The sequence below is a fragment of the Aphelocoma coerulescens genome, chromosome 2 (genome assembly GCF_041296385.1).
Source record: "Aphelocoma coerulescens isolate FSJ_1873_10779 chromosome 2, UR_Acoe_1.0, whole genome shotgun sequence".
NCBI lineage: Eukaryota > Metazoa > Chordata > Aves > Passeriformes > Corvidae > Aphelocoma > Aphelocoma coerulescens.
Genome location: NC_091015.1, coordinates 489,833 through 1,033,021, shown reverse-complemented (window position 1 = coordinate 1,033,021; position 543,189 = coordinate 489,833). Strand labels below are relative to the sequence as shown.

The window sequence follows — 543,189 nt, the reverse complement described above, 5'->3', positions numbered from 1 at the left end:
CACTCCGATCAGCCCCTTCCCCGTGACTGACAGCTGTCAATCACTGCGGGGGCTGCCGGCCGGCGGGGGCCGCTGTGGCGGCGGCGGAAGCGGAGGAGGAAGAGGAAGCGGCGCTTCTTGGCGGCAAGGAAAGGCGGCGGCGAGGGGAGGGCAGGAGCGGCGGCGGAGCGGCGGCGGGCAGGGGCCGGTCCGAGCGGAGAGCTCCAGCTCCGGTGCGGGAGGGACGGGAAGGACCGGGCCGGTCCCGGTGTGCGGCGGCCGAAGCGGGGCTCTCCTGCCCCGCTGTCGCCCTTCCCCAGCCCGGAGCCGCAGCCTCTCCCTGCGCTCCGTCTCTCCCGGTGCGGGGATGGAGCTGGCGGGCGGCAGCACCATCTCGCTGTGGACGGTGGTGGCGGCCGTGCAGGCGCTGGAGCGCAGCGTGGCCGCACACGCGTCCCGCCTCTTCAGCCTGGAGCACCGCGCCGGGAACAGCGAGAAGAAGCACCTGGACTGCGAGAAGATGGTCGGGGAGTTCGGGAACCAGCTGGAAAGCAAGTGCGCGGCGCTGGGCACCCTCGTCCAGGAGTACGGGCGGCTCCAGCGGCGCCTGGAGAACATGGAGAACCTGCTGAAGAACAGGAATCTCTGGATCCTGCGGCTGCCCCCAGGGGTGGAGGTCCCCAAGGTAACGGATGGGTCTTTAAGAGGTCTGGGGGAAACGTGGACAGAGCAGAGGCTCCTCTGCTCCTCACCTCTTCCGGCAGCTTTCCGCCATGGAAATAATTTCACAAACTCTGCCAAGATTTCTTCTGTCGCCTGTCGTGCGAAGGCACGAAGCAGGAAGTGATTTCTCCTGTGTGTTGTTATATTCAGCTGGTTTTCCCTACAAAAGGAGGGGTTGACACGCTTTTACCAACAGGAAGCTTTTCCCCACTCTGAGCTCCCCAATGGGATCAGGCTCCACGCAGGGAGAATATTGTGGAATTCACAATTCATCTCCCAAAGTTTAGCAAAGATCCAGACTGTTACTCTTAGTGTCCAGAGGATGCCCCAAGGCAGGAATTTTCTTTCCCTGATGCCTGGTAGCAGGGATAAACAGAGAGGAGGATTCTCTGTGTTCCAGGAGCAGTGCTGAGTGTGTCACTTTTGGGATTGCAGGCCCCAGCTGTGGCATTGGAAAACAATGCCACTGGCTTTTCCACTCAGGAGTGGGAGAACCTGGAGGAGTGGCAGAGGGAGCTGTATGGAAAGGTGCTGACAGGGAAGAAAGAAGCCCTGGTCCTTCTGGGTGAGTGCTGCTGCTGGGTTCGGTTATCAGCACTTCCAGACTGGCTCTGGTTGGGGAATCTTTCCCATACTTGGGAAGCAGATTTGTGGGAACACGGTTGAGGCCGAGGCTGGTGTTCGAGGACTCTGCGTGCTGCCCAACCATGTGTTGCAGCTGATGGAGCTGGTTTGGGGAGCGCAGCTGGGTGTGTTCCTCCCTGTGGATGCAGCACGGAAACATTCCTATCCCTGTTCCTTGTCAGACGATGTCATCTCTGAACCTGCCCTCCTGTCCCGGCTCCAAGGAGGAGAAGCGCCCTGCAGTGAAGAGGAGCCAGCTCCTGGAGAGATCCCAGCAGAACCAGGTGCAGGCAAGGGATGACTTAAAGGTTAATCCTGGGGGTGAGGGTCGAGTGGTGCTGTCACCAGACAGAGGGTGTCACAAGGTGATGGTCCTGGTTTGCTCAGAGGGAACTTCTTGGATCTCAAAAGGAGCAGGTTCAGGGGGAGTAACAGAAGGTGAGAAAAAATGTAACAGGTTGGATTTTTAGTATTACAAGTCAGGAAGAAATTCGTGGCTGTGAGGGTGGGGATGCCCTGGCACAGGTTGCCCTGTGGCTGCCCCTGGATCCCTGGCAGTGTCCAAGGCCAGGCTGGACATTGGGGCTTGGAGCAGCCTGGGACAGTGGGAGGTGTCCCTGACCATGGCAGAGGGTGAAGCTGGATTATCCTGAAGATCCTTTCCTCCTGGCATTCTGTGATCTGATTCCATGATTTCTGTCATTGGCAGAGGCTCTGCTGTTTGAACTCGATGTGAGCAGCTGGGACAGCAGAGAAGTGCAGGAAAACCAGGAGGGAAGAGCAGGGCTGGCTGAACCTGGCCATGGTGAGTGTTGTGGAAGGGCCTGGGCTCAAGGGTGTGGAGGACCCTCTGGAACTGGGGGGTTCAGGGGGAACCACTTCCCTACAGGACAGAACAGAGCTCCCAGAAGCAGGAATGGGAGGTGCTGGAGAGGTTGTGTGTGGCAAGACAGTGGGTGGGTGGGCACAAACTTCCCGGGGCAGCAAGGGAGGAGTCCAGTGGTGCTGCAATAACCAGGAAAGGAGTTTCCTCTTTCCCAGTAAAGGAGTTTCCACTTTTCCTCAGCAGACTGCAGCATTCCAGAGCCGAGCTCTGCGGTCACCGTGAAGCAGGAAGAGGAGGAAGAGCCCTATGCAAAGGAGCAGGGAGCGATGGAGGGCATGGAGTTTTCCGAGCTTGGTGTGGGTGAGTTCCAAGTGATTCCACAGCATCCTGTGCTGCTGGAGATGTGGGAATCCCTGACATTGCTGCTGTGGGACAGTGTGTGCTGAGATGTGGGGGCTGAGGGAGGCAGGCGGGGCAGTGGGGAGAGAGCAGGAGCCATGCTGAGGTGGGAAGTGGGCAGGAAGCCTCAGGACAGTTTAATTGTTGGGAAGGTTAGAGCGCTGGGAAGATGAGGCGCTGCAGGTGAGGAGACTGGCATACCTGAAATGAATCCCTCAGAATACGAGGAATCATTAAGCTGAGAACAATTCTCAAGGCCTTCTCCATAGATGATGTTATGCCTCAGTATCTGGGGAGCTGGGTGAAGTTCTGGAATGTGGCAGTCGGGGACACTGTCCAGAGTGGAGAGGTGGAGAGCTTCGGTATTGGGAAAGAAGGAATGTGGCCTGGGAAAGGGATGGCAGAGAGGGGGACACAGCACAGGGCTGTGCCTGGTGTGCACAGCAGGAGCTGAAGGAATCCAGGAAGGAGCCTCAGCCAAGCAGGGCAGACTCGGCTATCACAGAATGTTGGAATGGTTTGGGTTGGAAGTGACCTTAAGGATCATCCCGTTCCACCCCCTGCCATGGGCAGGGACACCTTCTACTATCCCAGGCTGCTCCAAGCCCCAATGTCCAGCCTGGCCTTGGGCACTGCCAGGGATCCAGGGGCAGCCACAGCTGCTCTGGGCACCCTGTGCCAGGGCCTGCCCACCCTCCCAGGGAAGGATTTCTGTCGTGTGTGTGAGTCCAGAGGGCTCCACTCCTTTGTGGGTGCTGTCTTGTGTCCTCCACAAGGACCTCCTTCCCTTCCTGCTCAGTGTCCTGGCAAGCACTTTGGATCTGTCCATTAAGTGGATAAACTTAAACCAGTGGGTTTCTGTGGATTCTGGTTAAACTGCTCCTATAATTTTTTTAACTTATTCTTTGAGGCTTCAGGGCAGGGAACTTGTTTCTATCTATTTGAAAAATGCTGATTAAATTTGCAGCAGTAAAGACTTGATTTTTAATAAAAATGACATTAAGCCTGTGAAAGTCTAAATGCTTTTTTCAGTCTTTTTTATTTTTCAAACCATTTTACCTGCTGTAAATGGCAGTTTCTAGTATTGTACCATATGGATGGAGAAACAGAAGTCGACCTAAAATAAAAAAAAAACCAGGGGGTTCAATTGTTTTTAATTTTTTTTTCAGTACTGTGGTGGAACCTGAGCAGGAAAATGGTTCTCCATGTGTGTATCTGAAATTCACACCGGCCTGAAGTGTAAAAATGTCTAAAAATAGGGTGTAAATAAACTCACAATACAATTCTTGCCCAGATCACATCTATCTTTCTGCCAGCAAAACATTTTCAGTGTTGTGGTCGTGATGGGTTGAGTCCAGGAAGAGAAGAAATGTTTAGTTTCTGGTTTGTTTTCTGGGGGTTTTTATTTCTTGGTGCATTTCACTTGTGTTTTGACAGCAGCTGTTTGTTCTGGAACATGAGTTCAGGGGGGTTGTTGCCCTCCAGAGTCCTCATCAGTGCTGTCACAAGAGTGGTAGAATATTGCAAGTTATAGAGAGATTTAGATCCAAATACAGAGGGTGAAGAGGAGGGAATTTGAAAATAAATGGAATGAACAAATCAAAACAGCTAAACAATAATGACCTTATTATTATTTAGGTCACACAGAAATGGGCTTCCCACAGAAAAGCTTATCCTTACTGGTTCAGCATAAAATTTGGGTTTTCAGTCAAAATACTCACTTGTGAAGAGCATTTTTAGCCTGCTCTTATCCAAGAATGCATGGGTTCTGTGGACCAGTGCATGATTTGAATGGAGTCATTCCCTCCTGAGGAAGTCCATGAAATCAACAGTTCATTTTGCATCAAAATTTCATGGAGAGATCCTTTTGACTTGATGGTGTCATGGCAGCATCTCACAGTGGAACTGTTGGGGTTCCTGCTGCATTTCATCTCCTCGTGGATTTAATTGTTGGATATGGAAACCGACTTCCAGTCACAATCTGCTTGGTCAGATCTCACTCAGCAACAAATGGGTTTAGAACTCTCCCTAACATTTTGGCCAATTTGCTGCTTTGGTACAGGAAGAAGGAAAACAAAACTCTGTTTTTTTTGGTCCAGTTAGAACTTGGTTCGTTTTAGATTTGTTTTTTTGGTTTTTTTTTAATGTTCTAAGTGCCCTAAATTGCAGGATAATGTTGAGGCAAAGGCTTCCTGCTGGCAGAGGGCTGGGTTAGGTGGGATATTGGGAAGGAATTCCTGGCTGGGAGGGTGGGCAGGCCCTGGCACAGGATGCCCAGAGCTGCTGTGGCTGCCCCTGGATCCCTGGAAGTGTCCAAAGAAAAGCTGGACAGGGCTGGGAGCAGCCTGGGACAGTGGGAGGTGTCCCTGCCCATGGCAGGGGGTGGCAATGGATGGGCTTTAAGGTCCCTTCCCACCCAAATCTTTCTGGGATTTACAAGAGCAGGATGTATTCTGGGATAAAGAGGCAAAGTTGTGGCCCCGTAAAGCAGTGGAGGGACATTTGCGATTCCCTTGTGACCAGAATATCCTGAGTTCTATTTGGGATCATCTCAGCAGCGCTCCTGGATTATTCTACAGACAACCTGAGGTGCCCTTTCTGGCCTGTTTCTGTATTTTACATGCTCCATGTTTCATCACTTTTTGAAGCTGCCTTTGATACCAGAGATGACGCAGTATTTTACAGTCAGTCATGGTTTTTCTGTTCCAGACCAGCTCTCCTGAATTTCAGAGAAAAATACATGTATTTGTAACAAATCTCAGAGCTATTTTGGGATTTGTGTTGTTTGAATTGCAAAAATAGAACCCTGAATTCAAGACAAAATGTGAAGTGACACAGAAAGGCTCTGCTTTTCCAGGACTGAGAGGAAGACTAGAGATTGTCCCTGTGCACAGGCAGGCTGATGCTCTGGAATCACAGAATCATGGAATTGCTGAAGTTGGAAAAGGCCTCTGAGTATCAAGTCCAACCATTTCCCAGCACCGCCAAGGCCACCACTGCCCCATGTCCCCAAGTGCCACATCCACAGGGCTTTTAAATCCCTCCAGCAATGGGGACTCCACTCCTGCCCTGGGCAGCTGTGCCACAGCTGGGAAGCCCTTTCCAGGAAGGAATTTTCCCAATATCCAACCTAAATGGATAGGGACCACAATCCCTCACAACTCTGAAAGAATCCACAAGTGCCTTATGGCGCCGAGAGGATCCTTGGTCTCTTGTGGCTCTGAGGGTACTGCAGTCCCTCATAGTTCTGAGAGGATCCCTGATCCTTCACTGCTTTGAGGGGACCCTCTTCCCTCTTGTCTCTGAGAGGATCCTCAATCCCTCACAGCTCTAAGAGGATCCCCAAGCCCCTCACAGCTCGGATGGGACCCTGATTCCTCACAGCTCTAAGTGGGCGTCTGACACCTCACGGCTCTGAGAGGATCCCTGATCGCTCATGGCTCTGTGTGGAACCCATTCCCTCACTGCTCTGAGGGAATTGGCCCTCATGGCTCTGAGAGGATCCTGCTCCCTCACGGCTCTGGATGAACCCCAATCCCTCACAGCTCTGAGGGGGATTCTGTTCCCTCATGGCTCTGGGTGAACCCCAATCCCTCACAGCTCTGAGGGGGATCCTGCTCCCTCATGGCTCTGGGTGAACCCCGATCCCTCACAGCTCTGAGGGGGATTCTGTTCCCTCATGGCTCTAGGTGAACCCCGATCCCTCACAGCTCTGAGGAGGATCCTGTTCCCTCATGGCTCCCGGTGAACCCCGATCCCTCACAGCTCTGAGGGGGATTCTGTTCCCTCATGGCTCCCGGTGAACCCCAATCCCTCACAGCTCTGAGGGGGATCCTGCTCCCTCATGGCTCCCGGTGAACCCCAATCCCTCACAGCTCTGAGGGGGATCCTGCTCCCTCACGGCTCTGGGTGGAACCCATCCCTCACAGCTCTGAGGGGGATTCTGTTCCCTCATGGCTGCCGGTGAACCCCAATCGCTCACAGCTCTGAGGGGGATTCTGTTCCCTCACGGCTCTGGATGAACCCCAATCCCTCACAGCTCTGAGGGGGATTCTGTTCCCTCATGGCTCTGGGTGAACCCCGATCCCTCACAGCTCTGAGGGGGGTCCTGTTCCCTCATGGCTCTGGGTCAACCCCAATCCCTCACTGCTCTGAGGGGGATCCTGCTCCCTCACGGCTCTGGGTGGAACCCATCCCTCACAGCTCTGAGGGGGATTCTGTTCCCTCATGGCTCTGGGTGAACCCCAATCCCTCACAGCTCTGAGGGGGATTCTGTTCCCTCATGGCTCTGGATGAACCCCAATCCCTCACAGCTCTGAGGGGGATCCTGTTCCTCACGGCTCTGGGTGAACCCCGATCCCTCACAGCTCTGAGGGGGATTCTGTTCCCTCATGGCTCTGGATGAAGCCCAATCCCTCACAGCTCTGAGGGGGATTCTGTTCCCTCACGGCTCTGGGTGAACCCCAATCCCTCACAGCTCTGAGGGGGATTCTGTTCCCTCATGGCTCTGGATGAACCCCAATCCCTCACAGCTCTGAGGGGGATTCTGTTCCCTCATGGTTCTGGGTGAACCCCAATCCCTCACAGCTCTGAGGGGGATTCTGTTCCCTCATGGCTCTGGATGAACCCCAATCCCTCACAGCTCTGAGGGGGATTCTGTTCCCTCATGGCTCTGGGTGGAACCCATCCCTCACAGCTCTGAGGGGGATTCTGTTCCCTCATGGCTCTGTGTGGAACCCCAATCCCTCACAGCTCTGAGGGGGATTCTGTCCCTCATGGCTCTGGGTGGAACCCATCCCTCACAGCTCTGAGGGGGATTCTGTTCCCTCACGGCTCTGGGTGAACCCCAATCCCTCACAGCTCTGAGGGGGATTCTGTTCCCTCATGGCTCTGGATGAACCCCAATCCCTCACAGCTCTGAGGGGGATTCTGTTCCCTCATGGCTCTGGGTGAACCCCAATCCCTCACAGCTCTGAGGGGGATTCTGTTCCCTCGTGGAGCGGTGCAGGTCAAGGTGTGGGTGCACGTGCAGCTGGGACGTGGTAAGGGCGGGCGGTGAGGGAGCCCCGCGGTGCTCCCCCAGCTGCCCCTCACCCTCTGCTCCCCACAGGGCTGGACACCGCTGGACACAATGCTCAGGCCCTGGCAGAGGGTGGGAACCAGCCGAGTGCCCAGAGCTGTGAGGACCGGGACAGGAAAAGGAATCCCGCAGAGACCGGCACCGGTGAGTGGCGTAGAGGCTTGGTTTTGGGGACACCTGGTTTTTGCACCTGCCAGGTTTTGGGGACATCTGGGGTGTGGGTGGTGTTTTAGCCGGGAGCAAAGGAGGCTCAGGGGGGACCTTGTGGCTCTGCACAAGTCCCTGACAGGAGGGGGCAGCCGGGGGGGTCGGGCTCTGCTCCCAGGGAACAGGGACAGGAGGAGAGGGAACGGCCTCAGGCTGGGCCAGGGCAGGGTCAGGTTGGATATTGGGAGCATTCCTTCCCCAGAAGGGCTGTCCAGCCCTGGCACAGCTGCCCAGGGCAGGAGTGGAGTCCCCATTGCTGGAGGGATTTAAAAGCCATTGTGGATGTGGCACTTGGGGACATGGGGCAGGGGTGGCCTTGGCGGTGCTGGGGAATGGTTGGACTGAATGACCTTAAAGGGCTTTCCATGGCAATTCCATGATTCTGTGACCAGCCTCTGTCCAAAGCGCTTGCTGTGCTGAGTGTGGTCTTCCAAATGCAGCTGTCAGGCATTCCATCCCCAGCAGCCTTTCCAGGATGCTCCATCACACTCTTCTTTTCCCTCTCTTGGGGAATCCATCGGTCCCTTTGGCCAGGTCTGTGCTGTAAAGGTGCAGAGCACAGGTCCATCCGCTTTTCTTTATTTATTCCACAGACTTTTGTTTTCTTTTTTCAATAAGTTTCATGACTTACTCTCTAAGAACTCACGAGTGTTTCACTGGTTGGTGAGAAGTGGTGTGTGACTGAGAGGGATTGAAAAGGAAACAACAGAACTCCAGCAGTGCCAAGAGAGAAACGAAACTCAAGGACAAGAATTCAAGTGGCTCTGGCCTCTCCTGGGGCCATGGAGAACATGTTTTCACTTGCATGAAAGTGTTGTGTGTTTCTCAGGCTCAAATATCTGCTAAGGGTTTTGTAACCAACATTTCAGGTCTGTTCAAGAGGCCTTGGTCAGCAGGAACTAGAACTGGAGTGAGGTTTTCACTGGAGTGTGAGCTAGAACAGAGCAGATCTGCCTGGGCTGGGCTGACAATTGGAATTAATTTTGTATGGTATTAAAATAACACTGGTTCCTGTTAACAGAAGACAGCATAATCCCAATTAAGCAAGAGTTGTGCACTGCAGGTTGGAAGGAGGAGGAGGCTGCAGAAGCTCCTGGAGAGCCCTGCCCAGGTGAGTAACTGCATAGCTTGGAGGGAAACTGAAGATGAGGGATTAAATTCCAGGTTGTGTGGGGTTTTTTTTCCCCACCTCTGCTCATATATTCCAAATCTGTTAGAAGTTTTGAGCAGACTTGCCAGCAGCCCCAACAGGCTGACAGGCAAGGGCTGGTGTTGCCCTTTCCCTTCTCAAGGACATTTTGGAGCTTTCAGATGCATGGCTGGTTCTTGTCCAAGTGTGGATTAGGAGATGTTTCATCCTCCCCTAAATTCCTTCAGGTTGCCCTTTCCCTCCTCCCTTCCCTTCTGGGGTTTTCCTGGGCAAGGATGAGCACACAGACTCCTCTGAAAGGCGGCAGAGCCCAGGGCCCTGTTCTTTGCCCTTTCACTTGGAACCTCTTTGTTTTACAAATCAGCTGCTCTGCTTTGCAGATTTTCCTCCCTCTTTACAAAGGGTAGCAATGCTGCCTGTTGGCTCCACCGGAACTTGGCTTACTGTCTTTGCAGCCAGCTGGGATTTTTAGACCTTTCCAACAGGTTTCCTTAAGAAACTGGGCTTAGGGGAGCTGGGCTTGGGGATACAACCTCCAAACAAGGCCCAAACCAGAGCAGGTTTTCAGCCTTGTGAAATCCTGAGCTTAGGCAGGTATGATCCACTTCTCCTGGATTTTCTCCCTTAGCAGAGCGAGGATTTTACGATCCTGAGGCATCCAGTCAGACCAGGAAAGGCAGCGAGGTGGATGCCAGGGAGCTGTCAGGCACAGAGGGCGAGGACCTTCCGAGAGATCCTGGCACAGGTGAGGATCTGCCAAAAACTCCACTGCAGGAATCACCCCTTAATGGCTCTTCATGTTGTGTCTTCCCTGATGCTTTGGTGCCGTTGTGCATTCCCAAATTATCCATGCTTTGTGCCTTCCCCCGGTGTTTCTCAGCTGTGTAAATTCTCCCCAATGAACAGGATTTCAGACTTATGCAACGGATATTTCATCGTGGATTAAACAAGAGGAGGAGCCACCCTGCCCTGCACAACAGGACCTGGAGAAAGAGGAAATCTCTACAATTCCAAGTACAGGTCAGTAATGGATTTCAGCTGGGATTTCAGGGACAGTAAATCTAGTTTAGAGTATTTTTTAATACTGTATGAAATGTCACAACCTTACGATGTAAACCATGAGAAAACTGGGACAAACCTCAGTCTGCTGGTTAATATTTGGTGACAAAAATTTCAGGTTCTGTCAGCTGAAGAGACTCCTTCCCCCTTGAGCCAGCCAAAAGCTGTCAGAGGCGCTGGCTTGGGCTTGTGTTGAGGCAAGCCCAGAGGTGTGCTCAGGCTGCATGGATTGAGTCTGTGCTGCTTTTACCTGGATAAAAACCTGGCTGAGGGCTGGGCCCACAGAGTGCTGGGCAAGGGAGTGACACCAGCTGGTGGCCAGTGACCAGTGGTGTCCCAAGGGCTCAGTACTGGGGCCATTCTGTTTAATGTCTTTATCAACGATGTGGATGAGGGGATGGAGGGCACCCTCAGTCCTTTTTATGGACAGGATTCCCTGCCCTGAAGACAAGTTCCTCACTTCCCATGCAGTCAGTTCTTCCAGGCCTTTCTGTAAATGGCTTGGAGGCTTTGGGGATTTTTGGTGGTCTTGATCCCCTCCTATAATCCATTCCCACTTCTTACCCTCATTCCTGCCTTTGTGCTGTGTTGTGCTTGTCTTCAGGAGCTACAACAAGGATGTTTGTCCCAGAAATTGCTGCCCTATCTCCACATGGCCCCCCCTTCTCCAGCCAAATCTTGTTCTTTCTCATGTCATGTTAATCAACAGTCCTTGGTTGGCTCCATGGCCATCTAGTTATCAGTGTTTGGGACACACACATTCCTTTATTTTCTGGGAATCAGGAGCTCAGTGGGTCCCACTTTGGACCACAGTTTATAGAGTCACAAGAGAGTGGGCTTTAATCACAGTGATTTTCCGTCCTGGCTGCAGTTCAAGTCAGTGACTTTCTTTGAAAGTTCAATAACAAAAATATTATTCCACTTGGGTTGTTATTCAGGCAAGAAGAATAAGTTTCCAAGGCTGTTCATTAAAAAACAGATGCTCATTAGACAACTCCAGTTCCTGGGAGCAGAGAGTGCTTCTGATAGGCTTAGGAGGGGAGGTTTAGGTTGGATATCAGGAAAAGGTTCTTCTCCCAGGGGGTGGTGGGGCACTGAACAGATATTAAAAAATGCAGTTTAAAAAAGTCCTATTTCCCTGGAGATATTGTTTCAGTGGACGCTGGTACTTGTTCCCCCCCTCCCTATTAATGATGTGGCTGTAGGCTGGGAGGGACATTCCTAAGGGGACTCCTGAATTAAAAATCTCTGAAATCTCTCTGTTTCAGATGAAAATTTGAAGAGGGACCATCAAGCAGACTGCTTTGAGAACAAGACCTGTGACTTAGAGATACCAGGAAGGCCAGGAGAGGGGTTTCCCAAAGATGCCAGCCATGGAGTGCCATGGGACAGTCCGTGGAATTCAGAAGTGATGGAAACAACCACCACCGTGAATGGGAATGGCCTTGGAGGGGATGCTCAGTACGAGTTCTTTAGTGCTCAGGAAAGGAGCCTTGAAAAGCAACCCTGCGTGTACAAGTGTGAGAGAAACTCCCCACAGCAGGGCCAGCCTCAGGGAGAAGGGGAGATGTTTCCAGGCCCCACGTGTCAGAGGGTGTTCCCTCTGCTGCACCCACACCCGGGAGAGAAGGGAACAGGACCGGGAGAGAAAGGAAGGGGCCCTGGAGGTGCTCCTGCCTCCTGCGAGGGGCCGGGGCCCCGTTCCGAGTGTGGAGAGGCTCCCCCGGGCACAGGCAGGCCCCGTGACCAGGACAGCCTGGGCACAGAGGAAGCTGCTGAAAACGAGGAGAGCTTCCCCACGGACACATCGGGAGCCAGCCCCTGCTGGGATCCACCCCCGGCCCGGGGCAGCCCTGCCCAGCAGCAGAGCCAGGGCCGGGGCAAGTCCTACATTTGCAGCGACTGTGGGAAAAACTTTGTTTGCCACTCCTGGCTCGTTAGGCACCAGACAAGTCACACGGGAGAGAGGCCCTACAAGTGCTCCAAGTGTGACAAAACCTACAGGAGGAAGGATTACCTCCTGAACCACCAGCGCCGGCACACGGGAGAGAGGCTTTTCCAGTGTCCTCTCTGCAGCAAAAGGTTTGTGCTCAAGAGGAGCCTGCTGAAGCATCAGGAAGGTCACATGCAGGACACACACGTGCCGCTGGTCAGCTGGCCCTGCGGGGAACATCAGGGGCTCCGTGATGCATTCCATATAGGACATCCCCCACGGCCCCCTCGGGGTCCCCTCGCTGGGCCAGGGCAGCTCTGTGCCAGACCCTGAGGGCAGGAGAAAGCTGTGGAACAGCCATCCCGAGCCCCTCCCAGGAAAAGGGAGGTGGCTGGGGGTTGTTTTCCGTGTTAGACAGCATTCACCAGTGCCTGTGGATTTGGGGAGGTGTTGGAGGTACTGCTGGCTGTGAATCCATGTGGGAGAGAAACCGCGTTGACATGGAACAGTTTGTGATGTTTGTTACAAAGAAGAATTGTCTGAATAGAGAGAAATTATCTGAAATGTTATCCCGGGAGTCCGGAGTCCTTGGACTGGGCTGGGAACAAGTGAGTTAAAGGTATTAATTGTCCACTAAATGGTGTCAGGAAACACCCGCTTGGATGAAATACTTTGGGAAAGGAAGTGTTGCCCCTGTGGCTGTATGAGGAAGCCTCTTTCTTCAGTGGCCAACAGAAAGAAGGCTGCCGAGCCTGGGAGGCAGCTCATTCCCACTGTTAAATCCTGGGGCTCCTTGTTGCTGAGCTGCAAGGGAGAATTCCTGGAGGGTGAGATCCTTACTGGGAGTTGTAAAATGGCCGGGGAGCCTGGAATATGGTTTCAATTTTGCATAGCCTTAAAGTTGTGTTGCATTTATTTTCCCACATTGTTAACGGTCTTCTGTTTTTGTTCAATTTTCCAAACCCCGTGAAAGCGGAACATGGAGATGCTGCAGAAACCTGGGAAACATGGAGTTAACGAGCTGCTGTGTCCCAAACACTGATAACAGGATCTGCTGGAGGGAGAGGGGGCCATGTGGAGGTAGGGCAGCTCTGCTCCTCCAGACTCCTTGTGTCCCGCTCCCAAGAGGAAAGAAGCTCCCAAGGTTTGTAGATGCCCGTGGGCAAAACGGAGCGACAGGTGTCAGAGGGGTCCAAAAAAGCTCACAAAGTTCTATTAGAAAATTCCACACTCAGTGTGGGAATTGGTATTTTTGCCCTTATCTTCTGGTATTAAGAGAAATAGCAGAGTAAAAGAAAAGAGGGAAGAGAGAGAGGGAGATCAGAGAGGCGAAGGGGAGGAGATCGCCAGTCCTGGCTCTGGCATCGATCCAGCTGACACAGTGTCCAGGATCCCAGAGGTGCCCCTGTGAATGCTGTATCACCCTTTTATAGCCAAGTTTTCCACACCCTGGGGCCACTTTTTTCACTTTTGATGCAAGCAAGTGAGCAGACACAGTCCATCCCTCTGGATCCTCCTAGAAACGGGTCAGGGGGTCTTTGGTGGTTTTGATCCCCCCCAAACTGATCAACCTTTGTTGGACACTCCATGCCCTGTGCTGTTCCACGTTGTGCTTATCTCCAGGAGCCAGCATGAGGGCGTTTGTCCCAGAAAAGAGCTGCCCCAGCTCCGTGTGCTCCCTTCTCCAGCCACATCCTGTCCTTTCCCGTTCCGTGTCTCACACAGCAGTCCTTAGCTGGCTCCACAGCTGTGGCTGAGACACACACACACACCCTTATCTCCTGGCCTTCTACAGAATCCAAAGTGATAAACCTCGGCCTGAAAAATTATCAGCTTGGGACTCTACTGGCTTCAGCAGAATGCAGGGAAAGAGTTATTGGAGAATTTAGATAAGAAAAAGCGTGGTAGAGAGAAACAAGACTCCAGAGAGGAAATAGAAGGGAGGAAAAGAGCTGTCAGTGAAAACTGAGCAGCTGCAGAGAGAGTTACAGGAAGAAAAGCCCCAAAATTGGAAAAATCAGAGGGGCTGAAAATATCGGAGGGTCCCCCTCTGCAGGCACACCCTTTGTTCCAGTTTGTCCCTTGTTAGCGGGATTGGGACACAGCAGCACATTAACTCCTTGGTGCCCGGGATGCCACACCCCAGGGCACTGCCCGCACGGTGTTGGGACCCACAGCTTTTATTTGAGCCAACTCAGCTGGAACTCCAGAAATTCCCTTTCCTGCCGCAGCAGGAATTTGCCATTGTGGTACTTTAATAATTTTTAAATCAAGGAGTGCAGGCACTGCATGGAGTCAGTGCACCGTAGCCTCTGGAATTTTTTTGGGGTTAAGGTTGGCAGATTCCTGGTTCTCACCCAGGAGCCATAAATTAACCTGAGCAGTTTGACACAGGAGCATTGGCTCCAGGGATTTTAACTCTTTGCCCTCCGGGTCCTACCTGAGCATCCTGCTATGTTAATACTGCATATTGTGCTCCCGTGTCTATTAAAAATTGTATTAATTGTTGGCAAGAACCAGCTGGAATGTGAATGTCCAGGCTATTATTTTGGCTGCGTGGATAAGATTCCACTTGCTGGATGTCTGGCTATTAAGGAAATTTCCCCGTCTGCCCATCCAGGAGTCACAGCTGAGCATCACCTGAGCTGGGACCGGCGCCCGTGAGCCGGTGGGTCCCTGTTTGATCCCACACTCACACAGGTCTCCTCACAGACTGCATCCCAGATTTCCCATAGCAGAGCCTCGGGCACAATAATTTAATCTTCATACAGCAACAGCATAACAGCTCCCGGTGGTGCTTCCAGAGAGAGATCCCAAACAAAGCAATTCCACCCTCCTCCCCGGGCTTTTCTCCCCTCACAGTCTAAACTGAAAATCTGGGATGATCGGCTCCTGCTGTGCCCCTGCGTGTCCCTCGCTGCGCCCTTTGTTATGGAAAGCTCGGGCAGTTCCCGGCCCCTGGCCTCGGGCTCCTGATTGTTTCCCTCCGCTGTGCCCAGGGTGCTCCTGCAAATCAACCCCCTGGGTCGGATCAAACGGGATCGTTTTTTATGAGCCATTTCCCGCTCCACCCCCAGAGGTCCAGGAGATTCAGAGGTGTTGGAGGAGATAAAGAAAGACTTTTCCCCGGTTCTCGGGATCAACCCAAGTTTCCATCCCGTTCTTCAGGGGACACAACGGGTTTTCTAATCTGTGCGATTGTAGCAGCCAGGGCTCCAAGGAGTTAAGGCGCTGCTGTGTCCCAAACGCTGATAAGGAGCAGGATGGAACAGGATGCGACTGGAGAGGGAGCGCGGCAGATAGGGCAGCGCTGCTCCGGAGGCCAACTCCCCCTCGGGCCGCGGGGACACAACAAACACAGGACAAGGCCAGCGGGGAAGGAGCACGGAGATGAGCAGAGAGGGATCAAGAGCACCACAAGCCTTCAAAGCCCTCCGACCCAATTCCAGAAAGGTCCGGGAGCAGGATTGCGCACACTCCCTCATTTGCATGGGAAGTGGGAAACCTGATCCCGGGGCGGGGAAAATTTACCCATAAGAAGGTGCTCCCACAGCATCCTCGGGACCCTGCACATCCTGCAGACCCGGATCGGCGCTGGAGCCAGGACTGGTGATGTTTCCTGACCTCTCCCTCTTCCCTCCTTTCTTTTTAATTTACTAAGAGAACAGAAGGGGCTAACTCACCCCAATTTCCATGTCGAGTCTGTAATTTACTAATCAAACTTCGTAGCTCTTTTGGGACCCTCTGGTGTTTGGACCCCGGGCATCTCCGTGCCTGAGGAACTTCGCTCCCCTGTGGAGCGGGACAGGGCAGCTGCTCCTTAAACATCCTCCTTCCGAGACCTTTCGCTCGTGTTTGGGGTCTCTCACGGGGCTGAGTCGGACGTGTGGCCTTGTAAGGACACAATTTACTCCTTTTACTAGTAAGAGTCTGGATTTGTCACCTGTCACCTTGTTGGGGGCGTCGTGGGCAAAAAAAAAAAAAAATAGAGAAACAGGTGTCTGAGTCAAGGAAGAGCCTGTTTGGGGTCAGAGCTCCTTCACTTTTCCTTAAAGGAAACTTCCTTAAAGGGCCTTTTTTTGCCTGCGTGTTTCTGCTTAAGTTTTGTCAGGATGTTTGATTCGTTGGCTGGAAATTTCAGGGGTTTTAATTAAAACTATCAAATGCCACGGGTCGTTCTGCAGCAGGAAGAGAGGAGCGAGGCTGAAGCCAGAGGAGGAACTCAGCGGCTGCCTCCCCCAAACCCAAGATTTCAAGGCATCTTTGCGTTGGGAGGAAACGGGCGCGGAGGAGGGGAGCGGCGGGGAGGCGGGGGCCGGTCCCGGGGTCCGCCTGCGCTCCAGGCGGGGGAGGTTCCCTCCGCTCCCCGGGCCCGCACTCCGAGACGGCGAATCCCCCGTCCCACCGGTGCTCGGAGAGGGGTCCAGGGGCTCCGGTCCCGTCCCGCGGCCGGTGTTCGGTGAGGAGTCCCCAGGGCTACAGCCCCGTCCTGCTGCCGGCGCTCGGTGAAAGATCTCTGGGCTTCGGCCCCATCCCGCGGCCGGCGCTCGGTGAGGGGGTGCAGGGCCTCCGTCCCGCGGCCGGTGCTCGGTGCGGGTTCCCGGGGCTCCTTCCCCGTCCCGCGGCCGGTGCTCGGTGCGGGTTCCCGGGGCTCCTTCCCCGTCCCGCGGCCGGTGCTCGGTGCGGGTTCCCGGGGCTCCTTCCCCGTCCCGCGGCCGGTGCTCGGTGCGGGTTCCCGGGGCTCCTTCCCCGTCCCGCGGCCGGTGCTCGGTGCGGGTTGCCGGGGCTCCTTCCCCGTCCCGCGGCCGGTGCTCGGTGCGGGTTGCCGGGGCTCCTTCCCCGTCCCGCGGCCGGTGCTCGGTGCGGGTTGCCGGGGCTCCTTCCCCGTCCCGCGGCCGGTGCTCGGTGCGGGTTCCCGGGGCTCCTTCCCCGTCCCGCGGCCGGTGCTCGGTGCGGGTTGCCGGGGCTCCTTCCCCGTCCCGCGGCCGGTGCTCGGTGAGGGTTCCCGGGGCTCCTTCCCCGTCCCGCGGCCGGTGCTCGGTGCGGGTTGCCGGGGCTCCTTCCCCGTCCCGCGGCCGGTGCTCGGTGCGGGTTGCCGGGGCTCCTTCCCCGTCCCGCGGCCGGTGCTCGGTGCGGGTTCCCGGGGCTCCTTCCCCGTCCCGCGGCCGGTGCTCGGTGCGGGTTCCCGCGGTTCCGACCCCGCCGCCGTTGCCAGGACAACGAGAGGACGCCGCTCCCCATCCCCTCCTCCCTTCCCTCCTCATCCAATCAGCGCCCTGCTTTCCCGCGCGCTGACCAATGGGGATGAGCGCCCTTGCCCGCCCCCTCCTCGTGGAGCCCGCCGCGCGCCGGGGGGTGGGCGGAGCCGGGGGCGGCGGGCCAATAGCGAGGAGGGAGTGGTTAGGGCTGGCTCTCGATTGGCTGCTGCTGCCCGGCACCGCCTCTGATTGGCTGCTGCGGCTTGGCGCGGCCGAGGGGGAGGAAGATGGCGGCGCAGCGTGGCGGTGAACGCCGCGGGTCCCGCGTGGCTTCCCGGGGCGCAGAGCCGGGTCCGGCCCCGCTACAGCCCTGCTGCGCCTTCCCGAGGGCCCCGGCCCCGCTACAGCCCTGCTGCGCCTTCCCGAGGGCCCCGGTCCCGCTACAGCCCTGCTGCGCCTTCCCGAGGGCCCCGGTCCCGCTACAGCCCTGCTGCGCCTTCCCGAGGGCCCCGGCCCCGCAGCACGGGGAGGGGAGCGCCGGTACCCGCTTCCCCATAGCTGTGGGACGGGGAGAGAGGCACAGACACCCCCGGCATGTGCAGGGCGTGAAAGCAGCGCTGGGCTGGAATGGTTTGTGTTGAAAGGGACCTTAAGGATCATCCAGTGCCACCCCTGCCACGGGCAGGGACACTTCCCACTGTCCCAGGCTGTTCCAAGCCCCAGTGTCCAGCCTGGCCTTGGGCACTGCCAGGGATCCAGGGGCAGCCCCAGCTGCTCTGGGCACCCTGTGCCAGGGCCTGCCCACCCTCCCAGGGAACAATTCCTTCCCAATATCCCATCTCTGATTCAGTTTAAAGCCATTCCCTGTGTCCTGTCCCTCCATGCCTTGTCCCCAGTCCCTCTCCAGCTCTCCTGGAGCCCCTTCAGGCCCTGGAAGGGCCTCTGAGGCCTCCCTGGAGCCTTCTCTTCCCCAGCTCTCTCAGCCTGGCTCCAGAGCAGAGGGGCTCCAGCCCTCGGAGCAGCCCCGTGGCCTCTTCTGGACTCACTTGAACATGTCCCTGCCCTTCCTGTGCTGGGGCCCTATGGACACCTGGCCCCAAGGAGCTGATGTGCTGCTGTGTCCCAAACTCCCATAACAAGCACGTTAGAACGGGATGTGGTTGGAGAAGGGAGGCACACAGGTGAGGCAGCACCTTCCTGGGGCCTCTTCCTTGTTCTGCTCCATGGAGATAAGGGCAGTGGGAAAAATCATTGTGGGAATGGGGTCTGGAAGTGGGCACAGAGTGTCACCAAGCACTGATCCAGGAGAGGTGGATCAAGACGCCCAAAGCCCCTTTCCAGAAAGCTCTGGGAGAAGGGACTGATCGTCCTCACTCATTTACATGAAAAGGGAGAAACCTGATTCCAGGGTGGGGAGAACTGACCTGTGAAAAGGTGCCCTCAGGACTGGATCAGTGCTGGAGTCAGGATTGGTGATCTCCTTCCCTCTCCCATCTGATCTCCCTCTCTCTCTTCCCTCTTTTCTTTTATCCTTTTATTTCCCTTACTACCAGAAGAAAAGGGCAAAAATACCAATTTCCCTGCTGAGTGCTTAATTTACTAATCCAGCTCTGTGAGCTTTCTTTGGACCCTCTGATCCTTGTTCATTTTTGACCACGGGCATCTGCAAACCTTGGGATCTTCCTCCTCTTCGGAGCAGGATGCAGCAGGATCCCTGGATGGTTTATTCCCTGTTCCAAAGATCTCCTCACTGACTGAAAACTGACACCCCTGAGACTCTCCTCTGGTATGATGGAGGAGCTCTTGGCACACCCCGAACTTCCATTTTTTGGGGATTATTTGCTGTGTGCTGGATAACCTTTGGAGCTCAGGATCCCTCATGGATACACAAATGAACGAAGCTCGTGTCTGTGTGCACAGCAGGGGTAAATGAAACGTAAATCTGCATATTCAGGGGGCATTACACTGATTTTAAAGCTTTTTTTTTTCCTTTTCAGATGTGGATTTGAAGCAGCTGGGAAAGACCTGTGGGAAGTTCAGCCCCGCATTTCACTCGGTCACCTCAGCTCTTCCTCTTTGCCAAAACCATGGGGTTTTTCGGAGAAACTTAGGCCTGTTTGGGACTGAGGTTGATTGGGAACTCCCTAAACGTTCCTCCCAGTGTGCTTTTTGGCGTTTTTCCCCCGCTCCTGGTGCTTGACAATGGTTTATTGTGCGGCCCTGAACTGCCAGAACGGCACGAACGGAGCCTACAAGAACAGCTCCGTCACTTTTTATGGATTCCCCCTACAAAACGAACCCCTCTTGAGGCAGTGGATCCAAAACATGGGCCGGGACATGGAGACCCCCTCCAAATACCAGCGCCTGTGCTCGGAGCATTTCGAGGAGAGCTCCTTCGAGACGGATCCTTTGAAAAGCCACAAGAACCGGCGCCTGCTGAAGGAAGCTGTTCCCAACAAATTCATCCTGGGGGAAGATGGGAGCTGGCTCGTGGGCACCCCCCAGGGTTTCTGCGGCGTGGGGAGGAACAAAACCCGAAAACGGATCTGGAATCCCAAGAGCTGGAGGGTAATTGAGGGGTTGGAGAGTGGGAATAAATGAGATTAAAGGGAGATTTGCCTGTAAAGCCTTGGGAGCAGCTTGGAAAAATATCCCTTCGAGGGTTTGATTAATAATAATAATATTGTTATTCCCTAATAATAAGCTTTCATTACGAGGGAGGAGCTTTTCCAGCCAGCCTGACAGATCATGGCACTGCCCCAGGGTTTATTTAAAACACTGAATTATTTTCTTTCTCATTGAAGGAAGAGCCATATTCCCTGGGGGGGCTGGGCATGGATGCTGACCATGGATATCTTTTTTTATGACTAATTTCTGACCCAGTTGTTGGAACAAATAATTGTTCTGGCTGAGTCACATCATTTCAGAGCCTTTTCTCTCCTTCTGGATTAACAGTAGAAGGTTCTTATGTAAAATCCTTCATTAATATGCTGCTTACACATAGCACAGACATCGCTGGGAGCAGCTGGGAGGTGCCACGTGTTTAAACTGTTGGGATAAGAGGGTTTTCAGGAATTCACAGCTCCCCTGACTGTGGCACATTTTGCTTTTTAGGCCCCTGGGATGTTTCCTCAGTGGCCACGACTGGAGGATTGGCAGAATGAATTTTATAAGCAACTGCTAAAGGAGAAATACGGATCTTTGATCACACTGGGAAAAGGTCAGTGTTCCCTCTCCAAAGGGGCACGTGCTGGGCCTGGCCTGGCTCTTGTCTCTCCTCAAATCCCTGGATTTTTAGACAATTCATCTTTAAGTGCTTGTGAATCTTTGTGAGGGACAAGAAGCTCCACAATTTTCCTTTAAGAGGTTGTAGGAGAGTTTAGGATCCCAGGGAATGCACCTGCCAACAGAAACAAGGAACAAGGAGTGGAAAAGGTTGGGACCCAGGAGCTGCAGTGGCACACGGGATCATTAATCCTGTACCCTCATTAATTACAGTGAAGTTGTGTTTTCCTCATCCCTACACCCTGATGTATGTTTGGCTTCAGGGTTCCATGAAGAGAATTGAACTATTTTGATGCAGAAATAGTTGAATTTCTCAAGTGATGCCCAGAAAATGAAGGAATCTCATTAATTAGCTTTAAATGCCCAACTATATGTTTGCTTGAAGTTACTGATATTTTAAATCTGAATCTGTGAGTCCTCCCTGGCTCCTCAGCATTCATTCCTTGCATTGATTCCTAGAAGAACCTACTGCTGAAACTGGGGGCATTGCACAAGGGGAATTAGCTGGGGAAAAGATGGGACTGAGCCATAAAACCCAGCACCAGGTGGCTGAATTTGGGGTTAAGGCTCAAATCTGAGACCTTCCACTTTCCAACATTTAATTTTCAACCTTCTGGGTGTAATTCCTGGGATATTTTATAAAAGTTGGGACACAAATCCAGTTCACCTGCCTCCCAGCCATCCTTTCAGACACTGGGGCAGCTGCGTTTGCTGTTCCCTCCTCGTTGGATCTTTTCCTGGAATAACAGAGATGCTCTTTAGAGAGTGGGTGACGCAGGGATTTGCTGGAAAACCATCAGAGGGAAATATTAACAACCATCATTCCCATGTTCCTTCTGTTCCTTGTTCAGACCATCCTGTTCCCAAAAGCCACGTCCCGGCAGGAGGAGCGGTGCAGGTCAAGGAGCTGCAGGATTTGGTGGGAAGGAAAATTCCTGCCAGCCTCAGCACAGGTGTGTGGGAATTCACTGGCAGCATCTTGAGCTTGGTAGGATTGGAGGGAGGGGGGATCCCAGCTCATCCCTGTTATTTTTTTACCCAGAACTTGGGGGTTTTGTCCGGATGCAGTGAATCCGGAATTGTTCTTTGGAGATCTGTGTTCTGTTACATCAGACACGGGACACATTTGGAATCTCCTTGTTCCAGGCCACGGTGGTGCCACGACCAGCTCCCGCCTGCAGGATGCAGGAGGCACCCAGCCGCACGGATCACCCTTGGGAGCATCCCAAGCCCCGCGCTGCCCCAGCTCGGAGCGGGGGGAAGCGTCGGGGAGCGGCCACGACCCAGCGGCGCAGCCCGTGGCAATGAGGAGCGGTAACAGCGTCCTGGCGGGGCGGGAGCTGGACGAGTTCCGGCGGTTCCTGCTGTGCCACCAGGGCCGGCCCGAGGAGGCGGCGGTGCCGTGGTTCATCTGCACGCAGTGCGGGAAGAGCTTTGCCCGCCACGCGTACCTGCTGCGGCACCAGCGCACCCACAGCGGGCAGCGGCCCCACGCCTGCGCCGAGTGCGGCCGCAGGTTCCTGGCGAAGCCCACCCTCAACAGCCACCTCAGGACGCATTTCCACATCATCCGGGTGCCAAAAGCCTTCCCGGGGTAGATCTTTCCAGCTGTCAAGATCCCTGCTCTGTCCAGAGGTGTGGGGGGTTTACGGTCCTGTGTGGATTAGAGGGAAGCTTTGGGATAAGGCAGTTGTCCTAAACGGAGTCAAGTCCTGATTGGATTTGGTGCTGGGCTAATGGTCATTGATTAGGAGCTGATTTTAATTAGTGGTTGAATAATTCCTGTCATTCTTACCATGCTCCATCCAGCATCGAGGAGTTGGATAGAGCAGCATTGGCTGTACCAAAAAGGGGCATTAAAAAAACCTGGTGCACCAACGTGCTGGAGAACATCCAGAGTAGCACAGAGAAACCCTGGAAGTTTTCAGGGATGAAAAATGGAGAATTGGGAATGGGATTGTCTCCTGGTAATTGATGTTTGAAGCAACCGATTCCGGGCTTTATTTCCCCCCTTCAGCTGCTCTCCCATGACTGTACCTGCAGAACAAACTCTATTTTTGGGTTCTATTTTTGTACTGACCCCCATCTATTTCTTGTGGGGCGAGATGCTGCTTTGGTGTCTGAAATTCTGGGGAAAAAAAAACCCCATGGATCTATTCTTCCTGTGTGTGCAGTGTGCCGGTGATGTTCCTCTGGGGAGTGGAAACGCGATGGGGAGAAGGTGAGAGGAGAGGAGGGAGAGCCTGTGGAGGCAGCACATGCAGATTTTGTGTTTTCTCCCCACGTGCTGGTGGTTTTCAGCATTTTTGATTATTCCAGTTGAGTGCCAAGAGGGAAAATGTGTTGCCTCCAGTTGGAGGGGTGTCCTCAGTCACAGGCTCCAGCTGGAAGGAAGTCTCCAGGCTCAGCAGCCCCTGAGGAGCAGGAGAGAACCAGCTGGTGCTGTGCTGGAGTTCCAGGAGTTCTGAGCAGGACTGGGAAAATACACTTGGCCCCAAAGCATCCTGCCCATCCCAAGTACAGGAATAATGTCCCAAAACCCTTTTGCCATGGGCTTCTCATTGTTTCCTTCTCATAAGTGAAGTCCTGGGATTGGCTTTGCTTTTATTCCTCATGGAATCCCAGGCTGGCTTGGATTGGAAAGGATGTTAAGGATCATCCCATTCCAAACCCCCTGCCATGGGCAGGGACAACTCCCACTGTCCCAGGCTGCTCCAAGCCCCAATGTCCAGCCTGGCCTTGGTCACTGCCAGGGATCCAGGGGCAGCCACAGCTGCTCTGGGAATTCCAGCCCAGCCCCTCCCCACCCTCCCAGCCAGCAATTCCCAATTCCCAATCTCACATCCATTGCTGCCCTCTGGCAGTGGGAAGACATTCCCTGGGTCCTGTCCCTCCATGCCTTGTCCCCAGTCCCTCTCCAGGTTGGGATGCTCCAATGTGGGATGTGGTTTCACAGCCTGGACATCCTGCACTGCTCCCAGCCTTTGGAGAGCTCCAGCAGGAGGGAATGTGTCCTGGACTGGGATGCAACTCCATTCCCGCAGAGGGGATGGTTCCTCTGTCTCCTGACCGCTGGATCCCATGGGATGCTCCAGGCCCCAGCACCCCTCACTCCTGAGGGGCAGAGCTGCTGTGCCAGACCCAGCTTTAACTCCCACTGCCACAAAGAGCGGGATCCTCAGCAGGTGCTGTCCTGGGGGATCAAAGCTTCTCCCAGGAGGACCTGACATTCCCAGGGCAATACCACGTGCATGGTAAGAGATGTTGGGAGAACGTTGGGAATAAACCAGGCAAACCCTGTCTGAGCTGGCAGATGAGATCTCAGTGGCTGAGGGAGCTGGGAAAGGGGCTCAGGCTGGAGCAAAGGAGGCTCCGGGGGGACCTTGTGGCTCTGCACAAGTCCCTGACAGGAGGGGGCAGCCGGGGGGGTCGGGCTCTGCTCCCAGGGAACAGGGATGGGAAAATTGGAAAAGTACGCATATTTAGATTGGATATTGGAGAAAATGTCTCCATGAAAAAGGCTCTGCCATGGGGCAGGGCCTTGGGGGCTTGGGTGTCCCAGCTGGGCTGCAGGGGACAGGGAGCGATGACATCCTGGAGGGAAATGGCTGCTCGGGCTCCCGTGATGCTGCTCAGCCCGTTAACCCTTCTTGTCCCACTGCCCTCCCTTCCCCCGGGGCTGGGGTCATCCCAGTCCGTGTCCAGCCCAGGGGAGCCCCCACCGTGGTCCATCCATAAGATCCTGGAGCACCAAGGCACCGGAGGAGCTTTTCCCGGGATAGTCCCAGGAAGGTGGGACCAGAACACTTTTCCCTGGCACGAGCCCCAGCCCCTGGCCCTGTTAGAGTGAAGGGTTCCAGGGTTGGGATGAGCACACGAGCTGGTGCCAAACCCAGAATGTCCCCCCCACGAGAGTCTTCTGGCCAGGACGGGGGTCCTGGTGTGGGTGGTCACGTCCTCGGCCCCCACGGCTCATGGCCCTCGGTGCCACCAGGCGTGCCCCGGGGGGGAAGGGGTGTCCCAGCACAGCAGAGCTGCGGCCCTGGCTGTGGCACGGCCGTGGTGCCCAGCTGAGCGGGGTACCCCGGGGGCTTTGGGCTCTGGGCACCCCCAGGGCTCGGGGCTGGTGCTGATCCTGGAGCCAGGGTTGGTGGTGATAGCGGGGCTGGTGCTGACCCCAGCGTCAGTGCCAGCACCGGGGGTGATGCTGGTGCTGGGCCTCGGTGCCGGTGCCAGTGCTGATGTCAGTGCCGGTGCTGACACCGGTGCCCGTGCCAGCACCGATGCCCGCGCTGGTGCCAGCGCCAATGTCACTTATGCTCGTGTCACCATCGGTGCTGATGCCGCTGCAGAGACCGGTGCTGGGCACAGAGCCGATACCGATTCCCATGGTGGTGCCAGTGCCGCGGCTGGTGCCGGGGTCTCGGTGCTAGGGGTGGACGTGGCAGCGCCGGTGGCAGTGCCGGTGCACCGGTGCCACTGAGGGTGCCACTGCCGGTACCCGCGGCCGTGGTGGAGCCACTGCCGGTGCCAGCGGACCGTGGCGGTGCCGGTGCCGGTGGCAGAGCCGGTGTGGGTGCCGGTGCCGGTGGCGGGGCCGCTCCCGGCAGGCGGTGGCGGCACCGGGGCCGCGCCGGTGGCGGAGCCGCTCCCGGTGCCGGTAGGCGGCAGTGCTCCGCGCTCCCGCCGCTCCCCGCCCGCTGCCGCCCAGCCCGGAGGAGGCGGATGCGATTCCCCGGCTGCCCGTGGCTGCTCGGCGGGGCGGCGGGGCCCGGCCCGTGCGCAGGCACCGACAGCGGCCCCGGCCCCGCTCCCGGCCCCGCTCCCGGCCCCGGCCCGGCCCCGCTCCGCGCTCGCCGCCGCCGCCGCCCGGCCCCAGCCCCAGCCCCGGCCGCCGGGGCCCGGCCCAGCTCCGCGGGGCCATGGCCGAGTGGGCGCCCGCCCAGGTAAGCGCGGCCCGGGGCACCGGCACCGAGCACCGGCCGCAGGCGGAGCCGCCCCGCCCGCCCCGCTCCCGCTCCCGCCGCCGCCCGGCCCGGCCCGCGGCCCCGGCCGGGACCCTCCGGCACTCCCAGCCCGCGGGGCCCCCGCCACCTCCGGGGACCAGAGCCGCGGTGGCCCCGGTGCCCCGGGATGTGGCTGAGCACCCCTGCCCCGGGATGTCCGTGCGTCCCCGGGATGCGCCGGGCACCGCTGACCTGGGATGTCCACGTGCCCTCGGGATGCCCCGGGATGTCCCCAGGGACCCGACCCGCCACGGCCCCAGCGCTCCCGGGATGCCCCGGGTCCCGCTGACCCGGGATGGCCGTGTGTCCCCAGGCAGCTCTGCGCCGGGATATCCCCGTGTCCCCAGGATGCCCCAGGGTGCCCCGGGATGCTCTGAGCAGGCTTCAGCCCGGGGATGCCCCAGGCACCTCTGTCCTGGCATGTCCCTGTCCGTCCCCAAGGTGTCCCTGGACACCCCTGGTCCACAGTTGCCCTGGCTGCTCCCTGCCCACCCAAACCCATCCTCCTCCTGAGTGGATTCCAGCCTGGGCAGGCCCAGGAATGGCTCCCAAGGGATTAGGGTGACAAGTTGGGAGGGGGTCATCATGGTGACCTGCTGAGGCTGGTGTTCCATGGGGACAGTGATGGGCACTGCCCCCACGGCCACCCTGGCCTGTCACTCACTGTCCCCTCAGGCCGATGGGCATCAAACTCAGGGGTCCCCTGCAGTTCTGGGGCTGCTGGTGGCCAAAAGCCCTGGAACTGGGGAACAGAGGCTCCAGGGGGTCACTGTGGGCCTCCTCCCACTCATGCCCTCCCCGTGGCCCAGGTGCAGGAGTGGAACATGGAGGCCCCTCACCTGATGCCGCTGCAGCCGCCGCTGCTGCCGGAGCGGGCGCACGTGCGGGAGGCGCAGCTGCACTCCGCCGAGGCCTCGCTCTGGACCGTGGTGGCCACGGTGCAGGCCATGGAGAGGAAGATCGACCTCCTGGCCACCCGCCTGCTCAGCCTGGAGGGCCGCTCCGGCACGGCCGAGAAGAAGCTCCTGGACTGCGAGAAGACGGCCATGGAATTTGGGAACCAGATGGAGAGCAAGTGGGCCGTGCTGGGCACCCTCATCCAGGAGTACGGGCTGCTCCAGCGGCGCCTGGAGAACGTGGAGAACCTCCTGAAGAACAGGAACTTCTGGGTGCTGCGGCTGCCCCCTGGCCCCCGGGGCGAGGTCCCCAAGGTAGAGGGTCCCAGGGGGCTGCAGGACAGTGGGGGGACCCTCGGTTTCCCTGAGGAGTGGGCACCACTGAGCCGGGGGGTCTTGTCCCCACAGGTGCCAGTGACATTTGTTGACATCGCCGTCTACTTCTCAGCGGAGGAGTGGAAGAACCTGGAGGAGTGGCAGAAGGAGCTGTACAACAACCTGGTGAAGGAGAACTATGAGGCTTTGCTATCCCTGGGTAAATGTCCCTTTTCCCATTTCCTGGCAGGAGGCAGCGATGGCTGCATCTCCCCGGAGGGTGCCCTGGTCCCCTGCCAGTGGTCAGCAGTGGCACTCGCTGTGTCCTGGGACCACCATTCCAGAGGGAATGCTCCATGGCTCGTGCTGTGTGTGGGGACAGGGTGACACGCTGTGCCATGCCAGTGCTGCCACGGTGTTGCCCAGGGGTCTGGAGAGGGTCCTTGTCCCCCAGAACCCAGGAACTGAGTGTCCACACTACACGGACCTCCAGCATGGAGCTGCCATGGGATTTAGGCGCGTTCTCTGCCAGGAGGGACGCCAGGGCCTGGCAGCCTGGTGTGTCGCCAGTGTGTCCCCCCAAGCCTGGGTGACTGGCCCTGGTGACATCAGCCTGTGTCCCCTGCAGATGGGGCCCTCTCCAGGAGCGAGGCGCAGCCCCGCAGCGAGCGCGGGGATGGACCCTGTGTCCCCGAGCAGCGGGAGCTGGAGCAGAGGGAGCTGCCGCCAGACGCCTGCGCGGGTGAGGCACCGCGGGAGGACCCATCCCCACTGCCCCCACCTCGTGTTCCCTCAGGGATGCCCCTCCTCCTTCCCCAACAGTCCCATCCCTACTGGGCCCAGTTCTCCAGCTGGGACTGGGAACTGCCATGAGTGGCCCCAGAAAATCCATGACTGTTGTGACATGGATATCCATCCCTGGGAGATCCACGTGTCCCCTGCTGCCACCACGTTGTGTCAGAGCCCATGGGCTGTGTCAGTCACCCAGCCCCATTGCCACCTGTCCCCAATGGGCTGTGCCACAGCCATCTGTTCCCAAGGGTTGTGCCTGTCCCCAAGGGCTGTCTCAGGGTCACCCATTCCAATGGGCTGTCCTATAGTCACCCATCCCCATGGCTGTCACCTATTCACATGGGCCACCTCAGGGTCCCCCATGCCCAAGGGCTGTCCTATGGTCACCCATCCCCACATGTCCCTGGGGGTGTTGGAAGTCCATAACTGCTGTTACATGGGGCTGTCCCCTGTGGCCAGAGTCCAGGGGTCACACACCGCGGGGTGTGGTGGCTGTGGGTCGCACCATGTGGCTCCTTCCTGGCCTGGCCAAGTCTCTCCTTGTGAACAGAGTCGCTGATCTCCACCTCTGACATCCTGTCCCGGATCAAGCAGGAGGTGGCCTTCGTGGGGGAGCAGCAGTTCCCGGAGGAGCGGGGGATGCCACCAGACCCCTGTGCAGGTGAGCCGGGGGCTGAGCCTGCACCCACTGGAGCCATTCCCTCCCCTGCCTCCCGGAGCAGGTTGTGGCCCCGCGTGGCTGAGTCCCTGTCCCCATCCCTGTCCCTCCCTGCAGGCGCGGACGCCCTGATCACTGCGCACGACTTCTTGTCGTGGATCAAGCAGGAGGAGGAGCCCTGTGTCCGGGAGCCCTGGGAGCTGCCCGAGAGGGAGATGCTGCCCCCGGGTCCTGGTCCTGGTGAGCGATCCCCACCATGGGGCTGGGGGTGGGGGGGGAGCACCCACCCAGGACGAGCTGTGACTTGGGGACAGCCCCAGTGTTCCCGGTGGGCACTGACCAGTCTCTCTGTCCCCTGCAGCCAGCGAGGGGCTGCTGGTGAAGACGGAGGAGCGGTGCCCCCACGCCGAGCCCCCCGAGGAGGTGGGTTTGCCGGGCAGCTCCGGGGAGCTGCTCTTCCCCGGCACGGGCTTCGGGACCCCCGAGGGACAGGCGGCGGTGCCCGCGGCAGTGGCTCTGCCGGCGCAGCACAGACTGGGCAAAGCTCCGGGCCCCGAGCCGGGCCCGGGGGCCGATGCCGGGGGCGTCCCCGCGGCGCCGCCGGGCCCCGCCGAGGAGCGGCCGCACGGCTGCGCCGAGTGCGGCAAGAGCTTCAGCGGCAAGAAGAGCCTGCGGATCCACCAGCGCAGCCACGCGGCCGAGCGGCCCTACCCGTGCGCCGAGTGCGGCAAGAGCTTCAATTGCCACTCGGGGCTGGTGCGGCACCAGATGATCCACCGCGGCGAGCGGCCCTACAAGTGCTCCGAGTGCGGGAAGTGCTACAGCCGCAAGGAACACCTGCAGAACCACCAGCGGCTGCACACCGGGGAGCGCCCCTTCGCCTGCGCCCAGTGCGGCAAGAGCTTCATCCGCAAGCAGAACCTGCTCAAGCACCAGCGCATCCACACCGGGGAGCGCCCGTACCAGTGCCCCGCCTGCGGCCGCAGCTTCCGCTACAAGGAGTCGCTCAAGGATCACCAGCGGGTCCACGGCGCCGAGGCGGGGCCGCCGCCGCTGCCGCCGCCCGGGATCCTGCCCCCCGGGGACTAGGGGCCGCCCCGCCGCGGACTGGCACCCCCCGGGACGGGGACAGCCACCGGCCACGCAGCTTCCGACCAAATCTTGGTGCCCGGCCGGGGCGGGGGGGCACGCGGGGAGCCCCGGGGGGGGGACGCGAGCCCCCAGGTCCCCCGCCACGGACGGACACTTCGCCCCCAGCGCTCCCCCCACGGACAGTGTCGCCGCACGGGGTGGGGGGCAGCCCCCCGCCGTGTCCCCCCGCGCCACCCCCCGCCTGCCGCTCTCTCCCCTCGCCCCCGCTGCTTATTTTTACTGCCCCCCCCCGCGCCGTCCCGCTGTACAGTGCTTGGGGTGTAGTTTTGTATGGACGAAGCGATATGGAATAAAGTCGTGCTGGGCTGCAGAGCCTTCAGCACCCCCGCCGCGGCTCCCCCCTGGTCTGTGGCCGCACTCCTGCCCCGTCCCCGGGGTCCTGCGCCGCGGGAAGGCAGCGGCAGCAGGATGGGGGAAGGGGGAATGTGGTGGTGGGACACGGGGTAGTGGGAATGGCAGCACTGTGGATCTGGGGGTGTGGGGGCTCAGGAGGTCCCTGTGTCACCAGCTGTGGTGGCCTCATGCTGCTGGGGCTGTGTGGAGACCCTCATTCCTGCCCATGTCACCGACCCATCCCTGCGTCCTTCCTGCCTCCTGCCCCATGCCCAAGCCCCTCCTACCCCTGATTTGGGGATAGGAGTTATTTCACCCAATTTTCTCTCCACAGCCGTGTGAATCCAGAGCCCTTCCTCAGGCACCCCGGGGTCCCCAAGCTGGGTGTCACCATCCTCCTGGCAGGCCACAACCAGAGCTGGGTGACGCTGCAAATGCCACAGCTCCTGCTGCCCCACTGTCCCCTCCCTGGGGGCTGCACCCTCCTGCCCCACGCCACGCAGGGTGAAGGAGCTGCCACTGAGCAGGATGTGGCAGTCAAGGAGCCCTGGGGGCTGGAAGAGCAGACACAGCACAGAGGTTTCAGCAGTGCTGTCACCCTGATGTGGGCTGGAGATGGAGGGGGGGACACAGGGGGTGCAGTTCTGGGGTGCTCTGGGAACACTGCACATGCTGTGGGGACACCAAACATGCCCTGGGGACCTCGGACATTCCCTGGGGACCCTACACACTGTCCAGGGGCCTTGCATGATGCCAGGGACCCTGCACACTGCTGGGGACACTGCACCTTGCCTGGGGACCCCAAATGCTGCTGGGGACCTTGGACACTTCCTGGGAATCCTGCACACAGCCCAAGGAGCCTTGCATGATGCCAGGGACCCTCCACGCTCCCTGGGGACACTGGACACTGCTGGAGACCTTGGACACTCCCTCAGGACACTACACACTCTTGGAACCTATCAGGCTGCCTGGGCCCTGCACATTCCTGGGGACCCTCTGGCCTCCCTGGGGACACTGCCTGGGGACCCCAAACGCTCCTGGGCAGGGGACCCTGCACGCTCCCCGCAGGCTGTACACGCTGTCACCCCTCTCCAGATCCACAGAACTGCTGGTTCCAAGCCTGGACTGCACAGCTCCTGTTCCCCAGCCCCGATCCCGGGGTGCTGGGCTGCCCCACAGGAATGGGGTGAAGCTCGTTTGTCCCATGGCCTTGTCCCCATTCAGGGCTGCAGAGCCATGGGTCAAACGACCCCCCTGGCCCAGCTCCCACCCCCACACAGAGATCACACACAAAACCATCATTTCTGGGTTTTTTTGGAGGCGTTTTTTTTTTTAACAGAAGTTTTATGGTTATATGCAAATTAGGTCATTAAATGATTTGCATAAAATGTTCGCACGTCAGCGACTAAGTGTTCCTAACTCCCACCCCCCGACAGGTAGTAAATCCTACTGGACTAGCGCCGTCACGCCGCGCTGTCACACGTGTCCCCCGCGGGCACAGCGGCGTCGCCTCGGGGCCCTCCCGCGCCTCCCACGCGCGGGGACGGGCGGGCACCTGCCCGGAGCGCTGCGAGCCCGCGGCAGCCGGGGCAGCGCCGGCCGCCCGCGTCCCCCGTCCCTTCCCGCGGGGATCCGGGTGCCGCCCGCGTCACCGCACACCGTCCCCCCGGGGCGGCCGCGGGCACTCGTGTCCTTGGCGGGGCGGCTCCCGCCCGTCCCTAGCTGTTGGTGAGGAAGAGGCGTCTGTGTCGGGAAGCGGAGCCGCGCGGCCGCCCGCGGCGCCGGCCCCGGCCGCGGTTGCCGAAGGGGCTCCGGCTGGGCACGGCGGTGTCTGCCCAGGCGGCGCTCCCGGCCGGCGGCTCGGGGAAGCTGGGCTCGGCTTTGGGCTGCTCGAGGAGCGGGCTGGGGTCGCGGCGGGGCTCGGGGGGCGGCGGGGCCGGGCTCTGGCGGGCGGCGGCGCGCTCCTGGCGCAGGTAGCGCAGCTCGTCGCGGATGTCCGTGAGGACGCCGAGCAGGCGGAACTGCAGCTCCCGGTCGCGCGCCCGCTCCTCGCGCTGGGTGGCCCGTTCCTCCTGCCACATGGCCAGCTCCTGGTGGTACAGCTGGTCCCACTGCTCCTCCAGGTCGAGCAGGTGATGGATGCTAGTCCTCCAGCTCTCGCGGCGGTCCTCGCGCAGGCGGGAGCAGCCCAGCCCGCGGGCGGGGCCGGGGGCGGCCGGGGCGTCTCCCGGCGGGGAGGCGGAGGAGGGCAGCGATTCCTCGGTCAGGGCGCCGTGCAGCGGGGAGCGGGCCGGGGGCTCCTCCTCCGCCGGGGCCTTCTCCCAGGTGGGCCCCATCAGTACCCTGGGCAAGGCGCCCATCTCCGGGCCCGGGCCCCCCGCCTGCTCCTCGGGATGCGCCGAGTCGAGCCCGCGGCCCAGGGCGGGCAGGTCGGACACGCCCTCGTGCCCCCAGTCCGAGTGAGCGTCCGCGGGGTTGAGGGAGTCCTCGGGCAGCGAGGTGACGGAGCCCTGGGAGCTGCACCGGCGGATCAGCATGGCCTGGCGGGACAGTTTCATGTCCTCCTCCGCTGACATGGGGGCCTCGGGCCCCGGCTGCATCCCCGCGGCCCCGCCGTGGCCCCTCTCCACCTCCCGGCCTTCCCGTTCCTCCTCCTCTGACATGGAGGCGTAGGAGACCAGGGACTCGTTTCGCAGGGATGGGGAGATGGCCGACACGTCTGGAGTGCGCAGCTCCGGTCCCGACTCGGCTGGGAGAGAACAGAAACCTCTGGTGAGCCACAGCACTGCCCTGGGCCCAGGCCCTCCCTGGCACATGGATCCCAGTGGATCTCCATCCTGACCCAGTGGATCTCCATCCTGACTCCACTTCCAGCAGATCCCCATCCAGAACCCCACTGCCAGCGGATTTTCAACCAAACCCCGCTCCCAGCAGGTCTCCATCCAAACCCTGCTGCAGAGGATCTCCATCCAGATCCCACACTTCCCAGCAGATATCCATCCTGCTCCAGCTGATCTCTGTCCCACCCCGCTCCCGGCAGCCGCAGCCGGTGCCCGTTCCCGCCGTACCGGAGCCGCCCTGCCCCTCTCCTCGGCCGTACTCGCAGACGCCGGCGGGGTCGGGGCTCTGTCCCGGCAGGCGCGGCGCGGCCGAGCCCTCCACGTCGGGCAGGGCCGAGGGCTGCCCGTTGGTGTCGATGTAGATGCTGGGGTGGTTCACGCCGGGCTGCAGGTGCATGAAGGGCTGCTTGGACGCGCCGGGGAAGAACAGATCTGCGGGACACAGAGGACGTGGCCTCAGCTGATGGGGACACGGTGGCCCCGAGGTACAGACGCTCCCGCAAGGCCATCCCGAGGCAGCCTCACCTGCCCCAGCACCATCCCAAACCCCCAGGGGGCTGACACCGCCTAGTGCCAGAGAACCATGGGATCAGGGAATATCCTGAGCTGGGAGGACCCACAGGGATCATGGATCCAACCCCTGGCCCTGCACAGACACCCCGACAATCCCACCCTGGGCATCCCTGGCAGCGCTGCCCAAACGCTCCTGGAGCTCTGGCAGCCTCGGGGCCGGGACCATTCCCTGGGGAGCCTGGGCAGTGCCCAGCACCCTCTGGGGGAAGAACCTTTCCCTGCTCTCCAGCCTGACCCTTTCCTGGCACAGCTTCATGCCATTACACAGGATTTCTTCCTTCAGCCTAGAGCCCTCTGTTTGGGACACGACCGGCACCTGGATCAGAGACACCCGAGTCTGGGCCACATGGACTGAGCCCCACGATGCCCCCAGCAAAACCAGAGGGCAACTCTGGCATCAAACAGTATCAAATTAAAGAAAAGAAGAAAGAAGAACAAAATAGACCCGCTCCTACAAAGCTTGAGGTGTTCCTACCAATCCTGTTGATTTGGCACAGTTTTCCCAGAGAAGCTGTGGCTGCCCCTGGATCCCTGGCAGTGTCCAAGGCCAGGCTGGACGGGGCTTGGAGCAGCCTGGGATAGCAGAAGGTGTCCCTGCCCATGGCACAGGGTGGAACTGGATGAGCTTTAAGGTCCCTTCCAAGTCAAACCACTCTGGGATTTCTACAGTTCACTGATCCCAGGTTATTTCCACAGAGGATTTCTAATCCCAGCACACACAGTTTCCTACCCCGGTGGCTGGTACTTGGGTACCACAGGACCGTGGCTCTGGCGGATGCTATAATCCCAACACAAACCCCAAAGTCTCTTCCCACAATCCAGAGCAGCCAGCTCAGAACACCAGCGTGGCCGGACATCCCTCGGGGAGCGCAGCGGGGCCACCAACGCTCCAACCATCCTCTGCCCGCAGAACCGCCACCACTGACCTGGGTCCAGGATGATCTCGGGCTCCGAGTCGTGGCTGGCCTGCAGGAAGGTGGAAGCCACCATCTTCTCCAGGGGCGTGAGGCGCGGCTTGTGGAGCGGCCCCCCGGCGCGGTTCATGGGCAGGTGCTTCTTGGAGGTGATTTTCTTCTTGACGTCCAGCCGCAGGTCGCGCCACTTGTGCTTGAGGTCGTCGATGGAGCGCTCGGTGTAGCCCAGGAAGTTGACGCGGCTTTGGATTTGGGTCCAGAGCTGCTTCCGCCGCACGGGGTGAGCCCGCAGGGCCTCGGACCCGTACAGGGCGCTGAAATGCCGGACCACATTCCAGACCAGCGTCTCGGTCTCGTCATTGGAGAAGTTGGCCTTCCTCTTCCGGCCAGACGCTGGCATCGCCTGCGAGGCTGCGGCAGAGGTGGAAGGGGCACAATTGAACCTCGGTCCCCACTCCTCTCTGTCAGCTCCTGGGGGGAACATGGGGCTGCGGGAGCCCGAGGGAGCCGCGGAGGAGGGAGCCGAAGCAAGAGCCCCGGAGGCATCCATGGCAGGGGAGGCTTGGGCCAGGGAGGATCTAAAGAGCCGCTTCGGCACAGCACGCGGCACGGGCGCACCGCATCGCCTCGCCCGGCTCGAGAGCACCTGGGAGGGGAGAAAAGGAAAGGGCAGCGGCGGGTGGTGGCAGCGCGGGGGCACGGCGAGGGCCCCCCGGCTCTCTGCAGCCAGAGGCACCCGGGAGCCCCCAGCCAGCTGCCACGGGGGCCGCGGACAGGGACGTGGCCGTGCTGCGCGTCAGGACCACGGTGAGGGGTTGTGGTGAGAGCCTCGGGCACAGCACCTGCTGTGGGGCCACAGCACTTCCCCAGAGGGTGCCGAGGAGCACCTTGGGGCACGCTGAGGGTGATGGGGGCACCTCAAGGCCACAGCGAGGGTCTCATGGCAATGCCGGCCACGATGGGGAAAGTCTTGGGCATGGTGAGCACTTCAGGTTCCCAGCCAGGACCTCAGGGTCACAGCACTGACCAAGACCTGAAGGACAGGTCTAGGGGCCTTGGTCGTGGTGAGCACCTCAAGGCCATGACGAAGACCTCAGCCAAGAAGCAGGCCTTGGCAAGGGTCTTGGCCATTGTAAGAACATCAAGAGCCCAATGAGCACCTCAAGTTCCCACTGAGAACCTTGGGGTCATGGTGAAACCCATGGCCACAGTGAGAGCCCCAAGGCCACAGCAAAGGCATCACGGAAGGCCTTGGCCATGGTGAGCAGCTCAAGCTCCCAGTGAGCACTCTGGCACCAGGGCAATGACCAGGGCCATGGCAAGTGCTGCAAGGCCATAATGAAGACCCTGGCAAAGGCCTTGGCCATGATGAACACCTGAAGAGCCCAGTGAGGACCTCAGGGCCACAGAAGAGACCTCGACTATGGTGAACACCCCAAGCTCCCAGTGAGGACCTTGTGGACACAGCAAAGACCTCGGCCATGGTGCACACCCGAAACTCCTGGTGAGCACGCTGGGGCCATGGCAAAGACCTCGGCCAGAGCAAACACCGTGGCCATGGCAAAGACCCCAAGCTCCTCGTGAGGAACTTGGGACCACATCAAAATCCTTGACCGTAGCAAGCGCTCCAAGGCCACGATGAAGCCCTCGGCCATGGTGCACACCTGGACCAGGTGCGCACACCTCAAGCTCCCACAAGCACCACGAGACCACAGCAAAGACCACGGTGCCCACCCCAACCTCCCATGGTGCCCTCAACCCCCACCAACCCGCAGGAGCACCGCACCAGCCTCGAGCAGACCCCGCAGCCCCGAGGTGCCCCTGACGCCCCTACCGTGCCCCGAGCCCCCTCCCCATCCTCCGGGCCCCCCGGCAGCGCCCACACCCGCGGCCTCGGGGCGCCCGCCGCGGGGCCCGGGGGGCTGCGCGCTGCCCCCCCTTGGCTTTGTTCGCGCTTCTCTGACCGGGGACAAAGCGGCCGGGCCGGGGCCTGCCCCGCGAACCGCCCCCCATTCGGGATCCCCCTGCGGGGGGGTGCGCGGGGCAGACACCGGCCGCGGCCCCGCGGCTCCCCCCCGCCCCGCCGGCCCCCCCCCCCGGCCCCGGGGCGGCGCTTACCTGTGCCGGGACGGGCGTGCGGGGCGCGGGGGGCGCGGCGCGGGGCCCCGGCGGCGGCGGGAGGGGGGGCTCAGGTCCGGCGGCGGGTAATGGCTCCCGCCTCGGCGGAACTCGCCTTCATTTCCTCCGAGCGCCGGCGCGGGCCCTGCGCGACACCGCCGCCCGCGGGCCCCCCCTGGCGGCACCGCCGCGCACGGGCGGGGGCGGGACCCGCACGGGACAGCCCCGCGGGAGGGACAGCGGGAGGGGACACCGGGAGGGACAGCGGGAGGGGACAGCGGGAGGGGACACCGGGAGGGGACAGCGGTACGGGACAGCGGGAGGGACAGCGGGAGGGGACACCGGGAGGGGACAGCGGGAGGGGACACCGGGAGGGGACAGCCCACCGGTACGGGACAGCCCACCGGTACGGGACAGCCCCGCGGGAGGGGACAGCGGGAGGGGACAGCGGGAGGGGACACCGGGAGGGGACAGCCCACCGGTACGGGACAGCCCACCGGTACGGGACAGCCCCGCGGGAGGGGACAGCGGGAGGGGACACCGGGAGGGACAGCGGGAGGGGACACCGGGAGGGGACAGCGGGAGGGGACAGCGGGAGGGGACACCGGGAGGGGACAGCGGGAGGGGACATCCCACCGGTACGGGACAGCCCACCGGTACGGGACAGCCCCGCGGGAGGGACAGCGGGAGGGACAGCGGGAGGGGACAGCGGGAGGGACAGCGGGAGGGACAGCGGGAGGGGACACCGGGAGGGACAGCGGGAGGGGACAGCCCACCGGTACGGGACAGCCCCGCGGGAGGGGACAGCGGGAGGGGACACCGGGAGGGACAGCGGGAGGGGACACCGGGAGGGGACAGCCCACCGGTACGGGACAGCCCCGCGGGAGGGGACATCCTACCGGGAGGGGACACCGGGAGGGGACATCCCACCGGTACGGGACAGCCCACCGGGATGGGACATCCCACCGGTGCGGGACAGCCCACCGGGAGGGGACAGCCCAATGGGAGGGGACATCCTACCGACACGGGACATCCCCGCGGGAGGGGACACCGGGAGGGGACATCCTACCGGTGCGGGACAGCCCACCGGGACGGGACAGCCCTGCATTCCACCCCGAGGGGACGGCGGGTACCCACTGCGGATGTATCCCCGTGGGGATCTCCCCGGGGTGAGGCATCCCTGTATCTCACTCCCGGTGGGTACCCCCGTGGGGCTGTGTCCCCGCGGGGATCCCCCCATGCCCCCCATCCCTGCACCCCCCTGATGATGCACCCCATGGGGGTCCCACCCCCGTGCACCCCACGTACCCCCGTGACGGTGTATCCCCGTGGGGCTCCCCCTATGCATCGAGTCCCCGCATCCCCCCACTTTCCCACCCGTGGCTGTGCATCCCTGTGGGGGTCCCCCCTGCCGCACCCCGTAACTGCATTCCCTGTAACTGCACCCCCTCTCCCCTGGGTACCTCATGCCCACCCGTGACCCTTTATCCGTGTGGGGATTCCCCTGTGGACTCCATCCCTGTACCCCCTGGGCCTCTGTCCCTGCCTGGTGGCCTGCTGGCCCCCAGCTGCCTGTGACTGTGGACATGCAGAGGGTCATCCCTGTACTCCGTCCCACCCCAGGAACCCCAGTGTGGGGGACAAGGTGCACAGTGTACAGGGGGGCTGTGCAGGGGACCCCAGGGTGCCCGTGGGTGCCACCAAGGCTGGCCCAGTCCCCACAGGGGGGTCAGCCAGATCCTCACTGCCCACAGGTGCTGCCATGGGCCTGGTACCCGGGTGGGGATGGCACAGCTCGGGGTGGCTGTGGGGGCCATGGTGTGCCCAGGACAAGGCGAGGGGAGGGGAAGGGGGAAGTCTAGGGTGGCCCCACTGCTCCCGGCAACCCTGGGGAGCTCTGCCCCACCACTCACAGCGGACGTGACAGTAAAATAAAACCACCCGTGCTTCCCTTTGCTGAATACCAACTTTTTAATGCCTGTAACAATTCTCCAAGCAACACTTGGTGACAGCAGCCAGTGCCACCTGGTTCCCCCACGGGAAGAAGCTGCTGTCCCTGGCACGGGGACACCCCAGCACCACCCACATCCCCCCATGGCAGTCACAACTACCCCACTCAGGGCAAATCCCCACCGGCAGCAGCTCCACACCGTTTCCTGCTGGCAGCAGCAGCCACCCTCTGGGAGAAGGTTCTGGCAGCAGGTTTGTGTCCCCAGCACTGCCACTGCCCCACGGGTGACACCCAGAGCGTGGCGGCTCCTCAGCCCCCACACACGGTGATCCCATGGGGCCATACAGACCACAGCAAACCCCACGGCACAACTGCAGGGGACAGTGGCCAGGCCGGTCCGGTGACGGCCCCAGGGAGCACCGGTCCCTCTCACGGGCACGAGCGGGTCCGGGCACACACCAGCCGCCCGGTCACTGCTTGGGAAGGGTGTCCCCGAGGAGGGCTCGCCCCGCGCCGGCTGACACCATGTGCACCGCGTCCTCCAGCTCGTAGAAGGCCTGGAAGAGGTCCGGCGAGGTGGCCTGGCACTCCAGGTACCGCCGCAGCGTGGCCAGGCTCCTCCAGACCTCCCGCTCCGAGGGGCAGGGCGGCACGGCCGCCAGCTCGCCCGCGTCCTCGCCCTCCGCCATCCCCTCGTCCCCATCCGCCCCCGCCGGGTCCCCGTCGCGCTCCAGCTGCTCCCGGCTGAGCAGGCCGGGTGCCGAAGTGAGGGACACGGCCTCGGCGCTGGCATCGGGGGTGAGGCCGGCGGCGCGGAAGCAGCTGGCGATGAGCCCCGGCTGAACGTCGCCCCAGGCTTGTGCCAGCATGTGCAGCACATCCAGCAGGCTGGGCTGCCCCGCGCCGCGCTCCGCCGGCAGCCACCGCAGCAGCCGGCGCCGGTAGTGGCCCTTGAGGTCGCTGGCGATGCCGCGGTCCAGGGGCTGGGCCAGGGCGGTGGCCGGCGGGACGAAGACCATCCTGACGTTGGACAGCTGGAGGTAGGGGTGCGCCTCGTGCTTGGCCAGCAGGAGGAGGACGCTCTTGCCCTGCCGCCGCACCCCCTCGTTGAACTCCCGCAGCCACTCGGCGAACAGCGGGGCGGTCAGGCCGGCCAGGCTGCCGGCGCGGTAGCTCCACGGCATCTGCTCCAGGTTGACGCCCCGCAGGCAGCGTGGCCGGGGGCTGTCCCCCACCGCCCGCAGCGGCACCTTCTCCGAGCCGCTGGCGTTGGCGCAGAGCAGCAGCGTCAGCCGCTCGCCGCTGCTCTCGCCCTTGCCGGGGCCGCCGGCCGGGAGCAGCACCGCGGTCTCCCCGCAGGCGAAGATCTCGGCGGGCGCGTAGCTGCGGAGGAGGCCGGGCAGCACCGCGCCGGCCCAGTGCTCCGCCGTGGGCTGCTCCGCGTCCCCTTTCTCCGCCGGCGGCTTCTTGCCGGAGAGGCCGTGGCGAGCGCCCAGGCGAGCCAGCCAGCCGCCGCAGGGCTCGGGGTCGGGCCGGGCCAGCGCCCCGGCCAGGTGCCTGGCCCTGAGCTGCAGCAGCGGGCGGCTCACGGGCAGGTCGGCGGCGCGGGCCCCCTCCACCCAGCGCAGCAGCGCGGCCTCCAGCGCCGCGTCCTTCCCCTCCCGCTTGCGCTTCCGCTCGGGGTCGCCGTTGCGGTGCCACTCGCTCAGGATGCGCTCCTTGTTCTTGATGATGCGGCAGATCTGGGGCTGCGACACCCCGAAGCGCTTGGCCAGCTCGCTCTGCGACACCTTGGGGCCCTCCAGCATCTCCAGCACCCGCACCTTCTCGGTCAGCGACAGCTCCTTCCGCTCCTTGCGCGGCGCTGCCGTCGCTCCCTCCGCCGAGCCCGGGGAGCGCCCGGTGCAGGGGGCCGGGCGGTGGGGGCTGCCCGTGGCCCCCAGCCCCGCCGGCTCGGCGAGGCCTCTCCCGCAGCGGCCGCAGGCGTATCCGAGCTCCGTGCCACGGCCCAGCCGGTGCCGCACCAGGTCCGGCTTCTGCCCGACGCTTCGGCCGCACTCGGCACAATCCAGCGGCGGCTCCCCGGGCCGGCAGCGGCGGCTCTCGAAGGCGGGGGGTGCGGCGATGAACCCCCCGTTACCGGCACCGGGATTCGGCTCCGGCTCGAGGACGCCGCAGTAGCTGCAGCCCCGTTCCCGCAGCGGGACGAGGAAGTCGGCGGGGCCGGTGTGGCGGGACGGGGGGGAGTGGGGCGGTGGGGACACCCCGTCCTCGCTCTTCACCTCCTTCCCCTGCCAGTCCCCTGCGGAGACAGGAGCGCGTTGGGGAGCGGACCCCTCACCGGGAATCCCGCGGGACCAAGGCCCCGGCTCGGCAGGATCCGGCCCATTGCCCGAGCCCTGTTCCTGGTCCCACCTGGCCACGATCCCGCCCGTCCCCGTGTCCCGCTCACCCTGGGAGGGGCCGGCGGGCGCCGCGTGTGGCCGGGGGCTCTGGTGCTCCCCGCAACGCCCCGCTGCCGCCGCCACCCCCTCATCCCCTCGCTCCACCTCGGCCAGGATGTCGGGTTTGGTGATGGCGTAACCTGTCACAGAGACAAGAGGAGGGACAGCCAGTGATGCCACTGGCGATGCCACTGGAGATGCCACCAGTGATGGCATCGGTCACAACAGGCCAGGGCTGGCTGCCCGTGGTGATGGGGACAGGCAGCCGGTGTGGTCCCGTGGTGACCCCAGAGCCATCCCGTGACCTTCCGCTCCCGGCACCAACCCGGTGAGTGCCGGCCTCGCTCATGGCCAGGCCACGACCGGCAACGCCAGGACCGGTGCCGCGACGGTCCCGGTGCCTCACCCAAATCGACGGGATGCTGGCGATCCTCCTTCATGGCACCGGCACCGTCCCGGTCCTCGGGAAACGCGGCGGCAGCTGCTGCCGGTGCTGCTCCCGCCGAGGCCTCACCAGCGCGAGGGATGGCGGTGATTGAGTGATGCCGCACCGGGGTGACGGCGCGCGGCCGGGCGGCGGGACGCGGCGTCAGCGGTGCCCGTGGGGCCGGTGGCGGGGCCGCCGAGCCCCGGTGGGCCGCGGTGCCCTGGCCACACCTGTCTCCGTCCCCTCCCGCCCGCTCGGTCCCGCCCGGCGCCGCCGCCGCCGCCGCCGCCGCCCCGCGCGTCCCCGCTGCCGGCGGCGGGAGCGCGCGTGACGCCAGGCCCCGCCCCCTCGGCGCTCCGCCCCCCGATTGGCCGCGCCGCCGCCCAATGGGCGCGCGGTCCGCCCGCCGGCGGGGGTCGCTGTGGCGCCGGGCGCCGCCGCCGCCGCTCCCAGCGCGCCCCGCGCCCTCGGCATGGCCGCTCCGCCCCGCCGCTGCTGAGCCGCCGCCGCCGCCCGGCCCCGCCGCCGCCCGCCCGCGCCGCCGCCCCGCACCGCCCGCGCCGCCCCCCGCGCCATGGCCGACTGGGCCCCCGCTCAGGTAAGCCCCGCCGCCGCCCCCCGCCGCCCCCGCCGGCCGCCGCCCCCCCGGCCCGACCCCGCGTCCCGCCCCCCCCCCCCCCCACCCCTCCCCGCGGGCTGCGGGCGCGTTCCCGCGCTCACCGCCGCGCTCCCGGCGCGTTCCCCCCCCGCAGGAGCTGGAGTGCATGATGGAGCCCCAGGAGCTGGGCCTGGAGCAGCCGCTGCCCGCCCCCGAGCAGGGCCCCGGCGGCGAGGCCGAGCTGCCGGCCGCCGAGATCTCGCTCACGCTGGTCACCGAGATCCAGGCCGTGGACAGGAAGGTGGACACCCAGGCCGCCCAGCTGATGAACCTGGAGGGCAGGATGAGGATGGCGGAGACTAAGCTGATCGGCTGCGAGAAGACGGCGGTGGAGTTCGGGAACCAGCTGGAGAGCAAGTGGACGGCGCTGGGCACCCTCATCCAGGAGTACGGACAGCTGCAGAAGCGCCTGGAGAACATGGAGAACCTGCTGAAGAACAGGAACTTCTGGATCCTGCGGCTGCCCCCGGGGGCGAAAGGGGAAGTCCCCAAGGTAACGGTTCGCTGCTCCCCGCTGCAAAACGGGGCTGTTCTGCACGTATGCTGGGCTCACAGCCCCATATCCTGAGCTCACAGCCCCATATCCTGTGCACTGACAGCCCCATCTCTTGTGCCCTGACAGCCCCATATCCTGTGCACTGACATCCCCATCTCTTGTGCCCTGACAGCCCCATATCCTGCACTGACATCCCCATCTCTTGTGCCCTGACAGCCCCATGTCCTGCACTGACGTCCCCATCTCTTGTGCCCTGACAGCCCCATATCCTGTGCACTGACATCCCCATCTCTTGTGCCCTGACAGCCCCACATCCTGTGCACTGACAGCCCCATGTCCTGCACTCACAGCCCCATCCCTGCACTCACAGCCCCATCCCTGCACTCACAGCCCCATCCCTGCACTCACAGCCCCATGTCCTGCACTCACAGCCCCGTTTTGAGGCAGCTGCAGTGCTGAGAGCAGTTCATGGCTTCCCCACAGCACTGTCTTCCCTTCAGCACCCAGAAGCACCAGCACAGGTCCCACTGTGTTAATTATGCACCACTTGTGCACGTGTGATCTGGGAGGGATGTCACAAATTCCTGTGTTTGGATCACCTGGAATTGTGTGGCTCAGCCCCCTGTAACTGGGAGGGCTTGGGAACATGCCCACTGCTTGTTCAGAGGTGATGAGCAGCAAAACTGTGTCAAAAAGGAGGTGAAAAGGAGTCTGTGCCAGGCGCTCTGCACGGGGCAGCGCCTGTGACAGGAGGAGGCTGAGCAGGGGGAGGGGACAGGGGAAATCCCTGTCACGTCCCTTGAGGGCTGAGGCACTGCCTGGGACTGTCCTGCACGATACTTGGGGCGTTGGAGCAAGAAAATTGAATGAGAAAACATCCCCAGGTGCTTCTTTAAATGAGAAACAAACCCCGTGGTGCTGCTCCTTGCAGGTCCCCGTGGCCTTCAACGACGCCTCGTTTAACTTCTCTGAGGAGGAGTGGAAGAGCCTCAACGAGTGGCAGAAGGAGCTCTACAGGCACATCATGAAAGGCAACTACGAGGCCGTCATCTCCATGGGTAACGATGGGCCAGGGTTTGCCCTCAGCCTCCTGGCACGGAGTTTTCCCGGGAACTGGTGGATGGATGGAGGCAGCGCGGTGTGCTGCGGGATCAGGGAGGGGGTGGTGTGCTCTGGGAAGGCGTTACACAGCCCTGGCAGTGAGTTCAGCCCTCACAGCCACATGCAGGGTGGAAGGATGTCATGAGTGTCCACCGCAGGGACAGTGGATCCCCGATGGTCCCTGCGGCCCGGCGAGCGCCGGGATTGTGAGGAGGAGGAGGGGAAGTGAGAGGACCCTCAATCCAAGCAAAGCTGGGGAAGAGGGAAGTTCCTTTGTCCCGCCAAGGTCCACCGATCCACTGCGCTGGGTGCATCAGCCCGCTGGCTGCTTGGGGCAGCAGAGGGTGCCCCGTGCCCTGCCTCTGAGGTTCCTTCCAGCCCTTTCCATGGGGCCTTCCATGAGGGAGAAGTGACATTTGCCTGGGCGCTCTGTCCAACCCCGGGGAGCGAGTCCTGCTCGAGGTGCTGCGGGATCTGCTGGGGCAGAGATGGGGACAAGCAGCGGGTGAGGGCGAGCTCTGCCTCCTGCTTTCCCCTCAGCAGCTCAGGGCAGTGCATTCCCAGCCAAAGGAACGTGCTCCGCTCGCTCCTGCCAGTCCTGGCCGTGGGAATTCCCTCTGGGGAACACGCTGCCTTCACAACATGTTCCAGAAGTGACCTTGCCTTGGCTGGACAGTGGGTGGGAGTGCAGACGCCGTCCCTGGTAGCCAGACACTCCCCTGTGCCGAGTCCAGGCTCATCCGCCTCCCCGCCATCCAGCTCTGCCCAGTCCAGGCCTTTTCTGCTTTTTTTTCCCCCCTTTATTTCTTTGAACAGAGGTTTCCTGCAGTCCCTGTGTGCCAGGGCAAAAGGTGAAGGGTAACCACAGCCCCCATTCTCCTGTTTCCAAACCGATCCCATGTCCTGCTCCTGAGGCACGGGAATGCAGCGGTCCTGCTGGAGGGGATCTGGGGATCCGAGCCTGGAGCTTAGAGAAATGTATCTGTGCTTCATCCCAAGGTTTCCCTTGAGAAACGAGGTTTAGGGGTTTGGCTCCGGTGTAAGGCAAACGGATCCACCGGAGCAGAGGTGGAATTTAACGCCCAGGGCCTCCCACGTGTCTGGAAGTGAAGGTTTCCGCTCTCCACCCGAGGAGAGATGGTGATTGTCCCCTTTCCCCCACCAAAATCCGCGAGCAGCCCGTGAATCGGACGAGTAGGACGGAGCGGTCCTGGCTGGAGGGAACCGCACGGGGAGGGCAGTGCTGGCAGCTCTGGTGCTGCCCCCGAGCTGAAGTCCCCATTGTAATGGATCCGCGGACCTTAGCGGAGAGGAGAAGACAGGAGAGCCTGCAGGTAAGCGCAGATGCCTTTTCTTACTGTCCTCCTCACGCTGCAGGCTGGGAGGTGCTCCTCACCTGAGCAGAGTGTGCTCCTGCATCCAGGGCCCACACAAGGTGAGCGGGGCAGATGGGTGAGAGCAGCTTCCTAAGCCTCTCTCGTTCGTTTCCCAGTGAAGGAAGGTTGGTGGGCGAAGGCTGGAGAGTCGCTCTCCCACCAGGGCAGGGGAAACATCCTCCTCCTCTTTTTACATGCAGACGCTGCCATTTCCAAGCCTGAGCTGCTGACTCGGATCGAGCAGGGAGAGGATCCCAACGCTGAGGATCAGGAGGACTCGGAGGGAGGGGAGACCCCCACAGACCCCAGCACTGGTGAGCCACAGGATTCCTGGGACTCGGTGGGGAGGTGGAGGCAGATGTGGGGCAGGCTGTTCAGTTCTGTCAGCTCTGTGCTCAGGTACAGGGGGGCTTCACTTTCCTGCTTGTCTCCCACCTGATTCATCCATCTCTCCTGGAATCCTCTAAAGCAGCTGGAAGGTTGGAGTGTAACTCCTGCTCTTTTCTCTTGCACAGAGTTTTTCTTCCCTGGGCCCGATGACAGCTCATGGGGGAAATACGAAGAGACTCTGGCTGAAAGCCACGAAGGCTCTGAGGAAGAGGAGAGTGTGGAGGTCCCTGGTACATGTGAGTGCACTGAGCTGCTTTGGGAAGTGTCCCTTGCCTGGATGTGCTTTTGGCTTCCGAGCCTCATTCCCAGGAGCAGCTCAGCTCTTCTGGATGGTGCTTTGCCAGAATTTCAGATAGTTGCTTTGAGTCACGGTTTATACCATGGCAGATCCTTCAGCCTCAGGCACTGTACAAGCCCATGAGGAAAAGAAGTTTTATTCCCTTTTTCCTCTGTGTTTTTTTTTGCTTTTATCCTAAACCATGCGTTCTTAAAGACCTGTCCTGCTTCACCTCCTGCTGAGGGACCCACATTTTTCCTCTGGCTACCTATCTATAGGTAGATTATATATATAATATTATATTGCAATATAATTGAAGGCAGGAAGTTGCTGGAGTGTGTCCAGAGAAGGGAACAGAGCTGGGAAGGGGCTGGAGCCCCAGGAGCAGCTGAGGGAGCTGGGAAAGGGGCTCAGGCTGGAGCAAAGGAGGCTCAGGGGGGACCTTGTGGCTCTGCACAAGTCCCTGACAGGAGGGGGCAGCCGGGGGGGTCGGGCTCTGCTGCCAGGGAACAGGGACAGGAGGAGAGGGAACGGCCTCAGGTTGTGCCAGGGCAGGTTCAGGTTGGAAGTAGTGACAACTTCTTCCCCAAAAGGGGCTGTTACACATTGGAACTGCCCAGGGCAGTGGTGGAGTCCCCATCCCTGGAGGGATTTTAAAGCCCTGTGGACGTGACACTTGGGGACATGGTCAGTGGTGGCCTTGGCAGTGCTGGGGCTCGCTCTCCGAGGCCTTTTTCAACCTCAGTGATTCTGAGATTCCAAGTCAAACCCCTCTGGCCTCGCCTGTATCTCAGGACAGAGTAGGTGCTCCCAGCTGGACTCGCAGCCCCGTCAGTGCCAGGCTCTGAGCTGGGTGTGCGCAGCAGAGACCACCTGTGTCCCGAGGGAATTGTGGTGTAAATAACAACCCAGTTCTTCCTCCCCAAATGACACGAGTGTCTCTGCTCTGCCAGACGAACAGCCGTGCGACGAGGAAGGCTCTGAGAGCCTGGAGCTTTCCAGGTCGTTGACAGGAAAGTGGGAAGAAGTTTTCTCCAGCCCAGAGGAGGAGATGCAGTCGAGCAGCAAGAGCCAGAGCGGGTCGGCCCCGCCGCAGCGAACGGCGACGGGCAACGGGCTGAGGCGCTCCGTGCGCCGCGGGAGAGACTTGGCCAGGAAGGATCCCGAGGAGGCGGCGGCGGACAAGGGGCCCTACATCTGCTGCGAGTGCGGGGAGAGCTTCCTGGACAAGCAGCTCTTCGCCACCCACCAGAAGGCACACGCCAGCGAGGAGGCCTGCACGTCCCTGGAGCACAGCGAGGGCTTCCGGCAGAAATCCAAAGCGAAGGGCCAGGGCCCCTCCCGCTCCAAAGCGTCCAAGCGCCCCGACGGAGAGAAGAGCTCGGGATTCAAGTACGGCTTCGTCAGGCACCAGGTGAACAACATGGTGGAGAGGCCCTACACCTGCTCCCAGTGCAAGGAGAGCTTCAGCCTGGAAGTGAGTCTGATCCTGCACCAGAAGCTGCACACGGGGAAGGGCGACGGGCCGCTGACGTGCACCTACTGCGGGAAGGACTTCCGAGACCTCTCCAAAGCCATCCGCCACCAGCGCATCCACACCGGGGAGAGGCCCTACCAGTGCACCGAGTGCGGGAAGAGCTTCATCCGGCGGGACCACCTGCTCAAGCACTGGCGGGTGCACACCGGGGAGACCCCCTACCAGTGCCCCGTCTGCGGGAAGCACTTCCGCTACAAGGAGTCCCTGAATTGCCACCAGAAAATCCACTCCCGCAACCCGCGGCCCGGGGAGGATTCCCAGCACAACCTGGGCTCGGCGGGCACCCAAACCGACCATTTCTGCGTGAAAAAAGAGACTAAGCAGTAGCCATGGTGGGGCCGGGGCAGGAGGGCTCGCGGTGACCGTGACGGTCTGGCAGGTGGACGTGCAGCATGATGGCAGGTGACTTGTATCGCAGCTAATCCATGTGGTCATGCTACGAAGCCCGCTTTGGTGAAGCATCCAAGGAATTCCTCTTAAAGACTCTGCTCGGCCGGCCCAGGCAGGTCTGGGACCCCGCGGGGTTCCGTGGCACTTCCACCGCGGCGCAGGCCCCGTGCTCGCTGTTCCCTACGCAGGGTTGGATTCTGCCCGTAGAGAATAATCCCGAGCGATTCTCTGGGGTCCGTATATAGCAGGTGTTCCCCCACCTATCTTTGTGCATATTCAGGAGTGACAAGCTTTCGCTTTCTTTTTTCCACTCGTTTCACTGCAAGGCTGGAAGCGCGAGGAGGGAGGGAGGGAAGGAAGGTGCCATTCCCAGCCGGCCGCCCGCTCCCGCTGCGTTGCCGTGTCCCGAAAGGCTGCGAGGCCAGGACTGGGATGAAGGGAAGAGAAGTGAGGCAGAGAGGTGGTCAGGGCACGACGCGGGATTTGTGGAAGGCGGAAAAGCGGAGAGGAGAGCGTGGCAAAGAGCGGGGTGAGATGAAGCAGGTGCAGGAGAAGGGGCTGAGGACATTGGAGCAGGAGGAGTCGGGAAGGGCAGCGTTTGGAGGCGTGCTGGGGTCACTCGCACGAGGAGGACACGTCTCCGTTCTTCTGAAGGGTGTCACTGGCACCAGCCGGGCTGTGGTTCCCCTCTGGCGCGAGGGAACGGCGCTGCTGGGCCGACACACGGACTCCTGGCAATGAAGGTGATTTTATTATTATTTTTTAACTGGGTTTGGTCTCACTCAGGTAAGTCAGACGAGTGAAAGCAGCTTCTCCTAACCCCTGTAAAGAGCTGTTTGGTTTTTAGTTAACCTAGAAGTAGTCTATTATTATTAATTATTATTATTATTAATTATTATGATGATAATACTACAAGGAAAGGTGTGACACTATATTTCACAGTTGCTCTAAAACACTTCCATGTATGCGATAACCGCCCAGAGTTCTCCAGCTGTTTGTGTAAATATTGGATGACTTCTGGAGCTGTTGGTGTTGTTCTGAGGTGGCTGTACGTGGTGTCTCTTCGCTCTGTATCGTCAGCTGCTGGTTCGTGACCGTGTTTTGTAACAACTTTTGTAAAGTCTGTCAATACAGTGTTTCCATTCTGAATTCCGTGTACTGGTACCTGCAGCTCCCTCGTCCTGCTCCTGGCTGTCACTCCGGAGCTTTTCCAAGTAATTGTGGAGCAGGTGAACAGCACAAGCCAAGCTGAGCATCTGGAGAGCCAGGCCTGGCAAACGAGGCTGCTCTGGGATGCTGCATCTGGCACTTGGGATTTGTGTTTTTGACTTTGCTCCTATGGCTGGAAGCAGATTTTGGGTTTGTGCTCTGGGAGTCAGCCTGTGCCACAGACTAACAGGGCTGTGGATGGCTGAGGAGTCCCTGGATCTGTGGTGGGATGGAGCCGGGATATCCCATGTCCAGGATGAGGGAGAAACGCTGGTGGCTCTGGCCATGGAGCTGGGACCATGGAATCATGGAACAGCCTGGGTTGGAAGGGACCTCAAAGGGTGCCCAGCTGGTGCCACACACTGGGGGCACTTCCCTTCCAGGCTCCCCCTCAGCCCAGTATTCCCCAGGCTCTTCCCTGCCTGAGCCCAGGACACAGAGACAGTTCCCTCTCCCCACCAGAGACCTCCAGCAAGGGCCAGGGGTTGTTCCAGCTTGGGACCTGGTGTGGGAGGTGGAGAGGGCAGCCCATAGGTCAGAACCACCATGGGCATGTGGCACTTGGAGCCCAGAGAGACCGGGGAGTGCCGGAGCCCCTCAGCCATCCCAATCCATGCTGGGTGCCTGGGGAGACAGAGCAAGTGACCCCGGGTGAATGTCCCCACACTCTGAGTGACCCCGGGTGAATGTGCCCACACTCTGAGTGAGTGACCCCGGGTGAATGTGCCCACACTCTGAGTGAGTGACCCCAGGGGAATCCCCCCACGCTCTGAGTGACCCCAGGGGAATCCTCCCACGCTCTGAGTGACCCCGGGTGAATGCCCTCACGCTCTGGGACCACTCTGTGGGATGGGGCTGCCCCATGCGGGCACGGAGATGCTGGAGATGGTGGGGAGGAGGAGGGGGAGGGAAAAGAGCTCAGGGAAGGAGCATCCTGTGGGATCCAGGCTGGGAAGGGCGGGTGATGGCAGTGGTGAGGCCGAGCACGGCTCTGAGCGCACCGTGAGGCCCCGCGAGGGTCCCGCTCTGGTCACACGCGTGCTCTGTGTGCTCTGTGTGCTCTGCGTGCTCTGTGTGCTCTGGAGCCCAGGGCACAGGCGCACGGCACTCCATGGACACGGCTGTGTCCCGATCCTGCTCAGTCCGCTCCTGGGAATAAATACACCTGGTGATCACACCCATCTCCATAGGGACGGCGTGGGGCCTCCCGCAGCCAGGGTCAGGCACTCCCTGTGCCAGGAGCTGCCCTGCAGCCCAGTGTCCCCAGCTGCACTGGGATGTACAAACCCCAGGGAGGGACCCCCCTCCATCCCAGAGCTGCTCCTGGCATCCCCTGCCAATGGGTCAGCCCTGGACAGAGGCTGTGGATCCCTGGGACAGCCCCGGAGGGGCCTGGACAGGAGGTCCCTAACTGGGGGTCCCCACCTGCTGTCACACCCCTGTACCCCCCAAGCTGGGGTGACCCATCCCACTTGTCCTCTCCCTTTTCCCATAAACCAAAGGGTTTCCTGCCCTTCCCTGTGTTCGGTGACTTCCCCCCCAAAGCGTGGTGGGGCTTTGCCAGAGCAGGCAGGGATGGGACTGGGGAGATGAGATGGGGATGGGATGGAATGGGGTGGGACCGGATGGATGAGCTAGAACCGGGAGGGATGGGATGGAACAGGATGGGATGGCACAGGGCAGATGGGATACAGTAGGATACAGTGGGGCAGGATGAATGGAATGAGATGGGATGGAACTGGATGAGACATGGACGGAATGGGATGTGATGGGACAAGATGTGGGATGGAGAGGGTGGGACTGCATGGGACAAGACTGGACACACAGCATGGAATGGGATGGGAGAGGATGGGATCGGATGGGATCAGACAGTGTGGATGGAGTGGGATGGGCTGGGGCATGAAGAGACAGCATGGATGGGGTGAGACAGGAGGGCACGGATGGGACAGGGCGTGGTGGGAGAGACAGAATGGAGCAGGACAAGACTGGAAAGGACATGACAGGATGGACTGGGAGGAGGTGGGAAAGAACAGGAATGGATGATGTGAGACAGGAGGGGGCAGCGGGAGGGGACGGGACGGGACGGGACGGGACGGGACGGGACGGGACGGGATGGGATGGGATGGGATGCTGGGGTCGGGTCCGGCGGGGAGGCCGTGGGCGGGGAGGGCTCGCTCTGTTTCCACGGCGCCGCCGCCTCCGGCCGCCATTTCCGAGCCCGTGGGGATGGGCGGGAGGGACCCGACGGGCGGAGCCGGGGAAGGCGGCCCCGGGGCCTCCCCAGGGACCCCTCGGTCCCCCTCAGTCCCCCCTCGTTCCCCGCTGCAAGCCCAGCGCCTCGGGCAATGCCCCGAGTGCCACCGGTACCCCCGCCCGCCCAGCTCCCCCGTGCCCCCAATGTCCCCACCCCCGTCAGTTCCCCGGTCTCTCGGTTCCCCCAGTCCCCCCCGGTCCCCGCAGTGCCCCCCTGTCCCCGCAGTGCCCCCCGGTCCCCGCAGTGCCCCCCTGTCCCCGCAGTCCCCCCCGGTCCCCGCAGTGCCCCCCGGTCCCCGCAGTCCCCCCCGGTCCCCGCAGTCCCCCCCGGTCCCCGCTGCGGGCGGTGCTGTGGGGGGGCCCCGACGGGGCGGGGCGCTGATGCCGTCGGCCCGCCAGGGGGCGCTGTGCGGCGCGCGCCGCCCCGCTCCGCCCCGGCCGGCGCGCGGTCCGGCGGCTGCAGCGCCCCCTGGCGGCGCGGCGGGGCAGCGGCGCGGCCGGAGCGCCGGACCCGGACCCGGACCCGGAGCCACGCTCGGTGTCGGAGCCGCCGCCGCCCCCGCCCCGCCGCCTCCGCCCGCCAGGCCCGCGCCGCCCCCGCCCCGCCCCCGCCGCGCCGCGCCCCCGCCCCGCCGCGCCGCCCCGCGCCCAGCCCGATGCCCGGCGGCGGGCGGAGGTGAAGCAGCGAGCGGGCGCTGGATCCTCCCGGCCGCAGCCCCCGGGGCCCCGGGCACGGAACAAAGGGCCATGGCCGAGGGGGCCCCCGCTCAGGTAAAGGGCGCCCGCCGGCCGCGGGGCCGGGCCCGGCGCGCACCGCCCGCCCGCGGCTCGCGGGCCGCACGTCGGGGCTCCCGGGCCGCGCCGTCGGGGCCGCGGCGGGCGGGGGGGGGGAGGGGAGGGCGGCGGGCGGCGGGCGCTGTCAGCGCGCGGGGCCGCGGCCGCCCCCCCGGGGGGACGGGCGGGGACGGGACGGGCGGCCCCGGGGGGGCGGCGGGGCCGCGCCGAGCCCGCCCGGGCCTCCGCGGCCGGCGGCGCCCGCGCTGCCGTCGGGGCCGGGCCTGCCCGGCCGCCGCGCCCCCCCCCGCCCCGCCGCCGGGCCCTGCGGCCCCTTGGGACGGACCCGCCGCCGCCCCCCACCCCCCGTGTCACCGCCCGGTCCCCATGGCGACGGGGCGCCCGCAGCCCCCCGGGTGTCCCCTCGCCGTGCCCATGGCAACGGGGCTCGGCCGGCCCGTGTCACCGCGCGCCCCCCCCGCCCCCACCGTGTCCCCTCCCGGCCCCGCGCTGTCACCTCCCCCCGCCCCCGCCGCCGCGGGTCCTGCCCGTCCCGTGGGACCGGCACGGGGCCGGTGTAAGCGGCTTAGCGGGGACACGGGGACGTCCCCGCCGCCCCGGGGAGCGCTGGGCCCTGCAGCGGCCCCCCCGCGGGGTCCGCATGGCCCCGGGGGAGTCCCCATCGCCCCGGGGGCCCCTGTCACGCCGGGGGGGGGGGGATCCGTATCGCCCCGGGAGGGTCCCATCCCCCCGGGGGGACCCCCCGCCCTGACCCCGCGCCCTTGTGTCCGCAGGCGCCGGAGCCGGTGCGGCCGCCGCGCTGCCCCTCGCCCCTCCGGCCAGCGGCCGGCCCCGAGCGCACCTCGGAGCGGGAGACGCAGACGGCAGAGCTGTCCCTGACCGTGGTGGCGGCCGTACAGGCGGTGGAGCGGAAGGTGGATTCCCACTCCACCCGCCTGCTCGACCTGGAGGGTCGGACGGGGATGGCGGAGAAGAAGCTGATCGACTGTGAGAAGACAGCGGTGGAGCTGGGGAACCAGCTGGAGAGCAAGTGTGCAGCGCTGGGCACCCTCATCCAGGAGTACGGGCTGCTCCAGAGGCGCCTGGAGAACATGGAGAACCTCCTGAAGAACAGGAACTTCTGGATCCTGCGGCTGCCCCCGGGCAGGAAGGGGGAAGTCCCCAAGGTAACGGTGTCCTGGGGGTCCGGGAGCCGGGCACTGCACCCAAAATGCTCCCGGAGGGCAGGACAGGACCGGGGTGGGTGAGTGGGGACAGCCCCAGCACAGGGGGAGTCTCTCACCATTGCAGCTGCCCATCGCAGCTTCCCAGCTCATCCCTGCCTGGGAATAAAATACGGTGGGACACCGGCCTGGGAGGACATCCTGGTACTCAGGCCAGAGGTTTCAGTTCTGCTCCACTGCGCTGCAAAGCCCCGGGGCCACTGACTCTTTTTTTGTTCATTTCTTTTTGACACCATTTGAAAAAACCCTGCAGATTTTGTGGTTCTTTTGTTTTGACCACCTTGGTGCTGCAGAGTCTCCCAGGCCGGGGAAGGAGCAAGTGGGAGCTGCTGCTGCAAGGAAGGGGGAAGCTTTGGGATTCAGGAAGGCAGATGAGCTCCCTGGGTTTAGCTGAGCTCCAGAAAGAGCCCACCATCAATATTCAGTTCCTACTTGAATTTCACAACCTTCCCGCTAAAAGAACGTGTGCGAGTGAGACCGTGTAGGACATGGGAATGACGCCGGAGAGAGCAGAGAGGGTCAGGAAAAGGGGGGTTCAGACCCCGACACCCCATCAGCGTGGTTGGGGGGCAGAACCGGAGTGCTGCGTTCCCCTCTGAAGAGCTCCACTCCAGCACGGCACTGTTGGCACATCCTGAATTTATCCTTGGGAATTATTCCTTGGCTAACGAGCTAGGGAGCTGCAGCCAGTGGGCACAGAGTAACCAGGGGTAATGGGGAGCCCTGTGGGCCTGGGTAGAGTTTTCCCTGGAGTTCTGGGGTAATTGAATCCGGGGGTTACGTCAGCTCATCAATAGGGATGAGTCCAGCCCAGCTCCTGGGTTTTCTCTCCCTTACCGTCCCCCAAGCCTGATCACCCTGCAGAGAGCAGGAGCTCAGGGTCCTTTGGGATAATCCCAGCCTGGATTCATGGCTAGGAACCATCCGTTTGGTTGAGTCCTTTATTCCCATAGAAATACCTGCCCAGGAGTTGTTTTAAATGTAAAAAGCAGCTTGTTGATGGCCTTGAAGGAGCTGAAGCTTGGCCGTGCCCAGGCTCCTGCCTGAACCCGCTGTTGGAATTGCAGGTGCCGGTGACCTTTGATGATGTGTCCGTCTATTTCAATGACAAGGAATGGGAGAAGCTGGAGGAGTGGCAGAAGGAGCTGTACAAGAATGTGATGAAGGGGAACTACGAGTCTCTGATCTCCCTGGGTAAATATGGGGTGTCCTCGCTCTGCCGAGGGACAGGGGGCTCCTTCTGGCTTCTCCTTGGAGATCCCCTTGGGCAAGGCCCAAATGTCCCATTTTAAAGACTTAAAAACACAGGAGGATGTTTTTAGCCTGGGTTCATTCCAGCTCATGCTGTGGTGGTGTTCTGGCTGCGTGGGGGGTGCCCTGTGGGCAGGTGGGCTGGAGACCTCCCAGACCTCTTCCAGCCACAGTTGTGCAGTCAAAATCCAGCTCCTTCCCCATGGCTGGTGGGAGGGCTTCCCTCGGGCCTGCAGTGGGTATCAGCCCATGCACCCCTTTAGAGGATTTTGCAAAGGAAAGAATTGTCTGATGTCATCCATGCTTTGGGGCATTTCCTATGGAGGTTCAGGAGGAATCCCAGCTCTGCTGGGAGCTGGTGAAATGCTTTTGGCTTTGCAGTGGGCACAATTTGTCTTAAGAAGTTCTAAAACCCAACCAGAAAAACACAAAAGGGATTTGGTTTCTTCTCTAAGGTAGTTCCTCTGTGTGTGGCACCTCAGCTCCTGCCTCCCTGAATTCCCTCTGCCAGCAGCACCCGTGGATGTTCCTGAGCGTCCTCACGTGTTCCCCGGCGCTGGGAAGAGCTGGAAGCCAGTATTCGATTCCCGGCGCAGTAACCCCTCTCTCCACCCCTCTGTCTCTCAACAGACTATGCAATTTCCAAACCTGGTGTTTTGTCTCAGATCGAGCAAGGGGAGGAATCGCGGGGCAGGAATGAGCAGGACCTGGAGGAGAGTGAGATCATTACTGATGCCACTGCAGGTGAGGCGGTGCCTTGGCACCAGGGCAGCCCTGGGTTGTGTTCCCAGGAGCTGCTCATCCCAAGGCTGAAGCAGGTGTTGCTGGGGCCATGGCTGATGGGGTTTATCAGGACAAACCTTGCCTAGGAATGGGATAAATTTGGCTGATGGGAGGTTTGGTGTCCAGGTACAGCTCAACATAGAAACCAGGGCAAGCAGAGCCTGGAGAGTTGGGCACTGGGAGCCCTTCCCAGCCGGGGAAGCATCTGCAACCAGACCAGGTCCTCAGGGAGCTGGTGTGCCCGGCAAGGAAGGAGAATCGGGTCCCGTTGGGAGAGCCCATCCATCCAGAAAATCCTCTCCACCCTCTCTTTGCGTGGATGGTGCCTGGAGCATCCTCCTGGGCAGGGAAGCGTGGTCCCATCCTGTGCTGAGGGGCAAGGCTGGGCTGGGAATGAGGCACCAGTGACCCCGAGTGCCAGAGCGACTCCTGCTGTGGCACGAGGGGGCTAATAAGGAGATAAGGAGATGGCCTGGAAGAGATGCTGTCATCTCCACTGGTCATCCCTGATCCCAGGCTGTGGATGTGGGGTCACTCCAACACCCTACCTGTGCTCTCCATCACAAGGATCTTGAAATTAAGTTAAGGCCAATGGGAAGAGGAAGATCACGGGCCCATGGAGCTGCAGCTGGGGAATGTGGGGTGGCCGAGGGCTGCTGAGCTGTGCCACCAAGGCCCCAGGCTGGGTGGAGCGAGTTCCCTGTGCCTGCGGAGGGTCCTGGGCTGGAGCTGGGAGCGTGGCAGGGATGGGAGAAGGGCAGGGGCTGTAGGGAGAGCAGAAGAGGCCGAGGAGATGAAACCCCTCTGTGGGATCAGCAGCCCGAGCCAGCGGGGATTGCTGGGAGCAGTTCCTTCATCCTGGGAGTGATGGCGGGCGGGAATCTCTCGTTGCTGCAGCTGGAATAAGGGTTGTGATCAAAACGGAGGAGCTGCTTCCTGAAGACAGTCCTGAGAACCCCGAGCTGCACGGGATGTCGGGGCAGTCCGAGGGGAGCTTCCAGAGCCCGGACGAGGAGGCGGCCTGCGAGAGCCCCTACGGCTCCGTGTCCCCGCCGAGGGACCTCCCGGGAACCAGCCTGGGGGACTCGTCCGAGTACGGAGCCGACTTCAACGAGATCCAGAGGGTCATCGTCCACCACGGGAGCTGCACCGGTGAGACACTCTGGACACGGGAGGCCTGGGGGGCTGTGGTGGGTTAGGAACAGGTGGGCAAAGGGTTGGATGGGCAGGAGGAGTTAAATCCCCCAGAAACCAGCACCAGAAGGAAAGTTTCTGGCCGCAGCAGCTTCCAAGAGTGGCTCTGGCCAGGCCTTGGGCTTGCAGGAGGAGGCAGCATGTCCCTGGTGGGCACAGAACGTGGTTTCTGAGGGCTCTGGAGCGGAGTGAGCACTGGCCCAGCCCTCTGTGTGTTACCCACCGAGACCAAGGGAAGATGTGCCTCAGGCAGTGTTCTGTGAGAGCCCCAGTGAGCCCTGCTCCCAAAATCCCGCTGTGGCAGAGGGCAGGACGTTGGTGTGAGGTGTGGAGGAGTGGATGATTGCACGCCGGACACTGCTGGAGGAATGCGGGAGGTCCTGCAGGTTGCCAAGTGTGGGAGTTGCTCGGGACAGCTCCACAGGACAGGGAAGAATGGCTGGAGCTCTGTGGTGTGTGAGCTGCCAGGAGGGAAGGGGAAGGATGAGGTGATTTAGTGGAGAGATGCGATGATGGCACCACCGAGTGTTTCATGTGCAGAATTCTGCCAGTGGAGTGACAGATGCAGGCCAAGTCCTGCAGATGTGCTGTGAGGGTGGGAATGGGAGAGCAGGGAGATCAGAGGTTGGGAATGGTGGGTTCCCTCCTCCTGACGGCTTTGTGGTGTAACACAAACCAAGACGCACAGGGTTGGGCTCTTGAGGGCCTCAACTCCGTCTTGTGGGTCCTGTGGTCTGCTCATGGCTTTGTGAGGGAAACCAGCCAAGCCACCAGTGGGGCTGGAGCTGATCCTTGTTCGAGAGCCGCTGCCTCTGGCAAGGCGCGGGGCTCAGCTGGTGGGGCTGGGCAGGAGCTGCGGCGGTGCTGGCCGGGATGGGGGATTGAGCCCCCAGGTCCATAGAGGGGAGCAGGGAGAAGGACCTGGGTTTTCCCTCCCTCAGAGGGAAGAGGGCCACGGCTTTGACACAGTCACTCCAATCGGTTTCCTTTTCTTGGGAAAGTGTATCTGCTCTTCCCAGGAGACTATTTAGGCCTGGCTGGAAGTCCAGTGTGGGGTGACATGAGGGACACCCTGTGGGCCTTTCCTTGGGCTGTGCTGGCTGTGCATGTCCTGCTGTGTGTCCCTGGGATGGCTGCTCTCACCAAACAAAATCACTGGCTCACTTCCTGCCTTGGTGACACAAAGGCGAACCTGGCCTGCTGCCATCCATCCCACTGCCATTCCATCCCACTGCTGGGTGCTCTGGGAAGGAGGTGGGTCTCTCCCCTCATGGCAAGGCTGAGGGAAGGGGACAGTCCCAGGCTGGCTGTGCTGTCCCCGGAGCAGAGCCAGCAGCCCAGTGCTGTGTTTGTGTCGAGTGGTGCCATGTGGGGAGTGTTGTTGTAGCCCAGTGAAACAGCAGCAGATGGAGCTGCTCTGAAATCGCTCGGCCACCCAAGCCCTGGCGAGCCCATGGCACTGTTATTCCCCACATCCTGCAGCACCGTGAAGCTGCCAAACCTATTGGCAGTTGGTTGGAGTGCACCCTCCGGGGGAGCCTGACCGGGGTGGTTTGCCTGAGCTCCGTGTTCAGGGGGCACGTGGCCCATCCCAGCGCTCCGGGCTCCGGCTGCAGCCAGCTCATGTCCAGGTGGTCGGGCAGAGCGGGCAGCTGCAGGAGCCCATACAGGTGTTTCTGTAGCACCCAGGGGTATAAGAAGCCACCCTGTCCTACCCAATAACCTTGACACTGTTTGGTTTTCCCCCACAGAGGATGGGATTGTGATCAAGACAGAGGAGGAGGAGGAGGAGGAGGATGACCCCGACACGCTGGAGCCGTGTGCCATGTTCTCAGGCCGGAGCGAGCCGCCGGCGTTCCCCAGCCACGAGGCCGGGCTGGGCTGCGAGGCGCAGTGCAGCTCCAAGGCGCAGCCCCGCGGCCTGGCCGCCCGCGTGAGGAAGCCGTCGGCCTGCGAGAGGGACTCCGGGGACATGAAGCCGGCCAGCGGCCAGCAGCGGAACCGGACGCGGGAGAGACCCTACATCTGCCCCGAGTGCGGGAAGAGCTTCATGCTGAAGATCAACTTCATGATCCACCAGCGCAACCACCTCAAGGAAGGGCCCTACGAGTGCCACGAGTGCGACCTCAGCTTCCGCAACAAGCAGCAGTTCCTGCTGCACCAGCGCAGCCACACGCGCCGCGGCGTGGGGGTCCCGCGGCGCCCCGAGCACGGCCTCAAGCCCCCGTCGCGGCCCCCGCCCCCGGGGAAGCCCTACAAGTGCTCCGAGTGCGAGAGCAGCTTCAGCCACAAGTCGAGCCTCAGCAAACACCAGATCACCCACGTCGGGGAGCGGCCCTTCACCTGCGGCGAGTGCCGGAGGAGCTTCCGCCTGCAGATCAGCCTCCTCATGCACCAGAGGATCCACGCCGGCAAGAACGAGATGGCCTTCCTGTGCCCCCAGTGCGGCAAGAACTTCACCCGGCCCTCCCACCTGCTGCGGCACCAGCGGACTCACACCGGCGAGCGGCCCTACCAGTGCAGCCAGTGCGAGAAGACCTTCAGCGAGAAGTCCAAGCTCACCAACCATTACCGCATCCACACGCGGGAGCGCCCGCACGCCTGCGCCGTCTGCGGGAAGGGCTTCATCCGCAAGCACCACCTCCTGGAGCACCAGCGCATCCACACGGGCGAGCGGCCCTACCACTGCACCGAGTGCGGCAAGAACTTCACGCAGAAGCATCACCTCCTGGAGCACCAGCGGGCGCACACCGGCGAGCGGCCCTACCCCTGCACCGAGTGCACCAAGTGCTTCCGCTACAAGCAGTCGCTCAAGTACCACCTGAGGACGCACATGGGAGAGTGAGGGGCTGCCCAGGCTTCCTCTCCCTCCTCTCCCTCCCTCCCTCCATCCCTCCCTTCCTCCTTGTCCTCCTTCTCCTCCACTCATCTCTCCCACCCTCCCTCCATCCATCTCCCCCCACCCCGGCTCAGGGCATGGACATCAAGGAAGCTTTGTGTGGTAGCGCCGCTGGTCTGGTGGAGACTCGGCTGATTGGAAATAAATTAATGAATTAAAGCAAGCAACGCGCGGCAAAATTAAAAGATTATATATATATAAAATTAACAGAAGCAGCTGATTTAGGGGGAATCCTCACCAACAAGCAAACAAACCACCAACAAAAGAAACCTGTACACAGGGTGTTTTGCCAGAGTAGGACTCGTAACTGCTTTTTAAATCTACTGTTTGGTTTTTTTTAATAAATGTGGAGGAACTTTTTATTTGATAAGCAACCTTAGGATGGGCAAGATTTTATTTTTGGTTTTGTTGTTTTTTGTTTTTTTTTTTTGTTAACTGCTCTGTAGGCTGATTCTGGCACAGTCACTTTTTGTCCAGGAGCTCTGCGGAGGCGCTGCCTCGTCTGGGCTGGATGCGACAGGAGGAGCTCCGGCCAGGGGGAGGTGAGTAATTAACAGATGCAGCTGATGAGGAAGTTGTGCGTGTGTCTAGATTGGAAGCGCTGATAGGTGCCTGCCCGGCTCGTGGGGCTGTGATGCACTCCTGAATTATACAATAGAATAAAACTCTAGTTGCAGTAAAAGACCCTTTTTCTGGTAGGACCCCTCCTCAAGGCTCCTCCAAACACCCTTTCTTAGCACTCGATCCTCCCACCAAGGGCCTGGCCCTGCCACCACCGAGGGCATCGGGGTGCTGTGGGTCTGGCCATGGGGTGCTGTGGGGTCACCACAGACTGAGAGTGAGACCTTGTGTTTAACTGCTCTGCTGTCCTTGAGCTGCTGCCGGTGGCATCGACCGCGTTCCTCAATGCAGGAGCAGCGGGATTCCTGCCCAGGGGAGGAGCAGCTCCAGGCTGGCTGCAAGGAAAGACCTCCCTGCTCCTGGGCACCTGCTGCCAGGGTGGGTGGGACACGGTCTATCTCCTTGCTGTTGGTTTGAGCTCCTGTTTGTACCAGCTCGGTTCCTGGGGATCCCAGCTTGTCCTGGCTGCAGCTCCTGAGGCTGGGCTGTGGCTGGGTGAGATCCATGCAAAGAGCTGGGCTGGGGCTGGGGTGGTGGCATCAGCTCCCCAGAGGACGCCGGGCTCCTTCCCGGTGCTGTCAGATCTCATGTTGGACAGTGGCATCAATAAACGGAGCAATGATGGGAGAAGTTGTCAGGACCTGTTAATGCCTTTGCAGAACCAAAGTCCTCATCCAGGACTTTCCTGGTGTATGAACCCCTCCTAAGTTGGAATTTACAGCCTTTTCCGTGCTAGAAAGTGCCAGAGAGCAGCACAGCCATGTGGAGCTGCTGAGAGCAATCAGCTGGTCACCACTGTGGGTAGGAGCATTTTGGGGCTGCCAGGGCAGGCTCCTGCCAAGGTTCCTGCCTTCCCACTGCTGGGGTGGTGCCTACAACTCCCTGGAAGCAGTTTGGGGTTTCAGCTCAGGGCCTGCAGCCTGACAGGAGTTGCCACTTCCATCCCTGGACGTTGGCCAGGCTGGACGAGGCTTTGAGCAGCCCGGTCTAGTGGAAGGTGTTCCTGCCCTTCCAAGGGGGTGGAACAAGATGAGCTTTGAGGTCCCTTCCCACCCAGACCATTCTGGGATTCCATGAAAAGTGCTGTGGCAGGGCTGATGTCCTGGGAGGGAGGTGTGGGGGAGGACAGGAGGGCCTGGCTGCAGCCCTGTGTCCCTCAGCAGCCTCCCTGCATCTCCCTCACCAGGACTAAATGCAATTATGGGGAAAAGGGAAATGAAAAGCAGAACTGATTCTGGTTCTCAGCAGCTCACGTTCGTCACACTGGCAGCAACACGGACCCGGCAGCATCCTTTTTTCTTCCTAAAAATGGATGAATTCAGCTTTTTATTGGCAAAAAAAAAGCTGAGGCGCCTGTACTAGGCTGGCTGCCCCTCTGCAGTGCCAGGACCTTGGTGTGGCCAAGCTGGAACTGCCTGTGCTCTGCTCTGTGTCACTGGGCCCCACACAGCAACTCCTGCCCCTCATGCTGCTCCTCGCCCGCCACACACGGATGTAACAGCCTCGGTCACCGGACACTGCCAGGATTTAACAACATCCTGGTGACCTTCAGCAGCTCAAATGTCACCAATCTGTCTGCAGAGACAGCTCCCGTGCCAGTGGGACAACACGGCCATCGTGGCCCTGAGTGCAGGATTGGCAGCCACACTGAAAACCACAGTGGTGGCAATTAACAGCATTGTCCCATGGTGGGGCCCACTGACTCGACAGCTGCTGTCCCTGCAGTTTGGGGCGGTGACGCTCACCCAGCCTTCCCTGGCCTGGGGTGCTGGAGGACCCGGACACAGATGTGCCCAGAAAGCAGCTCCAGGAACAGGGGACGAGCAGGAGCCACCGCTGTCCCCACTTGGGTGTGAGACGGGCAGTGTACCTCAGGCAGCACCACAGAGGCTCCAGATGAATGGGGACATCAGGCTGTCACCCCGGGGTGCCGCAGGGACAGTGGGCAGGGGGCTGGAAGCACCATCATGACCTGTCACAGACCGGGGTCTGGGACCCACCGGGGCAGGGAAGCGGGCAGTGGGGTGGCAGGGACGCTCGGCAGGGCACAGCCATTGCAGGGCAGTAACTGCCAGGAGAGGGATTTGTTCAACTGCTTTATTGTGTCGGGGGTGGATGGTGCCCCTCAAAACACTCCTTGGGCCCCAGCTGGCAGCCCATGAGGGTGGAGGAGAAGCAGAACCAACGACTGAATATGGGGCCTTGATTTTGGGCACCCAGCACCCTGCGGGGCTGAGTCGCAGCAGCACAGAAGGGACAATGCGGACCCGCAGCAGGCGGAGAAGCGCGAGGCAGCTCGAGGGGCGCTGCTTCCTTAAGCACCGCTGCTGCTCTCCGGGTGTTGCGGAGCTGGGGAAGGAGACACTGGGAGCGGCACCGGCAGCCATGGGGTGCGGGGATGGAGGCTGGAGCCCTCCTGCCCCGGAGCAGCCCGGGGACTGGGCTGGCATCAGGCGAGCAGGCCGGGGCCGGCAGCGCAGGGAGGCAGCACAGGATTACCCTCGGCTCCCGCACGGCGCAGCTGCCGCCCTGACACAATCCCTTAAAACTGCATTAACCCGGCCCGGGTGGCCGGGAAGCGGCTCCGGCGAGCGAGAGGCCTCGGGAAGGATCGCAGTGCAAGGCCTCGGGAAGGGATTCCCGCTCGGCAGCTCCGACCCGCCGCCACGGCCGAGCCAGGGCGAAGCTCCCGGACGCGTTCCAGGTTATTAATGATTAAATTAATTTAAGCATCCCGAGCATCCGCGGGCGCTGGCAGCACCGTGCTGGAGCGTGCCGGCGGCGCCCCGGGGGAAGGCTGAGATGAAGGCTCGCACTCGCCCCAGCCCTCCCCTTCTGCGGCCGCTGCTCCGTCCCCGCTCGCGTGGGCTGCCCACGGCCACGCGTGTGCAGGCACGGGCACACGCAGCGCACGCAGCGGGCCCCGTGCCCGTGTGCCCCCCGGTGTTTTCCTGCTCCTTCCTCCCCGGCTTGCACACACACACTTGGACAAGGACACGCATGTGTGTATTGTGAGATCCAGGCACAGGAACATACACAGGGAGAGAGACAGGGACGCTCCCACGCACGCACACACACAAACACGTGTGTAATGACATGGATGCACACACACAGGCACACACACACACACGTGTGTTGTGACATGGATGCACACACAGGGACACACAATGTGCACAGAGGCACACACCCCTGTATACAGATACCAACACACAGAGACATAATAAACAACCACATACGCGTATGGAGACACACACACACAGGTCCCCATATAATGCGCACACACACACACATGCAGGCACGTGTACAAAACCATTCACACCTGCATGTCTATACACCACATACACACAGACATACAGTCACAGACACTGACAGACCACCCTCGGCCCATTCCCGGCCCCGCAGCCCCGCCCGTTCCCGTCGCGCCCCGCCCCATCCCGTCCGTCGCGGCCATGGCTCGAGAGGTGCTGGGTCTGGGCAAGCAGCTGGCGGCCGAGGCCACCTGCCCGCTGTGCCTGGATGTGTTCACGCAGCCCGTGCTCACGGCGTGCGGGCACAGCTTCTGCGGGCAGTGCCTGGCGGGCGTGCTGGGGGACCCGCCGCGCCGCGCCGCCTGCCCGCAGTGCCGCGCCGCGGTGGAGCCGGGCTCGCTGCGCCCCAACCGCTCGCTGGGCGCCATGGCGGGGCTGGCCCGGGCCCTGGAGGAGGTGGCGGCGCGGCCGCTGTGCCCCGAGCACGGCGAGCTCCTGGCGCTCTTCTGCGAGCCCTGCGCCGCCCCGCTCTGCGCGCTCTGCCGGGACGGGCCCGGGCACCGCCAGCACCGTGTCCGCCCCGCCGACGAGGCCGCACGGGAGCTCCGGGTACGGGGCGGCGCCGCGACAGGGGCTGGGGAGGGGCTGGGTGCCTTTGCTGCCCGGGGCGGGGGGGTGGCCGAGGGGCACAGGTTAGCGTCTCCTCCGGGCTCAGGGTGGGATCCCCTCCACGCGTGGGCTGGGGCCCCTCGGTGCGTGGGTCCAGGTCCCTTCCAGGGACAGGCAGGGGTCCCCTCTGGGCACAGGTTAGTGTCCTGTCCGGGCACACAGCTGGCGTCCCTTCAAGGACAGTCTGGGGTCTGCTCTGGGTGTGAGTTTGGGGCTCCTCTAGGTGTGGATCTGGGTCCCCTCCATGCATGGGTGGGTCTCCTCTGAGCACGCTCTGGGGTTCATTCAGGGCACCTGTCTGGTTCCCCTCCACACACAGGTTAGGGTGGGTCCCTGTCCAGCCACGGATTTGGGGCCTCCCCCGGCTGCTGGCTGGGGTCCCTGTGTGGGTACCAGTTTGGGATGCCCATGTGTCTGTGGGCTCCTGTATCGGACCCCGCTGGGGCTGCTGGTTCTCCCATCGCCTGGCCCCAGCCCACCCAGGAGCCCAGGTCCCTCTCACTGCTCACCCCTCTGTGTCCCCATATGGTCCCTTGTGTCCTACATGTCCCCAGCCAGGGTTTCTCCCCCACTGTGTGGGCTGGGGTCCTGGCTCACTGCAACGCAGGAGATGACTCGGAGCATGAGGAGTTTTTTAATACTCCAGCAAATGTATGGAGCGTGTCTGAGTCACTGCTACTATCACTGCTAACCTATTCCCAGAAATCCCACTTCCAATGCCAAAAGTTGTTTTTTCTAATTAAAAAAAAAAAACAACAAACCCCAAACCACAAACTCCAGGGTTTCCACAGGAAGTTATTCCAGAAATATTTCTGGCCACAAGAGCTGTGGATGGGGATCTCCCCAGCCTGACTGAAGTGAGTTTGGAGAGGTGGGTGCTGTCTCTGAGCTCAAAACCCACTCCCAGGTGCGCAGGGGTCACCCCCAGTGACTCCCCAGACTGGGATTGTCCCCACACAGGCTGTTCGGTGAAGTCATCTCCCTCCTGCAAATGTCACTCCAAAATTACCAAAAATGCCTTTTTTAATCCCTGCCCCAGGAGACACTCCAGAGCAACCTGCTTTTTCTACAAAAAGAGAAGGAAAAATTGAAGCCCAAAGGAGACCAGAAAACTGATGACCTACTGGTGAGTGTTCCTCTTCATGCCCCACACTGGTCACCCACCTGGCTCCCCGGGCATCTATGTCCCATCTTCCCCTCTCCCCCTATATATTTATCTCCTATTGCATGACAATGTTCTTTCCTCTCTCTCTGTGTCCATCCCACATGGCCTCCTTGGGCCCATCAACATCCAGACTTGCCATCCATCTCTCCATTCTTCCTGCTTTTCCTGTACAAAACCTCTGGTCCCCTTCTGTGTGGTCCTTGTCCCCTCTCTGCAGCAGCCGTGTCCCTGCGGAGGCAGCCGCAGGCTGGGCGGGCTCAGGGCCTCCGTGCGGTGCCTTGCAGGTGACGGTGGTCTCAGAGGCGCAGCGTGTGCGCAACACCTTTGAGGAGCTGCAGCAGTTCCTGAAGGAGCAGGAGAAGATCTTCCTGGCCCAGCTCGAGCGGATGTCCCAGGAGCTTCTTGAGAAGAGCCATGAGTACAGCTCCAGGGTTTCAGAGAGGGAGTCGCTGCTGGACACGGTGATTGCGCAGATCGAGGAGAAACGGGACCAGCCGGTGGTCGAGTTCCTCAAGGTGAGGCTGCATCACCCGCTGGGCGCTGTGACCCCTGGCGAGGCTGGGAGCACCCGCGTGGCACCCTCACATCCCGGTGCAGCCCGGGGGCCAGGCTGTGACACCGCAGTGTGCCTGCTGTGGGTCAGGGCCCTGAGGGAAGGGAGGGTTGGGGTGAGGTGTGGGGTGACCCCCAGCCCCCTTAACCTGCTTCACCACAGCTGGGCAGCCACCGTAGCTCCCTGCCCCGGGCACCGCTGTCCTTCTCAGCAGTGCCAGAGCTCACCTGTGTTTTCTCTCTTCCAGGATGTTGGCAAAATCCTGAGCAGGTATGAAACAGGCTTGGTGTCACTCTCCTCCTGCGCAGCTCTTTTGGGCAGAGGTTTGGCAGTGCTGCAGGAGCCGGGAGGGAGGTGGTTTGCCCTGCTGAGTATTTGGGATTTCATGTGATGTTAGCAGGAACCAGAGGCCATTGCACCCCTCTTAAAGATGGGCTTCCTATGCTGATAGCTGGGACACTGCTCCCCTGGGTTCTCTGGCTGCAGGGATTTCCCTGTTTCCCTCCTGGCCCTGGCTGATGGCTGGGCTCAGAGCTCCTCTCACTGTTGCTCCCCTCAGCTGCGAGGCAGCCAAGGCCCCAATCCCAGAGCCGGTTTCCCCAGAGCTGCAGAGGAGCGTTGAGAGCCTGTCTGAGATGAGCCAGCTGATGGTGGACATGGTGGCCAAATTCAAAGGTAAAGCTCTGCTGGATCCACGCTGTGCTTCCCCTGGGCTTGGGAAATCCTCATTGCCTGCTGCCTCTGCCAGGGGCTCGGGAGCAAAACGCCTGCTCCAGATGGGAACCATCCCTGAGATGGGCTTTGCTGGAGCCTGGGGCTCCACGTCTGGCTCGCTGTCTTGATGGGGAGCAGGAGAGACACTCATGCATCTTCCTTTCCTTCTTCCAGTGAGCCTGCAGAGCCAGATAGACAGTGAAAAGGGTAAGTTTCTGGAGCTGATGGGCACAAGAGAGGGGGAAAACCTTTCCAGGATGAGTTTCCTCATGTCCTTGGTGCAGAGATAGGCTCACACCACATCTAAGCCTGGCGTCTGTCTAGCCCTGAGTCCTGTTGTTTTGACTAGGCCTGCTATAAAAATCCACATCTGTCCCCGTGCCAGGCAGCACCAGGGACACTGTCCTGCGACACCTGCCGAGGGCCAGGAGAGCACGAGGCCGTGTCAGGCTGTGCCCAGTTAAGCAGAGGTGCTGTACATGTTTTTAGCTGGCATTTTAGGCATGATCTGAAGTGCTTTTGCAGGTGCTTGGGGCCCACATGATGCAGCATCGCTGGGCTGAGGTCTGGCTGGCACCACTTGTGCTGAGGCTGCTCTCTGCACTCTCAGTTTTTGGGATGTTTTTGAGCACAGGACAGTCGTGCCTCAGTTTCCCCCCTGCAGTCCCCGGAGAAGTGGGTTTAGCAGAGGGTCTGGGGTGGGGACACTGCACAGTGACACCTGTGTGGCCTTGTGGGATGGCCACGGGATGGCAGCAGAACATCCCACATGGACGGGCAGCTCCGGCTGTGGCACAGGCTGCCCGGTTGCTCGGCAGAGCAGGGTTCTGAGCTGGTTTTCCCTTGGATGAGCACTTGTCACATGAGCAGGGACTGGCCTGGCACCACTCCTGCCTTGCAGCAGTGCCTCCTCACACCCACGGGGACATACTGCTCCCCACAGCCAGTGATGCCCAGCAGATCTGGAAGCAGATTTAGCAAAGCCCATCGTGTCTGTCCCCTGCATGTGGGGACGCTGGCTGGCACAGTCCTGCTTCAGGGAGCATCTTTTCACCCTCGGGTCCCAGCGTGGGGGACCGTAAGGGTCCTGTGTCCTGTGCCACCTGAGGGGGCTGCAGGAGTGCCCGCTGTGCTCCCAGGACATGTCCCAGCCCCATGGTGCAGGGGATGAGGTGCTGGTTCTCTTCTCAGTGGGCACAGACTGATGTTTCTGTCATCCATTAGAGACGGTGACGCTGGACCCGGAGACGGCGAGTCCTCACCTGACCCTTTCGGAGGATTACAAAACCATCCGGCTCGGAGGTGGGAAAGAAAACCTCCCTGATACCTCCAAGAGATTCACAGGCAGCCCCAGTGTCCTGGGCTCCCGGGGGTTCACGTCTGGGAGGCATTACTGGGAACTGGAGGTCGGGAAAGGGAACAGCTGGGCCGCAGGGGTGGCCCTGGAGTCCGTGCAGAGGAAGGAGTCGCTCAGCCTGGCCATGGGGAAGATCTGGGCTCTGCGGCTGGACTGGGACAACCAGTACAGAGCACTCCGCATGCCGCCTGTCCTGCTGGAAGTGAGGGAAGAGCTCCACAGAATCAGGGTCCACCTGGACTATGAAGCGGGGCGAGTGACCTTCTACAACGCAGAGAGCATGACGCAGATTTTGCAGTTTGAGGCCACCTTCACTGAGAAAGTCTTCCCATATTTTTGGCTCTGGTCACGAGAAACCCACATCCAGCTGTGTGACTGATAGGGTCAGATGGCTCCCAGGCCCCTGCCTGTGCCCTTGGCTAGCTGAGCAGGGAAGAGGTGTGGGAGAGACACGGCATCACGCTGCAAGCTCACTGCAGCTCTGCCTGGGCTGGATCCGCTGTGCACTTTGCTGCGTCTCCTCTCACTAAGTCCTTTAGAGCATTAAAGAAGTGCTGTCCTGCCTGGGGGTATCTGTGTGCCAGTATCCTGGCCAGATCGCAAGGTGACAGTGTCCTACCTCCCTGTGGGCACTGAAGCCATGGGATAATGGGGAGGGAGGAAGGAAGAGGCTCTGATTTGTCCATGGCAGCCTTTGGCAGCTCTTCATGGCTTGTTGGCATCTGTGCTGTGCTGGAGGACGCAGCCACCCCGCACACAGGAAGTCAGGGTGGAGCACGAGCTAATAACACTGGTGGTAACTGCTCAAAAAGCATGTAAAAAGGCAAATGTTCAGGGAGAGTGGGAGTGAGGGTGCACCTGGAAGAGCAGCAGGAGCTGGGGGTGTGATGGGGATCGCTGAGATCTGGGGTGGTCAGGGAAGGAGCAAACACCACAGCAAACACCACAGTGTCTAATCCGGGAACCGGGAGCATCGTGTGACTGGTGGGTGGCAGGGCCCGGGCAGAGGGACATGGGGCGTGTGTTGTTTGGTCCTGGAGATCCCCTGGATCCAAAGAGATCAGCTGGAGACAGCAGCCTCCAGAACCGCTGGAGAGACCCGGCAGAGGATCTGCCAGGGACTGGAGAGCACGGATCTGCAAACCCTGAGCTGAGGAGAAACTGCGTGTCCTAAAGAGTTTATGTGGAGTACAAGTGGGGGACAGTCAAGTCTCCCTTCTGCTCATCGCTCCATGAACCCCATCCTGGTGTCGCAGGGATGTGCACAGCCTTATTTCCCTAGCCGCTCACCAAAAGCCTCATAAAGTGGCTTTTGTTCTCATAGAGAGCTCATTTGATGAGAAATGATATGAGAAGGGCTCTTTGAGGAGAAAGGATGTGGGAAGGGTTTGGCTCAGCGAGGCCGTGTTATTTGCTGAGTTTGTGCCTTTCTTCCTTCATCTTCCCCATTTTCCCCTCACGCCCAGGCTAAAGGGAGACCGCCGGAAACATGGCGGCAAAGCGGCGCCGGCGTGAGGCGGGAACTACATTTCCCAGCACGCAACGTAGACAGCGATAAGGCGGTGCGCCTGCTAGGGACACTGGGAAATGTAGTTCCCCGCGCTGGCGCGCATCCCCCCCACGCCGATTTCCTCGCTTTCCTATTGGTCCGGAGCGCCGCCGGTGGGCGGGGCCTCGCCGCCGCGCCGCCGTTCCTACTGGCCGGGGCGCGCGCGGTGGGAGGGGAGGTTTGAAAAAAAACAACCCGCCCCCCGCGGGACGCCGCGCGCTGATTGGCTGAGCCGCGGTTTGGCGCCAGCTTCGGAGCGGGGGACGGCAACCGGCTGGGGTCAAAAGGCTGCGGCGGCCGCGCTGACGGCACAGACGGGACGGGACGGCTGAGCTTCCAAGTCCCCATTCCCACTCCGATGGATCCCACCCCGAGCGCTTCCCACCGCCGCCGCCTCCTGCTTCTCTCGCCGGCGACCCCCGCCTCGCCCGCCGTGGTTAAGGCGCTCTTTCAGGATGAGCTCTCGCCTGTCTCCGATCTCCGCCTCACCATGGAGCAGCTGGGGCGCGGGTGAGTCGGGGCGCGGGGCCCTGCGAGCGCTGCGCCCGGGCACCCCCCTTTTTCTTGCCTCTGTCGTGACCTCCCCCTCACCCCCCCCAAAAAAAAAAAAAAGCGAGGTTTGGAGGGCTTATCCCCCGCTGTTTCTTCCCGTACTACGGGAGCCTCTTCCTCCTCTCCGCCGCCCCCATACGAGCTCTCCAGGGCCTTTCGTCCCCTCTCCAGGGCGTTTTGCCTCCTCTCCAAGGCGTTTGCTTCCCCCTCCCAGACCCGAAGCGAGGCCTAGGGAGGCTCCCCCATTTATAAAAGACCCCAAGGCCTCCAGGAGTCGTTTTCCTTCCGTTCCATCCACCCCCATAATTTCCTCCCGCTCAATGAAGCCTTATGGCATTCCCACCTCCACCAAAAAAAAAACCCCAAACCCCTGGGATGTCTTTATCCCCCCCTCCCAAGCCCCAAAGCCCCAGGGATATCGTTTAACCCCCCCTTTCCCAGACCTCCCGGAATGCCTTTACCCCCTCCTCGCCCGTCTCAGGAGCTCGCTCCCTTCCCTGTCCCCCCCTCCTTCCCGAAGCAAGGCCTCGGGGTGCTCACCTACCCTCACCCTCCAAAAAACAGTGAGGCCTCGTGGATCCCTCCTTTTCCCGTCCCCCCACCCCCCAGTGGAGGCCTTGCGGGTCTCTCCGTCCCCTTCTCCCGCCAGGAATGAGGCACTGAGGGCTCACCCTGCTTTCTCTCCTTCCAGGCACCCTCCCCACACCTAAACCCGAGGCCCGCAGTGCCTCTTCTCCCAGCCCTTCCCCCAAAAAACGAGGCCTCCCGGAGCTGCTTCTCCCCACCCCCGCCCACGAGGCCTCGAGGAGTTTTATCCCCCCCACCTTGCAAACTTCCATGACTCCCTTAGGGTCCCTCACCCCTTTCCTGATGCCTCCCTCCTGCCCCTATCCCGCATGGATCCATGCTCTGGGACAGCTTCCCCCTCCCCTGGTTTTGTTCTGGGCATCCACCTCCCTCCTGAGCCCTTCCCTGGGCTTCCCTCTCTCCCCCAAGTACCTTTGTGTCCCTTCCATGTCCTTCCTGCCTGCCTTGTTCCATCCCAGCCCTGTTCCTGCACCCTCATCCTCTCTTTTCTGTCTCCCATGTGCTGCAGTCTCTGGGCCCTGCAGCTGCTCTCCTGTTCCCATAACCTCAGCCACAGCTGCTCCATTTTCCTGGTCTCTTAACTCCTCTAATCCCATTATTCCCGCAGTTTCTCCCGTGTGTGGCTCCTGTTTTGTCCTGGCCCACTCAGGTCTCGATGACCCTCCTGGGTTTTGTTTGTTGATTTTTCTGTCATTCTCATTTCTGCAATCACCTGCTTTATGATCCTTCCCTCCTTCAGATTCCTGGGATTCCTGCAAACCACTGGCAGTCTCCCCCATGTAAATTATTCAGCCCTTTGATTTCCTAGTCCTGGCTACATTTTTTTTTTAATTACCACGTGCTGGAACCTCACTCAAGTAGCTTTTCCCTTATATATGTGAGGCTAAATATGATTTTCTTCTCTCTCAGTGCTGAGGTTTAGCAGATAAAACAAAAGTTGGGAGGCAACTATCAAAATGGGTTTGAGTTAGAAATTTGGCAATTTTTTCTATGCAAAACCTGAATCGAGGGAGTGGCTGCCCAAGAGAGGGTTGCAGTTCCAAGGAGGATAACTGGGCTCTGATAGAAATCCAGGTGATGATCACCTGTGCTGGACCTAACCTGCAGTGTTGTATTTCCTGCTTTTAAAGCAAATCCCAAATTCCTTTTCCAGGCAGCATGAAAACCTGGAGCAAGATGTGGGAACCAAGAATGGATTACACAGATCGGCATCTTCGGAGTCCACAGACTCAGGTAGCGCTTCCTCAGCTAATAAGTGATGATTAAGAGCTGCAAAGCAATGCACTTTTACATGGCTCCCACTGCAAGCAGCTCCCAGGGTTTGGAGAGAGAACTGTCCCTGCCTGAGGTCCCTGCAGCCCCCCCCTCATTCCCGTGCTCTTGGAAGGAGGGAGGCAGTTGGAAAATCCCTCAGGAAGCCTCTGCAGCTCATGGTTTGGGCTGTGGGTGGGTTGGTTTGGTTTTTTTTTTTTGCTTTAATTGTCCTGGAGACTGTGAGCAGTAGGGAGGGAAAACTGGTTCTGCCCCTCGGGGGACTCCAACAGAGCCTTTTCCCCTTTTTCCCCCTTTTCCCTGTTGTGGTTTGTGCTCTGGGCTGGCGTTGGTGGGAGCAGTTCTGGGGTGTCCTGCTCTGGGCATGGCAGGCAGCAGGGACAGCTGGAGGTGAATCAGGCTGTCCCAGGATCCCTGGGGAACTGGACTGCCACCATTCCCTGCTCTGGGCTGCTTTGTGGATGCTGCTGTGGAAAACAGGGAGGGGATGGGATCTCCTGGAGCTCCTGTCCTTTGGAGGGTGAGGAGGGAGAGTCCTCGCTGTGTTTTCTCTCTTTAAACCCAGACTGTGCCAGTGAGTGGCTTTGTGCTGTGCTTTCCTGTTACCCAGAGCTGGCTGATGATCTGAAACCCCTCAGTTCTCTGATTTTCTGGTTTTCACATGAGATGTTTTATCAGTGAAAATGAAATAAACTCTGACTCCATGAATTGTAGATTGCCCCTGGTGCTTCATTGCCCCAGCTCAGGGAAATCACTGTTTCCACCTGAATTTGTGCCCCATTTTGAGGGCACTTTCAGCCTAAAAAAAGAACTTTATGAAGTGCTAAAACACGAGTACGGCTCACAAACCACAGAGCAGGACAGAGCCACCAGCCTTGCTAAATCCTCACTTTCTGTGGCTCCTCAGGAATCTGTGTTGGAGTGGCTTTGGATGTGTCAGTGCTGAAATGCTGTGGGGCTGTAAAGCTTTGCTTGGTCTGTGCTTCTGAAGCACTTCCTGTTAATTCCAGTACATCCAGAAGGGCCTTTTGACCGCTTATTTTTTGGAATGAGCCCAAAATTTCTTCGTAGGAAGAGGTGTAACTAAAGCCATGCCTTAAAAAAAAAAAAAGCCCTAAAGGACTAAATAGTTTATTAAGGGGTGTGTGAGAGGATAAACAGAGTGTTCCATGCTGAGTGCCAGCACTCTGTTCCATGTGACAGCCCAGGCAGGGCTTGGGGGGTGTTCTTAATTATCCCTGTTTTTCCCCAAGCACTGGCACTTGATGATCCCCACAGTGGGGAGTGTCTGTAACTCTTATTTATTTATTCTACACCGAGGTGAGGCTGCAGATGGGACTTTCCACGGGAGTTTCTGTGGAAATCTGCTGCAGTGTCTGATAAGCCCTGGATACAAATCAGTGGGAAATCTGTGTCTCCTCTGCAGGTTTGGCTTTGGATTCTCCCGGCCCCACGACCTCACACGACACCATGGAGGACACGTGAGTAACCCTGTGTTAAACCTGGCTTGTGGCATCGTTACCAGACCTGGGCTAATGAGGCCTGGTGAGGGTTTTGCTGTGCTGGCACACGTGCAGCTTCCCTGCTGCAGCTCTCCATGTGCTCCACAGCTGGAATGCTGGGATGGCCCTGCTGTGCCCAGGGCACTGAAGTGCTGGCTCTGAGCGAGGGTGTTGTGCCAACCACATGGCACTGGCACCTTCCTGCAGTCTGGGGCTGCACCGAGGTGTATCTAAATTGCATTTTTTAACACTTAGTTTATGCTTGTCTGTGCCTTAAGAACCACAGAATCATTTAATTTGGGAAAGACCTCTAAGATCTTCCAAGTCCAACCTTTGATTTTTGCTTTTAGGTTTGAGAAAGCAATCAAATCCAGCAGGCTGAAGTAAGTATAATTCTCCTTTAAATTCTTCCCCAGTGTCTGTTTTAGATTATGGAGTTGGGAGGTGGTTTCTGTTCATGTCACTGCCTTTTAAAGCAAAATGTTGAAATAAATTTTGTTTCTTTCTTGTTGTAGCCTTCGAATACCTTTCAGAAGAATCCATTCCCTGCCAGTAAGTGAGAGTGGTATTGATGTTTTATACATTAGTTAAAGGATTTAGCATGGGTTTAGTTGAATGCATTTAGTTGAATACTTGTTAATTTTCTGGCTTCAAGAGCAGCTGCTGGGGTTCTTCATGTCAAAATTGCAGCTTGTAAATTCCAAATCTCACTTAATTTAGTGTGAAATTTCCGTGATGTGGCTCCATCACTGGTGCCCTGAAGCATTTTGGTCCCTGTACCAAGATGCCAGCAGGGGACTCCTGCACAGGGTGTGCACAAATTTGTAGTCAGAGACTTTGCAGTCTTTATTAACCCCTTTAGTGCTTAACACGTGCTTGTGCAAGGACTGATGCACAGTCCTGAACTGTCCCTCCTGTGTTGTAGCAAAGCCTGCTGGGCTCCAGCCCTGCTCTGAAGAGAAACCACTCTGACTCTCTGGACATGGATGCTTTCCAGCCTTTGGAACAGGATGAAAATAAGGAAAATGTAAGTGTTGTTTCCTGCTGCCTGTGATGATCCCGTGGGAGGGGAGGAACAGCTGGATTAGCACACCCTGCACAGGGAATGTGGTGGGAAAGGCTTCAGTTGCTCCCTGCCAGGCTGCACCTCAGGCACAACCACCTTTCCATCAGTTTTTCTGGAGGGAACTTGCAGCTCTGATGAGAGTGGCTGCAAGCTGTTGGGAGGTTCATAAAAATTGGGAAGACTTTGCCCAGTTCTGCCTTCGTGCCACTGACCCTGATTCCTTTTTGGCTGTGGCAAAGGACAGTGTATTCCCTCTGCTTGCTCTAGGCAGCTGCAAGAGCTGCCTCCAGAAGGTGTTAGGGGAGATCACCCCTTCTCTTCCCACTGCTGCCATGGGGAGCCCTGGTTCCTCATGGAATCCATGTTCTGGGCCTGCCCTGGCTGCTGGGAATCCCGTGGGGAATGGGGTGTCAGGAAACAGCCTTGACTGCCTCCAAGTAATGATTTAGTCTGCAGAGAAGTTGACTGACAGAAATAGAAAAGCCCTTGAGCCTGTAGGTGATGCCAAGAGCATAAATGCTGGATTATGTTAAATGAAACACTCCTGTAACATCTTTAATTTGAAAACATTCACATTCAGACTACTCCTGTTGGCAGGAGGGAGCTTAAATCCAAAATGTCAGGCAGCTTAAAAAAACATGAAAAAGATAAAAGGATCCAAGCAACTTAACACAGTTTGTAATTTCGGTAAAATGATCATTTTTGTGCATTTTATTTCAGGAATCATTTGAGTTTAAGAAGCCAACCAAACCAGCTTCTCGTTGCTTCCGCGATGGAAGGGGTGTTCCTGGAGCAAGGCAGAATTCATCTCCAGCTCAGGTACTTGGTTCTTTTCAACTAATTCTCACCTAATTCTCTGGGTTCAAAAAAACTTTATCAGGGCTGTGCTGTTGCTCAGGTGCCAAACAGAAAAACTTATCTGCAGATAAGAAAATTGGTCTCACCTTTGGCTCATGAGGTGGCATTGAGCCCATGAGAAATTTGAAACATTGTTTTGGGAAAGATGAGTCAGCACAGAGCTGAGGTTGTGCTCAGCAACTGAAGGAAGTGTGGACATTGATGTGGGATTGAAACAATCAGTAAAGTTGATACTTAATGTTCAGGCAGATGCATTTGGAACAATGAACCCAACTGTGTAAATGCAGCTGGATTTTGTGTCCAGATGTGACATCAAGGGAGAAAATCTACCTTGTTTGTACCCTGCTGTTTAGAAAAACCGACTGAAAAATCATTGTACAGAAACAGAGCTGGGAGGGCCAGGTCTTGTCCCTGCTCCCTGGATCCAGCAGGGACCTTTCATGCTGCTGCCTCCTGCCTGTCTGTGCTCAGCACCTGCAGCTCAGGGTTGGGAATAACCACGGTGTTCCTGTAGTGCAGAGAGCCGTGGCAGCCCCTCTGGGGCTACAGCATCCTGCAGGGAACAGGGGGATTGTTGTTAAAACTCCCTCTGTCTTCTCTCAGCTGCCCATGGGTGAAACAGCCTCGGGGGAACAGGAAAACTACAGGGCAGCCTTCCTGCAGCAGCACTCCCTGCCCTCCTCGGAGAGCGAGGATGACGATGGGTTCCTGGAGCTGCTGGATGACCAGGACTTGAAGGTATGTGCAGAGGGAATAGGATGGAGAGCCCCAAATCAGCTCTGCTTGATGTGTCTGGTGTGCTCTGGCTGCAGTCAGGGTGCTCAAACTGCAGCAAGCTGAGTTTTTGGGAATCACAGAATCCCAGAGTGGTCTGGGTTGGAAGGGACCTTAAAGCTCATCGAACCCCCTGCCATGGGCAGGGACACCTCCCACAAGGAGATTAGTTCTCATCTTTTTCCACTCACTGGGGTGTCTGTGTCTTGTAATTGCTCTTCCCTGGTGCAGCCAGTGGGATTTGTTTGGGGTGTGAACAAGTGAATTATTTTTAGTTTGAGAACTGAGGGAATTACTTGAACAGTTGGCATTTTTCTTTAGAAACTGGCTGAAAAAGTCAGAGGTGGTGATTGCTTTGAGCCACTTAAATACAGGACTGTTTCCAAGTGAATTTGAAATGTTTAAAGCCCTGGAGGCTCATCTTTGTTAATCAATCAATGATTTGATAAACTCACCTTCTCCAACATGGCTCGGCTCAGCTCCGTTATTTCCTTAAGAATTGGACTGATAATGGAGTTAAATCCCTGAAACTGCTCTGACAGCTGAATCCAGCTGGGGTGTTTGCCTGAGCCACGCAGGAGCTGTACTTGCAGTTCTCCCGTGGTGAGATGGATGAGAATGAGCTTCCTTCTCTTCCCAGAATGATGAGGAGATGCCCTCAGACGTGTCCAGTCTCTGGACGGCGCCGCTGGTCATGAGGAGAGCGGACAGTCGGGTGAGTGTCCCCACGCAGGGACAGGGACTGCCCTGGCAGCTGGGACCAGTGATCCCACTGTCTCCTGCATCCCTGAGAACAACAAAACAAGCCCTGGCATAACCCCCTGCAGAATTCCCTTATCTCTGGGGCAGCTCACCTGGGAGATTTGGTCAGTGTGGAACAATTGGTGTTTATAGGCATAAAATTTCTTATTGCACTTCATAAATGTGAGAAGATCTTGAATTGCCTTATCAGAATCTTGATATATCTGGAATTCACTCTGCCCAGACTCACCTGGAATGCTGTAACCTGATCCTCTGATAACAGGCTGGGAAAGGAGTCCAGACTCCAGCAGAAAGCTCCTTAATCTGCTGATAAATTGGCTGCTAATTGGTGTAGAGCACTTTGCTGCCTCTTTATCTTGCTTATGGTGCTCCAAGCTCCCCCAGTAACAAGTGTTACTGGAAGTGTAAAGCCTGGATAATTCAGATTAACAGCCCCATGTTGCTGTGCAGTGGTGGTGCCTTAAATGAGGCCAAGTTTGGAATAATCTGAAAGCCTGAGTTGTGTTTATTTTCTTCTGTAAATCTTTGCTGGACAACTCAACTCCTCTCCTCCCTCGTAGGCCAAGCGCTGCCGCTTGTTTGGCTCTTCATCCATGTCAAGCATTGCAGGAAGAACCACCCAGAAAAGGATGGAGAGATCTCAGGAGAATTCTCCAGGGAAAAGCAAGAAGAGAAAAAGCCTGCCTGGAACTTCCGAGGACTCCACGGTTGGTGGCTCAGCATCCAGACTGTGACAGGGAATTGATGAGGGGAGGTGCAGGGTTGGGGTCTGGTTTGTGAAGGTTGGTGGGAGCTTTTCCAGGTGGATTGTTGGGGCAGGGCAGCAGTTGCACAATCCTGAACCTGCTGGAAGCTGAGGAGCCACTTCGGGGCTTGGGAGTACGCTCCGAGCTGTCAGCTGTGGGAAGCAGGGAATGGGATGTGTCTGCCCTTGGTGCTCATGGATCTCTGACCTATGTCCTGCAGAGTCTGAAGCTGGTGAGGACCCAGCCCTCCACAGCAGAGATCGAGAGCATTTTGGACAGTGACCAGAGAGACCTTATCGGGGACTTCTCCAAGGTAATTCCAGAGATTCCATGGCCAAGTGCTGAATGAAGTGTTTCAAGGGCCTCTCTTGGTAGGGATGTCTCAAAGCAGCCCAGAAAAACACTTCTATTTACAGAGGCTTTTCTGTTCCCTCCTAAACCTGCCTTGCTTCTTTGGACTTGGTCTTGGAGGTCTTTTCCAACCTTAACAATTCTCTGACCTTCAACCAACCAGGGGAGGCTGTTGGTGAGAACGGGATGTCCCAGGCTAGACACAAAGTAATCCATTTGTGGTTAAAGCCCTATAAAATCCCTCTAGTGTAGGAGCCAGAAATTAAATTCTATGCCTGATTTTAGAATTTTTGGGAGTTCTAACTCCTGCAGAGGTTCTGGTCAGCAGAATATCTGTTAGAGAGCAAACTGCTGGATGCTGTGCTGTCACCCACATGACTCTCAGCTGGAATTTTCTCAATCCTGTCTCTTCCAGAGTTACTTATTTGACACTGTCGATGGGAAACATCAAGATTTAAAATACATCGACTCAGAAATGGTGAGTGCTCCAAGGAGAGCCAGAAAAATTCTTTACTGGAGGTTGGGGAACAATATGAAAATGGCTTGAAACAATTGAACTCTGGTTTTTGTGGGTTTTTTCTCAGATGGTGTCTGTGCTGACTGGGAAGTTCGAGAGCTTCATCAAGCAGTGTGTGATAATTGACTGTAGATACCCCTATGAGTACGAGGGGGGACACATCAAGGTATGTTGGCCCCACAAGGGCAGTGCAGGGTGGTCTGAAGCTGCAGCCTGGGGTCACTTGGCACCCGGTGGGGCTGATTTCTATCCAAGGCCCTGTGGATATGTTATTCCTTCCAGGGCCTAGAGGGGCTCCAGGAGAGCTGCAGAGGGACTGGGGACAAGGCCTGGAGGGACAGGACCCAGGGAATGGCTTCCCACTGCCAGAGGGCAGGGCTGGATGGGAGATTGGGAAGGAATTGTTCCCTGGGAGGCTGGGCAGGTCCTGGCACAGGGTGCCCAGAGCAGCTGTGGCTGCCCCTGGATCCCTGGCAGTGCCCAAGGCCAGGCTGGATGGGGCTAGGAGCAGCCTGGGACAGTGGGAGGTGTCCCTGCCCATGGCAGAGGGTGGCATTGGATAGGCTTTGAGGTCCCTTCCCGAATCATTCCAGGATTCTGTGACTGATCCTGAATGTTGCTGCCTGAGCAAAGGCCCTCCCAAATACAGGGGATGGGGGGAGGGAGATCCAGGCAGCTACAGCCTCCAGGTGCTGAACTGCAGGAGGTCCAGGTCACCCAGAGCCTGTTCCAGACTGTCCGTGGTGTCCTGGTGGGGTTTGGAGCCGTGTTGGGAGAGGGTTCCAGAGCTCCTCCAGCAAACCCAGATGAGGAATTGGCTCCCAGGGAAGTGGGATGAGTTTGTGGCTGTTCCCTTCCACTCACTGCTTGGACTCTGCCCCTCCAGGGTGCCATAAACCTCCACATGGAAGAGGAGGTGGAAAATTTCCTGCTGAAGAAGCCGATTCAGCCGTCGGAGAACAAGCGGGTCATCGTGGTGTTCCACTGCGAGTTCTCCTCGGAGCGGGGCCCTCGCATGTGAGTCCTCTCCCTGCATCCGGCGTTCCTGCAGCGCTGCAGCTCAGTGGGGCTGCCTCCAGTTGCCGTGGTGGTTGTCACCTCTGGCAGGGTTTGGCACAGCCCGGGCTGTGAGTGGCTGTGCTGGGCCTGGGCTGGAGCACTGGAATGTTCCGAGGGGAAAGGAAAAGCCTGTGAACTGTGAGGCTCCTCAGCCTCTCCCTGACAGGCAGCTCCAGCTCCTCCATCGAGGGATGGGGGGTTTGGGGGGCAGGTTTGGGAGTTACTAGTTGAATGTGGGATTTAAGATGGGATTTTCCCTGCTGCAGGTGCCGGTTTGTGAGGGAGCAGGACAGGCTGAGCAATGAGTACCCCAACCTGCACTACCCAGAGCTCTACGTGCTCAAGGGGGGCTACAAGGATTTCTTCTCGAGGTGCCAGGTGAGTAACGTGGATTCTCCATCCCTGGAAGAGTCCAAGGCCAGGTGGGACAGGGCTTGGAGTACCCTGGGATAGTGGAAGGTGTCCCTGCCCATGGCAGGGGGTGGAACAAGATCTTTCAGGTCCCTTTCCAACCCAAACCTTTCTATGGTCTCTTTCACACTCAAAAGGAGTGTGAAACAATAGATAAATAATATTAATTTATTCCTATTCAAACTTCTCTTTGGGGCAGAGTGATTTGGCTGGGGGGCTTTTCCTCCTCCCTCTCTCAGTGGGCTGTTCCTTGTCTTGGAGCTGTCTTCCTGCCATAGCTGAAGGGCTTTTCCACTTGTCTCAAGAGTAAAACAGAAGTGGTTTCTGCCCCTTTAGATCAAACTGTCAGTCACAGAAGGGATTTCAGGCTGCTTGGAGCAGGGGAGAGGATAAGGCTTGACAGTAATAAATGGAAACCTGAGGTCTTGTACAGTCCTAACCCAGCAAAATTGAAAACCTGAGCTTGGAGATTGCAGCCTTTAATTGAGACAAGGAAACTAAAACCCACCTCCAGCTCCCCCCAGCACTTCAGGGGTGGGATTTCTCCTGTCACTTGGCTCCTGCTCCTGCAGCATTTCCGTGGTCCCAGCACTCCTGGGATCTGTCCTGCTGCTCTGACACAAACAGGCCTCAGGCCCCCACACTTGAAATTACCCCTTAGCCTTCCTTTTCAGGGAGATGGGAGATACTTGGCCTGTCCATGGCCAGCTGGGTGGGGCTGTCAGCTCCTTCCCTGTGGGATGTTGGCTCTCCCAGCGCTCAGAGCTGATGGCAGCCAGTGCTGCCCGGGGTTCTGGCCCTCCCTGCGATCTGCGGGCTCCCCTGGGCTGAGGCACAGCCGGGCTTTGGGTTGCCCTGAGGAGAGGCCCCGAGGCCTCAAGGTGGCAGCACGGGACAGCCAACGGCGGCTCCCTGCGAGCCGGGACCTGTCCCGAGGCACAGGGATGGATCATGGAATGCTCGGAGCTGGAGGGGACCCGCAGTGATCACTGTTCCCAACGTGGATGGAATCCACGAGCTTGGCGTGCTCAGCACCCTGCTCCGACCAGCTGAGCTGGAACATCCTTCCAGTCTGTTCCATTCCAAGCTGAACTCTAAACCAACCCAGCCTGTGCATTGCCTGCCAGGAAATTTGGGATGAGAGCCCTGTACACAAAGCCCTTGTTTTGCTGGCTGTAACCTGAACATCCCCAGGCTTTGTGTGTCTGCCACAGAGCTCCCACGTGGAGCAGGGTCTGTCCCTGTTTGTTCCAGGGGCTGCTGGCGGTGGCACCACCACCCTGGTGACTCTGAGGTGACCCCAGCTCCTCTTCCCACAGAGCTTCTGCGAGCCCCAGAGCTACCGCCCGATGCACCACAAGGACTTCAAGGAGGACCTGAAGAGGTTCCGCACCAAGAGCCGGACCTGGGCTGGGGAGAAGAGCAAGAGGGAGATGTACAGTCGGCTCAAGAAGCTCTGAGGGCTGCAGGGACCCACAAGGACTGCCCAGCCTGGGGGCTGTGGTGGGAGAGCCACGTGTTCCTGTGCTCCCGCTCCCCTGGGCCGTTTCCCCCCCCGGGATCACCTGGACCTTGGCCCTGCGAGCTGGACGCCGGCTGGGAGCTGCCCCTTGGGATTCTTTTGGTTACGTTGCTTCATGAAAATGTTGTGGCTTCTTGTGTTGTGGGACACCCCCAAAGCACCCAGGGAGGGTGGGGACAGCCTCGTGGGGCTGTACTCGGTGGTGTCAGCACTGCCAGGGAATGTTAGTGCCTGTTGATTTTTAAATGCTTAATTTTATTTAAATACAGTCAAGTGAAGCCAATGCCGCTGCGGTTGGATCATCTGGATTGTACTTAAACCTTGTTTCTGCTCCAGGGCTGCCTGCTGGGGGGGTGTTGGGGGTCATTATTTTTCTCAGCTGCGGTTTTGGTTCTGTGTAGCATCGTGGGGAAGGAAAATGGGAAATATCCCGTGATGGCTCAAGATTCCCACCTGGCCGAGCGCTGCGGGAAGCCTTGGGAGCCCATCTAAAGGGAAACTGCTTATTGTTCATAAACATCATGTTCACCTCGTTTACTTACTCCAGGCTGGTTTATTTCATAGTCTCTTTTTGTTGGTTCTGGAGGGGTTGGTGTTTCAATGGAGGCAGAGTTTTTGGGAGCTGAGGGGTTCAGCAGTTGGGTGACCCCAGGATGCTCAGCAGTGTCACTGCTGCCTCCGAGGCTGTGAGTTGTTCTCCTTATCCTGAAACATTCCCAGAGCAGAGCCTGGCTGTGAGGGGTCCTGGGAAGCTGCTCTCACACTGCTGCTCTGGGGGTGGCTTTGGCCACTTCTCTGTCTGCTGGGAAAGGCAGGAAGTGGAATTGATCCATGAGGGAAGTGGAACTTCCTTGGCAGTGTTGGATCCCCCAGCTGAGGAAGTTCTGCAGTGCCAGGCCCCCAAACTGCTTTGCTGCTGGTTTTGGGGTCACTTCAGTCCCAACTCTTAAATCCATCTTCCTCACACACCAACTTCCAGCTGTAACTGGTGCTCCTGGGAAGTTCCTGGCTCAGTGTGTTGTATCCATGACAAAAAATACTGAAATGGAGGTGCCTTATGTGGAGTTTTAACTTGATTCTTTTTGAAACCTATTTCTTAAAACCTGCTGTTAATCCTTTTGCTCCCAAGAGGATTAAACTTGGAATTCTTATTGTTTAAAAAAAATTGGAATTTGCTGTTTTCCCTCCAAGCTGAACCCCTTGAAGGGGGGGGAGATGATGAAATGTTAAATCAGAGGTGGTGGTTACAAATTTCCCCCATTGCCTTGGGAAGGGGATGTGGGGTGGGAGGAGGCCACGTGCCAGAGAGGTGGGGAAAGTCACGGGCAGTGTCCTGAGTGCCCCAAACTGCCCTTGGGTCCAGCCCAAGGGCTAAAGCACCAGCTTGGCACCACAAGGGCCAGGCAGGATCTCTCAGTCCCACTCTGTGATCCGGTGGTTGCTCTGTGGAAATGTTTTAACTCCTCCTCCGTGTCCAGAAAAAGCAGATGGAGACTGGCCTGGGTCAGGACCCTCCTTCCCAAGGTTACTCAGCTGGAGCAAAACCATTGCAGCAATGCCTGGTTCACAGCTGCACTTCCCCTAACTCTGCTCGTTGTCCCAAGCTCCCAGGTGCTCGGGGAGCTGGGTGTGGGGGGCGGTGTGGCTGTGTCCCAGCAGTGCCAGGGAGGAGCCCTGCCCAGGGCCTGGGAATGTCTGTAACCCCAGAGGGGTGCAAATGGGACCCCCTGTCACACCCACCTGGTTCTGGGTGTTGGGAGTCCTGGGGAGGGAGAGGGGTCTAAGCAGGATCCAAACCCTTATCATCTCAAAACTTAGAGTGCTCTGGGCAAAGGGAATGAAGTCCTAACACTCCAAGCTCTTGGCTCTACCTCTCCTTGCAGCAGGACACGGATGAGCCGCTCGGTGTCACTGGTGGCAGAAGAACCCCAGGCTGGTGCTCGCTGCTTTTCATGTTCTGCCTTTGCTCTTTGCTTCCAGGATAAACTTCCAGAGCAGCTGTGGCTGCCCCTGGATCCCTGCAAGTGCCCAAGGCCAGGCTGGGCAGGGCTTGGAGCAGCCTGGGACAGTGGAAGGTGTCCCTGCCCATGGCAGGGTGGGGGCTGGATGAGCTTTAAGGTTCCTTGAACCCAAACCATTCTGGGCTTCCATGATCCTGCAGCCACCGGAGTGTCAGTGCTGTGTTCCCATCACTCCACCAATGCTGTGGACAGTCACAGCTGGCTTTTGGCTGAGGATCCTGCTCTGTGCTGGAGTTGTTCCCAGGGGGACACCTGAGAGGGCTGTTGTGGGGAGGATGTGAGGAGCAGGTGGCCAACAATGGGGTCAGATTTAAAAGCTTCCCTGGAAATACAACAGTGCGACTCCAAAGCCACAGGAGGCTGGAGCAGAGAGCGGGGTGGGGTTTCTTTCCCCCCTTCCATCCATCTGTCACCCTTAAAACTCATGTTGAAAGCAGCTTAAACCTTCATCAGCCTTGTCCCACAGCTCCTGAACGCCGCAGAGCTCGGTATTTCCTCCCATACTGCCTCACCTTTGTGGCCTAAAGGACTCTCATGCTCTGTCCTTGGGGCTAATAAAGGCCAGCTGCAAAGGGCCACCTGGCCTGCTGTGCCAACAGCTCCTGGATCCCTTGGAACCCCTTGGGAACGGGCAGTGAGTGTTGGACATCCCTCCAGTGCTGCCTCAGTGGTGTTCAGGCTCCCTTAGGAAGAGGGAAAAGGTGATTTTAGCCACAACCAGGCAATTCCCCGATTTTAAATCCTTTTGCAGCTTTTCAAACAAACCTTCTCTCTTTGCCTTTCTGCCTCCTCTGTTTTCTTTGTGCAGCAGCTTTTCCCAGGCCTCTTGCAGCCTGTTCCCCCATCCCTGCTCCTTTCCTGCACACAGCCAGCCCCTGTGAATCCCAAACTTGGAATTTTCTGCAGTTATTTGTCCAGTGAAGGTGCTCCACCTGAGGCTCTGCCGGGCCAGGAGGAATTATCCCAGCTGGAGGCAGGAGCACAGAGTGAGAACCAGGAAAGGGCAAAGCAGGATCTCTGCAGGGCCTGAGTGCTGCTGCTTTGGGCTGAGGCAGAGGTTCAAATCCTCAGGTAAAATTCACTAAAACTCCCCAACAAACCAAGCTCCTGCAACTTTGCAAGCAGGGCCGCTGGAGGTGTGTGGCTGTGGCTGGGAGAGCCCCCTCTGCCCAAAGCTGAGGGGTTTGGCAGGGAGAAGACACACAAGGAATCTCCTTGGATGAAATCTTGGCTGTACCTTGGTGAGTCAATGTTTTCTGAAAGGGACTCACGTGGCTTTGCTGGGCAGAAGCTGCTTTGTTAAGAAAATCATTGGCTTCTTGTCCTGGCAGTGGCTTTTAGTGCCAAGTGTGACTAAGCTGGGCCCTGGAGAGCTGCTGCATGGGCAGCAGTGCCCCAAAATTCCTGGAGATGTTGGTACCAGATTGGCCTAGGCTGCCAGCTGGGTTTCCATGGGACTGGGACTGGGTGGTGACTGCTCCCATAAGGATGTTCCTGGGGCTCCGTCACAACCCCGTGCCCCATAATCCATCTCCTGTGTGGGGTGATCCTGCTGTGCCACGGCTGATCCCTCGCCCAAAGCCCTGAGCTCCCTTTGGGCACAGCTGCACCCTGCCACTGCACAGGAGCCGGGGAGGGCGAGGGGACAGTCCCAGCTCCCCAGGGATCCTCAGGAAGGCCCTGCCGGGAGCAAGGAGCAGAGGCTGCCAGGCGGGGCGGAAGGTCCTTGTTAGAGGTCACCAAATCCAGGCAAAGCTGGAAAGGAAGCTAATCTCCTGCTGTCGAGCCAAGCTCCAGGCGTGCTGCAGGAGGCTCCGGGCGGGTGCCAGCCCCGGGCCTGGCAGTGGCTCCAGCGTGGCCCTGTCCCAGTGCCCGTGGGGAGGCCTGTGCTGAGCCTCGGGGTCCCTCCGTGCTCCAAGGGGCCGGGGCAGGAGCTGCTGCCTCTGGAGGCTGCTCTGGGCTGAGGGATCCAACTGCTCGAAGGCAGTGGCACGGGGGTTCTGGGGGTGGCACAGAGCGTCTGCTCAGCATTAAGGAATGATGGGTCCCCCCCACGGTGCCCTGTTCTCCTTCCTGAGGGGACCAGGCTCTGTTCAGCCCCTGCCTCCAGATCCAGTGGTGCCATCAGGTCTGTCACTGCCTCCAACCCTGCACTGCCAGCACTGGTCCCTGGGCAGGGGCTGCACTGACAGGGTTTTCCTCACCCAAAATACTTCCCTTGGGGGGGCAAAGCGCAGGTGGGTGTAGGGGGAGGCAGCCCTGGAGGCCCCTCCATGTCCCATGCAGGCTTTGCCCCTCAGCTTCATCTCCTGCCACGGCACCATTCTCAGGGGTGTTTGAAGGCCCTCAGGCACCCTTGGAGCAGGGATGTCACTGAGATATCCAACCAGTGGGGGTCTGTCTTTGGGGTTTATCTGCTCTGGGGGCACAGCCGGGCAGTGCTGGCCCAGGGCTGTGTGTGCTGCTCGCCCCTGCTGCAGACACGGCCCTGGCTGTTGCTGTTGGATGAACTCTCCCTGCTTGCTGGGGCTCAAGGCTCAAGCAAGGAGCTGTAAAAAGGGAGAACAACATCAAAAGCAGAAAGTGGAAGGGGGCCAAGAGGAACGTGGCCAAGTGCCCTTTCCTTCTTTCTCTTTCTCTCCGTGTGGGAAGTCCCCCAGCCTGTGGCACATCCCTGTGCCAGACACAGCCACGGCTCTGCCACCACGGGGCCACGCGACGGGAACGGCCCTGATGGTGGCTCAGGGGCCCGGGGAGGGCAGGGAACGGGGGCAGGCCAAGCTGGGGAGAGGGGCCCAGGGGAGGAGGTCCTGATGGAGCCCGGATGGAACTGTGCTGGAGGTCCCACTCCACTCTGGGGTTGTCCACATGGGGCGGCTTCTGCCATCGCCTTTGGCGGCACGGGAAGGTGGGACCCTGGTGGGAGGTGCTTGGTAGTGGAGGGGCTCTGTGGCTGGATCCTGGGAGTCCCCACTGGAGGAATGAAGCAGGGTGGGGAAGGAGATGGCAGCTGCTCTGTGGGGAGGAGATCAGTGGGTGCAAACACCCCACAGGCAACCCCTGTCAGGTGCCACAGGAAGGCACAACCCCAGCTCTGTGGTGCTCATCCCTGTGACCTCCTCGTCAGGATTCCTGCCCCAGGCAGCTCAGGAAACCCCACAAGGGAACCCCGGAGCTGGCGGTGGGTCAGGAAGCGTGGCTGGCACCTGGGGTCACCTGGCAGCTGCCCCATGGGGTGACCCACGTGGTGTCAGGGCTCTGTGACACCCAGCAAGGACCAGTGGAGGCTCCCCAAGGAGCTGCGGCCCCTTTTTGGGCACAGGCTCCCTGTACCAGGAGGTGGCCATGCCCTGGCCTGTCCGGAGGGTCTCGTGCCCTGGGAGAGGGCAGAGGAGGTGCCGGGTTTTGGGCCGTGCCCTGGGAACAGCCCCGGGCAGCCGCAGTCCCGGGTGGGTGACACTGCCAACGCCGCAATTAGCAGGTGCCAGCGCTGCTGGGGTTTGTCCCTGGTTCAGCCCTGGCTCAGCCCTGCTTCCTCCTCCCACCATCCTCCTCCTCCTGGGGCTGGGCAGTCCCAGAGGCACAGCTGGGCCCACGCAGGTTCCTGACTGCCACCACCCACTGCAGCCCTTGGCCTACAGGCTGAGGAGCTGAGCTGTGCTTTGGGAAGCAGCATGACAAGGGATTCAAACCCACTGAACCAGTTCGGCGAGCGCCGAGGTCCATGGGGGAATGTTGTGCTCATGGGAACTCTCCCAGCATCACCACGGTCCTAGGAAATGTGGGGTCTGCCCTGGCAGAGCGAGCACAGGTGAATTTGGGGCTGTGTTTGGGGCTCTCCTGGGTGGAGAGCCGGTGTTTTATGTGTGGAGGGGATGAGTTTGGTCCTGTGGGAGCAGGAGCGGGAGTGGTGCCACAACTCTGCACTGGGAACAACTGGTGACATCCCCACCAGCCCCACCGATCCGCAGCCCCTCAGCTGCTCCTCTCCCCTCCATCCAGTGTGGTTGGAACTGGGTGAGAAGTTTGAGCATCCATGTGTTGGAGCAAGTCCAGAGGAGGCCACCAAGGTAATCAGAGGGATGGAGCAGCTCTGCTGCAAGGAAAGGCTGGGAGAATTGGGGTTGTTCAGCCTGGAAAAGAGAAGCTTTGGAGTGACATAATCGTGGCCTTCCAGTGCCTGAAGGAGCTACAAGAAAGATGGGGAGGGATTTTGGACAAGGGCCTGGAGTGACAGGATAAGGGGGAATGGCCTTCTCCAGGCCGGACACCCCAGCTCTCCCCACCTCTCTCCATAGGAGAGCTGCTCTCCTCGCCTCCAGCATGTCCCGCTGGGAAGCGGCAGGACCTGCTCCTCCCTCGGCCAGGGAGGCAGAGCTCACCCCAGAGCTCACCGGGGCAGAGCCATCCCTCAGGGCACCGCCTGGCACTGCCAGAGTCGTCCCTGGGCAGCAGAGCGAGCTGCCAGCCCGGCTGTGCTCCGGGGTACGTGCGCACACACACCCCCCCACGCTGCAGCTGTGCACAGATGTCTTTGGATCCCGCTGAGGGTGTTTATTCCCATTCCCAGCTGCTCCCAGCTGACCCTTGGGCTGGCTGTGGTGCTGGTGGGACCGGTGGAGTTGTTCACAGTGTGGTTTTTGTCAGGAGCTGTGATCCAGCGGCCGGGGGCTTGGGGTGCCAGGGCTCTCTGCACTCCCTGCTCCTCAGCACAGCCCTCACTCTGCAGCCAGGGCCTGTTCCCAGGGGATTTCACCCCAAATTCACATCAGGCGAGATCTGATCCATCATTTCAACCCAGCTCCCGTGCCGTGCCAGCCAGCCCTGCCGTGGGGCTGGGAGGCGAGGAGGGACCGCTCTCAGCTACGCTCGGCAAGGAGACAGGGAAGCGGGATATTCCCTGGAAGAGCAGCAGCTGTTTGCACAGCGAACGTGTGTCCGTGGCCTAGGAGACCGTCTCCTGCCTGGAGAGCTGACAGTGCGAATAAAGACGTCGGGAGCCCGCAGACAAAGGCACGATTGTTGTGGCCGGGGCTCGGGAGGAGCGAGGCTGCTCCCAGTGTCCCTGGGCGCTGCCAAACAGCAGCTGGAGCCCGTGGAAAACAACTCGGCGATGCCGAAATGAAAACTCTCGGCACCGGGAAGGCCCCGGCAGCCGGGCACGTCCCATGCCCCCGCACAGGGACAGCAGGCCTGGGACGGGCAGAGGGAGGAGCCGGCGTTGGCTCCGGGCTGCTGAAGGGACTCATCCAGCAGGGCCTCCTCACAGGAAAACGCTCCGGGAATTCCCGCGTGGGTTTTGCTGGATGCCGGCAGAGCTGCTGGCCCCGGGCTGTGCCGGGGAGCAGCCACACGTCACCGAGGGCTGTATCCCCCTGTCCCCATCCTGTCTGTGCCAGCCGGGCCAGCCCAAGCATCCCATGCTCCTGGGATCCCGGGTGGGAGCTGCGGGATGCTCAGGGCTGCCCTTTGTGTGATCCATCCCGCCCGTGGCAGGGAGAGGGGGCCGAGGGACAGGGTGGGCATTCACAGCCCCTTTCCCTGCGGGATTGCTCCGGCTCCGATGGGCTGAGGCCACCTGGCAGCTCCGGATCCCTCTGGATCACAGGCCCCGCGTACCTCTGTGTGGCAGTCTGGGAGCACCCCGGGGTTCAGGTGAGTCACGGAGCCGTGGTCATCCTGTCTGTGAGTGTCACTCACCCCTCACACCATCACACACTCACCCTTCACACCATCACACTCACCCCTCACACACTCACCCCTCACACACTCACCCCTCACACACTCACCCATCACACCCTCACACACTCACCCCTCACACACTCACCCCTCACACCCTCACACACTCACCCATCACACCCTCACACACTCACCCCTCACACACCATCACACACTCACCCCTCACACACTCACCTCCTCACACCCTCACACACTCACCCATCACACCCTCACACACTCACCCCTCACACACCATCACACACTCACCCCTCACACACTCACCTCCTCACACCCTCACACACTCACCCATCACACCCTCACACACTCACCCCTCACACCCTCACACACTCACCCTTCACACCATCACACTCACCCCTCACACACTCACCCATCACACCCTCACACACTCACCCCTCACACCCTCACACACTCACCCCTCACACCATCACACTCACCCCTCACACCCTCACACACTCACCCATCACACCCTCACACACTCACCCCTCACACCCTCACACACTCACCCTTCACACCATCACACTCACCCCTCACACACTCACCCATCACACCCTCACACACTCACCCCTCACACCCTCACACACTCACCCCTCACACCATCACACTCACCCCTCACACCCTCACACACTCACCCCTCACACCATCACACTCACCCCTCACACCCTCACACACTCACCCCTCACACCATCACACTCACCCATCACACCCTCACACACTCACCCCTCACACCCTCACACACTCACCCCTCACACCATCACACTCACCCCTCACACCCTCACACACTCACCCCTCACACCATCACACTCACCCCTCACACCCTCACACACTCACCCATCACACCATCACACACTCACCCCTCACACCATCACACACTCACCCTTCACACCATCACACACTCACCCCTCACACACTCACCCCTCACACCCTCACACCCTCACACCCTCACACGCTCACCCCTCACTGCTCCGCAGAGCATCTCCCGGCAGCTCTGCCCCTGCTCCAGCGGGAGCAGCGCGGCCGCGGAGCTGCCCCGAGCCCGGCTGAGCACAGCAGGGAATTTGCAGCAGCCCGGCCATTTCCCACGCATGAGGCAGGAGCCGGAGCCAGGAGCTCCTGTGCCGCCCCGTTTCTCCCGGGCTGGCTGCACGAGTCCCGTTTGTCAGGGCCGGGGCTGGAGCCGAGCCTGGGCGCTGTCCCAGGGCTGCTCCTCTCCGGGGGGAACGGGCCGGGCAGGAAGCAGCGGCTGCTGCACACATTCACACCCTCCTGCTGCCAGGGGATGCAACAGGAGAGCCCGAGGAAAACACGAAGCGTTTTGTTAACAGCCCTTGAAGCAGCTTCCTCTCCCACCCCGCTTTGGGCTGGAACCAAGGAGGAGCTTCCCTGCCTTGCTGAACACTGATGGCAAAACTGGGGCTCGGATGCTTTTTCTTCCTCCTGGAAGTGATGAGGAGATCCCTGCCAGGCCTTTTCTCCTCCCTCACCACAGGACAGCCAGAACAGTCTTTTCTTTCTGTGGGATGATGTTGCTATTGACAAAAGTATGTAGACACCCACCCACTCATAAATAACTCGGTTATTGCCAAGCAGAGCGGGGCTTTGCCGTAATTCCCCACGGATCTGTGCTGTGGTGAGCGTTGTTCCTCTCTCCAGCAGACCAGGCCCATCCGGAGCTGCCTCTGCAGCAGATCCCAGGGCAGCCCAGCTTTCCTGGGGCTGGGTTTCAGTGGAGTCACGGGGTTGGGATGCTGGGAGCAGCCAGTCCAAGACAACATTTTGATCAGCCCAGGAGGAGAAGCTGTTCCAGCAGAAAAGAACAAAACAGTTCAGCACGTCACGGCCCAGCTGCGTGTGCAGGGACGTTCAGTCTGCAACACTTCAAGGAGCCCAGGAGACACGAGGATTTCCCATCTTCTCACCCCACCACAATCAGTGCCCTGAGGCACTTCCCTGTTTCATCAGACTTCCTGCGAGAAGAAATTCAATATTCAAATAACAGCAGCCAAGATTTGTACCAGTGGGATTATTTCAGCACTGGTACGTGATCCTTTGTGGGATTTATCTGCCAGCATGGGCAAACTGGGCAGAAGGTGCTTTTTGGCAAACCCTGAGCATTTCTCCCACAAGTAAATCATGGAATATCCTGAGTTGGAAGGGACCCACAAGGACCATCGAGTCCAGCTCCTGACTGAGGGATGCTCAAGGTGGGGACAGGTGGTGCAGGGATGAAAGCCCTGGTCTTTTTAGAAGTGTGGGGTTTGGCAGCATCCTGAATCCCTTCCTTTCCCCCCCGGTGTTCCTCCAGCCCCACAGCTCCCTTGGCACGCAGGACTGCGCCAGCGGGGAGCAGGACCTGCCACAGGCACCCACAGGTGACAGGGAGCAACATCACCTACTCATTTTCACACCCACGGCAGGGGGTGGGAGGAGATGAGTTTTGAGATCCCTTCTGACCCACACCGTTCTGGGACTCCATGAGGAAACAATAGCAGCCATCCCTCCTGCACGTGGTTATAGAGATGTATACGCACAAAATGGCTATTTTATGCTGTCTCTTTGTTGAGCAGCTTTAACTGCTGCAGAATTAATGGCCTGTAAAGATTAGAACCAGACGGAACCGCTGCGAGGCTCAGCTGAAGCAGCTCCCCCCGGGGGCTGTGGTGAAGCTCTGCACAACATCACGGTGCCATCTCGGCTGTTTGATTCCATTTCCTCCGCCGGCCTGGCGGGAAAGAAAATGTTGGTTTTTTCTTTAAATGAACATCAGTGTTTGAAAATATGCTGCTTGTTTTCTCGGTGCATTTTCAGTGATAAATTAATAGCAGCAAAACAGCCAAGCCCCCCATCCATGCCTTTTTTGCTGTTGAGCAGTCGGTCGTGGATGCTCCAACCCTCCCTAAGAGCAGCCCTTCCTTTTCTTGGGCTATTCTTGCAGTTTGGGCCTGATTTTCCTCTCTGAACACAGCCTGTCTGTTGTCAGCTGCCAGAGGACAGATTATCTCCCTGCTCTCCGTGCCGGAGCCTCCTGGCTGGGAAGCCCTGAGGGATTACCACGGGATAATTTGGTAATAAATAGCCATATTTGTAATATTTGGTTACAAATCACATCCTAATGTGCTTTAATAATGGGGTGTGTTTATCATGCAGACACAGAATTTCTCTTTCATCACAAACCCTCCAAGATTTCTTCCAACCTATCTTTTAATCTAATCCTAGAGAAACTTTGGACACAATCCTTACTCCTTACTTTCATCCTGTTGCCAAATTCTGTTGTTGGTTCTCTTCTCCCAGACCAAGGCCCGACTCGGCGGCAGCACATGGAGAGTTTGGTGCAGGACCTTGTCAGCAGAACCATCAGCAAAGGAAAAAATTATATCTTTTGCCTGCAAGGCACCATGCCTGCAGTGGAAGGAGAGGATTGGGAAGCTGCAGGGACTCCTGTGGTCCCGATTCCTGGGATCCCCCCAGCTCCAGCCCTTCCTGTCAGCTCCGGTGCTCCATGGAAGACCTGGGGGTGTTAGTGCTGGAATTTCAGTTTCTAAACAAGTAAGAGAAGTTTCTTTCAGAGTTTGTTTGTTTGTTTTATCAATCTCCTACTTCATGGTGAAGGTTTAAAGCTGGTGAAGAAGAGCAGGGAACGCTCCTCTGGCCCAGCCAAAAGATAAAAAAAGAGTCACCTCTGCTAAAATACCTGAGTGTGTTTGGGGAGGCAGCGAGTCTGGGCTTTAGTTAACACAGGGCAGTGCAGCCGCAATTACACTCACGGCTTTTTGCAGTGAAGAGGGAAATCAGGGGCACTGCTGCCCTTCTGTCCCCTTTCCCTTGAGCCCATGGCTTTGGTCACATCCCAGAGTTCCTGGAAGAGCCTGCCCAGCAGTTCTCCAAACAGGCCCCTTTCCCTCTGCTTCAGTGTCTTTTCATCTCCTCTCCTGTCTCTGTGCAGCTCCTCTGGAGAAGTCAGGGCTGTCCCACCGTGGCTGCTGGAGGCAGGGCAGGAATCCAGTGTCACTGCAGGGATCAGCTGGGTGGGAGCCCTGGAGGTGCCACAGGGACACACAGAGGGACACACAGAGGGACACAGAGCTCACACCCGTGGGGATGGACACAGCTCTGCCCTGAGGGACACACGGAGCAGCAGAGAGGAGAATCCCAGTGCTCCGTGTGCTCCGTGGCTGATCCTGAGGGAGGGGATTCTGCCCCTCTGCCCCACTCAGGTGATTCCCCACCTGCAGAGCTGCCCCAGCCCCGGGGCCAACAGCACCAGGACCTGGAGCTGCTGGAGAGAGCCCAGAGGAGGCCCCGGAGCTGTTCCAGGGCTGGAGCCCCTCTGCTCTGGAGCCAGGCTGGGACAGCTGGGAATGTTCCCCTGGAGAAGGGAAGGACACAGGGAGAGCTCAGAGCCCCTGGCAGGGCCTAAAGGGGCTCCAGGAGAGCTGCAGAGGGACTGGGGACAAGGCATGGAGGGACAGGACACAGGGAATGGCTTCCCACTGCCAGAGGGCAGGGATGGATGGGATGTTGGGAAGGAATTCCTGGCTGGGGGGCTGGGCAGGCCCTGGCACAGGGTGGCCAGAGCAGCTGTGGCTGCCCCTGGATCCCTGGCAGTGCCCAAGGCCAGGCTGGACATTGGGGCTTGGAGCAGCCTGGGACAGTGGGAGGTATCCCTGCCCATGGCAGGGGTGGCACTGGATGATCCTTAAGGTCCAAACCATTCTGGGGAGGAGAGGCTGGGAGCAGCAGTGCTGTGAGGCTGCAGAGCTCAGAGTCTCAAGCCCTGGTGGGACCCACCAAGCACAGGCTCCTTCCAGCTGCTTTCCCCATCCCGCTTTTACAAGAGCCCTGTCCCCATTTGAGAACCTTTGCACAGTTCCCCCGATTTAACAAGCTCTGTTGCAAACCCACACTCATTCATTAATGCTCAGGCTGTTCTTATTCCATCCCCTTTAATAACTCTCTCTCACCAGTGCTTATTTGGGATGACTGTGGGAAGGTTTTGAAACCAGATATAGGCTTGGCAAAACACTCATTATGGCTGTGGCTCATCTGCTCAACCCAGAAATTGCATCTTCCCCCAGTGCCCCAAATCTGCTTCCATTTGCTGAAGCAGCAATTTGACATTGAAGTCATTTGGTTCTTCTCAGCGGTTTCACATTTGACTTCTCAGGTTTCCTAAGGAATTTGTTGCAGACTAATGTTTAATCATGCTCTGGTAGGGTGACAGCTTGAGTTTAGCAAAAATGCTGCTAATGTTCAGATCTGGAATAATTTATTTCCAAAGCAGATGCTTTCCCAAAGGAATGGATTTATTTAGAGACTAATTTTAGGGAAATGCTCGGGCTGGTTACAACCAGCACTACTCTGTCAGCATGTAAAGCTCTGTGCAGCGTGTTCCTGACACTTGTGACAAACTGATTATCCCTAATTCTCTCTTCCAAAGACTCCGTGGCCGAGGAGAGGAGACAACAGCCACAGGAGCCTGTTCTCAGAGGGAGGAGAATTAATTCACTGACTTTGAAAACTGCTCTGAGGCCAACTCTGAATGAAGTCATCCATTAACAAAAAATGGGAGCGATGTCCACATGGGACACGACTTCAGTCAGATTTCCTTTCCAAAACTCCCTCTGCAGTGAGAGATTAAAAGGTTCTCTGCTGCCTGAAATCAATCAGTGAAGGTTCCCAAGTGCTCTCCTAGTGGGATCTGGACGCTGTCCTGGCCTCATCCAGGTTCAGTTGGGGTTTATAGAAGCCACAAGCACAGTCTGCAGGGTTTTCAGCTCGGATTTTAGCTGAAACCTTTTATCAGTGATTCAGTAATGATATGGGCCTGGGAGAACTGCACACAGCAAAGGCTCCTCCCATGGGAAGGAGAAATCCAGCAGCTCTTCCATGGACCGTGGATACTCCTCTTGGAAGGAATGGCCTGAAGGTCACCCTCAGGGATGTGCTGAGACACCTTAAATACCTTCTCCCATCTGTCTGGGCACTAAATGACCTCACAGCTTCCCAAACTCCCTATTGCCTCTACAGGTTCTCCTGTTACCTCAATTCAGGTTCAATCCACCCCATGGACCCTCAGAGAGCCTGTAGCTCCCTGTTCTTGAGCAAGCCCAGAACCTGGGCCAGATGAGGACCAGAGGATTTGCTCTTGAGCAGAGACCGCACCGGGTGTTTCACTATGATGTGCAACAACCTCTGGGGATTGGTTTTAGTTTGGGAAAGAATCCTTGAGTCATTCAGGCTCCCCAGCCACCATCTCCCCCACTTTCACGTGGCATCTTGATGTCCTGAGGGTTTGCTTGTCTGTCGCCAACGCCTTCATCTCTGCCTGACATGAGTTAATTGCCACAGAGCTCTCTGATCTTCACGACTTCTCCTGTCATCTTCCCCACTGCTTCTCCAGGAGCCTTTTCCCAAGCTTGCTCTGCCTGCACAATTCCCTGTTCAATGACTGATGCTGGCACTGAACACCTCTATTTATAGATGTCTTCAGCACTTATTTCTTTATCACCTACTTTGCGTGGCATTTCATGCCCTTCATTTTCCCAGCTGCCACAAACCTTCTTCAAATCGAATAATTTGGCAATAGTTTGGACAAGGGGGCTTTGATTCCTTCAGAGTTTGTTTTCTTCTCCTTAAAAGCAGTTTTTAATGCAGATACCACTCCACAGCTGAGTGCTGCTATTAGGGATTCATTCAGTTTACCAAAAACTTGAAAATAGCTGAATTGGGCTGTTTGGTTGCCTGGATCCTTGGCTGCTGGATGCTTCCAATTATAATCAATTCACAGAGGTGGGGGCCTAAATTTTCCTTAATTCCTGTCTGTCTGCTGCCCTGCTGTTTTCTGTGATAAATCCTCTTGGCTGCAAAAATGACAATGCCAAGATAATATCTAAGATCAGTTGCCAAGAGCCTCCTTTGCTGGGCCCTAAGACCTGCCTGCTCTCCCTGAAGCCTGTTTCATCTCTCAAAAGGCTGGAAAGCGGCTGTCTCTCAGTCTTTTTGCTTCTGCCACCGCTCAGACTTTCTAGTTTTCTGCCTTTTTTGAATTTCATAGCCTGCCAAGATTTTTTTCTCCTTGGATTATCATTATTTTCCATGCTTTGTATGAACGAGTTGTATTCCTATTCCAAGCAACTGCAGCACATTCACTCCTCCCTCCACCCCCTTCCTTAAAGTCGCTCATTTTTGGGAGATGAATAAGAATTTAAATGGGAGCTCTCCCCCATAGTACTGAGAGCTGCCGTCGTTTCCCCCAGCTCTCGTGTCTTTTTAAAGAGCAGAAAGAGATGTAGAAAAATCCTGGCAGTTTGTGGCCTTTGAGCACAGGCTTTGGACATTATCAGCATTTCTTTCCTGCCTTCGACGATGGGATTTCGCAATCAGGTCTCCAGGTCTGTTGTGGAGTCCCAAGGGAAGGAATCGCCTTCTAGAGCCTGTGTTTACGTGGTCTCTTCCAGAAAGCTCGGCTCTAACAACATGGTGATTAAATCAGATGACAGATTGAGTTTCATCCTTCGTCATTTTCAGGCAACTTTTAATTCCACCCTCTGGTTCAGCTCTAACTGGAGCAGCTCTGCTGCAGCTGTGCCATGAGCCTGTGCTGCACTTTCACTGTGCTCCTCGGGACAGTTTCTGTAGTCACAGCCTCATCCCAGCTCTACCTTCCTTCTTGTCCTACTCCAGCTTTGGATGTGAGACAGCTCCTCGGAGTTGACCTCTCTGCCCCAGCCTCAGGGGTGAGCTGATTCACTCTGCTCTGCTTTGGCAGCCAGGGCTTGGGAGCAGAGGCAGGAAACTTTTTCAGTTGCAGCCTGAAAACCCTCCCGGTGAGGGGATGTGTGAATGGTGTGGAAGGTTCACGTTCCAGGGCTGCGAAGCCAGGTGGGATTTGTTACCCGGTCCCAGGAGCTGCCAGTCCAGCCCAGCATGAGCAGCTGGGACTGAGGGGCTGCCAGGGACAGGAACCAGCTCTGGTTCCTCAAGCGAGTCCAGAGGAGGCCACAGAGCTGCTCCGAGGGCTGGGCCCCTCTGCCCACGGCAGGGGTGGAACGGGATGATCCTTAAGGTCCCTTCCCAGCCAAACCAGGAATTCTCTACTCAAGCAGGGCTCAGCTCTGCCCTCGCTGCTAAGGTGACACTGCCTTTAATCCACACAGAGACCTTGCTTCTAGCCTGAAAAGGTGTTTTTCATGCAATTTTCCTGTGCATCCCATATTTAAAGCTGCAGCATCTGCATGAAAGCCACACACCCTTCATTTGCATGCCTGAACTGCTGAGTGTGCAGTGGCTGCACAGCTCAGGACGAGCATCACGCGTGTCCTTCCCAGCCCACATGTCCTTCACAGGGTGCATGCAAATGGCCTGGCTGCCCAAACTGCAAATAAACAGCAGGAAATGCCCTGGGAATTCTTCAGGCAGCCAAAGTGCCCTCAGCCATCTCCATGAGCAGGGAAACTTCATGAGAGTCAGGTTTCTAAAGTGGCATTTCCAAAACCAAACTTGGGCACTACTGTACATGGAGTGTCCTGACTTCTGCCCAGGCTGGGGGCAAGAGGAACAAGGTGTTAGAGATTTAAGGCAAGGAAGATGAAGAGTAATGGAAGTATTGGAACACAGATGAGTGATGCAGGAAATGTATGGAGATGGTACAGTCTTTCCCAAGGCAATTCCCACAGCACACTGCAAGGACGTTGGAGATTCGGGAGAGTTCACCAAAAGCAGGGGGGCACCTGAAGAGAGAGGAGCACGTGGTGAGACACTGAGGGATCAGGCACCTCAGGAGAGGTCAGAAATGATGTGATGGAGCCACAGCAAAATCTGAATGGCCAAGAGAAAATGCAGCAGAAAGCCTCCATTCTTTTTTCTGTTCTAACACAAAACCAGAGGAATTAGAAGGCAGGAACATTACCCTCTGTAAGGTGCAGCCACATGAAAATGCTGCCCCTGCCTTAGGAAGGCTCAGAAAGGGAGTGGACTGCTGGGTCCCAGGATTGCCCAGAATAGTCCTAAGGAGTGGTATGGAAAGTGTGTGCTCTGAAAAATCCTGTCCCAGAGCTCCAAGCAGCCCAAGAGGAGACTCAGCACAAGGAGATCACCCCCGTTTGGCCTGGCCTTGCCTGTGCCTGGCACAGCCCCCCGGCACAGCTGTCCCCAGACACAAGGTCCCACACCAGATGTGGCCCTTGGTTGCCTTTCACAATTCCCTCGTTTTGTCCCAGCAGTGACAGCAGGTCTCACTGCAGAGGCCTGGAAATCCTCTGGACACCGTGTCCTTCGTCTCAGCACCCTCGGGCCTCTCCTCCTAACCTGCAGGTGAGTGGTCAGAACTCTCCCCTCTGCTGCTCTCTGCACTTCATCTTGTATCTGCTCACCTGAGGAAGGAACAGTAAATGAAACCAGCCAAGGCCCTGGTCCCTGACACATTCTCCTTGTCAGTGAAGGGTATGACTTGCACAAAACTTCTTGCAGACCCTCAGGCCTGATGGAGAGGGCTCTTTGCAGATGGCTTTCCCCCAGAACAGTCGACTTCTGTCTCATCAGGCAGCTTTTGTCAGTCCCGGTTACATGCTCCGTCTAGTTCGGGCTGGGAGCTCCTCAGGGCCCAAAGACCTCTCACCCTCTCCTGTGCCCCAAGTGTCCTGTGCACCAGCAGCAGGACAGAAATAGCAAATCACCATCAAAGTGATCAGGAGGAATTTGGGAGCTGTGTGTTTCACACAGCAAGGAAGAAAACATCCATGGCTGCACCAGGGAGAGCTGCACCGAGTGGGGAGTGTCACAATCCCCTCTGTCCCCCACTTGGGAGTTTGAGGAGAATAATTTGATTGAAAGGCAAATCCTTTAATCTGCAGATATAAATCAGCAGAGTGGCAGAATTGCTTAGGATGGAACACATCATATAGGGCATGTCCTGTATGTCTTTTCCCTTTAAACAGCCACGGGCCCTCCAGCTGTTAACCTATTTATAAAAGGTAACTTAAGGCTACGCGCAAACTCCTGAGGACATTTCATTCTGTCATTACAGCACAGACTCAATTTTTCTGCCTCAGAATAATTTGGCTCGGTTTATGAAGACCCAGGCTAGAGGAGAGATCATCTCTGATACTAAAAGCCCTCTCCAGAGGAACAGGATGAAGCCCTCCAGGAGGTCAGGCTGCCCCGTGCTTCCCAGGACAAGGCTCTGCTTGGAGAAAGAACAATGCAAATATCAGCTACTGCATCCTGACAAAGCCTCTGCAGGTTCTCCTCTTCCCACACGAGAGATCCCAAGCTCTGTGTGGAAAGTGTCCCAGGTCACTCACAGCAGGACCTGTGGTGCAGGACAGCAGCAGGAGCTGTGTTTTCTGGGACCCACAGAGCTCTTGGCAATGGAACTCAGTGCCCCAGCCCCAGTGCAGCCCCACAGCCAGCTTCCTCCTCCTCCTCTTCTTCCTCCTTCTCCTTCTCCTTCTCCTTCTCCTCCTCCTCCTTCTCCTCCTCCTCCTTCTCCTTCTCCTCCTCCTCCTCCTCCTCCTCCTCCTTCTCCTTCTCCTTCTCCTTCTCCTTCTCCTTCTCCTTCTCCTTCTCCTTCTCCTTCTCCTTCTCCTTCTCCTTCTCCTTCTCCTTCTCCTTCTCCTTCTCCTTCTCCTTCTCCTTCTCCTTCTCCTTCTCCTTCTCCTTCTCCTTCTCCTTCTCCTTCTCCTTCTCCTTCTCCTTCTCCTTCTCCTTCTCCTTCTCCTCCTCCATGGCCCCACACCAGGTTACAGCTGACAGAGAGATCCCAGATCAGGAGATCACGGGGTGTGCCAGCTGCAAGGCAAATCCCATGACCAGTCAGAGAGCCTTGACAGGTCTCTGTGATGGCAGGGATCCCTGGCCGAAATTCCATGCCTTCCATTGTGTTGGAGTCAGCTTTGATGAGCAGAACAGCCCTGGCTGGCTGGCAAATGTCTGCCAGTGACCCACAATGCTTTTGTTGTCTCCAGAGCAGCGTCCTGCCTCGCTGAGTAGTTACCTTCTTGCATCCCTGATCCATGATAGGGGAGCGATGAGAGGTTTGCTTTGTACGAGTATTCAAATTCTCCAAGCTGCTTACAGACATTCACTTTCAAATGTGAATGAACCGAAATTTCCTGAAAACGAGAGCCTGCTGGGTGCTGCTCCAAGTGTGGAGGCAATTCCCTGCTCCACTCAAACCCTTTCCAGATCTGCTTCATGAGTTCTTCTTCTCGATGGAGTTCGGGTTCATCACTTACTGCCTGCACTGCTGGGCACCCGTTTTTGGACGTGAGCCCTGCACGGGCTCTGCTGCTCGTCCGGAATGAGTGAGGGATGCGAGGAGTGACAGCCCGGCCCCCGGCAGCGCCGCGTCCCCGCGGAGCCCAGACAGACCCGCAGCGCTGCCCCTGTCGGGCACCTTCCTTCGGCCATCGCATCCCGTGCTTTGAGCAGGGAATGACAAACCCTTGCCAGACGGGCAGGAAAGCTGCCCGGTTCATTACCGCTTATCTCCAGCACTTGTGCTGTCAGTGCCCTGGATCGGCTGTGTCACCCAGCGCCCTGCATTTGCACCGGCTCCCATCAAAGCGGTGGCAAACGAGCGTTCCCCAGGCTGAGCTTTCCCTTTCCAGCTCTCCCGGTGCCCACAGGTGACTCACCCAGCACGGGTCAGGCCCACGCTGAGAGCAGCCCCAGTGCTGGCTGCCCTACCTGCCCTGCTGGGCTAATGGCGCTGGCCAGGAGTGACTCCTTAGGGAGATGAGCCGGGCCCTTTCCCTTTTCCCCAGCCACTTTCACTGTCTGGCTCGATGAAAGGGCAGAGCCATTGCCTAAACACCTTCTCTAAACACCTTCTGTCCTGCCACCAACCCCACCAAACAAAATGCCCCCCCTTTGCTGGGACAAGGACAGACACACCTGTGGCGTCTCACAGATTTTGTCTGCCTTGCACTGAGGACATTGGATCATGCTGCCCTCCCTTCCAGGCCACATGGAGATGGAGAGGACTCCGAGTCTGGAAAAGCAAGTGGAGAAATAGGTTATGTTCTTTAGAGGGACAAACAAAGGTAAAGGAGATGGTTTGAATTTTTGCACAGGTGAAGTGTGTGGGGAGGCAGCAAATGGAGCGCGGCCTGAGGTTGCTCCCAGGAAGCAGAGAATAGACTTCAGATTTTAAACTAAACCAAGAAAGTTTCATATTAAACAGTGCCCTGCGAAGCCATGCTAAGCTTGGGTAGAACAGTAAGGTAGAAATGAGTTTTTCTGGGCAAGGTTGGAAAGCACAGAAGCAGCTTAGAGGACACATCTATCAGTGGTTCACCTAGGAACAGGCCCAGCTGGGATTTAATTGATGATTTTTTTCATTGAAGATCTTTATATTGATGATTTTTGAGGAGTTACAGGAATTCACCTGTGTGGAGGATAGAGGTGCAGCTCATATTATATAATGCCCTTCCTTCCTTCCTTCCTTGGAACCAGATGAGCTCTAAGGTCCCTTCCCAGCTATTCTATGATTTACTTGGTTTCATGGAAGGAAAACCCACAGCTGTGGGGCTGTTGGGAGCCCAACCTCCCAGGGTGACACCACCAGGCTTGGGGAGCTCGGAAGTCCCTTGTGCAATTCCATAGGGACGCTCAGGTTACAGTGGACAGTTGCCTGCTGCTATTTATAGTTTACAGTGGACACACCTGTGGCATTAAAGGGCTCTACCTGCTCTGCTTTATGATTTCAGGTGTGCCTAGCTGGGATTTGGGCGAGGTGTCAGAGCTGCTGTGTGACAGGGAGAAGCCTGGGCACACCGTGTCCTTAATCCACCAAAGGTTTGCTCCTGTGTGATCGCTGTGCAGGGAAGGCCTGGCTTTGGGTTCTCAGGTTTTTTCTTTTGGGGAACAAATTCCAGACTCGGAATTTAGAAGAAATGACCCTAAACCTCATTTTTGAAGCCAAAAGCAGGTCAGCCCAGTGGTCAGACATGCACTGATGGAACTCACTACTTTTTATTGTATGATTGTGTTGTAACCCCCTGCTTTTTGTTATATTACATGTCTGTTCCACAGACACAGGAATCACTGTCCTGCTCTAGGACCAGGGTGCCCCCTGTCTCAGAGACAGGCAGCAGAAAGGCTCCAGAGGGGAAGAGAGGTGGATTTCCTAAGGAGAGAGAGGGATCATTAAGCCTCTGATGATCAGCGTAGGCTGGGACAGCCCTGAAATTCAAACCACTGCCTGACCCTCCCAAAGAAAGCCATTAGGATGCTATTTTATCTTGGAACTTAAAAATAGCACATGGTACAAGCAGTTGTTATGGCTCTGCCTTTCATCAGGACACGGGATTTCCCCCTCCCAGCTCCAGCCCTGGAAAGGTACCCAGGCTTGGGAGGCTGGGAGAGGGGTGGGCAGAAGGTGCAGCTTAACCCCACCTGGATGGGGTGTGCCCCCTTCCACACCTCATGCCAAGGGTGTTTCCTCCCTCCAGTGCCCAGACATGAGGCACACCTATTTTTGTTTTAATTTAGTCACCATGCTTTGATTTTCTTATCTGGCAGGCCAGCGTGTCCCATATTTTCATGATTTAGTAGCTCTGCAGCTCCCTCTGGGCAGATGGGTGACACAGAGCCCTCGGGGACATGCAGGAGCCTTGCTGTCAGCAGACAGGGGATGGTGTTCCTCCCTCCCTTCCTCCCTCCTGCCCGGGTTAACTCCAGAGTACGCTGTGATGGTTTATCCATGAAGGATGGGGCTGAACGTTCCTCCTGCGTGGTTGCTGTCACTGTGCCAATCCAGTGTCACCTCGCTCTCGTCTCAGGGAGTTTCAGCCACGGGGAATGGTTTCACTGAGGGAAGCCATTGAGGTTACAGGGACGGTGGATGAGGGAACAGTGACCAGTGTCACCCGCCTGGACTTTTGCAAAGTGTTTGACTCTGTCCCACACGACATCCTCGTCTCCAAACTGGAGAGACAGGGATTTCCTGGATGGAGCACTTGGTGGATAAGGAGGGGCCTGGATGGTCACACTCGGAGTAGTGGTCACTGGCTGGATGTCTGAGTGCAGACCAGTGATGAGAGGGATGCTCAGGGGTTGGGGAGTTCCAGTGCCTAAAGGGGCTCCAAGAGAGCTGGAAAGGGACTTTGGACAAGGGATGGAGGGACAGGACACAGGGAATGGCTTTAAACTGAAGGAGGGTAGCTTTAGAATGGTTATTAGGAAGAAACTCTTGGCTGTGAGGATGCCGAGACCCTGGCACAGGGTGCCCAGAGCAGCTGTGGCTGCCCCTGGATCCCTGGCAGTGCCCAAGGCCAGGCTGGACATTGGGGCTGGGAGCAGCCTGGGACAGTGGGAGGTGTCCCTGCCATGGCAGGGGTGGCACCGGATGATCCTTAGGGTCCCTTCCAACCCAAGCCAGTCTGCAATTCTGTGACTCTGCAGCTGTGCCTGCTGTAAAAACATGGCCTTTCACCCCTCACCGTCCTGCTATGTACACTTCATCCCTTTATCCTGTTTTCCTGCTCTCCTCCTGCCCTCCTGCATGCGCAGAGGGTTGCATTTCTGGGCCAGAAGGGCCACGGAGGATTATGAGCAGCAGCACGAGTGGTCCCTGCTGTTCGGCCACCTGGAGGGGCGGCTGGGAGCTCCATCTGTCCCTGGGCACTGCTTTATCCCAGGACTCCTTCCAGCTCCTCCACATCCTCGACTTCTGTGCAATACAGGCACGCAGACGCTCCCAGGCTTTCCTCTCCCCCTTTAAATACTGTCCTTTCCTGCCCCACCACACCCTTCCCAACGCATGGGATCCCCTTCATCCCCTCAGCCGCGTCCCCTCAGCCGCGCCCCCCGCGCCGCCCCTCGGCCCCGCCCCCGCCGCTGGCCCCGCCCCGCGCCCCGCCCCGCGCCGCACCCAACCGCGCTGCCCGTTCACCGCAGCGCCGCCCCCGCCCCGCGCGGCCGCGCGCCGCCCGCGCTCGCGCTGATTGGCCGGCGCCGGGCGCGGCGCGGCGCTGATTGGCCGGACGGCGCGGGCCCCGCCCCCCGCAGCCAGCAGGGTAGTGCGCTCGGCGCGCGGCCAGCGCGGCTCCGCTCCCCGCTCCTCCTCCCGCCGGGCCCGCAGGGGACAGCGACACTCGCCAGGCGCCTCCGTCCCGGCGCTGCCCCGCGCCCCCGCCGCTCGGTAAGGCCGCGGGGAGGGGGCTGCGGCCGGGGACGGGGCGCGGGGACACCGCGCTGCGGGCGCGGCGCCCTCCGACGCGGCGGAGGGGCGGCCCGGGCCGAGCGGGGGCTCCGGCCTCGCCGGTGTCCGGGGGACCGGGGCGGGCCGGGGCGGGGGTGGCAGGGGCTGCGGGGCGCGGGAGCCGCGGAGGGAGGGCCCGCAGCATCCCCGAGCATCTCCCGGGGGAGCCGGCGGAGGGAGCGGGCGCTGCCGGGGCGCGGCTTTGTTGCTCGGGGGCAGGGGCTGGGGTGGGTCCGGGGCTCTGGGAGGCCCCCCGGGATTTCCCGGCGTTGCTCCCGCAGGGTCCCTTTGGATCCGACTCCCCCGGGCGCGGGGAACCGCGGGTTTCGCTCAAAGGCGACGCAGCGGTTCCGCACTTCTCCTTGGGACTTCTCGAAACTTTTTGTGCCGTGTTTTCCCCCCGTCCTTCCCCGCTCTGCTCCCGTTGGATCCCTCGTATTCCCGGCTTTATAAGGATGGCTGCGGGCTCGCAGCGGGGCACGGGGTGAGGGATGAGCATGGGCAGAGCCGCGGCTCGGAGCGCTGGGTGTGGCGAGCCAGGGATGCGCCAGGCTCCAGGCCTCTGCTCAGTCATCGCAGACGCAGCCGAGCCATAAATTCGGAGCGGGCCCGGTTTCGGGATGAGCAAACTTCTCTTACATGGCACGGCCGCGTTATAAGGTACAAGAATTAAGCAAATGTTCGCCACGGCGTGATGCAGGGTTGCTGTTAATACGTCTAAATTCAAGGTGGTGAAGTTTTTGGTTCTGCAGATGCTGTTCTGCTGCCAAAAGCTGCTTCTAAGTGTATCCTGGTAGTATGAGTGTTGTAAGCTTTCCCTCTCTTAGAGGGGTGTGTTAAAAGCCTGATCTGTGAACATCCAAAACCTGAATTTAGATGTTTAGTTCTCTTTTCTTTAGGTGGTTCTTGATCTCTCTTACTTGGTTGCTCCCTCTCTCATTTCCTTCCCCTGATTCCTGGATGGATTTAGCAGATTAACTCATTGATTTTAGAGTTTTTAAAAAAGTTTTTATTTAATTTTAAAGCTGGAATCATCTATTCAGGGAGCCATGTTCTTCCCAGCTTACAGTTCCAGCCGAAAGGCTTCTTGAATAATACAATAGCCATGCAAGTCCTGCTCAGCGTTTCAGTGTGGAGTAACAAGCCTTGCTTGGGGCCTCTTTCTGCTCTGCATGTGATGCTGCTGTAGCTTCATTTTGTAAACTGAAGGGACAGGACTGCGCTGGAGTTTTACAACTCTAAAGCTTCTTTTCTCCTCTGCCAGGGCCTGGTGTCCCATCTGGTATGTTTTGCTGGTACTGTATCTATAAGGTACTGTTGCAGCTTGATTAACCTCTCCTTTATTTGAGAAAGAGAAATTGTAACTCGAAATTATTCAGGTTGACAGTACAATTATGATTAAGGTGATATTGGCTGGACAGACCTGTCTGTTAAATTTACTTTATGGGTTTTTGTTTGGTTTTTTTTGTGAGAACCGATGGAATTTCTGATTGTCCTTCCAGACGCATTTTGGAGGATTCATGGGCTCTTTTAAAGTTTTTAGTTTTTTATTCTTTTGTGCCTTCTTGCATCAGAAGAGGTCGGCTTTTTCAGTTTGAAAAAGAGCTTAACTTACTTGCTATTGCAACAGCAGCAATATCCTGTGTCTTTTGTTTTGTTTGGTAATGATTACATGTTAGTGGCAAATAATAAGCTTGAAGGCAGAATAGCTGATCTGTTTGTGACTGTGATTGTTGACTCTGAAGCTGAAGGCCGTGGATATTATTAAATCTGTTTCTATGTGTCTCTGCAGAAATGACATCAGGGAAAGATCAGATAATACAAAGAAGTGTCAGTGGTTCGAAGATGCCAGCCCGGGGAGTTCAGCTAGAGCCCAGTGTTGCCATGGGTACAGTTTGTGGGTCACCCCCGGTCCCCCCTGAGCCCTCAGCTGATATTAGGAGAGGATTATGTCACTCCTGTCCTTAAAGAACAAACGGGGAGGCTGTTGGAGGACGCTTATGGCAGCGGATCCTCTCTGGGGCTTTACTGGCTAACTTTATCAGCTTGTTCCTCCAAAGCCAGGGCTGTGGCAAGCACTGTCCCTGTGCTGGCCACTGATCCCAGGCAGGCTCCAGGGAGTGTGGGCACCGTGGGACACCACGGCTCCGCTCTGCGAGCTGCAGGACCTCACCCTGGCAGGATATCTGGAGATCTGCTTTAACAAGTTGCCTAATTTGTCTGTGGGGAGCTTTGAAGGTTGTGAATGCTGTGGTAAATGATCAGTGCAGCCCTGTTTGGGTGAGCACTGGAGTGGCCAGGGGGTGAATAATCACACCCCAGGCTCCCAGACACTGCTGGAACCAACCCGGAGTTACTCTGGGAGCAGGGTGTGCTGGTAAGTGTCATTTACAGGTGGAAGTACTAATTCTGAAGCATTTGGGTTCAGTGCACTCGTTTGTTCCTTCCCAGGGACACCAGGCAGTTCAAGGCAAGGTTTTAAATAGCAGAGTGCTGCCTAAACTGTTCTGTGATGATATTAAACACCCCCATGCCTCCAGCAGCCTGAGCAACAATGAGAGCAGAAGCCAGTTGGGTTTTTGGAGGGGCAGAAGGTGAGGCTGAGTGGAGGCTGGGGCAGGACTGGATTTCCAGCCTTAAGCTCGTTATGTGAAGTCTGATGAGTGCTCAGTTGAAACAAATGACTTACGTATTCCTGCTGGTAAAAGGGCTGACACAGCTGTAATTTCAGCGAATGGAGCTGTAATTATATTTGAGGTCCCAACCCCTGTAGTATTTTAGTGGTTGCTTCTCTTCCCTAGAAATAAATGGATCTGAGCCATTAAATCAGATCTGAGTTCTTGCAGAGTTCAGGTCTGGTTTACACCCACTGCTGTTAGCATGTTCTTGCTCTTGTGTACCTCAGGCTTAAACTCACCTGCTGTTTGCTGAACCAGTAATGTCTCCAGAGAGAACTCAGTACTTGGACTGCATTTGTGTCTTGATGTGCAAGCTTCCAAATTCTGACCTACACCAAGCTTATGACTAAGGGAAACCACTGGTCAGACAGGATTTAAAGTCTGTCAGGATGAATTCAAGCTACTTGCAATTCAAATGAAAGTGATGGTTACTTGAAAGCGAAATAATGTGTGACTATACCTTGGTTTGGTCCAGAAAAACCCCAAATAATTTATTTTGCTAGGCCAGACATAGATTGGAAGATAAAATTCCAGTCTCCTCCGCTGAGAATGAAGAGTTCAAGGCGTGTTACTCATCGTGTTGTTGCGAGTCAGATTGCAGACAACAAAATTATAATTTGTGTAGGTACTTGTGGAGTTTCAAAGGCAAATTGAAGAAGCTGATACTGCTCTGAAAGGCAGAGTTATTTCCTGGAACTCCTGGTTTGTGCTTCCTGTCCCAAATACAACAGATGAATCTCTTGCTTAGTCAAATGTCTGTGTCCACAGCTTCCTTGTGCTTTAACAGCAATTGAAGTGATTATTTCTGTGCTTTCTTTTTTTCCTCCTTGAAGGCAAATGAAATTATAGTCAGCTGTAGATCAGAGAAACCAGGGGTCTGTGATTACAGCACATGGGAGGGTGGCAGAGAGCTCGAGCCTTGCGCCGGAGCCACCAGCGCCGCGTCATCTCCATAGAGCTCCTCTCCAGAAGAGAGGGTGGATGTCCTTTGGAGCAGGTTCTTGGGAGATGATGGAAAAGCTGGGCTGAGCAGAGCAGGTAGGACCCCTGCATCCTGGGGAGGGATTTCTCCTCCTACAGCTCAGAAACCAATTCCATGGCTTAGTGTTCCGCACATGGGAGGGAATTTCTCGTGGGAAGAAAAGGTCAGTGAAATCACTTGCTGTAGATGTTATGCAGATTTTAACTTGGTAATGAGAAGAATGAAATACTTGTGGCTCACACTAGTGCTCCTGGGGAGGCTTCTTAATATGATGTTAGAAATTATTAAATTTATTTAAAATTATTGGGAAATTTGACCCTGAAGGATTATGAACAGACATTGGTGCGATACTCTAGTGCTATTCAAAATTACGTCAGGATAGTGCTGAGGATTTGTCCCAGACAAGATCAGTCTTGGACTCCTCTGAGTAAGTTACTCATTTTTGTATGTTGCCATAAGAGCCCATATTTTGGAATGCTGGAGAACAAATCTTTTTGCAGTTGTTGCTGTAGAAAACACGGGAGACACTATGTTCATGGGAAGTGTAGGTTACTCCCTGGAGAAAAACGGTGTGTATGTAAGTGATGGTGTATTCCAACTCCACAGTGCACACTGCTCCCTGGAACTGTCTGCTGGAAGGTGGGAGGGCAGTGGGTTATTTATTCTGTTCTCCCCTGGAGACAGGGAGGGAAGGGGCTGACTTCTTTCCTTGCTCCTAGAAAAGGCAGCTCCTTGCTGCTCTTTTTAATCCTTACCTTATTTTACTCCCTACCTCTTAGAATTTTTCTTGGGGACAGTGGCAGCTGCTGAATTGGTAGTTCCTCTGGGGAGTAGCAAGATACCAACATTGAGATAAAGCTCACAGTGTCCCTGTGATTTGAACAAAACTAGCAAACAAAAACAATAGTTGTAGTTGCATTATCGAGGGAGGTTTGTGTAACGCAATAGGCCCTGGATTAGCTTTCCTTTGCCAAGGTTGGATTTCCAGCCTCTTGGAGCTGTAACTCTCCTTGTACAGAGAGTTTAGCGTAGACAAACACCGTGCTGGAGTCTGTACCCTGCCCAAAAGGAGTGTGTTGGCAGGGTGGAAGAGTGGCTGTGTGGGTGGGAGGAAGGTTAAGTATCAGGTGTATCCCTGAGTGGGTGACGTGACACACACGGTGTAGCTGCAGATTAAAGTGGGATGAGCAGTGCCCCGGCTGCGTGCTGGCTATCAGGCTACTCCGAGGAGCTGCAGGAGGCTTCTGGGAGAAGTATGCAGTTAATCACATCCATTAGCATGATTAAAATCCTGATTAGCCGGTGTCACTCACTCCCATTTTCCACATACACTTCGCCCCTTTTCACCCGAGGTATTTGCAAGTACGAGCAGCAGCGAGGCCGGGCACGGCGCAGGCTCCAGCCACGGGATGGGCTCGTGAATGGATCCCAGGATTCCGGGCTTTGTGTTGTTTCAGAGTTCCTCAGAACTCACAGCCCAGCTGCTGTCTGAACAGAACATCTGAAAAATCAGCCCCTTACAGCTGGAGGAACCTCAGCAGGACTGTGGGGAATCCAGTGGAGCATGGAGTAGGCTCGTCTTGCTCGTCAGTCAGGTGCTCAGGGCTTGCTCGTGTTCTGTATCTGGTGTGTCATAACGCTTGAATTTTAACATCTCCATCCCTGGGTGCTGAGGAGCTCCTCGTGCTGGCTGGCACCTTGGGGCAGCAAGGCTCCTCTGGCCTCCAACAGCCAGGGCTAAATGGGCTGGAGAACAAGTCCAGGGATGGGATGATTGGGAAAGACAAGGCTGAAACTGAGGTTAGGGGAACTGCAGATCAGCTGGCTGGACTTTGACAAGAAGTGGAAAAAAAGGCAAAAAATGAGGTAATTGTGCAAATTCCTGTGTGCAAAACCTCTCTTCTTAAAAAACTTCACTGGCTGGGGAGATACTGTACATATTAAAAGTGGATCTTTTTGGAAAAGCAAACATCTCTGAGCATTAGGTCATACACTCCCAACACATTCCCGCCTGGGAGTGAGTCACTATTCCTTTTGTAAAATTGTATTAGAGCTACATCATCCCCAAAAGCTGTTTTTCAGCTGAATTTAGGGTGTTGACACTTGCTCTAAACAAAGTAAAACTATGGGAGCATTTATCAGACCAGTTTCAAAGTGTGTTTACATACTCTGGAGTTGCGACTCCCGGAGTGCTGGAGCTCAATTCATTCTTGTGAGTGGAAACCCTCATCTCTCGCACTGAGGATTGGAGCAAATATCTTCACATAACTTAACTGATGTTTGTGAAGTGCTTAAAATCCTCTGGAAGGGGCAGAGAAACATCTAGGTGCTTTTACCTGGTCTTATTTTTCCTTCCTCCCACTTGTTTCTTGCAGGGACTGTGCTGTGTCGGCTCTCTGCTGTAGATACTCCGGCAGTTTGTCCCTCCAGGAGCTGATCCCTGAGCGTTTGTTTCCATATTATGACTTTATCTTCTCTAACAAAACTCGTTTGAGGTTCCAGCCCTCCTCTGCTTCATGCTTTTCTGTCAGGTTGTTGTGCCAGAAGTTCAGTGCAGTGAAATGGGGCAGCGAGAAATGGGTCAGTGCTCAGGTGGGATTTCTACAACTGATTTTAGAAGCTGCACTGATTCTGTTAAAGAGGAAGTAGAAACAACTGCTTAGAGGAGGGGATGCCAAGCACTCATCACACTGGCTTTGTTGGGAAGAATGTGATGGCGAAATGCTGTCAGTGGGATGAGTAAGAGCTTGGGGTGAAAGATCCTTGTCAGACTTTCATTGGAAAGGCTTAGGCTGCCAGGCACACCAGGATCCCAGAATGACTGGAGTTGGAAGGAGATCTCCCAGTCCAACCCCTGCCCGGGCAGGGGCACCTGGAGCAGGTGACACAGGAACGTGTCCAGGGGGGTTTGGGATCCCTCTGGAGAGGGAGACTCCAGGCCCCCCTGGGCAGCTGTTCCAGGGCTCTGCCTCCCCTCCATGGAAAGAGGCTCTTCCTCCTGCTGAGCTGGAACTTGTTGTGTTTTGGTTTGTGGCCACTGCTCCTTGTCCTGTCACTGAGCAGAGTCTGGGACCATCCTCTGGCAGCCCTGGGGGAGATTTGTGTGGATTGATGGGATCCCCTCTGAGCCTTCCCTTGTGCAGACTGACCAGGCCCAGCTCCTGCAGTCTCTGCTCATCTGGGAAATGCTCCAGAGCCCGAATAAAAGTTCAGTGTTGCTGTGTTTGCTGCTAACACCATTTCAGTTCATCAGAAAGGGAACCTGGGTGCAGACAGCAGTGAGGATAGGGCAGGAATTAGGCACTTGGAGCTGCTGTGAACAGGATGCAAACAGAAATCTGAAAGTTGTGCTTCACTGACAGTTTTTCTGTAATCCCCTCTGGAAAGCACTGGGCATTTTTAAGCACCTGACTCTTAGTAGTTCAGATTTGCCAGGGTTTCAGGCACACTGAGGGGAAGAGCTCGACTGTGGTAAAAGGTTTTCCCTGGGTTAGGCTGAAGGTCCTCGTGGCCTGGAAGGTGCCTTGGCAGTGACATCTGCTCGGGAAGTTCACGTGTGCCATTCCGCAGGGGTAAGTGCAGCTTGATCCACACTTGAGGAGAAAATCAGCAGTGATGTGAAATCAGTAATGATGCTGGATATGAAATGCTGTTGGAAATGCTGGGGAAAACCCAGTTGTAAACAGTAACTTTAAAAACTTTTAAAATGTGATTGTTGGTGCTGTTTGTAGCAGTTCCAAGTGCTTAATTCCTGCCTGTACCCTCATTGCTCTCTGCACCCAGGTTCTCTTTCTGGTGCGCTGAAGTGGTGTTAGCACCAAACACAACCATTTTTGAGTTTGGAAAGTTGCTTTTTCCAAGAATCCCAGAATGATTTCTGTTTGGAGGGGCCTTAAAGCCCATCCAGTGCTACCCCCTGCCATGGGCAGGGACACCTCCCACTGTCCCAGGGTGCTCCAAGCCCCATCCAGCCTGGCCTTGGACACTACCAGGGATGGGGGATTTTGGTGTTGTTGTTGAGGTGTATTCCTCTTTGTGGTTTTTTGCGTTTAACCTCTCAATTGCAGCCATTTTTCTGTTGCAGCTTTATTAAGTGCAGTGCCCTGTTAAAAGATGCTCCTTTGCTTATCTGCAATGGTTTTAAGGAATCTCAGAAGTTTTTCTGCTGTCCATGGATACTTTCACTGCTGTTAATTAGGTAATTGGAATCTTCCAAACTGGGATAGCAAAGACAAAAATCCCCAAGCAGCTCCAGCAGAGGCTCTGAATGAAGACAGGGGAGGCAAAGAATGAGACAAAGAACTGAGTCACCCTCCCTTCCTTCCTTTGGACTCTTGTGGTGGGAGTGAATCGTTTCTGTTTTTAGTCATAAATCAGAGCAATTAAAAAACGGTTCTGGATGCTAATGGCTGGATCATTCAAACTTCTAACTTAGCAGGAGCTGTGGATTTAAGTGATTTAAATAAGCAGCAGTAAAGTAAATGTACTGTGTGATGGCCTGTTGCTGGATTCCCACCGGGACGTTATGGATGCACGGCCTCAGAAGTGCTGCTTTGATTGTAACTCTGAGTGCAGCCCCCAGCCCTGGATCCAGCACGGGAAGGAGCTGGAGCTGCTGGAGAGAGCCCAGAGGAGGCTCCAGGGGGATCTGAGGGATGGAGCAGCTCTGCTGGGAGGAAAGGCTGGGAGAGCTGGGAATGTTCAGCCTGGAGAGGAGAAGCTCTGGGGTGACCTCAGTGTGGCCTTGCAGGGCCTGAAGGAGCTGCAGGAAACCTGGAGAGAGACTTTGGACAAGGCCTGGAGGGACAGGACCCAGGGAATGGCTTCCCACTGCCAGAGGGCAGCGATGGATGGGATGTTGGGAAGGAATTGTTCCCTGGCAGGGTGGGCAGGCCCTGGCACAGGGTGCCCAGAGCAGCTGGGGCTGTCCCTGGATCCCTGGCAGTGCCCAAGGCCAGGCTGGACATTGGGGCTTGGAGCAGCCTGGGAGAGTGGGAGGTGTCCCTGCCCATGGCAGGGGTGGCACTGGATGGGCTTTAAGGTTCTTTCCACCCAAACCATCCCAGGGCTCTGGATTCTGGGAATGTTTGGCCAGCTCTGCAGTTGGTCTGGGTGATTTGAGTGTTGGCTCCTGCCCAGGTTTGCAGGATGTGACTCCCGAAGTGGAAGTTGGTTCCGCCTCCACCGGCACAGCGACAGGACACACCCACCAGGATGTCACTGAGGCTGGAATCCTGCACTAAATCCTGTTGGGATGACGTGCTGTGGGGCTGGCACACAACGTGTGCGTGTCAGGTGGTCCTGTGACACCACGGTGATGGGGACTGGAGGATGCTGTGGGTGGCTCCAGCTATATTTTATATCACAAATTTGCATTTATATATGAAACTACAGTGTCTGTAATCTGCAGGGTTAATTTTTCCAGGATATCTTCATGCTTAAAGCATACATTCTGTTTTTCCTTAGGCTGCATTTTAACCCATTTAAGCATTTACAACATGAGAATTAAAGGATATTTCCATCTTGTGAAGGGCTGGATTTTCTTTAACTGGGTTTTTTTTTCAGGAAAAATGTACTTTTTTTTTTTTTTTTGCATTGGGATTTGGACAGAGCATGTAGGGCAATAGGATCAAGTGTCACATTGGGGATTACATATTTGTCCTGAAGTGACCCTCTTAGGAGCTTGCATGGGTGTAATTGGTGAATGACTGGATTTATAGGGATGTATATCTGCATTAGCACTGGTTTGATGTGACTCGAGCTGATTTGCTTTTGGTCCAAACTATTTTCAGCTTGGGGAATTGACTTTTAAGGAGAGATGCTATAATTTGCCTAAACCTGGCATTTTTAGGCTTGTATTTTCCCTTTAAAGCAATGGTGGTTTTACCAGGATTTAACAGCTCCACATATGAATGTGGAGCAGTTATGCACAGCATTGTCTGGTGGCTGAACCCCAAATTTATCCCAAAAGCTGCACATCTATTTGAGACCTCTGGGTGTTAATGGTGTGGAAAAAACCTTTATCATATCAACTTTCCAAGATTCTTTTGTTGCATCAGTCACTGTCTTTTTCTTAAAACTGCAATTACTCTTTCACTCGTGGTGTTCTGTATTATTTTGGTGTGTTCTGTCCCTTTGCTGGCAGCTCCTGTGGGATTTCCCTCTCCTGGAAGGAATTAACATGAATTTGAAGGCGCTGGGGAACATAAAGGAAACTCCTTGCACCTCCAAGCTTAGTTTTCTGCAGCGAGGGTTTTGAACGTGCCAAATTAGCAGTAATTGCTGGTCTTGCTGACAGACTTTCCCTGTGGGCACATCCTCGTGTGCTTGTGTCTGAGCAGAGCCTGGCACCCTGGTTCTGCCTGCAGACTGGGATTGCAGCAGGAAGGGTTTTCCGTGTGATTCTGGTGGGCAGTGAGAGCCCTGGGATCCCTTCAGGTGGTGATGGATGAGTGAATGGCTGTGATTCACAAAGGCCTTTAGTTCTACAGCATTCATTTGCATTTTTTCCTTAATTACCCTGAGCTGTGTTTGTCCCACAGGTTTCCCTCTGCTCCCCTTCTCCTGCTGCTCTGCTCTCTCTCCAAAGCTCCCAGCTGCTGTTTTTTCTCCCTTATTTCTGTTTTCCCAAATCCTGTTTAAGGCCATCTGAGTGTATTCAGTGTAGGGTGAGTTTCTTTTTTTTTTTACTGCAAAGACCTTTTAAAAGGGCTGTTGGAGGGGTGAGTGGAGCACAGAATTTAACACGCTGCTCCCAAAAATCCTTACTGGCTGGCATCAGCTGATGTTGTCTTGTTTAAACATACCACAGACTTGATGTTTTTTCCCCTTGAGGTTTGACTTCCTGTGATAAAAAGAGATTCCCTTTTAAAGCAGAGCTCCGTGGTTATATAATGAGAGAAGGAAATACTCCAGAAGTGACACTGGGAGAATACTGCCCGTTAGACAGGAGAATAGAAAATTCGCTCAGGAGGGCACTGGTAACTCGAGTCCTCCTGGGAAAGTGAGAGGAACACATTTAAGGAATTAAGTAAGGGAGTGACCAGGGCAGAGCAGTGGAAGGAAGGTTATGGTGAGGACAGAGCTGTCCAGTGCATGTCTAGGATTCCCCTCACAGGGTTTAACTCTTTCCAAACTGCTTTTCCTCTCTTCCATAAGCTGCTGTGTTGTTCCCAAGCACCAGAAGTCTCCAAATCTGACCCTCCAAGAGCTCTGCTGGTTTTTGCTGTTGGATTTGAAGCCATGAGTAGAAGTTATTTTTGAATTTGTGCATGTGGCTTTTTGTGTCCCCAGCAATGCCAGACCAGGGAATTCCTTCCTTCCTTCCTTCCTGGAATCCTTCCTTCCTTCCTCACTTTCTGTTCCCCTTTACCAGGGTTGCAAACTTACCAAGGACTGTGCAGGAGTCAGAGTGGGAATTGGCTTTTTATGCTGTTGGTAGGGCAAAATGGAAGTTTCTAAGGCAGTTTGCTGTTCCTCAGCATGGGTTTTTGGGAGGCAGGGATACAAACTCCCAGGGAAGCTGGCTGGATTCTGGCAGGGAGTCACTGAACTCGCTGAGCCTTCGTAGCTCCTGCCCTTGGAGTTCAAACTCGGTGCTGCATACACCCCACACTCCCTACAGACACTGCTCCTGCAAGTCTGAGGTCCCTGTGGATTTAAAAAGGAATATTGATTTCCCTGGTCTGGGATATGCCTATGGAAACCTGGAAAATGCCCATGCTTCATCAAAATTAAGCTGGTTCTCTTTCTAGTCCGGGGTATGTTCATTTTTTTCTAGTATGTAATTTATCTGCAGAATAATTTTTCAGCAGCCAGATATGCTGACTGTGCCTGTTATGTTTCCCCAGTGAAATTCCCTGGCAAGCCTCGCTTCTTCCAAGATCATTTTGAGGTGCTGATGTAATCAAACGGTTGAATGTGAACTCAACAAGAAATTATGTAGTGCAAAGTTTGCTCTTAAAATACATATGGAATTAAAGTGCATTTGTTATTTTTGTGTATTTTTAGTGTAGGTATTTGTGCTATTCAGTAGCTTTGCTCTTGCTCATTTTTTAATTAAGAGATGTCAGTTTATGCCTGCGGAGGGGGGAAGCAGGACCGGTGGTTACAGATCCTTAACACCTCATCAAAATTTCAGTGGGAGTTATTTTTTCACCTCTATTTGAATAATTAAACATTGTGCTGAACTAACTTTGCAAATGTGTGGGGGGAGCACAAGGAGTAATGAAAATAGTTAATCTAAATTGAAATGCATTAGAGCATCCTGGTTGTACAGGTGTAACACCCTGCTTTATTCTAAATAGTTGTATTACTTAAACTTCACAACTTACAAGCTAAGGAGTAAAATATAAACAGAGATTGGGAACTGATCCTCTGAAAGACAGAACTGAAACAGGGGGGCTCTGGTGATGAATATCTTGTTTAACACAGAGATCACCTTGAGTAGTATAATTTTCTGTACTGAATTTTTAACCCTTGCTTCAAAGCAAGGGCACTTCCAAAGTGCCTTGGGGGACCTGTGTTTTGTCCTTAAGTTAGTTTAGTTTTCAAATGAAAGATTGTAGAATCTCATTATTTATGAAACAGAAGCTCTGGATTAAGCTCAGATGTTCCTTTATTAGAGAATTCCAACTACAAAGGGAGGCTGGGTATCCACCAGCTGCACTCGCTGACTGATAACAGGCTTTTCAAAGTAGTTTTCTTTCAGCAATCCTGTTAATGCTTTAAATTCGAGCCTAAATTTTTTTGTGGGATTAGAGGTAGGAAGAAAAATAAAGTTGGATCAGAGGAATAAATGCAAATAATTCAGCATGAACAGCAGAGCAGGAGGGTGAGGTGAGTAAATTATTTTGATATGTGTTTGAAAGTCAGCAGGACAGTATTGCACTCCCCACTTTACAGCATATTAAATAACATCAAAATGTAAGAACTGTGAGACCACATCAGGCAAAAGGTTCAGGTACATGGGCTTGTGCAGAGCAGCTTTGATTTCTATTTTGTCCTTTTTTCATCTCCTTGGCTTTTACTCTCCGGCGGTGGGGAAGTGCAGGCTGTGTCCCCGTGGCTCCTTGTTTGTGCTCCTTCGAGGGTCCTGGGGACTCTGTGGGGTTCAGTTCACAGAATCCACACTGGGTTGGGTGGGAGGGACCTTCAGGATCATCCAGTTCCACCCCTGCCCTCTCCTGGAGCCCCTTTAGGCCCTGCAAGGGGCTCTGAGCTCTCCCTGTGTCCTTCCCTTCTCCAGGGGAACATTCCCAGCTGTCCCAGCCTGGCTCCAGAGCAGAGGGGCTCCAGCCCTGGAGCAGCTCCGGGGCCTCCTCTGGGCTCTCTCCAGCAGCTCCAGGTCCTGGTGCTGTTGGCCCTGGGGCTGGGGCAGCTCTGCAGGTGGGGAATCACCTCAGAGGGGCCGAGGGACAGAATCCCCCATTTCCTGCTGCCCACGCTGGGGCTCAGCCCAGGCACGGTGGGGTCTGGCAAGGGAACGTTCAGCTTCTCATCCCCCTACACCCCTCGATCTTCCCCAGGGCTGCTCTCCATCTGTTCATCCCCAGCCTGGGATTGTCCCATCTCAGGTGCAGGACCTTGCCCTTGGCCTTGTTGAACCTCCTGAGGTTGGCACAGTCCCACCTCTTCAGCCTGGCCAGGCCCCTGTGGATGCCCCATCCCTGCCCTGGGGCGTGGGACAGCACCCAGAGCTCGGTGTCACCAGCAAACTGCCCAGGGTGCCCCAGTACCAGGTGTGTAATTTGGCTTTTTCAGAGTCTCTCCATCTCCTCTGCAGCAGAAAATGCCTTTCCCTCCTCAAAGCCAAGAGCTCTGTGCACAGGTTAGCGCTGGGGGTGTCGAGGAAATAAGCCAGCTCCAAAGTCTCAATATTGGTAAATAAAGATTATCTGTGGCTGCCACTGTCACCTTTGTCCTCTCAGCACAAGGTTTCACACTTGCAGCTTGCAGGTCACCCTAAACACTCCTCTCCCTGCTTACCTCTTGTGAGAGTTTTTCTGTTAATCTCTCACAGTACAGGGGCTGTGATTTCTAGATGAAATGCTTTATATTGTACTTCTCAAAAGCATAATACCAAAAAAGGGGGTTGTGTGTTGGGAGGAGCATTTTCATCTACTAAACAGGGATGTGGGCTGTATTTTATGGAATTGACTGAAATCTTATGATTTTTAATCTGGAAATTGCTTGTGGATTGTTCTCTTTCAGCAAGTTTTTACTAAATTCTGTAACTCTACTAATTTATTTTTTTAATACATTTTTGAAAAAAGAAAAATTGTGTTTTAAGATGTTCACCGGGTGGGCCAGATTCAAGGCAGGCTTTTGCTCTCACATGTCCTTTGTGTAAATTCTGGGTTAATTAAGTGACTCATTCATTCAGTCTGGCTGGAGCTGCACAGGCCAAGGAGGCTCCGGCAGCACATGATGGGGTGAAGGAAAAAACAAACCCAGCACAGGGTGAAACTCTCTGAGGCGTCTGAGCTTCCTTCTGGAAAGTGAATAGGGAATAGGCAGCCTGTGCCTCGGTGGAGATCTGCAGGATCAGGCATTTCACAGGACATAACCAGAGGTTCTTTGATTCCTGAGCACTCCAGGGCTCCTGGTTTGTGTTGTCTTGATTTCTGAGGCCTGGCTGTTAATGGATGTCCCTGTGTTGTGGTTTCAGTTCTGTGCTGTACAATGGCAAAGCTGAGTTCTGCACTGTTTAAACTGAACAGGGCAGGGATGGATGGGGTAGTGGGAAGGAATTCCTGGCTGTGAGGGTGGGCAGGCCCTGGCACAGGGTGCCCAGAGCAGCTGTGGCTGCCCCTGGATCCCTGGCAGTGCCCAAGGCCAGGCTGGACAGGCCTTGGAGCAGCCTGGGACAGTGGGAGGTGTCCCTGCCCATGGCAGGGGTGGGAGTGGGATGATCCTTAGGATCCCTTCCAACCCAAAACGGTCTGGAATGACTTTTGTTTTATTCCAGCAAGTTTCTTGCATGGAACAGAGAAGCAGTTCCTGAAACACAAGTCAAAACCTGGAATGCCTGGTTAGGAGGGGATGGACAGACCTGAAAGTAGAACCTGCAAGTATTTCTTCTTTCAAACACCAAAGAGGGGGAAAAAAAAAACCAAACCCAAAGAAAAAGCCTCTCCCTGAGCTCTCTAGAATTCATCCCATCATGATTCTAATAATTTAAGTTAAAATTTTTTAAATGTCTTATAAATATTCCAAATCTAAAGAGGTAGGAATGTAAGAGAGGGGAAGTACTGAACACTTTCTGAATAATAAAGTGGATCTTTCTGTAAAACATCTTTACTAATTAATCCAAAAACGAAGCAAACAGAAGTACAGCAGCTTGTAACAAAAAGCTTTTTGATGGAGTTTGCTGCTGGGAATGAGCTCATCCCGGTGCCCAGCTGGGCACTGGGCAGGGCTGGAGCTGTTTGCTGAACCCAAGGGGGCTGCGTGGGCTGTGGGGTCGTGCTGGGGGGAGCTGGGAGTGTGGGGCCATTCTGAGCTTTCCCTCCTGCTGCCACAGGTGGGGTCAGCAAGAATTTGGATTGTGGATTTGCTGTACTTACTTTTCCTGCAATTACCTTGATTTTTAGGTACATCAGGAGGGCTGGAGAGGGACTCTGTACCAAGGACATGGAGCGCCAGGACAAGGGGGAATGGCTTTAAACTGAAGGAGGGTAGATTTGAATTGGTATTAGGAAAAAATTCCTGGCTGTGAGGGTGGGCAGGCCCTGGCACAGGGTGCCCAGAGCAGCTGTGGCTGCCCCTGGATCCCTGGCAGTGCCCAAGGCCAGGCTGGACATTGGGGCTTGGAGCAGCCTGGGGTAGTGGAAGGTGTCCGTGCCCATGGCAGGGGTGGCACTGGCTGGGCTGTAAGGTCCCTTCCAGCCCAAACCTCTCTAATGAAAAGTTGTTACAGGATGAAGAAATGTGGTCCCCATGCTCATTGAGAAACATCACTTTGGTCCTCGGGCGGAGCCAAGCAAGGTTGAAATTAAAATGATTTAACAGTGATCCTTGGCTTCATAATTCTAAGTTATTCCCTTTAAAACATAGTACAGTGAATCGATGTGCCTTCTGTGCTTTCTACCTGTTTCTGCTTTTAAAATTATGAAATTGTTGCTTTAAAATAAGCAGTTGATTGGAAAAACTACTTGTAGTAAGGGCAACCCTGAATATTCAACTTGTGCAATGCTTGTGGGGGTTGACACTCGGATCTTGCTGAGTGGGAATTCAGTGATGTGCCAGAAACACAGAGTTTGCTTCATTCTAAGTCAGCTTTAAACACCAGAAGTTGTATTATGCATTGTTCTTTCAGTTTCTCACCCTGATAAGCTGCTTTGTTGTCCTTGGAGGCACTGGGAGCCTCATGCTGGTTCCAGTTTAAATTGCAATATCTGCGTGTAGGGGAGGCCAGAAGGTTTGGAGTCTGCAGAAACTCCAATACAAATGTTTTATTTCTGCCAACTAAAGAAGTGCTGAGAACTGTAAAAATAACGGAATTACATGTGAGGCAATGTGTTAGACTTGTCTCCCTTGTCCCTGGAATTTGTCTTTGAAACTATGGGAGAGTTAATTAGAGTTTGAGTTGTAACAGCTCCTACACGTGAACGCAGCAGGAGCGACTGAATTCATCGTGGTGGGGGTGACTCAGAAATCCCCAATTCCTGAGCTTTGGCACAGTTTTTGTTCCGTCAGTACTGTCAGATGTGGTGCACAGGCCAGTGTCACTGAATTCCCACCTCCTGGGGTGTATTCCCACCTCCTGGGTGTATTCTTGGAGTAGTGAATGCAGTACTGGGAGTGGAGCCTGTCAGTGCAGGGCTGCACAGGGACAGGGCAGCAGTGAAAGGGCTTTGCTGGGTCTTGGAATCCCAGAATGGTTTGGGCTGGAAGGGACCTCAAAGCCCATCCAGTGCCACCCCTGCCATGGGCAGGGACACCTCCCACTGTCCCAGGCTGCTCCAAGCCCCAATGTCCAGCCTGGCCTTGGGCACTGCCAGGGATCCAGGGACAGCCCCATCTGCTCTGGGCACCCTGTGCCAGGGCCTGCCCATCCTCATACCCAGGAATTCCCAATTCCTAATCTCCCATCCATCCCTGCCCTCTGGCACTGGGAAGCCATTCCCTGTGTCCTGTCCCTCCAGGCCTTGTCCCCAGTCCCTCTGCAGCTCTCCTGGAGCCCCTTTAGGCCCTGCCAGGGGCTCTGAGCTCTCCCTGTGTCCTTCCCTTCTCCAGGGGAACATTCCCAGCTGTCCCAGCCTGGCTCCAGAGCAGAGGGGCTCCAGCCCTGGAGCAGCTCCGGGGCCTCCTCTGGGCTCTCTGCAGCAGCTCCAGGTCCTGGTGCTGTTGGCCCCGGGGCTGGGGCAGCTCTGCAGGGGGGTCTCACACATCTCCCCACACCATGGCTTCAGCACTCCCGGTTTTCTTTGGATCTGGCTGAATGATCAGTAGCAGGAATGCAATTGTGTCTCGGCCAGGAGCAAGTGAAAGTGTGGATGGACATACGAACAGCTGGGCTTTGCTTTTTTTTTTTTCTTTTTTCTTAATAAGTCTGAGCTGAACAGTTTTTAAGTCCAGATTAAAAGCTGGATTGTAGAATTATTTTTTAATTGGTCTTTGCAGTAAGAACCTGTGCATTAAACCACAGAACTTTCTGAATTCCAAATGCTGTGAGAAATAGAAATCAGGTGGATTAAGTATAGTGCTGAAAATTCATTTTATGGATATGTGTGAAGCATTTTCATTCAGTCATAATTCAGTGTTTATTATTAATGCAGCTTTTGATTTCTGAAGGCGTTATTTGAGCTTTTTATGCAGTCATTCTGCACTGATTTATTTGGTTGTGGTGTGAAGTAACACATGTTGTACTGGTTCCAATCTTGATGAGGAAACTGCTGCTGATCTTGCTGCGTTTTCAGAGCAGGAATTGCTTTCCTTGATAAGCACAGAACAAGGATCAGAGAAAACACTTCCAGCAGCTCCCTTGGCTTAGGCTGTCATTGCTCTGATAACACAGACAGGGTGAGAGCTGCTCCTCTGCTCTCCCAGAACAGGAGGGTCTGTGGGGATGGAATCTTCGAAGATGCAGAGTCTCTCCCTTCTTTATGTTCCCTGTAGTTCTTATCCAGCTCATTGTTTGTTTACTGTGACTGAACCTTCAAAAATGCAGCAAAGTAAAAGTGCTCAACTCTCAAGGGGGACCTTCTCTCCACAAAAACTTGAGAGGAGCTTGTAGTGAACAAGGGGCAGGACAAGACGGAACGGCCTCAGGCTGTGCCAGGGAAGGATTGGGTTGGACATCAGGAGCAATTTCCCCATGGAAAGGGTGGCCAGGTCTTGCCAGGGGCTGCCCAGGGAGGTTTGGAGTGCCCATCCCTGGAGGTGTCCAAGGAATGACTGGAGGTGGCACTCAGGGCTCTGGGCTGGGGACAAGGTGGGCATCGGCCACAGCCTGGACTCCACGGCCTTGGAGATCTTTCCCAACCTTAATGATCCTGTGATTCTCATGCCCTCCACACCTCTGGCTGGCTCTGCCATGACTGCAACCACAGAGAGGTTTAAAAACCTGTAATTAAATGATGTTTAGCAGCACCCTGCAGGTTTAGGGCAGGGTGGAGGGACGGTGGATGGCAGTGCCAGCCCCTGGTGCTCTGCAGGGTGTGTTTGGGGCCTGTGTGTGTCCAACACCCCGTTCCCTGTATTGTGTCTCAGATCTTGCAGCAATGTGCTCCTGGGTTCTGGTTTAACACAGCTGTCTGCACCTTGTTGTAACCTGTCAGCAGCTGATGGTGGGTACTCAGACTGCAGCCCAGTTTTTCACGCTGAATTGAACAAATCTGTTTTTCCAGGCAGTTGCATAACGGGAAGTGTCTGCTCATCTTCTGTTCCACTTATTTTTTGTTGGCTTTGGAAACTTTTTTCTTTAGAAGCCTTAATTACTCTACTACAGTTGTAAATAAACGTCTGAAGGATTTATCAGGTAATTTCAGGGCCAGCCACCGTGTCCTTGAATTTGCTAAGGAGGGACACTGCTTGAAAAACCCTAAAAGCCACAGTTTTGACGCAGAATATGAATGTGTTCCAGCTCAGTCCAAGAATTTATCCACAAAATGGCTTTCAGCCTTGCTCTGACTGGTTGGTTTTCCAACCCACCTTTAACAAAGGGACACTTACCCCTTAAAATGGACTTTTTTTTTTTTTTTTTTGCTGGTGGCTTTGTTTTTCAATCTGAGTCTGAAAAGCTTGGGTAAGGTGAGTTTCTTTATGCCTTGGAAATGTGATCTGTGAGCTAAGAGGCAAAGAACTAAATGTTAATGACCTTAACCCTATCTGGCTGCACTGCTCTGACCCTTATCTCCCATCTCCCCTTTCCCCAGGTACAGGTATCACTTTCTGCTTGTACCTCCCAGAACAAATCCGCTCGGAGATGCTCCGATTTTAGCTGGAAATCTGAAATAATGGGAAAATGTTGGTTTTATTTGGTTCTCCTGCACCCTGTAGTGCCCAAATTCTTGATTCTGGGGTGTAGAGAGGTTGGTTGTGCTGGGGATCACTCAGAGCTGACCTAACAAAGCTCTGCCTAAGCCGAGGTGCACGTTCTGTTGGGTACTGTCCCCTCACAGGGGAGGTCAAAGGCTTCTCCTTGAGACTTCTCCTGAATCTGCCAGGAGAATTTGGAATGTTCTATAAGTGACTTCTGCCTGGCTGGGATCACAGTGAGGTCCTGACAAAGTCAGTGTGTAATCAGGAGTTTAATGTTTTAGTAGTTTTGGTGTCTCAGGGCACAGATACTGCTTAATTCTTGCTAATCTGGTCTTTTCCATGTAAAACTTTCAAGTAACAAATTCTCTGAAAACTTCTGGAATATGCTCACATTCTGACTGGATTTGGTTTGAATTGATTCTAACACTTACGTCGTCTCTGCACTGATTTTGAGTGTCATTAACTCCCGTGGTAGAGGATGCCCTCTAGTCTAGAAGCCGATGAAAAAGACAGAGAGGGACTTCAGCAGCTAAAAGCCTGGAATGACAGGACAAGGGGACATGGTTCAAACTGAGAGAGAGTAGGTTTGGATGAGATATTGGGAAGGAATTCCTGGCTGTGAGGGTGGGGAGGCCCTGGCACAGCTTCTCTGGGCAGCCTGTGCCCCTTGAACCCATCCCCCCCATGTCCTGTCGTTCCAGGCTCTTACCCAAAGTCCCTTTCAGGGGATCTGTGATATTTGTAATCTGTAGCTTCTGTATTTTGGTATGGGCTAAAGAAGTGTTGCAGAAGGGAATTATCCCTTCTGTGTGCTGGTTTTGATCCAGGAGCTCTGCTCACGGAGGAAAAGCAGATTCCTTCTCCGCTGGGCTGTGAGCAGTGGTGTGTGTGCCTTGTCCTGGGGATGTGTTTGCTCACCTGTGGCTGATGAGGGCTGTGGGGTGTTTCTGATCCCCCCTCTGGCTGTTCTGTTCTGACACCGCTCCTGCTATCGGGAGCCTCCGATTTCCATAGCAGCAAACACCAGGCACTGCCACCGACCAGGAATGCTGTGAGCAGAGGGGATGGGTATGGGTGAAGGAGGGTGGAATTCCCTGCAGGGCAGCCTCTGTGTGCGGGAGCAGATCCCACAAACAGCAAGCAGGACGAGCCTTTACTGTCTGTAAAGAGCAACCAGTTCATGAAAATCATCACTGAGCAAAGGAGATGCTGGCTTTGCTGTGGACTGGGTTTCTCACCTTTGATGGGACTGATTTTTGGAGATGTGGGTAATGCCTGGATCACGTTCCTTATGTGTTCCTGCACATCTGAAATACTTCCCCTGAAATACACAGCTTATCAAATCTGTCACACTGCTCTGCTTAGATACTGTTCTGTGTTTAGAGCACATCTGGGCATGAGAGTTGGGTTTATAGGAATCTATGTAAATGATCTTTTTCATGGAAATATTGATATATATATTAACCAAATAACATGTATTTTCAGAACTTCTAACCCAGTGTCCTGGTCATGCTGCTAACCCATATTCTGTTGAACTTTGGTATTTTTTTTCCTTTTTTTCTTCCAAAGCATCCATGCAGAATCTACTGCCATAATAATAAGTTTCCAACCTGAAAAGCCAAGAATTAAATAAATCCAGAATCTCTGTTGTAAAGGTACTTTTAGGACAGGGCTGGGGCGGTTGCAAGTTGGGGTGAAGCAGCACAGGTCAGTGGCTCTACCACGTTGGAGTCCCTGTAAAATGCTCCATTCACATGCACCAAGCAAAGCTCAGCTCCAGGAACACCTGCATGGATCCTTTCCCATGAAATCCTAGGGGCATGCTAGGTGGGTTTTTCAGTGCTCAGTGAGGCCCATTAACTGTCCCTGGGTTGTGACCTGCAGATCCCTGCCCACCCACACGTCCCCATGGGATAATCCCCTCCCTCCTCCAGGACAGGGATACAGGGGGAGGTTGTGACCTGGTGTAGGTGAGGAGATATTAATGGGCAGCTCGGGCCCTTCAGTTATGAAACCTGGCAGGCATCAACCTTGAAAATGTAAGGGGATTTCAGTCTCATGAATTTTCACGCTTTCTTACAATAATAAAATGTCAGAGACGGTTGGGAGTTCTCCAGGAGCTGTTTGGCTTTGAAGCTGTTGTTGTGGCAGCCTGCAAGGTCCCAAGGAGATGGGAAATCCAAACTTCTCTCCTGTTTGCCTACAGCAGGGCCTGAGCTGACACTGCAGACAACATTCCTTAATCTGCTGTAACTTGGTAAAATCGCTCTTGGGGGCAGCAATTTCCTTCTTGGTTTTCCTTTTCCAAAGTTGAGGAAAGATGTTTTGTAGTTCCAGTGAGATTAGGGAGTTCTCCGTTCTGGGGTACATGGGTATATTTGATTACAGAATCATGCAATGGTTTGGGTTGGAAGGGATCCTAAGGATCATCCCATTCCAATCCCCCTGGATGGGCAGGGACACCTCCCCCTGTCCCAGGCTGCTCCCAGCCCCAATGTCCAGCCTGGCCTTGGGCACTGCCAGGGATCCAGGGGCAGCCACAGCTGCTCTGGACACTCTGTGCCAGGGCCTGCCCACCCTCCCAGCCTGGAATTCCTTCTCAATATCCAATATAAATCTCTCCTCTTTGAGTTTAAAAGCGTCACCCCTTGTTCTATCACCGTCTTCCATCTCTGCCTTTCGTCTAAGCCCCCTTTAGGCACAGGCAGGACACTCCTTCATGTTATGTTTTTGGATGTACATAACACTGCTGGCCATTCCACTGACCCTTTGATCTGCACAGCAAGGGTTTGGCATGGGTGAGAGTGGAATAAAACAAAAGGGCTCTTCTGGAAGCATCTCCAGCCTTGCCAGAGGAGCTGTGGGGGAGCAGCCGTGTTCTGCTCCTGCTGCTCTGGGTGTGGTGGGCATGCAGTGAGTAACAGAAGGATCCTTCTTGTTTGACATGTTGGACAACCTGTTACACCTTGGCTGAGAGACTTTGTAGAAGACTTTTGTAAACCAGCAGAAATGTTGATTTTTAAAAAGGCCCTGAGTGATAGGGCCCTGTTTGTTCCAGTCGTGGGCTGGGGAGGTGTTCCTGGTGGTTTGCTCTTGTGTAGTGGCAGCTGAGCTGGACTGCTGGAGCTCCCAGGAAACTGAGGTGATGTGAATATGAGAAAAACCTAAGTAAGAGCTGCTCACAGTCTGGTGTCTCCAGCTACCCTCGTGCTACTGAGTTAAGTGATGATTGGTGACTTCTGGTAGTGCTGGGATGTTTTATTTGAGATTTCCTCTTGCAGCCTTTGACCTGGGGCAAAAATCCTCTCCCAGACACTGATGGGTGCTGTTCCAGAGCTGCCATGGACCAGGGCCATTCTTAGATCCATTTGCATGTAGCAACCCTGGTGTAGAGAGCAGGATTTTATATGTGGGAACGCTCCTGGTCACTGTAAACTGTGACATTGCAGCTCCTGGTGAGGAGCTCCTTCCCATTCCTTCCTGATGCAGGAAGGCATCTCAGGAAGGCCATCATTCGGCTTAGCAGCCTCTCATTAGCGGACAAGTGACATTTGGATAATGAAAGCTGCTTCTTCTCCTTGTTGCCATCAAAGAGTTCATTAATGTTCCCCCCAGCTAGGGCAGGACAGGCACTGGAGGAGCTCCAGCCCTGAATGATGATTTCATAGTTCAAGACTTGACTCTGTTCTTAGTGCTCCTTGTATAATGTGTGTGCGACTGAGTCTTTATGAATGTCAAATCATTAAAAAAGCTGTTTCTGGCCTATACTATCCCAAAAGATGCAGGTTGGATAACGCTGGCAGAGGGTGGGTGTGGGGATGTGCTTTGACAAATAAAGCAGATGACAGGAGTACAGTGGATATGTATTGATTAGACAGAACAGTAGGAAGAATTCCTGAATTCTTAAACCCTCTATTTTTAGATGTAATTCGTCTGGGCTGAAGGCTTTCTGTTCCCTGAATTGTTCCAAAAATAAATATTTCAGAAGAGGATTAAACTTGAATGTGAAAGACAGTGTTTTTTATGCATCAGTGTTCATGGAAGGAGCTGGTCAGAAATCACTATTCTCCTTAAATTTGCATGCTCTGAATCCAAATTAGAGCTGCTTTCACCAAAACTACTCATCCACACGGGAGGCTCGAGGTGCTGGTGAGAATGCAACTGTGAGAGCTAATTTTAGCTAATTCAGTCCTGGGAGCAGCAGAGTCCTTCAGCTGTGAAAAGAGACACTTCGCTCTTGCTTAAATCACTTTCTTTTTTTATTGAGCTTCTGCTGAACAGGGACAGGCTTCGCTGATTCTCACCAAGGGCAATTTCTGCCTTGGGTTTTGGTGCCGGGTTTCTTTTTGGTGTGAATCTGGATGTTAGGATTTTGTTTTGTTTTGACACTTGAGAAAGATCTTTGAATCTTTCTACGCATCGCTTGTGTCGAAGTCCTTCATCTCGGCCTTCTCTGGGTGTTTGCAGGCTCCTGTCACGGGGTACTTTGTGTGTGACATGGACTCTCCCACCCTTCCCGTGTTCCTCTCTTGGGCACTAACAAACCAGAGGGCTCTGGCTTCTGGAACTTTCCTTCCCAGGTGAGTGCAGCCCTTGCTGCACTGCCCAGCCTTCCAGAACCCTTCAAGAAGGTCCTTGGCTGGTCCTTGACACTGGCACTATGGCAACCCATGAGTCACTCCTCCAACTTCCCAGAGTCATTGCATGTTGTTTCTCTTTTTCAAATTGCTCCTGACATCCCAAAATCCGTGGTGCTATAAAAACAGCCCCGCTTGTGCAGCTGCTTATTTCCTGTCTGATTTTATGAACCTCACTGGGTTTTAACTTTGTCAGCCTGAATCGCTGCCGAAGACTCTTACTTTAAAGTCTGTCCTCTCTAATAAGGATGAAATGTGGATGTTGCCAAAGAGTGTCTGCTTGCTTTGCAGTGGGAGACCTTCATTCTTCTCTGTGCTACCTGGGACTGGGGAGGATCATCTCCTTCTCCAAGCAGTAGGACTTGCGTGACTGCCATGGAGCTCTGCCTTGCTGTTCATGAATATTTCCCTAGAAAATTATTCACTCTTCAAGTGCAGTGGAATTACATCCTGTGTTTTGAAGACTCTTTAAATTATTAGTCTAACTTAACTTCTCTTGGGAGAAGCTCTACTCAAAAGCCTGGAATTAAATGTAAAAGCAGTCTCTTTCAAATCCCAGAATCAATTGGGTTGGAAAAGATCTCCAAGGCCATCGAGTGCAACCTGTGCCTGACCCCTACTGTGTTACCAGCCCAGAGCACTGAGTGCCACATCCAAGCCTTCCTTGGACACCTCCAGGGATGGGGACTCCAAACCTCCCTGGCAGTTGCAATGTCTGAGCACCCTTTCCATGGGGAAATTCCTGCTGGTGTCCACCCTGAGCCTGCCCTGGCCCAGCCTGAGGCCTTTCCCTCTCCTCCTGTCCCTGTTCCCTGGGAGCAGAGCCCGACCCCCCCGGCTGCCCCCTCCTGTCAGGGACTTGTGCAGAGCCACAAGGTCCCCCCGGAGCCTCCTTTGCTCCAGGCTGAGTCCCTTTCCCAGCTCCCTCAGCCATTTCTCCTAGGATTTACTGTCAGCTTTATCCGAGATGCCTCATACCAGTGTGGGAACAGGAGTTTGATGCTGAACAAAAATTCATTGAAGTATTTGGCAGTGGTGTCCATGAAGGAAAAAAGTCCGTCATGTATTTGTGAATAATCCCTTGGTTTAGGGTCTTGGTGAGTTCAGGAACAGGCAAGGAGACAACATAGGGGGTTGTGGCCATAAAGGCAATTTTCCTTCTCCTGGAAGGTGTCCCTGCCCGTGGCAGGGATTGCAATGAGATCTTAAAGGTCCTTTCCACCCCAAACCATTCCATAGTTCTGAGATTCCTTGTCAGGTTGTTGTAGGTATTGCTGTTAGCGGTATTCCTCTGGGAAGAGCCAGGGATGAAATCTGAGCTGCCCAGTCTGGACTTCATGGCCACTGCGTATATTTAGCTCAGGGTTCACCAGCCTTTGCCTTTGGAGCCTACATCCGACACCCTGGGACTGCTTTGCATGTGGAATGTTGGAGCCAGGATGGGCAACGCCCCTCTTGGCTTCTCCTGTCGAGTGATATCCATGCCCTGTATGTGTTGGAGACGGGAGCTATTTAAAGGGAGCTGTTTATCCAGAGCTTTGGAAACCAAGTCTGAAGGGTGAGAGAACAGGAAACTCAAAGGTTGAGGGGCTTTCTCTTGCAGGGCACAGGAAACAGTCGTGAATTTGGGATGCTTGTTTAGGGAATTTGAGGGAGCTGATAAGGGCTTCTGATATGGGGAATGGCACATTCTTCCTGTTACAAACTCGGTGCCACTGAAGTGCATTCCACCTTGCTGGAATAAGAGGGATAATCCAGAGCATTTTTCTGCTCCCTGTCTCTGGCATTGTGAACAGAGGCTGGAACAATCACTGCTCACACAGAAAGTCCTGGATCTTTGGAACTGGAGACTGTCCAGTGATGATCATTTTGCGGGGTGCATGTGGGGAATCTCTCCCTTTCGTCCTTTTTGGGTGGCTTACCAGCATGAGCTCTGTGCTCTCCTCCAGGAGTTCACTCCATCCTCCAAAGGGCTGCCACTGGAAACTGGTAGAGACAAAGTGATACTAAAAGTAGTAAGTAGGTGCTACTAAAAGTAGTAAGAACCTTCAAAATTACAGAAACCTGAGGGGAATTGTTGATGTTTGCCCTGAAATATGGATATGATTTTGGCACTCCTTGGAGTATGACTGTAGTATGACAGATGGGGTGTGTTTGGTGAACTCTCAGGTGAGAGACTGGGTGGTAACCTGGCAGTAGTCAGTGTGGTAATGGGGTACAGGGGATTCACTTTTTCTGGGAGGGGAATCTCTGAAGCTGGAGAAGCCGTTGGAATGTTCTGTACTAACAGGACGAGGAGCTTGGGAAGCAGAGGAGCTGAGGAACAAGAACTACTGGTGCAGGATGTGGAACTGGATCTTACAGGGACAGCAAACATGAACAGTCTGCAGGCCAGGCAGTGCCTGTTCTCTGATAGAGCAGGCAGGATCAGCTGGGGAGTGGTGTAAGTGAGATCTCTGCTTTTCCTCCTGGTGCTGCTTTTCCATGTCACTTGTGGGAAAACAGTGTTGGGGAGGGAAGGAAGTTGGGAGCTTAGAATCGGGGTCACAATGCGTGGACAAGTATCTCTACACATTAAAATCGTTCTCAGAAGTATTTCTTCAAAATGGAGAACAGTCCTGGTTAAACACGGGTCACGAGTTGGGATTTGCTGGATATATGGTGTTTTTCCTGCTGTTCAGCAAGGCTTCTGGAACAGTCGGAGTCTCCCTCAATTTATCGTGTGAGGGGATGGGGTGAAGTATCTCAGATTAATTAAAGACCCCACACGTAAGAAACCTTTGCAGCCACACCTTCAATTTCAGCAAATCTTTCGATTTGGGGTAAGAAGCACAGATGTTTAACATTTCTGCTTGCCAGTGAGAACATGCCCTAACTTAAAGAGCAGCAATTTTACAACGGGGGCAGTTAAAACCCCCACAGTACAGGAATTCTGCCCTTCAAGGGTAATTTAGAGAGCAACCAGAGGTGGAGCTTTACCAAAGGAAAAGTTGGTTTGCTCAGACCAAGAACCTGTGGTAGATTTGGTCTCAGTTACCAGGCTGACTCAGCACTGCCCCATTTGAACTGGAGCAGCACTAAAAAAGGAGCTCCTGCTTCTCATTTTCATCAGTTCTGTCTGAAAAGAGAGGGCTGAGGGTTGTTTTTCTTAACAAATCAGGTAAAGTTTTAGTGGTTTCTGTGCAAAGAGATTGGAATGTCACGTGTGAGAGTGGATCACAGCAAGAGCTGTGGGATGGACTTCAAGGGAGCAGCCAGTCGGGCTGTGCCTTGGGCCGTGATGCCTTGGGAAGTGATGTGGGTGTTCTTCAGTGGGAAGGAGCTGCAGAGAAGGACCCTGATGTCCCAGTTTCTCAGGGTGGTTCACCTGCAAGTGCCGATGTGGAGAAGGGAGCTGTGGGTTTGTGGTGTGTGCTAGCAGAGTTTCCTCCGTGGGGAAGGGCAGCGTCAGTGTTACCACACAAGCAGGAGCTGACACTGGGCACCTCGTGCAGCTAAATCCTGCACAGGATATTCCTCCATTCCTTAAGTAGTGTGGTAACTCCCCTTCCCAGCCCTTCTGAAGGCAGCAGGGCTCTTCTGGAAGGTTTTTCTCACTCCTGAGTGCTTCATCGCTTTACTAAAGCTAAAATGACACTTTTCACCAGGCTATTTCCTCATTCAGCTAAAAGCTCTGGCATTTTACTTCCCTGGAACACGAAATGCCCATCTGTGGGGAGAGGAACATGGATTAGTGTTTCTGTCTGACTGCTGAGCAGGTACTGAGGTGGTGTTTTCCTGTGGGATTGGCTGGATGACTTGCAGTGGTGGAGAACAAGCTGGACATTTATTTCTCCATATGGATTGAAATACTTTAACTCTGTGGCTCAGTTTATATTCTCTTCTGTAAGGGGGGCTGTAAGGAGTAATTATTGGGATAGAATCTTTTTTTTTAACAGCTGTGTCTGCATCACAATGAAGAAACATTATCAACAGAATGTAAAATATTGGGTAGAAAAATTTGGTACACGACACCCAGGTCAGGAGATGGTTCCCAGGTAAAGCTGGTGGGAGCAGCTGCACTGGAATCATGGCAAACGTAGGGAAAGCAGCTGGAGCAGATAAAGGTGGGCTCGTGACTCGAATGTGGCTGTCACAGGTGGCTGGGCAGGTGTGACAGGGACTGACAGGGGCCCTGTGAGCTCTTAAGCCATTCATTGAGCACCTGAAATGCCACTTAGGGCAGGGATGTCCTGATCAGCCTGGATTAATTCAGCTTTAATGCTGTGTTTGGGGCAACCTATTAGGGTGTGTAACGAGGGAAAAGTCACTCACAGTTTTCATGGAATATCCTAAACGGCTTGAGCAAGTGTTGATGGGAAACAGCAATCACAGGATGGTTGGAATGTGAGGGGACCTCTGGAGCCCATCCAGTCCAACCCCTGCCCGGGCAGGGGCACCTGGAGCAGGTGACACAGGAACGTGTCCAGGGGGGTTTGGGATCCCTCTGGAGAGGGAGACTCCAGGCCCCCCTGGGCAGCTGTTCCAGGGCTCTGCCCCCCCTCCATGGAAAGAGGCTCTTCCTCCTGCTGAGCTGGAACTTGTTGTGTTTTGGTTTGTGGCCACTGCTCCTTGTCCTGTCACTGGCACCACTGAGCAGAGTCTGGCACTGATCTTATTCCTGCTGAGGGCACTGAGGAAAGCTGCCTGGATCACTGGAGGGGGACTGCAGCAAAATCTCCCGAGTTTTGCTTAATTCTGAGTGACACCACTCATGTCCCAGCATCCCTAATTCCCTGCCATCCCAGGACTCTGTGATCACACGCTTCCTTCTGCTTTGTGTCTTGCAGATAAGCAGTTTGTGAGGACTGAAGTACCTGCCCAGGGAACACCTGCTCGTGAGGTAGGAACTGATTTTCTAATGACCCAACACTAAATCTCTAATTCAAAAGCAGAGGTTGGCTACAGCTGCGTGCACACCAAAGCAGCCATGCTGGGAATCGCAGCGACCATCCAGAGATCTGAAATGGGCGTTCTGCCTCTGGGAACTTCTGTGGAGCAGACATGTGTGGAATGCACTCACCTTTCCATTCTGTTCTGTTAAACCTTCTCATCGCTGCTCTTTTTACACCCTTCCAGTTAGAGTCCTTCCAGATAGAATCAGAAAGGTTTGGCTGGGAAGGGACCTTAAAGTCCATCCAGTGCCCCCCCTGCCATGGGCAGGGACACCTCCCACTGTCCCAGGCTGCTCCAAGCCCCAATGTCCAGCCTGGCCTTGGGCACTGCCAGGGATCCAGGGGCAGCCACAGCTGCTCTGGCAATTCCAGCCCAGCCCCTCCCCACCCTCCCAGCCAGCAATTCCCAATTCCCAATCTCCCATCCATTGCTGCCCTCTGGCACTGGGAAGCCATTCCCTGTGTCCTGTCCCTCCATGCCTTGTCCCCAGTCCCTCTCCAGCTCTCCTGGAGCCCCTTTAGGCCCTGCCAGGGGCTCAGAGCTCTCCCTGTGTCCTTCCCTTCTCCAGGGGAACATTCCCAGCTGTCCCAGCCTGGCTCCAGAGCAGAGGGGCTCCAGCCTTTCAGGTATTTATTAAAGTTTCAAATATTCCTGGGGTTCTGTTTGGGATAACAGAGGGCTGGTGTGGAACTCAAGGCTTGTCCTTTCTGGCCACCTGGACCTTCTTTCCTTGGCTTTTCTGTTGCAAATGCTCACATCTTGTTTAACTTGGTCACTCAAATCTTCTTTTTATCAGAGTAAGAGGACTACAAAAGATTAGAATGGGTAAACTAGGCCAAGAAAAACAAGTCTGATTTGATTTGTTAGGAATTGGGAGCAGCGGATCATCCAGGTTTTTTATCCTGGCTGTCGTTTGGGATGCAGTTGGGATGTTTGAGGTGCTGGTGCTCACATAATGTGGTTTGGGGAAGGAATTACGATTTATTCCTGATATTTGTATGGACTCAGAGACCCAGGTATCTTCTGCAGAGCAGTCTGGGATTGTTCTCAAATGCTGGTTATGTCTTTGAGTCCTGAGAGGAATGTCTGCTGTTTTCCTCAGGGTTTGATCCATCCATCTGCCTTTTCCTTTAAAAAAGTCCTGAGCTGCTACTGGCAGTGCTGATACATCCAGTGACCCTTGGCTGTGAGGAGTGCAGAGGAGTCACATGGATTTAGCTCATAACACCTTGTTTTATATCACCAGCTCTATGCACTGTGATCTCCTGGAACTGACAGGAGCCTCACATGTCTCCTAGAACTTAGTTATGGGATAAAACTGTTCCTCAGGTGCCTTTTTGCTCAGCATCCTTAGATGGCAGATGCAGAGATAAGGTCGTAGGTGCAGAGTCCTTTATTGTCAGGGGGCTGACGCTCCTGTCAGGGTGGGACTGGAAGAGGCTCCTGTGTCCCTGTTCAGGGGTGGGACTGGAAGAGGCTCCCTGTTCATGAAGGGGCTGGAAGATGCTCCACTGCTGCAGGGGCTGGGCCCAGGCTCCCTGGGGCATTCCCAGCTCCTGCTGTCAGTCCTGGGGCTGTGGCCGCCAGCCAGACCATCTTAAGTCGTTGTCTCAAAGCCACTTGAAGAGAAGCCAAGGAAGATGGCTTATCTCCCCTGGGTGGGCTGGAGGGGGGGGGCTGTGCCCAGAGTGCCCCACGTGCTTGTGCCCGTGGCCTCAGTGGACCTGCAGAGGTCACGGGAGGTGGGGGTGTCACCTCCTCCTCAGGGAGAAGCCGGATGGGGAAGGTGATGGAGGAATGGGAGAGCTCTGTGTTTTCCTTCCTTCACCTGCCAGTCTTGAGTGGGTTTTAATTTTCCTCTTTTCTGCCTCTCTTGGCTTGGACCAGTGTGGTCTGAAGGTCTGCCAGGCTCCTGGGATGTCTGGACTTGACCTCAGACTTCATGGAATATCTGCAGTTGGAAGGGACCCTTAGGGATCATCGAGTCCAATTCCCTGCTCCTTGCAGGACCACCTAAAACTAAATCCCATAACTGAGAGCATTCTCCAGGCACCCCTTGAACTCTGACAGGTCGTGTTGTACCTCCCAGCTTGTGTAAGGGGGTGACTTTGCCGTTAGGATTTCCCTCCTTGCGTTTCTCCATTGTCCAAAACTGGGAGTTCCGGTGGAAGCTGCCTCCTGGAGTCCCAGGGATCCATGTACCGCTCCACATTTGTTGTTCGTGGTTTCAGGACATGGAAACCAACCAGGTGTTTCCCACAGGCTGCACTGAGCAATTAAATTGCTTCCTGGAGTAATTTATCCGGGAATATTTAATCCATGCTCATTGAGTGCGTGGATGAATAAAGGCAGCTTCCTCCCCAACATCCTCTGGGAAGCTGGGAGAGCAGGCAGGAGGGAGGAGGCCTTGCTGGGAGCTGGGCACTGGCTGGTCCTGGTTGGATGAGCTGGCTGAGGAATGTCCTGGGTTCTTTACAAACCTGAACCTGTTATCTTGGATTGTCCCTCAGGAATACCTGAGTTCTTCCTGCTTATTCCATTGTGAGCTCCTCCGGCCGAGCACAGGGGAATGTTTGGTCACCCCTCTTAAACTGCAGACACTGACCATGATTGTGGCACCTGGATCTTCACTGGGTTATTGTTGGTGCCACGTGTACAGGGGGGGAAAAGACCCTTCTGAAAACGTTACCTGCTGGATGAATTTCTCCTTTGTTGTGTAGCGGCTCTGACTGGGAAGAAACACGCACAAACCCACATCTTTAGGGTCAGTTTTATTGGGTGGGAGGCCCTGGCAGAGGGTGCCCAGAGAAGCTGGGGCTGCCTCTGGATCCCTGGCAGTGCCCAAGGCCAGATGGGTCAGGGCTTGGAGCAGCCTGGGACAGTGGGAGGTGTCCCTGCCCGTGGAATGGGGTGGAACGGGATGGGCTTTGAGGTCCCTTGCAACCCAAACCATTCAGGGATTTGAGGATTCTGAGTCACTTTAGCACTTAAGGTTTTATTTTCTTCAAGTGATGTAGGATGAACCCTTAATTAAAATCAAAAAAGGTGGTTGGGTTTTTTTTTTTTCAGTGCTATGCTGAATATTTATTTATTTATTTAATCTCCTCTTTTTCCCATTTGGAAGGGAATTGCTGTGTCCAAGTGCACCTCAGTGTGGCACTGGATGCTGCAGCCCTACCTTTGATAAGAAAGTGAATCATTCTCTAAAGAAACCACCAGACCGTGCCTGATAACACTGCAGGGACACCTGGAATGTCTTTTATTGCTCTTTTCTTTCATGAAATCTCAGCTTTTGTTTTCTAAGCTAAGCTTGTTTTCCAGCACCCTTGAATGTGTTTATCAGGAGCACGGAAATGTAAATACAATGGTGGTTGGGCTGCAGCAGCTCCTCCCTTCCTCCCCCTGCCTTCCTGCATGCACTTGGGGAGGGGGAAGCTGTTCTGCTGCCTTAATTCATTGCAGAAAGGACTGTTCTTCCCCCTGCTGCCACCCCACCAGATCTCAGAGAGAGCAAAGAGAGACAAGTCTCTCCTTGAGACCAAGAGCTGACACAAGGCCTCGTGCTGGGGCTCCTCTTGGCATTTTCCCAAGCTCCTGCCTAACAGCACATCCCACTTTTTAACCAGATAAGCCACACAGGCACCATTCTCCTTGAACTAAGACTGCATTCTTCTGCTTGCAACATTTGAGCACGTTTCCTAGAAGAAAAACTAAAAGAATTGGAGCCTTCACCGACCTGAGTCTCACAGCCTTAAGTTTGCAGCTGTTTCTGAGAGTTGCTGTCCAAGTGTGGTTGTGCTGGGTGTAGCTGGTCACTAGGAGCTAATGTTGGTTGATCTCTCAGCCAGCAGGAATTTTGTCCTTAAAACCAGGTCAGGATAACAGAAGGGCTCCCATGTAGAATTTGTTCTTTTGCCTCGCTGGGGGGGAATTGGGCTCAGCTGTTGGATGTGAGCAGTCACTTGGCCTCGCTCTGTGCCCGTCATCTGCTTTTTTCACTGAGTCTGTCATGAACTTTGCATGGCAGGAACAACTTTCAGGGCAGAGTTATTTCTCTTCAGTTAGCCAGGCCTTTCTTGCCTAACCTGCCACGGTAAATGCCAGCAGTGTGCCTGCACCACACTTAGGCTGTTCCCTTGTCACTGCTGAGGAGTTCAGTGATGCTCTTCCGGCCCTGGGCCAGCTGTGGGGCTGAACCAGCTAAAGAAAAATCCCCGGGATCCTCTCTAAGAATAAACATCACGTGAGAGCAGGAGTGTCCCCCTGCCTGGGGAGAATTAACGGGTTGTGCTGGGAGGGAATAACAGCAGCAGCTTAAGGGCTGGGCTGGCATCCCTGTGGCTAAGGGGATAAGCTGCAAGGCCACAGGAGGGTCTGGCCTGGACCTTCAGCGTTCCTCATGCTGAGGATGACACTGTGCTTTCAGAGCGTGCTGGCTTTATCAACCAAGAACCTGATGCGTCCCCTGTTGAAGGAGGTGGGAACGTTCCTGCTGAACCTGTGGTCCAGCAGAGTTCCCTCCAGATGAAATCCTGCTGAATGTGCCATTGACAGGCATTTCTCTGTTTTCAGGCACTTCTCTGTAGCTGTACCTTTGATGTCCCTCCCCTGGGTAGCACGGGAGGTGCTGGACTGCTGCACAAGTGTGGTGATGCTGCCTCGTGGGCCCTGGTCTGGCTCGGGCACCGAGGGATGCTGAGCTAATTCATCTTCCCAGGAATTCCCTCGCTGAGGGAGAAGGTCCCTCTCTGCACTAGCACTGGAGCTGTGAATTGCCCCCTGGTCCCTCAGAGCATCCTGAGTTCTGCCCTGGGGAGCTTTGGGGTGACTCACTGGGCCTTCCCCCACCTCACACCCCGTTCTGAAGCTCAGTTCTCATTCTCCTCGTCCTTGGGAGCTGTTCCATTAGCACCAGGAGTGCCCCTCTCCCGTGGATCACAGGCAGGCAGTTTTTGCTTCCCAAGCTTCCAACAAATCCTTTCCTGAGCTGTTGTAGGCGAAAGGTTCAGCTCTGCCTGCAGAGGGGCCCGAGTGTGCTCAGCACTTTTAAAGCTAAAGGCTTCTACCTTGGTTTAAAAGGATTTCAGCTTTTGCCTTTCTCACGTGTGTGTAGGCACAATATCCCTACTTAGAGGTAATTCCTATTAACGTGGAATGTGTTTAATCTCCGTTACATCTATTGTGGAGTTGCCCTGGCATGAACAAAATCCATACATTGAATTGCTGAAGGTGGTGCAAAAAGGCCCTTTCTAAGCGTGTTCCAGTGGCACACCAGTGTGTAAAGGCAGACTGGGATATCCCAGAGCTGTCCTTAACAGGGTAAGGAACAGGGGCGATCCCAGAGGTGTCCTTAACAGGGTGAGGAGAGTAAGGAACAGGGATATCCCAGAGCTGTCCTTAATTAAGGAACAGGGATGTCCCAGAGCTGTCCTTAATTAAGGAACAGGGATATCCCAAAGCTGTTCTTAACAGAGTCAGGAACAGGCTCCACAGCTTGGAGCCTTCCGGGTGTTTTCTGCTCCCACCCTAAATGTGCTTAGGGACTTCAGTTCTCCATGAATTTCTGAGCACCCAAGTAGCCTCCTCAGAAAAAGAGGGAGTTTTGTTCCTGGCCTGAAAACCCCTGTGGACCAAGTGGGGAGGTGCTCGTGCATGGTATGTGGAACGTGTCTGTTCCATTTCCAGGTTCCTCTGGGGGCATTTCTGGGAGTTTGCAAAAGCCACGATCCTCTGAGGCACCTGATGAGTCCATAAAGTCCCTCACTCACTGTATCCAAGATCTTGGAGAATTTTCAAATAGCTAAAACTCATTTCTTGGTATAGAAACGCTTTGTTTCATTCTTCCAAAGCTTTTTGACCTTCCAGCAGTGTTTGAAAGCTTTAAAACATTGTTTTCTCTTGACAAATCCCCTTGAAAAAGCATTGCCAGGTTTGCTGTGCCACCCCTCTGGAACACCAGGCTGGTGCTGCGTTGTCATGAATGAAAACGATTCTCCACTCGACTTTCTCACGTGGAAGCTTCCAGCCCTGTGTCCTGATGGGCAGGTTCTGGCGCTCTGGAATTATGTTGTCAAGAGAAGGGCTTATTTTAATTAAAAGTGAAGTAGCTGCTGTACTACAGTCACAGACACAACTGGAATTATTCCATGCAGGGGAAGGAGTGGGGCCTGTGTGGAAGTGGAGTGGCTGGAAGCAGAGGTGGTGTGTCCTGGCTGCCAGAGGAGCTGCCTTCTCTTTTCATGGCTGTGGCTGCTGCTCCCCGTGACCTGGGATGGTTTCTGTTCCTTGCCCAGATTTTATCTTGTTTTTTAGTGCACTGGTGCAGGTGCTGATTCAGGGCACTCAGAGTCAGTTTGCTTGCAGAGGATGGCATCCAGCCTGTCCTGTGGGCATCACAGTCATGGAATCATTGAGGTTGGAAAAGACCTTCAAGACTGAGTGCAGCCTGTGCCTGATCCCCAACTTAATTTCAGAATTCATCCTCTCTGGCCTTGCTTTCCCTCCTACGCTCTCAGATGTGTACATACACATATTTATATATTATTATATATACATAAAGGCAAAACTTTGAGTTGATGAAGGCACTGAGGGCCTGCACAGTGGTACTCAAACTATAATTAGGCTGGACTAAACCTCTGCATTTTTTTCTCTCATCATGACTTGAACTCATTCTCATCTCTGGTTTTGTCCTTCCAGTGTTTGTGCTGCACAGTTTTCATCCCATCTTAGAAACCAACACCCAAATTCTCACGTGAGAACAAAATCTATTGTTCTGGGAGACATGTACATAAGACAAACATGGAACAGGATGAATTTAGGGGAGCTGGCACGAGGGCTGAGGGACTGAGGTGAGCTTTTGTAGTGAAACGTCTCCCATTTTGTGCACTTGTGTCATTTCCAGGCTGTGGCAGTGAGGTGATGTTGCAGGAAGAAGAACGAAAAGAGGAGGTAAAGATGAGAAGTGTTGGGCGATGCACTCTGTCAGTGATGTGCCATCCTTCCCTTGCTTCCAGGAGGAGAAGGATCTCTCTGGGCAGAGCCAGGCAGCCCTTGTGTTGTGGCTTTGCTCTGGGAGGGAGGTGGGATCCAGGCTCCTCCCTGGGCCGGGTGCTATTAAAGGAAAGCAGCTGACGGGAGCAGCTGCTTGGGCTGGGGCTCAGCCCAGCATCCTCCAGAGAAAGTGCTTTGCAAACAGCCCTTTCCTACCCTGCCCCCACTTCTCCTTCCCTGTGCCAGGAGAAAAGAGGAGACTCTTTCCCCATGATTGATGAAACTCTCCTTATTTGGTGCTGCCTCTCCGGGGAAGCAGCGCACGAAATCCCCTCTGCTGCGAGGCAGTGGAGGCCAGCAGCCAAGCTGGGCTCTGGGGAGCTGGGTTTTCAAAGCTGTTAAAGAATAGGCCATTTTGGAGCTAAAACTTTGGGCAGAAGGTGGGCAGAGTCTCTTTATTTCTTAGATAAATATTTATTATTTTTGGAGTCCTTTTTAGGTCTCTTACTTCACCGCTTGTAGGCCTGTGCACACCTCAACGCTTGAAAGTCCCTCACAGTTATTATCTATGAACTCATCTTCCATGTGGCTGTTTTGAAGGCCAGCCAAGAGCATTAATCCCCACCTTCTAGAGTCCCTAATCCCTGCTGGGGCTTAGAGGAAAGTTATTCTTGTCCTCCCAGTGAAGCTGCTCTGGCAGAGCATCTCTCTCTGTAACTTAAGGCAAGTTTATTAATGTGACTTTTTATCAGCTTGGAAAGGGTACAGCTCTGGATGGAGCAATCCAACTTGGACAGTCTTACCCAGTCCTGCTGAGTGCTTAATGGCACCGAAATTGCCCAAAGGGAGGGAATCGGTGCAGGAGGTTGGTGTGCTCTTATCTCATCTCAGGCATAATTACCAGCAGTAAAACGCTCTTTGCAGGCACGAGTACGGATCTTTTTTGGGAATGGGTGCAGCTGAAGTGGAGTCAGGGCTGGAAATGGGCTGCTGGGGTGACTCTTTGCAGTTGTATCACTCTTCCTCTCCTCAGCCTGACATTCCTAAAGCCTCCCAGCTCTGGTTTTTGTCCAGTTGTGGCTGTGCTGGCGTCCGGCCCTCTCCCTGCGTGAGCCTCCCCCTTTCCAGCATCCCTCCTTACTCAAAGTCTGCTTTGGTTCCAGGAGCGCTTCTCTGAACGCTCCAGGCTGCTTCAGGTGGGCTTCCTTCTGTTTGTTGTCCTTCCAGGGATTGGGACAGGAGGGGAGTTTGAACAAGTTTATTTTCAGCTCCCTCTGTCAGTTTGGTGGCTTTGGGCAGCTCTGATGATCAGTCTGGTGTCACTGGAGGGTTTGGGAGCTGGCTCAGGGCCCTGTCATGGAGCTGTGCTGCCTCTCTGGTGCTGCCTCTCCAGCCCTCCCTTCCACAGGGAAATTGCAAAACACCCCTCAGGCTTTTGGACAAGTGCAGAGCAATCGCAGCAGCGTAATTCCCAGGAATGCAGTAGGGTTGCTCTCTTGGGTATCTGGAGTTTCTGTCTCGAGTTGTATGGGCAGAGCCTGGCTCTCCAAAGCCTGAGAGCAGCAGGAGTTGCCGTGGAGTGCCCTGATCAAACAGGCTCGTGCTTCGTGCCGGGAGCTCCCAGCAGCTCCTTCTGGAGCCCGTGCTTGGTGTTACCCCCTGAGGAAAGACAGGTTCTGCAGAGCTGACATCCTCACCCTGAGCTGAGGGGAACCTCAAGGAAGGCCAGAAGGGAACTGATGGAAAACCTACAGGTGAGAGTCTGAAATGAGAGTTTGCAGAGTTCTCAGTGCAGCTGAACACAGGGCTGAACTGAGATCAAACAGGGGGATCTGTGCCATGGAAATGCCGAGTTCCAGAGGCCTGGCTGGGAGCTGCTGGGAGGCTGGGCAGGCCCTGGCACAGGGTGGCCAGAGCAGCTGTGGCTGCCCCTGGATCCCTGGCAGTGCCCAAGGCCAGGCTGGACATTGGGGCTGGGAGCAGCCTGGGACAGTGGGAGGTGTCCCTGCCCACGGCAGGGGTGACACTGGATGATCCTTAAGGTCCCTCCAACCCAAAGCATCCTGGGATACCATTCTATGATACCAGGTGCCTGCACACGTATATGTGTATTTAGACACGCTCAAACAGGAATTCTCCCTGGTTCTCTTGCATTTGGATATTCCTTCTGCCTTGATCTTTGACAGAGATCTGGCTCCAGCTAATTACTTTTATTTTGCATAAGTGCAGAATGTAGACTTTATTTTCAAACTGCTTATACTGAGTTGAAAAGATGTTAATAAGGGACATGTTACATTCACGTTACCTGCCACTGGAATTCCTCGAAGTCCTGAAGTACCAGTATTTATTTCTCTGTTCCCTTTCCTCTGCCAATGACAGCCCTGGCCGCAGTGAACCCATTGTGTAGGGATCTGGAGCCTTCCATAGTACCTGGGAATGATGGCATTGGTTCTCTCCAGGCAGCTGTGCTGTGGGAGAGGGAAATGTTTAATGCAGCCTGATGGAATGTGCAGGGCAGTTCCCACCTGTGCAGGTGATTCCTCACCGGAATCCCGGCTGCGTGGGGCCGTGCTGCGGGTGTTTGGAAGGGAATGCTCTGTGGGATGCATTGACAGCAAGATGGGAAGCAGCAGATGGCAGAGCCTTTGGCTGCTGGCGGGTTTTGGCCTGTGCTGGGATCGCCAGAGACCTCTCTCTGGTGAGGCCTGTGGTGAGATCGATTCCGGTGCGGAATTACAGCCAAGGTAAATGCTGGAGTGCCCCAGCTCCCTCAAGGACCAGGCTCCCTGTAAAGCGTGTTCTGGCTGGGGCACAGGTTGTGTTTGGAGCGAGCAGTGCAGAGCCTTGAGCTCCTCTTTGAAGAGCTCATTGTAGGGGCAGGTGCAAAGCTGAGAGGCTGCGTGGGGCATCGATCCGTCCCCGCTGGCGTAAGGCTGAATTCCTTGGAAAACATCCTCCTGGGGCAGGACCTCTGCCCTGGAGCAGCCATGTCACTGTGGGGTTGTTCAGCTGTAAATGGGCATTGTCCCTTCAGGGTTTGGGGTTGCCATAGTTCCTACCACAGTCTTGCAGCTCCAGTGCAGCTTTATGGGTGTTGGGAGCTTTTCCTTCGTGCAGTGCAGGGATTGTGTGACATTCCTTGGATGCACTCTGCAGATTCACAGAATCTTGAAGGTGGAAAAAGACCCCTGAGATCATCGAGTCTAACCTTTGACTGACACCCCCATATCAGCTGTAGCCTTGAGTCATGCTGGTTGCTGTTGCCTCCCCTGGATGCCCTTCTGATCCTGCACTTCCCTTTGAAGTCCCTGTATGTTAAAGGAAAAAATGTTCCTTTTTTTTTTTTTGAATCAAGTACAGATAATTTTAGTGTTAGTGAATATGAAAAGCAGGTGGGAACTGCTGTAGTAAAGCTGGGAAATGCTGGCCTGGCAGCCTTCAGGCCACCTTCAGTTATGGCTTTTGAGCTGACAGTGAGCAGGAGCTCCACACGTGGAGAGAGGAGCTTGTTTTACAACTTGCCTCTGGCTGCTGTGGGATTTCTGCCTGGTTATCCTTGGAGACTTTATCATTCCATGAAGTGTGAGCTCTCCAAGCCACGAGTGGCTGCAAGGCAGGAAGAAAATAGAAGTTGCCTCAAATCTCCAGAAATTGAGAGGATCTTTTTAACATTCCCAACGAGGCAGGAATGCTGGGAGACTGTCTGCTGCCTGGCTCTGCTAATTCACGTGGCTTCTGAATAATTGATGATGGGGAAGGCATGGCTCGTTGGCTTTATCAGTGCTTTCCTAAGGGAAATGCAGCTGATGAAAATGTTTCTGATTATGGAGCAGAAATCATCATTAAGGACTTGGATGCAGCAAGTTGGGTTTATTTGCAGTACTAATAACAGCAAAAATAATGCTTGAAGCAGAGAAATGGCTCATTCCCCAAGGAATGAAACCCTGCAAATTGATGGACACTCTTGGACATCCTGAATAAACCCCAGGATTGTGGAAAGGCTTACAAGACATCATTAAGTGGACAAATTGCACTTCAAGCAATCGACTTTGAAACGTTAAAGTTTTAACTCAGAAGAGCTGAAGTATGACCTGTGAAAAAGAACTGGCCCTGGCCAGCCAGAGCTCGGTTTGTCCCAGTGACCTTCCCTGTCACATTTCCACGGCCTCACTGTGGCTGTTCCCATTCTGCTCCGGCAGTTGCTCCTGGTTTATTGCAGATCTGGCATTCCCGTGGCAGGGAATTCAGCCCCCCAGCCCCAGCATCTCCTGCACGCTCCCTGGAGGAGCCTCAGGTTTCCCCACTCCTGGAAGGCCAGGTGGGAGCAGCAGGCAGAGCCAGAGGCTGAGGGAGAGGTTCTTCCTGAGCCGAGATGTGGAAGGAGGAGATGGGAGAGGAAGTGGCTGGGAGCAGACAGTGGGAGGAGGAAGCAATCAGGGCTGAAGCTCTGCCTCGACTTTGGGATCGTGTTGAAACTTCATTAAACCCATCTGAAGTGAGAACATAAAACTTCCTGTTTATTGTCTGCTGTATGGCCATAAAGGGATTGTGGAAGGCACTGGGATCTGCATGAAGCCTTCAGGGCTATTTCATGGTTGGAATCCTGGAATCCCAGCCTGGTTTGGGCTGGAAAGAACCTTAAGGATCATCCAGTGCCACCCCTGCCATGGGCAGGGACACCTCCCACTGTCCCAGGCTGCTCCAAGCCCCAATGTCCAGCCTGGCCTTGGGCACTGCCAGGGATCCAGGGGCAGCCACAGCTGCTCTGGCAATTCCAGCCCAGCCCCTCCCCACCCTCCCAGCCAGCAATTCCCAATTCCCAATCTCCCATCCATCGCTGCCCTCTGGCACTGGGAAGCCATTCCCTGTGTCCTGTCCCTCCAGGCCTTGTCCCCAGTCCCTCTGCAGCTCTCCTGGAGCCCCTTTAGGCCCTGCAAGGGGGAATCTGGGATTCCCGAGTGGAAATAGCTGTGCTGTCCTTGTGTTCCCTCGTGGAGGCAATAGTAGGAACTGTTTCCCCGTCACTTGTGTGTTTCTGGCTGGTTTTGTGTAGGAGCTTGGAGCCTCTGCGGCTGGCTGAATTTATTCTGAGTAATTAAAGTGAGCCAGAAGGCTTGGGGAGTTTGTGCTGAGGAGGGAAACAACTCCACAAGTGCTTTGTCTGTTTCAGGAGTCCAAGCTTAAAATCACCAAATGCCTCAAACCTGCCCCCCTTGCACCCAAACCCACTCTCTTTGTCCCCAGATCTGCCTCCTCTGGTCCTGCCTTGTCCCTTGTCCCTCACACAGGAGGGCAGCAATCACTTATGCCCTGTAAATAACAGCTGGAAAAATCTCTTGCTGTGTTTATGGATTGTCTGAAGGAGAATGGTGGCTCTGTGACTCTCCCTGAAATCCTGATTTGCTGGAAGTCCAAACATGCACTAGAAATCAGGAATATTTGGTGTGCTGCCTCCCTGTCTGCTCTCCCAGGAGCTCTGAGGAAGCTGCCAGCTCACTCTGGTTTCAGCAGCACCTCCAAGTTGAAATTTGGTGTTTGATTCTGCTGTGGAAATATCTGGAATCTCCTAATTAACCCTGGTTTGATGGTGCCATGGGGTACTTGGGCTGCTCCAACAGGTCTGGAGCATCCCAAAGAACCAGAGACTTTGCCGGGGGCAGAGGGTGGCACCTGCACTTCAGGGAGTCCTTGGGGAATTGATTCCCAAATTCTGGAATCCAGGACACCCATTCTGAGGCTGCTTTTTCCAGCACTTGAGCTGAGAGTGATTGTAAGTGTTGGAAAGATTTTATTAAAGATCTCTCACCCTCCATCTCTTTGCCTCTAAGAAGCTTCTGGTGATTTGTGGGATTTTCCTGTGACTCCAGAAACAGCCACACAGCAGAGCTCTTGCTGTGTTTAAAACAATAAATAAGTGAATCCCATGGGTTTAGACTGTGCCAAAAAAATTTTAAAAATTCAGTTGGGTCATAGATTTTTGTGCCCAGCTGTGGATTGTAAGGAACGTCAGCGACTCGAGTGGTCGCTGTGTCCTCTCCTCTGGAAGGATGGATGCAGAAACCCTTTCCACAGATTCCAGGACTCTGGGAAGGAGGATGACTTAGCAGATCTCTGCTCTCCTGTTTCCTCACGCCTCAGCAGCCACAGCCGAGTGCTCCCAACAGCTCCAGCTAAGAAAAGCAACCTGACTTACCCAGGAGAAATGGGAATTATGACCAAGCTGTCCCTGTTTCTTCCAGCCAGGCATTTCATTCGGGATGGAGTTAGGAGCTAATTTTAAAGGGGCAAGTGGATCTGATGGAATAGTGGCCGTGCTTCTCATAAATCTGGGCATCAGAGTCTCTTTTAAACCAGCAAAAGCGAGGAAGTGTTACTTCACTGTTCCTCCTGCTTGGGAGAGATTTCTCTTCCCTCTCTGGCAGGAAGGTTGCTGGGCCAGAGGCCGAGTCCAGCCTGTTTGGAGCAGGATGGAGCCATGGATTCCTGCCAGGAGCCTGGCAGGGCTCTGGAGCGGGCTGGAATGCTGTGTCACTGTCACTGCAGGGCTGGAACTGGTACCTGGGGGTGCTCCTCTGGGAAAAGCCATCATTCCCTCTGCCAGAAATCCCAGGGAAGTATAGCAGTGTCCCCCACTGAGTATGATTCTGTTTGGACAGTTTGCAGGCTTTCAAGGTTGGGGTTTTTTTGGCAGCATCCCTGTGCCCACTTTCCTCTTCCTCAGCCTTCAGACAAGACACACAAAATCTGGGTCAGACTGATTATAACTTGAAATTCCAAGCCTGTGCGTGCCCGGAGGCAGGAACACAACTGAGCAGTCAGGGGAGCTGCAAAATGGAAGCACAAAGTTGAGGAAATAAATTCCACTCTTCCCTGGATGGGGAGCTGGAGGCTGTGACTCATGCAGGTTTTGATTTGCCTCCCTTTGCAGAGGGTGGTGAGTGGGATGATGGCTCTGGGAAGTTGTTCCAGGGGCTCACTTAAAGTAAAACCTGGGCAAGGAAGTTGCTGAAGAGAAGTTCTTGACACCCTGTGAAGTTGTTGATGCCCCTGGATCCATGGAAGTGTCCAAGGCCAGGTTGGATGGGGCTTGGAGCAGCCTGGGATAGTGGAAGGTGTCCCTGCCATGGCAGGGGTGGCACTGGATGGGCTTTAAGGTCCTTCCAACCCAAACCATTCTGGGACACTGCCAGGGATGGGGCAGCCTTGACTAAAAACCAGTGAATAGTTGGAACTCTTTGGAGCAAGACACCAGGATCGGGGTCTGTGATGTGGTGAGGGATTGAAATAACCCTGCTGAATCTTGCAGATTAGCTGAGAGATGGATTTTATTTATCCCCACAACCAGGTTACTCACTGAGTACACAGAGATTCTGAGTGTGGAGAAGAACAGATGGGGCAAACCCTGAGTGTAACAGATCAGCTGTGCCTGGAACAGGAGGGATCTAAACAATCCTCCTGTGTAAAAATAATGTGTGAGTTAAAGGAACATGATTGATTTGCTTTGGGATAATTTGAAGATTTCCTGGAATGTGTAGCTACAGGAAACCCCTTCTCCTTGTCTGTAGTGCAGCTGTCACTGTGGCACTGGCAGGGCTGTTCCGTGCTCCTTCACACCTTTCCTGGGAGCAAACTCCTCCCTTGGTGTTGCCAGGGAGGGCTGGGCTGTCCTCCGAGGCTCTTCCTGGATACAAACCTGGAGTCAGGTTGGTGTCACCCGTGGCTGCTCCACTCCCTCTGCTGATTTAACAGCCCCAAGGATCTCAGCAGCTCTTCCACTGCTGAAGAATTATTCAGAATCCCTGAGGCTGGAAAAGCCCTCCCAGCCCATGGAGTCCAGGCTGTGCCCGATGCCCACCTTGTCCCCAGCCCAGAGCTCTGAGTGCCACAGCCAGGAATTCCTTGGGCACCTCCAGGGATGGGCACTCCAAACCTCCCTGGGCAGTTCCAGTGCCTGCCTAGCCTTTCCAGGAAGGGATTTCAGTGCATTTTTAAACCTCTGCCTTCAGAAGCCTCAGTCACTCCTCAGTTTTTCCCTCTCATCCCCAGGTTAATGGCAGAATTCCTCTTCCCTGTGCTCTGTTAATGTCTGATTTCCAGAGCTGTGGAGGCAGGGGATTAAGGTGCATCTTGCTGAGGGTTCTTTAATGCTTCCCAGCCAGCCTCTTCCATATGAATGGAAACGGGGTAGGAAGGATCTGTCTCTCTAAGCTGCTCACCACATGAATATGCTCTGGGATTTGCTTTCTACCCTTGGGCACAATCCCTGCAATATCCTCATTTTCCTTTTGCTTTGGTTAGCAGACAAGCCCTGGGAATCTGGGAATTGGTGCAGTTTGGCTGCTGTAACCCTGGAGATGGAAAGGCAGGAATTCCCAGGGCTGTTGTGGCTGTGCTTGGAGCCCACCTGGGCTGAGGAGGGATCCCTGCAGTTTGTGCCAGGTGCTCCTGCGTGTCTGAGACACCAGTGCTGTATTGGAAATGGCTTTTCTTAGTTACCCTGGTTTATTTTTATGCATCGTTTCTACATTCCCTATTTAGCTAAATATGGACAAGGAGGTGTCCTGCTGATAAGGCTGCATAACCTCATTATTATTTTTCCCCAGAAAGTAGATCACTTCCGTGTCCTAGTTCCTATGTAGGCCTGAAGGAGCAGCACTGTCAGTGCCACGAAGCCCCCAAATGCCATGTATTTTATGGCAGCTGTTCCACGGAGTGCAGCCGACTCCATGTCGGGCTCTGCTCCCAGGAAACAGGGACAGGACAAGAGGAAACAGCTTCCAGCTGTGCCAGGGGAGGGCCAGGTTGGATATTGGGAACATTCCTTCCCCAGAAGGGCTGTCCGGCCCTGGCACAGCTGCCCAGGGCAGGGGTGGAGTCCCCATTGCTGGAGGGATTTAGAAGCCATTGTGGATGTGGCACTGGGGACATGGGGCAGGGGTGGCCTTGGCAGTGCTGGGGGATGGTTGGACTCGATGGACTTAAGGACCTTTTCCCCCTCAGGCACTCTGTGCTCATGATGCAGCTTGTTGGGAAATTTAAATTCTGTTTTTCTTCTGATGCTAAATGACATTTTCAGAAGAAAATGATTAAATGTTCGTTGCTCCACACTGAGACTCACTGACCTAAAGCCATCAGTTCACTTGTGAGCTGAAAGCAAAGGAGGGTGTGGCTGAAAACTTGGCTCTTTCTGAGCCCCATTTGTTCCTTGGAGGAGACTGGCCAGGGCAGGGATAAAACTTCTGTAAGTGCCTTCCCTGGCTGGTGCTTCCCACAGGGTAATGCTGCCAGCTGTGTGCACATCTGGGTGGTGTTTTGTCTTAAAATAGTCAGGAACTCTGAAAGAAACCTTTTTGATAGGATTCTTTCACTTAAGTATAGAAAGGTTTTTTTACTAACCATAATTCATTCAACTGTGACCCTGCACAGGGGGTGAAGAGCTCCAAACTTTTCACCTCTGGATTTCCAAGTGGTGATTCAGGGCCTTTATCTAAACCGACAAGAGCTGCAGTTGCTGCCTGAAGTGTGGTCTGCCTGCAAGCCTGACCTTTTATTGTTCAAAGAATAAAAAAAGAGGAGCTTGAACTGAATTAGTTTCCATAATATACCATTGCCTGGAAGGACAGAAACACCACTATCAGTGGGATAGCATTGTTCCTAAGGAATGTGAGGCTGGAGCCTGTAGGTATGTGGTGGCCCTGTAGTGCTGACACAGAATTTCCTGGAGTTCAAGGAGTAGGAGCCTTTGTTTTTTGGGAACAAGAGGATCTGTGTTCTGCCACCCCATGGAAGGCAGCGAGCCTGGGCTGCTGCACAGTGGCCACTTGGGTTGCCCCTCATGACCCAGCACACACAAGTGTCCCTTGTGTTCCTCGGGCCGTGGCTGCAGCTCTGTGTCAGCAGCTCCTGATTTTCCTAAGGAGAGGCCGGAGCCCCTCTGCTCTGGATCAGGCTGGGAGAGCTGGGAATGTTCCCCTGGAGAAGGGAAGGCTCCAGGGAGAGCTCAGAGCCCCTTGCAGGGCCTAAAGGGGCTCCAGGAGAGCTGGAGAGGGACTGGGGACAAGGACTTTCTGTACATTCCAGCAGTTTTTGTTGGCTCTTGTTCCTAAGAATTCCTTGAAAAGGCTGAAACATGAAAAAGTAAAGACTTGGTGCTGTGTGTGTGTGGTGCCAGCCTGAAGGCTGGAGATGAGTCAGTTCAGGTGCATTTTCAGTTTGGTGCCAGGAATTAAATTGAACACAGGGAGGGATAGCTGGTGATTACCTCTCTGCTGTTTCTAGTTCGTAGCTGTGGATGTAATGCCTATGTCTGCACTTTGCTATATTTTTTTTCACATAAACATTATTAAAACGTCGCTTTCCCTCCCAAATCCCAGGGCTGGAGGGCGTTTGCTGGGGTTAGCAAGGTTTGCTGAGGACATGACCATGCTGCAGGACCCTCTGGGAGGGATCAGGAGCAGCACTGAAGTATACATCAGAGATTATGTAAAATCCTAATCTCCATAGGGGAGGCTGGGTGGAGTCAAGCCCAGCACTAAATTCTCTTGCGTCATTTATCTTTGTGCTGCTGAGGGGTGTAATTAACTCCAGATCTGGGGCAGGGCAGGAGTCAGTGTCACACCATGGTTATCCTGGCCAGGTGCTGGGAGTAATTTTTTACATTTTTTATTTAAGGTTCTGATAAAAGATCCCACAAAATGTAACGTGCACGAGCTAAACCCGCTTTAGATGATCCCGGTTTATTTCTGTTCTGGTGGGGGGGTTCAGAAACATCTGGGAATTACTGAGCACTAAACAAACATTTCTTGTGGTGTGAAGGCACGGGGGACACGCAGTGGTCAGCACCAAAGTGAGTGACAGAAGAGACCTCTGATGAAACGTGTCTTTGTCTCCCTGGGCGCGGGTTGCAGGTGCCGAGGTGCTCAGGCATGGCTGACCTGGACCACAACCTCAGCCTGGCCGATGCTCTCACAGAGCCGCCCCACGACATCGAGGAGGAGGTGAAAAGGGACTTCATTGCCACGCTGGAGGCCGAGAAGTTCGATGATGTGGTTGGAGAGACAGTAGATAAGACAGACTATGTGCCACTGCTGGATGACGACAGCGATGCGAAACCTGGGAGCCAGGAGCCCAAAGGCAAAGGCCACGCGGATGGAATTCCCGTGGAGCGTAAGTGTCCCAAGCACCGGGCCAAAAACTGGCACTGAAACATCGGGGAACGCCTGTGCTCCCTGTGACACTGCTGAGACAGGGCCTTCTCTGCTGCTGCCTCAGCCTGAAGCGTTTATTTCCAAGGCCAGGGTTGAGATCAAGCCCTGTTTGTTGCTTTTTGCCCTCGGTCCTTCAGCCTGTGAGATAACCTCTCCCTGCTGGGCCCCAGGAGAGGCTGTGCTTTACATTCGTATTTTGGGTTGGGTGGTTTTGGTTTTGACCAAATTCTGTGGCTGCCATGCTCCACAAACAGTGTCCCAAACCAGCAGAGCTGTGCAAGGAGCCACCACTCTGGGGGATGGCAAATCCAAGGAACGAAGATGGATGACGAGCTGCTGCTGGTGAGGTCAGCAGATGGGAACCTTCATCATCTGCCTGGGAGCTTCACTCCCAAATGTCTGACAGCTAAATCCCATGTTTCTGACCCAAAGCCTTATTTACTTGGGTTCCTTGCTGCCTGGGTGTGCTGGTTGTGTGCATGGGTACCAAAACATGCTGCTGTCCCTGCTGGTGATGAACACTTTCCAGCCCAGCTGATGTTTAGAATCATGAAATCATTAAAGTTGGAAAAGATCTTTGAGATCATCAGATCCAGCAGCTCCCCCAGCACTGCCAAGGCCACCACTGACCATGTCCCCAAGTGCCACATCCACAATGGCTTTGAAATCCCTCCAGCAATGGGGACTCCACCCCTGCCCTGGGCAGCCTGTGCCAGGTCCAGACAACCCTTTCCAGGAGGAATGCTCCCAATACCCAACCTGAGCCTCCCCTGGCCCAGCCTGAGGCCATTCCCTCTCCTCCTGTCCCTGTTCCCTGGGAGCAGAGCCCGACCCCCCCGGCTGCCCCCTCCTGTCAGGGACTTGTGCAGAGCCACAAGGTCCCCCCTGAGCCTCCTTTGCTCCAGCCTGAGCCCCTTTCCCAGCTCCCTCAGGAATTCTCCAGCCCCTTCCCAGCTCCGTTCCCTGCCCTGGACACGCTCCAGCCCCTCCATGTCTGTCCTGGACCTGGGGACCCCAGAACTGCCCCAGCAATTTGAGGTGGAACCTCACCAATTTATTTGTGTTAAGAACTTAATCAAGAATTCCTTAGGAAAAGGAGAGTTTTAAACAGATGCTTTCCTCTGTGAGAGGGAGCAGAGTAAGATTTGGGGTCATCCAACAGGTTTCTTTCCCAGTGAGCAATTTCAATTATTGCTCCCTTTGCCTGTGTGCTGTTCCCTCCCTGCCCAAGTGGGAATTGTCACCTGGGACCAGGAGTGCCTTGATGATTTTATTTATTTTGTGGCCTTGATCTGTGCTGGGTAGAAGAGGAGAACCTTTGGTAACCCAGTGGCTTCCTTCAGAAGAAGTTTTCTTTTTTTGCCTTGATCCTGCTGCTCATCAGTGTTCAGGAAGGTGGGATTTGATTCCTGAGAATAAATAGAACCTGCAGGACCACAGCATGGGGAATTCTGGTCTGTTTAGGGCATTTATTTGCTTTGTTTAGCATTGCATCGGGTGCCTTGTAGTACAGAAAATGTAACTTGGAATTTTCCATGCTGACACAGTTATTACATGGTACCAGATGAGCAGGAAGGATGGGAATGGGCAAAGAGATTATTAGAAAACTTGGAACTTTGGGCAGTTCAGATGTGTGTTATTTATTTCATTATAGGTGGTTGATATTTTAGCATTGCAGAAGTGGCTGAAGCAGGGAAACACAAGGAGTTGTTAACACCTTGTACATGATTTGAGCATCTTTTATTAAAGCAAGCCTTTGTTGTAGAAGCTGCAGATCCTAAACCATCTCAGCACCAGGATTTCTCAGTGCTAAAATCATGACACAATATTGGTTTGAAGTCCCTAAAGTGTGTCCTCCCAGCTGTGTATCCCTGGACATTGCCATCCCAACCCATTGTTTCACATACCTCAGGGATCTTGGAGTGGGGGTAACGAGGCCTTTTGGGTTTGCTCAGTAATTAAAACTCTGAGAGAAAGGCTGGGTCCTGTGTGCAGAGCTCAGGCAGAAATACTGGGGGGGGAAGAAGTGAAATTTTGGGAGGAATTCCTTCCTGGAAGGGGTTGTTAAACATTGGCAGGGGCTGCCCAGGGAGGTTTGGAGTGCCCATCCCTGGAGGTGTCCCAGGAAGGCCTGGATGTGACACTCAGTGCTCTGGGCTGGGGACAAGGTGGGGATGGGGCACAGGGTGGACTCGATGGGCTGGGAGGGCTTTTCCAGCCTCAGTAATTCAGGGATTCTGGGATCTCTTGGCTTTTCCAGCCCCCTCCTCTCCCCTCTCTGCACACCCCATCACTGGGCTGCTTGAGCAGAACTCATTTCCCTCCTACTTGGCAAGGGGGGATGCAGTTTCTTACTCTTGCTTTGGAGATCGGTTTTTCCCTTTTTTGGGAGAGCTGGAGAGCAGTCAGGAGCATTATCTGAATCTTTGGCAAGATGCAAACGAGACCCTGCGTGAAGAAAAGGAGACGTTGCCCTGAGTGGAGCTGTTCAGCTTTCCCACCTTGTGCCAGCAGGGAAGGACTGAAGCCTAAGCAGGGTCAGTTTAACAGACCAGGCTTAGGATTTGATCCTGGAATGTCTGCATTTCTTTTACCTGTTTTTCCCTGAAGTGCTGGGGATACCTGTTTCTTCCAGGAGATTTATTTAATATTTATAACTGTTTAAAATGATGGTTAAGCTGAATGTGCTGTATTTATTGAGGCTCCAGAATAAACGAGCCCTGGGTGAGATGAACAGGGTCCGAAGGGGGTTTTGGTGTTGTAGTTCCATGTCTGAGTGTAACACCAAGTTTTTGGGGAGCAGCAGCAAGAGTTCCACGTCCCTGGCTCCAAACAGCCTGCTTTTCCTGAGGGAGAGGAGCAGCCTGAGAGCTCTGGCTTTTCAGCCTCCACTTGTTCATTTCTTTATCTCAAAAGGCACAAATGTGTTCTGACATCACAGTCTGTGCTCCTGAGACTGTCTTTCCCCAGTCAGAAGAGGTTTAATCCTCCATCCTGTCAGGCTTTAGCTGCTCCAGCTCTGCTCCAGGGTTTTCTTTCACTTTTTTCCTAAACCCAGGAGCCAGATTAGGTGAGTTTAACGTTGAGCTGGGCCCCCAGTGTGGGGCTGGGTGAGTACAGAGGGGTGGAGAAGAGGAGGGACATGTGATGAGCAGTCATTTGGTCACCTACAAATCTGCCCTAGAATAAAGCTTTAATAATGGTTAACTTATAAAATACCAGGGAGAAAGGGGTTTACTCTTCCTCACACCTGGCTAGACATGGCAATTTGGCAAATTCTGGGATAATCCTCTTATGACCTTGTGGTCCTTACATAACACCAAGGGATCGCTTGGGGTGTGCTGCCTGCTCCCAGCTGGCTTTCCTTAGCATTTCCAAGGCTTTCAGGATACTCTGGAGCTTCCAGGCCAAGTCCTGGAGGCTGCAGTTCTGTTCAGGTGCTCGTGTGATGGGTAGGCAGGTGCGAAGGAAGGGATTTGGGGTGGGAGCACGTTCCAAGGGAAAGGAAAACACTGGGGTTTGATGAGTTGCAGCAGAGCCCCTGGGGAATGTTCTAGTGGAAGTGAGGACCAGTATTGTCTCTGCAGTGATGGTTACTGGTGAGGAACTGTGGACACAGACCAAAGGGCAGGTCTGTGCCTATGGGACATGGCCTCATGCTCAGTCCCTGTGTTTTGCATTCCCACACTGTTCACAAGCTCCTTGGTGAGTGTTAACCTTAAATACAGGTTTTTTTGGGGGAATTGTCCTGGTATGGGCTGGGATGGAGTTAATTTTCTCCGTGGTGGCTGGGACAGTGCTGTGTTTGGGTGTGAGAGTGGTGTTGGTACCACATGGGTGGTTTGGTTGTTCCTGAGCCCTGCCTGCTCTGGATCAAGGGCTTTTTGATTTCCCAGGGTCAGCCAGGGAGCTCAGGTGTCAGGAGGGTGAGGGCATGGCCAGGAGAGCTGAGCCCACCTGGCCAGAGGGATATCCCACAGCAAAGAACATCATGCCCAGGATAAACTGGGGAGAGCGGGCCAGGAGCTGCCAGTCACAGCTGGGGGACGGGCTGGACACTGGTCAGTGCCTGGGGACCCAGGGACTGGGCATCACTGGTTCCTCTTGGGTTTTATTCATAGAATCACAGACTTGTTGAGGTTGGAAAAGGCCTCTGAGTCCATCGAGTCCGACCATCCCCCAGCACTGCCAAGGCCACCCCTGACCATGTCCCCCACATCCACAGGGCTGTTAAATCCCTCAGCAATGGGCACTCCACCCCTGCCCTGGGCAGCTGTGCCAGGGCTGGACAGCCCTTTCCAGGAGGAATGTTCCCAATACCCACCCTGACCCTGCCCTGGCCCAGCCTGAGGCCGTTCCCTCTCCTCCTGTCCCTGTTCCCTGGGAGCAGAGCCCGACCCCCCCGGCTGCCCCCTCCTGTCAGGGACTTGTGCAGAGCCACAAGGTCCCCCCTGAGCCTCCTTTGCTCCAGGCTAAACAATTCCCCTCTCTCTTTCATTACTACAATTCTGTTATTTTCTTTTGTTTCCTTTATTAAGCTGTCCGTGAGCCCCGGGCTTTATTCCCCTGCATTCCCCTCCCCACGGGGCTGGGCAGCGAGCGGTGGCTCTGTGGGGCCTCATCCCCATGGGATTAAAGCTTGCAGGACTGGAACCCTGCCCAGCCGGGAGGGATGGGCTCGGTTTAATTGAATCAGTCCCGGCAGCGGCTCTGGGGCCCTTGGGAGCAGAGGTGTCACCACGAGGTGGCTCTGCTGGCACTGCGGACGCTGCTGGACGCTGCTGGACGCTGCTGGACGCTGCTGCCCTCCCTCCCTGCAGCTCCAGAGCTGAAACCTGAGCCCGAACCACGTTTCCTTTTGGTTTTCCCTCCCTTCCCACACGAGGAATGAGTGCCTTTCTTGCAGCAGGATTTGCTTTAGCCAGAGGGAATTTAGACGCTTTGTCACGTATGGAAGTGGAGAGGGAGAATGTTCCACGTACCCCAGAGTTTCAGAGGGATCGAAGATAAATCAGCAGATGATGATATTTGCATTTTTGTCTCAGATGAGACATTAAACTTTTCACTCTCAAAGTCTGTCCAGCCCCATTCCTGCCCCACAGTTGTTACATCAGAGAATCCCAGACTGGTTTGGGTTGGAAGGAAAGTCCATCCAGTGCCAGCCCTGCCATGGGCAGGGACACCTCCCACTGTTCCAGGCTGCTCCAATTCCCATCCAGCCTGGTCTTGGGCACTGCCAGGGATCCAGGAGCAGCCCCAGCTGCTCTGGGAATTCCAGCCCAGCCTCTCCCCACCCTCCCAGCCAGCAATTCCCAATTCCCAATCTCCCATCCATCCCTGCCCTCTGGCACTGGGAAGCCATTCCCTGGGTCCTGTCCCTCCAGGCCTTGTCCCCAGTCCCTCTCCAGCTCTCCTGGAGCCCCTTTAGGCCCTGCCAGGGGCTCGGAGCTCTCCCTGTGTCCTTCCCTTCTCCAGGGGAACATTCCCAGCTGTCCCAGCCTGGCTCCAGAGCAGAGGGGCTCCAGCCCTGGAGCAGCTCTGGGGCCTCTTCTGGGCTCTCTGCAGCAGCTCCAGGTCCTGGTGCTGTTGGCCTCGGGGCTGGGGCAGCTCTGCAGGTGATTTTGAGGCAGAGTATTTAAATGAATGAACTGAAGGAGATAAGGGTCCTTGTTTAAGAGTCACCAGCTAGTTCAGACTCTGTCCATCAGCGGTTTTGGTCCCGTTTTCCTCTCGAATGTCAGCGTTTGACAACGTGTGATTCCCAGCGTGTGATAAAACCTGCACGGGCACTCCTGCTCCCCACCACCCACCCCAGCCCGCTGCCCAGAGCCCTCTCTGCCCTCAGGTATGCCATCCCTGTGCCAGAGCAGGCTGCAGGTGCCGTGGTGGGGACGTGCTGGCCGTGGTGGTGTCCCCTGCACGCTGTCCAGTCCCTCTGGGATTAGGGGGTTATGTTGGCACTGCCCATTTGCTCCAGATTATCGGTTTAGCGAGTGCTGCCTTAAATTTGTTTATATAAAAACAATCCTTTGATCCACAAGCCAGATGCAAATACTATCTTGTGATTCTGCTGAGGATTAGGTAGTTACAACATCTTGACATGGTTTTGGGTTTATGCAATTTAGAATATGAGGGGAGCAGCTGTGGCCCTGGGCAGGTTGCTGGGTGCTTCCACACTGGGGCTGCAGCAAACCGAACTAAGATTGATTTGCTCCAAAGGCACTGACCTTCAGAGACTTAAAAATAACAACCACTCGTGCTGGCTGGGATTGGTGTGATTTGACCTGATTTTTCTGGAAGCTTGTCTTCCCAAAAAGCTAAAACTGTAACGGGAACCATTTCACCTGCTCTCCGTCCTTCCCAGGAAGGGCCCAAGGAGAGCCATGGCATTTCTGATCCTTCTGCTCCTTTGGAGAGGTTCAGCCACTTTTGTGGTCGAGTCCTGGTTTAATGCATCAATAATGGTGGTGGCATCAGAGTCACAGAGGCTGGAAAAGCCCTCCCAGCCCATTGAGTCCACCCTGTGCCCAATCCCCACCTTGTCCCCAGCCCAGAGCACTGAGTGCCACCTCCAGGTGCTCCCCAGACACCTCCAGGGATGGGCACTCCAAACCCCCCTGGGCAGCCCCTGGCAAGGCCTGACCACCATTTCCAGGAAGGAATTCCTCCTGATGTCCAGAACATCAGGACCAGGCTCTGAAACATCCCAGCAGCTCTATTGCCTGTGCAAGGTGTAAGGAGCAGCTCTGAAAGAAATGAAAGCAGGATGTGATCGTGGAGGGAATCTTGGGGCTGTCCTCTGCAGGGCCAGGAGTTGGACCTGGATGATCCTTGTGGGTTCCTTCCCACTCAGGAGAGTCCATGATTCTATAGGACTTGAGAAAACTTGTAGCTCCTGCAGCTGGGCTGAGCTCCCTCACTGGTAATCTGGGGGGTTCATCAGGGCCTGTGCAGCTCCTGCATGGAATTCCTCAGGGATCTCATTGCAAGACCTCTCGTTACTCCTTGTGTACCTTTGGGCAGCTGTGACTCAGTGTTGTATAAACCACCCTGACCCCGATTTCTCCCTGCCTGACCTGCTCAGAGAATCCCGGGGCTGCCAGGACCTCCCCCAGTTTCTGCTTCAGACCATTCCCCTGTCCCAGCAGACACCAGCCCTTGTGAAGCCTGGCAGTGGGAGCTGGTGTGTGGGACTGCTGAGGAGCAGGCCCGGGGATCCCTGTAGCGTCTCCAGCTCCTCCAGGAGGATGTAGGTGTGTGTTTGTCTGTAAACTGGAAAGTTCACGTGGAATTCTTGTAAAACACCAGGATGAGCCACTGATGTAGCTGGAAAGACTTTTCCTTTTGCTTCGCTGAGGGCTGGATTCAGCCCTGAAGTGCTGTGTCTGAAGGACCCTGGCAACGTGGCTCTGTTATAAAACCGGGGCTGAGGAAGGGCCAGCAGAGCTCCAGGTGACTGAGTGTGTGTCTCTTCGGGAGAGACTTTTATTATTTATAAAATGAGCATTTCCTCACTGTCAGCAGAACAGAGGGCCCGGGGAGGAGCTGCTGTCAGAGCTGGTGCTGCTTGTTCTGCTTCACTAGAACTGCTCAGGGTCATAAAGTCACAGAATCCAGACTGGTTTGGGTTGGAAGGAACCTTAAGGCTCATCCAGTGCCACCCCTGCCATGGGCAGGGACACCTCCCACTGTCCCAGGGTGCTCCAAGCCCCAATGTCCAGCCTGGCCTTGGGCACTGCCAGGGATCCAGGGGCAGCCACAGCTGCTCTGGGCACCCTGTGCCAGGGCCTGCCCACCCTCATTGTAAAAAACTTCTTCTTTTATCTGATCTAAATGGACCCTCCTGCAGTTTCTGTTCCGCCTTGTCCAGTGCTTCCAAGTTTCCCAAGTTCAGTGTGTAAATCCTGGTGCTAGTTAAAATTTCAGATGACAGTGTCAGAACGAGAAGGACAAACCTTACAGTGATGAGGATCTTCTGTGCTGGTTTTTGGAATTGGTGATCTTCCACCCTGACCACCCTCCTGTAAATCTCCCCTGATCCCTGTTTTAGCAATATGTTGTGTTTCAGGAGGAATTCCTTCCTGGAAAGGGTGGCCAGGCCTTGGCAAGGGCTGCCCGGGGAGGTTTGGAGTGCCCATCCCTGGAGGTCTCCAAGGAATGACTGGAGGTGGCACTCAGTGCTCTGGGCTGGGGACAAGGTGGGGATCAGGCACAGCCTGGACTTGATAATCCCAGAGGGCTTTCCCAACCTCAGGTATCCTGGGATTCTGTGAGTGTGCTCTCAAGGCTGGAAGTGATCATTCTTTTGTTAGTTTTAGGATCACCACCTGGGTTACAAGGTGGGAATTGCTCAAAGCTTGGAGCTCTTTTCCAACCTCAGTGATTCTACGATTTCACAGTATTGTTTTTAAGGTCTGGATTAAGATTAATTCCATCCAGTATTAACCCTTCCTTTTGATTTCTTGCAGATTCTTCAGCTTCTGGGCCGATGGTGGTGGAGAACGGAGACCACGGACTGCAGGACCATCGCACAGGTACGTCCTGCGTGCCAGGGAGCACAGCCTGCCTGCCCTGTTTGTTCCTGAGCAGCAAAGCTGCACCGGGGCCAAATGCATCTGCTTTGGAGTCCTCACTCCTCCCAGGGGGTTGGGGTTGGGTTTAATGAGCTTTTCAAAGAATTTGCAACAGAAAAGAGCTTCATTTTTTTCGGAGTTTAAACGTCTTCTTTGGATAAAACCTTGTTCTGAAGATGTCCTGTTCTTTATCCATGGTCAGTGCTGGGAAGGCAGCTGATAAAAATGGCTTTGTAGAGAGTCCATAATATCCACGGGTGAACTGTCCCCTGTCCTGTGACTTCCCCTGCTCCCTGAGACCCACAGTGGTGTTTTCCCACATCCCCCATCCTTTGGAGCAGTTTTTATTCACTGCCATGACCCGGCTGTGTCCTTCCACCCCAACCTCCCCTTCCATGGACATGTCCCCACACCTGCTCCAGCAGTGGCACAGGTGACATCGAGCCTTTGGAACCTTTTTCCATAGCATCAGGATAGTTCTGACTGCCAGAAGCTCGTGATGGAACTGGATCAATGTTTCAGACTTGTGCAGAACCTGGAAAAGAACTGACCTTTCTAATCAGGCTGAAGTGCTGAGGTTGGTGTTCTCTTAGTCCCAGCTGAAGGTGAACGCTGCTTCCCTTCCCCTTGAGGCTTTCTGACAGGGAACTGGGGTTCCTACCAAATTCCAGCCCATCTGTTCCCTTTTGTCGGGAGGACTTCGGCTGTGGGACCTCTCTTTTCTTGAGGATGGAGTATTCCAGAGTCAGTTCTCATGGGTAAGAACTCTTTATTTGGTCTCCCATGTGATGATCTCCAGCTCCAGATCATTGCTAAGGTTGTCTGGATGCCCCCAGGGTTATCATCCCTCCTAATCCGTAGGTGTAGCCCCAAGTTAAAAACCAGTTCAGGGAATAATGATGAACATTTGGGAGATGGGGATGAATTAAAACACCTCTTTGCTATAATTCTCTTTAGGATTTTAGAGTTTAGTTTAGAGAGTGAGTGAGTTTCATGTTCTTGGTGAGGATGGGAATAGAAAAATTGATCTTTGTGCTTCATTTGCCGTTGGAAATCCGGTCAAAAGGAAGTTGTGCATCTTTTCTAATTTAGTATAAACTAAGAACACTTCTGAATCTTCCTAAGGATATTTCCTCCCTCTTTTTTAATACTTATAACTAAAGGAGATAGAAATACAGTCAGATTTATGGTCTGAATAATTAAAGGCATCTGGATTTTTGTATTGAACTTCTTGCTTGTGTTTTAAAAAGTCTTTGTTATTTGCTTCACTCTTGCTTTGTGGAGGTTTAACTCTTCACACTAAATGTTAACAACTTTGATCAAAGATACTTTTATGTGTCTGGGGCTTTTTAATTTATTAATACGTTCCCTCTTTGTGAGGTAGAGTTGATTTTTTTTCTCTTGTTCAAATCTGTCTAAAAGTGACATCAAAGTGGCAGAGCAGTGTGTCAGGATGAGGAGCCGTGGCCATCAAGTTAATTAGGTTTGCCAGAGTAACAGAAGATTTATATGGCACAGCTCCTTCATGGCCTCTTTCCCCTACCCCCTTCTTTGTGGAATACTTGCAGTATCCCTGGTTCTCCATGGGAGAGAAGGGAGAAATGCTGAATTTCCATCAGGCACTGGAGAGGTTTCAGAACTGTGGGAGCACCTGGACCAGGGGATGTCCTTGAGCAGTGCCTGGTTCCACATGTAAGAGGTGCTGCTGCCTAAAGCCCGGATCTCTGGCTCCAAACCACCTCCAGTTTTGGGGTATTTGTTTTCAGCAGGATCCCTTCCCTGTGTCTGAAAGCTGAAATGGTTCTTAGGGATGTGGAATGTGAGCCCAGTGCAGAGAAACAGAGCAGCCAAGAGAGGACTGAGGAAGGTGATGCTCAAGCAAACCAGCTCTGTACTACAAAAACCAGTGTTAAAAGCTACAGAGAGAGCTTTAAAAAGCAGAGTTGGGTTTAAGGTGATTCTGAAGCAGACTCCAAGGAAAAGGGGTAGTTCAGCTGTTTGCAAATCCAAATGTGGATCTCTCCGGGCTGGAGCACAGGAAGCGCTGCTGAATGGTTTTCTTCACTCATCAGATAAAACAAGGTGATGACTGATCTTGTTTTATTACATGCAGCATTATCTGCAGCCGTGTGGGGTGTGTCTGCAGAGGTCAGGATTAGTCAGGCCTGAGCTCCTGGCACTCCTTGGCAGCCTGTGCAGCGGTGCCCGCTCCCAGACACCCTCAGTGCAGCAGATGGCAGCGACCCAAACCTCTCCAGCTTGGGGATGAGCCCCCCATCAATTGTTGGGTTATTGTCATTCTGGCAGGGCTGTGTTCAAAGTGCTGCTGCAGGGCTGTGTTTAGGCCAGGATTTCGGGCAGGGAGACCCCGGCAGCTCCTGCGAGGGGCTCAGTCCTTGGCAGCGCTGAGCCCGACGTGGCCGCTGCTGCCTGGCCCTGTGGGGTTTGTTTTTGGGAGCTGGAGAGCTGCAGAGGGGAGCTCTGGCTTCGGGTGCTTGGCACATCCCCTGGAAGGCTCGCTGCTAATCCTGTTCTTCCTTAAAAGGATAAATGGAGCGGCTGGAGCAGCGTTCCTGGGGATGCACAGCCGGTGCAGCTCCGTGAGCCAGCGGGGGAACAGGGAATTCAGTGGTGCTTTGCAGTCCCTGCTGGGAGGAGATGCTGGGGAGGCAACTCACTGCTCACCTCCATGAGGCCAAGGTTAGGGAGGGCTTAGTCAAACCAGCAGTGGGTTTAAAACCAAAAATACATGCGTAATTTTCAGTTTGCAACTCCTTATTGCAGGATATTTGCCTAGAGTTCAAAGGAAATATATATATTTAAAAATGAAACCCAACCAAATTTCTGGAAAGAAGTCCATCAAGGATGATCACATGGTTTGATCTGGATGCCTCTTGCCCAAGATGCTGTTCATGCTCTTGCTGGCAGGCGAGAAGTTCCCTGGGGATGTATCCCTGCTGGTGCTCATACTTCCCCTAGCTGGGCTTTCCCTCCAGCCAGCCTGCTGGGAATTCTGTCACCCAACACTGGGTCACAGAAATACTTTGTTTTCAGTGCAAATTGTGCTTGTGAGCTGCATCCTGAGGTGCTGCTCCCCTGTGCCTGTCACCGACAGTGACGTGGCCCAGCCCGCTGTGGCACGTGGCTGCCCGTGGTGACTGGTGACAGATCTGCAGACACTCCTAAAGCAGAGCTCCTGTGTGTGTCTGTGACCTGGCTTGTGGCAAATCTCCTGGCTGCACTAATGGAGTGTTGCTTGTTGTGCAGTGCTGCCTCGATGGTGATGTTTACTAATGACTTGCGCTCTCTTGCCCCCTTCCCCATCCCCTTTCCCTCTCCTACTTCTTTTCCTCTCTTCTATTTTCTCCTCCTAGAAGCCTAGACTGTCTCCTAACACTGGGGCTGCCACTGACACGAGACCAGTGTCCTTTTCTACCTGCCATTACACTTCTAAAATCTGCAGCATTTTACAGAGCTCTTGCTTTACCTCCTTGGACTTGGCTGTAGAAGAAGCCAAAGGTGGCTCCATCCTGCTCCTCCTCCCTGTGCTCTGCAGTGCTTGTTGAAACCTTCCTCTCTCTGTGTAAGCACAAAAGTGCACCCTGGTTCTGAACTGCACTGTGCCACTGGTTTGGAATCACGACCACAGCTCCATTTTCTGTTTGATCACCTTTAAATTTAATTTCTCTCCGTTTTCATGGTGCTCAGTAAGAGAAGGTTTGAAATTTCCAGTTGTGCTTCCATAGTGGATGGGTCCACCATGACTGCAGCTCCCTTCCCCTTCTCCCCATGCTCACCACAGCCTTTTAGAGTACCTGCCTTGATCCTTGCTGCTTTGAAAGCCTCTCACGTGAGGTTCTGATCTGTAATAATGCTCTTTTCTTCCAAATGGGTGGGTTCAGATAATTTCAGCACTTTGTAGACTTGAGAAACAGATTAAGGAAAAGCAGGGTTTCTGAGGTACAGGTGGATCATCTCTGGTGTCTGAGGGGTGGATTTTGGGGTCCAAGCACTTGCCATAACTGGGAGTGTGAAGGAAAACAGCCAGCCCCAAATTCCAAAATTCCTAACCCGAAGCCTTAGGAGTGGCTTTGCTGTCATACTCCTTCCCAAAAACCTTGGAAGTAAGAAAGGAGATTGCCTTTTTTTAACTTTGCACCTCTGGCTTCCTTTGGGGAATGACAGCCTTGGATGGAACTTTCCCTGCCATGAGAAATAATCTGTCCTTGCTAAAACTGAGGCAAGCAAAAGGACTGAGTTGTGAAACTGTACTGAAATAATCCTGACAATTTCCAGCAACACCAGAAGGGCCAGGCCTGTTTTAGCCTAAAACAGCTGCAGGGGCATGTCTGGTGGGAGTCCCGCTGGCTCCCCAGAAGTGCAGAGCTTTCCAAAGGCAAACGTGCTCATTTCTCCATCAACGGACGGAACAAAACGTGAAGGGAGGAAATAATTAGAGAGACAATGCAGTATTTTACCTGAGACAGGCTCAGCCTGGGCTTTGGGAGATGAGGGGATGTTCTGGGTGAGGAGAATTGTGTTGTGTAGCTCAGGGTACTTGGCCTGCAGCACCTGATGGAAAGGATTTAGTTAAACCCAAATCCGGTCTGAGGTTGAACTGCCCAAAACAGACCTACTGAGACCTTCACTTGCCTAAAAATGGGATTTCCTTGTTGTGAGGGGAGTAGGTGGCAGCTGCCCAGCCCTGGTACCCACTGCCAGGGCCCTGCTGCACTCAGCACTGATGGGAGGCGTATCCCACCTGGAATGCCACCAGAGGGGCTGCTTTGGGCATCTCCCTCAGACAGACCCATCCAGCCTTGCTTTGTTCTTTATTCCCAAGCGAGGCCTCGCATGCTCCCCACGCGGGGTGGCGGTGCCAGCGCTGAGTCACGGCCTGGGCACTGATGTGCAGCAGGGCCTGGCGCTTCTCTCGCCCGGTTTGGTGCCAGTTTTACCCCTCTGTGCCCCGCCTGAGGCCTCCTTAGGAGCTGACGTCCTTGTGGTGCCAGTTCCCAGCAAGTTATCCTGGTGGCTTCTCCCAAATCCCGGGTCCATGGTGGTTGTTTCTGGGAAAACTCCGTCTCCTGGAGGCTCCCAGCTCCCCAGGCTGGGCTCTCCCTTCCCAGTGCCATGTGCCAGCCTGGCTGAGCCCCCGTGCAAGGCACAGCATCATTCAGGCTGGGAAGGACCTCTGAGATCGAGTCCAGCCTGTGAATCATTCATGTTGTGCTTTCCTTTGGGTTTTTGGTGTCTGTGGCCATAAAAGGAGATTCTTGCATTCTTGGCTTTCTTTTCCAAGACCTTTTCCTAGCTATTTTTTTAATAATGTGATTTTGAAGCAAGGCAGCATCACTTTGGCTTGGCTCCTCAATTGTTCTTTCTCACCTTTTGCCTTAAGTGGGCTTAACTCTTGTGCCCTAGAAATAGAGAATAATTAATATAGGACTGAGTGGTGTTTTCAGATTGAATTCTAGAAGGTTTCAGGTTACCCGAATATGAGACTTTGCCCACTCCCACAGATGCTTTATTTTATTTTATACTGAAATGCAACAATGCTTTGAAGTCAGGCTAGAGGGACTTGTAGCCAAAGTGAGGTGGGCAGAGGAGTTTAGGAACAGCTGCCCATCCTGAGAGCTGCAGTCAGTGGGATGGGGCTGGATGGGCTCAGCAGAGCCTCGGGCAGAGCAGGGCCAGCCCCTCCAGCCCCAGTGTGCTGCAAACATGGATCACTCATCCCATTGCACGCCCATATTGTCACCCCATGTCTGTGTCCCTGTTTATTTGAAGTGCCATGGCTGCACTGGTGTGAAGGTGAGCTGTAGGCAGAGGGGGAGCTGGTTTTTTGTGGGGCTGAGGTTGTTGTTCCTACAGGACTGATCCCGAGCTCTGGGATGTGCCGGGGTGGGAGCGGGAGGTGCCTGTCCTGGGGTGGATCCAGGGGGATGTAGGGAATGGGGGGGTCTGTGCAGAGTGTTGGTTCTTCTGTCCCTCCTGGAAAACATCCATGTGTCCCGCTGAGAGCTCAGTGCAGGGTGTGTGTGTCCCTGTGCAGTCCCATGAGCAGGGAGCCACCAGGAGTGTTGCTCTGCTCAGGTTTCCTGTTACCCACCCTTTCCTCCAGCCCTTGGAGCTGATGCTGTGCCTTTACTGTGCTCTAACATCCCTGTGCTTCCACGCCTGTCTGTTGTCACTCCTGATGCTGAATTATCAATTCCAATGCTCTGTACGATGTGAAGCTGTAACTGCTGTGGAATAAATCTCCCTAATAAACGTCTCAAACTAACCCCTCCCGAGTTGTTCTGTGCTGAGAATCTCTGGGATCCTGCTGCCTGTGCAGGGCTGATTCCTGCAGGGAGTGTGCTGGAGCAGCTGCTCCGGTGGCAGCGCTGGAAGGGGGAAATGGCTGGAGTTGGAATCCTTTGCTGCCTGGACAGCGGCTGGAAAACCTGTCCCTCAAGGACAAGGATGTTGGGCAAAGTGTTTGACTCTGTCCCACATGACATCCTCATCTCCAAACTGGAGAGACAGGGATTTTCTGGATGGAGCACTTGGTGGATAAGGAAGGGGCTGGATGGTCACACTCAGAGTCGTGGTCACTGGCTGGATGTCCGAGTGCAGACTGGTGACCAGTGGGGTGCTCAGGGTCAGGGGTGGGACCAGCACTGTCCAGCTTCACTGTCAGGGACAGGGGCAGTGGCACTGGGGCACCCTGGGCAGTTTGCTGGTGACACCGAGCTCTGGGTGCTGTCCCACGCCCCAGGGCAGGGATGGGGCATCCACAGGGGCCTGGCCAGGCTGGAGAGGTGGGACTGTGCCAACCTCAGGAGGTTCAACAAGGCCAAGGGCAAGGTCCTGCACCTGAGATGGGACAATCCCAAGCACAAACAGGCTGGGGATGAACAGATGGAGAGCAGCCCTGAGGAGAAGGATTTGGGGGAGAAAAACATCAAAAATCCCAACAAAACCATCCCAAAATCTGTATATTCTGTGTAGCAGTTTGTAAATGGGACACTTAGAGGTGTGCTCTTCTAATTAAAGCTTTTCTGCCAGCTTTCCTCTTTCACCTGCCTATGTGTTTCCCTCTTGGTGCAAGTTTTTATTTACAGAGGCTTTTATCCTTCCTGGGCTTCAGGCAGAGCTTTTTAGGCTCCTCAGATGGGGCAGCATCCAGCCGTGCTCACCGGGGAGTTCACGTTTCCCGTGGCTCCAGTCTAAAAACAGCAGCCAAGTGAATAATTCAGCAGCTTTGCCGAGTTCCTCCGTGACTCAGATTCAGGGTGTGTCTCCCTGAGTTTTGGGGTGGTTGTTTTTGGGGGAAGGTGGATGGGGAAGGTGATGTGACAGCCAGGGGGTCTCTGTCCTTGGCCCCAGTGAGGACCCTGGGGGGGACAGAGACCCCCTCCCTTCCAGGGAATGTGGAGCTTCCTCATCTCCTGGAGGGTGAGTGGGGGATGAGGGTTTTTTTCTGCAGGTCCTCGTGCTCTTTCAGATGAGGAATTTGTGGCTTCCTACAGCTCAGCAGCTGCACAATCTCAGCTCCTGAGCTGTTCAAAGAGTGTAAAGAAACTTCCCAGGTGTTGAAGTGCTGATAAACACTGGGAATGTAACAGACAGGGTCCCCAGAGCAGCTGTGGCTGCCCCTGGATCTCTGGCAGTGCCCAAGGCCAGGCTGGATGGGGGTTGGAACACTCTGGGATGGTGGGAGGAGTCCCTGCCCATGGCAGGGGGTGACACTGGGTGATCCTTCAGGTCTCTTCCCACCCAACCCATTCCATTAATTCCTGATTCCTCGTTCCTGCTACCTGAGGGAGAGGCAGTGTGAACCAGCTGAGCCCTGGGCTGGCTGGCTGGGAGCACTAGTGCCATCCCAAAGTTCCTCCTGCTGTGCCGTGAACTCTCTCTGCTGCCTTCCCATATGGTGAAGGACACACTCAGGGAGCTTTTCTGCTGGGCCCGAGTCCTGTTTGTGTCAGAGCAGCTTAGGCTGTTGTGTAAGGAGCTGCTGCTGGAGGAAAGCGAGTGTGGCAGCCCCACTGCAGGGAATTCTCCGTGTCCCCGGGGACAACGGGACTGCCCTGCAGCTCCTGCCAGGCTCAGGATGGAATGGGAAGTTTGGATGGCCGGGTTGGACAGGGCTTGCAGCACCTGGGATAGTGGGAGGTGTCCTCGCCCATGGCAGGGGTGGATCCTTAACATTCTTTCCAACCCAAACCATCCTGGAATTCTGTGATCTTGGTGGTGTTGTGGTGTGGGGAAACAGAGCTCTGGGATGAGGGATGGAGAAGCTAGGAGGTAGGATGCAGTTTTTTCAGGAAGCTGGCACTGCGCTGTCCCGGTGTCACCGTGGGTCCCACAGGGCTGCCCGGCAGGATGGACAGTGAGAGCTGGAACTGCCCAGCTCTGGGAGTGCACTGGGAACTCCTCTGATGCCTACAGGGAAAAGCAGGGACCTTTTCTGCATGCAAAATGCTGTTTTCGTGCTGTGTCTCTCTCGGATGGTGCTTCCCCACCAACCTGCTGCTTGGCTTTTCACTTTTTTGTTTCAGACTTCGCTTCAGAAGTGGGATGTCCCTGGCTTGGCTCACTGAATAGGAAATTAAAAGGATTATAATGAAGTCATACATATGTCGAGAAGTCTATTAAAAGCTTAGCAGGGAGGCTTAGTGAGGTTTAAAAACTGGGAATACAAACCCTTTCTGTTTTGCAGCGTGCTCAGGAGTTGTTCTAGCAAGGATCTGACAGCTGGGTGAATTAATGGGGTCCTCCAAGGCTTGAATTTCCTGAGAAAGTAGCTGGGACTTAAAATATTCAAGCCATGAACTTTGGAGCTTGTACCTTGGATTTAATATGTTGTTAGTGCACTTAAACCTCCTGCTTTGGGGAGGTGCTGCAGAACTGTGCAGGCTGAGACCTCCTGGAAAATGTGAACCCTTTTCTGTGCCCAGCCTTTGAGCTCGTCAGCCTTTACACAAAATCAACCTGTCATTTCTCAGAACTGTGCTTCTGCAGAACTGCAATGTTTCTGGGCACATAATGAGGCAGCCTTTTTAAACTCCGGGTGTTCTCAGGAGGTTTTGAGGCAGGAGGAAGAGTGACAGAGTCTGAGTGCTGCAGACAAGCGGGACTAACTGACCCTCCCCGCTCGTCACCCAGAGCCCTGCTGTTATCCTGCACTTACATTACCCAATTTGCCTTTAATTTGTGTCTCTGGAACTTAACTGCAGCTTAAAAAGATATTTTTTTCCCCCCCTTCTTCAGTGCTTAAAACAACATCATGTTTATTCCCTTGCTTATTCCAGTAGCTATGCTGAGTCTTTGCAGTGATCCTTCAGATTAAACGTAGGGAATTTCAATGAGAGGCTTGCCAAAGGAAAATAAACAGCAGCACTGTAAAAGACACAAAAAATTAAGCTTAACCTAAACACTTTATCATCACCTTTTTGCTAGGTGGGGTTCATTGTTTGGCTTCACAATAGGAGTTAATCTCTGACACTCTGATCACTTGAGTAAATATTTGCCTTGGAGGGCCAAGCTCCAGGGATCAGCTCCTGGGCTGACAGCACAAAGCAGCAGGGAATGAACTCTGCAGTGGTTCAGTCATCTCCCATCTGCAGGGGTGGGGAGGAGGGTTTGGGAGCTGCTGGATCCCATTCCCAGCGGGAGCTCCATCGGAACCGCTCCGCAGCAGGACCCTCGGCAAGGTGGGGTTGTGCCTGGAATGCTGCTCCAGGCTGGGCTCTCCCTTTTCAACTTTCCTTCCCCACCTTTTATTCCTCTTCTAAACCTGGGGTTCTGCTTGTAAGAACGGATTTAGTGGGGGTTTATCCTGCTTACAAAACCTTCGGGAAGAGTCGTGTGCTGGGATGGCAGAGTGGCTTTGAGAGGTCGTGTGACACGGGCTAAATCTGAACCTGGGGACAGGAAACTTCCCTAATCCTGGCTCTGCCTGTGGCTCCCTCGGAGGCCTGAGCTCTTTAATCTTCTTCCAGTTCAGTCCCATCACTGCAAATAGGGTAAGGCTGATTATATTGTGCATTTTATCTTTTCTAGCTGCACCCCAGCTGTTGTTATCGAGCGTTCTCGTTGCGGGGTGGGTTGGTACCGGGGTAATCTTGGATTATTGGGACCTTGTTTTGGAAAGAAAATATTTTATAGTTAAGGAACATATTGGGTACAGTGAGGCTGCTGAGGAGCTCTTTGGTGGTTGGGACTGAGAGCAAATCTACACCTTGGAGCAAGGGCAGCTTTTGAGTGGCTGAGCAAAGGGAAACTCTGTAATGCTGAGCGAGGCTGTGGTGCCTCCTCGTTAAACCCCACAGAACTGCTCTCCCTGGAAAGGGTCTGAACAAATTCAGCTCTCTTAGTCCTGCATGAGCAGGTCCCTGAAATACAAATTATAGATATTCTCAGCAGCAATCTCCCCTTTGGGCTGCTATTTTGGCACAATTTCTGCAGCTGATTTCCAGCTCTGACCCATGAAATACCAAGTACACCTTGTGTGGAGTTGGTGTGTCTGAAACATTCCAGATTTTGGCAAGTGTGGCATAAAAACTTCCTGAATTCCTGCTGAAACAGTATCAGAACAGGAAAGCTTTGCTGTTTTCTGGAGTTTTAAGACTGAAATAATGTGTGAGGGATGCTCAGGATCTCATCCTCTCCCAGCCCAGGGAGCTGTGCCTGGTCCCTTTGGAACAGTCTCCTCTCCCGTGGGATAACACCGCAAGCCAGGCTCACCCTGCCCTTGGAAATGGTGGGAAATGCCGTGTTGGAGGGTTTTTCTAAGAGCTTCTCTTTTCCATTTGGTGGGTAAGGGCTCACCTCAGTATGGCAGAGCTGGTCCCTCCTCACCTGCAGCTGCTCGTTCCTGCTGCACCGGTCGAGGTGGGATCGCGATTTCTGTGTGATGAAGCTTTTCCCATAAACCTGTCCCTTGATTTTAGCAGCAGTGGAAGGCAAAAGAAGCTCCTTCCTGGAGGTGACCAGGCAGGATCCCTTTTTCTCTTGGCATTAATCAATGCCTGCTAAGTGGTGCAGGATTAACAGCTCCCTTGGGAGCAGTTCTGGAACTTTAGGGCTGTGGATGTTTCTGTGGACAACTGATGCTGGAGGCACCTCTGGAATTAGAAGTGACTTGGCAAGGCACAGAAGTGACAGGAGACTGCAGGACATGAGCAAAACACAGTTCACCACCCCCCAAAAAATATCTGGGAGGGATGTTTGATTTTGTTCTGTCACGTAACTTATGATGCTGTTTAACCTTCTTCCTTTCACTGAGAGCACGCTGCATCTGACTGAATCGTGGAGTTGTTGAGGTTGGAAGAGAGCTCCAAGGTTACTGAGTCCCAGCTGTGCCCAATGCCCACCTTGTCCCTAGCACTGAGTGCCATGTCCAGCCCTTCCTTGGACACCTCCAGGGACGGGCACTCCAAACCTCCCTGGGCAGCCCCTGCCAAGGCCTGAGCACCCTTTCCATGGGGAAATTCCTGCTGGTGTCCAACCTGGCCCAGCCTGAGGCCATTCCCTCTCCTCCTGTCCCTGTTCCCTGGGAGCAGAGCCCAACCCCCCCGGCTGCCCCCTCCTGTCAGGGAGTTGTGGGGCTGTAGGAGTTTGATCTGTCTCTTCTCAAAGAGAATTTCCTGTGGTTCTCTGTGACAAGTTCAAGCTGTGCAGGGCCAGGAGTTGGCCTTTGATGACCCCTTCCAACTCGGGATATTCTGTGATTCTGTGAAGTTGTGTTTTCCATGCCCTCAGGTTGGTCTGGCTTCCTGAAAAACCAGACTCTGGCCAAACTCACTGTCTTTCCTTGATCTTCGTGAACTGCTGGGGATTCAGCAGTGGCTTGGCTTTCAGAGGGTTGGGAGTTCCCTCAGAGATGACTGAAGGACTGAAAAACAACATTTCATTCTTCTGGAGTCCGTTTTTACCTGTGCACATCAAGGCTTGTTGTGTTAGATGGCTGTTTCCCAGCTCCAGGGGGAAGACTGGGATTTAATGGTGCTCATGGTGAGTTTGTGGAAAGGCTGGGGGGAGAACTCAGGTTTCCTGAGCCAACCATTAAAATTGTTGCTTCCCAACCCAGCAGGGGCAGTGGGAGCAGCAGGGCTGGGGTGGCTCAGGCTGTAATGGCTCTGTGACATTCCCTGTTAATGGGATTTGGCACAGGAGAAGGGATGGAGGTGTCTGGCTCTTGATAGGATGCCACAAGTTCTGCCTTAATTGGGGCCCAGCTTTTTGTGCTTCCAAATCTCCCATCCCGGTGCCGGGCTGGGGAATGAAATCTGCCAAGAGAAATCATCCAATGGGAATATCCTGGGTTGGAAGGGAAAGCCAGGGATCATCGAACTCCAGGGTGGTTCTGATCACTGGGCAGCAGCCTCTGATCTGTACCTCCAGCACGTGCAGGTAACAGAAGCTGGGCTGCTCCCTTGGGTCCTGAGATGTGCAGGCAGAATATTTTCTCTGAGAAAAGAAACTTTTAGCTTAATTTCATCCGAAGTTTTTGATTTCTAAGATTAAAAATGAAAGCATTAAGCAAGGGTTATTTTGGCTTCCCGATCTTCACACTCTAATAACTGGTTATGTTCCTCCAGGAAGAGAATTCCCTTTTGACATTGCCTTGCCACTTGTCACTTAGCCAACTCTTTATTTACCTTTGTGTCATTTCCTTGTGTCTCCACTTTCCCTAACATTTCCCCTGGCTACAGATAAAAATACTTTGCTTTCAGCTTCGTCAAGCCTTCCATGGTTTGTCTGGAAAATCTGTGATGTTCCATCTCCTACATTAACACTCTCCTGTTTCCCAGTGATGCAAACAACTTCTCTTTCAAAATGTCACTCATGGGTAGTTTTGCAAGATTTTGGGGCCTCTATGTCTCAGTCTTCCGACCAAAATTACTGACTCTGCTTAAAAAAAAAAAAAAAAAAGGAAAATCTGCAATTTTATGTGTATCACTGGAAGTTTCAGGTAGTTTAGTGCAGTTCTGTATTCTACCAGAGACAATCTCAGATTCAATATGAATGGGAACCTAATAATCATGGAAAGATCCAAATTAGAGTTGCCCCATTTTGTAGCTGAGAGTTGAGGAAGATGAGATTTCCCTGGGCAGACTTTTGGCTAAGAACACATTAAAAAAAAAAAAAAAAATATATATATATATATATAAATGTAAATGAGCTATTGAGTGGTTTCAACTGGCAGTTGTGTTTCTTGTGGTGATTTTAGAATTGCTGGTCACAGGGGTCACATCCATTTTTTACCTCCTTAGTCTTTTGCTGCTTTTCTGTCTCGGGAGTGTCTCCAGTCCTGCCAAAGTCAGGAGGTTTCAGCATTGAACCTCTGTGAACTGAAGACAGCCAGAGCAAGAGCAGGTTCAGCAATGCCTGAAGGGACTCCAGGAGAGCTGCAGAGGGACTGGGGACAAGGCATGGAGGGACAGGACACAGGGAATGGCTTCCCAGTGCCAGAGGGCAGGGATGGATGGGAGATTGGGAATTGGGAATTGCTGGCTGGGAGGGTGGGGAGGGGCTGGGCTGGAATTGCCAGAGCAGCTGGGGCTGCCCCTGGATCCCTGGCAGTGCCCAAGACCAGGCTGGACATTGGGGCTTGGAGCAGCCTGGGACAGTGGGAGGTGTCCCTGCCATGGCAGGGGTGGCACTGGGTGATCGTTAAGGTCCCTTCCCACCCAAACCATTCCAGGGTTTTCTTCTCAATGCTCATCTTTTTGGTGGTGAATTCCAAATTGAAGCCATACCCCCAAAGGGACCTGGAGGGTGGGGATTGAGGATTTTGTCCCTTGCTGGTGTACTTTGGAGTCACCCACAGCTGACCTGTGACCAGACCCTCTCCCAGCACTGTTGGTGGCACCTTCTCATCCGTGCCTGGGGCGCAGGGCAGAGTCTGGCTGGCTCTGAAGGTCGCACTTGGTATGCTCTGCTGTGCTTTTCCCAACCCCAGCCCGAGCCAGGGGACTCGTCTGGGCTGGCTGAGCCGTGCCCTGCAGGGTGTTCAGTGCTGGGGCCGCACAGGCCGGCAACGTCTCCCAGAACCCTGGAAACGTCCGCTCGCGTCAGCGTCAAACGGCGGCACCGCCGCGCCTCTGCCGCCGCTCCCGGCCCCGGCCCCGCTCTGTCAGCTCCATCTGGGTGAGACAGTTCAGCATCCGAGCACGGATCTGAGGAACAGCCAGTTCCACCAACCACCAACAGTGGTTTGTTTGCCTTGTTCCCCGTGTCCGTGGTGGCTGGGTGGGAGCTCCCTCGGAGCAGCCCTGCTTTGGGGTGAGCTGCTCCCTCAGATACCAGGTTCGGTCTCTCAGGGCTCGACCACAGGAATAAAAGCATTTTATTTGTTAGATTTCCAGAGGAAAATCAAATTGGCAGGTTTTATTTCAAAACATCAGAAACGCCTTAGTGAGGAATTAAAGAATTCCTAGAAAACTGGCTGCCTCTCTGCAGGGCTGTAAATTAGAATGATTTCAAAAGAGCACAGACAGCGTGTCATCTTCCTCCTTCTCAAGCAGAAGCTGCCTGAATAAACAGTAATAGAATTGTAGATTCTTCTGGTATTATGTAAATGCCTTCATGCTTTGATGTCCCTTGTGTCATTAGTTTGACACTAGCTGGAATTAATGGCCATAAAACTCTATTACAAACGTGGCAGAGAGATTTCTCCTGACTGCTTCTGATTCCTCCTGCGAGCTCCTCGCTGCCTCTGCCACGGGATTGGGAAAGCTGAAAGTAGGTCAGGGTGATGTGTGTGAACATGGGCTGCTGGAATCGCAGCCACAAACAAACAGCACTCGAGTGCTGAAGGGAAATTTGCTATTTTAAGCCCTTATTTCCATTATCACCATCTCATTCTGCACAACAAACATGTGGGGGGGGGCTTTGTGGCCGTGCACCCACAGGTGGGATCCAGGAAGGAGGAGAAAAAATACATATGAGTATATACAGATCTATATATGTGTGTGTATTTGTGTGTTTCAAGGGTGACAGTAAATATTGTCACTTCTGAATGGCTCCTCTCCGTCTCACGTGAAGCAGAGTGGAAGTGCCAAAGCGTGCAGGTCAAAAGAAATGAAGCATTTTACATCCAAGCAGCAATCAAATGCTGGGATTCCGGGCTGGAATTGCCGATGCCGTGTGGTGGAACATGGGGCAGGATTACAGGGATGTTATCCAGAGCTCCCACACTCCTTGCATATTTATAATTCCTTCAGAGGGGCTTCCTCACTGACAGCTCTTGGGGCAAGTGTTGGCTCCCAAGCTGAACTAGGGAGTTGGGATGTTCTGAACTAAAGAGAAGGGTTAATCATGGAGCTGCTGCATGGTTTCCCTTAGGACAGCTGGGTGAGGAAAGGGGGGAAACAAGGAATAGGATAGAACTGGCTGGTTTTAGGCAATAAAAATATGAGCAGGAGGGAGAAAAGGGCAATAAATTTAAATTCATCTTGGCAGTCAGGGATGGCAGGAGTTAAATCTGTCGGGAAGGTGAAGTGCTACAATACTAATGGAGGGAAGTGATTTGTGTGGATAGGAAAGACATTCACAGACCATTTCCAAGGAGGCTGTGTCCAATGCTTTTAGGAGTCTGGAAGAAAAGGAGGAAATTAATAAAAATGGAAGCAAGGACTTAGAGCTGGAGAGATTTAAGAACTCCCCAGATTATGTGCACAGTGATTTACAAGCACCGAAGTGCAGGAGCCAAAAGAAAAGGATTTCTCATTTACTGGAGATAAGAGAAGGTTGGAAAAAGGAGGAAAAGTGTGAAATGGAGGGGGAGATGGTGCACAAGAGGCTGCAGGGTTCAGCCCCTTGCCTGCTTTAGTTCTGGTGTCTATCATTTGATAACGGCTGGAGCACAGGCTCCATCCAGGCCAGGGATCAGCACCTGGAACCCAGGGGAGCTCCAGGATGGGGATGGGTGTTCCCAGGTGATGGAGAGGGCAGGCACCACTCTGGGCCAGGGGAGTGAAGCATTATTCATTTGTAACCTATTTCATTAAAAGATGCTAGAACAAGTAATGACACAACCAGGAAGAAGCAGCTGGAGTGATAGCAGTCTGAGGAGGCAGCGGACGAGGTGTAGCTACAGCGTGGTGGAGTGAGGAGGTTTTCTTCATGTATTTTATTTGCCGTAAGTTTTGAGAAGAGTCAGAGCTTTGTGCCCTCCTCAGTCAGAGAAAACAGCTCTTGAAAAGTGCAGTTAGTGGATCGAGTGAGCTGGTGTGTGGACCTTGTTCTCCTTCGTGGTTCTGTAAACAGTGACTCTCAAAGGAGCACACTCAGAGCTCGTGATCCCCAGCAGAGACTGTAAGTGCTGCTTTCACTTATTTTTGTTTTCTTCTCTGGCCCTGATTGCATTTAAAAAAAAAAAAAAAAAAGAGTTCAGCTCTTGGATGTTGTCAGGGGAGGATTTGGGGCTGCAGCAGCTCGGAGCAGCCGTGGCTCAGCGCGGGGAGCGTCGGCCGTGTCCTGCCGGAGTGATGGCTGTGGGAGCTGGGCACTGGTGCTGCTCCAGCTGCTCCTGGGAGGGCCTGGCTGGGCAGCTCTGCCCAGCCTCTGCCAGGATGAGGGAAACGGTCTGGAGACGTGGGGAACATGTGGTATCTGCCTGACCCTTGGAAAGACAGCTCAGATATCAGCCCATGGAGAGAACAGAGCTGGGCTGTCCAGTGTGGGCAGGGCGTGAGGAGAAATCCTGGGCTGCCTTAGGATCTGAAGATAAAGGAGCACTTTGTGTTCAGCTGAAGAGAAATCTGCAGGTTTATTTTTTATGGTAGTTTGGGTACATGTGTTTGGGTCTCAGAAGGATAAAGCTTAGGGAAGGTTTGAGTTCTTCAACAGGAGGTACCAGATCATCAGCAGTGGGAAGTAGGGGACATTTTCATTTGGGAATTTTGCTGACTTTTTATACCTCAAGCATTTTTTTTTAATCCACTCTGTGGCTCTTGGATTTCCTGGGAGCAGGAGGCACTTTGCAAGTCCCAGTCCTGTGTGCAGACTGGCAGCAGATGGTGGTTTGGCTGCTCTTCTGTGTTTGTGGTGTCCTGAACCCTCTGCAGGTGTTGGCATCAGCCCAGGCTGCAGCTCAGGATTCCCTGAACTGTGTCTGGTACCAGCCCAGAATCTTGGCTGAACTGGAGGCTATTCCTGGGCCTCTTACTGAGCAAGAGTAGAATCACAGAATCATGGCATGGTTTGGGTTGGAGGGACGTTAAAATCCATCTGGTTCCACCCCTGCCATGGGCAGGGACACCTTCCACTATCCCAGGTTGCTCCAAGCCTTGTCCAGCCTGGCCTTGGACGCTTCTAGGGATTGGAATCCACAACCTGTCTGAGCAACCTGTGCCAGTCCTCTGCTCCTCATCCCCAGGGAGTCACTGCTCGCCTGGGAGGTACCAGAGCACGTTCTGCAGCTCACAGCTCCATTACAGCTGCTCCTGCTCATGCAGGTCCTGCCCACCTTCCAAACTCTTGGGTTCCTTCTCTGACTCTGGTGTGTGTCAGGTAATGTTTGCTCATCCTTCCCTCCTCTCCAGAGGCTATGGGGAGATCTGTGTCCCTGTCCCAGAGACTACTTCCATTTTCCTGGGGGAAGGGAACTTCCAGACCTGCCTTCCTTGAAAGCCCCTCCAGGGTGGCAATTCCTGTCTCCCTGTATCCCTGTTTGAAGGGTTTGAGCACCAAGCTCAGCAGTGACCTTTGCTGAACGAGCCCTTACGCTGGTTCCTTTCTGCTGCCTCTGCTCTTCTCCAGGGCTGCTGCTCTGCAGTGTCCTGCACTTCTCCTGACCCTGGATTAAAGTGGAGCACGGGCAGACTCCTCAGCGTGAGCGAGTGCCACGGCTGAGATCTGCTCCAGCCTCTGCCCCACGGAGGAGCTCATAATGCAGCATTTGAACTGGAGCATTCCCTGAATCAGGATAAAGCTGTTTAAATTTGGCAGCAGCCCTTTCAGGGGACATAGCCGTTCCCAGCTCGGAACGCGGGCTGACAGCGCCGCGGGTCACAGCTGCCTCTGCAAACTGCACTGTCACTGTGGGCCAGCACAGGGGACACACTGTCCCTCTCTGGGGTGGCACTGGGCATGGGGGGGCTGTAATTCCCCCCAGAACTCTTCGGGGTTCCTTCCAGGCTGCTGTGGGAGTCAGGAGCCTTCTGTAGGGCATTAAAGCAGCACAGCTCGGTGGGAGATGTCGTGGACGTGCAGGTGATCCTTATTTTACACCAAGGTTTTGTCCCTTGGGATCTCTGTCACGTCACTCCCAGCCCTGTGTGTTCCTGGCTGTGAGATCTCCGTGCTCAGGAGCTGTGGCCAGGCTGGACAGCGAGGAGGAGAGGCTCCAGCTGGTGCTCACAGCTCAGCCTGGAGCAAAGGAGGCTCAGGGGGGACCTTGTGGCTCTGCACAAGTCCCTGACAGGAGGGGGCAGCCGGGGGGGTCGGGCTCTGCTCCCAGGGAACAGGGACAGGAGGAGAGGGAACAGCCTCAGGCTGGGCCAGGGGAGGCTCAGGGTGGACACCAGCAGGAATTTCCCCATGGAAGGGGTGGTCAGGCCTTGGCAGGGGCTGCCCAGGGAGGTTTGGAGTGCCCATCCCTGGAGGTGTCCAAGGAACACCTGGAGGTGGCACTCAGTGCTCTGGGCTGGGGACAAGGTGGGGATTGGGCGCATCCCTGGATTCCATGGCCTTGGAGGGCTTTTCCAGCCTGGATGATTCCAAGATTTTGGGATCCCTGGGGCTCTCCCCTGTTCCAGAACAATGGAGTTTGGACAGGCCTCATGTGCCCACTGCTCACTCTGAGTCTTTTGCCTCAGAACTGATCTTATTTTGACTTCATGCATTTCAGGCAAGGCAGCGGGGCACGGTGTCCACAGACCTTCCCGTGGGTCCTTCTCCTCAGTTCTGAGGTGGGATGCAAGGCCAGGGAGTGGGGAGGGATTCAGCTGGCTCAGTCCTGGTGTTGCTGCTCTGGGGTTTCCCTGCCTGCAGATGTTCCTGTATCACCTGCACTTCACACTGGGCCTGCTGGACAGGTTTGGGGAGTTTTGCCTGGCTGTGGATTGAAATATTCCCTGCCAAGGATGTGCAGAAGGCTCGTGGCTTTAGGAAACAGGAGAACTGCAGTAGTTGTACCACTTGGCTGAGAAAAACCAAGCAAAAAGCCCAAGCAGGGACACCTCCCACTGTCCCAGGCTGCTCCAAGCCCCAGTGTCCAGCCTGGCCTTGGGCACTGCCAGGGATCCAGGGGCAGCCCCAGCTGCTCTGGGCACCCTGTGCCAGGGCCTGCCCACCCTCCTAGGGAACAATTCCTTCCCAACATCCCATCCATCGCTGCCCTCTGGCACTGGGAAGCCATTCCCTGGCTCCTGTCCCTCCGTGCCTTGTCCCCAGTCCCTCTCCAGCTCCCAGCGCTGTGGACATAAGTCTTTAGTGAATCTTCTGTTTAAAAATAGAGCTTCAGGTGCCTCTGTTATTAAAAGATGAGGGGTCTGTCGAGGGTGGTTCTGGATGGGAGTCTGGCGAGGTGGGAGCTGTGCTGTCCCATGGTCTGGGACGCTGAGGGATAAATCCGAGCTGTGCTGAGGATTACTCACTTCTGGAGCAGCTGACATTCCCAGCGGGGAGCAGGAGCAGCAGAACAAACATGGAGCAATCAGAGCAGAGGGTGGGAGGTGGGAGCTCTGTGCACCTCCGCGGTTCCGCCTCCCAGCTGATGACAGAGCACTCGCTGCCGGAAAATTCCCTCTGGGAAGGAGAAGTAAGGAAGGGAAAATGCTGGACAAGAAACTGTATCAACTGCATTTTTTTTTTAACAAGGGGAAGGATGAACCTTGTGTTGAACTTTCGAGTTACTGACTTTGCATCTCTGAAGTTTGGAGATACGGGTTCTGACAGTCGTACGCACGGAGCCCTTTTAGCATTCGGGATTATGTAACCACATGGGATTTCAGAGGGAGAGCAGTGAAACCCTTCTGGAACTGTCAGCACCCTCTGAAGTGCCCTGCAGTTTCTTGAGGGCCTTTAATAGATTCCTGATCTCCTTCTTCCCATCCAACTCAGTGGTGGAATTTAATTTGCTTCTCATTGCAGGGACTTTGGAGTGCCGGTACAAGGGGAATGGCTTCCCAGTGCCAGAGGGCAGGGATGGATGGGAGATTGGGAAGGAATTGTTCCCTGGAAGGGCAGGGAGGTCCTGGCACAGGGTGCCCAGAGCAGCTGTGGCTGCCCCTGGATCCCTGGCAGTGCCCAAGGCCAGGCTGGACATTGGGGCTTGGAGCAGCCTGGGACAGTGGGAGGTTGGAATGAAATGATCTTGAAGGTCCCTTCCAGCCCAAACCATTCTGACATTCTATGAAGTTGAAGTATTTTGTGTAACCTCAGCCAGATTTGGGCTCAGCACTGGCCCCTGGGAGTTAAACTTTGCAGACCCTGAGGTATCTCCTTCTCCAAAACTGAATCTGAAGAGCCTGTGAAGGCTCAGGAGGCTGGAAGGAACCTCTGACATCCTAAGCACGACACCTTTGCCCAGAGCAGGGAAAGCAGACTCTGCTCATGCTCTGCTCAGCTGGGTTTGGAGCTATCCCCAGGGCTGGACACCCCACAGCCTCTCTGGCCAACCTGCCCAGTGTCCAGTCCCCTCAGATTTCAGTTTTCAATAAAATGGAGTTGCTGTATTTTAGTTTGACAAGAGGGAAGGGAGGGGGTAACCAGCTTTGACAGCTCTGCTCTGGGTGAACTGTCCTCCGTCAGGGCTGCCAGCTTAGTGCTTTAGATACTCTTTAAATGCAAAAACTTCTTGGAATCTTGAGCTCTTATCCTCTTGGATAAAAATGTGCAACCTCCCTTTGGGTGGCTGGGTGACATCTTCTTCCATGTAGTTCCTGTCTGTGCTTATCCCTTAGATTTGGGGATTAGTGAAGCTTGTCTGCAAAACTCACTCACAGGGATTTTCAGACCCTTCACTCTGAACTGAACTAGACAATATTTCATTTTACAAGATGATGAGACTGATGATAAAGTATTGAGGGGATATATTTAAGATACTCCCTGTTTGCTCCAAAGCCAGCAGGCACAAAGGGAGCCTGAGCATCTTGGGGGAGGTACCCTGTGACCTTTCAGGTGAGGGTTTTGCCTCCCTTACCCTAAATAATGTCTGGAAATAATGTCCCGAGCAAGGGAAGGAGACCCTGGAATGTCTTGGCTACCTGTCAGGATTTTTACCTGATGCTCCAGGTAGGTCTCATCCTGTACAACACCACTGAGCAGCAGATTGAAGGAGTGTGTGCCTAAAAATGAGACGGGACATGCAGGCAAAGGTCCCATGAACCCCTCGGATAGGAATCAGAAGTTGCTCCTGGTAGTAACTGTCCTGAGCACAGGCAGTTCCTCACACAGGCACCAAGAGCTCCCAAAACAAGTCTAAATCTCGTGTAGAATCCTTAAAGCGTCCAGTCTGGAGAAGAGAAGGCTCCAGGGAGAGCTCAGAGCCCCTGGCAGGGCCTAAAGGGGCTCCAGGAGAGCTGCAGAGGGACTGGGGACAAGGCCTGGAGGGACAGGACCCAGGGAATGGCTTCCCAGTGCCAGAGGGCAGGGATGGATGGGAGATTGGGAATTGGGAATTGCTGGCTGGGAGGGTGGGGAGGGGCTGGGCTGGAATTGCCAGAGCAGCTGTGGCTGCCCCTGGATCCCTGGCAGTGCCCAAGGCCAGGCTGGATGGGGATTGGAGCAGCCTGGGACAGTGGAAGGTGTCCCTGCCCATGGCAGGGCTGGCACTGGGTGAGCTTTAAGGTCCCTTCCCACCCAAACCATTCCCTGACTCTGATTCTGAAGCTCCTTTTTAAGGCTGCAGAGGGGGATGTGTGTGGGGGGGACTTCCATTCCCTTGGAGACGGATGGGAGTTTCCTGGCATGATTGGTAAAGCTTCTGCTCTTTGTGGTGATTCCAGCGAGGCCAGCGCTGCCTCCGTGAGAGCTGCACCCACCCCAGGGATGATTTGGGCACATTCCCTGTGTGATCCCCTGCAGGAATGGAGCTCCCAAGCCTCCCTTTCCCCATTTTCCCTGCTGGGAGCTGGCAGGGCCCTCTCCTGGCTGCTCACTCCTTAATTTTGAAGATACTTAACCCCGAGCTGGAGGTCCTGGCCACTGACCTCCCAAGATTAGCATCTCCTGCAGTGAAAAGGCTTTAGCACATAATCCTCTCCTCGGAGAGCCCTGCCTGGACATTCCCCGTGGGATGTCCTGCGTGACAGCGGCTCCAGGAGCTTGTCCTGCCCCAGGTCCGAGCCCAGCAGCCACCCACGGTGGGGAGGTGGCCAGAAGGGCACTTTTGGCTGGGTTAGCTGTGAATTGGTTGATGTGACCGGGCTGACCTTTGCAGAGAGATGATCAAACAAACAATTCGACACCGTCAGCAGCCCTGCTAAATGTTCCACCCTCGTGCTGCCCTGGGATCAGTGCAGGGAAGGTGCTACTTGCATGGGATCCTTATTTTTACTTTTAGAAGCAAGTTTGCGTTGTAAGTACGTTGTTAATGGTCTTTTTTTCCTTTAAGCAAGACTTTGTAAGCTCTAATCCTACACTGGTTTATATTATCAGGGCTCGTAACCGGATTTTCAGCTATCAGCCAGCTTTAATACTTGCTAAAATTGCTTTACAGGTCTGTGGGATCTGTCAGATTTGCATTTTGTGTGCAGTGCATTATCTGCTGCCGATGCACATCCGCAGGCACTGGCAGCATTGGGCCGTGGAAGAGTTTCGCTTCTTCTTTTTGCTGCTTTTGTGTCTTTGGTTGGTAGGTCAGAGGCAGAACGTGTGTTTGGGGAGGTTGGGTTTGGAACTGAAGCATCCTCTTTTCCCAGTCCTTGGGACCCTGTTCTGAGATCACGTTTTGTGTTCCTGGCTTGATAAGGGGAAACTGAGTATTGGGATGGGGTGGGGACGACAAGCTGGAAGTGTCCACTTCATGGCAAACAACTTGGAAAACACTTTGGGAATAGCAGAGGGGCTTTTGCTGATGGTGACTGGGATCCAGAAATCTTTGTTGTCCTGGCTCTGGTAGGGGTAGCTCGGTCCTGGCTGGCCCAGGGAACAGGTGCCTGATCCAGGCTTGGCCCTGCTCCAGCCTCTCCCTGCTCCAGAGCTGCCTGGATCCCTCCTTGCACCGGGATTCCTGCTGGGAAGCAGTGGCTGGTTTGGGTTTTTAATTTGCATCTGTTGTGAAAATATTGTGTGAAGAATATTCCAGTCTTGGGTTTAGATTTCGAAGGATTTGGCAGAGGCAGCTCCCAACTGCTCCTGATGCAGCTTCCAGCCAGCTCTGGGGCTTTGCTGGAGCTCAGCGCTTGCAAACAGAGTTTTGCTCAACTTGGTTTCATCTGATGTCACATGGAAATATTTCCCATTACAATTCCTTTTGTCTCCTGCTGCTCCCTCCTTCTCCAGCCCCGGGTGGGGTTCCCCTCTGTATTTAAAGGCATGAACACAACCTGGCTACTGAAAAACCCCCAGAGTGGAGGGGTTTCTTCTGATTTACCTTTCTGTCTCGGTTTGAAAGACAGGTGTCTGCTAAGGAAGGCAGAAGCCTCCCTTGGAGTGGCAGATATAACCCCTTTCCCTCTGAGTTATTATAATTTTGAAATCAAGGGTCTTTAGGCAAAGATGTGGGAAAATAGGAATAACAGTTCTTTACTATATATATATATATATATATATATATAACTAGTCAAACAAAACAACAACAACTATGGCAGTAACAGCAAACACAAACCCAGTCCCAGCCTTCTCGGCTGTCAGGCTATTTCCCCTCGGGTGCAGTTCCGCTTGCAGCCGACAGGGATCGCTGGCGGCTCCCGGTGAGCAGGGCAGGTGCGATGGTTCCCCCGCGGCTGCAGGGGGCGCTCCGGAGCGAGCTCGGGGAACACGCGGCTGCTCTGGCGCCCTGGGATCCCGGGGAAGGGTGGAACAAAGGAGCTTCACAAACCGGTGGGCAGCTGGTCCCGGTTCCCGGAAACAGCAGGCTGGACTGGTAGGCTGGAGCGGCAGGCACAAACACAAATCCCGGGTGGCAGACGAGATGTATCCAAAAGGGGAACCCCCCGGGGCTCCAGGCAGGCAGGGCAAGCACGGCTACAGCGTAGCGAAGGCTCGAAGCAGCAGCGGGGTGGGCGGCCACAGCCCCAGCCTCCAGCAGGGCAGGGAAAGCAGCCCTGGGATCCCCGGTGTTGTTCCCAGCAGAAAGGAAAGACGCCGAAAACGGGAACCAGCAGCTCCTCTCTCCGCGGCTTCTCCCTCCAGACGCTGAGAGCGAACTGAACTGCCCGCCAGGTGAAAACAAAAGCCTGGCCGGGCCCTTTTGTCTTTTCTTAAGTATGGCTATCTCCTCTCAAGTATGGCCATTTATCTCCTAGCAACATGCTATGGGAAAAAATTCCTTTAACAGAAAAAAAACTAGGACTAAACTAAAACCCCAACATTATCCACCCCGAATTTTTTTCCATACTAACATGTTACATGAAACTTAACTTTTTAACCATATAAATACAAGCATCACCTAAGTTATATACATATGTACATGCTGATACTGATACAAGTACAGAGCCATGGGTAGTTCACCCTAAAACAAGGTCCCCTTGAGGTATGCATCGGGTCTCTCCATCCCTTTGCATCACCCACCAGGTACAACCTGGTCCCTGAGCAAAAACAACCCCACGGATGGGTTTGTCTTTGCTCAAGGCAGACTTTACCCAAACAGTTTTTCCAAGCATACCTCTCATGTGCACCACTGGAACCTTATCCCCATCTGTTGTTTGTAGGGGTTCGGATTGGGCAGGGCCAGCTCGGCTGGTGGAGCCTCGGGTGTTAACTAACCAGGTGGCTTTTGCTAAATGCACCTCCCAGTTTTTGAAACTCCCCCCACCCAGTGCCTTCAAGGTGGTTTTAAGCAGTCCATTACACCGCTCAACCTTCCCAGCTGCTGGTGCATGGTAAGGGATGTGGTACACCCACTCAATGCCATGTTCTCTAGCCCAGGTGTTTATAAGGCTGTTCTTGAAGTGAGTCCCATTGTCAGATTCAATCCTCTCAGGGGTACCATGCCTCCAAAGGACTTGCTTTTCAAGGCCCAGGATGGTGTTACGGGCAGTAGCGTGAGGCACAGGGTAGGTCTCCAGCCATCCTGTGGTGGCTTCTACCATTGTGAGCACATGGCGCTTGCCTTGGCGGGTTTGAGGCAGTGTGATGTAATCAACCTGCCAGGCCTCCCCATACTTGTATTTGGACCACCGCCCACCATACCACAGGGGCTTCACCCGCTTGGCCTGCTTGATCGCAGCGCATGTCTCACAGTCATGGATGACCTGGGAGATACTGTCCATGGTCAGATCCACCCCTCGGTCTCGTGCCCACTTATAGGTGGCATCTCTGCCCTGATGGCCTGAGGCATCATGGGCCCATCGAGCTAGGAACAACTCTCCTTTATGTTGCCAATCCAGGTCTATCTGGGACACCTCTATTTTCGCAGCCTGATCTACCTGCTTGTTATTACGATGTTCTTCATTAGCCCGGCTCTTGGGAATGTGAGCATCTACATGACGGACCTTCACAGATAGCTTCTCTACTCGAGCGGCAATGTCTTTCCACTCCTCAGCAGCCCAGATTGGTTTTCCTCTGCGCTGCCATTTTGCCTTATTCCACCTTTCCAGCCAACCCCACAGAGCATTGGCTACCATCCATGAATCAGTGTAAAGGTAGAGCTTTGGCCACTTCTCTCTTTCAGCAATGTCCAGAGCTAATTGAACGGCTTTGAGTTCAGCAAATTGGCTCGATCCACCTTCTCCTTCCGTAGCCTGTGCAACTTGTCGTGTGGGGCTCCATACAGCGGCTTTCCATTTCCGGCTAGCGCCTACAATTCGGCAGGAACCATCAGTGAAGAGGGCATATTGTCTTTCACTCTCTGGTAGCTCGTTATACGGTGGGGCTTCTTCGGCACGCGTCACCTGCTCCTCTTCTTCTTCAGAAGATAACCCAAAAGTCTCACCTTCTGGCCAGTTCGTAATTATTTCCAAGATCCCAGGGCGACTTGGGTTTCCAATTCGGGCGCGCTGCGTGATGAGGGCGATCCATTTGCTCCAAGTAGCATCGGTGGCGTGATGCGTGGAGGGAACCTTTCCTTTGAACATCCACCCCAGCACCGGTAGTCGAGGTGCCAGGAGGAGTTGTGCCTCAGTTCCAATTACCTCTGAGGCAGCTTGGACTCCTTCATAAGCTGCCAAGATTTCTTTCTCTGTGGGAGTGTAGTTGGCTTCGGACCCTCTGTAGCTTCGGCTCCAGAATCCCAGCGGTCGGCCCCGAGTCTCACCAGGCACCTTCTGCCAGAGGCTCCAGGACAGACCATTGTTCCCGGCTGCAGAGTAGAGCACGTTCTTCACCTCTGGTCCTGTCCTGACTGGGCCAAGGGCTACGGCGTGAGCGATTTCCTGCTTGATCTGGGCAAAGGCTTGCTGTTGTTCTGGGCCCCAGTGGAAATCGTTCTTCTTGCGGGTAACCAGGTAGAGGGGGCTCACAATCTGGCTGTACTCAGGAATGTGCATCCTCCAGAAACCTATGGCGCCTAGGAAAGCTTGTGTTTCCTTCTTGTTGGTTGGTGGAGACATCGCAGTGATCTTATTGATGACCTCAGTGGGAATCTGACGCCGTCCATCTTGCCACTTCACTCCCAGGAACTGGATCTCTCGGGCAGGCCCCTTGACTTTGCTCTTCTTGATGGCGAAACCAGCTTTTAGGAGAATTTGGATTATTCTCTCTCCTTTCTCAAACACTTCTGTTGCGGTGTTCCCCCACACAATGATGTCATCAATGTACTGCAGATGTTCTGGGGCCTCACCCTTTTCCAGTGCAGCCTGGATCAGTCCATGGCAGATGGTGGGACTGTGCTTCCACCCCTGGGGCAGTCGGTTCCAGGTGTACTGCACACCCCTCCAGGTGAAAGCAAACTGGGGCCTGCACTCTGCTGCCAGAGGAATGGAGAAAAATGCATTGGCAATGTCAATAGTGGCATACCACTTTGCTGCTTTGGACTCCAGCTCATACTGGAGCTCCAACATGTCCGGCACAGCAGCGCTCAGTGGTGGAGTCACTTCATTCAAGCCACGATAGTCCACAGTCAATCTCCATTCCCCATCAGACTTGCGCACAGGCCAAATGGGGCTGTTGAAGGGTGAGTGGGTCTTGCTGACCACCCCTTGGCTCTCCAGCTCACGAATCATCTTGTGGATGGGAATCACAGCGTCTCGATTTGTCCGATACTGCCGGCGGTGCACTGTTGAGGTGGCAATTGGCACTCGTTGCTCTTCCACTTTCAGGAGCCCAACTGCAGAAGGATTCTCAGACAGTCCGGACAGGGTGTTCAACTGCCTAATGCCCTCTGCCTCCACAGCAGCAATCCCAAACGCCCACCTGAGTCCCTTTGGGTCTTTGTAATAACCATTCCGGAGGAAGTCTATGCCCAGAATACATGGGGCCTCTGGACCGGTCACAATTGGATGCTTTTGCCACTCCTTCCCAGTCAGGCTCACCTCAGCTTCCAAAAGGGTCAACTGCTGTGATCCCCCAGTCACCCCAGCAATGGATACAGGTTCTGCCCCCACATGTCCCGATGGCATTAAAGTACACTGTGCCCCAGTATCAACCAATGCATCATATTTTTGTGGCTCTGATGTGCCAGGCCATCGGATCCACACCGTCCAGAAAACCCGGTTCTCCCGTGCCTCTTCCTGGCTAGAGGCAGGGCCCCTCTAGCCCTGGTTATCATTCTTTCCCTGGGCATACATACTAGAGGTACCTTCGAGGGGATCTGACATATCATCCTCCTGTCTGTAATACCTGGCAGCTCGGTCACGGGAGGCTGAGGCTACTTTCACCTTAGCGGAACCCCCTCGGTTAGTGCCTCCCTCCTTGAGTTCACGCACCCGCGCTGCCAGGACAGAAGTGGGTTTCCCATCCCACCTTCTCATGTCTTCCCCATGCTCACACAGGAAAAACCAGAGCTCAGCTCGTGGGGTGTACCCTCTCTCTCTAGCAGGGGGACGACGGGCTCTGACCTGGGGGCCTGTGACTCGCACTGGTGCCACACTGACCTTCCTCATCTCCTCCCTTATCTCCTTTATCTCCTCTTTGAGGTCCTGGACCACAGCAGAGACATGAGTTTTCAGTGGACCATTGACCATGCTATCATAATTCCTGAGCTTGTTGGCAACAGAGCCCACTGTTTCTCGGTTATTGTCAGCATCAATGGTTGCAATGAAGGTGGTGTATTGCGATGGCCCTAGCCTTGCCAGGTTCCACATCATCTGTCCTGTGCACCTGACCTTATCGGGGTCATTACCGTGCTGTCCATCCCTCCCAAAGAGTACCTCTAATACTGCCACTTCTCTTAGCTGTTGGATCCCTTCCTCAAGTGTCTTCCACTGCATTCTATGATGGTACTCCTGCATTCTCTCTTTGTGAATGAACCTTTCTCTCACACTCATTAAGAGCCGGTCCCAGAGAGAAAGGGGTCCTGGCTCCCTCACAAATATCTGGTTCACACCTGGGTCCTGGGTCAACGATCCCAGATACCTTGCCTCACCACTATCCAGTTGCACACTTGTGCCCATGAGGTCCCAAACCCGAAGCAGCCAGGTGGTATAAGGCTCACGCCCCCTTCGCACAATGTCGTCTCGCATACCACGGAGACTGTCGTACGACAGGGACTCAATGATGATTTCTGGCTCTGGCTCCCCTGCTGGTTGTGAGGGCCCTGGTTCCCCATCATCATTAACTGGTCGTACTGATTTGGTCTTACACTTCCTCCTTTGCACAGGGGCGACTGCTGCTGGCTGTACTTGTCCTTGGGGTTCAGCTGAAACCTGGGCGGTTGTAACATCCGTGGGTTCCACTGCTGCACCGTCAGACTCACCCTTTTTGGGGCAGGGAGAGGTTTTTTCACTAGCTGAGGGGGTGTATTCCCTTAGCAATTGGCATATCCCCTGGTGCACCTGGCCCATCTCCTGGCGCATCTCCTGCATCCCTTTCGCCAGTACCCCCACCCATTTCGGGTAGTCCATTTCTGAGGTGGGCTGTTGGGCGGTATCTGGCTGTGGGGCAGGGTCTCTAGTGTCTGGGGCTGTGTCAGGCTCTGGGGCTGAATCAGGCTCTGGGGTAGGATCTCTAGTGTCTGGGGCCGTGTCAGGTTCCGGGGCAGGATCAGGCTCTGGGGTAGGAACTCTACTCTCTGGGGCCATGTCAGGTTCTGGGGCAGGGTCAGGCTCTGGGGCAGGATCTCTAGTCTCTGGGGCTGGTGTCTGGGTAGTTATCCAAGCCAATCTCAACTTATCCTTGAATGCTAAATAGAGTAGGCCTACCAGCAGCAGGTGGTTAGTATTCAGAAGGAATCTAAACCCTTCAAAAATTGATGGGGTGGGTCCAAATAACTGGTTGAGGGGTTGGGGGAAAACTTCCCCTGGTGTCATTTCCTCACAGAAGGTACCATTGTTAACATAACCCCAAAAACATGCGCTCAGTGTGTGATAGCCATTTATCCACGTGCCCACATTCCGGAGGAAGTTAAAAACCCATGAATTCCTCACCTTCTCGACCCACAGCACAAGCTGGATAACAGCAATGGTAGCCTTAGTGAGAGGACCCATATTCAAGTAGGGAGCTGCAAAGGGGAAGAATATAGCCACGGCCACATGCCACCCGAACCAGGGCAAAGTAGACCACATAGTGCTGCCTACCAAGGTTCCTATATCCAACACACCGAATTAAGTTATCCAGGAACTGTTATTCCTTTTTCACCTCTCTCTCTTAATGCCCTCAGGCCCCACGTTGGGCGCCAAGATCTGTCTCGGTTTGAAAGACAGGTGTCTGCTAAGGAAGGCAGAAGCCTCCCTTGGAGTGGCAGATATAACCCCTTTCCCTCTGAGTTATTATAATTTTGAAATCAAGGGTCTTTAGGCAAAGATGTGGGAAAATAGGAATAACAGTTCTTTACTATATATATATATATATATATATATATAACTAGTCAAACAAAACAACAACAACTATGGCAGTAACAGCAAACACAAACCCAGTCCCAGCCTTCTCGGCTGTCAGGCTATTTCCCCTCGGGTGCAGTTCCGCTTGCAGCCGACAGGGATCGCTGGCGGCTCCCGGTGAGCAGGGCAGGTGCGATGGTTCCCCCGCGGCTGCAGGGGGCGCTCCGGAGCGAGCTCGGGGAACACGCGGCTGCTCTGGCGCCCTGGGATCCCGGGGAAGGGTGGAACAAAGGAGCTTCACAAACCGGTGGGCAGCTGGTCCCGGTTCCCGGAAACAGCAGGCTGGACTGGTAGGCTGGAGCGGCAGGCACAAACACAAATCCCGGGTGGCAGACGAGATGTATCCAAAAGGGGAACCCCCCGGGGCTCCAGGCAGGCAGGGCAAGCACGGCTACAGCGTAGCGAAGGCTCGAAGCAGCAGCGGGGTGGGCGGCCACAGCCCCAGCCTCCAGCAGGGCAGGGAAAGCAGCCCTGGGATCCCCGGTGTTGTTCCCAGCAGAAAGGAAAGACGCCGAAAACGGGAACCAGCAGCTCCTCTCTCCGCGGCTTCTCCCTCCAGACGCTGAGAGCGAACTGAACTGCCCGCCAGGTGAAAACAAAAGCCTGGCCGGGCCCTTTTGTCTTTTCTTAAGTATGGCTATCTCCTCTCAAGTATGGCCATTTATCTCCTAGCAACATGCTATGGGAAAAAATTCCTTTAACAGAAAAAAAACTAGGACTAAACTAAAACCCCAACACTTTCTGACCCTAATTTTATGTCCTTTCCTGTGAAATCTGTAATCATGCCAATATGCCAAGGTGTTTTTAGTGCTAACAAATAGATTTGTTTCAGATATTTAGAGTTCAAGCAGTGGGTCCAGCTCTCCATCAGCCTCAGTGTGGGTCCAACCAGCACTCAGTTAATGTCATAATATCATAATATCATAGTATCATCTTTGAAGAAGTTATTGAATGTTTTTAACTGCTCCCAGGCTCTTCCTCACATTGTCAAGGACTTTTAGTGTCCTCTGGGTTTTTTTTGCTTTAGATAGTTTTAAAGACACGCAAATGACAGGCTCCTGTCTAGAGGAATTTAGGAAGGAATCTAATTAAATCTCTTGCTGTTCTGTACCACAAGTAATGGTAAATAATAATAATGTCTCTTGACACATTGCAGTGGCACTTTATCTCCAAAGCACTTTGCAAATCTAAATAAAATATTACCAAAATTACATTATATTACCAAATAAAATATTCATAAAACATTTTCTCCTTTAATTTTCTCCTTTTAGCTGCTCCATGCTCAGGCAGCGTTGGCCCAGGCTGGCTTTTCCACGGGACACACGGGGGGTTGTTGCCTCCCCGTGTCCCCCTTCCTTTGTCACAGGGCAGGCAGAGCTGGTGTCACCCTGGCCTGGGAACCTCTGTCTGCTCCTGCTGAAGTCAGCCATGGCAAACGGAGTCATTTAGCAGAATAAAAGCTAAAAGCCACTGGCAGAAAAGCGGCGTCCCCGTGCCAAACCGCGCTGCTTTGGGGGCTGCAGGGCTGCTCAGGAGGGGGAGCAGCTCCAGACGTGCTCAGGACTCGATGTGTTCAAGGGCAGGGCTGCAGTGCCTGCTCGGGGTCGTGTTTACGTGGGAGCCAAGGCGTGGAGGATCTTGTGTTTACTGGAATTAGCCTTTGATTCCCAGCCTCTGGCCTTCGAGTGCGTGTAAGCGTAAGAAATGCATTGGATTTGGATTTACTTGGATCAGCACCTTTACAGGCTCTGTTGTACAGCTGTGAGCTCCTGCTGGAGCCCAGCGTTGCTCTGGTGGAACTGGGTGGGTTCTTGCTGCGGGACACCCAGGTCCGGACGCTGGGACAGGGGCGGGCAGAGGCCGTGGCCCCCGCTCCTGCCCAGGGTGGCACTGGGGACACGGTGCCAGCACCGCTGTGGCCCCGAGCACGGGGCCCTTCCCTCCGTGGGACCCTCACAGGGACCTAAAAAACCCCGGAAAGCTCCTGCCTTTCCCGGGCTGAGCTGGGAGCGGCCTGCTGAGGGGATCTCTGGGAATGGCCGGGAATGGGGACACACGGAGGGAGGGTCACACACAGTGTCACTCACAGTGTCACACACACACAGTGTCACACACACAGTGTCACACACACACACACACACAGAGTGTCACACACACACACAGAATGTTACACACACACAGTGACACACACACAGTGTCACACACACACACACACACACACACAGTGACACACACACAGTGTCACACACACACACAGTGTCACACACGCACACACAGTGTCACACACACACAGTGTCACACAGACACACACAGTGTCACACACACACACACAGTGTCACACACACACACACAGTGACACACACACACAGTGTCACACACACACACACAGTGTCACACACACACACACAGTGTCACACACGCACACACAGTGACACACACACACACAGTGTCACACAGACACACACAGTGTCACACACACACACAGTGTCACACACACACACACACAGTGTCACACACACACACAGTGTCACACACACACACACACAGTGTCACACACACACACACACACACAGTGTCACACACACACACACAGTGTTACACACACACTGTTACACACACACAGTGACACACACACACAGTGTCACACACACACACAGTGTCACACACACACACACAGTGTCACACACACACACACAGTGTCACACACAGTGTCACACACACACACACACACACAGTGTCACACACAGTGTCACACACACAGTGTCACTCACACACACACAGTGTCACACAGTGTCACACACACACACACAGTGTTACACACACACACAGAGTGTTACACACACACACAGTGACACACACACACACAGAGTCACACACACACACACACACACAGTGTCACACACAGTGTCACACACACACAGAGTGTCACTCACACACACACAGTGTCACACAGTGTCACACACACACACACACACACACACAGTGTCACACACACACAGTGTCACACACACACACACACACAGTGTCACACACACACAGTGTCACACACACAGTGTCACACACACAGTGTCACACACACACACACACAGTGTCACACACAGTGTCACACACAGTGTCACACACACACAGTGTCACACACACACACACACACACAGTGTCACTCACACAGTGTCACACGGCCCTGAGCTCACAGGGGCCACACCCCGGGGCCACAGTGGCGTTTGGAGCTCCAGGGCCTGTCTGGAAGTAATATTCAGATTTGTTATCTTAATCATTGCTCATATTCATTTTTATTCATATGTATTTATGTGTTTATATACATATATATTTATATTCATATTCACATGTTGGTGTGTATATAAATTAAAAATATATAGAATAATACATAATTTATAATTTACATATATTTATAAATATATAAAAATTATATAATGTATAAAAATATGATATAAACCACATGAAAATATATAAACTATACAGTATGAAATATATATTACAATATATGTTAGATAATATAACGTGCATGAAAACATAAAATATAAAGTATAGATAATATAGATAATATATATGCTATGTAATATATGCTATATACTTATATATTACATTTATTTATAACATATATAATACAAATTTTGCAATATATTATTATGGAATATATTATCATTTCACTTATTGTTTAAATTATAATTAAATTAATGTGATTAATGATATGATGAATTAGAAGTAATATTTAAAATTCACCCCTAGTCAGAGGCTTGGACATGTTTCAAGCTCCAAGGAATCCCCCCTGCTCTTCTAAACCCAAATTCTGAGCGATTGTTGAACCCACTGATGATTTGTACTGGTGGCTGTTCCTTGTTTAATGATGTAAAACAAACCCCAAACCCCACAAAAGCCATTTTTCCTCTCATTCTTTCTCAATCACTTTATTATTATTATTATTAGAGTTTTTGGAGTTGGATCTCTGCCCGCCTTGCTGTGAGCTCCCAGCCTGCCGGGCACCTCCAGGCTGCTGCTTTTACAGACCAGGGTCATGTTTTTAATGAATTCTTCCCTTCTGCTCCCTCTGTGCCTTACCATTGGGGTTGTTTTTATTAACTGCAGTTTTGCACTGAATTAAGGGTTGTAGTCAGGGGTATTTTGTGATGAATTTCCTCTCCCGAGCTCCAGGCTTGCAGGTGTTGCAGCCTAAGTGAAGGTAAAAATACTGAAAGCACGAAGAGATGTATTGGCAGGAGAGCAGAGAATGTTGTACTGGGGTGAGAGAAGGAGTCACTGTAAATATTTCTGTGTTTCTTTCCAGAGGAAACTGGAACCAGTTTAAAACTCTAATGTTGTCCACAGAAGAGCTGACAAATTCAGTCCTTCTTAAAATGAAAATAAAGCTAAAAGTCATTAGTCTGGGTATTATTTTTGAGCCTTTCCACTGAGTTTGTCCTGTTTAAAGCTTCAGGACCTATGGTTTTGTTTCTTTTGTACAACTGGAGCACTTCCATGTGAGTCCTTTCTTGCTCTTACACGTGCATCAGGACACAGAAATCCCCATTATTCTGTGGCTTGTATTTGAAGAGCTGGATCAAACCAGCAAAAAATGAATATTATGGTCTGGTTTGGCTGCCAGTCCTTCTTACCTGGGGATGTCACATCCCAGTGTCACATGGTGCAGCGATCCATTTAAAATATTTTAACGTTTGGCTTTTGACTGGGTGGTTTTCTTCTCCCGTGTCAGTATTCCCAGGAGAAATCATGGATGAGGAGATGTCCTACAAAGAGTTCCTGGATCGCAACGACTCCTGGACAGCAGAGGAGAGGGACCTGTGCTTCAAACCCATGGACATGGCTGGTAGGATGGCTCAGGGGCCTGGAGCATCCCTGATTTCAGCAGCTGGGGAACCTCCTGGATTCCTGGCTGGAGTTCATTCTCATCCATTCTTGGCTCCATCGCTGTGGGGGCTTCTGCTCCCCTGCCTTTGACACCCCTGGGTTCTCTGGGCTCGGGGCCGGGCCCAGCCCTGCTCAGTGGCTTCATTTGGGATCTGGGTGGGGGTGTGGAGTGAACCCTCTGTGAACCATGGCCAGCACTGAGCTGGGTGGGATGTGGATCTGCTGGAGGGCAGGAAGGCTCCACAGGGGGATCTGGACAGGCTGGATCCGTGGGCTGAGGCCAGCAGGGTGAGGTCAGGCTGGCCAAGAGCCCGGTCCTGCCCTCAGTGCTCTGTAACCTCATGGAGTGCTCCAGGCTGGGGCAGAGGGGCTGGAAACCTGGGAAAGGCCCTGGGGGTGCTGTGCCAGTGGCTGGACACGAGCCCAGCTGTGCCCAGGTGGGCAAGAGGCCGATGGCCCCTGGGCTGTGCCAGCCCCAGTGTGGGCAGAGCCCCAGGGCAGGGACTGTCCCCTGTGCTGGCCCTGCTGAGGGACCCCCTGGAATCCTGGGGGCAGCTCTGGGCCCCTCCTGACAGGAGAGACCCTGAGGGCTGGAGCGTGTCCAGGGCAGGGAACGGAGCTGGGAAGGGGCTGGAGCCCCAGGAGCGGCTGAGGGAGCTGGGAAAGGGGCTCAGCCTGGAGCAAAGGAGGCTCAGGGGGGACCTTGTGGCTCTGCACAAGTCCCTGACAGGAGGGGGCAGCCGGGGGGGTCGGGCTCTGCTCCCAGGGAACAGGGACAGGAGGAGAGGGAATGGCCTCAGGCTGGGCCAGGGCAGGCTCAGGGTGGATTTTGGGAACATTTCTTCACTGAAAGAGTGGTTAAGTGTTGGAAGGGGCTGCCCAGGGCAGGGGTGGAGTCCCTGTCCCTGGTAGTGTCCAAAACCCAAGCAGACACAGCATTTTGTGATGTCTTTTGGGGGTATTTGGTCAAAGGTTGGAGCTGATGATCTTGGAGGTCTTTTCCAACCGCAATAATTCTGGGATTCTACACCAGGAGCAGTTTGGGGGACTCCCACAGCTGAGCTGCTGTGAGAACTGTGGGTCTCATGCAAACCTCCCCATACCCATCCCTCTGGACTGCAGCGTCCCCAGGCTCCGGGCAGTGCCCATCCCTCTGTCACACCCTGCCCTGCAGTGCAGCTCAGGCTGTCCCCGCAGCCTCTGCAGCTGCTGATGCTCCTGAAAATGAGCTGGACCTTGTGGAACCCAACCCCACAAACTGATACACTTTCACCCAGCAGCTTCCCCTCAATTTGCTCACATTTTTCCCCTCTTTCTTTGAAATGAAATTGCTTGCTGGCTCCAGGAGCACGGGAAATGGGTGTCCTGCCCAGCTTATCCCAGGCAATCAACCTGGAAAGATACAGGATGGAATTTCTCTTTTTAATATATTTTTGAGTACTGTAGGCCTGCTTAGTGCATGATTTTCTTCCTGTCTGAATCTCTGTAAGAGATTCTGTGAAGAACTGATACATTTTTACAAGGGTAGGGAATGATTCAGGGAAGAACTGGAAGAGCCACAGGTTTGTTGGGTTTTCCCTCCTGTTGCCATGTGGGTGCAGGAATGGGACATTGATGTCATTGTGCTCAAGAGCCAGATGTCAAATTCATTAATTAGGAACAATTTACATACCTGACTCATCACCCAGTGTTCTTTTGGCCTGAATAATGTGAATTTTTTTGTTTATTTGCTGCATGAAACCACATTTCTTTAGGTTTCATGTCTTTGGAGTGTCTTGCACACCTGTACAGGCTCCACATAAAGTTCAGGATCAAAGTGTTCCCTGTGTTGATATAAATGAGATTGCTTAGAGTTCCCATAATGGAGCAGAGGGATCAGAGGGCACAGAGCAGCTTTAAGGACTTGTCAATGGGAGAAAAATGGGAACATCAGACTCTCAGAGGAGTCTGTGGGTTTATTCAATATTTAAATAATTTCCATCCACTCTTTGGAAAACGGGAGGATGATTTCCCTCCCAAGGAGAGGATTCTCTGGCCAGTGGTGTAAAGGATCCCCTGACCACCATCCCTGTAACAATCCTTGTTCCTTGGGGAGACACAGGAGAAATTCCAGCCCTCCCACTTCTCTCCTTTTCCCTCTGGAGCAGAGATGGGGTTTGCCCAGAGATCTGTTGCCCATTTTTTCCCCATCATCCAACTGCTGGGCAAGGAGGGAACATCAGCAGGATCTCTTTTAGTTTTAAACTTGTTTCGGTCATGATCTTTTTTTTCTTTTCCCCTTGTTTTTGGGGTTGGTTTTTTAATTGGGAAGAAGGCAGTTGTTCAGGCCTGGCAATACTGTTCTAAACAGCTTGAAATCGAAGTACTCTGCTCGTTGCTCCGAGGCAAGATGTTGTCTTGGCATCTCAAATAACCTGACAGGTTTATGAAGGAATTCACTCAACTCACCTGATCTTGACATCCCAGCACACTGTGGGCATGGGAGCACCTCAGGCTGGGCTGTCAGCCCTGCAGGGAGCACATCTGGCATGAAAATGAGCCACAGCCCTCAATCAAATCCCTCTGAACTGGGTTTAACTGGAGGAAATCCGAGTGTCTGGAAATAGGGTGTTCACCTGGAGAAGGCTCCAGGGAGAGCTCAGAGCCCCTTGCAGGGCCTAAAGGGGCTCCAGGAGAGCTGCAGAGGGACTGGGGACAAGGCCTGGAGGGACAGGACCCAGGGAATGGCTTCCCAGTGCCAGAGGGCAGGGATGGCAGGGACCTTAAAGCTCATCCCATTCCACCCCTGCCACGGGCAGGGACATCTTCCACTATCCCAGGTTGTTCCAAGCCCCATCCAGCCTGGCCTTGGACACTGCCAGGGATGGGACAGTCTGCCTGGGACACTGGGAAATGTTTTAGTTTCCCAGTAACTTGGTTAAAACACCAGTCCATCACCCCGGTTCATACTGGGATGCAGTTCCTGGCTGCGAGAGCTCGGAGGTCCCACACCTTTCCCTGCTCTGGGCTGAGCTGAGCCCTTGTCCTGACTCAGGTTCCCGGGATGTGTCCATCAGGGCAGAAGCAGATGATTCCTCCTGGAGGGGAGGGCACAGTTTCTCCAGGATCAGGCGTGATGCCCTTTCCCCAGGAATCAGCCTGAGCAGCTGAGTGTTACTGTTGGGTGTAAATTCTCATTGGGAAGGTGTTTGCTCCTGGTAAATGATCCCAAAAGCAGCTTTTCCTCGGAAGTGCAGCCTTGGGATCTGGTGCATCTTCATCCTCTTGTTTCAATAACGTTCTTGTCCCCTGTGTGGTGACACTGCCTGGTTGTGTCCCTGCCAGACCCCTTCAGCATCCACAGAGGGGAGAACCTGCCGGATTTGTCCTTCCCTACGGACATGAAGAACGTGCCGCTGTTCCCGGGCCACGCCGATGCTTCCAGGGACATCCTTGGTGAGCTCCTGCTGCACATCCCTGCCCAGCTGGCAGCTGGGGAGTTTCCTCTCTTGCCTTTCATGTACTGGAAATTAAGGTTGTACATTCACAAGGCTTTTTTCCTGCTCTTGTTGTCATGGCTAAAACCCGGATACTCAGGAACTGTTTCCACAAAGTGCTCTTCAGGATTTGAAATCTTGGATTATTGTATTAATATTGGATTATTCAGGGATTGCCAGCAGGAATTCATGGGAGCAGAAGCAGAAGGCCAAAGGAAATGATTTGCCTGTGTTTACTCTCTTACACCTTGTCAGGAAGTTCTGTAAAATACAGAATCGCTGCTTTGTGAGGCAGAGCTAACATTTGATGCAGATTTATCTCAGCTGCTGCTGAGCAGAACAGTCCAAGTGTGGTAGGACTTGAAATTTAGGAGAGGAGTCATTAGGGCTGGTGATTAACAAAAGGTTTTTTATTTCCTTAGCTCCACATGGATCCATGATGGGACCTGAACAGCCTTTCCTGGGGTCCCTGTATTCCCCTGCAGAGGCTCTGGACCCATCAGCCTTCATTGGCCTGGAGTCAGGCACAGAATTCCTGCCAGGAAAAGCAGGTGAGAAGCAAATGTTTTCTCTTACTGGCCAGGTTTGGAGGGTTTGAAGCTGGAAAATCCCAGTTTATGAGTTCTAAAGAATCTTGGTGGGGAGTTGATACATAAAACGAGTCAAGATTAGAAAGTTTCCTGTTGGCATTGACAGCTCTTGGTTCAGGGGGAATGTTCTGGTGTGAGGCCCTGGCACAGGGTGCCCAGAGCAGCTGTGGTTGCCCCTGGATCCCTGGCAGTGCCCAAGGTGGGACGGGGCTGGGAGCAGCCTGGGGTAGCAGAAGATGTCCCTGCCCATGAGATGAGCTTTAAGATCCCTTCCAACCCAGACAAGTCTGGAATTACATTAGGAGATCACAGGATGGTTGAGGTTGGAAGGGAATTTTCCCAAACCCCCTGCTCAGGCAGGGCCACCCAGAGCCACTTGCCACAGGAGAACTGAGGAAAGAAACTCCACTTTTGGGTCCTGGGGTCAGTGCAGGGTATAACTCTTGTCTGATGGGAGCTTTCACTCCCAATAATTGTGGAAGACCAGGATGTTCTGGTGCCTCTTAGAGGGAACTGAAAAGTTCCCTGAGGATGAACTCCCAAACCAGCAGAGTCAGGACCTTCCAGTGGGGAAGTGAAAGCCCTGTGGGGTCAGGCTGGACTCAGTGTGTTTGTTTCCCACAGCACCTGAAGAATACTGGATGGGAGCTCAGCAGGATATGAAGGGACCAGATACCTCTTTCTTTGTTGAGCCACCAGGTAAAAACAGTTTTGGGTTGATCTGCAGGAAGTGTTGGTAGAGAGCTCCTGAGCAGCAGAACCAGCTCCTCTCCTCGTCTGCCTCCTCAAGGGACACGAGGCTGTGACAGAGCCACTGGGACCTGAGCAAGGACAGCACTGTTTCTGCTGCTCACACCAGTTCAGAATGGAAATCTTTGAGGGGTGGGAATGGCTTCAAACTGAAAAAGAGTTGGGCTAGATGGGATATTGGGAAGGAATTCCTCCCTGTGAGAGTAGCACAGGGTGCCCAGAGCAGCTGTGGCTGCCCCTGGATCCCTGGCAGTGCCCAAGGCCAGGCTGGACACTGGGGCTGGGAGCAGCCTGGGACAGTGGGAGGTGTCCCTGCCCATGGCAGGGGTGGCACTGGGTGATCCTTAAGGTCCCTTCCCACCCAAACCTTTCTGGGATTTTACAATTATCTTTAGATTCTGGTCACAGTTAAATCTTTGAAGCTCCACTGGGACGTTATCCCATTGGGAATTAATGTGTATTATAAAACATGGGATCTTTATTTCTATGAAGAAGCTGAGAACAGTTTAACCCTGCTCCAGGCTAGAAAATGTTTCTGGAGCTGGGGGTGGGACTGGGAGGGTTTGTAACACAACACTCCCCAACTTTGCCACTTCTCCTGGGATTCAGGAGTTTTCCTGGGTGCTGCACACATGACTTCCCTGAGAGTGGGCAATAAAAGCTGATTCTCTCTGAGCTGCTGGGGAAGCTGAGGGGGAGTTCCCTCCCCAGGGTGGCTGAGGTGATGCCTTAAGAGGCCTCCTAGACACAGAGACTGGAGAGGAGTAAAAGAATAAAATAGGTATTTATTTGAAAGGCCTTCAAAGGTACCCCTTGGGAGCCATAGGCTACTGCCAAAAATGGACCCCGAGATGGACAGCAGGTCACGAGTCCTTCACACCTTTATAGGTTTGGTTCGTTTGCATAGCAGGGTTCATTCTCCAATTAAAGCTTCAGTTGAATTATGTCATTTCCCCTCCCATGGCCCCCCTTAGAGGCTCTTTGGATTCTACTTTTTGGGCCTGGGACAGTCTGGGTGACCTTGGAGAGCAGGCCCGGAGAGGCTTTGTTGTGTCTGCCCAGCAGAAATGAGCAGGAATTAGCAAGTGACAAGAAACCTCAGAGTCACACTCTAAGCAGTACAGAATCAGGCAAATACAAAAGTTAAAACCCAGGCATCAGAGACACCACCTCGGGAGTGTCCCCCACATGCCAGCAGCTCCAGGGAGGTGTGCCCAGGCCTTTCCAGGTGCTCATTCCAGCCCTCTCTGTTCCCAGTGCCCCCTGCAGCCACAGAAGCCATAAGGACGAGCCTGCCCGAGAGCCCGACGGCCGCAGCGCCTGGAAACGCTCCTGCTGCAGCCACAGCATTGCCAGCAGAGGCTGCAGCCACTGAGGGACCAAAGGGGGCAGCCCCAGGTAAATCCCTGCAGCCTGAAGGGGGGTGGGAAACACGGAATTGCCTCTCCTGAGGGAAGCACAGCAAGGTGTCAACAGATCCTGCTGTGCCTGCAGGTGTGGGGCGCCTGAGGGAGAAGCAGCAAATCTGCTCAGGTGTGTCCCAGTCCAGGAGCTGATTCCATGAATCTTCACTGTCTCCAAGTTTTAGCTCCAGGAAAATCCTAAGGATGTGGTTACAGCATAGAGCCAGGGAATGGTTTAGGCTGGAAAAACCCTCTGAGATCACCGAGTCCAGCCCTTCCCCAGCAGTGCCAAGGCCACCCCTGACCCATGGCCCCAAGTGTCAGATCTGTACACAAGTACCTTTGAACCTGTCCTTTTGAAAGACTCTATTTAAAAAAAAAAAACATTTTTAACATATTTATACCCAGACTCCTAGTGCCAGTCATTGTCCAGTTTCCTCAGGCTTTATCCCACTCATTTCCATAATTCTCCAAGGACCATCCATACTGCTTTTAATATCTATTTATTTACAGTCTTATTCATGTGTAAAATCACAATCTTTACGTTTTCTTTTGGAGAAGACCATGAAATCATCACTTAAAAAACCCACAACAAAGTCAGACCCAAATGAGGACTGGTGCATGATGCATCCTTTTGGTTTAGGTTCACTAAAATATTTGTTTTATCTAAATGGATCCTTAAGTACCATTTTAAAAGGGACCTTTGCCATTTTCCTATTTCTTTCTGACTTCAGTTTAAGTCCCTAATTTAGATTTAATACATTTTCCATTGGTTGGGGAGGATATTTTTAGATGTGACTCAAAAAATCAGTAGAAATGTTATTTTTTGGTCATCAGCAATAGATGGGAGATGTTCAGGGCACTGTGCTGCAGGACACAGAGGGTGGGCAGAGCTTGGGGCTGTCGAGATGAGGAGCTGCAGAAGAGAAATCCAGTGCTCCTGGCACTGATAATTTGGAAAAGCTTGCCTCTGGACAGCTGAAACATTAAACAAAACCTGACTGAATAAAACCTCCTTGAAGGGGATTTTAGGCAAATAGGAGCTTAAAAGCAGAGGTTTGATTGTGCTGTGAAGTGACAAATGTTGGTTTGGAACTACCAGCTCAGTGTTAGGAGATAACGTGTGAAAAATGAACTAGGCCAGTTTGAAGGAATAGAGGGAATTTGGAATTTGTGGGAGGATTTTTGTGTCAGGAGTGCCAGAGCTCCAGCTCGAGCACCAAAGGCCCCCCACCAGCACAAACCATGTTTACAGTGAAGTGTGTGGCTTTGCAGTGTGTCAGGACTTTCCCTGCTCATGGAAAACCTGCTGGGCTCGCTTGCACAGGTGATTCTGCATTTTCTGTGTCCTGCAGTAGAGGGAAAAACAGATTTCCCAGGGAAGCTGAGGCTGCCCCATCCCTGGAAGTGTCCCAGGCCAGGATGGAGCAACCTGGGATAGTGGGAGGTGTCCCTGCCCCTGACAAGGGAGTGCAGCTGGAACTGGGACATCTTTAAGGTCCCTTCCAACCCAAACCATGCTGGGACTCCGTGAAAGCCGCTCGCTGTGATTCCTGTCTGGGTTCTGCTGGAATGTGCTCCTGGCAGCCAATCCAGCAGCTCTGGCCCTTTGCCAGCTGTGTGGCATCAGGGGGGTTTTGGACAGAAACAATCCATCCTTGGCTGCTGTGGGCTGGGAGCAGATGGGAGCCCTGCTGCAGTGAGGGATGCAAACAGGGCACGTGGGGCTGCAGGAGGAAAAGCTCTTGGATGCATCCAGGAGTGACCCAAGGACTGGAACAACGGGAGTGCACTGCTGGCAGCAGGGAGGAAGTGGTGCTGAGAGACAAGAGGAGACACAGGGAGTGAACCCTGTGTCCTCCCCAGCCATAAACCAGCAGCTCAGGTGTTTCTGTTGTGTTTTTCCCTGATTTGTGTGCCTGTGTTCCCGGGCAGGTGCAGCCTCTGTTCCCGCCCCCGACGCCGCGTCCCTTCCCACAGAAAAGGCCGGGGCTGTCCACGCCGGAGACACCAAACCTCCCCAAGCTCCAGAGGCTGGAGTTGCTCCTTCAGCAGCAGCCAACCCTTTCCAGGCCACAGATGTGGGGTTTTCTCCTGCACCTGAAGCCAGCCCTCCCAAAGGCATCAATGACGTGTCCGCCCCGGGGACAGAGCTCGGCTTTGCCCCGGCAGCAGATGCTGGATCCCACCACGGGGTGGATTTGGGGTTTGCTCCAGCAGCAGATATGGAATCCCACCATGCCATGGATTTGGGGTTTGCTCCAGCAGGAGATATGGAATCCCAGCAGACCATAGATTTAGGGTTTGCTCCAGCAGCAGATATGGAATCCCACCAGACCATGGATTTGGGGTTTGCTCCAGCAGCAGATATGGAATCCCACCATGCCATGGATTTGGGGTTTGCTCCAGCAGCAGATATGGAATCCCACCATGCCACGGGTTTGGGGTTTGCCCCAGCAGCAGATATGGAATCCCACCATGCCATGGATTTGGGGTTCGCCCCAGCAGCAGATACAGAACCTCACCACACATTGGATTTGGGATTTGCTCCAGCAGTGGATGACAAAGCTCAGCACATTATGGGCTCTGGGTTTGGCCCAGCAGCAGATGCAGAGTTTGCCCCAGCACCAGAAGTCAACCATCACCATGCTCTGGATTCTGAGTTTGCTCCTGCGGCTCCAGCCAAGCCTCTGCCTGCTGTGGATCCTGGGAATGTGTCAGTGGAAGCTCAGCCTGTCCCTGCAGCTGCCCCCAGGATTGCTGTGTCTGAGGAGCTGCTGTCGTCCGAGGCTGCCCTTCAGCAAGACAAGTCCCCTGCAGGTGAGTGTGCCCAAATCCCAGAATCCCACTCACGGATAATTCAGGTTGTAAAAGGCCTCTGAGGTCATGGAGCCCAGCGTTGATTGGCTTTGGGTGAAGCACCTTGAGGAGAGCTCAGCTCTGCTCTCAGGACACATAGGAAATGCTTCACGGGGATTCTTCACTTACAGAACATAAAACTGGAGTTTTTTCATGATTTTTAAATTTTCATTGGGCATTCTTAGCAGTGCTGAGTGGTTTAAGGACAGCCATGGAGATGTGTTGGCTCATCCTGCTGGTGCTTGGCTTTGTGTCACCACCACCCTCAGCTCCCACTGGAACCTCCCAAATTCTGTAGGACACAGTGTTTGCCAACAGAGGTTCTTGAAAACAATTCCTGAAGAGACTAAAAGGCTTAGTTGATGATTTTGGGACCTTTCTTTTGGGGGGCTGTAGGTGTTGGAGTGCTGGGAAGGGCGTTTGGTTTTCCATGTGGAGGTTTGCTGTGCCGTGTGGATTTCTCCAGGGACTCCATCCCTCTGGAGAGAAAACTGCCCTCCAAAATTATATCCATTTTATATTTATATTACTAAAATGCAGCAAATAGTCCTGGGCAGAGGCAGGGTGGGTTGGCTGTGGATGGGGTTGGAGTGAGATTTTTTTCTTCTAATACTGTTCAGGTTAATGATGGGGATAAATTTCAAGAAAGAAGTTTTAACCAAAAAAAAACCCCACTAGAATGTAGTGACTGAGAGGCTCAGGTGGGTGAATGAAAGAGGAAGTGCAAGACAATACAGGAAGGTAGAAAAATCCTAAAAATCACGTTTCGAAAATGAGGAAACCCTTTAGTTCCTTGCGGAAGATCAAAACTGGTGAGGGAGTGATTTTTATCTTATTTCATCTGACCTAAATTTAAAACCAGGAATTTTTGCTCTTTACATTGCATTTGCAGAAGCAACAGCAAAGGTGGAAGCAGAATCCAAAGTCCCAGAAGTTTGTGTGGATCACTCAGAGAAGATGAAGGACAGGAAACCTCCCCCCAGCCCCCCGGACGAGCACCTTCCTGGGAAAACCAACCACCACCTGGAGCCAGCAGGTGGGAGATGCAGCCCTGAGCAGAGCTGGGCTCGTCCTGCCCCACACAGGCACTGCCCTGCTGCCCTCAGCAGAGGAGAGGCACCAAATTGGAATCCCAAGCAGGTTTTTAGTGTGTGCTGACACGGGGCTGTCATTCACAGAACTTGTCCTTTTCTTCCTCATGCACAGTTGTTGTACCAATGTCTGTCATCATTTTCCTTTCTATTTAAAATTTAAATAAAATTAATTACAGAGAGAGCTGCTCTCCCATGTAATTATGCCTTACAAATTAAAACTGGGTATAATTATGCAGAGTGAGGAATGTTTTGGTGTCTGTGTGAATGTATTGTAAGGTATAGATGAATACAAGATGATCAGCATTAGCCAGGGACTCCAGGCTGATAATGGAGTTCATTCTGGGTTTGAATTCCCAGTGGGAAGCTGGGATAATCTGAATTGGGTTGATTATAAAGAGGGAAAAAACCCAAACAAACCCTCACCCTGTGCTTAAGTCCTGAAACAGCCCCTGCTTCGTGTTCTACCCCACCTTGGCATGTGCAAAACATAACAGAGCTGCTGAAATGGGATTGTGAGGAGATGACACAGCCATGTCTCATAAACTGCATTCCTGTTAAACACAAAATTAAGCCCTTTCCAAGGGCTGGGGTTTGCTTGCAGCCTGCCTGTACTCCTGAGACCTGAAGCTTTCTGTTCCTGTGTTTCATGTTCCAGCTGAAGCAAAAGGAGCACTAGAAAATAAAGACCTTCCAGAAAAATCTGCTTCTGCTGAGGATGGTGAGACACAAAAGGAGGAGGCTGAGCACAACCACGTCCCATGTGTGGAACCTCAGGAAGGGAAAACCCCGCAGGAGCCCACAGGTAGGACATAAATCATTATACAAAATTCCATTTCCTCGTGGAAATCTCCTCTGGGAACTCTTGACCTTCTGCTCCTGGCTGTGGGGCCACCTGGGCAAGCAGAAATGTCTTTGTGTGGCTCTCAGAGTTCCTGGTGCTGGGCTCAGCCTTCCCCTCGGATCCCTGCCCTCTCCAAGGCTCCTTTCTCTCCATATTCAAACTAAAAGCCCAAATCCGTGTGCTCTGAGTGCTTTATCCCTGGGACTGGCTCACAGCTGTGCTGGAGGATTGCAGAGCTCCTCCTCTCTCTGCCATCAGCACTGCCTTTTATTTTGGTATTAAAAAGGACCATTAATTCTTATGAGGATATTCCCAGTGAGGCTCTCCTTCCCAGTCGAGCTGTGTCATTGCCAAAGGAAGATGTGATTTCCTCCTGCTCCACTGACCCAGCCTCCAGAGGAGCTGGTGCTGCTCACACTTGGTGTGGAGGAGGATTTGTGGGCCAGGGCTAAGTGACAAATGGCTGCTCCTCTCCTCAAACTCAGCTGAGGGATCCCCAGGGACACAGCAGGTGACCTTGGGACAGAGGTTCTGCCTCCCACTGCTTCCACCCTGGGTGCTGGGGAAACTTGGCTCTCCTGCCCCCATCTCTCTTCCCATCTTCCCACTAAACTTCTGTTTTCCCACTCTGGAAGGATGCCAGCTAGAGATATAAAAAGGCTCTCTCTGATCTTGTCTTGCTGAGACAAAATGGATCCTTAATGCATTTTTAAAAAGCAATGGCATGTCCTTACAAGAACTGGTGCTTTTTGGTGGGGTAAGAGCCTGTGTCAGACTTGTGTTTCTGTAGCACTGATGTGTGCATTTGGGGTAGATTACACAGGTGTTGGGGTAAATACCTACCCCAGCCCTCCTGGGGTGTCTCTGGTGTGGCGCCAGTGCTGGGAAATGCTGCACATCTAACCATGGCCTGTTTGAGAGGGCTGCTATCACATACAGATATATTTATTATTTCTTTTATCAAGCAAATAGTGGCCTTGATGTTTGAGCAGGCTTCCTGTATTCCAGGTCTTCCCACTGCACAAGTCAGGCAAGCTCCCAAATCCAGGGACCGCGGGTTTGGCAGAGCAAAACCTGCCCCAGTGCCTCTCACAGATGTGCCAGAGGAGCATCCTGTAGGTCTCCCACAGCAGAAGAGTCCTGAGCCCAAAGCAGATCCCTGTTCCACAGTGGAGCTTGGCTGTGGTGCTGGAACATCCCCTCGCTTTAGGGTTCCACACAGAAAGGCCACCAGTGTCCCCACGGAGCCTGTGGAGAGCTGCAGAGATCCCCCCCGGGAGAACTGGGATTTGGAAGGTGCCATTGTGAAGAAAAAGAAAAAGAAACCAAAACAAAGGAGAAACCAGCTGCCGAGAGGGCTGGAGTTCTGGGATGAGAAGGGAACAGCCTCCAGAGCTGCCAGGAACGCTCCCTTTGGGCTGGAGTGGCAGAGCCCCGACCTGTGCCCCGCAACGCCCGCAGCTCGCGGGGAGCAGCCGCTGGCCCCAGGAGGCAGAGCTCTGGATGTGCCAACGGATGCTAAAGTAACAACGGGGAGTCATATCCTGGATGAGCAAAATGCCTTCCCTTTGCCAGCCCCAGGACAGCAGGCCCCAAAATCCGGTGTGTTGGATGCCAAACGCAGGGAGGAAGTGAAGGCAGAGGGAATGAGAGATGGCAGCTGGATGCTGGAATCTAAGGGCAAAACCAAAGAGGTTCCCTCGCAGCAGCTGGGGGAATCTGCTACAGCAAAGGGACCCACCAAGCCCACGGAGAGAGATTTTCCCAATAAAAATGAGAAGAGGGAGGATAAGGAGTCAAAAGGTGCTGACCTGACGGTCAATCTGAGCAAAACAGAAACTCCCTTAGAGACCAAACCTTTGGAATTGCCCCTTTCCCATAAAAATAAGGAGCCTAAAACCCCATCTCCAGGGTGGGAATCAGCCAGTGACTCTGTCCATCAGCCTTCCCTGGAAGCAGCAGCCAAGAAAAACTGGGAAAAGAGCAAAGGGCTTGAAAAGGAATCCCCCAAACAGCCTCACCTGGAGGCTGCAGCCATGGAGGACAAGCTCCCTGTGGAGCCAAAGGCAGCTGGAGAAACTAAAACAGGGTCAGAGGGAGGACTGAAGACCCCAACAGATGCTCCTGGAGCTCCTGTTGCAGCCTTAGTTCCACCAAAACCTGGGGAGGTTCCAGCTGTGCAGGACAGAAGGGCCGAGGCTGTTCCCGATGCTCCCAAACATCCCAGCCCTGGCGAGGCAGGGGGCACGGGGATGGCAGCAGATTGCCCAGATCCAAACAAAGGGAAAGGATTCACTGCTTCAGAGCAGCAGGCTGGAAAAGATCCCAGCTTTACACCCGGGATGGACAGGCCTAAAAAAAAGCGCAGTGAAGGGAAAGGCAAAAGAATTAAAAGCTTCTCGGAGCAGATGATGCTCTCAGAGGATGGAGGCAGATTCACTGATGGAGGGAGGACGGATGAGGCTGGAAAAGAAGCAGCTTATCTCGAAAATGGCCGGGGTGTTGCTGCCAGAGGACACCCATCAGCCAGCACTGCACAGGCCTGGCCTGCAGACAAGCCCAAAAAAAGAGGCAGCGATGGAAGGAGCAAAAAAGGGGAAAGAAGCTTTTTCCAGCAGCCTTTCCTTGAGAATAAGATGGATGCAGGGAGTTTTCCTGAGGTAGTTGATAAGGCGAAGGAGGGCAGTGATAAGGGCAGAGAGGAGGGCTGTGGACCTGCTGGGGGCTTGCAGGAAAATGCAGCTAAAACGCAAAGGCCAGTTGAGCTGGGAATGGAGAAACCGAAAGAAAATGTTGGGAAAGGTGAAATAGCTGACTTGGGAGCTTTAGACCAAGCTTTGCTGCTGGAGAAGAGCAGAGAGGAAGCCAAAAATCCTGCTCTGGCTGCCACCATCAGCCCAACAAAACAGGTGGAGCTGGCTGGGAAGGGCAGAGAGGCCGGAGGTGCTGCCGGCGAATCCGCCGGGCTCAGCTCGGATGTGACAGCGCTGGCAGAGAAACCCAGGAAGAGGAGCAGTGATGGGAGAAGGAAACAGCCTGAGAAAAGTCCCTCCGGGCAGGCAGCTGTCCTGGGTGCTGGGGGGGAAAGCAGCCAGGAGCAGGTGGCTGGAAGCAGGAAGGAAATGAGCTTGGATGAGGAGAAGGGGTCTGGTTTGCAAAGAGAGAGTCTGGCAGAGGAGCTGGGGAAGCCCGAAATCCAGAGTGGCACTGGAAGCTTCTCTGAGCAGCCAAATCTTTCAGGCCATAAAACAGAGACTTCCGAGCCAGAAATAGGCAGTGCTAAAGAAACTTGGCCCATGAGTAAAGGGAAGGAAGCAGATAAATGCCAACCTCCCCCAGAGCACAGGGCAGGGATGCACAGTCCCACCAGGGAACTGGGGGTGGACAAGCCCAAGAGTAAAAGCAGAGATGGGAAGGGCAAAAAGGCTGAGCACAGTCCTGAGCTGGGGCCAGGTGATATCCCTGCAGTGGGACAAGTTCAACAAATGCAGTCTGAGAAGGACAAAGAGAATTGCAGGACTCCAGCAGCACTGCTGGGTCACCTGCCTGATCCTGCCAAGGCACAGGCTCCTGCTGTGCCTCTGGAGCCAGGGAAATCACAGAGGGGTGGTGAAGAGAAGCACAGAAAGGGAGAGCCTGACCCACAGCAGCTTTTTCTGCTGGAGCATAAAGCAGGAGCAGGGGTGTTCCCTCCTCCTGGCCTGGAGATTGGGGACAAACCTGAGGCAGGAGGTGCCAGTCCTTGCAGCAGGAATAAAAGTCCTATTCCAGAGCACCCAGCAGTGTCAGATCCCAGCCTGGCCCCAGTCACTGAGAGATCTAAAAAGAGGGGTTATGATGGAAGCAGTAAAAAGGCTAAAAATGCCTCCAGGCATTCTGTTCCTCTAGAGGCGAAACCAGACAGGAGCGAAGCACAGCCTCCCGTGGGATCTGGGCTGGAATGTGGGCTGGAAGACACAGATTTTGTAGATGAAAACAGAAATATTAAAAACTTTCCCATTGGCCCTCAAAGGCTTTGGAATAATAAAGGAAGTGACTTCAAATCCGTGGCTCAGACCACAGCAGGTGGCCCTGGTGACGTGGGTGATACTCCCTGCAGCCTCCCAAAGCAGAGGGATGGTGGTGCAGGGACTGAGGGCCTTCCACCACCTCCTCCTCCTCTGGAAGCAGTGGTAGAGAAAAGCAGCAAAGAGCCTGGACCTGGTGCTAAGAAGGAGATGCAGACCCAGAAATCTCATGAGCAGCCCATCAATCTGGGACACAAAGAACCTGGCAAAGAGGTCTCACAGAAAGATGGAAGAAGCAGAGAGGCTGCTTCCCAGGATGGTCAGTCCAAGGACAAAAGTCACCTTTCCCCCGTGGCAAAGGTGGATGATAAAGAAATAAAACCCACCGATAAAAAGCACAACACGGCCAAGGCTCCCCCAGAGCTTCCTCACGAGGTGCCAGATCCAAAACACAGAGCAGCCTCTGGAGCTGCTGAAGGGACGGGGGGACCAGAGGCCGCCGTGTCCTGTGCACAGAAGGGCACAGGGGGCATTTCCCCAGCCCCTGCAGCCGTGTCCCAGGCAGTGCCAGGAGCTGGCATGGACAGGGAAGCTGGAGAGGCTGAGCTGGGCGGGGGCACGAGGAGCAAGCAGAGCTCACCCCAAGAGGGGGGCACTGAGCCTGAGGCTGCTGGGTCACATGGCACAGCTGCCCAAACTACCCAAAAACGGCCCAAAGAGAACAAAAAAGATCCCTCTCAGCCTGCAGAGGAGGGCCCTGCTTGTGCTGGCCAGGCTCTCCTGAAGGATGCTCCTCAAGGTGGGGAGGCTCTCCTGAGGGACACTCCGGTGTCAAAGTCTGAGGCAGATAAACCTCAAGGCACAGCCAAAGAAAAGGATTCTCAAGCCAAAACCAAAGAAAAGGATTCTCAAGACACAAATAAAGAAGGAGAAACTCAAGAAACAACTAAAGAAAAGGGAACTCAAGAAATAACTAAAGAAAAGGAATCTCAAGACACAGCCAAAGAAAAGGAATCCCAAGACACCAGTAAAGGAGAGGAATCTCAGGACACAACTAAAGAAAAGGAGTCCCAAGAAATAACTAAAGAAAAGGAGTCCCAAGACACAGCCAAAGAAAAGGAATCCCAAGCCCCAAGTAAAGAAACAGAAGAGGAATGTGAACAGAAAGCTGTGAAAGAGGCAAAGAAAGACAGAGTGAAGGCAGCAGAGCAGCTCAAGGGCTACATGAGACCCACCAAGGCCCGAGGGGTGCCAGCCCTGGTGGCCAGGCCTGCCCCGGCCAGAGCCGTCCCCCGGCAGCCGAGAGCGGCCGCAGCGCCGCGGCCCCGGCCGGACAGAGGTGTGTGAGTGTGCCCAGGGAGCCCAGCAGCAAAGCCGGGCTGCTGAGCGTCCCTGCCTTGGCATGAGCCCGAGTGGTCATCCCAGCGTGGCATGAGGGGTGTGTGCTGCTCGGACGGGGCTGCTGGGGCTGCTTGCCTGGCTCACAGTGCTAATTGCCAAAGCTGGGAGCGCTGGCAGCTCGCTCCGAGTTCCAGAGCTCTGCACGGGCTTTTAACCCATCCAGATTGAGTTGTACAAATATTGTGGAGTATTGGAGTGACTTTTGGGTGTGAAGCTGCATTGGCTTCTTGTCACCTGAGCCTTGCCCTGTGCTGTGACAGTGGTCCCCGTGACCCTGCTCAGGGATGGAGGATTCCAGCGGCAGGGAATGTTCTGGGGCACTGTTGTTTGCAGGGTTTGGGTTCATCCCACCTCACACCAACTGCATCCCCTTTTCCTCCTGCAGTTGGTTTGGCTTAAGTCTCCACAAAACGTGTTTCCTTCTGGAATCAAAACCTTTTCCAAAGCAGCTCTAACAAAACAATGGTGGGACTGATGTAAATGTTGAGACTTTATTCCTCTGTGGAGACTTTGGATGGGCTGGTCAGCATCCAGGGCTGGGCACCGTGGCTGTCCTCCAGGGAACGAGGTCCCTGTGCTCATAGGAAATGAGCTGGAATTCATCCCATAGAACTGAATCAAGTTCTTAGAAATTTTGAAATGTGGCTAGAGATGAAATTACAAATATTCTTGTACTTGTGCTCATTCTAAAGCTCCCTCAGAAAGAGCTGACATCTCTGTGAACCCCACTCTGCCGAGATGGGCCAGGAAGTTTATCCCTGCCCTCAGGTGCTCTCCATTTTTGCCTTGTCATCAGGCATGAAAGTTTGTTCCTGTTCTGCGGAGTTTCTTGCTGCCAGTTTGCATGATGCAGCCACTAACTCACCAGACCCCGAGCTCCAGAGTGCCTTAACATGCTGCTCAGGTTTTTGAGAGGTTTTGTAATTTTAATGAGTGTTGCATAACCTGAAGTAGTTCTATTTTAGTGGAAGTGGTGTTCTCTGCATGAACTTGTGCCTGCAGAAGTGATGCTCTTTGGTGCATGATGCAACAGAACAAAGGGAAAGCTGAAGGCAGCATCTTTTACAAAACCAACATTTCTTCAAAGCCTTTCCATTGTCTGCCAGGAGTTTTTGAAAGAAAAGCTCCTCCTGAATATCTTGCACAGGTAACCGTGCACGGATTGGAGGAGTCCTGGCTCAGAGTAGCACTGCAGCCTGTGAGTAAGTTGGCACATACGTCACACCTGGAAGTTGTCCTGACGTGAGTTTTCTCAGGGCTTTGATAACATTCCATTGCTTCCATCCTTTCAACACTGTGGTAGATTCAACAGTTGGTTTGTTGGGGTTTTTAAGAGGAGCTCAGCAGGACCAGCTCTGATCCCCCCAAGCGTGCTGGGCACTGCCCAGGCTCCCCAGGGAATGGGCACAGCTCCAACCCTGCCAGAGCTCCAGGAGCATTTGGACAGTGCTCTCAGGCACAGGGTGGGGTTGTTGGGGTGTCTGTGCAGGGCCAGGGCTTGGATCCTCGTGGGTCCCTCCCAGCTCAGGAGCTTCCATGGTTCCATGACTGAACTTGTTTTGGAACTGTTGGTGCCGTGTTCCCACAGCAGTTTAAGGTGCTTTGCCATCCCAGAATCCCAGGATCATTAAGGTTGGAGTCCTGTGCCCAATCCCCACCTTGTCCCCAGAGCACTGAGTGCCCGGCTAGGCCTTCCTGGGACACCTCCAGGGCTGGGGACTCCAAACCTCCCTGGGCAGCCCCTTCCCAGACATCCAGATCCGTGACCAAGGCTTTTATATCCCTTTCCATCCGTGCCTGGCCCTTCATGGAACAGCTGTTCCACGAGCTGCAAACACCCACAAAGCCTGGCTGAATCTCTCAGTTGGCACAAGTGGTGTGGAAGTGCCTGGGGCGGATCGGAGGCCAGAGCAGGGAATTCGCGCATCAGTCGCACCCAGCTGAGCTCAGGGATCGGTGAAGGGAAAGGTGCTGAGATCCCTGGCTGTGGTGAATGTGCTTGTTTACTGACAGGGAATGAGGGAATTGTTCAGCTTGGAGAAGTCCAGCCATTAACCCCAGCACTGCCAAGGCACCACTGAACCACGTTCCCCAGTGCCACATCCACACAATCTTCGACCATTGCCAGGGCTGCTGATTGCAGCACGTCCCTGGGCAGAGCCGCAGGGATCCAGGAGATCACTGTAGAAGTCCAGACGTCACATGGACTGTGTGTCCCCTCCATGTGCCTCTTTGTGCTCCTGTTATGTCACAGTTGGATGCTCAGGGGTTTTGGATTTTTAGCTGTTGCTACACCTTGGCCAGCAGCTCACCCGTGACTGTCAGGCAGGACTGGGAGGCTCATACCCCACACCCGATATCCAACAGGATCCTGGAATGGCTTGGGTTGGGAGGGACCTTAAGGATCATCCAGTGCCACCCCTGCCATGGCAGGGACACCTCCCACTGTCCCAGGCTGCTCCCAGCCCCAATGTCCAGCCTGGCCTTGGACACTGCCAGGGATCCAGGGGCAGCCACAGCTGCTCTGGGCACCCTGTGCCAGGGCCTGCCCACCCTCCCAGCCAGCAATTCCCAATTCCCAATCTCCCATCCATCCCTGCCCTCTGGCACTGGGAAGCCATTCCCTGTGTCCTGTCCCTTCCAGACCTTGTCCCCAGTCCCTTTCCATCTTTCTTGTTTCCTTCCCCTGGTGGGCAGGCAGTGATTTACTCCCAGATTAAGGCATTTTGGAGGATCTCCTGCTAAAGTTCAGTGATGAAATCTCTTTAGCCAGGCTCCCATGTCCTACACTGTGTGTTCCAGGATAACAGGATGCTTCCCTAAAAACATCAGCTCCTGTCTGTGCTGCTAAAATAGGTCCCAGCGTTGTGATACAGCTCCCTTGGGAGTCATGGCAACTGCGATGCTGCAGATTCCTCTCTCTGACGGAAGTTGGACCCATCTCCTGTAAATTGGGCCTTGCACACTTCCGTAATTTTATTTTTTTCTATTTTTGACTGTGCAGCTTAAGGAACGTTGGCTATAAGGCTGATCATGCAATTTCAATTTCATCCCTTATCCCTCCTTCGGGTTTATTTCAGCTTCTCATTGTTGTTGTTGCCGTTGGAAGAACTGCCCCAGCATCTCCTGGAAAATTATTTTATACCTTTTAATGTCAGGAGGCAGCTGAGCTGATAACAGAAACAGAAAGGCATTATCAGCCTTTACAGTGTGACTGAACCTTTGTGTTGCCTCTTGCGTGAATTAAAACTCAAACTGGGAATTAGAGATGACAAGCAGGGTCCTAAATTCTGTACTTCCAAGGGGGTGCCTTGGCTGGGTGCTGGGGAATGGGTGAGGGGGGAAATGATGGAAGGTTTTTACTCAGCCAGGGTTGGGCTGCTGGATTCCAACGTGCTGCCGGCGTCCCCCTTCCCTCTGCTCCTTAGGCTCTGTTTCAAAGGGACACTCGTAAAAGATATTTTTGTCTTCAATCTGTCCTTGAAGAATAGTCAATTTAAGAAAAAGAAATTAATTTGTTTCAGTGTTTGGGGGCTGTATCCTCTTATGGAATTTGATTTGCATAAGCTGTTCAGCCCAGGGCCAGCTCAGATCCCTGACGCTGCGGGCAGGGAGCTCATTGCACAACCACCCTGTGGTGCAGACAGTCTGCTCCTGAATTATGCCCCACATGGGGGGCTGGGGGGCCTGCTGGAGTGGTCATCTCATGCCTGGATCCCTCTTTCCTTCCCATCCATCCCCATCCCTGTGGCTGCCTCCTGTCCCCAGCCTGTGCCAGGCTGTCGTGCTGCCCATTGCCACAGTCACCCTGTGGGATGCAGGGCAGATTTCTCAACAGTCTGTGTGCCACCCAAATACATTTAAAAGCAAGAAATGCCCATCCCTGTTTAATGACAGGATTTGCTTTGCTTTTACAGCCACAATGAAGCTCTTGCTGTAAATATTCTCTTTTCCTGCCTGGTTTCCATTATTCTAAGTGGGTCTAGCATTTGCACAGTAACCTTTCATTCATATCATGTTTGTAGTTCTCCTGTGGGACCCCAAACTGTAATTGGGTTTGTCTGACAAGAGTTCATCAGCTGATTAACGTTGTGTTAATCAGGGCAGAGGCTGAAGGATGTGCAAGTGCAGCCAGTCATCCTGAGATCATCAGCACAGATGCAGTCGTGGTGGAGGAACTCATAATAACAGAGGGGCTCTAATAATGCTTTTGAAATGCTCAGTGTCATCATATTGCAGCTTGCTCATTAATTAAAGACCTGTTAATTATCCCAGTGGGGTGTGTGAGGGAACTGAACCCCACACGGTGTCACCAGCCAGTTCCTGCCAGTGTTACATGGATTTGTGAGGAGACCTTGGCCATGAGCTGCCTTCCCTGCCCCTGGCCCTGGTGTGAGTTTGGTTCAGCTTGAACAGAAGGTTTTGTGGAGGTGTTGGTTCTGTCCCTGGCTAAGAGCTGAGCTGAGCTTACAGGGTGTTTTTGCAGAGGTGCAGCTCTGCAGTGCTGGGTGCTCAGGGGCCTCTGATCCAGCAGGATCACAGAATCCCTGAGTGGTTTGGGTTGGAAGGGAACTGAATGCTCATCCAGTGCCACCCCTGCCATGGGCAGGGACACCTCCCACTGTCCCAGGCTGCTCCCATCCCCAATGTCCAGCCTGGCCTTGGGCACTGCCAGGGATCCAGGGGCAGCCACAGCTGCTCTGGGCACCCTGTGCCAGGGCCTGCCCACCCTCCCAGCCAGGAATTCCTTCCCAACATCCCATCTAAGTCCCCCCTCCTTGTCCTCTCCCATCCCATAGCTCGTGTATTTTTTCAAGGATTACCCAAACCAGCTGTATCCCAGTGCAGATGCCCCTGTTTTTCCCCAGCTGGTTTCCCACCCCGTTCCACCAGCTCCTGGTTTCTCTCCAGCTGGATGCTGCCGTGCCCATCCCCTCTCCCCCTTGGAGCTGGCACCCGCCATCCTTGGCCACGGCTTCCTGAGGTTGATTTCCTTCCTTTATTTTATATATCCTTGACACTCAGATTTTCAAGAAAAGCTGGGAGTGAAACAAATCCACTTCTGGCTGCAGATTCTGCCAGGCTGAGACTGCTGACCACATTTCCGTAGTGGTGCTGTTTAACTTGCAGGGGAAATCTGAATTCCAAGCCTCTTTTCTTGGCTGATGTTGCCAGTCTGTGGCTTGTGCATCATTCAGTGAACTTTGTGTTGCCTCTTCTCGGTTTCCACTATCAAATACCTCCACAATAAGCAAATACTGAGTTGGAAACACTCTGTGTTTGATGTTTGGTTTTGGCTGATCTCTGATTTTTGATGTAAATTCTAAAGCAGTATTTGATCTGTAAACGACCCGTCCTATAAAACATGAGGCTGTGTTTAAGGTTTGTACAACTCCACACCTTTGCCATGTTAAGCTGATGGTCAGAGTCCTAAATATTGCAGTTTTATCCTTTGGCCTGGCTTCTTGCAGCCTGTGGGAAGAAGTGAAGCGTGAGTTGAGCAGGGGTGTCAGGCTGGTTCCACAGGCTGAGCAGCACAGCCCGTGTGTGTGTGTGTGTGTGTGTGAGCACACGGGGCAGGGGCTGTGTAAATCAGTTTCCTGGACACACAGAGCGTGTCCTCGTGGCTCTGGTTGCTCTGATTGCTGTTCTTGGTAATAACTCTTAATTAGAGACCACACCAACGACACTGGCATGGAGGAGCTCATCATCCTGGAAAGTGATGTTGCCTTAGAAACCAGTGCAAGAGGCTGCATAGAAATGATTGTGTTAGATTAAAGCAAAAAAAACCCAGAGCATTAACAGGGATAAGTAATAGCTTCGGGAGTGAAGCAAAAATAGAAGCACTAGGCTGATTCATCTGCTGAGGCTGGGAGGCTGCAGATTGGGTACCAGAGCTGACGTGGGATGTAGTGATCTCCGCCCGCTCCGGGGACTGGCACAGCCCAGTTCCACCTGGAACAGCCCAGGGAGGGCACAGGCATCCCTTGGGGATGGCTGCCCTTGGAAAAGGATCAAAAAAGCATCCCAGTAGATCCTAATGGCTGCAGAGGTGGTTGGTGCTGGGACTGAGACCTGTGCTGGGTGTGCTCAGCATCCCGGACAGGCTCATTTCTGTCAGCTCTTCCTGCAAGGAAGGACTGGATGAAATGAGGATGAAAGGATGTGAACAGGCAAAATAGACCCTTCCTCCTTGTGACCAGGCTGCTCTCACCTCTGGGAGGGAATGGGGAGCTTCAGGCAGTGGGGGAAGCTCCACATCCAGAAGCTGGACCGGGGCCTGATTTACAGGATCTTGTAATGCTGTCGCTGCTCCTGCCTGACGTGAAAGGTGGTGGAGAGCCCAAAGGAGTGGGAAACCCCAGATTTGGTACCTGAAGAGTGTGAAATCTTCCTCCAAGTTGAACTGAGGGTGAAAGCAGTGGTTGGGGCTCCTTTGAGAGTGTTTGAGTCCCCCTTCCAACCCAGCTCCGCTCCAGTGAGACCCTCCCTTGTCTGAGTTACCTCTCAAAATCTGCCCAAGTCTGTATTCTGAACATCCTTCTACCCTTTCTGGCTCATTCATCTTTGTTGACCAGTTTGCCTTTTCTTCAGAGAATTTAAGGTTTATAAGAATGTAAAGGATCAACAGGGACCAAAGCTCTGGTGGGAGAGCTGCTGGCCATGGCTTGCGAGGGGCCATTGCTGGCCTTGCACAACCACCGTGGCACAGCTTCAGAGGCAGAATATTCATAAATGGAAATGAAAAGAAATGAACTGGGTAGAAGATAGAGGCCAGGGCACTGGAACTGGGAAGGGATCTGGGAGCAGCATGCTGTGGGCAGGAGGAAGCTGTTGGAAAGCTCTCAGTGTATGAACTCTGCATTACCTCCATTAATGTCCTGAGAGATTAAATGCTGGATGACTTTGGAGATTTTTCATAGCTAAGCATTCTCCTGCTTCTGAGTATCCCAGGTATTGACTGTGGTTCATTTCCTGCATTAGAAGATGTTATTTAATAAAGCAGCAGCGGGGGCTGTACACTGACATGGAGTCAGGAGTTTCTTTCCAGTGATGCAAATCCCTTCCATGATCCCGGGCTCTGAAGTACCAGCCCCGAAATCAAAGAGGGTTTTCTCTTCTGTTAGAAATGGTAAATGTTTGCTTTAAAAAAAAAAAATCAAATAAAAAGCTCCTAGGTGGTTTCAGAGAGCTTTACAGGGCTGTCCTCGCTCCGAGGGAAGTGCTTTAAGGGATCTCTGATGGATTGAGATTTCCTGTATAAAAATCTTGGTTTGGACTGAGTGAGCAATGGAGGAATAACAGTAATTACACAGGATTAGAGGAACTCAAGGCCTGCCAGATTGGGGAGCACAGTCAGTACTTTCAGAGTGAGCAAGTGCTTGCAAACATTAGTCCTACATCAGTGAGGAGGGAGAGCACGAGCCGTGAGCTGAGAGCCCGTTTCCCACAGCAAGACACCTCGGAATATTTTAGAGCAGTGAAAAATTGTTAAGGCTCTTTGAGAAGTGAAGGTTGTGGGTGGAACTATTCTGGTTAATTAGAGGCTGTCAGGAAAGATTCATATAACTTACAGTTCCTTAGTCATTGTTTTTAAATATAGCAGTGCCTTAAATCCCAAGCTTAAATACAAGCAGATAAATGTGTGGATTGTAGCATTTCTCACAGCAGGTTCAATTCAGGGGGCGTTGTGGAACTTGCAGGCTCTGGGTATAAAAATACATTTCTCTCAGTTCAGCTCGAGCAGGGGAGGCCTTTTCCATGAGCTCTGAGGACATTTTCTCCAGGGTGGAGTGTGTCACTATCTGGGATGGTTGGTGTGCTGCGACCCTGGTTCAGAGAGCAAAATCTGCCTCAGTCAAGGATTAAGCTGCACCAGACACTTAAGAATAAAAGCTGAATCTGCAGTTTGGTGCTAATGCAGCCTCTGAGAAACCTCCAGCCCAGTTTAACCAGGGAATTGGTGTCCAAATCAGGACTCCCAGTTGGAGAAGCTCTGTGGGGGTCCTGGAGCAGAGGTGACTGAGTAGGGCACGTCAGAGGTGGGTGAGGCTGGGTTGGGCTGGATCAACACAAAGTGTGCAGTGCTGGTGTGAATGAAGTGTGGCAGAAAAAACCCACCTGCAACCGGGAAAACAAGCAATGCAGTTCATATTTTTGGGAACTGGGGCACAGGTTTGGCTTGGCTGGGGAATTCTGTGGACCCCAAGAGGCAGCTGTTTCAAAGCATAGATATATGGGATAAAAATTAGCTAAAAATATTGTAAGATATGTTCATGTTCAAAAAAATATAATTAAAATGGATTTTGCAGTATTTGAGACTCCAGGACGTTTCCAAACATGTCCCATCCCGTCCTTTTCATCTTTGTCCTCTTGCTTACGGGAGCGATCCGGTTTGTGAATTGTGAAATCTTCATTACAGCAGGACTTGTGATCACTGTTGACTCCAGAAGAATATATTAAAATTCACAGAAAACAAAGCCCTTGTGCTGAAAGAGCTCATTCTGCAGTGTGCTTTCGGGGCTGGGCTGGGGGGGGCCGTGTTTTGGTTTTGTTTGCGGGGGGAATTGCTGACCTCGGTTCCTTCGTGTTCCTGGAATGGCTCATCAGCAGGAATTGATACTGATAAAAGCATCGATCACAGCCGAGCTTGGCAGAGCAAAAGGAGAGGGCGAAATCCCCCCAAATGTGTCGGGACCCCCCAAAGGCTGCTCACAGCAAAACCCTTCCCCTGAGCTGATTAAAACCCACGCCAGCCTCAGCCCAGGGCCCGGCGTTCGCGCTGCCCAAAGTGAATTCCTGAGGATTTTCCACAAAAGGATGCAACCTGCCGGTTTCTTTTGAACTAGTGGCTGGCTGCAGTAAGTGAAGGCGACGGCGCAGGGGGTGGGGAGGACGGGGTTTGTCACGAATACCGGGGGCACGCTGTGTCGTCACGGCAGCGAGCCCGGCGCGCCGAGCGCTGCAGCCGCCGAGGCAGCCGAGCCGCCGCGATGTCCCTCTCCAACCAGCAGCCAGCCCCGCTCTCCGAGTACAGCCCGCTGGGCAAGGGCAAGAGCCCCGAGAGCTTCCCGGCAGCCTTCCACCGCATGGAGTCCCCGAAAGACTTCGGCAAAACCGAATTCGAGTGGCAGAGGACCGAGGGGAAGCTTAATGAGATTGGCTTGAACGTGAACTCGGGGGGACCGATTAAGGACGGGCTCGTTAAGAACGCCGGTTTCACGGATGAGGACAAGCTCTGCTTCTTTGAGGGAAAACTAGACAAAGAGCTAAAAATAGCTCAGAAAGACAAAAGAGAAATTGAGGTGCCGGGCAAGAAATACCAGGCGGCTGCAGGTCACCTTGAGAGCTGGTCCTTGATTTCGGAAACCTTTCCTTCTGCAGAAGGGAACTTCGCGAACCCTAAAGCGACCGATTTTCGCGTGGGACAGGCAGCAGCCGAAAAACCCGGTCCTGGTCTGGGTAAAAATGAAGCCATCACCGACCACGAGAAAGCCGTGGGTAAAGCTGGGATGGAGACCAAATGCCAGCCAGAGCCAAAGCTGCCCCATCTATCCGTGTCGGAGAGCGATCCCAGCAAATATATGAAGGAGCAGGAAATCAGTGTCTGGAACCCCAATTTCCACCCTATCCTGCCGGACGATTCGGGGTCTAAAGAAGCGGCCGTGAAAAAAGATGGAGCCCCCGGCTATTGTGTCCTCGGGGTGGTTAATGACAACTACGGGCAGAGCGGGCTCTCTTCCCCCACTCCCGCACCCAAAGCAGCCCCTCCGACCACCACCGTGGAGCTGGCCCAGGATGAGTCCAAAAGCAGTGACCTGAGCGAGAGCCCCGAGATGGAGGAGGAGATGGAAGAGCAGCTGGGCTGTGAGGGCAGTTTGCTGGCCAGGGCTGCCCACCAGAGGAAGGCGATGAGGCGTGCGATGTCAGAGTGCTCTCACTTGTCGGTGCCCCTAACCCTTAACCTGGCCGATAAATACCCTGAGCCGGTGCTTAGAGAAGACGTCGCCACTGGGCTGCTCTCTCCTAATAGCAGCCTGACCCAGAGCCGCAGCCCCACGGCCGGCAAGCCGAGCGCCCCGATGAAGAGGTCACTGACGGTGGCCGAGGAGCAGGCGGCCGTGGCCGGCCCCGCAGCCCCGCCGAGCCCGGCCGTGCCCGGCGCGCAGCCCCCGGCCCCGCACGAGGAGCCGGCGGCCAAGAAGCGGGAGGAGTGGAACGGCAGCAACTCGCTCAAGAAAGAGCTGGGCAGCCCGAGCGCGTTCCACAGCAAGCTGGAGCAGATCCCCGAGCTCGGCAGCCAGGACAAAGAGCGGCAGGAGGCGGCGGGCAAGAGGGACAAGAGGAACGGCACCGATGGAGCGGCGGGGCTCGGTGCTCCCAAAAGCAAAGGCGCCGAGCTGGAAGCCGGCAAAACGGCTCCTCTGGAAAGAAAAGAAATCGAGGTCAGCAGTGTGCAGAGCTCTCCGTCTCCCAAGCAAGGAGATTTACCACGTGATGGTATGTTACTAATTTTTACCTCCCTGGGCAGTGAGCGGACAGGAGCCGGGAAGTGCCGAGTGACTTCAGAGAGCCCGGAGGCGCAGGGCGGGCGGAGGGTGCACCTGGGAGACCGGCACCGGCCGTACTCGGCAGTCAGAACAAAGGACGGGCTTTTACACAGATAAAAATGGAGGGAAAATGGGAAAAATTAATTGCCTGGCTGGTTGCACAGCATCTGGTGCAGCGGCAGCTGTTAATGGCTTGTTGGGATGCTGCTCTTGAGCAGTGGATTTTCAAATCCGTGGCATCCACAGGGGTCCACACCGATCTCCCCCTGGGTACCCTCCTGCCACACCTCCCCCGAGCAGAGGTACCCCCTGATCACGAGCTGTATTGTGAGAGCAGGGTGATATCAAAGTTAAAACCTTTTAGCCCATGCCAGAAAAATCTGCAGATTGTGCTTTTCCCGTAAGCTTCTGGCACCTTTTGCTGTTTCTGTTCGAGGGGCAGCACTAGAGTGATGGGTGGAATGATTTATGGAGTTAAGCTCTTCCCGGTGCTGAAATTCAAAGTGGAATTTCCCCGTCACTTTCTGGAAGCTCTTTCCCAAACCCCCCGTTTGAATGGAGCCGTTCCCATTCCAAGGGTCAATAGCAGCTTGTTGTATTCTGTGGGGTTTGTTGTTTCAATAGTGCTGTGGTGTATGAGGTCACTCTTCCCGGATTTAAAATCTGTGAGAAGAGTAGTTAATCTTTGTTCTCCTGCCTGGAACAACATCTCTGTGTCCCCCTTGCCAGCCCCAGCCAGCAATAAACCTGCTTTTTTGCCCGGATTTTGGATGCGAGGACGGTGTTTGTGCTTTGTCTGTCACCCGCATTAACGAGAGGAGAGAAAATGTGTCAGGGGATAAAGACAAAAGATTTGCATGAGAATTTTTGCATCCTTTTGTAGCCAGCTGGTTTGTCAGACCCTCCGAGGACTGATGTAAAATGGGAACTGTCACGTTGTCGTGGGAGGTGGGGGTAAGACACAGGTGTGCAGGGGGGTGAGCTCCTTGGCTAGAGCCCCAAAACACTTGGGGTGAGCTGAGCCCTCTGAGCGGGGCAGGGCAGCCCGGAGGGGCTGTGCTCGCAGAGCCATGGATTTGTTCTCCTCCGGGTTTGTGGTGCGTGAGTGACACCCCATGGTCACTCGGGTGGCTCTCGCTGCCCGCGCCGGGCTCTGGTCATCGCCCTTCAGCCAGTGGTCACTCATCACTGCTGTGCCTAATTAGAGTTCTGCTTTCTCTAATTATTTCTCTAAGGTTCTTCAGTTTCCAGTCTCATGTTTGGGTAGCTGTGGAACAAGGTTTGGGCAGTACAAACTCGCCTCTGTGCTCTGCCAATGTGTCTCAGCTTTTCAGTGAACCACAGAATCCCAGGATGGGCTGGGTTGGAGGAACCTTAAAGCTCATCCCATTCCACCTCCTGCCATGGGCAGGGACACTTTCTCCTATCCCAGGTTGCTTCAAGCCCTGTCCAGCCTGGCCTGGGACATTCCCAGGGATCCAGGGGTGTTGAGGATGGGGAGATTCTTCCCTTTCCGTCCTCTCAGTGTTCCCTGGTTCCTCATGGTCGACTCGAGGGACAGATTTTGAGGAGCTCGGGCAGCCGTGACTGAAGTGGTGGCAGAGGTGGTGGCAGCACGTCAGGAGTGCAGCCCTGGCTCCTTGGAGCCTGAGCAGAGCTGTCAGCTCCTGGCAGGCAGGTGGGGGCCACCGGCTCCCCTGTGGTGGTCACAGGGAGGTCCTGGCTGGAGCCAGGGTTGGACAGGACACCTGGGGGTGTTCCCTTGGGCTCAGGTCAGACCCTCTTGTTCCGTGTTCACCTGCGCTCGATTTTGTACCTAAACATTAGAGGGTCATCAGTCGTCATGGGAACTGAAACATGGCAGGAGTAAAGAGCTGTTGGCAGCAGATGTGGAACAGAAAAAACCCAAAATGACTGTATTTGTGCACACCTTTCATGTCAGGGCGTTCTCGGGGTGGTGGGGTTTGCCATCACCTTTCCTGTCACAGATTTTTGGGGGTTTGCTGACATCTTTCATAGCCATAGGGGTTTCGTGGTGGTATGGGGCTGATGACACTGTTCTTGTCCCAGGTTTTTTGGGGTTTGATGACACCTTTCATGTCACAGAGTTTCAGGGGATTGCTGACACTTTCCATGTCCCATTTTTTTTGGGTGGTGGGATTTGCCGACGCCTGCCCTGACACCGAGATTTAACTACAACAAGACAAATCAGCAACAAGGTTCATGTTTTGGGTAACTGGGAAGCCCAGTTTGGCTTGGCTGGTGAATTCTGTCCAGCTCAAGGGGCAGTTGTTTGAAAGCACAGCTCTGTGGAATCTTTAAATCAGACAAACATTTAAAACCTCATCTGAAGTGGATTGACATGTTTTCCCCAGAGGGGCTGAGCATCAGTGATGGAAAGGTCACTGAGATGGGACTGCTCCGAGTGTTCTGGCTGGGTTATGTTTTGCAGATGGTTTATTCACATTGCCAAGGGTTTTTTAGCATTTGGTTTAAAATTGTGGTCACAATCTTTATTTTAAAAGCTTGTTTGTCATCCTTTTAACCACGGGTCTGGGTGAGCTGATAGAGAGACAACTGAGCTGGCAGAGCTCTCACAGGCATGAATATCATAGAATTTTAACTTATTTTCTACTCTTTGTAATTTTTACTCTTTTAATCTCTGGATTTATCCTCTCCTGCAGTAAATGCAACTAAATGTTTTCTATATGTGCAGTTCAGAGGATTTTCAGAATGCAAGAGAAACCAGACAGGAATTCCTCAGATGTCTCTGAAAAGCTTTCAAACTTTCTGTGCTGAGGATTTTTCCCTCTCCCCTGTTAACCAGCAGAGAGGTGGTTATAGTAAAAATGTCTCCCCCAGGCAGGCAATGCTGGCTGGAAGGTGGAGCTGATGCTGAATCCATCCTTTGCCTTTCATTCACGGCCCAGTCCCCTATCCTGAGATCCTTGTCAGCCTCCTCTGCCTCATCCTGGCACTCACCTTGCAGGTCTCCATCCAGTCACGAGGCAAAGTGGCCAATGGATCCATTTTATCTGACAGAAGGAGGTTTTTCCTGCTTTTTGTTAATCCCTCTCTTTTTCTGCCTGTTCTGTCTGTTCACCCTGACCTCGGCGCACACATCTGGGGTAACAAATTTTGCCACTTGCACCTTTTTTCATCCTAAAAATACTTTAAACAATTGTGCAGCCTGATTCCAATCATTTGTATGGTATTTCCACCTAAAGCAGACTTCCTTGGTTCTGCCCACCCAGGGCTGTGGGATTTTTTGCTAAATATCTGCTCCTCTTGCGTTCTTTTAAGGCGACATAGAATTGTACATAAACCCTTTCTTCCTTGCAGACAGGTGGGTGTTGGTGTGATCACAGAATCCCAGGATGGTTTGACTGGAAGGGACCTTAAAGCCCATCTGGTGATGGCACATTTAGTTTAATTTTAGTTTTATTTCCTTTAACAACCGCCCCGAAGGCGCTCCCGGTCAAGCCCCTCGCGTGCCCACGGTGGGTATTTTAAGGCAGGAGATCCTGGCTGCAGATTAGTCCTGATCAGAGCTGAGCCCCAGGACCTGCCCAGCTCCCTCAGGAATCCGATCTCCCTGAACAAGTGGCTGTGTTGTTGTTCCCAGCACCAAGGACAGGTTTGACCCCGTTCACGGTTGAGTGTTGTGTGATTTGCTGGCATTTGTGTGTGCCCAGTGTCACCTCCAGAGGTGTCACTGCCATAAGTGATGTCCTTCACCACTGCTGCCTTCACCTTCCTCCTTCTCTCGCTTCCTTGGCATCTCCCTGGAACGTTCTCTGCTCTGAAGCACCAGGAATTCCAGGCTGGGTCTGTCACACCCAACTCCAGCTCAGTGTTTGCATCAGGAAACCATCCTGGGTTTCCAACTCAGATTTCTTCATAATCCGTAAGCAAAGTCCAGCATAACTTCCAGCTCTCCTGAAGGATTTTTTTTTCCAGTAGAACGCTGTGGTTTAGATGAGAACAGAATGCAAGACAACAGTGAGGGTGTGAGAGCCCCAGCCTCAGGCTTGCACTGATTAAAGTTGGTGATGGGGTTGGGAATGTCAGCCCAGCTCCCTGTAAGGAACCAGCACTGCAGTGCTGGTGCTGGGGGCTCACAGGTCCTCACCACAGGAAGCTGTGTTTGTAGTAGGGAAGAAAAGACTGAAATGATTGCAGCTGCTCTGTGCCTGGTTGGAATTGGGGGAGACTGAGCAACCTGACCTGAGAGTCGTTGGCTCATTAGTGACACCTTTGTGCTTAAGTGTTCCAAGGCAGGATTGTCTGTATTTTGCATTTTGAACAGTGTGGAACAGCAGTTTTATGCCTTCAGACACTGAAAACCTGGAAAGGGACTTTGGACAAAGGCCTGGAGGGACAGGACACAGGGAATGGCTTCCCAGTGCCAGAGGGCAGGGATGGATGGCAGATTGGGAATTCCTGGCTGTGAGGGTGGGCAGGCCCTGGCACAGGGTGCCCAGAGCAGCTGTGGCTGCCCCTGGATCCCTGGCAGTGCCCAAGGCCAGGCTGGACATTGGGGCTTGGAGCAGCCTGGGACAGTGGGAGGTGTCCCTGCCATGGCAGGGGTGGCACTGGAGCTTTAAGGCCCCTCCCAACCCAAACCAGCCTTGGAATCTCTGAATCCATTAAATACCCTGGGTGTCCCCTGGCCCAAGCACTGCCCAAGCTCGAGTGGCCACCTGGAGATTCTCTGAGGTTTCACCAACATTCAGCTTTAGGGCCAGGCTGAAACAGGAATTTGGGCCCTGTTTGTTCCCTGCCCCTCACTGGATATCCTGCCCAAGGAGCTCCAGTTCAGTTGTGGTTTTGCTGGTGGGATCACTTTGATCACACAGGGGAGGTGGTACTCGGAGCAGCTGCTTAGTTCCAGTTCATGCCCTGTTGGATAGACGTGGGAAGTGCTTTAGGTTGTTCTAGAAGAACAAGTTGATTTAGGATTTCCCTTGCTGGGGTAAAAATAGAGTCTTAACAATCCTGGAGCCTTAGGTTTACAAATGCAGGCAAAGAGGACATCTGGTTTCTTCTCAGTTCTTGATAATGAGGGAAAATGTACACGATGATTGAGTTGCATTTGGTGCCAAATAAAATGCTGAGCCCTCTGTATTTGGGTCAAGCAGGAGATGTTGATTTAGCCTTTTCTGGAGAGGAGGAAGCAGCTCAGGGTTGTATTTCTGCCCAAGTGAAGATTTGTTGTATTTGTAAATACTTTTTTATAAGAGCCTTACACAAAAAGGCTTTGTTTGGGGGTGGGTTTGGGGATGCAGCCACTCCTTCGGGGTGCTGATGGATGAGGAAGGAGCTGGTGCCTCTCCATGGTTTTGGGCAGGTTTTGTTCCAGGGGTTGTTTACGTTTGAGAGGGACAGTCAAGGCAAGGCTGGTCATTGCCTTATTGCTTAATCTATTTTCTTAATGGATTTTCAGCTGATGACTCTAATCCCGATGAGAATTATGGAGCTGTTTCATTGAATGATGTTTTAGTTCAGCTTAGCCTGCTAAATATCCCTCGCTGGGGATCTGGGGATGATGCCTGGCCTGGTTCACGTTGGGATGCAGCTGCAGCTCCCTGTGGAGCCAAGGCTGGGGGCAAGGCAGGTGACACAGGGAGCTGTCACACAGAGCCAGCGCCTCTTCCAGAGGGACAGCTGGGAGGGGACAGCATTTAGGTGGTACAGGCTCAGGGATCCGTGGAAATGCTCGTTTTTTAGAGGGAGAAAGGAATGATAAAGTCATGGAATATCCTGAGCTGGGAGGGACCCACAGGATCATTGATCCAACCCCTGGCCCTGCACAGACACCCCAACAACCCCACCCTGTGCACCCCTGGCAGCGCTGTCCAAACACTCCTGGAGCTCTGGCAGCCTTGGGAATGTGCCCATTCCCTGGGGAGCCTGGGCAGTGCCCAGCACCCTCTGGATGGGACACAAAGTGCAGCACTCCCAAAAAGCAGTGCAGGGTTACAGATCCTTCCTTTGCCCACCACGGTGCCAGAAAACAGGAACACTTCCCAAGATCCGTTCTGCCAGGGTCTTCCTTTTGATATGGAGGATGGATTTTTGGGAATGCTTGCTCTTGCCTAAGCTGCTGGTTGGTGTTTGAGGCTTTACTTCTGAGTCCTGTGGTTTATAAAAGAACAGTGCAGTAACACAGTTTAACTTTGAAAAGATTCTGCTGGGTACACTTCTGTAAGTGCTTTTTCCTCATTTTACTTCTTCAGGGAACACAGACAGCAAAGCTTTTCAGATTTCGTGCCTGTTTGGGTTTTTCACACACAGTTGCAGCTTTTGTGAGAGCTGTTACACAAAACTGAAGGGCTCTGGGAGGCCACAGGTTTGTGTTTGCTCCCTCCTGGGTTCAGCTCAGCATCACCTCACACGAGCTGGGACTCCGGTGCACTGGATTTGTAGGGTGTAGGTGGCATAAGGATGCTTTTGTCTGGCTTTCCTCCAGCAAGTGGAGTTGTAGGAATTAGGAAAGAGAGAGAACAAAAATAGAAAGAACTGTCAATGTATAAATCCTTATGTTTGAAAGAGGGAAAGGTCAGGTTAAGATATGTGGAAAAAAGTCCTGGCTGTGAGGGTGGGCAGGCCCTGGCACGGGGTACCCCTGGATCCCTGACGGTGCCCAAGGCCAGGCTGGACACTGGGGCTTGGAGCAGCCTGGGGCACTGGGAGGTGTCCCTGCCCATGGCAGGAGGCTGATGATCCTTGAGGTCTCTCCATCCCAAACCATTCTGGGATTCCATGACTCCGTGATTCCATGTGCTTGGCTTTGAGTACAGTGTGTCAATCCACACCTCATCCTCCAAAGGCTCTCTAGAATGAGAGGTGTGATAAATAAAACATCGTAGTGGAGGAGCTCGTACAGGCAGTGGCCAAATGAGACTCCTTAGCCTGGAAGAAGGAACATGCAGAGGGAGGTGGTTGTGGTTGCTGTCTGAAAAGTCATCAGTGACAGGGGAGTTGTGAACAAGAGGAGACAGTTCTGTTTTTCCAGGATAAGAATATGGGTCAGCAAACGAAAATAGCAGCAGCAGCTGAAAGCAAACCATGCTGGGTGACTTGTGAGAGATTGCAGCAAAGCTGTAAAACAGCTTCTGCCAGGAATTTGGGAGCTGTGAGATTTTAGCTTTTTTTTACCAGGATGGTAATCAGATATTGGAGGAGAAGCCCCCAGATGTGGAATCTCCATCTCTGGCGATGCTCAGAATAAGATTGAATATACCCTGAGCAGTCTGGTGCAATTGGAGGGGGGGATTGGGGTAAATGACCTCCCCTCATTGCTTCCACCCTGCATTGTCCTGTTACTCCAGTGGGAAATGACTGCGTGTGCTGGAGAGCTGTTGGACAGGCAGGTGGTTTCCAGACTGGAATTCACAAGATGGGCAGAGAGATGTTTTTTTTGAGGAGTGGGTGGAACGGGTTTTTTCTCCTTCTGGTTAAGAATTCTATTTATAGTTGCCCATAATCAGGATTTGGCTTCAGGAGAGCAGTGGAGGAGTGGTGGGCATGGTGGGCACCCCCTCTCTGCAGCTGCGACAGGAGTCACTTAGGCTGGACTGGTTTAACCCCGGCCCAAAGCCTCGTGGAGGCAGAGGGGGCTGTTCCAGGGCCGTTGTCCCTCCCAGGTGTGAGTCTGTGCATGGAGACTTCAGAGTCTCTTTCGGCTCCCTCCTGCCTGTGACTGCTCAGTGTTCCTGTGTCACCTGAGGGATGTCCCTGCAGCTGGGCTGCTGAGGTCACAGGGGTCCAGAATGGCTTGGATTGGAGGATCATTCAATTCCAGCCCTCTGCCATGGGCAGGGACACCTCCCACTGTCCCAGGCTGCTCCCAGCCCCAATGTCCAGCCTGGCCTTGGGCACTGCCAGGGATCCAGGGGCAGCCCCAGCTGCTCTGGGCACCCTGTGCCAGGGCCTGCCCACCCTCCCAGGGAACAATTCCTTCCCAATATCCCATCCAGCCCTGCCCTCTGGCAGGGGGAAGCCATGCCCACTTCTTCCCCAGAAGGGCTGTCCAGCCCTGGCACAGCTGCCCAGGGCAGGGATGGAGGCCCCATTGCTGGAGGGATTTAAAAGCCATTGTGGATGTGGCACTGGGGACATGGGGCAGGGGTGGCCTCAGCAGTGCTGGGGGATGGTTGGACTCCATGGTCTGAGAGGGCTTTCCCAACCTCAGCAGTCCCTGGACTGACTTGCAGGATGTGCTCAGAGGCTCCTGGGGATGTTGTTCTGCTGAGCTGTGTTAGAACTGTGCAGGAGCCTTTGGAGAGAGGCTCAGTGTCCAAGCAGGGAAGTTTTAAGGAAATAAGGCACAGACTGTTCAGTGTTGAGCCTTGGGGGCACTTTTGGCCTTCACACAGCTGGTAAAGGAGCTGTTCTACTCTCTGTTCTTTTTGGGGAAAAAAAAGACTCTTAAAGCCATTGCCTCACCCACTTGGACTGTGTTGTGTCAGGTTCCATCTCTTCTAAAGGTACCCTCAGCTGCTGGTAGGAGCCACCAGGAGAGTGGCAGCGAGTAGAGAAGTGAGAGTTGAAGGATAAAACACGCTGAGTCTCCTCAGGCCCCAGAGTTCCCGTTCCAGGTGGCTGCCAACACCCCAGGTCGGGCTGAGCGTCCCTGCAGGAGCCGTCCCCGCTCCGTGGCTGCCCCACGCGCTCCGTGTGCGTCACCGACCCAGGCTTGGCTCCGGGAGCCACAAATCCCTCATTAGTGGGGTTTGGTGGCTCACTCTGCTGGAACAAGGCAAACCTACGAGTTACATTTCCATCCTTTCTCAGATGTCCAGGGAGACTGTTGTTCCCTCTAGCACAGGAGCTGAATCTTGCTTTTCTGGGTGTAGTTCTGGCACGGATTATCTCGTTATCACTATTTATTCAGAAAAATCACCACTGCTGATTTATTCTGAGTCTTGTTCCCTCCCACTCCAGTTCCATCCAAACCCCACATGCTGTTGTTCGCTGGGTCCTTCATCCAGCCATGGCAAGTACCCGGTTTCTGGTGGCAAATTTATTTTAAAATTGGGCTTTTTAACTTGTTGGCTTCAGTGGGGCTTTGCCAAACATAGATTTGGTGCTTTGGGCTCTGTGGGTGGTCCTGGCTGAGTGTTCTACAGCTCAGGGTTGGGTTGGCCAAGCTCACACTGCACCGAGCGCTCCGGCACGGATGGATCCACGTGGGATAAATCCGGGGTGTGCCACCTACAGCTGGCATGGGCCTTGGGCTGCTCAGCTCCCTCCTCACAGGAGCCTGGGAGAGCTGGGTGTAGGCTGGGAATGTGGCCTGGGAAGTGTTTGGAGCTGGCCATGGAGTGCAGCCAGCGCGGGGCTCCAGCAGCAAGAGGGTCAGACACTGGCGTGGGGCTTTTCCAGGGAATGCTGCTGAGTTTGAGCCCATGGAGCGTCTCTGGAAGACTCTTGGTGCTGCTGTTACAGAAGACAAAAGACCACTTAGGAGTTTGCTCCTTCCTCACTGGTGCCTATAAAACCCCAAACAAAATCCTGGAGTTTGTGGGTTTGGGGGTTATTGTGGAGTCATTTGTTGTCACTGGTGCACTTAAATACAGAATTCCAGGCTGGTTTGGGTTGGGAGGGACCTTAAAGCCCATCCAGTGCCACCCCTGCCATGGGCAGGGACACCTCCCACTGTCCCAGGTGCTCCAAGCCCCAATGTCCAGCCTGGCCTTGGGCACTGCCAGGGATCCAGGGGCAGCCCCAGCTGCTCTGGGCACCCTGTGCCAGGGCCTCACCAGTGATAGGAATAATTTCTTGCAGTGTTGCTCTTGGAGAATGTTGAGACATCCTGAAAAGTGTGGTTTTCGCCATTAAAAAGGTGTTTAGTGAGTCAGGAATGGTGAGGAAAGGGGATGAGGATGGATGCACTGAGCAGCGCGCTGCCATCGCAGCGAGGAGCAGTGGAGAGAACATTCTGATGGCAGGGCTATGCCTTGGAGATATCAGTGGAAGATGCCAGATGGGAATGTCCTCCCCTGTGTCCTTGAAGCCCCTTTCCCTCGGGAGTGATTCCGTTCTGGTGCTGACTCAGCTGGGCCGGATGAGCCGCACGAGGAGCCGGAGGAGCAGCTCGGGGCACAGCAGCCCTGGACACAGCTCCAACAAAATGCCTTTGAAATATCTTTCAGGGGGTTGTTGCTGTGCTTGGGGGAGCAAGCAAACTGAAAAGTCTCTTAAATAATTCTTGCAGCCTAATGAACAAATTTGATTAAGGTTTGGCAGCTTTTCCTAATATTCCTTGTAACTAGGAAATGGTCCCAGTTCTCCGCTCTCAGAACACCCTCGTAATTAAACCATGAATGAGAGCAAATGTCCTGAGGAGCACAGGACAAATGAATATTAAACCCCAAACCTATCCTTCTGTAATCCCTGGGGGATGGTACAGGGTTGTGTATCCTGGAATGTCAGAGGCTGTGAGAGGTGGAGCCTGAATTACGGCCCCTCGAGTAGGGAAGTTCTCTACCCAGCTCCCCTGGATGATGATGACAACAACATTATTATTATTATTATTATTATTATTATTATTATTATTATTATTATTACTAGTATTATTATTATTGTTGTTGTTGTTATTATTATTATTATTATTATTATTATTATATACATTCATTAAATTAATAAAATCCTGGAATGGTTTGGGTTGGAAGGGACCTTAAGGATCACCCAGTGCCACCCCTGCCATGGGCAGGGACACCTCCCACTGTCCCAGGCTGCTCCAAGCCCCAGTGTCCAGCCTGGCCTTGGGCACTGCCAGGGATCCAGGGGCAGCCACAGCTGCTCTGGGCACCCTGTGCCAGGGCCTGCCCACCCTCCCAGGGAACGATTCCTTCCCAATCTCCCATCCATCCCTGCCCTCTGGCAGTGGGAAGCCATTCCCTGTGTCCCGTCCTGGTTTTTATTCACCTTCTATTAAGCAACATGAAATACCATGACATTCATGTTGTCATTGGTTCAGAAACATGGAAGGTGTTAGAGTTCAAATCCTGAACCTTTGGAAGTTGAGGGATTTGAGGAGCATTCCCTGATTCAGGGAATTCATGCTGTGGATGCTGCAATCCCTCATCAGCCAGAGGTTTAATGTTGGTGCTGAATTAGCTGAAATAATTAATGACAGCAGCTTCCACCAGATGGGAAGTCACCTTGATGTCGGGGATATTTGAGACTGGTTGGATTCCAAATGAAGCCATTCCCAGGAGCGGAGGGAAGGGAATGGGCAGGAGGTTGTTATTCAGGAGTGGGACTGCTGACAAGAGCTGCTCCTGCTGGCATTGCTGTGGATGGAACGGGCAGGTGAAACAAGGGGGAAGATACAGGTTCATTGAGATGCAGGGGAGGAATCAGGTAGAGAGGAGCCAGTGCAGATCAGCTGCTACAAAAACAGGTTTTCCAGGTGAACAGGACCAATTCCTAAGAATTTTGCATTAAAACAGGTGTTCAACCTCTACATTTTGCTGTTTTTCTTCACAAGCCTCTTTTATGTGCCCAGGATGCTCAGCCCAGTGCTGCAAAACTGGAAAGCCAGATGGGTAGGAAGGGGTTAAGCCAGTGCAGGGAAACAAAGGCTGATCCTGAACTTATCCTGGAGTCAGAACATAAATAACAACACCCATTCTCTGGTGGGAGGGAGGCACGGGTTCATTTGATTTTCCTGGTTTGTACCAGGACTGAACCATCCTCTGAGACGCTCCTGTCAAGTCTGACAAGCAGGAAGACAGGGAAATAAATAGTGATTTCCAAAAGATGTGGAGAACAGGCTGTTTACTGCTGGAATTGTTACCCTGGCCTTGTCACGATCTGTTGTGTGGTTATGAAAAGCAGCGTCCAACACGGATAATGCTGGATCTGAATCCCCAGAGGACAGGGGAGATGCAGGAATTTGTGCTGGGCTGCTGGCACCAGATCCTGCTGAAATCCGAATGCCACAGGAATTGCAGCGGAAGGGAGCCCAGGGCCCTGCGGTTGTGCAGCTGCTCCGTGGGGAAGGAGGGGTTGGAAGTGATTTATAGGGATAAAAGCTGCTCCTGGCTTGTCCTATGGTGCTGAGCAGCACTGAGGGTGCTGTGGGATTTCAGGGATTTGGGGAGAAAATGTGGGAAAGCTGCTATTAAGTGAACATTTTGTTGGGTTGGAGGGCAGTGCTGGTGCTGCTGTGGCTGGACACTGCGTTGGACTCTGGGTTTCAAAGGATGCGAGGAGGTGGTGCTGCTCTCCTGCCTTTGGAGAGGAGCCTGTGTGTGTTCAGTGTCCCCACCCAGTGTCACAGCTCGGGTGGCAGTGACCAAAATGAACAATCACAGGGAGAACTGGCCCTTCCTGGAACTGAATCTGAGCTTTGTGCTGTGACACAGCTCCAGAGAGGGGTCGGTGTGATCCCACTGCCAGAACGGGATCTCCGTGTTCTGCCCTCATGGGAATCTTGGAATGGTTTGGATGGAAAGAGGCATTAAGGACCATCCTACCCCACCCCTGCCACGGGCAGGGACACCTCCCACTGTCCCAGGCTGCTCCCAGCCCCAATGTCCAGCCTGGCCTTGGGCACTGCCAGGGATCCAGGGGCAGCCACAGCTGCTCTGGGAATTCCAGCCCAGCCCCTCCCCACCCTCCCAGCCAGTAATTCCCAATTCCCAATCTCCCATCCGTCCCTGCCCTCTGGCACTGGGAAGCCATTCCCTGTGTCCTGTCCCTCCAGGCCTTGTCCCCAGTCCCTCTGCAGCTCTCCTGGAGCCCCTTTGGGCCCTGCCAGGGGCTCTGAGCTCTCCCTGTGTCCTTCCCTTCTCCAGGGGAACATTCCCAGCTGTCCCAGCCTGGCTCCAGAGCAGAGGGGCTCCAGCCCTGGAGCAGCTCCGGGGCCTCCTCTGGGCTCTCTGCAGCAGCTCCAGGTCCTGGTATTGTTGGCCCCCGGGCTGGGACCTGTGGCCTGTGTGACCTTTCCCATTGCCCCCTTTGGCTGCTGGGAATCCTCCCTGCTCACACAGGATTCCAGCTGGGGATGTGGGCAGAAGAAAGGCTGAGCAGGAACAGCTGTAACAATAGGGATAGTTGGGAAGAGAACCCCACTCCAAGATAAGTGTAAAACCTGGAAGAGGTCAGAACTTCACCATTAACATTCCAACAATTTATTTTAACTTGAAAGATGGGAAGATTTGCTATTTAAATTAAACCTTCATCTGCTGTCTGGCTTTTCCCACTGGGATAAAATGAGAAATTGGAATCTAACAGCATCTGGATGAACCTGTCCTGTTACAGGGAAAATCTTTCTTCCTGCAGGTATTCTGGGTTTAGGGAATTTCCCACTAATACCAACCTGTGCTGTCTCAGTTCTGTCTCCTGCTGCTGCTGTGTTGAATAACAGTAAACTAAAAACTAGATATTAAAAAAAAAAAGCTTAAACTCACAAATCTCCCTTCCTTCCCTCCAGCCAAACCAGAGGAGCCCAAAGCAGCCGAGGCCGTGACTGGGAACGACATCACAGCTCCTCCCAACAAGGAGCTCCCTCCCAGCCCGGAGAAGAAGACCAAGGTAGGAGCTGTTCCCTGTCTGCCATCTCTGCTTCCATGGGTTTTATTTGCCAGCTTTCCTGCTTCCCCAGCTGTGCCAGCCCAAATTCTGTTTTCTGAGCTGCCACTCATGAGCCCTTTCCCCAGAGCAAACCCATCCAGTTCCAGAGCTGTGGCCAGGGGGACTGGAAGCGCCCTTGAGAAAAGTGTGGAAACTTTATTTCACTGAATTCCCCGGTTGGTGTTGGTGGTGTAGCAGTAGTAAACGTGTAGTAAACGTGTAGCAAACGTGTAGTAACGCCCGTGCTCACCGGTACTCTGTGTTCACAGCACATTTCTGTGCACTGCACAGCCCTGCTCCGGCCTGGCTCCTCTGGCTTGGGAGCTTTGCTTTCAGGAGCTTCCAGCACGCAGCAGATTCCCCCCAAGTGTCCCCAGGAGGGCTGGGGGGGCCGGGGGCTCTCTCCCCTCGAGGCCCTGCCCGTGTGACCGCGGGAGCTGATCCGATGAGGATTTGGAGCTCGCAATCCCCGTGTGCCCGTAATTGGAAAGCCACGGCCTGTGGATTGCACGTAGCTCTGGATGCCAGGAGCACCCAGTGACTAATCCAGCTTTAGCAGCCATTCCTTCTGCTGCTTTCGACGCTGCTGGAATAAATCCCGTTGGTTTGGAATTGAATGGTAGAACCCCCCCGGCCCCAGAGGCTGCTGCATTTCGGTCTTTGTTACGCTCAGAAAACAGAAAGATTATTATTATTATTATTATTATTATTATTATTATTATTATTATTATTATTATTAGTTTCCTTTAAAATATCACTTTTCTGTTGTTGCAGCTCAATGTTTTGGTTTACAATGCGCTATTTTTTGTTGTATTTCTTTGGTTTTATCCTGGATTTTGCTTTTTGGCCCACCCCTAAAGCCTGCTGCATCCACCTCCTCTCCAAAGCCGGCAGCAGCGAAAGCCAAGCCCTCGGCCACCACCAGCCCCAAGCGGCCGAGCTCGGCCACCCCGGGCACAAACAAAAAGCCCACGAGCCCAACTGCAGGTCCTGCTCCTGGCACCACTGCCAAACGCCCCGGCAGCAGCAGCAGCACCCGTCCCTCCACCTTAACTCCAAAAGAGACTAAACCAAAGGTAAGAACCGCCCGGCTCTGGGGGAGCGCCCAGGGCTCACGCACAGGGAGATTCCCAGCTCTCACCCACGAGGCAGAACGTCATTCCTCTGCTGGGGTGAGATCAGGAATGGGATGTGCTGGGAGCTGCAGGGCTCTTGGGAGCAGCTTCCATTAAACCAGGGATGGCATCGGGTCCCTGGCACTGAATTGTGTCACCACAGAGGAGAATAAACCTGAGTGTGTTGCTGAGATTGTCCTAATGAATCAGGGATCCCAGATTGGCTTGGGTTGGGAGGGACCTTAAAGCCCATCCCATCCCACCCCCTGCCATGGGCAGGGACACCTCCCACTGTCCCAGGCTGCTCCAAGCCCCAGTGTCCAGCCTGGCCTTGGGCACTGCCAGGGATCCAGGGGCAGCCCCAGCTGCTCTGGGCACCCTGTGCCAGGGCCTGCCCACCCTCCCAGGGAACAATTCCTTCTGTATACAGCTCCTAAATCCAGGCAAGAACATGGGAATCCTGATTGGAGACCTCTGATATTAATATTGAAGAAGAACAAATCCATGTGAATGCTCTGTATCTCCCACCAGTGGTCATTTTATGGTGTCTGGTCACTGCAGAACTGTACAGAGAGAACTGACAGCACTTAGAAAATGTTGGAGATTTGTAATTCCCCTAAAGAGAGTATTCATGGGCAGTGTTGCATGTTCCAGATGAGCAGGGAATCCCCATGTGTGAAGAACAGGAGGTGTCCCTTGAATGTTCCCTATGTTAACCTGTGATCTTACAGAGTAGAAGAATTCAACTTTAAAAGGGAATGTCAAAATCTATTTTACTGGTGGCTAAACAGCACCATTCCTGCTGTATTAAGCTCAAATTACTGTATTTGAGTGTCTTTTAGGACTAACTAAAAATAAGAGAAGGCAAATGAGAGCCCAGGTGTAAATCTGTGCTTTTCTCTGAGCTGGTGACTTTGGTTTGGCTCAAGTTTTTGGATCATTCTGAATCCCTTTTTGATAAAATCAGATTTGTCCCCATGCATTAACTCAGTATTTCCATACTTCAGAGATCAGGCAGTTGACAAGTAAGTGCCTTGCCAGGGACAGCAGGAAAGTGTTTTCCAAGTGAGGGATGAGCCACAGATACCCAATTCTCATGTCCCCAGTGTTGAAACAGATTCCAGCTTAGGGAGCATTCCTGCTCCTGGAGGATGGGAATGTCTCCCAGGAGCATTGCTGGGGGACTGATGGTTCCATTTTCTCCAGAAATCAAAACCTCCTTCCCAGCTGGAGAGGCCTCCACACATCAAAGCTGAGCCAGCCCTGGGTGGGACCTGCTCCTCCGCAGGGTCCGTGCTCCATGTCCTGCCCTCCACTCCATCGCTCGCTTCTGCACGTCTTCATTATATTTTAATTGCATTATATCCTTTCAGCAGTGCCAGGCTTAATTAAGTGTTTAAAAATTTCAGCAATTTCTGTTCATTTCAGCCTTTTTTGGCACTTCCCATTGACTTGGAGCACGGTGCTTTGCCGGTGACGTTCCGGCTGTTCTGACACTGCCTGCTCTGTTCCAGGTTGCGGATGCGAAGCCCACGGAGAAGAGAACCTCCCTCTCCAAGCCTCCAGCCTCCACCACTCCTAAAACTCCTTCCAGGAGCTCCTCTGCTACTCCCAGGACCACGGCACCATCGCCGGTGACGGCAGCGGCTGCTGCCAAAACCACGGCGGCGTCTCCTCCCAAGAGGCCGACGTGTGAGTGCTCCCTCCTTTTCCCCTGGGAATCTGTCCTTCAGCAGCAGCAAGGTCCTGTCTGAGCAGCACCAAGTGCTCCCCACAAGTCCCTGACAGGAGGGGGCAGCCGGGGGGGTCGGGCTCTGCTCCCAGGGAACAGGGACAGGAGGAGAAGGAACGGCCTCAGGCTGGGCCAGGGCAGGGTCAGGGTGGATATTGGGAGCATTCCTTCTCCAGAAGGGCTGTCCAGCCCTGGCACAGCTGCCCAGGGCAGGGGTGGAGTCCCCACCCCTGGAAGTGTTCAAAAGCCACTCCATGTCTGGATTCTGACAGTAGCTCAAAGGTTTTTCTCTCCAAGGCTTCCTCTTCCAAATTCCCTTCAGGGCCAACCTGGATCAACTCTGTGTGATCGAGGGTTAATTCAGTTACTGGACACACTTGATTTGAGAGTAGGGATTGTATTCCCTCTGCATTTTGCCATAGGAACAGATGAAACACTAAATAAAACTTGGGAAAGCAAATCTTTGGAAGAGGACTTGGAACACCTGAACTGGTGTGTGAAATCCAAAAAGGGTTGAGCAGAAGTGGAGGGTTTTTAGTAGAGCAGGAAGAATTTGGAGCTGAAATCACATCAGCTTCATCCAAAAACTGTGTCCCAGTCTTTAATACTCTTTAATACTGCTGCTGAAGAGGGAGCTTCCCATGAGTTCAACAGGAAACCTGAGCAGTGTTTTAGATAAACTAACACTGTTCTCACTCATTTTAATGGAGCTCAAGAGATTGAACATCAGATAAGATCATAGTTGAGTCTTCTCAAGTCTTTTCAAATGACTGGGCCTCAGTGGCAAAATTTGCCAATAAATGTGTAAAACAACACGGATTGGTTTGAATCCCAAAGCAGATTCATAGCCCCGCTTTCCCAAAGGAATTGTCATGTTTCAGCTGTGTTGGCATGTGCTAGGCTTGATGGACATCCCAGACTTTGTGCTCTGGGGGAAAATCTAATTCATCAAGTGTAGAGAAGGTGCTGCACATTCCAAGAGCTGTGTATCCTGTCTGATCCCATGGACATCCTGGTAAAATTCATTTTGTGTGGTCTTGGAGGCAAACTGGAGCCCTGCAATGTGGGATCTGTTCTAATGAGTTGGGTTCATTCCTCCTGCCCAAACCGAGCCACAAACAAAGGAGCGTTCGCCGCTGACATTTGAAAAGAGACGGAGTCAGCGATGCAGAGCTGCAGGGAGGCTGTTCCAGGAGGCAGGATGTGCAGAGGAAGAGGCTGTGGCACCGGGAACGTGGTGGGACTCTGCCAAGCGCAGGCAGAGCCTTGTGGGTGAGGGAGGATGAGGTCAGCTGGAGGGGCTCCATGGGGAGGCACAGCCGCCCTGTCTGGGTCTGCAAATGCACAGAGGAGGCAGGAATGGGAAGAGGAAGGGGGTCCTGTTCTGGGTGAGGGGGGAGCAGGGGTGGGACAGAGGGTGGGTGGTGCCCTGGGGCCTCAAGGGAACCACAACAAGCCCAATGCTCATGGTTTGGTTTGGTTTGGTTTGGTTTGGTTTGGTTTGGTTTGGTTTGGTTTGGTTTGGGTAAGACGTGGGTGGGCACACCTGGAGCTCTTGGAGTCACAGCTCTGATCAGCTCCTTCAGAGGAGGGGGCAGCCAGTGGGGCTCCCAGAACAGGGACAGGAGGAGAGGGAATGGCCTCAGGCTGGGCCAGGGGAGGCTCAGGGTGGATATTGGGAACATTCCGCCTGGAAAGGGTGGCCCAGGCACTGGAATGGGCTGCCCAGGGCAGTGGAGGAGTCCCCGTTCCTGGAGGGATGTGACACCCATGTGGATGTGGCACCTGGGGACGAGGTCAGTAGTGGGGGACAGTTGTACTGGATGGCCTTGCAGGACTTTTCCGACTACAGTGATTCCATGAATTTAGTTTCTCATTGCACAGTGTTGAGACAGAGAGTAAGTCTGGGGCTGAAGATGGTGTCTGTGGCTGAAGATCCTCCTTCAGGACAGCTGCTGGTGCTTTTCTCGTGTCAGGCACTCGGTGCCTTGAGCTGCCATCAAGTTTCAGTCATTGTCTCACATGAAATGTGTGTGTAAAGGCTGGGTTTGACATTCTATAGTTCCACTTTTTCAGGTATTGAATGTCAGTCATTTCTCTCTTTCTAAAGGAGAGCCACAGATTATGCAGGGATTGATATTTTTATTTTTAATTTTTTTTTTCATTAGTTTTTGCTCCCCTCCCTGTGGAAATGACTTTAATATTTGTACAAGACCACGCTCAGCCCCTCAGATCAGGCACAGATCAAAGTCTGTCAGTACAGACCATCGTCCCAGGGGCTTTATCTGGGTTTTCACCATCTCATGTTAACACAGACAGAAGTGTTCAGCATTTGGCTCCCCACTGACACCAGCAGAAATAACATCTCTCTGTATATTAATGTAACATAAGATTCCTTTGCCTTTACATAAACCTAAGTCTGTTCTGTCCATGCAGTTTCCCCAATTAAAGTTGTGGTCTCGAGGAATTAAATTAGGTTGGCTTGCCAGCCCCTTGTTTGAAGTGTTTGCTATTAATTATGTATCTGTCCTTTAGGCCTTATTAAATTATCCAAATGAGTTTCACCTCATTAGCTGGAATCTTATCTGGGGTGTTTAATTGAATGCTTTTAGCAAAGTCAGGGTGGAATGATCCAGACTAACTTGGCCTGTAGTTATCTGCCTCTTCCCCTTGGTCCTTTTGGTATTGATATTCCATAAAGGACCCTGACAGCTGCTGGAGTTTATCTAAAAATCTGAGACTAAATGGAAATTAAATATTAAAATCAAGGCTTTTCATAATTTCTAACTTGGGTCTTTTCCATTTATTATTTCTTTTCAATGTTGCCTTCCTTTGGCTGTTGAAATGAAGCAGACTTTACCCAAACTTGCTCACCACTGAGAGTAAAATCCCTCCAATTTCATGAGCAAAGAGCTCCTTAAAATAAAGTTGTGTCTGTTTTTCAGTCCGTGGTTTTTGCCTTGGTCAATTTGGTGTTTGGTTTTCTCCTGCTTGGAGAAGTGTGGCTGCATCCCTGGTTTAGCACGTCCTCTGTGCAGTGTAATCAGGTCATGATCGTTGGGCTTTGCCCAAAGGCAGCTCAGTTTAGGGATTGATTTTTGGGTTTATACAATTAAAATAGGGGCCGAAATATGTGCAGTAACTCCTGTGCAAGAAAATTGGCACAGGGTAGGACTGGTCTGGCAATGAGAGCAAGGTTGGGCAAGGACAAACGTGGGGTTGCTTTTGGTGCTTTTTAAAGAAAGGAAATGTTTTGGGGTGTTTTTTTGCTTGGTTGGGGTTTTTTTAAGAACTGAAGGTGGGGCAGGATTAAAACCCTCCCAGCGAGTGCTGTCAGATTCAGGAAGTGAATTTGAGAAGAAACGAAACGCAGCCCATCCCCAGGTGTGTGGTGTCACCGAATGAGGATCCTGTGACGTGAATTGGTGCTTTGGCTGCAAAATACGAGGGGCTTTTGCTGCCAGCAGGAGCACCCCAGCCAGGTGCTCACCCAGAGCAGTTAATCCTTGGGCTGATTCCAGGCCTGGACTCCTGCGGGGATCCTCCCCTGACGTTCTGACCTCTGTGTTTGTGTTGGCAGCGATCAAGACGGACGCGAAGCCGGCCGATGCCAAGAAAACCTCGGCAAAGTCTCCCTCAGGTAACTGCTCACTTCCCATCTCACTGTGGAAATCCTTTGTGGGAAAACCCTGCAGGACCATCGAGCCCACCCAGCCCCCAGCACTGCCAAGGCCACCCCTGACCATGTTCCCCACATGCACAGGGCTGTTAAATCCCTCCAGCAATGGGAACTCCACCCCTGCCCTGGGCAGCTGTGCCAGGGCTGGACAGCCCTTCTGGGGAAGGAATGCTCCCAATGTCCACCCTGAGCCTCCCCTGGCCCAGCCTGAGGCTGTTTCCTCAGTCAGAGTCAAATCCCCTTTTTCTGGGGCTGGGGTTGTTAAGGGGGTCCCTGTACATCTCTGGGAACGGGGGTGTCCCAGGCCAGGCTGGAGCACCCTGGGATGGCAGAAGATGTCCCTGCCCGTGCTCTCTGAGGTCCCAGCCCACGCTGGGATTGTGTGACTGAGGACATTTGTGTAGCAGGCTCTGACCCCTGTTCTCCCCCTTCCCTCCCACATTCCCTGCGATCCCGCAGCAGATTCCAGCCGCCCCAAGAGCGCTACTGGCAACGCCACCAAGAGCAGTGCCACCACTCCTTCCACCACGGCCTCCAGCGCTCCCAGCGTGCCCGGGGTGGCCTCCAGCCGGCCCAAGCCCAAAGCCGCCGCGCCCAAAGCCGCCACGGCCTCCACGGTGTCGGCGGACGCCAAGAAAGCCACGGCCAAGGCTGCCAGCAAAGCCAGCGGCGCCTCCAAACCGCCCCGCCCGGCCAGCAGCGCCTCCGCCCCCGACCTGAAGAACGTGCGCTCCAAGATCGGCTCCACGGACAACATCAAGCACCAGCCCGGGGGAGGGAAGGTGAGCTCCTCCGGCTGCGAGGATCCGCGCTCGGGAGCGGCTCTGCTGGGCTGGGTGGCTGTGTCCTCACTGCTCTCCTCGGGCACGCTCTGCAGAGCTCCTCGCTGGGGTCCTGCTTGCTGCACAAGGCGGGATCCACCCCAGAGCCAGCCCCTGTTCCCTGGGATACCTGCAGGAATTCAGAGCTCTGCTGCTGCTCTGCTGTCGTAGGGCCTGGCACAGAGACTCGGAGTGGAAGGCTCGGAACCTGTCTGTATTCCAAACCTTTGAGTAGGGGAGTTGAGTCTGCTGAGTGGCACAGAAGGTGGAATAGTGCACTAGGATGAGGGAAATCCAGCTTCAGGAGCAAGTTCCACAGCATCTTTCCCTGTCCAACTTGTCAGGCCCGAAGCTGACATGAAATGAGTCTTTTGGGATCACCTGTGGTGGCCACGAGGCAAGGATAGCGCTGAAAAACCATTAACAGAGATAAAACCTGGGGCTCTCACTGCCTCTTAATGCTCTTAAATGGCACTTCCACCATCAGTATCTGCCATGGAAAGGATAAAGGTGTTGGGATGCACCTGCAGCCTCTGCTGAGCTTTAAACAGTGTGGCTGTGCAGAACCACAGCACCGCGATCAGCTGTTGTATAACCCCGGCCTTGGGCTGGCCACGTGTGTTAGCAGCAGCCAGAGGGCTGTGATTCCCCCCCAGTGGGACACAGATCTTTCCACTTCTCTTTGCTGCAGCTCTGTGGTGCTGAATAACCCGGCCCAGAACTTTAATGTGCTGCCAAGGGAGCACATTCCATGCTGGGAGCCTTAATCTGCTCTCAGGCACATTAAAGTCAAGGGCACTCCTGGCTGGGTGTTGTGTGTCCCAGACAGCATCGATACAGCATGGATTTATCCTCAGAGTCAGCAGTCTCCTGGCTGTGCAGCAGCACAGCACAGCCCTCATTGTGTCAGCTTAAGGGACTTTAGTTTGCATTTAATTGCACTGTCCTGAATTTTTCTAAATATTTTCACAAAGTTATTAAATCCTAACAATTGCCTTGTTAAGCAATTTGTCCTTTTTGTAGTCTTATGTACACTGGGCTGTTTTTAGAGTCTGAGAATGTTGTAATCTTGGGGGGTTTTTGTTCACTGGTCTGTAGGTTAGTGAAATACAAGATTTATGCTGAGCCCCTCCTCAAAAATGCAGGTTCTGCTGCACTTGCCTGCATCTAAATTAGCCAAACAATGGATATTCTCAGGTAGATGCTGAATTTTTATGAAACCTGTAAATTTTCCTTCAATTTTCTGCTCAGGTGGACTGTCTGGGTGCACCTGCCTTTTGTTAGATAAAAACCAAACCAGGTGTTGAGCTCAAATCCTGAGTGCAGTGTTGTGTGGGTGGGAATCCGAGCTGGGAGCACGGGCTGTGTGTCCAGCAGAGCTCTCAGAGCCCCAGATCAGCACTGGCTGTCTCTGCCTCCCAGATCTGCACCACGTCCTCCGTGTGCAGGAGCTGGTCCTGCGCTGCTGTTGGGTTCCCCAGGGATTTGGCTGGATTTTTTTGGCAGGATCAGTGTCCTGGGGTCCCTTGGATCCCGAGGAAGGGCACCAGGAGCTTTTTGAGACATGGAGCACTGAATCCTTGCTCTGTGCCCTCAGGGTGCCCGCTCCACCTGGGGCTGTGCCCTCCCACCCTCAGTGTCACCATTCCTGGTCATGGGATTATCCTTGGCCTGGGAATTAGAGCATGCAAGGAGTTCTCCAGGTCCTCTGCTGCACCAGGTGTATCCGTGTTCCCGTGCTCCTGCCCACACTTCTGCTTTTGCTGGTTGAAATCATCCCTTTGTCTCCATCCAGGGGAAAATAGAGAAAAAGCCAGACTCAGCCGCCGCCGCGCCCAGGTCTGAACCCAGCGCGGGCACTAAAGTGGCTCCTAAAGCAGCCGCAGCAAAAGAGGGGGTCCCCAAACAGCCCAATGGGAAAGTGAGTTCCTTTCACACTTTTCTCTGGGGGAGATGAAGGAAAATGTTTCCGTTTTGAGTCACTGTCCCTCCTCTCCAGCTGTCCTGCTCTCTCCTGTCAGTGGCACTGTTCCTTGCACAGGCACTTCCCGTCCTCTCCTGTGCACCCTGAGATGTTCCCAGGGAAACTCCTCCAGGGAGCGACTTTCTCCACAGCTGCTGGAAAGGTTTCCAGAGCAGGGTCCTCCAGTTTCACTTGCAGGTTAATGCAGGCTTCACTTTGAGTCAGAGGTTTCCTTAAACCCAGTTCTTGACACAGAACCAGTTTGTAACGAGGCAGAGAGGTTGAGTTCAGAGCTGCTGCTTGTAAGACTGCAGAAATGAAGGAGTTCACATCTTTCCTGTAATATTCCCGACCTAGTTGTACCAAAACTCTGTAACTCCATGCATGAGGCCATCACCATTGGATGGGCTACTCCAAAGTACAGTGGATGGGGTGAGGGGGGAGTGCCACAGTGTAATTCTGATGTTATCGGGCGGGAATGGTCAGGAATGAACAGGATTTGTACCTCTAGGGAGTCAGTGAACCACCCCATGCTCCATGGCATGGGTATGTTCCCAGAGCTGCTGTTCCCTGAATCCAGCCCTTCTGACCTGGCTGAGGAGCTCTGGGAACCTGCCCAGGTGAGAGTGTTGGGTGGTCCCTGTTGTGCTCCAAGTTTATCACCTTTTGTAGAAATCAGGATCCAGCTTGGGCCTGTTGGTGCTGTGGTAAATAACTCCAGACTAAACCTGTGTTGTAACTAACCTTTGCAAGCACTGGTGTCTAACCCAGTTACTGCTGTGAGTAAAGCTCACCTCAGCTACTCCTGTTGTATTTAAAAATCACAGAATCATTGAGGCTGGAGAAGCTCTCTGAGATCATGGAGCCCAAGCACCCCCACCCCCAGCACTGCCAAGCCACCACCAACCACATTCTCATGCCCTCAAATCCAAGTCAGTGTAAAGGAGAAACAATTTCATTAACACAGGGCTCATCTGAGATCATTCAACTGAAGGTTTGACCGCCTTCAACAGAAAAATGTTTCTCAGACCCAGCTTTACTGCCCAGGGGTTTGGAGGGACATTATCCAGGGCTGGAGCCAGTCCAGGTGTGGGCAGGGAGCAGCTCACAGCGTGCTGGGAGTGGTGGCTCTGAGGGCTGGCTCTCCCTGCTCTGGGGAAGCTGTCACTGGAAACCTCCCAGGAGACTTCCTGGGGCATGGACAGTCCCATCCCATCCCTCTGGGCTGGCTCTCCCTGCTCCAGGAAGGTTTCCCACAGCCACGGGCAGCCCCAATGGCTCTGGGCTGGCTCTCCCTGCTCCAGGAAGGTTTCCCACAGCCACGGGCAGCCCCAATGGCTCTGGGCTGGCTCTCCCTGCTCCAGGAAGGTTTCCCACAGCCACGGGCAGCCCCATCCCACGCCGGGGCTCCGCAGGGTCCATGGGAGCGTTCTCCCCGCGGTGCTCCCAGCCTGGCACTAACACTGTCTGTGCAGCCTCCTGTCCTTCACTCTCTCTCACTCTCCTCCTCGGTGGCTTCCCCCCTGCACTGGGTCGAGTTCCACACAGTCCCTGTTGCTCCAGAGCCCCCTCCTGCCGTATGACAACTCTAACCAGTCCTCTTCCCTTGTGTTGTTTTCCATTCTGTAACGTTCCAGGTCCAGATAGTCTCCAAAAAAGCGAACTACAGCCATGTTCAGTCCAAGTGTGGTTCCAAGGACAATATTAAGCATGTCCCTGGAGGTGGGAATGTAAGTATGGGTCTGGGCAAGCTGTCTGTCTACTAACTCCTCTCGTGCCGTGTTGGGTGTGTCAGCCTCAGGAATGCTCTGCTGGAGGCAGAAGCTGAGGCAGAGCCCCAGGGCTCCTGGAGACAGCTCAGGCTGGAGGATTATTGCATTTCCCTCGGGCTGCCGGGCTGAATGCTGTGTTCGTTTCACAGTGCACAGCTGCAGGCGGGCTGTTCCTGCTCTCTGGGCTGGCCGTGGCCAAACTCGGGGTGGGGACGTGGCTGAGCCTGGGACTGAACTCGCCGGGAGCTCCTCCTCCCTCCCTGACCTGTGGAACTCGGATTTCCCAGAGCACGTGCATTAAGGCCTGGAAGTGCCTGTTACTCTCCCCTGGCTCTCCGGGCCAGCTGCAGCCACACTCATTTCACTTCTTGTTTCACAAAAAGGACTTTGGAGCAGGCCAAGACTCTGGGACTTAATCTTTGAGCTGAGATTAGTTTCTAAATGTAAAGGCTGCTGGTGTCTCTGGCAGCAGGGCTGAGCTCATTAAAATAGAAAGGTGATCTGGTGGTGTCTGCAGCTTGGTTTGGGGTGTTAGATGCTCAAAGTGTCTGCCAGGCAATCCAGCTTAACTGTCCAGATCCTACAGCTCGGGAGAGCATGAGCATGGTCTGGGGCCTCGGGGGCAGACCTGTGCTGCCCTGACCAACTTGGGCTGGGCTGTTGGCACAGGAGAGGCTCAGGAGTGCAAAGTTTGGGTGATTTCAGAGACCCTGAAGGACTTGAGCCCAAGGAAGTTTTTTCCATAGGTGTTTACATATCCTGTGTTCCCGAGGAGTGACATCCAGCTGTCACATCTGATGAGGTGCCCAGGGTGTCTGGCTGGAGCCTGGTCCAGTGACACAAACCCTGCTCAGGACCTGGCTGTGGAGCCAGCTGGGGGCCACTTTTCCTGGGACATGCATGTCCAACTGGCTGAACCTTTACATGACTGATTTTTCCACAAATCTTTGCAAGTGGCAACCAAATGTGTGTTCTGAACAAGTGGCTTCCTCCCGGGTGGTTGCCACAGTGGCCAGAGACAGATGCTGGGGTCACACCTGTGCCACTGAGCCCAGGCTGCCTCCCCCAGTCACTGGACACACACCCCTGCTGCCTGGGGATTTGGGGTTTGGGGTTTGTGGTTCTCCCTTGCTGTTTCCATCATGTAGACCATGTTCATGGGAGTGTTTCCCATGGAAGTGCTCGCACAGGAGAACTGGGAAGGCTGGTGTTGAGCCCTCAGGGTGTTTTTGAGCCCTGTTTCTGTTCCTGCTGGCTGCTGCACCTGGTTCTGTTCCCCAGCCTGGGCCAGGCTGTTCCAGAGTCAGTGGCAGAAGTGCCTTTGGCCACGCTGGTGACAGTTTCTGGAGCAGCTGGTGGCATTTCCCTGTCTGTGCCCTCCAAGGGGCTGCATTTTATAAACCACTTCAATTTTGCCACCTTCACCTTGTTCAGCCTTTCAGGAGCCTCACTGGTGCCTATCCTGTTTTTTCAGGCTACCAGAAATGGGATTGAAATGTGGGAGATCTTTTCTTGCCTAATGAACTGCGCCAGTGAAGCGTCCTTCTGCTCATGGATCACCATCCTGTCCTTCCCTCTTCACTGCCAGGCATTCCCAGCCAGGGACAGCTGTGTCCCTGCTTTCTTCTCCTCTCCCACACTCTCCTTTCACCACTGCAGTTTTGCTCCTTGCTCAACTACTTGAGCAGCTCTTTATTCTGCATTTTCAGAGCCCAAAGCTCATTTCCAGGTTCCAAATGCTCCCAGAGCAGCTCCAGGCAAGCATTCCCAGCCCTCCAGCACAGGCAGTGTGGATGTGAGTGCCCAGTCTGTCTTCCCAGTAAATCATTTTCTTTTATTCATTTTTATATCTTCTCGCTCCCTTTGGGGCACTGTGACTTTAGTGACCTCTTCCCAGATGTTTTCTTGCTCAAGTGGTTGTAATGATCACTTCTGATAGAATTCCCAGTGTTGAATTCCCTGGTGGGTCTGTCTGGAAGGTCTGTTCTGGTCTGTGCCTTCAGTTAAAGCTTTCAGGAATCCTGTGGACAAGACTTGTGGTTTAGAAACAATTTCTGATTGAGCTTTAGGGTTGCTCTGGTAGAAGTGATGGGCATGGAATGGTTTGGGTTGGGAAGGACCTTACAGATCATTGAGTGCCACCCCTGCCATGGGCAGGAAATCTTCCACTGTCCCAGGCTGCTCCAAGCCCTGTCCCGCCTGGCCTGGGACACTCCCAGGGATCCAGGGGCATTGTCCTGCTACTCCCCCAAGAGGCTCCAGGCTGGGTCTCTGTTCAGATGCCCATTTTGCCCTCTATACAAGGACATAATTTCTTCTCCATGCCCAGATTCCCCAGAAGCCGTGCCCAGAAGCAGAAGTTGTTCCTGCTCATGTTACACTCACCAGAAATACCTCGACACAGTTCAGTTTCCTGGGGAAAAGCTTTTGTTGTATTTTTGTTTAGTATTTCCCACTCTCAGAACCACTGAGGTTGGAGAAGATCTCCAAGACCATCAAGTCCAACCTTTGACCAAGTTTTCTGTTCAAAGAAAGCAGTACAGAGGTAGATTTTACAAAATGCAGGTGATGTCTGTGTTGTTGAAGGTCTGAAGGGGCTTTGGAGTGTCCATGTTTCTCTGTCCTGTGTCCTCTGGCCTGCTTAGATGGATTGGGAAGTGGTCGGAGACAGAAAAGCAAACAAGAGCTGAGGCTCACACTCCCCACCTGAGCCTCTGTCAAAGCTCCAGTTTGTTTCTGGCACCAGAGTCTGTGTTTGGCTCTCTCAGTGCAATCCCAAGGTGCAGACCCAGCCCCTGTTAGAAATCCTACAAACACACCCTTCCATGCAGGTGGGACAGTTGGGATCTCAGCTCAGGAGCCACAGCTGGTAACAAACAGCAGGATTTTGAAGTGCATTCTGTGAGATAAATTTAGTCTCATCCCAGCTCCAAGCAAGCAAGGACTGGTGATTAAAGCTTGACTCACAGCCCCTGAGACAACCAAATCAGGGTCTGTGGCTGACCTTTTGAGGCTGTCCCTGAGCTGGGGCCGTGGGGCCATGGCAGGAGGCTGAGCTGTGCTGTGCTGCTCCTCCTGGGCCTCCTCCTTGTGCACACGGAGCAGGAGGATCCACGCTTCCCAAGGAAGAGTTGTGGCAAATGATCCTGGGAACTCTCAGTAAACTCCTAGAGTGGCTGGTGGGTGGAGGAATTCTTGTCACATTCTAAAGGAAATCTGTGGATTTTCTCTGTGCACTGACCTGGAGCAGAACTTCTGAGCCTGCTGGTCCCAGCTGGTGGCTGCTCTCACCTCTGGCACTGGTCTTCAAGAGGGATGGATTCCTGGAGCAGTGCATTCCATCTGGGCACTGTGATCCCTCAGAGAATTCCAGACTGGTTTGAGTGGAGGGACCTTAAGGATCATCCAGTGCCACCCCTGCCATGGGCAGGGACACCTCCCACTGTCCCAGGCTGCTCCAAGCCCTGTCCCATCTGGCCTTGGGCACTGCCAGGGATCCAGGGGCAGCCACAGCTGCTCTGGGAAATTCATTCCAGTCCCTCCCCACCCTCCCAGCCAGCAATTCCCAATTCCCAATCTCCCATCCATCGCTGCCCTCTGGCAGTGGGAAGCCATTCCCCGTGTCCTGTCCCTCCATGCCTTGTCCCCAGTCCCTCTCCAGCTCTCCTGGAGCCCCTTTAGGCCCTGCAAGGGGCCCTGAGCTCTCCCTGTGTCCTTCTCCAGGCTGGACATGATGGTGGAGAGCAGAGGCTGGAGCTGTGGCATGGCCCTGGCCCTGCAGCAGGAGGTCTGTGAGGTGACCCCAGGCCATGGCCGTGTCCCCAGGCTGGGCAGGAGCCGTGGGTTGGCTTTTATTGTCCCTATTCCCAGTGCTTCTGTATCCCATGGCTGTGCCCTGAGCTCAGCCCCATTCCCGGTTCTGTCCCTCTGTGCTGCTCTCTGGTCTCAGCTCTGTCCCTCACTTTAACCCCCCCGGCTCTGAGCGACCCCGACACTGCTGGCGGCGTTGGCAGTGGCCAGGAATGCTCAGGAAGGATTCCTGGGAATCAGCAGCAGGAATAACGTGGGAGAGCAGGGGCACTCACGAAGCACAACGTGGTGCTTTGGCCTCCAGAGTCTGGAGAGGTTTCTCTGTGCTCAGCTGCTGCTTTTTGTCTCTCCAGGTGCAGATCCAGAACAAGAAAGTCGACCTTTCCAAAGTGTCCTCCAAGTGTGGATCTAAAGCAAACATCAAGCATAAGCCAGGTAGGAATTTCACCATTTCCTCATTTCTCTGTAAGTTTTGTCCCTTTAACACAGTCCTGGATTGTGACTGAAATAGTTTAAGGGGTTTGTTGCTTTCAGGGGGTGTCCTCAGTGCTTCTGGAAATCCCTAAAAATGCTTCTTCCACAATTCCTGGGGGTTTCATGAGCAGAGAGGGGGATTAGATGTGGGATGTCCTCTTGCCTGTGAAGATAATCTACAGCTTTGCCTCATTTCTGCTTTTCCTGCTCATTTGAGAAGGAAAACGTGGATGCTTCCGTGACCATAGCAGGAAGCTTCATCCATGCTCACAGAGGGCGTTGGGGCACTCGGAACATCCGAGGATGTTCATGGAACACGGAAGGATAAAGGAAGTTCCCTCCAATTCTTCAGAGCACAAACAAGGGTCCTTTCAGCCTTGAGTCCATGGCAGCTCCTGCCTCACAGAAAACCCTTTGGCCCTTTGATGAATTTTCTGGGATGAGTGTGCGGGAATTACCTGCTCCCCCTGAGAATACAGCGGTTGCTCTGCGTGAAGTCCTGGGAATCTCAGGTTTCTCCCCAAGCTGTGCCCAGCCCAAGGTCCTGGGGCTGGAGGCCCCTGGCTTGGCCTGAGGGATGGTCAGTTCAGTGCCCTTGGCTGGCCCCTTGGTGTCTGGGGGCACTTCTCCGCCCGGGAACGCTGCCGCCGGCACAGCCCGCGCACGAGGGACAGAGTTCACTGCCTAGGGCTGGGAACAAGCACCACAGGCTGGTCTTTGTCCCCTCTGGGAGTCCCCTGCGCCCTCCCCAGCCTGCCAGGTCCAGGCAGCTCACCCTGCTGCAGGAGCCCTCGCTCCAGCGGCTCCGAGCGCGCTCCGGCGTTGGGAACGCGCTGCCACGGCCGCGACCTCTGCGTGCTCAGCGCTCGGAAATAACGAGCTGGGAGTGACAATCAGTGCCCTTGTCCAGGCCTGATGAAAGCACAGCCACCCTGCCAGCGGCTCCCACTGGGTTTAACTGGTTTTGTTGGACCAAATCCGTTGGTTTCTGCCGTTGGCCACGCCAGGCTTCCAGAGGGGGCTGAGGGTTTAATGATGTCGCTGGGAAGCAAAGCTGTGCTGAGCAGGACTTCAGCTGGGCTTTGGAGAGGCTGCTGGAACCTGGACTGCAGCTGGTGCAAGGTGGCCCTGGCCACGCAGCGGGGTGGGAATGATCCTTAAGATCCATGATTCCAACCTGGGGGTGTGCACAGTCTGATTTATCAATAAAGGAGGCACCACTGTGGTCAGAGGGATGGAGCATTTCCCCTGGGAGGAAGAGCTGGGAGAGTTGGCATTGTTCAGCCTGGAGAAGAGAAAGGTTTTGGGGTGACCTCATTGTGGCCTTCCAGGACCTGCAGGGAGCCAAGGAAGATGGGGAGAGACTATTTCCAAGGGCCTAGAGGGACAGGACAAGAGAGAATGGCTTCCCACTGCCAGAGGGCAGGGATAGATGGGATCTTGGGAAGGAATTCCTGGCTGGGAGGGGGGCAGGCCCTGGCACAGGGTGCCCAGAGTAGCTGTGACTGCCCCTGGATCCCTGGCAGTGCCCAAGGCCAGGTTGGGCAGGGCTTGGAGCAGTCTGGGACAGTGGGAAGTGTTCTTGTCCGTGGCAGGGGTGGCACTGGATGGGCTTTAAGGCGCCTTCCCACCCAACCCATTCCATGATTCTGTATTCTGTGATTAATGGGAACTGCAGTATTATTGAATCTATTCCGTTCTGGAAAATCTTGCTAAAATTCTGCAGGTTTCTTTCTGACCTCCACGTTCTCCTGAACCTGCAGTGTTCCTTCAGTTCCCCCCAGGCTTTTCCTGCCTGTGGAGCCACAGGTCGGGTGTGTGCCAGGGAGGAGCTGGCCAGGCAGGCAGGGGTGCCCGGGGATCCCAGGGCTGGAGCAGCAGCGGGAAGGGATAAGGAGGGCAGGAAGGCAGTGACACAGAGGAGCAGGAGGTGTCCTGGCACCAATGAGTGCACAGATGGCTGAGCTGGAGAGGCCTGGGCAGGACAGGGACAGGAGCAGTAGGAGTCAGCCTTGGAATGGCACCAGTGAGGGGTGGGATTTTGCAGCTCTGGGGAAGGAGGCAGCCTCAGGAGCAGATCCAGGGAGGATCTCTCCAGCCTGCCTGCATGTGCAGCATTCCCCAGGGCCCTGTTTGCTGGCACAGCTGGAAATCACCAACTTTGGTCTTCCAGTTTGAAACCAAACTTTTCCTGGGGAGAGGCTGAGCCAATGAATGTGGAACTTGTCCCGTCCCTGCTCCAAAGGGTCCCCAGCGGTTCTGGGGCGGGGCTGGGAAGGGAACACCTGGATGGGACTGCTGGGGGCTTCCCCAAACTCAGCCCTGCTCCCTGTCCCTGCAGGGGGAGGAGATGTCAAAATCGAGAACCAGAAGCTGAACTTCAAGGAGAAGGCCCAGGCCAAAGTGGGATCTCTGGACAACGTGGGACACTCGCCAGCCGGAGGAGCCGTCAAGGTGAGTGCAGGGGTCTGGCACAGCCAGGGAATGGTTTTGATCCAGTTCTTGTCCTTGTCCTGCTGTTCCTGAAGTGCAGCTCCTCCACCACAGCCTTCTTCCAGCCTCCTTGTTTCTGGGGCCTGTGCTCTGCACCCCGGGAGTGAGGCTGGAGCCCAGGATGAGGATGGTTGGAAAGGAGAGAGCTGGGACCCACCTCGGGGTGCCTAACCCTGCTGGGCATTCCCAAGGGCTGGCACTGCCCATCTCCATCCTTCCTCTTGGAATGTGGGAGCAGGGATTGCTCCAAGCTGTGAGCCCAGCAGAGGGGCTGCAGTGGCCTTCACCCCCAGTGAAAGCTGGTGAGATCCATGTGCTCTGTGCTGGGAGAGAGCACCTGGCAGAGCATTTGCAGAATCATGGAATATCCTGAGCTGGAAGGGATCCGTCGAGCCCAGTCCCTCAGCCCTGTTGGTGTGAGGATGAGAACAGATCCCAGCTCTCATGGCTGTGACTCAGCCCTTCTGCAGGAACACAAACTGTCCCCAGCCTTGGCTCTGCACATTCAGGTCTGGCTGCAGCAATGGGACATCTGTGCTCAGGCAGGGGACATTCCCTCCCTGAGGAACGTGTGGGCCTGGCACAACCCCAGGGAGCTGGCAATTGTGCTTAGGGAGTTGCTGGAAGGGACCTTAAAGCCCACCCAGTGCCACCCCTGCCATGGCAGGGACACCTCCCACTGTCCCAGGCTGCTCCAAGCCCCAATGTCCAGCCTGACCTTGGGCACTGCCAGGGATCCAGGGGCAGCCCCAGCTGCTCTGGGCACCCTGTGCCAGGGCCTGCCCACCCTCCCAGCCAGGAATTCCTTCCCAAGATCCCATCTAACCCTGCTCTCCTTCAGCCTAAGTCCATTCCCCCATGTCCTGTCACCCCATGCCTTCAGGAAAAGTCCCTCTCCCAAATGTGAGGTCTGAGAAGATGCTGCTTCTGAAATGGGCTGTTGGCTCTGGAAGCAGAGAAAACCCCTCTGGGGGCTGCCAGCAGGACAGGCAGACCCAGGAGAAATGCCTCCAAGCATTTGGATTCCCTGGTTGTGCCCAGGATCTGTGTGTGGTGGAAGGGCTCAGAGCTGGGCTGGAGCCATTGTGTTAAACCCTGGGTGCACTGGAAATCAGTGATGCCGGTCCTGAGGGGCAGCGGCGTTCCCGAGTGGATTGAGCATGTGCTCAGTGATTCCTGGTAAAGCAGGGGGAGAGGGGATGGCCACTGGGGATCCATCAGGATTCTCCTGTCTCCAGCCCTGTCTGGAAATTCCATCCTGGCAAATCATGGCTCAAGGAAAGCTGGAAGGAGCTGGAGAAGCTGCTGCTGCCTTGGGAGGGGTCTGGAACTTTCTCTGACAGAATTCCAGTGAACTGGAGTGTCTGGTCTGTACACTGGTGCTGTTTGCTGGTGACTGGTGCTGTCACCCAAGTTCCAAAATCTCACCTGTTCAGATTTAGTCTGATTTTGGAGTGTGTTCCCCCCTCTCTGCGGGTGTCTGTGGTGACACTGCCTGGCACTGTTGGTGGTGTCCCAGTGTCTTTCCAAGCAAATCTGTCGCTCCCAGTGGGATCCCCCCAGGGCAGCAGACTCCTCTCCGAGGGCAGGAGGGCTCAGCTCTCTGCCACGGCCAGTAAAAGGCGGTGACTCCAGGTGGGATGAGCAGCTCTGGTGTGAGATCAGACCAGGATGGGATTCTCTGAAGTCACAGTCCTGGTTCATGGCTCAGCATCAAGGGAAAATGAGCTCCTTGTGTGAACTTGGTTTTCCTGGCCTGGGACCCACCATGTGTTAGAAGCACAGAATGTTGGAGTGGGTTGGGATGGAAGGGACCTTGAGGATCACCCCATTCCACCTCCCACTATCCCAGGCTGCTCCAAGCCTCGTCCAGCCTGGCCTTGGACACTGCCAGGGATCCAGGGGCAGCCACAGCTGCTCTGGGTGTCCCCAGGTCATGATCCACTGTCACAGCAGTGACCCCACCCCACCCACCAGCCCTTGGCCTCGGAGCACTGGGCTTTGTCCTTGCCATTCCCTGGCCCCTGTGCCATTCCCTGGCCCTGGTGCCATTCCCTGGCCCCTGTGCCATTCCCTGGCCCCTGTGCCATTCCCTGGACTGTGTTCCAGGCTGTCCAGCTGTGTGTGAGGAAGCAGGCGCTGAGCTCCAGGGCCCGAGGGCAGCTCGGAGGAGCTCCAGGGCCCCGGGGTCTGTGAGACCCCGCATGGCCGGGCAGGATCTGCTTTCCCAGGAGCGGAGATCCCCGCTCCCATCACCTCCCGTCCCTGCGACCCTCCCCCCCGTCCCCGTCGCTATTGACCCGTGCCCACGATTGTCATTGTAGGCCGAGGGCGGCGCGGAGCCGGCGCAGCTCCCGCCGGCGAACGGAGCGGGGCCGGGCCCGGTGCCCGCGGCCCCCGCGCTGCGGGAGAACGGCGTGGGGCCGGCCCTGGCCGCCCTCAGCACCGCCGACCAAAGGGAAATGCAGAGCCTCGACACTCACATCCAAGAAACAAGTAAGTGCCCGCGGGCCCCGCCCGAGCCGGGGGGAGGGAGCCCGGCAGCCCCGGGCACGGCGGCGTCGCTGCCACCGCAGCCTCCTCCGCTGGTAGCGACGTCTGCAGGCTTGTGGTGCCTTTCTTTTAATTCAGAAAATTGCCTTTTATCTTCCAGGCATCTAATGATGACATTATGGTATCGTCTTCCATTCCCCTCCTGTCCCTTGTCTCCTCCTCTCCCCGTGTCCCCTTGTCCCCTGCCCTTGTGTCGCTGCAGATTGAGTCTCACAAGCTGACGTTCCGTGCGAAGGCCAAGGCTCGAACAGACCACGGAGCAGAAATTGTCGTCTCCAAACCCCCCACCCTTTCCAGCAGCACCTGCCCCCGGCGTAGCACCTCCGCCAGCGACAGCCTGGGCTCCGTCGCCTCCCCGTCACCGCTGCCGCCGCCGGCGCCCCCGGCCGCGCCCTCCCAGCAAGGCTTGTGACCCCCGGCCCCGCTCCACGCGCCCCAGGGACCCCAGCTTGGCTCTCTTAACGCGGCTCTGGCTTTAGGTGGGAAGGGGACGGTGTTCCACGGGCTGGGCCTCTCTGGAGCTCGGAGCGTCCCGGGGACCCGGCCCCGCCCGGGCTGGGGGTCCCTCGGCGGCCGGAAAGGGGCTCCCCTCCCTCTCCGTGCCCGTCCCGTTGGCCTGGGGTGACTCTCGAGTGTTGGTGTCGCGTCGGGGCCGGGCCCGCGCGGCTCCCGGGCCGTGCCAGCGGCGGGGACAGAGCAGAGCCCTGCGGGGTGCGGGCTGAGGCCAGGCCGAGTTAACAGGGATAAGCTGTGATCTTTCTTTCTGTCTCTTTTTTGAACCCCTTCCCTCCTCGCCGCTTCAGTTTCTGCCGCCTGTGGGATGCTGATAAATCCCCTCCACACTCGTTAGGCTGTTTTAACTGTTGACTTGAACCTTTTATTCTTTGTGACGAAGTGTTGATGATTTATGGTGTTACGAACCCGTGCTAAGTTTCCTTTTCTCTTTCCTTCTTTTCTGACCCGTAGGAGAGTAGGGACATTTAACCGCTGCTGCCGTGTTGGCTTCTTACTGACATATCCAGCCATTGTAACTTCTTTGTTGTTGTTTGGGGTTTTTTTTTTAATATTTTAAAACGATGGAGCGAGTTCATGGGATTAAGCCATGTCTGGAACGAAAGGCACGGGAATGTGTAAAGGGCAAACTTTGAGCTGTGAGAGCTCAGGTGGAGCCTGTGTTGACCTCGAGATGTGTTAATTGACGCTCGTGAGCCCTCCCCGGGGTGCCTTCTGCAAAGGTGGTTTATTTATTAACGGCACGGCCGAGCCCTGGGATTTCTCCCGTTTTTCCAGGGCCGAGGCTGAGGGAGGCAGGAGGCGGCCGTGGCGGGGCAGGAGGGCGCAGGCCGGGAGTTCCGAGGCTGCAGCAGGTCCGTGGGTGCGTGGGGGGTGTGTGGGGTGTGTGTGGTTTTAGTGGGGTGATGGATGGGGGACCCGAGCGTCGGGATGAGCAGGGCCGCGGAGGCAGCAGGGAGAAGGGAAGGGAGCGCTCATCCCGGGATGAGGCCGGGAGCCCTCGGCGGGGCAGCAGGGCGGGGTTGGTGCCAGGGAGTTGCAGCTCTGACTAGGAAGGAGATTTAACCACTCTTGGAGCTCCTCGTTTCAAATGACACTAAAGAAACGAAATGTAAATAAATTAAAAGAAAAGAAAAGAAAAGAAAAGTGTTCTTGGGTGGTCAAACTAATTTAAAGCAAAAAAAAAAAAAAGGAGAGCAGAGTAACAAAACACTGGGATCAAAGAGAACTGAACCAGGCGTGTGCTAAGGGGGGCTGCTCCAGGAGGGGACAGAGGGAAGCCTGCAGCTTCTCGTGCTTGTGGGAATATTTCTTTGGGAAGCCGACAATGACACGATAACCCGGAATCTGTATTTACACACAAAGATTCTTATTGCACTTGTATTTTTTATATTAAAGTTTGCATGATTTCTAATAAAATGGCATTAAAATGTACTAGTTTGCATCAAAGTCGTCTGGTAGTTTCATAAGTGCTTTTTCATCTGAATACAAATTTAAACGAGCGATGCAGATTTGCACCTGAAAGGGGCGGTTATATATACCCAGAGACCTCCCAGTGCTTCCCTTCCTCTTCTTCCTCCTCCTCTTCCTCCTCCTCCCCCTCCTCCCCACCTCTCCGCTCCCTCCCACATCCCTCTGACCCCACCGGGGAGCGCGGCCGTGCCGTCGCTCCCTGCCCTCCCTGTGTGTCCCTGTGTGTCCCCGGCGTTCCCTGGAGCAGCCTCTGCCACCCGGCCCTCGCTCGGAGGGAGGGGCTGGAGCCGGGCCCATTCCCCGGAGCCCCTCTTCGTTCCCTGTATCCCGGTATATATCACTGCCCTCCCGTGACGCTTCCTTCTTTCTTTACTGCTAAATTCTACACACCAGCTTCAGCTTGGCAGCCTTGGCTTTGGTTTGGGTGATTTTTCCAACACTTTAATTGAGGGAAAATTTGAAGGACAGGAGAGGAGCAGGATGAGCCCCTCAGCAGGACAGTGAGCCTGGAGCCTGGTTCCCTGCCTGGAGCGTGGTTCCCTTCCTGGAGCCTGGTTCCCGGCCTGGAGCCTGGTTCCCTTCCTGGAGCCTCGTTCCCTGCCTGGAGCCTGGTTCCCAGCATGGAGCCTGGTTCTGGGTCTGGAGCCTGGTTCCCTGTCTGGAGCCTGGTTCCCTTCTTGGAGCCTGGTTCTCTTCCTGGAGCCTGGTTCCCGGCCTGGAGCCTGGTTCCCTGCCTGGAGCCTGGTTCCCTGTCTGGAGCCTGGTTCCCAGCATGGAGCCTGGTTCTGGGCCTGTCACCAGCCAGGGTGGTCTTGGCACGGGCTGGAGCCGAGCTCCAGGCTCACGGGCCAGGCAGGGGCGCTGGGAGCAGGGTTTGTGCCGATGGGCAGCAGCTGGAGATGTTCGCGGGCAACCAAAGAGGAGGTGGAGGCTGAGATGTCGTGTTCCTCTCGCTGCCTTCCCTGGGGCACCCCAGGCCTGTGGTGGCCTGGAATGCCCCAGGATGAGATTCCCTGGGTGCCCTGGGATGAGATTCCTGGGGTGCCCCGGGCAAAGGGAGGCAGCCGGGTCCCAGTTCAGGGACTGCAGGAGGAAGGCAAGTGGCAACATTGCACTTTATCTTCTGAGATTGCAAAAAGCAAACAAGCCCTGCCCCGCTGCAAAGGGACAGTGGTGTCACCTTCTCCCTGCATTGCTTTTATCCGATTTCTGATTTCCCGAGCGCTGGGCGGCCCTGGCCGGGCCGTGGTGGCTGCGTGCGGTGCCCAGGCCTGTCCCTGCCCAAACCCCGGCCCAGCTGAGCCCCCGGCCTGTGCTTCTGTGCCACTTCTCTAACACTTGTTGTGCCTGTGTTTAGCTGACAAACTAAATCCAGATACACTAGTTTGCCGTGGTGTTTCTAGGACAGCTTCAGTTTTAATAAGGATTTCTTTTTTAACTTTATTTTGAGGAAGCGGCTGTACATATTGCTAGCCTGGGAAGGAGCCGTGTGTGGTGGGAATGACTTTAGTTTCCTGTCTGGGGAGGTGGGATGAGCTGGGTAGTGCTGAGACCTTAAACGCTGCTGGGGGGCCGCGCGTGGGAAGGGCCTGCGGGCACCGGTGGCTCCATCGAGGGCTGGAGGCAGCAAATCCCGGGAAGAACAGGAGTTGTGCTCTGACTGAGATGCGAGTTGAATGTACACGTTCCTGCCCTGAGCTGGCGCTGGGGGTCTTGGCTTTGGCTGCGCTGGGGGGCTCTGGGCTGGGCAGGGGCTGAGCGGGGCCAGGCGGGCGCTGGAGGCTCGCTCCGGGCAGGATGCTCAGCAAAGGCCTTTGCAGAGCTCGGGACGAGGCTTTGGAGGGGCCGAGCCGCCGGAGGGGAGGGGAGGGAGCGGCGCGGGCCGGGGCAGGGCTGGGCGGGAGCTCCACCCCGGCCGGCAGCAGCCGGAGCCCGGCGTCTCCCGGCATATCAGTGGCATATACAGTTACTTCGGGCTTTTTATACTGTTAACAAGTACATTCAAGTAACCGAGTTTGTGGGCTCGAGGCCGCGGCTGCCCCAGCGCGTGGCTCCCGGTCGGCTCCCGGCCGCAAACTGAATGTAGTTTTCTACGCTGCCCCTCGCGTTGTCCCCGCGTAGTGTCGGTGTGTGAGAGGGGCCCCGGGACCCTCGTGTGTTCGTGTTTAGGCAGAATTTCTAGTTTTCTTGGAGCTTGATGTCGGTGGCGTCGTCGGGGTGACGGGGCTCCCCTGAGGGCAGGGCCGAGTCCCTGCGGAGCCGCGGCCGCCGTCGGTGCCGGCCCTGCCGAGGCCGAGTGGCCGTGGCTGGGGGGCCCAGCAGCCTCCAGGCTCGGGAGAAGTGTCCCCCCAAGGCCGAGTGGCCGTGGCTGGGGGGGAAGCGGCCCCGGGAGGCAGCAGCACGGAAAGGGCTCTGAAGGGCTCCGGCTCTCCTCCCTCCTCCCTTCCCTCCCTCCCCACCCGAGCTCCAGCCCAGGCCGCGTTCGCCTTCCGCCCTCCTCGCACGGGTCCCGCCGGCCGAAACCACCCACGAGGCTCCACCGCGCCCGTCGTGCCCATCCCACCGCAGCGTTCGGCACCGCCTGCAGCTCCCGTTGTCCCGTAACGTAGAACCGAGTCAGGAGCGAGGGGAGTGACCGCGGGGTGTGGGGCGGTGCGGCCGGGGAGGAGGGCTCGGGGCGCAGCACCCCGGAGGCTGATCCCGGCTCTTGGCTCCCTCCGTGGTCTCGGGAAGCCACTCAACCTCTCTGCCTCAGTTTCCCCATCTGCAAAGGTGGGGGGGATTCAATTTTACCTCACCGGGCTGTTGTGAGGCGTGAGCAGCGCGTGACGTGTTCTCTAAATGTGACGTATTATTATTATTTTGTGTCATAGGATTATTCTGCAGGGGGTGCCCGAGGAGGGGGAGACTCCGCTGTCCCTGCGCCGTGGTGGGGGAGGCGAGGGCTGGAGAGGGGAGGTCTGTGCTTGGTGTGAGACAGCAGCTCCGGGCGGCCGGGGCAGAGCCCCCGGCCCGGGGGGAACCCACCGGTTGCTTCTGCCTTTGTGTCTCCCCTCCCCGGGGGCTGTAAGAGCGTCGTCTCCTTAGCAACATTTCCTGACTTGATGTTGTGATTTTACTATTGTAAAGGGTTGAAATAAAGCTTCTAGATGTTCCTCCTCAGGCTGGTGTGACTCTGTGGGGCAGGAGGGCCGGGCGGGCGGCGCTGGCACAGTGCGGGGCACCTGCGGTGGTGCTGGCAGAGCGCTAAAGGAGGGGGCTGAAGGAATTCGGGTGACTCTGATTTCAGCCACAAGAGAATTTCCATCCCTGGCTTTGCTCCTGCATTAAGAGGGGAGGGGGCTTTGGGCTGACACGGGGCCCTGCGGGAGCCCTCGGTGCCCGTGGCACAGCTGGAACAGCTGGCACAGCCAACACAGCTGGCACAGCCAGAGGGCACCGGCACCTCCCAGGAGGTGCCCCTGGCCACTCACACAGATAAAGGAAAGGTTTCCCACCCTGGCTTGGATGTGACCTGAGACCCCAAACAGGACTGGGACCCAAGGTCCAGGTCCCTATGGCTGGAGCAGCTGCTCCTCTGCCCCTCCTTGAGCGCTGCTGTGGGAACATCCCCAGCTGCCCCAGACACAGGGCAGGGGCAGCACTGGGACACGCTGGCTTGGCTTCCCCAGGCATGGGCAACACCAGGACACTCTGGGTCGGTTTTCCTGGGCACTGGGACACGCTGGGCTCGGTTCTCCAGGCACCAGCAGCCCCCCCTCAGTGCCAGCCCCCTGTGCCCACAGCCACTGTCCCCTGGGGGTGGCTGGGGTCCGTGTGGGGGCACAGCATGGCCCTGCAGCCCCTCACTCCCCCACAGCCCCAGGGCAGCTCTGCACCTCTCCCAGCAGACAAGCAGCTGGTGCTGCTCTTCCCTACCCAGGAAAAGGCACAAAAGCCAAACTTTGCAGAATAAAAAAAAAAAAAGTAAAAAAGAATGAAGAGGACAGAGGCAGTTCCTACTCTATCCCTTTTTATTGTCTTTAATCTATGTTGTAAAAAGATCCAGTATCACATAACAGCCACGGAAGTATCCCAATATCACACTAGTTCGGAACCATTTAGACAATAGCTTAGTCTTTTTTTTTTTTTTGTCTTTTTTTTTCTTTTTTTTTAAACCTGCTGGAAGGGAAAACCATACTGCCCATTATACAGGCCAAAAGAAACAAACACTGGTCAAATAATAGTGACAACCTCAAGCAAGTGAAATGAAGATGAGCAGTTTGGAGTGACCCCAGGCTGCAGGACTCCGAGGGCCCCGCGCCGGCATCCCCAGGGCCGGGGGGAGCAGAGCCTCGGAAGGGCCCCCCTGGGCCTTGTGCTGGCACAGCCACGGCGCCTTAAAGCCCATGAGCAGTAACTTAAATGGTAGAACTGGGAGAACCAAAGGGTGGCCCCGGGGGGCGCGGGGCAGGAGCCCCTGAGCCATGGAAACGGCCTCGCTCCCATTCCCGGCTGCAGGTACAAAGAGCGTAAGAAATGGGAATAAAAAGAAAGGAGCCCAGGCCCCGGGGGGGCACAGCCCTGGGCACGAGGGCTCCCGTTACAAACCCCGACCCTCACAACAGCCCTGTGAGGTAGGTCACTGTCTTCTTCGGACAGAGAATCCAAGGCAAAGCTGGGACTAAACTCCAGATTCCTCAGTGAGTGCTGTGCCTGTCGCAATCCTCCTTCCACAGAATATGGTCCCTGTTCATAGAAAACAAAGGATTTTGTGCCTCTGCTCCTGGCTTCCCGCAGGAGCGGCGCTCACAGGCAGCCTGGCAGCTACAATCACGTCCTGTGTTGCACAAGGGACAGGGATCCGGCCTCCTCCACGTGGGGAGAACAGGAATTTAAAAAAAAATCATAGGAACAACGCAAGAGGACGAGAAGTACAGGCAGGTTGGGAAGGACGAGTCACATCTCACACTCAGACACCACGACTGTGCTGGGGCTGGCAGGGCCCCTCGGATCCCGCGTGGAATTCCTCTCCATCCGGTGCTTTCGGGGCTTCCTCCATGTGGAGAGCGGAGAGACAACGATCAGCGATCCCCTCCCTGCCGGAGCTGCTGGATCCACGATCCTGGCACAGCCGGGACATCCGTCCTCCTCTTGAGCCCAGAGCAGCTCTGGCCCCGGAGCGGCTCCAGCCCGGCCCCGTGGGGAGGGGGCAGAGGAGGGCCCGCAGCAGCCGTGTCCTTGTTCCCGGTCAGGGACCGGCGCTGGGACGAGCGGAGGAGGCGGGTGGGCGTCCACGGAGCTCGCGCTGGGGTCCGTCAGCACTCCCAGTCCATTCCCGGCGGGACTGCGCTGCTCTTCCCACGCGGTGACCATGCACGGAGCCGACAGCAGGAGATTCAGACAACATTAATCTTCTAGGATGGAGAGAGATGACTTCACAAGGGATAAATAGAACTTTATTTAAATAAACATTTGTGAACATCTTTATACAAATTACAAGTCCCCACACGAGGCTGCAGCTCTGCCTACGAGCCGAAGCTGCCAGGAGGGCCCTTGAGCAGATCCACCAGGATGTCGAGCAGTTGGCTGTGCTGGTGGTGCAGGTCCCCGGGGATCGCGGCCATCTCGTAGCACAGGCACGTCTCCACCATCTTGGAGAGGGACACGCGGAAGTCGCGCAGCAGGCGGATGGTGTAGGAGTCCCCCTCCAGCACCAGCAGGTCGCTGTCCGTCAGGGACACCGTCGCTCGCCAGCCGTCATCTTGGGGGGAGGGAGAGCGCGTGAGCGGGGCTGCTCGGGCTCCTCCGCTGCCCCTGGGGCAGCTCCTCCCCACACTCGTTTCAGCCCAGGCCGGGGACTCGACTGGGCCGACAGCTCCCACAAAGCCAGGCAGCTCTGAGCACGCACTGGGATCCTCCCCTTTTCCCACAGGAGGTGACTGACAGCACAGCCCTACTGAGCTCGCGGCCTAGAGCCGAACTGCAGCACTGCCAAAACCCCACAGGCTGAAGGGACACATCCCCAGGGACAAGGGGGATCCTGCCAGCTCAGCTCCCTTCCCCAGGATGCTCCAGGCACAGCCCCAAGGCTCAGCCTGCGGGGGCTGGCTTTGTCTCCCTGCAGAGCAGCAGCCAGGAAGAGCTCACAAACCCTCACCTCCACAGCCCCACCACGGCAATGCGTGCCCAGCCCAAGAGCCTTGGGAAGCAGGAACTGGGGCCAGGGGGAGCAGGGGGAGCAGGCTGGGCGCCCCCGGAGCACTCACCTCGCACGTGGATGTCAGTGTCGGTCATGAGCAGCACGGCCAGCGGGTGCACCTGGGACGAGTCCCGCACGAAGACGCCGCCGTTGGACTTGACGGCCATGAAGTAGGTGAGCCAGCGGCTGTAGAGCTTGGACGCCTCCCTGCAGGGGCAGCTCGGTCAGCCCGGCCGGGCCGGCACAGCCACGGCCCCGTGGGACCCCCTCCCCGCTCACCCACCTGTTGATGGTGGACTTGTGCAGCAGCACGGTGCCGGCCTTGGTCCGGTACGCGTAACTGTTGGGCTTGAACTTCCCCTGGCGCGTCACCTTGCCTTGTCTCACCTGCCACGGGAGGGGACTGTCACAGCCTGCACCAGCCCTGGCAGCCACAGCCACCCCTCTGACGGGGAGGGAATGATGTCCCTCCGCTCCCAGGAGCTCCATGGCTTAGCGGAGCACGTTCTGGGGTGACCACACCTGGCAGTCACCCAGTGCCAGGCAAGGGACAGACAACAGGAGGAGGAAGATGCCACCTCAGGCAGCAAACAGGAAGAAAATGCCACTCAGTGGCTCCCAGACCAAGTGACAAGAACCTGAGCATGGACCCAACACAAGCCGGGATGGCCACTCCTCACAAGTGGGGATCAGGGACAGAGCACAGGGCAGAAGCCTGGCTTGGACACTCACTCCCAAGAGAGCAGAAGCATCTCTGCCCTTCAGCACTCTGGTGACAGCAATGCCCAGAGAGCGAAGGCAGCGCCAGTACCTGGATGAGGTTGGGGTAGAGCCCAGCCATGAGGACGCCCTTGACCAGTTCCTCCTCCTCGCTGTACTGGTTACACACGGACGAGGGCATGGTACAGTCGGACGGGGACGACACCAGGAAGGCTTCGTAGAGGTTCTCAGAAAACTGCTTGACAAGGCCTGGAGGGAGGAGACAGCCCCAAGCATGAGATTCACCCTCTCCTTTCCCCCATGGAATGAGTCACCCCGGCAGGGCAGCACCAGCCCAGGCTGGGACAGGAGACCTGTCCTGGGCCAAAGCCAGACCCTGCCCGGTGCCACGGTTGCTGGCCCAGCACAGCCCACTTGTGCCCCACGTCCCTCCCTGTGCAGCAGCCGTGTGGGGCCAGGGGAGGGGCAGGATGGCCCCGAACTCACCGTTGATGAAGCGCAGGCTGGGCCCGTACAGGTAGTAGTCCTGCAGGTAGTTGTCCCTGGCACGGCTGTCCCTGCGCCGCAGCACCTCCTCCCAGCCCGCCACCGCCCGCACGAAGGCCAGGTGGTCACTGCCGCTCTCCCGGCTCAGCACGGCCTTGGCCTGGGACAGGGACACAGGTGAGCCACGGGCAGCCCCGCCCCCCGCTCCCCCCCGTGCCAGGGGGGCTCCTCACCTTGTCCACCTCGGCGCGGTTCTGCAGGCTGCTGCTGAAGGGGTCCCGCGTCAGGCACGACACGATGACCAGCAGGGGGTGGAGGCAGCGGTAGATGGAGGCCAGGACAATGGCCTTGGCCAGCCGAGGGTCCGTGGAGATCTGGGCCAGGCGTTTGCCCAGAGTGGTCAGGGCTTCCCGCTGGTCCAGCACTCCTGCAGGAGAGCCACCCACGTGGCACATCCATCAGCTCCCAGGGCAGCCAAAACAGGGGATTTGGGAACTGCCAGGGCTGGGAAGATTTGGGATGACCTCCCGAAGAGGCACAAAGACAGGGGCCTGCAATGAGCATGCAGAACCCCCCAGGTCTAACTGAGCTTAGGACAAAGAAACAGCTGCCAGAGCCACAGGACCATCAACTAGGCCTGGCCCTCAACTCCAGATCACCACTTCCCTTCCATCACCTCCCCGCCCCCTTTTTTTTTTTAACCTTGGGAAGTTATCCCCAGTTTTTAAGCAAAGCAGTGTGGGAAATAGAGGGTTTGGGAAAGTCTCTATCAACTGCCATCCAGGGACAATCCTGCCCAGTCTGCCCCACAGCAGCCTGGGCCAAGTCCCACTTCCCACGTTTAGACAGCAGATGTGTTTCCATTGAGAATTAACTCACCGATCTCCTGCAGCAAGATCACGGCTTCATCCACAGCTTTGATGTCAGGGCTGTCCAGAGCCTTGGAGAGAAACTCAACTGCCTGCAACACAGCAGGGAAAGGAAAAAGTGAGCCTGTTTCCCATACAGGTATGTGGGAGAGCCCTCAGGAACCCAGACTGCAACACAGTTCCCTCTTTGTTTGCCTCCAAGGACATGAGCTCAGACCTCTCCATTCCTTCAGTCTTCCAGACACACTCTGTAATCTCAGGGATCTACAGAGTTCTGGTCTGAACCTCCCTGGGCAGCACCGTGTTCAGCAAAGCAAGAACTCAAGCAGCAGCACTCTGGGCTCTTCCAGCTCCTGTCCCTGGGGCTCCATGAACCCTGCTCATTCCCTGCAGGCAGCTGTGCTCACCGTTTTCTCTGGCATGTGGATCTTGGCCTGCACCACCAGGTTCTCCAGGGGCGTGCGCAGGATCTCGGGCACCTGGTACGTGGGCATCTTGTCCAGGCGGCTGCGCGGGAACAGGTGGTAGGCAAAGCCCGACTGGCAGCGCCCGGCGCGCCCGCGCCGCTGCACCACGTTGGACTTGGACACCCACACGGTCTCCAGGCAGGACACCTGCGGGGACAGGAGCAGGGTGAGCACTCCCACAGCTCTGTTCTGTTCACACCATGGAATCCCAGACTGGCTTGGGCTGGAAGAGACCTTAAAGCCCATCCAGTGCCACCCCTGCCATGGGCAGGGACACCTTCCACTGCCCCAGGGTGCTCCAAGCCCCAATGTCCAACCTGGCCTTGGACACTGCCAGGGATCCAGGAGCAGCCACAGCTACTCTGGAAAATCCATTTCAGCCCCTCACCATCCTCACAGCCAAGAATTCATTCCCAATATCCCATCTAACCCTGCCCTCTAGCACTGGGAAGCCATTCCCTCTTGTCCTGTCACTCCAGGCCCTTATCCAAAGTCCCTCCCTTTGCCATCTTTCGATCCAGCCAAGAGAACTCAGACTCCTCAGGACTGATGAATGGTCCCACAGGGCCAGGGAAGCCTTTCCCTCTCTCCTGCCTCTTGCAGTGCCGCTCTCTGTCGCTCTCTGTCCGGCAGCAGCACCAGAGCTGCATGGATGGGACCCAGATGCCACCTGCTGGACACCTGTCCCAGGCCCCATCCCAGGGCTCCCCATCCCAGGGCTCCCCATCCCAGCCCTGCCTCAGGGTCTGCATTCTGAACTGAGATAAAACCGGGAAAATATCAGAGGGTTGGGTTTAAACCAGAACTGCTCCAAGGTGTGAACGGCCACCTGGCCCTGGGAGATGATGTTCTAGAACAGGGGCAGAGGGATGTTCCCAGAATTCCTTCTCCCAACAGCAACAGCAGCACAGCTGCCTTCACCTTGCTACAAAGGTGTACAAACAAGAGCCTTCCCAGGGCCCAGCACTGCCAGGAACAGGCCCTGGGGCAGCAGATCGTCCTCAGAAAGCTGAGGAACAGGCTGTGGGATTGGGCCAGGAGAGCTGGAAATGAGCAGAATCTAACAGGTCAGGGCTGCCCTGCAAGGGCCAGCAAGAGATTTTGATGAAATCATAGAAAAAGGCTGAAAGCAGACAGAAAAGCTACAGATGTTCTATGGTGAAACAGAGAGCTGGAAAGGGAGTAGGATTTGCCTTAAATTTGTTTGAAAAAACTCAGAATTTGATGGGGAGCCTGGCTCAGAGCTTGGACACAGCAAACACTGATGAGGAGCCAAACACTGTCCCCAAACAGTGTTCCCAGGAGCCAAATGGGAAGCAGCTCCATCATCCCCTTAATGGCACCTCCAACACCCCTCTGACCACAGCCCTCTCCAGTGCCCCAAATGAGTCAGAGGCAGCAGGGCAGCAGTACCTTGGTCTTGAGGTCGTAGCGCTCCTCCTTGTGCGTGCCGCTGTCCACCACGTGCACGATGTCGTTGATGGTGATGGAGGTCTCCGCGATGTTGGTGGCCAGGACAATCTTCCTGACACCTGGTGGAGGCCTCTGGAAGATGTTCTGCTGGTCCATCATGGGGATGTTGGAGTGCACTGGGAAATCAAAGCAGAGTCAGTCCTGCCTGGCTGAGGTTCTCTTGTACCATCACCTCCTGCTTCCAGAGATGGGGGCAGAAATGGGGACACCAGCTACCAGTGGTCACAGCCAGCAGCTTCCTGCCAGCCAGACCCCAGGAAGAATCTTCCACAAGTGATTTGGGAAGGCCTCATTTCAGTTGCTTCAACCTGTGGCTCAGTAGCAGCAGGAGCTCTGCTCACCTTATGTCCCAGAGCACCCCAGGAATATCCCTGGCAGAAATCCCACTCCCTCCCACAATCCAGTTCTGAAGCTGCCCCTCCTCAAGAGTCCTAGGGCAGGGTAATGGGGAATCCTCACTACCACCTGGGTCCACTGTCTGAAGTGGGTCTCAGCAAGGGCCCGTGGCTGTCCTGAGTCCCAGCTTTGCCCTGTCACAGCTCAGCGACGCACAGGATTCCCCAGCAGCGGCAGAGGAGAACAGGCACCTTCCACCAAACAACACCTACACTTATCAACAGCCCAGCTGCTCAAAGCTCTGCTCCTCCCTGGCCTGGTTTGACATTAAATAGGCAGAGCTGCTAAAAAACAAACAAAAAATGCCAAAACCCTTAAGAGCTTTGCAGAGCAAAACTGGCTTTTGTTATAAATTTCCTCCTGGGGCAAGGAATGTTAAATTCACTGATCAAAGCTGAGCTCTGGAGTTCACCTGCATCCCACAGAACAGGTCCTGAGATCTTTTCTGTGCAGGCTCAGCATGCAGCCACAACACTGCAGAACTGAGCTGCTTTCCCCTTGCCTAATTCCGAATTGCTGGAGGCAAACGGGAAGCCACTCTTTGATCACACACAGGAGTTACTCAGCCTCTGCTAGGAGGAGTTACTCACACTTACCACACACCATTACACAGCTGGGACATCAAAGCTTACCAGCACTGTACCAGAGCAAAGCTGAAGGAGCACATTGAGCCAATTGTCCCAGATTCTCCCGAATCCTGGGAAGAAGGGGCTGGCCCTGCCCTCTCACCTGGCAAGACGAGGTAGCGGCTATTCTGCGAGCCCAGCATCTCCAGCAGCCGCTGCTGCACCCCTTTGATCTCCTGCCAGCCAGGGAGGAAGCACAGGATCCCACCTGGAACACACCGGGAGTTAAGAACACATGACCTCGAAATCCAGGTGCTTCTCCCCAGCTGGAGACACAGGTTTCCAGGGCAGAAAGCAACCAGGCTACCTGGGGTTTGACACTGAATAGCCAGGAGCTTTGAAACACTTCAATCTCTTGGAAATCACCCGAGAGTTCTGCCTTCTTCCCAAAAACATCACCCTCCAGGCAAGGGTATTTGACACGGATGGGGCTCCAACACAAAAGGCAATTGTGCAGCACAAGGCTGCCAGTGATGGAGCACAGACAAGTCCTGGAACAGCTGCCCAGGACACTGAGGAGTCCAACCCTGTCTTAGCCAAAGACTCAGAATTTGCTTGTGCCACATGGCTCAAGACCACTTGGATCAGCAGGAATTCAAGGAGCCCTCGCACAAGAGGCTCAGCATCGGGGTGTCTCTGGAGGGGTTCCCTTTCTCTCCCCCCCAGCAGAAGGAAAGAGCTCGAGGTGAGGCAGGACCCACCTGGCTCTCCGTGGGCATCGATCTGCAGCACGAGGTCAGTGATCAGGTCAAGGTCGAGGACACACTCATCGTCGGATTGCTGGGTGGAACAGGACAGGCAGGTCAGGGAGGTGTCAGCACACAGCACAGGGGCACCTCCAGAGCACCTTCTGCAGACAGCAAATGCCTGGACTTGGACAGCCTGCCCAGGACTTGGGAGCCAGGAGCCTGGTCTGGGCTCCATCTGGAACCTGCTCTGGTCACAACTGCTGCCAGAGAGAAGGCACAGTCCCTTCCCACTGTCCAGATCTCAGAGCTGAGATCTGTGCACCTCTGCTGAACAGCACCTAACAATTAACAGAATTCCCATGAGATGGGACTTGTGGACAAAACTGTGCCACATGCACCTGGGAGTTCAAATCCATCAGGCTCTGAGCAGCAGCTTCTGTATCTCTCAGTAATTTGGAACAGACATTAAAGCTCAGATAAAATCCCTGCCACAGCAGAAACAGGAAGAATACCCTGGAGGCACTGGGATACCCCAAGCGAGTTTGCTGATCATCCAGGACTGGGAGAAGTGGCTGATACTTCAGACACTTGTTCAGCCACAGGGAGGGATCTCCCCAAGGCTGGAAAAACAGGCTGAAAGACTCCAGACCAGCAGGTTGGACCAGAAAACGTCTGGAGATGCCAGCCAACCTCAGTGAATCTGTGACTCCATGACCCACCACTGGTGTAGGATTACCCAGAGCACAGCACATGTCTGGAGGGCATTTTCCAGAGGAACAGTCAAACTAGTTGCAGAAAGCAGCAGTCAGGGAATTCAGTCATGCAGGACGGTGAGCACTGAGGTAACAGTGCTGGAAGCCAGAACCATCCCAGTCCTGGGCCATGCTTGCCCGGGGTGTGCAAACATCCAACTCTGTGTCTGTGTACACACAGAAACAAGCTCTCAGCCTACTCGAACATCAAACTTCCCATTAAAGGGAGACAAAAGCAACTTGACCTCAATGTAGAGTCATCTTCATGCATAATTTAATCAAACTACTCTGGGGTTCTACTAAGCTGACTACACTTCACGAGGACTAACATGGAATTAAAGCTAAGCAGTGTCCAACAACCACAGGGAAGCAGGAGCAGTTCCAGGCCCAAACTCTCCCCCTGCTGATAGGCCAGAAGCCAGTGCCCCATCCAAGGGGGCAGCTCCCCCACGACACTGCACACCCACCTTGATCTCATAGTGCCGGTGCCGATGCCGGCCCAGCTTGGCCAGGATCTCCTCCAGGTAGTATTCCTTCACCGGGTACATGAAGCCCGGCACCTTGACCACGGGGCAATCCCCAAAGTAGTGGGAGAAGCGCTGGTTGTCCCCAGTGGCGCTCATGAGCACCAGGCGCAGGTCGGGGTTCAGCTTCTGGATGCCTTTGAGCAGGATGAGCAGGAAATCTGTGTTCACGTCCCGCTCGTGCACCTCGTCCACCACGACGTGGCTGACGCCCTCCAGGCTGGGGTTGCCCTGCAGCTTCCTGAGCAGGATGCCCACAGTGCAGAAGAGCAGGGCCCCTCCCCGGGCAGGGGGTTTGCTCTCCAGCCGCACCTGGTAGCCCACGTTCTTCCTCATGTTGGGCCCCAGCTCCTGCGCCACGCGCTGGGCGACCGAGATGGCGCTGATGCGGCGGGGCTGGGTGATGACCACGTTGCAGCGCGCGCCGCGGCCCTCCAGGATGTAGTGTTCCAGCAGCAGCTGCGGGATCCTCGTGGTTTTCCCACAGCCTGTGTCTCCTGCTATCACCACCACGGGGTTCTGCTCGATGGCTGACAGGATGGTGTCCTTGTGAGGGTCTACTGGCAGCGGGTGGCTCTCCTGCCAGGAGGCTCCTCTCCTTTTCCAGAGGGCCAGCAGGTTCTGGCTAAGGCGCACTTCCTCTGCTTCCAGCATGGGGATGTAGGTCTTCCCCGTGATGGCATCGCTGATCGCACCGGATTCCTTGGTCAGGTTCATCATGTCATCAGCGATCCGGGGCCTGGACTCCCTGATGTCCACGGGATACTGGGAGAGAGCGAGAAAGTTGGCGAGGACAGCAAGGTTAGTACTGGTCCTAAGAAGGACAGAAAGAAACAAGTGCCTGGAACAGACTCAGCCAGTCTGGCTTGGCCAAGGCTCTGCCAAGGTCTCCTCAGATCTTAGGTAACTCAGCCTTGTTCTGAGCTGAGGTTATTTAAAGTGAGAACTAATTTGGGCAGCCCCCTGTGTGTTCCTTGCTGCATTCCCTATTTTAGGAGGGGTATTAGTGCTGCTGCCTGAACTGACAGGCACAGACCAGTAACTTCAGCTCTCCAACACAACAGCCCCTCAAAGACAACTTTTGGAAACTATCAAGTTACACCACCACCCAGACACATAACTTATACAAAACACAAGCGTTTGGCTAAGCAAGAAACATTCTGTCTTGGCAAAAGAAAAAACAGAAGTCCCACATCCCACAGGAAGAACTACAAGGAGCAACAGGTCAGGAATTGTCTAGAACACAAATCAAAGCATTGGCCCAGACGTTCACGGGATTAGAAGTTGCTGAACTTTTTATCAATCACAACTTTTGGATTCAACCTTAAGAGTCCCAGAGTCTTCCAAAGGGAAGGCCACTGCCCAGAAAGGGCAGCAGAGACTGATCAGGTTTTGTGGCAACAATCAAACCATGAATTCCCTCAACATTTTGACAGGAAGCTTTCAAACACATCCAATTCCTGAAGTGAAATGGGATCAGGCAAAGGAGATCCTCAGGGGGCTGAGCCTTACGTGGTTCAGGTAGTTCTCAATCTTGCGCAGGGTGGCCTCAGGGACTTTGATGTGGCAGGGCTTCCTCTGGTTCTCCCCCAGCTCCCGCAGGGACGTCATGTTGTACATGGCATGGCTCAGGGGGTTGTTGTTCTTGTCCACCAGGCCAAGGCTCTGCAGGGAACAGGCAAACAACATCATCAGGTCTGAGGCTGCTCACACCAAGGGCTGGTATACAGAGCACCTGGATCCCATGTTTGGATAGGCCCACTCCTTACCATCCCAAATCCATCAATTCCTGCCTTTCTTGCCACAGCAAGAAACCAGACATGATCCCACTCCAGCTCTGGAGAACCAGACACACCAGACACAACACTTGCAAGGTCTCAAACAGACCCATGAGAGGAACAGCAGACATGACTGCAAAAACCTCTTGTGTCCCTCGTTGTGGTTCTGGCATGCTGTGAATCCCAAGGTTTGGAAGTGCATGTTTATTAACCATTAGCTCATTAAGCACACCAAAGATCAGGAAGTTTCCGGCATCCCCCGTCAGGCTCAAACCCAGTGAGTGATGTGGGAGGAGCTGTATCCACAGGCACATCCCCAGGGGATACAGGAGCCAGGGGCACTCACCTTCAGCTTCTGACAGGCCAGAGCTGCTGCTTTGTTCTCGGCCTCCACCTTGCGCCGGCCCTTGGCAGCGAAGGTCATGGGGCAGGGCCAGCGCAGTGTGAGCTTGCAGATCTTGGTCTTGGTGCCCACCGTGCGGAACTGCATGTACTCCTGCAGGAACGACAGCACCGGGCTCTGTGGGACAGCCTGGGCCCAGAGGGACCACCCTGCCCCACCTCTGGCCCTGCCCAGACCCCCCAACAGCCCCACCCTGGGCATCCCTGGCAGCGCTGTCCAAACGCTCCTGGAGCTCTGGCAGCCTCGGGGCCGTGCCCATTCCCTGGGGAGCCTGGGCAGTGCCCAGCACCCTCTGGGGGAAGAACCTTTCCCTGATATCCAGCCTGAGCCTGCCCTGGCCCAGCTCCAGCCGTTCCCTGGGTGCTGTCCCTGTCATAGGGAGCAGAGATTGGAGCTGCCCCTCAAGAGGAGCTGCAGCCCCTGCTGAGCTCTGCCCTCAGTCTCCTCTGCTCCAGCTGAACCAACCCAGTGCCCTCAACCACTCCTCGTGTGGCCCTTCCAGACCTTTCACCACAGGGGGTTTTGCTGGATTAGTTGGATTTTTTTGGATTTTTTAAAATGGAGCACTAGAAGGAGTTTACTGCACTGAACTCCACCCCCCCAGCTCGCCAGGCGCGGTCTAAGCCAAAGTGAGAGCAAGCAGCTGTGGGGAACATCCTGAGAGCCTCGGGGTGGAACTCAGCTCCTTTCTGCTGAACACCTCCTGGGAAGGAGGTGGGTAACACATCCCGGGAAGGAGGATCACCAGATACAGGCAAGAATCGAGTTGTGGAAAGATTCCATCAGCACAGAAGCTACACATTGCTCCCAGTAACACAAACTTGTGCTTGTTGCAGATAAATGGGGAAAGGAAACCTTAGATCGTATCTCCTTCATTCAGACAGCAGCTCCTCCACTACCCTGGCCTCAGGAGCAACATTCCTCGTGATTCTATCAAGACATTCCCTCATGTCTCACCATGAAGTCTCTTCTCTGCTGTTCACACTGATTTCTCTAGGTCTAGTTCTAACTTCCCTCCTCTCCCCAGTTCTGCTGCCCAAAGAAAGCACTGAAAGTGATTCCAGTTGGAGCCTCTGAGCTTTGTCCCTGGCAGGGGTCAGACAGCACCTTACCTTGACTGTGGAAGAAGAGGTTGCAATCTGAATCACTTGGGCCAGGAGATTTTTGGGAAGTGGGAACTGTGTCAGGGCACGGATGGCGGTGTTGTCATCTGTCATTTCAATGGAACTCCCTCCTCGGCTGCATGGAACATGAGGAGAGTTGGATGTACAAATGCCCACTTGTGCTCAGACCCACTCCACTCCAGGAGTGCTGCTGAGCTCTGAAACCACTCAGTGAAAGCCCAGGTAATTCTGGTTATGTGCAGAGTCCAGCAGTCCCTTGCTACTAAAATCTGTCAGTCAGAACCACCCAGCCCAGCAAAGCCACCTACTACAGAGTGATCCAACCTTCACACCAAGGCTACAGACTAAACAGATCTAAACAGATTTAATTAATAAATAATTCTGAATAAAAAACCCCATCACTGAAATAACCACCATCACCTACATCTCTTACAGATCTTGCTCCTGCTGCCTATTAGAAATCCAAGATCTGTGCTCATAAAGTCAAGCAGGCAGCTTCAAGCAGGGGATGAAAAGGAGCATATTTAGCACTGCCCTCAAAACCAGGGTGGTCAAAACCTGGTGTAAGTGCACATGCACCACTTCTGGGGATGGAAATGTCCTTAGGCACAGAAGAATAAGGCAGCTAACAAGACTGGCAGCAGTCTTTCCAGAGGGCAGAGCTGCAGAGAAGAAGTCTATGCATTCCCTGGATGGCAGCCAGGTACAAGACCAGGCTGCCCCAGTATTCCTCTGGCCCATCTCCAGGCCCCCCCAGCTACAGGAAAACCCTCCCTTCCCTCTGCCCTGGCTCAGCATTCTCAGCCAGACCCACCTGGCGTCTCTGCCTGGGGTCCGGGCATCCTGGTGTGCCATGGGCAGGTAATCCGAGACATCGATCGCCTCCTCCTCCAGCTCTCCTTCTTCCAGCTCCCCCTCCTCCAGCTCCCCTTCCTCCAGCTCCTCTCTCCTCATGGCTTTGGGCATCCTGCCCTGCTCCATGGGCTGGATGGCATCGTCGGGCTCCATGCGGCGCCAGCAGGTGGACAGGTCAGCGAGGGAGGGGCCGGACTTGGAGCGCCACTTGCCCTCGGAGCACCAGCGCTCGTCGGGACAGCCCAGCTGGTCGGCCAGCAGCCGGTACTTGGCCGCATCGAAGAGCTCGTTCCGGGGGCCCAGCAAACCCCAGCCCTGCAGGAGAGACACGGGCAGCTCTGGGAACGCCCCCGGGCAGCTCTGGGAATGCCCCCCTGCAGCTCTGGGAATGCCCCCCTGCAGCTCTGGGAGCCCACACCCTGCTGGGGACGGTGGGGCAGGAGCGGTCCCCTCCTCTCCTTCCCCACGCAGAGAGCGAGGAAAGGCACTTTCAGGAACTCTGAACTTTCCCCCACCACTGTTCTGTACCAACAGGAATCTGGTCCCTGCCCTCCCTTCCCAGGGCATGCCTCTCAGCCCCACACAGCTCCTTAGAAAGGGTGGACCAGGATTTATTGGGCTTTTACAAACTCTTGGCTGTATTTAGAACCCTCAAGTTTTGAAATCACCCTCAGAGCAGGAAATGCATCTTTTTGGGAAGACTAGTCTGAACTGGCATAATCTGGGATAACACAGGATGAGAATTCAGGGAATGGTTCATCTTTCATTTCCCAGGAAGAGTTTTTTGTACAAGCAGCAGGAAAATGTCCCTAACCTGGCAGATTCTGAAGCAGGCTGCAGTAATTAAACACTCTCCCCTACCATCACCATTTAGGACTGAACCCTGCAGGAAGCGCCAGACATATCTGGAGTGCAGCACACACCATTTCTTACCAGACTGCTGCAGTAAGTTCTAGCTTTAATTTTCATAAATTAAAAGTTACAGCTTTAGACCTTTTAATGGCCTTAATGGGCCTGCACTATAAAAAGCTGTATTATTCTGTGCTGTGGGAGTGCCTGAGACACCAAAGTTCACCTGGCTCACTGCTCTACTCAAAGCCTCTGTATTCACTCTCTGCACTAAATAGATGCTATTAATTTTCTTGAACTGATGACTTTTTAAAGCAGCATTTGTAGCTCTTTCTATAGCTGTGATCACACAAGGCCTCCATCACAAGGGTCTTCTGCCAGCTTCCAGTTTGGCTGGCAAAGAAAGCTTTGCATGTTCAATCTGTGGTTTCAGGGGCCTGGGTTTTGGTTTAAGCTCTAAACTAAAGTACACTTCAGCCATTTCCAAAATTTGGGGAAAATGTGTCAATAGGGTATTTTTCTTTGAAGTTTCCTTTGAAAACTTCCAGGCTCTCAAAGAAAGCAGGGAACAACACTGGACTAGGGACGATAAAACCAGGATGTATTCCCAGTGAATGCTGACTGCGTGAGGTGGAATCAAGTCAGTGAGTGAAACAAGTTTTGCTGATTCCAGGATTAGAGGACCAGCTTGAGCAGCTGAGGAAGCTGAGTTTTCACACTGTCTTCCTGAATTTCTGAAGACTGGTTATTTCCTCACAGAGCATTCTGATCTACAAGCAAACCAAAACCTGTCTCACTGCCAGAGCATGCACAGCATCTTCTCCTGAGCAGAGAGATATCCCTGTTCCCACTCCACACACAGATCAATGGGAAACTCTCAAATCAGTGTCAAGGTAATACATAACAGCCAGCGGCAGAGCTGGAGATAAAACTGCATCTTTTTCTCAGCTATAAAACACCGTCAAGAGCGACCTTCAGAGTTTTACTGTGCCTGTTTGATACTGGCTGCACACACCCATTTCTAGCCATAAGTAAGTGCCAAACAAAGCCTAACTGTCAGAGTAATAGCAAAACACAACACAATGTAATTGCCACGCTGGCTTTGATGAAGAGGAAACAGGAGGCTCTGAAGGTCCTACAGCTGCAAACACACCCAGCTGTGCTGGCAGAAGTGGGAGTAAGTGACCAGCAAACCCACCTGAGGGATGCTCTACTCGCTGTAGATGCTGGGACTAAGGAGCTGATTAAGGTCCAGGACAAAAGGAACAAAGACAGGACTACCTGAAGCAAGTGGGATTTTAAGCTCAAATGGATTCAGACTCAAGACTTCACCCTCTACCCCTGACTACCAGAGGGGCCAACTAAGGGGGTGCACAGGCAAAGAGAGATGAAAGAGTTCCCATCACCAGGCCAGGCTGGCTGCACACTGCAGGGTGTGTCGGGCCAGGCTGAGCAGCAGCAGAGCTCACCTTGAAGAGCTGACACGCTGCAGCCGCCGCCTGCCGCTCCGCATCGATCTTCTTGGTCCCATAGCCCTCCACTTCCACGTTCTTCGGCCACTTTATGTGGAGAGTGACTTTCTGAAAGGCAAGGAGAACCACAGAGTGAGCCAGGGCAAGCTCTCCCCTCCACCAGAGCACACCCACTCCAACCATCTCTGCACTCCAGGCAAAGAAGAGAAACACAGAAGAAAACTGTGAACAAAGTGTTGTCTGGTCCCTTCACGGGAAGCTCCACTCCAGGAGCACTGAAGGAAAAGGCTGAGCAGGGCACAGAGGTGCCACAGCCCCACAGGAGCTGCAGGGCTGAGGTCCAGCATGGGCTGTGGTGTCACAGCGTGTCAGCACCGAGGGATAAATGCCAGGAGGTCATTACAGGAACAATTCCATTCCAGGGCTGCCCCTCTGCACTCTGCAGCACACCAAAGTGTGCCCCAGAGCAAGATCCCCTCTCCAACAGCTTCCAGCTGCAACAGCAAGGAAATCTTCCCAACTGCTTCCTCACTGTAATGGAAGCAGCACAGGGTTGCCTCAGCTCCCAGGCACTCCAGCACTCAGCAGGCACAGGAGCACCCAGCTCCAGCACAACACAAGCACTGGCAGAACCACAGCCCCACCACAGCTCCTGCACGGGAGCATCCTCCTAGATGGGAGCACTAAAAACCTGCAGAGAATGCTGAAAGATGAAGCCTGCCCTCTTCAAAGAAGGGCTCCAAATCAAGAGCTCGCTCGGCTGCCGGCCCTGCAGATGCCACAAGGCTCCAGGAGGGAAATGCCTAAGGAATTCTCTCCTGTTTCTGCAGCACAGATGAAAGGCGGCAATGGATGGATCTGCTGGGGAAGCCCAGCCTCCAAGGCTGGAGCACAGGCTCCTGACTCTCCAGCACCTGGCTGGCTGCCTTCCTGCCCCTGAACCTGGCTCTCTGCAGGGAATTACTATGGATTTTGCCTCGGGGCTCTGCCTGGAAAGCACAGACCTGCTGGGAAAAAAGGTGTCTCAGAAGGCCAAGTGCTCACAAACCCCCTGTTCACGTCCAACAAAAGCTCTCCAGGCTCTCACCTGTCCTTCTGCCCACATTTGCTGGCTTGTTTTTCTTTGTGAGCCAACCCTCATTTTTTTCCCAGGGCTCCTTTATCTCCTTTATTGTTTTCCTGGTTTAGTTTTTTGTTTTAATCTGAAGTTACTCTGCACATTAATCTATTTAAGTGCTGGCAAGAATGGGAACCAATTACACAAACTGAAGAGATGAGGCACTGCCTGGGGTATTCCAAATTTTAGGGATGAGGCACTGGCTATGGTATTCCAAAATTTAAGTTAGGAAACTGCACTACTGCTTGAGAAAGAGCAAGAAAAACAAACACAAATAATGAAGAACTCTGAAGCAACATTACTAATGTATCCCCTAAAATCCAGGGATGCTTAAGAAGGATGTGGCAATAAAAACTGTCTGGGAAATTTCAGACAGAATGTTATTGGAAAATGTTAATCCATCAGAACTGAGTCTTTTCCTGGAATGTAGGTTACAGTTAAACTTCAGCTGGAAAGGGCTTTCAGCTCTGGAATGAGAGCTGGTGTGACAGGAAGAGGCAAAACCTTGACCATAGAGCACCATTAGGTAAGAATTCCTGCTCAGTTCATAACCCAGACCCGGATCTGGGCCTCTGGCATCCCAGTGACAGCTCAAACTACCTGGAACACTGTTTGCTTGGGATTCCTCCACTTCATTTAACAAACAGGCTGTATTTCACTCTGCTCTTAAATACTATTAGAAGCCTCCCTCTATTGCAAACAAACTCCTCTTTTCCGGTTGCAATTGGACATTTTTGGCTTCGGAATTTTTTTCTACTGGAATCCACAATCAAATCTAGGGTTCCTAAGGGCTAGAATACGGCTTTTAAATCTTAATTTTCTAAGGTAGTAGGACACCTTTAAGCACATTTAAGCACAGACTCTATGTCTTTCTGGTGAGAAAGGCCAGATACAGCAAGTCACTTAAAAGAAAAATATCCACACACAACGAGGAACAGCCCCTGCATTTATATACCTTTAAAGCATATGGAGATCAGGAAAAATAGGAAGAAGTGAGAATATTTCTTGTTTGAAACTTTTACGTGGAATTAAAACTCTTCTATGATTTTCTCTAGGAAAGTTACTTCCAGGATTAGCAGTTCTGTGGCTCCCTTCCCATGCTATGTCCAACACCCCTCCGGCAGCACGGGATTACCTTTTTCCTTGGCCCATTAGTGTGGATGTAAACCAGCTTGTCCCTTGCATGGGAAATGCCCAGGGCTCGGCCAATCACGCTGTTGAGCAAGTTTTTAGGCTGTGGAAATTCCTTTAGTAAGTCTCTGGAATCTGGAAAAAAAAATGAAGAGGAACTAAATGTCTCCCAATTGCTGTGCAGTCCCGTTCAGAGGCGTGTTCCAACACCGGCTCCCTGCGGCTCCAGGAGAGCCGGGCTCGGAGGGCAGGCAGAGGTCCAGTGTTCACCTACAGCATCTCCAGGCACCAGCAAGGTCCTGGATCCCTGAGGCTGGGACAGACCTCCAGGATCATTGAATCCACCCTGTGCCCAATCCCCACCTTGTCCCCAGCCCAGAGCACTGAGTGCCACATCCAGGTGCTCCATGGACACCTCCAGGGATGGGCACTCCAAACCTCCCTGGGCAGCCCCTGCCAAGGCCCGACCACCCTTTCCAGGAGGAATTCTCCCAAAATCCACCCTGAGCCTCCCCTGGCCCAGCCTGAGGCCATTCCCTCTCCTCCTGTCCCTGTTCCCTGGCAGCAGAGCCCGACCCCCCCGGCTGCCCCCTCCTGTCAGGGACTTGTGCAGAGCCACAAGGTCCCCCCTGAGCCTCCTTTGCTCCAGCCTGAGCCCCTTTCCCAGCTCCCTCAGCCGCTCCTGGGGCTCCAGCCCCTTCCCAGCTCCATTCCCTGCCCTGGACACGCTCCAGCCCTCAGGGTCTCTCCTGTCAGGAGGGGCCCAGAGCTGCCCCCAGGATTCCAGGGGGTCCCTCAGCAGGGCCAGCACAGGGGACACTCCCTGCCCTGGGGCTCTGCCCACACTGGGGCTGGCACAGCCCAGGGGCCATCGGCCTCTTGCCCACCTGGGCACAGCTGGGCTTGTGTCCAGCCGCTGGCACCAGCACAGACCCAGTGCCTTTCCTCACCAGCTCTGTTTGTCATTCCTCAGTATCAAAACCCAACTGAGCAATAACAACTTTGAACAGTTTGGGCATTTGCAACGTCCCCCCCAGCCACGGGTTAAATCCAGGGTCTCACAAGTTACACATTAGATCCAGCCAGCGGTAGAAACATGAAAAAATGCCTGAGGACTTCATCCTGAAATGACTGGGACAGCTGGATTAGAGCCTGGGAATGTGGTTTAATCTGAATTGCTTGGAGAATCCCCTGGAAAGAGGTTTGCCAACAGTGTTTGGAGATGCAGCAGCCCCAGAGGCAGCAGGACAGAGGGCAGGTGGGACTGACCCCAGCCCCCACAGGGAAATGCTGCTCAGGGTACAGCAGGGAGGGGATGTTGATGATCAGATCAAATCACTCATTTAAAAAAAACAACAGTAATAAAATCCCACTGCCCCCAACAGAGCCATGTCACACCCACGTCCCAGGTCAGTCTCCTCCCTGACCACCTCCAGCAGTTTCAGCAGTGAGGGAGCTGCTCCAACTCCTCTCACCTGCATCACTGCCATGGCCAGCACTGGGAAGGGCCTTTTCTTCCAGCAGTAGGTCCAGTGAGATCAGATCAACTGGATAACAATTCCGGATGTTCCTACACCTCACAAACAGGGAGGTGTCACAGCTCCCCGGCTGCCCCTTCTCCCAGGCTCCAACACCCCCACTAACCCAGATGTGCAGGGACACGACCTGCAGCCCTAATCCCACAGAAAGCCAAGGCAGGAAAAGGGAACACAAACGTTTTTGCTGGGCTCACAAGTGAATCAGACAGCACAGTCCTGCAGGTACCAAAAGTAGCATAAGGGAACAGGGAGAGGGATGGGGTCTCCTGCTCTGCAGCAGCAAGCACAGCTCATCCCACACTCAGCCTCATCCCACACAAATTCCCCAGGCAGTCAGGACTTGGGTGACCTCCCTGCAGACCACCCTGGGGGTGAGCATTCCCTTTTGGAGGGTTTCTGAACCCCCTGCAGGAATTCAGGGCATGTTTCAGCAATGAATCAGAAGCCACCACAGAGATCACTGGTACCACCAGAAACCAGAATTTCTGACTGAGCCACCAAATCCAAGGAGAAACGAGGAGCCAACAGTCACTCATCAGAGCATCACAAGGATGTGCCACCGTGTTCTGCTGGAAACTGATTCTGGAGCTGCTGTCATGAAGACACACAGGAACTGCAGAGAATCCCAAAATGGTTTGGGTTGGAAAGATCCTTGAAGATCTTCCGTTCATTTATTTAACAAATGGGCAGGGACGCCTTCCACTAGACCAGGTTGCTCCAAGCCTATCCAACCTGGCCTTGGACACTTCCCAAGATGTTCAAGGCAAGAAGAATTTAGGAGAGGCTCTGTCACACAGGCACGTGGAAGAGACGCTCTCCAAGAAGCTGCTCATCATGATGATGTCCTAGGAGAGCCCAGCTGGAAGCTGAGCAACTGGGAAACCATGGGAGATTTAGGGAAGGCAGAGTTCTGCTGTGCCACTGGAGGCCTGACACTGTCAGCCTGGGGACACTTGGCTAACGGAGAACAAAAAGCCACTGCTGATCCCATCACCCTCTCCAGCAAAACCCAGCAGGCTGATCCACAGCTCAGCACAGAAGATTCACTGGTGACACTCAGTTTTGAAACTTCTTCTTGCAAACCATACAAGAACCACCTGGATCTTGAGAAAGGCTTTCAGTAGCCTTGGATAACTCCAGGGGAATTGCAGGAATTACTGTGATTTACGACCACGATTTGTCCATGAATTACCTTCTATATATTGGCCAAGGGAGCAGGAAAATGGTCTCAGCCTAACAAAAAACTATGGGCCAATTTTGTGTAATTATACATCAAATGTGCTATTTCTATCTACTCAAGCAAGTTTCTCTATATTCAGACTTTGGCCTGCTCAGGAAAACTGGAAAAGTGTCCAAGATTTTGGCACTCCACAGTTCTATTCCGTTCCACAGTGGTGGGACAAACGGAGGGAGGAGCAGTAACACAAGTCCCAAATGCACCATTCAATTCACTTAATAAAAAAAGAAAAGCAGAAAGCAAATCTCCAGCACCAGCATGGTTATTTGGCTTCCAGCTGTTTCCTCTTTCAAAAACAATAACCTGGGAAATTCTGTGATAGGAGGTGCAAGAAGCACATTTTTAATACCCCCCCCCCAAATCCAATTACCTATGACAGAGGCAGTTTCTCACATTCTAAGGTGACTCCTCAGTGAAGACTAAATATTTAATCTGCTCTAGAGGGGAAAATAGGATCTCTGACTAACAAAGCCCAGTTCTGGTGACAGCTCAGGCTTGGAATTCCCAACAAGGTGCAATGTTTTCTCCCCAGCTGACAACGCCACATTCAGCAGCACATTCTGACAAGGATCACCTTCAGCCCATTCCTGCCCCAATCCCAGAGCTGAAAGGATCTTATCCTGCAGGAAGCCATCCCTCCCTCGGAGCTCTTAAAGAAACAACCCCAAACTGCAGAACTGGATTTGCAGAATGTTCCCTTCCCTGCCAAATCAGATTTCTCAGCATCTTCCTCCAAGGAGTGTCTCAGTTCTGTCACAGCTGAGAGTGGATGTTTGGGTGGGAATTGTGTCAGTGGGAGCACAAGGAGTACAGCCCAATACTCCCAAAACTGAGCCACACATGACACCCAAACAGCTCTGAGATCACGAAGGAATATTAAAAGCCTGTCTTGGAGAGCAGACAAGTCAGGGTGGGGCTATCAAAGAAGCCAATTAACTAATTAAAGTTCCTCAAAGCCAGTGAGCGCTTTAGGTTAATTCAATTGTGAAAGTCCAGGATAATTCCAAGCTACACTGAAAAACACAAAAACCAAACCCCAAAACCAACAAACCACCCAGCTGGAGTGGCCCAGCCTCCTACAAACCCCATCAAATCTGAGTGAAAACACTCCTGTACCAGAGCACAAACCAAACAGCCCAAAGTCCTGTTCAAGGAGGACAGAGGAGATACATTAGTTTCTCTCTTCTCTCCAATTCTGCTCCCTGGAAAAGCAACAAATTAGCACCAAGGACAAGCCAGCAATGACAAAATTCCTCAAGATATAACAAATTCAAGTAATAAACCCGAAAGTGTTTCCAACACATCAAAAATCCCCAAAGAAAAAAAAGCCCTGTGGGTCCACAATATCCATTTCACAAGGAATTAGCCCAGACATGTTCCTCTGCAGAGATGGAGGGAGACACAGAAGGTTCCACCTGGCAGCTTAGCTTAGAGTACACCAAAACATGGCTTTTTGGGGAATTTCAAGGGTTTTAAACCATCCCCAGCCATCCTGACCATGGTCCCTTTCAACACACACAGACTAAAACCCACACACAGCTCCTGGCTGAACAAGAGCTTAAAAACCAGGAAAACTGAGCAGGCCCCTCCAAAAACAAGTGGGATCAGCTGAGGAGAAGGAGCAGTGGCCAAGATCCCCCTCGGAGCCACGGGGGCTGATCAGGAACCTGCCCTACTCCAGGAAGGCATCCAGAGCTCCAGCCCAGCCCAAATTCTGCTCTGGTTCTACAGGACAAATTTAATTAGTGACAGAGGAGGGTTCCTGGAGCAAACCCGAGGGCAAGGGCACGTCAGCCTCGGGAACGAGGGGAAGTGACTGAGCTGCCCAAAGCCCACTGTCTAAGCCAAAAAAGTGAAGCCTCAGACAACAACACGGATCTAACAGTGACTTTTTGAAGCTGGCCTCGGGTCCAGGTGGATTTTTCTGTATTTGTATCCAAGGCTAATAAAGCAGCCAAACGAGGACAGCTAAGGAGACATCAGCCCACAAGCTGAGGGTGAAGAACTGATCTCAGAAAGAGGTTCTTCAAATGACATTCATGATCTCCACGTGCTCAAGTAGCAGCTGGACAGGTAGGGCAGGTTCACGAGACCCTGAGGGCTTTTATTTGTTCATCCAAAACAAATCCATTATTGGAAACAATCCCAGTATCACCACACTCTCATCTCAAGAGCCTTCCATGGTCAATCCACCACATAAATTGGGAGGGCGAGTGAACTGAAGACCAAAAATAAAAGTACTCGGGCACTGCCTGAAAACACATTACAAAAAAGTGCTGACAGACGAAATACAAAAGAGGAAAGAAAAAAAAAAATCCTGGTTTATTCCTTTTCTCAGGCAACACCTGAAGCAGCTCATTAAACAATAATTTTGGGTGGCTCAGCACCTGCTTTAGCAGGGAGTTAATCTGCTCTGTTGAACAGCTTGAATGTAACAATTAAAAGACCATCCCACTATGAACTCCAAAATGAAGCTCAGCAGCTTCTGAAAGGCAAATGGAACCAAGACCCAAAGAATCCTGAAATTATAGAGAAAATAGTAACTTTAAAAGTGCTGGAGAGTGGGAAAGAAGCACTGAACACAGAAGGATAAGGGTGGAGAAAAAGGAAAAAGTTCTATTGTAACAATACCCCAAATTTCCAAAATGCAGCCCACGAAAAAAACTGAAACCCAAACAGTGATTTTCAAGGGAAAATGGTTCAAGTCACAACCTCTGGCACAAAAGCACTCGCATCTCTCTAAGCCCCAAGTGTTCTGCACACTCCATAATCCAACAAAAAGCGATTCAAAACGTGACATCAAACCCGAGTTTTAAACATTCTTTCACAGCAGTGACGATTCCGAGCAGCGGGAAGGCATTCACCTTCCCACCTGGGCCCACGCACACTGACAGCCAAACGGGGAAAATCTTCCAGGCTCTGGCCAGAGACATCACCCCTGGCCGGCGTTAGGGACGCTGCAGTACTGAAGGCCGGATGCTCCAGAGCTGTCCGTGTCTCCATCGGCGTTTCCCAGGCTCTCCAGGTGGATCCAGCGGGATCCCGCGCACGGAGAGGCGGGGAACGGCCCTAACGGCCCGCGCTGCCGGGCGCCGCCCGAGCGCTTCTCAACCCATCCCCTTTCCCTGACAGATCTCCACGGGGGATTTTCCTCTCGCGTCAGCGACGGGAGGCGGCCGGAGTTTCGCCCAGGCCCGGCTCGGCGACCTTGAGGGGAATCACCGGGGAAACCCAACTCCGGCCAACAAAGGGCTGCCGGGGCGGCCACAAAGCAGCTCCGCGGTCCCCCCCGGCGCCCCCCGGTACCTGCGCAGCTCGGCGGCTCCTCTCCCTGGCCGCGCATCCCGGTCCCGGCAGAGCCGCGGGAAGGAAAGGAGGGATGGAGGGAGGGAGGGATGTGGCGGCTCCCCCGCCCCGCCGCGGGCCCGGGCTCGCCCCTCCCTTCCGCTGCGCGAGCGCCGCGCGGGGCGCCGAGAGCCGGCCGGCTCCGCTGCTCACCCTGCGCTGCCTCGGGCTCCTCCTCCTCCTCCTCGTCCCGGCGGGGCTCGGCGGGCCCGCGGGGGACCGAGCAGAGCCCGCGGGGGCCCGCGCAGGGCCCGCGGGGGCCGCGGCAGAGGCGCAGCGGCCCCGCCGCCTGCAGCAGCAGCCCCAGCGCCGCCATCTTGGGCCGCCCCGCGCCCGCGGGCAGCGCAGGGGCCGCGCGCGGCGGCGCCCCCCGGCGGGCGGGAGGACCGAGAGAGGCCCGGGAGAGGCGGCAGAGCCGGGCCTCGCGTCCCACCGGGAATGGCGAGGGAAGCAGAGGGAAAAGGGAGGGAAAGGAAAAGAAGAGCGGAAAGGAGAAGGAAAAGGAGTGGGAAAGAAGACGGAGAGGGGAAAAGGTGAGGGGAAAGGGAGGAGATGGGAGAGGGAAAAGGAGAAGGGAGAGGGGGAGAAGGAGGAAGAGCCGCTGTGCTGCCCGCGGCCGGAGCCCCGCGGCCGCAGCTCTGCCGGGGCTCCGCAGCCCTGGGAGCGCGGGGAGCTGGGGCCGGGGAGCTGCGGGGCGCACACAGCCATTGTCCGGCCCTGCCCCGGCCCTGCCCCGGCCCTGCCCCGGCCCTGCCCACAGCTCCGGCGGGAGGCCCGCGGCGCTCGGCCCCAGCCCGGGGCCGTTTCCCTGTTCCCGAGGCGGCACCGCAGGGACGGGGCGGGTTTGCTCCCAGATCCCGGCGGTGCCCCTCCCTGCATCCTGGCGGGTCCCTGGATTTGAGGATCGCTATGAATCTTCCCTGATTAGAGGGATAACACAAACACACTGTATTTTCCTGCTTTCAGCAGCATCTCCCTGGGCTGGGTTTCCTCCCACACCTTTTCCTCTCAATCCTTCCACCTCCAGGCAAAGCCAGATCTGGGATGGTTCCACACGAGTGACCCCAGGTACGACTCCAAGGAGAAATCCTGAAACTCCTTTGGGGATTGTTTCCAGCTCCACATACCCCAACACACACACAGACCAGGCAAGTCATGGCCAAGTGCATATTCCTAAAAACCAAGTCGTTCATCCTGCAGCCCATTATTTGCTAATATTTGAGATAAACACTAAAAAAAAAAAATCTTAAAATCTTTATAAGCTTTTAAAATAAGTCTTTCTAAATATCTTAGAATCTTAAATCTTTATCAAATCTTAAATCTGTAAAAATCTAAAAATCTTGATAAAGATCTTATAACCTTTATAAAATAAGTCAGCCCTTCCCCACTTCTCCCAACTCCGACTCCTCCTGTTACTCAGTTCAACATGAATTATTTCATATCCAGGTATAGAATTCTTAAGGCTGTAGAGCTGGTTGAAATTCTGACCCTACAGGATTGTTTATTTGTTTATTTAAATCTGAACTATTTTTTCTAAGCAATTAATCTATATTAGCCCTGGCTGTACTGGGACTACCATTAAGTTTTGCGTTTCTTTAAACCAGGGTCTCATTTTTATGTCAAAACTTTATTACTGAGTATTTTGTGTGTAAAGTGAAAATTAACATGAATGGCTGGTTAAGCATCACGATGCAAAATGGATTTTCAAAAAAATTTCAAGTGGGTTTTGTGTAGTTTTGAAGTCAGAAAGAGAAAACTTCAAAAAGACAAAAAGTAGTGACTGATACAATGGCACAGTTCAGTTTTACAAAGCCTGGGCTCCATGACAAGAGGTTCAAGAAGAATAAAGTTATTGAATAAAAACCCTGTAGAAAAAAACCCCAACATTGGAAGAGCTGAACTCTCAAGAAAAGTCTTATTACACTAAGTTTGCCTTTTCCTGTATTCACTTTTTAGAACCTCTGAATTAGCTGCTAATTTGTCCTTGTAGGTTCTTGTGCTTAACAAAAACCCAAATGGAAACACAAACCCAGATCTGGAAACAGCACCAAATGACCAAAAAAAATGCACTTCTTTTTGAAAGACATGAAGTTATTCTGGCACTCAGATTACAAATTTTAAGAGACTGGTCCACTAAAATGGGAAAAATCATTCAAAACTGATTGATTGTTCATTCAAAACTCATCCAAAGATCATCCAAACCACTAAAAAGGAAAACAACTCATTCCATTTAAGGGAATTAATCCTGTGTTAATCTTGTGACAGCACATTGCACAAACTATTATTTTTATTTTTTACTGTAATTTTTACTATTTATTCAGAAATAAATGGAGGTGGTTTGGAAACAAAAGCTTCGAGGAGGACTGGAAGGAAAGGGAGGCTGGAAACAGCACAGCACCATCCCCTCATCCTGCTGGGAGGCAAATCTACTGAGAAACTGCTTAATGTGACAGAGTTCCTGGGTTTTAGCATCTCCCCAGATCCAGCAAGGCAATGAACTGTCCAGCAGGAAAGGAACCCATATTCTAACCACAGCCATGGAGCTGCTTCAAGTCCTGGACATCCAGGAAGGAACCCAGGAGGCCACAGGAGAGATGGGAGATCTCCCCAGGGAGATGGGAACCGTGGCTGGCGACCATGGGGGCAAAGCAGAGCCACCCAAACACGAGTGAAGTACAGGCTGGGGAAACTTGGAAACACATGGACAGGGGGCTGGAAAAGCTGGGGCAAGAGGCTGACAGGCAGGCCCAGTGTGCAGGAACAGCCAGGAGTGAGGAGGGCTGGTGGTTTGTCACCAAAAATGATATAAAAATTATCTTGTGGGCACAGAAACAGCAGTGAAGACTCAATTTATTAAAAAATTCCAGAAGTCGCCGATTCCAAATATCTTTATTTTGCAGAGAGCAGCGTTAACCAGCACAGACAGGATCTCCAGAGCCATCTCCCAGATCTGGCAGCTCCTGGGATGAGCTGGGCTGGACCAGCCCCTCCAGCCAAGCCTGTGCAGAGGCAGCAGCTCGTTAACGAGCCAAGTTTCATTAATGAATTCCTTTATCCCCAGGGCTGGAGCATCCCGAGTCCCAAACCCAGCCTGGCCACGACAAACCACCAGCCCTCACCAGGAAAGCTCCTCTCCACCCAGACTCCAACCCCGCTCACAGGATGTGATGGAGGAGAGGGGCTTTGTTCTTCGTACACAATTCTGCCCTGGACTGGGAAGAATCCTGGGATTTTTGGTTTAAATCCAGCACCCCCAGTGCTGGTGACTCAGAGCAGGGCAGTGACAGGAGTGCTGGGGTCACTGTTGGGTTTCCTGAGTGCCAAGGGAAAGGATGAATTCCCTGGGATGGAGGGAGGGGTCCCTCTGCTTCAGCCAGTGCTGGAATACTTTGTTCCATTCTATCCACTCTCTTTAAGACCAAGTAACAGAGCTCAGGAAAGATCCACAAGTTAAAACAGAAAACTGTGACTGGAGAGATTTCTGAGGACAAAATATGATTGAAAGGAAGGTTGGCAAAGCAATGGCAGGGAAAAGAGACATGGTGACAGTGACAGGTAATAAAGGACCAAATCCCAAGCAGGAAGAGCTCATGGAGTTGGTACTAAGGAATACAGGAATATTTAGGAGGACAAAATTAAAAGGGAAAAAACCTGTACTTGAAGCTAAACAGCAAACAAGTGTCCAATGTGTCTGGACAACACTGCAGGGCTCCTCCCCTGCCCAATCCCACTGCTTCCCTGAAACCCTGTCCTGTCCCTCCTGCTCCCAGCTTTCCTGCCACATTCCCTCCCTGCTGCACCGACCAGGACACAACTGAGCTGCCTCCTAACACAAATGAACTCCTCATCCACCTGCTCCAGCTTCCACCTCCAAGCACAGGGAAATCCCAAGTGGAACTCAAGGCTGTGTCAGGTCTTACCTTTGAGGGAATTCAGCGAGAACATCTCCATCCCCGTGGAAAGGGTGGGTTCCTGGGACAGCAGGAGGGAGCACAAAGAAACAGCAAGTTAGAATTGATACTTCCTGTAAAATGTTTCAGGTGCTTCTGCTTTGTCTCCGTGGTGACAATGAGGTTTTTTAAAAAGCTCTTTAGGCCAGGATTAAGTAGATTATTGCCATTATTCCCTTTAAAGGAAAAAAAAAAAGCCAGGAGGAAAAAGAGAACTGTACTTTTGATAACGTTCTTTGCTGAAACTGTGTTAACTTGCTATTTAATTTCTTACTAAAATAACTTTCACTCAAATAAGACAAAACCAACTTTGCTTTGGGGTGTTTTATCTGTCATGCCAAGTATTAAATACACTGTAGAAATTCTTGGAAACAATAACAAGGATTTTCTAACAAACTTGTATCGGGTGGGTGAGGATTGAAGGTCATCATTTACACATAAAGTTGAATTTTGGAGCTGGACTTCCGTGATCCTGGTGGATCCTTTCCAAGTCAGGATATTCTGGGATTCTATGGACATTAACTGTCCCTATGACTTCCTGTGCATGCAAGTAAAAGCCTGCAGTTATCATTCAGATTACTCACTTTTGCTTTCAGTAAGACAAAATTACTTCAGCAGCAAAAAAATAGAAAAAAAGGCTTCAAATAAACCCATCCCATTTTCTGGCCACATCTCTGGATGTGACACCTTGTTCATGGTTCCCTCCCCACGGACACATGGACACCTGCCGTGGCTGCCAGGGCCACACCCGGCCTTGCCCAAGGACCAGATCAATAAAAACAGAGTTCTTGACTTGGCAAAAATTAAACCTCGCGTGTGCTGTGGTGAATCTCGGAGGGAAATGTCCTTGCTGTAACTAAATCACTGCAGGGAACAAAGTCAGGGAACCCTTTTGTGGTCCTGGAGCGAGATTCCCGAGGCTGGAGCGCTTGGCTATGGAGCCCAGCCCCAGCAGGAATGCCAAAGGAATTGCAGGGAGCGGGGCACACGGCAGGCAGCCTGTGCCCCCTTCCATAGGGATCATCCCAGCCTGGGTTAAACTGCCTTAAAGCCAAGGGGATTTGTGACAAATCGGGTGAGTCCAATATTGCTCCGACAGGAAAGAGTCAATCCTTGAACCCCCCGAAGTCGCTGGAGAGAGAAAACCAGGAATGTGACAGGGAATGCTGCAGTGAACCCCAGCTCCCGAGGTATCGGCCACGTCCTCCTCCCAGATTTGGAAGCATGACCAAAGAGGGGGAGCTGTTTGCCTGCAGAGAGAGTGAGTGCATCCCCCAGAATCCAGGGAATCCAGGGAATCCCTCCCTCAGCGTCCTGGGACACGGCAGCACGCAGGCACATAACCTGCAACGTTCCCTGCGGAGCAGGAATTCAGGGAACGGGAGCAAGGAACGCCTCACCCACGCTGGCATGGGGAAAAGGGCTCTTCCAAAAATGGCTTTGAGCTGAAAGAGGACAGGGATAGATGGGATATTGGGAAGGAATTCCTGGCTGGGAGGGCACAGGGTGCCCAGGGAAGCTGTGGCTGCCCCTGGATCCCTGGCAGTGTCCAAGGCCAGGCTGGACACTGGGGCTGGGAGCAGCCTGGGACAGTGGGAGATGTCCCTGCCCATGGCAGAGGTGGCACTGGCTGGGCTGTAAGGTCCTTTGCCACACAAATCATTCCATGATGCCATGCATAAATGCAACATGGAAATGATTGGATATGATGGAAATGGTCTTTTCTGCTCAAGAACAAGGAAATAAAAAATTGAAAACCTTCCAGGGATGAGGTTCCAAGATGAACAACTGAGATCCCCTTGGATAAGCAAGATTCCAACCCAGCTGTTTGTATAATCCTGTCTGCAGATCCCAGCTGAGCTGGGACCCTTGCTGGGAACCAGTAAGAGTCAGACTGGGTGGGAGCGGGGCAGGACAGGGAGGAGAATTAAGGATCTGCTAAATTTGGACACCGAGATCCAGACCTGGGAATCACTTTTAGCACATCCAAGAGCCTGGGGGAAATCCCAGGGTTGGTTGCTGCAGATCCTGATCCCAAATAAAAGGAAGTGTCCAACTACGGCTGCTGCTCCAGCCCCCAGGGAAACACAGGGATGCAGGACCAGCATGGAAAGGGGATACTGGAAGACTCAAAACCTATTTTGTCTGATGACAGCAGAGATGTGGGAGCTCCGAGGACACTGGATTTGGGAAGAAATGGAACAGGATGACACAGGACTGGTAATGGTACAGCTGGAGTGAGAATCTGTGGGACCGTGGAGCCTTGTGCCTCACACCCAGCAAACTCCGGAGTCCCAGGTGGGGAAAGAGACACTAAAAGTTTGTTAGGAAGAGACTCAGTGCTCCTGCTGCAAAGGCAAAGAGTGAAACCAAGCAATGTGGCACAGAAAGCTGTTAGATAAAACCCCAAAGGATGGGAAGGAATTGGGTCTTTGTTGGGTTTCCTTGATCCACTGGAAAACAACTGTGTGAGGGAAAACCACATCCCCGAGAGAAACGCAGGGAAAATCACAGCAATTCTGATTATTGGCTGCTGGGATATTCCAGCAGGGTTGGAAGAGGCAGAGCCCCGAGTGCTTTGTGAAGAGAACAAAGGAGAAATCCTGCTGTCTCCCCCCACATCCAGCCCCAAGGATCCCCTGCCCCGGGCTCCAGGCAGAGCCACTTGCAGCAGAGATTTCTTTTTTTTTTTTTACTTTTGGCTACTCGGGCCAACGGAGCAGCGGATCCGTGCAGGAAACCTTCCCTTACCAACCCTAACCCTGCCGGATCCTCGCTGCCGAGAAGCTGGAAGGGACAATGAAGGGCTGCAGGTGGGAATGGGCGCTGGATGCTCTTGGACACCCCCCGAGCACCGGGGCCAAACGGGTGACTCGGAGCGACAATTCCCATGGCCACGGGGGAAAACGGGGCCAGCGGTGACACCGGGGCGAGCCACAGGAGGGGGCGGAGAGGCAGGACTGGGAAAGGGCTGCGGGAGAGCAGCTCTGTGCGGGAGCGAAGCCTTCGCAAGGCAGCGATGGGAACTCCAAGGAGAGCCGCGCTCCCGGGGCTCCCCCGCCGGCCCCTCGCCCAGGGCCCGCGGCGAGCGGTGTCCCGGAGCCCCCCCGCTCATCCCCGGGGCCCCCCGAGCATCCCCAGCCCCGCCGGTGCTGCCGAGCATCCCCGGCGCCGCCGAGCATCCCCGCCCGCGCCGCCCCGCCCGCACAGGCCGCGGCCCCGCACGGCCCTCCCCGCCTCACCCCGCTCTGCTCGGCGCCATCCCCCGCTCCTCCCCCTCCTCCCGCCGCCGTCTCGCCCCCGCGGCCCCCCCGGTTCTCCCCGGGGGTCGCGGCCCGACCCTCGCCCGCCCCGCACCGACCTCCGCACCGCGACTGCCGCCGCCGGGCCGCCTCTCGGGACTACAGCTCCCGGCAGGCCCCGCGAGCGCTTCCGGCGCGGCGCGCGCTTCACTTCCGGCCCTGCCCCGGAAGTGAGGCCGCCCGCGCGCTCCCTCCGGCCGGCGGCTCCACAGTGCGAAGCCGCGCGTGGGCGCGGGGCGGAGACTGTCCCCATGGCAACGGATGAGCCAATGGGCGGCGCTGGCTGCTCCCATAGCAACGGCAGAGCCAATAGGCGGCGTGGCCTGTGGGGGGCGCTGTAGTCTCGGCCCCGCCGTGGGACCCGGCCGGGCCCCGGTCCCGATCCCGATCCCGATCCCGATCCCGATCCCGATCCCGGTCCCGACTGGGGAGCTGCCCAAGGCAGCTGTGGCTGCCCCTGGATCCCTGGCAGTGCCCAAAGGCAGGCTGGACACTGGGGCTGGGAGCAGCCTGGGACAGTGGGAGGTGTCCCTGCCCATGGAATGGGGTTGGAATGGGATGGGCTTTTAAGGCCCTTCCAAGCCAAACCCTTCTGGAATTCTTGCCTGTATTCGCTGCCTTTTCAGAATGGCAGTTCTGAAATTCTGAAGTTCCGATTTCTGGATGTTTGGTGGGTTTAATATTTCCTGCGTCTCCAGGTGTTTCCTTTCCTGCAGGTGTTTATTTCTGCTTTGGAGTGTTCAGGGATGGGGGAACATTTACAAACTACGGGAATGCAAGGGGAGTTTTTATATCGGGAATTGTGATTTTAATGAAGGACTTTTTGACACTCTATTTGATAATGTTCGAACTGAAATATGTTGTATTTTTAAATTATATACATTTTTTGCTTGGGGTTTTTTTTTAATTTCTCTGTTATTTTCGATTCACAAATAAAGCATTAGTAGACACTCGAAACAAAGTTGGGTTTATGAAGGGAATTTGGGGGAAATTGCTTCATAATGACCCGTTCCGTGGGTCTAGATGTGGTTATGAAAAGGTAGAGGTACCCAGCAGTGAAGACTTAGTGCAGACACCTGTAGGTAATTATGTCAGCACCCAAATTACCCCCTAATTGGATCTCAGGGTCTCCACAGCAGCCTTGAGCTTCGGGGTCCGGAGCAGCCCGGGGCGCTCCCCGGCCGGTACCGGGGCACGGGCGGTGTGTTCGGGGTCCGGAGCAGCCCGGGGCGCTCCCCGGCCGGTACCGGGGCACGGGCGGTGTGTTCGGGGTCCGGAGCAGCCCGGGGCGCTCCCCGGCCGGTACCGGGGCACGGGCGGTGTGTTCGGGTCCGGAGCAGCCCGGGGCGCTCCCCGGCCGGTACCGGGGCACGGGCGGTGTGTTCGGGGTCCGGAGCAGCCCGGGCTCCCTCCGCGGGAGCGGCTCGGGCGGGGCCGCCCGGGGCGGGGGCGGGGCCGGTCGAGGGGCGGTGCTGCGCAGGAGCGGCGCGCGCGTTCCCGAGCGCGTTCCCGTTCGCCCTCCCGATCACATCCCCAAGCACGTTCACACTCCCGTTCGTGTTCCCGATCGCATCCCCAAGCACATTCCCGATCGTATCCCCGAGCACACTCCCGATCGCGTTCCCGTTCCCATCCCCGAACGCATTCCCGTTCACTTTCCCGATCGCGTTCCCGTTCCCATCCCCGAGCGCGTTCCCGTTCACACTCCCGGGCGCGTTCCCGTTCCCATCCCCGAGCGCATTCCCGTTCTCATCCCCGAGCGCATTCCCGTTCACTTTCCCGGGCGCGTTCCCGTTCCCACCGCGGGCGCGCTCCCGGGGTGGGCGGGGCGCGGGCCGGGGCGCGGCGCATGCGCGGCGCGGGGCGCGCGGGGACAATGGCGGCGGCGGCGCTGGCGGCGGGCGGAGGCCCCGGGAGCGGCCCCGCGGCGGTCCCGGCGGGCGGGCCCGGCCCCGCGCTGGCCGCGGCGCGCCGCAAGGACGGCGGCCCCACCGGCAAGTTCTGGGAGAGCCCCGACACCGTGTCCCAGCTCGACTCGGTCCGCGTGTGGCTGGGGAAGCACTACAAGAAGGTGCGGCCCGGCGAGGGCGGCGGGCGCCGGGCGGGCTGGCGGGGGATGGCCGGGGATGGGACGGGGGGCCCGAGGTCGCCGCCGCTCTTTGTGAACCGCGGCCTCGCCGCTGCGGCGGGCGCGGGGCCGGGTCGGGGGCAGCCCCGGGGACATTTCCGCTCCCTCGGCGCCGGCCGGTGCTCGGGGCCGTGTTTGGGGCAGCCCCGGTGGCCCCCGGGGACGTTCCCGCGGCCGCGGGGGCCCGGCCGGTGCCCGCTCGCCCCAGGCAGTGACTTTCCTGTGCGGGCAGGTCCCGGCCCGGCTGGGTTTCGCTTCAGCCGCGCCCCGGCGGTGTCGGGAGTGCTGGAAAAAGGGAGGAAAAATCCCTCAGAATCCCTTCGGTGCTTTTGGGGGCCGCGTCCGGCCGCGTTAAAGCCCCGCGTGTTGCTCCGGGTTCGCTCGGCGGCAGCGTCGCTGCTCGCTCTGGTGCCCTTGGGCTCCTCTTCCTCCTCGCACACTTCGCTCGGCTCGCTTGCTTCGCTTTAAGTGTTTTTTCCCGTGTGCTGGTTTTGTAACTTCATTTCAATACCTGAGCCGTGAAGAATCACCCGGTGTAGCTTTCCAGCGCTGTAGCGATCCTGGAAGAGCTTTAGTTGGATCGGAGCGGTGCCCAGGGGGTGCTGCGCAGCCCAAAGGTGCCTTAATCTCCTTATTTTCCCAATTCTGGGGCCATCCCGCCGGTCCGCGGCAGGTCCATCACCCATGGATGAGCTTGTCCCGTGCTGTTGGTTGGGTTCTTTGTGTGGTAAAGAATCTGAGAACGGGAATCTGAACTGGGAATCTGAGCTGGATCGGTGTGGGGTGAAACCAGCTCGGGCTCGGGTGTGTTTTTCCAGTCCTTCCAGCTCGTTCCAGGTCGGATCGGTGTGTGGGGCGCAGTTTAAAGCGGCAGCTCGAGCTCTTTGTGTTGATAGGGAAATGTAACAGAATATTTCTGCAGTTTGGCTTGTTCCGGTTGTGGTTCTGTGCTGTCCCACGCTTTGGAGGAGCTGTGGTTTTCCCTCTCACTGTCCTGCCTGAGCACCCCCAGGATCTGAGCAGATCCCTGGAGCAGCACCGCTGTTCTGAGGAGGGTGCGGGTGCCCTGCTGAGCACAGAAAGGTGTTTGCTGTGACTCCAAACCCCCCAGCCGGGCTGGCGCTCTCTGTGCTGGCTGGGCAGGTTGTGTGTGGTGCAGGAATGGGAGCCAAGGAAAAACCTCTCCATTCAAATTGGTGATAAAAATGAGATGTTTATTTCTCGTGGTTCTGGAAGGTAATTAGAGTTGGGCGAAGGAGACTTTACAGGGCGAGTGAATTTTGGAATGTTGCTGTGAAAATCCTTTTTAAAAATGGAAAATAATTTTGGTTTGGGGAAATAAGAAAGCTGATACGAGCGTTTAAAAATGGAGCCTTAACACTCCAGAGGGAAGGGTTGATTCCCTTTTGGATGTGCTGTAAATGGAGTCTGCTTCATCTTGTGCCTGCTTTCATCCTGCTGTAGGTGTGTGGCTCCTTCCCGAGAGGTACATGGTGATTTTAACTGGCTTTTGTCCAGTTTATACTCTTAAAAATAGATGTTTGTACATCTCAGTGGCGAAGCTGTCAGCAGCAGTTGGTGTGTCCAGCTCTGGGAGCTCCAGGGACACTGAGGGCCAGCTGGAGAGAATCCAAGAGCAGCAGCGAGCTCCATCAAGGATCCAGAGGTCCCGAGGGGCAGGGAGAGTTAGAGAACTGCAATTACAGAGCTTCTCATTTTGTCTCTAGCTTAGACAAGACTTTAATAGGGAAGAGTTTTCCGTGTCTCCAGAGTACAACAAATATTGGGGAGTTCTCTGTCTCCAGAGTACAATTAAGAAAGGAAGAGGTTTAAAGAGTAGTGTGGAAGATTCACACTGGACCTTGCAAAACTTATTGACGGGCACCAAACATAATGACAGAAAATGAAATTATTAATATTGCAATAAAATTATTTATTCCAGGCTCCCTCCCGCTCCCTGTTTGTGTGTGTGATGTCGGGAAGTCAGTTTGTGCTGTTTCTGTGCATCAATGCAGGAGGTGCCCAGCTCCTTCCCAGGCAGTATGGATGCAGTAGGGATGTTGCAGCCTTGCTTCCCTGGGAGCTGGGAATGGGTTCGTGCCATGGGTTTGGAGTCCTGGGGGATCTGACTGACTTTCATAGAACAATGTCACAGGATCCTGGAATGGTTTGGGTGGGAAGGGCCCTTAAAGCCCATCCAGTGCCACCCCTGCTATGGCAGGAACACCTCCCACTGTCCCAGGCTGCTCCAAGCCCCAATGTCCAGCCTGGCCTTGGGCACTGCCAGGGATCCAGGGGCAGCCACAGCTTCCCTGGGCACCCTGTGCCAGGGCCTGCCCACCCTCATACCCAGGAATTCCTTCCCAGTATCCCATCCATCCCTGCCCTCTGGCAGTGGGAAGCCATTCCCTGGGTCCTGTCCCTCCAGCCCTTGTTCAAAGTCATTTGGATAGACTGTAATGGACACCTTGATGTCACCATAGTTAATTAGAAATTTACGGTTCAGAAATAAATTGGGCAATTCTCTGTTTATTGTACTAATGCTTGTTTATCTCTAACATTGTGTATTGTTTAGATAGTTCCTTTCTCAATAAGCCACATCCCTCATATTAAAATGGGGTGTCCCAAAGCAGTTATTTCCTGTCTATAAAACCTCTTTCTAAGGTATTTTGGGAGGGTTTTTAGCAGCTGCCTGATGAAGGATGCAGCCCCTGACCTTGGCCTTACAGCTGTGCTCCCCGGGGACCCATCCCGGTGAGTTGTTCATATCCAGGTCAATATAGTGACTCCTGGGAGCTCTGGTGGCTCTGACAGCTCTGCCCCTCTGAGACAGAAGGCCGGAGAAGTTGATTTTTGGGAGGCAGGGCGGAGGGCATTGGGGTTTTTAACGAGCAAGTGGAATGTTGAGTTAGAGGGGCTCGGGGCACGGGCCGGACGTGGGCTCAGCACTCGGAGCTCTGGGGGCAGGGCAGAGCTGGGACCCCCCTTGCACTGTGGAGAGAGAGGGGTCTGTCCCCATCCCTGGAGCTGCTGCTGCTCCAGGGGGTTGGACCGATGCCCAGGGAGCGTCTGTAGGGCCGGAGCTGCGGGCAGAGCGGGGATCCGAATGTCCCTGCGCGGGGGCCGGGCTGGCGCTGGCAGCTGCTGGGAGCTGGGGACCCCCTGCCCGTCCCCGCAGCCAGGGCTGCCCTGGGAGCCGTCGGAGCTCGCCGCCGCCTGGCTCTGCTGTCCTTGGCAAGAGCCTCCTCGGTCACTGGCTCGGATTTAATCCAGGGAGGGTTCTCTTTCTGCGGCTCTTTTGTGTTCTCACCTTTGAAAAGAAACAAGGGTTGTAACCCAAATCAAAGCGTTTTAGTGTGGGTTTTCTTTTCGCTCTTATGTGGTGATCTGAGCTGAAATGCCCTTTGTTTTGGGGGAAGGTGTGTGCACCGGGGCCACAGAGCGCGATGTGGTTATTTGAGGTCAGTGCCCACATCAAAGGCGGGTGTGGATCTGTCCCCGTCGGTGACAAAGGCTTTCAGGGCAGCTGCAGTGCAGGTCTGGCTGCAGAATGATTCCCTCTGCTGATGCTCACACTGGTTTCTGACCACACGTTTTCTGCTTAAGTACATTGGGGGTGTTTTTGTGCTTCTAATGATTGTGGAAATGTTGGAAAACTCTTTGCTGTGTCAGTGGGGCTTTGGCATTTTAGCAAAATCCTCTTATGGAACAGGGCATCATTCTGTCCTCCGGAATTCACTGCTTAAAAACCTTTATTTCCTGCAGGATCATTTTGTGGAGACAAGGGGAAAACCTGGAGATCTGTTGGGACTTGATCCTTCTGTGGTCCCTCAATCCCACTGCGAATTGATCAGGAAATTGTCTGCTGTGTTTTAGTGCTTAAAGATCCATTTGTGCTGCTCTTTAGGAGGCAGAAATGATGGAGGGGAGTCTTGGGCTTCTTTTTGAAGGGTTTTCTCCCTTATTGTTCAGGGGAACCTCAGGCAAGGTAATGGGCTTCTCATTAAAAGGATGTGCAGGATGTGCAGAGGAAGATGAGAAGGTGTTGTCTTCCTTTATGGCTTCCAGCTGTCAGTGCCTCCTGCAAGAGGTGAAAATGGGAGCTGCAGGAAACGGAATGATTGCCTGAAAAAGTTCACATATCTAAGAATAGGCTTTGCAAGGTTTATTCTCATGTGATTTTCCTTTTTCTCCGAAGGAAAACATCTGAAAAAAAATAGAATAAGTCAGTACAAGGATGCCACCTCTTCTGGATTTGTTTTTTTGAAGGAGGTTCATAAAATCCCAGACTGATTTGGGGTGGAAGGGACCCTAAGGATCATCCAGTGCCACCCCCTGCCATGGGCAGGGACACCTCCCACTGTCCCAGGCTGCTCCAAGCCCCAATGTCCAGCCTGGCCTTGGGCACTGCCAGGGATCCAGGGGCAGCCACAGCTGCTCTGGGCACCCTGTGCCAGGGCCTGCCCACCCTCCCAGGGAACAATTCCTTCCCAATATCCTATCCATCGCTGCCCTCTGGCACTGGGAAGCTGTTCCCCCTTGTCCTGTCACTCCAGCCCCTTGTCCAAAGTCCTGTGCAGAGCCAGGAGTCAGACTCAGTGATCTTTGTGGATCCCTTCCAACTCAGGATATTCTGTGATTCTGATGTAATTAAAACATTAATTCCTGGGGGAGGGAAGAGGTCAAATTAAAATGCAGCTTTGAAATTGTAGCCTTCAGTTCTTTCCAGGCTCGTGTTTCTAGTTCAGGATTTATACACAGGACAGGACACTCAGGAGCCTCACAGGAATTTGTGTCCTTTGAGTTGGGAAGATTTAATTTCTCAGATATGTGTCTGCTCCTGAGAAAGTGCTGGGGGAACTCAGATCTTGGGGTTGTCAGGCACTGAAATTATAATTGTTTCCATTCACACAATGTCTTTATGGTGTCTTTGGCTTTGGAGCTGGTGCTTTGCAAGGCTCAGTTAGGTTTGACTGGCATTTGGCACCACAGCTTTAAAACTTCGAGGATTCTGGGTCTCAAAATCGGGTTTTTTTAAGGGGCTTTAGAAGAATCTGGTTTGAGCAAAGAGCAAAGGCTGAGAGTTACCAAGTGGAGAGACTGGGGTAGCTCAAATTGCTCCGTGTTCTACCTGGAAAAGTGGTGTTTGTTCTTCTCTTGGAAGTCTTCTGGCACAGCAAGGAGGTGACATTCAGTGAGTGAGTACTGGATATTAGGAGTGACAAAAACTCAGCACCATGGGAGGGGTTTAATATTCCATGCTGTGACTTTACATTCACATTTTATTCGAAGCAGAACCTTGGGAACTGCTCAGATTGTCCCAAAACGTCTCAAGCGCAGCTGTGTGGCTCAGCTTTTCCCTCTGTGCAGAACATCCTATTTATACCAAGGGGTGCTCTGAGGATTAATTAGGAGTTGATTACAGCAGGAGGCTGTGAAGTTACTGCAGAAAGCTCTGTGTGTGTGGGCAGCACGAGCCTGTTCCTTTCTTAGGAGCTGAGATCAGCTTGGAGCGGTTAATCCGTGTCTGTAACCCTGAGGAGCTGGGCATGAGCCTCGGGTGAGTGCCGGATTTTTAGCCTAAAGCTTGGAAAATGTTTGTGCTTGGTGCTTCTCCTGTGCAAACCCCTGCTCCACGCCTCCCCAGCCACACAGGGATCCCAAAATCCTAAAGCTCTGCTCTCCAAGTGCTGGAGGGAGCTGGGGTGTCACCAATCAGCCTTCACTCTGAGCTTCCCTCTCCTCAATGAATGTGTGCTTTGTCTCTTGCAGTACGTTCAAGCAGATGCTCCTACCAATAAAACACTGGCTGGGCTGGTGGTGCAGCTGCTGCAATTCCAGGAAGATGCCTTTGGAAAACATGTCACCAATCCTGCCTTCACAAAGCTTCCTGTGAGTATTGGGGTTCTCGCTCTGCTCTCACAGCTCCGTGTCCTGCTCTTGCTCCAGTGTAGGTGCTGCTGGAATGTGTCCAGGGCATCCCTGCTCCAGCCCAGGCTCTTCCTGATGCACCCTCTGGAACAGCATACTTCTCCTCAATGCAGATTTTCAATGTAATGCAGCTTATTCTCTGTATATTTGAAATTATTTCTGGAATGCTGTGGGAATATTTTAATTTTTTACTAAAATTCAATGTAATTCATCAGTTTTAAGTCAAATCTGGACTGGTGCAGCCTAAACTGAGTGAATAAAATGCACTTTCTGAGGCAAACAAGCTCCCACTGGGCGTTTTGGTTGATTAAAGTCCAAACTTGTAAAGCTGCCAAGGCTGAGAAATGACTTTGCCACGTTCTGCAGCAGTGCTCAGTTACCTGGTTGGTCTGGGATGGTCCTCCAGTCCCTCAGGATACAGGTAGCCAGAAACGACATTGTGAGGGCTGCTGCTTTCAAATTCCAGCCTGGAACCCTGCCCACCACCAAAGGATCTTGTCCCAGGGAGTGTGAGGTCCAAAGAGCTGGTGGAGGGCAGGGGATGCAGGACAGGGAAGGACAGAGGGATCTGGGAGGAGGGCAGGGATGGCAGCCAGGTGCCAAGGCCCAGCTGGGTGATTGAGGGAGGTCTGTGGGCCAGGACAACTGTCCTAAACCTGTCTGTAAGTGTGGTGTCAGCAGGGAGGGGTGTGCTCATCTGTGCCCCAGGATGTGTGCTGGCATTGGGGTCAGGCCTTTGGGGTTCTGGATAGGTGGGTGCACACAGCTGGAATCATTTACAGCCAGTTCCAATGCTGAAGCCAATTGAAACTGAAGTTGGCCCGACAACTGTTAGAGGAATTCCTGTGGCTGTGGGTCCATGTGACAGGACAGGGCCTTTCTTTGTTCTGTGCTGGGTTTCCCCAGGTGTTTTTCCCCTGTAACCTCTCCATGAGGGGTGGGATGTGCACACTCCTTCACTGGAAGGTTTTTTCAAACTCACAGGGTGAATACTGGAACAATTCCCAGATGAATTCTGAAAGGAATCCTTCCTGTGAGGGTGGGCAGGCCCTGGCACAGGGTGCCCAGAGCAGCTGTGGCTGCCCCTGGATCCCTGGCAGTGCCCAAGGCCAGGCTGGACATTGGGGCTTGGAGCAGCCTGGGATAGTGGGAGCTGTCCCTGCCCATGGCAGGGGGGCACTGGATGATCCTTAGGGTCCCTCCAACCCAAACAGTTTTGGGATTTTAAGAATCCCTTGGTGCTTTGGAGTGCACCCAGCAGCACCCCAAGGTGCCATTGAGATCTCACCACTTCTCCTGATACCTCAGTGGTAGTAGGAAGCTTTAGGGACAGAGGGAGCTTTGCAGGGCTTTATTTGGATGTGGCAGCACAAACCATAAACCTGCCCACATTCCACAAGTGCATAAACCATTGGAGTGCTCCTGAGCCTTAAATCAATTTGTGTTATCTTAAAAATGGGCAATAAACACTGCAGTGGCATCATAAAGATGTTGTTCCTGTGTTTGTTCTCTCTGCTTCAAAGGTCTAATCTGGTCAAATTTGCTCAGCTTAATTTACAGCACTTGGATCTCGGTTACTTCCAGCAGGAGACAACTCCTCAGCACATCTTCAGGAGTGCTGCTGTCTGGGGGTCTCTGCTCTGCTCCCAGCAGAAAGCCCCTGGTAACCAGAGCCTGGCCACTGAGCAGCTCCCCACGTTCTGCTCTGTGCCTTGTGCAAGTGTTTTATATTTACTGAGAAATACAAAATAATCCATGATCAAAGCAGGTCCTGCTGTTGCCTCTCCCTGGTCCTGCCCTTCTGCCTGTCTCCATTTCCAAGATGACTTTGACAGCAGCTGGCTTCTCCCAAGCACAACCTTCCTGACCAGAGAGGTCAGGAAAGCTGCAAATAAAATCCCAAACTAAAAAGTGCCAGGAAAAGTGAGCTTTCTGTGCAGGAAACAGGGTTTTTGTCAATAATCTTTCAGAGGAAGGACTTGGTGGGATTCCTGGAGCCTCCAGCCTCCTCGTGCTCCTGTTTGGAGTGCAGTTGTGGAATTCTTGCTTTGGGAATGGGTGACTCACGTGTGCTCTGGTGAAACTAAGAAGGAAGAAATGAGTTGGATTGAAATGAGGTGGATTTGGTGCTTTAGGGCAGATCTGCAGCTCCTGACAAACAGCTTTCCGTGGGGGAGGGATGTGAATATGGAATATCTGAACTCTGCTTCAGGTGCTCATTTCTGATGATCTGGTTTGATGTTCTCATACAGAAGAGCTGCCTCCCTGACAGCTATGATTTGAGGTTTAATTTACTATGAAATGGGTGTTCAAAGAGTACTTTGTATTTTTACAGCTCTACAAGGAATTATTTTCGAGGAAGGACTTGGAGCTTTCAGATACATCAAGTCCTTGCAAATACAAAGTATTCTGCTTAATCCAAATGCATTTAATCTTCAGGAAACATTCTGAAAGGAGAACCTCAAACTCCCAAAGTGCTTCATCTGAAAATTAACTTTTCATTTGATATGTTCTATGTCTAAAACTCAGCTAACAAGTACGTATTTGTTTAAAATAATTGCATAAAAGTCAGTGTCACTGTTTTTCCTTGTTCTTTTGGGTTCCAGGCAAAGTGCTTCATGGATTTCAAAGCTGGAGGTACATTATGTCACATTCTTGGTGCTGCTTACAAATATAAGAATGAACAGGGCTGGTAAGTTTTTATTTGTGGTTTATACACCTTTTGCATGAAACCAAGCACATGAATTGCTTATGCAAACTACCTAAAGTTTAATCCTTCCTGGAGAATCGGGCAGGCAAGGCAGTGGAGATGGGAAGAGGGAATTTTTTCCTGTTTTGCTGATGGTAGCTTTTTTAAGACACACCCCCACACTTCTAAATTTAAAGAGAAATTGGCCAAGTTTAAGGTTTTGGGCCTGTACTTGGAGTTAATTACAAGTGTGAGGCTCTTTTTTTATTTCCTTGCTGTCTGACTGAGAAAATGAACCAGGATCTGAGTCTCACTTCTGTGAGATGTAAATCTTTGTTTCTGTATTGATTATTCGGTTTAGTTACAATTGGGAAGCGCTGCAGATTCTAATAAGTGCTCAGAGTTCCATTGCTCCAAAAATGGGGAGTGTAAGCACTTAAAAACTGCCCCTGTAGCTGTTGACACTGGTATGAAAAATGTCCCTGTGACATCCCAGGAGTGGTTTAACCTGGGTGTTGTTAAGTTATAATCCTCTTCCCAAGGGAAAAGCAGCATAGGATCATAAAATCCTGGAATGGTTTGGGCTGGAAGGGCCCCTAAAGCCCATCCAGTGCCACCCCTGCCATGGCAGGGACACCTCCCACTATCCCAGGCTGCTCTGAGCCCTGTCCAATCTGGCCTTGAAATTAGGATTTTTGAGAGCGTTGGGCAAAAAAATGAGGATGAAAAGTCAATAAAGGTAAACAATAAAATTAAGCAGATTGTTCCTGTCCACAAACTTAAATAGTTTGGATGTGATGTTTCCAATCTGTAACTGCATTCCTGGAATTGACTGAGTTGTTTTTACACACAAGAGCCATTTAAAAGGCAGAATAAAGTTGTTTGAGAATGGATGGTTGTTTTTAGGAATTATTTATGCTCATATCTGCTCTATCTGAGGTGGATATATCAGGAATAAGCTGCTCTCAGGGATTTTCCTACTCCAGTCTTGCCAACACCTGGGACAGGCACCTGTTTGCAGTGTGGTTTATCAGGAGTGTCTTGCTACCTCTTGGCCTTAAGATACAGGAATGAAATGGTTCCAACTTGAGGAATATTTGAATATTTCAATGCCCCACATTTTTACCAAGCAAATCTCGTTTCCAGTCAGTTGCCCAGCTCAGCTGAGCTCTGGGGCTGCCTCCTCCCCTGTCCCTCCCTTGCTGCTGCCTCAGGGTTAGCGTGGTAGTGCCTGGTGTCTGTGCATGTGGGCCGTAGCGGGCAGTAATCCTGGAACTTAACTCTGAGGATCAGCCCTAGAGCCTGGAATGTGTCCTCACTGACTCAACCAAATAATCCGTGGTGTTTGCCTGAACTGTGATTGATTTGATTTTTGAATGGTCTGCATTGTCGCTCCTGCTTAACCTGTTTGTGACTGATCTGTCTTATAGGAGAAGTCCCTTTCCTCGCCACAATAGGTATGTCTGAGAGCTGGACATACCTGTCCCTCACTGCAGCCCAAGCCAACGTGGCACAGGGAGTCTCTTAAGCTGAGGACAGGAAGAATTAGTGCCATTTTATCCAAATGGGCAGCTAAAAAAGTGCTGATGATTAATGTATCAATGTCCTTCTCTGGGTTTCTGAAGCAGGCAGGGATCTGGGGTCATGCAGCATTCCGTGGATGCACAGTGCAGGTTTTGAGCAAAACATGTAAAAATTTTGGTCATGCCCTGAGTGTCTTTGTCTCACAGGTACCAAGAGTTCTGTAGGTGTTTATTTGGCATTTATCTCCCACTGAGCCATTCTGGGTGTTTCAGATACAGACCATGGCTGAGTACTGGAGAAGGGGCTTGATCTTGACTCTAAAATCCTCTGTTTTATAGGTGCAAAATACTTTATTAACAGGGACCTGACAGCCTTGATGTCTGGCCCTGCTTCTGCAGGTCAGGGTGAACTTTTCAAAGCACCCAGCAGAGTCATAAATTCCTCTTTAAAAGGCTGATTCCAATAAATATGCCAGGATCTTATGTTTGATTTGTTTGCCATGTCCTCAGTTTGAAGGGCAGAGTCCCTAATGTCCTTTAGGACAGGAACCATCCCCCCTGACAGAGGATGTTTGTAGAGCTGCCCAGCACCTCAGAGTGTTCCCACAGAACCACCTGCCTGGGCAGCTCCCTCCTGAAAATCCCAGGAGCCTCCCATGGAGAAGAACGTGGTGCTGCCAGCTGGGGTGTCATGTTTGATTTAGTGGGGTCACATACTGGTGTGGTCACAGGGCTTGGGGCTAAAAGTCTTGGGGCTACTCTTTGCTTTCCTTTACCTTCTCTGAACATTTATGGACTGGGAAAGGGGGTTTGTTGCTGGAAAAAGGTCTGTGTTTATAGGAAACTGTCCTTGGCTGTGGAATAACTGGTTTGAGCTGGGCAGTGGTTGCAGCCCATCAGTCCCTCGTGGGGAGGCTTTCCCGCTGCACTGGGTGTGCAGGACTTTGGATTTCACACCCTGCCACCACCTCACACCCCAGGGAGCCTTTCCAGACTCCAGCAGCAGCGTGTCCCCAAACCTGGGAGGTGCAGGCTGCACCAGGTCACGTTCTACATCTGAGAGGCACAGCCTGAGAGTTAAACACCTCCTGGGGCTTTGGGACAGGCTGGGTCAGGCGGGCTCAGCCCCATCCCCAGCAGTCCCTGGTGGTGCTGTGGAAGTGCTGGTGCTGGACATGGTGAGGGGCTGCTTTGGGGCTGGGGTTGTCCCTGCTCAGGTTCTGGGGGTCACCACTCAAATCCCTCATTTGGGTTGGCCCATCCGTGAGTTCCAAAACGTGTGCAGGGGTCAGGTGGGTACAGCAGAGGGGATCTGGGGGCTCTTGTGCTGCTTCCCAGGAGGAATTCTCAGGTTTTGTGTCCTTCCCCCATTTCTGATGGACAAATCTCCATTGATATTGCAATAATTGTAGTGATTTGCCCATGAAATACCAAACTTCAAAGCACCAGGGTCCAGTAAAGGCGGTGATAAAATGCTGACCGGGATTATTCGCTGCCTGTGTTCTGGGGGGGGTGGTTTGTTCTCACACCAGGCAGAGGAATTGCTGGTTTTCCTGGATTCCCAGGACTGGAGGATGGGTGCAGCTAGAAGTAAGAGAACCGTGAGAGCTCTTTCATGAATTTTCTCATCTGGCTGTTGAAATCCATCGTGGTTGTGTGTTCAATTACCCCCTGTGACTGTGGTGGAATGCACGACCCTGCTGCAGGGTTTGGTGGACACTGTCAACCTTCCTTTTCCTCCCTGAACATATCACAAATCAGCTGCATTTGTTGATTTGGTTCATTGTGGTTTTCTTGCTCGTGAGGGTGCCAAGTGCAGCAGGAATAGTTGTGCCTGTGCTCCAAGTGTCCTTACGCCGCTGCCATGATCCAGTGTTTGTGTGGAACGGGGAAGGTTCTGGACTGCTGGCAGGGAGGGACTTGGAGTTAATACTTCTGAATCATTTCCCTCAACAGGAGGAGGTTTGACCTGCAGAATCCCTCCCGGATGGATCGGAACGTGGAGATGTTCATGAACATTGAGAAAACACTGGTGCAGGCAAGGAGCTCCCCCAACACCACTGCTCGGGGCAGGGATCCTCCCCACGCCCTGGGGACTCAGGGAAGGGCTTCATCCTGCCCTTCTGCAGGAATATGGGGCTCTCCCTTCCCTCTCCCACCCCAGTTAGTCACAATTCCACGTTTTCACTTGAAAAATGCAGAGTATTTCTACTGACCCTCTGTGTGTATGCAGAGGGTGAGGAAAACCTGTTGTAAAGTAGGAGAAAACATCCCAAGTGTCCCCATGCCCCTGTGGAAGTGGCACCCTTGGGACTGAGTAACTGGTCCTGTGCACACCCATTCCAGGGCTGACCTTCAGTTTGATCTACACTGGCCTTTTTTCACATTAAGGTGCATTTTAGTCTCACTTTATCAAACACATTATTATCTATACCCATTAAGCAGCTCTGTGGAGTCTAATTTGAAGTTCAGTTTTTTTCACTGCTGCATGGAAATAATGTATGATTTTTTTCAGACTCTAAAGCCAAGCTCAGTGTATAATAGAGTCAAAACATAACTTTCAAGTGTTGTTAGGAATGGCAACAGGAAGAAGAACAGCAAAAAGCAACAATATTCTTATTACAAAAAGACCTTGCCAGTGTGCAGGGGTTTCAGTGCACAATAAAACCTGGGCAGGGCTTTGCTGGGGAGGTGTGTGGAGGGAATGTCCCTGCCCAGGGTTCCTGGAGCTGGGATCACTGATCTGTGTCGCCCCCTGCTCTGGGCTCCTTTGGAGTTCCAGCACTGGGGGTTTTAATAGGAATATTGTGGTTTTTGCCATGGATCACCTCCTAATTCCTTGTTTAACTTGCTGTTCTCTCACAGAACAACTGTCTGAGCAGACCAACCATCTACCTCATTCCTGACATGGAGCTGAAGCTGGCCAACAAGCTGAAGGACATTGTCAAACGTCACCAGGTGAGTGTCACACAGCACAGCTGTACCCAGTGTTGGTCAGCTCTGAGGGAGAACCCCTGGGTTACCCCTGGGTGTGTCTGAGGCGGCAGCAGCTCCCTTATGGAATGGTTTTTATCCTCCCATGGATGCTGAATCCTGGCTGTGCTCCAAAAGCAGACCTGGACCTGCTGCTGCCAGGTGGCTGGGTGAGCTGGGGGCAGGCCTGGCTGATTATTGCTCAGTACAGGTTTGTCCAAACCTGGGACTCAAGCAGGGAGTGAGGCAGCTGTTCCGGATGTGTGGGACAGCAGAAGGAAGCTTCACTCTTGAAATGATTGTTGGTTTTTGCTTTATTTCACACTCTCACTGCTGGTGCTGAGCAGAGCCCAGGCAGCCCCAGACATTCCAACACCTTGCCCTCATAATTCCAGGTGCTAAAGGATGGCCTGAGCGAGATTAATGGCTTCATCTCTTACAAACATAAACAATCTTCTCACTTGTCTGGAGAGAGATACCCTGGAACGTGACCCCTGGGTGGTCTGATGGCTTTTGTGTCAGGACAATTCACAGCTGTAGCCAAAGAGTTTCTTTTCCAGATTTAATGTATTTCCTGTGTTGTGATTATGAACCATTGTCTCAGCCTCAGTTGGGCAGATTTTCACAAGTTGCTCTTAGCTATTTGGCTGATTCAGGACGGGTGTTATTGCTTAAATTAGAGTGAATGAGTCAATTTTCCTTTCCTAGAGGAAGTCTGTAGTGAGCTACACGCTGTATCCATGAGTGATTGAAGGGATTTCTAAAGCAGCTTTGTCTCTACAAGGATGTGAAGAGATGAAAACAGAAGTTGTCCCTAATTCTGCTTTTTGGGCTTTCCTTTGCTCTGCCTCTGAATTCTCATCTTGTCATTAACTTTGCTTCCTCACTCTCTTGGTTATTTTCATTTTTTAACCCCTTGCTGTCATCTCCCCATGACCCCAGCCCAGTGCCTGTAGCTCCCTGGTATCCCAAGTCCTCCCTGCTCCAGCTTCTCTTCATCTCTCGTGTTTTAAAGCTTCACAGGAAATAAATGAACCTTAATTACATAGTTCACAAAGCTCAGATCTACAGGAGCATCTTCAGCTCATGGGGAGCTAAGGGAGAATTTCTGTCCTTTTTCCTCAAACACTGGGCAGTTTCTTCATTCGTGCCAGGGCTCTTTCTCTAAATTCTTATTCTGCAGCTCCCTCCTTTGCTGCTGCTCAGAGCTGCTCCTGGCCCTTTTCTGAGTTCTGGGAACTCTTGGAGTGGGAACTCTTGCCCTTCAGCCCTGATCCCAGAGTATCTCCTCATCCCGCTCCCACAATGCTGCTCTAATTCCTCCTTTTGCTGCTGCCATCCAGGGATGGGATTTGCAGCTTGTTGTGCTCTGAAATAAATCTCCCACGTGTTTATGGGATGGAGGTTTTGAACACCACTTTCCTACCAAACTGTTGCAAAGCACAACATCTCTGCAGACTGGGAGATTCTGATCTTTGGGAATGACTCTTCCCATGTGGAGGCTGGGGCTGTCTGCAGCATGTGGGGGAATCTTCTGGGCCTCTGCAGGAGGGAAGGACACTTGCTGGATTGGCAGTGTTAGGGATTTATTTCACAGATATCTGAGCCTGTAGTAGATTTTTTTTTCCAGATTGGTGTAGGTTGAGTAGGAATATTGTTATGGCCTGTGCCCATAGGAAGAGAAATTGCTTTATGGACCTCTCCACAGCTTCCTGACAGGAGGGTAGAGCTAGTTGAGGTTCTCTAGACTTTTTCTGCTGTAAATTGTCATATTTACAAATTGGTTTGGACCAAAATGTAGAAAGTCACAGGTACTTTCTTACAACCTATTTTTGTGTGAACTCGTTCCATTTGTTGTGAGGGTTGGGGCAGAGGGAACAAGGGCAACAAAGAGTTTGGGATGAACAGAGCAAAAGATGACAGAGTAATTTGGCAACAGCCTTAAAGTAATTGCCTTTTCCTGGCACTTCTTGGAGCTGGTTTTATTCATTGCTTTGTTAAAGGTGGCCTTGAATATTCCTGGGGTTTGTGGGATGTTGGTAAAAAGAAGCAGCTGTGAGGTTTGGGGTGATGTGTTGAGGGTTTCTCATTTGGTTTCTCCTCTTCTTCTGTGTTTCCCACAGGGAACAGTCACTGAAGAGAAATCCAAGGCTACCCACCATGTGTATCCCAGTCCTACCTCAATGGATGATGGTAACGTTCTGTTACAATTTTTGAGGGGGAGTAGTCCTGTAATTAATTCCATGAGAAGTTCTGGAAGTGTTCCCCAGACTCAGCTGTTCCCAGCCCGCTCTGAGGAACACTTGCTGGATTATGGATAATGTCCATGGGGAGCTTTAGGTTGGATATTGGGAATATTCCTCCTGCCCGGGGCCATGGTGGAGTCCCCATCCCTGGAGGGATTTCAAAGCCCTGTGGATGTGGCACCTGGGGACATGGGGCAGTGCTGGGGAATGGCTGCACTCTGTCATCTTGGAGGGCTTTTCCAGCCTCTGTGATTCCCTGATTCTGAGTTCCTGGCTGTCCAGGAATTCTGTTGGGAATGCTGGTGCAATCCTTGTGTGTGGGAGCAGTGGCAAGGAGAGCAAGGAGAGCTGCTCAGCGAGGCTTGGCTGTGTTAGAGTTCACTCTGCCTGGATGAAGAGCAAGGTCCAAAAAACAATTTCACAGCTGCCACCTTCAGCAAACAGCAAAAAATACTTCTTCATTTCTTCATCTTAAATGCATTTAATTACCTGGTGGATCGTTGTCCTCAAGTTGCACAGACATAAATCCCTTTCCCACATTCCCTGGCCTGTGCTGGCCACTAGATGGAAGTGCTCCCTGCAGTTTGCAGGGATCAGGAGTGGTTTGTGCTCTGTCCCTCTGGCAGTGCCATGCCCAGGCTCAGCTCTGTGTCTGTCTCTGACCAGTCAGGCTCTCAGTGGGGTGGGACAGAGCTCACAGCTCTGAGCCCCAGGTTACACTGTGGGGAACAGCCCTACATTCCAACAGGGATGAGAGATACAGGTTCACATCCTCTGGATTCCTCCTGTAATGCTTCTCTGGGCTCTGTTCTTGGGATTTGGGTTGCAGGGTTTGGTACTTGAGAGCTGCCCCAGCCCCGGGGCCAACAGCACCAGGACCTGGAGCTGCTGGAGAGAGTCCAGAGGAGGCCCCGGAGCTGCTCCAGGGCTGGAGCCCCTCTGCTCTGGAGCCAGGCTGGGACAGCTGGGAATGTTCCCCTGGAGAAGGGAAGGACACAGGGAGAGCTCAGAGCCCCTGGCAGGGCCTAAAGGGGCTCCAGGAGAGCTGGAGAGGGACTGGGGACAAGGCATGGAGGGACAGGACACAGGGAATGGCTTCCCAGTGCCAGAGGGCAGCGATGGATGGGAGATTGGGCAGGAATTGTTCCCTGTGAGGGTGGGCAGGCCCTGGCACAGGGTGCCCAGAGCAGCTGTGGCTGCCCCTGGATCCCTGGCAGTGCCCAAGGCCAGGCTGGACATTGGGGCTGGGAGCAGCCTGGGATAGTGGGAGGTGTCCCTGCCCATGGCAGGGGGTGGATTGGGATGAGCTTTAAGGCCCCTTCCCAGCTCAGGCCCTGAGCAGACCTTTAGCAGAGGGGTTTGCAGTAACTTCACTCTGATTCACTGTGGAAAAGTGAATTACTGTGCTTTTCCCTCCACATCTGAGCTGGATCTCATTCCCTTTGCAGATGAGTGGTTGAGACCTGTGATGAAAAAGGACAAGCAGGTGCTGGTACATTGGGGCTTTTTTCCAGACAGGTAAGGATGGTGGGGGGAAAAGCAAACCCTGAGTTTTAACTGTTTGTTGATGGAAAAGTCTTGATCCCAACATGCAAAGCTTGAAAAGAATTGACCATTGATTTAAAACTGAAATATCCAGATCCATTTGTGGCACTGGCAGGTGGCTGAGGCTGGGAAAGGAGTTTTTCTGCAGAGCCACAGGGAACTGGTTGGAAATTGAACCAGATTTTAAAGCTGGGATGAGCCTTTCCTTAAACTTTAAAGGGAGAACTTCCAATCAATGGCTGAACTTTGTCAAAGAGATTTCACTCCAAGGGTTGTCTTCAGTCAGGTGCAAGGGACTTAAAGTTCCCCTTTGAGAGACCTGCCCTGTGCTGCTGGAACATGTTAAAATTCTGTGTGTGTGCTGTTAGGAACTTAAATGTATTTGCAATAACTGGTTTCTGAGCCCAGGCTATGGAAAATCAATCAAAAACTTGATAACCCAGTATTGACTTCTATTTAATTAACTTTTTCAGGCCTCTAAAATCTACTGTTCACACACAGAATTCCCAGGAACTGTATCTCATATGAGGATTTCAGTGGAAGAGAGCAAACAGTAATCACACTGAAGTTTTTTTATTCATACAGATGAAGAACCTTTAAATATTTTTATATTTCTATCAGTAGTCAAGTTTGTATTGGTATTTATAAATCCAGGCACACACAAAACCAGTATAAATCCAGGAATGCTTGTGCACATCTTTCCTTGCCCCTGACCTTTCCCTGTTCCTCAGTACCTGCTGTTGATTACCAAGTATTTTGACTCAGTGCAGTTTCTTAATAAAGAGGCTTTTGAGGAAATAATGTGGAAGAGTGAATGTAAATAATGAGTGGTTTCTAGGACAGGATGCAGCTTCCTCCCTTCCAGGAATCCAGCAGCTCTTGCTTTGAAGGCATGAGAACAGAAAAAAGCGAATTAATTGAATGGCAGGGTTTGGTTGGGTGACTCAGAGCTGTCTTTACCCCCTGAATCTCTCCAGATTTGCACTTGAAGCTGGAGCTGGTTCACAGGGAGGGATTTTAAATTCTGGTGTGCATCAGATGCCCTGGGGCCATCCCTCTGCACTGTGCCCAGCTCCTGTGGCACAGAGCAGGACTGTTCCCTGTGGGAAGCCCTGCAGTCCCAGCAGTGGGATCTGCACGTGCCAGAGCTGCTGGGAAACCGTTCCTGGGTGATGCTGGTGGCTGAGCTGCTCTCTCCTGACTCTCTAGCTACGACACCTGGGTCCATGCCAACGAAATAGATGCCGAAATCGAGGATCCCCCGATTCCTGAGAAGCCGTGGAAGGTAAGCCTGGCTCAGTCCTTGCCAGAATTCCCCTGCTGGGGCAGTGGGGTGTTGGCACTGCCTTGGTTGTTCCTGCCTTCACTGTGTTACCCTGACAGTGTTCTGTGAGTGCTGCTGAGCAGCTCAGGCTGGAGGGACCTTGGTGTCTGTTCAGACACCACTTACTCCAGGCAGTAACCTGTAACTCGCTGGAAAGCAGGACTTTGGAGTATAAACCTTACTAGGAACAGTAAGAGAGCACTGTAGGAAGCATTAATAAATCCATAATAAATTGCATCAATGACTCTACAGCACCAGAGGTTTTTTCAGCTGTGTAAACCAAACTATCTGAAGGTGGATGTTGTAATCCAGACAGTTGGTCGTGTCTCTCCAGGGAATGGCCAACTCTTACTCATTTTTTTGGTGTTTGTGGCACATCTGCCAAGGGGATCTGAATATTTGGGAAGTTTTGAGGGTGATGTTCAGCATCCAGAGAACATTGTTAACCCAGAGCTGTTGTCCCAGCTCTGAGAACTGATCTCACACTTCAGGAGGCTTGGAAATGGTTGAGGAGCAGAGGTTGGATTCTGAGTCCTGTTCATCCTTTGTGGTCTTGCCTTGTGACGCTGCCACGAGCGTGTGTGAAACCGGTGGGAGAGATCTGGGCGTGCAGACCTGATAAAGCTCCGGGAATTTCCTTAACCCCGGGAGGTCTCTCGTGAAGCTATTTCTTCCCAAAAATCAGCCTCTCGATGCCTCTTGTTCTGCAGGTTCATGCCAAGTGGATCTTGGACACAGATGTGTTCAATGAGTGGATGAATGAGGAGGATTATGAGGTGGATGAGAACAGGAAATCCGTGAGTTTTCGCCAGAGGATCTCCATGAAGAATGAAGAGGCGAGTGGTTCTCTGCTGAGGGGGACCTGGAGGGACAGGAATGTCCTTTATCTCTGCATGGATAGAGCTGGAGAAGGGGAGGATCCAGGGAGAGCTCAGAGCCCCTTGCAGGGCCTAAAGGGGCTCCAGGAGAGCTGGAGAGGGACTGAGGACAAGGCATGGAGGGACAGGAGCCAGGGAATGGCTTCCCAGTGCCAGAGGGCAGGGATGGATGGGAGATTGGGAATTGCTGGCTGGGAGGGTGGGGAGGGGCCTGCACAGGGTGCCCAGAGCAGCTGTGGCATCCTGTTGTGGGATGGATTAAGGATTAAGGAAGGATGGAGCCTCCAGCACTGCAGTCAGAGTATTTGGGAATAACTCAAACCTCTGCTCCCTCCCAGCCCGTGCGGAGCCCGGAGAGGAGGGACAGGAAAGCAGCAGCCAGCACTAGGAAGAGGAAACATTCCCCTTCTCCACCCCCCACTCCTGTGGAGTCCAGGAAAAAAACAGGGAAGAAAGGGTGAGTGTCTGGAAGTTGCCAGAGTTTGGAATTTGAGGTGAAAAAAAAGAGGGAAAAAAAAGAAATTCAAGAAATGCTTTTGGGGAGAGCTCTGTGACCTGGGCTTCCATAATTATTTCTGGATAGGCTTGAGGGATTATTCCTGAGCAGTTAGTGTAATTCCTTATTGTGGAGGTTTGTTCTTATTCTACCCAAATAAGAACTTAATTATGGGGTTTTGTGGGGGGGATGGGGCGAGCACTTCAGAGCTAAAAATTCAGGTCTTGTTTATGGATCTGTTGGGCTCTAATAAGACAAAACTGGAACTTTATCAAGAATGAGTTGATAATCTGAATTACTCCTTCCCAATGTAAAGCCTGAGCTGGGGTCTGTGAGGAGACATGGGGCTGGTTCTGCCTTTGCTCCCAGAGTGGTTTCAGGAGGGTTTGACCTGAACAATGTCCAGAGAAGATCTGGCAGAGCCCCTGTGTCTGCTCTGTTCCAGACAAGCTGCTCTGTATGGGAAGAGGAGGGGGCAGAAGGAAGAGGATGAACAGGAGGATCTCACCAAGGACATGGAGGATCCCACCCCAGTACCCAACATAGAGGAAGTGGTACTTCCCAAAAATGGTAAAACATGAGACCTCTTTGGGTTCTTTGAATGTTAAAAATTAAACTGCATTAATATTGTGGATCTATCTTGTCAAATCTTTTCCATACTTTGTGGCCACGGAGTAGGGATCTCTGCAGTCAGGGATGTAACAGCTGAGAAGGGCAGCACATTCACCTCCTTTTTGGCCTTTTAAAATACAAAAATACATTTACAAAATACACTTTCTAAAATAGATTTACAGCAATCTACTTAAGTGTTTCATTTCACCTGTTCATCTTGGGGGAGATGGAGTTTTCTGGAGCAAAATATTTCCCTGCCAATTCCCCAGAAGAAGGATGTTAAATGAGTGGAAAATGTGCTACCTGGCAAGTGCTTTTAGTCCTTTTCAGGGAAGTGCTGGTGTGGGCAATAATAATCCTGGGAAAAAGAATTCCTTCTGCATCCTTGACAGCAGATTATTTTGGGAGTCTCTCCGTTTGGGTTTTCCTTGGTTTGGATTTGCACATAAGCCTTGTTGTGTGTTGGACAGGTGGGGAAGTGCAGGGTTATCCCCGGATAGATCCTGCTTTGTGTGGAGCTGGGAATGCAGGGAAATGGGACAAACGGGCCCTTGTGCTCCTGTGTGAACTCTTGAACTGCAGACAGGGCCAGCAGAGCGCAGGGAAATCAGGCCAGACTGGATAATTCCCCGTCTGCTGCTCTCTCATCACTCCCTGTTCCTTTGCAGTGAACCCAAAGAAGGACAGTGAGAACACGCCCGTGAAAGGAGGAACTGTGGCAGACCTGGGTAAAGCCCCCTGCAGCCCTGCCCCACACCTCACCCTCAAGTCCTGCTTGCAATCAATATTTTTAAATAGATTTTAAATATTTCTAAGGCTCTCAATTTAAAAAGCAGTCTCTGGTTCTGCTGTCTTGTTGAATTAATTCACTTTCCATATGTATTTGAGTTCCAGTGTACCAACTCTTCTTTTCTTTGCAAGGCTGTTCCCTCATAGGCTACTGTTATTTTTATTTTTTTAACATGACACACATAAAAGAGTTTTTATTTTTTTACTGGGAATCGAGGTAAATCACAGGTGCCCTGAGCTTTGTTGAGCCTTGACACAAGATACAAACTTGTATCCCATATCTTATTACACAAGGCTCATCTAGGACACTGGGAAAGGAAGTAATTAATTATGGATTCTGAAGTGTTGAGATATTCTAATTATCCTTCCTCTGTGTTCTTACCTGTTCCCTGGTCTGGGATAGGTAGAGGTGTAATTGCTGTAGTGATGTGGGATCCACTTTGCTTCTTTCCAGTTACACAGTGGTGTTGCTGGAAAGGCTCGTGAGCATTTAAATGAGTTTTATTGGTGTAATTCTCAATGTTTTTACCTTTCAGATGAGCAGGATGAGGAGACAGTGGCAACTGGAGGAAAGGTAACAGCACCTGGTTCTTCCTAAATTTGGTAACAGCTGAGATTGTAGAATCCCAGATGGTTTGGGTTGGAAGGGACCTCAGGGATCATCCCATTCCACCCCTGCCATGGCAGGGACACCTTCCCCTATCCCAGGTTGCTCCAAGCCCCAATGTCCAGCCTGGCCTTGGGCACTGCCAGGGATCCAGGGGCAGCCACAGCTGCTCTGGCAATTCCAGCCCAGCCCCTCACCAGGAAGAATTCCTTCCCAGTATCCCATCCAACCCTGCCCTCTTTCTCTTCAAAGCCATTCCCTGTGTCCTGTCAAGATCTTAATCTCACCTTCAGCAGCTTCACCTGTACTAATTTTTGAGTGATCTGTAAGATTAAATCAGTTACGGACAGGATTGAGGGTTTGTCATTATAAACCTCTCCAGATTCTGTGGGATTACTTGGTGTTTCTAAACCTAGTATATTAAAAAGGAGAATGAGGAGACAGATGCCAAGTGTTTTCCAAGAAGCATTTTTCAGATGAGAGGTTTTTCAGAGGTTTTGCTTTTTTTTTTTTTTAGGTTTTAGGACTAAATCTAAACCCTGCTTAGACTAAATCTAAACCCTGCTTCCTGCTCATTTCAATAGAGCTGCAGGGGTAGTTTATGTACTGAGTTGCATTTGTGGCATGCCAGGCACTGTTTTTTACAGTTGTCAGATCACTGAATGTGCTCAGAGTGTACCTTGTTGTCTTGGGGGAGCTCAGTCCCAGACAAAGATCCATTATTGATGCCACTGGCTCCTTAGGGTCTGCCTGTGGGGGCTTGGTTATTTTAACGTTGCTCAAACAACACCTGAGGGGTTTTGTGCAGTTCTTGTCATGTCCTGACCCTGTTTTGATGCCTCCTCTGTGCCTTCCTCATGATCCTTTGGGGTCAGGAGTTGACTTCTGCTGGAACTTGAGGTGCAGAACAGCAGCTGTTCACAGGAGGCTTCTGTGGAGCAGCAGAGAGAGACCAAAGCTCTTCCTCCTCCTGGGGGTGTCACAGAATCCATGTGGGGTTGGGAAGCCCGTCCTGCACTCACCCTGCAGTGTCAGGGTGCTCAGGGGTCCCCTCTGAGTGCGGTGTCCCCTCTGTGCCTCAGGAGGACGAGGACCCCAACAAGGGCGACCAGAGCCGCTCCATCGACCCGGGGGAGGACAACGTCACCGAGCAGACCAACCACATCATCATCCCCAGCTACGCCTCCTGGTTCGACTACAACTGGTGAGAGGGAGCTGGGGGAGACTTCTGTTGGTTTTGTCTTCTCATAAATCAGCCTCAGAGCTGAAGGAGTGGCTGTTGCTCAGGTCTGGTTCCCGTGTTTTGTGTTTAAATCGTTCTGGCCGTTCTCAGGGACTGGGAGTGAGGAAAGGAATTTCAAACAGCAGAGATCTTCACTCTGCCTGCTCAGCAGTTTTTGCTTACACTGATTTCCCCCTGATTCCCACCTTAATTCCTTTCTCTCTTTTACTTCTCTGGTCTTTGTGTGATCATTCTGTGCTTGTCTCTACTTCTAAAAGCCTTTTTATTTTGCTTCAGAGCTTGACTTTGAGAGAAGTCACTGATTATAGAGGGAGGATATTTGTTCCAGCTTGGAATCCTCCTTGGAGGCTGTTCAGGATGTGACATCTGAACTGTTTTTGTTGCAGTATCCACGTGATTGAACGTCGTGCGCTTCCGGAATTCTTCAATGGGAAAAACAAGTCCAAGACTCCAGAAATGTGAGTAAAACGTGAATATGGGCAGGGACAGCGTGGCAGGATGAAGGAGCTTCCCATCCCATAAATCCTGTGGACACAGCTGGGGGTGTGTGAGGCTGGTACTTCCTGTAGGGCCCTGAAGGAGGGACAGAGCCACTGATGATGTTTGTACATCGTTGTGGTAGAGATAGAAGTTTAAATATCAAAGTGATATTTACCAGTGGTTATCCAGGTAAAATAAAACTACTTTCTCCCAAGTAATACTGGAACAACTTCTTGAACTGTGTGTGGTACATGATGTGATCAACCTCCAGTGTCACCTAAAAATGTCATGAAAGGGTAGAAGTGGAATAATCCTCCTTACTCCTCCCTCTCTCCTCATGCCATGCTGTATTTCTGGATTTCTGTGTGTTGTAGATCCTCTCAGACTCCTGGCTGTGGAGTGAATTTTCTGTTCTGGGTTTGCTTATTCTGAGTGATCTTGAAAGGTGGTGGATAAAGGAAGGTGGTCAAAGGCTTTTGAACAATATGCTTGTTTCTATTAAAATGATCCTAAAACCTGAGATTTCAATCTGGAAAATCCTGGATTTGGACACCAGTCTGTGTGCTGGTCAATGTGGGCAGTGGGACTGGGCTGGTTGGGGTCACTTTGTCCTGGTGTCAAATCTTGGCCTGGTTGCAAAGCAGCTTTTGTGGATTTTAAAAAGTGGTTTTTCAATCAAGTCCTAAAGGAAGCGTTTGAGGTGTCTCCTCATTGTCCTAATGTCACCTGGGCCCTGCATTTCTCATACACAGCATTTCCTGGAATCCCAGAATGGTTTGGGCTGCAAAGGAACTTGAAAAACACCCAGTGCCACCCCTGCCATGGGCAGGGACACCTCCCACTGTCCCAGGCTGCTCCAAGCCCCAATGTCCAGCCTGGCCTTGGACACTGCCAGGGATCCAGGGGCAGCCACAGCTGCTCTGGCCACCCTGTGCCAGGGCCTGCCCACCTTCCTAGCCAGCAATTCCCAATTCCCAATCTCCCATCCATCCCTGCCCTCTGGCAGTGGGAAGCCATTCCCTGTGTCCTGTCCCTCCATGCCTCGTCCCCAGTCCCTCTGCAGCTCTCCTGGAGCCCCTTTAGGCCCTGCAAGGGGCTCTGAGCTCTCCCTGGATCCTTCTCTTCTCCAGGTGAGCACCCCCAGCTGTCCCAGCCTGGGGAGGAGAATTCCCCCAGATTGTCCTTGTGCTGGAATCTCCCACCTCAGGTGTGGCTGTTGGTCTGTGATGCTTTGGATCTGATAAAGGAATAGAAACTAGAGACTGCCCTTTCTCCTGGGCCCTTGGGGTGTTTGTCCCCTGCCCCAGGAGGTCCTGAGCCTGTGACAGGGCAGAAGCAGGTCAGGCTGAAACAGCAGGTTCTGGCTCGAGAAAAGGGGAGTTTTGAGCTCTGAACAAGATGAGGCACTGGCATGGGGCCTTGGGGAGTTGGGATTGCTCCTCCTTGGAGTCTTTCAGGCCTTCCTGGACAAAGCCCTGAGAAACCTGGTGAAAATTCATGGCTTGAGGAGGAGCTTGGCTCAGACACCCCCTGAGGCCCCTGGCACCCCAAGGATTTCCAGTCCGTGGTCTGTCCTCACGGCTTCTCTGCAGGTGTGAGTGCAGAGTAACCACAGCTGGATCCCAGAGTCCTGCATGGCCTGGGTGGAAGGGACTGCAAAGCTCCTCTTGTTCCACTCCTGCCATTCCAGAAGGGGTTTGTTCCAAGCTCCATCCAGCACTAACTCTGTCCCATCACTTTTGCTGCTCAGCAAGTTGTACTTTGGGGGTTTCTCAGTGTGAGGCAGCAGACAGCTGGAATGTGGAAGGAATGTTTATCTCCTGCATCTCTCACCCCTGTGATTGTCACTGCAGTCCCAGGGCCCTTTTCCTGTTGGCATCACAACATCAGCTCTCCTGATGCTGCTCCCTGGGCTGCTGCTGGTTACTGCCTGTGAGAGGAGCAGGCTGGGGACTGCTCCCAGTCCTCGTGTCAGCCTGGAGATCTATTTTTGGTGCCATTTCGGGATTGTAGGAGTAGCACGTGGTCCTGGCTTTGTGTTTTCTTTTGAAATAAAAGAGGAACATCCCTCTGAATGGAGATGAGTCGCCTCCAGCCTCCAGCTGAATGTTCAGGCCAAAACACCGTGTTTGGGGAGCTCACACAGGTTCATCCTTGTGACAGCAGTGCCTGGGGGTGGGCCCTGGCTGAAAAGGGATTGAACTAAATCCTGCTTGACTTCTCTTCTCACTGGCGACAGGGTTTAGCTGATGGGTCGTGTCGTGGCTCAAAACCGTCTCCCTTCAGGATAAACCTGGGGATGTTTCTGTCTTTGGCTTCTCTCTCCACCTCGTGATGTGACCTTTGCTAATAAATATTAATTTCTGCAGCCAAGACCTGTTCCTGGGCAGGTTCTTCCCCTCCTCCCCCGGAGCATTCAGAAGTGTTTCTCGGTGTTCCTCTGTGGAAGAAGCTCCTTTTTGTTTCTAGCCTCCCAAACATCCCACATGGAGCCAAACACCTACTCCAGCAATTTCCTTCCAGCCAGTTGCACATATGATTTGGTCAGGAGGAAGATGTGGGATTTTGGCAAGGACATGTGCTTGCAGCATCTGCCTGCTTGGGCCTTGCCTGGATGATTTATATTTTTGGTTCCCAGCTGCTTCACACATTGCATGTGAAACATTCCCCCCAGGAATTTTCCAAAGGCAGAAATCTGCTTACAAACCACTGTTTTACACACAGCTTTGCATGGGATACTGACTTCATAGAATCCTGGGATGGTTTGGGTTGGAAAGGACCTTAAAGCCCGTCTCATTCCACTCTGCCATGGGCTGGGACACCTTCCATAGTCCAGGTTGCTCCAAGCCCCATCCAGCTTGGATGGTGCCAGCCTGTCTTTGGCAGATTGGGTTTGTTCCCTCCAAAGAGCAGGGCTATCAATAATTTTATGGCAGTTTATTTTCTTAGGGATAATTGGTATTAGGAAGCATCCGTATATTCCAGATATGGGAATCTCTCAGGGATTGTTTCTGCTCCAGCTGTTCCCAGCTGTGCTGGCTCTGGGCTCTTGTGCTCTGCTTCTCAGAGATCTTTTCTTCTCCATGTTGCTGTTCTCAGCCTTTCCTGCCTCATCCCTTCATCCATTAAAAACTCTGCATGCAGCCACAGCAGTGTTCCATCCACTTCTGCTTTCCTGTGCAGCTTTTTTCCTGCCAGCCTCACACAGGGAATGCACAAGGATTATTTATCCTGTCCCATGTGAAGACCAGACCCCGTTATTTTTTTCCTGCAGCTTCTATTCTGTTGTGGGAATATTTGGTCAGTGACCAAGTTACAACAGATAATTGTGTGATTTACAATTTAGACATGTTTCCATGTGCTGCTAATCCAAACACGGGGAAAATCCCGAGTGAAGCAGTGTGGCAGAGTGTGAATCCCACTTACCCGTTGCTTTTGGTGCTGGTTCTGAAATTTCACCAATGAAAGAGATGTGTTGGTGTTTCCTGGTCAGTAAGGGGTGTTTGGGGGAGTGGACATTAAAATGAGTGCCCTGACCTGTGAGAGGTGAGGGGACACGAGCTGGTGGCCGCTGTGTTGCAGATACCTGGCCTACAGGAACTTCATGATCGACACGTATCGGCTGAACCCGCAGGAGTACCTGACCAGCACTGCCTGCAGGAGGAACCTCACCGGGGACGTCTGCGCCGTCATGAGGTGACAGCGGGGGCTCGGGGGCTTTGGGGCTTGGAGCTCTTGGACATTTGCAGGTGTCAGCAAGATCACAGAATAACTGAGGGTGGAAAACCCCTCTGAGATTGATCCCCACCAGAGCACTGAGTGCCACCTCCAGGGCACCTCTCTGGGCAGCCCCTGCCAAGGCCTGACCACCCTTTCCATGGGGAAATTCCTGCTGGTGTCCACCCTGAGCCTCCCCTGGCCCAGCCTGAGGCCGTTCCCTCTCCTCCTGTCCCTGTTCCCTGGCAGCAGAGCCCGACCCCCCCGGCTGCCCCCTCCTGTCAGGGACTTGTGCAGAGCCACAAGGTCCCCCCTGAGCCTCCTTTGCTCCAGGCTGAGCCCCTTTCCCAGCTCCCTCAGCCACTCCTGGGGCTCCAGCCCCTTCCCAGCTCCGTTCCCTGCTCTGGACACGCTCCAGTCCCTCAGGGTCTTCCTTTAGGGCCCAGAACTGGACACACAGTCAGGCTTTGGTTCATACATCACACTCAAGTGCCCTCAGGTGTGCGCAGAGCTCCTGCTCTGGGATTCATTTTGCTGTTTGGGATTAATGAAGGCCTAGAGAAGCTCCTGGCTCTGTGTTTGATCCAGAAACATCAGCTTTGTCCTTTGTCACCCCTGCACGGAACACAAGTGGAACTTCGGTGGTAAAAGTTGGATTTGTCCTGTTTTCCACAGGGTCCACGCCTTCCTGGAGCAGTGGGGGCTCATCAACTACCAGGTGGATCCCGAGAGCCGCCCCATGGCCATGGGGCCCCCTCCCACCCCCCACTTCAACGTGCTGGCCGACACCCCCTCGGGGCTGATGCCCCTGCACATCCGCACCCCGCAGGTGAGCCCAGGGCCGGGGGTGCCTGGGCTCTCTCCAGCAGAGGAGCCTGTGCCCAGCTGGGTGAAATGTCCCCTTCCTGACCAGCTGGGCTGAGCATTTGGGGCAGGTCTGTGCAGAACCACTCACACACATTGCTCAGAGATTTGTTTTAATGTCTTGGGCTTGTGTTCAGCTTCTCTGTCCAGTCTGTGCTCTGTTGCAAACATTAACTTTGAATTCCTGCCCCTTTCCCCTGTAACGTTTGTTCCCAGGTTCCAGCTGCCCAGCAGATGCTGAGCTTTCCTGAGAAAAACAAGGAGAAGCCAACTGACCTGCAGAACTTCGGCCTTCGCACAGACATCTACTCCAAAAAGACTTTGGCCAAGGCAAGTGTCCTGGGATTCTCCCTACAGCTGCCAGGGAGCTTTGTCATTCCTCAAGTGTCCCCCACTTTGTGTCACAGGGGTGACTTGTGTTGCTCCCCCATTCCTGGTTTGGATGTCTTCCATCCCTGTGCAGGACACTGCGCTGGGAGGTTGTGCTAGAATTCTGATTTCATAGGAATAAAGACATGGACAACTTCCCAGACAAGTGCACGCTGCCAGCCTTCAGATCCCAAACTCCTTGTGTTCCTGCACGCCCTGCTGGAACAGTTCCAAATGAGCAAACCACCCAATGGCTCAGGACACAGAGAGCTTCCAGCAGGATCACTGACTCTCCTGTGTTCCAGTCTGAGCAGGGTTTCTGGGCTGACAAACAGGGACCCCTATCCCCACGGGTTTGGGTGTCCTGGGGCCGGTGCAGGGGACCTTGGGGCCCTGTCACTGCAGGCTGTTACACAGGATCATTAGACTGGGAGACATGGCTGCAGTGATGAGTTGATTCCACAAGCTCCTGCCTTTCCCTTCTCCCTGTGTGTCCCTGGAGGTGCTGTGGGAATGCCACGTTACCTCAGCACAGCCTCCAGTGGGAATCCCCAGAGCTGGGTGGTGCCTCTTGTAGGTGGCATCAGGCTGATTCTGTGTCATTGTTCATTGTCCTCAGAGGTCACTATTTAAACCTAAGAAATAACTGTTTAAACACTGTTCACCACTTCAGACCTTCATTAAAAACCCCACAAACCCAAAGCAGGTCTAGAGATGAGTATTTTTTATAAAGCTGGTTCCATCTCACCTGTGATGGATTGACTTTTTCACTTGTTAGGGGAGGTGTAAATATTCTCCAAATTGATAAATCTGTAGTTGGTTCTGGGCTCTGGCTCTGTTCACAGGAGCTGTGAACTGGAGCGGGTTTGTTGGCAGATTTCCCTGGTTGGTTTCTGTGTGCTGGGGGTTTTGGCTGTGGAGAGCAGCAGTTGGGTGACTCACATTGATTAATGTTCTCTGTGGGTTAATGAGCTGTTTGAAATGCAGCTGGAGATAACATTTATTATCCTAAATAGCCTCTTCCTTTTGGTCTAGCACGGAGCTATCCAGTGGTGCTGATGTTCCTTAGGAACAGGTCCCAGGCTGCTTTTGTGCTGGGTCAGGGTGTCACGGGAGGGCAAGTTTCACCATGAATTTGGGGTTTTTATCCAATCTGAGCAGTTTACCACGAGGTGTAGATTGGGGAGCAGCAGCCCTTGGAGCAGGTGATTGCTGGATGTGCAGATGATCCTGCTGGAACTACTCTGCCTTCTCACACAGCTCATCCCCCTGTGAAGAGTTGTTATTTCTTTGCTGAGTTACTGATGAACTTGGAGATAGATTAACTTATTTTGGACCATGCACAGCCCATTCTGCCTTCAGCACTCAGGGGGTTTACTGTTGAGGGAAATCCTCTTTGCTGTGTGTGCAGGATGACTGGGAGGAAAAGGTGCCAGATGCCTTTCCTTCAGCTTGGGAAGGCATGGTGGGAAGTTGGGATGTGTAACCCCCAGCTGTGCCTTCACTGAGGGCATGAACCTCTGCACGGGGTCACCAGGGGCTGCTGGAGGGGGGAGGTTTGAGTGGATCAAATAACAGATTCTTCCCCTTTCCTCCTCAGTATTTTCTTCTACAAGGTTTTGTGCAAGTCCTGTGTTTCACCTTTATCTTCCCCTCCTGTCTTTTGTAGAGTAAAGGTGCAAGTGCTGGCAGAGAATGGACAGAGCAGGAGACACTGCTGCTGTTAGAGGTGAGTTCGTGAGGCCAAGCCAAAGGGTAGGAAACCAAACCAGCAGGGGTAGTTCAGCCTTTAAAAATCTGCATGTGCATTTTTCGGAGCTAGATGACTACTGCCATCATGGCTACAAGAATGTTGCTACCAGAAAGAGATGGCAGGAGCATCTCTGTGAGAGAGGGGCTGCCTGTGTTTAAGGTTTGGTTCTAACTTGGACCTCCAAGCCAGAAATGAAGCATTTAAGAATTTTGTATAAGTCAAGAACAGGTTTTGCAGTGCAGAGAGGTGTTTTCATTCAGCTGGACTCACAGTAGGAAATAATGTAAGTAATTCAAATAGTGGTAAGTAATTCAGGTAAAGGTTTGCCTGGCACTCAGATAAACACTTGGAAATTCTGGTGATCACTCCAGACCCCAGCCATGCCACAGCTTGGGGAAACAGCTCATTTTGGAAGTTGAACTGGTTGAGAAACAGCTGAGGCATCTGAGAAGGGGAGTTCTTTGGTAGCTCCTTCATCCCATCCACCTCCTCCTCGTTTTCCCTGTAGCTGCACTTGGGGTGTTCTTTGAGCTTTTTCTGGAAGCCTACAAAAAAAAAAAATCCCTGAGATGACTCCATGAGGTCCCTTCCAATGAGCTCCAGGAGCTGCTGCAGGCTGGTGGCCCCAGGTGGCTTCATGTGAAGCTCTGGAGCCACACGGGGATGGTTGGATCTCCTGGAATTGCAGTGGGGATGGAAACTCTCCCGAGGAGCTGCAGAGGCCTGTTCTGGGCTCTCACATCAGGGCAGTTGTTTCTCTCTGCTGCAGCAGAAGAAGAATCTCAGTGGCCTGAAATAATTTAAAGTGCTGCCACTTCCTGTAAAGAAAATCTCTTCTCCCCAGCTTTGCTTTCACGGGAACGTTTTCCTGATGGAGAGGCTGCATGGCTGATTTCTTTCTTTTAATGTAATTTTTAGTTCTAGGAATTCCAGTTTGGGGCTCTGCTTTTGTTGGGTGTTACTTGCAGAGCTCAAAGCAAACTGCAATTGCCTGGTTGTTTCAGCTTTTTTGTCTTCCCATGTGTCAATAAACCCATTGAAAAGTTAATTTCCTAGGGAAAAGCCTGGAGGATGGGCCTGTGTCAGTGCCAACTCAGCAGCTGTGATTCAGCCTTCACACATATGGAGTGTGGTCATCGAACAGCCAAAATCTCTCTTTTATTTCTATTTATTTTAGGTTGATATTCACTGTTTAGCCAATACTTTTCTATTGGCACATGGAAAAATTTTGCTTTTAGGGTGTAAACAGCTCAGATGTTTTCCATGGTGTTCTTGTAGGGAGAAACAAGGCTAATGCCTTGATACCCTGACTTCTTTCCTTTATTATTTATTTAAATGTATTATTTAAATATTTAATATTAATAGTACTATATTTAAAATTCATTGGTTGGTGTGTTTTTAGCTTATGGCCATACACTGCACATTGTAGCCTCATGAAATAATCTAGTGACATACTCTATGTATAAAACAAACCAAAACCCCCCCTAAATCTTGAGATTGCAATCCTATTTAATGAGTTTAAATTAATAATGTTTTGGTTCCTCCTTTTTCATGGATTTGCTCTATGAATAAATCAGTAAAGAGTATATCAGTTCAACCATAAGTAATTCAGCTGTAACGAGCCAGCTCAGTCCAATTAAATCCTCAGGGTAGCTTTGGGCAGATAGATATGCAGTGAAGTTCCAAATAATAAATCGTATCTGAAATAATTATTGGCTTTCTGCCTGTTGACTGAATAATTTGGGGGAGGAAATAGAGTTTTGCTCCCCAAACCAACCCTCCCTGCACAGCCCCCTCCGTGTCTCCACGGCTCAGGCAGAGTTAAGTGCATTTTCAGCTATTTTTAGGAAGGACATTTCTTGTGAGCGAGGGTTTGTCTGGCAGGAAAACAACAGACGGGGAAGGAGAAGGAGCAGAAAGCAGGAATTTGGGGGTTGAGAAGCAGAGCTGATCTCGTGTGCTGGTGGGGTTAGGAATGGAGACAGGAACGGAGAGGCCAGAGATGCAGTTAGGGAAAGGGAAGTAAAGGCTGAGCAGAGAATCAGTATCTCCCTAGGGTGTGACCTACTGAGCTGAGCAGTCTCATTTACCCAAAGCCCCCTTGGAAGATCCCAGGGGCAGCAGGAGGGCTCAGCAGGGCTGGGGAATGTTGATTCCCATGGTGGGGACCAGGCTGTCGAGGTTCATTCCCAAGCCAAGTGGCTCCTCCCATGGAGCTCTCACAACCCTCCGTGGTGTTGCTTGGGGTCTCAGCAGCTCCTGGGTGTTCTCCCCACCCAGCTGAGCTCCTCGGGGCCGTTCCCAGTCGGGCACTGCCCAGCTGATCCCACTGCTGCTGCTGGGAGGGAGGGAGGGAGCACGGAGCCAGAGGCTTCTGGAGATGCACGGGGGGTTTCCCCCTCCCCACCCAAGTTAAGCAGCCAGACCTGGCTGTGAGAGAGAAACTTGAGCCAGGTTTCAGCTGAAATCCCTCTGGGGTCAGGGGGCTGGGAAGTGCTGCCCACTGAGGCAGCTGGGGCGTGTTTCTCCAGTTTGATCTGTGCTGGATCTCTGATGCTTTGCCATTGAATTATCTGTCCTTGTAGCCAGTTTGCTTCCACATCTTTGCAAGCAGGAGCATTTTCATGACCTCAGCTGACCTCCTGCATCCACGATGGGCCTGAGGGCCCCATTCAGGTCAATACTTTGTCCTTGAGGAATTCTCAGAGGTTCTGTTTTAACCAAACAAATACTGAAACACTTTTCCTCCTGAAGAAACCAGTGTGTTTGGAAGGGACCTGAGAGCTCATCCCACCCCACCCCACCCCACCTTCCACTATCCCAAGTTGCTCCAAGCCCCATCCAGCATGGCCTTGGTGTTCCATAGAAGTTGTTACATATTCTGGGCCCTTCCCAGATGGAGGAGCTCTGAGCACCAGGCTGATGGCTCACTTTGGATCTTCCCCTTGTCCCTGGGAAGTGCTGAAAGCCCCAGCACAGGAGCGTTGTGTCCCTCTGTGCTCTGCTCTCCCACCTTGGGCGTGTCCTCCCTGGGACCTCTGGCAGATCCAGCCCAGCTCCAAGTTCTCCCTCCTTGCTCCGGGAGTTAAGTCAGTCTGGAAGGTTGAGACTGACCCTGAAGGTTGAGATTTCTGGGAGTTCTCAGCCTTGTGGGAGAAATTTACTTGGGAAAACTCACTGTCACATTGAACATCTTTTGCAAGAATCTCAAATGGTTTTTTTGCCTTTTCTGGGTGAATGCACCATGAATCCTCTCAGAAATGTCACAGTTAATGGTTCAGGATATGTCAGTATTTATTTTATACTGTCCAGATGCTTCACTAAAACGATTTTCAGGGAGAAAAATGGCTTGTTAAGGAGTAATAATTTATTAGGCTTGACTTGGAGGGTTTTACAGGATTAATGTGTTGGTTTTTCAGGAACTAGTACAGGGCCTTCAGGAGCTCATTGCTGTTAAATTGTTTTAAGACTTTTCTTGAGGAACTTTAAAAATGACTGAAACTCAGAATTACATCTTTGATATAATCTGGAAGTTCTTACTTTATCAGGTGCCTTATCTACCCAGTAATAATTTGTTAGCCTGGATGTTAACAGGAATCACACTGGTGCACAGCTCCTGGAGAGCTGCTCTCTCCTGGCCTCAGGATGTGGGATAGATTTCCCTCTTTTCCCCGGTGTATTGGTTTGGTGCTTTTCCACTTCCATAACATCTGTTGGATCTATAGACTGGATTTCACCATCACAGCCGGTCCATATGTGAGAAATAAATCCTGTTCCTGCCCCAAGGAGCTTCCTGTGTTCAGGGAGGGAATGCAAGAGCACTCGGGGGTAGGGATGGGAATTAAAGAATGGTGAGACTTGGTAGGAACGGCAGGTTCAGTTCTCTGTGGAAGCCAGGTGGGGAACACCTACTGTGTGAATATTAGTAAATCCCAAGTCTTCTGACAGTTCTTTCTGATACAGTAACAGCATCCACTCATGTGATGATCCCTGTGGCATCCATGTCACTCATACCCCAGGGAAATGCTCGTATTTCTTCTGCAGATAATTTTGATACCAGAAAAAAAAGATCTTTAATAGTTGTCTGATCACCATTTATTGTTCCATCACCACAATAAGCAGTATGGAAAGTCTTTCTGCCCAAAGCAGCGTTGTTTTCCCTAGCAATCCGTGTGTATCCGCTGCTTTTGCCTTTTGCAGGCCCTGGAGATGTACAAGGACGACTGGAACAAGGTGTCGGAGCACGTGGGCAGCCGCACGCAGGACGAGTGCATCCTGCACTTCCTGCGGCTGCCCATCGAGGATCCCTACCTGGAGAACTCGGACGCCTCGCTGGGCCCCCTGGCCTACCAGCCCGTGCCCTTCAGCCAGTCGGGCAACCCCGTCATGAGCACCGTGGCCTTCCTGGCCTCCGTGGTGGATCCGCGCGTGGCCTCGGCCGCCGCCAAGGCCGCCCTCGGTACGAGACGGCCCCGGCCCTCACCCTGTGTCTGCCTGCCCCTCCTGCCAAAGGGGTTCCGAGCCCTTAGTGATGAGTAAGACATGGAAATCGGGGTACAGTTTATGTAGGAAAAGCTCTGCTGTTCCCAGGTTTGTGTTCTGCTTTCCTGAAATCCCCAGCTTGCAGCCAGGTGGCCCCGGTCAGGCACACCTGGAATATCATGTGCAGTTCTGCCTGGGCTCCTCAGTACAAGGAGCTGCTGGAGAGGGTCCAGCAGGGGCCACAGAGATGTTCAGGGCTCTGGAGCATTTCCCAGATGAGCAGAGACTGCAGGAGCTGGGCCTGGTCAGTCTGCACAAGGGAAGGCTCAGAGGGGATCCCATCAATCCACACAAATCTCCCCCAGGGCTGCCAGAGGATGGTCCCAGACTCTGCTCAGTGACAGGACAAGGAGCAGTGGCCACAAACCAAAACACAACAAGTTCCAGCTCAGCAGGAGGAAGAGCCTCTTTCCATGGAGGGGGGGCAGAGCCCTGGAACAGCTGCCCAGGGGGGCCTGGAGTCTCCCTCTCCAGAGGGATCCCAAACCCCCCTGGACACGTTCCTGTGTCACCTGCTCCAGGTGCCCCTGCCCGGGCAGGGGTTGGACTGCATGGGCTCCAGACCCTCCCAACCCAGGCACTCTGAAGTTGGAGTGGTTCCAAGAGGCCACTGAGTGCCTGGGAATGGTTGGTGTTCCCTTCTGCCCTCCGTGCTCCTGATGTGGTTGCACCTGGTGGATGGTGTTCCTCTGACCACTGTCACCAGTGCAGCTCCGGGTAAATTCAGTGTGAATCTTCCAGTTTTCCTGTTTTACCTGTGGGAAATTATCTGCCAGAGATCCTAGAATTCCCAGATTGGATTGAGTTGCAAGGGGCCTTAAAGGGACCTCCTGTTCCACCTCCTGTTATGGGTAGGTGTGTCTTGCACTGGAGGGTCCAAGTCTCTAGTGAACACTGGATGTGTCCACTTGATAAAATAGTTCCTTTCACATTTTTCCTTGTTCTTCCACATAAAACACAAATTTATATAATTGGAAGGAGACTCTTTACTGCCACATCTGAAAGACAAAATCAGCTACCTCATGTGACAGGAAGGAACTCGGATATTTGAGAATTCCCTTTGTCCCAGGGTTTACCTGCACACCGATCAGAGAAAACGTGACCTAATTTGCTGCAAAAGCCCCAGAATGCCACAGTTTCTGTGTCCTGTCCCACAGAGGAGTTTTCCCGGGTCAGAGAGGAGGTGCCCCTGGAGCTGGTGGAAGCCCATGTGAAGAAAGTGCAGGAAGCAGCACGAGCCTCTGGGAAGGTGGATCCCACCTACGGCCTGGAGAGCAGCTGCATCGCCGGCACCGGCCCCGACGAGCCCGAGAAGATGGGTGAGTGCTCCCTCCCCGTGGAGTGCTGCAGGTGGGGTTCCTTGGGGCATTCTCTTCTGAGTCCTGATGAGCCCTAAGTCCACCTCCAGCAGGAGATGGAAGTTGGGGGTGTGGAGAAAGGGGATGGGTCGTTCTGCTCACTGCAGGATTGACCTGGACACTGAACTAAGGAATTCAGGACTGGCTTGAGTTTCAGGGGTTTGTTTTCCTGCTCTCACTGTGTGGAAATGCTGTTGCTTGGGATGCACAGAGTGGACTGACCAAAAATACCAGAGCAGGATATTCCATGAGCTGGTGTGTTGAGCAGTTGGAGGATGCTGCCTTTGCAGGGTTAAGACAAAGCAAGCTGAGGGGTTTGGGCAGTGGGTTTTCAGGTCAGTCTGGCGCTCTGAGTCTGTTGCTCACTGTGAAGGCAGCAGGAGAGGAATTTCTGATGAAGTGCTGAACTGGCACATGATAATCCAGTCATGGTTCTGGTTGTGCTGGAATTCTGCTGGGCATTACCTGTGTGTGTTAACAAGCTCTGGTTTAAGTTTTGTCGTGTTCAGCAAATATTCTGCTGTTCAGTCTCTTCTCTGAAACCCTGGCTGGTGCCAATTGGTTCCTCATTACTCTGGAGTGTCAAAGTAGCTCCCTGGGAAGTGAAGCCCTGTGTGGCCCCTCTCTGTTGAACCCTCATGGCTCTCCCCAGCAGGAGGAGCAGACACTTTACTCTGTACCCACGGCTTCCTCAGACTTTGCTCTCCTCGTTTGGGTGCAGATCTACCATCTTGTCACTGTTGTTTTCCTCTCAGCACTGTTGGCTCCTTCTTTGTTCAGCTTATCACAAATGATTTTAGTGAATTTAGTGACTGGACGTGTAAAGGCATGTCTGGCTTTGGGTGAAGCTGAGCAGGATGTGATGGAGCTCGACCAGGAGGCTGGATTTGGGATGTGCTCCTGCATTTCATAGCTGACCTGCTGTCACCCCATCCAGGGACACGAGCAAGGTGCCAGATTGTGGGATGGGATCACAAGGGACTGTGTTTGGTGCTCCTCAGTTATCAACTGCTACCCATGGAGGGCTGCTATTTATAGCATTAATGTCCACTGCACAGCTACCCAGTAAATGAGATTTCAAAATGCCACTTAAATCACCAAGATAGTTTTTAAATAGAAAAGAAGCAAACAAACCACTCAGCCCTTCTGTCACATCTCTCAGTTCTGCACTCAGTGGGACAGACTTGCCATGAGCAGCTTGGTGCTTTGGGATGATGTGCACTGTGTGCTGGAAAGGGAAGAGAAACATCTGGAATATCTGCTGCTCCCTGTTCCTCAGAGCTGACAGCAGGCATCGAAGCTCTGCTGGAAGGACAAAGCTTTGGGGTTTATTTACAAGTGAACTATAGACCAAATCTCAGTGCTCCTCTGTCTGGGGCTGAGTTTAATTTCATAGTTGTTTTAAAATAAGGTCAGCTTAAGTTAAATTTTCCTTCCAGTCTTTGTTCCCCTTTCCCATATTTCACGGTACAGGTGTCACTGCGGGTTATTAAGGACCTCACAGGATCATTGCAGTTGGAAAAGCCCTCCAAGGTCACAGAGTCCAAGCTGTGCCTGATGCCCACCTTGTCCCCAGCCCAGAGCACTGAGTGCCACAGCCAGGCCTTCCTTGGACACCTCCAGGGGACACCAAACCTCCCTGGGCAGCCCCTTCCAGTATTTAACAACCCTTTCCATGAAGAAATTCTTCCTGATGGCCACCCTGAGCCTCCCCTGGCACGTCCTGAGGCCCTTTCCCCCTGTCCTGAGCGTGTCCCCCCGTAGCACATTTGCTGCTTCGAGTCTGCAGCCCCACCCTGAGAGTTTTCCCCATTGCCAGGTTGGCCCTTTCTGGCCCTTTCTCTGGGAGAACTTGGGCCCAGGTTGGAAGTGGGGACTCTGAAGAGCCCATCAGTGGTGGGGGGTCTCAGGGCAGGTGCCCACCCCACCATTGGTCCTGAGGGAGCGGCGTGGGGAGCTCCAGCCCAGCCCTGCCCCGGCGCCGTTAATGCGATTTGTACTGGGCTGTGACTAATGGAATAAATTAGGGCAGGAGCAGATGGTTCTCCCTGGGGGAGCTGCTCAGCCCGAGTGAACTGGGTCACTCAGCAATCTGTGGTGCCTCCCACCTCCCTGAGCTGGGCACGGGGACCCCGAGTGTCCATGGCAGAGATGGTCCCGCGGGCTGCGGCCGTGCTCGGACGCTGGGGGGATTGTACCTCAGTGCAGCTGCACAGGCATCAAAACATCTGCTGGGGCTTCCAGATGGGAATTAAAGCTCACTGGCTGTTACTCTGTCACAGAATCAAAGGATGCTGGGGTGGAAGGGGCTTTAAAGCCCATCCAGTGCCACCCCCTGCCATGGGCAGGGACACCTTCCACTATCCCAGGTGAGCCCCATCCAACCTGGCCTGGGACACTGCCAGGGATCCAGGAGCAGCCACAGCTTCCCTGTGCCAGGGCCTGCCCACCCTCCCAGGGGACAATTCCTTCCCAATATCCCAGCTAACCCTGCCCTCTTTCTCTTCAAAACCATTCCCTGTGTCCTGTCCCTCAAGGCCCTTGTAATGGAATCACAGAATGCTGGTTTTATATTTAAATGCAACTATGGAGAAATAAAAGTATCTGCTTAGGGTTCCATACTAGAATTAAAGTTCATTAGTTGTTATATTTCAGAAACAAAATTATGTCAGAGCTCTATAATCATTTTAAAACTCTTTAATATCAGTAAATTATAGTCAATATGGAATGTGAAAAGGGAAAATGACTGGAACAGATTGGAAGAGCTTAAGTTAATACCCAAGAATCTCCTCTTCTAAGTCTTCATTGTCAGTTTTTCTAAAAGCTGGTGGTAATTCCTTTTAAGTTGATAAAGTGAGGCTTCAGTGGAGTTACGAGGAGACTGAAGTGGCTCAGATGCTGTGGTGAGTGTGGTGGACTCTGTCCTCTGCTTTCATAGAGTCATGGAATGGTTTGGGTTGGAAAGACCTTAAAGCCCATCCGGTGCCACCCCTGCCATGGGCAGGGACACCTCCCACTGTCCCAGGCTGCTCCAAGCCCCAGTGTCCAGCCTGGCCTTGGGCACTGCCAGGGATCCAGGGGCAGCCACAGCTGCTCTGGGCACTCTGCTCTAAGGTTCTAAGACAGGTCGTAATACTTATTGTGGGGAACTTTCTTGGGTCCTGCCCCAGTGCAGGTTTTGGAACGGATCACTGGAGCTGCTCTGCAGCTGTGTCAGTGAAAATCACCTGAGGGGAGCAAAGGAGGATCCAGCTCTTCGGGTTGGGATTGAGCTCCAGAGAAGGGGAATATGCAGCACACCTGTGGTATTTAATAATTTCTAGGAAGTCTTTGTTAATGTCTTTCCAGAGGTGGTTAAGGACACTGATTTCTCGAGGCAGCCTCTGAAGGGCCTGTGTTGGAATTACTTGAGCATTTCAGGTCTGATTCCAACAAGTATTTCCACTGCCACCAGTCCTGGGGGCCTCAGGCTGGAGCTGCTCTGTGCCAGTGAATGAGGGAATGGTGGTTTGGTTTCCTGCATCCCTACACTGTAAACGGCTCCAGTGGAGGGTTACATTCACCACTGTGTGGATGGCTTTGATTCATGCCCAAACACACACACTGGAAAACCACACACGGGGAGGGCACATCCACACAGGAGTTATTTTAGTCATGTTTGGTGGGGAGATTCCCTCCTGCTCTCCAGGGCGAGAACTCTGAGGTGATGGAAGCATTCCTAAACCAAGGGATTGCAGCTTCCTCAGCTTTGAGTGTGTCCAGGTGCCTGGTGGCTGGGTCTGCACCACTGGGGGGTTGAGCCCATCAGTCCTCTCCTGGTGAATTCGTGTGGCTCACACTGAAGCTGCTGTAGCTTTTCCAGCTCCCCCAGCAGCTTTTCCAGCTCCCCCAGCCTTCCCCATGGAGCCCCCTGTTGCTGAGCCCCCAGGCTGTGTGAGGCAGGGGCAGAGGCAGCTCCGGTGGCTGTGCAGCCCTGATTTATTGTGGGAAATGTAAATGATGGTTTGGATAACAGCATCATTATTGTACCCAGAGTCGGGATATTTCCACAGCTACAGTGTATTTCCTCTCAATTAAATATTAATATTCTAGCCTGGCTGTGACAGGTTGTGTGTTGCCTCAGTGAAAACAAAGGAGTCTGGGATGTCTGGAGGGCACCTTAAACTGTTTGCTGAGCTGAGACTGAGGCAGGTGACTCTGCTTTTGTTTGTAGAGCTTTGTTTGTTCCTCTCACGACAGCCGAGGTTCCGGACCTGCTGCTTCTGCATCTCTTTGGTAACGCAGGGAATTCTTAGCAGGGAGATGTTTCACAGGTTTCCGTGTTGACCTAAGTCCATTTGAGTTCTCTGTGAAGTCATTGGGCTTGGGCAAAGCTCAGCTCCAAGTTCTTTGTATTAGAAAAAAGGCTCAGTGTTCTTGGAGATAATGTGCAAAACAGAACAGAATTCCACAGAAACAGAATACTGCTGATTCAGGGGCAAAGAGGGCCTTGGAGAGGTGATGATTCCTCATCTCCCAGTGGCTTTTCCCTCGTGAGAGGTGTCCTGTGGTGGCTCACAACCATCTGCCTCTTCCTGACCTAAGAAACGTCCTTTCATTCAGGGAACAGGGGCAGGACAAGAGGGAACGGCCTCAGGCTGGGCCAGGGGAGGCTCAGGGTGGACAGCAGCAGGAATTTCTGCATGGAAAGGCTGCTCAGGCCTTGCCAGGGGCTGCCCAGGGAGGTTTGGAGTGCCCATCCCTGGAAGTGTCCGGGGAATTCCTGGACATGGCACTCAGTGCTCTGGGCTGGGCATCGGGCACAGGGTAGACTTGAGGTGTATTCCAGCTTTAATGAATCTGGGATTCTGTGATCCCACATCCTGCAAGGTGTGGAGCAACCTGCTGGAGAGAGTTCAAGAGCATCTGTGGTGCAGGGGAAAGGGATTTCAGGGGTTTTCTCCTTAAAGTCAGGGCTTCCCCCTTTGTCCCAGGGACACGGATCTCCAACTGATCGATTCCTCTGGGATGTATTTTCATTAAGCTCATTAGATCACACAGGAAAATCAGTACAGTTGTGGTTGTGTCTGTGCCAGGGGCCAGAGGCAATTCTGTCCTGGCTGTGCAGAAGGTCAGGCATGTTTTGGGCTTTGTGTGACCCTTTCATTCTGGAATTAGGGATTCAGTTTTACCAGACTCAGCTGTTTTGAGGTACTTCCTGAGGAATTCTTCATGGAAAGGGTGTTAAATGTTAGAAGGGGCTGCCCATGGAGGTGATGGAGTCTGGAGGTGTCCCAGGAAGGCCTGGAGGTGGCACTCAGTGCTCTGGGCTGGGGACAAGGTGGGCATCAGTGGTCTCAGAGGTTTTTTACAGCCTCACTGATTCTGTGGTACTTTGAGCAGCCTGTGATTTAGAACCAAAAACCTGCTTCCACCCAGGCAAATCATTTCCCGCCCAGACTAATAATGGATCACTTAATCTGTTGTCCCTTGCACGTGAGTTGTCCCGCCCGTGGGAGCTGGGAGCTGCAGCCACCGCGCTGTCGCTGCGCGTCAGGGCTCTGCAGCTGATGCAGGAAAACACTTTCCAAAACCATTGACTACAACCTGTCTGAAGTTGTCAGCCTGATTTTAACCTGACATTTATTGCTGCAGCCAGAACCAGAGAAACGAGGTTAAATCAGGCTGTTTGCAGTAATCTCGGTGTCCCACGTCCCTTCCTTCCGAGAGTGTCCCTGGGAATGGGAAGGAGCACTTGGGTTTGGATGGTGTCCATCAATGTGTCCTGGCACAAGGGAAGATCTAAGGGCGGTTTGAGATGCTCTGCCTGCTTTTCCTTGAGAAAATCCTCTCTGAAGAGTGGATGGGAAGCAGTTTGTCTTTCTGGGATGTCCTGTTTGTTTGGAACCCCTCCCTGACAGGAGGGGGCAGCCGGGGGGGTCGGGCTCTGCTCCCAGGGAACAGGGACAGGAGGAGAGGGAACAGCCTCAGGCTGGGCCAGGGGAGGGGCAGGGTGGACATCAGCAGGAATTTCCCCATGGAAAGGGTGGTCAGGCCTTGGCAGGGGCTGCCCAGGGGGATTTGGAGTGCCCATCCCTGGAGGTGTCCAAGGGAGGCCTGGAGGTGGCACTGAGCGCTCTGGGCTGGGGACAAGGTGGGCACTGGGCACAGGGTGGACTCCATGGGCTGGGAGGGCTTTTCCAGCCTTTCATTCTGGGATCCAGTGAACTTCCTCCACACCAGCAGCATCAGTCCCTCAACAGCTCCCGTGGTCCATGGATTGGTCTCTTGCCCAGAGCAGCTGTGGCTGCCCCTGGATCCCTGACAGTGCCCAAGGCCAGGCTGGACATTGGGGCTGGGAGCAGCCTGGGACAGTGGGAGGTGTCCCTGCCCATGAAATGGGGTGGGAATGGGATGATCTTGATGATCCTCCCCACCCAAGAATGTAAATTTGGGTATTTCTGTGCAGTATTTTTTTGTTTGAGCTCCACCAAGCTGGGCGCACTCAGAGTGTTTTGCACTTTGTCTCCCTTTTTTTTTTTCTTAAAGGATTGAATCCAGTTTTCTTAAAGGATTGAATCCTTCCCTTTCCTGGGAGGGATGACACTTTTAAGACCAGTTTGGAACTCTGCTTCTAGGCTTGAAAGAGCTGTCTGACAAAATCTAATTGAGATTTTCCCTCTGACATTATTAGGTCACTAAATCCTAACTCCGAGATAAAACTTGTGAGGAAGAATGTCCCCAGTCTCCCTAAATTGAATTATGGTGGCAGATAGTTCAGATAAGTGGGTTTATCATCTTAAAATAGGCCATGAGGAAAACCATTACCCTTCAGTCAGACATTTTGTTTGGTTTTTCTTATATATGGAAGGGACTTGTGTAAAAACTTCTCTACAGAGCTGTTGCTATTCAAGGAGAACACTTTGTACCTTGTTTTTCCTCAGTGTAGCACACAGGAATTAGCAGGAAAATGAGGATTACTGAAAATGAACCCCCAGCACCAGCTGATGTCTTCAGAAGCTTAGAGATGGATCAGGGCTTGTCACCAGCAGTTCTGCATCACCCCAGTCCAGGATCTAAATAAGCTCCTTTAATGCCTCTGTACATTAAATTGTGAAATCCTGGGCCAGGACCACGAGGCTGTGCTTCCTCCTGTCCCTCCTTGCAGAGCTGTGGATAAATCGGGATTTCTCCATCTTCTGAGCAATCCAACAAAATATCAGGGATAGTAGCACATTATCCAGCACCTCCATGGTGTTTCCTTGGCTGGCTGTTATCCCCTGATCTCTGGAACCAGCTGTCATTATAGCAACATTTAAAACCAATGTTTCATAAAGCAATACATGAATGAGCCAAGGGCTGTGTCTGGAGCACAGGGATGCACTCCCAGCTCTTCCACCACTCCTGCCACGAGGTGCATCCATCCAGCCCCTGGAACAGTGACTCTCTAATCGTTATCTTTATTATTTCTTTTTCTTTCCTCATGTTGGTCTTGCTTTCACACTATTTGGGCCTTGTCTGGTCTGGGGTAGGGCTGGAGGGAGATGGAGGTGCCCAAGGCCAGGTTGGACAGGGCAGGGCTTGTAGCAGCCTGGTCTGTGGGAGTTCAGTGCTGGGACTTTGTTGAAGCCACTGTTAGAGAACAGCAGATCTTAGTTAAGCCCAAAATAGAGAGTGAGTGTGGTGAGTGGCTGTGGGGACAATTCTGAAAACTTCCCTCTTTGTTTCTCAGATGGAGCTGAGGAAGAGAAGATGGAAACAGAGGCAGAGGGGCAGCAGGCAGAAAAGGTGAGTTTGGGTCCGCTGGCAGGAGGCTTCTGGCACTTAAATCCTGAGTTCCCAAGCTTTAGGGTGCCTGTAAGACAGGGGACAGTTGTGCTGGTTGTGTGTCCACAGTTTCCAGCCTCCACAGGGCTTCTTCTCGGTGACTGAGTCCTAAATCCCAGCAGTGAGGCATCAGCAGTTGTTCCTGGTCCTGGGGAGGAAAGGCTGGGCTGGGAGGAGCTGGGAGATGGCTGATGCTGTGGGAATTGGGATTGGAGCTGCACAAGGAGCTGGCCCCGTGGGGTTTCCTGCCTGGGGGTGCCCTCAAGTGTCACCTTGCCCTGGGACAGTGGCTTTGGCAAACACCTTCCACCAAGGCTTCCAGGGCACGCAGGGTTTGGAGCACTCCCAGTATTCCACAGCCATTTGTGCCCCGGGTGCCTCCAGCTGAGCTGCTCAAGGAGAATCCTCCCCACGGGCATTCTGGGCTGGCTCTTGGACATGGATGTGTTTGTGTCCTCCTGATGCTGGGGGTGATCCACCCTGCCCAGGAAGATCAGATACTTAGACACCAATTATTGTTATCCTTCAGCCTGTTGATAATGACCACAAGAACACATTTGTGGCTCTTTCATAACCTGTGTCCACAGACAGGTACCTTAAACTGCAGTGAGTGTTTCACTCCTGAACTGGGATTAAACTGGGATCCTGGAATTGCAGGATAGCACTTTAATTACTGCTAAATTATTCTAATATTTAAATTATTACTATTTTATTTGTTTATATATTAATATAATGTTTAATATGTATTTTCATAACATTAATGTTTTAATTATATATTTAAATGTAAATTTAATTGTAAAGCTATAATTAATTTCATGTTTAATTCCTGCTACATTCTTGATAAATGGGGATGGTTGTTTCTGGAGTCTGCAGCAACAGGAGATATTTCTTGTTGCCTCCTTCACCACATGAGGAGTTCAGACTGACCTGGGGCTGACCAGTGCAGCCTTGGGGTTATTTCCCACTCTGTTTTCAGGTCGTTCTTCTGCCTCCCTGATAAACAGGGACATTTGGGAAGAGATAAGTGGGGAAGACTCACTCAGGACTTGGAAATCTGCATATTCCCAGCCATTCCATGATTCTGTGATCTCAGTTCAGGAGTTTTTGTACCCACAGAGTAACCCAGCTTGGCCTGGGTCACTCGACTTGGTCCAGTTTAGCATTTACTTTTACTCACATTTTGGCTTTGTTTGTCAGATTTGGCTGGAGCAGCAGCCACCCTTTAAAGTGGGATCTCTTCGTTTATGGTAATTAATTAATTTGAAGGCCATGAATGAAGTTAATGGTGAATATCTTATCTCCCTGCCATTCTCCAACCAATCTCATCCCCTTTAGGTGGAGAACAAAGCCGAGAGTGAAACTGAGGAAGGGGAGAAAGTCCCGGAAGGGGAAAACGAGCGGAGTGTGGAGAAGGAGCCGGAGAGCGAAGGGACTGCGGAGCCCAAAACAGGTAACAGCTCCCAGCTGCTCCAGCACCTCCCCCAGAGTGCCTGGGACAGGCCCCAAACCCAGCTGGGAATGTTCCCCTGGCACCTCGGGCTGCTCCGTGTTCGGCAGAGCAGATTCCACTGTAACCTCCCTGCAGAGCTCAGGCACCAAATCCCTCCCTGAGCTTCCCAGCCCTGGAGATGGGGGAAGGAATTGCAGCACCAAAGTGCCTGTGGGTCATAGAAATGGGTGGGGGTTTGCTCATATTCCACAACATTTGATCATTTTGGATGCAAAGAAGTGGAACTGCTGGAGGTGTTAAGGTTGGACAGGGCTGGGAGCACCCTGGGCAGTGGGAGGTGTCCCTGCCCGTGGCAGGGGTGGGATGGGATGGGTTTTAAGGTCCCTTCCAACTCAAACCATTCTGGGATTCTCTGCTCCCTTCTACCCTTGTTCAGTTTCCCTGGGAAGTGATGCAAAGCCTGAGGCTGAGGAGTAACAACAGCTACATAAAACCTTGTTCTTTTTGACATTTCCCTTGTGCCCCATAAAATCATGGAATGGTTTGGGCTGGAAGGGACTGTAAGGATCATCCAGTGCCACCCCTGCCATGGGCAGGGACACCTCCCACTGTCCCAGGATGCTCCAAGCCCCAATGTTCAGCCTGGCCTTGGGCACTGCCAGGGATGGGAATGGATATATTGCTTTTTTTTCCTGCAACTTAGATTCAGGTTTTTAGCACCAGGTAGAATAAGGAGCATTTGGATTTGATGGAGTTGATTTGGAAATGATGAGGGGAAGCTGATGGCAGGTGCTGAATTGAGAGGATGGGAATGAAAAGCATTTGAAGTTGCCCCATTTGTTGGAACAAGTCCCCTCAAACTGGGGTTCTCCTGTCAGCATTTGGATGGGGAGCAGGGCTGGAAGTCAAGAGGAGTTAATTAGTGCCTGCCTTAATGAATGTGGGGCCCTCCCATCCCGGGAACGCGCTAACGGCCTGGGCTGGGAATGTCTTGCAGAGGAAAAGGAGGCAGAGGAGAACAAGGAGAACGTTGATGGCAGCAAAGACAAAGAGGCCGAGGCTGGGAAGAAGAAAGTGGAACACGAGATCTCAGAAGGAAACGTGGCCACAGCTGCAGCTGCTGCCCTGGCCTCTGCTGCCACCAAGGCCAAGGTTGGTGCTGCCCCAACACCCTGGGCTTGGCTTCCAAGGACAGCAGAGCTGTGCCTGAAGTGCTCCTTGGTCCCAGAGCTGTGGAGTTCACACTCTGATCCCTGACACCTTGCAGGAGCACAAGTGCTGCCTTAATTTCTTGTGCCTGGGCCCCTGAGTGAGATAAAAAACAGTTATAATTAAGCAGCTCCTTGGGTGATTATGGACTCTATGAACATCCCTGAGGAACAGCCCAAAATGTGTGTGATTGCGTGGCAAGGCTTTTCTCTGCTGGGAGGTCTGGCTGTGGTGCTGAGGGTGCAGGTCTGGGGCACAAACCCTTCGATGGCCTCTGCTGCTGCCCCAGGGCTGCACACAAACCCCCGAGCTCTGTGTGGAGCAGACACAGAGGGCTCTTCTGTCCTGGCACTGCAGCTTCCACAGACACCTTAATGATTCCGTGTTTTGTTAAGAGCTCTGTTAAAAGCATGTTGGTGTCTTCCCTTGACTCCTGTTTGTGTGTGGTCTCTAATGAGCTGTGTTGAATCAGCTTTTCTTTACCCTGTAATTACTAATTGCACGTTGTCTTGCCTTTCCTTCTTGCAGGAACCACACTGCTTTCATTGCTTTTAGAGTATCTTTTTCAAGTCTGTTTTCTCTTTACAAATTTCTCTGGATTCAAGATCTAATTTGGGTTTTTAAATCACTCTTGGATTCAGTGCCACATTCCACGTCCACCTGCTTTACAGAAACCAAGAGCGAAGCATGGGTGGTGTTTATTCCTGATGGATTTCCACAGATAGAACAAGCTGTTGTGTGTTCTGTTGACTTTTCCTCTCTGATCTTTGGCTCTTTAACTTTAGACTCTTTCCCCAGCTGCATCCCCCAGAGTGAGGATGGTGGGTGATGTCATGTGCAGTCCCTCCTTTTGAACCCAGGAGATGGGGGATATTTTCATTCTTACCTTTCAAACCAGGTTGTAAAATCCCACAAGGCAGAAAACTCCTTGTCCATTAAAATCCCAAACTGCAGGCAAAGCTGAGGTTCAGTATTTTGGTGAAGTACAGAGTCCAAAGTGGTTCCCTTGTGCATCACTTTGAGCCTGAGGGTGACTCTCAGTTCATCAGACTCACAGATCTCCTCAGCCCAGTTGGAAAAACCTGTACTGTATGAGGAGCCGTGAGATTTAATCTGTGCTTTATGGAAGGCCACTTGCTCCAGATGAAGATGAGCTGCTGCTCCCTTCCTCTGGAGATAACGAGCTGGAGGGAGCAGGGACCTGGCTGATGGCACTTTCCATTATGGCAGTAACAATGTTCTGGAAGAGCTTCAGCTTTCCATTATGGGGAATAATGTATTGTAATTAGGAGGCTGACGCTTCAGAGTAGAATTCAGGTTCAACAGGGATTTCTCTTCCCACTCACTTAAAAAGCCAGACAGTATTAGAGCTTTGGGTGGTCTGTGTCTTGTCTGAGGGAGTAATTAAACTCTTCATCATAAACTCTAGGTCATGTGAAAAGCTGTTTTCCTTAGGATTTGATATCAGAGGAATATTGTGGTTGGATTCTGAGGAAAGACAGGGGTTAAAGACAAGTGATTGAAATGGGATTTTGTTTGTTTGGGGCCTTTTTTCTTGGTTTTTTTTCTTTTGGGATCACTGGCTTCACCAAGAAATTGTGAGTTGTGCTCTCTGAGAAATGGTGGATGTGAATGTTCAGGGTGAGACTGTATTTCATAGAGAGCAACAGTTAAAATGTGTTTTTACAGGTTCTGGTTTCTGAACAAACACCATTAGAATTTAAGTCTCTTCTGCTCATTTTCCTCCCAATGGAAACCCAGTGTGAGCTGGTTTTTTCCTTTCTGTGCAAAAGTATCCCTGCTGGATCCTGTCCTGTGCTGCTCCTGCTCTGCTCCAGCTGGGACTGAGCTGCAGAACTTCTGCTCTTCATCCACCACTTCCCCTTCCCAAAACAACTGTTCTGGTCCCAGTTTGACCTCCTGCCAGACAGACCTCCCTGAATTCCTGTTGGGAGTTGGCTGGGACTGAAGAGATCATTCCTAGAAAGATCACTGCTGATCCCAGTGATGCAGCGGGGCTCCAGGAGAGCTGGAGAGGGACTTGGGATGGAGGGACAGGACCCAGAGGGCAGGGATGGATGGGATAGTGGGAAAGAATGGGCTGTAAGAGTGGAGAGGCCCTGGCACAGGGTGCCCAGAGCAGCTGTGGCTGCCCCTGGATCCCTGGCAGTGTCCAAGGCCAGGCTGGACACTGGGGCTGGGAGCAGCCTGGGACAGTGGCAGGGGTGGCACTGGATGATCCTTAAGGTCTCTTCCCACCCAAACCATTCATGCATTCCGTGATTATTTTTTATAGAACCATTTAGGCTGGAAAAGCCCTTTAGGATCACTTGCTCATTTGTGACTCAAGGCTGGTGCAGTGATGGGTTTATCAGGCATTTCAAATTACCACTGAATTTGTGTTCCTGATTTTCCTCAGCTGCAGCTGTAGGGATCTGTCCCTTGCCCACGGAAAGCTCCAGGTAATGTCAGGCTGGGGAACAGCCTCTTTGAGTCTCTCTAGGAAAAACTTCAGGGATAATTTCCTTTCTAAGGTGTATTTTGAGACCTGTCCTTTACCTAATCATGTGCTTTGATTTGCTGTTAATCCCATTTCATTATTAAAATTGCATGTGTGAAACAGAGTGAAGTGTTTGGTAGAAGACTCTGTATCACCAGGTGCTTCCCTCACTCTGAATTTTCACACAAATGAGTTTATTTTACTAAACAGTGTTACTTGACATGAAATTCCCTGTTCTGTCAGCGTTGTTTCATTATTTTGTGCGCAGCACTTTGGTCAGTTTTGGAACAGCTGATGGAATTTCACGAGGACGTGGTGTTGGATGAGGTTGGAGTCACTCTGGTTCTCTCAGACCTGATTTAAAATTCACTTTAGAGCCAGGAGTGCATTTACCCACATTTACTGAACCCTCCTTCACTGCTGGTGGGTCAGGGAGGTGAATGCTGTCAAATGGCACAGTATCACATGAGTTTGAGAAATTCTGATTATAATCAGGGTTTTACAGGGAGGTTTTTAATGGTGCTTTCCTCCAGCTTGGTGCTTGTCCCAGTTCTGAGGCAGTTTGGGGCCCAGCTCCCTCAGTCAGGGTCTGTTTGCAGCTGGGGCTGGATGAGCCTCCTGCTTTTCCTTTTCTCCTTCTTCCCCTCAGCCCTCACCTTTCCCTTCTGACAGCCCAGCCTTCCTTGCCCCCAGCCCTTGGATGTGTCAGGAAGGCTTGGGCACGGTGGGAACACGTGTGCCTGTGAGCACAGAGCCCCCCAGGCAGGACGCGGCGGGTGCGTTCTCAGGGCGCTCTCGTTCTGAGCAGCAGGTTTTTATAAAAACGAGTAAAGGCATCATGACCACACTTGTCACACTCTGAGGGTGTGAAACACTTCCCTGGCTGTCTCATGTATCAAATATATATATATATATACACAGACCCCTGGTGTTATTTATGTGTGTGTATAAATGGGATGAAGCTAAAGCCTTATAAAGAATCCACGTGCGCTTTACTTGAGCAAAAACTATTTTAATGGAAAAGACATGGCAGTGCCATCTCCCTGTTTGGGGGTCATTCTGGGTCACAGCCTCTCATGTATGTCCTGCTGGGAGCTTTTTGGGTGACCCACAGCTGACTCCACTGAACCGACCCTTCTCCCTCATTTTTATTCCCACTGGAAGTGCTCCCTGTGCCCAGTGCTGGGAAGGCTCCAAGGCAGAGCTGGATTGCTCTGAGCATCCTCCACAACTTCTGTATGAAACCTTCACACCTATTTATTTGATTAAAAGCTTCATAATCTTCCAAGGGCCTCTGGTTCCCAGCATAAGATTTATAGTCTAATTCCCTGTTTTCTGTCTAGAAGCGGAGCAGGGTGGCTGAAGCTGGATGATTCCCTCCCTCCCAGCCCCTTATTGTGCCCAGCTTCCCAGAAAAACCCCTGTGTTTCATCCCCAGCACCTGGCGGCCGTGGAGGAGAGGAAGATCAAGTCCCTGGTGGCCCTTTTGGTGGAAACTCAGATGAAGAAGCTGGAGATAAAACTTCGCCACTTTGAGGAGCTGGAAACCATCATGGACCGGGAGAAAGAGGCAGTAAGTGGGAATTTGGGATTACATCTGTCACTGCAAAGATCTGTGTGTGCCAATGTGGAAAACCAGCAGCTCCTCTCCTCTCCTCTCCTTTATTTCCTTCTCCTTCAGCTGGAATCCATGATTCCCTCCCACAGTGGCTTTTGAGCCCTTTCCTCCTTCATCCAGTGTTTTGTCTATTCCATAAGTAGCACACTGGGGGTGTCCTGGGTTTGCTTCCTCATCCTCATTCCAAGCAGGAATGTGGAACTGAGCCTTTATGTGGCCTTTTCACGTGGATTTTATCTGACCCAAGAACAGCTTTTCCCTGGAGGAGTGAAATGGGTGGAACCCTTCCTTCCCTAGGAGGGGAACCAGCCCTGTCTGCCTTTCCCCCAACCCAGGGGAAGAGTCAGTTCCAAGGAGATGGTTCAGGTTTTTGGGGCATTCTGAGCAGCTCATGGGAAAGCCCTGGAAGTGGGGTGTGGAGGTGGAAGGGGAATGCTCAGGTGTGACAGCCTCATTTGTGGTGGTGGTGATGATGATGATGATGGGTTAGCCTGAGCTGGGAAGGCAGCAGGAGCTTCAGGAGAGGGAAGGGGAGGAGCGAGGTCAGGACCTGGAGAGGCACTGCCTAGGCCTGGATTACTCAGGAATTACGAGGAGTTGTGTCACACATAGTGCCAGAGGCTTTGGAGAAGTGCTTCCTCTCTGGCTGCTCAAAAGATGACTCAAAATCTCATTTTTATCAGAATGGCCATTTTTAAATTTATTTTTTCTTAGCTGCCTCATTGTTGTGAGTAGACAGTTACTCCAGATGGGTTGAAGATGTTGATTCACCATTCCGGGGATTTCCACATTTGCCCTTCTGTGTGAATGCAATGGAATTATCCCCATTTGGCATCCATGGAATCATAGCCCAGGCTGGGAAGGGCATCAGGTCTAACTCCTCCTGCTCACAGCACCTCAGACTAAACCATGTGAGCAAGAGCATCATGCAGACATTCCCTGAGCTGTGCCAGGCCTGATGCCGTGGCCACATCCCTGGAGAGCCTGGCCACCCTGTCCATGGAGAACCTCTTTTCCAGTGCAAAGCTCCCCCTAATCACACTGATGGAGTTTGACAAGATGTGGACTTCTCTTGGAGCAGGATGTCAGCAGGAATTTCTGGATTGCTCCACATCCTCCACCGTTTCAGTCTGTGTTTGATTGGCAGCTCAGGAAATGGACCCAACTCTTTTGGAAAGGTTCCCTGCAGATTCTTTCTTTGGGGGATATATTCCATTAGTGACAGGGAGGGGTTTTTTTCTCCCTTTTGAGGCATATGACATTTCCCTTTTTAAAAATGTGCATACAGATTTTCCCCTTGGCTTCCTGGTGGTTAAATTCGGTCTTTTCACCTGTCATTGTGGATATTTAGTGGAGTAATTAAAGCAGAAAAAGCTCCTTGTTGCCATTGCACACTGTGCCTGTCGCTCCTGCTGCCCTGGCTTCTCCTTGCAGGGAAGGAGCAGGGATTGTGAGTGTTGACAGGAGTCAGTGCTGCAGACTGGAGGGTGTTACATTTCAGGCAAAGCACATTTATTTGTGTTTGAGCTGAGCAGTGTCAGCGCTGCCAGTGCTGAGTGTGGCAAACCAGGGGCCTGTTGGTGGAGCTTTGCCGACCCAGAATTTCTAATGGCACCTGAAGCTTTGCTGGTTCTGTTCAGGGAGGAATCCCTGAGGCTGGAAAAGCCCTCCCAGTCCATGGAGTCCAGGCTGTGCCCGACGCCCGCCTTGTCCCCAGCCCAGAGCACCCAGTGCCACCTCCAGCCCTTCCTGGGACTCCTCCAGGGATGGGGGCTCCAAATCTCCCTGAGCAGCGCCTGCCAAAGCCTGAGCACCCTTTCCATGGGGAAATTCCTGCTGAAAGGAAGTTCTGTGCTGGAGATGAAGCTGTAGCACAGTGATGTGTTGTATTAGGGAACATTAAATGCTTGTAGTTGCCCCTCCTGGTGCATTGCTTTTACAACTGCACAGAAGTGGGTGTTGGGTACTGGGGGATTGTCAGGTATAACACCCAGAACCACCTCCCTGAATGCTGATTTCCTGAGCAGGGTTCTGTAGGGAGATGCTGTGGGAGAGGGTCCAGCAGGGGCCACAGAGATGTTCAGGGCTCTGGAGCATTTCCCAGATGAGCAGAGGCTGCAGGAGCTGGGCCTGGTCAGTCTGCACAAGGGAAGGCTCAGAGGGGATCCCATCAATCCACACAAATCTCCCCCAGGGCTGCCAGAGGATGGTCCCAGACTCTGTTCAGTGACAGGACAAGGAGCAGTGGCCACAAACCAAAACACAACAAGTTCCAGCTCAGCAGGAGGAAGAGCCTCTTTCCATGGAGGGGGGGCAGAGCCCCTGGAACAGCTGCCCAGGGGGGCCTGGAGTCTCCCTCTCCAGAGGGATCCCAAACCCCCCTGGACACGTTCCTGTGTCACCTGCTCCAGGTGCCCCTGCCCGGGCAGGGGTTGGACTGCATGGGCTCCAGACCCTCCCAACCCAGGCACTCTGGGATTCTGGGGTAGGTGACAGGAGCTGGCCTTGGTGAAGGTTCTCAGCCTCTCTCCTGCCTCATTCCAGCTGCAGGAATGACTGAGACTGGGGAGCAGCTGTAAGTTACTGATGGACTTCCCACTGGAAAATGTGTTGCTGGCAGTTGTTTTAATGCCAGTCCGGGTGTACAGCCAGGGGTTGTGTCTGGTGACAGAACCTGGTACGGAACCAGGGGTTTGGGCTCTGTACTAGAGCCCAAGCTTAAACCTGGCTCAGCTTTTCACCAGCTCATGTTATAACTTGTCTTTCTGTGCCTTTTTATCCCCTGTCCAGCTGTCTTTCCTCATCCCAAGCACAGGATTGTATAGAGGGGAAGTTTCCCCTGGCTTTCCATACTCAGATGTGAATTTTCGTGCACTGGCTGCTGTTTGGGCATCCTTGTAAAGACTTTAAAACTGTAGCAGGATGGGGTGCCCGAAGAGAGCAAAGCGGGCCACAAAAGGGTCTCAAAGGAATAAAAAAGTGTTGCCCGAGCCTTTGTTTGGGGTCATTTGCAGGAGTTCCTCTCCCAGCTGTCTGCCACCTCGGGAATGTTTCCCCACACGCCCCATTTCCCCGGTGGGGTGGATTGATCGGGTGCTTCCCTCAGCGTATCAGCGTGTCCGAGGAGAAAGGAGCCAGGGCAGCATGAATAATGCCATTGTGGGCCTGCAGCAGCCGCTCCACCCCGGCCAGGAGCATGTTTAATTCATGAGCTCGGCCCATCTGGGGCTGCTGAATGGCGGCTCTGTGGAGCTCCCTTCCCGCTCCCCATCCCTGCCTTGTCAGCAGCCAGGCTGCCAACACCGCGTACTGAGGGAGCTTTGGGATTTTTGGAGAACTCGTGCTAGGTGAGAGTCTCCTTGGCAACCTGCTTTTCAGCTGAATTACGGAGTCTACCTTAAAACACTCATTGAATATTTGTAAATGAGTCACGCAACCCCGGGTCTGGTTGTCCAAGAGTTATAATGTGGGAATGTGTCAATATTCCTTAAATAAGTCAAATTCCACTTCCTTCACCAGGACACTGATCCATCAAACAAATGCCCAATAGTAGGAAATGCTTTCTGTAGGTTTTTTGTCTTTTCATGGAATACCAGACTGGTTTGGGTTGGAAGGTTCTTCAGGATCATCCAGTTCCACCCAGGGCAGGGGCACCTTCCCTAGGCCAGGTTGCTCAGGTCTCACTCTCTACACAACTTCATAGTTAATCAAAGTAGCCTATTTGATGTTAATTGGCCTAAATGACACGAGGTTTTTTACGTAAAGCTCTTAATAGTGCAAACGACTGGTGTCTGGCTGCTGTGGCATCCAATTCCTGCACTCAAAGGATGGAGAAGGCTCCTGCCTGTGATCCCTGAGCTCCTGCAGCTGCACACATGTTCTCCTTTGGGCTTGCCTAGAAAATCCCTTGAGTTTCCTGTTCTCCCTCATTCCAGCATGCAGAACATGGAGAGAAAAAGCCCTGGTTTCTTCCAGAGCTGCATTAGGGCTGAGTTCTCAGTGCAGAGCTCTGTGAGTAATGAGCTGTGTTGCTGAGAGGTTTTGGGACAGAACAAGGTGAGTTCCTGTGTTGCAGCTGGAAGAAGCTCTGGAGCCTTTCCCAGAACCTGCTGCAAACATCCACAGGACACGTGTTCGACTTGGGTTTGGTGGGGTTGGAATGAGAGGCTCCTTCCAGCCCAGCCCCCCCGTCTGGTTGGTAGGAACACGTTTGAAATGCATCCTTCCTAACTTGCCTGTGCCTTCTGTCCCGTTCTGGCACAGCTGGAGCAGCAGAGGCAGCAGCTGCTGACCGAGAGGCAGAACTTCCACATGGAGCAGCTCAAGTACGCCGAGCTGAGGGCTCGCCAGCAAATGGAGCAGCAGCACAGCCAGAACCCCCAGCAGCCCCACCAGCACCCCAGCGGGCCTGGCATGAACCCCCTGGGGGCACCAGCACACCCAGGGCTGCTGCCCCACCAGCAGCCCCCGCCCTACCCCATGATGCACCACCAGATGCCACCTCCTCACCCACCTCAGCCAGGTAAGAGCCGGGAGCAGGGAATTCCTGCCGGGAATCCCTGTAGGAGCGAGCCCAGAGGGAGAGGAGCTGCCAGGGGAGGCTGCCCGAGGGGTGATGGCTGGTCTGGGTTACTGGTTTGTAATGGTGCCCCTGTCAGACATGGCTGGCTGGAAAGATGAGCTTTGCTTGTTCTGCAGCTTCATTTTGGAGCTTTTACCCCATTCCAGATGTGTGGATGGAGTTTGAGGAGGTGGTGTCTTACGGAGGGTGTGAACCCCAAAAGTTGGGAATGAGGGAGGGCCAGGCTTCCCCCAGCAGTGCCAGGGTGGGAGGCAGTGGGCACAAACATGAGAAATTCCTTCCAGCCACAGGAAAACACCTTTTTTTTTCCCTGGGAGGCTCATCAGCCCCAGAGCAGATTGTCCAGCAGGGCTGGGAGTCCCCTGCCTGGGACAGTCAGGCTCTAAAGTAAAGTGAAATATGAAGCTGCCCCAAGCACTTCCAGATGTTTTTAGGTTATTTGTATTTCTTTAGACTTTTTTTGTACTTGGTGATCTGAGCAGATGCTCCTTCAAAAACAATCACTCCTCTAATTCTCCAGTTCATGGAATGGATGTTAAAGAGACTGGGACAAGCAGCAGAAGCTCCTTAAGGAAGTTCCTCACTGTGAGAGGTTGCTGTGTCCTGTCTGGATGTGTTTGATGCCAGGGGAGGGTCACAGGACCGTGTTGGTCAGAGGGGTCACCTGGAAGTGTCCAGTGCAGCCTGTCCTACTGGTAGGGGACTTGTCCTGCTGAGGGTTGGGTATCTCCAAGGGGGGAGATACTCCTGATTCCAGAGGGTGGGATGATCAGGTGCTGATGTGAATTGGCAGCTTTTACTTGCTAAAGGTTGTTGAAATGGTAATTTAAAATCGAATAACGGTGTCTGGCACATGGGAACCTGGTTGTGGGACTGGACACAGCCAAGGAGCTTGACCAAAACCTGCTCCAGAAGAAGACCTGATCAGTTATTAGCCAAAAGTATTTTGGAAGATTTTTCATAGGCAGCTGCTGAAGAAGCTGGAAAGTTTGAGTGTCATAATCCAGATAGAACATGGCAACAGGAAGCTGCAGGAACTTGAGTTTTCCTCTTGAGACAAAAAGTATTTGGTTTGGGAAGGAGCAGAAGGGCACAGGAAACAGCAGGATTTGCAGGTGACCAGGAAAATGGGCACTAATCCAACTGGATCTGCAGAGTGATCAAAGTGGATTCCCTCAGCAGGGGCAGAGGATTGGTGACTGGCCAGGAAGGGAAGACTTGTCTGGTGAGGCTCAGGCTCACTCTGTTTTTAAGGCTCAGGGAGTTCCTGGGTTCACTGTGGACAAAAATCCCTGGGACTGTTTGGGAGCTGGTTTGGTTTTTGCTGGAATTGGACTGTGAGTGTGATAAAACATGGTCTAGCTTTAGACTCAGATTTAACATGCTGGCTCAGTGTGTCTGTTGTGGGGTGTGGACAGCTCAGGGCTGCCCACGTGGCCGTGAAGGAATAACCTGGAAAGGGAAAACTGGCAAATGGGGAGCGGAGTAAAGGAGGCAATCCTGGCACATCCATACACAGCTCTCTTTCCATGCTGCTGTGGGGACTGGGAGTGGGACAAGATTAAAGCCTTGTTGTGTTTATTCGCTGGGGAACTGATAACTCCTGGTTTCTGATGTGCTCCCATCCTTGGCTCACACAGCCCCGTGTTACTCCAGCCCCTCGCAGCCACCCAGGCTCTGCATTCCCAGCAGTCCCTCCCGGAGCAGGAACAGGGAATGTGGCTCTGTTAATTAGTCAGAACATCTCTCTTTCAGGTTTGATTAAAGCTGGTCGATAGATTGACTTTTCCAGCAGCACCTCCCCTGGCTCAGGGCAGCAGAGGCCTGGCTGAGGCTCAGCACTCCTGACTCCCACGGCAGCATCCGGAGCTGTCCCATTCCACACGCCCCCAGCACCGGGATGTGCCCTCACCTCCTCTGACAGTTCTCTGGTTTGATGCTTTTGTGAAGGGAAGTATTGGAGGCCTGCTCAGAGTTTGGAGCAAACCCCTCTGTGTCTCCAGCCCCAGCCCAGCTGATCTTGCCTAGAAAGCAGAAGGGGCTCGTTTCCTTGAGTTCTTCAGTGGCAGTTTGTGAGGAGTGCCTGGGAAGGCCACGGGTGCCAAAGCTCCTTGGCTGCACAGCAGAGTTACTCTGATTTGAGGGCATGGAGAGAAAATGGCAAACTGGTGAACTTCACCTTGCTCACCCCACACCTGTGAGTTCCCTCTCTGGGTCTGCCCCTGAGTCTCCTGCAGCCTTGGTGGAGATCCCAAATTTTGGTGAGTGAGGAGATCATGGAGTCCTGGAATGGTTTGGGTTGGACCTCAAAAATCACCCAGTGCCACCCCCTGCCATGGACAGGGACACCTTCCACTGTCCCAGGCTGCTCCAAGCCCCAATGTCCAGCCTGGCGCTGGGCACTGCCTGAGATGGGGAGAAGAAACTCCCAAACCCCTGAGAGTGATCCAGGAGCACCATGGGGCAGCTGGGCTGGCAATACCCACACAGTTCCTGCTTAGCTGGCTGGGTGTCACTCCAGACCTTACCTCGGTGCTCTCTGGTGGTTTCAGACAGGTTCTGACCTCAATAGCAGCTGAAAGTGCAGCCGTGGGCTCAGCAGACCATGAACAGAACGCGAGGTTGGAGTGATTGACGAGAGCTGAAGGGGTGGTGGGAAGCAAAGGGAGGAAAGGATCTGAGATGGCATTTGGAGAGGGAAGAGAGGAAGATAAATTCCTGCTCACAGCTCATCTGGGCTCGGGGGCAGAAACAGTTAAGTCAATCTCTTAACTAAAAGTGAGGCTTTTCCCAGAAATGTGGTTTTTAGCTCAGATGTCAGTCTGGACATGGTGGTGGAGAACATCTCCATTGGAGGGTTGGGCTGGAGCCATCTGGAGAACATCTCCAGCTGAGGGTCACCCATTTCTCCTTGGCAGGACCATGTCTGGCTCTGCTGGACCACAGATTCATCTTCCCTGAGCTTATTTTGTTCTCTCCTTTGCCCTGGAATGAAAACTTTTAGAATAGGGGAAGAAAATTGGATTCCAGTTGCACTGGGAAAAGCTGCACCTTGTCATTATAACAGGAAATAAAATTCCCAGTTTCTTCCCATGGTACCACTTTTGGCACTTCATTGATTCCTGTTTGAGCTCTGGGCTGGTGATCAGTGGGATGAGAACTCCTGGTTCTGGTGATACTCGTGGTGTGGAATACGGGAAACTTCTGGAAATTCTTGGAGGAAGAGAGGTAGCTGGGAATTAGTAGCTGTCATTATTAACTCTTCCTTCGGGTGGGATTTTCACCTGGTAAATCATCTCTGACCTAAGGCAGAAACGGAATGACGAGGGCAGGATACACTTCCCACCACAGCTGGATGAGCAACTTAATAACCTTTCCCTGATATATTTTGCCCCATTTTCTGTCAATGGTTGAAATACTCAAAAAAAACATACTTTGTCAGGGATTTTGAGCTTGTGGTTTTTCAGCTGCTGAGCATTTCATTATTTGTAGGTTTAAATTAAGTTCCTGGATGCTATTTGCTTCCTTATTGGGCTGGTGACTATTCCAGGGGTTTTTTTTTGGGTACAGATAAGGATTTTGAGTTCACTTGCTTTAGGTAAATACTCCCTAACAGCTGTCAGTGCTTCCTGTTTCTCCATCAGATGTACAGAGCTTGCTGGGGAGGTGCAGGGAGCAGTGGGATGAAAAAAAATCCAAGTCATGGGGTGGTGAATGGGGTTGGAGCTGATCCCTGGCATTGTAACCTGGGAGTAATTTGGGGTTGAAGGTGTGAGGGAGGTCGGTGGCACAGGAACATTGGCACCACGTTGGGCTCTCTGCAGTTTGGCTGTTTAAAAACCTGCCCCAGGCAAGAGGCAGCGGCTCCCGGGGATGTTTGGTGCAGGATCCTTTCCTCTGGGAGGGTGACAGCAGCAGCTTCCCCACGAGGTATTCCCAGTTCCCAGTGTCTCCTACGTGCTTCCCGGGAGGCACGGAATGGTGATCCCGGAGCGGGGCCCGGGCACGGCTCCGGCCCTGGAGGTGCCCGAGCCCAGCACTCGGAGGGAGGGGCAGAAATGCTGGATGCCAGTGAAGTGGAAATTCTGCCTCTTCTTCCCGGAGACACGAGGCCAAACGAGTTACTGTGGTTAATTATTCACAGTGCTTGGCTGGGGGGGCGGCAGGAGGGAAGGAGGGAGGGTGGAGGGAAGGATGGATCTGCTGTTGGAATATCCCTGCCCATGGCAGGAGTGGAATGAGCTGAGCTTTAGGGTCCCTTCCAACCCAAACCATTCCAGGATTCCCAGAGCCTGTGAAACCCGTTCCCACTGGGAAGGAGCACACCTTGGAATGCCAGCCGGCATTCCCTGGAGGTGTTCTCTGCCTCTTCCATGTCAGGGCTGGGAAACAACTCCTCAGCAGCAGGGGAGCAGGGTGTCAGCCAGGCTCATCCCCACAGAGCTGCTCCGTGCCCTCCGGAATCCCGCCTGCCAAAGGCCCCTCCTGCACGGAGCACTGGCTGTGTCCACAGGTTTTCCCTGCAAAGGCTGGACAGGGAGAGGTGCCGGAGCATTTGGATCAGCTCCAAGCCTCGTGCATCAAAACAAAACCCCTCTGGCTGCTTATCAGCCCAGTGCTCCTCAAGTGCTGATTTAATAGAGGCAGAGGCTTTTTAATGGAGATAAATACCTTGGAGAGCCTCTAAAGGCGTTCCTCCCCGACTCCCTGGAGTGTGAGGCTGCGTTGGTAGCAGGGGAGGGTGCTGGAGAAGGTGCCCAGCCCCTCCCTGTGAGGGGTTTTCAGTCTGTTAAATCTCGTTGTGTTGAACCTTTGGGCTGGACCTCTTCCCACAGCTGCTGTTCCTAGGCTCTCCCGCCTATGTAGGTCACACTTGCACATTTTCTGCTTGAGCCACTGTCTTGGAGCGCTTTCTCTTGGAAAAAAACATCTGTGTAGGAGCAGGGCTTTGGTTCTGCCATGGTGGCAGCAGTGATTTCCCTTGGTTAATCCCACTCTGGATGGGTTCAGCGCTTGGGTACTCTCAGCTTGGGTGTTTTGGAGCTGGGATGGGATGGGATTGTTCCTCTGCCAGCTCCCTAAGATAATTTTGAGGTAAAATCATTGCATCCCGTGTCAGGAAGGGAAAAAATGGGCAGCCAAACCCCCACACAGAGGAGCTTCTCAGCTTATGGACAACTCCAGCAAACCAGCAGTGCCGCTTGGTTTTAAACCTCCAAGGTTTAACAGGGAAAACAGCTCGGGAGACTCCATGGTCCAGGAAGGAGGGAGCTTCCCAGTGAGCACTGCTGGGAGGTTGGGAGTTGTAGAATCCCATGGTTTGGATGGGAAAGGACCCTAAGGACCATCCAGTGCCACCCCTGCCATGGGCAGGGACACCTCCCACTGTCCCAGGCTGCTCCAAGCCCCAATGTCCAGCCTGGCCTTGGACACTGCCAGGGATCCAGGGACACACTTTGCATTTATGAAGAAATGACATTTTATAAAGTAGATTTAATTTCTGTTCAGCGGTGATTTTAGCGCAACTGGGGTTGATTTGCATATCAAAACATCCTTGAAGCTGCATGTCCCTGTGGGTTTGACAGCCTTTCCCTGAAGGAATTCTTGCCCAGTGCTGGAATTTCACGTGAAGCCACTCAGTGTGTAGTAAAGTCTGATTCAGCTTCAGATGTTTCAAAAAAGGGATTTTAATATTAATCACTTCGTTAGTGAGAGAGAATCCCGTAGGCCTGTGGTGTTCAGGGATGCCCAAATTATTGAGGCTTCTTTCAGGTGGCAGCTCCCAGGCTGGGAATTTCTCAGTTCCCAGCTTTCCTGGGCCTTTCAAACACAGCTGTGTTATTCCAGTTTTTATGTTTTTATTCCCTGATCAACCTTAATTTTGCCAGTGAATAACACCCCTCGTAGCTGTGAATATCTTCTTCTACTACAAACTCTCTGAGTCTTTGGGAGGTTGGAACTGGATGATGTTTCCCAATATCCCATCCCCCTGGCAGTGGGAAGCCATTCCCCGTGTCCTGTCCCTCCATGCCTTGTCCCCAGTCCCTCTCCAGCTCTCCTGGAGCCCCTTTAGCACTGGAAGGGGCTCTGAGGTGTCCCTGGAGATTCTCCTCTAGGAGTTAATGGTGTTTGTGCCCAGGTGTTGGCTCGATCCCAAATCCAGAGCTGTAGCTGTTCATGTGCGTTCAGAGCCTTTGTTGTGTCAGAGGGTTCATCACGTTCATTTCCCCCCTTGCCTGGAGGGAAGGAGCCGTTTCCATCCCTGTCTCATTAAATACTGTCCCTCCATGGACATGTGTTAAAGGAAATGGAATTGGATTATGCCAAACCATCCCTCAAATGAGGTTTTAAAGCATCAGCCCCAAGCTGGAGGTGTCCAGGGCCGGGTGGTGTAGCTGGAACAGGGAGATCTCCCACAGAGCTGGTTTGTGAGGAAGAGCCTTGGAATCCTCCTCACAGCAACACAGGGAATCATAGCAGGAATTCCTGTGCAGCCCAGCTTTAACTGTGTGATTCCAGTTCTCCCAGGAAGCTTATCCATGAGGCTTCATGGCTGCTCCTCTCCATCAGGGGCTCTTCCTCTGATGCCTTGTTATTGGGTCTGGTTCCCAGCACTTGGATTACGTGGGATGCCCTTTCTGGTGGGGGTTCCCCTTGGGTTTGACTGTGTTCCCTCCCACTTGCCCCTTGTGCCAGTGTTCCCAAGAGGTTCCAAGTGCCCCCTGGCCCTTCCTGGAGGTGTGTTGGGGGATGAGGAAGCGTTTCCTGGGAGTGTGGAGCACACCCGGAGCCGCCTCTCACACAAGGCTCAGCTCACTGCTGGGAGCACAACCCCACTGGTTTTCCCTCCCCACCACTTCGAGGGCCTCACGCTCGTGTCTCTCCCTCCTCTGCAGGTCAGATGCCGGGGCCTGGCTCCATGATCCCAGGACAGCCCCTGCCGGGCCGGATGATGCCGAGCGTGTCCGCCAGCATCCACCCCGGTGGCGGGGCCGCCCCGCCCGGGATGTCCCCGATGTCGGGGAACCTCATCGGCCCCCGCGTCCCGCTGGCAGCTCCCAACGGCATGTGTGAGTGCACCTCCCGGGGATGGTCCTGGGGGGCTCCTCTGTCACTGGGAAAGGCATTTTAGTGGGAACTCCCTATTTCCTGCGGGAATAACGGGATCTGTGCACGCTGCCAGCCCGAGAGTGGTGCTGGGGATGTGCTGGAAGCTCTAAGTGCTCCTCAGCCCTCTGGGCATCCCAACACATTCCATTGTCCTTTGTTTTATTTATAACATCCCCTGGTTTATTTAGAGTGGTACAGAGGTTCAGTGGTGATGATCAAAAACTTCTCCCAGCTTAGTGGAGGGTCAGGAATTAACTATAATTCCTAAATAGTGGAGGTAAGAGTAGGATCCAGTTCAGTAATTCCTTACTGAAAGCTTGGCACCCTGGAATCAGAGCGAGGAAGTCCTGATTAGGAAGAAGGAGAAGATAAACCATGTAAGGAACATTCCCAGTATAAAATCTGCACCTCTAAAATGAAGTTGATTTATGGCAGCCAAAAAAGCAGCTGGATGAGGAGCCATGGTGTGGGAGTTGCTTGAATGAGTGTGAGAGTGTGGCCAAGCCCAGAAGGCAGAAGACAAGCTGGCACAGGGAGGAATGAGTGAGGAATTCTCTGTCAGGAATTCCTCAATAAATTTGCCATTATTAATTGCAGCCTGGCCCAGCTGCTGCTCAGGAATCCTCTCCCCCAGAACACTCGGTGTGGTTGTCACCGGACGAGCAGGAATTGTCATCACTTGTAGTACCTCTCCCAAAAAACGATGGGAAAAGCCCGTTTGATTTTGGCTTCAGTGGCAGGAGCTGCTGCGAGCTCTGACTCACGGGCATCCCCAGCCCCAGCGGGAAAACTCCGCCTGTGCTATTTCTGTTTGGGCATTGCTCCTGTTCCTCTGCTCCCCCAGCTTTACTTCTCCGTCCTTTTTCCTGAGCCTTTACCACTGGGAATATCTCGTGTCAGGTTGTATTCCTGTTTGCTCTCTTCCCTTCTCTTAATTTCTCCCTTTTTCCTCCCCTACTAAACAAGTCAGTCATGTTCCATTAGTATCTCCTCTCTGGGCACGAGGCTGGCCCTTTGTATCCCTCCTCTCTTCCCTCCTGCTCGCTGCATCCGTGGATTCCTCTGCTTTAACCTACATCCACCCTTCAGAGGGAGGGGCAGCCGCTGTTTATATCAAACCCATTGTTCCATCTATTTTAAACAGAAAAGAGCTGTAATTTGGGCTTGGGCACAGAGCTGGGAGGTGAGAGATGCCAATTCCAGCTCTGCAAGTTGCTTGGCACGGATTTGCCAGCTGCTGAGCCGCATCCCCAGCACCTTGTCCATAAAAATATGGGAATTTTTCCCTCTTTCACGAAGTCCATGCGGCGCTGAGTGGTGGAAAAGCACCATAAAGGTGCAGCAGAGCTTTGGGAGCCGCCGTGGTGCCGTTCCTAGGGACGGTCCTGGCTGCAGGAATTCCCATCAGACAGACTGTCCCGTGGCCTGGAGACACCTGGGCACAGGCATTGTGTCCCTTCTCCGTGTCCAGCCCCCCCCCGGTGTCCCTCCCTGTCCCTCCCTGTCCTCCCAGTGTCCCTCACTGTCCCCCTTGTCTCCCTGCAGATCCCGGCCCGGCGCAGCCGCCGCCCGCAGAAGGAGTGACCCCGCCACCGGCCGGAGCCCCGCCGGCCTCAGCCGCTCCCTAAGCAGCCAAGGAAGGAGGAAGGAACTTCCACAGCAACATAGTGGTGACCAAAAGAGAATTCCTCAGTTCCCTTCTGTTCCCTGGGGAGGTTTCCCCCTCCTCTCCCAGTCGTGTGTGTGTGATCTGCACACGTTCGCGCGGCGGCGTTCCCCCGCTCCCCACTGGAGCCCGGCAGAGCTTGGCATTCCCTTGGGAAAGCTGGAGATAGGGATGCCAGGAGCGCCTCCATGTTGCTGGTGGGAAGTCCTTTACCCCTTGGCCTGCTTGCCTTGCAGAGCTCCACGCTGGTTTCCTTCCTCTTGGTGCTTTGAGTTTGGGCTTCTCCCGGGAAGGGTGAAATAATCCAGGTTTTAGGGCAGAAGCTGAGCTTTAGGACATGCCCACCCCAGGGTGATTCAGTGTTCTGGGGTCCCTGGGCAGAGCAAAGCACCGAGAGGAGATGCCAAACCAGAGCTTGGAGCAGAGCAGGAAAACCAGGGTGTGCTGGGGCACGGAGGCGCAGGGCCGGCAGCCGTGTCCGCAGGGATTCCTGGTGGCTGCGGCCAGAGCTGCCTCTAACTTATTACAGGAAATATTGATCCATGGGAATGAACCGGGAGTGAATCGATTGGAATAAAACCACTCAATGGTAGGAGTTTTCTTGCTCCAGTTTTTACCTTTCCTTTGCCTTTGGAGGTGGTAGTTGGACCTTCCCTGAGTAGTTCGGTGCAGTAGCCAACTGAGGAATAACCCCCGTTTTTAGTCCCTCTTTTTGGAGCATATACTTTGTACTTTTTAAAATGAAGAAAACAAAAAAATAATAATAATAAAGTAGATAGCTGAGAAGTGCTAGAATTTGGGATTGGGTTGGGATGGCTGGGATGGGAATGCCAGAACTACCTCTGGACGGCCGGGGCGGCAGCAAACGCAGCTGGGACAGCTCCCGTCACCCCCCACTGCGGCTGGAGGGGTGGGGAAGGGAACAGCTTCAGCAGGTGGATCTGGGAGCACCCCAGAGCTGCTGCTGCACACCTCCAGGCTGCCAAAACTTGGGGAAAAGTCCTGCAAAAAGTCCTTTTCTGCCCATGGTTCAGGTTCTCTGCCCTCATCCCAGCCCGGGAGCGTTTGGGGTTTCCCTGCTGAGGGTCTGGAGGCTGCTCCTTGATTTCAAGGGTGGCTTTTGGCTGGGTGGGAGTTGAGGTTGGGCTGGAGAGAGACTCCCAAAAACTCTGGAACCTCCAGAACCACTTCCACCATTTAAAAATTAAGGATTTGCCAGGTCTTCCAGCACGACTCCCCGGTGCCGCGCAGAGAGCGGCCGGGGCCTTCCCATTCCCCTTCCCAAGGCTTCCTTCCCCTCCAGGGTCTTTGGGGTGAGCATGGGATTTCTGGTGCAGCCCTTAGTCCAGTTTAGAGTAACCTCAGGTTGTTTCTAGCGTGAGCGATTCCCAGGATCCAGGTGGAGACTATTTTTTACTGTCCTAGTGCTGATCCTGCCGAGGACCTGGATCCTGGACACTGTTTTGTTTCTGTATAAATAATCCCTGTGCCCACTTTTTCACCTGATCTCTGTATAGGGCCGGTTTGATTCCTGCAGCAGCCACCCAATTTTGTGAAATAAAAGCAAAAAAAAGCGGTTTTTGTACAAAGCCTGTGGAGTTTGTGAAGTCTCCTTTGCCTTTGTGTGTGGGAAGAGCTGGGAATTGTCACTGCGATCTGGGGCTGTTTTGGGGCTGAACGTGAACTCCAGAGGAGCAAACGCAAAACCCGAGCTTGAGGCAGACCCTGAAGGCACGGGGGGAGCGCAGACCCTTCACTCACCCGGGATGTGCTGCTGTGGACAGGCCCTGGCAGGGTTCAGAGCTCAGGGAAGCGGCTGCAGCGGAGCAGCCCCGCAGCACGGCTGCTGTGGGCTTCCCGCGGGCTCCGGAGCCTGTTCCCGCTTGGATCGCGCTGGAGGGGAGCTCTGGTGAGGCAGCTTGGGCTGGGGAGGCCTCGGTCCCACTGCTCCCCCATCCAGCTGCTCTGCCAGGTTCAGTCCTGCTGCCTGTCCTGCCCTTCCCTCCAACCCCGCTGGGCTCCGCAGGCTGCCAGGGGGGTTTGTCTTTTTGATTAAACTGAAACCAGAATCCAGTCTGGATTACATTCCAGCCATTCCTGCTGCTTTGCCCAGGGAGAGGCTTTGCCTCGGAAGTGGCACCTCTTCCCAGGCATCCCGTAATGCCCGCAGTCCTTAATTCCCGAGGAGGGAAAAGCCCAGGGGCGGAGCTGTGTCCCCGGGTCCAGGACACACCATGAAAGCCGCATTCCCAACTGGGAATTCCTCCTTGGATGGGGAGGGGAGTCTCCAGGGCTGGGGTGTCCTGCTGAACATCCTCTTGTGGGCTCCTTGGTGCTGCTCCTGCACGGGGCAGGAAGGAGAGGGGAGGAGCTCTTGGATCTTTGCATTCCAGCAAGGCTTATCCCTTGGGATGATGACCTCCTCACCTCCAGCATGGCCAGCAATGGTCGCTTTTCCTCCTCATCCTGAGGATCATTCTCCTGAGGGATGCACAGAAAGTGGTAAATCATAAATGTCCATTTTAGAGGTCTTCTATTGACAGCCCCCAAAGCTTTGTGGTCGCAGCAGCTGCCAAGGCCGGGCTGGGCAGAGCTGGAGTAAGGGAGAGGAGACTGGATCTGCTTTGGGATTCCAGTTTTGGGAATGCTGGTGGGTGAGGAGCTCGCCAGACCCCACCGTGCCTGGGCTGAGCCCAAGCGTGGGCAGCAGGAAATGGGGGATTCTGTCCCTCTGAGGTGATTCCCCACCTGCAGAGCTGCCCCAGCCCCGGGGCCAACAGCACCAGGACCTGGAGCTGCTGGAGAGAGCCCAGAGGAGGCCCCAGAGCTGCTCCAGGGCTGGAGCCCCTCTGCTCTGGAGCCAGGCTGGGACAGCTGGGAATGTTCCCCTGGAGAAGGGAAGGACACAGGGAGAGCTCCAAGCCCCTTGCAGGGCCTAAAGGGGCTCCAGGAGAGCTGGAGAGGGACTGGGGACAAGGCCTGGAGGGACAGGACACAGGGAATGGCTTCCCAGTGCCAGAGGGCAGGGATGGATGGGAGATTGGGAATTGCTGGCTGGGAGGGTGGGGAGGGGCTGGGCTGGAATTGCCAGAGCAGCTGTGGCTGCCCCTGGATCCCTGGCAGTGTCCAAGGCCAGGCTGGACATTGGGGCTGGGAGCAGCCTGGGACAGTGGGAGGTGTCCCTGCCCATGGCAGGGGTGGCACTGGGTGGGCTTCGAGGTCCCTCCAACCCAACCCATCCTGGGATTTGACTCCGCTGTGGGTGTTTGGATCCCCACAGCTGGGCTGGCCTGGGGTGGGGGCCGGGGCTGCTCCTGGTGCTGGAGCACGGAGCGGGATTAGGGAGTGAATCCATTGCTGTTCTCAGTTTCCTGCTGTGGGTACAGCCGGCTGGAAGGCAGCTTTAGGACAGGGCTCTGAACCGGCTGAGCATCCGCTCCAAAACCGCTGTTGGGGTCATTTCAATCCAAGATGCCTTTAGGAAAAAGGGAATTACCTGCCCAGGGTGAGCCCTTCTGCCTGCTCCAGAAAATTCCCTGTAAAAATCCTGCCTGTACGGCGGAGAGGGGTTTGCATCTTCATCCGAGTAACCGGATCCTGCTGGAGACGGGCGATGCGATCCGCAGGATTTTTCCTCAGCACCATTGGCCGAGGGAGGGAAGAGGGAGCGAAACAGGAACAGGAACGGGCGTTGGCACCGCCCTTGTCCATCCCAAAACCACCCTAAACCTCCCGTGTCCTGCTTGGGATACGCACTTCACCCCGGGCTGCCTGAAAAGTTGCTTTTTTGTCCTTTTCTGGCCGATTTAAAGCCCAAAATGCGCCGTGGGGCTCGTGGACAGTTTGGGGTGTCTGAGTGCGCATTGTCCCCTCGCTGCTGTTTCATCCCTGTGCCTGTCTCACGGGAAACTTCCACGCGAAGGGTTTGGAAGGCTGGGAGCTCCTTTTTCTCTCTCCTCAGGTTTTACAGGAACGAGTCCAAGGCTGACCCCGGCGCCCACCCCCTGGATAATCCCCCCAAATCCCGGGAGGAAGAGACGTGCCCCAGACAGGGCGGCTCTGGGTGACCTGCCAAGGGCTCGGCCATGCCGGGGCCATGCCAGGGCCGTGCCAGAGCCGTGCCAGAGCCGTGCCAGGGCCGCCCCTGCCCGGCTCTCCAGGAGCACTGTCCCCCTTTGTCTGCAGCAGCTCCCGCCCGGCCTCCGGCGCTGCCCGGCTGGGAATTTCCCCTTTCACGGGAACCTCGGGACGCTGCCGGGGTCACGGCACAGGGACCCTTCCAGCAGCCCCGGGAGCCCTCGGGACGTCACCTGGAGGCTGCAACGGGAAACTGAGGGCTGATTATTGGGAATTTTTTCCCCCAAATTCCTCGTTTTCTGTGTTTTTAAGTTGCAGTGTGATAAAAACAACCTGGTGTCCATCACAGCCAGCAGCCTTCCAGGCTTGTGGCCAGAATTCTAGCCCTGGGATGGTGCTGGTGGTCTCTATGTGCCAGGACCAATGGTTGCCCACCCAGCTGCATGTCACTGACCCAGCAAAGACCCGGAGCCACTTCCAGGCGCAGGATCAGCCCCGCGGGACCTGAGGGACGTCTCCTCGCTGAGTTCTGGTCCGAGTGCTGCTGTGAGAGCCCCCAGATCCCCCCAGGATCCATTCCATGGAATTCCCTTGTTCCTTCCCAGTCCAGGACCGCGATGTTGTGATCCCACGGGTCCGGAGGCGGGCGCTGCCCTCGGAGGATGCTCCGGGGGGATTTCGGTGCCCTGCAGCTCTGGGTCTCTCTGCTGCTCCAATTTTGGGTTTTCTCCTCCAGAGGTGCTGGAGCCCCGGGGGTGGTGAAATGGCTGTGACCTGCCGTGGGAGGGACGAGGTTTGTGTTCACATTCCGGGCTCAGCTCAGCCTTCCCCGAGCCCTTTTCCATCATTTCAGGGGATGAAGTTGTGTCCTCACTCCTTGTCCTGAGTGTGGAACAGCCGCCTTGACTCACCCGCCTTCCCAGCAGTGATGAAAGCAAAGCCTTGGAGGTGAAAAGCTTTTCTGAAGGGCCTTTAGTGCCCTCTTGGCAAAATCACAGGCACTAAACCGGGATCCGCAGGCGGGAAGGAGGGAGGTGTGGGAGCAGTGCTGGCGCTCGCGGTGACTTACCCCGGTCAGGGACAGCTTTATTTGCCACCTGTGCAGACTGTGCACGTTCACGGACGCGAAAGGAGTTGGGCACAGCTGGCAGGTGTGATGTGTCCTTGGATGCAGCACTCCATCCTGGGGATGCAGCTCCCCGCCGGCGCCTCTCCCCAAAGCTCGGCCTCACTTCGCTCAGGGTTTTCCTCACTCTCTGCAGCTCAGAGCTGGGACAGGTGATTATTAAACCTCTCCCACCTTTTCCCTCTGCAGCCCCAGGGCAATGTGGCTCGGTAATGGCTGTGAGAGCCGAGCCAGGGGCTCTGTCCCTCCAGCACGTCCAGCAGAGCCTGAGGCCTCTCGGACACTGGACTCTGCCCCTGCCCGGGCCAGCTCTGCCTCTGCAGACCCAAATGCACCGGCCCCTGTGCAGGTAAGGAAGGGTTTCTTTGGGAAGATCCCGGCTCCAGCGCCGCAGGACACGCAGAGGTTGTGGATCTGTGTATTTTTGTGCCTCCGGCATCCTTCCCCAAGCTGCTCCTGCAATCCCAAACACGGCTCCTGCTTCGAGGACTTTGAATTGCGGTGATTTTCGGATCAGCGGGGTGTCGGGAGCAGTTTGGCGTGTGCCGGATCCGGGGCGGGGGAATCTGTTCCCTGCAGAAAGGGGTTGGATGCTGTGGGCTGAGCACGGAGGAGGCTGAAGGTCGATGCGGCGGCGGCTCCTCCAGGGTTCGGTGTCGCATCGGGACTCGTCACCTCAGAGCCAGCCCGGGCGGTGCCAGCCCCAATCAAGGACAAAGCTATCCCTAAAACCCCGCCTGGCTGAGCTGGGCTCGGCCCTGGGCTCAGGCTCAACATCCAGGATATTATGACAGGGAAAGGGTTCGCTTGTCCAAGGGGAGCGGTGCCCGAGCCAGGGCAGGAAACGCCAACCTCAGTCCTGGCTCTTTGATTCAATTCTTTATTTTCTTTGCACTTTTCCAATACTCGTTAGTGAAAGAAAAATGGAGGAAAGGTGACTTGAGCCTCTCCAGTACCTGGCTGAGGAGGGAGGGAAAGGCGATGGGAGGAGCAGAAGCTGGGGGGAAGTGCTGGCCCGGCCCATCCTGGCCGTGCCATCGGCCACCCCCCTTATCCCGCGGGTCTGGATGCCCGTGGGGATCCTCACTGGACACAGGGATGAGGCGATTCCTGGTGCTCAGCTGATGGGAGGGAGCTGGGAAGCTGGGGATCCAAGCCCAGCCTGTGCCTCCCCCTGGCCTCCATCTGTCTGTCCATCCCAATGGGATCCTGGACCACAATCCCACCTGGCACCTGCGGCCAGCGGTGCCCCCGAGGAGGAGGAAGGTGCTGGTGTGGGGCTGCCCCACGGCCACTGGGACACTGGGAGCTGCCAGCCGGGATGAGCTGGGCTGAGGGACTGAGCCGAGCACTGGCAGGAGCATGAAGCAGAACTGGGGGTGCAAAGCCCCTTCCGTGGGCTTTTGGGGATCCCAAGGTAGGGCAGGATCCACGGGCAAGCTCCACTCCCAGTGCTGAACTGGGCAGGGAAAGGGTTTGGGATGAGATCCCTCCCCAGCTCACTGCACCGATGGACAGGGCTCACAGATTCGCTCTGGGAAGGCCCCCAGTGATGGCTGCAATTCCCAGTCTTTTAAATCACCTTTCATATTCTGAATAATTCCCCCAGGAAAACACAGACTTGGCAAGAGCAACCAGTTCTTCCCAACTGAGGGAGCTGGTGCTGGATTTCTCCTCTGAGACCGAAGCACCGTCGCTGTCCATCCGTCTGTCTGTCCATCCGTCTGTCCTGCCATCCCTCATCCAACCCTCTGCTGCTGATGAAGCCCAATCCAAGGCAGGTTTGTAGGATTGTGGTGGGATCTGGCTTCGACCCCGTGCTGGATTTGGGCACAGTGGTGGAATCGGCGCATTGAGGCTCAGCCCTGCTCCGCCCCTGCGAGGCTCTGGAATCCTCCCTGGCTGGATGTTCCTGCCTGTGCACGGCACCCACCGCCCTCCCCTGAGCTCTGCCCACCCAGGGGCACCCACCCTGATCCAGAGCCGTGGGCACAGGGATGGGTGCAGGGCCTGTGTGCGAGGTGGGGGCTCCTCCCGTGCAAAGGGGGCCTGCAGGGAACATCCTGGCCCCGTGCCCTGGGCACAGGCAAGCAGCCTCCCGCAGGGTGGGGGTGCCCACACCCTCTTGTCCCCAGCACAAGGTCCCGGCCCCTCATGGGGCTCTGAGCCCTGCAGTGACACTGGCTGGAGCTCCTGGGATGTTGATACCCTGAGGGGACAGCGATGAGGGTGGGAGCGGGATCCCTCAGGGTGGGGGACACCCCTGGATGAGGTGCCTCAGGGCTGTCGTGGGACACTGGCCACACAACTCTCTGGACAGGAGGAGCTGGTGCTCCAGGACACCAGCCCGGGCTGTCCTGAGGGCTGGCAGAGCCTCTGGCCATGGAGGTGTCCAAGATGTGACCCTGCGTGGCTCCAGGCCTGGCACAGGTGGCCCCGGGTGTCCCTGCAAGCCCCACCAGCTTCCTGCCCCCAGGAGTTACTGTGGGTGCTGGAAGCTTCCATGGGCTGCCCATGGAAGCCCTGCCCAGGCTCCATCCCAGCACCATCCCCATTCCCGGATCCCACCCGCCTTCCCTCAGCCTCCTGCTGCCAGGCAGGGACCTGGCACTGGGACCCCCCAGCCTGTGGGACCCCGATGCCTCTTCCCAACCCTTTTCCCGGCTGTCAAGGCCATGTCCCCCCATCCATCCTGGCGGCCCCTCGGCCGGTCCCCTTGGAAACGCATCCAGGGGCGGAAGCCTGGGGAATACTAAGCAGGTGCAGCCCCTTCAATCCCCCTTTGAGAGGGACAGAGCGGGGCTTGTTCCCGGCGCGGAGCCCGGCCAGGAGCCGCGGCTGCTGGGGGGAGAGGGGACCCCCATTCCCGGCATCCCCCCAGCCCAGCCCCCTGCACACACGGCCCAGGGGGGCGGGGGGGACGCGAGGGGGTCACGGCCGAGCTGATGTGGGTCCCACGTGGGAGTGGGGGGCACTGCAGTGGGGTCCCCAGGGAGCATCCTTCAGTAGCGTGGGTGGTGTGGGGTGTGGGATACGGGGTGTCTGATGCGGGATGCCCGACGTGGGATGCAGGATTTGGGATGTGCGATGCCCAGCTCAGGATTTGGGAAGTACGATGCAGGATGCCTGATGCAGGATGTGGAATGCCCGATGTGGGATGCAGGTTGTGGAGCAGCCATGACAGACACATCCCTGCGCTGCAGGTGGAGGTGTCCAAGGACACACAGCGACCTTGGGAGGCCTCAGCTAGCCGAGAGCCGGTGCCAGCCTCAGGGGGACGAGGTATCCACGGAGCCAGCGGTGCAGGGACAGCGAAGGAGCGGCCGCTGTCCCACGGACAGGTCCGGGCTGAGGCCCCAGAGCAGCCCGGGGTGTTCCCGGGTGCTGCCCCGGCACCGCCACCACACCCTGCGGGGGTGGGGTCTGGGGGCGAGGGGCCGGCGGTCCCCGGGTGCCCGTGGCCATTGCGAGGCCGGGCACGTCCGCGCCCTTTCCCTCTCCCGGCTCTTCCCTGGCTTCATCCAGACGCTGCCTCTGGCGCTGGGGCACGGACTGGAGCAGCCCCCTGCCCACACCCCTGCCCGCCCCCCTGCCCATTGGAGGGGCCAGCCCATGGTGCCCGCGGGGACAGGTCACTGGTGACAGAGGCCGCGGTGGCACCAGGTGGCAACTGGACCAGTCTGGCACTGGCAAGCGGTTCCAGGGCCGTGGGGCGCCCACGCGGGGAGCAAGGAGGGTCCAGCCCGGCACTGGGGGTCTCTGCCTGGGCGCTGAGCGGTCACAGCCCCGCCTGGGCCGGAGCCCCGCGGTGCCCCCGGGGCGGTGCAGAGTGCGGGGTGTGGGGGCAGGGTGGGGGTCCCCCGCACGAGGTGAGGATGCTGGGAGAGGATCCCGGTGCTGGTGCGGGGAGGGGTCCCCGCCCCATGCAGGAGCAGTTTGGGGGGCCAGAGGGGGATGCCGGCGCTCGGGGATTCCCGGAGCTGTTCCCCCCCGGTGCTGGGGGGTGCCAGGATGTGTCCCCGGTGTCCTGCTCCAGGAATGCTGATGCGGGAGGTGCCGGGGTGTGTCCCCCCCAGGGATAGTGGTGCCAGGATGTGCCCTCTGTGTTCTCCGCCCCAGGGGTGCTGGTGCCGGGATGTGTTCCCCGGTGTCCCTCCCCGAGGATGGCGATGCCGGGGGGTGCCGGGGGGTGTCCCCCCGATGCTGGGAGTGCCGGAATGTGCCCCCCGGTGTCCCCCCCAGAGGATACCCATGTTGGGGGTGCGAGGATGTGTGTCCCTCGGTGTTGGGGGGTGTCGGGATGTGGCCCCCCGTGTTCCCCTCCGGGGATGCCGATGCTGGAGGGTCCCGGGGTGTGTCCTCCCCGATGCTGGAGGGTCCCGGGGTGTGTCCTCCCCGAGGCTGGGGGTCCCGGAATGCGCCCCCCGGCGCTGCCCGCGGGGTGCCGGGGGGGTGCCGTGCCCGTGCCCGGAGCCGCCGCCGCGTCCGCGGTCCCGCCCCCGCCGCCCGGCCCGGCCCCCCGGCTCGGCGCGGCTCCGCTCGGCTCGGCGCGGCTCGCTCGGAGCGGGGCGGGCGGAGCCGCTGCCGGTGCCGGCCCCGTGGCGGAGCCGGGGTCCCTCCATGCCGCCATGGCCCCCCGCGCCCCCCGCGCCCCCCGCGCCCTGGCCCTGCTGCTGGCGATCGGCGCCCTCGGTGCGTACCGGGACCGGGGACACACGGGATGGGCACGGGGGGGCGGATCCCGGGGCGGGGGGGATCCCCGGGGTGGGGAGACGGGGGGGCTGCGGTCCGGGCGGGGGCTGCGGGGTGGGGGGGATCCCTTCACCGGGGCTGGATCCCACTGCCGGGGGCTGCACCCCCGCAGGAAGGTGGATCCCCCTGGGCGGGGGGTTGGATCCCACTGCAGGGGGGTGACGATATTGATTCTGTTGCCGGGGGCTGGAGCCCCTTTATGTGGGGGGGCATCTGCAGGAGCCGAGGAAGGGCTGGATCTCCTTGCAGGGCGGGCGGGATCCCCTTGCCGGGGCCGGATCCCTTGCGTGGGGCTGGATCCCCTTGGAGGAAGGGCTGGATCCGCTTGCCGGGGGCCGGAGCCCTTGCGTGGGGCTGGATCCCCTTGCAGGGCGGGCGGGATTCCCTTGCCCGGGGCCGGAGCCCTTGCGGCGGGGGCTGGATCCCCGTGTGTGCAGGGGGAGCATCTGCAGAAGCCAGGGAAGGGCTGGAGCCCCTTGCAGGAGGGACCGGATTCCCTTGCAGGGGCTGGATCCTCTTGGGATTATGGGGGGCACTTGCAGGAACCGGAGGGGGTTGGATCCCCTTGGAAGGGGCCTGGATTCCATTGCAGGGGGAGTTGGATACCCTTGGAAAGGGGCTGGATACCCTTGCAGGGAGCTGGATCCTGTTGCAGGGGCTGGATCCCCTTGCAGGGGCGGGATCTGGTTGTGTGGATGGGGGGCACTCGCACGAGCCGGAGGAGGGCTGGATCCGCTTGCAGGAGGCTGGATCCCGGTGTGGGAAGGGCTGGATCCTGTTGTGTATCTGGATGGATGTGCAGGAGCCAGAGAGGGCTGATCCCCTCGGAGGGGGCTGGATTCCATTGCAGAGGGGCTGGATCCCGCTGCAGGGGCTGGATCCGCCGGGTGTAGTGGCTGCATCCGCAGCAGGCAGAGGGGGCTGGATCCCCTCGCAAAGACAGACGGATCTATGGGGCGGGGGGGCTGGATCCCATTACAGGGAGCTGGATCCCGTAGCGTGTATGGAGTGCACTTACAGGAACCAGAGAAGGGCTGGATCTATTCGGGGAGGGGGGCCTGGATCCCCTTACGGGGGGCTGATTTCTTTGGGGGGGGGGGCTGGCTCCCCTTGCAGTGGGGGCTGGATCCATCTGGGGGAGGACTGGATCCATTTGCAGGGGGATGGATCCACTTGAAGGGCAGCTGAGGGGGCAGGGCTGGGGGCAGCTTGGTTTGGGGGGGCTGTGCTGAGGGGGGGGCGTCACAGAGTTGGGTGTGGGGGCACCCGCAGAGCTGGAGCCTTCTGTGGGGTTCAGTGCCCGGGAGAGGCTCAAGGATTCGGGGTGCAGCCCCCCCCCGCCCCCCAATGCCCTGTCGTGGTGCTGGTGGGTGCCAGGTGGAGCAGGTGGGGACCTGTTGGAATCCCCCCAGGATGCCACGTCCTTCCGGGAGTGCGGGGGCCCCTCTGACACGTCTTTCTCTCCTTGCCCCACTCCAGCATCTGCGTGGCCCCCTCAAAACTCCAGCGTTGGTGAGGGGAGAGCCTGGGAGGGCTCGTTGGAGAGCAGCCCCCCGAAATGGGACCTGGCGAGTGGAGACCCCCCTGGGGGACCCAGCAACAGCACCAGCGCCGGGGGGGCCGCGGCAGGACCCCAGCTAGAGCCTCCCGGGGCGGGCACGGCCACCACGGAGCCGTCGGCCATGCCCGAGGGGTGCCCGGGCTGCGCCGGGGAGGGCGAGGCCAGCGCCGTGCCCCCCCGAGCCGTGACCTGGCCCGGGGACGGGGGCACGGTGCCGGTGGCCCTCGGCAGCCCCGAGGAGCCGGGGAGCGGTGACCGGCCCACGCCCGCCTCCCCGCCCGGCGCGGGGAGCTTCGGGGGGCTCCCGGCCGCCCCGCCGAGCCCCCCCGGCCCCCAGCTCGCCACCGACTCTGCCGAATCCGACCTCCTGCTGGCGGCCGGGGGCTCGGCCGCGCCGCGGACCCCCGTTCTGGGCGAGCCCAGCCCCGTGCCCGCCGCCGGGGGGGACTCGGGGGGTCCCCCGGAGCTCTGGGCGGCCGCCTCCAGCCCGGCCCCGGCGCAGGGGGCTCGCGGCTGGACGGATCTGACGTGGCTGCAGGAGCCCATCACCGCCGCCACGGGCCCGGCCAAGCCCCCGGCCGACCGGACGGGCTCGGAGATCATCGACGTTGACTACTACGACCTGTTCGAGGGGGGCGAGGGACTGGGGGGCTTCCCCGGGGGCGGCCGGGGGGCAGCCGGCTCGGCGCGGCGGCGGGAGCCCGAGGGGGCGGCCACACCCTGGGCCCTCCACGAGCTCTACGACGACTTCACGCCCTTCGACGACGCCGATTTCTACCCCACCACCTCCTTCTACGCCGATGGGGACGACGAGGACGAGCTGGAGGACGAGGAGGAAGAGGAGGAGGAGGAAGACGGGGGGCTGGAGGACGAGAACGGCTACCGGCCGCCCACCTCGGCCGCGCCCGGCGCCGCGCCGGCCCCACAGGACCCCCGGCCCACCGGGCACCGTGCCGCGGCCCCGCCGCCGCCGTCCGGGGTGTCCGGGGGCAGCCCCACGGCCTGGCCGCGGCCGGGGGAGCGGGGCCCGCCCGAGAACGGCTCCGAGTGCCGGAGCGGGTACGTGCGGCACAACAGCTCCTGCCGCTCCCTGTGCGACCTCGTCCCCAGCTACTGCCACAACGGCGGCCAGTGCTACCTGGTGGAGAGCCACGGGGCCTTCTGCCGGTAAGGGACGGGGCCCCGGCGGGCTGGGGGTGTGGGGGCTCGCCATCCCTGGGCACACCAGTCCTGGGCACATCATCCCCTGCGCCCCATCCCCAGGCTCTCCATCCCCCATACCCCATGCCCAGGCTTTCCATCCCCCTGCAGCCCATCCCCAGGTTCTCCATTCCCATGTATCTCATTCCCTGTCTTTCCATCCCTTGTGCACCCCCACTCCCAGTCTCTCCATACTCCATGCATCCCATCCCTGGGCTCTCCATCTCCCTATACCCTATCCCTGGGCTCTCTACCACTCATGCACCCTACTCCCAGTGTTTCCATCTCCCTGCAACCCATTCCTGGCATCTCCTGTCTCTCTACTCCATTCCTGGGCTCTCCATCCCCCTGACGCCCCGTTCCCAGTCCTTCCATCCTTTGTACATTCCATTCCGGACCTTTCCATGCCCTTGGCACCCCATTCCCGGGCTCTCCATCCCCCTGCACCCCAGCCCGGTGCCCCCCCGCAGCCCCATCCCGCCGGGATGCAGAGGGGTTTCCCTGCCCCCCGAGCGGCGGCTGGGCAGGAATTAGGTCAGGGCCGCGCAGCCGAGGCTGCGGGGCGGCCGCGCTAATCGGCCCCGGCAGATTGTGCCCGGGAGGCCGATGCCGGCTGTGCCGCACGCACCGGGATGTGCCCTGCGGCTGGCACCGAGCCCGCCCGCTCGGGGGGCCTGGGGGGCCCCCTCCCTGCTCCCACCGCCGCTGGGGCTGGAAGCCACCGGTGCGGGCCACCAGCACCGTCTGGGACACCCCCACCCCCCTGCCGGCATCCCCCAGTGTCCCCATCTCCCTCGGTGTCACCCCCCTCGGGGACCCGCTAATCCCATCCCGCTCAGACACCCGTAATGCCCCCAGGTACAAACACCACATCCCCCGAGGATGCTCTGTGGGACGGGGGCACGTTTTGGGGCGGGGGGACGCGTTTTGGGGCGGGGCATCCCTCTGACCGCGTCCCCCGGCAGGTGCAACACGCAGGACTACACGTGGCACAAGGGCACACGCTGCGAGTCCATCGTCACCGACTTCCAGGTGATGTGCGTGGCCGTGGGCTCGGCCGCGCTCGTGGTGCTGCTGCTCTTCATGCTCACCGTGTTCTTCGCCAAGAAGCTCTACCTGCTCAAGACGGAGAACAGCAAACTGCGCAAGACCAAGTGAGTGACGGGGACACCCCCGGGCGGGTCCCACACTCCCCGTGGCCGCCGGGCGGGCTCAGCCCCCGCCCGCGCTGGTGCCAGCCCGTCCTTTGGCGTCACCGGGACCCCCGGTGCCGGTGGGGGCGCGGGGACGGCGAGTGGGAAAGCTCCCGGAGGCGGGAGACGTGGATGTGGCTCCTGCTCCACGGTTAATCCCTTAAAGCTGCTCCTGACTGGCACCAGTTAATCTGCTTCGCTGGGATCTGGGGACACCGGCTGTGCTGCCATCGGGGACGGTCCGGGCTGGGGACAGGGCTGGGGGGGATAGGGAAGGCTTCGGGGTCATCTCCCCGCCCCAGCCATTGCTGCCCAGCTCCTGGAGCAGGGAGGAGGGAGCCTTCCCAGCCCGCTCCCTAATGAGCTGTTAATTAGTGTTTGGAAATGCCAAGTGTAATTAGCAGGGAAGCTCCGTGCCAGCTCCCGGGTCTCCCTCTCCAGCCCTGCCCCGGGCTGCCTTTCCCACTCCCCTGCCCAGAGCCCAGCTACCCTAAAACCCCAGAGCTGGGGGCACCGAGCCCCCCAAAATGTCACATTGGGCTCATTTAGCCCCAACTCCATCCCTGGGGACATTTAGTCTCCAAACCTCCGGAGTTCAGGACTTTAAATCCTGTAGACCTCCATCTCTGGGGATATTAAGTGCCCAAGCCCCCCGGATTTGGGGGCATTTAGCTCCCCATATCCTCAGAGCTGGGGGTATAAAACCCCAAAACTCCCAGCGTAGGGGATATTTATCCCTCCAAAACCCCCAGGTCTGGGGGTATTTAGCCCAAAATTCCATCCCTATGGGCATTTACCCCCCAGACCTCCAGCGCTGGGACCAGTTAACCCCCCAAAACCAGGGTCACCCCAAAACGTGGGCGGAGGCTGCCTGGGGGGTCCTGCTCTCACCCCTGCTCTCCTGCCCCCGGCAGATACCGCACCCCGTCCGAGCTGCACAACGACAACTTCTCCCTCTCCACCATCGCCGAGGGCTCCCACCCAAACGTAAGGAGCTGTGTGGCACCGTCCCCCCGTCCCACTTTCTATCCTGTCCTTGTCCCTCTGTCTGGTCACCTCTCACTTATGCCCCCTCCATGACCCCAACACTGCCCTCCTGTCCCCCCCATCCTGCCATGGTCACAACTCTGTCCCCTCACTGGTGGGTTCCCAATGACCTAAACTGGACCCAGGCCTGGCAGGGGGTCAGTGTCACCCCCCTGTCCCTGTCCCTTCCCTGTCCCCTCCTGCCTATGTGGCTCCCCGGGGAGCCAGCATCCCGAGTTCCCGGTGGCTTTGGCTCCGTGCATGGGTGGCAGGGGTGGGTGTGCCGGAATTTTCAGGGAGGGGACAGCCGGGGCAGATGATGCTCCCTGGCTGTGGCATCACTGGGCAGGACCAGCAGATGACTCCAGATGCTGGAGGATGACACGCTCCGGGCTGCTGCTGCGGTTGGGATGCACCCACCGGCATCCCCCGGGATGCCCTTCCAACCTCCTGTCTTTCGACTCGGAACAGAGAGAAACGAAGGGCTTTGCGGAGCGCGAGCCGGAGGAGGAGCGTAGGTCCCTTTAGCCTTTCCCTATCCATGGCCGGTGTTCCTGTCTTCCAACCGCCTTTAGCAGCCGTAGCGTCGGCGCGGCCCGGCCGCCCTGGCAGGAGGCTCCGGGGCCGGCCCCCTCCCCGCTGCCGAGAGGATGAAACTCGGGATGAACTCGGTGCCACTCCCTGGTGTCTCGCCGGGCTCTGACACATCCCTCGTCCCCTCCGGATGTGGAGGGTTCGGCACGCGGTGCCTGGGATGCAGCACTCCGAGGATGAGGAGGGGTCAGCAGGGTCAACCCCCCTAGAAAGGGGTTTCTGAGGATCCTGCAGCGGTGGAGCCAATGGCACCAGCTCCGGACTGGCCGGACGTCACTGCCCAGGAGATGGAGAATCCTGTCCCTGTGTGACGCCGGCCCTTGGGTATCCCCGTCCATCTGCCGCTCTCCGTGTGGCACCGGGAGCACCGTACCCACCGCGGCCCGGCCCGGCCCGCCCTGGCACCCCCAGGCCGGGGCTCATCCCGCCCCACCAGCGCCGCCGGGACCGTGCGGGCGCAGCCGCCCCCAGCGCGGCCGGAGCTCGGCCCCGGTGCCGAGGGGCCGCTCTCCCCGTGGATGCGGGACACACTCGGGGCACAGCCCAGCCCCGGCGCGGGGAAGATGCTCCAGCGGGGGGACGTCGGGAAGAGGCGTGCCCGGCTCTGCCAGCGGCGCGGGGGCACCGGCTGTACGCTGAGGAACCGCAATAAATCCAACCCCTCTGGCCTCCTGCCAAGCGCCGCCGGGAGTGGCTGATTGTCGCGGGGACGAGGAGATGCGCCGGGCTGGGAACGGGAAGAGGAATCGGGTGGGAACGGTGGGCGGGATGGCCGGGGGGGATGTGCCTACGGCTGGCACAGGCTCCTGCGGCTGGCACGGCTCGTGGGCGCTGTTGGCTTTGGGAGCCGCAGCACCCCGAGGTGGGGAGGCTGTGCTGGGGGACGGCGTCACCGCGGGGGGGTCGGACCCTCGCCCCGCGCCGGGAGCACCACGGGCCCCCCGTGCCGCCATCTGCGCTGGGGGGGGGGACATTTGTCCCCTCCAGTGGCTCTCTGCAAGGGGTCAGTGAGACATCGGTGCCCTCACTGAGTCTCGCCCCCATCACGGCCCGGCCCTGACCCCCGTCTCTCCCGCAGGATGATCCCGGCGCTCCCCACAAGCTGCAGGACTCGCTGAAATCCTGCCTGAAGGACGAGGAGCCGTTTAACATCCACAACTCGACGTCGCCCAAGCACGACGGCGGCAAAGGGGAGCAGGACGTGGGGGAGCTCAACTGCCTCCAGAACAACCTGACGTGAGAGGCGGGGACGGGAGCGGGAGCGGAGCGGGAGCCAGGCTCCCCCCCGCATCCACAGCCGTCTCCTCCCGCCGCTGTGTCCCTTCCCGCTCCGTGGCATGCTTTGGTGTGTTTTGTACAGAGGAAAACAAAAAATCCAGTCATAATTCGGCCGTGTCGTGGGGGTGTTTGGTTCGTGCTCCGTGTTTCTCGCTTGGGTTCGTTCCGCGCTGTGATTTCTAAACCTTTGCCGTTCCGCAACTGACTTTTTTTGTACTTTTGCCCCACTTTTTTTGAAATACAGGTGAAAACAACAAAAAAGGAGGGAAAAAAAAAAAAGTAATATCTTGAAATAAATAAACCATTTTTTTTTTTAAAGTTAAGCCTCTTGCCGGTGCCTGCGATCTCCCGACATGGACATGGCGGGATTCAGTCCCTGCTTGCACAGGGTCCCATCTGAGCGTCACCCGGGGGTGGTGGGTGCCTGGTCCCCCCCCTTCTCACCCTCTCCAGGCACCTTCCTGCCTCTGCCAGGCCAGGGGTGCAGCACATCCTGCCACCCCGGACACGCTCGGGAGCAGATGGGACACCCTGGGACGTCTGGTGGAGGTGCCTGGGCTGCTCCAGGGTTTGCTCCATCCCCATCCCTGTCCCCACCATGAGTCCCCCCAAACAGTGTGGCTGCACACGGGGTGACGGCTCCCAACCACTCCTGCTCTAACAGCCTCCTTCAGTGGAGCTGACCAGGCTGTCAGCGGGATTTTGGGTGAGACGCCCCAGGGTTGTCACCCCCCAGCTCCCAGTTTCCATCTGCATGGAGAAGAACCGGTGCCACCGTCCCAGTGGCTTTGGCAAGGTCAGGCTGGCCCTGCTGCCATCCCCCTGGGATGGAGCATGGAGCAGGGATCTCTCCCCAGGGAGTCCCAGCACTCCCACCACCCTCCCCTCCAGCCATGGCTCCGTCTTGCTTCCAGCAGGAACTGATTTCTTCTGGAGATGGATTCATCCACGAGCCAACACTCTGGGTTCCTTGGGAGAGAGGACACAAAGCCATTAATCACCACACAATATTAAGTGTGCGGCACGTCAGGGATGCAGCCGGTGCTCTCCCGGGGCAGGTGGGAGCCAGAGCCGCAGCTCCACATGGATCGGATGTTCCCGATGCGTTCTGTGAGCTGCTAAATAATTAATTCTCGGCTTGCTTGGGGAGATTAAAAACTGAGGAGTGGTGGTGGGAGCCAGCAGTCGATCCCGGCAGTCACGCGAGGCAGAGCGAGCGGCTCACCGGTACCGGCAGGGTTTGGTCTTTGCCATTCCCCTTCCAGCACGGAGCTGCAGGACAGGTAAAACCATGGAGAGAGCACTGGGAACGTGGGCACAGCAACAAAAAGGGTGGGGCAGGGGGAGAGAGTTGTGTTGGTGCAGCTGGAGCCCGGCAGAGCAGAGAGGAGATGCTGATGCCTGAGGAAACCCCGAGGAAAGGTGGGATGTCCTGGCATGGGCAGAGGCTGGGCACAAACTTCCTGTGGGACGGGGAGGGAGGGAAAGGGAGCTGGAGTGGGATGAGCATCGCTGTGATGGGAGAGGATCTGTGCTTGTGTGTGAGCAGTGAGGGGAGAAGAAATGGTTGTGTGGAGAGGGATGTCGGAGGGGATTGGGAATGCGAGGATGAGGTAGCGTTGTGGGTGATGCAGGGAAGAGGAGGGCAGGGGCAGTGCAGGATGGGGGAGGCCACCCCTCACCTCCAGCTGCCCTTGGAGGGAGTCAGCAAGGTGGGATGCAGGGAGACACGGAACGGGATGGGGCAGCCAAGGAGCAAGTCCACCCAGGGCTATGTGGTGGGATCTGGAAACCGTCTGCTCCTCACTGGGATCCTTCCTCACGGTGCCTGTGGGTCCGGCTGGCTGGACACTGCCTGGGGAGACATCTGCCATGGTGTCACCGTGGAGGTGAGGCTGGCACAGCACAGGACAGTGACACCATGGAGGTGAGGGTGACGTGGCACAGCCCCTCCGTCCCAGCACAGCCCGTCCATCATGGACAGTGACATCGTGGAGCTGAGGGTGACACGGCACAGGCCCTCAACCCTGGCACAGCCCATCCACCCTGGACCTGCCGTGGCCCCACGCAGAGGTGCCCACCTTGAAGCGGTGCCCACATTCCCTCGCCACCCGTTTTTGTCCCTTCCAAGACGCCCGGTGTGATCTGGGTGGGCAGCGGTGGGACCGTCCCCTCCACAAAGGTGGGCGGTGGCTCCTCAGTGCAGGCCCTGTCTCGGAGCTGTGAGGGATGACCCACAGAGGAGCCCTGGATTCAGGAGCCGTCCTCGGCTGCAGCCACTCACCCCCACGGGCTGGAAGGACTTACTGGGATTCAGGACAAAACTGGGTCACAAGGATTTAAGCAGGTTTAAGGATGCTCCTGCTCACACACAGGTTGGGAGCGCTGGGGGATTTGTCCCCCTGTGCCCCTGCTCTGGGGTATTGTTCTGACCCCATCATTCCCCCTGGCTGCTCCCGCTCCCTCGGACCCTACTCACCTTCCTGGCGTGCTCCTGTCTCCCACGGAAAGGCACAGCCTCCGTTCCCTGCCTCGCTCCAGCCGGCCACGAGCCCTGGAGCCCCATCTGGCTCCGGGATCAGTGTCCCTCGCTGTGCCTCCATCTCCCCCGGGGGTACCAGCCCAGCCCCAGCCCGCGGGCTCTCATCCTCTCTGGCTTTCCCAGAGCAGGGAGGAGCATGGTCTGGAGGGATGGATGGGGTTATCCGAGGGCTCCCCGCCAGCGCCTGGTCAGACACGGGAAAGGCGAGGAGCAGGCGCCGTGTACCGTGCTCGGAGCCGATTTCACGGGCCCTGTGGAGGAATTTGCCTCCCAGCCAGCAGAGCAACACATGGGCTTTAATCACAGGCCTAATCACTGGGATGGAGAGAGAGGTCGGAGAGCTATTAAATTTCAATGCTTGGTTGGTTTGCTGGGAGGGGAGATGGCCCGTTGTGGCCAGAAAGGGCTGGCACGGGATGCGGGCAGGGAATTGGCATCGGCAGTGGGCCTGTCCTCCTCTCTCCGCCGTCCTCTTTTCTCTCGCAGACACATAACAGGATTAGAGCCACGACCCTGAGACAAGGAGCCTTTCTTCCCTTGACAAACTCCGTCTGCCTGAAACAAAATATCCGGAGTCGGGATTCATTGGGTGAGTCCTGATTCACCGACCAAGAGTCCACATTCACCAGCCAAGAGTCCAGGTTCACTGAGCGAGAGTCCTGACCACTGGCTGAGTCCTGATTCAGTGGCCAAAAGTCCCAACTCATCGACCAAGTCTTGATTCACCAACCAAGTGTCCTGATTCACCAGCCAGGTGCTGGTCAGGAGCATGAAGGGCTGGAGAAGGAGGTGGCAGCAGCTCAGTGTCCTGATCAGCCCCTGCACACCCCAAACTGTGCTCAACGCCTACGGTGCAGGATGCTGCTCCTTTGGGATGCCAGGTTGGTCTGTCCCTCCCTGAGGTGCCAGGAGCTGGCTGTGCCATGTCTGTGCCTTGTCCCCTTCTAGACACTTCTGAGGACATTTCCTCACCTGAGGGCTGGCTCCACACCCTTTCCCTTGGAGGAATATTTGGAAGATGAGGCGGGCTGTCTCCTTTCCCTTGCTTGGTGCTTCTGTCCTGCATCTTCCACCGTGGCACAGTCTGGCCCCGTTCACCCATGGCTCCATCACACACAGCTACGGCGGTCGGATGAATCCCACCCCTGCAGTCCCACCTCCAGCTCCCAGGGGAAGGATGGTCAGGCTTGAGGAACCATTCCCAAACCCTTCTGGACCATCCCTGGTCAGCAGCTCTGTTGACCCCCAGCACAGGAGCGTTATGCAGTGAACCCCAGGATGCTTCCCAGTGAGCCAAAGGCTTGGGAGGGGACATTCCTGTAGGTCACTGTGGAGAGCTCCTGGGAGCACCTCCTGTGACATCCTGGTGTTCCCACCAGTGCTGGGCTGCCTCCTGGCTGGGAGGAGCCCGTAACTGGTATTTGTGTAGCCAGAAAGCCCCGGGATCCCAGTATTTAGTGCTAGGAAATACCAATTACTCCATTACTCGCAGCCTGGCTGTAACAGGGAGTGATTCCAGTATTAAACTGACTCCGCATTGGATTTAGAGAGAGGAGAAAAGCAAAATCCTCTTAACTTCGTGAACTGTAAAATGCCCGGTGTGGGAACGAAGAGCTGGGCATGCGCCCGCTGACGCCAGCGAGGGCTGGGACGGCTCCAGGCAGGGCGGCTCCTCTGCGTCATTGCTGTCACTGGGCTGACTGGTGCCACTGGGAGAGGGACAGAGCAGGGCACGGGCAGCAACCAGCACCAGACACTGGTTTGGAATGTAAAGGCAGGAGGAAAAGCGGCCAAGACTGTGCGTGGAGTGCCCGAGCTCACACCCCTCATGGAGGGATGTGGGAGAAAAGGGGAAAATAAAGACAAGGGACGCCGAGACATTTGGAGAAGCGGGAAGTAGGATCTGATGGGAGGCATGTTTAAAAGTGAAAGAAGTTGAGGAAACTGGCGGGACTTCAAAGAAACACTGCAAGCAGCACACACAGAACCCATCCCAATAGGAAATGGAGCAGGAACCAGCCTGGCTGCATCGCAAGCTCCTCACCGACCTCAGGCTCAACAAAAAAGGTTTATGGGAAATGGGAACTAGGTCAAATTACTAAGGACAGTTACAAGGGGAGCATAAGCATGTGGGGAGACATCAGAAAGGCCAAATTGAGATGGAAATAGGAAGGATTCATTAAGGAGAAGAAGAAAAGGCTCCATCAGCAGGAGGAGAATGAGCAAGGGAGCGTTGGTCTGGACCCAGGGAAGGAGGGAGGCAGCTGGCAAAGGAGGCTGGGAACTCAGGGGGATCACCGGCTTGTTTTAAAACCTTTTAAAACCCCCAGCCTTTAAAGATGCCAAGTGCAAGCAGATGCCCACCACAATAATAAGGTGCTGGGCTGCTGCCGAGAGAGCTGTGACTGCAGTAAGGGGAATATTAAACAGCACACCCAGACTGCTCCCGACTCTCGGAACCTCATCCTGGGGTGCTTGGGAAACCAGTTAAAGCCACCTGAGAGGTGTTTGGCAGCACAAGGGATGGCTGAGGGTTTACAGGAGCAGGTCCAGTTTGGGGCATGTCATGTAAGGAAAGGTGGAAACCACAGGAGAAGGTCCAGGAGAAGCAAGAAGAGAGATTCAGGAAAGACTGGTGGGCAGTGGGGAGAACTGGAGCCCAAGGGAGACATGGGAACAGTGTCTGGAAGACTCCACAGCTCCCTGACAGGAGGGGGCAGCCAGGTGGGGGTCAGGCCCCGCTCCCAGGGAGCGGGGGACAGGACAATAGGGAACGTTGTGCCAGTGGTTCAGGTTGGATGTTGGGAAAATTCCTTCATGGAAAGGGCTGCCCAGAGCAGCTGTGGCTGCCCCTGGATCCCTGGCAGTGCCCAAGGCCAGGCTGGACGGGGCTTGGAGCAACCTGGGACAGTGGAAGGTGTCCCTAGAATGGGATGAACTCTAAGGCCCCTTCCCACCCAACCCACTCCAGAACCCAGTGATTCAATCTGTGTATGCAATTTGCATTTATTAAAGGAATCTGGAGCCCTCCTGCAGGAGCACCCAGGAGTCTCCATCACCTTTTGCTGGGAGCTACAAAAATGCAGCGTGAAAATGCAGCTCTGGTGTCAGAGCCGAGAATCTCACATCGAGGCAAGAGACGGCAGATGGGACAATCTGGTGGGCTGTGGAGCACAGAGAAGCAGTGAGACAACACTGGCTGCCGTGGCAGACAAGACCAGTCAAACTTGGTGGGGTTTTGCTGGAAAAGAGGAGATTTCAGGAAGAATTTGGGAGAAAATGCAGAGATTCTTTTGTAGCTTCTGAACTCCAGCTCTGCATGGTGATCCAGGCCTGGGACGCAGGTGTGGGTGGAGAAGGGGATCTCTGAAGGTGTCTGCTGTCCTCAGGCTGCTGGATGTTGTACATGGGGTCAGCAGGAAGAGGAGAGGGCAGGGAAAGAGGAGCTGTGGGAGAGCTCTGTGAGCAAGAGTTGGGAGAGGGAGATGGAAGTGCTGCAAAGCATGGTCAGAGGGGAGAGGGGAATAGCAGGATGGGGCAAAATGAGGAGAAGGAGTGGCTGAAGGGAGCAAGGAGTGTGAGGGATGAGCAGGCACAGAGGATCTGGCAGAGAGCAGTGGCTCTAGGCAGCCAAACACCCGGATCTGGGAGAGGGGACAGCACTTTTCCTGCCGGCTTCGATCCCACTTTGCTCAGGACCTCGGTGGTTCCCTGCTGAGACAACTGAGGAACTTTGTGTTGAGACAGCTTTGCTGCCAGATCCCTGCTGGATTCAGCACGTTCCCCAGGAATTGTCCAGTCTCTTTTGCAAAAGCCCTGGAGATCCCTCGTGGAGAGCCAGTGGCATTTTGCTTTGAAATGGTCAAGTGAATTTTAAAGGTGACCTGAAAATTGAATCCAGACTGGTTTGTTTTTCTCCCTGCTTTATGAAGGCAGTGAATTATTCTCCACAGCCACGAGCAATCAGCAAAAGAACCACGGATAAACCCAGCGAGGGATGCCTGGGTGACACGGGGCTACGGAGTGGGAATAAAGGGGGGCTGGAAAGAAATGCCAAGCGAGGGTGCGGAGTCGTGGCCACTGAGGGTTTCTGGGAACAGGCTGGACAAACATCTGCCAGGGAAGGTTGGAGCTGAGCAGATTTTGCTGGCGGCAGGTGTTACTCCATCCAAGCGGCCTCTCCGGGTCCCTCCGGCCTCATGCTCAGTGATCCTGCTTTTCTTCCATCAGAAATGTCAGCCCAGCTCTTCCCTCCCTCTGCCAGAGCGTGTGGAGCAGGTTTATCAGCTCAGTCCTCATCATTTTTTCCAACATTTTTTACAGTTGCTCCTTTCACCAGGGATGCGTTTGTTTATATGAATACGAGCAGGCAAAAAGAAAGATTTGAAATGGGAAAAAATAAATGTCAATTTTCTCTATTTATCTTGTATTTTTCTGTCCCAGTTTTATCAGTCTCCCATGAAATCTTGCAGCACAATGAACACCCCGAGGTGAGAATAACTCCATCCTGAATATCTGGCCCCAGGCAAACAGTGGAAGGAGAAGGTAAAAGAGAGAGACAGGAGCTGATGCTATTCTGTGCTTTTGTTGGAGTCTTTTAAAGGCAGCTCAGGTGTCCCGGCCATTTCACCACGTCCTCAGGATCTAAATCCATATTTATTTTCCTTGTGCCCTCCTTTGCGCTTTGTCCCTGCAGCCCAACCCAAATTACTCCATGGTCTGCAGCCTCGGATCACAGACCAGAGTGTTTGTAAATGCCCGGAGGACTTGGTTTCATCGGCAGCACTTTTCCCAACCCTGCCAAGCCAAAGGAGACGGGAAGGTCCAAGAGAGGCTGGTTTTCCCTGAGTTTTCCTAGAGAAAAGGGCTCTGGGAAAGGCAGGAGGGCTGGTGACACCGGGAACAGCCCTGCCTGTCCCACCGGCCCCGGGTCCCTGCTCCTTGTCACAGGGAGGGACCTCCCGCCTTCGCAATTCTTTTCAAACTCTGCCTCTTGCATTTCTTCAGAGAAATTCAGCACCTGGTTCAGCTCATCCATTATTCCTTCCAGCTGCTCTTTGCCGTGTCAGGGAGGGCATTGAGGAGGCGGAATTTACACCGGAACGTGTCCCGTTCTTTTCTTCCCTGGCCATTGACTCGGCCAACATCTGCTCCCGTTAACCCTCGCTGGCCCCACAGCTCTGGTGATCCTTTATGACTCCGAAGCACTTGGCATTGTGTCAGCAGCAGCCGAGGTGTCCCGAGAGAAGAAAACCCTCCTTCTGCTGCGGTGGAACGGGATTTGTGCACTCAAATCCATCCTGGATAGCTCAGCAATAAGCAGCAATCACAGGAGGTAAATCAAAGCGTTTTCTCCCTAAAAATCATTTCCCACACACTCACATCATGAAACCCGGTGGGTTCAGCTCCCCTTCCCTGCCAGGCTCTTGGGAATCACCTCAAACACTGCAAGATTAATCGGTTTTATTTGTTCTGTTGTGGTTTTTTTCTACTTTTGGGCATGAATTGCTTTTCACTCACTGCTCTACACAGGGGTTTCATTGGAAGCAGTGTGGATACCTATGGATCCCATATGGCTCCTCTGGGAAACAGCTCCATGATAAATACTGGAAATAGGCATGGAGCAGATGGGAGGGAAGGGGCACCAGTTTTAACAGCAAAATCCTCACTGCCTTCGCACGGTAACAAGTCCTGGGATGTGGGAAGGAATATATTAGGAAGGACAAGAGGTGTTTTGAGAGATGCAGCTGCACTTTGCATGCGGTTCTGGTCCCCCTCCCACTGGGAAGAGAAAAAGAGAGGATTTTACATTTCATTTACAAGGCATTCCGGGCTCTGCAGCTCCTGAAGGAGCCGGGAAGGGAGTGCCACAGGGAGGGAAGCGTGACAGTGCAGACAAAAGGTGTCTGAGCGGTGGCTCCGCTCGCATACAAATGCAGGCAGGTAGGAACACCTCCAGGAACTCCTCCAGGAACTCCTCCGGGCTCTGCGAGCCGCCTTTGCCGTCGGAATGGGCTCTGCAGCCAAGCCCTGTGACCCAGGAGGGAGCCGGGCTCTCTCAAAGGCTGCCGAAGGAGTTCGGGCTCTGGCTGCACCAGCACAGGGCAGGGACTGGTTCCTGCGCTCCCCGGCACCGGAGCGGGGTTCCCAGCTCCCTGAAAGGGAGGGAGAACAAAAGCAAAGCGATTTGGACTTTCAAAGAAGCTTTCAGCTCCAGCTTTTACAGGACTGAAGGCATCAAAGGGAAAGAAGAGAGGCAGTTCCTTTCAGTGGCCGCCCGTTCAGGCGCAGGAAGGAAGGGGCCGGCACAAGCGCTCTCTCTGGCAGACCTCTGGGGGACCTCGGGGGCTGCCGGCTCGTCCTGAGCGCTCCCAAGCAGGGCTGGAGAGCAGGATGGGGAGTTTCAGAGGTAACACACACACACACAAACATAAGGAATAAGGACAGAGGCGCGGCCGCGGTGCCTCCGCCAAATCCTCCCTCGCACAGCCCATCTCTCCTACGAGAGTCATTCTAGGGGAAGGCGAGGGAACACCGAGGCAAGCACCTCTTGTGTCCCCACAGCTCTTTTCCCAGGAATCTGCAGCTCAGGGGCTTTCCCCAGATGGCGGCAGCCCTGTTTTCCACAGGTTTGTGCCCTTCTCCCGTGGAATCCCGCTTCTAAACCCACACAGTCGCCCAGCGCCGATGGATGAGCTGTGCTGAGCCTCGGCAGTGCCTCCGTCCCCGTTCCGTGCTTTTATCGCATCGTGGGATGCCCCCTAATGCTCACAGAGCCGCATCCCGGGCTCCAGCAGCGTCTCCTCAGCACATCCTGGGTTCCACTTTCTGCTCTCCAATCCCCCTGGCACATCCCTGGCTCCAGAATCATCTCTCCAGCCTCCCCAGCACTTCCCAGACTCCCGCAGCAACCCCTCTGGATGTCTCATTCTGGAGCACATCCCGGGCTCCAGAAGTTACTCTCCAGGCTCCTTGGCACATCCCAGGCTCCACTGGCTTCTCTCCAGTCCCCTTGGCACCTCCCGGGCTCCAGAATCATCTCCCCAGTCCCCTTGGCACCTCCCGGGCTCCAGAATCATCTCTCCAGCTCCAGCACATCTCCCCTCAGCAGGGCAATCCCTGCTTCCATGATGAAACTCATGCGGTTACAAAAGCTTTGCTGGAGCAAATGAAAAGGTGAATTAAGTGCCAAAAAATTCAATTTCAGGCTCGGAGGCAAAAATTACACCAAAGAATGTGGATTTTGGTGGTTATGCATAGTAAATTTGCTGTTACCACTCAGGGGCTGCTGTAGATCATTTTTGGTCGCCAAACGGGTGTGCAGCACTTCCCAAACGTGCTGATAATGAAACAGGAAATAATGAGAGTAACAGACCCCTTGCAAATATCCCCGTGTCCCAAAATGTCCCACGTGCTTCCCAGATGTATTAAACCTGCCACAGAAAGGCAGAGTTTGAATGGGGGCAGGGGGCACCCTGGGGTCAGTGGTGACCAGTGCCACCAGGCCAGATGGAGGCCAGCACTGGTGGTGGGAACCGGGATCCATGCCTAGTTCGCGCCTTTATGAACAACGGGATGTGGATCCAGCCCCATTAATTACGATGGGATGAGGATCCAGTCCCATTTAGCACCAGGATCCAGCCGCTTTAACTGACGGTGGGACGTGCGCCCAGCCCCGTTAATTGGTGCTCCAGCCCTGTTAATGAGCGATCTACTGCCGTTAATGAGTGATGCAGCCCCGCTAATTGGCGATCCAGCCCCGCTAATTGGCGATCCGGCCTCGCTAATTGGCGATCCGGCCCCGCTAATTGGCGATCCGGCCCCGCTAATTGGCGATCCGGCCCCGCTAATTGGCTGCGCACGCCGGTTCCCGGGGGGCGGCAATGGCGGTCCGGCACCACCCCGCCCTGCCAGCAGGCGGCGCCACCCGCCCGGCGCATGCGCTGCCCCGCGGCGTTTCCCGCCCTGCGCGGCCCCTCAGCGCCGCCCGCCATGTTCGCGGAGCTGAACGAGCTGCTCGGGGCCTCCCCGGAGCGCCCGGACGCGGTGAGAGGGCGCTGAGAGGGCGCTGAGAGGGCGGGAGGGACGGGCCGGGGCTGCCGGGAGGGGCGGGGCACGCTGGGAGGGGTACGGCCTCCGCAGGCGGGGGCGGCGGCCGCGGCCGGTCCCGGAGCTGAGCCGCCTTCGGCTCTTCTTCCCTCTCCCGTTCCCGGCTCCCCGCCGCCTCTCACGGCTCTGGCTCCGGCATCCGCCGCTGAGAAGCGGCCGAGCTCTGTTCCCGCAGTGTGTCTTTGCGTGCGTGCTGCCATGCGGGAATAAAAACAGAACTGGGCGTTAGACCCGCTGCCGAGCACTGCTCCGGGCCGGGGAGCTGTTCTACAGGTGCTTTAGGGCACTAAATTAATTAGTTTAGCATATCCAGGGAGGTTCTGTGTTAATGAAGTCACGCTGGAATTAAACCCCCTCACTCTCTGTGAGAGCTGTGCAGGTAAAACGTCAGTCATGGGATCCCAGAGTGGTTTGGGCTGGAAGGAACATTAAAGCTCCTCTGGTCCCACTTCCTGCCATGGCAGGGACACTTTCCAGTGTTCCAGGCTGCTCCAAGCCCCAATGTCCAGCCTGGCCTTGGGCACTGCCAGGGATCCAGGGGCAGCCACAGCTGCTCTGGGAATTCCAGCCCAGCTCCTCCCCACCCTCCCAGCCAGCAATTCCCAATCTCCCATCCATCCCTGCCCTCTGGCAGTGGGAAGCCATTCCCTGTGTCCTGTCCCTCCATGCCTTGTCCCCAGTCCCTCTCCAGCTCTCCTGGAGCCCCTTTAGGCCCTGCCAGGGGCTCTGAGCTCTCCCTGTGTCCTTCCCTTCTCCAGGGGAACATTCCCAGCTGTCCCAGCCTGGGTCCAGAGCAGAGGGGCTCCAGCCCTGGAGCAGCTCTGGGGCCTCCTCTGGGCTCTCTGCAGCAGCTCCAGGTCCCACCTGAGTGGGGCCAAGGGGCAGAATCCCCCATTTCCTGCTGCCTATGCTGGAGCTCAGCTCAGGGCACATGGCTGGGGCATGTCCAGCTCTCACCCCTTGGCACCCCCAAGCCCTTCTGCTATGCTCATCCATCCATCCATCCATCCATCCATCCATCCATCCATCCATCCATCCATTTCCCAGCCTTTGCTGATTCTGGGGATTGTCCTGATCCAGGTGCATCACCTTGCATTTTGTCTTGTTGAACCTCATGAGGTTCCCATGGACCCACTCCTTCAACTTCTCCAGATCCCTCTGGATGCCCCATCCCTTCCTCTGGTGTGTGACCATACCACCAGCTTGGTGTCATCAGTAATTATTAATAAATTACCTGTGTGCTACATGTTACCTCATGTTTTTCCTGACAGTTGCAAGCTTAGTTAATAAAAGCAAGTTTGGGGTGATAATTTATTTTATAAGTCTGTTTACCCCTTTGTCTCCAGTTTCCCTCCTTGCCCTACTACCAGCTTATGATGGGAATAGAGCAGGTTTGTCCTTTATTTGGAAGATACTTCTGAGGTCATTCTTTGTCAAGCTGCCTGGAGTGGGGCAGGGTTGGTCTGATGGGGAAATAATACTGAGGAGAATTTGGGGTAGTGCCCTTGAGGCTCAAAGCAGATCTGGTGCAGGTGTTGACTAAGGCTCAGTAGTTGTAAGGGATAGTCTGAGGCTGTGCAAAGTCCCAAATCCCTGTGGTTCCTGTGGGTGGGTGTTGGGTTTTTAGTGCATGTGAAGCACTTAAGTGAGAAATGCTTGGAGTTTGTTGGCCTGTGCTCAGTGGTGGAGCTGTGGGATGAGCGGGAATGTGACCATCCACGAGCTTGGTTTCTGAGGCAGGTAGCTCACCTTGATGTGAACAGGAAATTCCACAGAGCAAAACCAAAAGATTTGGCCTCAAGATCCTGGGTTTGGACTTGGCAGCCAAAGCAGGAGCTGACCAAGGCCTCCTCTGTGCGAGGAATTCCCTTGGATTGAGTTGGCTCTTCCCATCCCACCACGCTCTGCAGATTCTCCTTTGTCTGGGTGTCACACTGCTGTGGCTGGCTGCCCGGCGGGCGGTGTTCCTGGGTGCTGGAGGGACTGACTTCATGCCCTGCAATGCTCATGGTATTAAATCTGGTTTACTCTGGTAGTAAATCGTGAGTATTTGTGTTCACAAGTCCCCCTCAGTGTCACCAATCCCTGTGCAGAGCTAATCCCTGGAGTGTGCTGGGATACCCAGCCTGGCCTGGTGTCGCACTGTGTAACAGCATCAGCCCTTTGCAAACCTCTCCTTCCTGGTGCTGCCATCCCAATTCCTGCAGCTCCACGCCTGCTCCGTGCTGTTTTCCAAGCTCTGACAGGCGCTGTCCCCGCAGGGCTGGTGGGTGGATGGAGCTGCTGCCAGCGTGGGTGTCTCTGTGGGTGTATCTGTCGTGTCACTGTGGGGTTGTGACACCCGCTGCTGTCCTGCCAAGGGATTTTGGCAGTTCCTAACAAGTAGCTGCACCTTTTGCCTCATAGCCTGCAGGTATTGAGAGTGTGAGGGCAGAGCATGGATGGAACTGGCTGGGGTTCATGGAGAAGATGCCTTTGGAAGGGTTTCATCCCTGGTAGCATCTTCCTGGGACTGAGAAGGGAGAAGAAATAACAACTGGGACAGCAGTTTGATCCAGCTCATGAGGATCTTGAAAAGCCAACTTTTGGAGCAGCTATCTCCCATTTTGAGACTGATTCCTCAACATCTGAGTCCTCTGATACTTTCGTGACTATTTGGGTCCCAAATAGATGGAATTTTATCTCCTCCTGTGTGTCTGTGGTGGCAAAGTGGGACCCTGGGGTTCCTGCGACAGTGAGCAAAATCCTGGTGGTGGGGCCAGGGCTTCCCTGCTTCTCAGCAGGAAAATTCCTCTTGCTGTGAGGACATCCAAGGACCTGGTTGCTTCCAGCCAGCTGTTAAATAACTTGATATTCGTAGTCTGTGGGGATGGAGCTGTGTGAAGACAGTGTGAGCACAGACCTTGGAAAGCCCCACAGGTTCCTGTCAGCTTTGCTTAGCTTCCTACTTGTGTGGGCACGGTGGGTGTTGTGTCTGCACTGGTGTGACCACAGGACCAGGGCAGTGCTCGTTCGCTGTGCTGGCACTGCCGGGACATCTCAGATCCTGGGGGCAGCTCTGGGCCCTCACGGGAAAGACCTTGGGGGGCTGGAGCACCAGGAGCAGCTGAGGGAGCTGGGAAAGGGGCTCAGGCTGGAGCAAAGGAGGCTCAGGGGGGACCTTGTGGCTCTGCACAAGTCCCTGACAGGAGGGGGCAGCCGGGGGGGTCGGGCTCTGCTCCCAGGGAACAGGGACAGGAGGAGAGGGAACGGCCTCAGGCTGGGCCAGGGCAGGGTCAGGGTGGATATTGGGAGCATCCCTTCCTCAGAAGGGCTGTCCGGCCCTGGCACAGCTGCCCAGGGCAGGGGTGGAGTCCCCATTGCTGGAGGGATTTAGAAGCCATTGTGGATGTGGCACTGGGGACATGGGGCAGTGGTGGCCTTGGCGATGCTGGGGGACAAGTGGGCTTGATGGACTCAGAGGCCTTTTCCAGCCTCAGTGACTGTGACCCAGTGATTCTGTCAGTGCTGTGTGAGCAGCTGCGGTGTGACAGCCCAGTGAGGGCTGGCAGGATTGATGGCTGATGGCTGCAAGGTTTGGAACGGCAAAATGCCGTGTGCTCAGAGTGACAACAGCCCACGGTGCCAGCACCGCCTGCGGGAGCCAGTCGGCAGGGAGGGCACACGGGAGCGCTCAGCCCGCTCTTCCCGGGGCTCCGGTGGGGAAGAGGGGAGCTGAAGGGGATGGAGTTGCAGAAGATAAACCCCTGAACGTCTGGGCTTGTGCTGTTTGAGCACAAGTCTCCTCCAGGCTCATCCAGGGCACGTCTCAGGGCAATGTCCCTGCCACTGCAGTGCCCACTGAGGCATAACCCTTTTTTGGGGGGGGAAGAGCTCTCACTCCAGCTGAGGGAGAGCAGCTTCCCTGCCCTGGCCTCTGCTTTGCATTCCCTGCAGTCACGTTCAATATTTGCCATTCCATTCGCTCTGCTTTAGGCACCGGGGAGTTTGTTCTGATGGATGACTTGGGAATTGCATGTGCAGAGATGGCTTGTTGCTGCAAAAGGCTTTTTCTGTTCTTGGGAGTAGAAAAACTCCTACTTTGATAAGTTCTTTGTGTTTCCAAGCAGCTCTTCTATGATTTGTATTGATTAAAGAAACATCCTGACTAAGATTTTAATGGAAACAAACACCTTGATGAGGCTGGGGCTGATAATGAGTGTGCACTGATGAACGGAATTAATTTCCTGCCTGATCAAAACAAGGTTTATACCTTGTGCTGAGAGCTCTGCTGCACTACAGAATTCTGGTGATAAGGTTTTCCACCCCAAAGGTGGCATGTTGGAAGTAAACCTGGAAGAGAGGACAGGGGTGACTGTGTGGGGACAGGAGGAGCAGCAGCTCTAGAGGTGCTGACATTTTAAACACACTGGCAATGCTGGCTGTGGCAGGGAGAGAATGGACTGGGAATGAGTGGCTGTTGTCTCCCTGCCACTCGGAGAAGAAAGATGCCTGTGAACTGGAGGAGAGGGGCATAAAGCTGGGAGGTGGAAATTGCCCAGAACCCCCTTGATGGTGTCCAGCACCAGAGGCTCCGGATGTGGCGGCGCTGGGAACGCAGTGCTCCATCTCTGTTATTTCCAGGGGAGGAGGTGGCACCTGGTGGGCACAGAGCGTGGGGGTCCAGCTGGGGTCACAGTTGAGCACAAGGGTTTTTAGCTGGTGGACACGTGGGATGTGGTTCATTGGTGAGCTTGGCAATTCTGGGTTAATGGTTGTCCTGGGTTGATGGTTGGACTTGATGGGCTCAGAGGGCTTTTCCAACCCTAGCAATGCTGTGATTCAGATGCCTCCCCATGGGCTGTGTCCAGAGCAAGTGCTGGCATCCCTCTGTAAACAGGCAGGCAGCTGGAGCTCTGCTTGTCCACTTCTTTCTCTGAGTAATACCTGCAGAATTCCTTGTACCTGGAGCCAACATCTTGTCTACCAGGAGCAGTTTGTGCCCTCACCTTACTCTGTTGCGTTATTTTGCTTCTTCTTTTCCAGGGTAAATTTACGCTGCTGCGAGACACCCGGACAGATGGCAGCTTCCTGGTGCACCACTTCCTCTCCTTCTACCTCAGAGGTGGGTCAGCAGCAGCGCTCTCTGAGGCAGGGAAACCTTGGAGGTCCCTTCAGGGTTGCTCCATGAGCAGTGGGCAGTTTTGCAGAGTGTGAGGTATCCTCATATAAACCCAAAGCTTTGGGGTTAGGATTTATGGATCCCAGTCCTGACTTGGGTACATCCTGTAATTCTGTGCCTTGTTTTGTCATGGCTCGTGGCAATGGTTGTAAATCACACAGGCTCTGACCAGAGGTGTTCGCTGTAATTCCGTCACTGCCTCCATTTTTATGATATAATTACACATATCAGGATCAATTAACAACAGATAAGATCAGAGTGAGTAAAGAAACAAACAGAGCCTGGCAAGTTGTCTAATTACTTTCTTGGGAACAGTTTCCCCTGTGAGTAACCTCCTGGCCCCTGCAGAGCCTCCAGCTTTCTGCTGGCACAGCCACCAGCCCAGCAAATCTGGTGCTGTCAGGCCTGAAAGGAGCTCAGAGTGCTGGGCAGGGCGTGGGACAAGGACATGCTGCCCCCCAGAACTGCCACTGCCTCAGCTGGGGCTTTACCCTGCTTTGAAATACTTTTTACTTAACGGAACAGAGGGAAACTGAAGGAAATCCCATGGCAAGTGGGTTGGTAACAGCATGAACGGTTCAAAGAGACCTGCCAGACACTGCCTTTGGCTCTGCTGATGTGCTGCCCTGCAGCAGTGCCCTGGGAATTGGTGCTGCCCTGCAGCACCGCCCTGGGAGTCACTGTCCGGAGCTGCCTGTCTGCCTGGGAAAAGCCTTCCATCGCTGGTGGGTGGGCAGCCCTGTGGGATATTAACGTGTCTCAGAACAGGTGTGCTGGCTGTCACCTGCCCCTTTCCAGCCCAGGACCTGGGTGCAGTTATCCCATGTTTGCAGCACCCCGTGTTGTCCACTTGGTGCCCAAAACCTTTGGGAGCTCTGAAGGTTCACATGGGGCCACTGACTTGTTTGCAATCCATATCCAACAAACACTGATTATGTTCATACCCAAACTGTGCTCCAAAATCACATTTTATTTAGGTGTCTGACACAATTGCTTGTTCTGTGTGTTTTTCTAGTCAAGGTCACTTGCCCTGTGTGAGCCAAAATGGGGATTTTTGGCATGTCCGTGGTTTCAGTAGTTCAGTGTTTTGGCTGGCCCTTGGCCTTCTTACAGTAACACCAGCAAACTGGGCCAGCAGGTCCCAGGCTGGCCTGGCACGAGGCAGAAAAGGGGCCTTACATTTTTAAAAGTCATCTTTTTCCTTCTTTCCTTCTCTTTTTAAACTAACGTTTTCCCTAATGTGGATATCGTCTAGAAGGGTAAAAATTGAAAATCAAGGGAGGGTCTGTGTAGACCTGCGTCACTTCAAGGTCCTTCCAAACAGATCTGTGGCCTGGCTGCTGTGATTTACGAGCTTTGATAATGTCAGCTGCAAAGTGGAGCTGCTGATGTGTGCTTTTGTCCCTCCCCAGCTGGCTGCAAGGTTTGCTTTGTGGCCCTGCTCCAGTCCTTCAGCCACTACAACATCGTGGCGCAGAAACTGGTGAGTCTCTTGGTGGGTTCATTATTACAGGTCCGGGTAGTTTTTGTTGGGTGGGAAGGAATGGGAATGGGGAGCAGGAATTGTGTGTGAGCAAATGTTTCCAGGTCTTGATGGGGACAGTTAGGATTGGTGCTCCTGTGATGGGGCACAAAGAGCACTTTAGGGCAAAAAACTTGGCTGCAAGGTGCCCCACAGGCTCTGCCCTGCCAAGAGCTGGATGGCTGCTTGCTTTGTGCTTAGAAACGTTCTCTGGGGATCAGCGTTCCCCAGACAGGCCCAGACTGGTAGATGGAAGTTCCTTAATCCTCCGGGGAGGAAAATGCCATGGTGGCCGTGTTCCCAGGGCTGCTGTACACCTGCAGGAGCTCCTGAGGTGACTTTGTCCCCTGTCCTCTGGATCCTGTTGGGATGGAGGGCTGAGTCACCTGTTCACAAGGACGCCCAAGTTGCTTCATTTGGGCCCTGGGCTGAGCCGTCACTTTGAGCTCTGTGAGGAGCCACGGGTATATTCCTAGGGATTTCCTTCCCGTGGTGAGTTGGGCAAGGATTATTTGTACCCTGAAATGAGGAAACAGAGAGACAAAGCAGGCAGGGTAATTTTGTGTGTCAGCAAATTGTCTGAGCTCCAAACTGCTTCACTCAGCTCTTTGTACAACACTCCAAGGTGAAATGCTCCCGGTGGGAAGTCCAGGTGACCTTCCAGGGCTGAAGGGATGAGGGGTTGCATTGGTCCTCCCTCCTCTGGTTCTGCTGGGAATTCCACCAGCACTCCTCCCCATAAAGACTCCCAGGTGTTGAGGAACCAGGTGTTGTATTCCCCACTGTAAGCATGGTGCTGCTAAACAATGGTATTTTATTTACTGCTCACTTTTTACCTTTTGGAAGGAGTGCAGTGGTCCGGGGTACATGCAGTGGGCTGAGCAAACACAGTGTTCCCCCGCGGAGCTGTAACTCACAGGTGGATACTCAAGGTGTGATTCCCCTGCGGAGTGGATCCCCCTGGCTGAGCAAACCACCCCCCAGCTGTCCTGGCCTTTGTGGTGCAGAGAGGAGGAAATCTTGGAGGGAACTTGCTGAGTGGGGCAGGAAATGGGGCACAGCAACTGGTGTGGGGAGGAGATTCAGCTGTTGAACACGGGGTCCTTGCCTGCTCCTGAAGTCGGTGTGTTTCCTAATGCAGTGAGATTTCCTGGTGTGCTCTTACTGGGAGCTGCTGACATCTCCCTCTCCGGAGAGGCTTAGGAGGGAGAGAACGTGGGGTTAGCTGGAGCACACATGCGATGCAAATGGGGGTGATTTGCTGTCTGATACTTGAACAAAAGGTGGCTGCCACTGAAGGAGGTGATAAGCACAGCTCAGAGAAGCGCTGAGCTGCTTTCAGCTCTGAGTCACTCTTGCATTGCAACTTCATAGGTGCCCCTGAGGTCGTTGCTGTGAATTCCTCCCAAGCTCTGAGGAGCCGGAGGTCCTAACATCAGTTATTTATATCCAAGTTTCCATCGCATCTTCTCTTTGCTTTAATCCTTCTTTGTGCAGGTGAACACGTCAGGCTCAGAAAAGGTGGTTCTTGGCAGGGTAGTTTCACTCTTAAATTTGCTTAAGAACTTGTTGCTGTAGATCTTTACTGGAGACCAGTAGTGGTGTGGCCACAGGCCCAGGGCAGGGCCCATCTGCTGTGCTGGCACTGCTGAGGCACCTCCAGTCCTGGGTGCAGTTTTGGGGTCCCCAGGTACAGGACAGAGCGTGTCCAGGGCAGGGAACGGAGCTGGGAAGGGGCTGGAGCACCAGGAGCGGCTGAGGGAGCTGGGAAAGGGGCTCAGCCTGGAGCAAAGGAGGCTCAGGGGGGACCTTGTGGCTCTGCACAAGTCCCTGACAGGAGGGGGCAGCCGGGGGGGTCGGGCTCTGCTGCCAGGGAACAGGGACAGGAGGAGAGGGAACGGCCTCAGGCTGGGCCAGGAGAGGCTCAGGGTGGATATTGGGAGCATTCCTTCCCCAGAAGGGCTGTCTGGCCCTGGCACAGCTGCCCAGGGCAGGGGTGGAGTCCCCATTGCTGGAGGGATTTAACAGCCCTGTGCATGTGGCACTGGGGACATGGGTAAGTGGTGGCCTTGGCAGTGCTGGGGGAATCGTTGGACTTGATGGGCTCAGAGGACTTTTCCAGCTTCAGTGATTCTGTGACTGACTATGCCCTTAGGAAAGACTGCGCTTGGAAGAGCTTCAGAACTGAGCAATGCTCCAGTTTCTGTAGGGAGCAGGGTAGTCCCAGGCCCAGGAGGAGGCTCCTGGAGCCAGGGTGGATTGTACAGTCTGTACAGTGACACTTGTAGCACTGGTGTGTGGTGATACAGTGAGTATTTGTACACAGCTGAAGTGATGCTTCTAGGGACTTGCTGCTTTCCCAGCGTGCCAGGTGTTACAAGTCCCAAACCACTTACTTACGTGTTAGCTAACTGCAGGGATGTATCTTGCAGGAGAAGCTTCCCTGGCTTTTTGTGTCTGTGTCCTCTTTTCCTGAGGACCTACACTTCATTTTAAGGTACAGTCGATGTTATTGGCCCTGACCTTGCAGAGAACATGCAGGGCTATATCAGGACAAACAGCACCAGGGCACCCTGCCAGGTTGATGTTCCCACCCTCATTTTTACAAAGTTTGTTTTCTTTTAAAGGGAAACCAGATTTTTCCCCATTTGATGCCCATCTCCTGTCCCCTGCTTCGAGTTCACAGCTTGGAGGATGTGGCCTGGCCTGATCACTGATGGCCACACTTTGTCCCACAGCTGTTTGCTGATGGAGCTCATTCCCCCAGCTTTGCACACTCCTTTCCTTGTTCTGTCCTTCAGATATTTTGCTTTCCCGTATGGAATGGCCAGCGGTGAGTGGCAGCTCTGGTTTGAGGGGCTGTCACTGCTGGCAGGCTGGAGGGCACCACGCAGAGGGGCAGGAGCAGCTGAGCTGCTGCTGCAGGAGCATTCCTGCGCTGGGTCGATGGCTGACAGCTGCCAGAGATAATGTCCCTGTGCTCCAGGGTAGTGGAGCAGGATGCTGGCACGGAATGAAAGCTTTCAGGCTGTTTGAGTGCTGGGCAGCGCTGTGGCTGTGACGGTCAGTCCTGCAGGGGCATCGGTCAGTCCTGCAGGGGCATCGGTTCTGTCTGTGCACTCAGGAAGGTGCCACTGGCCATTTTGAGCACTCTTCCCACTTTTCCAAGCTGTCTGATGCTTCCTGTGCTGCTTCCAGTGGTCACACTGGCTGGGCTGCTAGCAGGGAGTCAGGCAGAAGTAGGTGATTGCAGTGGGTGAGTCCAGGTCTCTCTGGGCCCCCCGCTGGAAAATGAGGCTGGACTTGCTGGGTCCATGCCGTGGCACTGAGGGGGTCGAATTCTTGGTCTGACACACAGGCACCCTGTCCCTGGCTGCTGTGGACCTCCTCTGTCACCCAGGCAGGCCCCAGTGGCACAGCACTGAGCTCACTTCTAAAGAGGGGACACTTTTCTTGCAGATCTGAGGTACAGAGAGTTTGTGTGTGCAGGAAGAAATGGCTGAAACAAAGGTAAAATCAGTTGTTGAATTATTTTTATTAATAGTGAATTTAGTCACGGCATTTCAGCAAGTTCCCAGTCCTGTGGACTGCAGAAATCCCTGAGGGAATGAGGTTTGTGAGGCTGCTGTGCAGCCCAGCCCTTCTTTATGTCATGGCAGGTATTTGCTGGCTGTTGCCCGCTCCTCACCTTCCACATAAAGGTGGTTCTGTCCTTGGCTAGGAAGTTTTCCATGGTGTGTGCTTGGAATTGCCCAATAATGCTGATATTTCTGAAGCTGTTACTGAGGGATGGTGTCAAAAAAAATCTATTGCTTTATAGGGGGAGTTTGAAGAGGGAATGAGAATTCAGACATAGATTCCTTCCCAACTGAGTAGAAGGAAAATAGAGGAAGCATTTTTCTCAGGTAGCAGGATTCACAGGGTTGGGAGTACAGCAGCTTCCATTTAAATCAGGGAACAGATGCCAGCAGATGGGAGTTCACTCAGGCCTCAGATTATTCTTAATATCTGTGTTACAAAGTGATAGTGCTGCAAAATTGAGCCTGGGAAGATAATCATGGAATAGTTTGGGTTGGAAGACACCTGAAAAGGTCACCTAGTCCAATCCTCCAGGAAATAATTATACTGCACATGATCAAGGAATCATTGAGGTTGGAAAAGCCCTCAAGGATCATTGCATCCACCTGTCCCCCAGCACTGCCAAGACCACCACTAACCCATGTCCCCAAGTGCCACATCCACAAGGCTTTTAAATCCCCCCAGGGATGGTGACTCCTCCACTGCCCTGGGCAGCCCCTTCCGATGCCTGACCACTCTTTCTGAGAAGAAGCTGTGGAGAGCGAGAAGGTCCCCCCTGAGCCTCCCCTTCTCCAGGCTGAGCCCCCCCAGCTCCCTCAGCCCTTGACAGGGCTTGGAGCAACCTAGTCTGGTAGAAGGTGTCCCTGTAGAGGGATGGAACTGAATGGTCTTTAAACATCCCTGCAACCCAAACCTTTCTAGAATTCTGTGATCTCCAGCTGGAGTCATCTCCATGTCTGCTGCAGCTCTGGGATGTCTCTGTTGGAGCTGGACGTTCCCAACATGTGGCTCTCCATTGGCCTCACCACCAGGCAGGGCTTTGAGCCAGCTGAGTTTGAGTGTCGTGGTCCCTCCTCCTCCTTCAAGTGGAGCCAGGGCTGCTTCCCATGGGAGCCTGGCTGCCCTCTCCCAGGTGTTGTGCAAGTGTTGGGATGCCCAGCCCACGAAGCTCTCCGGATCCAGGCAGTGCCCGTCTCAGCTGCGTGGGCTGTGCCAGGAGCCGTCATTGCTACAGGCACGATCTGGAGATAGTGAAAAACAAAAGCTTTCACCACCCAGGGAGGGAGGTGAAGGAATTGCTCACAGCAGCTCTTGGAGAAGCCTGGGCCATCCTCTCCCTGCCTCTGGACAGGCAGCTGATTTTCTCCCACGCCACCAAGCTGGCTTCCCAGGAGGAATTCTGGGATGTTTGAGGCCCCAAATCACAGTGTGTTTTTGTTATCTTCTGGTAAAGTACAGAAGAGCGAATGTGCCACCAGTGACTGTAACACAAGTGCCCATTTCATCCCTGAAGCACTGACTTTATGAGCACATTTAGATAAGATTTGATTCAAGTAAGAATGCAAATTCAGCTGTTGACCGGCGTGGTTCTGTGTGCACCATTTTCTGTAAGTGTTCACTCTGAAACCTAATGTTTTCGTCTCTCGAGGGAGTCAGTTTGGCAGCTGCCAAGGAGCGGGGACAGCTTGTCTTCCTGGAGGGCCTCAAGTCCTGCCTTGACCTCGTGTTTGGGGAGGAGGAGCAGCCAGGACAGCCCAGTCCTCTGCAGTTTCTGAGGTGAGCCTGGGCAAGGAGTGTTCCTCCTCATATCTGGTGCCACCAGGAGCACCACCCAAGGTCCAGGACTGGCTCCCACTGCCCTCTGCGCTCCCCTCCAAGGCCCAAGGACTCAGAGCTGGACACCGAGTGAAGGGAAATGCCAGCCCTGTGCACATCCCCCTAAGTGTCCTGGCCTGTCCCTCGTTGCTGCTCATGGAGGCATCCTGTCCCCCTTTCCAGAAGTTTAGGGGAACTTCCACCCCCATCCTCATTGCCAAGCATGTCACAGGTCTAAAAAACCATTTATTTCAGCACTCCACAGGTTTGTGTCAAATGAAACCCCAGCCATGTGTTTTTATTCCCTTCTGTCATTATTTTGAGTTTTAGCCTTATCAAAGAGAACGGTGCTGTTTTATCCCTGCTGGCTTTTGGGTTTATTCTCGCTTTATTCTCTCTGAGTCACCTGGGAAGCTCAGCAGAGGCCAAACACTTCCCTGACAGTGTCCAAGGCAAGGTTGGACGGGGCTTGGAGCAACCTGGGATAGTGGAGGGTGTTCCTGCCCAGGGCAGAGGGGTGGGACTGGATGAGCTTTGAGTTTCCTTCCCACCCAAACCGTTCCAGGATCCCTGGAGCAGGGCAGGAGGGTTTCACCACACACAGGTGTAAAGGAGCAGTGGCTGAAGGGCAGTGAGGAGATCGCTGTCACAGCAGGGAGGGGGCAGGATGGTGATACCACTCCGGGTCAGTGGGTGAGGAGGGGGACATGCAGTGCCAAGCCCCTGACACCTCCTTCATCTCTTCCAGTGGGAGCACCTCTGACCTCAGAGCCTTGTTTGACTTTGTGCGGGTGTCCCTGACTCCCGCTGATGGCGATTCCTGGAAAGGCCCCGTGCTGCTGGTGGACGACCTCAGTGTCCTGCTGAGCCTGGGGGCTGCACCAGTGGCTGTGCTGGACTTCATCCACTACTGCCGCGTGTCTGTGTGCTGCCAGCTGAAGGTACTGCTCCCCGTGGGCTCTGCCTGTGCACAGAGGCTCCAGAGCAAAGCCTGGCTTTATTTTCTCTTTCTACCTGACCTTGATGAGGTTTTTGGAAGGCTGTGGCTGTCCAGGGAGTTCAGATCATTGCTCTGGGGCCACTCTTGGGAGTTGTGTGGGTCCCTGAGTACCTGTGCAGGCTCCTGTTCAGCTGGATTCCTGGGAGATGCTGCACAGAGAAGGGTTCTCTGTGTCTCTGATGTATGAACAGGGATTCAAGGTGTTAAACAGTGTTATTTGGAGCTCCTGGCTCTCCAGAGATCCTGACTCACACCCCTGTGTGGGAGGGCAGGGGTGGAAACGGGTCATGTGAGGGGCTGGTGAGTCTCACAGGGGACAGAAATGAAGGAGCCCTTGGGGGGCACCCCAGTCTCTGCTCCCACCACCCTCCAGGGTGGCTGCTCTGGCTGGTCCCCAAGGCAGGGTGATGATCTACAGAGGTCTCCCAGCGACGTGGTGACTGCTGAGAGCACCCCAGCAGAAGTGCTCACAGCCACATCCAAACTGCCATCACAGGTGGCATCCCCTCCGTGGGCACTTCCCTGCAGGAGTGAGGAATGAGCTGATGTCGGGTGTTGTCACCCTGCACTTCACACAGCCACACAGCGTGGGGTGTTGGGCTCTACGTGCTGACGGGATGGTCTGATTGCAGAGAATATTTACCTCTGAAGAGCTAAAAAAGATGATAAACCACGCTAACACCTTGCTATTTCTGTCTGAGGTGTTCTGAAGCTTTAAAGTACATTTTAATTGATTGAGAATTCATGTTATTTTAAGTCAGTGATGACTTGCACGGGCTGAGGCAGAGTCTCTTGGGGTGGATGTTAATAGAGTCGGTGTGTTGTGGAGGTGTTTGTTCTCTGTCAGAGCTGTGAGGGTGTGAGCCTTGCTGCAGCCCTTTGGCCGTCTCTTTATTTACCTGCTCTGAATTCAGTCAGTGCCATCTGCCCAGCCTGACAGACTGGTTCAGCCACTGTCTCCTTACAAAGGCTTGAGGTATTTTTAGACTGCACGTTACATGTATGTGTGTGTGTGTACACAATGTACAGTGAGCTCTTCAGTGTGTGTATGTCATAGAGGGGCCTGGGTTGGAAGGGACCTTAAAGATCGCATATGCCATGCGCAGGGACACCTCTGATTTGGGCCCCAGAGCTGGAGGCAGCTCTGCAGGTGGGGTCTCACCTGAGTGGGGCAGAGGAGCAGAATCCCCCCTCCCCTGCTGCCCACGCTGGGGGATCAGCCCAGGCTATGGGGGGTTTCTGGCCGGGGCATGTCCAGCCTCTCCATCAGCAGCTGTTGGTTATTTTCCCAGTGGAATTCAGACCAAGCTGGAGCTTAGAAGGGGTGTTTGTGAAAGCTCCTGTTGCCACCCCCCATCCTTCCCCTAAGGGATTAGGCCCAGCCAGGGCCTCATCCCTGCCTCCTGCTCCCGTTCCAGGGCAACGTCGTGGTGCTGGTTCACAGCAACGAGGATTCGGAAGATGAGGAGAATGAACTGGTTGTGAACTCCCTGTGTCATCACAGTGACCTCATCCTATGGGCAGAGGGGCTGGCCACTGGCTTCTGCAAGGATGTTCACGGGCAGGTGAGGCACAGCAGAGCATGGACAGGTGGAACGTGTCCCTGTCACCTACAGCACTGCAGGCCCTGGGGTTGTGGGAGACAGCCCAGGCTGCAGTGTGGTTAAGGAGTAATACCGTGGGCATCAGTATCTGCTGCAGCACCCAGCTGTCACTGCTTCTGCAGGGATATTCAGGGACATCCTGCCACCTGGGACTCCCCACTTCCCAAAGCTTTCCAGGGTGATGGCTAACTTTCCTGGGAAGTTTCCCCAAATGGTGGATCTGAGCCTGGCCTGTGGTGATCCCTGCAGGGCTGGGAGGGTGCTGACACTTGTGTGATCGCTCATCGGGGGGCTGCCACCAAGGGCAGGGGGACAGGCAGCTGCTGCTGGATTATTTATCAGTGACCCCCCTTCCCTGCAGGCCAGCCAGAGGCATGGGGAGCAAGGATGCTCTGGGCAGCCAAAGGGACAGTGTTCCTATTCCTTTCCCTTTGCAGATTAAGATAATCAAGAGATTGTCCTTGCGGCAGGCGGCGGAGCAGGATCTGGTCCAGATCTACCAGTACAAGATCCAGGACAGGAACGTCACCTTTTTCGCGCGGGGGCTGTCGGCTGCAGTCCTGTGACACTGTGACAGTGCAGGATGAGCCTGGGAATGTCAGTCCCTGCCTCTACATGAGCACCACCAGCACCTCCCAGGAGCAGCACAGCAAACTGACCCGGGAGGGAAGCTCAGACACACCTGGAAGTGGTGCCAACGAGGGATCAGCTTGCCCGGGGCCTGCCACATCCCTTTGTCCTCCCACCCCGTTCCCAACACGCTCAGGCCAAAAAAGGGAGCAAGAACTTGCAAGAATGGCCCTTGGAGCATGTAAATACAGGCAGGGGGTGCCCTGCGAGCTGGGTGTGCCTCGCCTCACCTTTTCCGGTGCGTTCAGCACAGCATGGCAGTGCCAGGCACTGCACGGAGGGAGCACCCCCTCCCTCCCGCTGGCACGGGAGGAGATGACGCACAGCGGGTGGAGCAGGGATGGTCTGGGAGCCTGGCGCAATCCTCCCCTTGCTCCCTGCTCCGGCTGGCAGGGATTTGCCCAACTCCCCGCTCCTGTGCTGTTGGTAAATCCGTAGCTCTGTGTGTAGCCCCTCACCTGGCTGTGCTGAGATCTGGGTGCTGCCGTGGCTTATCCCCTGCAGCTTCCCAAGCTCATCCTTGGCTTTGTGGTCGGATAAATCCCTCTGTGAACCTCTGTCTCAGCCACTGCTTCCTCATCCCAAACCCTGACTAGCAGTGACACGACCCGCCTGTGCTGAAGCATTCTTTTTGTAATAATAATAATCCCTAATTTTAGTGAGATAAGGGTACAGTGATTAAGAAACCGTGGATCTCTGGGTGGGAAATACTCCCCACCTGCTCCTTGGCAGGGGGCAGGAATGGGCGTCTCTCAAGCCTGCATGAGGAGACGGCTCTCCCCTGGCCACAAGGGCAGTCCTGGGAACAGAGCTCAGGCCTGGAGGTGTCCTGGTAGATACTCCTGCTGGGATATCCCATTTATCCTGGGAGATAAATAACATCCCACACACTTGTGAGAGTCCAGAGTGACCTGCCAGGTCCTTGCAGCTCCAGAGTGGGGTTGCAACTCTGTCAGTGGGACACATTTCTGCTTTTTCCATGTAGACTCAGTGATCCATCCCATGCTGGTTTGGGAATGTGCCCTTGGCCTTGGAGTTTTGGGAGCCCTGGCATGCTCAGGGCTGTGGCTGCTGATCAGTGGCAGCCCAGGGAGGCCAGGCAGACTCCAGGGATTATGGCAAAGCCACAAGGAATTTGGGAGGGGAGTCAGGCCATGTGTGCACTATAGGATCACTTGTCTCTGGTGTCCCCGGGTCTCTGTGCTCTGCTGTGGAAGTGGCAGTGCCCAGTGCCGCCGCTGCTGTCCCAGTGCGGTGGCAGGGCCCAGGGGACAATGCACCGTCACAATCTGCAAAGGGGGAATGAGGACCAGTAGCTGCTGGCACTGCCGCTGCTTTAAAATGCAGCTGTGATGGGCACAGAATGGTGTATAATTGGAGTAATAGCTGTATGATTATCCTTGGAGAGATCCCAAAGCCTGGCTCCCAGGCTCTGCCTCCCTCGTCTGAAACCGGCAGGGTCATTGTGTGGCATCACTGTGTGACATCACTGCTGGCTTTTGCCTGGTTCTTTCTGCCCTTAACCAGTGCCTGTATCCAAGAAATGGGCTGGGGAGCCTCGGCCTGACCCCTCCATGTCCCCATGCAGGGGCTGTTTCCCGGGATCCGAGCCCTTTGGAATGAGCCACTCTGCCTGCACCACGCAGCGGTGCGAGCTTGGACAGGGAGCTGAAACTTGTGGTGGCTGCTGAGTCACAGTGAGGACCAAGCCCAGCATTCCCAGCACCCCTGCCCAATGTCCAGCAGTGGCCTTGGCCATCAGGACGTGATGGGGCAGCTGCGCTGAGCCAAGGCCACCGGCACAGCTGTGACTGAGCCAAGGCCTCGCTCTGGAGCTGACGCTGCGAGAGGCCAGCCGCAGAGTGGATGTCAGGAATGATGCCATCGGCGGCAGGACAGGATGGCCTTGCCTGGGGTCAGCCACCAGCTGCGTGCTCAGGGCCGCTGCCACGGGCAGTGTTTGTGTGCCAGCTGGAGCTTGGGCAACACTGAGAAATGTGGGACAACCTGAGGGCTCAGGTCTCCATTGCCTTGGCCTCGGGGAGCTGCAGGCAGGGGGACGTCCCACCAAGGTTCGGGCTGGTGGGACAGGGGTGCAGGTCCCTGGGAAAAGGGGGTATGTTACATGGGGAAAAGCTGCTGGTAGCAGGGACTGTTGGTAAGCGTCAGGGTCTGACAGCTGCAAGAAGGGCCCTGCAAGGGCTGTTTTGGGGGTGCTCAGCCCCTGGAGATGAAGGAGCAGAGAATGTGTTTTCCAGCGCCCCAGCCCATGCCAGCTCCATGCTGGCAGGAGAGCAGGGGCATTGCTGGGGGAGAAGGAAAGATCCCTTGGCCTCTGGGTACCGCTTGCCCCTTCCCATGGCGTGTGCCCACAGCGCTCCCAGTGCCTGGCCCACTTCTGTTCCCGGGAATCAGAGTCACCTTTGTCCCCTGCACCGAGCCAGGGCTCCCGGTGCAAGGTCCTCCCTCCCGATCTGCTCTGCCCCGGGATGCTCCAGGGCTCCTGATGCCCAATCCCCGCCATCAACTCCTCCTGTCCCTCCTGGGATACTCAGGACTCCCACCGCCTGACCCGCACACTCCCGCCACGGCCGGGTGCATGGGCCGGCTCCGCTCTCCCCTGAGCCCTAGCGCGGCCGGTGCCCGGCTCTGCTCCCACGACCCTCTCCGGGAGCCGTTCCCGGCGCTGCCGCAGCCGCCCGTTCCCCGCTCCACGTGCTCCCGCCGCCTGCGCGCCGCTTCCGGGGGCGTGGCCAAGGAAGCGCGGGATGGCAGCAGGGGCGTGGCTATGTAGAGCAGGGGGCGTGGCCATGCAAATGAAGCCCGAGCTGAGGGCTCGCGGCGCTATTGGAGGCGCGGGCGGGGGCTGTGGGCGTGGCCACGCCGACGGCGGGGGGTGTGGCCGACGTGCGGCGCTGCGCGCGCGCGGTCGGGGCCCGGCGGCAGCGGGGGGAGGGCGGGAGGGGGTGGGAGAAACCGGGCCGGGAACGGGCAGGAAAGCTCAGGATTAACGCGGGTTTAGAGCTAATAAACCCCGCAACATCCTACGTTAAAAAAAAAAAAAAAGGCCAAAACCCCCCCCCCCCCAACGACGAAGCACGAGAGCCGCGGCCGCCGGGAGGTCAAAGGGCGGAGGTGAGGAAGGAGCCGCTCCCCGGTGAGGTGAGAAGGGACCGGGGCGGGCGAGGGCAGCGCGATCGGGTATGGAAATAACCCTTCACCACCCCTTCCCTGCCTCAGTTTCCCCTCAGGCCCCTCCGTGCCTCAGGTCCCCCTCACGGCGGGCGCGCGCCCCCCGCGCTCGCCTCCCGCCCCCACATCCGCCCCCTTCATTTGGGTAGAATTTGGAAGGAATACGTAAAAGGGAATGATGGGAAAGTGGAGTCAAAACACTCCAGTTTTGAGGCATTAAAGGTGCAAAGCAAAGAGGGGGGAGCGGAGGGAAAGGGTTAAATTCCCCCCCTCCCCCCGTGCTGCAGGACGAGGAGAAGATGCTTTATGGAAAAGGATTAAAACGAGGGGGTACGTAAAGGGAATGATGGGAATGTGGAGTATTTTATTCCATAGGGGTTTGTTGGTGCCATAAGGATTTTCTGCCGTGGTTCTCTGGGGACTTGGCTCTGTGCTGCGAGTGTCTGCCCTCGGGATAATCACCTGTCTTTGGAATTCGGTCGATATTCAGGAATCATCGACAGAGAGATGGAGAAAGTTTTGGGGCATAAGAGGTGCAAAGCGAAGAGGGCGAGAGGGAAGAAAGGGTTCACCTCTGCTGCAGGATCAGGAGAATATGTTTTATGGGAAAGTATTAAAATGATGGGATATGTAAAGGGAACGATGGGACAGGGGAATGAAACACTCCATGAGGTTTGGTACAGGCTCACTGAGCACTTCAGAACCAGGAAGATTTGCTGCCCTGGTTCTCTGGGGACTTGGCCCCCTGAATCACCCTAAACTTCAGGATTTGGTCAAAATTTAGGAGTCGACTTCCTCGTGTGAGTCAAAATGAACATCTTTACATTATCTTTAATATAACAAGCAAGGAGCTTTTGGAATGCTGAGGCAGTTCTGGGGTTGTGTTTGGGAGAATCCCGAGGAAAGGACTCCAGAAAGATTTTGGCCTTAGTGCCAGAATTTCCTGAATGCAGCATCCACGTGTTTTTCCGGGTTGTTGAAAGACAAACCAAGTTTCTTTTCATGCAAGGGGCAGAGGGGAGGTGTGAGCTCCCTCTCTGCGAAACCAGAGCTGTGAGAGCAGGACTAGGGTGGTAAATTTGGGATTACACGAGTTGTTGTGTAATGCAGAAAGGAGATTAGCTGGCTGGGATTGGGAAGAGAGGAAAACACCCTGGGATGTTCCTTGAATGTGTGACACAGCCCCAGGAACTTCCCCCAAACCAGCTCTGCTCTGTGTTTCCACGTACAACTTGGCATGGTTTATTTTTCCAATCGTGATTCAAATATAACATCCCAAAAGAGCCAAGAACAATCAAGGTTTGTCTCAGGAGGGTTAAAATAGTATTTTAAGTGTCAGAATCCTGTGATGAATGAATTAGTCAGGCTCTCACTGGGTTACTCAACACTGTTTTCAGTCACGGGGTTGCTGGGCCTACCTGGCGTCAGAGTTTGGATCATTATGCACCAAAACCTCCTTTTTTTTCCCCCCTCTCTGATGAGAATTTAAAAAGTAGAACAGGTACAGCTCGAGGAACAAAAATAGCATTACCTGCCTGTAGTGGGAAGTAGTAGGTGAGGAGCAGCAGCACAGCGCTTCCAGCAGATCCTGAGTCCTGGGAATCCTTTTAAGGGGTTTCAAGGGAGCTGCAGGCACCTTCCTCCCCTTTTACAAGAGACTTTCTCTAGGGGTTGTGGCTGGAGGTGGGGGGCACAGTCCCCTGTGCTGGGGAGCACGGACGGACCGGTGGCACTCAGCACAAGGGACTTGTGAGCCTGGAAGGAGGTGTAGAAGCAGCTCTCCAGGCGTTCCTGGGCTCTGATATCTATGATCATAGTTCCTTTGAATCCCTTTCTCCCCCTTGTGCAGTGCTTTAAAGGGTGAGAAAGAAAGGCTTAAGGAACACGGAGCAGTTCTGTGGTGGTGCAGCTGCTGTTTCTGTGTCTGGAAGTGTTACTGCTCACATCCAAGATATCCAGAACAGGGAGGAACAGGGAATTAAGGGTGGCTGTCTTGGAGGGAATCTTTTAATTCATGTCCTCAGGTGAAGACCCAGCCCTGATGGCTCAGAACAACTGTGACCTTTTGGCATAACTGGGAAAAAATCAAGTTCTCCTTCCAGGAAAAGAGTGATTTCAGCTGGAATGAGAGTGTGGTGGGCAATGGGGAGGGGAGCAGAATTGCAGTTCTTTGGGGAAATCTGAATTAATCTTGTATGGAGCATTGTGGTAAAGGAATAATAGTTGGTTTGTTTACAAAAGACAATGTCCAAGTCAGGCTTTGGGACTTGCTGCCTGACAGAGGAATTTTGGGATTGTTTCTCCATCTGGAAGAAAGAGTGCAATGATTTCCTGAGCCTGGCTTCCTAATTGGTGATGATTAGAAAGGAAAATGTTTAGTTCTGTGTGATGCTGGAGATGCCAAAGGCTGCTGCTCAGGGCTGGGAGCCCCGGCAGTTGGTGTGTTCAGCCTTGCCCGGTGTTCTGCTGTAACCCAGAACCTGTGGAAAACCAATCCCAGGCAGGTGCGTCACCTTACAGGTGCTGTGTCCCTCTGGGCCTCTTGGGGCCCTTCACAAGCCCCAGAGATCTGGGAGTGCAGACTTTTGAACCATGGAAGCTGTCCTGATTAATGCTTTGGGGGTTACTTCTGAGGGAACAATGCAGGGAAAGACATGCTGAGGGTTATGTCTTACTTTTTGGTTTTTATTTCTTGGATAAATGGTCAGAATTATGGGGTTTGTCTCCCTTTTGTCATCCTTCACATCCTACCCGTGAGGGGATCCCTGGTAATTACATGACTGACAGCCAGAGCCTCCAGAATTCCAGAGTCCAGGCTGGAAACACCGCTGAAGCTAGCTGGGTCTGTGTGGAAAAGGGAACGTGTTCCCCAGAGAGCCAAGGGCACACTTCTGGTTTCCTGCCAAATCCACGAGTTTTGGAAACCCTTCACTTAACAGGAGCCCAACTGGTGCTACACCCCAGTTCTCCCTCTGAAATGGGAAGACTCTTGGTTTACATGTTTCCACAACGTATTTTTCAGGGAAATGATAGTGTGTAACAGATAAACTTCGTTTGACCGAGCTCTAATTACAGTAAGTCAGGAAACTCCTGCCAGTGGTAGCTGGACTTTGCCACAGGGGTGTTTAATGGTACTCAAAAGTTATTTCTGAGGGGTTTTTGGAGGGATTTTCTTCTAGGAGGCAAATGGACCCCATGTGGGCTGTGGGTTTGGAGAGCGCAGAATTTTGCTCGGACGGTTTACGTGGATGTGGTTTACCTGGGAAGGGTTTTGGGAACCTGCTGTCTGCTCCTGGGGCAGTAGCAGAGCTGGAGTGGGCTGGGAAAGGAGCTACAGTTCCTTCCATGGACAATGTTTGCCTGTCCTGGGCACTCCTGAAGCTGTTACTGTCCTCTTCAACTGTCCCTGCCCTGTCAAAGTGTGGAGTGAAGCATGGAAGCATCTGTTTTGGCACATCCCTTAAAAAAGAGTTGCAGAGAAGGTGCAGTTCAGGTATTCAGACATGAGTTTGAGTTTTGAATTAGTTTATTTCAGAAATAAAGCCCAAACCATACAGACAGAATGTGTTTGCCTACATTAAACAGGTTGGCTTGGTTTGGGTTTAATTTCCTAATATTGATAATTTACCACCCATGCTGATTTCTATTCTGAAGGAGAGTTTTGAGCCAGGAAATGTGTCCTCTGCAGGGAGAGGAGCCCCAGCCCTAGAGAAAGAAACTGGGAAGCAGTTGTGCTCAGTTCAGATCCTCGTTTGCTGAGGTGAAAAATAATTGAGCAAGAGGGTGAATCTCCACAGGATGTGCTGGGATGGTGAGTGGCTGCTCCAGGTGCTTCCCAGGTGAACTTTGCCTCACAAAAGCAGAGCTGGATCTGGGCAGAAATTATTGAAGTGCTGATTTATCGTTGCTTTCAGCACTCCTGCAGTGGGGGTTATTCAAACCCAGAGGTGTTTCTGTTCCTCGTTTGAAGAGCAGCAAGGCCACAAAGGGAGGATTAAGATAAAATCAAACCTGACTGTCAGAGGGCATTAAGGGACACAGAATTATTCTGGGAATGTCCTCATGGCAGGAAGGTGGTGAAGGAAAGAACAGAGAGGAAAACTTAATGTCTGGCATCCCCAAAACTGGAGCGTTGAGCACTTTTTGACTCTTGGTGAGCAACTGGTGGTAGTGCCAGGCTACAAAAAGGAAGAGCAGCTTTGCAAGCTGTCGTTTCAGGGAGGTATTTTTGTCTGTGTGCTCAAAGCACGGACTAAAAAAGACCTGAAAAGCTTTAGAAGGCGTCTTTTGAGACATGGAAAGTCGGTGATGTTTTTAAAGCCTGGAAGAGAGCGAGCAGTTGGTGTGGGTGAGAGAGTGGGACAAAGGGAATGGGCGAGTAGTAGTCATCCCAAAATCCTGCAGCAAGTGGGAAATGTCTGAAAAGCACCTGACAAGGTACGGGGAGTGTGGAATAGCTGGTGCTGCTTTGCCACAGGTATTCCTTGGCAAGGTGAGTTTGCTCTTTCTAGGATAAGATACCAGGGCTGTTTCTGGCTGCAGAAAAGCAGCTGTGGTCATGAATTCTCTAAGGTTTGATTTTTATTCAAATAAGAGTCTTGGGTAGGTGTGATTAAAACAAACCCAAAGCCTAAGAAGGTGCCAGTCTATGATGGATAAAGTCGTGGTTAAATAAATATTCAGAGCAGCAGTAGCACCCTTGTTAGTGGGCCTGGGTGTACTGAGAGGGGCACTGGGGGGCTCTGGGGTCTCACTCATCACTGAAGTGGCAGGACAGACTGTGCATATTCAAGCTGTAAATGGCATAAAGCAGGGAAGGGCTGCACATGTGACTCAGGAGTGAGAAACGGGTTTGAGCAATTAAACGTGGCCTGAAAATGGGCTGGTGATGAGGAAGGACAGTGGTGAGGTTGGGATTCAAGCAAAAATAGCCAGCTGCAGGCATCAGGATAATTGATGAGGTGTAATCCCTAATTAAAGGAACCTGGTGACCTCCTGTGTGTGTGGGAAGGGGGAGGTGAAAGGTTCAGTGTGAAAATTGGTGGTGGCGGCTGTGGCAGCACTGTGGGAGCAGTTGGACTCCATGGACTCAGGCTTTTCCAGCCCCAGCAATTCCATGGGTCCAAGTACCACTGCTGGGCTGTCTGGCTGGCTGTGCCCACTGGGAACAGAAGTGGGTTACATGGCAGGGAGGGGCCCAGGGAAAATGTTACCAAACCCTGTCTGACACCTGGGACCTGCGGACATTTCTCTGACTGCTTAAGAGCAAATTGGATAAACATCTGTTGGGAATAATTGAGCATAGTTTGTTATGCTCTGAGTGAGGGCCATGAGGCAGAGCCCCCAGAGTCCCCTCCAGCCCTGTCTCCTTCCTCTCACTCTGACCTGTCATTGCTGATGGGGTTTTCCTGTGCTGTGGGTCCCTGGCCGTGACTGGGGCAGGGTAAATGCAGTGGGAGAAGGGCCTTTCAGTGCAGGCAGGGTGAGGAATGCTGTGTCCTTCAGTGTGAGCGGTGGTGGCCTTGTGTGATGCACAGAGAGCTGTCATGGGTGTGCTGAAGGGTTTAGCTGGAGTTTGTGCCAGTCACGTGCTTTGGTGGGGAGTGAGGGTGGCCTGGGCTCTTTGTCTCTTGTCCGTAGTATGAGCAGTGCTGGAAACCTCAGGAATGGCACTGAGCACGGATCACACAAAGTCACCATTTCATGGATGACATAGAACCAGAGAATCATGGTTTGGCTTGGATGGGACCTCAAAGCTCATCTTGTTCCATTCCCTGCCATGGGCAGGGACACCTTCCACTATCCCAGGGTGCTCTGAGCCCCAGTGTCCAACCTGGCCTTGGACACTTCCAAGGACTGAGCAGCCACAGCTGCTTCTTCTTGCCAGGGCCTGCCCACCCTCCCAGGGAACAATTCCTTCCCGATCTCCCATCCATCCCTGCCCTCTGGCAGTGGGAAGCCATTCCCTGTGTCCTGTCCCTCCAAGCCTTGTCCCCAGTCCCTCTGCAGCTCTCCTGGAGCCCCTTTAGGCCCTGCAAGGGGCTCTGAGCTCTCCCTGGAGCCTTCCCTTCTCCAGGTGAACATTCCCAGCTCTCCCAGCCTGGCTCCAGAGCAGAGGGCTCCAGCCCTCTCCTCTGGACTCTCTCCAGCAGCTCCACGTCCTTGTGCTGTTGGCCCCAAGGCTTTGCACGAGTTCAGGCAGATGATCCAAAAGCATTTTGCCTATTTTATACCCCACACAAGAGACTTGGGCTGAGATGTTGATCCTGGTCTGGTAGAGAGGATTAGAAAATGGCACGAATAGAAATTCTACCTGCAGTAGAAAGGGAAGAGCGTTGCAGGTCTGTGCTGGGCAAGCTGTTTACACAAGGCTCCAGCCTGGAGTAGAGGATTGATGGAGTCCCTGGTGTCTGTGCCTGGGGTTGGGATCTATGGCCAGGTGTCCCTGGTGTCTGTGCCTGGGTTGGGATCTATGGCCAGGAGAAGGGAACGGTGGGATTGCACAGCTGGGATTTGTGGGGAAGCTCTGAGATGTAACTGCACGGGAGTGTTGCATCAGTCTCTGGTATTTTTAGGAGAAAGTGATTCCCCAGCCACTTGTAGAGCGCCTGCATTGATAAACAAAAAGGAGGAGATTATTCCAAAGGGATCACATGGGATGCATTGCATAAGGACATTTGCCAGGGCAGGCTCCCGGCCTCTCCGGGTCCCTGTCTGGTTCCTGAGCGTGGCCAGGCACAAACGAGAGCAGTCTGTTGGGCACTGGCAGCCAGTGCCATGCTGGGGACAAGAGGCTCGTGTCCGAGGGGCTCCTGGAGCCAGAGGGATCCCTGGCTTTGCTCAGCAGTGCCTCATGGCTCGCTCTTCCCGAGGTTTATCCGCTGGCTGCGTAACCCATGTGACAGGGACAGTGTCCTGGGGAGAAGATTTCCCCGGCTTAGCCACGTGTTTATTTTGAGCTGCTGCCCTGTAGTTGGTTTGATGCCAAGTTATCCCAGGATAAAAGAGATGGCCCTTTCCTGCTCCGCTTCCTCGGGCCACCTGGTGTCCACTTGCTGATAGAATCTGCTCCAGCTGGAAAAGCCTTGTGTAGCTGCTCTCTGTCTTTGAGCATCCTTGAGCTTCTCAGTACCTTTTCCAGTTCTCCTCCGAGTCCCTTGTGGGATGAGGAGGAAGAGGAGGAATGCTGTGTGTAGCACTTAGCACATGTGAGGGTGGATTTACATCCTGATTGCATTCCATTCTTAACAATTCCTAATGCACAATTTCCTTTTTTATACTGCATCATGTCACACCTTCAGGGAATTAAGGATCAGGATCCCTGAACATTATTTTCCCTGTGTGCATCACATCCCATTTGCTGGAACTGGGTGGTCCTTAAGATTCCTTCCCACCCAAACCATTCTGGGATTCTGTGATTGTGGAGGTGGATCATTCCCAGCTGTACAGGGTTGGGCAAGAACTCTGCAATAGAGAAGAATGGATTGGGAAATGTTTCCTTGTGTTTGGAATCTCTGTTCTTCATGTGCAAGGGAGCTTCCCTTGGCTAGATGCAACAAGGGGAGTGAACTTTGAAATTATGTTTTTTCTAAATTTGGATATTTTCTATTTTTGTCACAAATCCCAAGCTTCTGTGTTTCATGGCTCTGCACGTGGAACATCCCATCCTGTCTCATCATCATCCACAGCAACAAGCTGTTGTCTGGTGCTGTTGGGAGTACTTTGGGAAGGAAGAAAGGATAGAAACCACATTCAGTGAATGACTTCCGAAACAGGAGTTGAACTGAGGTTCATCTCTTGTGGCAGAAAAGTTCAAAAATGTCCTGAAAACCGTTTTGGAAGCTGATTTTGAATGTCAGCCCCTGTTTTGGGAGCAGATAACTTTATCTGACATGTAGAGATTGTTGAAGTGTTCTCTTTGAATCTTTGTCGTTGTTGCTACTCCAACTTTTCAAGAGCTGTTTGTAATATGAGTGAAATACCACTTACAAAATGGGGTCTATTCCAGATAACCTCTGAATTTTTGAACTCAAAACATAAATAAATGTTGTACAGGGAGGAAAACAGGCAAAAAGAAGTGGGGGAAAACTGGCAAAGTGGGGCAGAACAGATAAAATGAGGAAAGTTTGCACATTTTGGGGATTGAAATCTAGTTCAAAAACTTGTGTCAGACTTTCAGCACAGTTTTAGCCACAGAGCTGGAATGGAGGGAGTGGAGTCAGAAATGTCATTTTCTACCTTTTGAATATGGAAAGTACCCCTTCTGTGAAGGACAATCCATTTAGGACTTAGAGGCTGTTCCGGAGCCTTGTTCCTGACAGCAGTGTTGGGATTAACCCCTTGCAGACAGCGGCCTCCCCGGGGTTAGTGCATGGCTGTGATTTTCCCATAGGAAGTGTTCTGTTCCTCGTGACCTCTGTGTCCTTTGGCAGCACAAAGCACGTTATTCTTCCCATGGGAATGCAAGCGGAGAACAGGACCTTGGTGTTAGAGCCCATTGTGCAGCATTTCTGTGAAGGAGGCTTGTCTTGAGGGAGGCTCTTGTTTTCCCACCTCTGAAGTCCTGAGGAATGTTCCCTGGCCCTCACTGGGGGACAGTCCATGCTTGCTGAGGAGAGGGAGAGTTGGATTCCTGAGATCTGTGCCTCTCTCCCTCCCCTCCTCCCTTTGTGGATGGTGGGATTTGGGAGCTCCCATGGCAGTGACACCAGTGAGTGATCGCTCAGAGATTCAGAGCCCTGAGCCACCTCCAGGGCCCAACAGAGGGCGAGAAAATCCAGGTGGTTTTCTGGGGTGTGAGTGATCCAGCATCTGTTTTCTGCATCTCCAGGGAACCTGAGATTTCCCTTGTTTTCAGGAGTGTCTGTGGTGCTGAGTTTGGGCAGTACCATGAAATCATCGCCATGGTGAGGGCTGAGGAGAGCTCGGAGCTGTTTGCAGGTCAAGGGGAGGCCATGGATCAGCTGGGTTTGGTGATGGCTCTTCTGCTCTGTGTGTGCTGGGAAGAGCCCAGGAGTGTGTGAAGCACCTGTAACACCTACCTGCGTGTGAACGTGTCCCACGGGCTGGGGGACGAGGTGGCACATGGATACAAGGAGGCACTGTCCTGTTTGGACCCTCCGCTCCTGGCTCACAATCTGAGCTGGAGCCCAGATGAAATGTGTCAGTTAGAGCAGGAATTTGAGGTGTTCTGGCTGGTCTTGTCTCCAGTGGCATCAGTCCTGCTGCTTCCATGTGTTCTGGGGCAACTCTGAAGGCAGAAGGTGTCTCTGATCCCCCGGGAGCCTGTGTGGGATTGATGGATACCAGGCAGTGCCTGCAGCACCAGGAGGGGGAATTACTGCTGGTGGTCCCTCCCTTGCTGCTGGTGGTCCATCACCCATCTGGCCCTCAGGTGTGTGAGCATCACATTGAGCTGCTCCCTGGGCAACAGCATGGACCAACCCGGTGGCCTTTATAAATTCTCAGTTTTAGTAAATTCTTCTTTCTTTCTCTGTCCTTCCCAAAACACAGCATTGGCAGGAAAACTCCTCAAATCCCACATCTGCACCAGGGCTGCTGCGGGGCTGAGCTGTTCCCATCTGCAGAACAAGTGTGGACAGGCAGGTCAGCCCTTAGATGTGCAGATCCTGGTGGGATGCTGGAAAAGAGGGTGTGAGGGGCAGAGGGGCCATGTTGGGTCTGTTCCTGCTTTCCCAAGCTTGGCGTTGTAAATGGAAAATGCTGGGTTAAAATTCCCATTGGTGGTTTAGATATAGGCAACGTGATGGAGCAAATTATTGTATTGAAGTGCAAGAAAAATACTGTGGAATGGGGATTTATTTTGGATTTTTCCTTACATTTCCCCCCTCCAGGCTTCACTAGCTCAGCTGTGTGTTTTTATTACACCTAATGCCAAGGCCTGGTTCCAGAACATTTTGTGGAAAACTGAGGAGTTGAGTATACCTAAAACCCCAGGTGACTGTGTCTCAGAAAGGGAAGAGTTTTCTACCTTTGTTAGTTTTTCCTCTAAGCTCACAGTGGGCTCTGCTGTGTTTCCCTGCCCTCAGTGTCCAGGGAGGCTCCTGGGAAGGCTGTAAAGCCTTTCAGACAGAAATTGAAAGAATTTGGAGCATGTAACTATTGTTGAGTGAGATAAAAGCTTTTGTCTTGGGAAAAGTAGCAAGTTAGAGTTGATTTTTCCTGCAAAAAGAAGTTCTACATCTCTTCCTTCTGCTGGTCAGCCTTGTTTTTGTAAGAGTGCAGGACATTGGAGCCAGGTGGGGTCAGGCTCTGCCCCCAGGGAACAGGGACAGGAGGAGAGGGAACAGCCTCAGGCTGGCCCAGGGGAGGCTCAGGGTGGACAGCAGCAGGAATTTCTCCATGGAAAGGGTGCTCAGGCCTTGCCAGGGGCTGCCCAGGGAGGTGTTGGAGTTGCCATCCCTGGAGGTGTCCAAGGAATGACTGGAGGTGGCACTCAGGGCTCTGGGCTGGGGACAAGGTGGGCATTGGACACAGCCTGGACTCGGTGACCTTGGAGGGCTTTCCCAAGCTCAGTGATCCTGGGATTCTGTGAGGTGTGTCCATCTCTTGTACCTGAAGTGAATCAGAAATGTCACCTGTGGTGCTGCGAGGTGAAAGCATCCCAATGCCCTCGTGCTTCCAGGCAAACTTTGTCTTGGGTTTCTTGCAAAAGGCAAGAAATTCTCCTTTAACATTTGTCCTACAATCAGCAGGTTTATTTTGGCTTAGATATTCTCTGTTTGCAGAAATGACTTGGAGCAGGAACAGTTCCTGCTGTTCACTCTTATGAGCTCTGTCACAGCATAAAGCAAATAACGATGGCAGATTTTAATATGCAACCCCCCCCCCCTCCAAGTGATAAAGAAATCCTAGCTTTGGAATACTCTGTGTTTTCTTATGGAATGCTGCTGTTGGACAGCAGGTGAAGAGAGTAAATACAAAGTTTTTCCTCCTTGAAATGACTAGAAATTGTTGCCAGCGTTGTGCTCCTCCCCAGAGCGGCTTTTGGCAGCTAAGGCTGGTCAGAGAGCCACTTTTGATGTATTTTTTGCCACAGGAGCACCATATCCATGTTGTTCCTGAGTTCCTCATGGAGCAGGGATGGTCCAGTCCTGCCAGTGAGGTTGAGATCTGCTCAGTCATTTCATAGAATCAAGAAATCCCAGAATGGTTTGTGCTGCAAAGGACCTTAAGGATATTCCAGTTCCACTGCTGCTGTGGCAGGAACACCTTCCATGATCCCAGGGTGCTCCAAGCCCCGTCCAACCTGGCCTTGGACACTGCCAGGGATCCAGGGGCAGCCCCAGCTGCTCTGGGCACCCTGTGCCAGGGCCTGCCCACCCTCACAGGGAAGGATTTCTTCCTGAGCTCTGGAGATCTTTCTAAAAGGAGCTGATAATGTTTATTTCCCTTTTCTTTATCTGTTTTTCTCCCTTTGCCCTCCCCAGCTGGACCCAGTGCCTTCCCAGAAGGGCTGCCCATGCTGGAATTGCCCGAGCCGCTGCTGTATCCCGGGATGGCATCGAGGTGAGGGCGGCCGAGGATGACCCTGACTGAAAGGCTGCGCGAGAGGATTTCGCGGGCGTTCTACAACCACGGGCTGCTCTGTGCTTCCTACCCCATCCCCATCATCCTCTTCACAGCTCTCTGCATCCTGGCCTGCTGGTGAGTCCTACCCAGATTTGTGTCACATAGGGCTGGGGAGGGGGATCTTGGCAACATTCTCTCTTCTGGGCCCACCCAGAAGCTGGTTTTTTATTTAGACTTCATAGGTTTTATCATCTCCTTTTGTGGGACAAAAGAAACAACAGGGATGAAGTGTCTTCTTGTGGTTTAGTAAGAAAGAACTAATTGAATGAGTGAAGTGAAGCAATAAATGAGATTAAAGTAACCCTTAAGCACCTGGTAGTGGACTCCAAACTCATCAATTAAAAATGGGGAGAAGGAAAGCTGATCTTTCTCTGCACACCTGCCTGTCCTGTGCTCCCTGGAGCCTGCACTCTTCTGTTTCATCCTTGGCACGCCCGTGTGGGACTATTGTAAATTCCCTACTCTCCTTATGGCCCATAATTTGGATCCCTAGTTTGCAAGTGGATATAATCTTACTCTCAGGAATGTCACATGGGCTCAGAATCATTTCCAGCAGGGCGCTGTGGGGCTGAGCAAACCTTCATGCTCAGACCATGCACACATGTGAGTGTACAGATTCTGTCTTGCAGGGTTTAATTCTCTTGTCTGTTTTGGGCAAAATAAACCTGATGTGATGATTTGCTCCCCTGTTTGTAGGAAAGCTCCACATGTGTTGCCACAGACACAGGTTTTTCTTTGAGCTGTGATGGTAACGGGCTGCTTTCACATCTCAGTTAAAACATTGTCAAAGGGAGGATTTTCACACATTAAAAACCTCTGAGGTGGCTTCTCCTGGCTGGAACCCTTTGTGGTTGTGAGCAGCAGTGCGGGTGTTGCATCTCAGCCCATCAGTGTGTGAGTGAAGGGACTCCTTCCTGGGAAGTAACACGTTTTGCCATGTGCTGAGGACTCGAAGATGGGCTTTGGCACTGATTTCCTGCTGGAATTGAGATATTTGTGCTCTTTGGAAGCGCTCCACTTAGCTGGGGTGGATTTCACTGATGCATCCTGCCCATTCCTCTGCAAAAACAAGTGAGGAATGACCTGAAGCTGGGAGAAGGAAGCTGGTGTGGAAAAATCAAGGCCCAGCATTGAGGCAGAAGCTCATTTAGGCAATGTTTCTGTGCAGCAGGGCTGGTCAGGGACCCTCAGCACTGTGCAGTTGGTCTGAGACCCGCACAGAGCAGGGAACTCACAGAATCATGGACTCGTTAAGGTTGGAAAAGGCCTTTCAGATCATGGAGTCCAGCCACTCTCCAGCACTGCCAAGGCTGCCACTGACCCCTTCCACGTTCCTCAGCCTGAAACATGCTTAATAAAAAAGTTCCAGCAAACAAGAGTGGATCTTGTGTCCTGAGTTGTTCAGAGGGAGAGAGGTGAGTCAGTCCTCTCTCCTGTGCCTGGAATTAAGGAGAGCTCGTGGAATTCTGCTGCAGAGAAAGTGATCTGAGTTATTGTGGTTTTCCTCCCCCTCACATCAGTCGAACCCCACTGGTTTTATGTGCAGACAGTTTTTAAAAGCTGAAATAAAGCACAAGGTCTGCAATTTATCCATCGGGGGTTCTGGCCTCAGGCAAATGAGGGCGGTGACCAGGCAGGGAACGAGGGCAGCACAGAGTCTGGCCTGGTTGCTTTGCGTGTCTTTACTCCTGGAAGGGTTTGTATAGACACTGTTTCTAATGTCACTGACAGACAAGACACAGCATCTCTGGGTTTGATAATAAATTAATACCTAAAGCAAAAATTCCTGTGACTCATTCTTACTCTGTAGTCCTAAAGTCTGAAAATCCAAATTGGTCTCCACATCAGAGGGAGAGTTTTCTTGTTTTACTATAAATCCCCCTGTAAGTGACACTCCTTTTTCTCATCCCACTTGAATGGATCTGCTTTTTTCCTTGAAATGAGAGTGTCACCAACCCTGTCTGACACTAGCCCAGAGAGGAACAGGTGATACCTGGAAATGTGGCCATTGGGGTAAATGTGGAATCCCAGTGTCACTCTGAAGAACAGTTTTTAGTTCAAGTAAGGATTGCACATGACCCAGGTGACTCTGCAGCAGGTTCAGGGCAATTAAACAGGTGTTTGTTATTTAACTGAAACACAGGTTCTGCTCCTGAAGAATTGCAGAACTGGCTGGAACCAGAGCCCCTGGGGAGGTATCTGTGTGTATATATATATATTTATAATTATTTCTGTAAGAACAGATCATTCGTGCACAGGTTTGTACTATTTGTGTGGTAACCAGAGGACCTGAGTTAGACTCAGACTCTTCATGTTCCAGATCCCCAGAATGTCCTCTGGGACTTCACCATAACACTGGGAGCAGGTTGTGCTGCACAGGAAAGGGGAATCTCCAGTGCAGAATCTTGGGGCCCTGTCAGGGGGAAGCAGGGCAAAGCCACCCTCACTTACTCAGAAACAGGTGCTGTCAATGCACTTGCCAAGGCTAAAAAGGAGCTGCTGCCGCCAGATACTGGCCTTGCCAACCCTCTGGCAAGACCCTGTTACCAGATTCCCTCCCTCCTCAGCAGTGGGATTCCAGGCTGGTCTGTCTTGGCTGCAGACAGGCCAGAAGCTTGTTCTGCAGCGAGCCAGCGGAGCTGGGAGCTATTTTAGTTCCATGTATCAGCTCCTTTCCCATTACCTGAGACCTGGCAGCTCCCTGCTTCCCTCCACCCTCAGTGGCTGGGGCTGTTCCAGGTGCTGGAGCTCTCTGTGGGTCTGGGAAAGGAGAATGTACAAAGAGGGATTTGCCTGGAGCTCTCTTGGCCCCCTGAGACATCTTGAAAATACATCGAGTACTTGAATGAGCACTTCTGCTTGCACCTCCCTCCTGCAGGTGACTGAAATGCAGTTCCTGCTCCAGTTCACCACTTCCAGCTGGTTACATGGTCTGTGTTTCCTTTATTCTGGGATTTCAGAGGGGTTTCAGGGTGCACAGTGACATGAGCATCTAAAAAGAGCCTTTCCCAAAACCAGAAAAACTTCTTGAGCTTTCCTGTCATCTCTGTTAGATCCCAGGGTCACAGGATGGGTGGGTTGGGAGGGTCTGGAGCCCATCCAGTCCAACCCCTGCCCGGGCAGGGGCACCTGGAGCAGGTGACACAGGAACGTGTCCAGGGGGGTTTGGGATCCCTCTGGAGAGGGAGACTCCAGGCCCCCCTGGGCAGCTGTTCCAGGGCTCTGCCCCCCCTCCATGGAAAGAGGCTCTTCCTCCTGCTGAGCTGGAACTTGTTGTGTTTTGGTTTGTGGCCATTTCAGGTCCTGCTGTTCTTCCCTCCTCTGTGCTTTCCATTCTCATGTTCACTTCTTTCCCTGCTGCTCAAAAACATCCTTAACAAAGAGAAATATGAGGAGAGTCAAACCCAAGCGCTGGAAATGCCTTCCCTGGAGCTCAGGTGGGGCAGTTCTTCCCTCTGGGGACCCATGCACATGTCAGTGACCCAAACCTGTCACAGTACAGGTCACCCAGAGCAGCTAAACAGACTAAAATTCTGTTCTCCAGTTCAGTTTGGTGCTGACAGTTCCAGATTTTCAATGGATCTGTCTGTATCAGCAGCCTTGCTTTTCCCACCAGTTCAATTCTGATTTGCTTTTAACCACTTCTGAGAACATTTGGAGTTAAAAATCCCATTCTAAACTCTCTGAAACCTCAGTTTCTCAATCTCTGGATAGAAGTCTCTGTTGTGGAACAGCAGCTACAATCACTGGAGGTTGTGGTGGCAAAGCAGCAGGAAGATCAAGACTCCATGGGTTTGGTGTCTCACTGCTGCTCTTAAAAGTGCTTTGGGGACCAATGAAGTTAATGACAAGTTTTGGAAATAGTTTCAATCTGAATGAGGAAAAGCAGAGGATTATAAAGGGTTTGGGGCAGGGAAGTGGCCACTGGAATACATGGAATGTCTGGGGTTTGTGCGGGATACGCCGGAATTAAGCCAGGGCCATACTGAGTGGTTTTGCCACAGCTAACTTGGATGGAGGAATTCAGGAAAGGCCCTGCAAGGTCTTCCTTTCTTTCTCTCCCAGTACTTTTAGTTATCCCTTTCTAAGGGAGAAAGACTCTTGGATACCAGTCCCATGAAAGCCAAAGCCCTCTCGCTGGGTCTCCTGTCCTGCACAGCTTAGCTTTGCTGAAGTGGGCCTGGTCATTTTTTTAACTCTTCTGTCTAAAAAAGTCCATTAACCTCCAAAATGAGAGTGTGTCCTGGTTCTGTCCCCCCAGCTACCCTCTGCTGAAGCTGCCTCTGCCGGGGACGGGCCCCGTGGAGTTCAGCACCCCGGTGAAGGACTACGCTCCTCCCGGCCCGGACGCGGGCCCGCAGCACGGGGACCCTGGCGAGCGTCCCGACTGGGTGAGTCCTGCTGGGGCTGGGGGCCACTGGGGAGGGAACATGGCCCTGCTGAGCTGCCTCAGTACATGATGGCCCAGAGCAGCTGTGGCTGCCCCATCCCTGGCAGTGTCCAAGATCAGGCTGGACAGAGCTTGGAGCAGCCTGGGACAGTGGGAGGTGTCCCTGCCCGTGGCAGGGGTGGCACTGGATGGACTTTAAGGTCCCTACAACACAAACAGAGAATCAGACCTTTTGTTCTTGCCTGCTGAGTCCTGTCATGTTCCACCTCCAATTTGGGAAGGGAAAACAGAGTCTGGCAAAGCTGTTGGTGCTCTGCTTCTGCTGGGAGCTTCCCGGTGGCCGGTGCCTCACGCTGCCCTGGTCTCCCCGCAGTACGTCGGTGCTCCCGTGGCCTACATCCAGCAGATCTTTGTGAAAGCCACCGTGTCCCCGTGGCAGAAAAACTTCCTGGCTGTGGATGTGTTCCGGTCGCCGCTGTCCCGCGTCTTCCAGCTGGTGGAAGAGATCAGGAACCATGCCTTGAGAGACAGGTGAGGCACAGGGAGCTGCTGCTGTGCACACCTGGCTCCAGATGGCTGCCTGCAGGGCTGGGCAGGAGCTCTGAGTTGGTAATGTCCTCAAAATGAAACAAAAATGAGAGATCAGTGCTGATGGGTGACGTGGGATCATTTGTGAGTGTCCATCCTGCTCCTCTAAGGGATGACTGGTCCTTTTGGGGACCCATCCTTTACCCCGAGCTGCTGCTCTTGGGGGTCATGTTTTAGAAATGCTATTTTTGCTCTTCAGTGCAGATTTACTCAGTTTTTTTCTCTCCCTGCCAGCTCCCCCAGCCTTGGCACTGACCTTCTGTCCGTGTGCTCAGTCCCTCTCCTCCCTTATCCTATGGGATAATAATCTGTTGCCAATTACAATCAGAAACAACTTGCTCCCAGGCCTGCGTTGTGTTCTCATTATCTCCCTTGTCTTCTCATTGTATTCTCATTATCTCCCCTTGGCATTGCCCTTGATGAGCAGTGATGCAACACAGAAAGAAAATTATTACTTTTATTATTATTATTCATACCACCAGAAGAAAATTACTTCAACATTTAGACCTAAACCTTGGGGCAAGGTTACCATTTTGGGGATGCACTCGGATATTTTAGGAAACATCTAATTTTGAGATAAATTCTGCAATTACCTCAAAAGTCATTATGAAGTTCTTGTTTGTTGCCAGTAACAAAGTTGAGCAGAAATATTTTTTTTATATGCAAACTGGCTTGTTTTGTATTCTATTTTCTATTCTATTCTATTCTATTCTATTCTATTCTATTCTATTCTATTCTATTCTATATCTTTTATATTGTTTTGTATTACAGGAGGGAGCTGAAGGTTGTTGAGTGTACCTGGGCAGGACACACTGTGGGTGTGTTTTCATTGGCTGCAGATCCAAGCACTCATCTCTAAAAGTCAGGAGTGACCTGGAGTCTGTGGTTTGCCCCAGTTGTGGGTTTTGGTGTCACTCTGCACCCACAACATCCCACAGGGACACAAGCTGGGAGCATTGCCTTGCATATAAGAACGTCCATGGGCCTATCTGCACCATGAACTGTTATCACTGCCAGGTTCCAGAGCTGGTAAAATACAAACCATGGTCATCTGCCTCTTCCTGGAGCTGTTTGCAGAGGCATCACTGCATCAGTTCCTTTAAATTTTCTTTCCCAAAGCTTTTGTCCCTATAAACACCATTTTTTTGGAGCATACTTTTCCTTACTTTTTTTTGATAGCTGAGACTTGTCCAGGTGTCTTGCCGTGCAGCCACAGGATACACATTGTGGAGACAGTGTTCACAAAGACAAATCATAATTTTTGAACTTCTATGCTTGTTCTTTGTAGTTATTACAGAGGAAATCTCTTCTGGGGGGGGATTTTACAAAGGCTTCAATTCATTTGTCATCTGAAGCACTTTCCTGTGATGTGCGAGGCTGCAGCCAGGCAGGGCTGGTCTCTGTTCTTCACTTGGCCTTTGCTAAACACACCTTTCCTGAGCAGATCCCCCCTGTTCCCATATCCCACCGAGGGAAGAGTCTCTGTCAGAGCAGCAGCTCCTCCTCGTTGTCGCTGGACGAGTGGGAGCTTTGGACAAGCCCTGCCTTAGCCTCAGATTTTGGCCACAGTTAAATTTAAGGACTGCCTCTGGCCCACATGTTCTGGTGATGGCAAATGAGGTGTCTTTGTAAAATGAATTCTTTATTAAACAGATAGGAAATAACAGGTGAAAGATCCTAATCACAATTACTCCACAGTATAAAACTGAAGAACTACCAGTAGATTACAGCACAACATAAACAGTGCAGAGATCAAGGCCCCTGTGTTAAAGCTGGCAGAAGAATTGGCATTGATTAGGAGTCAAATGTAATTTCCCATGGAAACGAGGAGAATGTTCAGATTCCTTCATTCCTTCACTCAGCCCCTGGAGTGACCACAAAGGAAAGCACTGTCCCTGCTCAGGGGATATACATGTATATATAGATAGATTTAGATACAGATGTATGTATCTAATGATCACTGATTAAAAAAGTTACAGTGACAAGGTATAGCATTAAATCTGGAGTGTTTATGGTAGCTGGGGACAATCCAAACAAGTCCTTTTACTTGGGTTGTTACCAGTCTGTGTGGATCAGGATGTTCCCCACCCACTGAGTCTTAAAAATCATAGGAAAGATGGGATGCAAATGAGGATCAAAGAAAAGTTCCTGGAGTTCATTTTTCAGTTGCAGTGATTGGAGGAGTTCAGTGATGGGTCAGTGACTCCCTTCACTTCTATTCATGGTTCTTAGTCCATTTCACATATCCTTGCTCATCATTTCATGTGTTAGACGATTCTGCAATAACCTGAACAAATGCATATGTACTGTAGAACAGTCTGGTTATAGCCCCAGGGGAATCAAAGGTGTAATGAAACTCAAATTGTTCCCACCTACTGCAGTGGGGAATTTTATGCCTTACCCTGAGGAGATAGGAAGAGGTGCACACAACTGATTCCATAATTATATGAAAATTCAAGTTACATTCAGGGGGAAATCTTTTCTACCCCCTGTGACAGCCAGAGTGAAGACACAAGCATGCTAAAGCAAGAACTCGTATACACTGCAAAACTACTGGGACAAAATATATGCAAGTATTAATCAAACCAATTGAAAACTCAGGTGCTCTAGTCCCTTAACAAGACTGATCAAGATTTTTAACACTGTGTAGATTTGGGCTGTCTTTCCTTCCGGAAGGAGCATCACTCCAGCTGGAGGAAGGCCACTGGAAAATATGTTTGGTGTGGAATTCCCATCATCTGAATATTTTCATGAAATGAATGGGAAACTGAGAACAAATCCAGCAGTTGCTGTTGTTATCAGTGTCACAGCTTGCAGCAGCTTTAGGTGGGAATTTCTCTTCCAAGGGTCAGGTGCTGTTGGTTCTGTGTGTGCTGTACTAGAGTGGCCCCGAGGGAAAACAGCATTGCTCTCTTTGCCTTCCTATCCTTTCCAGTCGTTGGTTGCAAGGTGCTGTGGGGATGGCTGATGGACCCAGGGGTGGGAGAGCAGCCGTGCTCCAGAGTTAAAGACATTGTTCAGCAAACACAGCCGTACAGTGAGTGTCACTTCAGAGCTCCCGAGTCTGTCGCAGCTTTAGCTACAGCAGATCGAAGAGTCCCTGTGCTGTCCAGTGTGGTCCCTGTGTGTCCAGAACTGATTTTATTCCCCTGTGGGAGTCCAGGAGCCTCCATCAGTAATCCCCACAGCCGTGCAGGCGGTCACCAGCCCTTCCCCCTGCTGCCCAGGCGGCGCCCTGGCTCACATCCGAATGCACACCCAGTTTTCTGAGGACTTACTTGACCATCTCAGGTTGTTAGGGCACCTAAACCAGGAGAACTCGTGCAGTCCTAGAGGTGTTTTCCCCAGCGTTGCGGCAGCAGGTCGGTCCCTGGCCGCCGGCACACGGGGCGGGTGCACACGGGGCCGCCGGCCTGGCCAGTGGGGAACCCCGCACTGCTTGGGACCTGGACCGGGACAGGAGTGGGGAACGTGGGAGTCCCCATCGGGAGGTGCCCTTAGCATCGACAGCCACCCAGAACATCGGCCCTCGATTGCCCCCCAGAGTCACAGCTACAGTCCCAGTGTGGGCTGACCTGACTGTGACTGGCTTTCCCACTGTTAAGTTGTCCTGAAAAGCTTCAGTTCTGTCATTTCGGGTTTTAAAGATGTTTAAAGAGACATAGGGCTTAGGAAAGCTTGGTCCATATCAGTTATTTATTATATTTGTTTATATTTATATATATATACAAACACATATATAAAATAAATAAAAATAAATATATATGTGTGTTATTTGTTTATTATACTTATTTATTATGTCTGATATCGGTTATTTATTATATCTGACATAACATAGAGGGTAACCTTTTATCCCAGCCAGATTCGTGTGGCCTAAGGCATTGCTTTAGCAAACCATTGGCATGCTTCACAATCCCGTTTGCTTGGGGATAATGAGCTGTATTAAAAACCCATTTACTACCTTATTTTTTGGCCCAGTCTTGCCCCATCACACTGGTGCAGTGTGATCCCTTGTCACTGTGTAGAGTCTGGGACAGGGAGGCTGGAAAACCAGTCACTGAGTCCTGAAACAGTAGCTTTGGCATCAGCGTGCCTGCTCTGGGTGGTGACTGACAGCCCAGAGAGCACTCCCACCCCTGATCGTGTGTTCTTGTAACCACTGGATGTCTTCAGAGGCCCAAGAGAATCTAAGAGGACCAGAGTGTTTTGTTACCTTTGATCTGTAAAGGCAGTGCCAGGTCTGGATGATTTTGTTCAAGCTTCAGCTGTCACTGGGGACACTGTGAGAATGCCTTGACACATCTTCCTGGTCAATGCCAGCCCCTGCTTTGTGCTGCAAAAAATAGAGCTTTTTGTCCAGTATGCCCTAATTTCCAGTGTAACCACCCACCAAATCCACACCAGTGTTGTGGAGCTTCCACTGATCAGTTTTTATCTTTCTGATTTTTGTCAGCTGATCCACCTTGTTGTTCCAATGAGTCTGTAAAGCTTGGTCATTTGCATGAGCTCTGCCCCATCCTGTGTGCATTTCTCCATGGGATGGGGCCTGTAACAACAACCACTTCCAGTCTTCCTTCTGCCAAGCCTCTCTTCCCTTCACTTGCCAATCCAGTGCTTCCCACTGACACAACTGTGGCACCAGCCCAGAGCACATAAGAATCAACACAGATTGGCTTTGTTTTCTCCTTAACTGCCAGCAGTACAGCCTTTAACTCTCCCACCTGTGCACTTCCTATTACTTCTTCCACTACTTCCACTCCTGTTTCAGTGTTCAGAGCAACTGCTCTGTACCTCCATTTCCCATCAATGCATTTGGCTATCGGGGAACCAGACATCTCCAGCTTCAGAGTGTGAAGTGAATGCTGGAGCATCCAGTGTAGGACTAGATTTATGGCTGTTGTCAAACTAACCTGTCTGGAGTCACAGCTCGCTGAAGTTTGTAGGGTTTTAGTGCCTTCCATTTGGTGTGTGAGCCCTGAGGCACACCCACCCCATCTGTGTACTGTCACTCTTTGTGCAATTGCCTCTGCATCACTGCCCTTCTTAACACTGGCCAACAGACTGAAAGGTCCTTGGATTTTCACAGGTTGATGCTGTTGAACTTTTCCTGCTCATTCAAGAGCTCAGGTCAGGGATAATAATCCCTTTTCCCAGGCAGTGTTTCTCTTTCATCTTTAAATGCTGTGGAACTGAACCCTAATGGTTGTTTGGGTCTCTGTGGCCCTTTCTGGAACATATTACAGTAAGTCCTGTGTTCAGCAGAATCCCATTCAGCAGCCATTACAGGAGCACTGGGATGAGCTGGCCCAAGTGATGTTTGTGACTCCTCTATCAATTTTTGCAGAGCCTGTTTGTGGCTGTCAAGCCATTGCCAGTTTTGGGTTTTCCTCATTAATGTTTACAAGGGTCTTGCTATTATAGAAAATCCAGGAAAATTATTTCTCCAGTATCCCGAAGTGTCTTCTGAGGTTCCTTTTCAGTTGTGGGGGTAGATATAGTATCTAATTTTGTAATGGTTTCATCTGGAATTACAGCTTGGCCTGCTACCCCCCAGGCTCCCAGGAATTCTGCCTCTTTAGAGGGACTTTGACTCTTAGCGGAGGGCACTTCTATCCCCTCCCTATTTAATCTATTCCAGATATCCTGTGCTGTTGTTCTTACTGCACTCTCCTCCTCACCTCCTACCAACACAGCATCAATGTACTGATAAACCTGCACTCCTTCCTGAGTTTTTATTTGTTGGAGTTCAGCTAAAGCGTTGTGTGCTATGGTGGGTGGGTGCTCATATCCCTGAGCTAGGCAAGTGAAGGTGGATTGTGTTCCTTCCCAAGGGAATGCAGATTTGGGTTTATCTTCCTCCTGAATTGGGGCCATAATAAACATGTCTGTTCTATCCCAAGCTGCCATCCCTTTGTGTGCAGCTGCCTGCAGAGTAGCAGTGAGGTCTGCAGTATTTGGGCCTGCTGCAGGGGGTGGTTCTGCATTAGCATTAAGCCCTGATAATCAGCAGCTAAATGCCAGCTCTCGTCTGCTTTTATCACCTGGAAAACAGGGGAATTCTGAGCAGAATGAGTCCTAAATGTAATGCCCCTTTGTTCTAAATCTTTAATTACTTCCTTTATGCCTTGTTTGGCTGCAGGAGGCACAGGGTACTGTTTAACCTTAGCTACAGCAGAAGCAAGAAAAACTGGAGCCATTTGTAAGAGATGGATTTTCCTACCCTTCCCAGAAAGATTACTGTGGGGTTTTTGTTGGGTCCACAGGACCAAACATCCCTGGTTGGTAATTGCCAAAGTTTCCCTTTAAGGATGTCATATCCTAAAATGTTTTCTTGATGATCTGCAATCACAAATGTGTGTGAAGTCATTCCCCAGGTACCATAAACAGACTTTGGCAGTGTAAGAGAGAATATTTTTTCCATTAAAGCCAGCTAAATTAACTTCTCTATTTTTAAAACCTAAGTTTAGCTTTTTAGCATCCTTGGGAGTAATCAAAGAGGTCTGAGCTCCAGTGTCAATTAAAAATTTTAAAGGCTGTCCAGGGAAATGTACAGAAGATTTCTGTTTTGGGGAAGTTTAGTGAGATGTCTGTTAGTCAGAAATGCTGCTCCTTTTCTGACCTCACTTCAGCAGTGAGGTGTTTTTGGGCAGCTGGGAGATGCCAGACCAGTGTTAACCCCGTGGAGCCAGAATAATCCCCTGCAAGACAGTAACAATAACTCCCTGTGAGACACTTGTCCTGGCTGAGTTACCTGAGCGGGTGACAAGCAGCAGATCAGCTCCTGGTGGGCTGAGATGTCCTGTTACACTTCTCTGTCCCAGCAGCTGGGTCTGTCACTGACCCTTCCCACCAGGCCTGTAAACCCAAGCTGAGTCTTGCTTGAATTAGTGGTTCCAGTTCATACCAGTTACACCTGTATGGAATTCTGGACCTCTAACGAAATTCTCCTTTCCACACAATGCAGAGGAATTGGGAAGACACCATACCCAGGTGCAGACATTGAATCCTGGGTGCATTTTAGAGCATTCTGTGCACCTCAAGGGATCCAACTCAGGAAAGCTGACCAGGATTCCTGTAAAACATCCCATTGCATGTGTGGAGAGAGGTGTGGAGAGGGGTTTGAGGTCTGGAAAAATTCCAGAGAGAGTTTCTCTGTTAAGTGTGGAAATGAAAGTGTGGCACCAGATGTGGGTGAGGAGCGAGAGCTGTGTGGTCAGGCAGCACCCAGGGAATGTTGATGGAATTCTGGAGCCTGTTCACAGTTTCAGGGAGACCCAGCTCCTGTCCTCAGCTGTGAGGAGGAAGAGCAGCAACACCTGAGGCAGGTGCCTGGGATGCTCCTCTCCAAAAGCTTTGCCTTGGTTTTGTCCCACAGCCCTGTGCTTGCCTTTCAGCTCCGGGGTCAGGAGCCTGGAGGAGGTTTGTCTCCAGGTGACAGACCTGCTGCCCGGCCTCAGGAAGCTGCGGAATCTGCTCCCGGAGCACGGCTGCCTGCTGCTGTCCCCAGGGAACTTCTGGCAGAACGACCGCGAGCGCTTCAATGCCGACCCAGATATCATCAAAACCATCCACCAGCATGAACCAAAGACCTTGCAGACATCAACCACTCTCAAAGGTGAGGGGCTGGAGAGTCAGGGAAGCTGGGAGTTGCCTACAGCTTCATTGTTATTCCATCTTTGCTAATTCCAGCACCTGGATTGCTGACAGTGCCAAGTTGGGCAGTATTTTGTCATTCACAGCAGCCGAAGCTGCCCAGTCTTTGTTGTCTCTCACTTTATATGTGTATTGGAGCCCTGATCTGTATTTGTGGGAAGTGAACAAATCACTCAGTCAGGCTCCTTTCTGCAGGTAAAAATAGCAGGGTTTTGTTCCTCTCACTCTACACATGCTCTGGCTTTTCCCTCTGTCACACTCAAGGCTGCCTCAGTGACACAGATAAATCAACATTCATCCTGCTCCCTGGTGTGTTCTAATTCCTTGCACACAGCCTGAGCTGACAATGGATATCATAAAAGTATTTTTATCTCTTACTTATAAAAAAACCCTCTTACCATGTGTGGGATCATTAGTGGCTCCATAATGCCAGAGGAAGTGCTGGTTTAAATGCATGTTGAATCCTTTGGTTTTAAAGGAACTTCAAAGTTCTGGAAGTGTATAATGTATTATATTACGTGTCTGAAAAGGGGTTTGTAACCCCAAAGGAAGTTTGCTTTAAAGGTTATTTTTGAGCGTCCGGAGTGTGAGCTCGCTGTGGTTGGAGCACGTGGAGCCTGCATCAGGTGTGAACCCCATCCGTGGGGTCTGCCCGAGCACCGGGCAGTGCGGGATATCCCACGGGATAAGAGCAGCCGTTCCCACTGCTGCTGATGACAAGGAACGCCTCTGCCCCCCTGTCGTGCGCGTGTGCTGCTCCCTGATGTCCATCCCTGTCTCTGCAGACCTGCTGTTCGGGCTGCCCGGCAGGTACAGCGGGGTGAACCTGTACAACCGGCGGCGCGTGGTGTCCTACACCGTCACCCTGGGGCTGCAGCGCTACGACTCCAGGTGAGGGCTGCTCTGGGCACAGCTGCTGTTTTCTCCACTCTGATGGTTTTTCTTTACCCTCTATTTCCTTGTGGTTTAGAGTATCTTGCATCTTGGAAGGTGCTTTTTTGGGGAGAAAATTTGCTGTGTTTTAAGGAAATGAAATACTCTCAGTTCTCAGTTCCTCTTCAGAAACAGGGTCTGTAGCATCGAGAGCTGCCAGGGGGAGTTTCTGTGGCATCCAGGGCCCAGTGGCTCTGGTTTGACCCAGTTCCTTGTACACAGACTGGTTTGCCTTCCAGTAAGCACTGGATCGACTGGTGAAAACACTTTGGCAGTGTTGGCCAAACTGGCATGGACTGAGTGGATCCAAGAACTCTGAGCTGCACAGAATTCCCCAAGAGATGCCTGTAATGGAATTGGCAGCACAGGAGTCGAAACTTGCTTTTCCAGAGCACTGAGCCCTGAGGGCCATTGTGTGGCACCTTCCATCAGCCATTTTTACACAGAATTCTGTAATTCTGGCAAAATTCCAGGGGTGTTTGAGGCCGTGGCGTGTTCTGTTCCACAGGGCCCAGATTGTGGTTAGTGAGCCTTTGCTTTATTTAAAGTTTTGGTGAGTCTGGGTGGTTTGGGCCAGCGAGGAGCAGGTTTGGGAGCAAGGCCTGGAGAGAGCCACGCTTTGCTGGTCTGTGTGAATCCATGGAGCTTCCTCCTGCTGCGCTGCCGCAGGAACTGCGAGCTGCTCTTTGGGAAAGGGTGAGTGACGTGCTGCTCTTCCCCAGGTTCCTGAGCAGCCTCCGCTCCCGCCTGAAGCTGCTGCACCCCAGCCCCAACTGCAGCCTGCGGGAGGAGAATGTGGTCCACGTGCACTTCAAGGAGGAGATCGGCATCGCCGAGCTCATCCCACTCGTCACCACCTACATCATCCTCTTCGCCTACATCTACTTCTCCACACGTAGGTTCGGGGGTACCTGCACTGCTGGCACCTGGCTGTGGGGTCAGGGGTGCAGACTCCTGTCTGTGACACCACCGCACTTCCCACCTGTTTCAGCGGGAGAGGTGGTATTGGAATTTTACCCTGAACTGTCATGGGGAGAATTAGTAACTGTTTACCTGATTGCTGCTAATTTGCCCCTCTTAGCCAGTGTGGTGTTGTTCTTTGTGATACACCTCCCCCGCTGGAGGTGTTTCCCCATCCCTGGAAGTGTCCAAGGCCTGGGATAGTGGAAGGTGTCCCTTCCCATGGCAGGGGGTGGAACGCTGGATCTTTAGAGTCCCTTCCAAGCCAAACCATTCCATGATTCTGTGATATCTTCCAAGGTGTTTTCTGTCTTAGGCACTCTTAGATGCCACAGGAATGCCATTTTTCCCAGTTTGTTTCATGCATTATCAGACAGAGCAGACACGTGTTCTGAGCTGGTGGGTTTAGACCTCTCTGGCCACATTTCAGTTTGGTTTTTCCCACCTCAGTGCAGTGCTGGGACTGGTGTGAGCTGTGAACCAGCGTTGTCCCATGTCCCACCCTTGTACTGGGAGGCTCTGGGAGCTGCATTTCAGACAGGAGCACTGCAGTACCTTCCCTTCTGGGCTGGGGGATGTCCAGTGACCTCCTGAAGCCAGGCAGGATGAGCATCCCGCCTCCACTGGCATTAATTCCGTTTGCTTCCCCTGGTGACCTGGGCTGGGCGCTGTTTTCCAGGGAAGATCGACATGGTGAAGTCCAAGTGGGGCCTGGCGCTGGCGGCGGTGGTGACGGTGCTCAGCTCCCTGCTCATGTCCGTGGGGCTCTGCACCCTGTTCGGCCTCACGCCCACGCTCAACGGAGGGTACGTGCCAGCCCTGCCAGGGGGTGCACGGGGAATGCTGTGGGAGCAGCTCCCCAGAGCCCCCAGGCTGGGGAACAAGTCCTGTGATGTGTTGGACACACTGCTGGGCAGGATCAGCATCAGCTGCTCTCCAGGGATGCAGGGGATGTGTTCCTCTGCTGGCCAGTCCTCCTGGAGATTCCTTATTGCTGGGCAGTTGGCTCTGCGTGCCTAAAGCAGGAGGAATTGTTGGGATAACACATTATTCCTGGAGCTTAGCAGGCTCTCCCACAGCCTCCTCCATTCTCCCTGTTTAGAGATTCCCATCCCTAAGGAGCGTATCTCCTATTGCTGTCCTGTCCTGGTGCTGCCTGGAGGGCTCACACAGTTGTGAGCTGAAAATGCTTTAATTAAAGGCAGGCCTGTGTTGTTCTTGCTGAATTTTGGATTCTTGGGCATGAATGAGAAGCTGCCCATGAGAGGCTTATTGGTATTGGTGATTTTTTCACTCACTATGGACATTCACTGACATTCCCCCCTTCCAGTGTCTGAGGGAGCCTACAGGGGAGCTGGAGAGGGATTCTTCATCAGGAACTACAGTGATAGGACAAGGAGCAGTGGTTCAAACTGAAAGAGGGGAAATTTAGGTGAGATAGACAGAAGAAATCCTTCCCTGTGAGGGTGGCGAGGGACTGGAATGGATTTCCCAGAGCAGCTGTGGCTGCCCCTGGATCCCTGGCAGGCTGGACATTGGGGCTTGGAGCAGCCTGGGACAGTGGAAGGTGTCCCTGCCCGTGGCAGGGGTGGAATGGGATGATCCTTAAAGGATGTGGGACACGCTCCCTGCCCCTCCCTGGTGACTGATTACCCACCCCCAGTCCCTCACAGGGTGTTCGGGTCCATCTCTATCGTGGTACCCGATGCTGGAGAGCAAAGGGCTCTGTCCCCACCCTGGGAAGCACCAAGACTAATTTAGTGGTGCTCCACAGCGGGCGTTTCCCAGGAATTCCTGCAGCTTTGCAAAAATGATGATTTCTCCCCAAGGCAGAGGAAACACAAACCTTTTCCTTGTACAGTGTGACACTGAGGGAAGGGATTGGGGCACAGGGTGGTGTCTCCTCACCTCGACTCCCAGGGGTGTGTTTGCTCCAAACTTGCCTCTTTCCCTTCTTTTTCCCCACGGATCTCCTCCTCAGTTCTGCCTCTGTTTCCTCCAGAGAGATATTCCCATACCTGGTGGTGGTGATTGGCCTGGAGAATGTGCTGGTCCTCACCAAGTCCGTTGTGTCCACGCCTGTGGACCTGGAGGTGAAGCTCCGCATCGCCCAAGGTAGGATCCTGCTCTGGGAGACTGCAGAGAGGCAAAACTGGGGAAAGCCAGGCACTGGGAGAGGGGGAATGGTCTAATTCAGCTCTGTGAAGGAAGCAAGGTGAGTTGTGCAGCCTTTTGTTTTGAATTCCAAGAATAGAATGCTGTCATTGTGGGCACTGCTTTTTGGGATTGTTGACTGAAACAGGCTCAATAAATGTAAAAAAATATTAGTAGGGGAGAGCTGGATCTCGTGGCGTGGATACTGGGCACAGTGTCCTCAGGTCATGGATATCTGAAGTGCAGAACACAGGGCCTATAAAATTCCCCTGAATGTGTGACAAAATTATCTTTTCCATTCTATGGATGCTCTGTGCCTGTGGAAGGATTTGAGTGTGCTCACGCCAGGATAAATGGGATTTGCAATCTTCAAAGCTGTTTCTAAATGCCAGGGAGAAGAGATTCTAGAGTGATGCTGATTTTAGTTTTAAAAATACAAGTGCTTTGGATCCTAGATGGGAAACAGGACTCAGAACTTCACTGGGCCTTTGCACTCAGGAATTTTAGCCTGGAAGGGCCTTTTTGGCTTGCTGTCTGTAGATTCCAGGTTTTAAAGAGGGGAAATGCAGCTGCTTTTGCTGTGCTCATGTCTGGCACAGTGAAGAGGCTCCCCTGACCTGTCCTTGCCCTTCCCCAGGCCTGAGCAACGAGAGCTGGTCCATCATGAAGAACATGGCGACAGAGCTCGGGATCATCCTCATCGGATACTTCACCCTGGTCCCGGCCATCCAGGTGAGTGGGGCTGCTGCAGGACAGAGCCCAAGGCACTGCAGGGAGGCAGTGGGCAGTAGGATCACAGAGTCAGGGAATTGTCTGGGTTGGAAAAGCCTTGGAGACCATCAAGTCCAACTGTTCCCCAGCACTGCCAAGGCCACCACTAACCCATGTCCCCAAGTGCCACATCCACACAGCTGTTAAATCAATCCCTCTAGGCACGGGGACTCCACCCCTGCCCTGGGCAATTCCAGTGCTCAATAGCCCCTCTTGGGGAAGAAATTTTCCCTAATTTCTAATCTAAATCTCCTCTGGCACAACCTGAGGCCTTTTCCTCTCACCCTGTCCCTTGTTCCCTGGGAGCAGAGTCCCCGGATTTTGATGGACTGTGGCCAAAAAGAACAAAGAATGTGAATCAGAATAAATACTGGATTCTCACATGGACTTATCCAGCCCTAAACTCTCAAGAGGTGGATAACAGGGTTTGTCAGTAAAACACTGCTGAGTGTCCCCTGTTCAGAGGTGAAATGGGAGCTAATCCCTGTGTCCCATCCTCAGGAGTTCTGCCTCTTCGCCGTGGTCGGGCTGGTGTCGGACTTCTTCCTGCAGATGTTCTTCTTCACCACGGTGCTGTCCATCGACATCCGCCGCATGGAGGTGGGCACGGGGGCATGCCCTGGCCTCGGGGGAGGAGAGGGACACAGCCCGAGCATTTCACTCCCCAAAGAGAAAAAGAACAGAACCATAAATTCACAGAGGTTGGAAAAGGCCTTTAAGATACTGGAGTCCAGCCATTCCCCAGCACCACCACTGCGTTCACCACTGACCATGTCCCCAGGTGCCACATCCACGTGGCTGCTAAATCCACCCCCCCAGGGATGGGGACTCCACCCCTGTTCTGGGCAGCTGTGCCAGCGCTGGACAGCCCATTACAGGAAGAAATGTTTCCTAATATTTAACCTAAACTTTCCATGGTCAATTTGAGGCTGTTTCCTCTTGTCCTGAGCTGTTAAAGTTCCGGGTCTGTACTTTCTTGGTTACACACCCAGGGATTGGGAACAGGACACTTGAGGGAAAAGACACTCTCAGGAAGGACATGGAGCTGTGGGAACAAAGCCAGAGGAGGCATCGAGTTGATTGGAGGGATGGAGCAGCTCTGCTGTGAGGAAAGGCTGAGGGAATTGGGATTATTCAGCATGGAGAAGAAAAGCTTAGAGACCTAGCTGTGGCCTTCCAAGGCCTGAAGGGACCCCACAAGAAAGATGGAGAGAGAATTTGGACAAGAGCCAGGAGTGACAGGACAAGGGGGAATGTCTTCAAACTGACAAGAGAGAAGGTTTACATTGGATATTAGAAAGAACTTCTCTCTGAGGCTGGGCAGGCCCTGGCACAGGGTACCCAGAGCAGCTGTGGCTGCCCCTGGATCCCTGGCAGTGCCCAAGGCCAGGCTGGACATTGGGGCTTGGAGCAGCCTGGGACAGTGGGAGGTGTCCCTGACCACGGCAGGGCTGGCACTGGGTGTGCTGTAAGGTCCCTTTCATCCCAACCATTCTGTGATTCCATGAGTCTGTAAATGTGCTGATTTGGGGTAAATGAGCTGGAAGGAGACACAGTCACCACCATGACCCTGGGGGAAGAATCGCTCACCAGAGATCCCTCACATCTCACCCCTCGTCCCGCAGCTGCCAGCCCCTCACCCCTCACCTTTCCCTGTCTCTTCCAGCTGGCCGACCTGAACAAGCGGCTGCCCCCCGAGTCGTGCCTGGCGCCGGCGAAGGCCCCGTGCCGTGCCCGGCCTCCCGCGCTGCGCCCGGCGGCGCCGCACACGCCGCACACCATCACCCTGCAGCCGTCCTCGCTGCGCAACCTGCGCCTGCCCAAGCGCCTGCGCGTCATCTACTTCTTCGCCCGCACGCGCCTGGCCCAGCGCCTCATCATGGTACGTGTGGGGAGATGGCCCCCAGCCCGCCCCGCTGGGCACCCCCCCGGCCAGGCTGCACCCCCTGCCCGCCCTGCTGGGCACCCCCCCGGCCAGGCTGCACCCCCTGCCCGCCCCGCTGGGCACCCCCCCGGCCAGGCTGCACCCCCTGCCCGCCCCGCTGGGCACCCCCCCAGCCAGGCTGCACCCCCTGCCCGCCCCGCTGGGCATCCCCCCGGCCAGGCCCCACACCTCCAGGTCCTGGTTCCCAAGCGAGTCTGGTGCTGCCCCATGGGATCCAGAAGCAGGTTTCCAAGGCTGGCTGAGCCTTGAGATGATTTTACAAGCAGAAATTACAGTATGTTCCTGCATGCGTGGACTAAAGACATTTAGGAGATATTTTGCTTAAGGTTTCACCCTTTACAGACACTGCAGCCACACCACTTCCGGCCCTGCTTGTCCCCCCCCATCTCTGTTTTGGATGTCTCTAATGGAATTAGAGGGATCTCTGTCTTCCCAGCCCAATCAGTCAACACTGGCAGTTAAATCCCCACACAGTCCCAGAGCAGTGGGTCCTGCACACCTGTGGATCCAAAAACCCCAACTGAGCCATTCCAGCCCTGTTTGGAGGTGGCAGACATGCTGGTCCCAGCTGCCAGCACGAAGTCTCCTTCTTGCTGTGCATTTGGGGAGAGAAGTTGGGTTCTGACTATCACGTGGATCACGGAAAAGTGGTGTCCAGGTTCTGTGTGTGCTGGGCTGTGCTCCAGACCTTCCCCAAGGAGCGGTGCTGGGAGTGAGGCTGCAGGAAGTGTGGGGTACCTGTGGTTGGGGTGCCGTGGGTCTGCTCAGGCAGGGGACAGGCTGGTGGCACTGAAGGGAGCTGTGTCTCTGCTCATCCTGCACAGGCCGGGACGGTGATCTGGATCGGAATCCTGGTTTACACAGATCCTGCTGGGCTCCGCACCTACCTCACGTCCCAGGTCACCGAGCAGAGTCCCCTGGGGGACGCAGGCCTGCCTCCCATGCCCGTTCCCGGAGGGGTCCTGCCTGCTGGGGACCCCAAGATCGACCTCTCAGTGTTCCCGTCGGAGCCAATCCAGCTGTCGGAGAACCAGACACAGCAGCGGGAACAGAAGTCAGGGCTGGAGCCGAACCAGCACACGTGGGCCCAGGGACCAGAGGGCAGAGGGAACGGGCAGGTGGAGCTGGGAACGGAAGCAGAGGTTACCTGGGGAGCAGAGGATGAGGAGATCTGGAGGAAGCTTTCCTTCAGGCACTGGCCAGCCCTCTTCAGCTACTACAACATCACCCTGGCCAAGAGGCAAGTGGGCTGGCATGGAGTGCCAGAGGCACTGGGAGCTGGGCAGCTGACCCCAAGAGTTTGTCTTCCTTCTGTCCTTCATGCTCCTGACTCACATAACCTGGTTCCATGGGGCTCGTTCTGTCTCTCTGTGATCTCGGGTGTTTTATGTGCTTGGTGTCTTTGTCTTCCTTGATCCTGGAAGTGAAGTTTTAAATTTTGCAAAATGAGCAAAGGAGGCTCAGGGGGGACCTTGTGGCTCTGGACAAGTCCCTGACAGGAGGGGGCAGCCGGGGGGGTCGGGCTCTGCTCCCAGGGAACAGGGACAGGAGGAGAGGGAACGGCCTCAGGCTGGGCCAGGGCAGGCTCAGGGTGGATATTGGGAATATTCCTCATGCAAAGGGCTGTCCAGACCTGGCACAGCTGCCCAGGGCAGGGGTGGAGTCCCCATCCCTGGAGGGATTTGAAAGCAATGTGGATGTGGCGCTTGGGGATGTGGGTCAGTGGTGGCCTTGGCAGCGCAAGGGGGAACAGTCAGACCTGATGGTGTCAGAGGGCTTTTTCAACCTCAGTAATTCCACAATTCTCTGATACAATCATGTGTAAGTGATGGAAATAGTACATGTGAGGAAGAGATGTGTGAGCTGAAGAAGCTTCTTGGTGAGACTTCCCAGCCTGCACCGCACAGGAAATGAGATCCTTACTTAAATTCATGGGATCCAATTGATCTCATCAGGACTTCATTCCACTGCTGGCTCTTTGAAGGGTTAAAACCTGGGGAGTAACTTTAGAGAATATTCCCAAGGAGATCTTCAGTTCAGAGCACCTGAGGTTACGCACTGAAAGCGCCCTGAGACCTGCCATGGCTGCCCAGTCACCTGTCCCTGTGTCCCCTCGTGTCACTCCCGAGCTGTTCTCCCTGTGCCCCCTCAGGTACATCAGCATCCTGCCAGCCATCCCTGTCACGCTGTACCTGAAGCCGCAGGAGGCCCTGGAGATGCGGCATCCCCAGGAGGCCTCGCGCTACCACCCCTTCCTGGCGGGCAGCACTGGGAAGCTGGACACGGGACCGCAGCCGGACCGCACAGCACAGCCCCACGGCCACCAGGACGTCACCCTTTACAAGTAAAACATCCTCTCACAGCCTCCTGACCCTGCTTCAACCAACCCCAGCGGGGCTCCGGGGCTGCTTTGGGCCGGTCCTTTTGCTGGGAGAGCAAAAAAGCTCAGGAAACTTCAGGGATGCTTGGGAGGATCCAGTGCAAAATTAAACTGATCTCTCCTGGCAGTTTTCCATCAGCTGAGGGCAGGAATGGGCTGTGCATGGAGGCTCTTAGTGCTCCTGATGAAATTCGGGGCTGATCACTGGGTGATGAGGACAGGAGGTCGATGTGGGGGTATGAAAGTTGTGATTTCATAGAACCCCAGATTGGTTTCGGTTGGAAGAGGCCTTAAAACTCATCCAGTGCCACCCCCTGCCATGGGCAGGGACACCTTCCACTATCCCAGGGCACTCCAAGCCCTGTCCAACCTGGCCTTGGACATTGCCAGGGATGGGGCAGCCACCACCTGGATATCATTTGATAATGACTTATTGGGTGCTAGATCAAACTTCGGTGCAAGGAGCTTCCCTCCCTGCAGAGAGGATGGCTCACACCCCCCTGCCTGAATCTGCAAGTGCTGAACACACTGTGTTATCCCAGTACCCAGCTAGTGTTTTCTTAAAATCTTAGTAGTTCATCACTTTCCTTACTGAAAAGCCTCAAAATCTTGTTGAAATTGTCATTTTCCCATTAAAACCCCCTTTAATTTCCAACAAATCTCTGTAATTTGTTGAAAAGCTTTCTCAGCTGAGAAATTCAGACCAGCACATGAGTAATCCTAGCACAGGATTTTCCAAATCTATCCTTGGACTAGAAATCAGAATTTCTTTTCTTACCTTCTTGTCTTTGTGTGTGTCTCCCCCAGGGTGGCTGCTCTGGGCCTGGCCTCGGGCATCCTGCTGGTGCTGCTGCTGTTCTGCCTGTACCGAGTGCTGTGCCCCAAGAACTACGGGCAGAACGGGCCGGGCCGGCGCCGGAGGGGGGACCTGCCCTGCGACGACTACGGCTACTCCCCCCCCGAGACCGAGATCGTGCCCCTGGTCCTCAGGGGACACCTCATGGTAGGTCCAACTCAGAAATAAATACATAAAGAAAGGATATTGTAGCATGAAATTCCTGCTGCACGTTCTCATCTCCTCCTGGGACTTGGCTTTCTGTGATTCCCACCATCACCACCTCTGGCTTCCATTCCCTGCTTTACTGGGATACCTCCACATTCCTGAGGTCCAAGGAACAACTGGATGTGGCACTCGGTGCTCTGGGCTGGGTGACAAGGCAGGCATCAGTCACAGGTTGGACTCGATGGTCTGGGAGGGCTTTTCCAACCAGGATGATTCTGGGATTCTTCCTGTCCTGAGATGAAACAAAGCTCTTGGGCATCCAGACATGTGAGTTTAAAATGCTGTGCTGTGTCTCCCAGAGAAGCTGCACCTCTGCTCCTGAAGCTACCATCAGCTGGGACAGAATTTGTCAGGGAAAGGCAAGACAGACGGAGTCTGTTGGATTTGCAGCAATCCAGTGCACACAGAAGTCTCTGGGCAGAGATCCTGGAACCCCACAATTACAGAGTGGTTTGGGTTGAAAGGGACCTTGAAACTCATCCAGTCCCAGCCCTGCCATGGGCAGGGACACCTTCCCAGGTTGCTCCAAGCCCTGTCCAGCCTGGCCTTGGACACTTCAGGGACACGCATGTCCTCACCGTCCCTTGGTTCCTAAACCAGCCAGATTTGACAGGAAACCCATCATCTCTGCAGCTCCTCAGCCACACCAGGCTGTGTCAGGATCCAGAGGCCTCAGTGGTGCCACACTGAGCTGTGCTTGTCTTTCCTTCCTGCCAGGACATCGAGTGCCTGGCCAGTGATGGGATGCTGCTGGTGAGCTGCTGCCTGGTGGGGCAGATCCGCGTGTGGGACGCGCAGACGGGCGACTGCCTCACTGTCATCCCCAAACCCAGGTATGGCCCTGTCCGTGTCCCATGGCCCCACATCCCCGCATCCCTGTGCTCCCATCTTCCCGCCAGCGGTGGGGCTGAGCTTTGTCCCTCCTCCCAGGCTGCGCAGGGACAGCAGCGGCATCTTCGATTACCAGGAGGGCTGGGATCCCAGCCCGGACGGGAAGAACGGGCTGGAGGACTCCTTTGAGAGCAATCACCAGCTCAAACGGCTGCTGGGCCCCCCCCAGCCCCCCCTGTTCTGTGACCAGCCCGACCTCACCTCCCTCATCGACACCAACTTCTCGGAGCACGCCAAGGCGGCCGAGTCAGAGCCGCGGCTCCGGGCCGTGGGCGCTCGCCACAAGGACTCGGGATACGACTTCAGCAGCCTGGTTGGGAAGGTGTACGAGGAGCACGGCAGCTCCAGCTGCAGGAACATGAACTTCCCGGGGCTCTTGGCCCCGCACGGCCCCGCCGGGTTCTGCGGGAGCAGCGGCCGCTCCCCGGGCTGTGGCTCCGATGAGGGCGGGTGCGGCGGCCGCCGGCGCAGTCTCGGGGACCGGAGCCTGGGGGACGAGACCTGCGCGGGATGTGACAAATCTTCACCCCTGCCGTCCTGGGGAGGGGACCTGGAGAGCTCCGTCTGGAGCCTGGAACTGCAGGGGAACCTGATCGTGGCTGGCAGGAGTAATGGGAAGCTGGAGGTGAGGAACAGGGACACAGTGACAGGAAACGAGGAGCAGGGACACAGTAACGGGAGGGTGGAGGTGAGGAGCAGGGATACAGTAACAGGAGGCAGGTCACACAGCCTGGGAGCACAGCACAGGGAGCTGTGACCTGCTCACTCAGCTCAGGGGCCGGGAGCAGAGCACAGGGAGCTGTTCAGGATCCCAGACCCCTGTGTTCAGTGCTCCTCTGGCCAGTGCCACCGCAGTGACCTCTCCTCCCCCAGGTGTGGGATGCCATCGAGGGGACCCTCCGCAGCAGCAATGATGAAGGACAATCTGGCATCACGGCCCTCGTCTTCCTCAACAACAGGTAACTCCCTGTGCAAGTGCTGGGAGATCCCCAGCCCCAACCTTCACAGCAGCTCCTGGCAGCAGAGGCTCAGCTGAGAAGTCTCTTCCTTAGAATCAGGGTCATGGAATATCCTGAGCTGGAAGGGGCCCCCAAAGATCATGGAGTCCAACCCCTGGCCCTGCACAGACACCCCAGCAATCCCATCCTGTGCCTGAGAGCACTGTCCAAATGCTCCCTGAGCTCTGGCAGGGTTGGAGCTGTGCCCATTCCCTGGGGAGCCTGCTCAGTGCCCAACCACCTTTTCTTGATATCCAACCTAATATCCAGCCTAATCGTTCTGTGTACTACCTCTCACCAGCTTTCCTGGCTCCAGGTCTGCTCCAGCAGTCACTTCTTCAGCCCTCAGTCTTTCTAGTAGCTGAATATCCAGAGGGTTTCAGGGCTGGGATACCTTTGGATTGCTGCTGTTCCAGAGGTGCTGCCGTTGTCCAGTCCATTCGGAGCTGTGTCCAGTCTCCCAGCCCAGCTCCGTGCAGCCTCCCCCTGGGAGCGGGTGGTCTGTGCTCAGCCCAGGGGACATCCAGGTTTGGGGCTTGGGGAGGGGCCTCTCCTCACCCCGCACATCTCCCCCTCAGGATCGTGGCTGCCCGGTTGAATGGCTCCTTGGATTTCTTCTCTCTGGAGGCACACACATCCTTGAATCACCTGCAGTTCCGAGGTGAGTGGGTGTTGGAATGTCAGTGCACTGCCCTGGGCTCCTGCCTTTCCCTCCTCCCTCTTCTTCCTCGTAGCTGAGTCTTCCTCACACCCACTTCAGCTTTGGTGGTAGCTGCTCCAAAGCACCCGGAGCTGTGCCGAGCTGAGGGGTGCTGTGGGAGCTCTCTGTGCTGGGACGCCATCCCCATGCTGGTTTTCCCCAGGGCACAGGGCCAGAGGCTCCCATGTGCTTCCAGGGCCAGCACTGCCCTTACCTCCTTCCACTTCTCACTCCTTTCTCTCTGTCTCACTCGTTCCCACCCCAGGAACAGCCCGAGGCCGCGGCACAATGCCAGCACAGCCCAGACTGGCCCATGGGGGTGACTGGTTAGAGCACAGGGTTCCTTTGCTTCTGGAGCAGAATAGAGGGGATGATTGAGATGGGATACAGGGGAGAAATTCTTCCCTGGGAGAGTGGTGAGGGACTGGAATGAATTTCCTGAAGAAGCTGTGGCTGCCCCATCCCTGGAAGTGTCCAAGGCCAGGTTGGATGGGACTTGGAGCAACCTGGGATAGTGGAAGGTGTCCCTGCCCAGGACAGGCAGGGGGTGGCACTGCATGGGCTTTAAGGTCACTTCTGTCCCAAACCAGTCTAGAATTCTTTGACCCTGTTGAGACCCTCCCTCCACTTGTTCTTGAGCACAGAGGGTTCACTGCAGTACCAGCCCCAGATTCCCTAAAGCCCAGCACCCAGCCCCGAGGCACAGCATCCCAAGGTGTCCTTACCCCGGCTCAGGTGTTTGTGTCCCTGCAGGTGCCCCGGGCAGGAGCAGCCTCCCGCCGTCGCCGGAGCTGGGCCGCGGGGCCGCGGTGCGGTGCCAGCTCACCCACAGCGTGGCCTGCGCGCACCACAAACCCATCACCGCGCTCAAGGCCGCGGCCGGGCGCCTCGTCACCGGCAGCCAGGACCACACCCTCAGGGTGAGGGGGACGGGGACAGCCGGCTGGGGGAGCACACAGGGCGGGGGAGTTCTGGAAGCTCCGTGGGTTCTGTTCACCTGCCTGGATGTGGCATTGGAGGAGTTGGAAGGGCTGGGTGTGGGACCCTCATGCCTTAGGAATGGGTGACTTCAGAGAATTATGGAATCATTGAGGTTGGAAAAGCTCTTCAAGACTATCTTGAAGATAGTCTGGCCCCAGAGCCTCACTCGAGCCTCTCCTGCCCCAGGTGTTCCGGCTGGAGGACTCGTGCTGCCTGTTCACCCTGCAGGGCCACTCGGGAGCCATCACAGCCGTGTACATCGACCAGGTACGGGGGGAGCTGCTGGGCCTGAGCCCTCACCTGCCTTCATACCTGAGCTGATACCTGAACCCACCCCTGAGATCACACCTTGGCCCATACCTGGCTTCATCCCTGGTCCCAGCCCTGAGCCAGTGGCTCAGCCAGGGGCACCCACCTGGGTCTCTCCATCTCCCTCTGGCCGAGCCAGAGTTTTCCTCCAGTTCACTGTCAGCTCAGCAGTCTTTTCCCCTAGAGATCTCTTGCTTCCCTGTCCTTTTGGAGCAGGGAATCCCTGTTCCTGCACTGCCAGGCAGGGCTGAGCAGGGCTGAAACAGGGCCTGAGCCCCCAGGGAGGCTCTGCCCCCTGGGCCCCAGGAGGAGGAGTGGGAGCCCCCCATGTGCTCCCTAAGCCAGCATGTGCCCCCAGGTGCTCTCCCACCTCAAGTGAACTCAGGTGCCTCTGTACCTGGGGTCTGTTCCCCCCAGGCTGCTCGAGCACACGGAACAGGCAGGGAACCCCTGGGCTGGCAGTGCAGGGTTCCAGCCCACCCTCATGTGACCTCCTGCAACCGGGAGTGCCTGGAGCACCAGGAGTGTCGGTGGCACCGTGTCCCCTGGTGCTGACTGGCCCTGGTGTCCTGCAGACCATGGTGCTGGCGAGTGGCGGCCAGGACGGGGCCATCTGCCTGTGGGACGTGCTGACGGGCAGCCGCGTGAGCCACATGTTCGCCCACCGTGGGGACGTCACCTCCCTGACCTGCACCACGTCCTGTGTCATCAGCAGCGGCCTGGACGACGTCATCAGCATCTGGGACCGCAGCTCGGGGATCAAGCTCTACTCCATCCAGCAGGTGGGACCTGTGGGGCAGCTGGGGAGGGTTAACCAGGAAAGCGGGAATTGCTTGGGTTGGAAAAGCCCTTGGAGACCACAGAGTCCAACCACTCCCCTGTGCTGCTGAGTGGCCACCACTGATTGTGTCCCCAAGTGCCACATCCACACGGCTTTTAAATCCTTCCAGAGAAGGGGACTCCTCCACTGCCCTGGGCAGCTCCTTCCAATGTCTAATCACCCTTTCCGTGATGAAATTCCTGATGTCCAGCCTGACCCTTCCCTGGCACAGCCTGATGCCACTTCTCTTGTCCTGTCCCTGTTCCCTGGGAGCAGAGCCTGACCCCCCCGGCTGCCCCCTCCTGTCAGGGACTTGTGCAGAGCCACAAGGTCCCCCCTGAGCCTCGTCTTCTCCAGGCTGAGACTCCCCAGCTCCACGTCACAGCCTCAGGGGTCCTCCTGGGTTTTCCTGGCCCCCACCAGACCCCACAGACACCTCTGCTGCGCTTGGGGGCTGAGGAGCCTCTACTCCAGCTCCACATGCTTGGAAAAGCTTCCCTGTCACGTGCAAAGGCTCAGAACAGTCCGGATCCACCGCAAGGCTCTGCCCCGCTCCGGCCCCTTGGAGCTCAGCTCTCCGCCCTCTGTCCCGCAGGAGCTGGGCTGCGGCGCCAGCCTGGGCGTCATCTCCGACAACCTGCTGGTGACGGGCGGCCAGGGCTGCGTGTCCTTCTGGGACATCGGCTACGGAGACCTGCTCCAGACCGTCTACCTGGGCAAGAGCAACGAGTCGCAGCCGGCGCGGCAGATCCTGGTGCTGGAGAACGCCGCTATCGTCTGCAACTTCGGGAGTGAGCTCAGCCTGGTCTACGTGCCCTCGGTGCTGGAAAAGTTGGACTGAGCAGGAGGAGGGGCCGGCGGGACTGAGGCGGGGCTGTGCCGGAGAGGGCACGGGGCCGCCGGCTCCATGGCTCCATCCGTGCCACCGGAGCGACTCCTGCACTAAGCGGGCTGCGGCCGCCGCCCTCCCGCTGCTCTCCCTGGTCCAGCAGCATCTTCCCTGTGGTCTGGGGACTCCCCGGCAGCGCGACGGTGCAGGGGGACACGGGGGCAGGATAGGGCAGGAGGGGGGACAGTGTGGTGGCTCCCAGGCTGGGCACCCAGCAGTGACTGTCCCAGCCCGGCACCGCTCCCAGGACACACAACAGCCCTCGGCCAGCCCCAGCCCCGGGTGGCAGCCGGGAGAGGGCCGGGACCGGCCCCTCCCGGGCGTGGCTCGGCCCCCACGTGCCTTAGGGCGCGGCAGGGCCCCGCCTGATCCCGCCCGGGGCCGCAGCAGCCCTCGCCCTATTTATTTATACCCTGTAAATAGTTATTTATTGGGGCAGGGGGCGCGGGGGTCCAGCCCCCGGCAGTGCTGCCCTCGCCCTGCCCTGGCACAGCTGCCCTGCCCGGCTCCCTCCTGCGCCCCATCTGCAGCAATAGCACCTTCCTCCTCTTCCTCCTCCCCCTCCCCTTCCCGCTGCGGGGCCAGAGGAGGCTTTTCTCAGGTTGGGAGCGGGCGGAGCCCTCGCCCCCCTCCTGCTGGGGAGGGACCCGAGCGGGGGCACAGCGGGACCAAGGTGCCCAGCCAAGGACGGGGCAGCACCCGGGGCTCCCCCCGCGGCCCCCGAGCACGGGCTTGCGGCTCCGCTCGCGTCCCCTCCGGTCCCCGGGCGCTCTGCGGGCTCCGCTGCAGCCCCGCCCTGCCCCGAACCGCCGATGATGTCTGTTATTGACCCCCGGTGATTGTAGAGGCGGCGCCGGCCCGGGGCAGGGGGGACCCCCGGGACCCCGGCCCAGCCCCCCGCGGGTGGCCTTCGCCCAGCTGTACCTTTGTGCTGTACAGGGGACGCTTTTTGTACCGATCGTGTTTTATAACGTGTGCAGGAACATCCATTAAACGGAACTAACCCGAGCCTGGCTCAGCGCTGACCCCCGCCCCCGGCCGCACCAGGGCCCGGCCCTGCAGATAAACTCGCTTTATTTTAGTAGCAAATAGCTGAAAAAGTCAGTTCTACCTGGAGTCAAACAAAGTGGGGCTGGGGGCCGGGGGGCCCCCGCCCCCCTCACGCCTTGTTGAGGGTCCAGAGGGGGTCGAGCATGCTGAGGGGGTCGTCGCTGGGCCGGGGCCCCCGGAGCCCCTCGCCCGGCTGCGCCTGCAGGAAGTTCTGCTTGTTCATGCGCTGTTTGCCCTTGAGGGACGCGTCCAGGCTGAAGGCCTCGGGCGTCAGCGAGGCCAAGAGCTCCAGTGAGGAGGAGGAGGAGGCTGGGGGGGCAGCGGGGGGCTCTGGCGGCCCCCCCGGCCCCTCGGGGCTCTCCCCCCCCACGTGGTTGCTGTTCTCAGTGTCACCCGATGGCTCGGGGAGGGGCGGCCTCGGGGCGGGGGGCTCGGGGCCAGGGGCACCAACACCGTCCATGACGCCATCAGGAATCACCAGCGGCACCTCAGCATCCACAGGGTCTGGAGCGGGGGCAGGATCTACCCCCCAGCCCTCCCCGGGCTCCGTGCTGGGCCCCCCCGGTTTGATGCTGAGCTTGGCGATGGTGGCCTGGATGGAGCTGATGGGCACATCCCCCCCCAGCACCAGGTCCTGCGGGTCCTGCTGGAAGTAGAGCTGGGGGAGAGCGGCCCCGTGAGCCCTGGGAATGGCAGAGCTCCCCAAACGCCCCCGACACCCTCCTACACCCACCTTGGGGGAGGTGCTGTTGGGGGGCTTGGCCAGGGCGGGGCCGCCCACGCCGTGGCGCAGCAGCACCTGCTCGGCGTGGAGCAAGACGGCCTCGAAGCAGAACTTGAGGTGCAGCTGCAGGGAAGGGACACGGTGAGACCCGAGGGCGCAGCCCCTGCCCCACGCCCGGGGGTGCAGCCCCGCAGTACCTTCTCCTGCAGCATGTGCTTGCGCTGCTGCCGCATCCGCCTCACCAGCTGCGCCAGGTCCGGGATGCCGTTCCCGGCCTCCACCTCCTGCACGGCGGCGTAGAGCAGGCAAAAGGCGCCGGTGCGGCCCACGCCGGAACTGCGGAGAGACCCCCGAGCCGTGACAGCCCCGGGAGATGAGGGGGGAGCCCTTCTCCCCCGCCCCAGGAGCTCCCGGCCCCGCTCACCTGCAGTGCACCACGACGGGGGTGTGCAGCGGGCGCTGGTGCAGGTAATGGCCGTGCACCTCCTGGATGAAGCGCAGGAGGCTCCCCTTGCTGTCGGGCAGGCCCCTGGGGGTGGGGAGCACACACACTGGCTCGGGGGGGTCTCTGCACTCAGCCCCCCCCGGAAGGGGTCACGGCTGCCCAAACACCCTCCCCCACTCCGGAGCTGTGGTCCCGGAACTGCCCCCCGATCAGGGCTCCCAGGACCCCCCACCCTCCCCCACCGCAGCAGGACTCCCCAAGCCCCCTCCCTTTGTCCCCCCCCCGCGTACAGCTCAGGCCAGGAGGTGAACTGGAGGTGGGCCACGGTGCGTTTGAGGCTCTGGTCGCGGTACTGCAGCATCAGCATCCGCTCCACGTGCGTGGGGGTCACGCGCAGGCTGGTGAGCACCAGGGTCAGGGGGCCCTGCGCCACGGGCTGGCCCCGCTCCGACGGGAAGTACCGGAGCACCTTCTGCCGCGGGACGGGGCGTCAGCACACCCCGGGGACCCTCGGGACCCGCAGGGCCTGCTGACACCCGGCCACGGGCACCGGGTAGGGTGTCCGAACCCCGGGGCCCCGCCCGGCCGTCCCTGCACCCAGGACAGGACGCACCTTGTCCAGCTCCTGCTCGGACACGAGCATGACAACCACGGACACCTTCTGCTCGTAGATCATGAGCCAGAAGTCGGCGGCGGTGCCGAGCAGCGGGGCCTGGGTGGCGATGAGGGCGGGGCAGTACGGGGACAGGTCCTCCACGCGGCTGGCGTTGATGTAGTCGTCCTTGCCCGAGCGCAGCACGACGCGGTTGCGGTCGTAGGGCATGATGTCCTGGTGCCGGTTCTTCATGGAGTAGCAGCGGGCGATGGCGATGGAGCGCTGCCGGGCGTCGCGCTCCTGGGCCTCCTGCAGCTCCTTCCAGAGCGTGTCCAGCTCGGAGCCGCCGCCGGGTGCGGGCCGCTCCAGCCGCTCGGCCAGGGCGCGGAACCGCTCCAGCTCCGCCAGCAGCCGCCGGACGCGCTCGGGCTCCGCGTACGGGTCGGCCTCGATGAGCTGCACGGCCCGGGGCCGCTGCCCCTCCTGCAGCCCCGCCTTAGTGGGCTGCAGCAGCCCCCCGGGCGCGGCCGAGCCGCCGGGCTGGCTCTCGGGGCTGGACGACAGCAGGTCGGCGGGGCAGGGGCTCTGCCGAGGGAACGGCGAGTCCCCGGCGCCCGGCGGGGGCAGCGCGGGAGGGGGGCGCGGCGCCGGGGGCTGCATGGGCAGGGCTGGGGACGGGGACGGGGCCGGGGACGGGACCAGCGGGCCCTGGACCACCACGGGGCCGGGAGAGGGGGCCTGGCTGGGCGGGGCGGGCGCGGGGGGGCCCAGGGCCATGGTCCCGGGGGGCAGCTGAGCGCTGGGGGGGGCCGGGCTGGGGCAGAAGGGCAGCGCGGGGGACCCGGGGGGCACCGGCTGGAGCCCCCCCAGGGCCGGGGGGCCGTTCTGGGCAGGGGTCCTGGGGAAGGGCACGGCCCCCGGGTGCGGGGCGAGGCCCGTGGGGGGCAGCTGGTCCTGCCCGGGGAGCTGGTAGAGCTGGGGGGGCAGCGGGGCCTGCCCCGGGGCCGGAGGGGGCAGCTGCCCCCCGGGACCGGTGAAGGGCTGCTGGGGGAACTGGGCCGGGGGGGCCAGGGGGACGCGGGGGGGTTGCTGGAAGGGCAGAGGGGCCTGGGCTCGGCCCGGGGGCATGAAGGGACCTGGGGGGAAGTGCTGGTGGCCCTGGGCGAAGGCGGGCGGGGGCTGTGCCGGGGGCAAGGGGGCCTGAGCCGGTGCCCCGAAAGGCTGAACCCCCCCCGCGGTGTAGGGGAAGGGGGCCGGGGGCCCCCCCGGGCGCTGGGGGGGCAAGAAGGGGCCCGGGGGTCCCCGGGGGGGCACGGAGCAGCTGGAGATGGGGGCCTGGACGCTGTCCACCGTGGTGGTGGCCGGGCGCATGCCCGGGGGCTCGGGGCCACCGACCCCCGGCTGGGCACCCACGGGGGCTGCCCCGGGCACGGGGGGCCGGAGCGGGCCGGGGGCTGCCCCGGGCTGGCCCAGGCCGTAGGCGGGGGTGGGCAGGGGCCCGTGCTGGGGGGACGAGTGCGGGGGCAGCACGTGGGGGCCCCCCCCAAAGCCCGGCTGTCCCGGGGCGCGGATCAGGGGCGCGGCCGGGAAGAGCTGAGGGGTGGCCGAGCTGGGGACGGGCCCGGCCGGGGCCGAGGGCTGCAGGAGCTGCCCCGGGATGCCCCCGGTGGGAGGAAAGGGGCTGGGGACGGCGGGGGGCCCGGGCAGGCGGTAGTGCCCCGGGAAGGGTGGCGTGGGGGCCAGGGGGGGCAGCGGGGCGCTGGCCACCCCCCCGGGCAGCATGTAGGGCTCGGGGGCCCGCAGCCCCCCGGCCAGGGCGGCCAGCGCTGGGGGGGGCAGCTGGGCCAGGGGCCCGGGCAGCAGCTCCGGGGGAAGGCTCCGCAGCTCCTCCGGCAGCTCCGACAGCACCAGGGAGCCCAACTCAGCGGCCTCGGGGCCCCCGGCCTCCAGCTCCAGCGGCTTCTTCTGCAGGGGGGGCTTGGGGGCGGTGGGCCGGGGGGGTGGCTGCTTCTTCAGCTCCCTGGGGGGGCAGGGGGCTCAGTGTGGGGCCGGGTGCTGCCCTACCACTGCCCCAGGAGCCCCCCAGGCCACCACCCACAGCTCCCACAGGCCCCTCTCACCCCCCGGGGGTCTCACTGGCCCGCCAGCCTGGGTCTGTGCCCACCCACCTCTCCAGCAGCTGCTGCCTGTGGGCCTCGCTGGCCTGGCATGCGGCCCGCGCCCGCTCCAGCAGCTTGGCCGCCTTCCCCTCCAGGTCCGTGTAGAAATCCTTCCCCTCCTGGGACTTCTTCATCAGGTCCTCGTAGGCCTCGTAGGAGGCCACCAGGGTCTGCACGGTCGTGTTCCACCTGGGAGGGGGGCATGGAGGGGCTCAGTGGGATGCAGTGCCAGCATAAAGGCGGGCACTGGCTCCAGGCACCTGAGGGACCCTCCAGTTCCCGCTGGGATGGGCACAGGGGCAGGACAAAGCCACCACGGCCCCAGCAGCGTGGTGGGACAGGAGAAGCTGGCGGTGGCCCCACACCTGTCCCGGGGTGAGGGCTGTTCCTGGGCAGTGAGACCCCCCAGGGCAGCGGGACCCCTCCTCCCCACTCACTTGTGCTCCACCTCGGCCAGGGCCTTGCGCACGGCTGCGTATTTGACATTGGCATCAGTCAGGGCCTTGAGCACGTTCTCCTGGGCAGCCAAGTTCTGCTCCAGGTACACCTTGAGCTGGTCGTACTTCTTCAGCTGCTCCTCGAAGAGCTTCTGCCAGGACACGGGAGGAGACACGGGAGGGTCTGCAGGGCCCTGGGACAGAGCAGTCCCTGAGTGGGACACAGGGGGTGTCCCAAGCCCACCTTCATCTCGGAGCGGTCGGTGGTGACCAGCGAGGTGGTGATGTCGTCCTTCTGGATCATCTCCCGCAGCTGCTGCTCCAGGGACAGCCTCTGGTCCCGCATCTCCTGCACCTTGGCCAGGATCCGCTTCAGGTTCTGCAGCACCTGTTTGTCGTCTGGAGGTGGGGTGGGGTCAGGGGCGGGGCCAGATCCCGAGGAACCGCAGGGAACCCGCGGTGTGGGATCTGCGCAGCCAGGCCTTGGCTGGGACACTCTCTGTCCCCTTTGTCCCCAAACAGGACCCACTCTGCACGTTCCCGGGGGACAAGCCCCCACCCCCCTCACACGGACAGTGCCAGTGCCAGGTGACACACGGGGACCGAGGGGGGCACAGGGAGGGCAGCCCTTCCTCCCCAGCCTAGGGGCACTGCCACTCCCCTGGGGGGACACAAGGGGGACAGCCCTGCCTCTTCCAGCCCCCCGGGCCAGGACTCACCTTCGGAGAGGGTGGGGGTGGGCAGCGCGGCCCGGACCTGCTCCAGGGGGCCGCCGAGCAAGCGCAGGTTGCCCAGGTGCAGGTTCATGGCGCGGTGCAGCTCGGTGTTGGTGAAACTCGCCTTCTCGTGCAGCTCCAGGTACTTGGAGCACTCCTTGCTCACCTCGGCCAGCCCCGGGGGGGACCCGGGCGCCGGCGGGACCCTCCCCAGCAGCTCCTGCAGCTTCCGCTCCTGCGCCTCGTCCTCCTCCAGCAGGTCCCGGATCTCCTTCAGTGACGCCTCCACGTCAGTGAAGACCCCGGAGAGCACTGGGGGGACACGGGGGGGGCTGATGAGGGTTGGGCCAGGCGTGGACACAGCGGCTCCAGGAATAAACCCGCCTGTGGGCAGCCAGAGGCTGGGACACAGCAGCCCAGGTGTTGGCATGCGGGGCTCGTGGGCACCCATGCCCTTGGGGTCACCCCTCCTCCCATCCAACAGGGAATATGCTTTGGGATTCAGGAATTTATGCCAGCACAGAACCAGCCATCAGTGAGAACCTTCCCAACACCCTGGGCAGGGAGCAGTGCCAGCCCCCAGAACCCCCAGCCCCAGGCAGGGAGCAGTGCCAGCCCCGGGGCCCCGGAGCCCTCACCCTGCATGGACTGGACGAGGTTGCGGACGGTGTCCGGGCGCACGCTGAGCGCGGCGCATTTCTCCATCAGCACAGGCGGGATGTGGTTGTACATGTCCAGGTTGTCCACGGTCTCGGGGTCCAGCTGCATGGAGTCCATGAACTGGCTGTGGGACACAGAGGGGCCCCTAAGGGGTGGCAGGATCCCCCCTCACAGAGGCTCGGGAGCACCGGGACCCCGTGGGGCGGAAGGGCCAGGCCCCTCACGTACTCCAGCACTTCATTCTTGGCTTCGATCTTGGCCATCACATCCCGCAGCAGTTTGGCCTTTTCCTCGCTGGGACAGGACAGGACAGAACATTCTGTGAGTGCAGGAAATCCCCACCAGGCTCCAGACCCCCAGCCCCACCCATCCCGTCCCATCCCATCCCATCCCATCCCATCCCATCCCATCCCATCCCATCCCATCCCATCCCATCCCATCCCATGCCATCCCGTGTGCTCTGGCCAGAGCCCGGACACACCTGTACAGGGACGAGGCCTCGTGGGCAGCCATGGGCACCAGCTTGGCGAAGATGTCGGGGCCGGTGACCGCGGGGTCCGTGGGGTTGACGGGCAGAGCCTTCACCAGGGGGGCACCTGTGGGACACAACCCAGGCTGGGATCGCTCCCGAACGGATCCTCCCGCTCCATCCCAGCCGATCCCTGTCCCCAGGGGTCCCAAAGGCCCCTGACCTTTGACGGACTGCAGAGTGTCCAGCGCAGGCACGGCCTCGTGGTAGATGAAGTCATTGTCCTTTTTGGCTGAATTGTACCTGGAAATGGGAAGTGATGCTGGAAGAGAAGGAGCAGGGGGCATTCCTGGCCCCCTGAGCTCACTCCCAATGGGTTCAGCCCCCTGGGTCTCCTGGGATTGCTGCAGCAATTCCCACAGCAGCCATCCGTCCCCAGGGCCTGGGGCAGTGCTGGGCTTTGCATGTCAGGACAGCGGGAACGCTCCCCAGGCTCCCTGTCCACCAACATTCCCGACCCCTGGAAAAGGATGGATATACCCTAGGGCACCCCACAGACTCACTTCCCACCGATGACATCCATGGTGAACCTCAGAGCTTCCTGCACGGTTTCAGGCTGCCCCTGTGGAATTGAGAGTGGGAATCGCTGTCCGAGCGCTCCCGCCGCGAGCGGAGAGGCCTGGAGGCAGCTGAGCCTCCTAAACCGATCCCAGTCCCCCTCCTGCCAGCCTGGCAGCCCAGGGCCCAGCTGGGAAGTGGGAAGCCTGCAGTCCCACAGCAGGAACACACCTTTGCCAGCTTGATGGCCTCATTGAGCTTATCCAGAGCGCTCTGGAAGTAGATGACCTGCGGGAGAGCGGGAATTGGGGTCAGCACGGGAGGCACTGTCCTGGCTCTGCACAGGGACACCAGAGCTGCCCATGGCTTTCCCAGAGCACCCAGGCCCTGGCAGCACACAGGACATGGCTGTGGATACCCAGCCTCTTCCAGGACCCAACCCCCTTCTCAGGACCACGATTCAGAGGCTGGAGTGGATGAAACAGCCCCACTTACCCTTTCCCCAAACTTCTGCTGCTCCTCGGCCTGTTTCCCCATGTGCAGCTGGAAAAAAACTGGGATCAGAGCTCTGTAACTCCAGGGAGAGCTTTGAGAGGAGGAGGAAAAACCCAGGGAGTGGCCAGAGCTGCTCCAAAGCTGGCAGGAGCATCCCGAGGTGGGATGGGAGCACAGGGAGAGCCCCCCCAGCCCCAGTTCCCCCCACTCACGTGGGCCACGGCAGCAAAATAATAGATCTTCATTTGAACCAGTTTCTTCCAATCCTTCTGGATCTTGCCCAGCAGCGAGGCCGTCTCTGAGTTCTCCAGCGCCCGGCAGGCCTCCTTGTAGTAATCCACCACCTGTGGAGAGGGACAGGGGAGAACCCGGGAATGCCGGATCCTGGGGAACCAGAGCAGGGCACGGAAGGGGGAATCACCAGCACCGGCCCCAGGACTTGGATCACCTGGAGAAATGGCTGGGGGAACTCAGGGATGCGTTTGGGAGCAGAGCCAGGGACTGATGACATCACTGCGACACCTGTCCCCAGTCCAGGCTGCTCCAAGCCCCAATGTCCAGCCTGGCCTTGGACACTTCCAGGGATCCAGGGGCAGCCACAGCTGCTCTGGGAAATCCATTCCAGTCCCTCACCCACTTCAGAGTCAGGACTTCCTTCCCAGTACTCCCCCCACATCTCCCCTCTGGCAGTGGGAAGCCATTCCCTGTGTCCTGTCACTCCAGGCCCTTGCCTGAAGTCCCTCTCCAGTTCCTGGTCTCGGAGCAGCAGGAGCAGGGCCGTGCTGGGAGCAGCTCCTGGAGCTCACCTGGGCACTGATCCGGGCCACGAGGAAGCTCTTCCTGTTGTCCAGCATGGACTTCTCCAGGAGACACTCCTGTGCCTGGCCCTGCCAGAGACAAGAGGGGAATGTTCAGTGTCCCCCGTCCCACTGGCTCCAGCCCCTTTCCCAGGGTGGATGTTGCACAGGGAATCCCAGCCCTGAGGAAGGGCACTGAGCCTTCCTCGATCCCCCAGTGCATCCCAAAACCTCCTTCCCCCCCCCAGGAGAGAGCCCCTGGGGGGACACTGGGGTCCCATCTCCTGGGATCCTCAGGGAGCACCAACCCTACGGACACACCTGAGGTGTCCCAGTACCACCAGTGCCCCCAGTGCCTACCAGCATGAGGTTGATGTTGAGGCTGAGGATCTGGTGGCTCATGTCCACACTGTAGGAATGTGGGAAGTGATCTCGCAGGTAGGTGAAGGCGCCCGCAGCGCACTGGAAGTGGGTGCAGGAAACTTTCATGCCCTGAGAGGATGGAACTGTTGGGCTTGGAAAAGACTTCCCAGACCACGGAGTCCACCCAGCACTGCCAAGGCCACCCCTGCCCCATGTCCCCAAGTGTCACATCCACAATGGCTTTTAAATCCCTCCAGGGATGGGCACTCCACCCCTGCCCTGGGCAGCTGTGCCAGGGCTGGACAGCCCTTCTGGGGAAGGAATGTTCCCAATATCCAACCTGAGCCTCCCCTGGCCCAGCCTGAGGCCGTTCCCTCTCCTCCTGTCCCTGTTCCCTGGGAGCAGAGCCCGGCCTCCGCCCCAGCTGCCCCCTCCTGTCTCCAAGGTTCCCCCTGAGTCTCCTCATCTCTCAGTCCCCCCTGGTGCTGCACCCCTTCCCAGCTCTGCTGCCATCTCCAGACACGCTCCAGCCCCTCAGTGTCCTGTCCCTGGAGACCCAAACCTGTCCCCAGATTCCAGTTCCTGACAGTGGCCAGCACAGGACAGTCCCTGCCCTGTCACACCCAGGAGGGACAGAGCTGGCCCTGAGGGCTGTGGGGTCGTTACCTCCTCGGACACTCGCTTGTCCATGGCTCCCAGCATGGAATGCAGAGCTCCTGTGGGGACAGGCCGGGGCTCAGTGGGGCAGGGACACCCCAACACCCCCAGGAATGGGGGCTTGGACCAGGGAGGCCCAAACCTGTGGGAAGCCAGGCGCTCACCCAGGTTGTAAAGGACACAGGCCTGCTCGTACTTGATGTCCTCATGTGTCACTGCCTTGCCTGAGAAGATCTCAGTCCTGGGGGAAAAGGGGCACAGGACAGGGAGCAACCAGGGGTTCTTCCAGGAGGAGGATTTATAGGGAAGCCCCTTCCCCAAGGGTCCCTGGGACCCCCCCGGGCAGGACCCCATTCCCCAAAGGTTCCCTGGGATCCCCCTGTGCCACCCTGGGCAGGACCCCATTCCCCAGGAGGTCGCTGGGCCACCCCTGTCCCACCCCGGGCAGGACACTGTCATCCCCCAGGGGCTTCCTGGGACCTCCCTGAGCCATCCAGGACAGAACCCCGTTCCCCAGGGGGTTCCTGGAGCAGCCCCTCCCCAGGGAACGGGCACGGCCATGTCCTGCCAGGCTCAGCCCCCATCCCAGTGCCCCCCAGCCCCTCACCAGGTGACGGGCACGGCGGCGTCCTGCCCGTTGCCCATGGGGATGCGGCTCTGCAGGAAGTGCAGCTGCCCCAGGTACTTGCGCAAGGTGCTGCAGCCCTCGAAGTCCCTGGGAACGCTGACGGCGCTCTGGGAACAGGACAGGAACAGGGAGAGGCTCTGGGGACACGTTCCAGGCAGGAACAGCAGCTGTGGTGCAGGGGAGGCCGGAGCCAGCACCATGAGGCTGCTTGGGATGAGGCGAGGCCTCCGGGAACACCTCGGGAGCAGGAGAGTTCTCCCAAAAACGAGGCCGAGGGAGCCACATTATGGATCCAGAGTGGCAAAAGGAGGCTCTGCACTCCTGGCACAGCTCCCAAGGGTGAGAGAACCACAGGGATTTGGGTGTCCTGGCACACTGGGAGAGGAGGGAATAGCAGGAGCACCTGGGAAGGTTTCCTGCCCTCCTGCTTCAGCACAAATCCCAGTGCTGGGCTGGGGGTGTCTGGAGCCCCCCACTCTGGGCCTGCTGGGACCGCCCTGGGCTTTGGGGACCCGAGGGCCACCGCCAGGAGTTGTCCCTGCTCCCCCCACCCAGCAGCTCACGGCTCCTGGGTCATTGGGATCATCCAAGGGCTGCTCCACGGGACACAGGAGAGGGAGGGGAGCAGCCAAGGCCCAGCCCCCGGCCTGGGGGGGTCGGCAGAGCCATCCCAGAGCCCCCCGGGCAGCTCCCGAGGGTCCCCCCTCACCTGCCGGAGCAGCTCCAGCTTCCGCAGCTCCTCGTTGTAGTTCTCCGGGTTCTCCCCATAGTTCTTCAGGACAAACTGGAAAAGGGGAGAGCGTGAGGGCCGGTGGAGAGGGAGGACACCGGGCCGGGCTGGGGTGGCTCCCAGGGAGGAGCTTCACGCCCACGGGATGGGATCAGAGAAGGGCTAAGGCTGGAAAAGGGGGTTCTGGGCACGGAGAAGATTCCCCCGGGCCCCAGAGTGGGGCCGTTCCCAGGGGCCGCCTGCGGCCCCCGCAAAATCGCGGGGGGAGCGACACAAACGCTGCGGAACCCCCCGAATCCTCCCCATCCATAAATCCCGTGGCACGGGAAGCGCGGGACAGGGGTGGAGCTTGTTCACAGCTGTTAATTAAGTGACTGATTAATCAGGTCCCCACGGGGGTGGCAGGGTCAAGGCGGAATCCGCCGGCCCTCGGTGGGCTCCGGGAAGGGGGTCTCGTCGTCTCACGCCCCCCGTGCCCCCGTCCTGATCCAAAGCCCCCCCAGCTCCGACTCCCGACGGCTCCACGGGCCCCCCAAGCATCCCGACCGCCTTTTTCCCCTTCTCTGGGCACCTCAAAGGAGCCCAGACCTCCCCCTCTCGCTCCCCTCCCGCCTCTCACAGACCCCAAACCCCCCCCGCCCCGCCCCGCCCCTCCTCGCCCCTCCTCGGCCCCGCCGCCCCTTCCCCGGCCCGACCTTCTTGACGGCGGCGTTGAAGGCGAACTCCCCGGCCTCCTTGAGGTCGAGCCAGATCATGGGCATGCGGGGCACGGCCTCCATCCCGGCCCGGCCCCGATCCCGGCCCGATCCCGGCCCCGCTCCCGATCCCGGCACGGCCCGGCCCGCCGGAACCGCGCGCGGGGGCTCACGGGACACCGAGTCCGCGCGCCACTTCCGGCTCCGTTCCCATGGCGACGCCCCGCCCGTAGCACGGGGTGACGGCGAGGCCACGCCCGCTGGGGGCGGGACAAGCGCTGTTACCATGGGGACGCCTCGCTCGCTGATTGGAGGACACGGGTGGTGTCACGGCGAAGCTCCGCCCCCCGGGGGCGGGGCGGTTGCTATGGCAACCAGCAATGCCCGGGCCCTCCCCAGCCTCTCAAGGCCTCCCCTAGCGGGGTGCCGTTAATTAATTACCCCGTTAATTACCCTTTTCCCCACCTCCCCCGGTTCCCCCAGTGTCGTGTTGTGTATTTTGGGCTCCAGGACGCCTCGGTGGTCCCAGGGATGTCTCGTTCTCCCCCCAGGGCTGTTCCAACAACGTGGATCAATCAGAGTAATAGGGGGTTTATCCTACAATACTCCACTGATGCATTTAACCCATTAATATAATTATCTGCTCCACTAATTAATTGATCCATTAACGTAATTATTTGAGCCACTAACGGAACTGTTTGATAGGTTCTGGTACAGCAGCAGCTCCTCAGCAGCTCCCAAAGTCCCAGCAGGAGCACACCAGAGCCGCCTTCTTCCAGCTGGGAATTGCACCCCGCCTCCCGGGCAGCCTGTCCGGCTCATCAGCCACACGGACACCGGGGACTGGGGACACTGGGACACAGGACACGAGCACACGGACACGGGGACATCAAGGCCCGGGGATATCGGGACTCTGGTTATCTTGGGCACTGGGGCTGATGGACAGCTGGGGCTTGGGGACAGCAGGGCACACAGGCATTGGAACCATCAGGATCTGGGACATGGGAACACCAGGACCCACGGACATTGGGACACTGGGTATTGGGGACATTATGGTTCAGGGAGATGGGGCCACAGGGGCCATCTGAACCTGGGACATGGGGACAGCAAGTCCAGGTGACACTGGGGACACAGGGTGGGTCCCTGCTCCAGCACCTGGAGCACCTCCTTTCCCTCCCACTGAATCCCCATGTTAATCCCTTTTTACTTAAAACGGAAAGAAAAAAAGCTTTGGAATCAAAACATGGAAAACCTACGGGTTTGTGTTTAATCCCCTGATTTTGGTGTCATGGAATCCTTGTTCTTCCACAGGGAATTTGCCACGCTGCTCCAGCTTCTCCTTCCATCCATGGCCACTGGATAAATCCCCATGGGATAACAGCACTGGCCTGGGAAGGGTGGGATAGGCTGCCGAGGCCTTGGCAGGTGGCACCCAGCACACACCTTGTGCCGGGTTTGGCAGCGTTAATTAACCAGAACTGCGTTAATTACGGTGACAAGACTGTTGCACCCACTTTCTCCATCCTGGTGGCTTCCTGGATCACCGTGGAGGGAGCCTGGAATTGGGAAGGGCAGGAATGTCACTAACCCTGCTGCCCCTGCCCCCCCCCCCACCATTTTCCCCAAATATTCCTTGGGCCCGGTGATGTCCGAGGTTTCCATAACCACCCCCGGGAAGCACCGGGAGAGGCCTCAAACGGCCCCGGGATGCTCTGGCAGCGCTGCAGGAATGGTGGGAGCCACGCCAGGCCCCCCCATGCTGGAGCCTGCGGCAGGAAGAGCCGTGGGCACCCAGACACGGCAGATCCCGGGCTCTCCAGAAGCCCCGGGAAGCACCGGCAGCTTGGTGTCACCCCGGGAATGCCCTGCTGGAGCAAGGGGGGACACGGGGACAGCCCAGGAACGCGGCCCCGCAGCCCATGTGACACCAGGACCCACCTGGGCTCCCAGGAGCCAAACTCCCCAGCATTCCCATGGCATTCCAGCCCTGGAGACTCCCACTGGGCAGCCAAGGAGCACTGGCAGAGCTGGGGCTGACCCTCACCTGGGCAGGCGGTGGCGATGAACAAATCCTGCCACGACAGAGCTCCATGTGCCAGGTCACGGCATTCCCGTGGGATTTCAGCCCCGGAAGATGAGGGACCGAGGCCTTGGTAGCCCTAATTAATCAAAATTAGGCTAAAAACGGTGACAGGTGCCTTGGATCCACTTCCTTCTTCCTGGTGTCTTCCTGAATCCCTCTGGATCCTCGGAGCAGGAGCCTGGACCGGGAAAGGGCAGGAATGTCACTGGCCCCACCGCGCCGGGCGCACGCCCGCGTGTTTCGGGCTCCCCCAGTCCCCCCATGTCCCGCCCAGCTCCCTCCCCAGCCCGGGCATGTCCGGGGCTTCTATGACCGCCCCCGGGAGGCGCCGGGAGAGGCCTCAAACAACCCCGGGATGCTCTGGCAGCGCTACAGGAATGGCAGGGGCCACGCCAGGCCCCCCCATGCTGGAGCCTGCGGCGGGAAGCCGCTCCCGGGGGAGCCTCGAGCCCCGGGATACCCCAGGACACCCCCGGGAGCCCTTCCCAGAACGCACCTCGGCCCGCGGCCCCTCACGATCGCGGCGGGGCCCGATGGGCGGGGAGCGGCGCACCCCGCGCGGCCCCGGCAGCCATGCGTGGGGCCCAAGAAGCCATCGGTGGTCCCGCGGCTCGCGGTGGCGGCCCCGCGCGCGGATGGCGGCCGATGGCGGCGGATGCAGCCGGGCCGCCACGTCGCCCTCACCTGCTCCTGCGGCCGCCATGGCTGAGAAAGCGCGCACCTCGTGATGACGTCACCGCGACGCGGCGTGGTGACGGCATCAGCGTATGAAGAGCACGGGATGGGCGCGGCCCGAGGGCGGTGCGCGTCACCGCGGGATGACATCACAGCGGGGGCGGGGCAAGGGGGCGTGGTCTCGCCGTGTGGGCGCGGCCGGCAATCTTAGACCAATGGGGGCGTGGTTCCGGCGGTGGGCGTGGCTTGCGGTGCCGACGGTCTGGCGCAGGCGCGCCGCGCTCGTCTCCCCCCGGCGGCGGGACGATGACGTCACGGGAAGGCGCCGCCCAAGATGGCGGCGGGGCCGAGCCGCGGGCGCTGAGGCGGCGCCGGGAGCGGGAGCGGGAACGGGAGCGGGAACGGGAAGCGGGGCTGGAGCGGGAACCGGGCGGGCCATGGCCGCCGCCGCCGCGCGCTGAGGCCCCGCCGCTCACCCGGGCCGGGATGCCCCGGGGGGGGCCCGGGCCGCCGCCGGAGCCATGGAGGAGGAGGGCAAGAAGGGCAAGAAGGTGAGAGCGGGGGTCCGGGGGCAGAGGGACAGCCGGGGTTAGTGCTGTGCCTCCCCGAGGGTCTCTCAGCCCGGCCGGGAGCCCTCCCGGGGCTTTTCCGGAGCCCGTTCCCGGGAGTTCCCGACCTCCACTTCCCGGGAGAATCTGCCCACAGCCCCATCCCGGGGGTGTACCCAGAGCACCCACCCATAAACCTCCCGCTGTGAATGTGGGGTTTGAGAACGTTATTAATTGATAGGGTTGTTAATTATGGAGCGATTAATTTATGAGTTTGTTAATTTATTTAAATTATTACTGATGCAAATCAATTTCATTTATACATCTATTAATTTATGCCTTTATTATGCCTCCCGGGCTCGACTGCTCCAACCGTGCCTGTGTTGCCCTGATTTCCCTCCTTTCAACCCATTTCTGTGTCCTCTGGGAGAGGCTCAGCCAGAGCTGCTCCGCACGCCTGGAGCAGGAGGATGGATTTGATCCCATAGTTTTGGGGAGAAATTGGGTATTTTGGGAGTCCCTGGCCTCGCAGGGACCCCGGGAGGTGGCAGCAGGTTCCTGCTGACGCTCTGCCTGGAGCTGAGCAAAACATTCCCAAAATGAGCAAAATTGGGTGGGATTTTTGGGAAGTTGGCATCGAGGCTTCCCAGATAGTCAGATTTGGGAATGAAAGCCCCATGATGCCATCAGGTGACCCCGGGAGATGCTGCAGGAGCAGCAGCACCACTGGGGGAGGAATTTTCCACCTGGAGACGGGATGATCCTGCCCAAGGCTCCAGGGGATCTTAGGCTGAGCTCAGGTGTGTCTCACCTGTTCCCTGGGGCATCCCACTTTAGTTCCTGGCACTGGGAAGAGCCTGGATCATTCCCCTCCTTCCCTTCCCCAGGGACACATTCGGCTGGTCCCCCCAACCCTCTTATCCCACCTGGGTAATGCCACTTGTGTTCCCTGTGTCCCTGATCCCTCCTCACGGCTCTCTCCCAGGGCTGCTCCCACGTGCTCCAGTCCCCCCTGTACTGGTGCCGCTCACTGTGGCTGCTCCAGCCCTCCACTCCTGTCCTGATCCCGATGGATCAGGAGCTCCCCGAGTCCCTCTGGAGCGGGGCTGAGCTGGGGACCGGGGAGTGGCATGGCTGTGGCACCTCCTGGGCTGATCCATGGCCTTATGGAGCCTCCTTGGAGCAAGTTTTCCATCGTTGTGGTGGGTAATTAACCCTTGGAGCTGCTGCCTGTGGATCACCGTTAAACCTGGAAACATTTGGCTACAGAGACGGGAAGATCCATCTTTGTCTTCCTCACCTGTTCCAGCTGCAGGGAAAAACTCTTCTTCCTGCTTTTCCCACTCTGTGGATCATTCCAGCAGCATTCTGGGCTGAAATGGAGGAATTGAGTTCTCTCAGTGCTGATCCAAAGGGATTTCAGGGCAGGTTTGGTTGGGAGGAGGAGGAAAATCCCAGCCTGGCTTTGGGTAAAGTCTGAACTGGCTTAAACTGGAGGCCTGGAATTCCTTCCAGGAGCTCACATTCCTGGATCTCACTTGTGGTTATCGCAGTGGCATTGTGGAGCCATCCTGGGATAAAAAGCCATTATCCACAAGTCTTGTGAGGCAGGATGGATCCGGCTGGAATTCTGTCTGTGCCGTGGGAACCTGCCCAGGGCTGGGAGCGCTTGGTGTCACACCTGGGAGCCTCAGGTGAGGATGGGTGCTCCCAGCATGCCCAGAAGTGTGGGTGGGGGTGGATTTTCTGGGCGTGATTTCCCTGCTGGTCTGACTCTGGAATCCGTGCAGTGGCTGCCAGTGATCCAAAGCTTGCACGGTTTCCCTGGGGGAATTCTCTGGGTAATCAGCTGTTAGCATGGAATTCCCAGCTTTTCCAGCTCAGGGATGCCCTGGATAACTGAGGTTGGTGCCTTTTGCCTCTTCCAGCAGCTGCTTCGGCATTTCCCTCCTAAACCATGGAGTTGCTGAGCTCGGAGTTGTATCTTTGGGGGAAATTCTTCTTGAAATTCCTTTGTTATCCCGAATATCCAGCCCCGTGCCCTGGGCTGAGCCCCAGCGTGGGCAGCAGGAAAGAGGAATTCTGTCCCTCTGCCCACTCAGGTGAGATCCCACCTGCAGAGCTGCCCCAGCCCTGGGGCCAACAGCACCAGGACCTGGAGCTGCTGGAGAGAGCCCAGAGGAGGCCCCGGAGCTGCCCCAGGGCTGGAGCCCCTCTGCTCTTTGTGGGGCCGAATAAAGTGGATTTTGGAGTGTCTGTGCTGTGGGATGCAGGGGCAGGGCGGATGCATTTGCTGGGAGATCAGGAATTGGGGTGGTGGAGGAGCTGCCACTGTCCCAGGCTGCTCCAAGCCCCAATGTCCAGCCTGGCCTTGAACACTTCCAGGGATCCAGGGGCAGCCACAGCTGCTCTGGGCAGGAAGAAGCTTTACATCCCATGGACTCAATGGGCCATGGGATCATTAAGATTGGAAAAGCCTCTGGGAGCAGCACCTGGGATCCAGCCAGGTGTTGGAACAAAACAGCTCTGAGCTTGGAAGAGAAACCAGGGATCAACGTGCCTTGGGATGGGGGGTTTCCCTCCTGGGTGTGGTAATGGCGAAGGATGAAGGATTTGGGGTGTTCACAGGGATTTAGGGGTGCGGGAGGCAGGATGGGAGCAGGGAATGGGCTCGTGCCCCGGCCCTGGTTCCCTCCCCAGCTCGATCTGTCACGTGGGACAGAGGAAGCTGTGGCCGTGGCACTTCCGGCCCCAAACGCCTCGACTCCGGCACCCCCAAAACAAGGAGAACGCTCCCCACGGCCCCCGCGGCTCCCCCAGCACAGCTCGGTCCTGCTCTCCTGGTGGGAATTCCATGGAGGACGAGGTGGGTGCTGGGGTTTGGGGTGCCCCGAAAAGCAGAAGCTGTTCCAGGCTGCGTCACAGCTGGAGGTGCCTCCACCTCGGGTTTGGAGCCCCCAGTTCCTCGTCCGGGACAGCCAGGGCCCTACGGATGCAGCCGCATCCTCAAGGGAAAAGGGGGTTTCTCTGGATTGGGGTGGATCTGGATCCTACCTGGTGGAGGGGGAAGTGTCTGGGTACGACCTCGATCCCAGTGGCACGTTCCTGCATTGCTCTGCTTTGGATTCCTGAAGGATTCCTATGGAGCTGGATCCTTAAGCACTGGCAGGCAAGATTCCAGATGGGACATCCCCAAGTTGGAGAGTCCCCACACCTCTGTTCTTGGTAAACAGACCTGTTGTGTCCAGGATTTCCTTCTCTCCAGAGTCCCAGCCCCTCGGCAGGATTATGGAATATCCTGATCAAGGATCATGGAGTCCTTCTCCTGGATGCTCTGTGTTGGGATCCTTCCCAAAAATCCATGCTGCTGCTCCTGAGGCAGGGCTGTGGAGCTGCTTCCTCTCCTCCCTGTCCTGTAAGATCCCTTTATTTTTATCTCCCTGATCCAAGGGATGTTTTTCCAGGCTGAGCTGTCCTCAATGTCCTCGTGAGCTGGTAATTCCCAGTGTTCCAGGAGCTTTTCCTTGGTTTATATTTAATTAATTCACCACTGGAAGCATGTTCTCTGCCCCTTTGGATCCCATATTCTCTCTTGCCCACAAGGATCAGGAAAGGCAGGATGTGGCTGTCCTGAGGGGTGGGAAGCAGGGAATGGGACATTGGAGCCACATGTCCAAGGAGTTCCTAGATCCAGCCATGGATCTGTCTCCTCCAAACATCCACCTGGTAAACCTGGAATTGGAGCAGTCTGGTGATGTTCCAAATAATTTATCCGGTGTGGGGCTTGGCGAGATCCACATGGCATTCCCGTGCCGATGCCGAGGGACAGCTGGGAGCCTGTGTGTTGGCTCCAGCGGTTTTCCAAACCCGGCACTTCAGGGTTTGGAATTTCCCATTTTTCCTAGGGAAATCCACTTTCTGGGTCATTTTCTCATGATTTGGGGTCTCCTTGGAACATTCCTGCCTGTAGCAGATCCTCAGGGAGGTACAAAACCATGGAGGGTCCCTTTGGACCCGCTCTTCACCTGGAATATGTTGTAGTATAGAAGAGTTGTATTTCTCTTACCTGGCAGGTTGAACACAGTGACTTTGGGGGAAAACCACCATATTTTGGTAGTGGGAGCATTCAGCTCTTGTGTTGTGTCCCAGGAAAAGGGTTTCCTGTGGAAAGCCATGGATTTACAGCTCCAAACCTGGTGCGTCCATGGGGCAAAACCAGCAGGATGGGCTTGAGGGTCGCTGGACAGGAGGGGCTGGGGCTGCTGGACCCCCCAATTCTGGTGCCAAACCCCCCTTCTCACCCCGATCCCGGTGTTCCTCTCCCCAGCCTGGAATTGTGTCTCCGTTCAAGCGAGTGTTCCTGAAGGGGGAGAAGGGCCGGGATAAGAAGGCGCAGGAGAAGGTGACGGAGCGGCGGCCGCTGCACACGGTGGTGGTGGCACTGCCCGACCGTGTGGAGCCCGACCTGCTGCTCCACGACTACATCGAGAAGGAAGTCAAGGTATCCACAAGGGCCCTGAGCATTGGGAATGCCTTCCTAATATCCCAGCTGGCGCTGGGAACTCATTCCCCTTGTCCAAAGTCCCTCTCCAGCTCTCCTGAAGCCCCTTTAGGCACTGGAAGGGGCTCTGAGGTTTCTGTGGAGCTTCTTTTTTCCACCCACATTCCCACCTCTCACCCATCTCCAGGTTTTCCTTGGAGCATCTCCATGACTCATTCTGCCATGTCCAGGATCGTGTCCATGCTGTGGTAACGGTTTGTCTCTTCTCTCCCAGTATTTAGGGCAGCTCACCTCCATCCCAGGGTACCTGAACCCCTCCAGCCGCACGGAGATCCTGCACTTGATCGACAATGCCAAGGTGAGCACTCGTCTGCTCCGGGACTCCCAGCAGGCAGAAATCCCAGCTCACCGAGCTTCCTCCAGGCTGGGGCCTCCATCCTGCTCTTCCCTGGTGGGAGGGAAAGCTGTTCCCAAAGGGGAAACACCCCTGGGAGGGCAGTGTGGGACTCAAATGCATTCCCCAGAGAAGCTGTGGCTGCCCCATCCACTGAAGGGTTCCAGGCCAGGTTGAATGGGGAGCACCTTGGGATAGTGGAAGGTGTCCCTGCCCATGGTAGGGACCTGGATAATCCTTAAGCTCCTTCCAACCCAGACCATTCCATGGCTAAATCCATGTGAATCCCTGTGTTCCAGAGAGCCCATCAGCTTCCGGGGCAGCTGACACCGGAGCACGACGCCGTCATCAGCCTCTCTGCCTACAACATCAAACTGGTGTGGAGGGATGGGGAGGACCTGATCCTCAGGGTGCCCATCCACGACATCGCCTCCGTGTCCTACATCCGGGATGACTCCGCACACCTGGTTGTGCTCAAGACAGGTGAGTTGTGGCCATGGAGTTGGGATTGTCCCCCTGGGGGCCACCTGGGACAGTGGGAGATGTCCCTGCCCATGGCAGGGAGTGGGGCTTGGTGGTCTTCAAGGTCTCTCCAACCCAAAGCATTCCATGAGAGTTCCATGACACCTCATTCCCTGCCCTGAGCAGCTCTGTGCATATCACACCTGCGTGGTTTGGGAACGGGGAGCTGGGGAGGGCTGAGCCAGGGATTTATCTGATAACAAACCCTGTGGACAGGCTGTGGAATAAAGGAATGAATGCCTCAGGGGCTGGAATTCTGCGCTGTGAAAACAGCCAGACAGCTGTCAAAACCAGCTCTAAACTGGAGGCTTTTCATCCCATTCTCCTGCTTCAGGGCTCTTCCTCACCTACAGGACCCCTTCCCCTCCCTGCCTTTCCCTCACCTCTCCTCTCCCCTCAGCTCAGGATCCCGGGATCTCGCCGAGCCAGAGCCTTTGTGCCGAGGGCTCCAAGGCGCTGACGTCGGGCTCGCTGTCGGAGAGCGCCGGGGGGCCCCTGGAGTCCTGCTGCCTGGTGGTCCTGGCCACGGAGAACAAGGTACGGCTCCCACCGCTCCATGGAAACCCTGGGAACGCCTCGGTGTGGGCTCAGAGTCACTGGGATTGCTGGGAGGTTTCTGGCTCTTGGATCCACAGCAGCCAAGTCCTGTGGTGTGTCCAGATCCTTCCCTGCACTCCCCCTGTCGTGGGACACAGGCCCAGATACAGGGATACCAGGTGTGGTTGGGCATTGCTGGAGCACCTGGAGAGGGGATCCTGGTCCCTGTCCCAACCCTGGGACACGAGAGGGTCTCCAGGAACTGTTTCCCTTGGTCCCTATTGGCCAGAGCCTTCTGCAGCAGCGCAGAATCCGCAAGGACAATCCCACAATGGGGTTTTGCTGATCAGGATGTTTCCCCTGTGCTGACCTGGGAATTTGTTTCATCCAGTGTTTGGATCCAGGGATTCCAGTCCCAGCCTCTCTGATCTCCACTGAGGGTGGAGTTTCACTCCACTCATTTCCAGCCCTGACATTCCCTGGGGCACCTGCACCCCTCTGGGATGAGCCAAAACCCCAGGAAGCTGCATGGAGGAGCCTGGGCATGGAATGTGGGGGGGCTCCTGGGTTGATGCTGGAGCATCCCAGCTCCCGCTGCCGGGGGCAGGAGGACTGGGATGCCGGGAAGGTGATGGAGCTCGTTGTTCCCTCATCCCCATGGGGGAGCAACATCCATCCCACGGAGCCGAAGGGAGAGGAGATCTCCCTCTGGGATCTGCCACAGCTCCCTGCTCGTTCCCAGGTGGGTGCCGAGGAGTTGTGCTCCCTGCTCAGCCAAGTCTTCCAGATTGTTTACACCGAGTCCACCATCGACTTCCTGGACCGCGCCATTTTCGACGGCGCCTCGACGCCGACGCGGCACCTGTCCCTGCACAGCGGTGCGTGCGCCCTGCTGCCCTCCGTGCTGCTCCCCACACCCGGCACCTCTCCAGGGCCAGGCACAGCCACAGCCAGGAATGGTTGAGGTTGGAACAGCCTCAGAGACCCCCGAGCCCACCCAGCCCCCAGCACGGCCAAGGCCACCACTGGCCGTGTCCCCAAGTGCCACATCCACAGGGATGGGGACCCCACCCCTGCCCTGGGTATCCTGTTCCAATGCCTGACCACCGTTTCTGTGAAGGAATCTTCCTGAGATCCAACCTAAACCTCCCCTGGCACAACCTGAGGCTGTTTCCGCTCATCCTGCCGCTCATTCCTGGCCTCTCCCCTTCCGGCCAAGTCAGGAATTCCTTTGTGTCTCTTCTGGCTTGGGAAGTCACTGAGTTTGTGCCTCTCACATTCCATCTCCCAAATTTTTTCCCTCCAGATGACTCTTCTACCAAAGTGGACGTGAAGGAGCCCTTGGAGGTGGACGCCAGCACTTTGTGAGTGATCTGTGGCCCCGGAGCCGGGATTAACCCGGATCCACTGGCACATCGGGAATCTCAGCTGAGCCCGGCTGGGCCTCAGCAGGGTTGGCATGGATCCTGTCTGGGCCTGGATTGTTCTGCGCTCAGCATTCCAGGGAGAGTCACATCCACGGCGAGCAGTCCCTGTGTCAGCAGGGCACGGGGTCACCGGCTGGGGTCCAGCTGGAGCTGGGAGAGGGGTTTTCCCCAAAAACTTGTTATTTGGGAAACTTTTCCCTCCTGGGTCACTGTCAACATCGACAGTGTTTGTGGGGTGAAATCCTAACACACAAACCATTGGTTAGCATGGAGGGATGCTCTTGGAATAGCCAACACAGAGGGATACTCAGGAATGTTTAACATGGAGGAGTTATAAACATTATTGAAAATGGCACATTTAAGCCCGAGGTACAGCGCTTGGGGGTTCTTCCCTGTGTTATTCCCAGGGAGGAAGCAGCCAGAGGGATAATTCCCCACACAGGCCTCCATTGTCACTGTCACCAAAGCAGCATTTGGTTCCCTGGGAGTCCTGGGGTGCCCTCAGGAGCTGAGGGCTTCCAGAATCATGAAATATCCTGGGTTGGGAGGGACCCCAAGCATCAGAGCCCAACTCCTGGCCCTGCACAAGCCCCCCAAAAATCCCAGCACACCACCCCGAGGAGCTCCGGAGGACTCACCCGTGCTCGGTGTCAGTTCCTTTGCAGACACCCTGGAGGCCGGGGACACGTCCCCGTCGTCCTTCTCGGCGCGCCCGTCCCCACACGTGACCACGGCCAGCGAGAGCGAGCTCAGCACCACGGCCACCGAGCTGCTGCAGGACTACATGATGACGGTGGGATGTGGGATCAGGCCCCAGAGTGAGGGACAGGAGTGGAGGAGCAGCTCATCCTCCTCCTTCCCAGCCAGGCTGGGCTTGGAGGGTCTGATGGAGGGATCGTGGAATGGTTTGGGTGGGAAAGGGGCTGTAAGGGTGATCCAATCCCAAGTTACTCCAAACCCCATCCAGCCTGGCCTTGGGCACTTCCAGGGATCCAGGGGCAGCCACTGCTTCTGTGGGAAATCCATTCCAGTCCCTCACTACCCTCCCAGCCAAGAATTTTTTCCCTGTATCCCATCTAAATCACCACTTTTCCAGTGGGAAGCCATTCCCTGTGTCCTGTCCCTCCATGCCTTGTCCCCAGTCCCTCTCCAGCTCTCCTGGAGCCCCTTTAGGCCCTGCAAGGGGCTCGGAGCTCTCCCTGTGTTCATCCCTTCTCCAGGGGAACATTCCCAGCTGTCCCAGCCTGGCTGCAGAGCAGAGGGGCTCCAGCCCTGGAGCAGCTCTGGGGCCTCCTCTGGGCTCTCTCCTTCTCCCACAGGAGCATCCCCCCCTTTCCCTTTCCCATTGTCCAAGTCCCCTCATACCCCAAGACTCCACAAGTCACAGTCCCAGCGACGCCCACAGCTCATCCCAGCTTTCCCATCGGGTTCCTGGCCCTTCCAACACCATTCCCAAGCCTCCCAGCGCCCCTTCCCGAGCACAGGGTGCCATGAGGGCCGTGTCCCCGCAGCTCCGCACGAAGCTGTCCTCGCAGGAGATCCAGCAGTTCGCCATGCTGCTGCACGAGTACCGCAACGGGGCCTCCATCCATGAGTTCTGCATCAACCTCAAGCAGCTCTACGGGGACAGCAGGAAATTCCTGCTCCTGGGTGAGTGCTGGAACGGCTCCGGAGCCAGGAACCGGAGCTGAGGGGTGGGACTGAGGGGTGAAGGGGTGGGGGCACAGGGAGGCTCTGGGGTGCCAGCAGGAGAGGAGGAACATCCCAGTCCATCTCTCCTGTGGAGATCCCTTGTTCCTGGGGGCAGCTGGTCCATCCAGCCCAGCCCATCCCACAGCTACAGTCTCTCCTTGGAGCTGTTCCCTGCTCCCACCTGGCTATGAAGCACCTGGGAACTGCCTCCAGAACCAGGCAACCTAATCCAGACCTGGGAACCTCTCCCAAACCTAGAAACCTCCTCCAGAGCCAGAAAATTTAATTCAGACCTGGAAATCTCCAGGCCAGGAAACCTCCTCCAGACCAGGGATACTTTAAACAACCTGGCCTCTCATATCCTAGGAAAACGGGTCAGGAATACAAAATCTTCCCAGGACAGCCGCAGTGTCTGACTGCATCTGGGGCCTCTCACCCGGCCTCTGATGTCCAAGAAAAAGGAGTTGGGAATTTAAAATCCCCACAGGACAGGAGTAGAGTGTCTCACATGGGCCCACTGGCCCTTGGGGACGCTGAGGGGACAGGACAGATGGCCCTGATGGGACAAATTATCGGGATAAGCTCAGCAAAGCCGAGCAAGATGCCGGGTGAGGAATTAGATCATTTGGAGCTCAGAAAATCCTGCTTGAGGCAGATTTTGGCCTCAGTGAGCGGTGGCTGCAGGTCTCAGGTGTGAACAAATGAGGGGCCCTGGAGGTCCCCCTCCCTCCAGAGAGACTCCTGGGCCCTCCTGGAAGGCTCGGGAGTGGCATCCAGGTGAGGAATCCCCACGGATACCTGTCCCGGGCGCTCTCCGTGCCGCCCCGAGCCGCGCCCGTGTTGTGTCCTGGCTCCAGGCCTGCGTCCCTTCATCCCGGAGAAGGACAGCCAGCACTTCGAGAACTTCCTGGAGACCATCGGGGTGAAGGACGGCCGCGGGATCATCACGGACAGCTTCGGCCGCTACCGGCGCTCCCTGGGCGCCGCCTCCGCCTCCAACGGCACCGGTGCCGCCAGCAGCTCCGACGAGCAGTCGGTGCCCTCGGAGGAGGACGAGTGGGACCGGATGATCTCCCACATCAGCAGCGATATCGAGGCCCTGGGCTGCAGCCTGGACCGGGACTCGTCCTGAGGGAGCCCGGGGATTGCAGCTGCTCCCACGTGGAACTTGGGGCTGCCCTTGGGGGGACCCTGGGACACGGAGTTACCCCAGGGGGCAACGTGGGGCTGCCCCCCGTGGGGACATGGAACGTGGAGCTGATCCCAGGGGGATCCTGGGACATGGAGCTGCCCCTGGAGGGACCCCAGGACTGGGAGCTGCCCTCGGAAGGGACATGGAACATGGGCACGCCCCAGGGGGACTCTGGGGCTGCCCTTGGAGGGGCCCAAGAACACCAGCCTGTGCCCTCATGGAGATCCTGGAACATGGAGCTGCCCTCAGAGGGATCCCGGCCCTCTCCTGCAGGATTTGGGGCTCCAGCAGGGTGGCTGCACTGCCTGAGCTTCATTAACAGCTCCAGGGGCTCCCTCCGGATCCCAGGGCTCCGGATGGGACAGGGGGGACAGATCTGGATTTGGATTTTGGGGACAGATCTGCTCCTGAGCATCCCTGTCAGCTCCTCAGGGATGTCCTGAGTGTTGGGATCTGTTCCTGAGGGGCTGGAGCCATTCCCCCCCCAGTTTACAGTTTGCACAGTGGGTCCCCCAGAACTGCCCCTACAATGAAGTTTTACCACAATGTGAATCTTCTCACCGTCTCATCCGTGGCGTTGGAACATTCCTGAGCATTCCAGCTCCCCCAGTCTGGGATTCCCCACGGTCACTGCAGGAGCTTGGTGGGACCCCCGGAGCTGAGCCAGGACCCCCCCCCCTTTATCTGCATCGCCTGGGGTGCTCCCACCCCAAGCAGGGTCCTGTCCCCTCCCCCGCTCTGGAGTCAGATGCTGACTCAGCAGTTTGGGGATCCAGCACATTCCAGAGGCCTCGGCCCCAAATCCCCCCCCAGTGCCCCCAGCACTGCCCACACTGGGGTGTCCCCCCACACCATGACCCCACCAGTGTCTCCCCTCATCCTTCCTGGTGACCCCCCCTTCTCCCAGGGCTCTCCCAACCCCTCCTCCCTCTGGAATTCAGGTGTCCCGGGAGCTGAGGCACCCCCAGGGACTCACCTGGGGGACACAGGGGAGAGTGTCCCCTTCCACAGCCCTTCCCATTCCAACACCAAGAAAATGGAGAGCAGGAGGGGATCCCTGGGACTTGGGGATAGAGTTCCCTCCCTTCCCAGCCCTTGGAGCTGGGGGGCTTCATTCCCATCCCAGGTCTCTGCCACCCCCCAAATCTGGAGGGGAGGGGGTGTCCCTGATCCCCAGTGATGCTGGGAGCACCCTGGGGTGCTGCCTCTCCCCCAAAACCTATCCTTCCACTTCCCCCATCCCAGTGACACCCCCAGGCGCTGCCCCCCATCCCACTGCTGGGAAAGGGGCTCCCCAACCTCCCAAAATCAGGCCTGGGAGGCAAGGTGCAATCCAAGGGGTGCAGGAGGCCTTTATTGAGCAGTCCAGGGGGCCAGGAGGAGGATGGGGGCAGGAGGAAGGACGTGGTGGGGGGGGCTCTGTGCATCTATACAGGGGGCCAGGACACCCCCGGCCGCTACATGGTCAGTTCCTGCGGGAGAGAGCAGAGTCGGGAATTCTGGGATCAGCCCCAATTCCCGCTGGGAAAAGGGGGGGGGGGGGGTCACAGCCCCAGTTCCTGCTGGGAACGTTGGGGTCACAGCCCCCCACTCACCATGATGGCGTTGACGATGTCGTTGTTGTTGTGCCGCAGTGCCCGCACGGCCTTGGGCCGTGACACGTTGGCCTGGGCCATCACCAGCTCGATGTCCCGCACCTCCAGCCCCGTCTCATCCACCTGGGAGGGGCCACAGTGCTGCCAAACCCCCCCAGGGCACACACCCAGCCCTGACCCCCAGGGACCCCTGTGCACCCCCTCCCCGCCCACAGAACCGGGGGCTGAGCCATCCCCAGCTCAGCACCCTGCACCTCCAGCCCCGTCCCATCCACCCCAGGGCGTCACAGCACTGTCACCCCCCCCATGGCACCCCCGGGGGCACTTGGAGCCCCCCAGCACTCACCTCCTCCTCCTCCTCGCTCTCCTCCTTGATGGCCAGGGCAGGTGCAGCGTCGGTCACGAGTGCCGAGTGCTCCAGGGGCACCTTGAACTTCTCAGCCGCCGCCTTGTGCACTTGCTGGGACAGGTCCTCGATCTGGGGGGGGGGGGACACGGGGTCAGCACAGCCACCCCCGAGCCACGGCCTCCCCCCCAAAGCCCCCCAGCCCACCTTGGCCTCCCCGAAGACGATGTAGATGTCGGACACGGGGCTCTTGAAGACGTCGGGTTTGGAGATGACGAACAGGATGTTCTTGGATTTGCGGATGGTGATGCGGGTGACGCCGTGGATCTGCCGCAGCCCCAGCTTGGACATGGCCTGGGGGGCCGGGGGGCACAGGGTGACCCCTGCACCCTGGCACGGCAGCCTGGGGGGATCCAGCCCCCCACAGCACCCCAAATCCCCGGGATAACAGGGACACCAGAGACGGGGGATGTTGTCTCAGCATGGCCAGGATGGGCCCCCCCCAGCCCACGGTGGGGACCCCCTGAGTCCCATCCCAGCGTTGCCCAGAGACCCCCCAGAGTGGGGAGCTGACCCTCAATACCCCAGGACTGACCCCCTCCCCAAGCCCTGGGATGGGACAGGGACCGCAAATCTGTGGGACACCCCCAGCCCCCCAAGGACCCCCCACCTTCCGGGCCTTCTTCTCGCTGCGGCTCTGCTTGGCTTTGCTGAGCGGTTCCTCTCCGGGGCCGAGGGCGTGGCCGAGGGGCACCTGCCGAGAGGGGGGGGGGGGGTCAGCGGGGCCCCCACACCCCGGGGCACCCCACCACCCCCGACCCCCCAAAACCCCACCTGGGGCTGGGCAGGGGGTGGCTCCGAGCCCTCGGGCTCCTCCAGCTCCGGGATGGACTCGTCGTTGCTCTCAGACTCGTTCCCGGACCCTGTGCAGAGCAGGGGGGGGGGGGGGGGGTGAGAGGGGCTCCCCAGACCCCCCAAAGGCGGGGGTACCCCACGGGACGCCCCTCACCTCGATGGTTGGGCTGGCAGCGCTGGGGGGCCGGGGGGGGCTGGGGGGCCTCAGCCTCGCTGGATGAGCTCGACTCCGACTGCAGAGATCCCCGAGGGGGGGCCCGGCCCCCCCCAGCCCCTGGGCCCCCTGCCCGGCCCTGGGGCTCCGGCTCCTTCTGCGGGGAGGGCTGGGGGGCTGTGAGGGCAGAGGGGCTGAGCTGGGGGGTCCCCAAAACCCTTCGGGAGGCTCAGCCCCTCCTGCTCACCCCTGTCGCCCACCCTGGCACCCCCCAAAGGGACCCCCAGGCCCCCCGGGTGCCCACCCTGCTCCCACAAAACACCCCATGGCAAGGGAGGGGGGGGCTGAGCTGGTGGTGCCCCCCAAAACCCCCCCCATCCGGCTGAACCCACCCAGGACCCCCCGAAGCCCCCCCATGGGCGGTGCCCACCCCAGTCCCACAGCCACGGGGGGTTTGGGGGCCCTCTTACCTTCGAGGTGCTTCCTGGAGAGGGGCAGCCCCGGGGGGGAATCCTGGCTGGGGGGGGCCCGGGGGGGGCTCGGGGCCAGCGGGGCCGGCGTGGCGGGAGGAGGCACTTGGCTGAGTTTGGGGGGCGCAGGGCAGGGGGGCTCGGGAGGAGGCCCCGGCTGAGCCCCCGCAGCTGGCAGGGGGCCGGGTGCGACCCCCGCCACGGCCTCCTCTTCCTCCTGCTGCTCGGGGGGGGCCGCGGGGGGGCCGGGGGGACTTGGGGGGACTTTGGCATCGGTGCCCCCTGCAGCGTGGCCGGGGGGCTCAGGGCCCGGCCGGGGGGTGGGGGGCTCCTGCAGGGCAGGGGGCAGGGCCCCCGGGGCCCCCCGGAGCGAGGCGGTGACACCCGGCCCGGCCCCGCGCCCCGAAAAGGCACCGGGTGGTGGGAGCAGTTCGGGGGGGGCCGGGGGGGTCCCCACAAACACCTCCCGCTCCGAGGCCGTGAACTGCGGCGAGGGGGGCACGGGGCCCGCATCCTCATCCTCTTCTTCCTCCTCCTCGGGCTCTCCGCGGGGCCCGGGGGGGCGCGGGGGGGTCTCTCCGGCGCTGCCCTCGGGGGCGGTGACGAAGCTGGAGGATGTGCGGGAGCGCGACGTGTCCGGCAGCTCCGGGGACAAAGCCTTGGGAGAGGCGGTGGCCACGTCCCCCGACTCCTCAGGGACGTCCCCAGGGGGCTGTGACAGCGTCCCCTGTGCCAGGGGACACGGGGGGACAGCTGGGGACTCTTGGGATGGGGCCACCCCGGCTGCCAGCGCCACGGGGGACACGGCCCGGGGAGGGGGACATGGGGCAGGGACAGCGGCCGGGGGGCTGGGGGTCACCAGGTCGGTGGCCATGGTGTCCATTGCGCTGGGGGTCGCCACGTCAGTGGTCACGGTGGCCGTCTCATCGCGGGCGGTTGGTATCACTGGGGTGGTATCCGTGGTGTCCACCACACTCAGGGTCACTGGGGCGGTGTCCGTGGTGTCCAACAGGGCAGGTGTCACCGATGTCACCAGGTCGATGGGCGCAGTGTCCCTCTCATCCAGGGGTGGTGGCGTCACTGATGTCACCAGGTTGGTGGCTGCAGCGGCCATCAGGGTGGGTGTCACTGATGCTACCAAGTCAATGGCCACAGCATCCTTCAGGGTGGATGTCACGGGTGTTACCAGGACAGTGTCCACAACTTCCATCTTATCCAGCAGGCTGGGTGTCACCAGGTCAGTGGCCATGATGGCCGGCTCATCTGGTGGGCTTGGTGTCACCAGGTCAGTGGCCACAGTGTCCGTCTCATCTGGTGGGCTTGGTGTCACCAGGTCAGTGGCCACAGTGTCTGTCTCATCTGGTGGGCTTGGTGGCACCAGGCTGGTGGCCACAGTGTCTGTCTCATCTGGTGGGCTTGGTGGCACCAGGCTGGTGGCCACAGTGTCCGGCTCATCTGGTGGGCTTGGTGGCACCAGGCTGGTGGCCACAGTGTCCGGCTCATCTGGTGGGCTTGGTGGCACCAGGCTGGTGGCCACAGTGTCTGGCTCATCTGGTGGGCTTGGTGTCACCAGGCTGGTGGCCACAGTGTCCGGCTCATCTGGTGGGCTTGGTGTCACCAGGCTGGTGGCCACAGTGTCCGGCTCATCTGGTGGGCTTGGTGTCACCAGGCTGGTGGCCACAGTGTCCGGCTCATCTGGTGGGCTTGGTGTCACGGGTGTTACCAGGCTGGTGGGCTTGGTGTCCAGCTCATCTGATGGGCTTGGTGTCACGGGTGTTACCAGACTGGTGGGCTTGGTGTCCAGCTCATCTGATGGGCTTGGTGTCACGGGTGTCACCAGGTCGGTGGCCACAGTGTCCGGCTCATCTGGTGGGCTTGGTGTCACCAGGTTGGTGGCCACAGTATCTGGCTCATCTGGTGGGCTTGGTGTCACCAGGTCAGTGGCCACAGTATCTGGCTCATCTGGTGGGCTTGGTGTCACTGGTGTCACCAGGCTGGTGGCCACAGTGTCCGTCTCATCTGCTGGGCTTGGTGTCACCAGGCTGGTGGCCATAGTGTCCAGCTCATCTGCTGGGCTTGGTGTCACCAGTGTCACTGCATCAGTGGCTGCAGCATCTGATGGGCTGGGCGTCACCAGGCTGGTGGCTGTGCTGTCCATCAGGCTGGGTGTCACCATATCAGTGTCTGCAGTTTCTGGCTCATCCAGTGGGCTTGGTGTCCCTGGTGTCACCATGTCAGTGGCCACAGTGTCCAGCTCATCAGACGGGCTGGGTGTCACTGGGCTGGTGGCTGCAGTGTCCATCTCGTCCAGCGGGGTTGGTATCACTGGTGACACCAGGTCAGTGTACACTGTGTCCATCAGGCTGGGTGTCACTGGTGTCACCACATTATTGGCTGCAGTGTCCATCTCATCCAGGGGGGTTGGTGTCACCGATGTCTCCAAGCCGGGGGCTGCAGAGTCCAGCTCGCTGTGGCCATCAGCTGTCCCAGTGCTGATCTCAAGGTCATTGTCACCATCACTGTCACCCCCAGGGCCGTCCTGGGGCTCCCCATTAGCCCCCCCCAGCTGGTGGCTCTGCGGGTCCCCGGCACAGAGCGCGGGCGGCCGGGGGACAGGGCCAGTCACTGCCAGCTCTGGGCAAGGTCCCTGTCCCGGCGCCGCTCCAGAACCTTCTGTCGCTGCCAGCTCCTCGGGGGGCTCCGGCGGGGGCCACGCCCCCGTGATGGTGACAAAGGCGTCGCCGTCCAGCTCTGCGTCCCCTCCAGGGGGTGCCAGGGGTGTCCCCAAGGATCCGGGAGCCGTGTCCTGGCCCGGGGGGTGACACGGGGACCCGGCACGGAGGTGGAGCTCGACGCCGGCGGGGCCGGGGGGTGCCGGGGGGGTCCCCGGGGGTGTCCCCGTGTCCCCCGCGTGCCGCTCGGTGCCGTAGAGCCGCTCGTCCTCGTCCCCGTCGTAGGCGGCCGAGTCCGAGGAGGCGTCGGTGTCGTCGCGGAAGGCGAAGGCCTCGTCCCCGCCCTCGGGGATGGAGCTCTCGGACAGCGAGCGCAGGAAGGACGCCGAGGTGCTGCCTTCGTCCTCCTCCTCCTCGGCGGGGGCCCGGGGCGAGATCTCCACGGCCTCGGCCTGGAAGAGGAGGCTGCCGCGGAACGGGAGCAGCGCCGCCGGGATCAGCCCCGAGCCCTCGTCCTCGTCCTCGTCCTCCTCCGGCGTCTGCCCATCCTCATCATCATCATCCTCATCGTCCGCACAGCCCGGCAGGGAGAAGGGGCCGTCTTCGTCATCATCATCCTCCTCCTCCTCGGGGGACAGTGGGGGGAAGGCCGGGGGGTCCCCCAGGCCGGGGGGCAGCGCCAGGGCCCCCCCCAGACCTTCAGCCTCGCCCTCAGCCTCGCCCAGGCCTTCAGCCTCGGCCGCCAGGTTGGGGGAGCAGGACGGGGAGGTGCTGGCCGTGCCCGAGGAGCCCCAGCTGCCGCCCTCGGCCGTCATGTAGGACCCCGAGGGGGACGTGGGGGGCGAGCACAGCCCCTCGCTGTCCCCGTCCGTCGGCTCCTCGGGGGGGGGCGGCCGCGCCCCCCCCGCCCGCACCGGCGTCGAGGGGGCCGTGAAGAACAGCTCGGGGTCCAGCGCGGGGGGGCGGCCCGGGAGGGGCTCCTTGGGGGGCGCGGGGAAGGGGCAAGGCACGGGGGGCCCCCCCCGAGGCTCGGGCGGGGGGCAGCGCGTCTCCTCCCCCATCACAATGCGGGTGTCCAGCGGGTCCGCGGGCGGGGGCGGCCGGCACGGAGAGCCGGGGGGGGCGGCGGCGGCGGGGCCGGGGTCACAGCTGGCCCCCTCGGGCGGGGGACGAGCCTCCTCCTTGGCCGGCATCGGCGGGGGGATCGCGGGCATCGGCGGGGGGGCTGCGGAGAGAGGGGACACCCCTGAGTGCCACAGCCCCCCCCCCCCCCCCCCCCCCGAGTCACCATTGAGAGAGGGGACACCCCTGAGTGCCACCCCCCACTCCAGGGTCATCCCGTGACGGTGGAAGGGGGCACACCGCGGGCACTGCCCTGGGGGCGGGCTAGTGTCACTCCCACCCATCCAGGGGTGCGAGAACAGGGTGACCCCACCCAGAGCACCTGGGGGGGTCCCCACAGGTCTGGCGAAATTGGGGGGCACCAGCAGCCCCCCGTCCCCACACCCCTCTCTGAGGGGCGCACGAGGTTGCAGCCGCAGCAAGGCGGGATCCCAACCCAGACCCCTCCACACGCACAGAACCCCCCCTGGGCGGGGGGCGAGGGCGCACCCCCCTTACAGCCGCCCCGGGCACCCCGCGTCCGCACCGAGTTTGGGGGTGCTCAGCCCTGCACTGCCCACCCCTACCCCAAAAAACACCCGGGACCCCCCCTGGGGCCCCCCCTCCATCACCGGGGCCCCTCCCTCCGCTACCTGAGCCCCCTGGGGATGGATCCATGGGGCGGGAGCGGTCGGACCCGCGCTCACCCCCGGCCCCTCCTGCAGCACGGGCCCCCCGCCCCCCCCGGGCGTTATAACCGGGCGGGGGGCGGGGCCGGCGCGGGGGGAGCCGGGAGGGGGCGGGGCCCGCGGGGGTATTTGCGGGGCAGGTGCCGCTACTCCCCCCCAGTCTGAAATGGTTCAGTCCAACGCACAACCCCCCCCCGCACCCCACCACGTGCTAGGGACCCCTGGAAGGCTCATTGAGGGGGGGTCCCGTCCCGCCTCCCACCCCCGGTGCCGTTTTGGGGGGGACTCTGCCCTGTAATGAGGGGGGGCTGCTGGGATCCCCGTAATTCAGCGTTTCCGTGCCTGGCCGCGGCCGCCCCACACCTTGGGGGGTGTTTTGGGGTCCCCTCTGCTCACCCTGGAGGGCACGCCCTGACCCCCCCCCCCGTACAAACCGGACCCTCACCCCCTTTCTCGGGGACCCCCAGACTCAGCTCTGTGGGGGGCACTGAGGCACAGGGGGAGGGTGACACTGGGGTGTGTCCCTCTCCTTGTCCCCGCTGTCCCCAGCCCCTCAGGAAGGTGCGGATGACCCCAGGGATTTCTCCCGGCTGTCCCCAGCCCTCCCGACACGTGACAGTGGCCCCCCAGGGACACTGGTGTGGGGTGACCTTGGGCTGTGCCTCAGTTTCCCACCCCGGGGGTGGGATGGTGCTGGGAGTGGGGCGACGCTCAGCCCCCCAGTCCCACCAGCACCTCCCAGTACGGGGGGGGCACAACCCGATACCGACCCCCGCTGGGTCTCCTGGGGGTGAGGGGGTGACCCCGAAGCGGGGTCCCCAAAGTCCCCCGTGCCCCGCCCCGGAGCCCCCCGGTTGTGCCGGGCCCGGAGCCCCGGGCGGTGGCGGCTGCCGAGAGTCGCGGCCGGGCCGCGTATCCCGCTCCATCCTCATCCTCCGGCTCCGTCATTCCCGCTCTGTCCCTCATTCCCCCGCTCCATCCTCGTCCTCCGTCTCTGCCCTTCATCCCCCGGCTCCATCCCCATCCCTCCTTCTCTGTCGTCCGTCGCTCCCGCTCCATCCTCATCCTCCGGCTCCATCATTGCGCCTCTGTCCTTCATCCCCCACCTCGATCCTGCTTCCTTCCACTCCATCCTCATCCTCCCATCCTGCACCCCTCCCTGCTCCGTCCTTCATCCCCCTGCTCCATTCTCATTCCTTCACCCCTCAGCCCTCCATCGCTCCCGCTCTGCCTTTCATCGCTCCATCTCCATCCTGATGGCTGCGGCTCCCTCCTCCCTGCTCCGTCCTTCATCCCCCTGCTCCATCCTCCTGCTCCATCCTCATCCTCCTGCTCCGTCCTTTCCGCTCCGTCCTTCATCCTTCCGGCTCCGTCCTTCATCCCCCTGCTCCATCCTCATCGCCCCGTTCCATTCCCATTCTCCGACTCCATCCCTCCGCTCCGTCTTTCATCCCTCTATCCCGCACCCCCCATCCCTCCGCTTCCATTCTTCCCGCTCCCTCCTCACCTCCTCGTCCCTCCCGCTCCCTCCTCACCCTCCCGCTCCATCCGCGCCCCCCCGGCCTCACCTGCCTCCGCTCCCTCCGGCATCCCGTTCTCCTTCTCCGATCCGCCCCCCCCGGCGGGTTTCAGGGATTCTCCGGGCTCGGCGCTGCCCGCGGCCCCCCCCGGCCCGGCCCCCCCCGCTCCCCCCGCTCGGCTCGGCCGGGCGGACGCGGCTGCGGCGGCGGCGCCGGAGCATCAGCGGGGCTGGGGCGGGGGCGGGGGGGGCGCGGGGGGGCCCGGCCCGGCTGATGTCAGCGGGAATTGTGTCCCGCCCGGCCCCGGCTCTGTCGCGATAGAGGGTTTGTGCCGGAGGGCGCGGGGCGGGCGCCAGGCGCTGCGGCGGGGGGGGAGCCCGGGCCCACCCAGCGCTTGCATCAGCTCGGGGGGGGGGGGGCGCGAGGGCGGGGCCCGGCCTCAGTTTCCCCCACTTTGTCCCTTAAAAACGGGGGATGATCATCCCGCGGTGTCCTGGGGGGAACTGGGGCGGGGGACACAGGGCGGAGCCCCCCCAAAAGCGTCTGCGCGGGTGCGGTGACACCAGAGATGGGGGCGCGGAGGGGGGGGGTCCAGCCTCATTTTCCCCTCCCGGAGTGGGACTTTGTCCCTTAAAAAGGGGGGGATGAGTACCCCGAGGTGCCCTGGCTGGATTAGGGTGGGGGGAACACAGGGCGGAGCCCCCCCAAAAGCGTCTGCGCGGGTGCGGTGACACCGGTGGGGGGAGGGAAGGAGCCGCGTGTTCCCCCCCGCGTGTCCCCGGAGCACCGGGGGTGCAGGATGAGGGCGGGCATTGTCCCCCCCGGGCTGGCCGTGCCCGCGCTGCCGGTGCCAGGCACAGCCCCGAACGGTGACTCAGCAGCTCCCGGCCCCGCCGTGTCCCCCCTGTCACCGTCTGTCCCCCCCCAGCCGGGCCGTGTCCCCCTCCCGGGGGACCGGAGGGGTCGCGGAGCCAGGTGGCCGCCAATCCGTCCCCAAAGCCCCTCCCGGCCCCTGTGCGTCACCCCCAGGACTGTCCTGAGCCACCTGGTGTCCCCCCCACCCCGGTGCGGCGACTCGAGGCCTGAGGGACACGGGGACACCGTGGGGGCTCCAGCCGGGACGTGACCCCCCTCAGTCAGAGACACCCCCAAACCACGGAGTCCCCGGTGCCCGCTCCCGCTGCTCCCCCACCCAGCGCCAGCTCCAGCCCCAGTCCCAGACCCCGTCCCTCCCGGGGACAATCCCGGGATAATCGGGAATAAAGGCCGGCGGCTCCTGATCCCGATCCCGGCTCAGACCGGCGGCCCCGGGCACAGGGCTGGGGGGCACGGGGGGCGCGGGAACAGCCACGTGCCACCAACACCGATGGCACCTGACCCCACTGTCACCTACCCAGTGTCACCCAACCCGGATGGCACCCATTCCCACTGTCACCCAGCACTGATGTCACCCAGCCCCAATGTCACCTGTCCCTGAGATCTCCCAGCTCCAAGGTCGCCTGGCCCCAATGTCACCCAGTCCCAATGTCACCTGGCCATGACGACAACGAGCCCCTGTGTCACCCACCCTCGATGTCACCTGGTGCCAATGACACCTGGCGCCCATGTCAGCCAGCTCCAATTGCACCTGGCACTGATGGCAACCGTCCCTAATGTCACGTGTCTCCAGTGCCACCCATCCCCAATGTCCCCTATGACACCCATCCCCAATGTCATGTCCCAAATGCCACCCGTCCCCAGCGTTACCCATCCCCAGTGTCATTTATCCACAGTGTCACCTCTCCCCTGTGCCACCATGCCCAGCCACCATACCATCCCTGTACAGTTTTGGGTTTATTTGAGCTGTTTGTAACACGGAGCAGCAATGCTGGAGCCATGTGGGGACACGGGGACCTCGCTGTGGTGACGTGCCCACCGGGGCATGGCGACCTGGTGACGTGACCACCTCGCTGTGGTGACGTGCCCACCTGGGCTCAGCAGCTGGGCCACCTTGGCGTGGTGACCTGGTCACACTGGCACAGGGATGTGGCCGGCTGGGTGAGGTGAGGCCACGTGGGCGCATTAGGTGGCCGTGTCAGTGGCCATGTCACCTGCCGTGTCGCTGGCCAGGGCCTTGGCCACCTTGTCCTTGAGGTAGGCCACACGCTGCCGCTCCAGCTTCAGCTCCAGGAACTCGTAGTGGGGCACCTGCAGGGGGACGGGGACGTGGCAGCAGCCCAGGGGATCCCAGCTGTGTCCCCTCCTGTCCTAGGCCTGGCTGTCCTATGGCACCCACCTGGGAGGGTCTCAACACCGATCTGGGGTCCCAGTGCCCACCCAGGTGTGACAGTGACACTGCCAGGGGAGTGACAGTGACCCTGGGGGGTGACACGTGGCTGTCACACTCCCCCCTGGGCTATAATTACCCCCAGGGGTTAATCCTGGATGACCCCACAGGATCAGCTCGTCTGTGTCACCTCCCTGTCACCCCTGTCCCTCCCCCGGCACCTGGCAGGTGGCCTGGTGGGATCACGGTGGCTCATCCCTGCTGAGCCCCGGGGTGGGGGGAGCTGGCAGCCCCCCAGGAGGTGTCAGTGCCACCATCCCGACGGAGCCAGGTGTGCCCAGCTGTGCCAGGGGGACAGTGGCACCTGGCTGGTGTCACCAGGGTGGCCACAGGCACAGGGACTGCCCCTGGGCTGGCCACAGGTGAGGCCACACCTGAGTCCTGGGGGCACCTCACAGGATGGGGGCTGGGCTCTGCTCCCAAGAGGGAGGTTCAGGTGGGATTTTGGGAATACCTGGGGAATATTTTGGGAATATTTCTCCTGGAAAGGGCTGGGAGGGCTCAAGTGCCACGTGGATGTGTCACCCGGGGCCAGAGTCAGTGGTGGCCCTGGCAGTGCTGGGGACACCCAGGTGGCCTCAGGGGTGCCCCGGGGTGTTTCCCAGCCTCCCCACCCGGCATTCCAGCATTCCCAGCGCTCACCTCGGCCAGCAGGAACCCGGCTGCTCGCAGGTGCCTGCGGGCCATGGAGCCCCGGCCCAGCAGCTCCCGGCCCCGCGAGCTGAACTGCGGGAACTCCCAGCGCAGCACGGCCACCCTGGGGACAGGGGACAGAGGACAGGGGGCTGACCACGGGCAGCACCCGGAGCCCGCAGAGCCCAGCCCTGGCTGAGCTGTGCCCCTCCTATCACCTCCTGGCCCCCTCCTCTTCCCGTCCTGTCCCCTTCTTGTCCCCCCCCTGTCCCCATCCCACGTCCCCTCCTCTCCCTCTCCCCCTCCTGCCACCTCTTCTCCCCCACTGACCGTTTCTATCCCCCCCTCCTCATCCCCTCCCTGTCCCCTCCTGTCCCCATCCTCTCCCCTCTACTGTCTCCCCCTATCCCCCACCTCAGGGGACCTTCCTGTCCCCACCCACCTCCTGGCCCCCGGTGGCAGTGGCTTTGTCCCCTCGGAGCGGGGCAGGTGGGGGGCAGTGAAGTCCCTCACGGGCAGAGGTTTGTTGTCACTGTCCAGCACCGCCTCGGCGTCTGCAGGGACAGAGGGGACACGAGGACTCAGAGCCACCCAGGGGCTCTCCTGAGCACACCCTGGGAAGGGCACGTGTCCGTGGGGATCCATCTGCCCAGGTCCCACGGGAAGGGACAGGGACATGCGGAGCACGGAGGTCGCTGTGGCAGCCGGTGGCCGGTCCCCGACACTGGGGGACAGGGACCGAATTTGACTGGGCTGCAAGGGGGTGGTGGGGGTGGCAGGGGTGTGACAGAGCCAGGAAGGTGACAGGGTGGGTGACAGGGCTGGGGTGGGCTGGAGGGTGGCAGGGGAAAGTGACAGGGCAGTGGGTACCTGGGGGGGGTGCCCAAGGAAGGTGACAGAGCTGGGGGGTGACAGGAAGGTGCCAGGGCTGGGGGAGCTGGGGGTCACAGGGGAAGGCAGCAGGGGCAGGGGGTGCCCAGGGTGGGTGCCAGGGCCAGGGGTGGCAGTGGAAGGTGCCCAGGCAGGTGGCAGCGGGTGGCACTCACCGATGTCCCAGCCATACACCGTGCTCACGTCGTGCCGGACGAGGTCAGGGCCCCCCAGCGCCCCCAGCAGCGCCTCCCGCAGCCCCCGCTGCAGGGGGGTGGCCTTCTCCCTGTCCTTGTCTTTGTCCCTGTCACCCCCCAGCACCTTGGGGGGCAGGAAGGGCCCCTGGTAGCCCGGGGCCTCCAGCCTGGCCGTGGCGTTGATGTGCAGCAGCTTCAGCCGGGAGCTCTGTGCCCGCAGGGAGGTGTCACCTGTGGGACAGGTGGGGACACGTTCAGGTAACACCCATGGGACACAGGAACAGCCCCAGGTGGCGCCAGGGAATGTTCAGGTGGGATTTGGGGAATACTCCTCCTGGAAGGAGCTGTCCAGCCCCGGTGGGTTTAACAGCCATGGGGATGTGATGTGACACCAGGGACATCGTTTGTGTCCCCAGGGCGGTGGGAACAGGGGAACTCCAGCAGCTGAGAGGCCCCTCCCAGCCCCAGGCATTCCCAGATCCCATGTCTCCAGTGGGATTCACCCCCCGGGTCCCACGGGAGGGGACACGGGGCACGTGGCCACGGAGGTCACTGTGGCAGCCGGTGGCCGGTCCCCGCCATGGGGGGACAGGGACCGAATTTGACTGGGCTGCACCTGCCCAGCACCTGTCACGGGTGACCCCAGGCCACCCCCCGGGGCCGGAGTTCCCGTCCCATCCCCGATCCCAGCGGGGGCTCGGCCGGTCCTGTCCTGCTGTCCGGGGCTCACCTTGGAGGCAGGCCTGGAACTCAGGGGACAGCACCTGGCGCAGGTGGGGGGGCCGGGCCTGCTGCAGGACACACAGCGACCACACCACATCCATCAGCAGGTGCGTGTCCAGCTGCTGCTCCTGCCCCTGCAGCTGCTCGTGGACCTGGGACAGGGGACACATGGAGCCAAGCTCGACCGGCCGTGCAGGCGTCCCCAGGTGTCCCCAATGTCCCCCAGGGGGGGCCTGTAGGGTCCCTCTCAAGTGATCCTGTGGCACCTCGCTCCATGGATCCAGCCATCCCACAGCCCCTTTCCCATGGGAATGTGCCAGGGGAACACCTGTGCTCTGGGACAGGTGACAACTGTGGGGGGGTCACCTGGAGGGGCCTCTGGGGCCTCTCCCGGTGCCAAAAGTGGGAGCTGGGAGGGATTTGGGACACCAGGACATGGGAAAACAGGGAATTCGGGGCGCTTTGGGGAAGGAATCTGTAGCTGTGGGGGGTCTCTGGGGTCCCTCCCCACCCAGACCGCTCGGGAATTCCACGATTCCAGGGACATCACCATAGAGAAGAATTCCTCGCTGGAGCTGGGCTGGAAGTTGAGGCGGGCAAAGGACACGAGGATCCCGCACAGCTGGGTGATGGACAGCTTCTGTGCATTATCCAGGGAATACTGTGGGAAAAACGGGAATTTGGGGCTGTCCAGAACAGGGACGGGAGGGAGAGGTTGGACACATCAGCCAGAGACACCTCCCAGGTGGGAAAATGAGAGGGAGGGAATCTTGGGATTTTATGCAGGTCTGAGGGGAAGCTCTGAAATACCCCAGTATGGATGGGAAAGAGCAGGGGGATGAGCTTGGAAGGAACTGGGAAAGAACTGGGGAAGCTGGGAGAAGAGCAGCAAGGAAAAGGTTGGAACCATCAGCAGGGACCATGTCCCAGGCGGGACACCACATGTGATGGATCCCTGGGATATCAGGGATCCAGCCAAGGGGGAGTCCTGGAATATCTCCATCTGGATGAAGGACTGTGCAGAGAGGAACTGGGAGTGAACTGGGATGGAACAGCACCAGCACTCACAGCCAGAGGCTCTGGATTGAGCCAAATCCAGCAGAAAACGATCCCTGATTCCCACTGGGAAATGGTGGGAGAGCTCAGACAGGTGAGGCGCCCTCACTGCCACCCGCTCCCAGGTGACAACACTGACCAGTGAGGGGAACCTGCTCTCCCCAGCCCCTGCTGGGGAAGGTGACAACACCCCCTGGACAGGAAACCGTCCCCTGCCTCCCCCACGGCCACGTGAGGTCCCCCCTTGTCCCCCCAGGCCTCACCTGAGCGATGGCCTCGGCGAGGGGCCGGCTGAGCCAGCGCAGGCTGGCGAAGGAGCGGGCACAGCGCGACACCTGAGCCGGGCTCAGGGTGCCCAGGTGGGGCTGCAGCTCCAGGGACAGGCGGTGCAGCACCTGCGGCTGCTGGAAGCTCAGCTTACCTGTGCCAAGGGGGGACAGCTCAGCGCACGGGGGCACCTCGGTCCTGTGCCCCCCACACCACAGGCGACTGCTGGGAATGTCACCTGGAGTGGGAAGGCTCCAGGGACACCTCAGAGCCCTCCCAGTGCCTAAAGGGGCTCCAGGTGAGCTGGGGAGGGACTGGGGACACCCGGAGTGATGGAATGGCCTCACACTGAGCTCCCAGGGGTTTGGGACACCCGGAATAACAGGACAGCTAGAACGGCCTCCTAGGTGACCTGGGTTTTGTACTTGGAGCACAGAGGTGACCTGCAATGCCCTGCCCCCCTGTTCCCACCCTAGGACTGGGATAACCCACTGGGGAAGAGCTGCTCAGGCTCACTTGGATTCCCTCACCCCACCTGGCTGCGAGAGGAAGGGTTTGGGACCTTGAAGACCTAGTCCCCCCCACTGCCAGCCCAGGCAACTCCCAGCCCCGCGACAGCAACACTGACCCATGGACCTGTCCCCCCCAGGTGCCCCCCAGCAGCCCAGCACTCACTGTAGGCGAAGAGCAGGTCGGTGAGCACGGGCAGGGGCAGCTCGGCGGGTTTCTGCAGCAGGTGGTAGGACAGGGCCCGCAGCAGGGGCACACAGCGGCGCTGCTGCAGCGCCAGCGCCAGCACCACCCGCCGCAGCTCGTCGGGGTCGAACTGCTCTGCCAGCTCCAGGGCCTGCCACGGGGACAGGGCACAGCTGAGATAGGGCACAGCTGAGACAGGGCACAGGCACTGAACTGCCCTGCCAGCTCCAGGGCCTGGCACAGGGACAGGGCACAGCTGAGACAGGGCACAGCTGAGACAGAGCACAGGCACTGAACTGCCCTGCCAGCTCCAGAGCCTGCCACGGGGACAGGGCACAGCTGAGACAAGGGGCAGGTGAGAGGGGATCTCATCAGGATCAAACTGCTCAGCCAGCTCCAAAGCCTGGCACAGGGACAGGGGAGACAGGGGATTCCTCTGGGATTGAACTGCTCTGCCAGCTCCAGTGTCTGGGGCACAGGGACAGGGGACAGACACGGGACAGAGAACAGGGGGTACTGCTGTCCCCAGGTGACCCCGCCTAGCCCAGGCTGAGGGCCTAGGTCCCCCCCACTGCCACACCGTGCCAGGTGTGCCCCGCGCCGTGCCCAGGCGTGCGGTCCCACCTTGTCCTCCAGGCGCTCCATGAGGGTGGGGGACAGGTGTCCCACCTTGGCCATGAGCGTCACCACCGTGCGGGTCCCCTCCAGCTCGGTCCAGCGCAGCTCCAGCTTGCGCAGCACCTCGGGCAGCAGGAGGCCGTCGGGGCCCTGCCCTGCCAGGTGCTCGGCCAGGTGCACCAGCTGCCGCAGGGGCAGGCGCCGCAGCCGCCACAGCACCTCCTGCTCCACCGAGCGCGCCTGGCGCCCGCCCCGCGCCAGCCCCAGCGCCGGCAGGCTCCGCAGCAGCTGCACCAGCGGCGCGTTCCACACCTGGGAGATCTGGGACAGGGACAGCACTGAGACAGGGCACCAGGGCCTGTTCCACACTGGGAGATCTGGGACAGGGACAGCACTGAGACAGGGCACCAGGGCCTGTTCCACACTGGGAGATCTGGGACAGGGACAGCACTGAGACAGGGCACCAGGGCCTGTTCCACACTGGGAGAGCTGCGACAGGACTGAGACAGGGCACCAGGGCCTGTTCCACACTGGGAGATCTGCGACAGGGACAGGTGTGGGACGGGGTAGCGGGTGAGGATTTGCGGTGCTGCCCATCTACCTGTGCCACCTCCCAGGTGTCCCCTGAACACGCTGGAGTGACCCAGGCCCTGCTGCCCTGTCCCACAGGTGTGCCCTGAACGGTCAGGCACGGAGCAGAGTAAAGCAGACACCCCCAGCCCTGTCCCAGCAGCGCCTCCCAGCCGTGCCTGGAGCAGTCAGGTACAGTGTGGGGCCCCCCTGTGCCCCCCTCGCTTCTCACACGTGCCCAGAGCTCCGAGCCCCCCCACCTGCGCATCCACGGTGCTCAGGAGCCGCTGGAAGCGCGGGTCCCTGCGGATGCTCTCGGTGTCCAGGTGCTGCTCGCAGGCGAGGCGGGCCAGGCGGGTGATGGCCAGCGCCGCCAGGTTGCTGCTCAGCGCCGGCCCCCGGCTCACCTGCAGCAGCTCCTGGGGGTTGGACGCTCCCTGGATCAGCTCCCGGAGCTGCTGCTCCGCGCCGTCCTCGCGCGGCCGCGCCTGGGGCCCCTCGGCCCACCTGGGCGGGCAGGTGCGCAGGGCCGGGCCCGGAGGGGGCGCGGGCGGGGCCGGCAGCAGCAGCAGCCGCCGGCAGCAGCGGCGAACCAGGTGCGCGGCCATGGGGCAGCGGGATCAGCGCCGCATCCCGGGAGAGCTGTGCGGGAACGGGAACGCTCAACAGCCCTTCCCCGGCACATTTTCCCCCAGACCCTGCCCCCGGCCCCGCTTTACTCCGCCGCCATGCCCTGAACTCCCCCCGGGCCGAGCCCCCTCGGTTCCGGGGCCGCTCCCCCACCAGCCCATCCTCTCCATCCCTCGTCCCGGTCCCGGCCTCCCCCCATTTCTTCTTCTCCAGCCCCGCCCCGCTCCCGGCCTCCCCCCGGTCCTTCGCCGGGCCTCGCTTCCCCACGCCCGGGTCCCCCGATCCGGATCCCAACCCCGGTCCTGGTTCCGATCCCGGTCCCGATCCCAACCCCGGTCCTGGTCCCGCTCCCTCTCCCGATCCCGATCCCAACCCCGGTCCCGCTCCCAGTCCCAACCCCGATCCCGCTCCTGGTCCCTCTCCCGCTCCCTCTACCGCTCCCGGTCCCAACCCCGATCCCGCTCCTGGTCCCTCTCCCGATCCCTCTACCGCTCCCGGTCCCAACCCCGATCCCGCTCCCGGTCCCTCTCCCGGTCCCGCTCCCATTCCCGGTCCCGTTCCCATTCCCGGCCCTCTCTGACCTCTCCCGCCCCGGCCCCGCGCACGGGCCACCACCGAGGCGCGCGGTTATGACGTCACAGCGCCGCGCCCGCTCCGTACTGGCCGCTCGGTTGCGTCATCACGCGGCGGCGGCGCCTCTTCCGGGAAGGGGCGAGAGCGCGGCCGCCATCGGCGCTGGTGTCCCTTCGGGGTGTCCCCCACAGTGTCCGTCCGGCAGTGTCCGTCTGGCAGTGTCCCTTCCACAGTGCCCCTCCCGCAGGGTCCTCGCGGTGTCTCCGCGTCCCGGGGGGACCCGGACCCTCCCCACCCGCCCGCCGCTGTGTGGGGCGCCCTCGTGTGGTGGCGGGGAAAACTGCAGCCACCGCCGCCCCGCAGACCCCCAGCTCCTCCCAGTGTCCCCAGTGCCCCCCAGTGCCCCCCCGCAGACCCCCAGCTCCTCCCAGTGTCCCCAGTGCCCCCCAGTGCCCCCCCGCAGACCCCCAGCTCATCCCAGTGTCCCCAGTGCTCCCCCCGCAGACCTCCAGTTCATCCCAGTGTCCCCCAGTGCTCCCCCCTCAGACCCCCAGTTCATCCCAGTGTCCCCCCAGTGCTCCCCCGCAGACCCCCAGTTCTCCCAGTGTCCCCCAGTGCTCACTAGTGCATCTCAGTGCCCCCCCGACTCCCCCAGTTCTCCCAGTGCTCCCCGAGGGGAGTTATCGGTTATTGATCAATTATCGATTATTAGTCGTTTATTGGTATCGATCAGAAACTCCTCGATGCCGACACAGGCGGAGGCTGAGGGGGTGTCCGGGGGGCTCCTCAGCGCCGGGTGAAGTCCCCGCCTGCGGGACAGGAGGTTCAGGGTGTCACCCCCGGGGCACCCTGGGGTGCTCCCCCAGCCCCCTGCAGCCCCCCCAGATACCCAAGGGCCCCCGGGACCCCCTCCAGGCCTCTTAGGGCCCCCAGAAACATCCCCCCCCACCCCGGCAGCGCTCTGAGCGATGCGGGGCTGGGTGTCCCCCCCGGAACGCCCCCAGGACCCCCCCGGGACCCCCCCCCAGACCCCCCCGGACCCCGGCAGGGCTCGCAGTGGCACTCGGCGATGCGGGGCAGCAGCGCGGGCCGGGGGCGGCCGCGGGGGCAGGGCAGGAGCAGGGGCCGCACGGGCCGGGCGGGGTCCAGCCGGTAACTGCAGCACTCGCACAGCGACCGCACGTACGGCTCCTGGGGGGGACACCGGCGGGTCACAGGGACAGCGGGACACCCCCGGGCCCCCCCCGGCCCCCTGCACCCCGCCCCGAGCCCCCCCGTACCTGGGCGCTGACGGCGGTGCGGGAGCGACACCCCCCCGCGCAGTAGGTGACACGGACGCCCCGCAGGACACACGCGCCCTTGGCGATGGTCCGGAGCGCCGTGAGGAGCCGGCACGGCCCGGGGGGCTCCTCTGCAGAGTGGGGGGTGCCCGGCGTGAGGGGGGGCGGCTGCCGGGACCGCCCCTCCCGAGGGTCCCCGGGTGCGGGATCTCACCTGGCCATTCGTCCCGGCACACGGGGCAGCAGCTCCCAGGGTCCCGCACCGGCTCCGTGCCCTGCGGGGACCTCCAGGCTCAGTCCCTGCCCGCGGGGACCCCCCCGCGCCCCCCTAGCCGCCCCCGGAGCCCCCCACCTCCGGGCAGGTGAGTGCGGGGCAGGAGGTGGCACAGGTGACGCGTCCCTCGGAGCAGCGACAGGTCCCGCACTGCTCCCGCCACTCGCTGCCGGCCTGGGGGGGGACAGGGACCCTCAGACATCGGTCAGGGGTCAGGGACCCCCAAACACGGGATCAGGGACCCCCCACCCCGCGCTCCCCGCCCTGCTCACCGCTCGCAGCACCCCGCGGTACCGGCACCCGCAGCCCCCCGCGCTCACGCACTGCCCGGAGCCGTTCCGGTACCGGCCGGGGGCGCAGGCGCAGCGCGGGGGGGTCGAGGGGATCCCGAGGGTCGCGGGAGTGTCGAGGGTCGTGGGGGTCTCGGGGATCCCGGGGGTGCTGGAGGTGTCCAGGGTTACGGGGGTCCCGGGGGTCGCCGGGGATCCGGAGGTCCCGAGGGTCACGGGGGTTCCCCCGCATGTCCCGGGGGGCTCCGCCAGGTCCTGGCAGCTGCGCTCGCAGGCGGGGCCGGGGTCCAGCCATACCTCGCCCGGGGGACAGCCTGGGGCCACCGGGAACGGCACCGGGAATTGCACCGGGAATTGCACCGGCACCGCCCTGACCCCCCGCCCTCCTTCCTTCCATTGCCCCCGCCTTCCATCCACCCCCTCCGTCCCTCCCTCCTTTCCTCCCTATCTCCACCCCCTTTCCATCTCCCATCCCTCCATCCCTCCCTCTCCCTTCTCCAGTTCTTCCATCCCTTCCACCCCTAACCCTTTCCGACCCTCGTTCGCTCTCCCCTATTTTCCCCGTCTGCTGCTCCATCCCCGCTCCATCCCTCAGTCTCCCGTCCCTCCTCCCTCCCTCTCCGCCCCTCGGTGTCCCGCCTCTCACCGGGGCACGGCTGGGGGTTGCACGCCGCCGTCTCCTCCCCGGAGCTCTCCCCGCACCGCGACCCCGTCCCGGGCCCCTCCCGGCACTGCCGGTGCCGCGTCCGGGTCCCGCCGCCGCAGCTGCGGGAGCAGCGGGACCAGGGGGACCAGGGGGACACGGGGAGCGACACGGGGGTCTCGGGAGAGAGGGGGAACAAGGGGGATAGAGGGGGCGAGGCGGACAGAGGGGACACGGGGTACGCGGGGGACAGGGTGGACAGGGAGGACCAGGGGGACACGGGGATCGCGGGCGTCGTGGGCCCCGGGGAGGGGCACGCCAGCACCGGGCAGGTCAAGGTCCCGTTCTCGCAGGTGCTGCACCGGGGGTGACACGTGTGTCACCGTCACCGCCCGTGGGGCTCTGCTGTGTGGCACCGCCACCGTGTCCGTCCCACCCTATCCCCCCGCGCCCGTCCCACCGCTCCCGCGACCATCCCACTGCCACCACCGTGGCTGTCCATCCCCCTGCCCCGTGCCGTCCCCCCGTGTCCCCCACCCCATGTCCGTCCCCGTGTGACGGTGCCCGCCCACCGCGTTCCCCACGTCCCCCCAGCCGTGCCCATCCCTCCGTGCCCCCCCTCGGCGGTGTCACCCACCAGTTGTGACACCCGATCTGGGTCACGCCCCCCGGGGGCACCTCGCGGCTCCCGTTGCCCCCTCCGGGGGTCCCGCAGCGGCAGCGGCCCAGGGGGACACAGTGACCGTCCTGCAGCAGCTGCCCGGGGGGGCACCGGCACCCTGGGGGCACGGGGGCACCCGTGGGTGTTGGGGGGACACAGGGGACACCCGTGGGTGACGGGGCGGCCCCCGGCCGTACCTGGCTCGCAGGGCCCCTGCAGACACAGCACCTGGGCCCAGGTGTCGGCGCAGGTCCGGGGGCAGCGCCCGGCGCAGGGACTGCGGGTCCGGCCCCCCCCGCCGCACCCGGGATCTGGGGGGGCACGGGACCCCTCAGCACCCCGGGATGGGGGTCCCAAGGGTGCAGGGTGAGGGTGTCCAGGGGGGGAGTCCGGGGGTTACCGGGGCAGGCGGTGGAGTTGCAGCTCTCACTCTGGGTCTGGACCCCTCTGCACGCCCGCCCGGGGGTCTCGGGGTTCAGGGGGTGCCGGTGGCGCAGGCGGGATCCCCCCTCACAGGGGTCTCCGCAGGGTCCCCAGGATCCCCAGGGGCTCCAGTCACACGGCTCTGGGGGGACGGGGGGGGCACCAGGGTCACTGAGACCCTCAGGACCCCCTGGGTGCCCATGAGCCTCACGACCCCCCACCAACCCTCAGAATTCTCCAGACCACCAGGACGCCCCAAGACTCCTCCAGAATCCCCAAATGCCTTGTGTGACCCTCCTGCCCTTCCCAGGACTCCCCAGTCCCCCCTCCGGCCCCCCCATACCGGCCGCACACGGGGTGTCCCAGCACTGGGGTCCCTCGGGGGTGCAGGTGCTGTGGGGAGGACACACACGCGGTGGGTGGGGGGCCCTCAGACCCCCCCCCGGCCCCCCCAGCCCCCCGAACTCACCACTGCCGGCACGGGCCGGGGCTCCAGCGCTCGCCCAGCCCCCGCTCGCCCCCTGCCCAGGGGCACAGAGGGGGGCACGGGCTCTCCTCGCACCCCCGAACCTGCTCCTGGGGGGTCCCGCAGGGTCCCCCCGCGCCCTCGGGGGGGATGGGGGTCCTGGGAGGGCAGGGGGTACCCGGCTGGCACCACAGGTGTTCCCCCAGCCCCCCCAGGATCACGTCTCCCCCGTGGATTTCGCTTTCCCCCCCACTGCCAGGTGCATCCCCAAGGTGACATGGCCCCCCCACAGGTGACGCATGGCCTCCCCGTGTCATGACCCCCCAGCAGATATCAGATTCCCTCCCGAATTCTCTGTCCCCAGTTACGTGTCCCCCCCATGGGTGCCATGTGTCCCCAAGGTGCCGTGTCCCTCCCGCAACCCCCGTGTCCCCTCCGTGTCGCACCCCAGTCCCGTGTGTCCCCCCCCTCACCTGTACCGCTCCTGCCGCCCCCCCCCGCAGGTGACACTGCAGGGTCCCCACTGGCTCCAGCGGCTCCAGGTGCAGGGGGGGCTCCCGGGGGGGGTCCCGGGGGTGGAGGTGGGGGGGGGACACCCCCCCGGGACGCAGCGCAGCCGCCCCCCCGCGCAGGTGCAGTTCTGGCAGCCCCGGGGGTGCCCGCCCCCCCCCGGCACCCAGAGGTGCCCCTCCGCGTCCAGGCACTCGCACAGCGCGGGGGGGACGCAGCCCCCGTCCTGCTCCAGGGTCCCTGGGCGGGGGGACAGGGGTCAGGGGGTGCGGAGGGGCCGGGAGGTCACGGAGGGAACTCCCGTCCTGCTCCAGCGTCCCGCGGGAGACACGGGGGGTGACGGGGGCTCACCGGGAGGGCAGCGGCAGCCGGGCTCGCAGGGAGTCCCCCCCCCGCAGGACACCCCCTCCTGCAGGTCCCGGCAGCTCCGCGGGCACCGGGTGGCACAGGGGGACAGGGTCTGCCCGGGGGGGCACCGCGGGCCTGGGGAGCACCGTCAGCACCCCGACATCCCCAGGGATCCCACCGAGCCCCCCCCCCAGGGCAGCCCCCAGCCTCCCACAGGCCCCGCCCCCCCGACTGCTCTCCAGTGCTTCGACTGGAGCCCCTCAGTGCCCCCGCCGACCCCCGCCGACGCGCCGAGTCCCTCCCAGTGCCCCCAGTCCCTCCCAGTGCCCCCCCGTACCGCAGGGCCGGGGGTTGCAGACGCGCAGCTCGTGGCCCCCTCCGGGGCAGGGGCTGCCCCCGTTTTTGGGGGGGGGGCGAGAGCAGGAGCGGCTGCGCACGGAGCGGCCCCCCCCGCACGGGGCGTCACAGCGCGACCAGGGACCCCACGGGGACCACGCGCCGTTCACTGAGGGGGGACAGGGTGGTGACCCCGGAACGCCCCGGCTTCCCCCTGAGACCCCCAAGGCCCCCAGCTCCCGCCACCACCCAGCCAGCCCCACGCAGCACCCCCCGAGCCCCCCGTTCCCCCCGTTCTCCCCGGCTCCCCACAGCTCCTCCCAGCCCCACAGTCCCCATTCAGCCCCCACCCTCCACGGCCCCCCAGAGATCCCCATGCCCCCCTGTCGCTGCAAACCCTAATCCCACCATAGCCCCCCAACCCCCTCTGAACCCCCCCAATATCCCCCCAAGGCCCCAGCCCCACAGCCCTCAATTCCCCGGGCTGCTCCAGTATCCCCCAGTCCCCCCCAGTCCCCCCCATAGCCCCCTCATAGCCCCCATACCCTCGCAGTCCCCCCTAGACCCCCGCTATCGCCCCCGGGCCCCCCCGGAGCCCCCCCGACACGCCGCGCACCCCGACACGCCGTCACCCTGCACGGCCGCCGCTGCTCGTGGCCTCCCTGGATTTGGGGGCACCAGGAGGCCCCGGGGCTGGGGGGGGCGAAGGCCCGGAGCCGCCGCTGCTGCCCCCCCCCGCAGGGCCGCGAGCAGGACCCCCAGGGCCCCCAGGGGCTCCACTGGCACGGGCAGGGGGGCGTCACGCAGGGGGGCGCTGCGGAGGGACCCCAGCCTCAGTGGGACCCCCACAACGCCCCATAACCCTCCCACAGTGGGGCAGGGACCCTCCGCATCCCCCCCATAGCTCCCCCCGCAATGGAACAGGACCCCCAGAACCCCCCCAAACCTCTGTACCTTCTCAGTGGGGCAGGTTGCAGGGACCCCAAAGCTCCCCCAGAGCCTCCAGGACCCCCTGGACCCCCAGCCCCCCAGGGCAGTGGGGCAGGTTGCAGGGTCCCCCAGCCCCCCATAGCCCTGTACCCTGGCAGTGGGGCAGGTTGCAGGGTCCCCCAGCCCCCCATAGCCCCCCATACCTTGGCAGTGGGGCAGGTTGCAGGGCCGGCGCTGGACGCTGCCCCCCGCCCCGCAGTTCTCCCCTCCGCAGCCCCGGCGGCGGCTCCGGCTCGCGGGGCTCTCGGGGCGGGTGCAGGTGTGGCTGCAGGGCCCCCACGGCCCCCACGGGACCACCGGGACCGCCGGGGAACCCCCAGCCTCCTCCTCGTCCCCTGCGGGAAGGGTGGGTCAGTGGGGCGGGCCGGGGGGAGACCCCCGGGGTGGGCGGCACAGAGGATGGGGACCCTCACCTGGGGCTGTGGGGCTGAGATCCGATGTGGGGCCGGGCTCAGCTGTGGGGGGAGAAACAACCGGTGACATTCCCGGCCCCCCGGGACCCCCATCTGTAGGGCAGGGGGCTGTGGGGCCGTGACCCACCGGCGCAGGGGGGGCTCGGGCAGATCGGGGTCTCCGTGGGGGTCCCGTTGCAGAAGGGGCTCCCAGGGAAGCCCGCGGGGGGGGCGCAGCGCAGGCGGCCCCACAAGCACGTGCTGGGGGGGCAAAGGGGGAATCAGTGGGGGGTGGGAGAGGGCAGCAGGCGATGGGTGGGGAAGGGTCGTGGGGAAGGACCGCGGGGTGGTGGGGGAGGCCCCCGGGGGTGTCCTTACCAGAGGGCGCAGCCCACGCGCAGGGTCCCGCCCGGCGGCAGCTCCAGGATCGGGGGATCCCCAGGGGGGGTCCCCGAGGGCTCCGGGCCGGGGGTGGTTCCCGGAGGGGTTTCGGGGGTGGGGGTCCCAGGCGTGCCCCCCCTCAGCAGCGCGGCCGGCACCGAGCAGGGGCACTGCTGGGGCTGAGCCGGGGGTGGGGGGCGCCCGGGGGGCGCCCACAGACCCAGGGACCCCAAACCACCCCAGGGACCCCAACCCACAGAGCCAGGGAGCCCCCATGGACCCCCTACTGTTCCAGTGGGCACCCACTATCCTGAGGGGCACCCGTGGGGCACCCACTACCCCATAGCAGCACCTTTGGGAACCCCCACTGACCCAGGGGCCACTCACAGACCAGGGGAACCCCCACTCCCGTGATCCCTCCCACAACCGGGGACCCCCGACCCAGGGACCACTCCGCCGCGAGGGAACCCATGGAGCCCCCATGGGAACCCATGGAGCCCCGGGAACCCCCACCCCGGGACCCCCAATCACTCTGAGGGGCACCCGTGGATTTGTGGACTCTGCCCTCAACCCCAAGATCCCCCCCTCCCATAATTCCCACCCCAGAATTTGGGGGGCAGCACCCATGGGAGGGTCACCCGGGGGGTCTCACCTCCAGGCAGGTGCGGTGGTGCAGGAAGGTCCCGGGGGGGCAGTGACAGCCCTCCTGGCACCCCCCCGCGCACCCCACGGCCCCCCCAAGGTGGGCGCAGCTCCGGGGGCACCCAGAGCCCCCCTCGCACTCGCGGAAGGTCCGTCCGGGGGGGCACCCGGCCTCTGCCCCCCGCCCCGAAAAAACGGTCAGTACCTGGGGGGCAGCCGGCCTCCGCCCCCCCCCCCCCCCAAAACACCCCAAAACACCCAGAGGCACCCAACAACTCCCGGCTCAGGGCCCCATGGAGGGGGTGGGGCGGGGATGAAGGGCTGCGCTGTGGGGGCTCTTTGTGGGACAGGGCAGGTTTGTGGTCGGGGTCCCTGTCTCGGGGGTCCCTGTCTCGGGGTCTATGTCAGGTCCCTGGGCCGGGGTCTCTGTACTGGGTGAGGGTCTCTGGGTCAGATCTCCGGGTAGGGGTCCCTGTGTCGGGGTGCCCGTGTCGCACTCACCGCGACACACGTGGCTGTGGCAGCTCTGGCTCTGCAGTGCCGGCCCCGAGCACGGGGGGGTCCCGCAGCCCCGGCGGCGCCAGCGCTCGCCCCCCCCGCACGGGGCACTGCAGCCGCCCCAGGGCCCCCACGGCGACCACCGGCCACGGGCGGGGACCGGCGGCTCGGGGGACCGGGCGGACTCTGAGCTCCACGGCGACACCGGCACCCCCGGGGGCTCCGGGGATTCTGTGCTCCACGGCGACCACCGGCCATACGCGGGGTCCAGGGACCCTGGGGACTCTGGGGACTCCGGGGGCTCTGGGACCCACAGCGGCTCCAGGGACCCCGGGACCCAAGGCGACTCCGTGCCCCACGTTGGCTCCAGGACCCATGGCGACCCTGGGGACTCTGGGGGCTCTGTGCCCCACGGCGACTGCGGGGACCCCGCGACCCGCGGTGCCTCGGTGGCCCCAGGTGGCCCCGTGCTCCCGGGCTCTGGGGACAGATGGACACGAGGCGCTCGAGGGGCCGCGGTGGCACTCGGGGGTCCCAGCCCCGGGGTCCCTGTGGGCGGGGGGGCTCGGGGGCTCCTGGCACGTACCGGGTCCGCAGAGCTCAGGACAGCTCCGAACCTCTCGGGGGGTCCCGGTGCAGGGGGCACCGCCGGCCGCGGCCGCGGGGTTGGTGGGAGACCTGTGGGGAGCGGGAAGTGGGGCAGGACCCCCCGTTATGGGGCAGGACCCCACTATGTGCCAGACCCCCCTATGGGACAGGACCTCGCCGTTATGGGTCAGATCCCCCCGCTATGGGGCAGCCCCACACCTGAAGCGCTGCCGGGTCCCGGTGCCGCAGTCACAGCCGGTCCAGGGGGTCCAGCGCGACCACCCGCAGGATTCAGGGGGGCCCCGATTCCCGGGGATCCCCAACACCGCCGCGGGGACCCCACAGGCCCTGGAGGGATATGGAGGGTTACCCCAAATCCTGGGGAGCCCCCAGGGGGCCCCAATATTCAGGGACCCCCAATTTCTGGGGACCCTCAACACCGAGGTTTGGGGTACAGGGGTGTCTGGGTTATGAGGGGGGTTGGGGTACAGTGGGGTTTTGGGGTACCCGGGCTCAACGCAGCCGCTCCCCTGCAGGACCAGTCCGGGCTGGCACCGACAGCCTGGGGGATGAGGGTGGTTCAGGGGGGCTTCAGCCCCCTGTACCTCCCCAGCGCTCCCTAAATCCTCCCCACCCCCCAGACTGCTCCGTGCCCCCCTCAAGTTCCCAAGCCCTCCCGACGTTCCCTCCCAGTCCTCCAAGAGTCCCAGCCCTCCCCCAAATCCCCCTGTGCCCCCCGCTAGCCCTCCTCAAGTCGCCCCCCACCGAGACCCTCCCAAGACCCCCCGTGCCCCCCAAACTCTCCCCCACCCCCTCCCGCGCCCCCTCCGACCTTCCTCGCAGCCCCCCGGGCACGAGCTGTTCCCATTCAGGTCCGCACAGGTGGGGGGACAGGTGGGAAGCCCCAAATCCTCGCACCCCCCCGGGGGGACCAGCAGCATCTGGGGGGGACAGGCTGGGGGAGACACGGGGAGGTCAGCGGGAGGCAAGGGGGATACTCGGGGAAGGTTTGGGAGGCTGGGGGAAATTTGGGGTGGCTGGGGGGCACTAGGGGGTTCAGGGATGGGGGAGGCAATTGGAGCAGTCAGGGGTGGAGGAGTCGGGGGAACTTGGGGGATTTTAGGGAGCACATTGGGTTTGGGGTTTCGGGGGTTCAGGGAGGATTTAGGGAGGGGTAGTGGGAGTGCTTAGGGACGGGGGGGAACAAAGTTGGAGGGGTCTCCCCAGCCCCCCGTGCCCCCCGTACCTGGGGGGTCCCCGCAAGGCCGCAGGTTGCAGGGCCGGCTCTGCAGAGCCCCTCCCTCGCACGGTTGCCCCCCGTTTTTTGGGGGGGGGTCGCTGCAGCGGCGGCGGCGGGTCCGCTGTCCCCCCCCGCACGGGGCGTCGCAGGGGCTCCAGGACCCCCAGGGCGCCCACCCGCCCGCGACTGGTGGAGCACGGGGGCGGTCAGGGGGGTCAGCACACCCACAGTGCCCCAGGGCCACCCCCTGCACCCCCTAACCCCGAGTGGGCACAGACCCCCCCGCATTTGGGGACCCCAAACTCCCGAGACCCCCCTCCCCTGAGGATCCCACTCAGCCTGGGGGGTCCCACCTACTGTGGAGGTCCCAGACTTTGGGGGTCCCGCCCGTCTTGGGGATCCCACCCCGGGAATGGGGATCGGTCCCACCCCACGGAGAGCCCGGGCCCCTGGGGGGCCCCTCCCATGTCGGGGGTTCCAGCCCGTTATGAAGGTTCCAACCATAACGGGGGTCTCCCCCTCCTACTGGGGATAACCCCCGCAGCCCGTCCGGGGGTCCCGGGGGTTTGGGGTACCTGGGCAGGCTCGCAGGAAGCAGACGCGGCTGTCGATGCTGGGGGGGTGGGCGCAGCCCCCCTCGGGCCGGGTCCCCGCCCGGCGCCGCAGAGTGACCCCCACCCCGCAGGAGCGGCTGCAGGACCCCCACCCTCCCCAGGGCGGGGGGGCGCAGCCTGGGGGACACGGAGGGGACAGGGTGACCCCCGTGTGTTGGGGGCCCACCCCTGCAACCCCCAACCTACGTGTCCCCCGATTTTGGACCCCCCCAGCTCTCCCGGCCACGACCCGGGCACTGCCCGCCTCAAGAATCCTCCGGCCCTGGGGGGCTGTTTCAGGGGCCCGTCGCCCCTTCCACCGGGACTCCCCAGTCCCGGGGGGGCCGTTTTGGGGGGCCTTTCCTCCCCACCTCCCGGGGTTCCCTCACCTGGGGGGGTCGCGGCGGGGACCCCCGTGGGAGCCAGCGAGGACAATGTACGGAGTTGGGGGGGCTCGTGGGGCGTCGCGGAGCCTCCGGGGGGTCTCGGGGTGCCCTCGGGCGGGGTCGCGGTTCTGAGGGTGCCCCCGCCCACGCTGGGGGGTTCCGGGGGGGTCTCGGCGCTTTTGGGCCACCCGGACGGCGGGGGGCGGGGCGGCCCCTCGGACCCAGCAGTGGGGCTGGAGGGGGCAGAGCGGGGGAGGGGGGTCAGCGAGGGACCCCTCCAGTGCCCCCGGCTTTGGGGACCCCCAAATCCCGGTGCTCCACTTTGCCCCTCTCGTACCCGGGACTGCCGGGGGGCTCGGCAGGCGCGGGGGGGGGCAGGGCCGTCATCATCGCGGGCAGGGTGGCCGTGGCGTTGTCGCCTGCAGCGGGGACGGACACGGCGGGAGTGGTCGCAGCGCCGAGGGGACGGGGGTCACCTCCGCCTCCCCCGGGACCCCTCGGGACCCCCCACTCACCCGCGGGGCCGCAGGTGCAGCAGGACACGCCGTCACCTTCCCGCAGCACCTGGCCCTGGGGACACCGGCAGCGTCACCGTCACTATCACCTGCGGCTCGTCCCGCCCCCCCTCGCCCCCCACTCACCTGGGGACAGCCGGTGTCGCGGAGGGGACAGTAGGGGACACAGCGGACCCCCCCACCCGGCAGGCACTGACACACCTGGCAGGGGCCCCCGCGCCAGCGCTCGCCGGGGACGCGCCATCGGCCCCGCTCCTGGCACCGCCGGCACGGCGCCGTGTGGCACCTGCGGGAGGGGGAGTCACACACCTGAGGGACCCCCCAGACCCTCGCCACCCCCGGGCCCCGCTGACCGTCGCGCCTTGCGGTAGATGCCGCGGCAGTGCCGGCCCCCGCCGCGCCGGGCCGGGTTCGAGGGGCTGCGGAAGGACCACTGCACACCGGGGGTGCCGCAGGTGCCCGCGCACGCTCCCCACGGCGACCACGAGGACCACCCGCAGTCCACTGTGGGGACACCGGGTCACCTGGGGCCCGCCGGCACCGGGGCCGGGACACCCGGGCACCGCGGGACCCCTGGGCACCACCCTGGGGACAGCCGGGGCCCCGCCGGCATCACCCCGGTGACACGCGGGTACCGGGGGTGCCCCCGGCACATCGCCCCGCGCCGGGACCCACCTGAGCAGCCGGGGTGGGGGCGGCAGTGTCGCAGGTGCCCCTCGAGGCAGGTGCAGAGGCGACAACCGAGCGGCACCGGGGCGCCCGGGGGGTACCTGCGCCCCCCGGCCAGGCACGGGCACTCCCGGGGCCTCACGCACCCCGCGGCCCCTGCGCCGGGCTCGGGGGCGTCCAGCAGCTGCCCCGCCGGGCACCAGCACCCTGGGGGGGGGGGGCGGCGGGTCAGGAGGGGCCCCTCACCCTGGGGTGCCCCCCCAGCTCCCCCCGGGGTCCCCCTCACCTGGGCGGCAGGGCGGGGGCCGCGGGCAGGTGACGGCGGCTGCCAGGTCGGCGCAGGAGGCGGGGCAGGGGGCGCAGGGGAGGGGGCGCAGCCCCCTCGCACACTCCGAGGCGTTGGGGCAGCCCCCCGAGGCACAGGGGGCTGGGGGCAGGGGTCACACACGGAGACCACCTGCCCCATCAGCCCCCCCCTCCCCCAGAACCCCCCCGCTCTGTGGTGCCCCCCCATCCCACCAGGACCCAGCCATGAGCCCACCTGTCCCACCAGGACCCCCCGTCCCACAAAGCCCCCGAACTCTGAGAGACCCCGAACCCACAGAGCGCCCCCGACTCTATGGAGCTCATCTGTCCCACGGACCCCCCACCCCATTGGGCCCCCTGCCCCCAGAGCCCTGCTCCGAGTCCCCTCCCCACGGACTTCCCTCATCCCATTGGACCCCACACTCCCAGACCCCCTCCGAGCCCCCGCCTTCTCCCCCGCACCCACCCATCTCCAGGGCTCCGGGGCTTCCCCCAGGCAGCTCCTCGCAGGCGCGGCCGCCGTTCTGCGGGGGCTGGCACCCCCTCCTGCGCAGCCGGACCCCCCCGCAGCCCCCCGGGCAGTCGGACCAGGGCCCCCACGGGCCCCACGCGCCGTCCACTGCGGGGGGGGAGGGGGAGCCGAGTTAAGGGGGGCCTCAAAACCCCCAAACTCCTCGGACTGTGGGATCCCTGAATCCCCTCGGCCAGCCTGAACCCCCAAATCCCTCAGGTACCCCACGAGACCCCCAACTCCCCCGACCCCCGCAAGCTCAGGGGTCCTCCCCCGGCACCCCGGCACTTGCCTAGGCTGACACGGCGATATCAGGATTGCTCCTGCTCGCGCTGCCCCCGGGACCCCAACACCCCCCGGCCCCCCCAAACCCTCCGGGGTCCCCTGGCCCCCCCCCGCGCTTACCCGGGCAGGCCCGGTGGAAGCAGGGCCTCTCCTGCTCGCGCGGCCCCCGGCAGCCTCGCAGCAGCCCAGGGTGGCTCTGGTGACATCCCCGCACGCGGCGCTGCTCCCCGGGCCCGCAGGGGCGGCTGCAGGACCCCCAGGACCCCCAGGGCCCCCAGAGGCCGCACCCCCGCTCGTCCCCACCCGAGCCGCAGTCCCGCAGCCCGTCACACACCTGCGGGGACACCGCGGCTGTCGGGGACAACGAGGGGGAGAGGGTAGCTGGGGGGCATCGGGGGAACATCGGGGAAGTCGGGGACACCGGGGTGACACCGGGAGGGAGCTGGGGGACATTAAAGTGGCTCTGAAAGGAGATCGTGGGACGCCGGGACACTGGGGTGACACCGGGAGGGGGTGAGGGGAATCAGGGAAACTGGGAGCGGAGGTCGAGGGGGCATCGGGAGGGGCCAGGGGATACCGGGGGTGACAGCAGGAGGGATGGGGGACACTGCGGGGACTCCATGGTGGCACCGGGATGGGGTGGGGGCCGGGACCCCGCGGTGCCCCGAGTGGGTGGGGGGTCCCCCCGTGGCCCCCCGTTACCTGCTGGAAGGTGACACAGTCCCCGTCCCCGCAGTCGAACTCTGCACAGGGACCCCCCGGGCTGCTCCCGGGGCCGGGGGGCTCTGGGGGAGCAGGAGGGCTCTGAGCGATCCCCAGGGGACGGAAGGGATCCAGGGGGGTTCCCCGGGGTCTCTAAGGGGTCCTCGGGGTACGCGGGTGTGTGTGGGGGAGTACTCGTGGCCAAGCCCCCCTCCGGTGGGGTCCCCTCACTGCTGAGTTCCCCGTCCCCTCCCCAAGGGACCCCGGAGATCCCCTCCTCACCCCGCGGGGTCCCCAGGAAGCGACACGGGGGGACTCCCGGACCTCCCCCACTTCAGATGTCCCCAGAGACGGATCCCGAGGGTCTCACCGCAGAGCTGGGGGCTCTCATCGGCGCTGTCGCGACAGTGGGGGACACCGTCGCAGAGGTGGTGGGGGGGGACGCAGGCGGGGGCGCAGGGGGCGTGTCCGGGCTCGCAGGGGGGGTGGCAGGGCAGGTGGCCGGGGGCGCACGGGGGGTCGCAGCCCCCCTCGTCGCTGCCATCGGGACAGTCGCTGTCGCCATCGCAGCGCCACCCCCGCGGGACGCACCCGCCACTGTCGCAGCGCAGGGACCGGGGCGGACAGGGCGCTGTGGGGGGGTGTCGGGGTTAGGGGGGCACCGCCGCTGGGGCCACCCACCCACGGAGCCCCCCAGCTCCCCCGCCGGCACCGGGGCACAACGCAGCCCCGGAGCTGCGGCACCGCCCGCCCCACGGAGCCCGCCCAGCACAGACCCCCCCATTCATGGGGCCCGCCTGTCCATGATCCCACTGTCCCCTGGGACTCACCCGACCCCTTGGAGCCGCCCCATCCTCAGAACCCGCCCACCCCGTGGAGCCCACCCAGCCCACGGGGGGACTCACCTGTGCCCTGGAGCCCACCTGGTCCATGGTCCCCATCACCCGGGGTTCCCGGCCATACCCAGGTGTCACCGACCCCCCCTCACCTGCCGAGGCGTTGGCAGTGCCGGGGACAGTGTCGGTGACGGGGACAGTGTCGGCGATAGTGTCAGTGTCACTGACAGTGACAGTGTTGGTGACAGTGCCCATGGCGGTGCCGCTGGCGATGGCGCTGGTGACCGCGATGACAGCGTCGGGGGTGACAGCGGTGACAGCGTCGGCGACAATGCCAGTGACAGCGGTGACAGTGGCGGTGACAGCGGTGACAGTTTCGGCGGTGGCAGCGGTGACAGTGGCGGTGACAGCGGTGACAGGGGACAGCGGCGCGGGGGGCAGCGCCACCGCGCACCCCGCCGGACTCTCGTCCCAGCCGTCGCGACAGTCGCGAGCGCCGTCGCACACGGCGACCTCCGCCACGCAGGAGCCGTCGGGGCAGGGGACAGTCCCGGGGGCGCAGGTGGCCCGCGCTGGGGACACGGGGACAGCGGTGACACCGACGCCGTGGGGGAATGGTGTCCAAAGGAGGGGGTCCCACGTGTGGGGGTCCTGGGGTCAGGGGTCCCTAAAGGGGGGTGGTCCCAGGGGTGGGGGTGGTCCCAGAGGGGGTCCTGGGAGAGGAGGTCACGGGGTCAGGGGTCCCCAAAGAGGGCGATCCCGGGTAGGGCGTCCCCGGGTTGGGGGGGTCCCCGGATCGGGAGGCTCTCGGAGTGGATGGGGGTCGTCCCCAGGTGAGGGTTCTCGGTGGGGTGGTCCCAGGGCAGAGGGGTCCTGGGCTGTTCCCCAGGTCGGGGTTCCCAGGTGGGGTTCCCAGGGCGGAGGGTCCCGGGGGGGGTCGCCTGTGGGATGGTCCCAGGGCAGAGGGGTCGGGGGTCCCAGGTGGGGTTCCCAGAGCAAGTGTCCCCCCCGCGCCCCTCACCGGGGCAATTGGCCTCGTCGGCGCCGTCGGCGCAGTGGCGGCGGCCGTCGCAGAGCGCGGCAGGGGGCTGGCAGCCCCCCCCGGGACACGGCAGGTGCCCCTCGGGGCAGGCGCAGCCGCTCTCGTCGCTCCCGTCCCCGCAGTCGTCGCGGCCGTCGCAGCGATGGGGGTACGGGATGCACCTGCCTCCCCCGCACCTGAACTGCCCCGGCCCGCACCGGGGGGCGCAGCCTGCGGGGACGGGACCCCCAAGTGGGCACGGACATTCCGATGTAGGGCACTGGCACCCCACGGAGCACGGACAGTTCTCTGTTTCTCGGGGACTCCCAGGCAGCCCCCACCCCCGGGAGCTCCAGATGCCGCTGTGGGGCACAGACCCCCAGCGTTGGGGGCCTCAGGAACCTCCACTGTAGGGCACAGACCCCCAGCGTTGGGGGCCTCAGGAACCTCCACTGTGGGGCACAGACCCCCAGGGTTGGGGGCCTCAGGAACCTCCACTGTGGGGCACAGACCCCAAATGCTGCGGGGCTCTCTAGCTCCCCAGGACCCCAAAACTCTCCGCGGTTTCCCCCCCACCATCCCCAGGACCTCCCCCGAGCCCCCCGTGCTCACTCACCCGCCTCATCCGAGTCGTCCCCGGGGGGACAATCGAGCCGCCCGTCGCAGACCCGGGCGGGGGGGAGGCAGCGACCCCCGGCACAGGCGAACTCGGGGGGGGAGCAGGGGCGGGGGGGACACCCCGCCTCATCCCAGCCGTCGGGGCAGTGGGTGACACCGTCGCATCGGGCCCCCCAGGGCAGGCAGCGCCCGCCGGGGCAGCGGGGCTGGTGGGGGGCGCAGGGAGGGTCGCACAGCTCGTCCGAGCCGTCCCCGCAGTCGTCCTCGTTGTCGCAGAGCCACGCGCCCGGCACGCAGAGACCCCCGCCCCGGCACCGGAACTCCCACGGGGCGCAGCCGGGGGCGGCGGGACACGGGGACGGGGTCGGGGGGCACTGCCAGCGCCCCTCGAGGCACGTGCTGGGAGGCGGGAGACAGGTGAGACTCACACGGGGCCGGGGGCCCCGCATCCCGGTGTCCCCACGCCCCGGCGTGCTGGTATCCCACTGTCCCACTGCCAGGGTCCTGGTGTCCCAGGGTCCTGCGGTCCGGGTGCTCTGGTGTCCCCAGTGTCCCAGTACTCCCATATCCCAGTGTCTCCGTGTCCTGGGGTCCCAGTACCCCAATATCCCATTTTCCCAGTGTCTCTGTGTCCCCATGTCCTGGTCTCCCAGTGTCCCACTATCCCGGTGTCCCAGTGGCCCGGAACACCAGTATCCCCACATCCCGGTGTCTCAGGACCCCAGCACGGAGTATCCCGGAATCCCAGCACACCCCAGTGCCTCACCAGTTGCTGCAGCCCTGGGTCACGGTGGCCCCGGCCGGGAAGGCGAAGCCGTCCCAGAAGCAGGGACAGGCGGGGGGTTCCACACACAGCCCGTCTGCAGGGGGGCACAGGGATGGCACCGTGAGCCCCCAGCCCCTCCCCAGTCCCCCCGGCCACCCCAGTCCCCCACCCAGCTCCCTCCCCAGCCACCTCCCACCTCCCACCCCCCACCCCCCAAACCCCTTCTGGCCCCCAGAGCCCCTTCCCAGCCCTCCCCGCGCTGTGTCCCCCCCCCCCTCACCGTGCAGGACCCGCCCGGGGGGGCAGAAACAGCCCTCGAGACACCCCAGGGCCCCGCAGAGCTCGGGGGGGTCCCGGCCGAGGTCGCGGCAGGTGGGGGGGCAGGGGGGGCCGCAGGGGCTGTACTCCTGCCCCCCCTCGCACTGCAGGGCTGCAGAGATCGGGGGGGGTTAGGGAGGACTGGAACCCCCCACCCTGCAGCCTGGGACCCCCTAAATACCACTGGGGGCTCTCGTCCTCCCCTCAGTCCCACAGCCCCATGGGGGGCACAGGCCGGACCCCTCCTCCCCCTCCATAACCCCAAGGGGGGGTTCCTGCACGCCCTCACCCCACAGACTGGGACCCCCCTGCCCCACAGCCCCGGCCCCCAACGCCGGCACATCCCACCGGGGGCTCAGCCCGGACCTCCCTGTGTCCCGGGGCTCCCCCCGGGCCCTCCCGTGCTCTCCTGAGCCCCCCCAGACTCACGGCACAACCCCCGGCTCCGCCAGCACAGGACCAGGAGGGGACCCCTCGTGCCCCACAGGCCCCCGGATGACCCACGTCCCCCCGCCCCCTGTGCCCCCCTGGACCCCCGGGATCACCCAGACTCACGGCACAGCCCCTGGCGGGATGAGAGCCCCGCACCCCCCAGTCCCCCGGAACCCCCCGGTTGCTGCCGGTACCCCCGGGCCCCCCGGACTCACGGCACAGCCCCTGGCTCCGCCAGCGCAGGGGTCTCCCCCGCCGGCCGCACTCCTCGGCGTAGGCGGCGAGGGCCGTGCACAGGCACTCGCAGTCCCCGCCGCTGTCACACCTGCGGCACGCGTCGTGGGACACGGCCCGGGACCCACCCGGGGGCCTGGGGAGCCCCCGAGCCCCCCAAACTCACCCGCAGGCGTCGAACAGGCACCACTCGTAGAAGCGCTGGGGGGGCACCAGGTCGTGACAGGGGGCGAAGAGCTGGTGCCGCAGGACCCCGCAGCGGCCCCGCGCCCAGGCCGAGCGCTGGGGGCTGTCCTGGGGGGACCCTCCATCAGCTCCCATGTGTCCCCAGCCGGGCCCCCACTGCCTCCCGTGTCCCCCCGTGCAGTCCCCATGTTCTTTGGTATCCCCCTGTGTCCCCCGGCAGCTCTCCACGTCCCCCATGTGTCTCCCCATGTCTCCCTGAGTCCCCGTCCAGTTCCCGTGTACCCCTGTCAGTCCCCCACGTCTCCCCGCGTCAGCCCCGTCCCCCCATGTCCACCCAGGTCCCCCACGTCCCCCTGTCCCCGTACATCGCAGGGGTGTGGGCGGTGGCCGTCGGCCTCGGGGCAGAGGGGGCTGAGGCGCCAGGAGTCCCCGAAGATCTCGGGGGTCGCTTCGAGGGCCCCGTCTCGGCTTCCGAAATCGTTCTCGGCGTCGCCGTCGAAGTTCCCGCAGAGCCCGGCCAGGCGCCCGCGCAGCCGCGGGGACACGCGCACGTACACGCGGGTCCCTGCGGGAACCGCGGGTGGCAGGGGAGCCACCCATGGCACCCGGGACCGCCCACGGGACCGATGGCACCGCCCACGGTCACCCTTCCGTGGTGCCACCAGCACCGCGGGCCCCATGTGGCACCAGGGATCCCGCATGGTGATCCCTCCGTGGCGGCACCGTGGACCCCCCCATAGCCATACTGCCATGGCACCACCAGCACCAGGGACCCCCCCATAGCCCCCCAGTAGTGGGGACCCCCACCCGTACCTCCCCCAGGGTCTCAGCTCCGTCCCACAGCACGGCCACCCCCAGGAAGCCCCCGGACCCCCCCGTGTACCCCCGGGGTCTCACCTCCGTCCCACAGCACGGCCACCCCCAGGCGCGTGAGGAGAAGCAGGAAGAGCCCCGCACGCTGCAGCGCCAGCCCCGACCCCCCGAACACCTTGGGGGGTCGCACGGCCACCCCGTTCACTGTCACCTCCCGCCCTGTCGGCGCGGCACCGAGGGTCACGTGTCGCTCGTGGCCCCCCATATCCCCCTGTGTCCCCTCGTGTTCCCCCCACACACCCCACCCTGCCGCGACGGGGCTGGGATGTCACTGTGGGTCACCCTGCCACTTCCCCGTCTCCCTCCCCGTCTCCCCACGGCCCTCCATGACCCCCCGTGTCCCCTCGTGTCCCCACTCCCTGAAGCCCCCCCCCTACCGCGACCGAGCCAGGATGTCACCGTGGGTGACGCCCACATGTCCCCGTGTCCTCTCCATGTCCCCCTCGTCCCCTCTCAGCCCGCAGCATCTGCACCGTTGTGTTCCCCGTGTTCCCATGTCCCCCATGTCCCCCTCACCCCGCAGCATGTGCACCACGGTGTTCCCCATGGCCACCACCACGGACTTGGTGCAGGTGACGCCGGTGGCACCGCACGGGACGTTTTCGGCGGTGACAGCGAAGAGCCCGGTGGCCTCGCGCGCCAGCAGGTACTCGCAGTCCCCCGCGAAGGTGAAGGCGCGGCCATCGAAGGTGACGTAGTGGGGGTCCCCCGTGGCCACGCAGGTCCCCGCGCACTCCTCGCGCCCGCAGTGCCACCGCTGCCGCTGGCACACGCTGCGGGGACAGGCTCGGTGCCACCGCGGGGGCTGACAGGGGGTTGAGGGTGTCCCCGAGGGTCCGGCAAGGGTCTGAGGGTTGGCAGGGGTCCAGGGGGGTCTGGGGGTGTCCGGGGGTCCCACCAGGTGTTGCAGTCGCGGGCGATGGTGGCGTTGGGTGGGTACAGCTGCCCGCCGTGGTGACAGGGACACTCGTCCGGTGACACGCAGCGCCCGCCCTGCGACCAGACCGCGGTGAGGGGGGGTCGGGGATGTCCCGCATCCCCACCCCCCCGGGGGTGTCACCCACCAGGAAGAGGGTCCCGGCGGGACACACGCAGCCGTCGGCGGGGCCGCCGCAGGTGCCGGAGGGCTCGGCGGGGTCGCAGCGGCGCAGGCAGGACCCCGGTGCGTGCAGCAGCCCCGGCGGACAGCGCGGGGCGGGGGGACACGGGGCGGGGGCGCAGCGCCACGACCCCCCTGCGCACACACTGCGGGGGCGGGGAGGGACCTCGTCCGTCTGAGCCCCCACGGCAGGGTCACCCTGCCCCCAGCTCCAGAACCCAAATTCCACCGAGCCCATCTCCAGCACCATCCAACCCCCCCGAGTCCCCCTCATCGGGGTCTCCCAAGCCCCAGCCCCCCACATTCTGCTGAGACCCCCATGTCGCGGTCCCCATGTCCCCATCCCCACCTCTCATCCCCCCAAATCCTGCTGAGACCCCCACAACAGGGTCCCCGCATCCCCAACCTCATCTCCCAGCACCCAAATCCCACCGACCCCCCTGCACCCCCATCCCCCAGGAACCCACATCCCACTGAGCCCCCCCTAACTGGGTTCCCCCCCCGGTCCCCCGGGGGTGCCGAGGCCCTGGCGTTGTCCCCACGGTGGGACACGGGACAAAAGCCCCCCCGTCCCGCGGGGCATCACACCGGGCTGGAGGGGGTTTCATCATGTGTCACTGTCACCGCCACATTCTGCTTGTGTGACCCCTGGCCTGTGGGTGACCCCCTGCTCCCCAAACCTCCCTGCGACCCCCAAATCTCCCCGGGACCCACCAGGCCTGGCAGCCGCGGTGGATGCGAGCACCAGGGGGGTACAGGCGGGCGCCGCGGGGACACGGGCAGGCGGCAGGGGGGACGCACTGGCCCCCCTGGGCCAGCAGCAGCCCCGAGGGGCAGCGACAGCCGGGGACACAGAGGGTGTCCGGAGGGGGACAGTCACTGGCTCCAGGGGGCTCTGAGCAGGAACGGCCGCAGGGACCCCCACAGTCCCGGTACTGCTGCCCCCCAGGACACGGCTCGTCTGGGGGGACATGGGGGGGTCACCAGGAGGACAGATGTTACCTCATCCCGTCCCCATGCCATGCCATGCCATGCCATGCCATGCCATGCCATCCCATCCCATCCCATCCCAATCCCCATGCCATCCCGTCCTCATCCCATCCCATCCCATCCCATCCCATCCCATCCCATCCCATCCCATCCCATCCCATCCCATCCCAATCCCCATGCCATCCCATCCTCATCCCATCCTCATCCTTATCTCCATCCCATCCCATCCCATCCCATCCCATCCCATCCCATCCCATCCCATCCCATCCCATCCCAATCCCCATGCCATCCCATCCTCATCCCATCCCCATGCCATCCCATCCTCATCCCATCCTCATCCTTATCTCCATACCATCTCCATCCCCATGCCATCCCCATCCCCATCCCAGTTCCGCCCCCATCCCACCGCAGAGGCTCCGGTTCCTCCACTCCAGCTCCGTTCCCTCCCGGGCGCATTCCCGGCCGTAGGCGCCCAGCGCCGGGCACAGGCACCGCTCCTGCTCCTGCTCCCGGCAGGAACACACGTCCCACCGGCACAGCTCCAGGAACGGCTCCGGATCCACCACGCGGTGACACGGCTGTGCCGGAGGGGACATTGTCACAACGATGTCACCTGTCCCCGCTCGCCCCCGCGCCGAGCCCCTCACCTGGAACGCCGGCCCCATGAGCACGGCGCAGGCGGCCTCGGCGCGCTCCCGGCTCCCGGGGAAGCCGTCGCAGGGATCGGGAATGCCGGGGCCCAGCGCCGGGCAGGCTCCGGCCGCCCGGAAGGCGTTGGCGAAGGCGGCGACTCCCGGCTCCACGTCCCCCTCCGGCGTCGTGAACTCGTCGCGCTGGTCCCCGTTGAAGGTCCCGCAGAGTCCCCGCACCTGCCCGGAGCAGGGCAGAGCCCAGCAGAGCCTCATCCCACCGGATTCCCAACCCGCTGGAGTGTCCCGGGGATCCCGGGGTCCCACTCACCGTGCCGGCCATGGCGGGCTGGAGGGTGACGAAGGTGTCGGGGGTCCCCAGGCCCCAGAGCAGGTGGGCATCGGGCAGCTGCAGGTGCAGGAAGGCCGAGGACGCGCGGCGGATGCTCAGTTCGGCACCGGAGAAGGGCAGCGTCACCTCCCGCCCGGCCACTGTCACCTCCCCTGAGGGGCACAGCAGTGGCACCATGGGGTGGCCACCGGCATGGGACCCATCGCCGTGGGAACATCAGGGACAGGCACTGGAACGGCTCCCACTGCCACGGGGACTTGGGAACAGGCACTGGGATGTCACCCACCACCGTGGGGACACGGGGGGTGGGCACAGGGACATTGGGGACAGGCACTGGAACGGCTGCCACAACATCACCAGGGTGCAGGGATGATCCCAGTCCCGGTCCCGGTCCTGGTCTCAGTCCCAGTCCTGTCCAGGGGTGTCACCTGTGCCGTGGAGCCGGGCCGTGGTGCGGCTGGTGGTGACAGTGAGGGTGCGGGGACAGCCGAGGGGCCGGTGGCTGTTACAGGGCTCGTACTCGGCCGTGATCAGCAGCCGCCCTGCCACGAAGTCCTGGGGGGCAGAGACACGGTCACACCCCCCGGACAGAGCCCTGCCACCAGGGCCACCAGGGCCACCAGGGCCACCAGCCCATCACCCCCACAGCCCACCACCACGGCCATTGCAGCCACCTCCCCGTCACCCACACAACACCACGGCCACTACCAGAGCACCGCCCCATCACCACTGCGGCCACCCCCGCGGTGTCGCCCGTGTCCCCTCACCTCCACCAGGGTGTGGGCGCAGGTGGCCGGGAGGGAGAAGCGGCGGCGGTCGAAGGTGACGAAGTGACGCCCCCCCAGCACCGCGCACTCGGCCGGGCACCGCTGCTGGTCACAGCGCCAGCGCCCGTCCTCGCACGTGCTGGGGACACCGGGGACACCAGTCACTGGGGGGGGGCCGCCGGGGGACACTGGGGCAAAGGGGGGACACTGCAAGGGACCCCGGGGTAGTGGGGGACACGGCAGGGGACTCCAGGCTTGGGGGGGACACCTGTAGGGGACACTGGGATAGCGGGAGACATGTCACAGGGGAACCTGGGATGAAGGGGAATATGGTACAGGGACCCCGGGGTGGGAGGGACATCATGGGGGACACCAGGATGGGGGGGGGGACACGCCAAAGGGGACCCTGGGGCTGCCCATCAGGGGGTTGTCCCCCAGTGGGTGCCAGACCGGTGCCACCGCTGTCACCGCGGTGCCACCCACCAGCGGTTGCAGCGCTGGCGGATGCTCTGGCCGGGCTCGTAGCGCTGTCGCCGGTGGTGGCAGGGGCAGGCGGCGGGGGGGACGCAGCTCGGCCCGTCCTGGGCCAGCCCCGGGCCGCACTCGCAGCCGCCGTGGCAGTGGCGGTGGCAGGTGCCCTGCTCGGTGCTGCCCGCGGTGACACAGGTGACCGGGCACAGGGACACGCAGTCGGAGAAGCGCTGCCCCGCGTCGCAGCGGCGCTCTGCGGGGAGGTGACACCGCGGTGGCACCGGCGGCACCGCGGGGAGGGGGCGGGGAGGGGACCCCCCCAATTCCTACCGCAGAAGCCGGGATGGCGCCAGGGGACGTCGAGCTGGCGGCGGGAGCACTCCCGGGCGTAGGCGGCGAAGGTGTCGCAGGCGGCGGGAGGAGGGGGGCCGGGGAGTGACAGGGGGCCGGGGGATGGCAGGGGACCGGGGGGTGACACGGGGTCCCCGTCCCCGCACAGCAGTGCCAGACACGCTGCGTAGAACCCGCTGGGGTCCACCTGGGGGCGGGAGGGCGGCGGTGAGCACTCTCCAAGACCTCCCAGAGCACCCCAGGACCCCCCAGGACTCCCCAGGACCTCCCTCCGGATGGCCAAGAACCCCTTGGAATTTCCCAGACCTTCCAGGACACCTCGAAATCCCCTGGACCTCCTGGGAACTTACAGATCCCCATAGGAAGTTCCAAGACTCCCCATGACTCTCCGGGATCCCATGGAACCCTCCCAACCTCCCCAGAAGCCCCCGGGAGCCCCCAGGACACCCGGGAACAACTCTGGGATCCCCCGGAGCTCCCAGGAGCCTCCCGGTACTTCCCAGGACAGCCCTGGGAGCCCATGGATCCCCCAGGACCCCGGGACATTCCAGAACCCTTCAGGACCCCCCCGGACCTCCCTAGCACCCTCCGGGACCCCCTGGTGCCGCTGACCTCGCCGTGGCACTGCCGGAAGGGCTGGGCCAGCAGCCGCCCGCACGTGGCCACCGCCGGTGCCACCTCACCTGGGCCACACCTGGTGTCAGCCTCCGGCATGTCCCTGCATGGGGGCTGAGCCGGGGGTCCCTCAGCGCGGGGAAGACCCCCGGGGACCCCCAAACGGGCACAGGAGGGTCACCCTGGTCCCTTAGGTACCTCTGTGCCAGCCAGTGGCACCTTCCAGGCGTTACCAAAGGCAGCGGCGAAGCCAGCGATGTCCCCGTCAGGGCGCACAAAGTCATCTGGGGTGACAGGGAGGGCAGGGACATGTGGGGCGTCCCCCCGGCCCCCCAGGTGGGGTGGGGGTGGCGCTGGGCACGTGGAACTCACCTGCGGGGTCGTTGGTGTAGGTGCCACAGAGCCCCCAGGTGCCACCGCGCAGCTCAGGCTCTGCTGTCACTGTCACTGCCAGGTGCCTGTCCCAGGCCACCCGCACACCCAGGCTGCTGGCCACAGCCACCCAGTCACCTGGCCAGGTGACACCGAGCCCTGCACAAGGGGATGGGGCAGGATGGGGACAGGATGGGGACAGGGATTCCGGTGGCAGCTGAGCAATCACCGTGTCCTGGTGCTTCCTGGTGTTACTGGGGGCTCATTCCCACCCTGTCCCAGGTTGGGGGCCTTGGGGACCTCACCTTTGTGCAGGTAGGGGCGTCCCTCTGGCACTGCTGCCCCGTTCACCGACACGTTCCGTCCCTCGGCCACCACCGTGTCCGTCCCGAAGGTCATGTGCAGCAGCTGTGGCAGTGGGGTGGCACTGGGACACTCAGGTGTGCCAGGGACAGCAGGGATGGGGATGGGACACTCGTGCATGTCACAGTCACCAGGGACGTGCCCATCGGTGTGCCATCCCAGCTGCCATCCCAGACCCCATCCCAGCTTCCATCCTGGCTCCCAAAGCCCATTCCAGCTCCCGGCATGCATCCCAACTCCCAGTTCCCACCCCAGTAACCATCCCAGCTCCCACCCCAGTCACCATCCCAGCTCCCAATTCCCACCCCAGTTCCCATCTCATCACCCACCACAGCTCCCAGCCCCCATTCCACCTCTGGGAACAGGACCAGTGACCCCAAGTGACCCATCCTGTCCCCCCGTCAGTGTCCGGGTGCCCAGGGCCGATGGTGACATCCCAGGTGCTGGCACCCATCCCTGTTCCCATTGTCCATCCCAGCCCCACCCCACCCCAGTGGTGACTTTGAGTGACCCCCCTGTGCCCTCCCTCCTGTCTCCGGTACCCGGGGCTGTCCGAGGCCGATGGTGACATCCCAAGTGCCGTCGGTGGCCGTGGCCAGGCTGTACCGGCAGCTCCCGGCGAAGCCAAAGTGCCGCCCGTCGAAGGTGTGGAAGCGCGTCCCGGCCCAGGCCTGGCACGTGGCCGGGGGGCTGCGGTGGCGCGGGGCCCCCCCGTCTCCTCCCAGGGGCAGGCGGGTGCAGGGCAGGCAGGGTCCCCCGGCGTCCCCGGTGTCCCCACGGCGCCAGCTGTGTCCCCAGGGGTGCTGGCAGCACTCGGCGCGGCTCATGGCGCTGCCGTTGTGGCTGCTGGCGTCGTCCTGGCACTGCCACGCGCTGAAACAGCGGCCCAGGGAGCTGGGGCCTGTGGGACGGGGGCAGTGGGTGACACCAAGAGGCACAGCCGGATGGCCACACCCCAGCATACACCCCAGCACCCAGCCTGGCTCCTGGCACCTGTCCTGGCACTCAATGGGAATGGCACAGTGAGGATATCCCACTGGGGATGGCATGGTGGGATTGGCATCCGTCTCAGCTCCCATCCCAAATCCCAATTCCCATCCCAGCTCCCAGTGCCCATCCCAGCTCCCAGTGCCCATCCTAGATCCCATCCCAGATCCCATTCCTACTCCCAGCACCCATCCCAGCTCCCTTCCTGGCACCTGTCACTGCTCCCAGCACACATCCCAGCTCCCGGTGGGAATGACACCGTGGGAATGATGCCCGTTCCAGCTCCCGGTGGGAATGGCACAGCGGGGACGTCCCCTGGTGCCACCCCCGTGTCCCCCCTCACCCTCAGTGCAGCGGGCGCCGCTCCAGCCGGGACAGCAGTGGCGCTCCGTGCGGTTCCGGACCACCGGCTGCATCTCCGGGGGCCTGTGGGACACCCCAGTGTCACCCAGCGTCACCCAGCGTCACCCTGTGCCACATCCCCCTGGCCTCACCGGTAGATGTAGCAGAGGGGGGGGGAGGTGCTGGTGTCCCCGGGGGAATTCTCGTGTTCCCGGCGCGTGCGGTCCCGGTCCAGCCGCCACCCGGCCAAGCTGTACTGGTACAAACTGGGACACGGCACCGCGGCCTCGCGCCGCGGCGTCACCTCCTCCTGCTCTGTCACCAGCACTGTCCGCTCGCACCAGCGCCTGCAGGCACCCATGGGATCCGCCCAGGATCCATAGGGATCCGTCCAGGATCCATCAGCACCCGGCACACACCGGCATCCCAGACCCATCCCAGACCCATTCCAGCTCCCATCCAGCACCCACCTCATCCATCCCCAACTCTGGGCATGCATCCCAGCTCCCAGCCTCCATGCAAGCACCCATCCCGGGATCCATTCTGGCTTCTGGCACCCATCCCAGCATCCATCCCTGCTCCTACTGCCCATTCTCAGCTCCCAAACTCCATTCCCAGTTCCAATCCCTGATCTCCGTTTCACATCCCCAGTTCCCAGTTCTCTTTCCCAACTCCCACACCCATTCCCGGTTGCCATTTCCCCCCCATTCCCAGTTCTCATTCCCAGTTCCCACCCACTATTCCCACCCCTCATTTCCACTTCCCATTGCCAGTTCCCATTCCCATCCTCCATCCCAGTTCCCACCCCCATTCCCAGTTCCCGTTCCCAGTTCCTCACCCTGTGGCTGCCCCCACTGCCGTCACCCACAGCACCGCGATGGCCACGACCCCCCCAGCGACCCCCAGCCACGTCACTCCGGCCATGTCGGATCCTGGTTTTCCTGGAAAAGTGGGCTCCAGGTCACTCCATTGTCACAATTCCCAGGGTGTCCTTGTGGCCAGGGGGTTCCACAGGAACACCCCCAATGTCACCCACCCCGATGCCACTCACCAGCCCCAGCTCTGGCACTGCCAAGTGGCTCCGGGATTTATGGAAAGTCCCCAAAAGTGCCGCCAGCTGTGGGAACACCGATTGGACCCAGCTGGCGGCTGGGGGGGGGACATGGTGACATCAGGGTGACATCTCCCGGTTTCCTGGGAGAAGGTAATGGCATGGGACATCCGGGATCCGGCACGGGGCATGGGGACACGGATGTGGCAGGACAGCGGGTCCTGGTCACGCTCCATGTCCCGTGTCCCCATGTCCCTGTCACGAGTCCCCTTGTGTCCCATCTGTGTCCCCCTGTATCCCCCCGATGTGTCCCCTCACGTCTCCTGTGCCCTCATCTCTCGGCCCCGTGTCCCCCCAGCCCGGTCCTGCCCGTGTCCCTCATGTCCCCGTTTCGATCCCGTGTCCTGGCCCGCTGTTCTCGCCATGTCTCCTGTGTGTCCCCAAGTCCCCCGGTGTCCTCGTGTCCCTGTCCCGTGCCCCCATGCCCCCCCCATCCTGTCCCCGACCCAGCCGTGTCCGTGTCCGTGTTCGTGTCCCTCCAAGGGGGACACCCGGTACGGCACTGGGGTGGAGGACATGGGGACGGGGGGGACCCGGGGGGGACCCGGGGAGTGCGGACACGGGGGGCGGTCCCGGCGGGGCGGGGGGACCGGCGGCCACCGCGGGGGGCGGGGCGCGGTGGCGGCGGCGGCGGAGCCGGTGGGGCCGGGGGAGCCCCGAGGCCGCAGGTACGGGCGGGACCGAGACCGGACCGGGATCGCGACCGGGATCGGGCTCGGGAGGGGCAGGAAGGGCGAGGGGACCGGGGGGGAGGGGCAGGATGGGAGGGCGGGGACGGGAAGGGAAGGGGGGGCACGGAGGGGACAGTGGGGGGAACAAAAACCGTTTGGGGGGGGGGCGAAGGGGGACTGAGGGGCCTGGGGCACACTGGGGGGGCCCAGAGGGGGCTGGGGGTGCGAAAAGGGCTTGGGTGGGGGGACGGGGAGGTCCAGGGGGGACGGAGAAAGGGGGTGGGGTGGCCGTGAGCTGCTGGGGGAGCAGGACGGGGACACCATTCCACGGGTACCCCGCGGACCACCCAGACCCCCACGAGACTCCCCCGGATCCCTGCGAACCCTGCCTGACCCCCCTGAATCCCCCCTGGATTCCCGCCGAACCCCTCCAGACCCCCCCGAGCCCCCCCAGGCAGGAGAGTGTTCACCCCCACCGTGCCCGGGATATGTTCCCGGGGGGCCGGGGGATCCCGAACCCTCCCGGCTGTGCAGGGGGGCCCTAGTTCGGGTCTGGGGGGCTCACCTGGGGCCCCCCCCACCGCAGGTCTCCCCGTGGCCGAGACGGAGCCAGAGGAGATGGAAGCACCGGGATGCGCCGGCTCAGGTGGGGACTGGGGGATTCCAGGTGGTCTCGGGTGGGGACCGCGGGGTCCCGGGGTGCTCGGGGGCACCCCTGAGCCGGGGAGGGACCTCTCTGTGCCTCTTTGTCCCCCCAGCGTGGCTGGTGGTTCCCAAGGCAGAGGTGACTCCTGAGGGTGACGGGGACAATCCAGGGGACCCGGAGCTCCACAGTTCAGGTGAGGGACACAGTGGTCACACCGGCACTACCAGGCATCTCCCGGGAACGCTGGGGCCACATGGTCATCGTCACCCCGTCCTGGAGCTGGTGGCAGTGCTGGGTCCTTGGGGGATAGTCACCATGTCCCCAGGGCCAGTGACTGTGCTAGGTCCTTAAATTGATGGTCACAGTGTCCCTGGTGCCATTGGCCTTGATGGTCACCATGACTGGTGCCGGTGGCAGCTCCAGGTCCTTGGGTGACAGTTATCATGCCCTGGTGCCGGTGGCTGTCTCAGGACATGCTGGCGGTGGCACGTCCCCCCCGTGTCCCTGCAGGGCAGTGGCTGGTGCGGAAGGTGAAGGTGGAGGAGGAGGATGAGGACGAGGCCTGGGCAGGGGCAGCCGGGACCGGGGCTGAGAAACCGCTGGCTCCGCAGCCCCTGCCTGGGGCCATTCCCCCTGATCCCGCCGGGACACCGGGGTGCGCTGGTGCCTGCAAAGAGGAGGAGCCGTGCCCGGAGGAGCTGGGATACGGGGTGCTGCCGGCCTGGGGGCCGGGGCCACCCCTGGACGGCGTCGGGATCGGCGTTGGCGCCGGCATCGGGATCGTCCCCGGCATCGGCGCGGGGATGAGCCCCGGCCCCGGCGGGTGTGGGCGCTGCTCCCAGCCCGGCCCGCGCCCGTTCTGCTGCCCGCAGTGCGGGAAGGCCTTCGGGAAAAAGGCGCACCTGACGCGGCACCTGCGGGTGCACACGGGCGAGCGGCCCTTCCCCTGCCCGCACTGCGGCCGCCGCTTCCGGCAGCGCATCCACCTGCGCTCCCACCTGCGCACGCACACCGGCGAGCGGCCCTACCCCTGCCCGCGCTGCGCCCGCCGCTTCCGCAAGAAAACGCACCTGGACCGGCACCTGCGCACCCACACCGGGGAGCGCCCGCACCCCTGCCCGCGCTGCCCCCGCCGCTTCGCCCACCGCCAGCACCTCCTGCGGCACCTGCGCCTGCACGGGGACCCCGCGCTGGGCCACGGACACCGCGATGGGGACGGGGAGGGACGCGGGGACGGCCCCCCCGAGGAGAAGCCGCTGCCATGCCCGGGGGGCGAGATGAGCCTCACCTGGAAGCAGATGACCCCGGCGTCGCACCTGCGGCTGCACACGGGATCGATGCCAGGAGCTGGAAATGGACACCTGGATGGACACCAGGATAGGGACGGGGATGTCCCTGCTGAGGAGAAGCTGCTCATTTGCCCCCAGTGCGGGACGAGCCTCACCTGGAGGCAGAACTCGGCGTCACAGCTGTGGCAGCACCTGGAGAGCCGAGCCCTCAGCTGTGCCACATGTGCCCAGGACCCCCAGCACCCCCTGCAGCCCCCACAGGAGCCCGGAGCCCAGGACCCCCAGCACCCATCACAGGTGCCCAGGGCCGAGCGCCCCTTCGTGCAGGACCCCCAGCTCCTGTCAGAGGTGCCCAGTGCCAACTGCAGCCACGGCTGTTCCCAGGACCCCCAGCCCCTCCTGCAGCCCCCGCAAGTGCCCGGTGCCCAGGACCACCAGCACCAGCCAGAGGTGCCCAGTGCCAAATGTGACCACGGCTGTGCCCAGGACCCCCCACAGCCGCCGCAGGTGCCCCAAGCCCAGCGCCCCTTCACCTGCCCTCAGTGCGGGCGCGGCTTCGGGCGCAAGGCGCACCTGGCGCGGCACCTGCTGGTGCACTCGGGCACCCGGCCCCACGCCTGCGCCCGCTGCGGCCGCCGCTTCAGCTCCAAGACGAACCTGGGCCGGCACCAGGCCGTGCACACGGGGCTGCGGCCCCACCGCTGCACCCGCTGCGGCCGTGGCTTCACCCGCAAAACTCACCTGGAGCGCCACGAGCGCACCCACGGCACCGGCACTGGCACCGGGATGGGCACGGGGACGGGCACGGGGACGGGCACGGGGACGGGCACAGCCACCGCTGCCACTGGCACCAGCGTCACTGGATCCCAGCTGAGCTGGCCAGAGCCCCCCACCCTCTGCCCCTGAACGCCAGGAGGTACCGGGGCCCCAGGGGTTGACAGTGGTGAATCCTTAGCACTGCGATGTACCCGGAGATGCCAGGATGTGCTGGGAGGTGCCACGGGCCCTGATGGCTGCCGGCGGTGAGTCCTGGCACTGGGATGTGCCAGGGGACCCAGTAGCTGCCAGTGCTGCATCCTCGGCACCCTGCACGGGGTGTGCCGGGATGTGCCAGTGCCTCCAGCAGTGCCGGTGGCGAGTCCCCAGCACTGGGATGTGCCGGAAGATGGCGGGATGTGCCGGTGCCACATCCTGAGCGCCGGGATGTGCCAGGAGGCACCGGGGGCCCCGGCAGGGGGATCCCACAGGATCCCGGCCCGTTCTCCCACCGGCAGTGGCGCAGGAGCGGCCGCCAGAGCGTCCTGGCCGGTGGCGCTGGAAAGCCCCGGTGCCGGGATCGGTGTGGGGGACGCGGGGGGACCCCAGCCCGGGGACCGGAGGGGATCTCCACCCTGCGGCACTGCCGTGGCCAGGAGACAGCGGGAATGAAGCCGAACTGCTTCCAATAAAGCCGTTTTTATGGAACTTTTGGGGGACCCTGGGGGGATCTCGGGGAGGGCAGACGGAGCGGGGGGCGCGGGCACAGAGGAGGGGGCGCGGCCGGGGCGGTCACGCGTCCCGCCAGGCGGGGGCGGGGGCTCGTCCCCATGGCAACGGGGGGCGGGGCCTCGGGACGGCCGGGAGCCGCCGTGCGGTGAGAGCGGGGGGGGGGAGAGGGGGTTTGGGGGATTTCGGGGGGACCTGGGGGGTACCGGGGGGGCGCAGAGGGGCCGGTGGAATGTGGGGGCTCGGGGCGGGTCACGGGGGCACCGGGGGGGGGCCACAGAAGGGTCTGGGAGCACCGGGGGAGGGAACGGGGGGGGGTCTGAGATCGGGGGGCTGGGTGCTGGGGCAATGGGCGGTTCTGGGGTTTTAATGGGGGTACCGACGGGGAGAACGGGGAGGCCTGAGGGCACCGGCGGATGGAACAGGGTGGGTCTGGGGGTGTTGGGGGTCTGGGGGCTCTCCATGGGCTCTGGACCTGTTCCTGTGTCCCAGGTTCCCCCCAGATGTGCCCCATGCTTGTCCCCTGACCACCCAATGGCCTTTGGGTCCTACACGTGTCCTCACACCCCCAAGACCCGCCCAGATGTGTCCCACACATGTCCCTGCACCCCAGTTTCCCCCCAGATGGGTTCCACACGTGTCCCCACACCCCAGACCATCCCATAGCCACCGTGTCCCCCACAGACGTTTCCCAATGCCACTCCGAACCCCCTTCCCTGCTCAGGATTCCTCACGGGGATGTGAGGGGCGTGGGGAGGAGGACGTAACACCCCTGGATGTGCCCCACATCTCCTTGTGCTCCACACCCCCTCACACATGTCCCCTGTTCCCCCCAGATGTGCCCCATGTGTGTCCCTGTGCCCCACTCACACACCACACGTGTCCCCATACCCCAGAGTACCCCACGGGCCGCCCCGGGGGGTTCCCCAGTGCCACCCCCAGCCCCTTTGTGCCCCCAGGACCTCCCCGCGGGGATGGAGGGGCGCAGGGAGGAGGCGCCGGAGCCGGAGGTGTCGGAGGCGTCCGAGGAGGACGAGGAGGACGAGGAGGAGGAAGACGACGGCTCCGGGGTGCGGGTGACGCCGGCGCTGCTCAAGGCCACCACGGGCGAGTTCTCGCTGGAGTCCATCCTGCTGCTGCGGCTGCGCGGCCGCGGCATCGCCCACCTGGGCTGCCTGGCCGACTGCTCCAACCTGGAGTGGCTGGACCTGTCCGGCAACGCCATCGCGGGGCTGGCGCCGCTGGCCACGCTGCGCGCCCTGGCCGTGCTCAACCTGGCCGGCAACCGCGTGGCCAGCGTGGAGCCGCTGCGGGGCTGCCGCAGCCTGCGCCAGCTCAACCTGGCCGGGAACCGCCTGCGCAGCCTGCGCCAGCTGCGCTGCCTGCAGGGGCTGCGGCACCTGGAGAGCCTGCGGCTGCGGGACCCGCTGGGCAACCTGGGCAACCCCGTGTGCGCCACGCCCGCCTACCGCGCCGCGCTGGCCGCCATGCTGCCCGGCCTCAAGGCCATCGACGGGCAGCGCGTGGCCGGCCGCGGCAGCGAGCTGTTCCGCCTCTGCGGCGAGCTGGACGCCGCGCTGGACGCCGAGGCCGCGCCGGCCGCGCCCGCGGAGCCGCCGCAGCCGTGGGTGCAGGCCGGGTTCTGGGAGCCGCGGCCGCCGCGCCGCAGCGCCGTGCTGGAGGAGGCCACGCGGCAGCTGGGCCAGGCCCTGCGCGAGTGCCGCGAGCTCGGCCGCCGCGCCGACGACTCCATCGCCCAGGCCCAGCGCGCGCTCGGCCGCCGCCACCACGGCAACTTCGGCTTCTGAGCGCGGCAGGGCTGGGGGTGTCCGGAGGTGCCAGAGACCCTGGCACGGCCAGGAGACCCCCCGGAGGTGCCACAGCCTGGAGGCTTTGTGGTCTGAGCTGTGGGACCCCAAAGATGGGACTGGAGAACCCCCAAAGCCACCACAGCCCAAAGCCTTCATCATCTGAGCCACAGGACCCCAAAAATGGACCCAGGAGAACCCCCAGAGCCTGAGATGTGGGACCCCAAAATCAGGGCCGGGAGACCCCCGGAGCCATCACCAGCCCAGCTCCTTCATCTTCTGAACTGTGAGGCCCCAAAAGCAGGTCTAGGAGACCCTCAGTGCCACCACATCCCAACCTCTTCATTTTCTTAGCCATGGGACCCCGAAAATGGATCCAGGAAAACCCCCAGAGCCCACACTGTCGCCGTGAGACCCCCAGAGCCACCCCAAGCCCATCTCCTTCATCTTCTGAGCTGTGGAACCTCCACACTGGAACCAGGGTACCCCCAGAGCCACCACAGCCCACCCAGGACTATGGCACCTCCCCAGTGTCACCACAGCCCAGCACCTTCATCTTCTGAGCCACAGGACCCCCAAAACTGGGCTGGGAGACCCCCGGTGCCACCACAGCCCAGCACAGGATTCCCAGGGAACACCAGAGGAGCCATGGGACATCTCGGGGACAGGGGACATGGTGGCACCATGCATTAAACATGTCCCACCCTCCAGCGTCCCTGTGTCCTGCGGCCTTAGGGGTCTCTCCACTGCTCAGCCCGCACCCACCATGTCCCTGTCTTTCACCCCTGGGGACAACAGGTGACACAGGCAGTGGTGACATGGAGCCCACTCCCCACCCACCATGTCCCCATCCCTCATCCCTGGGGACAACAGGTGGGGGGTGACACGGGTGGTGGCAGAGGGGAATAAGAGCCGTGACAGCGGAGCCAGCACTGGGTTTACTGGGGAGCGGGGACAGGCAGGAGGGGGGGACACGTCCGGGACCCTCCTTGGTCACACGGTGCTGGGGGGTGACAAGCGGGGGAGGCCGGGACCGCCGTGGCAGCGTCCATCGGTGCCGTGGTGCCTGGAAAGGGGGCATGGAGTCGGGGCTGTGAGGGATCCCTGTGTCCCCCTGTCCCCCCCATCCCGGGGGGCTCTTCCAGCCATGTCCCCATCCCGGGGTGTCCCCAGGGGTGTCCCCGTACCCACCTAGGCTGGCAGGCCCCGGGAAAAGGCGAACATTCCGGGCAGGTACAGCGTGTCCCCACCTTTCCCGGCCTCCTCCACCGCCCGGCACTCGGCTTCGTCCCGCTGCCGGATCTCCTGTGGGCACAGCAGGGGCTGGCACGGGGCGGGGACACGGGGGGACACCGGGGGCACTGGGGGGCACCGGGGACACCTCACCTTGGCCGCCAGGTGGTGGCTGGGGCCGCAGTTGTGGTACTTGTCCAGCACTTTGGGGACGTCGCTGGTGTCAAACTTGTAGCAGGCCAGGCAGGTTGGCCTCCGCTGGGGACATGGTGGGATGTCACCCCCGCGACCCCTGTGGACCCCTCAGCACCAACCACCATCCCTTCTGTCCCACCCTGGCACCCATGGCAGCATGGTGGGAGAAAGGGGGCCTGGGGGAGGCTGAGGGGCCGTGTGACCCCTGGGATGGGACCCAAGGGAGGGGGGACACCCAGGGATGGGCCTAAGGGATGGAGGACATTCAGGGATGGGGCCCTATGGGGGAACGGGATGTGCCACAAGGGAGGGGGTCATCCCAGGATATGCCCCAAGGGAGTGGGGATGTGGCCCAACGGAGAGGGACACCTTGGAATGTGTCCTGAGGGAGGGGGCAACACTCCAGGATGGGCCCAAGGGAGACAGGAACTCCCTGGGATGTGCCCCAGGGTAGGAGGGACACCCCCAGGACACATCCCCAGGGTCGCCCCTCACCCGGCTCTCCAGCACCCGGCAGTGCCGCTGCGGCGCTCGCTTCCGACATGCCGTCTGTGCCAGGCCCAGCCGGAGCTGCACGAACGTCCCCGAGGGGTCCTCCTGTGGGAACGGGGGGTGGGAGGGCGTGGCAGGGCCCCGGAATCCCCCGGAGGGATCCTGACCTCTGGAGGGACTCCCAAACCCCACAGATTCCCAAGGAAATGCAGCCCCCAGGAAGACCCCAAACCCCAGGAGTGACCCAATCGCCCCCAGAGGGACCCCAAATCCTGGAGGACACCCTGAACCCCACAGACGCCAACCCCTGAGAGGGACCCCAAAGCCTCCATAGGAACCACAAATTCCAGGAGGGACCCTGAACCATGGGAGGGATCCTGAATCCCAGAGAACCTCCAGTAAACCCAGCCCAGGAATGACCCCAGGCTGGCTCCGAGATGGGCAAGTGGCCCAAAGTGGGGGGTCCCTGGAGTCCTGGCCCTTTCCAGACTCGGGACAGTGCTCCAGGGGCACCCCGGGATGGACCCGGTCCGGGGGGCACCGGGATCAGCTCGGATCCGTTAATGAATAACCGAGCTCAGCCTGGCCAGCAGGGCCAATCCCGGGGCACCCCTGGACACCCCAGTGCCCGCCTGTTCCCTTCAGGACACCCCAAGCCCCTCCCCATTCCTGTGGCCATCCCGGATCCCAATCCTGAACCCCGAATCTCAAATCCCAAACTCGCCTGCTTGATGACCCTGTCCATCTCCCATTCCTTCGGGGACACCCCGACCCGCTCCCCATTCCCTCTGGGACACCCCAATCCCCTCCTCAACCTTCTCTCTGCTCCTGCTGGGACACCCCAACACCCTCCCCATTCCCATGGTGATCCCGGATCTTGAACCCCAAATCTCGATCCCGATCCCGAATCCTGTTGCTCCCTTACTCGATGACCCCGTTCACCACCTACTCCCTGCAGGACACCTACCCTGACCCCCTCCCCGTTCTTGTGGCCATCGTGACCCCCCAGTCCCAAATCCCAATCCCAACCCCTGCTCCCCCCCTCGATGACCGCTTCCACTGCCCGCTCCCTCCTGGACACTCCGTCTCCCCATTCCCTCTGGGACACCCGCGCCCCTCCCCGACCCCTCCCCATTCCTGTGGCCATCCCGGCGCCCAAATCCCGGTTCCCGGTCCCGAATCCCGTTACTCACCCGCTCGATGACCCCGTCCACCTCCCGCTCCTTGAAGAGGAAATGCACATTGCTGCGCCCGTGGAAATATTCCAGCACATCCCGGACCACGCGCCGCTGGAGCGGGGACTGGCCCGCGGCCACCGCGGCCACCCCCAGGGCCAGCGGCAGCCACAGGGACACCGGGAGCCTCATCCCGCCGGGAACGGCCTCACGGATCCACGGGCCGCTGGCGTCGGGCTGGCATGAGCCGATTTCCTGGGATCTGCCCCCAAATCCGCCCCCGGGACGGCCCCGCGGGTGACCCCCCCCCCCCCCCACCCCGCGGGGCCCAGGAGGAGGGGCTGGAATGGGATGGAGGGAGAGACCCCGGGAATGGCGTCATGAGCTGCCGGGAATGACATCCTGCCCTCGGGAACACCCTCCGGCCCCCGGGAGCGGCTCCTGCTCCCCGGGAACAAACTCCAGCCACTCCAGAATGACATCCTACCCCCGGGAACAAAGTCTTGCCCTGGGAATGGGCTCCAGCACCTGGGAATGGACTCCTGCCTCCCGGGAATGAGCTCCTGCTCCTGGGAACAACCTCCAGTCCCCCGGAATGGCTTCATGTCCCAATGGGAATGACATCCTGCCCTCAGGAACCGGCTCCTGTCCTCGGGAGCAAAGCCTCCAGGAACGGGCTCCTGACTACCAGGAACGGGCTTGTGCTCCCCGGGAATGGCTCCTGCCCGCCGGGAATGTTGTCATGTCCCACTGAGAATGACATCCTGCCCCTGGGAACAAACTCCTGATACCGGCCATGGGCTCCTGTCTCCCGGGAATGGCTCCGGCCCCCGAGAATGGTGCGGTGTCCCCGGGAACGGGCTCCAGCCCCTGGGAGCAGCCTCCTGCTCTTCCCGGCTGTCCTTGTCCCGGGTGTCCCCTCCTGGCAGCAGGAGGGGGGGGGGAGGGAGGGGATGAAGGCCGGGGGAGGGGGACACAGGTGGCACCGGGGGGGGGGCACTGGGGAGGCACTGACGGAGCACTGGAGACACTGGGGAGTCACTGGGGGAAACTGGGGAGCAGTGGGGGACACCGGGGGGAACTGGGGAGTCACTGGGGAGAACTGGGGAGCAGTAGGGGACACTGGGGGTAATTGGGGAGTCACTGGGGGGAGCTGGGGGGAACTGTGGGGCTCTGGGGGTTACTGGGAGGAACTGGGGCTGTACTGGGGAGCACTGGGGGACACTGGGGGAAACTAGTGCTGTACTGGGGGCACTGGAGGACACTGGGGGGAACTGGGGAGCAGTGGGGGACACTGGGGGTAACTGGGGGGAACTGGAGGACACTGTGGGGCTCTGGGGGTTACTGGGAGGTACTGGGGAGGGCACTGGAAGGCATTGGGGCTGTACTGGGGAGCACTGGGGGGGGCACTGGGAGGCACTGCGGCTGTAATGGGGACACTGGGGGGGCACTGGGAGGCACTGCGGCTGTACTGGGGACACTGGGGGGGGCACTGGGAGGCACTGCGGCTGTACTGGGGACACTGGGGGGCACTGGGGGGGCACTGGGAGGCACTGCGGCTGTACTGGGGGCACTGGGGGGGCACTGGGAGGCACTGGGGGGCACTGGGGGGCACTGGGCGGGCGGGCCTTCTCCGGCCCCTCCCATCGCCTCACGGCTGTGCTGCCCGCGGCGCCGACAGGGGGCGCTGCCCCCGGCCCCGCCCCCCGACCCGGAACGGGGCGCGGCCGGATGCGGCCGTGGCTGTCACCATGACGTCACCAACGCGCTGACGTCATCGAACGCGTGACGTCATCGCGCCGTGGGGCAGCGGCCGCCCGTGAGTTTCCCGGGGAGGGGTCCTGGGGGATCGCGGTCACGTGACCCGGGGGGGCCGGGGGAGGGTTGGGGGCTCGGCGGGGTTCGGGGGTGCTTGGGGCGGGCACGGGGCCCTGCAGGGGTCTCAGGTTGTGTTTGGGGGTGTCGGGGGTGGGGGGACACACGTGGCAGCGGCGGGTTCGGGGCTTCCCCAGGAGGGGGCGGGTGCTGGGGGCGCACGGGGGTCCCTCCGAATCCCCCCGAGGTGCGGCCGGGACCGAGCAGAGCCGGGATCCCCGAGCGCCGGGAGCTGCCGCAGCAGCCGGCGGGGGCTCGGGGGAATCCGGCCCGGTGGCCCCGGGGCTGTTCCCGGCTCCCGGGGCTGTTCCTGGCTGATGAGGTGATTCCGTGCTGGGGCTATTCCCGAGCCCCAGGGCTGTTCCTGACTGCCAAGGCGAGGCTGTGCGGAGCCGTTCCCAGCTCCCGGGGCCATTCCGAGCAGGACGAGGCTGTGCCGGCGCTATTCCCGGCTCCCGGGGCCATTCCCGGTTCTCCCGGCGATGCTGTGCCGGGGCTGTTCCTGACTCCGGAGCCGTTCCCGGCTCCCGGGGCTGTTCCCGGCTGCACAAGCCGATGCCGTGCGGGGCCATTCCCTGCTCCCTGGTGGCGCAGGTCACTCCCGCTCGCTCCCATCTAATCCATCCCATCCCATCCCGAACTACAACTCCCAGCGTTCCCGAGCTCTCGCCGTCCACAGCCGGATCCGGCCCCGCTCGGCGCCTTCCGCACCCCAAATTCCGGGGGGAGGAGGAGGAGGACGGGGGGGCCGAGGCCGCCGGAGCCGCTCCGGGACTGCCGCGCTTCTCCGGCCTGGTTCCCGCCGTCCTTCCCGCTCCCACTCCCGCTGCCCTTCCCGTCCCCGTCCCCATTCCTACTCCCACTCACATTCCGGCTCTCCCGCTCTCCCAGGACCCCGCCGCGGCCATTTGAGGGAGTCAGTGGCGGAAGGAGACCAGGAAAAGGCTGGGAAGAGGCCGGGAAAGAGCCGGGAAGCAGCTGGGAAAGAGCTCTCGAAGAGACCGGGAAGGGGCCGGGAAGGGGCCCGGGGGAGCGATGTCCGCGGGGGGAGCGCCCCAGGTACGCGGGGGATTCCGGCGGAATTCCCGGGGGGATCCCCCGCTCCTCCACCCCCCCAGGACATTTGGGGGGATCCCGGCGGGAATTCCCGGGGCCGGGGGCTTTTTCGGTGATTTTTTTCTTCAACCCTTGGAGCCCTCCAAGAGTTTTTCTGGGAAATCGGCGCTTTGGGAAGTCCCGGAGCGCGGGGGGGCCGCCACCCCCCCCGGCCCTGCCTCCGCCGGGCTCCGGGAGTTGGGGCACACGAGAGGAATCCGGGAGGGCACGGGGGGCTTGGGGCGCGGTTCAGTGACCCCGGAAAAGCGGGAGCGGCTCCTCAGGAAAGGTTCCTCCCTCGGTGCGGATCCTGGCTGGAAAAGGAGCTGGATTGGGGGGTGGGCAGTGGGGCTGGGCCGACAGGGATCTGTTCTGGAGGAGCGGGGCTGGGCCTCTGTTTTGGGGGAACAAGGGTCTTGTTTGGGGAGCAGGGATCTGCTGGGGGAGCAGGGATTTGGTTTGGAGGGGTGGGGATCTAATTTGGGGGAGCAGGGATGTGGGCTCCATCCTGGAGCAAGGAACCCGGACCTCATATTTGGGATGCAGGAATAGGGGCATGATCCCTGCCCTTGGCCTGTGGCCAAACCCAGGGAAAGGTCCCCAAACATCCCAAAATGACCCAAATGGCCCCAAAATGCCGCTGAGCCGCTGCCCCCTCCCCAGCCCGCCCACGCCCTGGATTTGCTCCCGTATTCCCGGCTGAGCCCAGCGCCGCGGGCCGGATCCCAGCTGGATGCCGTTGGCGCCGAGATCCCATCGGATCCCTGCACAGGTGAGCGGGGGGGACACCCTGGAGTGGGGGCCGGCGTGGAATTTTCCGCACAGAGCTCGGTGCATTTTTGTGGGAACTTTGAACTGGGATGATGAAAGTGTTCTGGGGATTCCCGGGGATGGGAGAGGCTGCAGGAGGAACCCAGAGCCCAGGAATGGCTCCGTCCCACCTCACCTGGAGCCTGATTTTTGAGGGGCGGCTCCATCCCCCATTGCCAGAGCCCGGTTCTCCCAGGAGCGGCTCAGTCCCAGCTTCCCAGCTCTCCCAGTGGCAGCTCTGTCCCTGATCCCGGCTCTGCGGTGCCCTGTGTTCCCCCAGGGTACCGGTTCTTTAAGCCGGGGGGTTTGTTTGGGATGAAACCGCCAGAGGAGCCATTTGGAGCTGCGCGGACGGGCCCGGAGGATTCCAAGGCCATGGGCAGCCCCTGCGCTGGTGAGTCTGGCCCCGTGGGAATGGGGGAGCAGTGGGATCGGGGGGCTCAGGGGAAAAGATGGGCTGGGATGGTTTGGGGCTGTTCTGGGCCAGTTTAGAACTTTTTGGGGCCAGTTGCAGGCTGCTCTGAGCCAGTTTGGACCAGTTTAAACACCATTTTCAGCCATTTTGGGCCAGTTTTCAGTCATTTTGGGGCCATTCTGGGCCAGTTCACAGGCACTTATGACCAATTTATGGCAATTTTAAGCCACTTCTTGGCCATTGTGGGCCATTTTTGGCCAGTTTTGTGGGCCAGTTTTGGCCATTTTAGACCAGTTTGGACCATTTGGGGTGTCAAAAACCGGGGGGTTTGGGGTCCCTTTGGGGTGTCACAGACTGGGAGAGTCTTGGGGAGTTGAGGCTCTTTGGGGTGTCCCAGTTCCCCGTGGTTCAGCACTGAGGGGCCCACGAGGAAGGGGGGGCTGGACCCGGGTCCTCCCCGCTCGGGACAGCCTGGCATTCTCTGAGAGCCGGGATAACGCCGGGATCTCTCCGGTGCAGTGGAGCCCGGGCGGGTGAGCAAGGTGGAACCCGAGGAGAAGCCCGGGATCGGCGCTGGCTCCCTGGAGCTCTTTCCAGCCGCGGGCGGCAGCTCCGGCCGCTGGTTCCCTGGCGGGCAGCGCGGCCCCGAGTCCCCCCGGGACCCCCCGGCCCCCCGTGCCGGCTGCTGGGGGGCCCAGGGGGGCGTCCCCGGCCCCTTCCGCTGCGCCCAGTGCGGGAAGGGCTTCCGGCAGAAGCAGAGCCTGGTGACGCACGAGCGCATCCACACTGGGGAGAAGCCGTTCCGCTGCGGGGACTGCGGGAAGAGCTTCAGCCAGCGGCCCAACCTGTTGACGCACCGGCGCGTGCACACGGGCGAGCGGCCCTTCCCCTGCGCCCAGTGCGGCAAGAGCTTCTCGCAGAAGGCCAACCTGCTGGCGCACCAGCGCATCCACGGTGCCCACCCCGACGAGGGCAAGGCACGGGCGCGGGCGCCGGCGCGGGGCTGCGCCGAGGATGCGCCCTTCGTGTGCCCCGAGTGCGGGAAGAGCTTCCGGCAGAAGCCCAACCTCATCACGCACCGGCGCATCCACACGGGCGAGCGGCCCTTCTCCTGCTTCCTGTGCGGCCGCAGCTTCAACCAGAAAACCAACCTGGTGACGCACTACCGGGTGCACACAGGTGAGCGGCCCTTCGCCTGCGCCCAGTGCGGCAAGCGCTTCACCCAGAAAACCAACCTGGTCACGCACCAGAGCACCCACACCGACCTGCGCCCCTTCCCCTGCGCCCAGTGCCACAAGTGCTTCAAGGACAAGGTGTCCCTCAAGGCCCACCAGAAGACGCACATCCCCCGCCAGCGCCGCTGCCCCGCGCGCGGCCCGGCCCCCGCTGTGCCCTTCGGGGCCGCGCCCGCCCTGCTGCCCCCCGCGCCTGCCCCGCAGGACCCTGCCCCTTTTGCCCCGCTCCCGCCCGCCCCGAAGCCCCCCGAGGGCGCTGAGCTGTTCCCGTGCCCCGAGAAGGGCTTTCCCCCCCCGCCCCCGGGTGAGGCCCCCTTCCCCTGCGCCCACTGCGGCGACGGCTTCTGCCCCAAGGTGCCCCTGATGCGGCCCCCCGAGGCGCCTGCCGCGCCCTTTGCCCCTGGCCCCCCCCTCCTGGGGCCCCTGGGGGCGCAGCCGGGGCCGGGGGACGGTGCAGCCCCCCCGGAGAAGCCCTTCATCTGCAACCAGTGTGGGAACAGCTTCGGGCTCTGGCTTGCCCTCGTCGCCCACCAGAAGAGCCACGCGGGGCACAAGCCGTGCCCCGGGGCCCCCCCAGCTGAGCCGGGCGCCGAGCGGCCACCCGGGTCCCCCCCGGTGCGGGCGGGCGAGGGTCGGCCCTGGCCGTGCCCCGAGTGCGGGCGGGGCCTGGCGCAGTGCGAGCGGCTGCCGCGGCACGGGCACAGCCCCGGCGGGCGCGGCCCCTTCCGCTGCGACACCTGCGGCAAGCGCTTCAGCCTCAAAACCAACCTGGCCACCCACCAGCGCATCCACACAGGTGAGCGGCCCTTCACCTGCGGCGTCTGCGGCCGCCGCTTCAACCAGAAGGGCAACCTGGTGACGCACTACCGGGTGCACACGGGCGAGCGCCCCTTCGCCTGCGCCCAGTGCGGGAAGCGCTTCGCGCAGAAGCCCAACCTGCTGGCACACCAGAAGACGCACCTGGGCCGCCAGCCCTTCACCTGCCTCGAGTGCCCCAAGCGCTTCAAGAGCAAACTGTCCCTGCGGGTGCACCAGCGGGTGCACACCGGGACCCCCGGCCCCGCCTCCAGCGCCCTGGACCCCACTGGGAGCCCCTTCCCCTGTGGGCTCTGCGGGGAGGCCTGTGCGGAGCATGGGGGGCTCCGGCCAGGCCACGGCGGCGGCGAGCGGCCGCACACCTGTGCCGAGCAGCTGCACACCTGTGCCAAGTGCCCCCATGCCTGCACCGAGCATCCCCACGCTTGTGCCGAGCGTCCCCACGGCTGCGGCGAGCGGCTCCACACCTGCGCCGAGCAGCGCCGTGCGTGTGCGGAGCATCCTCACCCCTGTGCGGAGCGTCCTCACCCCTGTGCGGAGCATCCTCACGCCTGCGAGCGACCCCACACCTGCGGGCAGCCACACCCCTGCGCTGAGCGGCCACACCCCTGCGCTGAGTGTCCCCACCCCTGCGAGCAGCCCCACGCCTGCACCAAGCGGCCCCACACGTGTGAGCAGCCTCACGCCTGTGCCGAGTGTCCGCACGCCTGCGCCGAGCATCCTCACCCCTGTGCCGAGCATCCTCACCCCTGCGAGCGGCCCCACCCTTGTGAGCGACCCCACGGCTGCGCCGAGCAGCCCCACGCGTGTGCCGAGTGTCCCCACGCGTGTGCCGAGTGTCCCCACGGCTGCGCCGAGCGGCCCCACGCGTGCGCCGAGTGCGGGAAGCGGTTCCGGCAGAAGGTGAACCTGGCCGTGCACCTGCGGACGCACACCGGGGAGCGGCCGTTCCGCTGCGCCGACTGCGGCAAGGGCTTCAGCCAGAAGGCTCACCTGCTGCGGCACCGCCGCACCCACGGCGCCGGCCTGGCCCCGCCCTGCGCCGCCGGGGACCCGCTGGCCAAGGGCCCCGAGCCCCCCGCGCTGCTGCTGCCGCCGTGCTCCCGCGGGGCCCCCCCGGCGCGCCCCGACAGCCCCACGGGCGCCGCCGACATCCTCCTGCAGCTGATGCAGGACGAGCCCCCCCCCGGCCCCGGCGCCGCCCCGGTGCCCCCCTGCAAGTGCCCCGGGGGGGGCCCGAGCCCCCGGGCGCCGGGGCTGCCCCACCCGTGCTGCTGCGCCGCCTGCCTGGCCCCCCGCCCGCCCGAGCCCCCCCGCGGGCAGCTCTGGCCCAAGGCCGGGGGCTGCGCTCGGGCCTTCGAGGAGAAGCGGGTGCCGGGAGCGCCGGAGCGGGAGTGCGGTGAGGAGAAACCGGCCCCGTGTCCCCGCTGCCTGTGACCCCCACGCTGGGACCTACGCTGAGACCCCCGCACCAGGACCCCCACCCTGCCCCACCTGCCTGTGATCCCCCGCACTGGAACCCTCACCAAGACCCTCCCCGGCAAGGGCCGGCCCTCGGCTCCTGCGCTCACCCACAGCGAACCTGGTGCAGGATGGAGTCGGGGGGACGGAGCCAAAGGAATGGGGCCGAGGGGACAGAGCCAAAGCGATGGAGCCGAGGGGTTGGTGCCAAGGTGACACCGCCAGCCAGATTCAGCACTGGGACTTGGAGGAGCCTCCAGCAGGGGCCGATGGGGCAAAGCAGAACTCCGGACTGAGACACGGCGCGTTTCTGGCTTGGGAAGACACCAGAGGTGTGCAGGGGACAGTGCTGGACCCGATCTGTCATGTTGGCTCCAGCCACACAGACCAGGAAGAGCTAGACACAGTGGAGTTGCACCCACTGGAGCCAGACATGGGACAAGAGGGGGCCCCCAAGGGCTCCCTGTGCCTCCAGAACCTTCCATCCTGCTTCGGACTGGCTGGCATTCCCTAAGGACACGGTTGGGATGGGAGTGTGGGGCCCTTCCTGCTGCGGGCTGACCTCCTGGGATCCCCAGTGCAGCTCCATGCGGAGGAGTTGGGAGCGCACCGGGAAAGCAGCCAGGAAAAGGGCCTGGAGGGGCTCAGCTCTGCTTCCAGAAGGGCCCCGGAGATGCCTCCGGTGCCGGGGGCATGGGGGGGGGGGCAGCTTGTGCTTCTGCTTGCTCTGGATAACTGCACGCTTTGGGACTCAATATTCCGGATTTGGGATGGGTGATGCCGGGTGGCTGCTGGAGCCGGAGGTGGTGGGGGGGCCTGTGCGGGGTTCCAGCGGCACGGAGGGCACGGGGTGCTTTGCTGGGATTTGCTTGGTGTTTCCATGTCCCCCCCGATGTGACAGAGCCGGGGATCCATGGTTTTGGGCAGAGCTTCTGCCACAGACACCACAGGGAGCTGCCATTGCTTCATCCCAAAGGGAATCGGGTCTTCTGACGGGACCAACACCAGGACAGCCACCGCTGGAGCCCCGGCCGGGTGGGGGGTCCCACTGCAGTCCCCCTCCCCCAGCTCTGCTCTCTGCAATTCTATTTTTTGAGGTTATTTAAAATAAAAGCTTCTGATGGCTCTGGGGCTCCCCGTGCTCTCTCTGGGGCTGGGGGGAACACAGGGGCCTCTCTGGAGCTGCAGTCCTGGCCTGAGCCCCGGGAAAGGCTCTGCCCCCCAGCCCTTCACCAAGGGGCCACCAGGACAGTGACTGTGCCAGGACCTTCCAACGTGCTCTGCAACCACCAAACCTCACCTGGACACCAGGTGAGAGCTCAGGATGAGGCTGGCCACCAAGCCGACCCCAGGGTCACGGTCACATCCACGGGGGTGGCACCAACGCCTCCAGTGCTCCTGGGGACAGATGGGGGGGTCTCACACTGGGGCTCTCACTGGGGGGACCCAGTGGGACACAGACACCCTGTGCTACAAGCCAGGCATGTGGCTGAGCTCCCCTACCCTGGCTGGGGACACCCGGTGCCACCCCGGCTGAGTTCTGGGAGGTTCGGGCACAGGGGCTGCAGGGGCAGGAGCCGGGGGCTCCAGGTGTTCCTGTCCTGGGGTGGACACGCGGTGTGGGACCCTTCCAGTGCGAGACCCTCTGGTGCGGGGGCTCCCAGATCCCCGGAGTCACCAGGCTGGTTCCTCGGGATTTGGCGGGGGTGGTCTTGGAGGGGGGGCGTATGCCCGAGCAGCCCCGTTTGGGGGGCGGGTGACGCTAGCGGGGTGGGTGATCGTGGCCGGAGCGGGGCCAGATCCCGGGCCCACCGGGCACTGGGAAGGAGCCAGATCCCAGCACCCACCGGTGCAGCCGCCGCCGCCCCACCAGCAGAATTCCCCCGCCTGGCCCGGGGACCCCTCGGTACCCCCAACACCCGGTTCCGGTGCTCTTCCCCCCCGCCCGGTGCCGCCCCCCAGCCCAGCCCCTTCCGCCGCCGCCATCGGGCCCCGCCCGGCGATGCAGCGGGTGAGCCCGGGGCGTGCCCGCGGGGCTCCGGGGGTGCTGCAGCCGCAGTGTCCCGGTGGAGGGCCCGGGCCCTGGGCGGGGGAGGGGTTCCGGGGGTCCCTGCGGACGGGTGGCGGGGTTGGGCGGGGCTGTCCCGGTCGGGATTAGCGGGGGGGGTCGGGCACCCAGAGCCCGGGGGGTGCTGCAGCCCCGGGTGACCCCCTTGGGGTGCCCGGCGAGGGGCGGTGCCGCCGGCCCCCCTGAGCCCCGCGCTGTCCCTGCCAGGGGGTGCTCCCCGAGGTGACATTCGAGGAAGTGGCCGTGTATTTCTCCCCCGAGGAGTGGGCGGAGTTGGCGCCCTGGCAGCGGGCCCTGCACCGAGAGGTTATGGGCGACAACTACGACCTGGTGACCAGCCTGGGTGAGGGGACGGGGGCGTGGAGCTGGGGGTCCCACGGGGCTCGGGGTGCCGTGGGGCTGCGGGTGCCCGGGGCAGGGGGTGCCACAGGGCTGGGAGTGCCATGGGGCTGGGGACACAACTGAAGGCTGAACTGGGGGTCCGGCGGCTGAGCCGGGGGTCTGGGGGCTCAGTTGGGGGGGGGTTCAGAGGCTCAGCCAGGGGTCTGGGTACGTGGCTGGGGGTCCATAAGCTCAGCTGGGGGTTCTGAGGCCAAGCTGTGGGTGTGGAGGCCGAGGTGGGGGCCCGCAGCCCGATTGCCCCACAGAGCTCACCTTCATCTCTCCGTGCAGAGTGGGGCTCCAGATGTGTCCCGGGTGTGAGGAATGATGGTACCAGGTAGCCTGGCCCCGCTGTTCCCCTGTCCTGCTGCGCCCGCACCCCCAGCACAGCCCCCCGGCCTGGTGACGGTTCCCTGGTGACACTCCCCATGCCTTGCAGGGGACACTGAGAGTCCTTCCTCCCACACAGACCCCAACTCCAAGTTCACCCACATGAAGGAGGAGTCACACGGGGGGGTTCCCTGCGCTGGGGAGCACGGCAGAGCTCCCGACACCGCCGACAGCTGTGAGTGACTGGGGACACCCTATGGGGCTGGGGGGCTGGCCCTGGACAGAGGCCCTGTCTGACACCCCCTGGACTGGGTTGGGAGTCTCCCCACGGTGTCACAGGGGTGGGCATGCGGCCGGCGGTGGGTCCAGGACTCTCCCACGGTGACACTCTGTTCCCAGCAGGTGCCTGGAGCGGTTCTGACAGCAAGGACGACGCCGGGGGACGCTGGGAATTGGGATCCGATGTCCCCCGCTCTGGCTGGCGTGACTCCGAGCTGGGGGGCTGCGCCAGGGCCCTTTCCCGGGAGGTGCCGGCGGCGTCGGGGCCCCTCATCGCCGGCACCCGCGGGCTGAGCTTCGGGCCTGAGGCCGCGCTCCGGGCGCACCCGGGCCGGCCGTACCTGTGCGGCACCTGCGGCAAATCCTTCCGGCACCGCCGCAGCCTCCTGGCGCACAAGAAGCTGCGGGGGGGAAACCGGGCCCGGCACGGCTGCGCCGACTGCAGCCGCACCTTCTGCCTGCGCGGGGACCTGCTGCGGCACCGCGACACGCACCGGGCGCTGCCCCGGGGCCACCGGCTGTTGGCGGGCGCGGCGGGGCCGGGCGAGGAGCGGCCCTTCGTGTGCCGGCGCTGCGGGCGCAGCTTCAGCTGGAGGGAGAGCCTGGAGGTGCATCTGCGGGAGCACCGCGCCCCCGAGCGCGCCCACCCCTGTCCCGAGTGCGGCCGCGTCTTCTCCCGCCGCGAGTACCTCCGGCTGCACCGCCGGGCGCACTCCGGCCAGCGGCCCTTCCCCTGCGCCCGCTGCGGCCGCGCCTTCGCCTCCCGGGCCAACCTCAGCACGCACCGGAGAACGCGCCGGCGCTGCCGCCCCCGCAACCTGGAGCCCCGCGGGGACGGGGACCCGCCTGGGGACAGAGATAGGGACCCCCGCGGGGACGGGGACCCGCCTGGGGACAGAGATAGGGACCCCCGCGGGGACGGGAACCCACTCAGGGACAGGGATAGGGACCCCCGCGGGGACGGGGACCCACTCAGGGACAGGGATAGGGACCCCCGTGAGGACGGGGACCCACTCAGGGATAGGGTTAAGGAGCTCCGCGGGGATGGGGACCCGCTCCGGGACAGGGACCTGCTCAAGGGCAGGCACCCCCGCGGGGATGGGGGCATGCTTGGGGACAGGGAGCCCCTCGGGCACAGGGACCTGCTCAGGGCCGGGGAACCCCTCGGGGTCAGGGACCCCTGCAGGCACAGGGACCTCCCAGCGGGTGACCAGCAGTAGCCGCGGGACTGGGGTTGTGCCGGTGCTCCGATGGATGTGACCTCGCCGGTGCCGCGGCTTCCCCGGGGCACCCCTGGAGCCACGAGCCCCTGGAGGCTTCTGAAAGCCAGAGACTTCTCCGTGTCCCTTTAGACCTTGGGAAATCCCTCCAGCATGTGTTTACATGTTCCCTTTGGATCTTAAAGTATCTGGGATGTTGCCCCACGTCCCTTTGGACCTTGGAAAATCCCTCTGGGAGTTTCTCCGTGCCCGTTTTGCACCTTGGAAAATCTCTCCAGGACATTTCTCCGTGTCCCTTTGGACCTTGAAGTGCCTTTGGACCTTGAAATGCCCTCCAGTGCGCTTCCCAGTTCTTCCAGACCCTGGAAAATCCCTCTGGGATGTTTCTCCATGTTACCTTCGCACCTGAGAAAATCCCCCAGGGATGCTTCTCCGTGTGCCTTGTGACCTTGGAGTATCTTTGGACCTTGCAAAATCCCTCTGGGATATTTCTCCATGTTCTCTTCAGACACTGAAGTGCCTTTGGACCCTGCAATGTCCCTTCAGGGCATTTCCCAGTCCGTGCCAGTGCCACCAGTGCCCTGCCCCGTGTCTGTATTTAAAGCCAGCAGTTTCTTTAACTCAATTTATTTTATTTTTTTAAAATTTATTATTCTTTTCTATTCTTTCTGTTTTAATTAACTCTGTTTAAGTTACTCCAGTTATTCTCTTCTTAGTCCAGTTCTCCTACTCCATTCTGTTCTTCCTATTCCATTTAATTCTATTTATTTCTATTCTATTTATTCTTTTTAATTATGAGGAAGGGCAGGGAGGGAGAAAGAGGAAGAAGGAAGGGAGGGAGGGAGGAAGGAAGGAGACTCCTCTGGCGTCTTTGTCATGGTTGAAGCATGACAGGGCTCTTGTGACAGCAGGAGCCACCTCGTGTCCCCCCAGTGTCCCCCCTCCCCCAAATAAACAAGCGCCAAAAATCTGAGTTAATGTCGAAATGAGTAAAAAATGCCAATGAGGCTCTGAGGGGGGGGACCCACCGGGGGGGGCACCTGCAGCCCCACAGCCACTCCCAGTATGGCCCAATCTGTACAGGGGAACCCCACAGCTGCTCCCAGTATGGGAATTTCCCTTCCTTCCCAGTAAGCTGGAGGCTGCTCCACACTGGGAGCACTGGGAATGTCCCCCCAGCCGGATGTAGCCGAGCAGGGGGACAGATGGTGTCATTCCCATGGGAATGGGGACAGACTCCCCACACTCACTCCATCTGCCCGCAGAGCTGGGAGGGAGAACGGGACGTGCTGGGGAAACTGGGACACCACGGAATCAGGGAATCGCTGAGACAGGAAAGCCCCCAGACGCCCGCAGTTCACCCGTCCCCCAAGGCCACCACTGACGATGTCCCCAAGTGCCGCATCCACACGGCTTTTAAACCCCCCTGGGCTGGACAGCCCTTTCCAGGAGGAATATTCCCCAAATATTCCCCAAATCCTACCTAATGCCCTTCTGGTGCCACCTGAGGCTGTTCCCAGCATTCCCAGCCCTGCGCTCCGTGGCGGTGTCACCTCCCTGCCACCCCCGGCTGTGACAACGCCGCGGCCCCGGTGGCTTTTTTGGGATGTCCCAATTCAACGTGCTGGGAGCACACGTGGAGGAGCCGCCGGAATTGGGGTCGGCAGGACGGGACGCGGCGGGGGAGGGGCTGGGCTGAGTCCTTTGTGCTCGGGACTCAAATAACCAGGAAAAATCCCCAAATTTCATCTTCTCTTTTTTTTTTTTTTTTTCCCCTTTCAGATGAAATCACGAGGCCGGGAGATATTTTCCCAATTAAATTCCTGAAATTAGACCAGAGCCGGGAGCGTGGGGGGGGGTGTGTGTGGGGTGGAATGCTGAGGTGTCCTCAAGGATGTGAGTTTTTGGGACTAAATCTCCTTGGTGCTTAAAAATACGGGAATTCCATCCCTGGAACTGAGCTCCGGAGGAAGGGAGAGGCTGGATGTGGCTCATCCTGGCACCCGGAGGAGCCTCAGGACGGGATTGAGGTCCAGAAGGACATTTCCTCCCGTTTTCCCACATCCTCAGGGGTCACATGGTGTCTCTGCCCCCACAGCAGCTTTCCTAAGGGAAATCCAGTTCTAAGGAAAAACCAGCTGCGTTACCAAAACTCAGTGAAAATAAAACTCCTTAACACCAGGGTAGCATTAAGATGCAGGAATTCTGCTGCCTTGGTGTCAAGGAGTTTTATTTTTACCGATTTCTGGTAACAGTTTTGGCACCTGGACTGGAGCTACTCCTGAATTTCAACGGATCTGAGGGACCGCGGGACCTCGAGGGATTCTCGGGGAGAAGCTGAGACCCCCAGGCCACAGGAAACGGGAGCAGGACCCCTGGGAAGACCAAGGCATCCTTCCCTTTAAAGGGGTGAAGGCACAGCAAAGGCTCCCCAGGGTGGGGTTTAAAGGTCCCGAAGGCGGGGACAGGGAAGGGTTAGGGTCCCTTCTGGGAGGTCCTAAATTGGGATGGGTTTGGAATGCCCCGTTTTGGAATGCTCCTAAACTGGAATAGGTTTGGAATGCCACACGGTTTAAACGGGAAGCGGTTCACGTGGTGAAAGGGGGGATTCTGGAGAGAATTCCCCCTGGGATGCCCATTAAAGCTCAGGGGGATACTGGGGGAGGACCCCCTCACTGGGAAACAAGGGGTTGAGATCTGTGGCTGAATTTATAAAGAAAGGGGACCCTGGAAAACAGAGTGTCCCCAGGCCAGGGGAAACCAGACAGGAACCCCAAACCCGGCTCTCCAAACCATCAAGTTCCTGAGATGGAGATGAAGAATCCCCTGATGGGGACTGGGGGAATCATCCTCAGCTGAGCCCCTGGTTTTAATTGCCAGGGAAGGAAAAGGCAAATTTTTAATTAATGCAGGAGGAACTGCTGAATTCCTGCAGAGCAAAACTGAGCTAGGAACCTGTTGTGGGTGTGGCAGGGAGGAAGGGGACCAGGCCTCTGTTACAACCACTGCCATTTGAATTAAGGAAACACTGGGGGACACACGAATTTTTGTACCTGCTCAGTGCCCAATCCCCTGGCTGGGGAGAGATTTGTTTGGAAAATTGGATGCTCAAAAACTTTCCTGGATGGGGAAATACAAATTCCAGCACCTGAATCACAAGCCATTGAGGCAAAGATTTTTATGTTACAGGGATCAAATGAGGCGAAAGAAATCCCAGGGGATGTAGGGAACGCTGTAACCCCACTGGCGTGGGCCCCGAGGTGCCCCGGTGATCAAAGGTGGCCAAACTGGTGAGGATCCCTCCCAAACCTGAAGCCAGCCAGGGAAGGCAAACACAATGTTCTATGGAGGGGGAGGCAAGGGAAACATCGGAAAAGCTTATAAAACTTCATTTTGAATGTGGGTTATGGAAAGAGTGTGGGTCAGAGCATAACACAGCAGTGCTGGGGAACGGAGACCAGCGCAGATTTAAGGGCCATTTATAAAATAGGCCCGGATGTTCATCCAGGCAGAGCTGAATCGTGCACGGCCCCGGCAGTGCTGAGGGGACTCAAAGGGCTCGCTGTGCTCTCTCCCAAGGTGCCTGTTCCTGTAACACCTCTGGACACGAGAGTGAGGAACGGGTTGCTTTGGAGTGGGAGAATCCAGCATTTCCCAAGCAGTTGGACAATGAAAGTAAAGGATGAGCCAGATGCTCGAGAATGGTGGGAACTGCGGGGGTTTGAACCCGGGAAGCACAAAAGCTGCTCTGTGCCCCACATGGAACAAAGAGCAGGACACTGGATGCCACCAGCAGGATGCTGGAATACCAGGGTGCCCCACTGGAGCAGGACAATGATGAGCTTTAGGTAAGCCCTGTTTGAACCCGGCCGGCTTTCCCCAGGCTCCTGTGAAGCACAAAGTAGAAATCGGTCAAAATCCTGCAAAAGGCAAAAGAAGTGGCCGCGGCGCCCTTGTGAAGCCCATAGGAGTCCCCAGTAATTCCAGGGAATCACTGAGCTGACAAAGCAGCTCGAGAGGCTGCTGAGGAAGGGAGCCGTGCACTAATCCCTGGAAAAGAGCGGAACGTCCTGGAACAACCCCAAATATCGGTGATCAGGACAGGCAGTCAGCCCCGTCATTGGGAGCCTCAGAAAATCCCATCAGCTGATTGGTAACCTCGCGTGGGCAGGTAACTGCCTCCAGAATTAATGGATAACGGAACTAAACCATCAGGAAACACATTGGGAAATAGAGAATAGAGTGATCCATTTGCAAAAGAATATAGTCAGCACAAAAATGACAGAAATTAATGGGTCAGTCGTTGAAAAATGGGATTTGTTTGCAAAACAATCCCAAGGAAGGCAGAAGGCCGCCTCCAGGGCTGGTAAAACGGGAATTCCCCAGGGGATTATTGGCAAATTGATTTTGCAGAAGCGCCCAGGCAGACGGGGGACTGGCGCGTTTTGGTGTTGGGAGATGGCCAGAGACTCCCCCATGTCGCACTGACACGGCAAGGGAAGGCGCGGAAGTTCCTCTGAAATCAATATTTAATTGCACTGGGACTGACTCTTCTGAGTCTTGTGAGATGCCTGGTTATCAACAGATCCTCGGGACTGTTTATTCCGGGAAAATCAATGAGTCTGTCTGTGAAATACGGTATCTGAACAGGAGCCTCTGTGGTGTTCAGCACACAAAACAACCGGGAGGAGAAATCCCCTCGTGCATCCGGCCGGATAAAGAATTCCTGCTCTTTAATGCCGCATTGGTGTGAAGGAGTTTCATTTTACAGGTTTTTGGTAATAAAACGATGCCACGGGGGCAATAAAAATCTGGCCATGAATCAGGCGAATTGAAATCCAGTCAGCTTTAGTGCGGCGGGGATTTGGGTGGACAGCAGAGTTAAAATCCCCAGAGCAAACGTTATCTGCGATGTTGATAAGGGTCACTCCTGCTCCCTCAGGGTCACCCCTGGCTCTATCAGGTCATTCCTGGCTCCGGGAGGAGGAGATCTGTTCATCTGACCTCTGAAAGCCGCCCAGACGCTGCGCCCCGCTCCCGGAGTGTGGCAGCGCCGGGGTTTGTTACGGCACAGAACCAAACTCCTGGAGCTGCGGCTGATTCTGCTTTTCCAGCAGCTGCAGAATTAAACATTGCGAGCTCACAGCCCGGATGCCGCGGCTGAGCTGATTTACACCTCCGAGTCCCTCATCCGGCCGGCTTCTCTCAGGCGGCTGAGTAACAGCGCTTTGCTGCGGCGCAGAGCAGCGGAGACCCCCGGAAAACGGGGAGGGTTTGCGTTGTTTTCTTCTCCCGGCAGCGCCAGCACTCCCCAGGCACCGAAAATGGAACCGGGGAGCTGGGAGTGGGGCGGCTGCCGGAGGGTTTCAGTGAGAAAACCCAGAGCCAGATGCGATCACCGCTTTTAAGCGCTTTTAGTGACTTCTGCGGTTTTACACAGGAACTGAATCAACGCCCCAGGGATTGTTCCTTCTTTTTGTTTCTAATAAAGATCCGTCTGTCGCAGGTCGAACTTTCACTTTTTTTTTCACAGGAGCCTTTCACAGGAACAGAAACCGATGGGGCTTTTAACCGCCCCCATAACCGCTTGTGTTATCACTTTATTGGGTTTGGTGATTTGTTTGTGTTTTCACCGAGAGCAACTTGTGGGGAGACCAAATATTAACAGGATAATGTAAACCAAATCATTTTATATGGGGTGGGTTTTTTGGTTTTGCAGATTTTATTTTGTCTTTTTGCTGAAAAAGAGTAACGTGAGAACAACTTTTATCTTCTGGATTTATACTTTTGTTTCAACCAACTGAGAATCAGAAAATCCAGCCAAACTGGGAGTTGGCGCAAGAATTGATGCATATTTAGGATCGCGCAAATATGTGTTAACCTTCCTAGTCCTGCCCAGAGGGCTTTAAATTTATGATTATTTGGGTAATTTAAAAAAAGATTTTAGTGAGTGAACGGAATGATTTTAACAAAACAAGAGAAAATACCAAATGGGGAATGGATAAAATGCAGAAAAGCCTTT

At 56.8% G+C, this 543,189-nt stretch overlaps 25 protein-coding genes, 2 long non-coding RNA genes and 4 other non-coding genes across 62 annotated transcripts; 18 read left to right on the top strand and 13 right to left on the bottom strand.

The window, feature by feature from the left end:
• Window positions 1-100: 100 nt before the first annotated feature.
• LOC138106122 (zinc finger protein 282-like) lies at window positions 101-12,549 on the top strand. 6 transcript variants are annotated; one of them, XM_069006177.1, is made up of 10 exons: window positions 101-664; window positions 1,138-1,267; window positions 1,509-1,610; window positions 2,036-2,131; window positions 2,393-2,512; window positions 7,662-7,775; window positions 8,902-8,949; window positions 9,620-9,733; window positions 9,895-10,008; window positions 11,316-12,549. In XM_069006177.1, the coding sequence occupies exons 1-10, from the start codon at window positions 347-349 to the stop codon at window positions 12,311-12,313; spliced, it is 2,154 nt and encodes a 717-aa protein (XP_068862278.1). In that variant the 5' UTR covers window positions 101-346; the 3' UTR covers window positions 12,314-12,549. The 6 variants fall into 6 exon arrangements, with proteins under 6 accessions (XP_068862278.1, XP_068862277.1, XP_068862276.1 ...); XM_069006176.1 differs by having other exon boundaries at window positions 9,617-9,733; XM_069006175.1 differs by having other exon boundaries at window positions 8,860-8,949.
• Window positions 12,550-15,260: 2,711 nt separating this feature from the next.
• On the top strand, window positions 15,261-22,622 carry LOC138106128 (zinc finger protein 2-like). The gene is made up of 5 exons (XM_069006187.1): window positions 15,261-15,589; window positions 19,176-19,746; window positions 20,293-20,398; window positions 21,315-21,416; window positions 21,610-22,622. Exons 2-5 carry the CDS (start codon window positions 19,381-19,383, stop codon window positions 22,059-22,061), a joined length of 1,026 nt encoding a protein of 341 aa, XP_068862288.1. The 5' UTR covers window positions 15,261-15,589; window positions 19,176-19,380; the 3' UTR covers window positions 22,062-22,622.
• Window positions 22,623-25,337: 2,715 nt separating this feature from the next.
• LOC138106126 (zinc finger protein 282-like) lies at window positions 25,338-29,577 on the top strand. 2 transcript variants are annotated; one of them, XM_069006185.1, is made up of 7 exons: window positions 25,338-25,409; window positions 26,279-26,680; window positions 26,774-26,900; window positions 27,309-27,422; window positions 28,023-28,133; window positions 28,248-28,370; window positions 28,492-29,577. In XM_069006185.1, the coding sequence occupies exons 1-7, from the start codon at window positions 25,386-25,388 to the stop codon at window positions 29,217-29,219; spliced, it is 1,629 nt and encodes a 542-aa protein (XP_068862286.1). In that variant the 5' UTR covers window positions 25,338-25,385; the 3' UTR covers window positions 29,220-29,577. The 2 variants fall into 2 exon arrangements, with proteins under 2 accessions (XP_068862286.1, XP_068862287.1); XM_069006186.1 differs by having other exon boundaries at window positions 25,394-25,409; window positions 26,285-26,680.
• Window positions 29,578-30,925: 1,348 nt separating this feature from the next.
• Window positions 30,926-36,152, bottom strand: LOC138106124 (uncharacterized). The gene is made up of 4 exons (XM_069006183.1): window positions 36,061-36,152; window positions 33,955-34,588; window positions 32,684-32,887; window positions 30,926-32,364 (listed from the first exon to the last, which is right to left on the bottom strand). Exons 2-4 carry the CDS (start codon window positions 34,490-34,492, stop codon window positions 31,334-31,336), a joined length of 1,773 nt encoding a protein of 590 aa, XP_068862284.1. The 5' UTR covers window positions 34,493-34,588; window positions 36,061-36,152; the 3' UTR covers window positions 30,926-31,333.
• A 1,860-nt stretch (window positions 36,153-38,012) lies between these two features.
• Window positions 38,013-41,115, bottom strand: LOC138106123 (tigger transposable element-derived protein 3-like). Of its 3 annotated transcripts, XM_069006182.1 has the most exons (3): window positions 40,862-41,115; window positions 40,464-40,595; window positions 38,013-40,313 (listed from the first exon to the last, which is right to left on the bottom strand). In XM_069006182.1, exons 1-3 carry the CDS (start codon window positions 40,893-40,895, stop codon window positions 38,482-38,484), a joined length of 1,998 nt encoding a protein of 665 aa, XP_068862283.1. In that variant the 5' UTR covers window positions 40,896-41,115; the 3' UTR covers window positions 38,013-38,481. The 3 variants fall into 3 exon arrangements, with proteins under 3 accessions (XP_068862283.1, XP_068862281.1, XP_068862282.1); XM_069006180.1 differs by having other exon boundaries at window positions 38,013-40,595; XM_069006181.1 differs by lacking the exon at window positions 40,862-41,115 and having other exon boundaries at window positions 40,464-40,718.
• A 294-nt stretch (window positions 41,116-41,409) lies between these two features.
• LOC138106125 (zinc finger protein 777-like) lies at window positions 41,410-48,256 on the top strand. The gene is made up of 6 exons (XM_069006184.1): window positions 41,410-41,480; window positions 41,635-42,033; window positions 42,968-43,094; window positions 44,714-44,827; window positions 45,029-45,139; window positions 46,134-48,256. Exons 1-6 carry the CDS (start codon window positions 41,457-41,459, stop codon window positions 47,042-47,044), a joined length of 1,686 nt encoding a protein of 561 aa, XP_068862285.1. The 5' UTR covers window positions 41,410-41,456; the 3' UTR covers window positions 47,045-48,256.
• Window positions 48,257-51,203: 2,947 nt separating this feature from the next.
• Window positions 51,204-59,952, top strand: LOC138106105 (zinc finger protein 777-like). Its single transcript, XM_069006141.1, has 6 exons — window positions 51,204-51,340; window positions 52,138-52,530; window positions 53,655-53,781; window positions 54,469-54,582; window positions 55,519-55,773; window positions 57,567-59,952. Exons 1-6 carry the CDS (start codon window positions 51,317-51,319, stop codon window positions 58,658-58,660), a joined length of 2,007 nt encoding a protein of 668 aa, XP_068862242.1. The 5' UTR covers window positions 51,204-51,316; the 3' UTR covers window positions 58,661-59,952.
• A 2,822-nt stretch (window positions 59,953-62,774) lies between these two features.
• Window positions 62,775-67,605, top strand: LOC138106112 (E3 ubiquitin-protein ligase TRIM7-like). The gene is made up of 7 exons (XM_069006155.1): window positions 62,775-63,192; window positions 64,292-64,378; window positions 64,702-64,932; window positions 65,218-65,240; window positions 65,530-65,645; window positions 65,859-65,891; window positions 66,909-67,605. Exons 1-7 carry the CDS (start codon window positions 62,785-62,787, stop codon window positions 67,418-67,420), a joined length of 1,410 nt encoding a protein of 469 aa, XP_068862256.1. The 5' UTR covers window positions 62,775-62,784; the 3' UTR covers window positions 67,421-67,605.
• Window positions 67,606-68,865: 1,260 nt separating this feature from the next.
• On the top strand, window positions 68,866-81,103 carry CDC25A (cell division cycle 25A). The gene is made up of 16 exons (XM_069006146.1): window positions 68,866-69,100; window positions 70,884-70,963; window positions 72,429-72,483; window positions 72,855-72,887; window positions 73,020-73,056; window positions 73,430-73,531; window positions 74,291-74,389; window positions 75,032-75,166; window positions 75,843-75,917; window positions 76,525-76,671; window positions 76,931-77,023; window positions 77,477-77,539; window positions 77,646-77,744; window positions 78,465-78,595; window positions 78,904-79,015; window positions 80,368-81,103. The coding sequence occupies exons 1-16, from the start codon at window positions 68,949-68,951 to the stop codon at window positions 80,506-80,508; spliced, it is 1,554 nt and encodes a 517-aa protein (XP_068862247.1). The 5' UTR covers window positions 68,866-68,948; the 3' UTR covers window positions 80,509-81,103.
• Window positions 81,104-103,350: 22,247 nt separating this feature from the next.
• MAP4 (microtubule associated protein 4) lies at window positions 103,351-260,101 on the top strand. Of its 6 annotated transcripts, XM_069006128.1 has the most exons (24): window positions 103,351-103,472; window positions 132,145-132,197; window positions 132,819-132,876; window positions 150,148-150,406; window positions 158,916-158,981; window positions 193,833-193,946; window positions 197,312-197,422; window positions 197,886-198,014; window positions 198,678-198,752; window positions 200,061-200,201; window positions 202,142-203,026; window positions 203,958-204,101; window positions 204,815-204,961; window positions 234,409-234,509; window positions 235,409-235,624; window positions 237,178-237,355; window positions 240,976-241,035; window positions 241,534-241,856; window positions 243,691-243,816; window positions 245,496-245,588; window positions 249,794-249,875; window positions 252,256-252,368; window positions 254,732-254,903; window positions 255,061-260,101. In XM_069006128.1, the coding sequence occupies exons 4-24, from the start codon at window positions 150,166-150,168 to the stop codon at window positions 255,066-255,068; spliced, it is 3,525 nt and encodes a 1,174-aa protein (XP_068862229.1). In that variant the 5' UTR covers window positions 103,351-103,472; window positions 132,145-132,197; window positions 132,819-132,876; window positions 150,148-150,165; the 3' UTR covers window positions 255,069-260,101. The 6 variants fall into 6 exon arrangements, with proteins under 6 accessions (XP_068862229.1, XP_068862228.1, XP_068862226.1 ...); XM_069006127.1 differs by lacking the exon at window positions 132,819-132,876; XM_069006125.1 differs by lacking the exons at window positions 103,351-103,472; window positions 132,145-132,197; window positions 132,819-132,876; ... (8 more) ...; window positions 203,958-204,101; window positions 204,815-204,961 and adding an exon at window positions 206,017-210,346 and having other exon boundaries at window positions 241,537-241,856.
• Window positions 260,102-262,362: 2,261 nt separating this feature from the next.
• Window positions 262,363-292,337, bottom strand: DHX30 (DExH-box helicase 30). Of its 3 annotated transcripts, XM_069006134.1 has the most exons (20): window positions 292,290-292,337; window positions 288,899-288,950; window positions 278,863-278,993; window positions 276,608-276,718; window positions 274,249-274,604; window positions 273,423-273,549; window positions 272,254-272,403; window positions 271,642-271,794; window positions 270,073-270,894; window positions 268,866-268,944; window positions 268,268-268,372; window positions 267,083-267,258; window positions 265,610-265,816; window positions 265,213-265,294; window positions 264,567-264,760; window positions 264,334-264,493; window positions 263,939-264,096; window positions 263,411-263,514; window positions 263,195-263,334; window positions 262,363-262,689 (listed from the first exon to the last, which is right to left on the bottom strand). In XM_069006134.1, exons 2-20 carry the CDS (start codon window positions 288,927-288,929, stop codon window positions 262,454-262,456), a joined length of 3,522 nt encoding a protein of 1,173 aa, XP_068862235.1. In that variant the 5' UTR covers window positions 288,930-288,950; window positions 292,290-292,337; the 3' UTR covers window positions 262,363-262,453. The 3 variants fall into 3 exon arrangements, with proteins under 3 accessions (XP_068862235.1, XP_068862233.1, XP_068862234.1); XM_069006132.1 differs by lacking the exons at window positions 288,899-288,950; window positions 292,290-292,337 and adding an exon at window positions 285,132-285,309; XM_069006133.1 differs by lacking the exons at window positions 288,899-288,950; window positions 292,290-292,337 and adding an exon at window positions 284,940-285,050.
• Window positions 285,335-288,904, top strand: LOC138106119 (uncharacterized). The gene is made up of 3 exons (XR_011148910.1): window positions 285,335-285,511; window positions 286,006-286,126; window positions 287,300-288,904. It is a non-coding gene; the product is annotated as an uncharacterized lncRNA (long non-coding RNA).
• A 1,754-nt stretch (window positions 292,338-294,091) lies between the features above and the next one.
• On the top strand, window positions 294,092-359,827 carry SMARCC1 (SWI/SNF related BAF chromatin remodeling complex subunit C1). The gene is made up of 28 exons (XM_069006138.1): window positions 294,092-294,301; window positions 300,131-300,250; window positions 302,896-302,981; window positions 306,458-306,539; window positions 307,367-307,459; window positions 309,598-309,667; window positions 311,169-311,238; window positions 312,475-312,550; window positions 313,300-313,425; window positions 313,806-313,924; window positions 314,409-314,533; window positions 315,244-315,303; window positions 315,901-315,938; window positions 317,054-317,175; window positions 317,601-317,672; window positions 321,277-321,390; window positions 322,087-322,240; window positions 322,492-322,605; window positions 324,314-324,373; window positions 328,598-328,856; window positions 330,097-330,258; window positions 338,009-338,064; window positions 339,439-339,553; window positions 340,551-340,705; window positions 344,701-344,835; window positions 349,144-349,402; window positions 356,359-356,532; window positions 358,118-359,827. The coding sequence occupies exons 1-28, from the start codon at window positions 294,107-294,109 to the stop codon at window positions 358,198-358,200; spliced, it is 3,294 nt and encodes a 1,097-aa protein (XP_068862239.1). The 5' UTR covers window positions 294,092-294,106; the 3' UTR covers window positions 358,201-359,827.
• Window positions 359,828-368,069: 8,242 nt separating this feature from the next.
• Window positions 368,070-375,341, top strand: CSPG5 (chondroitin sulfate proteoglycan 5). The gene is made up of 5 exons (XM_069006145.1): window positions 368,070-368,133; window positions 369,673-370,921; window positions 371,920-372,108; window positions 373,062-373,134; window positions 374,846-375,341. Exons 1-5 carry the CDS (start codon window positions 368,070-368,072, stop codon window positions 375,005-375,007), a joined length of 1,737 nt encoding a protein of 578 aa, XP_068862246.1. The 3' UTR covers window positions 375,008-375,341.
• A 10,202-nt stretch (window positions 375,342-385,543) lies between these two features.
• ELP6 (elongator acetyltransferase complex subunit 6) lies at window positions 385,544-401,560 on the top strand. Of its 3 annotated transcripts, none has more exons than XM_069006166.1 (7): window positions 385,544-385,633; window positions 390,722-390,800; window positions 392,270-392,340; window positions 397,607-397,734; window positions 398,522-398,714; window positions 400,192-400,338; window positions 400,815-401,560. In XM_069006166.1, the coding sequence occupies exons 1-7, from the start codon at window positions 385,580-385,582 to the stop codon at window positions 400,941-400,943; spliced, it is 801 nt and encodes a 266-aa protein (XP_068862267.1). In that variant the 5' UTR covers window positions 385,544-385,579; the 3' UTR covers window positions 400,944-401,560. The 3 variants fall into 3 exon arrangements, with proteins under 3 accessions (XP_068862267.1, XP_068862265.1, XP_068862266.1); XM_069006164.1 differs by having other exon boundaries at window positions 385,546-385,633; window positions 397,615-397,734; XM_069006165.1 differs by lacking the exon at window positions 392,270-392,340 and having other exon boundaries at window positions 385,546-385,633.
• A 2,422-nt stretch (window positions 401,561-403,982) lies between these two features.
• SCAP (SREBF chaperone) lies at window positions 403,983-445,224 on the top strand. Of its 2 annotated transcripts, none has more exons than XM_069006130.1 (23): window positions 403,983-404,142; window positions 415,650-415,866; window positions 420,053-420,182; window positions 420,555-420,712; window positions 428,164-428,384; window positions 429,208-429,313; window positions 430,078-430,250; window positions 430,995-431,121; window positions 432,318-432,430; window positions 433,107-433,201; window positions 433,742-433,840; window positions 434,907-435,122; window positions 436,010-436,425; window positions 437,338-437,529; window positions 438,373-438,568; window positions 439,346-439,461; window positions 439,559-440,144; window positions 440,393-440,478; window positions 441,096-441,178; window positions 441,971-442,137; window positions 442,385-442,465; window positions 443,083-443,289; window positions 443,923-445,224. In XM_069006130.1, the coding sequence occupies exons 2-23, from the start codon at window positions 415,745-415,747 to the stop codon at window positions 444,166-444,168; spliced, it is 3,936 nt and encodes a 1,311-aa protein (XP_068862231.1). In that variant the 5' UTR covers window positions 403,983-404,142; window positions 415,650-415,744; the 3' UTR covers window positions 444,169-445,224. The 2 variants fall into 2 exon arrangements, with proteins under 2 accessions (XP_068862231.1, XP_068862230.1); XM_069006129.1 differs by having other exon boundaries at window positions 403,983-404,169.
• Window positions 445,225-445,296: 72 nt separating this feature from the next.
• PTPN23 (protein tyrosine phosphatase non-receptor type 23) lies at window positions 445,297-456,529 on the bottom strand. Its single transcript, XM_069006052.1, has 25 exons — window positions 456,395-456,529; window positions 455,679-455,753; window positions 454,949-455,076; window positions 454,506-454,582; window positions 454,351-454,400; window positions 453,682-453,813; window positions 453,331-453,411; window positions 452,737-452,868; window positions 452,525-452,572; window positions 452,261-452,317; window positions 452,035-452,093; window positions 451,695-451,774; window positions 451,484-451,598; window positions 451,231-451,296; window positions 450,981-451,126; window positions 450,346-450,654; window positions 449,871-450,025; window positions 449,627-449,778; window positions 449,199-449,378; window positions 447,049-449,050; window positions 446,726-446,907; window positions 446,415-446,519; window positions 446,188-446,326; window positions 446,000-446,113; window positions 445,297-445,924 (listed from the first exon to the last, which is right to left on the bottom strand). Exons 1-25 carry the CDS (start codon window positions 456,476-456,478, stop codon window positions 445,376-445,378), a joined length of 5,217 nt encoding a protein of 1,738 aa, XP_068862153.1. The 5' UTR covers window positions 456,479-456,529; the 3' UTR covers window positions 445,297-445,375.
• Window positions 456,530-457,638: 1,109 nt separating this feature from the next.
• Window positions 457,639-459,254, bottom strand: LOC138106118 (uncharacterized). 2 transcript variants are annotated; one of them, XR_011148908.1, is made up of 3 exons: window positions 459,162-459,254; window positions 458,439-458,655; window positions 457,639-457,950 (listed from the first exon to the last, which is right to left on the bottom strand). It is a non-coding gene; the product is annotated as an uncharacterized lncRNA (long non-coding RNA). The 2 variants fall into 2 exon arrangements; XR_011148909.1 differs by lacking the exon at window positions 459,162-459,254 and adding an exon at window positions 458,974-459,154.
• Window positions 458,038-458,166, bottom strand: LOC138106939 (small nucleolar RNA SNORA9). The gene has a single exon (XR_011149203.1). It is a non-coding gene; the product is annotated as a small nucleolar RNA SNORA9 (small nucleolar RNA).
• Window positions 458,769-458,897, bottom strand: LOC138106938 (small nucleolar RNA SNORA9). The gene has a single exon (XR_011149202.1). It is a non-coding gene; the product is annotated as a small nucleolar RNA SNORA9 (small nucleolar RNA).
• Window positions 459,255-459,520: 266 nt separating the features above from the next.
• CCM2 (CCM2 scaffold protein) lies at window positions 459,521-470,517 on the top strand. Of its 7 annotated transcripts, XM_069006148.1 has the most exons (12): window positions 459,985-460,500; window positions 460,686-461,394; window positions 461,629-462,566; window positions 464,028-464,201; window positions 464,476-464,559; window positions 464,895-465,078; window positions 465,518-465,654; window positions 466,397-466,532; window positions 466,961-467,018; window positions 467,736-467,874; window positions 468,593-468,731; window positions 469,631-470,517. In XM_069006148.1, the coding sequence occupies exons 3-12, from the start codon at window positions 462,366-462,368 to the stop codon at window positions 469,903-469,905; spliced, it is 1,527 nt and encodes a 508-aa protein (XP_068862249.1). In that variant the 5' UTR covers window positions 459,985-460,500; window positions 460,686-461,394; window positions 461,629-462,365; the 3' UTR covers window positions 469,906-470,517. The 7 variants fall into 7 exon arrangements, with proteins under 7 accessions (XP_068862252.1, XP_068862254.1, XP_068862249.1 ...); XM_069006151.1 differs by lacking the exons at window positions 459,985-460,500; window positions 460,686-461,394; window positions 461,629-462,566 and adding exons at window positions 459,521-459,703; window positions 463,774-463,896; XM_069006149.1 differs by having other exon boundaries at window positions 460,686-462,566.
• A 794-nt stretch (window positions 470,518-471,311) lies between these two features.
• Window positions 471,312-479,446, bottom strand: NACAD (NAC alpha domain containing). The gene is made up of 11 exons (XM_069006131.1): window positions 479,416-479,446; window positions 474,946-477,282; window positions 474,056-474,762; window positions 473,386-473,974; window positions 472,916-473,092; window positions 472,741-472,829; window positions 472,577-472,660; window positions 472,114-472,260; window positions 471,907-472,038; window positions 471,561-471,683; window positions 471,312-471,437 (listed from the first exon to the last, which is right to left on the bottom strand). Exons 1-11 carry the CDS (start codon window positions 479,435-479,437, stop codon window positions 471,423-471,425), a joined length of 4,422 nt encoding a protein of 1,473 aa, XP_068862232.1. The 5' UTR covers window positions 479,438-479,446; the 3' UTR covers window positions 471,312-471,422.
• A 1,735-nt stretch (window positions 479,447-481,181) lies between these two features.
• Window positions 481,182-488,601, bottom strand: TBRG4 (transforming growth factor beta regulator 4). Of its 2 annotated transcripts, none has more exons than XM_069006142.1 (11): window positions 488,535-488,601; window positions 487,584-487,965; window positions 486,760-487,074; window positions 486,115-486,286; window positions 485,436-485,593; window positions 484,667-484,777; window positions 484,124-484,268; window positions 483,373-483,624; window positions 482,769-482,880; window positions 482,336-482,450; window positions 481,182-481,554 (listed from the first exon to the last, which is right to left on the bottom strand). In XM_069006142.1, the coding sequence occupies exons 2-11, from the start codon at window positions 487,929-487,931 to the stop codon at window positions 481,429-481,431; spliced, it is 1,854 nt and encodes a 617-aa protein (XP_068862243.1). In that variant the 5' UTR covers window positions 487,932-487,965; window positions 488,535-488,601; the 3' UTR covers window positions 481,182-481,428. The 2 variants fall into 2 exon arrangements, with proteins under 2 accessions (XP_068862243.1, XP_068862244.1); XM_069006143.1 differs by having other exon boundaries at window positions 487,731-487,965.
• LOC138106937 (small nucleolar RNA SNORA5) lies at window positions 482,952-483,084 on the bottom strand. The gene has a single exon (XR_011149201.1). It is a non-coding gene; the product is annotated as a small nucleolar RNA SNORA5 (small nucleolar RNA).
• LOC138106936 (small nucleolar RNA SNORA5) lies at window positions 483,875-484,008 on the bottom strand. The gene has a single exon (XR_011149200.1). It is a non-coding gene; the product is annotated as a small nucleolar RNA SNORA5 (small nucleolar RNA).
• A 673-nt stretch (window positions 488,602-489,274) lies between the features above and the next one.
• LOC138106010 (SCO-spondin-like) lies at window positions 489,275-516,001 on the bottom strand. The gene is given in 63 exon segments (XM_069006050.1): window positions 489,275-489,335; window positions 489,567-489,717; window positions 489,807-489,937; window positions 490,021-490,081; window positions 490,159-490,254; window positions 490,353-490,756; window positions 491,017-491,369; window positions 491,651-491,792; window positions 491,872-491,985; window positions 492,075-492,239; window positions 492,441-492,490; window positions 492,567-492,722; window positions 493,037-493,313; window positions 493,425-493,556; window positions 493,759-493,926; window positions 494,374-494,571; window positions 494,891-495,082; window positions 495,161-495,202; window positions 495,288-495,400; window positions 495,518-495,693; window positions 496,173-496,336; window positions 496,664-497,338; window positions 498,081-498,203; window positions 498,495-498,674; window positions 499,064-499,219; window positions 499,471-499,700; window positions 499,805-499,886; window positions 499,983-500,037; window positions 500,109-500,268; window positions 500,336-500,486; window positions 500,658-500,858; window positions 500,938-501,078; window positions 501,424-501,576; window positions 501,874-502,087; window positions 502,456-502,538; window positions 502,826-503,116; window positions 503,711-503,863; window positions 504,313-504,543; window positions 504,929-505,329; window positions 505,697-505,790; window positions 505,977-506,126; window positions 506,662-506,771; window positions 506,847-506,974; window positions 507,232-507,431; window positions 507,764-507,898; window positions 508,256-508,512; window positions 508,638-508,732; window positions 508,804-508,984; window positions 509,553-509,799; window positions 510,235-510,406; window positions 510,476-510,697; window positions 510,789-510,961; window positions 511,238-511,364; window positions 511,577-511,715; window positions 512,060-512,300; window positions 512,378-512,585; window positions 513,212-513,297; window positions 513,386-513,544; window positions 513,691-513,793; window positions 514,291-514,649; window positions 515,079-515,161; window positions 515,230-515,424; window positions 515,916-516,001. Coding segments are annotated over 63 exon segments (10,938 nt in total). The 3' UTR covers window positions 489,275-489,312.
• An 811-nt stretch (window positions 516,002-516,812) lies between these two features.
• Window positions 516,813-520,223, top strand: ZNF467 (zinc finger protein 467). The gene is made up of 4 exons (XM_069006144.1): window positions 516,813-516,856; window positions 517,446-517,505; window positions 517,618-517,698; window positions 518,016-520,223. Exons 2-4 carry the CDS (start codon window positions 517,478-517,480, stop codon window positions 519,698-519,700), a joined length of 1,794 nt encoding a protein of 597 aa, XP_068862245.1. The 5' UTR covers window positions 516,813-516,856; window positions 517,446-517,477; the 3' UTR covers window positions 519,701-520,223.
• A 177-nt stretch (window positions 520,224-520,400) lies between these two features.
• Window positions 520,401-522,798, top strand: LRRC61 (leucine rich repeat containing 61). The gene is made up of 2 exons (XM_069006163.1): window positions 520,401-520,427; window positions 521,239-522,798. Exon 2 carries the CDS (start codon window positions 521,254-521,256, stop codon window positions 522,085-522,087), a length of 834 nt encoding a protein of 277 aa, XP_068862264.1. The 5' UTR covers window positions 520,401-520,427; window positions 521,239-521,253; the 3' UTR covers window positions 522,088-522,798.
• A 209-nt stretch (window positions 522,799-523,007) lies between these two features.
• Window positions 523,008-525,448, bottom strand: RARRES2 (retinoic acid receptor responder 2). The gene is made up of 5 exons (XM_069006167.1): window positions 525,201-525,448; window positions 524,011-524,112; window positions 523,474-523,578; window positions 523,279-523,392; window positions 523,008-523,153 (listed from the first exon to the last, which is right to left on the bottom strand). Exons 1-4 carry the CDS (start codon window positions 525,372-525,374, stop codon window positions 523,279-523,281), a joined length of 495 nt encoding a protein of 164 aa, XP_068862268.1. The 5' UTR covers window positions 525,375-525,448; the 3' UTR covers window positions 523,008-523,153.
• A 1,468-nt stretch (window positions 525,449-526,916) lies between these two features.
• LOC138106102 (zinc finger protein 585A-like) lies at window positions 526,917-534,015 on the top strand. Its single transcript, XM_069006137.1, has 5 exons — window positions 526,917-527,001; window positions 527,949-528,116; window positions 528,816-528,924; window positions 529,243-529,356; window positions 529,897-534,015. Exons 2-5 carry the CDS (start codon window positions 528,093-528,095, stop codon window positions 532,863-532,865), a joined length of 3,216 nt encoding a protein of 1,071 aa, XP_068862238.1. The 5' UTR covers window positions 526,917-527,001; window positions 527,949-528,092; the 3' UTR covers window positions 532,866-534,015.
• Window positions 534,016-534,888: 873 nt separating this feature from the next.
• On the top strand, window positions 534,889-538,140 carry LOC138106113 (zinc finger protein 707-like). 6 transcript variants are annotated; one of them, XM_069006158.1, is made up of 4 exons: window positions 534,889-534,900; window positions 535,165-535,300; window positions 535,808-535,903; window positions 536,068-538,140. In XM_069006158.1, exons 1-4 carry the CDS (start codon window positions 534,892-534,894, stop codon window positions 537,165-537,167), a joined length of 1,341 nt encoding a protein of 446 aa, XP_068862259.1. In that variant the 5' UTR covers window positions 534,889-534,891; the 3' UTR covers window positions 537,168-538,140. The 6 variants fall into 6 exon arrangements, with proteins under 6 accessions (XP_068862259.1, XP_068862258.1, XP_068862257.1 ...); XM_069006157.1 differs by having other exon boundaries at window positions 535,778-535,903; window positions 536,071-538,140; XM_069006156.1 differs by having other exon boundaries at window positions 535,778-535,903.
• The last annotated feature ends 5,049 nt before the right edge of the window (window positions 538,141-543,189 follow it).

Bases quoted from the DNA above. Each gene is read 5' to 3' on its own strand.
- LOC138106123 (XM_069006180.1), bottom strand. From the start codon at position 40,895: ATGAAGGAGGATCGCCAGCATCCCGTCGATTTGG. The intron at 40,596-40,861 runs GTGAGGCACCGG...TCTCTGTGACAG, and splicing joins CCAGCATCCCGTCGATTTGG to GTTACGCCATCACCAAACCC.
- CSPG5 (XM_069006145.1), top strand. From the start codon at position 368,070: ATGGCCCCCCGCGCCCCCCGCGCCCCCCGCGCCCTGGCCCTGCTGCTG. The intron at 368,134-369,672 runs GTGCGTACCGGG...GCCCCACTCCAG, and splicing joins GCTGGCGATCGGCGCCCTCG to CATCTGCGTGGCCCCCTCAA. The intron at 373,135-374,845 runs GTAAGGAGCTGT...TCTCTCCCGCAG, and splicing joins CCGAGGGCTCCCACCCAAAC to GATGATCCCGGCGCTCCCCA.
- LOC138106125 (XM_069006184.1), top strand. From the start codon at position 41,457: ATGGCCGACTGGGCCCCCGCTCAG. The intron at 41,481-41,634 runs GTAAGCCCCGCC...CCCCCCCCGCAG, and splicing joins CCGACTGGGCCCCCGCTCAG to GAGCTGGAGTGCATGATGGA. The intron at 44,828-45,028 runs GTGAGCCACAGG...TCTCTTGCACAG, and splicing joins CCCCACAGACCCCAGCACTG to AGTTTTTCTTCCCTGGGCCC.
- LOC138106128 (XM_069006187.1), top strand. From the start codon at position 19,381: ATGGTTTATTGTGCGGCCCTGAACTGCCAGAACGGCACGAACGGAGCC. The intron at 19,747-20,292 runs GTAATTGAGGGG...TTTGCTTTTTAG, and splicing joins GGAATCCCAAGAGCTGGAGG to GCCCCTGGGATGTTTCCTCA. The intron at 21,417-21,609 runs GTGTGTGGGAAT...TCCTTGTTCCAG, and splicing joins TCCTGCCAGCCTCAGCACAG to GCCACGGTGGTGCCACGACC.
- SCAP (XM_069006130.1), top strand. From the start codon at position 415,745: ATGACCCTGACTGAAAGGCTGCGCGAGAGGATTTCGCGGGCGTTCTAC. The intron at 435,123-436,009 runs GTACGTGTGGGG...CATCCTGCACAG, and splicing joins TGGCCCAGCGCCTCATCATG to GCCGGGACGGTGATCTGGAT. The intron at 440,479-441,095 runs GTAACTCCCTGT...TCTCCCCCTCAG, and splicing joins CTCGTCTTCCTCAACAACAG to GATCGTGGCTGCCCGGTTGA.
- SMARCC1 (XM_069006138.1), top strand. From the start codon at position 294,107: ATGGCGGCGGCGGCGCTGGCGGCGGGCGGAGGCCCCGGGAGCGGCCCC. The intron at 311,239-312,474 runs GTAAGGATGGTG...CTGACTCTCTAG, and splicing joins TGGGGCTTTTTTCCAGACAG to CTACGACACCTGGGTCCATG. The intron at 313,925-314,408 runs GTGAGTGTCTGG...GCTCTGTTCCAG, and splicing joins AAAAAAACAGGGAAGAAAGG to ACAAGCTGCTCTGTATGGGA.
- LOC138106112 (XM_069006155.1), top strand. From the start codon at position 62,785: ATGGCTCGAGAGGTGCTGGGTCTGGGCAAGCAGCTGGCGGCCGAGGCC. The intron at 65,241-65,529 runs GTATGAAACAGG...TGCTCCCCTCAG, and splicing joins GTTGGCAAAATCCTGAGCAG to CTGCGAGGCAGCCAAGGCCC. The intron at 65,646-65,858 runs GTAAAGCTCTGC...TCCTTCTTCCAG, and splicing joins CATGGTGGCCAAATTCAAAG to TGAGCCTGCAGAGCCAGATA.
- MAP4 (XM_069006123.1), top strand. From the start codon at position 206,647: ATGAGAGATGGCAGCTGGATGCTGGAATCTAAGGGCAAAACCAAAGAG. The intron at 237,356-240,975 runs GTGAGTGCTCCC...TTGTGTTGGCAG, and splicing joins TCCTCCCAAGAGGCCGACGT to CGATCAAGACGGACGCGAAG. The intron at 252,369-254,731 runs GTGAGTGCAGGG...TTGTCATTGTAG, and splicing joins CAGCCGGAGGAGCCGTCAAG to GCCGAGGGCGGCGCGGAGCC.
- ZNF467 (XM_069006144.1), top strand. From the start codon at position 517,478: ATGGAAGCACCGGGATGCGCCGGCTCAG. The intron at 517,506-517,617 runs GTGGGGACTGGG...TTGTCCCCCCAG, and splicing joins ACCGGGATGCGCCGGCTCAG to CGTGGCTGGTGGTTCCCAAG. The intron at 517,699-518,015 runs GTGAGGGACACA...GTGTCCCTGCAG, and splicing joins CCCGGAGCTCCACAGTTCAG to GGCAGTGGCTGGTGCGGAAG.
- LOC138106122 (XM_069006173.1), top strand. From the start codon at position 347: ATGGAGCTGGCGGGCGGCAGCACCATCTCGCTGTGGACGGTGGTGGCG. The intron at 665-1,137 runs GTAACGGATGGG...TTGGGATTGCAG, and splicing joins CAGGGGTGGAGGTCCCCAAG to GCCCCAGCTGTGGCATTGGA. The intron at 7,776-8,859 runs GTGAGTGGCGTA...TCCTGTTAACAG, and splicing joins TCCCGCAGAGACCGGCACCG to AAGACAGCATAATCCCAATT.
- RARRES2 (XM_069006167.1), bottom strand. From the start codon at position 525,374: ATGAGGCTCCCGGTGTCCCTGTGGCTGCCGCTGGCCCTGGGGGTGGCC. The intron at 524,113-525,200 runs GTGAGTAACGGG...CCGTTCCCACAG, and splicing joins TGGACGGGGTCATCGAGCGG to GAGGACCCCTCGGGGACGTT. The intron at 523,579-524,010 runs GTGAGGGGCGAC...CCATGTCCCCAG, and splicing joins GCCGGGTGCTGGAGAGCCGG to CGGAGGCCAACCTGCCTGGC.
- LOC138106126 (XM_069006185.1), top strand. From the start codon at position 25,386: ATGGCCGAGTGGGCGCCCGCCCAG. The intron at 25,410-26,278 runs GTAAGCGCGGCC...CCCGTGGCCCAG, and splicing joins CCGAGTGGGCGCCCGCCCAG to GTGCAGGAGTGGAACATGGA. The intron at 28,134-28,247 runs GTGAGCCGGGGG...CCCTCCCTGCAG, and splicing joins GCCACCAGACCCCTGTGCAG to GCGCGGACGCCCTGATCACT.
- NACAD (XM_069006131.1), bottom strand. From the start codon at position 479,437: ATGCCGGAGGGAGCGGAGGCAG. The intron at 477,283-479,415 runs GTGAGGCCGGGG...CTCTCTCCGCAG, and splicing joins GCCGGAGGGAGCGGAGGCAG to CCCCCCCGCCGATGCCCGCG. The intron at 472,039-472,113 runs GTGGGCTGGGGG...CCCCCCCCCCAG, and splicing joins TCGTCTTCGGGGAGGCCAAG to ATCGAGGACCTGTCCCAGCA.
- LOC138106102 (XM_069006137.1), top strand. From the start codon at position 528,093: ATGTCCGCGGGGGGAGCGCCCCAG. The intron at 528,117-528,815 runs GTACGCGGGGGA...CCCCCTCCCCAG, and splicing joins CCGCGGGGGGAGCGCCCCAG to CCCGCCCACGCCCTGGATTT. The intron at 528,925-529,242 runs GTGAGCGGGGGG...GTGTTCCCCCAG, and splicing joins CCCATCGGATCCCTGCACAG to GGTACCGGTTCTTTAAGCCG.
- LRRC61 (XM_069006163.1), top strand. From the start codon at position 521,254: ATGGAGGGGCGCAGGGAGGAGGCGCCGGAGCCGGAGGTGTCGGAGGCG.
- CCM2 (XM_069006148.1), top strand. From the start codon at position 462,366: ATGGGCTCGTGCCCCGGCCCTGGTTCCCTCCCCAGCTCGATCTGTCAC. The intron at 465,079-465,517 runs GTGAGTTGTGGC...CTCTCCCCTCAG, and splicing joins CCTGGTTGTGCTCAAGACAG to CTCAGGATCCCGGGATCTCG. The intron at 465,655-466,396 runs GTACGGCTCCCA...GCTCGTTCCCAG, and splicing joins TCCTGGCCACGGAGAACAAG to GTGGGTGCCGAGGAGTTGTG.
- ELP6 (XM_069006166.1), top strand. From the start codon at position 385,580: ATGTTCGCGGAGCTGAACGAGCTGCTCGGGGCCTCCCCGGAGCGCCCG. The intron at 392,341-397,606 runs GTGAGTCTCTTG...TCGTCTCTCGAG, and splicing joins ACATCGTGGCGCAGAAACTG to GGAGTCAGTTTGGCAGCTGC. The intron at 400,339-400,814 runs GTGAGGCACAGC...TTCCCTTTGCAG, and splicing joins GCAAGGATGTTCACGGGCAG to ATTAAGATAATCAAGAGATT.
- DHX30 (XM_069006132.1), bottom strand. From the start codon at position 285,294: ATGGCGGCGCTGGGGCTGCTGCTGCAGGCGGCGGGGCCGCTGCGCCTC. The intron at 268,373-268,865 runs GTGGGTCCTGCC...GGTGTGTTCCAG, and splicing joins CGATGCCCACGGAGAGCCAG to GTGGGATCCTGTGCTTCCTC. The intron at 264,494-264,566 runs GTGAGGAGCCCC...TCCCTGTCCCAG, and splicing joins ACCGCGCCGAGGTGGACAAG to GCCAAGGCCGTGCTGAGCCG.
- CDC25A (XM_069006146.1), top strand. From the start codon at position 68,949: ATGGATCCCACCCCGAGCGCTTCCCACCGCCGCCGCCTCCTGCTTCTC. The intron at 76,672-76,930 runs GTTGGTGGCTCA...TATGTCCTGCAG, and splicing joins GAACTTCCGAGGACTCCACG to AGTCTGAAGCTGGTGAGGAC. The intron at 77,024-77,476 runs GTAATTCCAGAG...TGTCTCTTCCAG, and splicing joins TTATCGGGGACTTCTCCAAG to AGTTACTTATTTGACACTGT.
- LOC138106124 (XM_069006183.1), bottom strand. From the start codon at position 34,492: ATGGATGCCTCCGGGGCTCTTGCTTCGGCTCCCTCCTCCGCGGCTCCC. The intron at 32,888-33,954 runs GTCAGTGGTGGC...TGTGTCCCGCAG, and splicing joins CGAGATCATCCTGGACCCAG to ATCTGTTCTTCCCCGGCGCG. The intron at 32,365-32,683 runs GTACGGCGGGAA...GTTCTCTCCCAG, and splicing joins AGAGGGGCAGGGCGGCTCCG to CCGAGTCGGGACCGGAGCTG.
- LOC138106113 (XM_069006156.1), top strand. The intron at 535,301-535,777 runs GTGAGGGGACGG...CATGCCTTGCAG, and splicing joins CGACCTGGTGACCAGCCTGG to GGGACACTGAGAGTCCTTCC. The intron at 535,904-536,067 runs GTGAGTGACTGG...CTCTGTTCCCAG, and splicing joins TCCCGACACCGCCGACAGCT to CAGGTGCCTGGAGCGGTTCT.
- TBRG4 (XM_069006142.1), bottom strand. From the start codon at position 487,931: ATGGCCGCGCACCTGGTTCGCCGCTGCTGCCGGCGGCTGCTGCTGCTG. The intron at 482,451-482,768 runs GTGGGTGGGGAC...CCCTGTCCCCAG, and splicing joins CTGCCACCGGGGGCCAGGAG to GGTGGCCGTGCTGCGCTGGG. The intron at 481,555-482,335 runs GTGAGCGCTGGG...GTCCCCCTGCAG, and splicing joins CCGGGTTCCTGCTGGCCGAG to GTGCCCCACTACGAGTTCCT.
- PTPN23 (XM_069006052.1), bottom strand. From the start codon at position 456,478: ATGGAGGCCGTGCCCCGCATGCCCATGATCTGGCTCGACCTCAAGGAG. The intron at 454,401-454,505 runs GTGAGCGCCTGG...CTGTCCCCACAG, and splicing joins CTGTGTCCTTTACAACCTGG to GAGCTCTGCATTCCATGCTG. The intron at 452,869-453,330 runs GTGAGCTCCAGG...CCCTCTCCACAG, and splicing joins TGGCCCGGATCAGTGCCCAG to GTGGTGGATTACTACAAGGA.
- LOC138106105 (XM_069006141.1), top strand. From the start codon at position 51,317: ATGGCCGAGGGGGCCCCCGCTCAG. The intron at 53,782-54,468 runs GTAAATATGGGG...GTCTCTCAACAG, and splicing joins CGAGTCTCTGATCTCCCTGG to ACTATGCAATTTCCAAACCT. The intron at 54,583-55,518 runs GTGAGGCGGTGC...TCGTTGCTGCAG, and splicing joins CATTACTGATGCCACTGCAG to CTGGAATAAGGGTTGTGATC.